Raw genomic sequence first — 405,642 nt, 5'->3', positions numbered from 1 at the left:
ACCAAGCCCAAATTATCGACCCTCATTGTTTCCTGACTCAAATATATTTCCGTAGGCAATTTACAACTTTTATATTGCCTAGAACGGCAAAAGACTGGAACTTCTCCGCTGACAATGGAATGGCGCCCATCCCATCAAAACGTTCTATGATTGCCTCTGGTCTTACTGAACCCACGCGCACCTTGTAGATCTGATGGGTGTGCAGGGACACTTGGTTCATGCACTCATTCTTGCCAGACCCTCTAAGCTCAAACCAAGACGTCACGTCTGTCGACCACTTGCGTCATGGTCAACCCGAGCGACGCTGCGTCTTCTATTCGCACGACGGATCGGATCACAATGCCCCTAGGCAGTGGTGTGCAACCTCGGTTTCTGCCACAACAAGCAAGCACCCTCCTCTCACCAGCAATGAGAAATTCAGACGAAGGAATGGTTGACATGCCTTACATCGAGGGACCGACACCCGCTGAGCTGCTGGTTGCGGGAACGGCCGCCGCCTAACTGCATGAGGAGCCGACCAACCTTTTTTCTTCTGTGTGCTTCCCGCCTCCCCCCTTCGTCACGACCTTTAGCATGTGGTGTCTGCCAAAGGGTTCAAGTGGCTGAAGCTGCCGTCATTCAAGCTTTGCCCATGAAATCGGCCCACAACCTCGCTTTTGTTTCACTTAATCTCAGGCACCGGACGCCGTCGATCCCCAATGCTTCAGAACGCGGCACTTTGGATGGAGCCACGGCCTACCCTGTCAGTCAGCCGGCGGGAAAGGGGCGCTCTGGCTGTATGGCGTACTACGTCGTCAACCTTGAAATAGGCGCTGGCCAGTTATAGAGCTTTTGACTAGGAGGTGAAGGCATCGAGGGGCAGAAAGTGGTAGATGCGCAATGCTGCCAGAGGTTTCATTGGCTTTTGGGCTCGGGTCGGCCACTTTCGTGATCTAGACCACACGCTTTGGAAGAGGCTTATTTAGGCAATTGCTTTGAACGTGTCAATTAGACAAACGGTAAGATGCTTCTTCATCTTCGAGGTTTGGTGTCAATTCCTTCACATTCAAAAGTGCATTCCGGCTCTGCAGAAAGGTCCGGCAGGTCTCGGATATAAGACTTGAAAATAAGGTTAGTAGTCACGGATCGGGACTATTTCACAGTATTGAATAATCCCGCTGGACTCTGGAGCGACTCGGCAAACTCATTCTATATTACTCCGGTTTACTCCCTGGGGACCCAAGGCTGACCCGCAAGGAAATACGCGAGCTTGCGCTGTTGCTGCTGCTGCGGAATAGACTAAACTCAACGTGCTCGACTGTTGAGTAATTACGCCGGGTCAGGGTTCGTGAGACCTCTTGGGTTCGTCAAAAGAGGCAAAAGGCCTCGTGCCGCTATTTGAATCTTGACTAGAAAATACAGGCAGATCAGCCAAACCTTGGGATTAAGAATGAGGTCTACTCATCGGTTATTGAATGCATTCTCCTAGTCCTAACTTGCTTGAGACCACTTACATGGAAACCACACCAGTTTACAACTCATCATTGAACACTGACCGGTGCCTATCGCCAGGTCCGAGGTGGGCACCTGCAATCGGTGCCGAAAGCGATCGGGCGGGGCCGGGGATAAGCGGATGCAACGGACGCATCGGTGCTTGATTCGCCGACGGAGATTTCCTTTTGCTGTATGGATGGCGTACCTCAGTGGCCTGGCCCTCGTTATCGTCATTGATCTGACCTACCTACCTGACCCTGTGGCGCCAACGACAGATCCGGCGGCCGCGCCGAACCCGATTGACCTCTGACGGGACTTTTGCAACTTTTTACCCTCAACCTCAACCTTCTCTTTCTCTCCATTTGGTTGTCATTTCTCCCCCCTTAGACTTGAGGACACAAGGTAATGGGAGCCTCTGACTTCCGCCTTCATTCCCTCCTCATACGTCCTCTTCATTCCCTCCTCATACGTCCTCGTCATTACCAATTATGTTACGCCAGAGCATAGCTGGTCTCTCCGCCGCGAGATCACTAGCGCAGAGATGTCTCTTCTCGACCTCCGCGGGCGCCGCGGGGCGTCATCACCTACTGCATAGATCGAGATCGATACGGACAACGGCCACAGCGACAAGGACAGCGGCGAATACGACGACATCACGACTCCTCTCCCACAGCAGAACGGCGCGCATCCACACGAGCAGCGCCCGCCGCGCCCTCGTCCCCCCTTCGCCAGAATCCCTCGGCGCACCAAAAAAGGCGCGCACATACAAGCGCAGCTCCAAATGGCTGCGCCGCCTCGTCATCTTCTCCGCCGTCGGCGGCACGCTCTACCTCGCCGACCGACAAATCTACGCCTCGGGCTTCGCCCGCTCCCTCCGCACCTTCGGGACGGGCCTCCTCGTCGCCCTCGACTACAAGCTAAACTTCCGCCCCGAGCCGCTTACCGGCGGCACCGTGCAGGACTTGCACGTCCGCAACGCCGAGCGCCTGTTCGACCTGCTGCGGCACAACGGCGGGCTCTATCTCAAGATCGGCCAGGCCATCGCCATGCAGAGCGCCGTGCTGCCGCCCGAGTTCCAAAAGATGTTTGCGCGCATGTTTGACGACGCGCCGCAGGACGACTGGAGCGACGTCGAGGCCGTGATCCGCGAGGACTTTGGCGGGCGGAGGGTCGAGGACGTATTTGGCGTCAGCTTCCGCGGGGAGGAAGGGAAGGGCGTCATGGAGAGGCGGGCGAGGGCGAGCGCCAGCGTCGCGCAGGTGCACTGGGCGCGGCTGCCCGACGGCCGCGAGGTGGCCGTCAAGATCCAGAAGCGGGAGATTGCCAAGCAGATCACGTGGGACCTGTGGGCGTTCAAGACGGTCGCGTGGATCTACAGCAGGTGGTTCGACCTGCCGCTGTACAGCCTCGTGCCCTTCATCACGGAGCGGCTGGAGCTCGAGACGGACTTTTTGAACGAGGCCAAGAACTCGGAGACGATGAGGGACCTGATCAACTCGGAGAAGGGCCTCCGCGGCAGGGTGTACGTTCCCAAGGTCTATCCGGAGCTCTCGACGCGGCGCGTCATGGTGACGGAGTGGATCGAGGGTACGCGGCTGTGGGACAAGCAAGGGATCAACGGGCGGTGGATGGGCGGGTACGGCAAGGGGTCGCCGGGCGTCCACGGCGCGCAGCTTCAGCCGCCCGACATGGCTACCGTCCGCCGCGAGCTCCGCGACCGGCCGTACGCCGAGCAGTTCAAGCCGGAGCGGAGCGAGTGGAAGGGCCGTCGCGGGCGCGGCGGCCTGGGCTTGTCGAGCAAGGAGGTCATGACTACCATGATCGACCTCTTCTCCGCGCAGATCTTCAAATGGGGCGTCGTCCACTGCGACCCGCACCCGGGCAACATCTTCATCCGGCGCCTGCCCAGCGGGCGCGCGGAGCTGGTGCTCATCGACCACGGCTTGTACGTCTACATGTCGCCCGAGTTCCGGCACCAGTACGGCGTCTTCTGGAAGGCGCTCATGACGTTCGACAACAAGACGATTGAAAAGGTGACGACGGAGTGGGGCATCAAGGCGGCGGACCTCTTCGCGAGCGCGACGCTGATGAGGCCGTACGAGGGCGGCGACGAGCGGACGCGCAACGGCATCATGAAGGAGCTCGAGGGCAAGACGCCGGCGGAGCGGCACTACGAGATGCAGCAGCGGATGAAGCAGGGGATCCGCGACATGCTGGCCGATGAGGAGAAGTGGCCCAAGGAGCTGATTTTTATCGGGCGCAACATGCGCATCGTGCAGGGGAACAACCAGTACCTCGGCAGCCCCGTCAACCGCGTCAAGATGATGGGGGAGTGGGCGAGCCGCAGCCTGTTTGAGGATCCGAACTTGCCGTGGGCCAAGAGGGCGGGTAACGCGTGGCGGCATTTGCTGTTCAAGGGCGTGTTGGCGCTGACGGATGTCGCGTTTTACTTTTTCAAGGTGAAGCAGCTGCTTGGGTTCGGGGGCGGCATGGAGGATGAGATGGAGAAGAGGATGAAGGATATCGCGCAGGATTTCGGGGTTGAGCTGCAGCATGAGGTGTTTGAGGGTTAGACGGTGAAGATATGTGAATAGGGCGGGGGAGAAGAGGAAAGCTTTAGAGAAGTAGAGAAGGTTCATTAGATCCGGGTTTTCGGTGTTTAGGGGCTCGGTGAGAATCTTAGAGAGACCTTTGATATAGGAAAGATACCACTCATCTGTTCAATGCTCAGTCCCTCGACCGTCACTGTCACGCGTGTATATGAACGTACTCGCGGCAGTGTCCTACTTTCTAGCTCGAGTCTTCCGGCAGAACCGTGCAGAGTAGAAGGCGAGGGATGTTCCAACTAGCGAGAAACCAATCTGCCGTGCCGTTGTAATGGACCATGCCTACGGTGTTTGAATTTTCCTTACCCAGGGGAAGAAACTTCTTCTCGAGGTACCAGGGCGTTGAGGGGCAGCCACGATACAATATTAGGAGTCTGTCATTTACGCGGCTAGCTTCTTCGTTCATCACTTGCCCGAACACACAGGAGAGGATCTGGCTCATCTTTGCGGGACAAGCTCTGCTAATTAATAGCCCAAACAACGCTGAGAAAGTGCCTATCAATACGGCAGGTGAGACCTACGTACCCTCTCACAATGATAGGTTCTCTTTTTTGGGGACTTTCCCTTCGCCAACGCCAGTGGATGGGTGTATTGTGGATAAAGGCCGTCTCGTATTGGGAACAGAATGAAAGAGTAGTGGCTTCAAGATGTCCTGCAGCGTCTTGGCTTTAGAATGCATGACATCATGAAAGCATAGGAGCAGATGATTATGCAAGTGAATATTCGAAAGGTGCTTCAAGCTGCCTTTGGTAACACTTTCTTCATTGGTGAGACTAGCAGAAGATTATATTCTTTCAATGCATTTTGAGGCTTGTGTCATTTCCAAATCGGTCTCGAAATAAAGAGTGTCACCACTAATGTCCTAATCCAATGTTTCCTCTCCAGGCAAATCGCTTCTGTGGCGGACATGGTATCTTCATAACCTTAGGGTATAGTCTAGCACCTTACGAAAGTCGGCATAACAGTCCGCCTCCCAGGCAGTCTCTATCCAAGGTGATTTCTTATTGGAGTGACTACTTTCTTTCGCTTTTGTGGGCCACCGGTACTTTATCCTGATCTAAGTACTAGACGAGCGGCCCAGAGAAGAATGGAAGGGTATTCTTTCCCCCTTTCTACTCGTTGTATTCGGAGCTCATGGTGTCTCTGAGTTCTTAGTAATGATAGAGGCCAAATAGTGGATTTCAGCAACTACAACCACAAGCGCAATCACAAGCGCAGCAGATGAGCTCCGGAACAATGCGGTACAGAAAAGCTCGATCAAGTCAGGAGCTGGCGAAGATATAGAGTTCGTTAGAGAAGAGGAAAGGCGAAAGATGCCTAAGTCACTCATATCATGTTGAGATTCACTGTTGATTGGGACGTCGAAGGTCCAGAGGAATCGACTACGAAGATGGAGATCGCACCTACCTGGCGAGGTGTTCATCAATGTCTGTAAGGACAGCTTCCACTGACTACCATTTGCAGAATTCGTTCCGGCGAGAAGACATAAAGACTTGGCGTTCCGGTTCGTCAACACGATGTAAAGAGCCTACTGGAGTTCGTGACTGCAATTCCCGCGGTACGACACCAGGTGTGTGTACTGCCTGCCCTTGCCGACTCGAAGCAGCTGCTCTGATCCGTGCCACGATACAAGTAAGAAGACTTTAGAGCATTTGATTCATACTTCAAGCAAGTTCAGAACTTGCTGCCTTTTGGCATCGATTAGAAAGATCTTCAAAACTTCGTCGGCGGCAAAGGCGAGGGTCTGATATGGGCAAGCGGCGATGATGAAGTTGCGTGAGTCCTTGGATAGCCGAGATCGTAAACTTATTACGTCGATAAGGAGCTGGTACTAGGCCCCGTCCCCGGTCCCGGGTATATCGTAAGGCGTATACGTCAAGCTGGCTTGCTAGACTTGAGTAGAGAGAGCTGCGGTATGCTTGATGAAGACAGACCCCCACGACTATGGCTGGACGAAGACAGACACAAATCACGATGTTCGTTCAGTCTATCTAGGCCTCGAGGAGGGCCTCACCCAGTGCCTTGTCACACACCAAGACAAGGGGCTACATTCCTTGGTGTTCCTATGAACAGAGTGGCCGAATGAGAATTATTTATAAGGTCCAAAAAGCCAGGGTCATACAGAGCGCAGAAGAGTTCCAGACTTATCTGTCACACTGCTAGAGGTAAACTTCCGCCTCCTCGCAACCCAAGGCGACGGCGCCTCATCAACTCACGGATTCCAGGAGCAACTCCAGAAGTAGGGAGTGTATATGCCCAGGTGATAAAAACATGCAAGATACTTGCACTGCAAGGCAAAATGAACATCAGTCCTCTCCTCACCTGGCCTGAAGTAAGCACAACTACGGACGTGGCAGTTCCAATCTCAACATCGCCAGGCCCCCTTGCAGACTTCGTCGGGACACAAACCCGTCTAAACAACCACACTGACTAAGGCCAACAGACAATGTTCGGAAGCATTTACAACCTCACCCTTGCTGGGCTGCGTAAGAGGAGAGTACATGTAATGTTTGACAAGTGCAGCAACCTAACCGAGTACCGTCGGCTCACTCGGTTGCGGTGTAAGGCTGATGCAAACAATGAACGCCCACTTGCCCAGGTAACCTTGTTTCTTACCACCCTGGCTCGGTAGATGTCCATTTGTGGGATCTGTATCAGACAGTGCTGGTTTACAGTTCGTCACGAAGGCAGTCGCTGGTAAATCTGCTGACGCGCGCGAGAGAGACTGTTGTACCAGTCCAAGAATGAGCACAAAGCCCCTCGTGAGTATGGAATCGTTGAGCTTCATGTCTACGGCGCTCCACGGGTTGACTTCAAGGGTCTGAAAGCCTAAAGCCAGCAACGACGCAGGATTCACAACCTCAGAAAATATGAACTTAACCAGTGCCATGGGCCCGGAGGCTCGACTCGGTATAATGTATTGCATGGGAGCGGGAGAGGCATGAGCCAGCGGGCCGACGGGGGGCGCCACCCGAGCGAGCAGGGCGTCAGGGCGCTGGACACCTGGAGTACGGAAGCTGTTTCCGCGATATTGCGGTTCACGGGGATCTTCCCAGACCTGGTTGAATGAGATGCCAGGGCTGGGTAGGCTCACACGAAACCACCGGTTCTTTGTGAAGCCGCCCGATAAAATGAGGGGGGATATTGATATTCGCGGTGGTTTAATGTATTGAATTGCATGAAGTCGAGTTAAGCTTAGGGCTATGAGAGGAGATCAGCAGACATTAGTGTGCCTTTTATGTAGTAGTCTTGTCTCGGTGCCTGACACTTGAAAAGGCAACCGCCTTGTCTCACACCTCAACATTCAAGTCGAAGTCATGGTGGTATGGATGGAAGGAAGTCTAGACTGAATGGTATTTGTGCTCCCTACCAGGCCAGCAGCGGTAAGGCCATGCGGAAATGAGAATGAGAGAAAAAAAATCAAGCAACACAAGTTGGACCCCTGGAATGCGGTTGTGCTTTGTTCCACAAGCTAAAAGCACTGTAAAATTGGAGCGCCGATCGATCTCGGACAATTTGAGAGGAATTTTTGGGATGAGATGGCATGAAGGAGCGCGTGGTTAATGTGAAACATGGGCCATTTCGGCGTCGGAAGCCCCACAGTTCATGGGGACGGGAGCCGAGAGGAAAGAGGGGCCGTGGATGGGGAGCGAGATTGGCTGGTTATGGGGGGCTCGAGTGAGAGGTGACAAGACGGTTGAGGGTTTATTAGAGTTTTGAGGACAACCGTGAATGAGCCTAGAGCATTTTGACAGTTAAGTTGCGTGATGGTTTGCTGCTGGTGCTTGGTGTTAGTGGGTGTGTAGGGCAGGATGACGGACGGCAGGCCAGCGGCAGTTGCATGTTGCAATACCAGATCGCCGTCCACATCTGGACTTGTCAGTGAGGTAGCATGTCGACGATCTTCCGGTGAGCATTCGGGAGAGAGCGAGTCGGGTCGACCAGCGCACAAGGCGGGCAGCGAGAGCATAGACAATTCCATCCGTGCCACGAGCCCTGCAAGCTACGGTATGCCGCGTAAAAAGGCAGAGTCAACCCACCATTCCAGTGATTGGATTGCTGCAGTACCACTTGGTACGATGGCGGGCTACACAAGCTCAATAACTTGAGTTGGCTTCGGGGAGCGATGCTGTAGGATGCCGAGCGGTGTGTGTGTGTGTGTATGTGTGTCTGAGCAAGCATAAGTAAACGTGAATTGCCAAGACGCCTCTATTCCCCTTCGAATATTCGATGACCAGTCAAAAGTTCGGGAAAGTTACGCTTTATCTAAGCTCTAGGTAAAGAAGAAAAAGCGAAACCTTCGCGAAGACCACGCGTGACAGACGCGCGGGAAGCATGATGAACGGGAACCAACAAGCAAATACCGAGTTGGCTGGAGGTGATTGGCCAGGGGATGAAGTTGACGAGATGCGGGTGGGCAGGGAATTTTTGGGAGTTGCGAGTTGCGAAATGCAATCACTGAATGCAATCTTCAGGGGTTGCCTGGGCCTGAGGCACATTTCTTGGATTGTTCTTGCTGGGAAGGTAGGTTTGTGATCTTTTGTCGCGGTTGCTTCAGGGAGGGTCCCTTTCGGCGAGAGTCTGGGACGGGCTTCCTCTCGCCTTCCGTTACATCTGAAAGCGCTCGAAACTCAGTCATGGGAAGGCGCTTATCCGTGTAAGCGAGTACGGTCTCCTACCACTTACCTTGAAGTACGGATACTCCAAGGAATGTACCGAGCATTTCGTCCCATTATCTAGACTTACGCGGCTAAACAAAATGGTGAGATGACTTTTAGTGGTGTCTGAGACGGCAAGAAAGTTGATGACGAAAAAGCAAGCTCTTCTTCAGGCGGAGAAGATGTTCCCATGCGCCGACCTCAACAGTGCGTAACGTCATTATCAGTATTCCGGACTCTCAGCCCTGTTTGTGTGTTAATTGAAAAGGGGAAAGAAAAAGGGGCAGAAGACGATGCGGTAATTCTTGTATCGGGGACTAGTGTTGGTTTAGTGGGACACGGTACAATGCATGAACACGGTGTAGAGACTGCGTTAATGAGATTAATACTGCTATTGGTCGATGCCCAGTAGCTCACCGCCATGCAATTCGGGAAACATGCATTGGAAGACTACGAGATTCCGCATCTGCTGACATGCGAGCTTGAAGAATCCAATCATTTCGGATCTGGCACGTTTGATGCCGACATTCTGAACTTCGTACAGAAGTCACTGGCTCAGACTAAGGTAGGTAATGTAGACGGGCCCAGAGATAAGAAGCCAACTGGCTGGAGAGTTCAAACGGTGTTTCTGTCAACGGGGGAGGGGGATCCATTTCCTCGTGGTGGGCGCGCGGGCGGGCGAGACCTTTTTGGGTGCTTGGAGCCTTGGGTAGCTCTTGGTGGCCCCAATGGCGTTATTAGCTCTCGTTAGTGGCTCTGGGGGCCCTGGGCTGGGTTAGCGAGCTGTTAGAGCCTGGCTGCGTTACACGCCATGCGGAGGTTGGAGGTGTTTTCTCGTGGAGCATGATGAGCATCGAAAGAGGAGACGACTAGACTCCTGGACGAGGGGTGAGGATTCTGAAGGAGTACATAGAGTGTGAAGGGACAAGGGGACCACTTCAGGAGAGGAGCATTGGGGCCGTTGGGCTACCTATGGTGCTCCGTAAGGTAAGGTAGTTAGCCCATGGGAGCAAACCACAACACTCCCAGTCTCTCAGACGAGACAAGCGGCGGGTACATCGACCTCAACCCAGTTTAGCGTGGCCCCGTCGGTACCTGCGTCGGGGGAATTTCTTGCTGCAGGGTGCGGAGCGCGGATTGGATTGGATTGCCTTTTTACCCAATCTGACCAATGAACGCCGTGAATTGCTGTTGCTTCAGTGCGCCTTCCTGACTGCGTATCGGTGCCGCCCCTCCCAGCTCTCAAATTGGATGGGACATTGCATCCATGGGCCCTGGGGGCAGGAAAGAGAGCGACCATGCCTTCCTGTGTCGTCAAGCGTCAAGAACACAGGCAGGTGCTGACCTGACCAAGGAATCCCCCATTCTGATGCGCTTCTCTCACGCGCTCCCCCGTGCTCTACCAAGGCAAGGACTAAGGAAGGCACGGCGCCCCTCGATTATCGGTACCTGCCTTTCTTACCACTCATTGGATCTGTAGGTAATAGACCTGCGTCCGCTGCTGAATTCCCGCTTCCCAAGTTCCATGTCTTCATCTCTTCACACCATTCAGTAATCATCACCACCTTGCTTGCGCCATCCAGCCTGGCAAGAATAGGAACAATCTCCTGTCGGCGCAACTACAGAGTAGCAAATCTCGAATTGCATTACACTGCGCACTGCACTGACCTCATCCCGATCCCCCGCCCATCTTACCTTCACCTCCACTGGCATAATTACACATTACGGATACAATACACTCTTCCAATTGTGGTCGCGGTCCCAAGTCCACCCATCCAATCCAATCCACGACTGCCCAGCTTCAGCTCCAGACTCGAGCTCTCAATTGTTTGCACTTGCTTGACCGTAATTATCTGCACACTTGCACTTTTACTTGCGCTTCTACTGCCCGCAACGCACCAGTGCCATTCCCTGTTTCTTTCCCAGTACACGACCCGCATCTGGCCCTTTCTCTACTCGTCCCGCCTGGGTCCTTTCTCACCCTCACTTAATTACACCATCCCCTCCCCTCGTCGACATTTCGGCCAAAATCCTACCGTCGCCCGTCCAGTCCTTCCTGTCCTCGTCCTTGTCCTCAGACTTGCGCGGGTCACGGACACAAGACCCTCCACTCTCTACTTACTCCAGTACCTGACCTCCCCACGCGGCCACGCCTCTTCGTCCGATCTCACTTTACCACCGCCCGACTGGAAACTCCTCCTTCCGTTCGACCATCCGTCCGACGTTTGACTTGCGGTCCTCCCATTCAATTTCTCCTCCGTCTGTAGGAAAGCATCTTGCGCCTGCTTTTCTTTTCTTTTCGTCTGCGTCTGCGCCTACTACGCCTACGCCAACTCCTACGCCTCTTCACTGCTGACGCTGCCGTTCCACGAGAATAGCAACGACGCATCTACACTAGCTCCAGCCATCGGCTCGGCACTCCATTCGTAAGTGCATATAACGGTGACGATCCTGCGTCCACTTCATCACTGCCCTCTTCCTACCCCTATTTGCTGCAAGACCGCCCCTCCTTTTTGCACTGCACCACATGCAGACGGCAGATCTCCTGCCTCATCGTCTGCCGTTGTATCGCAGCCAACCAGACGACGAGGACCGCTGGCTGGGGACACCCACGTCTCTAGAACTCGACTTGGGGAGCCGCCTTTCGCATTGGTTCCTGTCCTGTTCCCGTTTGGTCTGACGCGACTTTGGCTTCTTCTCTCCGTCTCCAAACCCCTTCCTGACTGCCATCTCCCTGTCACACCGTGCAGGCGCTGCCCAGCACAATACCAGCTCCTCTCCGTTTCGCTGCGCTGCACCCGCTGCAAGACCCTCTGCGGTTGGCTCGAGAGGGGCCTTTGAGCGGCTGGCAATTGCGCCCGACCCAGGTTGTCGTTGCTTGGTAGCTAACCTCATTTTACCAGACACTCTTTTCCGTCATCGTCCCATTCTCCCATCATCCCCCCCTTTCCACTCTTTCCGGGAGGGTACCGATTCCCGTTCTCTTACCACTTACAACGAGCACGCAAACAAGAGTTAGCCTAGGCAAGATCACAGGCCTGTCCGGAAAAATCGACTGCCAACTGGCTCCTCAACCCTCCAATTCCGACATCTAAGCCACCGTGCTATTCGACATCCTCTCGATAAGCGGTCCACACCTCCGCTACTTCCACGCAACCTATTTACGTCCTCCATAAACCGAACAAGCGCAACGGGCAGCTAGCATTGTGGTCGCATATGCTGCTTGTCCACTCCGTTTGCGGCTTCCGACTCTGAAACCTTTATTTTATGCTGAGGACCCCAGATAATGAGCCAGCCCCGTCGCTCTAGCTTCGGTATGCTTCTCAGACGTTCCAAGTCCGGCGACCTGGGGAAGGGTGGTAAGAAAGCCCAAGCCCTTCGCGAACAGCAGGAACGCGAACTCGAACGTCAGCGTCAGGCTGCAATCTCCAGAACTCCTCCCAAGCTTCCCGAGTTCTACAAGGCCAATGACCAGCTCTCCAACTCCATCCCCTCTGACCTGCGTGCTGAGGAGGCCTCAATCATGTCGGATCACACCATAGGTACCGCCTACTCGACCAGGCCTTCCATGGAACCCAGTCGCAGTATCGTGGGATCTGTGCCGCCTATGCCTCCCATTCCCGCGAATGCCTACGATCCCTATGCTCGCACCGAGAGCATGACGCACCGCGGACGCTACAGCTATGCTAGCAGCGCAATCAGCACTGTCAACAGCCCTAGAAGGGTTCGGAGAAGAAAGGATCCCACTCCCTTCAAGTGAGTCAACTCCCGAGACATTGTCATACCTGCCCTTTCTCTACAGCACACTAACTCTCTTTGTGTAGCGTTCTCGTCATTGGCACCCGAGGCGCTGGAAAGACGTCTTTCCTCGAATTCCTAAAGACTGCTCTGGCACTCCCGCCGAAGAAGCGATCCCGCAAGACCGAGGTTGAGGAGGAACCCGCTCCCAGATCTCCTCCTTCTGGCAACTTCATCCCTCACTATCTCGAGACGGAGATTGACGGCGAGCGAATTGGTCTCACACTTTGGGATTCGGAAGGCTTGGAGAAGAATGTTGTTGATCTCCAGCTTAGGGAGATGTCGGCCTTCCTTGAGAGCAAGTTTGAAGAGACCTTCACCGAGGAAATGAAGGTGATTCGATCGCCTGGTGTACAGGATACCCACATCCATGCCGTCTTCATGGTTCTCGACCCAGCTCGTCTCGACCGCAACCTGGCGTCAGTCAAGGGCGGTGTGTCGAATGGACACAATGGCAAATACGCCCCTCCGGCTCGCATTTCGGGAGGTCTTGACGAGGATCTGGATCTGCAGGTGCTTCGTACCCTTCAGGGCAAGACTACCGTCATTCCCGTTATTTCCAAGTCGGACACGATCACGACTAAGCACATGAATGTCCTCAAGAAGACCGTTTGGGAAACCGTCAAGAAGTCGGGACTGGACCCGCTTGAGGCACTTGGCCTCGACGAGGATGATGACTCGACCAGGATCGAAGAGGAAGAAGAGGCTGTAACTGACGAAGAACACGCCGATTCTCACGACGAGGACGACTTCCCTATCCAAGGACGGGAAGGTGTACCCTCCTCCCCCGGCTCCAAACGGCTTTCTGGATCCTCCATCCGTCAACATAAGGCTAAGCAGGAGGCTAAGGAAGAGGAAGTGCCATTCCTCCCGCTTTCGGTCATCAGCCCTGACCTGTACGAACCCGAGGTTCTAGGACGTCAATTCCCATGGGGTTTCGCGGACCCATACAACGAGGAGCACTGTGACTTCACCAGACTCAAGGACGCCGTCTTTAGCGAGTGGAGAGCCGAACTTCGTGAGGCCAGCAGAGAGCAGTGGTACGAGGGCTGGCGAACTTCGCGACTTAAGAATAGCCCGAATGCTCGCCGCCGATAGACCACTTGAGATTTGGTCCATGGGCATTGCAACTTGGACTGTCGATACCCTTACCTTTCTGAACCAAACAGCCCTTTTCGATGGCTGGCTTTACACCTGATTTCCGCACTTGTCGATGAGATTTGAGAGCACCGCGCAGCATACCCCCTTTTCCTCTGTCACATACCAATTCTTACGAACTTCTATGGTTGGAGGGCGCCCAAAATATGGCGAAATGACAGCATTATCAGCCCAACTTCGCATGACGAAACTCCTTGATATCCCTGTTGCTTTCTTACCTCGACGATAGCTCAGGCAAGATGACGACGTATACCAGCATTTCCGACTCGAGCAACCGGATGACACTAGCATCGCCAAGACGCCTGTCACGCACGAGAAGGATGCAAGACTTAGTTTATTGTACTTTTGGCACCGAAAATACGTTTCGCGGCTTCTTTACTGGCAGCGACCACCCTTCGCTTTACCAGGACTTTCTTTCCTTGTTCTTCTAACTTCGCTTCTTTAACGACATTCAAGATTCTGGGGACGAAAGAGTAGACTGAGTTTAGCGGCGGTTGTAATCAGTCACATTTGGTTGGAGAGCAGGTGGATAGAGAATGCCTACGATTCGATTCAAGCGGGCAGGAGAGATACAGGTTGAAACCAACCATTATGGTGATTCTCCGGGAGAGGCCAGCCGATAGCTGTAGGGCAGTCTTGATAGGGTCCGATGTTCTATTCACGAATTTTGATTTGTCTTCTTCATGACGAGATTGCTTGACTCGCTGCATCATAGATATTACTTACTTTCCTAAGAGGTAACAGCGAGTTTTATCTACCTGACCCTATTTCTCTCACGTCCGCCTATGAATACTTCAGAAATAAAGTAAAACTTGGGACAGGACTAGAGACGAATGTACTGACACCTTGAAAACTGCACACATGAGATTTTGAGGGATGCAACAGATGGTTAACTGGCGTCCTAGTGAGCTCACCCACGTCTGATGAAAAAGTGAGGTTTGCATTCGAATATCCCATGTCCATCCATGAACGCCTTCAGGTCTGCATATTACATGCTGCCAACAATATCAATAGCCAAGAATGTCCCCAATTCTCACCAATAACAATGATCTCGCATAATCTCACAACTGGATCCCCCTTTCCCCCTCATCCCATAAGGATACCTTGACGATGTTGAGACTTCAAGCACTCCGGATGTGATATATATAGGTAAAGTGAGAGAGAGAAAGAGGGGGGGGGGGAGGGTCTGCGCAAGTAGCTGCTACACCAGGCCAGGCCAGCCAGCCAACCTGGGTTTTTTTCTTCGTCGTCTACTACAACTCATCGTCTTCGTCGTCACTCTCCAGCGGCACGTACTCGGTATGCGTGGGCTCGCCCGCCGCGTCGACGTCGCCCTCCCTCCGGTCCGGGTTCTTTCCGCGGCTGATGAGGGCCAGGCGTTCCTTTTTACCGAGGGCGATACCGTCGAAGCCCGGGTAGAGATTCAAGTCGGCTCTGATTGATGTTTTTATGATTAGCTCCCGGGCATTCATTGTGAAGCGTGGATCCGTCAAGGGACGAGAGAGAGGGACAGCGAAACGACATACTTTAACAAATCAACTTTGAGATTCCGCGCCTTGTCGCGGATAGCTTGCTGGTCTCGCGGGTGATCGAAGACGCAGTCCTCCCTCTCCTCGAAGCTGTCGCCGCCGTAGCCGCCTCCAGGATTGCTGGCAGCAGCGATCTGGCGTTTCGCGATGAGTGCCCAGAGGCAGTTGTGGTGTTCTATGAGGCGGATGAGGCGGTGGGTGTCTTTGTCGGACCAGGGGACGCGCTGCTGCGGGCCGGCGCGGGACGCTGTGCGGCGGTTCATCTCGTTGATTTCGCGGAAGGAGGCGACGGTGGTGGCTGTGCTCGAGACGCTGCTTCGGGAGGCGGAGGTGGAGGCGGGAGCAGAGGAGGCTGGGGCGCTGGTTGGGAGGGAGGAGCGGGGGCGTCGTTGGAGGGCGGTTGTTGTTGATGATGAGGCGGAGGAAGAGGGCTGGCGTGGGCGTGGTGGTGCGGTTGAGGGGAGGGTTTTGCGTTTCGAGGGGGGAGGGGGCATGTCGCGGCGGTCGCGGGCGAGTTGGGCTCTTCGTTGGGGGTTCGGGTCGCGGTTGTCTTCTTCGAAGGGGTCGTCGGACTCTTGGGATTGTTGGGAGTGAGAGAGGGAGGTTTCGCGGGGGCGTTTCCTGCCGCTGTTGTTGACGGCCATGAAGTCGGAGGAGCGCGGGGCAGCGGTGCTGGGGCCGGCTTTGGCGGAGGAGGAAGAAGGTTGCGTACTGCGGATGATTGCGGTGCTGGGGAGGCCTGCGATGATGGCTGAGAGGTCGCTCGGCGCCGGGGAGGGGTTACGGCGACGATGGTCCTCTGCCTCTTTTTCGTAGTAGTCGTCGCCAATGCTGCCGTTGATGATGGGTTCGGCGGTGGCTCCGCGCTGAGAGCTGCGTTGGGATCCGCGCTGGGAGTTTGCTAGTGATGGAGATGGACGTGTGCGCGAGGGGTGCTCGCGGGAGAGCTTTGCTAGGAGTTGCACGTTTGACCGGGACAAGATGTCTTCGCGCCTGTAGTCGAGTCAGTATATTGGTTACGTATAGACAGTGTCTAGAGGAGGGCCGTACACGTCGTTGCGGACTATATCCTGTGGCGCGCTCGAGGGGAGGGAGTCCGTCGGAGAAGATTCCCTCGGCCCTTGCGGCGGGTCCTTCAAGATAACACTGAGTTCGTCGATCATCTTGCTGCACCAGGAGGAAATCTTGCCGATGAAGTCGACCGGTTCGTCGTCGGCTTCGTTCTGTGACTGATCAGGCGACCCCTCGAGCGGGAACATCTCGTCGAGGACCTGGATGGCATCATCCACGTTCTTGTCCACGATGGCGTCGTAAATTTGGTTTGCCCTCTCTGCGAAACGCTCCGCCATGCGGCCGTTGATGCCCCTGAACGGTCCATATTGGAGAGCCTCTTCCGCATCGACAGAGGATTCTAAACGCATGCAGAAAAGCTCCGCTGCGATGTCAGCAGGATTCTGCTGGTCGTCCTGCAAGGCCTTCAGGCTCGTAATCAGCCGCTGCGTGCGAATGTCGAGTGCAAGCTCGATGTCGTCTTCGGTAACGTGGTCGGCGTAGTCGTCGTATGGGCACAGCGGTGCGGGAAAGTCCTCGTCGAGGCGCTCGAAGATCTTCCAGACCCTATCAAAGTTGTCCTCCTTGCGAAGCTCGGCGTCGGATATGACGTTGAGTAGCGACGTGGCGTTGGCGCCGATGATGACGGCCCGCGCCTTCATCTGCTGCCTTTCGCTAATGTCCTCGATGCTGGTGAGGAGGTCGATGAAGAGCGCGTCGGTCTCCACGAAAAACTCGCGGATGCGGAACCAGTTGCCCCGGAAGACGGGCAGCAGCCGGTGCCAGGATTTGCTACCTGGTTTTGGGTTCCGGAGCAGTCTCGCTAGGGCTTCGGATTCGTGCCATAATGAGTCGAGCGCGTTCTCCTTTAGTTCTGCTTCTACGAGATCCTGGGATGCGTCATCTTCGATTTCGGATTTCTCCGACTCGTCGTCACTGCCGTCATCCTCTATTCCCGGTAGCTGTGAGAGTCCTGTTGTGTTCCTACGTCAGCAATTCATCGAGCGAAAGTGCAAGACGGATCGCACCTTGTGAAGCTCTCGGTGCTGATGAGCCCGGTGCTTCTGTGGGAGGGTTAGTGAAATGCGTCTTCGCAAGGGAGAGAGCGCAGCGTTGACGAACTTGAGAATAACGTGTATGCAGCAGTCATGTAGGCCGGGGTCGCATATCTCTGTGTGCCGGAGATGCTCTGCGATCCCATTTCTAGGGTGGTTGTTAACCTTGCACTTCAGATAATCCATTATGAACACAGATGAGCAGGACTCACCACTGTCGTTATCTTGGGGGTTGATGTCTCGCACAATCTCTTTCGCATTGAAGCGCGCAACTGGTTCGTTTCTGTACAGATCCTCCTGTTCCCTCTTCTCCACATCTTCCTCCCTTTCTTCCCGTTCTTCCGCCATCTCTCGCAACGTGGTGCTCGTCGGGGCGACCTTATCTCTTCCCCTACCTCGCGTCGTTGGCCGAGATGCAGCAGATGCAGGAACGGTGGTGGTCTCGGTGCTTTGGACGCGTTCCGTCATGTTTGCGCCGCCTGCTCGACGTCGTGTCAACCGCACAGAACGAGGGTCCTGGACATCATTTCCCGGAGACTCCGGAGCGCCACGGCCCGTTCTTGTGCGGGCCATGCTGTTTGACTCGTTATGTTGTTCCTGGAATGACTGGGATTGCTGCAAAGACGCGTATTTTGTTGGGGTTGGATAGGGATGTTGAGTTTCTTACTAACCGGATTCTCTAACCCTAACCCCGACGATGATCGGATTGGTGTATGTTGATCGAGGCGTGGGGCTTGACGCGTTCACACTGTGCTCTGGCTGCCTTAGGTGTCCATGCGCAAGCAACCGCGTCGCCTCTTTATTAGAAACAACAAGGTTTAAGCACCCCCTCTCCAACATATATATCTGTTTATTGGTTCAATTGTGGAAAGAAGAGCTGCGCCATGATACCTTATTATTTGGTAGACTCTCAGATAGATTTTTTTTGAAAGAAGATTCTGAAGGGCTTCTATTGCCTCACGTCATCATTCTAGGCATGATTTCAGGTAGGTACATGATGAAAGAACGGCAGGTTCATCACGAAGCGCAGGCTTTCACCGTCACCCGCCGGTCTCACTGGAGAAACTTCGAGCCTATCGTTTGCATTTGACGAAACGTTGTTGGCGTTGTCCACTTCTTCGTTTGTGGCGAAAAACAAGTTGGCTTCAGCTGCGCATGCCTATTCGGGCACTAGAAGCTGTGCACCTCATGCTGCCTGTGCCGACTTCTTAGCTCAGATGCCAGGTGGGCCTGTCTCACGTTGATATACTTTGATGAAGTCCATGATGTAGAACTCTTCTCCAGTGTATGAATATAGAATCTTGTGTGATATTCATACGATTGCGAGGGTACTGATGTTGGAGCTTTGGACCGTTCAGTTGTGGTTAAAAGCTCGTGTGGCGACGAACGGCCGTATAAGTGGGTTCTGCCTCTCGACTACAGGCAAACACAGAAACACACTGAATGAGAGCACTCTTTGCGCTTCTCTCAATTGAATCTCATTATTTCCGAAGATCTACCGGGATTAAATGGGCACCAGACGAAGAAGCACTCTCTACATATGGATGCACTATGAATTGTTCGAACAGACTCGATTGAGGACCCTCACTTGAGGCTACGGTTATTGCAGAGGCCCAACCCGTTCGGAGAGAGTCTTATCTTCAGACCCTATCACTGCTGCTTCTTTTCCAAGTTCTTGAGAGGGACATCCTTTCCGAAGAGGCCTAAAAGGTAAGCCGTCCTGGTCAGACAGAGAAGGGCCTGGGATAGTTAGCACAGCACATAGCTAGAAATAGAAGGGTGGTCGCACCGTGACACCCACGTTGCCCCAGGCCATGGAATTCCAGCTCGCCACGTCGAGGAAGCGATCGAGGCCCATAACGTGATAGCATACGTAAATGTGACCAAGGTCGGCTATCCAAAGAGCAACGAGGTAGCCGCGCACAACCTTTAGCTCGTTGGTGAGGTTGAGCACGGCTAGCCCGACCATGGCCATGAGCAGGTATATATTTCCGAGCTGGAGGGCCACGAGACGGGCATTATCAGATTCCGCAGTTGGCACGGCGGCCGAGATGGCGCCCTGTACGATCTGCTCGGATATGAACCAATCCGGATTTATAACGGCCCCTAGGAAACCGCCGACGCTTTTGAGAAAACGCGCATCAGCTCAGTGGCGGGTGAGAATTGGATTGTCAGGGTGGCGAGAGAGTGTGAGAACGAACGTACAGTGAGATGGGCTCGAAGACGGTGAAGACCAGTCTAGGGAAGGTTGGAAGAGCCGCAGCCGCCGCCATGGTGAAAGTAGTGGCCGTTGGTACCGGTCAGCTAATGAGAAGTGGGATGGAGGGGGATTGAAAGCGGTGCAACAACAAAGGTGGTCACCGAACCCTTGTTGATGTTCTATGGAAGGGACAGGTGTTTCTCGAAGACGGAGGGGCGGTTGACAGGCAGGCAGGGCAGGCAGAATTTTGAGGCCAGAATGGGGGCCGAAGAAGGCGAATAAAGGTAGGGAGGGGCAACAGGCAACGCAATTGATCAGACCGAGAAGCTGTGAGACGTTCTATCAGCTCGGTGGAGGGTTTGTGGTGTGGTGGTCACTGTAATGTGTCATGCAAGAATTCGGAGAGGCGGAGGCGGAGGCAGAGACCACGGACGGCGGTAAATCGGAGCGAGACACATGTCTTGGGTACATGAGGTAAGGTACACTGGACGGATGCCGTACGGAATAATAGGTAGTGAGCAACCCAGACCATGGAAGCCGTAACACAGGTGCTGAGGAAGATGCCTCTAAGGTTGCCGGCTTCGCACCGAGCTGGGTTGAAGCTACGCAGGCAATGGAAGCAGGTTACGCAGGTTGGCAGGACCCAATTCAGGCTCAGGGAAAGGGAGATCCATCATCCTGTGAACCTAAGGTGGGACGAGAGGTGTGCACGGTGAGCCATCTAGTCAGTGCCTTGCCCGACTTGCCAATGTCTGTCAAACTCAAGGTTAATCAGTCCATTGCCTGCTGGCAGATTTCTCTTGCTAAAGTTGGGCAGCCATCAACTCTTTTGTCCTTACACAGTACCTTGATAGGGTAGATAGATGTATGGACCTGCTGTCTGCCTGGTATTGAGGCATCAAGGTATCTTCTATTACCTACAAGTTACCTTTGTGACATATGCGTGGTCATGACATGTGTATTGAAGAGAGAGGCAAAGAGACCGAGACTGACAGAGAAAGCTGCGTGCCGGCGCGGAGAAGAAGAAACGGGCTTTCGCTGGGCAGCAGCCAATGATAACCACAAAGTATTAAAGTTACTTGGCACACCCGCCGCCGCTGCTGGTTGGTATCAGCAAATACCGCAAACCCAACCGCGCTAGTCTCATTTGCCGCTTCTACGGTGGAGAATCTTCACGTGGAACTTCCATCGTTGGGCAAACCTTCTAGGAGGAGCCCTGCAGCCATGGTGCCTGTGGTGAGCCCGTCTGCCTGTCAAGCCGGGCCCTGAAATGCTGCAAGCCAATCCTTAGCTGCTTCACGCTTTACTTTACTGATAGATGCCCTTACCTACCCACGCTACCTTACCTCCCGTCTTCCATTCCTAATGCTCCCCTCCGCCTTTCGGTCACCTCAGTCACTGCCCGTCTTTGCTACCTGAGCAAACTCGTTGAAGACTCGAGTCCAAGTCTTGTCTTCGTCTGCTCCTCCTCCTACTCCTCCTCCTTCTCCTCCTCACCATCCTGCCCGCACGCCGCCGACTTTACACCCATCCATCCCGCGTCCATTGTCTCTCCTTCTTTCCTTCGCCTCTCCCCTTCACTCCTCTTCTCTTCGCCTGTGTTGTTTCCTACCTCAAATTTTAAACCAAATGCCCACTCCGACTTTCCTAGCCCACGATGGCCTACATCGAGCCACGCCTCATCCACCTGCTGAACGATTCCACCACGCCACAGCTCGCTCACGCTGATCTGCCGCCCCTCCGTCTAGCCTTCTCTCGTCCCTCCGAGAGGCCCTTCCCACTCGAGCCTGAGACCACCCATCGCGAGGAAAACATCAAAGGGCCCTCGCTCGCCACCACCCACGGAGCCCCACCACAGAATCCCGGCACCCTCGACGACAGCTTCTCCGCACGAGATTCACGAAAGGATGACGAACCACCAATCGATCGGGGAGCAGTCAACAGCACCGCGCACTTACAATTGAGACTACTCTTGGGCGACGACCGAGATAATGTAGACTCCTCCTTTTCTCTGAGCAAGATCCTCGATGAGGTGCCCGAAAACAAAGATGATTCCGCAAATAAGAAGAGGCACCGCAACGTTGCCACCAAGGATGACTTTGTGCAGCTACCACAGCCGGTCAAGAAACAAAAGCCAATTCAACCCCAAGTCATGCCGACTATGCCGCCTATCATCAATGGCTTACACGAACCTCCCCCCGATGCTGCGCTGTTCCCGCCCATTGCCTCCAACGACTTCAACGAGCCCGAAAGCAACCAGCTCAAGCCGCTTCGAGATTTCGCGCCTGTGCCCGAGGAGAAGGATATGGAAATGGAGGTTGAGAAGACCGCTGAGGCTGACTCGACAACATCCAAGAACTCGAAATCTAGTGGTGGCAAAACAAGGAAGAAGGCGATGAAGCCGAGGCGCAAGTGGTCCGAAGCTGAGACAAACCACCTACTGCTGGGTGTCAATCGGCACGGCGTTGGAAAGTGGACCGATATCCTTGCAGACCCCGACTTCAACTTCAATGACCGAACTGCGGGCGACTTGAAGGACCGGTTTCGCACCTGCTGCCCGAACGAGTTGCGCAGGACTAACAGCGAACCGAAGATTACAACTGCTGCTGCTGCGCCGCCAACGACTCCAACCGAACCAAAGGCCAAAGCTAAAACGGGTCTGCTGTCGGAAAATATACTCATAGCCCAAGATGAGGCTGCAGCTAGCGAATCGTCCCAAATGACACAGGCTGATTTGGACGCCTTTCCTAAGATGAAGAGGAGTAGGGCGCACCGCAAGAAGCTGGAGGATTTAGCGGAGCTAGGAATACACGGTCCATTCAAGAAGTCTCACAGAAGAGAAAGACGACCTTTTACCGACCAAGACGACAAGCAAATACTCGAAGGGCTGGACAAATATGGACCAGCCTGGACCAAGATCCAGAGAGACCCACGCTTTAGTCTGTCTGGAAGACAACCGACCGACCTAAGAGACAGGGTTCGGAACAAGTACCCCAGCGTTTATGCCAAGATTGAGAAGGGACTCTTCCAGCCCCAGGACGGGCGAGGGGGCGATACCCTCGAACCAACGGTTAGCATGAGCATCTCGAATACTCTGCAGCCCAACAGGCCACCTCCCATGGAGGCAGCATTGAATAGAACCAACTCAAAGGAAGACCTCCCTAGGTGGCCTTTGTCTGTCGTTGACAATGGAGAACTGCCTGCCAGTCAGCAGGCCTTCGACTTTGGCGAAACGACTACGGCGACATTCATGGGAAGTGCGGGAGAGATGGACATCTCTCGCCTACTGCTGGACGACTCACAAGTCGCCAGCTCGACCGCGATATACGCACCCGATCAGACTTCTGAATCTACGTCACCACAACGTTCCGCTGGGTGTTGGAATCTCAATAGCCCTTCGGCAGCTTGATCTTCATCCTGCTGCGTCTTTTCAGCGGCCTAGTACACTTGCTAGGTTTCGACCTCTTGCCTTGTGTGCAGGAATTTGTGTCGAACATTAGAATCAAAAATGCTACGTATTGTTTGCTTACGTGGCGTACATGGAGAATTGGGGTGCTTCGCTACCCGAACGGTCGTTTCTGGACATAGATCTATACCAATTGGGTTTCCGTAATCACATTTTGGAGATACGGCGCATAAACAGATATCTTTGGCCAAGGATGGACAAAAGGGGTTTTGGAGTGAATTAGATGGACTACGGTCGTTTCTGTGCAAGAACGAGTTAGTGTTCCGGACAGGCTATCTGGATAGAGTGTCGAGATTCGGGCACTGTGAGCTAGAAAGCACCAATCGCTAGGTGATTGTATTGAATATAGTGCACATGACCGGTGCACACCATGAACCTGGAATCTTTCACGCCCCGATATGCCAATGATGGAACTTGAATAGTCTCGGACAAGAGGTGCCCATTAAGTATTGTGCTTTTGGTGGGGCCGCTGTCATCGGCCTTACCAGCAAAGCCCGTGTTGCCATGCGCCGGTCGTGGACGGATCCACCAACCGCCGAATTAACGGAGCACGAGAGCCAAGTGGATCAAGCACACGGACCATCTCGCTTAATCGAGTTGACCACTGAATGTCGCCGGATTATCGAAGCCCCGCTCCTGCTTTTGACCGCCCAGAGACACAAGTGTAGGGTTCGAAAAACCTACGCCTCACAGAAAATTTCCAGCCCGATCCCTCTGTACTCCACGTCCCGAGTTGAATCTGAGTATCTCGACTTCGACCTTCACACCCACCGACCAGATACCCCCATAGGCTAATCGGCAGTCAGACAAAATGGGCAAGGGACTGTAAGTACTTGATACCCAATCCTCATTTTCAATCTCAATATTGTCATCGACGCGATTCGGGATTCTGTTTGTCGCTCGAGCGATTTTGACTTGCCCGCCGCGACGAACTGAAGGAAAATTTCGAAGACAATATTCCAGATCCTGATCGAGCCCATTCTCGACACGAACAAATATTCTGACAATGCCCTCACAGCAAGAAGCACCAGAAGCGCCTTAGCGCGCCTTCGCACTGGCTCCTGGACAAGCTGTCCGGAACCTACGCTCCCCGCCCTTCGGCCGGTCCTCACAAGCTTCGCGACTGCTTGCCGCTGATCGTCTTCCTCCGCAACCGCCTCAAGTACGCCCTCAACTTCCGTGAGACCCGCTCCATCCTCATGCAGCGCCTCATCAAGGTCGACGGCAAGGTCCGCACCGACATGACCTACCCCGCCGGCTTCATGGACGTCATCACCATCGACAAGACTGGCGAGAACTTCCGTCTCATCTACGACACCAAGGGCCGCTTCACCGTCCACCGCATCCAGGCCGAGGAGGCCGAGTACAAGCTCGGCAAGGTCAAGCGCGTTCAGCTTGGCCGCGGTGGAATCCCATTCTTGGTCACGCACGATGCGAGAACGTGAGTTTGCACACTCTGCACTGGTTCTGTCAGACATCATTCAGCCGTTGGATCAAGCTTTGGTCGATTCGTCATCACCCAAAATGCTCTCTTGTTCAATTCCTGGAATAAGACTTCCCAATCATATGAAATCCCCTTCCCTTTTGAAGTGGGAGGGAGGCGGAATTGCAACGTCAAAAAGAAGAATATTGGCCGATTACGAAGAAAAGAGATTGGAGCTATACACATCCGACGGCTGTAATGTATCACCCCGTCCGAACCCTCTTTGCTGACTCTTTTATCTCTATAGCATCCGCTACCCTGACCCCCTCGTCAAGGTCAACGACACTGTCAAGATCAACCTTGCCACCGGCAAGATTGAGGACTTCATCAAGTTCGACACCGGCTCCATTGCCATGGTCACCGGCGGTCGCAACATGGGTCGTGTCGGTGTCATCACCCACCGTGAGCGCCACGACGGAGGTTTCAACATCGTCCACATCAAGGACGCCATTGACAACACCTTCGCCACCCGTGAGTCCAACGTCTTCGTCATCGGCTCCGAGAAGCCCTGGATCTCCCTGCCCAAGGGCAAGGGTGTCAAGCTCTCCATCGCCGAGGAGCGTGACCGCCGCCGCGCCAACGCCCTCGCCGGCAACTAAGCGTCTTGTCTTCCTCTTCTACGAAATGATGAAGGTTGCGCATGAGTCTGCTGCGTGTGCTGCAGCCAGGCTGCTCCGAAAGGTGACACCTCGGCTGCATTGCTACACACTTTCGTGAATGTCTCTTCTCGGGGACGGAAACGGTTATTTGGGTCGGGCAAATGGGATTGAGCATGATCAAAAAAATTACGGAGTCTAGGGCTGATTTTAGAGTTGTCGGCTTCGACTACCCTGCAGATAGCTGCGGCCAATACCAAGCCATTGAAGGTCACTCTTCCGCCCAATCTTGAGTTCCCATATGCTTCGCTCCGTGATGTTGTCTTGTGAGAACATCGTATCCTACCTCCACCTGGGAGACTGCGACGTAATCACGTACCATTGCACTCTGACGTATTGTTGTCCGCCGCGTAACGTCTCTTGGTGTCTACTGATTCAGAACTGGCCACATAGAAGTGAAAACCGTACAGCACAGGCTTTCCAAGTCTTGACAATTAACGTAACTCGAAAAACATTGTGGCTAGCGTGCAGACCCATAAGTTCCACAAAGTGATTCGATGTATTCACTTTCGCAACGTCCTCCTGGGAATCCATTGGAGGCTTTCCCCCCATGCAGCTTGCCCTCGGAGATAACATCTGCCAGACAAACAATCATGAACCCCAGCAGCACGTCCTTAGCTCGAGGCATCAGCCATAAACCACTCATCACCCCAATATATACCTGCCCGCTAGGTAATTCTCATCCTACCATGCACCGACCTTTCCCCATGCTCAACTCCCAAGGAAAAGGGAAGCGCGGGTTATACTTCGTCAAAGCACACAGCCATCGAGAGGAAGCGACAAAGTAGAGCGAAGGACAGAAAAGGGCCGCAGTTACATCGCCAAGTTTCCCGAGGGGCCCAAAACCAGTCGACCACTAAGCCCACACGGAAAACCACGACCGCACAGTAGGTAACCGGTCTCGTGCCCTCTGCTGCATGCTTGTATGACGCAGGCTCACCCCGGCAGTCCACGTTTGGTCTACAGCCACGAGATCGTTTGGACATAGGTACTGTGTAGCATTCTTACACACACACACACACACACACACACACACACACACACACACACACACACACACACACTCACACTCACACACACTCACTCACTCATTCTCCAAGGTGTGTGTGCATGTCTACCTCGAACCTGCTGTGGATGATTGCGGGGGAGGAGAAGGAGCGGGTACCAATTCCCGGGCAGCAGGATGCGAGTAGGGTAGCTACCTTAGGTAATTTTGTCTACCCCAGTGGAAGTTCTCACCGTGACCACCTCAAGTCAATTGGTCATTGTATTACGAAAGGGGGCAATAAATCTTCGGTTTTGCTGTTGAAGGGGTCCTGCATATTTCTCCCCGAGGAGGAAGAAAGGGGGGGGGAGGGAGGGAGGCGAGATTCTCGTCCTCTTTGAGAATGTTTCGATACCCCGACTTTTTGGGGCCTGATCCTGATTCTGGGGTAAAAGGGCTGTCTGAGAACTTAGGTACAACGATGGTGAGCAGAATGGCTCTATGGAGGTTTCGTCGTAACTCACAATCGTGGTTTGCAAGCCCGAGAGGCGAAGCATTTCCAACGAGGCGGCTTGTGCCTGAGCCAAAGAAGTCACTACAGCTGATCCCAAATCAACCTGCTGACACGGTTTGCCGGTTTGTATTAGAAGAGAGGGGGACGACACGGCCTCCGTCTCTCATGATTGTTTACTGCTCAACGTCTGAGCTGGCGAACAATGTAGATATTTCATGTTTTGAGTTCTTCGTGACCTGCACTGAAGGGCAGCTGAAGCATCCGCAGTATCTCCCGGCTACCAACTTCTCGTTGTCTCAATTTTTTTACGTTTGTGGAGGTGGAACATTACCCCCGCCATTGTGGTCACTCAACCCACCAGCAGAGTCTAGCCTTGGAGCCGACGTGCTACCAGCCTACCACGCTGGGCGGTGAACGAAACATCAGACTAACCTGCTAAGTCCCTCAAGACTCTTGGGGCAATCTTGAAAAGACATCAATACTCCGGTTTGAAGTCCAGTGGAACACGTTGAAGGTTCAAAACGAGGCATAAGCGTTGTTGGCTGAAAGCTACCTTGGTTCGTTTCGTTCAATGGGATGGACCCTGAACACGCCCAGCTAGGCTTTGGCAAGAAAGGAACACCACCAGGTAGGCGGCGAACGACATGCCTTCCGGCGACTTTGCCGCCTTATGTGAGACACAGGCAACCAGTCAGGAGTGTGCGGGGGAATACGATACACTCCCCCGGGCACGGGGCGTTGTTTCTTTGCTTTGTTCTAGAATCCGCATATTTGTACGCTACGGAGACTCCACGATATGTGGACCGTCAAGCAGGCGTTCTCGTGGTTGGCGGCAGCTTCGATCAGGGTTCGGGATTTCCATGGCGCGTTGAGATTGATCAAATCCACCAGAGCAGGCAGACATTATTAGGCGAAATTCCAAGGCTATCATACCATCGCTAGCTGACACTGATAATAGCGCGGATTACGACTGTGAGATTCTCTGTGATGCTGATTGACTCTCGGTAGAGGAATTATGAGAAAGAAAAGCCCTGCGAGAGGCTCTCCTGGCCTGGGCATTCCGACTTCCGACCCCGGCCTGAGCACCTGGAAGTCCATGCAGCATCCAGGCTACCTTGATTTAGACCGATGATCGAATCTCATCGATTCTTGGGGTCGCATGGCTAGCAGCAAGGGGGGTTGCGTTACAGGCTTGCGGCGTGGGAGGCACGCATCCACTGATGCACTGAAAATCCTTTGGGCAGGTCGAGAGGAGGGCTGAGCGGGCGTTGAAAGAGTGGCGGTTTGTCATCGGAAGCCTCACACTTTGGAGATGAGAATTCCTTTTCGTGACTATTAAACATTCCGCTGTCTTGCTTGCAATAGAAGAGAACAGTATGTCTCATTGCTTTAAGAGAGTGTAATGGTTCCGCAAAGCCATAGTCTCACCGCGTGTGACGTCCGGTCTGGGGTATGCACCTCGGACGCATCGCTGACATAACTTGAACTCTGAATGATGGTGTCTCCAAATAAATAGTAGCTGAGGTGGTGGTCGGGGTCAATGTAATTGCTTACCACCTCCGCCCGCAACGAGTACTGGGGACACCATTGAGCTTATGCCAACCTGTCTTCTGGAGGTCAGATGACAGAAATGTCATCTACTGCAGATGGAACGAGAGGCTGAGCTGCTTTGCCTGACTGCTTCGTCGCATACTGTGTAGGCATCTACCTACTCAGTACTACTGTGGGTTCTGTTATCTTGACCTCGGAAAACCTCCGTGTCGGCGCTGCCATCGGGAACGGACTTCCGGGGCACACTCAGTGGGTGGGACAGCCAGCACCCAAGGTCCTCATCTCGGAGCACCTCTTCGTACAGTTTTCGCTGGAAGACTGTCAGACCCCATGCCCGCCCTTGATCCACCAGGCGAGTGCGACCTCGCAGTGGATTGCCTTCTGTGAGAGAATGTCCAGAAACCTGCATTCATATCCACAGGTGAGGAGGCATATTCCAGCCGGCAAGCGGCACCCTCACGAATGTCTTGTTTGGCTGGCCCCGGAAGCCAACGGCCTGCGTCCTCGGCGGTCACCGTAGGCCACCGTTACCCCTCGTGCGAGACCCACTGCGGACTCTACACCGACCAGGCCGGCACGCGGGGGTTCGTCAGAAATCAGGGCTCTTTTGTCGCTCACAAGAGGCTGGAAATCGTGGTCATGGGAAGAGATTGAAATTTTCTCGGCCCCCTGTACCCATGCTGTTCGTTGGGGGTACGCCAGCTCGCCTGCATTTTCTGCGTCAGTGGCATCTCGAGTCTGTCAGTCTTCATCAGTATTGCCCTTCTCCGTCTCACCGTCGTAAAACTCAAGGGCAGCAGGGCACGAAGTCCGTCAGCCTTCTGAACTCGACATTCGATTCGCTTGTCAGTGGTAATTTGTGGCTGCCGTTGCCGTGAACTTCAGTTACGTCGGTGAGAAGTCCAATTCAAAGAGTGGGATGCTGTTGGTAATCAGATTTCCAGTAGACCAACTGCGGAAGGTTGTTGCTGCCCCCCATCCATCGTAGCTTGAGCCACCCCACGAAACGGGGGTCACACCTGCATCACAACCCAGCATCAGTTCCTACTGATGACGTGAAAGGCTCTACCTTGGTCCATTATCGAGCTCGTGTCCATGCTCACTCAGACCTTCGATGCTGGCCTCCTTTTTCGCATCAACTCCGATGACACTGTTTCTGTTGCCGATTAGTTCATTTTCGAGCCCTCAGTCACCCAGCGTCGCCGAGAAACGCTGAGCTACACCACGCCCGGAGAGATCGCGAATCTGTATCGAACCTGTTCGTCTATCTTCGCCTTGTCGCTCCGCGGGGAAACATACCGTTCACCGAGAACATCGACGACTTCGGATTGTTTCAGCTTCGGCATTTTCCCCGCCTGTCCCCGGATCCAGTCCTCATTGTAGTGTCTTTACGGAGTAGTAACAACATGGCAAATCCAAGCTCGCCGCTCCACATGGAAAGCTTGCCTGGACCGGTGCTAGTCAAGCGAGGTATTGCAAAGTACCTCATCGTGGAAAAGTCCAGAGTCTTACCCCCGCTGACAACTCAGGGCTACCACCTTTGCTCACTCGCTAGCCATGCTTTCGTCTTCCTAGCCCGCCGGCTCTAGACTTCTTGACTTTTTGGGCCTGTTTTCACCTCCTCCAGTGTCTTGATTGGTTGCAAGAACGTCGTCTCGCACCCACTCCATCTGGCTTGTCTGCACCTTGTTCCCAATGTGGGATGCGGTACGCCCAGGTACTTGACGTCTGGGTCATGCTCTCAACTTCTTCCACAAAAAATGAGCAGAGGCATCGTTGTTAAAGGCGAAGGGCCCCGTTGTCATCCACCATACCCACTTGCCCCAACACTCAGCTTCTTAGCTTGCTTCGTCGGCGATTGCGACATTACCCGTTGATTGGGATATGTGGTCGACGATTTCGCTCGCTTCCTGATTATAAACACATCGTCTTCCTCTTCTTGCTAGATTCACCGTCCCGACTCTGGTTGCCACGGACTCGTTTTCGCGCTATACCTGGACGCTTTTGGCAAAGGGCCATTCGGTAGATCCCTGTATCGTCATCATTTGACAAACTGATATCTGGTCGACTTTCACATCGTCCTATACTCCGGACATCAGGAAACCCTTTTCACAATTCACAGTGCGATTCGAAGTTATTGGCACAAAATCAGAAGTAGCGCAGGCCGATATCAACCTCGAACGCCGACGCAACCCACCACTAAGCCCTGTCCAGTCCAGCATCTTACCCTGGTCGACCTCTTGGCCAATAACAGACTTTCTCTTCGAGGAATCCGATTTGTGTCCGTGTAGATGGCTCTCATCCCCTGCATGCCGGCCAAACTCTCTGCGAGGCCCCTCCTGAGCCATGGCTTGAGGGGCCGACTCGCTGGGCCCGCTCTCCATGCCGGTCGGAGCTTTTCGACCACGACCACCCGGCGAAGCATCCCCCGGGCCAGCTCTGAAGGTTCGGCCAACACCTCGCAAAGTGGTTGGCATGGTAATTCAGTATGGGCTGTTGCTTTAGCCGCCGGTGCCGTTGGCTGGGGTCTTGCTAGTTCGACAAAGGACAATTCTGCCACCGCTGGCTTTCTTCCTCTCGGTAGCGGCCTGCTTCCTATAGACGGTCTGTCTCGCCCTGTGACTTATGCAAGCATGGCCGAAATGGAGCAGGTATTCGCATCCTATCATGAGAATGACCTCCGCCTCTAACTTGGTGTGTAGGCCTTGAAGGAAATTCGAAAGGAGCTGGGTGGCGAGGATATCATCTCCACGGATCCCGACGACTTGCATGCTCATGGGTATTCTGAATGGTCCTCGACCAATCCTGATGGCCTTCCGGTTGCCGTCGCATACCCGCGATCAACAGAGCAGGTGGCGACGATTGCACGAGTATGCTTCAAGTACAACGTTCCCATCATTCCTTACTCGGGTGGTTCCAGCCTGGAAGGGAACTTCTCGGCACCATACGGAGGAATCAGCGTCGACTTTGCCTTTATGGACCAGATTCTCTCCTTCAATAAGGATGATATGGACATTGTTGTTCAGCCGAGTATCGGATGGCAAGACTTGAACGAAAAATTGGCAAAAATGGAGAGCGGTCTCTTCTTCCCTATCGACCCTGGTAAGCCAAAATTAGCGCAGGATCTTCCATAAAAACAGGTATTTAGGACTGACGACAAAACAGGCCCAAGCGCAAAGATTGGCGGAATGATCGGTACAAATTGCTCAGGGACCAACGCTGTTAGATACGGAACCATGAAGGATTGGGTAATCAACCTTACCGTTGTCTTGGCAGACGGAACTGTGGTCAAGACTCGGAGACGACCAAGGAAGTCTTCCGCCGGCTACAATCTGAATGGACTGTTCGTAGGATCTGAGGGAACACTAGGCCTTGTAACTGAAGGTGAGTCGGAACAGGCAAATGACCTGATCCAGCTTGTTACTGCTTCCATGAGTATTTGTTGACCGCTTCCAGCAACCCTGAAGCTCACTGTTGTGCCCGAAGACTTTTCGGTCGCTGTGGTTACATTCCCCAGTATCAGAGACGCTGCTGCGGCTGCAGCCGAAGTCATGCGGAATGGTATTCCTGTGGCTGCGATGGAAATCATGGACGAGGTCCAGATGAAGGTCGTCAACTTGGGTGGCGCAACAGCACCTCGCGTTTGGCAGGAACTCCCGACCCTGTTCTTCAAGTTCTCCGGTACCAAAGCCGGTGTCAAGGAGAACATTGGTCTCGTTCAGAAGATCACCAAGAATCACAAGGGCGGTAACTTCGAGTTCGCAAAGGACGCGCTCGAGCAGAAGTTGCTTTGGTCTGCCCGGAAAGAGTCACTGTGGTCAATGCTGGCCCTTCGTAAGGACGGTGAAGAAGTTTGTGAGTAGCTTGCCCTATGTCTTGGTCAGTATGAGCATCCTGAGACTAACGATGTGTAGGGAGTACGGATGTCGCTGTTCCCTTCAGCCGTCTGGCAGACCTCATCGAGATCAGCAAGAAGGAGATGGACGACATGGGGCTGTTTGCAAGTATTCTTGGCCACATCGGCGACGGTAACTTCCACGAAAGTATCATTTACAACCGGACGATCCCTGAAGAGCGAGAAAAGGTCGAGAGGTGCGTCCACAACATGGTCAAGCGAGCAATAGATATGGATGGAACGTGTACGGGCGAGCATTCGATCGGTTGGGGCAAGAAAGAGTCTCTGCTCCTCGAAGTCGGCTCCGACACCCTCGACGTAATGAAGTCGATCAAGCGTGCGCTCGATCCGAAATGGATCATGAACCCCGGAAAAATCATGGACATTCCCGAGGGCTCAAGGACGAACCAAGGTTCCTCGGTATAGCTATGAGGCCCGTTGACATGAGATGTCACTAAGAGCGGTTGCCATCGCCAAAGCTTTGGCGATTCTCATCAAAAAAACGACTGTGTAGGGCTGCGTAAGGACGTCATGGAAGATCTACCATCATGCAAGCCTTTGGGATTGGGCTTATGTGGATTGTTCTCTGATGTGCTGCCCAGAATGTGTTACTTAGGTGCCTGAAACGACCAGAAAGGTGACCATACCAAGAATAAGATCGGAAAAGTGTTAGGGAGGCATGCCGTTATTTTGCTTGATAAACACTGAATGCCAGACTGTGGTCTTCGATTCACCAGAAGCTATTCATGTCGTTGCGGCTGTGTTGCTGTTCCAGTCCACCGGAAGCAAGGACCGAAAGCTCAGTCGCAACGAGATACGGATAATGATTAAAATTGAGATGAGATTTGAATCTAATATCAGAGCAAACATCCGATGACAATGATGTGCAAAGTCTAAAGTGTGCAACCGAGTAGGAGATGGAATGAGGGCGGGCAATCGAGCCATGATTGAATTTGGAGATTGCAGTGGGTTGCGGGTAGCTGCATGCAAAGTGCTTGGGCAAAGAAAATTCGAAAACTTAAGCAATTTCAATCCAGGAATGGTTGACCTGAGGAAAGAGAGACCGGAGTGAATTGCCTGGTCCTCACTCCTTCTTCATAGGCACCTCAAGTGCCGCGGGCTCAGAGTGCCTTCCTCACCTCGACTTTACCCCCAGCCTTCTATTGTCCCCATCCTCCGCGCCCGTCTTTGTCCTTCCAATTGACCTCATCCTTCGAGCCTTCGACTTCGATCTTCGATCTTCCCTTCTGCCTTCATCTAAGACACTCCGCCCAGGCTATCTTGTCGAGAGCCAACCCGTTCAAGTACATACCCGCAGCTCATAGCTGTTTTACGAAATACGTCCTCAGCTTAGCGAAAAACCACAGACCAAGAAAACAAATTTGCTCGTACACCATCAGGCAGGTACACTTCAATTATTAATTTTTCAATTGAAACTTGCGGGATATAACAACCAACTCTGCTAACCTTGGCTTCTAGCATACAGTCCGCGTCATGGGAGAAGCAGATGAACCTTGGCGAACATGGCCGGAATTCAGGCTGAAGGTTCGTGGCCTTCCTGAAGCCGTTGATCTATCTGAGCTATACGACTCCTTCCAACAGTATGGAAGTATTTCTTTGCTAGAGATCGGAGAGAACCGGAAAGGCCAACGCGATGGATACGCCCTGGTTCGTTTTGAGCCTCCGCCCAAAGTCAACTTCTGGTCGTCAGGATTCCATATCGTCCGGCACAAGGGAGGCAAGAGCGCCCGTGTCATTCTCCAGACTTTCCGACCGCCTCATGAGAGATACTCCAATTTGATAAAGAGTCCCTCAAACCCCAATATCTGGTTCGATTCCAAGATGACACTTGAGGCGGAACGTATGGACTTTGGCACGCGCTTACAGGAGAAGGAGATGATGGTATTTAAATCCGTGCATAATGGCGTGCGCATCGACATGAGTTTGACCAAGAAGAAGCTTACTCTTCACTTTGATACTTGTCCTGTGGACTCATCAGAAGACCAGAACGGTGACGACGACGACGAGATATTTCACCACAAGTGCGGAATCGAGTTCGCCCGCCTCACTAATGTTTATCGAGTCGACCGAGATGAAGACATACTTCTGGTCATACCGTTAGAGCTTCCACCTATGTTCTGGACGAAGGCAAGCAGGAAGATGCGAAGCAAGATGGCCGCGGGCAAGACTTCATGGGGCATTACGGACATGTGGGAAAGACGCACAGTCATATTGCACAATGATCAACTGCCGAAAGACTTTCCAATCACACTTCAGTCAGACTTCGAAGATCCTGACTTCATCAATACTGGTCGCTGGACAACTTATAGATTCGCGATCCCAAAAGCTGGAAACGGCACTCTGGAGAAATTCCTGCAGGCTTTAGAGGCCCACAACATCACGGCCATTACTGTAGAGCACTTCGCGACTGCCTCTTCGCGACCTCCTCTGCTCGGTACTGTGTTTAGAGCCCAAGCTACCGACAGTCGATTGAGATCTTTTGACCCTGATTCCGATAATCACCACTTGCCCTTCGAGGTCCACTACCAGCTTGAGGTCTGTATCTCACGGGGTATTCTATCAGAGTACTCCATTAACCAGGCGTTCATCGACCGACTGCGTCAGATGGACAAGGACCGGGCAAAGTGGATGCTCGAGTACTTTTCGGATCAAGGAAAAAGGGAATGGAACCCGATGGAGATGTTTGGGAGTGAAGAGGCTGCTCTTTACTTTCCCGGCATGAGTATGCCATACTACTGCACCACGATCCGAAAGGTCATTGTCACACCATCGACCATGCACCTTTGCTCTCCAAGCATCGAATCCTCCAACAGAGTATTGCGAAAGTATAACTCTTATCAAGACCGCTTCTTGAGAGTTCAATTCACGGACGAGCTGTATAGAGGCAAGGTCTACAGCGATGCAGGCAACGAAATCCACCACCGCATTTACCGTGCCCTAAAACAAGGCATCAAGATTGGCAACCGCACTTACGAATTCCTCGCGTTTGGAAACTCGCAAATTCGAGAGTGCGCTGCCTACTTCTTCTGTCCGACCGATCATCTTTCATGCGATCAGATCCGAGACTGGATGGGGCACTTCAACCATATCAAAAATGTCGCCAAATACGCTGCTCGTATCGGCCAGTGCTTCTCTACAACGCGAGAAATCCGAGGTGTCACCGTTCCACAGATTGTACAGATGCAAGATATCGAGCGTCAAGGCTATTGCTTCAGCGATGGTGTCGGCAAAATTTCGAAGCTATTGGCCGAAATGGTAGTCCATGAGATGGGCCAGGATACGGTTGGAATACCCTCTGCTTTCCAGTTTCGCATGGGTGGCTGCAAAGGCATGCTGGCTGTCTGGCCTGATGCCAAGGGCCTCAACGTTCATATTCGACCTTCGCAAGAAAAGTTCAGGGCCCAGTTCAACGGCTTAGAGATCATCAAGTTCGCGCAGTTTTCACCAGCCACGCTGAATCGACAAACCATAACCATTCTTACGACGCTCGGTGTCAAGGACAGTCCAATATTGGATCTTGCTGAACAACAAATCCAGGGCTACGAGAAGGCTATGAAAGACCGAGTTGCCGCTGCAAGCTTACTGGGGCAATACATTGACGAGAACATGACATCTCTAACAATCAAAGATCTCGTCTGTTGGGGCTTCATGGATGCAGAGATTCAAGAGCCTTTCGTGCTGACAATTCTGGATCTCTGGCGGATTTGGTCTATGAAGCTGCTGAAGGAAAAGGCGCGCGTGGTCGTCGATCAAAGTGCTTTTCTTCTCGGTTGCCTGGACGAAACAGGCACACTGAGAGGTCACAGCCAGGCAACTGAGGGGAAGAATACCAACAACATCGAGGACTTGCCGCAGATCTTCCTTCGAATTCCGAAACCACAAGATGGCGAATTCTACTGCGTCACCGGCGTGTGCATCGTGGGACGAAACCCTTCACTTCATCCAGGTGATATTCGGGTTGTGGAAGCGGTTGATATCCCTGACCTCCATCACCTCCAGAATGTTGTGGTGTTTCCAAGCACCGGTGATCGAGATGTCCCTAGCATGTGCTCCGGGGGTGACCTCGACGGAGATGATTTCTTCGTCATCTGGAACCAAGACCTCATTCCCCAGAACTGGCACCACAAGCCTATGAACTACATCGCACCCAAGGCCCCGAAACTGAAGCGAGATGTCAAGGTATCAGATCTGAGAACATTCTTCGTTCGTTATATTCAGAACGACTGCCTGGCCAAGGTTGCAACTGCACATCTAGCTCACGCCGATCTCTCTAAACAAGGAGCGAACGACAAGAAATGTGAGTTAATTGTCTGCGAGTAACGATAGATACAAATTAACACCGAGTTTCTAGGCTTGAGGCTGGCAGAGCTGCACTCCAAGGCGGTAGACTACGTCAAAACTGCAGATCCAGCTGAATACCCTGACGAGCTCGATCCCAAACAGTGGCCGCACTTCATGCGCAAATTTAATGCATACAAATCCCAGACTGCGCTTGGCAAGATCTTCGACAGAATCGTTGAGCAGGAGCTCAACCCTCTCTACGACAAGAAGTTTGACGGAAGGGTATTGAGAAGGTTTGAACTGCCCGAAGAACTTCTACAAAAGGCTCGCAAGATCAAAAAACAATACGACACAGCTATGCGTCGTCTCATGAGTCATCGCGACGTTCACACCGAATTCGAAGCATGGACAGGCTTCATTCTGTCAAAACCCCGGGTTGGCAGCGACTACAAGCAGCAAGAGGACATTGGTCGAGAATCAGCGGCACTCAAGCAAAGATTCCGAGAGATTTGCTACACAGAGGCCGGGAGCAGACGGTTCGAAGACTTCGCCCCTTTCGTGGCTGCAATGTATCAAGTGACCGAGCAAGAGGTCAATGTAGCGCTTGCAGACGAGTACGAAGACGAAGATCACAAGCGACAATCGATGCCCCTGATCAGCTTCCCGTGGATCTTTCACTGGATCATGGGGCGCATCGCCACGGGCAAGGTCAAGATCAAGCCTACCGTCGACCCCGAAGCCAAGGCGGTACCCATGAGGTCGTACCCTATTCGTCGATTCGAGCAAGATGACAAGGATGCCCATCAGGAGACTCATCTCGACGACGGCAGAGTGGTGCACCACGGTGACCTATTGGAGGTATTTGAGAGCATCACGAAGGAGGCTTCCGGAGTCTCACCGTCACCCGATGAACGCGATGCTGCTACTGGCCAGGAGGAAGAGATACACGTTGAAGAGGAAGACACTGCCATGGACGCCATGGACCGACTGATGGAGAGTGCCTTGATCTAAGGATAGTGAGGCGCCGGACATGGCTTGGTTCTGCTGCGACACGGGCGTTTGACAGGTCATTCCCGTAACGGGAGTCATTAATCATCGACAACGGAGGAGCCAGAGGAGGAGCAGCGATAACGGAGGGGGAGGGCTTTTCTGTGTCACTATTGGGCCTCGATAGTTTCCGAAACAACCCCCATCAGGCGACTCTTCTCTTCATTTTTTGGCTTCTGCCTCATGCAGATAGGTAGACAGGTACAGTTGATGCACAACAATCATCAGGTTCGCTTCTTGACGCACAAATCGCCCGTTTCCCAAATGCCCACTGTGACCTTAGGGCCCAGGGGTGGTGGTGGTGAAGTCCCGTTACCGGCTCGTGTCTTGATTACGGATAGATCCTTGGTTTCCCGTACCGAAGGAGGGTAGTCAGGCGGGCAGGCGGGTGAGTGAGAGTGGGTATGGGCTGGCTCACGTTGCGTTGCCGCGGGAAAGTAGCCAGGGCTCAAGGGGGCGGGGGGGGGGGGGGCGAGGAGGAGGTGACATTGAAATGTAGCCCTACCTTTCACGACGTCCGTTCGGGGAGCCGGCGGGACGTTTGCCGGATGTGCAGTGCGTTAGGTTTTCCAGGTTCCATTGCTACCGTTCCCATGCTTCGACAGTCCCCGAAGAAATATCAGGATGAAAAGGGGGGGGCATGGAAATAGAAGGGATTTCGTGATGGCAGTCCGTACGAAGTACTTTCGTAGCAGGCAGCGTGGGGGAAAAGGGGGTTAGGTAGGTACGCGTTTACTTGGCTGCTCCTCCAAGGCCACCCCTCCGGTGGCCGTCCAATCCGAATTCGTGCACATCAGTCTAAAAAGGAAGTGTTTGGGCGGCACGGCGGCGGCGACGGGCGGGACAGGATTTGAGTAGGAGGATGGGAGGATGATGTATGAGGAACGTTCCAAGAGAAAGAAGGGCCGTATAGACGGGCTTTTCCGGATCGTCAATGTCATCACTTTCTGAAAAGGAACATCTACTTGGCACACGCGATGTCAATACCGTTTTCACTCTTGGTTGGGGTTTTGAGCACTCGGCGTGTTCCTGGTGGACCTGACTGAACCGTCTGAATGTAGACGACTAAGGTAGGCATGGAAATGTCGGGTTGCGATTGGGGCATCAGATTTCCTCCATTGTCCACTCCTCTCCCACCGGTAATCCTCCGGTACGAAATGCCACCCATACCTATTTGGCAACCAGTGTCCATCCTCGCCTTCACCTTGCCTGTGCGACCTACATGTCTCCAACGTCCTTCCCACATGTTCTAGCCAAGCCCGACGACGACGACGACGGTGACAGACCTGTCTGTTCTGTTCTATTCAGCCCACGTTCGTCCACAACACAGTTGTCGATCAAACGGCGAAGCCTAATCAGGCGCAGCATGCATACAGCGAGATCACTTGACCTAGAGGCCAGCGCACTGTCGAAGTGTATGGTCCCACTTCCAACAGACGTGTTGCAACATTCTGTTCCCACTTCTCCATACGATCCAGCAATATCTGATCAAATAAGAGGGGGACAGTAGGATCCCGCGTACGATTCCGTGGTCGGATGGGGTTCATCATTGTCTTGGGACCCAGGAAAGGGCCGTTCTCAGAGTGGCGTGGCGATGACTGGTACCAAGGCAGTGGGCTGGGGAACGGGGAGGCGGGCAAGGAAACGGGGGAAAGGCGAGCAAGAAAAGAAATCGAGAACGATGTGTGCTCTCTTCAGCTTCTTTCGTTTGCTCCACGTCCGAGCGGGCATAAAAAGAAGACAAAAGAAGGCGGATCGAGAGGAGGAAATCGAAGTCGAAGTAGAAGCAGAAGCAGAAGAAGACCGGGGGGGTAAGGATGTTGCTTGATGGTTAGATCGCTGATCGCAAATTCCTCTCTCTCCTCTCTCTCTCACACTCCGCTTATTTCTTTACTTCCTGACGCAAAGGTCTGTTCTCAGCACCCACTTCTCGCCTGCGCTGACCTCGCGCCCCTCGTGCTGTTGATAAGTGGAACATGTGTCAGTCTGCAGTGGCCTTCGCTGCGACCAGGTACGGTGTGTGGGAAAAAAAAAATGATCAAGGGACAGGCAGGTAGTGTAGGCGGGAGGGATGCAGGGGTTTTGTTGTGCTGCCCAGGTTGCTAGGTGGTACCATGGTGCAGAGTGGACATATCGAGTTTGGTGGTTGGGAGGGGAACTTTGAAGTGATGGGATTGGAGCACAGCCAGAGAAGCGTGAGAAAGGAAGAGGCAGAGAGATGGAGAGGCGAGGCCGCAGCTGAGGTGGCCGTGGTTGGGTCCTCGTTTCGCGCCACGAAAAGCAATGAGAAAAAAAAAGGCACTGGAGAGCGAATTGCCAACGAATACATCGTGGTGGCAACGATCAACGTTGCACCAAAAAACGACAGGTTCAGGTGCATCTGGCTATGGCCATGGTCCGTTCGGGGATCAGGGGAGGACACATGGAGTTTTTGATAGTACCGAGGACTGAAGGGCTGAAAAATCTGAACAGAAGAGACTTACCAGCATGCAGTCGTCGCCATGCTTGTGTAAGAGGAGCATGCCCGTTTCGAGAGCGACCGGGATCTCCTCCTTAGCGGAGCGGCGGTCGTTGGGGAAGAAGACGGTCTCGCCGCCAACACAGCCCTCGGCGGAAGAGGTAAGGTAGAGGAGCAGCGTCCAGGTTGTCTTGCACGTGACGGGTCCGGAGGAGGCGTCGATGTTGAGCGATACCTTGTTGGAATCGTCGTCTGCAAGTGGGGGTTCCAATGGTCAGCCTAGGTCGATCTTGAAGCTGGAGAGGAGGAGGAAGCCTGCACGGAAGACAAGTGAAAAGATACAGAAGAAAAGACTTAGAGCTCAGAAGGGAAAAACACCATAGGGTCGCCGGAAGACAAGGAAAGCATGGTGGCCCTGGTTCTCTCAGTGCCGAGTTTCTTGTTTGGATAGGAAGATGCGAGATGTCGAGGGGCATCGCTGGATCGGACTCGCAGGCTCCCGGACTCAGCTTCCCACATCATCCAGGGGGAGATAACGCCATGAAGCGGATCGGGATGGAACGATCCGCAGGGTTGTGGCTTCTGGGACGAATCGTTGGGTCTCTGGTGCTCGGATGAAAGATCGTGATGACTTGGAGAGTGCAAACAAAAGAGGACTGAGCGGAGGAGACAAGATATCATATATCATAAATGATCATCTGAAGGGTAGATCGTTGACCCAGACACTTGTTGTGGGTCCCCGCATCGTCTCCCCAAAGGCCAGTGGTCCAACAAATTCACATCTTTCAGCAGGTTTCTCATGCAGAGTCGAAAAGTCACGACCTGCTTCATAGACACGGGTCTTGGATTCGAGGTGGTTGAGACATGCATAGTAAGGGAACCGTGGTAAAAGGTAGTGCCCACAGGAATGGGTCGATGAAGGTAATTGTCATGGGAAGGGGGAAACGTATGGATCGAGCACGATCAAACCCTCGTACAATCTGCTTAGTGACGGGCATCGTGGCATGTCCACTGGGACGGAGGCAGTGATTTGCAACGTTCTCGTTACAACCCGACTTTGGGGATCCAGAAGTGTCGCTCTGTAGAGAGCAAGCACTTCGTTGGTGTCAGGCGAGTTAGGTAGCTACCCATGGCCGTGTCCCCAAGACAAAGGCTTGTAGAGCTCTGGCACATCGCAGTCTTTGACCAGTGACAAATATGCGCAGCCTATGGCAATCGCGCGAGGACCTCGAAGCACTTGGCCACTGGCCTAGTTGCATAGAGCGGCGGAAATCTTGTTGGTTGACTGGCAGAGTGCCTAGTGCTCCCGGCGCCTGTGGCGTTGGGTGACAAGAGAATGATTTGACTATGAGACTTACAATGTGCATCGAAATACTGGCCCTTGGAGTAACGATAGATGCGAATATTGGGGTTCAGACCAACGACTTCACCGCCCCTAGAGCAATCGATCCACGTTAGCAAGTCTCATGACAAGCCTTTAGCTTTAGCGAAAAGACCTCTACGCAAGCGGTTTCTTCTTCTGCGTGGGTTTCATGTTTGTTATAACTGTTTTTGGACGTAGGTATAATTTGATTGTGCGCAGACGCTGGCGGATCTAGCCGGAAGCGCATGGGATGCGCTGTTCATGGCCAGGGTGCATTCGGAGGGCCGGGGGATGGGTAGGCAAGGTAGGGACTAGGGGAGTTGGAACAGAAGACAGTGGACTCACCATAAACCCTGAATGTCTTCTTGAGCAAGCGATTCGCGCAGTCCAGTCTCCGTCCACAGGCGTTGAGCAAAGGCAGCATCCTGCACTTGAAAACGGTCATTCACTCTAACCGCTTCTCCCCGCTTAGGCCGACCAGGGGTGGTGATCAGCGGTAAACCCCTCAGAAATGTGACATAGGAACTGCAGAGGGATTTTGGCCAAAAGTTGCGAATCAGGACGACCTTGTCCGGGCAAGAAGCGAGCTGGTCGGCAGCCAGATCGGTAACCGGTAACGGCGGTTTGAATTGGGGCCATGCGGGCGGTGCGGCAGGAATCGAGGCGATTGTGGTCAACTTTGCGTTGCCGCCGCCATTATTAGTTCCAAGGCCGGCCTTTGTCTTGCCGGCGGTTGAGTTTTTGGGTTTCCCCATGGTATTTGGCTTATTCCCCACGGTATACCGATAGGGTTCGTGCTGTCCCGTATGTACAGAAAGAACGGGACGTGTTTCTCGGGATGATGTGCAGCGGGCCAAGTAATATCAGGTGGCTTATGGTTCCTGACGGCTGTCTGGGACACAACTGAGGCTCCCGCTACTATGTAGCAAAGTGGCGTGGCAGAGAAGGGAGGGGTGGACGCCGACAGGCTGGTCTTTGCGAGAGACGTTGGACAGGGTCAAGTTCGTATGTCAAGCGGTTGATTGGCTGTTGAATATTGGCCGAATCGAGTCTGCAAATCGTTGTCGCGCTTGGTTTTGTGCTCCGAGAGATGCCGTTGGAGCCCTGATGATCAACCCACGTGAGAGCTGGCGGGGGTAAGCCAGGATGAGGGATGCTGAGGGTGGGACCGCGATTCGTCGGCTGGCTGAACCCTTTGGCGATGACGTCTAATCTCTCGGCAGATTGGGGGTTTCGTGCGTAGGGAGAAATATAACTTTGTGGGCAGCAGTCTGCAGAAAGAAAAGAGAATGATGTTGACGTTGAGTGGTTCATGATGGATGGAAGTGGGCTCAAATGATGCAGGCGCTAAGGTACCTTATCCATAAGGTAGGTGCTACTCCGTAAAGGTAAGGTAGGTACGGAGTAGGTGGGTGGTAGCCTTGTGTTGGCCAGGTGGTTGTACTGTGTGCGGCTTACAGTGTGAACGGTGCTCTCGATGGCGTGTGCGGCGTGCCATCCTGGGAAGCCGTGCCTTACCCGACCGCCGCCGCTTCCATTTCTGAGATCCCCCGTGGACCCATGCCAGAGTGGATCCCATCTTCTCCGGGGGTCCGGGGGAGACGCCGCCGGGACCAGGGCCTGGCGATGGATGGGCAGCGCTAAGCATTGGTCTCGCTCGATCTTGAGAATCGCCTTTTCTTCCTCCCACTGGACCTGAGCCCTCCCTGCCTTGTCCTACCTTTCGTCATATATCAAACAGCCAGCCTCCGTCTCCCTATGTAACTTTTCATCAGAAAGTGACAATTGATCAAAAATCCCATTTCCCCTCTGCCATGTCTGGGTCTTCCTTGACATCTTCGGTATTCGTGACTAAAGCCTGCATCGTGTGGCGTGCTCCTAGCAAATACGACTTAGATTCGCACGCATCCATTTCCTCTCTGTCGGATTCCAGTCTGTGCGCAGCGTCCCGTCGCTTTGGCGCCATATCCTGTCGGCTCTCGCGACCTGGAGCTTGCTAAAATTGACCGCAACGCTGAAACGTAAGAACAGCCGATGGGAGGGAAAAGGCGGCGGTTACCAAGTAGATAGCGTGCGACGGGGAAAGACCCCCGACGGTGTTTTAGCAAACTTTCGGCAACGCGGTTGCTCCCGTCGCCCTTCGAAACTTCGGTCGTACAAGTTTGCGTGTCTTTGGGGTGGCCCGTTAGGCAATCGGATCATTGCATATCAAACGGCACTTGTTGATGGCTGATAGGCAAACATTGAACTTGGCCGGCATAGCACGGCCGCATTGGCCCATCGAATCGATCTGACAATAACACGATGCAATTTGGCAATCTGATCTGTGACCCAGTGTTGTGGTAAAGGAACCGTGGCACCCCAGGTTCGAAAAGTACGATAAACTCGCGCCTCGGCGATCGCGGAGATTCCCACCTGCACTGCACTGCATATCGAAAAAATCTGGTCCTTTGCTAAAATCCCTCATTAACAGCAGCAACTTGGATTTCACCAAGAGAAATCTTCTGCTGTGGATAGGCGTCACTTTTGGCTGGATCCTCGACGTAATTGGGTGCTGACTTCGTGACTATTGCCTTTCCTGGCTGAGGCGCTAGATCTCGCAAGAAGTGATATATGACAGGACCCGACGAGTTGTAGGCTTGTCGCGTCACAAAACCTGCCAACCTCCTGATTGATTTCTGCACATCTGACTTCGTCACTCGCTTTGACCTTGAAGAACAGGACTCATCCTTGTTCGTCGCAAGAGAGTTGTCTCGCGCTGTAAGTCGTCTCCCTCATAATGCGAGACTGCAGGTATCCTTCTTTGACCATGAAGAAGACAATCAACGTGTGATGAAACCCAGTTGACCTGAGACAATCCGGTCAATTTGGAACTCGTCAGGAACCGTGAGCCAACACATGTCTCCCATCCAACTCAATTGCGGCTTGTTTGTCTTGGAGTGTTTGTCAAACCAGGCGCCCGACTGTCGGGACGCCGTTCTCCTTGATCGAGCGTACGGAGTAAGGTATGTTGAGGGAGGGGAGCTCTGCCGTAGTCCCCACAGACGACGACTGGCAGCGCACCCCGCTGACGATGCTTTTGGGCGATGCGCTTTATCTCATTTTGCGACTGAATCCGAAATCACATCTCACGAACATGAATGCGATGACTTCACCCACTTTGTGCCCATTCGTAATCCACCCCATGAGCACATGATGCCTCGACCCAGTGTTTTCATCATTTTGCTGATTCTCAACCTGATGCGCCCGTCCACGACCTGGATCGCTCTGGTTCTGCATGAAAACCACGATCGCAATCTACCCAGTTCCTTGTCATCGTAGCACTATTGACGACAACGTAACGGCGGTATTGTTGCTTTCGGGCTTGCGTGAGGTGCGGCCGGTCCAAACAAGGGTCTGGAGCTAGGCAAAAGATGGTATTCCACATGCGAATGGACTGTTGTAAGTTTATTGTGGTGACATCGCATCGGGTATCAGCAGGATCAAGTGCTTGTCGTCTTCAGCATAAGGTGAATGAAGAATCCGATTTTCAAAAGGCGACCAACCAGAAAAGTGTCGTCGAAAACGATCGCGTTTGGTGTTACTGTACTATTGGGACGTTTGCCGAGCCTGCATTGGGCGCCTTTTGCCAGCCATCGCGCGCATGCGCTGGGGAACCCAGCAGCTTGGTGCAACCAAAAACCGACAGCGTGTCACGAAATCGTCAGAACCCATCAGCGATCCAGCAATCAAGATCTCGGACAATCGATCGCTGCCGAGACAAGCATCTCTTCAGGTCTGTTTGCAGTTGGCGAATGAAGGCCTCCGAGCTGGGGACATGAGTCGTAAAACAAGTAGGCCCGTGAGGCGTCGATGGCGTGTAAGTGCAGGTAGTTGAGAAACGACACTTGATCTGTCATTTTGACGGTCTTGCACAGGTACTTGTTGCTGGAAAACCTTTGAGCATCCAGTGGACAAGTGGAATTGGCGGCGGGGTCTAGGCATCTCGCCAGATGCAGCCATCAGCGAAGCTGGGCAGGCCCCGGGGAAGGCATCCGACCATCTGACTGGCATGTCATCTGCAGGTGATTTCAACTGATGGGAGCAGCCGTTGCAATGTGGGCTGTCATCCCAAGATGGGGGGGAGGCAGATTGGTCGTATCTTGCGGGCCATTTTGATTGGGCATCGTAATCATGGGGAGAGCCGTGTGCCATTGCTCGACAAGGGCTTTAGCGCAGCCATCTGTTCCGTAGCGCCATGGAGCATATTAGACCGCTGCGACTGCCAGCAGGTCATCTGCAGAGGCCGGAGGGGAGGCCGGATGGCTTTCGCGGACGCAATCTTGAGGTTTCCGCCCTTCTTAATATGCCGTCCACGCTGTGGCTTGGCTGCCGCAGTTGTAGTTGCAATGGCAAGGTACCTGACGAGTCTGGATGCGTGGCTTCTGGAAGTTGTGTATGTGGTGTTGACAGTGGGCCAACGTGCATTTCGTCCGTAGCGAACGGTAGCATTTCGCGAGTCGCCAGCATGCCGCGAAATTGCAAGATACAGATACGAGGGTAAGGAGGATATTGACAAGAGATTTTTTTTTTTCAATTTCAGTTGGGTGAATTCGTTTGTGTCATTGTCTTCTTCTCCTGCGATTGCTGATGGGAAGATGTAGAAGCAAGACACCACGCTGAGGGAGAGAAGGAGATGAGATCGAAGCCCAGGAGCATCGCTGTAACCTGGAAGGAACGTCGATTGGAACCCTTGGCCGGCACTGAAGCCGATGCGTTGCGGTATACGTACCTGACTTACATAATGCACACAGCTCACAGCCCGCTTAGTTGCCCGTCAAAGGTGTATGGACCAAACGGAACGCAAGGTCTGTTTTGTTGCATATACAAGTACAGGGCCCGAAAATTTTAGTGGCGGGAACTTCCTTTCCCCGACTTCCAATCCAGAGGAGCTCCCAAGTCTGTCCCGCCAGAGCTCCGCTTTACCTCCCCAGTCTCTCAACACCAACCGCGCAAGGGACTCCATCGACACCCGTCTCGATCAATTGAACCGGCAGATGCCGTTCTGAGCTTGGTGAGCTGCTCCGAGAATGCCACGATGTTTTTGTTTTGTCTAACAGTAGCTTCAATGGAAAGGGGTATAATCCGATGCTCGCGCAACTCTCCCCTTCCGCCATGGCTTCCCAGAATGAGTCGCCTGACACTCGCCCGACGCAGTCGCAGGCCCGACCAACATCCTCACCTTTCCAATCGAGAGCCGCGAAACAACTTGGCCTCTTTTTCGCCGGCGCCGGCTTCTTCGTATTTTCGGCAATGGTTACCCGACGCTCCGTGGCCCGCAAACAACTCGCCGCCTTCCCGAAATTCTATCAACCTAGCCACTATGCTGCGGGCAAACAAGGGAATCCAGAGGGTGGCATGATTGCTGTCGAGGCTTTGAACCTGGCCACACTGAACGTCATGAGCTTCGCAATCATGATGACTGGTGGTGCTGCTTGGGCATTTGACGTGTCTTCGGTCGACGACTTGAGAGAGATGGCTAGGAGAAGCATCCGTGGAGCGGCTGGCCAGACGGACGAGGCGGCTGAGAAGGAGTTCGAAGAATGGGCTGCAAATATTTTGACAAAGTTCGGCAAGATGCCGGAAGAGAGCAAAAAACAAGACGACACAAAGACCGAGGCCGATTCAAAAACAAGCAAGTAAGGACGGCGAAGTGGCTACTTCTAGACCATGCTTATCCTCTCTGTCGCGAGATGCGGACGCTCCCTGGGCAAGCCTCACATTTGGTTGCTACCAGATCGTTTCCGCCGCGACAAATGTACAATTGATAAGGCGAATATCGCCAGATAAGACACATCTCACCATCAAGCGACTGAACAGCTAGTACTGCCCGCTCTGAGCTAGCATTTCTACCCAGCAAGAGTGCTGGCTTTCGTGAGCAAGCGAGACCGGACGGGGTCTATCGAAATGAAAAAGCCACCAAGATGGCGGTGTTGACTTCGGTCTCAACCTGTGGCGGAAATTCGGTGGCCTCGGTCCATGTCTACAACGGGGCTCTGGGTTCTGCACCGCGGCGTTCCTGGCAGCATACGGATAGGGTGATCAGTTATGCTGTCTTAGAGCCAAGTTGGAGCCCCCAATTTGTGGACCGCAAAGACTCGATAACTTCATGGGAGAAAGGGGTTTAAGCCCATGTTCGACTTGTGAAATCTGGCGGGGTCACCGCTTAGAAGCTAGTGGCTGAGGAGGTTTTGCAGGCGTCCGGCTACTCCACGTCCGCGCAGTCTGGATGGTGTTCCGGCATGGTCGAACAACCAATGGCGTGTCTCGCCCTATCACTTCTCAGAATTTTGCGTTCCATGTTCATGACATTTCTTTTGAAATGAGTCTCTCTGTCTGCACCGAACAAGCGCCATGATATGCTACCGCGAAGGATTTCCAGCTATTCAGACAGCGTCAATGGCGTTAAAAAAGTCTGACAGTTGGATACAGTTGTCGTAGATGATGCCTTTTTCCTGCTCTCGAGATGTTTGACTCGAATCTCTTTCTTATGTCGACTACCAGTGATGATCCAAGTCCAAGTGGCCAAAGACGAGAGACGTGGACGATACGAACTGGCTGAAAGCCATGTTCCGATACACAATGGTGCTCGGTACGCAATTGCGAAGGCACTGGCTGGCTTACACAACCGTACACAACCACACAAGCGTGACAAGCCAGTTCAAAGCAGCCAGCCAGGTCTTGAGGGTGGAGAAAGGGTCCGAGACAGCCATGGCGGCATGGCTTTGCTACCTATACAAATCACACCCCAGTCGTCCCGGCCTGCCCCGTCATGATCCCTGGTCTGTCGTCGACAAGGATCTGTACCTTACGGCCCTAGGTACCTAGCAGATCGCCCTCTAGTGCATCCTGGGATTTCTTCCATGTACACGCCCTTACCCCTTGTCCCTACGTCCGCAAGAGATGGGAGGGTGTCGACTGGGATTGCGTACGAGTTCATTCTGGCGGATGTGCGATGAGGCTTCCGCTGCAGCTCCTCCTTGACCCATGGTATGGGTATCGGACCCGAATCGATGCCAAGTCGCATATGGTACAGTCAAGTGCCCTAGGCGTATGCGTTCACGCTTCTCTCATATTCCGATTTATGTTATAAAATTCGTCACTTCCTCGTCAACACTGCTGGTCACCGCTCCTCCATGTTTCTTCACCTATATCACCCTGCCTGATATTGACGCTTCGACGTTGTCTTCGCACACCATCTACTACTCTGTTCACAGTGTAGCCTGGTCTCGACTCATCCACGGACGTAACGCCGACTCTCTCCAAGCTATGTGCCACGCCGAAAACTATTAATCCTCGTGGTGGTGTTGATATTTACCTTGCGGCCTGCCCACTTCTTTCTTTCCTCTTTTCCATCAGACTAGCAGCCTTCCTTGGAAGACGATATGTCACATAATACGATCCTGGATAGCGATCCAGTCAACGCAAACATGCAGCCGGCGCATGGCACGCTTGTCCATGGCGGGCGATCTCTCGACGGCCAGGAATACCAGCGAGGTGATCCGGTGGCCATCGTGGAGAACGGCACAGCAGAGGACCTTTCAGATGCGCTTCACATTCTCAACCTCCGGACCAACCAATGTATGCTCGTGCCTTTGAAGGCTGTCTGCTGGGTCCCGACTCACACTGAGCAACGATCCGGAACCACTTTCCTGCTTACATTGTACGGCCCGAGCCTGGATTTCCGCCGTTCCGTCTCAGAGCGCCCTCAGATGGGATATCGCGGCATCGCAACGCTCTTTGGCTCCTGTGTCTACGTTGGACGCGAGGTCATGCTGGAGGGTAACGCATCAAGAGTCAATTTGGAACCCGCCAACAGAGTCTCATTGTTTACGGCCCAGTGGGACGCACTCTCACTCAGCACGGATGTGCAACAGCCTGCATTGACTCCTTCGGCATCCTCTTGCGCATCGTCCAGGAGCCCTTCTGAGTCGGGGGACGACGTTCCTCCTCCTCGGTTCTACCGTGTGCAAGGGCGTCGAGACTCTGCTATTGAAATTCGAGACCCTGATTCCCCCATTTACAAGTCATCTATGGGGCGAATGGTGCGTACCCTACCTTGAAAGCCATGGAGTTCCAGAACTTCAGCTGACCGCTCTTCAACAGTCCACTTCACCTAAGCCGTTCCACATCCCCACCGTATCTTTCGCAACGAAGCCCAACACTCGTATTATTGCTGAAGCACCGAAAGCTCGACCATACGGAAGCAACGCCTGGTCAGACTTAGAATCTGATGACGAGTTTAGCTTCGACATCTGTCCATCATTCAGCCTCGACCCTGCCTTTGCTGACAATCTGGACCTCTGCATTGGCGAACATCACATGGACGGCATGATTGCAGACGCCGATCTCCAGGTCAACTTTGTTTTTATGCCGCAGAACGAGAGTAGCAACTACGTGCCTGGACAACATGACCAGCAAAGGCAGGGTGCTAACGCTCAGGAGCCTCTGTGGGTCACGCAAGGCCTCAACACAGATAATGGCAATGCTTGGGATACCTTGCAGATGCCACCACAGCAGGTTCCGGAAATGCGGCAACCCCAGTTGCCAATGCCCCAGCGACAACAGGCGCTGCCCTCGAGGGCAGTCAGCCATGGCGACTACTACGAGCAGTATCGCCTTGCGGAGGAGCAAGGCAGCTCTCACAGCCACAACGGACCCGTGGGCCATCATCCTCCGCAACCGGAAGCTGTTCACCTGCAAAATGACCCTCGCGCCAGCTACTTGCCTTCTCAGATTCCTCCTTCACACCCTTCTCAGCCCCTTCAAGATTTCCAAATGCACCCACGGTATCCGGAACAGTCGAACAGACTCCCGATGCCAGGCCCCTCATTCCCTGCGCCTCAAGAGGTCCATGTTATCCAGAGCAACCGCCCCACATCCCGGCCATCATACCCCCTCCCGTCAAGCTCTTATAGCCCGGTACAAGAAGGCAGCTTGCCTTCGACTTCACAAAGTCAACAGCCAAGGCGTAGTCCGCGTCCTGACGACTCTCGCCCTTCAAGCACACGCGGGACGCCAGTCATGGCTCGCCGAGCACCAGCACAACCCGTCCATACGTTTACGCCGAGTGGAATCATCGATTCCTTCCGACAGAGCACACAAGCTCACATCAGCTCCTTGGAGAGTCATTGCGAGCAATTGCAGCAGAGCCAGACCAGCGATGACCAGCTTCGTCAAGTGAACGAGTCGCTTCAAGCCGCTCGACGAAACAACGAGGAGTCTTTGCAGCTTCTCGGCCTGCTTCAGCCTATCACCGGTATCCCTTTGAAGGGCACAGAGAAGAGGCTTCAGTCGATCGCTGATCAGATCGTTGATGCAATCAAGAGCCTGCTTCCCGACGGCAGCGATGGTTCTGACAAGACGATCGAACAGTTGGACCAAAAAGTACAAAGCCTCAAGGAGTTCATCGAGTACGTTGAGGGAGTTCACCCTGAGGTGGTCAAGCGCCCGCAGGACCCCGCGACAGCATCTACGGACAAGAGCCAGACTGTCCCAGTCACGACTGCGAACCGGGTCCCCTCGGCTCCCGCGTCCGTTTCTTCTCACACCGCGGATGAGTCTGACTCCTGTCGCTGGGTAGACGGCCAGGCTACACCCCCGCCGGATCGATCCGCAGCAATGGCCTTGAACCGAGACCGCTCGCGCATGTTCCGGGACATGACTGCTGCTCATGGTCGTCGTCCCGAGCCTCGCATTAGCACTGCTCCAGAGTACTATGCTCCTACCAGCTATAGCCAGCCGTCATCCCGAATCCACTCGCCGCTTGCTACGCATTCTGCGCCTGCGGAGCCTCCCCATGCGGCTGGTCACGGTTTCTTCCAACAGCCTCTCCCAACACAGATTCAACAAACGATGCCCATCGCCGACTTTGGGACCCCGCTGCAGGAGCGAAACATGCAAGCCTACCCGCCTCCCACCTCGGTCGAGATGATGCGACCGATGCAGCCCGTGTCGAGCCTTCCACCTCAGCACTACACAACGCAAGAAAGCAACTTCTACCTGCGACCACCGCCACCAAACTGCCTGTACCCAACGACCGGAGCCGAAATGGCCCAGGCTGCCTACGCTCCGCGGTCGCCCGTGGGTTACCAGCCGGCCCCGGGCCCAGCGCAGAGCAACTACTACCAGGACATGCGGTCTGGTCTCCCGGACCGGCGAACGGTCCGCCAAGAGCGTCCTGCTCCCTATTCCCTCAACTATAGGGATCAAAGGCGACGAAGAGGAAGCCAGTGATGGGCTCCTTCGATTTCACATGAAATATTTTACACACGTATATAGATTGGGTTCCGGCTGGCTATTGTCTTTTTTTTGCCATTCGACTGTGTCGATGGTTCTTCTTTTTCTGCTTATCATCCTGGTTCTAGCTAGCGAGCATTTGATATCCTGCATATTGTTATGGCGAGGCGTTCTCGGAGCGAGATCGATTGTTTCCCTGGAGCGAACTGGCTGCTGGAAGATGTAGAGACGTCATCTAAAACATCGTGGCCCTTTAATTTCTAACTACTAAGCATATTTCGAATGTTATGAACTTTTTGTTGTTTCTTCAGGAGGCGGAGGGGACGACGGGACATTGGGTATACGAAGGACAATGTTCACGTTTGACGAAGGAAATTGTTTGATAAGGGTTTGCTCGGGGTTGGCCATGGCAAAAGTTCATGATGTTTATAGAATGAATGACACATTACTCAATCAAAGACTGCCTTGCAATCATATGGTGATGTGGTATCCCCCAAGCTGGGCCCGAGTGGCATGAACAAGACGTGGCAAATCCTACCACCCGACTGCCGACTTCCTTAGGCTCCGAGACGCCAAGACAAGCCACTCTTCACGTGCACAACCACCGAACCGGCCGGCGGAAAGATATCAAGTAAAGCAGGTGAGCAGGTATCGATCGTCCACCGGACCGGGGGGGTTTGCGGTGGCCTGGCACGGGCCCCGCCCTCCAATCCGGGGTTTATCTGCTCCACTTAGCGGGAAGCCGGGATCTGCCCGGCTACGACAGCAACTGACGCAAGCTAGCGACCCGAATCGGTATATCCTCCGGTCGCCGAGCCTTTCTCTGACTACAGCCGAAATCGAAGGTCCCGCCCGTTTCTGACGTTTCGCAGGAAACCCAGGAAGCTAGGAGAGGGGAAGGGGGAAAAGAGAAGGATCTTGGACCAGTGATTTGTTGGCGGCCTTGGAACGACTACTTGGACAATTCATGCCTCGGCAGGATCGCTACTTAGCGTGCCAAGGGGGATGCTCATGCATACACGTTCGGTCTCCGTTGAAGACAAGTGAAGAACAGTGGATTGTGAACCCCTCTTTCTCTCTACCTATTCACTAGTGGCTACGTGTTTCCCGTCCCCATGGCCATTCTTTCTGTCGGTGAGACGATTGAGGATGTGTTCTTCGGGGGTTTCTAGCTTAATCTACTCCGCTGACTTGATGCGATAGGCAGAGAGAAGCCCGGAAGTCGATGGATGTGGTTCCCATCCCCGCATAGGGATCCATACGGAGAATTCACCTCCCTATGCGGAGGTGGCCTTCTGAGGCCGGGGGACGGACGGGATGACGGGGACCCTTGCTTCGCCTCCTTTCATCGGGCATGATGAGACGTCGATGGGTGCGCCGAGGCAGAGACGGCGGTGACTTCCCGTGTTGGAAAAGGACTGAGTTTCCGGACGCCTATATAAAGACTCGAGAGATTCGACGACGTTGCCCACGGGGGAATATTCTACACGGATACATTTCAGCGGCTAGCCTTGAATCATTTAACACCAAAAACCAACAAATCAGACTTCAAGACCTTTTGAATAGCAAACGCACACAAAACAATGGCCATCACCAGAATCGGACTCATTGCGCTCGCAGACGGCCCTGCACAAGATGAGGCGGTGAAGAGGTTCAGCAACTTTGTCAACGACTGCAAAAAGGTAAGTCCCAATTTTTGGATCTACCCACCATGAAAAATCTGAGGAGACATACTTTGCTAACTTTGTGTTTTTTCTTCGGGATCATCAGGAGGATGGCTCAACGTACCTCGTCGCCTCAAAGGCTAGCAAGTGCAAGGTTCTGACCGACGTCCCGGGTTCCCAGGCATGGTCCGTCGTTTACGAGATTACGTTTGCCAGTGAAGCGTTAGTACCCGTCTCCCCGTCTTCATTCTTGAACGGAAACGCAAGCTTGTGGCTAACCGACGATGTTGGTGATTAGGGATATGGAGTACTATCAGACCAAGGACCCCATCTACCAGGAGCTGATGAAGCAGGCTGCCGAGGGCAAGGCGACGGGCTTCATTGCTGTGTCTGCAGAGTTCTAGATGCTAGTCGTATAGATATCCAAATGAATTTCAACATGAGGTTATGAAGAATTGCTTTGCTGTTGAAACATCCATTCATTCATTGCTACGACGGCAGAAAGGCCCTAGGTATTCAATATGGCCTAGCATATCAATTTCCCTCCAGAAGATTAAAGGTTTTGTCTCCATTTTGAGGACCTTGTTACGATTAACTACCAGCGAAATGAAACTGGCCATTCAACGATGCTCTACCGCAGAAACAAAAATGAGCATCTCTGAGCACGTCATCCGGCATAGTAGCACGCTCCAGCTAGCTGCCATAGAGGGGCAGTAGGAAACATCAATCGATTTGGAGGCCTATTCAAATTGAAACCTTTGACCCTTGGAGAACCCAGGGCTCGTAGTTGTAAAACCTACAACGTCAGAATCTGGGGTAGCCCGGGGACCCGATACATTGCCTTCCCGAAGTCTTGGTAAGAGGTTTGTCACCAAACGCTCCTACTGGCACTCTCACAACGTATCTACACTTCTATAATGTGCCTCGCTGCTATTTACAACCTTCATCGCAATCGGCAGCCGGGTTTCTCTCTGTCCATGCTCCAGTATAGTTGCAGGCGGAGCAAATTGGTCCCATGAAATGGACTTTGACATGCAATTATGTGGAATACTGGCCAGGCCGATGCCTAGATTCTACAACACTTGTTACTGGCATTCTGTCTAGACAGAAATACCATCGTTGGACGCAAGGGCCTACCCTTTCAATGATCACTATGCTCGCCGTAATGCCCGCCGCCGTCTTCTCGTTAATGCTCAGCAGGTCCAAATGGTCCTCCTACCGAAGTTCAGATATCGATGCAACCCTGGCAGAGACGCGCCAGTGTAATCACCGTTATAGGGTAACCAAAACCTTTTGCTTTTGGAGAATCTGATGAAGAGACGAAATACAAGGAACCTGTTGAGCGTGAAACACACGTGCTCATGGACAGATTCCCCTAAACTCAAGATGCGACGGACTTGGTGTCTCGATGATGTCGAACTGATCACCTTCACAGAGCGTTTATCAAAAATGATATAAGACTTCCCTCATCTTATAAAGGTCAAAGTGACGAGGTGAAGTGATGATGAGGCTTGTCTTTCTTGCTCTAGACGATATGTAGCTGAGAATTATACCCGAAATCTTGACGTCGAAGGGGTATCGGAGAAGCTCAGAGCGTCTAGATCTATAGCTGATCGTCAATATCATCACCATCATCACCCCGATTTGGAATGTCGCGAGAGTAGAACTACTTGTAAACCATCAAAACACCTTCTCGAGTAATAATCACGCATGAAAAGTCCATCTACCATCATCAGCACCTAGACATGGCCATCCGTGACAAGGTCAAGAAGGTCAATCGACATAACAAAACCCGCTCAACCCCATCTCCCTCCCTCCAGCCCCCAGAGCAAAATTCCTCGAGGGACAACCCCAAAAGAGGGGTGGCAACACATCGCGCAAACAAGAACCTCGGATGCAAGCTCAAGACAATGACGCCCCGAGATCAAAACCTCCTCCACCCATCCAGCTTGACCATATCCAACTCACTCCTGTCGGAAACAACCCACCACCACGAAGTCCCTCCCAGAAGAAGCCAAGGCCGTTGAGAAGTCAACGCAAAAAGCCGACGTACGGTAAGCGTCATCATTGAACAGTACACCCAACCGTTGCCCCGTCATCCGAGGTAGAATGAGTAAAGCAAAGGTCCATCATTTCATCTCATCGCCAACGGCCGGTCTTCACCGGCCTTCCGGGGGAAAGCCGTTCGCCCCCGGGATTCTATTCTAAACACTTCCGCCACCGCAACGACAACGGCATCGCCGCAAATGACCCAAAGAAGCTTTGGCACAATAGAGACTAGATACACACGAGTTAAACTCGGAAAGGTTTGGCCAAGTATCCTCATGTTCATCACCAGCCTCGGCGAACTTTGGAGAAAAAAGAAAACCTTCAACATGACGGTAACGCAGAAATAGAGCAATTCCGCCTCATCACCAACAACAAGAGACGCGGTATGGGGCCAGAAGGGTGGATGCCGTCGATATTTCGAAGCAAAAAAACACCAGACGATATAGTTACAAAACAAACACAAAAAAATGAGAACTCGAATAACCTCCGTCGCCAACAACAGCCCCAAAACCATCTCAATCTCGCCGGAGGGATACCTGTCTGCCAAGTACTCACCTCACTCACTCACCAAACTCACCTTCCCTAACCTCTCCCAAAGCTTAAGATTAAAAGACAGCCGAGGTCTTGGAACCAAAAACAGTAATCGATTCGTCGCCGACAACAACACACAGACATCACCGTTCAGCAAAGCGCGTAAAAAAAGCACTAAAAAGGCCATGAAGATCCAAATAAACATTCGTACACCCCAGCCATAAACATTTAGAGTTGCTCTCACTTACGACGAACCTTCAATGTCCGATCAAAATTACAGTTGTCAGTTTGTTTAGTGAACACCCGACCGGTTCATGCCCCCCCTTCCCCCCTCCTTTCTCTTTCCCCAATCTCTCAGCTGGGACTTGGACCTTCATGAGCCGAGGCTTTAAGGGAGTCAAAACGAGACAACACAGAGAGAGGGAGAGAGAGGCGCAAGCTCTGGCAACTTATCTTCTCACATACCCTTCTCTCTCCTCTCATTTGTCGTATATACCTGTAGATATGTAAACCTCGGTGATTTGGAACGCAGCAAACTCCCAATTCCGAGGTCCGTCCCAAGTTGGTATGTGCAGGATTTAGACTTTTTGGTGCCTCTCTATCCCACCGGCGCCGCGGATGATCTCCTACAACACATAAACCCGGAGCAACGTGCCCGGACTCGTAAAGAAAACAGTACTCGCCGACCCGGTCGCCCGCGGGTCTCCGCTCGGGAGTGGTCGCCCGGACATGAAGACGGGCGGGCATATCATTTGACGCGGCCGCTTTCCTTGGTCGAAACTCCGTCTTAAGTGAACACAGGGTATCCTTTCGTCCACGGAATTTGGTTTCCGCACGATACTAGACTACGTGTTTCGATATGCTTGACAGAAAGGGGGCGACGATTCCCCCTAAGTTTAACAGCATGATATCAAGGGTCCAACCTGCAGAACGCTATTGAACGTGCCTGTGTGTGAGTGCGCGGACAAAAGTGTCGCGCGCAGCCGCGGGGACCTCCAAACTAGGTAGGCTGGTAGGTAGCCCCGAGGCTGTCAACCCATCGGGGACGTTGAACAAGTTCTGCCTGGAAACACTTGCTTGCGGACAGAATGAGTAGAGTTCGTTCCATTGTGGGGTCATCCATGATCATCCGTGCCATCACGCACGTTCGTGGCAAAACGCAGAGGTTAATCTTGACACTTGCAGCGCTTATGGGCACCACTTCAGGAAAGGATACATTAGACGAATGTACTGGCTTCAGTAAAGTTGAAGATCTGTTCGAGGGTTCGCGAGAATGGCTCTCGAGAACAAGTCGGGCGCAATGAAACGCCCAGCGATGTAGAATCTCTCAGTCCACTTGTTGGAGCATTTGCCAAATTCAACGCACCGAGTCCGCCGGTTTCGGCACGGGAAGAAAGGCTCTCTTCAGAGACGTTTCCGATGAAATTGGCAGGTCGCGCCATCACCGCCGACCGACTCCCGAACGCATCTCGATCGCAAGACCGGCCACGGCAACAACGGTTCCGGTTGCCAGCCATGCATTTGACTGGGGTCGCTGCGACGCCAACCCGGGTGCCAGTCGCCGCTCTGCCGCTTTCAGATGCCGGGAGAAGACCGGCGTGGGCATCGGCAGGATGCACAGTGGGGGCCCCACTGCTCCGTGACGGCGGGATGACTGATCGGGGTTCATCGTACGACGACTTTTTGGTTGCAAATCAAGCCGCCCTACCCATCCCCACCGCAAGAAATTTCACCAATGGCCTCCACTGCGAATATTTTGCATTCTCACGACAGTAAGACTAGAACGCGCACACCACGGGCGTCCCTTTTGGCATGAGTGGGGCGGACTTTGGTCGGAAGACATTCGGGTAGGTGATGACGGTTACCTTGTCTAGACCGCCGTGCGCTTGAGCCGCGGAAGGTGACTCGCATACCGTAGTGAATAAGGGTTGTCATGCTCATCTCTGGGCCTGCCCGGCGATACATTACCATTCTCGTAACTCACGAGGTAATGTAGCGATGAGGTATTTCTGTGGATGGGAGGTTGGTTGCTGCACTGCCTGCTCCAACCAAGGCTGGCGCTTTCGAAAGTTCTGATAACAGAATCCGATATCGTGTGGAGTCTGAACGCACTTCGTGATCGCAAATTCGACATGTTTGACTCGTGCGAATGTGAGCTGCCTTGGCAGCCACCTACTTTTTACTGCTGATGACTGTTAACCAACCGCAAATCATTTTATAATGTGACGGAATAGGAAACCAGACTGACACATGATTTCTAGCCAGGTACGAGGGGAAAAGCTTGGCAAGCCATTGTTGCAGATCCGAGATCTGCTTCCCACCGTTGCAGCGTTTGACTGACAGGCTGTAGCCTAACTTGACCGAGGCAGATGCCCATGCGTGCCCTGGTTGATGATGCTTGGAGCTTAGCCAGGCATAGATGTGTCCACGATAGGGCATCGACCAATGCCTGACTGAGCGAAAGATACGGATACATAGGCAAACGAAACCATATCAGTGCTTGCATGCGAATCGTTCGGGGCGTGTTGCTTGTCGTACTGTCGCTTCCAAACCCTTGGCGGATTGGCCCACCTGAAAGAGACCAATTTTGTTGCCAACTCGTACCACAGTAAGTGACTTCTGTTCTAATGCGACAGGTCTCTTGGAAGTCTTTGCATAGATCCCCATGGAAATCTCAGAATCCATCCGGAGATAGCAACGGGGGTCAGGTCCACTCCCCCGAATATTTTGCAGACAGGGGCCGGTGGCGTGACTCGACAGTCAGACCGTTCTTGACTATCGCCCGGGCGTCGGCGAGTCTGCTCCGCAACCAGCCATTCAGCTGCCTTCCAAACATACCCAGGAGGAACGATTGAGGAACGTTGTAGATCGAGATTCAGGACCCCTGGATGCAGAGTCGACCAAGAAAAAGACGATGCAAACAAGGCAGCGGGCTCGCGCATAGAGTCAGTCGGGCCACTTGTTCCGATCATGTCTCCAGCTTTCCGTTCGCCGAAAGGGTCAACCGTAATTTGACATGGTTGAGAATACTTGCTCCCGTTCGTGAATATCCACACCATAACGGCCTCAACTTTGGTGCCCTTTGTGAATTGGTCCTCCGGGAACGTGGGTATCACCAAAAGACGCCGCCCCGGGACCCGCTGCCGGGCGCCAAGACCAGATCGGCATCCGTGAATATTCAATTCCGCAATCCCGCTTGCGAGTCTTCCCGGCCCCGGGATCTACTGTCACCTGCGTAGGTATGCAGCCAAAGGGACATATGGTCAGAAAACTTTGTTACTGGCAAACCCCACAAGCCTCGGTTGTTGGAGCACTCAACTTGTCGATTTTGAGTGTGGACAGCGCGATCATGCGCCCCGACAATCCACCAGGGACGGGAAGACGTGCAACCCCGGTGCGTATCAGCTTTCAGATGGCGGTGCTGCATACGTCGTTCGGTACCCACGAGCTTGTCCTGGATGATGCGGAATCACCAGAGGAGGGACCCCATGTGAAGGGAAGCTGCCTAGCATGATGATGGTTCCTTAGCTTCTGAGCCGGCGTTCAGCACCTGGAATCCACGACCCGTCCGATATCTCAAGTTTGTGCGTTGTCAAGGTAGGTCTAGATACGGGCCGAGGGGTGAGACCAAAGACTGGAAACGTTCCGCCAGTATGCATATAGCTCAAAGCTTTAGCTAGAGTTTCGTGCGCTTAGATGACGTCGCTTGCATCCCAATTTCCTCTAGACACAAAGGGGAGGCATTGTGCATGTCATCGTGGCATAGTAGTCTAGTTTGCCGGCTGCCATTTTCAAGGCGCGAAACTGCCTGTCCAGATCGATTTGGAAGCCTCGATACGTTGAGGGGGCTTAATTGGAAATCCTTCAGACCGACAAAGGTCGAGAACCAACACCAAATCAAAGTCGGTATCGTGTAGCGGGACAGCTCCAACGCCGCGCCGACAAGCAATGAGGCTCCAATGCGACCACACGTCATGCAGCGAGTTTTGGTGGAGTCGAGCCTCGGCCGAACTGGAAATTAGCAGAGGCCGAAGTCCGCTTCTGAGCAGAAGCGTACCGATGGCCCTATTAACGCTCAGAGAAGCTGGTAGGGCGGATAGCGCCTAGAAGACAGCGGGTACACGGGCAGAAGAATCAGTGGTCTATCCGATGCTGACGATATCCCTGTTTCAGGACCTGGTGTGTAGGAGATGGTAGCAACCAAAAATGCATGTAGAGCCGTGTACCGTCCCCAGCCCGCGTTCAGGTGCGTTGGTATCACGATGGCGGGGAAAGGAGGCGAATAGTCTAAGTGAGCCATTTTCAAGATTCCGGCTTCTCCCTTAGGCCCTTGATAGAAGACCCTGAAAGAAATGATTTAGGGGGTCATGAGGAGGTATCCGCGGAACGGGGACCAGGGGATCCCAAAGCTTTGGATCCCGATCTCGTGACGGATGGAGAGGGAAGTTTCGATTTCGCGAATGTACACTATCTGTACCGGATGGGAGGTTTGCGGCGCAGCCAGCAGACCGGGTTCAACTTGTCTGGATCGTAAACGGTAGGAGAAATACAAAATAGGAGGGCCAGGGTTTAGGGTCGCTGTTCTGTCGGTGGTTGACAGTCTAAGTCGGAGGCCGAAAGGCCGCTTTCGTTGCCGAGAGGTGGCTGTTACTGGGCCCTGGCGGATGCAATTGGCTTATGATCGGCCCAGGATCGCCCGGGATAACTTTATGAAAGCTAATGCAGTCCAGACGGGGAGCGGGAGGCATCCGCTGGCTTGGGCGGGCTGCGCTACCTGGCGGATACTGATCCGAGCCAACCCTACTGTGAGGTATTAGTGTAAGGTAGGTAGCCCCGTGCTACGGATTGGGTGTGGCGGACATAAGATTATTGATAACATGTGGCCCTTGATGACAGCGGGCAGGCGGCGTCGCCATCATCAACAGACCAGACGGGGACGATTCAGGAGAAACAGGACGATCGTTGCCTTGTGAAGGTTCTGGGTTGATTTCAACGACGCAAACGGGCGCGCGTTGTTGAAGAATCACACCTCAGAAGCAGGTAGGCATTCGATAGCGGACCGTGCTATGCTGAGCTGAAGTTGATCGAAGGGCATTCATAAGAAACCCAAACCGATGTGGTTCTCGGGCGGGATTCGACGGTGGAGGGAATTCCCGACGGTCATGCGACGTGAAGAAGCTGCACGAAGATAGTGTAAACAAAGATTGAGATTCTGGAAGATGATGCATGGAGATAGATGGTAGTTTCGATGGAGACAAGATGGGACTGCAGAGGTACTCGGAGAATACAGCCCGGGATTGGACGTACTCGAAAACGGTACGTACAGGATCGGTGTTGAAGTATGATGCAGCTGCGCGTGTGAGCGGCACTTTCCTGAATGGGGTCAAGTGGATGCGGCACTTGACAGCAGTGTAGCCGATTAGTCAGTTAGGCCAGGATTCCCACTAAGCCGTACAGAGACGCGGAGATGACCCATCGGCATTTATGCGGTGGAGGGAAAGAACCATCTTCTAGAAAAATTCGACAGTCTCACGATGATTCCACCTCGTCGTTATGAAAGGGGGGGTACACGAGCGAGGATGAGGTCACGACCGACGGACAATGTTCCGCTCTTTGGGTGGTGCTTCCGCTGCACTGCACGTTATCTGTTTTGTACGGAGTAGCGTCCACGGAATGGGGTTTGTTGGAAAAAAAAAAGGTAGGTACCTCCTAGCATAATGGTGGGTGGGATGCGGCTGCTACTGTATTTCTCCGTACTCCGTGCTACCAGGTAATACCAAAGCACCTAAGGCACATAGTTTCTCGATGTTGTGTAATCAATGTCGGGGATGATTGGTTGTCTCTCCCTCAAACCATCTATCCCACCCAGTCCGGCGATTAACTAAGCTTTTTCTGCTCCTCCGCCGTGAGATTTCTAATTCGTCCCATGTCAAAGCTGATTGGAGTCGGCGACGGCGTCAGCCACAGACCGATGAGACAGAGCCCGCTGTTGGCTGCTTATTACCGCCGCCCACGAGGTGGTTTTGACGGCTCGCCGTGGTTTTTTTTTGTAGATACCTAGGATACTCCCTGCTAGTGCTACCGAGATATCATCTTTATGGCAGCGTTATTGGGCTGAAGCCAAACTTCTCTCTGAGGACACTATCCTGGTCAAACCCTGATGGCTCGGTTTACCAAGGGCACGACCCAGTGCGACGGGTGTGTCAAGTCCGATCGCGATGAGCTTGAAAACCGGCTGGATGGCCTGCTATGGTCTAGGTAGTTGGTGAACGAGAGTTCACGTAGGTGGTATTACTGTGTATGTGATAGACCCGAACGTGATTGTCGGTAAGCAACCACTTACACGGAGATGTTATCTCCGCTCCGTGGATCTACGCCCCAGGCCCGATCGGCATAGAGGAACGGAAGACAACACAATGATGCTAACGTTACGTGTGATTATCATAACGTGCCTGAAGGGACCAATTGTCTCACCCCCTGGAGACAGTCCATAGCCATGCAGTGTTCCAATGAGTAAGGTATCCAGCCTCATGATTGGGGGGTTGTCTAAGGTAGATGAGTCACAACGGGCATGCCATGCGGTTATAGTGACTGAGCAGCGGACATGAGCGAGAAGAGAGAGCTGCAGCAAAACTACCTTAGCTTAGCAGAATTGATAGTTGTGAGGGGCATGTCCACTATTTCGTTGAAAGCATCCATCGCGCTTGTGGTCACAGGAAGGAAGAATCTGCCAGTTAAATCCGGCGGGAATACCTCGCCGATTACCTGAGCGTTATCTACCTTAGTTACCTTAGTCCGGGCCTGGCCCACCAAAGACCCACCTCTGCACACCTTTACCACAAGTGGGACACACCGATGCGTGCCTGATCCTCCTCCCCGGCCTGTTGGCACCCACGCACCACACACCACGCACCCACGCAGAGCACCTCATCCACGCCCGCGGTTGTTTCCCGCTTTGCATCTCCACGACAAAGTAGCCTAATTTTGCCCTAGCTGACGGTTTACCCTAGGCACCTGGGGGCTTTTGGTCCGGGCAAAAATGATCTCCATTGCTTATTCTCGCCCTCCTCCGCCCGGGCACCGTTTCGGGAACCGATACGGCCAACCTGACAAGAGCAAGGGACCGACAGCTTGGGCGTAGCCACACCGCACATGAGGTGGTGACGAGACAGCATCTCGTACTCGTACGGATACCGATGCAGCTACCCCAGATGAGAACGACGTCCTGCGTTTCTGTACTCCGTCCACACTCCCAAACCAACTGAGAGGGACACACTACTTATTCACACATGGAAGCTTCGATCCTTGGCACACGGGCCACGGCTGGGACAACATGGCAGCTGGAGCAAAGACGCAGGGAAGTAAGCAAGTGGATGTCAGCCCTCCACCGCCCACGTTCTCAGACATCAGAAAGAACCCAAAGATCCCAGAAGCAAGGATCCCAAGCAGGAAGCAGCCACGGTATAGCTCACTTGAATGGGCGGTGGCGGGTGAGGGTTATTGGGACTTGGGGCAGCTGCCTCCAACAGTTGTTGGTTCTCATATTCCACATGGAAGGGATGGATCATGGCAACCACTTCGGATAGCAGTCTATCTGCCTACCGCCACCACTCCCGTGCCTCTACTTTGGTTCAGCCTGATGCATTGCAACTTGATCCGCCACAAGTCCATCATCACCATTGCATCTTACCATCGCCGACCATCTTCGCATGAATCTTGACCCCATGCCGACGCCTTACAGCTCAAGCTCAAACCAACCCTTGGTCACCTCGAGCTGGCCTTGCGAGCCTCTGCTCCGTGCGGTACAGAGCACACCTCAACAGCTCTCTCGACTCTCGAGTCCCTTCTCACGGCACTGTGCCTCACGAGACCTGTCTTGGCGGCTTGTCAACGGTTGACCGTGAACCTACCTACCACCGGCGGAGGAGCGGGCCACAGAGCGGCCTCGCTACCTTGAATCTTGTCCGTGCTCCGCAATCTCTCCGCGCACCATCGGCGAATAGGCTGTCACCCTCCGTTCCAACTCTCAACTTTCTCCTCATCGCCGCCGGACTTTTGTAGCAGTCCACCTACCCGACCCTTTCCTTTACGATCGATCAACAACGAACCGTTGGCTCCGCCTGCCGCCGTGGGAGTGGCCAGCGGCCGAGGCCTTGTCGGCAGAGAAACATCATCGCGGCTCTTAATCGTTGACTTTGAATTAGAGTTTGCTGCTCGAAACTAGACGCCATGACGTCTTTACACTCTTTACACCCTCGGACGGTGTCATGGTATCAGACGGGTTTGATGGTGGACTCAATCCCACTGCACGCTCCCGCCGCATAGAGTGCTGCGCTGGCCAGAAGTTTGGCCAGAAGTATCTCTTCTTCCTGTCGTCAGCCTACCTCGAACAACCTGCCTTAAGCTGCACCGCCTGTGAGCTCCCACAGAGTTCGCGGTCAGGTACAACCTGCCTTCTATGCAGCTCGCCGAAGCATCGTCGACCTCGGCCGACTGGTAGCTACCGTTCTTGGCGCATATCAGACTTTGGCACGCACCGACAGCATGGGATCTTTCACCATGGAATGAATTAGGACGACACAAAAGTCCGCCCGCGGCGACCATCCCACGCGAGGCTGTCGGCACCGTTGGCCTCAAAGAGGAAGTCCCTGCATGGATGGGAGCTCGAACGTCTGCCACTGTCTGTTCTCCGAACCTGTCCTGCAGGCATTCGACTCTTCAACTGACACGCTCGAGCCCTATCGACAAGGGACGTTTTTGCACCTCACAAAGATGAGTTAGTTCTCCCGGCGGCACCTCGTCAACTACCCGTCGGGCATACGAGAGCCGTTGGATCAATTTAGGCCCCGGATAGGAGAACAGGAGAGCATTGAGACCGTGTTAGTACCTGTAAGGCGTAGGTATCTGGGCAAGGCAACAAATTTGGACAGGTTTTGGCCCAACCCAGTGGTTATGGTCCATAATGATTCATCGACCCTGGCACCCTGTCGATTTGCCCAAATTGGCATTTCCAGTCAGGGACCAACCAGGCATAGCAATGCCAGTTGGCAGACTCGGTCTCTGGCGTCATCAATTCAGTCATGCCTTGTCGTCTTGTCTCCATTCGAGTCCAGAACCTCTCGAGGATCGTACAGTATGACGGCTCCGAGCTACTGATCTAGAGCAGTAGAGTCGCGGCATCGTCGATGATGAACGCGCAGCAAAAGTCAAGACCCCGCCCTCGGCGCCGGCCTCGTCAACAGGCCGGAGTCTTGGCATACGGGGTTGCAGTTTACCCTGATCGCCCCGTCAGCGGCCCCGTCAGATTCCGCCGCATGCACAAATCGAGAAAATTTAGGATTATGAACAACCCGGTGTTGGTCATCGGACTCACTGCATTGAACCTTGGCTAGGTGTCGTGCTCGAAGGCGTCCGCGGCTCAGCGATGTTGGCATGGTGCGGCGCAACGGAAGATACACAGCTACATGTTCACACCAAAAACGGCCAGATCGAATCTACGGTTACGAAGTCAGAGAGAGAGAGAGAGAGAGGCAAGAGACGTTGGGGTCAACATGGCTTCACCGTCCCGAACGGACGGGTGGGGTTTGCAAACAGAGAGCAAGTAAGACATGAGCACACTCGAAAGAGAGACACAGAACAGATCGGGTGGTTTTTTTCTTGTCAGTCTCGGAGCGATTTGTCTGCCTGGGCGTGTGTCTCTCCCGTGTCTTCGTCGACCATCTCGTTCCATTCCTTGGGCCCATCACCCATGCAGAGCTTACTCAGGTTCGGGGACTTGTGAACCTCCACTCCCGAAGTCTCTGGAGGTACCGATCAGTCACAGTCACAGGAGCGGACCCGCTCAACCTGCCTTACCTACCCCTTGAAGGTTGACAGCAACATTGCGGGCCTTGTCCTCGCGCAACCCACTTTCATGAGGCGTACACTCGGCTTGGTTCCTACCAAGTAGCGTTCCGTTCACGATTTGTCGAGTGTTCCCCGAGGCAAATGGTCCAGACTCGGCCCATGTCAACATACTCGCAGCATCATGTCATCTTTTGTTCATGATCAAGCCTCATTGCTTGGAAAGATCCCATCTCTTGATCCCGGCAGAGTTGTGGGTGACCCTGCTTGCTGGATATAAGATGTGGTCGGCTGTTCCGTCTGATTGGGATCCCCCTACACCGGAGTCAGAAGCTATTCATGTTTCGAATCGGGGACCTTGATCAACATCACAGTTCTAACTCCGCCGACCTGACGTCGATACCTACTCTGCATACCTTCAGCTTCAGCGATCTGGTGTAAATGATTCTTTTTTAAAAAGACCATCTCGGCCCAGAAACATTCCATCGATCCAGACTGTTCATTACCTCCAAGGCAACAACATTACCTCTAGTCGAAATAAGAACCCCTAGGTCTCATCTTACACACCAAGATTGAAGAGAATCATATCTTGTTACACCAACAAGCAGCCTAGAAAGACAAGCCATCCACCACCACGTCCACACATCCTCTCCCGCGTCCACCCGCCCGCAAAAGCATTTAAGGACTTTGGTGACGAATAAGAGAAAAAGGAGATCAAGAAGAACGAAAGGCCCCAAGACCCTGGATCAGCACATAGCACACAACAGGGTCGGCAAACAAGATCCGCTCGAGACACGTCCACCATTCTGCAGTCAGCAATCCGCCGTATCAACAGCGGGAAGCAGCAACAAATAAGCCGTACTTTACACAAGCAGCGACCGGCTTGCAAATCAAATCCCAATCCCTATCCTCGCCGTCCAGTTCTCTGAACTCCGCAGCGGACTTTACCTTCTCGCGGCTAGCTCTTGGGACCAGAAAGAAAAAAGGCTGCTAGCGCGCTGCTACTACCAGCTACATCCCACAACTTGGCTACGTACCAGACGTACTTTTGATACACGACGGTCGCCAGTTGACCACACACACTCTCCAAATTGAGCACAAAACGGAACCAGGATCCTTCTTGAGGCCGTCTCATTTTCATAACTACTGGGCCCGCCCGCGCACTCGGACATAAAGACGTCGCCGACCGTTAATGCCACCCGCAGCAGACCAGGCCAGCGAACCCACACCCACGCCCACGCCTACACCACCACCTACCTATTCGTAAGGTACCTACCTGGTCCTACGAATACCTAACGCACCGCATCCGCACTCGCTCCAGCTTCAGCTCCAGTTCCAGCTCCTCCAGCAGCAGACTCTCCCCGACAGAACTCCCCTAGTCTGCCCTGTCTGCCCTCCACTGTACCCGTCGTACCGCCGTACTTGCATCGTAAAAGGTACGGGGCAAAGTACCGCACCAAAGCAACCAGCATCAGCACCAAGCACCCGCAACGCACACACCCACCCCCCTTGCCTGTCCTTTCCTCTCCTCTCTCTCCTCAACCTCCACTGCTTGCTTGCTCTGCCCTCCTTAGCATTGCGAGCGACCGAACTCTATCAACCCCAAAAGCTTCCGAGGCCTTTTCCCTGTGCATCACATAATCTCGCGCGCGCACATTAGACGCACCCCGTCTACTCCCCGTCGTCTCCCCGTTGTTGCTCGACATTAATAATTTGTCTACGCCCTCCATCCCAGTACCTTGCCGTGCTTACTGTCCCGCCCTCTTGACCCTAGCGCCGCGGACTCTTGGCTGTGTCATCCCGACTCTTTTACCTTTTTGGTTTATTCTTCCTTTGACTGGGTCGACTTCGTTCTCGCTATCCTATATAGTTCACTTACACGCCTCTCACCTCCCTCACCCACAGACTTATACGCACTTTGCCCCTCGGTCTACATCAACAACATCTTCCTCTTCCACACATCGCCACACCTTATCCTTCCTTCCTACTACTACAACAACAATAACAACTACTACTACTACAACTACTACATACTACCCCATTAACTAGTAATCATTCACCACCACAATGGGAAGCGGCCTACCCACACCTCCCTTGGAGGACCAAAAACCCAGAAAGAGCTCCTCCAGCTCCAAGTCTATCAAGCCCAACCGCCATACTGCCAAGCGCGCCAGCCCTCACAACGCGACACAACATCACGATCATAGCTCTCAAGCTATGTCTGCCGATGGACGTCACAAGAGGGTATGGAAGGCTTGCGAAAGGTGTCGTATGAAGAAGACCAAGGTAAGCAGCACTACCACACCCAACCTCATGGTCACTCCCATCCTGACTTGGACTCCACTTAGTGCGACGGCGAATTCCCCTGCAAAAGGTGTAAGGACGATGGTCTCGTTTGCACCGCCGGCGTTCGCAAGAAGACGGAATACAAGCAGCTACCTAGAGGCTACGCCGAAGTTCTCGAGCACACCCAATTCGCCCTCATTGCCACCGTCCATAAGTTGTACTCCATGGTTAGGAACCAACAACAATGGGACCTTGGTGAACCCGAGCTCAACGATAGAGGACAGCCTGTCATCCACAACATTGCCCAGAAGCTTGGATGCATCCGCCCGAACAGCGATATCGACTTGCCAGTTCACTCGGTGTTCCCTGAGGACGAGGCGGGCTTGGCCGAGTTGGCGCGCCAACTGGAGGAACAGCAAAAGGAACGCGATGTTGAGAAGGCCATGAAGGTCGAGGTCGATTCTAACTCAAGTTGCGAGCGTTCAGACCGCGCAAGCTCTTCCGACATTGATCACTCGGAATTCGAGGCCGACTACCGCAAAGCTGTCTTTGGCGGCCACAACAACCCCATGACCATGTCTCCGCAAAGCTTCTCTACCGGATACACTGAGTTCGACGTAGACTCAGTTGCCTCGCCCATCGATCCCACCGCCGCCATGTTTCAGCAAAATCAGTCCCCGCCCATGAACGCTTACCAACAATGGAATATGCCCAGACAATCAGCACCCTCTTCAATGGATCTCGCTCAGCAATTCTTCCAACATCCCGGCGCTCTCACCAACATGGACATGCTTAACCAAGGCCTGATCGAGTCAGAATTCGGCACCATCAAGCCTCACGTTCTTAACTGTCCGAATCCGGAAGTCATGATGGGAATGGGCGACCCGATGATCTACGGGGGCTATGACGGCGAGCCAATGCGACTGTAACCCCAACATTCCAGTCACTGAGCATTTCGAGTACGGATTATGAGTTATAGAGTTGGGGCTTTCGGTCGGGCCACGGCCATCAGGCGCACAGAAGACATTGGGGTCATGGGATTTTGCGAATTTACGGGATTTTCAATGATACACCGCGAAGGCGTTGCTTTTTCTGGGAAAGGACCCTCCCCACATCTCGCGAGAGAGAGAAAAAGGCGTTTGACGGTTTTTTTTGGTGGTTTGATTTTATGTTTTGTTTGGTCAAACTCGGATGAGGTTAATCGCCACCGTTCAAGGTATTTGGGGGCAATAGTGAGCGGGAAACGGCCTTTAGGAAGAAGGATTTATTAGCATTGAGGTGAACGATTTTTCATGTTGCAACGACACCAAAAATCGAAACCATTGTATCAACTTTTTTCTGAACTCGTGTCTACTCTGTTTCTTTTGCTTGTGTGATTTCCCTTGGGATGAGCTTTAGAGAAAAGGTTTATCTTGCCGACCACCCCTCCTTTCAGAGAGTTGGGACGAGGACAAGCTTGCATAAAGCTAAACCCCCGGGGGGGGGGGGGGGGGAAGAGGTCAAAGTACCTCTTCCATCCCCAATGTAAAAAAAAAAACAGATATACTCACAATAGCACCACTCTTCGAGTCAACAGAACTCTTTTTGGCCGTTCTTCGATCGTGCAATCTCTTCCTAATTTGGATTGTAAGACAAACAAAAGTCCGTGAGCTTTCTTCAAGCTCAGGTCGGCGAATGCCCAAAACCAAGTAACTCTGTAACCTCGTCATAAATCATTGTAATTTTTTTTTTTTTTGCAGCTAGCTACCTTGTTTGCCGACTGGCTCCTCCTCCCCCCCTGCTGTAACCTCCCAGGTTTTGACTTCACGCGTGTAGAACTATGGGAGGGCATGACGCTACCAAAAAAAAAAAAAAAAAAAAAAAAAGACGGTGACAAGAAACTCTGAAAAAGTCTACTTGTCTCTTGTCTCACACTCTACTATGCTGGCACTACACTACCCTGACCTGATCCCCGGATATGGAACGAACTGCTACCAGAAATTACCCTCCCTAGTGTACGCAGTAGGCCATTGGAATCGGCGACGGCATGCTACGCTACCGTATCAGCGGGCACCCTGCGGCCTTGCCTGCCCTGTGCCCGCTCGGCTTACACACACTCTCTAGTCTCTAGGTCTGCCCGCAGCGCAGCCCAGAGAAGAATCTTAAAAGAGGATCTTGGGTTTTTGTTGCTTACCAGGAGCCAGCTCCGTCGGTCAAGCCAGCGCCCCCCCCCCCCCCAATTTGCCCTGCGAGCATGCCAATTTTGTTGCTCTCAGGGTTACCGACGCTGCGACCGACGCCCCGGAGGGTTTGGAGCGAATGCGACGCTCAGAGTTGCCAAGGGGATGAGCCACGGGGTCTCCACGTCACGACTTATAATTCTCTCCAGGGGGGGAAGGTCGGCGGCGGAGTAAGGTAAAAGGTCGTTTCTCGCCGCCGCCGAAGGGGACGGACGAACATCAATGAGACAGTTGCAGGGCCTAAAATTCCGCAGGGAGACAACTGTCAGAAGCCTGCTGCGCTGTTCTAGTCAGTGTCGCATCAGGTAGTAGTCATTGGGAGATGAAGATGGCCTCACCGTACCCATCGGCGACCTTCACAACAAGCTCCTGACACGATTGCGGCCTGCCAAATTCCCAACGCGACGTGATACTTTCTTCAAGCTTCTGGTGGCCCCCACTTGGTGACTTGATCGACCGTACAGCTCAGCAGCCGTGCCAGCATCTCTCATGAGATTTGGGGGCCGAAATGACAGCGATGGTGCAACATGGCATGACTAGACAAAGCTCCCATGTTGCCAAACGTAGACTACCGGCCTCCTTTTTGGTTTACTGCCATGTGAAATGAGCCGCTTGCTGGTCGTATATCGCATCACCACACGCAACGATCAACAGGTTCGAATCGGTGCGGACCAAACGAGTCTTCCAAGTCCGCCGAGAAGGCGGGCGAGCAGTCGGTCAGGCGTCGTCACGCCCCTCATCTCTAAGCCACTTGGTAGAGTCTTGGTCAATTCTGGTTCTGGACAAAGGTCCCACTGGAGCATCCGTGATCCTTGTTGGTCGATCAAGGGGTGACAGGGGAGGGTGTGTGGTTGCGCCAGCAGTTGTCGATGGTTCTGCATCTGCGGCGGCGGGCTGGTAAGTGGCAGGGCGCAAAAGCCAACGGTCTGCGCAAAGACGCACCCAACGCACAAACCGCACACCCCCAGATTGTAGTATAGACGAGGAACCAACTCTGGCGGGTAAAGGCTTACTGGTGCAGGTAGGATGAGGATGAAGCAGGGTTGCTCCCACGAGAAAAAAGCAGAGACGAGTGAAAATCAAAAAAAAAAACTTTTCCAAAACACACGACGGAAAACCATCTGAATGTGTCCGCCCTACGATGTGCTTCGATCCCGAGAGTCCACGCCGCGGCGACCCACAGTGCATGTTCCACTAAACGCGGGAAGCTCAGGGCGCTGTTCATGCGATAATGCTACGTTTGGGAATATCAGGCGGGCTATGGCGCGGGTCGAGGGGTGATTCAGGTTGACCGTTAAACAGCGTTGCTGTCTATTGCGCATCACATACGGATAGTATACTCCGTACTTGGTGATTGATTACGGAGTATGGCACTTTGCGCGACAGAGAAGGGGGTCGCTAAGTGGTTGGAAATCGAATTATGATCTCGGCGTTTGTGACGGAGGGCGGGACGGGAAGTTGTAAACCCCGCGGTCCGACAGTGGATAACCCATGATGAGTCGATTTCTTTTATGAAAGACTAGTTCCATCGTCTTTGTTCGGGTCCGAAGATTGAGTGAGGTGGACTTTTGTTTTGCTTCTCTCTTCTGCCCCAGATAAGCCCGGGGGGTCATTTTGCTGTCCACGGACATCAAACATGGCCGATGACAATGTCTGAAGGGACTCGGGCAGGTGTTGGCAATGACACCTTGTGAGTTCACGTGTTGGGCTGGGCGGATTGTCAGAGTTGGGTTGACGATGCTGGGGAACCCCTGGTTGCTAGTTTGAGCGTTGCTTTGGCCTTTGGAGTTCAAGGCGCTTTGTCAGCGGGCCGCTTTGGTTTTTGAATGGGCCAGACCTCTCTCTGTCCAGGACGACAGGAAGTCAGCCTGTACGAAAGTTTCTGTTGACTTTCTGTGGTGGACATGATCGGCTGCCGTCAAAGTAGACTGCCCAACATGGGAAGCTTGTACAATGGTTGAGGCCCTGGGCGAGGCCTTGGGTGGGACACGTTGTAAATCTCCTCTCACCTGCACCAAGGAGAGCAGAAAGCAGGAGGTGTTTCCGTACGGATCGGTCCAAAGTGAGGACCAGAAGCCTCTCGGCCGCAGATTTCGGATTTCTCGCATTCGGGTTTCCTCCTCCAGACTTTTCTCCCCTAAGTCTCTGACAATTCTATTGTCGTGCAGAATAAAAGTGTGTTCATGGTTCGTACGGGACGAGGGTATCCATTGCCTGGCTGAGTCCAGGACTCCAGGCAGTGGGTAAGCTCCGCTGTCAGAAGACAGCCGAAACGCAGTGATGGGGGATGTTGGCTGTTCCAGTGAAATTGTTCCCTCCTATTCTGTCCTTCTCGACTTGTTCTTCTCTTTGCTCCATACGCAAGCAGCCAGTCGGACTGCAACACTATCTCGCCCCGTCCCACTCTGTCCACATTGTCGGGATCGGAGAGAAATGAGTACTTCGTACGGGCTGTTGATGACCAACCGTCAACGTGGTTGGTGGTACCCTGACAAGGGATCCCGTATTTTAGGCAGGTGATCGTAAAGGATCGGCCGCTTGTAGTTGAAATTATGAAATGAACGCGGCTTTTGTGCAAGCCTCGGCAGCTCGCGGTGCCGAGCTGGGGGTCCATCGGGCCCTAATGCACATATACGCCGTATCTCCATCGCCGTCATCGCCGCCATGGAGCGGCCGGGGTGTGGAGGGCCGCCGAGGGCTTTCAATTTGCGCAATACCCATCGGTTTGGACCCGTCTAGTTGGGGGTGGGCTTTTAGGGTTCGAGGTTAAGAATATGATACTGGGCAGATTTGGGGGCAGAAACAAGGTGAAAATTTCTGCGCCCAGTCCATTGGTATTTTGGAATAAGGCGCGCTTGTTTGGAGAATGCAAAATGGATATGCGTTTGATTGGCGCTTGTCTTGGCTTGCTTGGTATTCTTGGAAACGCAGTCCGCGGGCTCGGAGCGCCGGTGCGTGACGACGGCCGAGTGCCAGAGAGTCGGTGTCCTCTAGGGTCCTTGTCTAATAGCAGCTTGGCATCAAATTCCGTCCGGCGAGGAGCCAAGACTCAGGACACGTCTTTGAATAGGTTGGCATCTGCGAGCGCCCAGTGAGTAGGGAGTACCAACCGTCAACCGGTCAAGACTCAATGGCAGCCATTGACGATGGTGTAGCATCCGTCAAGGTATCCGTAATACCGTATGGTCACTATGGTGTACTCCGTATCCCCGTAGGAATGAACTCGTAAGGTCCAAATGGTAAAGGGGCTGTGGCGGGTGGTTGCGGGAGTGCACGTGAACTGTGTTCTCCCGGATGGTTTTCTTCACGCGTACATTGACCAAGGAATCAAGGATCTGTCAGGGCCACATTTCGCATTTGGCATTTCGCATCTTGTCTCCACGTCAATTCCGGTGTCGTGTGCATGCGTTGCCGTAGTGTACGCAGTAGTGTAGTCGCTGCCTGGCGGGGTCTCGTGCGTTGATGTTGATAGGTAGGCGATCCGATGGGCTGATGAAGTTCTGAAGTTGTGATGGAGGGTTGATGGTAGGTTGACTTCGCAGGGGCGGATGTTTCTCGGGTCCGAGGAGCTTAGCAAGGAAGGACTGCGCGAGGTTGCGCTGCGTGCAGTCTGTACGTACTACTCCGTACGGATTACAGTAAGGTATGTACTATGCAGCCTGCCTGCAGGTGGGATCATGGAGGAGGTGCTTTGGTCCTATTCCTCTCCCTACCTTCGCTCCTACTCATGGTCGTAAGCTCATATTCCTCCGTCGATCCTCCCGGGGTTCAGCTGCTGGTTTCGCCCGCAAAGGGACACAGGACCCTGGAACAGCTGGCTCGCTCTTGACCCATGGTGGTAGTGTACACCGTAAGAGTGTGCGCGTATTCCCGCATTAGTATCCGGAGGTTGGAGGAGCAGAGAGCCATCCTGCACGCCTCGTACTTTCCGAAACCGTCCAGCGCATATACCTGATGTTGGCAGGTACACAGTAGACCACAGGCAGTACTCACGCATGGGAACTTTGGAGTTGCATCCAGAGAGACGGGTTTGGACTATGAGAGCTTGAAATGCACAGAACGCAGCAAAGGTCCATGATTGGCCCGGACAGGTCCACTTCAGAACGACTTTCAAGGTACGTCTCTCTTTCCCACCATTTGCTGTAAGGAGTATTCATCCAGAGTAGCTACTATGTACTGCACTCACCTCCAACAACTGACTGCTGCCAACCACGTTCACAGCCCTTTTCCTACGGCTTCTTCGACCAAGATTGCCTGCATACGTCGTACTTCGTACTTTTTCTCTCCTCTCTTTAGGCGCCAAGGCCCTGCCCTGGGCAATTAGGTTCAGTTGGCTGAAAAGTGGCTGAGCTGTGGCCCTATCCGCTTCCCCGCAACTCAACACGCGTATTGGCGTATCTGCCCATGCCTGTTCTGCTCTGGGAAACTTGGGAACGCCTCACCTATCTCGCATTCCTCGCATAGACCTCACCTGTCCTCGTTTTCGCTCTCGTGGTGCGACTGACCGTGGTCTTTCTACGAATCTGCGACCGATGCCATCGCTGTCAATCTCAGGCTATCAGCAAAGCCATGCCGAGCAGCCGTTCTCACCAACCATTGCACGATGCGAAGTTTACGAAACTTGTCGAGGGGCACTTCTGCCAGTCAAGACACGAGTTCACTGCTTGTAAATTGCAGGCTATCACATTGTGGCTCTAGGTACTCAGGTTGGCGCCCCCAGAAAACCAGCCCCAAGCAATACCTACTAGCTGGGCGAGCATGTTTTAACCTTGATTAGCTATTGTCGAATCAAGAGCTCCTCGCCAACTCCATTTTAACGTCTTGGCCGACCATTTGCCCCCAAATCGGGTGGCCGTGTCTCTCTTGGCGCTCTGCATACGCCGTATTGGCATCTCGTCATTCACCATAACGCTGAGAGCAGACATCGTTATGCTTTTCCCTGTCAAACCACACCACGACCACCATGTCATGCCAACCTCTGAACCCCGCCCTAAGCCTTGTATTCGTACCTGGAGGGGGTCTGTGAAATTGCACCGCTTTTGCGGCCTTCTGGGTGGTCTAGGCCTATGCCAATGTTGTTGGCGCAGCAATCTGGATTGAACAAGATATGTTGATACCTGAGTCGACTTCGAGTGACTTTACCCAAGTCTCCTCAAGTCTCTTCATGTTACTCCCCAGAATGGCACCTGTCCGCCATGGAAGAAAACCCCGTCGTGGATCTCCCCAAGGCTTAGCGCGATGGGCTCTGTTAGACGGTGTCACTACGCCAAGCGCGGTAGCGGAACGATGTCGACGAACTAACATCTGAAAGGTGCCTTCCTCAAAGGACCACCAATCGGTTTCATCTTTGAATCCCCCTTCACCTGACCATCAGATGACGGCCACAAAAAGCATCGCGCAATGCTCTGGACTACGGAAAACTTTACGGCCCTGCCGTCCTCATATCAAAACCCACGGAAACCTTAACGCGGACGTTGCGATTATCGCAATATCGGGCTCCAGGCGGCCTATACACGCAAGACGCTGCCGACAAATGTATCCCATTTAGAGGTAAACCCAGTCTCAGTAAGTGTGTCACCGGTGGTTTTCTAATAACTGTCATTGTAACAGGGGCTTTCATTCCCAATATTGCCTGATATTGCCAAATCCAAGGCGCCACAGTCAGTCTGACAGACGAGAATGTTCCCCTTCTCGCATGGAAGTTGAGTCAGGTGGCGTTTTAAGGCCAAAAGTTCTGCCCACTCACCATCTCATAAGACACGACAATTTCTCGAATTGCAGTATTGGATGCTTGCAATTGCCTGCTTTTGGATTGGCATCGAACAATCCTACGCTGGATACTGGAAGATCGGCATCGCGATGTGCCACTGCCCTCAGTGATCAGTCATTGGCAGACCCGTGGCGTGCTAACAGACAAAGTCTCCGCACACTTGCAAGGCCGTGGACACAGAGACTCCAAAAGGCCCGACGTCGCGTTGGCAAACTCAATGCCAGTCGTTTGGGTCACGCTAAGCAACGATTACTTCTCGTCATCAGCACCTTAATCACCTTTGTAGAGTTGCAATTTGCCCAAAAATAACGTTCGCTGTTGATGGACAGGGTGGAGGGGCGCCGATTGAATCGCGAAGCCTGTCAGCTTACCAGCAGCAGGCAGTGAAATGAGGCTAATGCAGATCTTCTGCCCAAGTTTCAATAACAGGTGTACAGAGATTACCCGCCGGACGGAAGACGCGATTACTCGACCTATGGTATTCGTACTGCCGTCCAGTCACCGGCTACAAAACTCTCCATCTTGACTAGAGGAATAAGCCAAACAGAGATTGGGGCTCGTTCAATCCCACGTCAGCAGCAGATATGCCTCCTGAACACAAGGCCACAAGTTTGATAAGAATACCGGCTTGATGGCGGCATCGTCCCTTCAACCTCAGTCTCATAGGCTGTTTGACATCTCAATCTACGCAGGTGATGGCGCTCGTCAACGCCCGCAGCTTGTGTCGTGCGTGTCACGAGGTTGGAGATTGATCACAGTGGGGAGGCCATGGCCTAGCCACAATGACTTGGAGTGAGCAACGACTTCCTAGAGTCAAATATTATCTTCTACCAACGCGGAACATCGCTGGATCTGGAGGGGAAGTGGGCTAATTACTGGTTCGCCCTATGCCAAACTCTGAGAAAGCTTATTGACTCGGATACAGGCCTTTCAACATGTCGACAATCTCACCTTTCAAGAGAGGAAACTTAAATTCAGACGAAGTTGGGGGCTACGCCTACAGTCCGCCTATCTAGCATTGAAGATCGAGAATCGGACCTGCCTCCGTAAAGGGAAGTGGGCGGGCGGGCGGGAGCGGTGACTGGGACTCGAAAAGGAGTTCAGTACGTTTAGAAAAGTCTATTCACTGTGTTGGGGATTCGGCGCGCGCGAGTCGCGGTTCATCCTTTCTTGGCACGGCAAAACAGAAGTGCGAAAAATTGGCCACCCCGGTCACAACGAAATAGTCGGCGCACCGCCGTCTCCGTCTCCATGGTATAGCGCGCGTCAAAAAAAAAAAAAAAAAAAAAAAAAAAAAGGGGGTGACGGGGTGGAAGAAATAAGGTTAAGCGGCAGCGATTGGGGATGCGACGTCGTTCACAGGGATATATGCTGGTACCAAGCGCGAGGCTTTTTGAAAAGCGTTCATTTGCGTTTGGATGTGGTTTATTCACATGGACCACGGCAGGGAAGGGGTCTTTGGCCGCTTACATGGTTTCACGGCCTTCATCTTGTCCTATCCCCGGCCCGCGGGCTTGGCCGGGGTCCGGGGTGCGGACAGTAGGGTTTGGATTCTACTCCGCTTTTCCTCCGCGATTGGGCGCGGAGCTTCGGTTTCGGGCGTATATCCGAAAGCCAAAGGGTCACTTAATCATCAAGGTAGCACCGTACCAAGGCAAAGAGGGTAGGACGACGCGCAGGAAGGTCCATCGCGGTGGAATTGTTGCTTGGACTGGTGACATTGGCGCTGGGCGGAAGTTTGGCGGAGGTCTCACGCGCGGCGTGGAGTCTGTGAAGTTATTCCGAATCTCAAGGAAAAGTCGCCGAGTGGTGGTTTATTCTTGCGTGGTAAGCATAACGTGGACTACACCATTCGTCCGAGCGATGGACGACTAATTGACGCCGGTGCAATCGTTGCAGAACGCGGATTTGTCATCTCACCGTCGCCGATGTGGACGATTACCACGGATTTTTCCCCTCAACAGTAACACACGGGGGCTCCCTGCAAAGCCCGATGGAGCTACGGTCTTCTGACGTGATCGAGTTCGTCGTACCTTACGGTCTCTGTCTAACTTGGCACTCGGGGTCTGGCAGAGGAAAGCTTGATAACGAAGGGGAGAAGTTGGGATGATTGACCGGTTCCCTCTTCTTCCTTTGGAATCCCGCTCCGGCGGCTACGCCCGTTGGATCAACGGGATCCCCTTCTCGGAGGACCATGAAGTCAAGAACCCACAAAGCACGAGGCAATTCTTGGGTAATCCCCTCTTCTTTCCCGTCGCCTGCGTAAGAGGTGCCGTTATGCCGGGTCATTACTCTTTTGGGCCTGGAACTCTCTATGAAAACCGAGGGCGTGGAACTGGTATCCTGGCGCGGGATGGCGACTCTTTTGCATGGTGAGCTTTTTCTGTGGTGATGGGCAAGGTGAGTGAGCAATGGATTACACCGCCCCCTCGTTCCCCCACACAACCCTTACGGGCTTATCATACGGGGGACCATCTTGTGTCTACTCTCACACACCACTACCCCATATGCCGGAGAAGACCCTGAGTTTCTCAGAGTGAGACGGTGAGGGCTGGATTGGGTGCTGCATCGCTCGCTTTCTTGTTCTTTACGGCGTTGAACCCCTTTTGTGGATTAGACCCGGATGTTGTTGCGAGGCTTCCGAACAGACTCTTGGGCACGCTCTAGCTTGTCTTGAGCTGAAGAGGCTTTTCAGGCTGACCGAGGTGCGGTTAGTGGTATGATACAAATGGCTGGCTGGAACAACGAGTGCGGCGCGGCCGTGTCCGTTCTCGGTTTCGGTAAATGCCAAACCAACAACGTTGGTCATTTTTCTGCCCCTTCGCCCTTCCCCCCTCTCTCTATATCCCTCACCTTGAAGACGTTCTTGTCACTGTACTTGCGATCTACAACCTCATCATAATCTGATGGTTTGATGATCTGATGCTATGGTGCAGTCGTTTGCTTTGACGGCGTCGAAGCGAGGTGACAGTGACAGGCTCCTGGGCCCTGCGAGGATAGAATGGAGGGAAGGGGACCCCCCTCCTTCGGGACTTCCAGAGAGCCAGCCAGGACGATCTGCCTTGCCTCTTGCCCCCCTCCCCTCATTTTGCCCCTCAATGGCAGGGTGGTCTTTCTTATGGGGTCCTTTGAGCTTGTTTTTGGAGATAGCTGCTAGCTATACTCCGTACTCCGTAGTCTTGGTTCGGTTCATCGGGTGGTTGGGATTAGGTTTTTGTCTGGCTCGGGTCTGTGGCACCACTGTCGTTGTCACCGTCACTGTCAGTCTTGTCAGGTGGGTGGTAAGAGTAGTTGGTTCCTCTTCTTTGACTCTGCATTTCCTTGTTGGCGTGTCTGTGGATACGCTTAGGCTAGACGGGCCGGTTAGGGGGACTGGACTAGACCGGGGCTTCTACTTGGTTCATGACTTGGCTTTTAGAAAACGGTGATGGTAAAGGTGACGGAAGTTCGGAGTTTACGGAGCTCGTTGACTTGATGTATTCTTGTTGACGATGTTTAGAAGGCGTTTGGGGGATGAGATGGCGGTCGCGTTGGTGAAACCAGGCGATGAAGAGGGATCACCTGAGTGGACGGGTCTAGCATCATACTGAGACCTTCGGATTTCTCTAGTAGCTATGCTGACTTGTTCAGACATCTGTCGATGGTCTTAACTACGACTATTGATCCTCATCATGCTGGTTGATTGACTTACACGCCCAGACATGCTTAAACGTCTCCTATAGACCTTTAGCTTACAAAGATCATGTGGTATGAACTCGAGGAATACGCGGTCAGGCCTCTCACACTTTGCTGAAGGAGCTATTATGGTGGTATGCTAGACGTGTTTCCGATACTCATAACCTGTGCAGTCGAAAGCTTGGGCCGACTCTGGCTCCTCAACTATCGTAATTAGAGACCTAGTTGAACGCACCAAGGATCTCATTGTCGAGCACGTCGTCCTTTCGCTATGGTCTGCCGCGAGGCTTGCACCTGGTTGACTCTTTTCTTACATTCGCGACGACTCGTGTGCTTGTATCTCTAGGGCGTGGTCTCCCGCTTCGTAGCTATGGCTTTGCTTAGTACCTCTCTGTAGTGTGTTGATAGGAAGAAACACTTTTGCTAAATGTGGATGAATGACTGTCCAAGTTTGTAGTTGCGAGTAAGTCCCTAGCCGCAGTTCGATGTATGCATGCTCTGATGCCATGCATTCTTTGCATCTAACGATGTGGACCTGTCAACCCAGCAGCATGCTACCCCAAGCAGAGCAACGACTCTCTATTCCCTGAGAGGTATTGCCAACCATCGCATTAGGTTCTGTGAGGCCTGCGTCCGTTCGCCGAGAAGCACATTATGATTTCCTACCCCTAGGTATGATCACATGTCACGCATCTGTGATCTGACGTGTCTTTCTCCCGCCGACAAGAGCTGAAACGCCTTTCTGGAGAGACTTGAGGCTCTGATGGAACCAGCGACTCGCGAAGTTAGCTTGTACGTGCCTATACGGCTTTGACTGTGTCACCGAATCAGGTCATATCAGGCTGGTATCTTTGTTTGTGAGCGCATTCGATGCATGGATTGACGTTGGGCTTTGCTGGTAGGAAACCAATGTTGAAACTTTAGAGATCTGTCTCGTTTTTTTTTGTCTGTTTTATACCAACTCAAAGTATTCAAAGTACTGAAGGTGTCTTGATGAAACAGAAAGATGCCTGCCTTGGTAGGTCAGAGACACTTGTTCAGCTACTCGTGGGGACTTTCAAATCAAGTCTCGCTCCCAATGACAACGTATGCTCAACAAATTCAATTCACATCATTCGCAAAGCGAACTTTTTGAAGAAGAATCCTTACGCATGAGCATGAGGCAAGCGAGAGGTATCCATCAAAATTCCAGTGAGCCTCACATAAACAGAACAAGACTTCCTTCTTTTAGTCGATGATGCCGCCAGGTCCGGTGCACCAAGTAGACTTCTGGTATCTGACCAGCGATGTAAGTCATGGTAATTCTCAGTCCTCATACTGGAGACCCCTACGTGACTAACTGACTGTATGTTTCCCCAGGACCGGAGACGCACTTCCAACCAACGATTCTGCCACCTCCTACCCGCCGAGTATCAGCATCAGAACCACAAGTGAGAGATCAGGCTCGTAGAATGCAATGATGTTTCATGATGTTTTGATTGAAAGAGCTAGGAGGCTATAGGTATAGGCGGTTATCAGGTGAATAGCGCGTCCTATAAATGAATTACAGGCTTGAGCTTCAGGAAGTAAACCACCGTCAGCCTGATCCTCAAAGGCTTGCGAAAGACTACGTCACCGTCCGCTCCTCATCAAATCAAACATTCTATTGAACCCTCCTACATGGAAGATCATCATACGAAGGTTGTGTGTATACGTGTAGGTGCGGAGTGGAGTATCACCGTTGCGGTGTCCGCGACAGTTCACTGGGGGATCCTGCACCTCGGATAACCACAGCCGGGTGACGACAAGCGATACGACATGATTTCAATTCATGACCTTTAAATATGCTGGGTCGCAAGTAGTTCTAGGTCAAAGCGGCTACTCCTTTTCTCATATGACGACAACGATACACGGCGTGCGCGGAATAATCCATCGTCCTCGAAGGTCTACCCTACCGCATGTCGACCGTGGAGAATCTAGTCTTGTTCATCTCGGTGTTGTTACTTGGGTGATACGATTTTTGGTTTTCAACCTTTCTGTCTTCATGCAATGCGGTCGAGTTAGATTGAATTTCTCAAAAGCTGGATACACCTTGTTCTTGTTTTGATATCTACAGCGACTGTTTCTCGACTCGACAAGGTCAAGGAGCATCACAGCATCCCTCTAGCGCGATGATCGTCAGCTGGTACCGGAAATTTGCACAGACTGAGCTACCCACGATCTTTGAGTCAAAATGAATCAAGATTGGTATCGAACAGAGCTGGGCTAGTCGACTTATCTTAGACGACTACCACTCGCATCTTGTTGGTTTGCCGTGCGTCTTCTGTCATCAGGGCACCACCAGCCTCTTCCCCACTAAGCTCGTCGCCAATGACATGAATGAGTCCCTCTGCCCACAATGGCTCGGTAGAGTGGGAACGTCAGGGGCATGGATGGATGGAAGGAGGATGGCTGGTGTGTATGTTTCTCAGGTGTTTGAACTACCTTGAGTAGTAGATCGCAGCTCCACTGGCGTGGAAATTGCATGACTTATGGGCAAGGTAAGTAATTTAGAAGACAACAAGTGTGCTGCTTTTCTGCAGAGAAACATTGCATACGTACACATCGTCTTCTGGCTCGGTGAAATCTGTGCCTAAACACTCTCCTATTTTTTCTGCAGGTGATCGTCATTTGGCGGGTGCGAAAGCAGCCTCTCATCATTCCATGAAGTATTGCTTCATTTCAATCATGCATTAATCGATGTACGCAAGCTCATTTGAAAATAATATCCGATATCGTCAGGAATACTCTTGCTGTCGCGTACTTGTAAATCATAGGCAGGTAGGTAGATCTCATCATGTGAAAAGTAGACATCGACGTGTTGAGAAAATTGGTCAGGGTAGGTAGGGAACATCAGACTCTAAGAAGCCGAAGAACACTCATATCTGTACACGTCAAAGTAAAATAATACAAAAATGAAATTCCAACCCAAATGACAAAAGAGTTCACCCCCCGGTATCGAACGGGGGCTACATCTGTTGGTGCACATGCCGGGAAAATCCGCCGATATCCAATGGAGGTCCAGGTGGGTAGGTTGTCGATCGTGTACGTATACGTATGCGCTTGCGGGATTCGAACTTGGGCGGTTCATCGTTTGCGACCATGGCGACCCCAGACACAGTTTGTCCTGACCACATCGCGCCGGATGGGACGCCTTCTGTTTGCTGGTGACGGTATGAACAAAATTGTTCCCCAAGTAGGGTCGCTCATTTTTCGTCTAGTCGTGACTCAGGTGGCTTGAGGAGGGTGAAGGAGGACCTCCGGGTTGTGAGGTGGTTTATGGGATGGAAGATGGAGGGCGGAAGGTACGTGGCTGCGCTCCTTCCTGAAGCGCCACGTCGGGGATTGTTGATGTTTATCCCCACAGCAACGACCATTGCGGCCAACACGTTGCTTTTGCTGCGAATACTTGACCTCAGGATTAGGCTGAAATTCTATATTGCTGTGAAGACTTTTCGCCGCCTGGCTCGAATGACCGCCAGCTATCATGACTTCTTTGCTCTTTGTGTCCCCTAACACATCTTCTCGCTTAGGCAATCAAGTCCATTGAGCAATTACTTTAATTAATCAAAACCAAGGATCACTATCTTGTGCTGCAATGAGCATCACTATCGCCTACACGTTCCCCCATTTCCTTGATGCAACTTTACACTGCCGATGATGCTACGATATCAAGATGTCCCCTTTTCAGGTATGCAGATAGTTCTGAACACCGTGTTCTCACGAATGACCCGTGTATTGCTGAAAGTAGGTACGGGAAGTGGTGAATATGAATGAATCATACCTTGCATCGACCATGACAGACTACCGAGGTCTGTGGCTTATACTCAGGTCCACGGCCCAACTCGTCAACCAAGCCCAATCGATCCCCATGGTCGAGCGGTATAACGCCCTGGTCCGTTAGTACAGAACTTGGTATGAAATCTCGAGAAGTCAAAAGATGGAGGATTTCGTAGGGGCACAGTTCGATTTACGGACTGCGCACCTGAGCTTTTGCTTTTTGGGGGGTTTGATGATTTACATATCTTCTCTCGCTTAAACGTCGAGGATTTTGGTACATGGGACATCGCTTCGACGAGCAATCCGGTCCATCAAATGATTTCGATTAATTCGGACTTGCTGTCTATCTATATTGACTGTGCTACTGCTGGCCAGGCCTAAACCCACCACCGCCGCCATTACTTTCACTCCACGATGCCAACAAAGAACTTGCACACTACCGCTCAGGGCGAAGAAGTGTATCAAGGCTGAAATTGACTAGCCAACCCTTGGGATCCCTCAATACAAATGCTGTCGTGCAATCGTACAGTGATGTATCTGTGTCCATAGTGAATCTTGTACTTACGACGGAGAGAATCATTGGCAACCTACCTTAGGTACGTAGGTATCGGTAGGCCTGGTTGGTAGTGGTACACAGCCAAATTTGGTAGCCAGATTGCACAGTGCACAAAATAATAGGCGTCGATCACATAACTTGAAACAATAGCCAGTATGAATGATGAAGTATTTGGCAGGCTGTGAGTTCCGCAAGCCCAGCCACAACACTACACCTGGCTTTCAAGATGAATTTAGTCTTACACGAATCAAATAAGAGCACCCGATATCAGCCCCCAAGCTTATCCGTATTGTAATTAATGGCAGAGCTTCACTTGAAAGTCGTCAATCTATCAGTAGTGATGAGTTGATGATGTGAAACGACCTGAATTGTGATCCGGAGAAGGGAGGTTGAAGTTGGCTTCCAACGAACAGCCGATGATCCCCCGATTTTGGGGCTAGCCCATGAACTCTTGCGTCACACATACCCCTGTTAGGTACCGGCGACCCATTCCCGTCTGCAGCTGCGGGGCCGAACGAGCGGGGCCCACGTTCTTCTCGAAGCTGTCAGCATGAATAATCCAATCCTAAGCACCGCATTTGCGAAAAAAGTCGTCCAGTCATCGCACGCGGTGGCGCCCCCCTTAGGTAACGGCTTAGACAGCTTCACTGGGGGCATGTGTAAGACCCTCGCAGCAGTTCGTCCAGATGTAGATAGTCGCCATGGGCACCACATATAAGCTTGCCCGCAAGATTTGCAAATGCTGAACAACAATTCTCAATCCAGATCGAATCTTGATTCTCGACCATACTAGCTCTGTCCATTCATTTTTCGTGAGGAGGCTACTCGAGCATTCAAGTATATATGCCTCGCATAGTGACCCTCACTGCGATTTTCGCTATCTTCATTTCCATCATCATCTTCAACACCCAGCTCAAGAGCTTCTTCACAGACATCACATCTCCACTCACAACGTCCACAACCAACAACACAACCCTGTCTTCACCAGTTCAAGACAACTCACCCGACTCTTTTATGCTCAACGCAGTAAAGAACAACATGTCAAAGACCCTCCACCACGCAAAGATCACGCCGCACCGCAGCGGCACCCGCGGTCACTCGGACCACGGCTGGCTCAACACCTACCACAGCTTCTCCTTCGCCAACTGGTACGACCCGCGCTTCAACAATTTCGGCAGCCTGCGCGTCCTCAACGAGGACCGCGTGAAAGCCAACTCGGGGTTTCCCACGCACCCCCACCGCGACTTTGAAATCTTCAGCTACATCCTCTCGGGCGAGCTCACGCACCGCGACTCGATGCTAACAAAGGGCGCCGAGGGCGGGCAGAGCGACAAGTTTTACCGCATGCACCGCGGCGACGTCCAGTTCACAACGGGCGGCACCGGTATCGCGCACTCCGAGTTCAACGAGCACCACAAGGACACGGTGCATTTCTTACAAATCTGGGCCGTACCATGGAAGCGCGGGTTGCCGCCTACGTACCACACGCGCCATTTCGCCGACGAGGATAAGCGCAAGGGCTTTGTGACGATCTTGTCGCCGCTCAAGGCTGGTTCGGACGCCTCGGCTGCGGAAGAGAAGGCTGCGGAGCCGAGGATCCCGGATACGATTCCTATTCACGCCGATTTCGTCATGGGCGCGGGCATCATTTCGCCCGGGGCTGACGGTGGCTTTGAGTGGGTTGTCGGCGGCAGGGCGACGGAGCAGACGAAGCGCAAGGTGTTTGTGCACCTGCCTATGACGAAGGGCGGCAAGGCCAAGATCAGGATCGATGGCCGTGAAGATGCTGTCTTGTCTGAGGGTGACGGTGCGTTTGTCGACGCGGTCAACGCTGGGGATAAGTTGAAGGTTGAGAGTATCGGCGAGGCCGAGGCAGAGGTTGTCGTCTTGGATACGGCATAAAGGAAGTTTTGGGCAGAAAAAGGGAATACCATGTGCTAGATTAGATCCGTTTACGAGCGAAACGAAAGATATATCCAAATATACTTGCTTGATGATTTCATCTTGATTGGAAATTACGTCGATCCGGGGAAAGCCACCATCCTGGTTTTCTTTTTCTGGTGACCCATGACGATGCTGTTGGTCTAGAAATAGATGGATCTCAGATCCCTGTGAGCTAATCTGGGGTAGAGGAGCTTGGCATCTGAAGGTATTAGATATCCATGGGTGTCGGTCTCGGCGATAGATTTCTGCGAGAAAGCGAAGATGGAAACGGGAAGGAAGCGAATGTTTCTCTTCGTTCATTAGAGTTCCTCTCATTTGGTTATTGTTACTAAATATGGCTGCCCGCCAAGATCGAACCTGCTTGAACAACATGTTGTGGAAACAGATCAGGGATATAGACGAATTCGACCATGGAGCCGGCGAATCTGGGGGAGTAGAGAGGAAGAATGAATGCACATCGCTCGTTCCCTCCCGCAAGTCATGATGATTGGTGAAATCTGGATACTAATTATCTGAGGCGGAGACAAGGTGAAGTGAAGATATTGTGGACCATCTCACTTTATTAGTACACGATGAACCGTAGTGGCGGCGTACCGTACAGATCTCAAATCCTACTGTGGAAGCGTCACGTCAGAGGTGTGTTGAAAACAGTGCGAGAAGTTGTGACGTGCGGGGGATCTGGTTGTAAATCAACTCCAAATTTTCATACTTTGTCATCCAAACTCAACATCGCCTCCAAAAAGAAGATCTCCGTCACCTCAGCATAAACGCCCAAGACTACGAGCGGCACAGTCTTTGACTAGTCTCTCACTATGCATCTTCAACCCATTGACAACACTGAAATCGAGCCATTCACCAGCGCCATGGACGATCCCCGCATCACCATCCTGCCAGAGGCGCAGTCCCAAGAGACCTTTGACGACGTCTGGGGCTCTGAGCCCGGCTCGCCGAACCACGCCGGCCACAACAACAATTTTGCCCAAGACGCGGCGAGCGCAGCAGCACCCGTGGGAACGCACCCGGGCGACATGCCGCGCCTGCAGGCCGAGCACACCAACGCCGGCTACCGCGAGGGCATATCCGCCGCCAAAGCCCACAGCATCCAGGCGGGCTTTGACGAGGGCTTCAGCCTCGGCGCCGAGGTCGGCTCACTCGCGGGCCAGATTGTCGGCCTTTTTGAGGGCATCGCCGCTGCACTAGACGGCCACGATGAGGATTCTTCTAAGAAAGCCCGCCAGACGCTGGACGACGCAAAGGCCGAGCTCAAGATTGACTCCATCTTTGGACCGGCATACTGGAACACTGACGGGACCTGGAAGTTTGACGTTGAGGGCACCAACGGTGGTGATGAAATCCTCTTCGCAGACGTGGCTCGTGCCCACCCCCTCATTCGCAAATGGCAAAAGGTGGCCGACGCCGAGATTGAGCAATGGGGCATCGTGCTCGAGGCCATTGGCGGCGCGCAGGAGCACGAGAGGCAGCAGAGCCCGGAGCGGGCGCCCAGCTCCGCGGTGCCACAGACTAAGAAACCTCTCGATTGGTGAGGTTTGCTTCTGTCAGCGGTTGCCTCTCCGTTGTGCCATGCACAAGGAAGCACCGCCATCGCATTGCCGTGCGCTACTCGCGGCAACCGAATTTCCACCAGGTCTTTATGTGGAGGAGTCTTCGGGCCGAGCTAGCGCTCTCATCGAGAGAGAAGAAGGGAGAGAAAAAGACCTCACTTACAGAACTGCCCGGGTCCTATACCACGAATGCGCAAGAGCCATCATCGGTTTCCAGTAAGTTGCTATAGCGTCAATGGCTATGCCCAGGTGGAGACGACTTGACTAAACTGAACACACAGCTGATCCGATCAAATTGCATTAATATTACAAACTTGATATTACTTCGGCTATTTGGGTTTCCCGCGGACGGCGACGAAGGGAACGGGAATCCCCCGACCTCTCCTCCTCGCTAGGGTAGAGTTAAATTCGGACTTTGACCAAGAACCCCATTTTCGCAAAATCTTCCCCTCCTTGTGCTGCCGACGTGTGGCGAGTATATGGCACAGCAGCCGGAGCCGGATCTGGCACATGAGCCGCAAACTTTTGACGACAACCCTCAAGCCCTCCTGTGGCTTGTTTACAGTTCATGACGAGGCGAACCATCCCTCTTAGCCGATCGCTCATGAGCTCATGACTCTGTTGGTGGTTTCCTATTTTTGACAGGACGCAGACGGGAAGGGGGAGGCAGCCAAGCAACATTGTTTAGACGAAAATGCGGTCATGGCCACCTGTCAAAATCGACACTGACAAGGGAGGACGTTGCGGGTTGTAAGATTTCTTCAATGGCAAATGACCATGGATGCCATGAGGGTGAACTCTTGTTGGACATGATCTCACATAGTCAAGAAGCTGGATGAATCTCAATACTACCCACCTCACTCTCTGCATAAAGGAGAGAAACCTGCATGAAAGATTCCCGCATCATTGAAGATGGGCCATACACCAATTCACGACTTAACAGCCTTGAGGCTGAGAGACCATTAGAAGATCCGTATTAAGCGCCGAAGCCATCATCGATTCCACTTCCACCAATAGGTAGGGAGGTGGATTAGGCCTGAAGACCTCAGCGCGAAGGGGCGGAGGGGCAGGCCACCAGCAACCCTCACTGACATCATCCCACAACACCCGCACCATACGAACGAGCACTACGCAGTAAATCCCACAACTTTTCGGAGTTCGCGAAGAAGAGATAGTGGCTGCCACACCTGCACTCGATGCTTTGACCCCCTTGGAAATTGGCCAAATTCATGGGAAAACCAAGGGTTATGGTGTTTCGAAAGTTCGGATGACGGGCTGTGCTGCCTCACAATTGGAGGGGTCAGCCCATCTCGACTCTCCTCGAGCCCAAAGGTCTCTTTAAGCTCAACACCATTCGAGACGATTTCTGCAGGGATATTTACGATTAGCGTGAAATGGTCGCATAGCAGAGTGGCATTACCCCTGGTTGTCGGACGAGGTGACATCGTCTTTCCCCCCTCCATGACCTTCTTCCCCCGGGTTTGCTGGCAGGTACTCCGTAGGTCTTGGTGATTCGTGAAAAGGCTGCTTTACACAGGGATCCTGGGTGATCCCATCTGCCGAAGCATGCTCCGTCCCTGTATCAGAGGCTCATGCAGAGCAGCAGCTGCCCATCTCCATCTCCATCTCTGGCCTGCTGTGCTCCTTCAACCACTCTGTTCCCTCTATTCTTTTTTCCGAATTGGGAGAAGAAAGTTACGTAGTAGGAAAAGAAACAAGGCCCTACCAAGCACATCTCTCCGTATCCGTACCTGTCGTCCCGATTTCTGATCGCAACGTAATTTTAGCAAACGACCATCCGAAGCTTGGTGATCCCCGTCCTTGTGATCGTTTTCCTCCCCCTCTCAGGCTTCCCCCCCCCCCCCCCTGATCTTCGTCAAAGTGACGGGCTAACCAATCACGGAGATCTTCGACATGCAATGGAGGCCTGCGGGGCGATGCTTCTTTTTCAGCCCCTTTAGATGGGGCGGCGTCCAAAGGACGGCAGGCCTTTTCTCTTCCATGTACGTACGGATACTACTATGTACGGCGGAATAATGACATGACGTTTAATCAAATTAGCGTAGCTCCATTTAGTGACCTACCCAAGGTACACCCGTGAGTCTATTCGCGATGTTGGGCTTAGCGGCTTTGCCCCTAGCCACTCCTCCTCCCGATGTCTCCGCCATCGTCACTTAAACCCCCTGTATGGGAGTTCCGCGATGGGGAAGGGAAGAAAGATAGAAAAGGAGCAGCTCTTCACCTTGTTTCTCGACTCCCCTTTTCTTCTCTCTCTCTTCAGTATCTCTGATACCAATTACTTTCGCTAATACCTTCAATATCGACCCTGGTCTCGTTTGCTCTCTCTCACTCTACACACTTCCCTATTTACTTTATAGTAAATATTCATTCTTTCTCCTACCCAGAGCAAACCATAACCCACCTCACTTACACACACACACACAACACAATGCGCTACTCAACCCTCACAGTCCTCGGCCTCGCAGCCGTCGCCCGCGCAACATGGGACGGCCAATTCAGCTACCCACCAGGCATCGAGCCCCTCGGCCTCGCCAACGGCAACGTAGACTTCAACATCAAGACCTTTGGCCCCCTCACAGGCCCACCCTCAGACTGCATCTCCGTCTGGCACCCTCCCCACCCGGACGTCTACATTGACGACTGCGACAGCGACAAGGAGCACGGCTGGCACTGGGTCCACCCGGGCAAGCCCAAATGGGGCGACAAGCCCGGCAAGGACAAGGACGGCCACAAGTGGAAGAAGCCAAAGCACACAAAGGAACCCGGCTGCGACAAGTGCTCCCCGGAGACCACCGAGCCCCCCTCGGCCCCGGAACCCACAGAGACACCCGACCAGCCCGACCAGCCGGAGCAGCCCGAGCCCACCACCACGCCGCAGTCCTGGAAGTGGACCACCTCCACAATCACCCAGACCGCCGTCTCCACAATCTACAGCTGCCCGCCCAGCGTCCCCAACTGCCCCGGCAACGGCGGCGGCACAATGTACGAGACCGTCACCGTCCCCGCCATCGTCACAATCTGCCCCGTCCCCGTCGCGCCCAACCCGGGCCCGACCACCGCGCCCGTGGCTCCTCCCGCCACCACCGCGCCGGCAGAGCAGCCCGCACCCAGCAACCCTTCCCCTCCCCAGACCCTCTCCTCCGTCGTCATCCCGCCCGTGTCATCAAGCCCCCCTGTGGTCCCCGTCCCTCCCGTCTCCTCTGCTCCCCCCGCCGCCACGACGACCAAGCCCGATTCCGTCGGCACCGTCACCAGACCCAACCCGACCGCGACGACGAGCCGCGCCGTCGTCACCGCCGGTGCTGTACAGAACGTTCAGCGCGCGGGTGGTGTGGTCGTCGCCGTGGTGGCTGCCGCCGCTGCCTTTATCTGAATGGAATCTTCAGTGCTTTTTTTTTTTTTTTGGCCTTTTGCTTTCCATCATGTTACTAGAGAGAAAGACAATACGTTGCTTTTGCGATTCAGGCATAGAGGGTGATATACCATGGGAACTTGGGGTACAATGGGACAAAATAAGGGTTAATGACTGTGAAAATCAACGAACGGGAATCTGGGGGGTTTTCACTTGGACACGATTGGGTTGGCTCCTCGGGCTTCGCAACTTTGGGCGAAGGAGGATATCGGCTCTGGCGTCTGAGAAACCCAACTTAATTAGTTAAGGCTAATATAATGGGTTGCGTACTTTTGATTACAATATCTGTTCCATCATCCTTTACTCGTGCAAGGTGCAACCAATGATGGAATTCCGAAGTCGATTCCTCGCGACCAAGCTCAATGTCTCGGACTAACATGGCTCTGCAGCGGGTTTGACACGCATAATCGGTCATCAATAGTCGCGTTGCCCTGGGTGTCGTCCTCTCGCCGCATAGCTTTGGTCGGGTGCTACGGATCGACGGCAGATCTTCAGATCGAGGGATACCTTGAGTCGATCTGCTTTTGACATGATCCACTTTGATGCCTCTGCCATTTACTCGCTGGTCGATTGAGTTGCGGACCGAGTTTGTGGCTGCATAATCTTGCAGATTGAACGCAATATGCTTAAGGTACATTTGCGTTCAGGCCAGGTTGCGGACGGCTCGGAGGGTCACGCATGAGTCGAGAGGACAAATGCGACTTTCCGGTGCGGACGGCTTTCTACCTAGCACGTGCTCGTCTCACTCGGACGAACTTGCCGATCTGGTTGCTTTTCAGTTAAGAGGTCTATCCCGCAAGATCTTCGTTGAAGGCCGTAGAAATGGGTCCTACTGTCGTCGGATGACCAGTCTTTGGCCCATAATTTCCTATTCGTAGAAGCATCTTTGTCGTACCCGACCCAGTCCTCAAGATGTCGCTAACCGCTTTGCGACATCTTCTACGCGACGGCTGTCACCTAGAAGATCTCGCGTGGTCTCTCGATCACGTCCCGGCATGCCGAGAACGACGAGTTTTTGAATCTGCCCATCTTCGCTCATGACCAATCTGCCCGCCCTGCCATCGGCCCATTCGATGCTGATCTGCTTGGCTTCAATGTCTGCGGCAACGATGCTTGTGACCGCCTGGTTGGAGTTATCTCCCTCGCTGCCGGCGCCCACCAGCCCAGCCGCCTTTTGCAGATCGCCAATCACAGCAGTGCGGTTGTGGTATCTCACAATTTCCCTCCTCAGCGTTCGCACGAAGCGAGATAAATCTTGGACCTTCTGATCTTCGGCGTCGGCAGGCTTGGGCGCAGGGAGATGGCGAGCAGCGAGTGCGGCGAGCGGGATGCATGGAGGCACCGTATGACGATGAACACGCAGGTGTCGCGAGTCTTTGTACGGTCGATTGAGCATGACATAGTATGGTCGTCGGAACTTGGCGCTGAACATGATTTCGATGCGAATGCCCAGAACGCTGCCTCGATCGACGGCATTGGGGTCCGGGTCTTTAACCTTGAACGTCGTTATAGTTGCGCAAGTTCTGTACAGACATTGCTGGTCGTGCGCGTCTTGGGCTTTGGATCGGGAGAGGACTTGGTCTCGGTCGGCCTTGGATTCGGAAGGGAGTGCAATCGTGCTGCGTTTCTCATTGTCTTCCTTGAGGGCGTTTCGTATCGAATCGGACGAAATGAGAGCTGTGGCCTGGACCTTCAATTCCTTCTTCAACGAGGCGGCTGGGCGCATCGCAAGTTAGCATCTGGGAAAGGATCCCCTTGGAGAAGCACTTACCCTTTGCTCGAAGGTCATTGATCTCTTGTTCGAGAGCTTCTGCAGCAGCATCTGGAAGTTCACCAGACATTTTGTCTGTTGCGGGTGTGGACAGGAGGGAATCGCGATTTCCTCGGCGAGGAGAGCACAGTTGTCGTAGTCTTAGTTGACGATGACGTGATTGGGATCCTGGACGCGATCGACGCGTCTTGGTGAAGTTGACAATTGAATTGGTTGCCAAGCAGCGCAGTGCGAGACACTTGAACCCAGTCAACAAAACGTCCCGACAGCGCGGAATGCGACCCGCGGGGAAGCTTATCTAAGCTGTTATCTTATCAATGATTATCTTGGGTACCTACGCAGTTTGGCGCCAAATGAGGCATGGCGCCAGGGGTCCCAAGGGAGCTCGCCGGGTGGCGGGTGGCTTCCCACTCGAGTGGAGCGCGTCTGGACCTGGATAAGCTTCTTTGAATCTTCTCCCCAATTCCCGTTTACTTCACCCCGAGGTATCGTCGCAACAGAAACACCTTTTCTTGCTGTGTTGATTTGCTTCTGCCGAATTCACTACGTGTCGGTCCACTTGGGACTTGAGTTCTTCTTACTATCATATCTCATTCTTATCTATCATTTCCCTCATTTTCCAAGACCCCGCAACGTCCAACTCGACCACTATTCCATTCCTTCTTTGCCACTGGCGTGTTCTCAAAAGTGTCAAAGGCCACGGTTGCGCTTCCACTGTTCCCCGAACATCACCTTTTTCCACCCTTTCTTCTACCAACCATACTCGCGCACACAAAAACAAGCTCTCGATTGCTTGGGTGCCCAGCGCCATACCGTCTATCATTGGTCTAAGCTGTTGTTTAAGACAGCATCGCCTTGACTGCCACGGACTCTGCTCCACCCCGCCCTCGACCCTGTCTAGGTGGTCTTCGCTGGACAGACAAAGAACCTTTTCCTTTGCTCACGACTCCCGACTTGTCGCATAAAGTCTTTTTTTCCTTTCTCCCAAACCACCTCTCACGTTTCGACACAGCCGCTCTCAACCGAAACCTCGAATTCTACTGCGTACTCGCATTGCGCCGCAAGCTCCAACCGAGACACTCCTCAACTACAAGCCAAGCACAAATGAGCGTCCGAACACGCCGAAACAAGTCCGTCAAGCGAAAAGCTTTGGCTGATTTAGCTGTAGACACAGACGGCACGAACGGTAACGCCAACGGCGGGATGAACCAGAACAACGTTGAGTTCCGGCGGAAGGCGACGACTCCCGGCTCCGACACCGTGACCGCGAACCTGATGTCGCGCGAATCCTTCACCCTCGACGACCCCGTCCCGAAGACACCCATCGCCAATAATCATGGCTTCTTCGAGTTGCCGTTGCAGGATCAGAGGAATTTCCTCCTGCTGGTGCTCCTGTACTTCCTACAGGGTGTGCCCATGGGTCTCGCGGGTGGTTCGGTTCCCTTCCTAATGAAGGACCACATGTCGTACAGCGAGATCGGAATCTTTAGTCTAGCTTCATACCCATACTCGCTGAAGCTTCTCTGGAGTCCCATCGTTGATGCGGTTTGGAGTCCCAAGGTTGGACGCAGAAAGAGCTGGATTCTTCCCATTCAGCTGCTTTCAGGACTGGGTATGCTCTGGCTCGGGTCTACTGTCGAGAACATGATGGCCAACACCGGCAAGCCCGGAGGTCCTACCGTGTGGAACTTCACCGGCTGGTGGTTCTTCCTCGTCTTTATGTGCGCCACGCAAGATATCGCCGTAGACGGCTGGGCTTTGACTCTCCTGACGCCCGGCAATGTGTCGTATGCATCCACTGCACAGACCGTCGGTCTCACTGCCGGCCACTTCTTGTCCTACACGGTGTTCTTGGCCTTCAACTCCAAGGACTTTGCAAACCGCTACTTCCGCAGCTCTCCCCTGGATCACGGTCTCATGTCGCTTGGTGGATATCTGACTTTCTGGGGCTGGGCGTACATTGCCATCACTATTGGACTCTCTCTCTTCAAGCGTGAGGAGAGAACCAAGAATGAGGATGGCATTTGGGATGTGTACAAGATCATGTGGGGTGTTCTCAAGTTGAAGAATATCCAGACCATTATCATTGTTCATCTCATTGCTAAGATTGGCTTTCAGGCCAATGACGCAGTCACCAACCTGAAGCTCATTGACAAGGGATTCGGTCAGGAGAACATGGCCCTGACGGTCCTCATCGATTTCCCTTTTGAAATCGCGCTTGGCTACTACGCTGGCAAGTGGTCTCAGGAATACACTCCTATGCGCCTATGGTGCTGGGGCTTCATGGGCCGCCTCGTTGCTGCTCTGATCGCTCAGTTCACCGTCACCATTTTCCCGGCCGGCGGCGTTACTCCTTGGTACATGCTGGTCGTCATTGGCGAACACGTCTTCTCGACCTTTACAAACACGGTCATGTTTGTCGCCGTCTCTGCTTTCCACGCTAGAATCGCAGACCCTGTCATCGGCGGTACCTACATGACTCTCTTGGCTACGTAAGTTTATCCTCGGATTATCACTTGACCAAGTTCCTTTGCTAATATGGCCTCCGCAGCGTCTGTAATCTTGGCGGCACGTTCCCGCGCTTCTTCGTCTTGCGTCTGGTCGACTACTTCACCGTCGCGACCTGCAAACCTGGCAACCCCGCGGATCTGAACGCCCTGAAGGGCCCTGTCATCACCGACCCCTTCTCTTGCTCCCTGCAGCCAGACAAGGAGAAGTGTGTCAACGGTGGCGGCACGTGTGAGATGGTGCGTGACGGATACTACTTTGTCAACATCATCTGCGTCGTCTTCGGCGTGGTGACGTTCATGCTTTACATCCGACCTAGAGTTCTGCATCTGCAGTCACTCCCCATGAGAGCCTGGCGTTTGGCGCCGTCGACGTCTAAATAATAGAATTGCACTGCGCAGAAAAATCCGGGGGACGTTGTACATGTATCATATAAAGCATCACGCAGCGCGCACGGTTTGGAGTACCTTTCATATAGAGAGAGCGAGAAAGATGGAGAGGGAAGCAATTGTACTTGATATGCTTTTTTCATTACCATTTGATGCGCGCTATGCCGTTATATACGTGACGCTTGCCCCAAAGAAGTTTTGCCAGAAAACATGAATATTCTTTCTCGCTCGCTGACACAACACATCTCTCTTCACCCCCGGTCTCTCTACTTCTACAGCGATTCAATGTGCTGCGAATGCAAATCCTGTACAGCAGGGATAATCAAGCTCTCGATCTCGATCTCGGGGTCACTCTCCGGCAGCGCGCTGGGATCAAGCGGCTTGTCCTCCCACGTTCCCGCACTTCCCCCCGCCGACGACGACGACGCACGCTGAACGCTCGGCACACGGACCCACCGGTCCGGCCTACCGGGCGCGACGAAGACGACCTCCCACTTGCGCGTGGACAGCAGGTTGCCGATGACGAGGTGGTGCTGGTACCGCTCGAGGGAGTACTTGGCCTTGTGCACGAGGATGGCCGGGTCCGTCTCGAGCTTGAAGCTGACGACCATCCCTTGCGGGGCCCAGCCGTCGACGAGGTTCTGGAGGAATTTGGGGACGGGGTCGAGGTCGATGACGAGGGACTTGGATTTTGCTACCTTGGTGGAGTCGAAGTTGTCAAAGGCCTCTTCGTCTTCCGTGTTGGAGGCGTTGCCGTTGCCGTTGCCGTTGCTCGAGTTGGCGGGTTTGGCTGTGGTTTTCGTTGTAGCTGATCCTGCCCCTGCTCCAGAGAAAGAATCCGTGGCATTGGTGGACTGGATCTTGTGCTCGGCCATTCTGTCCTGCGGCAGGAAGAAGTCAGACACCGCGGCGGCGAGGTAGAGAAGCGCCGACGGGCCCAAGGGTCTCAGCAACCCCGCAATAGCGCGCAGCTCAAACAAGTAATCCGTAATCGTCGTAAACGGCAGCATGAGCAGCATATTACCCTTCTTAGCAGCGGTATACTTGCGCAACACCTCTCGCATGCGCTCCTGGTGCGCCGCGTTCGCGACGACGGTGCCGTCCTCGCCCTCGGCCAGGAAATCCAAAAAGCAATCCGTGGCGTGGGAGTAGTGGCGCGAGTACGGCTGCAACGAAAACTGACGGTGCAAAAAGATGACGGCGTAGCCGGCCTCGAGGAAGTACTCGGCCGAGGTGGCGCCGCGGGTTCCCGCGGAGAAGTTGTCGATGAAGCGGACCGTCTGCTTCTCGAGGGGCACGGTGGTGCCGCCCGAGGTCACGAGGACGACGCGCCGGCTCGAGGCGGCGTGGTGGTCGATGAAGGAGCGGGCGGCGGCGACGTGGGCGTCTAGGTTTTTGGGGGGCGGTTGGGAGGAGAAGTAGGCGTCTTCTTGGCGTTCTGCCGTTTCTGTGGGGAGAGACATTTTTTGGGGGGGAGTTTGTGTTTGATGAAGCGGTGATATTCACGGATCGTCTCAGAGAAGTGGTAGCTGTTGACTGTGTCAAGTGATGATGTGTGGTGGTGAGATTTGTGAGACCTCGGTGGCAGGGAAAATGGACTGGTGACAAAGGGCCGTCCGAAGGTGTGTGTGAGACCTGAACGGTGTCAGTGACTAAATATACACAGTTGATATCTCCAGTAGCGGTATTCGACCCCATTCATGTCCAGAAGTATGGTGTATAAGGAGTATGAGGCATGAGAATCCATCTCCACTACTCGGCCCAATACCTCCGCCGGACCTCGGTCCTCTGGCACCCATTTTCTCATATGACGTGTCTTACACGTAAACTCACCTTGGGATATATAGTGTCTTTCTAAGTTTAAATAGCGTCAATCTTGAAGACGATGTATGAGGTTGTGTCGAATGCTCTATCTCCGGAAACTTCGTACCTCAACAATCACTGAAAACCAGAAATTAACCACAATGAAGAGAGATTGGGAAACGCAGCGAGGGTTTTAAACCGTCGTTTCCAGCGCCGGTTCGGTTCCTCCGCACGGGCCGAAGGAGGCCCGTGCCCCACCGACCCGCACCTCCGGGATGGAATCTGCTGCGGATTTCTGGGAACGTATTTGCTTCGGGGCTTCGCAACGACGTCCCGTCGGCGTTCACGTCGTTACAACCGCGGCTCAAATCTCATTCTCAACACACAAGTGACTCAGAAGTCGATGCTGATTCGGCACCGATAGCCGATTATAAGAATGTTTCCAAACCGAACTTCCTGTTTGGGAGCGACAGATACAGTTAAACATGAGGTAAGCTTACATCATTACAATTAACTCCGGGTCTAGTCTTCATTATATGTACAATTCTCATCATAGATACCTCTTTGATATCCAATCCCTTTTTATGTGCCAAGACCTCGAATTTTCCCTCGTAACAAAAGTGCGCCTGTCCGAATCTCTTTCTTCTTCTTTCTCTTTTTTGTCTAGAAATTGCCCCAGATGACCTTTCCAACGCACACAAACTTGGCAGCCATGAGCGCCGCCAACGCCAAAACATACACCAGCCCAGTGAAGATAATGAGACCCCAATACTGGCCACCCGTCGCCGTGACAATCTCGCCGCCAATGGGAATACCGATCAGGCACGCGACCGAGACGGCGGTATACGTCGTCGAGTAGTACCGCCCGTAATGCTGCGTCTTGCACAGCCGCCCGACGCACACGGGGCTGATGCTGATGTTGTTCCCGCTTGCAAAACCAAACAGCACGGCAAAGACGATGACGCCCGCGGCCGTCGAGCCCGCCGGCAGCCAGACGGCCAGGCACGCGACCACGGACAGCACGATGGCGGCCATGTTGCTGTTAAACGGTCCGGCCCTATCGGCCCACCAGCCAGGCAGCGCCCTACCTAGAACGCTGCCGGCGTTAAGGATGGGCAGGATGGAAAAGGCAAAGGACTCGCTGAACCCCTGGCTGAGCGTGTAGCTCGAGATGTACGTCAGCGGGATGAACAGCGCAAACTCCATCAGAAAAATGCCCGCCGTCGTAAGGCTGAAGGCCGCGCTGCGGAAGATGCGCGGGTCCGGGTGCGGGCTCGCGTTGCGGGCGGGCGGGAGGCGCGAGCGGATCAGGAAGTTGGAGGCGCCGCAGAGGGCGAGGCAGATGAAGCCGACAGCGCGGATGGTCCAGCCCCAGCCGATGCGGGGGAAGAGGGACTTCATCATGAGGGGGAAGATGATGCCGCCGATGGAGCCGCCGGTGGAGGCCATGCCTGTCGCGAAGCCGCGGCGGCGCTTGAACCAGTGGCCTACGGCTGCGATGGACGGGGTGAAGACGAGGGAGCTGCCGAGGCCGCAGAGGATGCCGAAGGCGAGCATGAAGTGCCAGTATACTGGGAGAGTGTGTTAGCGCGCTGTTATGTATTTGTATTGCTCGGAGAGGATGTGTTGAGGGATGCAAGTCTGGGAGGGAGTGATGAAACGACGCGCCACAACAAGGCGAGCCGATGCAAAACTCTGTGTAAACGACTTACCTGTGCATATACTCAACAACATGACGCCAATGACAAGACACACCGTCCCAGCGAGAACGAGCCACCGCGGGCCATACTGATCAAACACTGGCCCGATATAGATACCCCCAAAGAAGCAGAGGAACGTATACACGGAGAAGATCCACCCAATCGTTCCCTCGCTGTACCCCTTGAGCTGATGCGTCGCAACGTACGTCTGGAAGATGGCGATACTGTTCATGATGCCCAGGGCCGAGAAGAGCGCCAGCCAGGACCCCAGCACTACGGACCACGCCCGGAGCCCGCCCTCGGGGTAAGTTTCTTCCTCTCCTGCTGTTGTCGATGCGACCCCTGCAGTGTCGGTGCGGTGGATGTAGTTGCCGTCGTCGTCGTCGTCGGTGGTGTCGCCGGTACCCCCTTCTCCTCCGCCCCCTTCGGCTTCCTTGCCGTAGGCGGCATTGTTGTTGTTCTTGTTGCTGTTGTTGATGAAATCGCTGTTGTGTTGGTGATGGTAGTTGGCGCCGCCCGCGCCGGCGACGGCGTTGGAGACGGAGGGAATCAGGTCGTTGCCTACGACCGCCGCTGCACCATCGTGGGCTGCGCTCTCTGGCTTGGTGGGCAGCGGGTAGTCATAGTTGCTGTAGTCCGGTTCGGGTGTGATGTGATCGCCTTGGCGGGCTGTGGAAGCCTTTTCCGGGTCCATGTGGGATGAATGGGTGAATGGATGGATGAGTAGAGGAGGATGAGGGAGAGAACAAGAGAAGAGAGGAGAGCGAGCCTCGGTATTATGTCTCGTGCTGTGTCTGTCTTTGAATCTTTCCCCCTTTGATCTTCAGGTCTTCTTCTTGTTCCCTCGTCCTGATTTTTTGACTTCCGCCTTGCAGTTCTGCAACCCTGTCGGCCACGTTTTCTCTCTTCTGCTTCCTTTTCCTTTGTCTTGGCCTCAAGTCGCTGTCTTGTACAAGAGTTCCTTTTCTTCTTCTTCTTCCGTACAACAACCTCTTCCTCAGCCTTCGAAACTTCTCTCAGTCCTATCAAACCAGACTCGTTGTGGTAAGAGCAATGAACGGTAACGTGAGTATCGAGGCCTAACAAATACCCGTCTCTGATAAACAGGGATCGAGCTCAAGGAGGAGAAAAGAGTGTCGACTAATACCAACACTATCCCACTGCGGGCCGTTGCGAGGGAGGGAGAGAGCGGATCAACGAACCTACTTGTACTTTTTCTTACTAGTTTCCTTCGCCTCTTCGGTCTTTCGGCTAGAGTTGGGCCTGGTCTGCGGGTGGTGGGTGAGTGGGTAGCAGCGGTTCGCGCTCCTTCGTTGAGTTTGTCGTTGGGTTAGGTGATTTGATGCAATTATCCAGTCATTTCCTTGCCAATCATACACCCCAGGTTTACGCACGCGGCTCCTCGCTTCAAAAGGACTATGGAACTATTTTACGACGAGGCTAAAAAAAAAAAAAAGGTGTAAGTCATGCAGTCATGTGTGCGAAGGGCGAACAGATGACAAGAGGAAAGAAGAAGAAAAAAACTTTTTCCTTTACCCCAGGTTTGCCTCCCCCCAGGGGTCCTGCGAACGACGGGGAATGGGACAACCGATAGCCGTTTCGTTGTGTGAATAAGGTAGGTTCCCGGCTTCTTCTTACTAGGCCGGGATAGGGTTGGTTTACGTGGACCTAACTCACTAGCTATTGGGGTTTCGTAAGATCTTACCGTATTACTAGAAGAGAAAACAATACGCGGGTTCGCCATTTTCCTGATGGCATTTGTTTGATGTGGGTAATTCAACCGAACCAAACCCCGGCCTTATTTTCCTCGTGTTTTTCTTCACCATTCGTCTTCTCAGATCGACATATGCCTTTCGGGCATCCCTCATGCCATGCACCGCTCTCCTTCTTTTTTTCTTCACACGGTTAGGATATTAGCATAATATTGGTGGGAATAAAGAGAACAACCCCCGAAGAAATTGGTCATGTTGTCTGTTGACATGTGGCCCTTCTCTGACAAGTTCATGTTAGTCAAGGGCGTCGTTCGGGGATATGAAGTCGCGAGCCAAGAACTGACCAATAGCGTATTTCAATTAGTCGATGAAAACCAAACTTCAAGAGCCTGGACTTTTGGTTGCCGAGAATCGGCGTCACCCAAAAAAAAAAAAAAAAGCGAGAAACCCCACCACCGAAACCAAACAATAGTAAGAATTATGATGAATCAGTCAGGTCCCTTTGGCCCAGCAGACCAGATCCGACGCATGACACTTGTCCAACACCGAACTTGTCTTGAGTTTCTGAGACACGTAGATCCGTAGACACATACTCGGAGCACTCTCTCCTAGTCTGTAGAGCCGCATAATGCAAGAATGCCTTACAAGACAACCACCTTTTCCAATGGGGAAACTTACCTCATACAGCGTATACGGTTTACGGCACTATCGCGATTTCTCTTAGCATCTGTCTCCGAGACGTTCCCCCGCTAAAGGTGCCTACCTAGTCCCCCCGCCCTGGGCTCCCGCTTCTCCACACGAAAAAACGCTGCCATTGAACCACGGATTATCGAACAACGCAATCATGACATTATATCCAAGACGCCATCCCAATGATATTCCTCTCTAAAAATGCCTTTGTCTAATCGAGATCTGAGAGACAAGAAAAATGACAGGGTTGCTAATCTTTACTCGAATCAGATAGTATATGACACCTTCAACTATTGTACATCAGCGAACAAAGTGGTGATTTCACTATTGACTTGAATCCATGACCCGCTCAGTTGAAGCGAGATCATGCCCTCGATGAAATGCACATATGAGGAACGGAGGAGTCATAATAGCCATTAACGGCATCCGGCCGGTAGCGGGAAAAAAGTCTGTTCGCCCGCCGGCTCAAACCCCCCTTCGCTCGCCTATGCTATTCCTGCGTACCTTGGGAGCCAAGGTATGCGCTCTCCGGTTCCCGCCAGCCGCCGACGCTTCACATTGACCCTCGCGTCCTTGCCATGCCCGCCCACCCACGCCGGCTCCGGCCGCTTCATAACCTCGGAAATAACCTCCCCTTCCCCATCCGTCGCTCCAAGTACCTTTCCCATGGTTTTCCGTCGAACTTTCATATAATCTCCAGCCATAGCTCAAGCCTCAAAGCCTCCAAGCCTCACACTCGCTCACCTTATACTGCGTACATCCGCCTTACTGCGTTTACATCCGCTCAAGTCGACCTGAATCTGTGCACCACCTTAGGTAGCTAATAAGTGTTACCTGACTATGATCCGCTTGCGGCTCACTCGAAAAAGTCGAGGCACCTCGCCCGCCCGCTCACCCACATGCGACCAGGTCATCTAAGGTACCTAGTATCTCCCACGTGCTCTGGCCTTGGAACTGCCCTTGGCACGTGCCAGCCAGCCTCATCCATGATCCAACTCACAGAGTCACACCGAAAATTAATCTTACGCCTGGCCTTGGAAGGAACTCAGCACTCAGCCACGGAGAACCCCGCGTCAAACAACAAAGCCCGTCGCTCAGCCGCATGTTCAGTCCCTCCCTCCCTCTCTTTCTCTTCCCAACTTACCTAAGCCATTCCCCCCAAACCCCTCTTCCTCCCCTTTAAGTATTAGATCCCACCTGTCATCGAGCCGGCCCCAGTCCTCTCTTGAGACGGAAAGGATTGGGAAAAGAGTGGGGTATCACAACGTATTGTCCCCCCCAGTTCCGTCCTCCAAAAATCCTCGAAAGAGTTGCGTCCATAGAGGTACGGAGAAGGTAGACAGAGCACCGGAACAAGCGCCGTGTTCTGCAAAAAAAAAAAAAAAAAAAAAAAAAAAAACTCTCACAAATCGCATCGTACACACAACGCGCACGGAAGAACACCCGATCATCATTCGACCCAGAAAATGTAGGAAGAGCAAACAGGTAATTACCCATCACAACGGAGCGAGCGCCGCCCAAGACAGTAACCAAACAATTTGGCAAAAGTCATGAGATGACTGATTGGGTTCAGGGTTGGTTGCTGTCAGCCAGTGTTTGGGGTGCCATCGCAGAACCCGTCTACCAATATTTCAGCGCTTCTTCCCGGTTCTCATGGGTAGGTAAAGGTATTATGATAGCAACATACCCCCCCTCGCACCAGGCTCTGAGGCTCCAAATTCCTGCACCATCCCAAAAGTTTCAAGGAACATGGAACTTGAGGTCCTTGAACGAAAAAAAAAAAAAAAAAAGGTTCCTCTTCGGAACCGCGAGTCGGAACCGATGAACCACATCGGCCGAAGCCCATCCCCAACCGCTCTCGTGACCATCACTGGCACCGCCGCTACCTTACTGGCAGCCGCAAACCATGAACGGATTAAAAGTGCCGTCGTGATCCCCCCCGCTCCTAGCCTGAGCCTCAAGGCCTCAACGCGGCGCGCCGTCTGAAGAGGGTGAGGGGGAATAATAAGCTCAGATGGGAAAGGGTACCCGCTATCCGTACGTCAGAGCCTTCATTTTTTTTGGTTCCCCTCCTCCCCCTTCTGGGCCTTCTCCCAATGGGGCCAGCCTCCAAACAACCCTCATCGACGATCGAGATCATACTGGTATTGTCTCTTGATCTTGATCCTCGAGGTTCATCGCTCTTGTTTTCCTCTGCCGTATTGTTTGTCTCTCTTTTTTATCCCCTTCCCCAGCCACCATTCTCTTACCGCCCTTTATTGTTTTTCTTTTCTTTCCCCGCCTGCAGCTGGTTTAGTTGCCTGCCGCCGGTCCCAAGCTTTGTATTGGTACCCGTATTCAAAAGTACTATCCGTACTGATACTGATACGTCCGCCTTCATGGAATCATTCTTCCTCTTTCCGAAAAAGCTACCACGTGCCACGCACGTACTTTCAGCTCTCAAAAATCTTGACGGTGCATCAGTAAATTATACGCTTGCTTGAATACTACTCGATTTCTCGTATCTTTTCTGTCCAATATCTTCTTCCCCTGTCGGCCAAACCGTGACTAACATCTGATCACCAAAAACACAGAGGCAAGGGCACATAATAAATGCAACACTCGGCCCGAGGCGTCGTACGTCTGCACGCCCGATAAGGCCAGAAAGGCTGGGAACATGAGATATCGTCCGTCCCCCTAGAGGCGACCGTTGGAAAAGGGAAAAACAAGTGCACCGCAAACCGGGGGGATAGAGCAAAATAGAAAAAAAATTAGCCCAAAAAGAGGTCCCCGTAGTCTGGTACGGATACCCAATTCTTCACTAGGTACCAGCGTACAAGGGACAAACCACCCCTGGACTACCTTAGTGCTTCGGCATGGACCACACCCTCCCATCAGCGCGCATCATGACGTTCTGATCAAGACATTCTCATTTGACGTACATCCGGAAGAGGCTCAAGTGAGAGCCAGCCCATCTCAACCCCAGTAGACCTTTTTTTGTGGGTTGACACTGTCGGAGGGCTCTTCTTGAAAGCTTAAGCTCGACTTCTTGATGTGTTTGATCAGAGGACGGGTCAAATGCTTGGGCCCATAGGGGTGTTTGCTCCAAGACACCGAATAATGCCGTTCTGTATTCCAGATGTAGGCTCACTGTTCCTTTTGTGTGATATGAAGAGACTGGGCATGTGCCGTATAATTCGAGTTCGTTGAAATATCACGATACCTCGCCATCATGTCTGAATCTTTTGCCTCAACTTGGACCCGTCATAAGACTTGTCTTGTTGACTTTTTCTCTTTTCGCGCGCCGCCCCTTTTCCCGGGCATAGTGAATTTCCGAAAGGCACAAATGGTGTCCTCAGATGCAACTTCGTGCTCCCTTTCTGCCCGTGCAATCGCTGAACACGAACTCGGGCACTCGGTATTTCCCGTGCCCGCATTTCCAACCTCATGCCGTCCCGTTCCTTGTCCCGCTATGGAACCTTAAACGAGCCATGATGTGTCAAAGTCGATGTCGCGAATTCGTACAGCCCTGCTGCCCCCAAAGGCCCGTGGTCTCTCGATACCAGGCAAAATACTGTCGTTGGAAAATCTCTTGTTGCATGGGCAGGACGTCGACCCATTGCGCCGCCGAGGGAATTGCGGCTATTCTGTAGATATTGCCGTCTCGAGCGTTGCTCATCAGTCTGAAAATGCCTTCCTTGTGCGAGCCCAACTGCTTCGCGCAGTCATAAGCTTCGACCATCGTACGTCTCATGCAAAGACGTGCCGGCCTTCCAAAAACATGCATCTTGCATCATCTCGGTTTTGTCGTATCATCGTTTAGTAGTCGCTTGAGAGGAACCCCTGACTCACGGTGGTGTACGCCATCCACGCCATCCTGCATTTCTCCATTCACGGCACCGTCCATCTCCCCGTCGACCAGCCCCTCCATCTTGACCGACTCAACGGGGCCAGATTGACTACGCTCGGTAGTGACAAAGGCTTCGATCTGAAGTCTTATCGTATCAAGAAAGGCTAAGCGAGCCGTTGCGTCGAGTTTAGAAACAGCCGAATTTCTGATATCTTGGGGTCAGCTAGTGCCACGGAGAATGAAGAAGCCATGTGGCCGAGTGTGATATACAATAGCTCGAGTAGGGAGGATATATCCTCGGCGGGAGGGTCTTGGAGGTTCGTGGGTGTCCCCGATGCAGGGGGTTCGGCTTGTGCAGAAGCCAGCTGGATGAGCAGATCTGCATTTTTGATAAACTTGACCAAGTCGTCAAGATCGGTTTCTATATTCAGAGTCCGCATCCGCCTGATAATTTCGACTGATTCCGGCTCGGAGCGCATAGATAGAAGGCGGAAAAGCTCTTCAAAGAGAGAAAGGCGGCGTTGAAGCTCCTCGTGCTTTGTTTTCAGGGCGGCGAAACGTGTGACGTCGGGACCGGCATCGTACTCGCAGCGGGTGCGACCCATGCCCGCGCACAAGGAACACACGGGACGTTGGCCATCGCATTTTGATTTCCTGCGACGACATGAGGTGCAGGCGATTTTGGTCTGCGGACGTCGTCTTGGTGCAGAAGACGTGGTACCAGTGGCAGATTGCGGGGTTGTCTCCCGTTCCGACGAGGCGCTGCTGGCTGCTGTTGGGCCCGCAGGTAAAAGCTCGCGCTGTGGTTTCATCGTGAGCGTTGCCACAGGACCATGGGCAGGCCTGGTGGACAACCGAGATAGCCACAAACAGTGGAAAAGGAGGCGTAAATATTATGGGCGTAGGCGTGTAGCTGGTACGGCGAGGTCTGCGTATTCGTCGTAGTAATTGAAATGGCGCGGGTGGACGAATTAAGAGAGGGTACAGCCAGAGCCAGAGCCAGAGCGGGCCTCAACCGCCAGACCAGATCCGCCCTCCGCGTCGCTTGGTGAGTCTCAGTCGTTTTGACGGTGCGTGTCATACTGCCGACCCGCTGGCCATGTTGGTCGTGATTGAATCGTTCCCGTTATCGTCGTGATGTTATTTTGCTGTTGCAGGTGTTTGGAAGTGCTGACAAGGCCCGTCCCGATGAGTAGTTTCTCAATTTCTTGGGAGCTCGTGAGTTAGACAGGTATGACGAAATGGATGGACAAGACTCAAGCCAAATCCCCGTGCCCGTTGCTGGCTGGGCCACTTGGATTGTTCCGGTGCCGGGAAAGCTGCCGCGATTCCCCCTAGGTAAATAAGAAAACCGAAAAGGGAAGAAATGAAAAAATAATATTAATAAACCAAAACCACATTAAAGAGGTTAAGTTTGGCTCGCAAAGCTCCCCAAAGCCATGGAATCGTCTGGCCATGGCCAGGCCAGCCCATTAGCAAGGTAGAGGCTGCTGCTGCGCGATCCATCCATCCACAGAAGGGACAGAAATGCAAGGATGTCGTAGGTGCGAGTGGCCGCTGCGGCTATCGAGAGTTTGCTGGCGCATCGGACCCCAGCTCAGCTGTCGGTTCGTGTCAGCAGCCCAGCCAGGAATTAGGATTAGACACTCCCGACAATCTGCAGACTCTGCCTATGGCTGCTGAAACCCCAAGCCTTGTGCACCCGCGAGACGACGGATAATGAACCAGTCACTTACGACTGCTTTCGATGGAACTCCGCCAAAGGGAATAAGGCGGGGGAGACCATGAAAAGGCCTGAAGAAAGAAGAAAAGAAACCAGTTGAGTGCAGGAGATCATTTGGTTGCACAAAGACATTGGTTGCGCCAGTTGCAATGCAACCCGCCAACAAGTCGAGGTACATGCGGCACTGCTAATCAGGTCGTTTTTAGCGTCTGGAGCAGGCTCAGTCGACCGTTGATTGGCGGGGGTGGTTCCAAGATGTTCAGCCAAACCGGGGCGTCTTTTGTGGTGGGGGGTTTTGTACCCCTCAGAGCGCTTCTCCAAATTGTCGTTGTGGTTGGCTGACTGCATCGCAACATTGCAGCAGAGATTTGTGGAGAGAGCACGGCACAAACCCGTCGTGGTCAGTGCAATATGCCTACGGCAGTGATTAGCTTGTGTCTAGACAGAGGAGGGAGAGTGACGATTAGCATCGTGATGATAGCCGTGTCTCAGGAGGTGGGAATTCAGGAAGGATGTAAGGTAGACCAATAGACTCTTACCAAAGTCTCGACAATAGAGCTCATTTCTTGGCTTCTCGAGCGAGAAGCTGAGAACAAGGAATTCTCAGAGGAAAGAGTGAAGGAAAGCTTACCTCCTTGCATCTTGTGCTGGATGCCGGTCATCATTGTATCAGCTCGCCATCTTTCAGATGTGAGGCTAGTATCAAGAGTCCTTCGCTATATTTGAGGCTCGATACTGTATCTTGTTCAACCTTCTTTCGTTTCGTCCATCCAGTATCGAAATGCAGGCTGAGTAGATGAGGTTGTTATGACCTCTCCCTAAACCAGCTGGCGTTCTCCATGAAGTCCGATGCTGACATTGTTGGCTGTTCTTGCGATATATCCTCGTATCATCTCGCAGTCGCAGTCCCCGTGTTCGAGAATCTGGCTTCTCAGAACCAGAACCTCGTTTTTGAGCGCAGATACACAGGCATCGAGATACATTCGCTCCTGTGTGACTCGCTGCTCTTGAGCGGCGAGGTCTAGCTCATGCTGTTTTGTCTTCTCGCGGCATCGCTTTGCGGCGGCTCGGTTCTTGACGCGATACGTCTTTTTCCCTTCCGGTTTTGGTGAAGAGCAAGTGTCATGGTCACTTTCCTTGTGCTCATTGGCGGCCTCGGTGCCATTCGTGTTTGCGTCGAAAGAAGCCATGTAAATCGGTGAGACGTGCTCTCTCGCTACAAGACGTGTCTTCTTCATGGGTGGTTGACTCATCGATTCCGGCTGTCGACTTTTAGACACCCTCGGCGTATGGCATGTTGCCGTTGTTCCAGGGGCCGGGCTAGCCTGGAGTTGAAAATCGGGTGTGTACTGCCAATTTTGACCTGGGATAGGAGGACTGTCAACGGGATTTGGCCATGAATGGTGTGAACTGTATGCCATGGGTTCAGGTGGCTGGAAGTCTAACTGCTGGTACGTAGGCCACGATTCGCGTTGGGTTGCCCAAGTGGCCGTCGAGAAGTCTGACGTAGTCCCTGCTGTTGAGTCGAATAACCGATAGGCTTGAATCTCGACTTCCTGGTGCACGGAGGCCATGGAAAACTCAGTCGTGTGGCAATCGCATCCAGACCACCGCTGGCACAGATGAGGCTCGTTGATAGGCGTTTGGGGCGGTTGTTGTGGTAACGTATACATTGGCACCAGCTCACGGTAGGCAGACTGAGCCATCATGTTGCCTCCCACATGGACAACAGAGTGTTCTTCTTCTTCTTCGGTTGAAAATCTGTAGCTTCGGTTTCTTACAAGAATCTTGGTGGACTCTGAAGAGGGTACGTTGTCGTGAGCCTTGACGGCGGTGCTAGCAGAATCCAGAGGGAAAACTCAGCACTCAGCTGGAAAGCAACTAGTATCTGGGTTAGGGGACATATGAGTATCTTGGCCGCAAGAAGATGCTGACAGAAGATGGTCGAGTAAAAAAAAAAAAGTTTAGTTTTGGAAGCCAGGGGTGGAGGAGTAGGAGGAGAAGGAGGAGGAAGAGGAACTCCTACCTACTTACTGGCTTGGGGTTGGGCGTATGGTGCAAAGTCTATGGCAGGATACGGGCAATACAGTGACTGGGGTTGTAGTGCCATGCCGATGAATGGGGGCGCGACAGGATATTTGAGCGGGCCCCCAATGAAGGAGGTGGGAGAAGGGCTCCGGCTGGGGATATGCGTGTCGGGGGTTTCTACTGGGGCTGGGACTGACAGGGGATAAAGTGAGAGAATAGACTTACAGCTGTTCCACCCAATGCGTGTCTTTTCACGCCAGGCGACCTGAGTTGCCAGATGTCTTAAACAACAGACAGAACCGACAGCCGGCGCATTACACCTACACGGGGTGGTGTACACGAAGCGAAGGTGTGCTGCTTGCTTGGAGAGATGAACCCTTTCTTCGCATGATTGTCATAATTGGCATCTTGTATATCGAAGCAGCAAAGACGAAGAGGAGGGTGGATAAGCATGAGGGCGGCAGCTGAGGGGCTGTCCACTGCAGCGGAACTCAAGGGGCCAATGCAAGGTTTTGATGGTAAGAAGACGGCAGAGTCGGAATGTGTTGGTAGTGGCCAGCAAGATGGTAAGGTAGAGTAAGACAGCCGAGAAAGAGATCGCATTGTGAAGCCGAGACTGCAGACCAAAATGCAGACTGAAATGAGGTTGAGATCGAAGCCGAATTTGGAGTTTTCCTGGGAGTCAAGTTGGGGGGTATCCGTGGACTCGAGGGACATGCCAGCAATTGCAAGTGGCAGGGCTGTATGAAGTGCAGGTTTCGGTAGACATTGTACAATGATCAGGGGATTTTGAGATAAGAAGGAGGAGTAGTAGCAGGATGAGGAGACGCTGGTGTTGAGTGGATGAATGGTGGTGATGGAGGATGGGAAAGAGGAGGAAGAGGTGAGGGTGGCAAAATTGAACAGCCAGTGACTCGGACCGTGGTTGCGTACGGGCCTTGGTGCGTCGACGGCAGCAACAACGTCACCGGCGACAGGGAGGGCGATGAATGGGATGTACGGATACTGGATGTTGAAGGTAATATTCCGTGCGATCGGTATGGGAGGGCCGAAATGAAGGCAGGAAGGTAAGTGGTTCTTTCTGTTTCCTGATAGGTTAGGCAGGCGGGTTTTAGAAGAGTACGGCGAGTCGGCCAGTGATGGATGCCCAACGTGGCGGAATTCAATCCGGTGAAACCAATGTTGCTGATTGGCCGCCGGATCAAACTCCGGCATGGGAAAGGCGCTGGGTGGCAAATCTTCCTTCCATTAAATTAGGTAGGTCCTAGGCGGCCTGGGCCCTCCTGCCCCAAGAAAACAAATCGTTCGTGTTCCAATTAGTACCTAGGCAGGCACGCACGGCAGGTAGCTCCTCCCATATCCCTTTCCAGGTTGGCTTCCTTCGCTTCCCGGTCCCGTCCTCTCATGGTGCCTTCCATCCCAACTGCCCGGGGCCCCCCCCCCCCCCCCTTCTTCTTATGTAGTTATGCCTCAGTTTCCACCTGATCTTCACTCTGTCAACTTGCTGTAAGGTACTACGTATAGCACTTGATGCCTCCGATAAGTTGTAGACGCACCGGCGCTTTATAATCCTGGAACGCTAAGGCATGTCATGCTTTGACTTCAGTTACCTTGCCATTTCTGGGTAGACAAACTGGGCTCTGCTTCCCCACAGTCACAGCATGTGTCAAGCCTCACCGTCGCATCTTTACCACACTTCCTCCCACCCAACCTCAAAGTCATCGTGGCGGGTCTTTCCCTCCCCATAGCCAGATCTAGGCACGTAAGATGGCCTGAGCCGAGATCTACTAACCCTTGGTAGTGCAAAGAACCTGGAAACGACTTGCGTCGCCATCCCAAAGATGCCTTACCTTGGTTGACCAAGTTCCATTGTCCTTTTTCTTCCATTGGCCGCACCTGCTAATTACCTATGGGCGATGGATACTTGTATTGTAGAAGGATCATCTTGGTCTACCTATTCTTGGCTGCTAATGGAAGGCGTGTGAAGGTCCAGTTCGCTCCAATAGGTACCAGACCGGGAGGTGCATAACATCCGGCTCCAACGTGCGTCTGTCAGTAACGTACGTCTGCGCCTGCGTGGACCGCTTATCACGGTGTGCTCAGCGTGGCTTCTCACTTGCATTTGCCCCAAGGTAGGTAGGTAGGATCCTCGAGGCGCCGTAGTGAGATGCAGCCCTCACCTCACCGACGTATCCGTTCCTACCCCTCCCCTTCCATTCAGCTTTCCGTCGCACTTCCCCTACCTTACCTTACCTTTAGTACATCGACGTAGCTTTGAGGCACCTCAGCCAAGGAGAAGAAAAGTCCACAGCCAATCGGTTCCAACTCCCTCCAATCAATTCTACATCTTCATCACATGTAATCATGCCACAGTGCCTTTGCGGTTTCCGGTAATGCCCATCCATCATCGCCATCTCCATCTCTTTCCCCAGACCCCATACCATCGCCATCGCCATCGCGGCTTGCAGTCTCCCAAGACACGCACACTTTTGCTCCCAGCAGAACCTCTCGCCAGTCACCCCTCCATGCCAACCACTTGCCCATCTTCTCGCGCTTACCTATCAGAAACGATCCTCCCCCTCTATCGGCCATTGACGCTCAGCCAATCAACGCCAATGCGACGCGCAGGCATCGAGACGTGGTGCGGCTTGCCTTGGACACTACTCGACGATCCTCGACCAAGATTCCGTCTTGATCACCCTGGTCCACAAAACACCCGGACCAGATGTTCTGTCAACTAATCCAGTAGCTACGCCTAAATGTTACCATAGCCTGCATCTCGTTTCCATCTCCACATCTCGGCCGGCCCCTTTCCGTTTTGCCTCAAGAACCAACCCACGATGCCTCGCAGACATCCTCGTCCTCTTCATTAATGACCCTTGGCAGTCATCAGTGTTTGATCCAACTACGCCAAGATCCTACGGTCAGATAACTAATCATGTCTTGTAGGCATCTGTGACTACGAACGAACCGACCCTACGGCACCGAACAATTCAACGCTGCACCAGACAGCCCAAATTGGAAACATCCCCGCTATCGAAACAACGATCCAACTACAAGCCACGACGATCTCGATGCCACTTCGCCTACCCTAGGTCCCTTGCCTGCTACCCTACCCAGCATCGAAGCGCCTCACGCTTGGTTTCCATGGATAATCCCCCACCTTACACCATCGCCATCGACCTGATTGACACCAACCTCCATGCACCGCTTCCCGGGTACCACAACAATCCTTACCTGTTGTGCTTTTATATGGGAGATTCGTTTTCTGGAATTGGCTCACTGCGTGCTACATCCTGAACATTAGCATCTTTCCAAAGAAAATCAATAACAGCTACATTATACTCCGCATCGAGGATAAGGAGCACGATTGTTCTCTACGGCCCGAAATTTTCCTCACTTTTCATAATACCCTCAAAGCACTACGATATCTCCGAAGCAAATGCGATCCTACTCCCCGGGCTAATGCTAAAGGTTAGAGTTATGGGCATCCGACATGGTCCTAAATGTGTCATCCCAACCATGGGTTAGGTGGAGTGGCTTATATCTAGAAAGTAACCATCGGAGTAATGCATTGTCGCGAAGACACCACTGTCACTCTACCAATCTGTATCAGGCCATTTTCTCAACGAACACATGCAAAGGTATACCATCATTTGACACTTAGCACACACCCGACTTCCGAAGCTCCACTGGCTGCAGAATCAGCCCTGGTGCTGGACGTCACACATGAGAATCATGCAACAGAGACTCGGAAATATAAGCGTACACCAGAATCTTCCCATCTCATACTCTTACTGATCCCCGCTTGGCATGGTCTATCGGAGTTTCTAACGATTGAAGCAATCGGGCCCGGATAGCAAAAGGAAAAAGCAAGTTCGCAAGGCAAATTGACAACACCCCCTTTACCGTTTACGCGCCATCATGCAGCTTTCGAGCTGAGCGAGCATCTGACAACTGCCGAAGACGAAAGCTAAACGCCACGGATGACAAAAGGCAGCATCGGTGAATTATCGACTTGTCTTAGGTCGCAAATCGCTGGATCCCAAGATGGCAGCTATGTCTCACAGTTCTGTTCCACTCGCTTCAGCACTTTGCCTCGAATTATACCTCAGCGACTGTTGGAAAAGTTTTCTAGCTCTTCAACTACGAACTACAACACCTACAAGCATTCAAAATACCAAGCCAGAGAGGCTTTGCTGGAAGTTACAGATAACGTCGGTTGTCGAGGGCGACACGGCCAAGTTCACGATGAATGGACTAGAAGTACCAAGGGAAACCACCTCCGCCTCTCCGCGGCCGATCAAATTGGAACGTCTACTTCTCAAGGTGACTACAGATGCCCATTGAATGTATCTACCAGGGCCTTGATATGCTACTGCATGGGTGAACTGACTTCTGCTCACTTGCCGCGCGCAGAGTCGCATGCATATCCAGGAAAGGACATTGCTCGAGATTCAGGAGACTCTTCGAATCCTACTTGCCACGGCGGAAGCTCCGCTCCGAGGCCAGCCGCTCACATGTATCTGCCCAGGGGTCTTTTCAGATGCAATCCCGCAGGCGCTCCTTAGCCTGCTGATTCCTTCGTACGACTGCAGTTGTTGGGGCTTCCCGGGATACCGACTTGGCCTCCCAACCGAAAGCTGATCGATTGATATTCAATGGACTTCTTTTGACCCTTGACTGCACGGATCCTCTACGGCTACATCCGCGGTGATGTTGGTGTGGACGAAGTGGTGGACAGCTTATGCCGAGAACCAACTAAAGTATGACGGAACATAAAATGGCAAGAACCGCAACCAATCAGCTTTGGAAAATCGATACAGGGGGGTGTATACCCCATTAGAGAAGCGATAATTGGGCGATGAAGGTCTCGAGATGTTATTACTGCTTTACACGTGGCAGAGCATGTGGATGCCGTCTCTGAACCATGTGCGTTGTTGGTTATTGGACCCAAGGAGCTGTGATCTATTTCCACATCTCAAAGATACCGTTTGGTTGATGGCGGGGCAAAGCTTCCTGCTTTCCAGCCTTGGTAGTTAGCTCTGTTGACTACACTAGGCATACCAGATCGTGTTTGGAAAGCTTTCAGGTTTTGGCTTCATGTCTCAAACCTTGAGATATGTCCAGCTTTTCACAGATGGATCGACGGACCTATGACCCGGGCTGCTGCCCACCGCTTCTGCGTGGTTTGTGGTCTGAATAGCATCAGTTGTAGACGTAACATCCCGGTTACACAATCAGAATAACTTGCGAATGCGCTGTACCGTTACATGCTGACTGGTTTCAAGTACATGGGCATCAGTTGGTTGCAGGGAAGGGGCAACAGGCAGGCTTCGCCTGATGGCGATGGATAGAGCCTCAACGTTTCTGAGTCGTGTTCGCCATGTCGAAGTCCGACGCCCGTAGTTTCTGCAAAGACTTGAGATTTAAAGCTTTTTTCTCGGATCCGCGGCAAATTTGAGCCTTTTTCTTTTTCTTGCTGCGGCTGAGTGGATGGATGGAAGCTCTTGTCTCTTCGTATAGGGATAGCCTTGGTCGGCAGTTTTTTTTTGCCCTTCTTTTCTTTTTGTGATATTTGGTCAATGTAACGATGCCTGGTGAAAATAATGCGATGTAACGGAATTTTCAGCAACGCAAGGCCAGAAGGGAACGAGATACGACGGTCTTTTACGAGATGGGGACTTTTTGGTGGGAGGGTATACGTTTTCCTGTGAGAAAGCACACCTCTCCTTCGCTTTTTCCGAGTTGGAGGAAAGTAGTGGATTTTATTGCTGTTCTTTGGCCAAATAGATTTTGATTACCCCCTTTTTTTTGGTAAGGTAGGCAGGCTGCCCTATCTCTCTAACTCTAACTTGCTCCCCTCTCGTCCTCACCTTCCAGGAGCCAGAGCCTAGAGGCCATTGTTCGGATGTTTGACCCTTTACTTCAACGACCAATCGGAGGGATTTTCATAAGAGGCTTTCACAAAGACAGAAAAGATTTTGGTGAAGCGCTTCATTTTGTCTCTCCAGGAAGACTTTTCTTCTTAGGCCCCCCCCCCCTCCAAAGAAAGTCTTGGAGAGGGTAGAAGTTCACGCACCGATTGCTCCTCTGCCCTGGGGCTTATTGTTCTTTCGCCGACTACCCACGACGCTGATTTAGAGCCTGCAACTTGTGTATCATCTGAAGAACAGTAAAGTCAGGGAGCGGTGACCGGCCGAGTTGGAAACTGCGAAATGGGGTATAGGAGATGGAGGGACGAACTTCTACTCTGGGGAGTTGGGAGATTACAAGTAACAGCATTTGCTTATGGGAGGAGTGAAGAGATTGTCAACTTTAAGGAGGCTGGGGATTTATTTACCCCCGCTATGGACTGCTCGTCCGGGGGGGGGGGGGGTTGCATGTCCATGGGCGAAAAAGGCTCTTTTAATACCATCAGTGGGGAAGTCAGAGGTTCAGGTCGTGCTTGTCCGGGCATACTCTTTTCTCCTTGAAGAAGATAGCTATGGTGCCCATGGAGTCGTGAGATACTTTGGCGTCCATGTTGAATGACGGGCCAAAGGATTGGGGAGGGGGTTCTAGTATGTCGATAACTAGTGGTGTCGGTGACTAGCGATGCTGACAATAGGGATGTTGTCTTCCAAAAGGAAACACCTGGACTGCGAATCTGTAATGTCACAAAAGCAGGGTACATCTGTTTGATTCCTGTTGAACACTGGAGATGGTGGAGAATATTTTGTTTTACATAGATACTGCTGCTCGCTAAGAAGACACAAACAGTGGCCTCGGATAGAGGCAACTATAACCAGTTGATAGTCTGCCCTATCGCTTCGGTATAAATTATGTATCTCAGCAGACTCAGTCCGACGTAATCGCAGAGATGCTACTCTGATTCACCGGCTGCAGAGTCCGGTTGCGCGGTAACAAGTGTCTGTTGTACTTTGCCATCAGAGCCATAGCGGAACAGTTTTGTACTGTGGAAGTGGGTGACGCTTTCACTACCCATCACCAGTCCGGAAAACGTGTAGCCTGACGACTTCCAGGTACGCGATATCCTCGCCGTCCGCCCTGCAACTGTACACCCTTGGGGCTGAGTGCGTTCGGCTAGACAGCTGGCGCGCAATTGTACTTGATGCTTTGTGTACCGTCTAGCAGCTGAGAGCAACAATTCCTGACTTGTCGGATCCGTGGCCTTTTTCAAAGCTTGGGTGTCGTTGACTCTTTGAACCATACGGCCCCACTCAGACGTCTTCATCCTCCACCTCCTCCACCATAACCTGGTGGGGTCTCGTTTTCTCTGAATCCCCCAGTGACGCAGTTGTCTGCAGGTAGCCCTCCTGCTCCAGTCGATCCGCCTCTTCAGGTTCCATCAGACCACCTTGGCCCTTGCCCTTGTCCAGCTTCATCTTGACGTGTGTCGGCACAAAAGCGGTGACGGCTTCCTTTGTCAAATTCCGAACCATCGGCTTCGCCTCGTATACAGTCTTCGGCTCCGGCGCGGGGGCCTTGGCCTCCTTCTCCTTCGTCTCCCTCTCTTCTGGCGGCTCCCTCTCCGCCTGCTCTGCCTGCCTTCTGGCACGTCTCTTTGCGTACCACTTATCCATCAGTTCTTTCGGAATCGGTGGCGGTGTGTCGCGGGGCATGGGGATCCGCTTCACGTCGTCGGGGACATCCTCGTCGCTCGTCAACTCGTCGTTGTCACGTCTCCGCTTTCCAAGGACTCCGCCGGAAGAATCGCCATCGCGGTTGTATCCTCCTCCTCCGCGGCTAAAGGTGGGTGCTTTGTCGCCGAGCGCTTCGCGCGCCTTGTTTACTGCTCGTAGCTCCTTCTCGAGGCCTTCGAGGACCTGTTCTTCGTGGCGCGATAGCTTGCCTCCGTTTGTTGTGATTCCCTTGAGGTCGTCTATCTGTTTCTGGAGTCTTTCGGGGTTGCGGCGTGCGAGCTTCTCATTGCGACGGCCTTGTACCTCCGCCTTGCCTGGAAGAGGAGCTTGGTTAGTGACGACTTTACTGGCTCATGTGTTGCTGTTTGGGGATATTACCCTTCTTGATTGCTTTCGCTTTGTCAGCTTTACGCTGAGCGTTGACTGGGTTATAATTCTTTTCTTTTGGCATTTTGGGTGTGAGTATGGACGTGATGGGGGTTTATTGAAGAAGTCTAAATGGCGATGTCACAGGGCAAGAAGCTTCTAAGCCGACCTTGGAAGATCGATTAGTCTGATAGCGATAAGACGATATGTCACTATCGATAGTGCTTATCGCATCACGTGCAGCTTTCAGCTGGACAGGGGTATGATTGTTGCCCCTGCAACATTGTTGACTTGGTGCCCCGCAGTACCCAATAACACTGTCGCTTTGTTCCCTTGTTCCCCCTAATACGCAAGTGCCCACCAGCGATCGACTGTGCAGTGGTCAGCCTCTGTAGGTCGGGTAGATCTTGGGCAGTCTGTCTCTATCCATCGCCCTGGCACGCCTGGACTCCTACCCAAGTCAACCCCACGGCGGAGAAGATAACAACATAATAACCCGCGTTGGTTACGCTTTATCTCGAGCACGCAACTCTATTCGTACCTTGCAGTGCTTTTCGATCCTCCTCCCCCAAACATCTTTCTCGATTACCCCTCCAAGCACATTGGTTGATACCTTTGGTCGCTAAGTTTCGCCCCCCGCTCGCATCCTCTCTCAATCCACCTCCCGAATCTGTTTGCTTCACAACATCATCAACAATGTCCGGCTTCATGGCCAATTTGTTTCCTGGAGGAACCAGGGACAACAATGCAGCATCGCGACCCGAGACGCCTACGAGAAATAGCTTCATCAACCCAGCCAGCACACCCCAAGGCAGCCCCAGCAAGAGAACGAACCCCCCTGGCGCCCACGAATTGCCCGAGTCCTTCGACAATGCGCTCAAGTTGAGCACACCTGTTCTGGAAAGACCCAGACTCGATCGCCCGCTGAGTGTGATCACCACCCCGCAGTCTTCGGGAAGAGGCAACGAATACAGTCCCAATGTCGAGGACAGCGTCTTGCACAAGGGAGCGACTTCAGCAGGCAGCCCCTTGAAGAAGTCCCATGGACAGGAGAATACTCCCCCCGCCTCGCGCTTGGGAGGCAACGACTCTCCCTACCAACAGAGCCATGCTGCCATCTCCCGTCACGAGCTATACCAGCCCAAGGAGAAGGCTGTGACTCCTAGGAACAAGTTCAACACCCAGAGAGCACTCACGCCCGAAGAGCTGGAGATCCTGCAGCGCCCTAACGTGCGAAGACTCGTCAACGTGACACAGCTCTGTATGTTGATTGAACTCTGTTAGACATGGCGTAGGAAAGACTGACTGAAAGCAGACTTTCTCGATTATTACTTCGACCTTCTTACGTATGTCGGCTCCAGACAGAACCGCCTGAACAACTTCCAATCGGAGATCCCGCCTCCCCCAGAGACCGATGAGGCGACTTACAATCAGATGTGGTCAAAGTACAAGGGACGAGAGCGTGCAAACCTCAGAAAGAGACGAGTGAGACTTCGCCAGGGTGACTTCCAGATCCTCACCCAGGTCGGACAAGGAGGCTACGGTCAGGTCTTCCTGGCGCAGAAGAAGGATACTCGGGAAGTCTGCGCGCTGAAGGTCATGAGCAAGAAGCTGCTGTTCAAGCTTGACGAAGTTCGCCACGTGCTGACAGAGCGTGACATCCTGACCACTGCCAAGAGTGAATGGCTTGTCCGACTTCTTTACTCATTCCAGGATGACAAGAGTATCTATCTTGCCATGGAGTATGTGCCGGGAGGAGATTTCCGCACGCTGCTCAACAACACGGGCGTTCTGAGCAACCGTCATGCTCGTTTCTACATCGCCGAGATGTTCTGCTCCGTGGATGCTCTTCACCAGCTTGGTTACATTCATCGAGACTTGAAGCCGGAGAACTTCTTGGTCGATTCTACCGGACACGTCAAGCTCACGGACTTTGGGCTAGCTGCTGGTATGCTTGCGCCGGCCAAGATCGAATCTATGAGAGTCCGTCTCGAAAAGGCATCCGAGACTTCAGTACCTTTCGGAAAGCCCATGGATAAGCGAACAGTAGCTGAGCGAAGGGAGGGGTACCAGACAATGCGCGCAAAGGATATGAACTACGCCAAGTCCATCGTTGGCTCACCCGACTACATGGCGCCTGAAGTTCTTCGAGGAGACGAGTATGACTACACGGTGGACTACTGGAGCTTGGGCTGCATGCTGTTCGAGGCTCTGACCGGATTCCCTCCCTTTGCGGGCTCCACACCCGACGAGACTTGGAGGAACTTGAAGCACTGGCGCGAGGTGCTCAAGCGGCCCGTTTGGGAGGATCCTAACTACTTCCTCAGCAACCGCACTTGGAATTTCATTACGACGTAAGTGGGCCCTGTCACGGTTGACATGTTTTGTGACATCATCTGACACCACGCTTTAGCTGCATCAACTCTCGGTCTAAGCGCTTTTCCAACTTCAAGGAGATTAACTCTCACCACTACTTTGCCGAGGTTGACTGGGACACCCTACGAACCACCAAGGCTCCATTCGTGCCTGAGCTCGATTCAGAGACGGACGCCGGTTACTTCGATGACTTCAGTAATGAGGCGGACATGGCCAAGTACAAGGAGGTGCATGACAAGCAGCAGGCCCTCGAGACTATGGCGGACCGTGATGACGAGATGGGCAAGAGCCTCTTCGTCGGCTTCACATTCCGACACCGGAAGACTACCGACGACGCAAGTCCGCGCAAACCTATCCCCTTCAAGGAGGAGGAGGACACCTTTGGCACGATGCTGTAGCGCAGACCTGTGTGGAATTGGACGCAGTTGAGTCGGACAACATTTCGGAGAGGCTTCCTCTGAATCTGGAGTCCAAATATTCGATTTACGATGATGATGAGACGGACGTCATTGAGCCAATAAGGCGGTGTTCGAGAAAGGCGAGGGACTACTTGTATGAGTTTGGGACTGGACTGCCCTGCAGCAATGGCATGTTTGAGATGAGATTTCGGGCATTTCTTTTTGCGTTGGAGTTTGCAGATGGACAGGTTTAGGTGGACAGGCCTGCTAACACAGCATTAAGCAAGCAGGGTCTTCTTTTTTCGGGTTGGGATTAATTCTAGGGGATGAGACGGCGTTGCAGACGGCCGAACATCCGACACACACGTGGGACTAGAGATGAATAGACACGCACAGAAACAATTGATACTTTTCTTCCTCTCACTTCCGGTCAGCTTTCCCAGCTTACTCACCGACAGCGGGTGCCAACCTGTCCGCGTCATCTTTTAAGGCTTGCGCGAAGCCCCGTGAGAGTACCTGCCTTAGTTGAAGCAGATATGACCAGCCTCGCCTCTCGGCACGACGGCAGCTAAGCCAACGATCGGGGCTGCCAAAGCCTGACGGCGGGCGGTCTGTTTTTAGTGGTGGTGATGGTTGTGTCGATCAGCCGGCACCGAGCGAGCAGGATAAGCACATACTCTGAAACAAATGCGATGAACGCGCTTCGGCCTAGGTCTCGGTGGTCACGTTCCCTTTCCGGCGCAAAGACAGTCATCATCCATTCCTTTTTTCGCTGACGCCGTTTTTTGTTTCGTTTCTTCTCTCGTCCTCGTCCCGACTTGAAGGTGCAGTGCAGTGCAATGCGCTGTTCCCGACGAACTGGATCCGTTGGCAGCAGGAAGCAGGAAGGCAACCCATTCGGACGAAAGAATAAAAGCCCTAGGGGCATACGTCAGCCCTTTTTCTGTTTTGATGTTTCTGCCAAAACCCCGAATGGGGTGGGAAACGTGGGCTGACGCTTCCTCGCAGGAAAGTACATACGCTTCAGAGAAGCCAAGCATAGAGACGGATTTCCCTTCTCCACCGTTTTGGTGTTTCCTCACCTCACCCAGTACTAAAAAGGTACCTTATTCCCCAGGTATGATGGAGTTACCCGGGGGACCGAGAGCGCAATGTGGTTGAAACGGAGGTTGGTGTTGATTGGCTTGGACTTACATGACGGATCGCCGAACCGAACACTAGCGGTGGTGGACCGGTGTTCCCCAAACCCCATCCCGGATGAGCATTCTTTTTTCCATGTTGTGTCACATCACACATTCGCCCTCTCAGCGACGCGCGAGAGACCCCCCGTTGGAGCTAATAGCTAAGCATACTTGCCGACGAGCCACTAGCGTTTTGTCCGACTGCAGCAGCTAAAGTCTGACTTTTTGTGGGTGAGAGGCTCTGTGTGTCCATGAGGTCAAACATCCACACATTCGCGACGCTCTTGTTCCTTCTTTTTCCTGGTGACACCGTCCGCGGGGGATCCTGCCATGCAGGGCCGCGCGGTTGGGGGCTTTGATCAAGGGTCGGACAGGGCGAGAAGATATGCGCGCGAGCTGAGGCTGTTGGGATGTGAGGTAAGGTAAGCAGACCAGAGTTGTGGGATGGAGGGGGATACACGGCTCTGGGGAGGAGGTGTGATGCGCGTGAGAGGAACCAGTAGTGTAGCCTAGGCATCCGGTAGGATCTGCGGAGGTTCAAAGAGCTAGAGTCACAAACCGCGGTGTCCGTGGGACCAAGGCGGCTCCTCCTCGCCTCCGCTGCCCCAGTAGAGGAGAGAGGAAACGAAGATGCACGCCAAGACCCTGTCATTGCTTTTCGTTTTTTTTGCCATGCGGCCATGCGCCTGCTCGGGACCGAAGCTGTCTGTTCCTCCCCATGTCCCTCATGCCGTGTTCATCAGCAGTACTTCGTTGAGACTAGCGGAGTAAGGCAACGGTAGTCGAAAGGGGTGTGTGTGAGGGCGTGCGTGGAAGGGCGAGGCAGAGAGACAAGAGGCGGTCATGTCGTTTTCCATGAAATATAAAGACAAGTCGTTGGAGCTTCAGTTCGTCCATTGTTTGAAAGTTGTTTTGAACCATCACATCGGAATTGCATCTCATCTTCCTTCTTCCGTCGCAACATAAAAACATCAGCCAAACTCATTTACACGCATTTACATCTATCTGCAGGCGCAGGGGATTTTCTCTCATCGAACTTTTCACAACAACAAGAAAACACATATCAAATCAATCAAAATGAAGGCTGCTTTCGTTGCTGCTGCTTTGGCTCAGGGCGCCGCCGCTGTCGCCAACCCCATTGGACCCGGAAACGGTGGCTTTGGACCCGGTAACGGCGCCGGCTGGGGTGGATTCGCCTACGGTGGTGGATTCGGCGGATTCGGCCCCGGCGGATTCGGTAACGGTGTTGCATCATGCGCTGTAAGTCTATGCTTTTTCACACTTTCCTCCCGTTCATCCCAGCCCTTCGGTCCCAACTTCTCCCTCAGACCTACCGTCTCAATTCTCTTGAACTCTATATACTCTGAATGCGTTTTGCTAACACACTTTTACCAGAGCTCCTGCTTCTCATCCCACTTCGCCACGGCAACCCCCACCCCGGCCGCCTTCTGCACCGACGCCCCGCAGCTCAACGACTGCGTAAAGTCCGCCTGCACCTCGGACGCCGCCGCCCTCTCCACCTACACCTCCGTCTCCTCCTCCGTCTGCAATGCCTTCACCTCGTGCGCCAGCACCAGCACCTTCACCTACAGCGGCGGCTGGTGGGGCTCCAAGACGGGCGACGCCGCCGCCGTCACCATCACCGGCTGCCCCGTCGACGGCTGGTGGGGTCCCGGCGGCGCCTGGGGCGGCATGGGCCCCGGCTGGGCCTACAAGACCGACACCGTCACCCTCACCCGCACCGTCAACGGCGTCGCCACCACCGGCCCCGCCACCGTCGCCCAGGCCGTGTCTGGCAGCAGCACGCTGCTCACGACTTTCACTGGTGCGTTCGCCGCCCAGGCGACGAGCGGTTCCGGGTCTGGGTCGACTAATGCTGCTGCTCCTGCTGATGCCAACCGCGGCGTCTTGGCTGCTGGCGCTGCCTTGGGCGCCTTCGTTGCTGCTGTCGGTTTGATGTAAAGAAGTTTTGCATCGAGTCTTGTCACAGACAACGATTCCCTTGTACCTTGTATACCATATCCCCCTTCCCTTTTGTTGTGTTTTTACAACCGGGATCTGCAAAAAGACGCTACGGAGAAAATAAGGGGCATAGGGCAAGGTTTTCATTCTTACTTCATTCCTTAATGACCAGGAGTTAATTTTGGGGGAGGATTGTTAAATAAGGCTGGATACCTTTGTAACGTATTTTGATGATGACATGTCTCTTGATGACGGGAGATCACTACAGTCTTTACTTAGGTCTTAGGACGGGCACTGCCGGGTACGATGATTAAACATTGAGTTGTTACCGAAGTCACAGGTTCCTGATTCCCAAACACATGTAAAACTGACAAAAGTATCTTGGTGGCCTTTCCGCCACTCTGGTTTACTTCCATAAGCGAAATTTACCAACCCAAAAAGTTCCTTCTTTGTTCACCGTGCGTTTCTTTTTTTTATTTAAAGTATGGTCATCAATATTCAAACTCTGACCAGTGTTGAAAGCCGTTTGTCAGAAAGGGCTCTGGACAGCCCCAGTTCTTCCGAAGATACGGCACATGTACCAGCTCTTTTTCCAGGTCTATCAGGTAGCAAACGTAGCATTGCGATAATTCGCCATGTGTTGCTTCGGCCATTGCAAAACACTTGCAATGACTCTCAGTCTCTGTGTCGATTTCTCCAAAATCTAGCGGTCCAGAATCTTCGTGCGTGGTTTGGTACGAACGGTAGGATGGTGGATTGTAGAATACAGCATGCTTCAATTGCTTGCGGATCGAGTTTTGCGGCGGAAAGGAAGTCGTATTATCCAAGTAGCTATCCTGGGATTGTTTTACTAATGCGTTATTGCTTACTTAGTACTGTTCTTTCGTCGGGGTTTGTTCAGACTCTGCTTACCACCCAACGAAAATAGGTCGGAAGAAGCGCCCAGAAAGGCGTCACGTGTGACTACTACATGTTGCCTGTTGCAAGACGAGCTAAACCGAAATATGTCAGAATCAATCCTAGGTCTAGTTTTGTACTACGGACGCCTTCAGGTGACCCTGACTTCGAGATACACAACCGAAACCCTCCAAAGAACACCTCGTGATGCCGAGAGAATGACTGAGAAAGGTGGTTGCATACTTACCACAGAGCGTAGTCGTTCACATCGTCAGAGGTGACTCTGCTGCCACATTCCATGCAATTATTGATGATGACGGACATTTGAATGGTCATACCGTCCTTCACACAACAAGACCAAGACTCTTGGGTGAAGAATGCAGAAGGATTTCTTGCATCAGCAACGCAGTAAAACCCCTGCCTAACAAGGTCCTCGCCTGGACAGCCTTGGAACCAAACATGAATCGTCTTCTCGAAAATCTAATTTTGGCACACGCTGTAAGTTTGGCTTTTTCGTCTGTCTCAAACATTCAAAGACCAGAAAGGCACTGAAATATAGCTTACCTCCCAAGACCTCCCACAATCGTAAGGTAGAGTTGACTTTCGCCCTAAAGCATCAATGAACTTGACACCGCTTTGTAGTGAAGGTCGGATAGGAATGAGTGTTGATCTCTTGGAAATCGTGAAAACAACCATTCGATACAGTGCGACCATCGAGAACGAAAGTAGGCATCTATTGTAGTTCAGCATCCCGGAAGACTGTAGAGCTTTGAAATACACAACAAGAGTTCTTACATCGCAGCTCTCAGTATGCCATTCAGCCCAGATATTACTTGTTGACTGTTCTGGAGGATAGATAATGGAGACTTCAAGTCATGATGATTCTCCGCCGCTGTCTCTTGAGTGAATGACAACGATTCTGGCCAGGGTTCTAAGTGTATTAAAGGTGCCCGCTCCTGTGCCTGAAGCTTGTCGTGTACGGCTTCGAGGATGGACAGAACCTTCAAGGTCTGTTCATGGCAGGTATCCAACTTGTTTCCATGGGATACGAGTGTCTGTAGGATATCTCTAATTTCTTGATTGCTGCAGAAGGATTCCAAGGCTGCTTTCATGTTATGGTTCATTTGACGCTGAATATCGGATGGCAAATTGGCACAAACAAGTCTATGATTGCTGTTTCAGCTTAGACTTCCCAATGAAGAAAGGGTTTAGAGCTTCAAACTAACAGCACGTGATGCGATAATTTCAATTGCAGTGTTGACAGCTCGGGGCCAATCTTTTCGCGCAGATTTTGAACCTTCTTTGACGTAGATATCGCGTATCGTATCTTATTCTGGAAAGTTTTGGTCTTTCCGGATAACGAGAAGGGTCCCAGAGACCCTTCGTATTCATCTTGCATGGTTTTCAGAAACAAATCGACCTCTATACGCAGACGTTTAGCATGGCTGCAGACATCTTGCAAAAGGTCTGGGTGTGGTGACGTAGTCTGGATGTCGTCGAGCGTCCGAAGTGTAGTTGAAAGTTCGTCAATGAACGTTATAGCATTCTGGTATTCGGTTTTAGAGCCCCCCGAATCTTTCAGAGCGATGCGAATCTTATTGAATAATTGAAGGGCTACGATAATGTCTCCAGTTGACCAGCCGAATGACATTTGAACGACGAGCCCTGGCTGCGGTCCAGACTTTTTTTTTTGAGTGATTTTGGTGTGATGAAGATGGAGGGTTCTGGAGCGAAATTGATGATCAGGTTTGGAAACTGAATGATGGGAGCTGGGGGCGGGATGAACGGGGGAAGGGGGGGTTCCGTCATATTTGCAAAACGCATGCCCGCCTAGAGCCTGCTTCGGGCAACTTGCAACATAGCCACGTTGGGCCGCACTTTCTACCATTCTGAACGTCCGTATTTTTGGGCAGACACCAAGGCTTACAGTAGAAGTGCTGTAGAGCTGTCGAATCATAGCAAGCCATGTTGCGCCACTCGTAGACCTCTGAAAATCAGGCTGCATAATGCAGTCCCCCACCTGGTGTCACTCCGCTTGGATCCTAAAGCAAAGCATACAATCGCTATTGCGGCGTACGCCAGGGTCGAATTCATTTCTTTGCTTTTTTCGTACCATTTTTGTAAGGAACTTTCTAGTGCGAGCTGTGAGATATCAATGCAATCTGAGGGAAAATCTTGCAGGGCACACTCATGCGCAACGGAAATCGCCAGTGTTTTCTTTTGGCACTCGAGTGTGAACTGAAGCCTTAAAGCAGCACGCAGTCGACCAACACGTACTTTACAGGGCACATTCTGATTAGCTTGCTGACAATCAAAGAGCTTTCTTGACATCTACAAGGAACCAGCTGATGTTCTCAATCTCAATGTCTTCAGATGGGCTAGAAACAGGTCACTACCGCTCTAGATCCTGTTTACTTGTTGAGGGCAAATGACTCGGAGACGAACTGAGCATGCAAAGCAAGTGTGAAGAGTGGTCCGTCGCCAACTTTTGTTCAAACAACTACTTCTACATGAAAATATCCTTGGCTTTCTGGAACCAGGTGTCTCTTATCTTTTTGATGTACAGCCCCCCAGTCTCTATCAATACACCACCGAAGTACCTCAATCACGAGGATCACCACATCGCAACATCTCACTTCCGGTTCGTACCAGAAACAAGCAACACAACACTCCCCAACTGCCTCCTCAAATCCTCCTTCTCAACATCATGCGTATCCTCCACCTCGCCCCACGCCCCAGTCTGCCACGTAACCTCCAAACTCAACGCCGTAGCAGCCTCCTCGACACCGAACTTTCCGCCCTTCCCGCTCTTATCGCGATACTCCCCAACAGGACCCTCACTCCACTCCACGACCAACCTCGCCGCCCCCAAAAGACTCTTCCCCGCCAAAACGGCCCTCTCCAACCCAGTAAGCTCCCACGCGTCAAGCCCCATAACCCAACCCTGCACAACCTCCCTCACCCCCTCAGCCTGCCTCTGCGGCACGATACTATGCCCGTCCAGCACCGGCGTGATCTCGATCCCGGGCCACACCCGCCCCGTCAAGGCGCCCACGACGGCGTCCGCCGTCCTCTTCTGCACGTCGCGCAGCGATTCTCCCGCGTCGTTGCGCGTGTCCGTCGCGCCCGCGGGCGGCGCCCAGCAGAGCATCGCGTCCGTGTCGAGGTACCGCATCAGCGTGTTGGCCACGTGCTCCCGGATCGCGCCGTCGTTGGCGGCGTCGTCGGCGGCGATGTCGATGGCGCGGCAGATGAGCGAGGTCAGGGGGATCAGGTGCTGCTTCGTCGCCTGCTCGGCCGAAGTGATGAGGTCCCATTCGATGGCGAGGGCCGAGGCGAGGTGCTGCTTCGAGGGCGGGAGGCGGATGATTTCCTTGGTGTTGGGGTGGCGGAGGGGACGGGAGTCGAGGTGGACTTGGAGGGCACCTGTGTTGAACGCCAACGTTAGCCAGTCTCTCCAAGGCGGTCCATCGTGACACGAGCTGTTAATCGTGGGATAGATAAAGAAGACATACCATCTACCTCCTGCACACTGACATCATTCCAAAACCTCCTCTTCAAAGCCCCAGGCGCACTCGACTTGGCCTCGGCCGACGTCCGGATCCGCTTGGCGTGCTTGAGCATCTCGGCCTGCTTCTTCCTCCTCTCGACACGGATCCGCGCCGCCGCTGCCCGGTCCTCGGCGGCGATGTCAGCAATGGGCGGTTCCGGCGGCGGTCCCGTGCCGACCACGGGCGCGACCTCGGCGGGCTTAAGGGGCGTCGTCGAGATGGCGCGCGCATTGAAGGCAGCAGCGGCGCAGGTCGACCGTCTGGCTGACGAAGCCAATGGCGACGACGTCGCCGTAAAAAGGCGCAGCGGGATGCGTGTTGACGGCTTCATTGTGATGGTACGCCCTTTCGTGGTTGTAGATATGGATTGGAGCTATGGGAGCTGCAGCTACAAAATGCAAGTTGGTCGTTGAATTAGTTTTTGGAAGCTTCGCGGCTAGCCCCGGTCGGGCATACAGGGGTATGATTGGCTTATGTCTTAGCGTGACATCAGAATGCGGGACGGTCTCGGGAGGTGAGCTCGGTGAAGCCTCGGTGTACGAGGTTAAAATTTAAGGGTCCTTTCGAATGCTTTGGAAATTGACGAATTATTAGATCTTTCAATAATCGTTGTTTTAACTGTCAGAACTCGGCTACGCGCCTCGCTATACTTCTACGCCAAGGTGTACCAATACAAATTTTTTCAATCCATCGCCCAATTCCATTAGTAAGGTGGCTTCGTGACGTTCCCTAGACTGAGCTCTCCAGCTCTGCTGTCAATTCCATTAAGAAGGTCGTGTAGATCCATCCCTCCTCCCGACACCGTTGACATGTTTCCATCCCCTCTCGTGGAACCCTGGTATAAACTGTCACCACCGCGGCTGCTAAGTACTCGTTTCGCCGGCTTTACTGCGTAATCCTGAATAGAAACCGAGGACGTCAGCCCACCAATGTGACCGGGCAATGGCGGCACCGGTGGAACGTCCTCGTCTTCGTTATGCTCGTACAAAGGGTTGGAGTTGAGCGGCCCACCCTTGCGTGATGCCGATGAAGACCTCTGCCGTCCAAGAGAGGCTCCATCGCCGTTTTCTGGCTGAGATGTCGCCGGGTTGAAGCTGAGCTCTGACGGGGTAAAGTCGTAGCTGACCATGCTGTCGCTGTCACTGTCATGGCGCACGCCTGCTGACGTGCCAATGGGTGTCGCCGGCACCTGGCCCGTCAAGACCATCTTGAGCTGATCAATGGATGTAACTACACCTCGGCTCGAATCCGACGGTGAGGGCGAAACGCCACTTCGGACACTGGATTTTCGCAGCTTGCTCATGGGAGACAAGCCCCCGGCAACCTGGGATGAGTTTGGACGAAGGTTTCGCTGGCTGCCAAGCGGTGAAGACTCTCCAGTTTGTCCATGCCCATTAGCGCCATTAACAGTCAGGTGGTGTCGGTTGGTTCCCATAGTGCCGCTTTTCGAACCAGCTAGCGACTCTGACTTGCTTCCCGCCTGCAAGGCTAGCATAGCCGCATCTCTTGACCAGTCTGTCAGCATGTGCTCGCGGAAAGCTGTGGGCAGCTCCGAACCGGGCGTCGCGGGCGTTGTTGAAATCGAGGTGCTAAGGATGGGATGCGAAAAGTTCCGACCAGGAGATTGAGGAGGACTACTCGGCGGTGAGATGCTTGTGTCCGCATAGCTCACAGCGATGCTCTCTACAAACGATGCGCGGTCATCGAATGGCAGCAACGCTTCACTCTCGACTTCTGTGGCAGGCAGCTTGGTCTGCAACTTGGGAACTCCAGGCGTTCCGAGGAGCTCCAGGGCTGGCGGAGGGATAGCCACACCCTCAGTCCAGAAATGCTTGCTGCGTCTTCGAATGACCTCATTGGTGATGGCACGTCCCACGGCAGAGTTCTCAATGTCGAACTTCTCGGTCACTGCCCAGAAATATCCGTGGCAAAGACTGCCCAGGCGAACCTTTTGAACTGGCAGCTCTGCGTCTGGAATGTCCTCCTGGAGACGGAATACCATTGGCAATCCGTACTGGACTGCGTTGACACCCAACTGGGACACAAGCTTCGTAAGCAGCACGTGAAGAAGAACAATATCCGGGTCATAGTCGACATACTGCAACGCGTTGTCGTAGATTGCAATATGGAGAAGTTGGAGAAAGTGTGAGCGGTGCCTCGATGGTTTCTCGCGGTTGGATGCGTTCGATGCGGCTCGTTGAGCAACATTGGCGGGTTGGAGCTCCCGACTGTTCTTCAGAGAAGACCGGTGGTGTTGAGAGCTTTCGTCCCGCGCCTTCCAATCCGCCGCTGTCGTCTCGCGGTCTAGCCAGGTCAGAAGCGCATCGGCGTAGGCTTTTCTGACCTCGCCATCTGGATCCCGCAGAAGCCAGTGCGTGTTCTCCCAAACTTGAAGAGGAACCTTGTTTCTCGACAAGTTCAAGTTGCCGGACATCTGTGCACGCGGGTTTGCAATGAGGAGTATGTTCTTGATGGCCTTCAAGGCAGCGGTCTTGCCAACGTTACGGGAAAGGTACGTTTCCAGCTGAGGTTGGCTGGCAGTCATCTCATCGGAGGGGGGCTGCTCAGAGGCTTCGGCTTGGGGCGACGAGCTGGTACTTGAGGATTTGGACGGCTTAAGTCGGAGAACGATCGTCGAAATCATGTCCGAAATCTGGTCTGCGTAGTAGACATGTGTCGCCAGGTCTCCAATGCAAAGTTGAATTCGCTCGAGGAGTTCTCTTCGCTGAGCGAATACGTCACCGGATCCTTGAAGGGTAGAGACTACTTCTTCGGGCTCTCCTTCAGTTCTCCCAAAGCCTCCTGGCAGCTGAATGAGTTTCTTCATGTGCTGGACGAGACCGAGCAAGACGTCCATGGCGCTCAGCCCAATTAGGTTGACGTCGGAACGCAGCAGAGACCCAATCATGGCCGTCAACGATAGATGAAGCTTAAGGTTGTCGTCCTTGACAGGTGCTTTCGACAGATGATCCATGGCCGTCACCAGAATGACATAGCGGTCCTGTACAGGCGCCCATCTCGCGATTGCGCTGTACATGCTTATTGCCCACCCGTGATCCTGGCCTAGCTTCTCGTCCGGCTTGACGACTGTGTTTCCATTTGCGACGCGATCCTCGATGAATTGAATAAGAGCACCAGTCGCGGAATGAATCTGTGGTCGGTTTGGCGTCACAAATATCTGCTTCAGGCACTGCATGGCGAGCACACCAACGTCCTCTTCCGCCAGCCTGTCTACATCGTGAGCAGTGCCTGTGAGAGCAATGGGGTTTGCGTCGCCAGTATCGTTGGTTTCCACAGTCGCGACGCTCGTCCTACGGCGAAGCTTCTCTGCCTGCACTTTTTCTTCCATCTGTATGCGCGACAGCAGCGTGTCGAGCAGCTCGTCGTCATCCCACCATAGGTTGTCCAAAATAACGGGAACGATAACGTCGAACTGGCGACCAGTGACAGTCGATAGAGCTTCCGAAGAGGAAACGCTCCTGATTGCTTCGAGGCCAGCGCTCCTCCACCGCATCAGTACAGGCTTGCTAGAAGCTCCTTTCCCAGGGTTTTCGCGGGTCGAGGCAAGCGAAGCGTAGGTGCGAACGATCGATTCGTACTGAGCGAGATAAGCTTGGTCTGCAAAGGAGGACGAGGCATCGTGATTTTCGCAAAACGCCTCAAAGGTAGGTATGGAGGATTCGACCATGGTGATGTCCTTGGATCCGAGGATGAGGTCGAGGATTTTGAGTACATTCGGAGCTACGAGCGGCAGGTCCTTGGGGGCCTTTTCGATCAGTGCCGTGAGGATTCGAAGGGTGACTTGCACATTTCTAGAAAGGGGTCCAGTAAGTAAGGCGATCTCTCAATACCTAGGGAGGTTCACAAACCCGATGCGCTGCCGCCAGACATCGCTTGCCGTCTTCTTCTCCAAGAAGGCACCAATCTTCTGAATCTTGGAACGGCGGGAGGTAGCATAAAATAGCAGGTAGCTCAGTTCGCTAGAGTTCGGCTTGACATCAACTGCGCCCTTGTTGGTCCTTGGGTAACACTTGAGGACCAGCACTTGGTGCTTCGGTCGACATTTTTGCTGGATCGCGTTCATGGCGCCGGGGTTATCGGGGCCCGATGAGCGAGGAGAGTCGGAGGACTACCTGTTGGTCGGTAGTAGACGATGGCAACGAAATAGCATCGAGGTTGGAGAGAGGAAATGAAAGGCGTCGCGTCAAGTTTGGAAAATTAGTCGCCGTCTTCGTCGGTTTGGATCGCAAAAAGCAAGGAAAGAGTGAGGCATTGGACAAAGTCAAAAAAAGAAAGGGAGCAGGCGTAACGTAGAAGCCAGCGAGCAATAATTTGGGTGTGGCAGACAAGAGACCCGACAGAAACAGATTCCAGTCAAGGCCCGGCCAGGCCAAGCCAGCACGGGGGGGCTTGACGGGGGGGTAAGCGTGGACGTGCTCCGTCAGGTACCTTTACTGCGAGTGCCAGTGGAGATGGGTACCTTACCATGTGTGTACCATACCTTCAACCATGCAAATGGAGAAAGCTGGCCTGTGAGTATCTTGTACATTTCCAGGCTCGGTCACTGTGTACGTAGTAAGTTTGCCAGCCTCCCAGCTATCACTCTCAAGTTGGGCTGGCTCGAGAAGTGGTGCAACTGCAATGGGACTTATTCGTTGTGAAATGGGCCGAAATTGCTGTCTGCACCGCACCACCTTCTCACTTTATTGCCAACCTGCTGCGGACTGCATCGTCGTCATCATTTTCTACCCGACTATCCATCCGGCCCGCGCCATGTGGCCTCACCCATCCTAAGAACGATGGGTAACACTACTCGATGCCAAATCAGTTTCAGTATTCGAATAAGCCTCTGGATGAGAGGTTGTAGTCGAAAAATATTGTTCAGTAAAGTAGTTTTTGCGATAGCACAAGTCGAGATAACATCAAAATGAGCAATCTGCTGGGATAGGCAGACACACGTGGGAGAGGAAAATGCGATGGAAGATGAGATTACGAACCCAAGAGGGACAAGTTCCTGTATAAATGGGGAGATGGCAATTTCGGGGAACCACCCCAGGTCCGACAGACTGGCTCTCAGCGGGATACGCGTTTGCTGTTTGCTTGCTGCGATTCGCAAGCGCAAGGTGGTTGGGATTCTCACCTACCCGTACGTACTCCGTACCCGTGGATGGAAGGTATTGGTACGTGTACGCCGCCTGGTCTGAGCTCTCGAGTCCCCTACAGCCCTGTGGTGAAGGAGGGGCAAAAGGGGTTTGTATCGATTTCGCACAACACCATTTACATTTAGATTGAGGTTTGTACAGGGCAAAAGCTCAATGGCACCCAATACATGTGATACTATTAAGCCTCTACTGAGGAATGGTCGATTGTTGCCGCGTTAGTCTACCCAGGTATGAGAGCTGGCTTCTCATCAAATTTAATGACACGAGAAAAATCTAGCATCCATCAAAGACACAACAAATGCCGTTCGGCAGTGACACAAGCATTCAAGCTTTATTTACCTTATCGCAATGCGCCAACATAACCTACCTCAGACACGGGAGGTCTTTGTCTTATGAATGCAAAGCCCTGCATTTGAATAGACAATAAGGTAAAGTTGCCTTCAAGCGAGAACTTCGCAGGTGAAAGAAGCCAGCGTGGTACCTTGATTGTTTCTTCAACTTCATGCGTACACGCACTTGTCATTGGATGCATGTTTCACAGACCATCCATCCCCCAAGTCCCTCAATGCCCTACCTATCCTTACCCTGGTATATACTGAGACCTGCGGCGGGCGGGCGAACCTCACGATGTAGCAGCTCCCAGACACTGACTGGGCCAAAACAAAACAACGACCTCCCCCGTCTATTTTGGTCTGTCTTTCTGCGTCGTTTTGGAAGACGGGAATGCGGTCCCACCCAGGGTGTCTTGCGGTGTTTGGGACGGACAGGTGCCTGGGATGATCCCGCCCCCTCGGAGAGTTCCTACAAGGTGCTCGGACACTTGCACACAGGCCGCCAATCATGCCCGCTTATCTGCACCTTTGGGAAACCTGGTCTAGCTAACTTCAGGCAAGGCGAGAATCGACAGCAGTGCTACGGGATACCCAGCTTTCGTGAGTCGGGAAATCAAGTGTCGAAACCCGCGAAGAAATGGAATCTTCATGTGCTCGATCGTCGCGGCACGAGGGAGAATTAATTCATTCAGGTAGTGAATGGGCAACAGACACGGAAAGGCACGTGGAGGAAGGTCACTTCCAAGTTTGCGTCACTTTCCTTCTGAGGGCCTTACATAACAAATACGTACCCATCTTCTTCTCCTTATTCGTTCCTTCCAACTTGCATCTGCACCTGCACCTACGGAGTATGTACACCTGCACCTCTCCTGCCTCGCCTTACTTTTTCGACCCATCCAGCTCCCGTCGGTCGTCACCACCGCCGTTCCATCCGTCTGATGTCGTCAGCACCCGACTGCACCCCTTCTAATAGCTTCCATTTCTCACACGCCCACGTCCACTACCTTACGATTCAATCTGGCAATGGAACATCTTGATTCCGACTCCATCGTCACGTCCGACCTCACAATTGAAACCTGCTCTAGGAGCGTGCCTTGCCAGTAGTCGCCTCACAGTCTCACGTCAACTATCGCTCCTCAGTCGAAATGCATGCTCTCGCTTCTACAATTCCAACAAGTCTCTCTCCACAGGATGTCTCTGCATCTGCCAGCTCAGCAAAATGCCTCCACCTTGGATCCAGAATCACAAACAGCCCCGGAATGGCCTCCTCCAACCCATGCCTCAGAGAGTGGCAATAGTCCCCTCATGTTCAGTTCGACCGTGGACAGCCCGCCGCCTACGCTACTTTAGGCTGTCACTCGCATGTAGGTGGGTGCCCCTATTAGGACGAGCTGTCAAGCAGAATGACGGATTCTTCAAGGTGACCTGCCAAGGCACCTCGCGAAAGGTGTGCACCCTCTACCCGCAACCAATCACGATACGGCTCGTCCCCATTGCGTGCCGCTGCTCCGCATCCCCCGTGATGCCCGGAGTCTTTCGAGTCCGAGAATTCCGAAGCGGCCCATCCTATGACCGGCATCACCTGCAGTATGGCATGGGACCCTCCCGGGCCTCTGTGAATCTCTCATTCGGAGTGTTGAACCTACCTAGTATAGACCCAGATGGATTTCCACAGGTGCCTGGAGTCCTGCCGCAGCCTCACACACCATGCTCGCATAAGCGACAAGACTATTCGCAAGCACTCGTACAAACATATGTTCCAGGATCTATCGGGAGGGAGACAGTAAACCATGGGATAAGTTTCCAGTCTTTCTCGGCGCTTCTGGTGTCGTAGGGCGTAAGAGTCGCAGTTCGTAAGTTTTCATCTCTTTCAGTATCCATAGTGAGGGTCTTCTGTCGGATACGTCAAACAAGCGTTTGGATACGACTTCACACCTGTCAAGAGAGAGGTGGTTGGGTTGTCAATCCATGATTGGCCCTAAAGCAAGTGTAACGCACCCCGGACAACTCAACATTGCTGGTGGAGCTCTTTCGACGATCACAGATCTGAAGATGGAAGGAAAGCTCACCGATCTACACCGACCATATCATTAGAACGTGATGGAAAAGGGAACCCGAGCCAATCTTATATCTGAACATATGGTTTCTTGCAGTCATCTTGGCTTCTTTTACGATGACGTAGCCGAACGGTGTTTACCGCGCGAGACGAGGTGGCTTTCCGAACCCGTCGCTGTCATCCAAGTCCGGGAGGCTCAAATAGCCACATGGCGGCCCCATCTTGAGCTGAGGGAACCGACCTGGCGGTAGATACCGCTGTACTACTCTGTTGAGGATAATTCTGCCTATCCCATCATCTCAGAAGATGCTAGTATCACAATTTCATGGCTGCAAGAGGCGACAAACGAACAAGTTGAAAACGAGATCCCATGCCTATGCCAGCCAGGCAAGACTACTGAGGTCTTGACGTTGAGATATTTGTCTAGAGCAAAGTTGCTTAGATATCTGTCCACCTTAGTGACCCATTGAGCTATGGAATGGCCAGCAAAGCGGGAGCCACGCGCCGGCCAGGCCGTTAGTCGCCGGCTTCGGGGCAGTGTCTCACATCCTAGAGAGCGCGCTCTCCGTGCCTTTGACCGAATTCCTGCAACTAAGGGTAGGATTGACGATCATTTCTCCAAGCATAACTTCAACTACCGCAATACCATCATGGCTCCAATATCGATTCCAGTTCAACGAGTAGTCTCGCGAGTCGACGGCCAGAACCTCACGTGGAAGTCCACATGGGAAGAGAACCTGGACCCAAGTAGAGAGGTCGGATGCAGCAAGCAAGCTGGCCCATTGCCCGTTTTCTTTGTGCAACTTGAGCCAGCTGAAGTAAGCCAGGGTGGAGATTGAAGAACATCTAGACACTTGGCCACGCGTGCTGAGGTACCGGCCAAGAATCTAGCCAAGGAACCGGAAGTCGGGATGGAGTTGTTGGTGTTGAAGGTGCCGCAAGCAGAGGCTGTAGTAGGGGACGGCAGATGGAGGAGAGACATGTCCCTCTTTATGATGTTGTCTTCTTTGAGCCCCAACCAACGCCAACGCCAGCTAGCGCGTGTGCATGCATCGAGACTCAAGACACTCAAGACTCTCTCTGCCGGAGCCTTTTTCCTCTCTTGCGCTCCTTCCTCGAATGGCTCGCTCTGCTACGGATACCTCAGGTTAGTGCTCAAAAGTCGATGCTACCAACTCATCCCCAGAAGCGATCGCGACGACCTGGGCCGGGGCCGGGACCCACCTAGGCCGAGCTGAGCTGTACTGCCTTACACCATCGACCTAGAAGCTGAAGATTCCGTGTGGCGTTTTTTCCACACCTTACCTTCCTTACCTTACACTCACTTCCTTCCTTCTTTTTTATCCGCTGGATATCCCCGATTCACGGAGCCTCATCTCTTTTTCCCCTTCTTCAAGGTTCTCTTCAGCTTCAACAATCCTTTTCTTCCGGGACCTTCCCACCTTTACCTTCTTTACCCTTTCTTCTTCGGTATCTTATCTCTGGGTTTATTGTATCTCATTCAAGCCAAACAATACCACAACGAGAACATCGAAAGCTGCCCGAGATGAAGTCTGGAATCTTCATCGCCTTCACCGCCGCTGGCGCGGCTGTGAGCTCCGTCACGGCCTTGTCCTTCCCTCGCACCACTGCGGGCCAGGGATTTATCGCCATGCCGGTCAGACAGGTCAGACCTGACTACAGTGACCTTGACAAGAGAGCGGCCATCGAGGTTACTCTCAAGAATCAACAGTTCTACTACTCGACTGATAGTGAGCATTTCCCTGCTACCTCTCAATCCTTTGAGCAGACTGACACAATAAAAAAATAGTCTCGATCGGCACTCCTGCCCAGCAGGTCACTGTCCTACTCGATACTGGCTCCTCTGAGCTCTGGGTCAACCCGGACTGTGCCACCGCTCCTTCTGCCTCCCAGGCCAAGCAGTGTCTTGCCGCTGGCCAGTACAACCCGGCCAAGAGTCGCACCCCGGCCGTTGGCCCCATTGGAGCTCGAAGACTCAACTACGGAGATGCTTCAGACGCCAGCACTCAGACCAGCGCCGAGATCGCTTACTACGTTGACACCATCACTATGGGCGCTGGTGCCATCGTCAACCAGACCTTTGGCCTCGTCACCAAGAGCGATGGCATCGCCACCGGCATCATGGGCCTGGCTCCTGACCTCAAGGCTGGATTCGAGAAGGGCAAGCCCTACAGCCTGATTCTCAATACCTTGGCTGATCAGGACGTCATCGGCAGCCGTGCCTTTTCGCTGGATCTCCGCCACTCTTCCTCCGACTCTGGCGCGCTCATCTACGGCGGTCTCGACAAGGGCAAGTTCATTGGAGAGCTTCTAAAGGTTCCCATGATCGCTGGCATCAGAGGCGAGCCTCGGTAAGTCAAGGCCTCTCTCACTCCAGCCTGATTAAGTGAAAATGCCACCGTATTTTTCATACTAACTCACAATTCCAGTCTCGCAGCCACCCTTTCCGCCGTTGGCATGTCTCTTCCTAACCAGCCCGTCAAGTCTTACGACCTCGGTGCAGCTGACACGAACGTTATGCTCGATTCGGGTACTACCCTGACGCGCCTCCATCCTGCCCTCGCGCGCCCCATCCTCGCGGACCTCAAGGCAGTGAGCGATGACAGCGGATACTGGACCGCCGACTGCTCCCTCCGCACCCCGACCCTCGCCAACGGCGGCAGCGACTCCTACATGACCTTCACCTTTGGTAAAAAGACCATCCGCGTGCCCCTCAGCGACTTCATCCTCGACATGGGCCCCAAGGACGGCCAGTGCTACGTCGGTCTCGTCATCACCACCGACCAGCAGATCCTCGGCGACAGCATGATGCAGGCCGGCTACTTCGTCTTCGATTGGGATAACCAGGCGATTCACATGGCACAGGCCGCCGACTGCGGCAAGGAGGACATCATCGCCATCACCAACGGCGAGAACGCCGTCCCCAGCGGCCTCGTCGGACTCTGCAACGGACCCGCCACCCCGGACGGCAGCGTCGCGCCCGCACCTGGTGCAGTGAGTTCCTCTTCGGCTCCTCTTTCTCCTGCTACTACTGCTACTACCACTTCCCCGTGGCTCTTCCCCGACGCCCCGACTGGCACCACCTACACAAACCCCCCCATTCCGAGTCCGAAGTTCGTGACTCCCTCTGATTTCGTCTTTATAACAACTTATCCTCAGTCATCCTCCTCCGCGACCGGTAACGCCTCGCCCGCTTCCTCCGCTGCTATTACCCCCACTGCGGCCACACGCGGCAGCGGTGGCAGTGGCTCCTCGACGAACACGGGCACGACGACTGCCGCCCCGACTTCGACCGATCCTTCCTCGTCGAGCTCCTCCGATTCTCACAATGCCGCCTCATCCCTCTTGGGCAGCGACCAGGTCTTCACGGGCTTGTTCATGAGCATCTTGGCTATTTTGGTCACCGCGACTACATTCTAAGTCTGGCTTTGGAGATGATTTTGTGAACACAACAGGAAAAAAAGGCTAAGGATACGATACCCCTTCTTTGTTCAGGTTTCGGGAGGCATTGCATTCTTTGGGGAGTTTTCATTATCAACTTTGCATTCACGGGATGGCGTGGACATTTTGGGGGAGGGGAGGAATTAATGGAAACCCTCTTTCTCTTCTGGTCTTATCTGTCACAGACGAGACATACAGAGATTGAGAGAGGGGCATGAGTTTTGTTCCCTGGCTAGCTGGCCATGAGCTTTTGAAGAATGGTCCTTCACAAAGCTGGGGGTTTGGGCTGGATGTCTAGCTGGGACGGACGTTTACTGATGACCCGTTACGATACCAATGACGAAAACTTGAGGCCTGCTTTTTTTTTCTACCAAAGAAAAATGACCGGGGTCCTGACTTTTCCAATTCAAAAAAGTTTCAGAACCATATCTCCTGCTCGTTCCCTCGCCGTCCCACTCCTAATCATTTCGTGCTTTGCTATTCATCCTGTGACTGTGTGACTGTGACTGCGACTTGAGAACGGTAACACAAAAACGTACATATTTCATCACACCAGCCCTCGATTTGTCTGTGTTCAGTCAACTTGTGACGAGCCCTTTCCTTAAAAATCATCAAGCGAGACCAGAATCCGGGCATTGGCGGAGAAATCATCCAAACAGACTGCGTCGGGTCTAACTCCGGGAAACGCCGTTGACCTCAGCATGATCCCCATCCTGCACATCTCCTCTGACGTAGTTTGTCTCTAATGTTTCCTCTGTCTCAGGGTACCTATGCGTTCACTTACTTTACTTACCCAAAATGAGCAACACCGGTTCTAGACCACCCCTGCGAGGGGTCCAGGTCCTCCCAGACCATATCCGGCTCTTCCTCGTTACTTCATGCCGCCGTTCCGGGACCCGAAGGTGCGGCACAAGGTACCTAGCCAGCACTTCGAATTGAGATGGCCACGATTTTGGGGGGGGGGGGCCCCGAAAGCAGGATACACCGTCCGTGAAATGTCTCACTCCCTGAATGAGGTAGTACCAATGATGAATGCTGTAGAGCCCCTCTCCGCCCTTACCCTTCTTCCCTACCTTACCTAAATGTTCCTTCTTCCCTCTTCCAATAAACGAACTCCTTCCACAAGCAATTGCAGAAAAAGGCGTTTCTGCATATGTCCCAAAGTAGTTCAACCCCGACGCCTCCAAAATTCCCGAGATGCTGGGACGGTGGAAGGCCATCTCATTCGTCGATCCCCGAGTCGAGACACGTGTCTCAATCCTGGGCACAGTGAGAGAGCTTGAACAGCTGAAGCTTCACCTCGTCAACCTCGCACGCAGCTTGAAGCCAAGATCTCCACATCGAGATCCGTTACGGAGTGCGCACATGCTTTCGACGAGGACGCCGCGAATTTCGCATACGGCCTTCAAGATAATGTCACATCAGAATGCTGGACAGGATGTGACTGTAAACTGGGGAAATTCTCCACTATGAACTAAGTAACTGAGCTATGTGCAAAGGTTGGATGCCAAATGATTAAGACTGCCGAAACAGCAAAGTTGTTCCCAAGTCTTCCTTGGATAAAAAGCAAAAGTCTCTCTCCGACTTCCACCCAGCCTCGCTATTGCTGGAAGCCTCACAGTTTCTCCCCGAAAGTGGGAAAACCACGAGGCAAGATTGAAATGAAAAAAAGCAAAAACGATCAAATCTCCTTTCTCCATTCTCCCAAACGAACTCTCAGAAATCAGAAAATCCCGCAAAATCACCGTGAATCGAGTGTTGAATGCTTCAGTATCATCATCTTGGATGATAGAAAAGCGTAAAGTTGAAGAAGATAGCTGGCCTGTCCGGGCGATTTGCAACGAATGACTAGGCTCTGGTTCTGCGCTTCTTGGTAGTGCGAGCGAGAGAAGACTCGCTCTCGCTGTAGGTCTCGTCGCTGTCGATGCCATCACGCTTTCTAGTACGCGAGCGTGTGATACGACGATTGGGAGCATCCAATATTCCAGTATTTCCCTTGGGTCCAGTCGAGGTGGTGGTGGGAGCAGCTGCAGTCACAGCTCTGCCACCTGTGACGGTCTTGGCCTTGGTCTCGAGCAAGGTAGGCTGGATAGCGACCGATTTGTTGAGATCCGTAATCAAGCAGGTACTGCAAGACTTCATCTCGATCTCATTGCTGTCACCAGGCTTTGGGTAGTCCCAAATCTTTGATACCGACGGGACGGTGCTCTTCATGAGAGCATCATCACGACCTTGAGGGGTGAAAGTCGGGTGCGTGAGGTCGATGTTTCTACAAGTCAGAGCGAAACGGCGCTTTCCCTTAGGATCGACCCTGTGCTATAGTAATGTCAGTACCTGTGCTCCCAATCATCTCAGAGGCACTTACCAGATACTCCTCATGAATGCGGGAGCCATGCATAACCACGATGTCGCCGTGGTACAGGGGGAACTTGAGAACCACCTTCCGGTACTCCTCATCCTCCTTCGTCTTCTTTCCTCTCTTTGAATTTTTCACACTCTTTGTCTTCTTGGCAAAGAACATGATTGCCGGGCTTCCTAAAGAAAGTGTCGCTACTGTAGGGCCCAAGGTATCTTCGCCATCATCGTGAAACTATAAAAGTCAGCTTCGAGTTCATAAAGGAATCATAAGGTTACTAACGCCGATCTTGTCTTTCTCCATGTAGCCGATGGATAACAGCTCGTTGAAGTTGGTGAACTCAGGAGTGATAGACGGATCCCGAGTAAGTCCAGTATGTTGAGCGTGGCGATCAACAACTCCCAAGACTTCGTTCGTCATCTCGATCGATACTTCACCAGCCCACTCCATTCTCTTGAGGCCTCCAATGAAAGCCTCGGGGGCCGCTGAGAATGGCTTGGAGTCCACTGCGACGACGAACTTGTAGGGAGCGCCCCAGTTTTGGAGGAAGTTTCTCGTCAGCTTCTCTGTGGGTACTGCAACATGTTAGTTACGGGTTCTGTGGAACAGCTTTGGGTGAAGACTTACATCCGGGATGAACCACCGAGTTTCTAGACAGGTCGAAGGTGTCGACCGACTCGTTAGAGATCTTCCACATCTCATCAGGACCGCCAGGCTGTCCATTCGCAGTCTGGTTCGTGCGGACGATACTGACTGAGCCAATGATTCTGCTGGCGTCGTTGAGATCCGGAAGAAGATATTGTTCAATGAGAAGACCATTGATCTGGGCGTGGTGCTGCAGAATTCCTGTATCGTAGAGTCTAGACCCATGCGTTCTCTTGACGTGAGTCTCCTCTTGGAGGACATCCTGCAGAGGGAATGCAGCCGGCTTAGCCATCAAGACGAAGTTGCACACTGGGTTCTCATAAGCCCAGTGAGTCCAGTCAATTCGTCTCGAGCAGCCGTGGCACTGAGGACAGACAATACCCTGACGCATTGTATTCTCGGTGCCGAGATGGCCTTTCATGGATGGAAGGTTCGGTTGAAGAGGCTGCTTGGGGAGTTGAAACGTTGTTCTCTCTTGAAGAAAGCTCTCCGAGTATTCCAGGCGAGCAACATCCACACCAGCTGGGAACATGAAGAAATTCTTGCACTTGCGGTTGAGACAGGTCCATCCGGCAGAGAAGACCGTCTTGCAGTGCTGGTGGCAGTCGATGCACCAAGCAAGGATTGCAGAGCAGTGAGAAGCAGCTACAAGCCCCATGATGTCGGTCTCAGAGGAGAAGATGAATGACTCTTCGCAGTGAGCATTCAGGCAAGTCCAGCCCTGAATAAAGTACTGCTTGGACATCTTCAAGCACTTGCTACAGCTTTGGCGAACGTCACTGAACTCCTGAGGGTTGACAGTGTGTTGAACTTCAGCCTTTGCCTGCCACCAAGATGGTGCAGAACGGTCGATCTTCTCAAGTCGAATCTTGTGGCAGAACTGTCCATTGGCTTCTTTCTCTGACCAGATGTCCGTGATGGTGAAGAACGCCATGACGCTGTACTTGTGCTCCGTGGCGATGGACAAGCCGGGGTAGTTCTTATCTACTTGAAAATGAGTATGACGTTCAAGCATGGTATTGCTTCGAAGGATTGACTTACCTAAGATGACGCCAACGGGCATGGCTTTCATCATGGAAGCCTGGGCAGAGGACAAGTTTCTCTCAAAGCTCTCCTTGACTCGGATCATGTTGCCATCAACATCGCGCTCTCTGCCGCCACCGCTGCCACAGATCAAAACTGTTAGCAGTTGGTTAGCGAGGAAAGTTTGGGAAGCACCTACAGCGCAGTGATGATGACCTCTGCATCCATGCGGTCTCGGATAGTTGGAAAGCCGCCAAGGAGAAATCCCACCATAGTCTTGTTGTTGGTGTGAGCACTGCTCTGGTGCGCTTTGTAGTAAGGCAGGGCATCGCAAAGAGCCTGTCGGGTTGCAGCCCAAACGGGGGGTTCTCCAAAAGGCTCAGCCTTAAGCTTGTTGATATCGGCCATCATGCTTGCCGAGTACTTGAACTGATGTGAAGAGAGGGGGTTCTACTATCGACCGTAAGGTGTGTATCACGTAGGTTGAAGAATGGTCGCAGCCTGAAAGTGAATTTCAAGACGAGCTCTGGATAAAGAAGGTCCGAACGGCACTTCTCGGTGGTTTGAAAGACGTCAGGTCCGAACGACACTTCTCGGTAGGTTGGAAGACGTCAGGTGCGAACGGCACTTCTCGGTGGTTTGAAAGACCGAAGGTGCGAACGGTTGAAGGAAGTAGACTTGGTACGATAGAAGGATTTGAGAATATGTGAAAGAAGTATGAAGAATAGGAAGACCGTTTCACGGTCGGGCTGCACTGAACACCTAAAGAGGCTGCACTCTTTGAGAGTGCGGTTGTAGATGAAAGGCGTGAGTTTGTATGAGGAAGAAGTGGAAGATTGTCTGAAGTAGAGGGAAATATGTCTTAAGTAGAAGTAGAAGAGTGTCTCAAACAGACGCGGAAGACGGGAGTGTCCGAATTAGAAGTGGAAAAGTGTCTGAGGTCGAAGTGGAAGAGTGACTGAAGTAGAAGTGGTAGAGTGTACGAAGCAGACGCGGAATAGTGTCTGAAGTAGAAGTGGAATAGTGTCCAAGGTAGAAGTCGGAGAATGTGTGCGGGAGAGAAGTGGAAGTGTCTGTGGGAGAAGTGAAAATATGTGTATGGGAGAAGTTGGAGTGTGTGTGTGTGTGTGTGTGTGGAAGAAGTAGAATTGTGTGGGCAAGAGAAGCGGAGGCGTGTGTGAGAGAAGTGAGGGTGTGTGAAAGAGAAGTGTGATTGCAGAAGAAAGCCCCTCTTAAATATCCTCCGGTGTGGGGAGGGGATGCTCAGAGGCAGGAGTGCAGTGCCTATGAAGAAGGAACGAAGAAGGGACCGCAGGTTCGAAGGCAGGACCGCAACGCGAGGAAGGTGCGGAGATGGGACCGCAGGTTCGAAGGTAGGATCGCAGTGCAAACTCAAGAAGGTGCTGGAAAGAGACCGCAGATCTTAGCGCAGGATCGAGGTCAACAAAGAAGATTTCGAAAGTTCGAAGGCAGGAGGAGAGTAACATAAGGAAAGAGCAGAGGGTGTGTGAAAAGTTTTGATTGCCCAAAGGGGCACTTAGCCGAACCGTGAAGAAGGACCGGCTGGACTTGCGTGATTCACAGTGGGAAAGAGCGAAGAATATTAGCATTGTAGATTTGGAAGGTGCAGGTGATCCATTGCCCAAAACAAATATCTTTCGTTTCAGTCTAAGCCTTATAGAAGACGGAAGAGACAGGAGCGACCAAGTTTTTATGCAAGACGGATGAGGAGTTTTATGAGATGTTCTACATGTCTCTCGTCGTTTCTAGTATACAGTTGTTTCAGCTCTCAATTATCAACATCTGGTTTCCTTGTTAGGAGAGCGAGTTTAAGCAATAGGCGTTTATTATGTTTGTCAATTATGAAATTGAAAGGAGAAATTCACCGAGTCAATTTACATTTGAGCACCCAGTGCCTCTGAGGGGTGAGTATAGCGTGACATGCAGTACGCTGGCATGAGAGAGACTCGCTTAGCCATCGAAAGCATCTAGCAAGGTGATGTCTTCAGACCGCTGTTGGATAACTATTCCTGCCGGCCAAGCGCAACGCTTGTCGGGCATTTGTGATCAAAAGCTGAGTTTATATCCAAGAAACTGCCGACGGTAGACCTTCCAGAGTGGAAGTTCCAGAGTGGAAGTTCCAGAGTGGAAGTTCCAGAGTGGAAGAAATCTTGCTAGCAGGGGCTTTCCTATGCTGCCAAGTCCGGTAAGAATAGTAGCTTGCTATAGAAAAAACGACTTGAGAATACCATTCTACCTTGGGACTCTCTACTCCTCGTCAGATAGAGACTGTGCCAAGGTAATTGATGGTGTTATTGAGCCGAAGATAGTTGGCTTCGCTTTGGCAAAGGCAACTGTAGTGGATGATTGGGGGGGGGGGGGGAGGCTCGCCAGCACCTTCGGGGGTACAAGAAAGGTTGAACGCCTACAAGGCTTCCGTTTCAGGTATTGAGTTCTGGTCATACAAGGAAGGTGGACAAAGCCTCTAGGGTATGTGATATATACTGTTGATACGATACGGCGCTCAAAATGAGGGGCCGTTTGTGATAACCTTTGGAGGCATCCAATTCCCAACAAACCAGTCTCACCGACTCAGGCAGATTGAGTGGGAACGTCGGACGAATATAGCTTCAGACGGGAAGAACGGATGAGTTCTGGCCAAGCCCTCCTTCTTATCTATTCTACTTTCGCAAAGTAGAAGGGAACGCTGCCTTTGCCTGTGGACATAAGGTAAGGGACGCATAGAAGACAGGTGTTCGAGTAATATCTATGTGAGGCTGCCACGCTTAGAGTTGAGACTGCCTCATTGGCAAGTGTCAAGGTAGAGGTGCATGATGCAGTGAAGACCACACCATTGAGGGACATTGCGATCTGGAGGAAAGTGGGATCATTTGAGACAACGTGTGCCGAGATAGGTTCTCGTCAACTTAATGAGATGATGTACCACCGAAATGTATCATTGTTTCTAGCGCGAAGTGATGGTGACTCAAACAATGCCATCCCGCAATAAAGAGTAATGGCACTTGTGGATGGCCTGATAGAAATAAAGCCATCAGGCCAGGCTTTCATCACCCGGCGAAGTACCCGGCGAAGTTCCCGGCCAGCAGCAGTATTCTGATGACCAAACTTCGACTAAACAACGGCTGCTTATCATATGCCCCACATTTGGCTGTGTGTGCAACTGTCACTGAGGCTCCCTTACCGACCTTATGTATTGCGCGCTGTTGCTACCGGCGAATGAATACTTGCTAGTGACCAGAAAATTCTTCCCGGCGACCTGATGCAGTGTTGGGAAAGGTAACACAGCCGTTCCCAGTCGACAGTCAACGTGAGAGGATTCATGGCGGTGGTCTGACGCGGAGGTCGGCGGGCAACAGAGGCAGAAGCCACGACCCACTCTATGAAATTCGGTGGAGGTTGAGAATCCGGGGCGGGAGTGAGATTCCGCGCCGGAGATCTCATGAATTGACTTCCGGGGTGCGACTGGGGCTGCGGGCCTAAAGACCTGGCCAGTCTGGTCGGCAAAGATGAGTGCTTGCTTTGTCATCGGAAGAATCTCGGTTGGTCGGAATTGTTTTTACCTTGGTAATTCGGTTCTCTGCTTGCTGACATAATGAAACGGGAGACACACCAAACACCCAAATCGCCAACCAAGGCACACAGGAGCCGGTAAATCCACAATCAGTGGCTGCTCGGCCAAATTCTGTGCCCCTGGACCCCTTGGAATTGACGGGGGTCATGAGTAGCGAAGGTTCGGCGACGTGAAGCTCAGAGAATGGGTGAGCCAATCTAGCGACTGGGGTAAGGTGTGGGCGCTACCGCCATCGGCTGCTGGCAACGGATCTTGTCCAAGGTCAACCACAGTTAACGTCCTAACAATTGGAGGACTGGTGCCCATGGCTGGATCTACACCAAACGACGAGGGCGGATACGCGGAATGACTCGACCTCCTGGAGAGTGCGGGAAGATACCGCACTATCTGCTGGCTCTGCCGAGGTGTGACAAGTACGTGGGGAGAAATGCGGAGAAGTGGGGGAAGCTATGCTTCTCCAAGTCTTGGTTCTCTGCTCCTTCTGGCTGTGAGGAGGAGCAGACATGCAGAGCACCAGGGATGAAGAGACCAGGGGAGGGCCCGGTCACCGGGGGCACAGAGGCGCAACGCAATAGAGAGATCTAAACTCTGTTCCCGCCCCGGTCGGTCCCCTTCGCTGTCAGTTTTCCTTTTGAACCAAACCGCTTGCTCGGCAATTGAGCTTCAGCTATCCACCGAGCCTCGTGCGCAGCTTGACATCATTCAAAAAGTCCGAACCTCCCCCGGATCTTTTCCTCTCTCAACAACGCTTCGCATCTCTCAACGACGGACCATCTTCTTCGCGCGGCAAGGCTTCAAGGACACGATCTTTGAACGCGCAAACACAAAGCTTCTCACCTGGCTTCTCTCTATTTCTATTTGTCCCTCTCTTCGCCGCTCAAGATGGTTTTCACTTCGCCAAACTGGGTTCCTCAATTGCCCATCGGTAAGATAGTCCCCTTGGGCCCCCGGGCCTTGCCCAACGTTTTGCCGTGACCAGCGCTCACTGAAACATCACAGATCCTCCGGATTCAATCACAATCCAAGAGTTCATGAGCAACGAGAGATACGGTCGCTATGCCCTCAAGGATTCCAGAAGCCCGTACACCTGCGGCCTCACCGGCAAGTCATATTCGGCATTCGAGGTGAGGGAGCGAACAGACTTGTTGGCGAGAGGTATCTCCAAGAAGCTCGAGTTCGCACCAAACGAGGGTACCGAGTGGGAAAAGGTCGTCTGCCTCTTCTCCCTCAACACAGTGAGTAGCAATGGTGCCCAAGTAACCCCACATCACCCACGGGACTAAAAGTAGTGCGTAGATCGATTACATCCCCTTCACTCATGCCATGCACCGTTTGTCCGGCATCGTCACTCCCGCTAGCGCCGCTTATTCAGCTCAAGAGTTGGAGCACCAGCTGCGGTCGTCCAATTCGAAAGCTCTCTTTACCTGCATCCCGTTGCTTGAAACCGCGCTTAAGGCCGCGAAGGGCGCCAACATCCCCGAGGACCGCATCTTTTTGCTGCCGGTACCGGGCGCCGATCAAAAAACACCCTATGTCACTATCGATGACTTGATCCAAGAGGGCAAGTCTCTGCCGGAGCTGGAACCTCTCAAGTGGGTCAAGGGACAGGGAGCACGCCAGGTTGCTTTCTTGTGCTACTCGAGCGGCACCTCGGGTTTGCCTGTGAGTACTTCTGGGTCCTAGAGGCGATCGCAACGTATGTCGAGGTTCGTAGACTGATTTGGCTGCAGAAAGCTGTTATGATCTCACACAGGAACGTCATCGCGAACGTCCTGCAATTCACAACATACGAAACAGTCGCGAGGAGAAAGCTTGGCGTTAGGACACAAGCCACTCTCGGTCTCCTCCCCTTTAGTCACATTTACGGCCTGGTTGTCATTGCTCACTGCGGCACGTGGCGCGGCGACGGCATCATTGTCCTGCCCAAGTTTGAGCTGAAGCAGTTCCTCGATGCCGTTCAGCGCTTCAAGATTAACTGCCTCCCCGTTGTAAGTGCTCATTGGCGGGAATACAAGCGTTGTACGTACATCTTCTAACGCAAGCAGGTCCCGCCAATCGTCATTCAAGTCATCCGCAACCAAGATCTCTGCAACAAATACGACCTTACCAATGTGCGCTGGGTATACACAGGTGCGGCGCCGCTTGGCGCGGAAACCGTGGAGGATCTTAAGAAGCAATACCCCAAGTGGCACGTGGGTCAAGGATACGGTAAGCTATCGTTTTGCACCATTTGCTTGGCCATGTTTATTAAAACAAATCCAGGCATGACCGAGACCAGCACTGTCGTCTGCACAACCTCCGAGATCGACATCGACGTCGGATCATCAGGCTCTCTTGTCCCTGGTGCGCGCGGCAAGATTGTCGACCCCACGACAGGCACCGAGATCACAGAGTACAACACCCCCGGCGAGCTCCTGGTGCAGTCACCCTCCGTCGTGCTGGGCTACCTGCACAACGAGAAGGCCAACGCCGAGACGTTTGTATGGCACGAAGACGGCCGCTGGATCAAGACGGGCGACGAGGTCCTCGTTCGCAAGTCCGCCGAGGGCAACGAGCACCTCGTCATCGTCGACCGCATCAAGGAGCTCATCAAGGTCAAGGGCCATCAGGTCGCGCCCGCCGAGCTCGAAGCCCACCTGCTCACCCACCCAGCCGTGTCCGACACGGCCGTCATCCAGGTGCCCGACGAGCGCGCCGGCGAGGTGCCCAAGGCGTACGTCGTCCGCGCCGCTGCCTACGCCTCCAAGCCCGAGGCCGAGGTGTCGGCCGAGATTTGCAAGTACGTCGAGGAACACAAGGCGCGGCACAAGTGGCTCAAGGGCGGCGTCGAGTTTGTCGACGTCATTCCCAAGAGCCCCAGCGGCAAGATTCTGCGCCGTCTACTCCGCGACCGCGAAAAGGAAGCCAGGAGATCCAAGGGTGCCAAGCTTTGAGATATATGTACTTGTGATATGTATATATGAACTATGGGGAGCACGAGGTTTTTGGCTAGTGTTTAGAAGGGTTGGATTGATGTGATGCTGGGTATTAGATGATCGTTCGGGTGTGTGCGTTAATCGTTATGCCTACGAAATGCACGCAATGCTTATATTTAGCGTCTTCTGTACATCAGAATGTTGTTGTTTGGCTGAATACGAAGTTCAGACAGGTCAGCTCCGAAACAAGTGACGTCTGAGCCCCTGTAGTCGTTGGAAAGTCAGTGAATAAGTGTCGAAGAAACATGTGTCATGTTTGGCTTCCGTCCTGAGTTCCTTCAAGTAACTTACTCGACTACGAACCGGCCGATTCCTGAAGCATGCCGTTCACCCTAATATCATTCAGTATCTGGTGCAAACTTTATAGAAGCAACCACCAGTCATTTGTTCCTCGTACCTAGAAGAGCTACTAGAGATCCAGAGTCAACGATCTTGACTTGTCAAACCCACATCGGCTAATCCCCCTGAAAGAGCCTCAATGCTTAGTCGCACTTAAGCATCTCTTAGCGCAACCAGGGATCCAAAACAACCTACGGATACCAAGCCTCTCGACGTCGCAGAAACCCCATCAAACAGGCCCCCGCCTCTTAGTAGTGGAACTGGAACCTTTGGATTTCTACATGGAAGCATTTCACCACGGCAAAATAAAAATATTCATTCGCTGTCACGCGCGGGAAGATCAGGGAAATAAAATCTGTGATTGTCAATTGATGGTCGCCTCCCGAGTGGGAGACGTACCCCCCCCCCCCCGAACCGGGGTCTGAAGCGACAAGCCCCGAGCGGGTGTGCCTTGCGGCTTCACAGGGGTGGACCCGGGCGCCCAGGGTCGGTTTCGAGTTTCTGCTGCAAAGTGCAGGCCGGACGACAAAGAACCTCAAACGCTCTGCGACACCTTGTTGTTGAACTTGAACTTGGTGCCCTGGATGGCTCTGCTCCCGAGTCGGGAGACGCAGCGCCAAGCGAAACAGTCGTCGAGCCTCTCGCTGGCAATCCATCCCTTTTCATACTTCGTACACGCACTTTTGGTTGTGTAGGCCCAGAGAGGCACTCTTTTGGGTGACAATTGTCCCGGATAACCTAGTTCCATGTCGAACCAATTGACCAGTCAGGCTTTCCCCTTTGCCCCCCCCCCCCCTGGTATGCTGAAGATCAAAAGCCACTCCCGTCCTCTAAGTATTTGACTACGGAGTAATGACTAACTCGTGTACGAGCCAGAGGGGGGCGATCAGACCCAGACTGACTTGTCCCAACTCTCACACACAACCGAGTCCAGGCGAAACAGAGACAACACAAGCTTATCCCCTCCCTTCTTTTTCGTCTCTCCATTATTGAGATGGTTCGCTTCGCAGATGGCCTGTATGGCTCCCGCCAGCTGGGCTCGCTGGTAGGGAAGGCTGACCGTTGATACGTCCTTCTTTCCCCATGTTTAGTCTGAAGACGGGGGAGCTCGCTTGAGAAGTCGAACCCATGCAGAGGAGCCAAAAGGAGATGGGATAGAGCCAGCCACGATGCTGGTCAGTGCCAGAGCGAAGGCGAGGGAAAGGAGAGAAGCCGTCGGCTATCATTCGGACGGCGAGACCGTGAGAGGAGAGGCTGTTCAATACCCATGACCATGGGATGGTCGATGCTCATGCAAGCAAACGGTTCTTTAAGATAAACCTAACCTGCCACCCCATCCACCTTTCTTTTGGGTTTCCTTTCCTCTCCTTTTGATTTTCCTTCCCCGGGTTTCTGGGAAATTCCGAATCTTCGTTTCATACCAAGAATATTCTTTCCAAGACCACTTGATCTTCGTAGGAGAGCGACGCGCCGCAAGCTTGGCAGCTTTTTTTCCCTTCGTATAATTCTGTCTTCTAATACACAGTCTTCTTCTTCCCTCCTTCTTTTCCGCTTTCGACCAGGATGTTGACCGTCCGCTCCCCCGTCGCCGCCCTCGCGGTGGTCCTCAGCTTGCTGAGCGTCGTCCACGGCGCGCCCCAGCCCCAGAACAGGAAAGGAAACGGAAACCGTGGCGGAAACGGAAACGGCCGCGCCAACAGACAGACGGCGCAGCAGCAGGCCGCCGCGGTGCCCCAGGGCGTCTCGCAAGCGACTGACGGATCCATGATTCTGGACATGACCGCCAACGTCAAGTAAGTCCCGTTGTTCGCCGTCTCCTCTTTGGGGCGCATGGACTAACACTACCCCCCTCCCAGCGGCCTCGACCTCCGCTTCAAGATCAGCGGCCCAGCCGAACAATTCACCGCCGCCTCCGGCGTCCCCGGCGCCGCAGCCCAACCCGGCGCCCAAGGCACCCTCGGCCTCAACGTCCTCCTCCACGGCGACGGCGGCCAATCCTTCTTCGACATGCCCAACCAGGGCGTCCAGCAGAACCTCGCCGGCGTCGCCGTCCTCGCTCCGGACCCGAACCTCTTCTGGGGCGGCGGCCAGGGTCTCCAGCGCACCGACGGCGTAGCCCATTCCCAGGCCGTCAACGACCTCGTCCAGAAGACGCTACCGCAGATGATGGCCTTCAACCAGTCCAACGTCTTCTTCACGGGCGTCTCGGGCGGATCCCTGATGCTCTCGGGCTTCTTCATGCCCGCGCACATGCAGAACTTCGCCGGCAACGGCGTGCTGCTTAATTGCGGCGGTCTGCCACCGCAAGTCGACGTCGTCGACGCGAAAGCCGTCGCGGGCACGAGGATCCATTTCCAGAGCACGCTGCAGGAGCTCTCCAACTTGCAGGAGGCGATCCCGGCGTCCGTGAAGGCGTACGAGAAGATCGCGACGGACGCGGGATTGAGCACCGCCCAGGTCAACGCCAAGCAGACGGTCAACAACTCGCCCAACGGCGGGCACTGCGCTTTCGACGAGCAGGGGTTCGTGTCGGGTATTCAGCTGATTGCGAATAACTATGCGGCTATCATGCAGGGCGGTAACGGCGAGGTGCAGGGGATCGGCAACGTCTTAACCGGTGTCACGGGCAATGAGAACTTGCAGTTCACTGGGTCGAGCAGGATGAGGCGAAACATGATCGGTTGAGAAGGACTAAACCTAGTTCAGGCGACCGGCTTGTGTGAGGCATGATGTTGATACCACGCCCTCTCAGAAAACATACATAAATTAAAAATGAGACTCAATTTTAGCTGTTACTTTGGTCTCGAATGAGGGGACCGACCTTCACTATTACGTTGAAACCCATCTCCAAGGGGAATTAAGTGAAAACAACCTCCCTACTTCATCCAAGAACCGGGCTCTCCGGCCTGGCAGAGCTACTCTTCTCCGTGACCCCTTCAACATGCCGACTACCCGGCACTGAAAGCTCCTGAGCCGCGACTTCGTTTGCAGTCATCTCAGACATGGGGCTCATGGGTGAATTCGGGTACGATCCTTCGAGCTCCATTCGACGCGGGATACAATCCGAATGCAGTTGCGGCTTTTCATATTCCCCTTGGCCATAGCCACCACCACGAGTACCAATGGCAATACCGGTCGCCATGGACTCCTCTTTATCAACCGCTCGATGTCTTCGTCGTCTGAGAAACCAGAGCGCGCCGAGGAGAAGCATAATGGCCGTGATCACGCCAATGACCGGCCCTGCTATCCATGCCGAGTTACCTGGTATCGGTCCTGTTATCTCGCTTGATCAGCATCATCATCGCGTCAATATGGCTATTCCAGACATCATACCTGAGTCTCCTGCCCCGGGTGTCTTCCCAGTTTCTGTCGAGGACGACGACGGCCATCCGCCGCCTGTCTCACTGCTGTCCGTCGGTTTGAGCTCTGTCGCCGTGATCGTCTCGAGACCTCCCGCCACTAGCTCACCATAAAAGTCTGTAAGAGGTCCCCAGTGCGCGCGGGTGACGACAGTCAATCGCGAAGGTGCGTACGTCCAGTCCGGAGGTTTACCGTTGCAGTAGTCTAGATACTCTTTGAATTTCGGCTCGACGCGTTTAGATATGTACGTTGCTGAATCCTCCACGGTGACATGTAAGCAATTAATACAATCTTCGTACTCTGTCTGAAAGTGCGCGTCCTTATGGCAGATCAATGGCTGTTTGCCGATTGCCTGGATGTATATGTAGAGGGCATCTAAGACGCAGCGGTGGTCAGTCGCTGGCGGCAGTTCACCTCCGAGAGATCGAGAAACTTGTTGAAAGAAATGCATACTTAAACGTTTCATGCATGGTCCCGATGGACTCGTCATGAAATATGCCCTGGCCGAATAGGTCACCATAGATGGTCCTGGCGTAGGGTACGTGAAAGTAGCCCCAGTCGTCGATGTGATTATCGAAGCCGACATCTTCAGTCGACTTGAAGCATTCGATTAAGTCAGGTCCTTAACGTTTCTTTTCTCTTGGGTTTTGTAAGTTATGAGGGTTCATCCCCCGCAAGATGGAGCGTCAGACATGAAAGATGCTGACAGCGTCAAGGTACGCCGGGCATGCAGCTGACTTTATACGACCGCCAACGCCACACCATGTCATAGTAATCGGATCTGCTGCACAGAAGTTTGCCCTTCTTGGCAACGGGTATGAGCCGCTCAACGGTAGTCCGTGATCTCCGGTGCGGCCAGCCCGTAAGCATGATCCCGCAGGCCAAATGGGATGATGCGGGAGTGTGCGATGGGTGATAAGCGCCCAATGAGAGCGTACCGTCATGCTGTGTAACTTGACAAGACTGTGTTTCGTGGTGATGGCCGTACGATGGCTGGTCTTACGTGGCGTCCGGGGTACTCTGCCCAGTTACCCGTGAAAAGGCACACAACGATCCTAGAATGGAGGAAATCTGGGCTGGCTGGTGATTTTGGTCGACCTACATTGATGTTTGCCGGACCTTTGAGGACGGCACGGGTAGCTGCGATGCGTATGGAACGAAGACTAACTATGGCTGAAAAGAGTGGCACTACGTTCTTCATTTGTTCTTATGCTGCTCGGCACGCTGCTTCACTCTACACCTCGTGTACTGTTCCCAGCCATGCCTCGACTAGTTGTGCGTACTCGAACTGCTCAATTACGTTTCTCTGGCATCTCTGCAACGTGGTGGCTGTGCGGGACTAACATTTCTTGTGCAGCAATCTCGTTCGCGCTCATCTCCGGTATAGGATCTGGGTATGACCCCTCGAGTTCTATGGCAGGCTTGGGAGGCAGACTGTCGGAGTGAAGTTGGGCCTTGGTATACTCGTCATGTGCTTCGCTCGTGTTCTCAAAAGCTGCCTGATTGGCTCTCCGTCTTCTGCGTCTGAGAAACCAGAAACCAGTAACAAGAGCAGTGACGGCGACACAGCCAATGACCAGACCGGCTATCCATGCTCGATTGGGGGCTGGGGTCAATTCTTATCTTTTGGTTAACGTTGAGGTTTTCTATCAAGACGGTTCAGGCGGTTACGAACCTGTCGAAGTTGATTCTGTAGGTATTACACTCTGTGACGAAGTAGACGCAGAAGGAGTCGAGGTGGTTGGAGCGTAATTTATCGGGCCCGTTGTTGTCTTCGTCAGAGTCACCAGTTCAACGTCACCATTGAGGTATGTGATGGTAGTGGCGTACGTGACCGTCTGTACTTGGTTGCAGAGGTCCAGATATTGTTGCAATTCGGGCCCAAGATCCTCAAAACTGGTCGAGTTCTTGCTATTGACTCCAATACAAACTTGACAATCTATGAGATCTTTCGCAAAGGGCGACGCGATGTTGCACAAGGAAGGGTCTTTCCCAACTCCTTGCGCCTCAATATAGGCATTGTCTGGGTACAAATATTGTCAGTTGTGTGGCGAACATCGATGAAGGTAGAGGAAAGAAACTCACTACATTCAGCAAAACATACAGCTGGAACGCTGGTCATGGTTCATTGACGGGGGTTGTGTGCGGCCGATTGAAGTCGGCAATCGGTGGTGATGCCTGGGCGAATCGCGGCGATGTTACAACCGATTCTGTCACCTAATCTTCGTCGAAAGAGAGAAATCGATACTATCTCAATGCGCGGTTAACAAGGTGGGAAAGCCTCCATTCTCATATTGTGTGGGGGAACTGACCGGTATCAGTTACTTTATATGGGTGCACGCTTCTCGAGCGGAGGAAAGGCACTCTGCAGTTGCTTATCTTCTTGGCAAGCCTTTTCAGCTGCTCTTTTAGGATACAATAACAACGGCCTGCCGATCGTTCTAAGCCAATGATCTTATTACTTTACTCAAAAGATCAGGCTGTAGACTGGGATAGAACAGGATCAGGCATGGCAAATGCTGTGACACCCAAGGCAGCATCACGCTGGTGATGGTCCCCGCATGGCGATCGGTTTAGTCGGTTCAGTCTCCATTAGGTGTTTCCATCTTCTCGTAAATAGTTTCGAAAGGATATCATTGGCAATAGGCCATGTTCTGGACGCACTCCTCGTTATTCCGCAGCCTGCTTAATGTGGTACCACCTCGAGACTAACTTGGCCGAATCGAGATCAGGCTGCACTATCGTAGATAGTCGAGTAGCCCGCGGTGTCATCAAATGTCTTTCAAAGCTTACTGCGATTATCTCATTCTTGGGCTCTCTCTATGGCAGTATCTATCCTCCAAGGTAACATTCCACAAGCTGCTGTAAAGGGGACATCGTCCGCTGCCTGATCCAAACTCCACAATCAATCTACCACCTCAAACGCACAGCCATTTGTTCAACCAAAATAGTGAAGCTGACCGTTTTTGCGACAATGATCATAGACCTTGGTAGTCCATTCCGCATCATGCTGTTGCTGGTTACGGTCCCGTTTCTTCGTCATGCCCTCATGCATGAGAATCATCTCTCCAACTCGAGCTCTAGACAACATCACGCACAGACGCTTTGGGTCGTCGAGGAAGCCAGCGCTTCTCGTCCTAACCGTGTCAACAAACACAAAGTCTGCCTCGTGTCCTTGAGCAGAGTCCACAGTGCGGGCTTCGAGAGCATTGAATCGTAACTCCACGTCCATCCTTCCCCGGAAGTGAGGCGGAAGAGTCTTGATGAACTGTTTATACCGAATCAAAGCAGCCTTGTACGGCGTGATAATCAGGATCCGTCCAGGTTGGTCAGGCTTGTCAACCTGTTTGAATTCTGGGTGTCGGAGCAGTTCGTGACAGCGCTGCTTAATGAAATTCTCGTGAACCTGATTGTAGAAGCTCGACCGGTCTTTCATCTCCTTGGAGTACCGTAGGTTGAGCAGGATTCGAGGGACAATACATTCCTGGCCCCTGGTGAATTGCCCGAGCCATTTTTGCATGTGGCGTACGGGGTCGGAGAAGCGCTCAGCTTCGGGGATTCCTGAAGTCAATTGTCCATCATAGAACAACTCTGATACCAATACTTGGAGGTCTCCGTACATTCCTGGACGTCGTTAGCAGTGTAGTTATACGAACAATATATCACAGTGCTTACGGTGACTGATAAGCAATTTGCTCTTGAGAGCCCCGGCAAGATCCGCTCTTTCCATGGTGCTTATCATGAGCTGCTTTGCATAGATGTTCTCCTTCTCCATGCCCTTGCCGCCTTCAACAAAGGGTCTGGTTTGTCGGGTATCGCCGGTCAGAATGAACGCACAGGGTGAATACAGCGCGATAGGGATGAGGGTTGTAAGTTCTCTGGCATGAGCAGCTTCATCAAGAAACACAATGTCCGGATGAAAGTTTTTGCTCAGGTACCCAGACGCGCCAACAGGAGTTGTGGCAATGAAATCGGCGTCTCCGATCACGGAGAGATAGAGCCTGGCCACACGATTCTTGAGCTCTCTTGCTGTCTTTCTGGTCTTGACTGCACCGTTCTCGAGCTTTTCGAGAATATTGGTCAAAGACTTGTATCGGGTTCGGTCGGCATCGTACCTCTCCCACGCAACTTCATCCAGGGATGGCGCTCGATCGCCACGAGCTTCATTAGTAGAACTAGTACCATTCGAAAGACCGACAGAAGCACGAACTTGTCTGAGGAATCCGGCGGTGAAGTCAGGCTCGTCATCTTCGCTTGCTGAGGGCACTGGGTGAAGCTTTGCACTGCTTCGCATCTCGCGAGCGCAACCTCGAACCCTAATCACCGACTTGTTGATGCCGGCCTTTTTCAACGTTGAGTACACTCTGTCTGCTGCATCATCGCAGGGGTAATTGACGTCGAGAAGATACAGGATTTTGACCGGCTTGTGTTTCTTCTTCCCATCATCGCGCACAATATGGCGAGACTGAGAGACGGCCATAGCAGAGATAAAGGCGTTCAACGCTGTCTTTCCAGCACCAGGACAACCAAGAATGATCGCAAGTCCCGCTGGAATCCGACGAAGTTGCTCGTAGACCTTCTTGTGGTCTGCATTGAGTCGGCGGTAGACAGCCTGCAGGTACGCATTGGAATGGCTAGCAGGGTTGTCCATGTGTGGGATCTTGTCGAACATGTTGATGTAGAAACTGGGCTCTTTCCGGAAATCCAGCAAGTACTCGAAAGTTCCAATGGTATTTTCTGACAGTTCGTTTCCCTCTTTCTTCGGCTGAGTCAAGATGCTCAATGCCGTCAATTCAGCTTCATACGTCACAGGATTCTGATCGATCCGAAGGCAGATCTCAGTGGCATTTTGCAAGCTGAGGGGCGTTGGCCCGAAGCCAAAATTCAGATCCTGTTTCACAGCGATTGAGAAGAGCGGGTGGTACTGCTGCTTCGTGATAGGGTCGGCAATATAGTCCATGGTAACGTTGAATGCTGCCAGTAGGGAGTACTGGTACAACTCCGGGGTCGTCTCATATGGATTGGGAATGCGCTGTGCGGAAAGAGTTCCAGGGTTATATTTCTTGCCCTTGCAAACGAAATCTCGCTTGAATGAGATATTGCACATGTCGCCCTCATCAGGGAAATGGCGTTCCGGTGTCGATGGCAGTTCGGCGAGCACAATCCACTTCTTCTGCAGATCCGACTCGATGAGTGAATAAGGACCCGGTACAGGAGCAATCACCCAAGCGTATCTGGCTTCAGGCGCTTCATTGAACCTCTTGATGGCAGAAGCCTCGTTCGCCATCTCTATGATGGTTCCTTCGCGATGAACGCGAGCGAATTCGTGGATGCTATTGAAAGAGTGAACCATTCGGCGACCACAATCTCTGTCGGAGAGCTCCAGCTGGTGGAATTAGTTCCAGGAAGTAAACACAGGCATGGGATCAAGAGGGAAGACCTACAATATTCTGTGGCGCGGGGGACGTATGACTGTCTTTCGCTGTGAGGGACACGTGAAGATCGTCGATCGGCCCGTAGCCAACATTCCACGTCGCAAAGAGCATCTGGATTCTGTCAGCAAGATTTCGTCAACGGCAACACAGGCGCTGAAATAACTTACCTTGGTATGTTGTCTCGAGCACAGCGCGATGGCGTACGCTTTGAATGGTGCCAAGCTGACAACCCAAGGATGCTAAAAAGAACGCCGTGGCTACTAAATAGCAGATTGAATGAGTGGTAGGAAGGAACCTATGGGCCGCGATGTAACGGCAGGCGAAGTATTGTCGCGAGGACTGAAGGAGGTGAGAAGTTGAAGTACACAACTAGAATAGACCGTGGGGAGGATTCTGGTAGATGTCGTCAACCTGACGGGAGTGATGGAAGGAAGAGAAGGAAAATCGGAGGTAATTTACTCCAGTGAGGGAAAGGCAGGAGGGTAAGGTAGGTGCTGCTGGCCTGCCTACCTACCTACCTACCTTGAGTGGAAGTTGAGGTTGGGCCCACCTTCCGTGAGTGAATCCGTGGTGATTCACCTCACGTGAACAACAGTGTGCTTTGTAAGAGTATTGCAGTTATTCGGGCAGAATCAACGAGGGAATACACAGCCGAGAGCAGCGTTACTCATCCAGAGTGACATTGAGAATCGGGAATTGGGACAGCTCCATCGGCTTTGGGGAGAGGAGTGTATCGAAGCCCCGTACACACAACGACATGAATGGGCAGATGTAATCTTCTTGGGCACGAGGCTTGAATAATTCGAACCATGGATGCTTGACCAAAACTCTGGTCCTGGTCATCGCTAGAAGGACCGGGCCAGAAAGACCATACACTGGCCAACAGAATGATCGATCTTACTCTGAAGCAAGCTGATTAGTGATGTCTTATTGGCAAATCGAGTCAAATCAACTGCAAAGATATCAAGTTTAAGCAGACAAAATCACTAGGATACTGAAATGTTGAAGGGCCTATTGTTGTATACAGCTCTTCGGAATGAGCTGCTGTCAACCTATAGAAAGATACTGGCTGCCTGTTAGAGTACGGATATCCAGGCAGTAACCATTCAAGTCATGACAAAAAAAAAAAAAACGCAAGCAGGATGTGAAATGTTGCGCTACAAACTGCTCTTCCCTCCCATGGCTTGGGATTAGACTAAAGTAAGGAAGGTGATAGATGTTGAAAGATACTTAGAATGTGTGATAATTGCAAGATGCTGATGAGGAGCTTCACCATCATGCCTCGAGTATTGCCTGTGGCACACCAAAGTCCACCAAGCAACCCTCGTAAGTGATACGAATATGTGTTCAAGTGGTTCGCTCATTCATCGCCTGGTCGATCATGTTGTGTCGTTGAAGTCGGACGTGTGGAGGTATGTGGGGGTTTCCGAGGTTGGCAATTTCGACATCGGTACCTTGCCTCGGTGAAGCAGACTCCGGGCTGGCCACTATGTCTGAATTACCTAGAGGTGTCTGTCGACACTTCAAAACGCAGCACGTCATCTTGAAAATGTGTTAGCCGTAGATATATCAAATGCCAAGCATGTTTTTATCCTTCCGATGATTGTTCATTCTGGTTGAGCACCATGATTGCCCTTGTCATATCGTAGGCATCTCATCGTCGGCGGAAAGTAACCGCTGGACCGGGTCTCGTGGGCTAAAATAGCCCAAGACCTTGTCGCAGAATTAGCACCAATTCGAGCATGCAGGATCGGGATCCGCCACGACAGGGGTTCAATAGACACCAGGAGCAGGTCCCTGGAATATTTTCCCCAGTGCCCAGGCAGAGGAGCAAGTTCAGCCGGGGCGCAAGGGTGATGCTGTCAGTTGCTGGAACGTAAACGCAGCACGCCGAACTGCGGCACGAGCTTGGTTGTTATGCCGCCCAATGCCGCATCGGAAAGATGGCTGTTTCCCTTACTATATAGCCCAAGGTAACTTTTGAAAGAAGCATTGTAGGATGAAACCAGGCAACGTCAGACGCCCGACCCGACGCCAATGTGAGCGAATTTGTGTGCGGATTCTGGCGCCGGCACGTCGGTTTGACGGATTGAGATCATCTCCGCTGGCAGTCCTTGCCGACCTGAAAGTTCCTGAAAGTTCCTAACGGTGATGGAGATCTACCCCACCAGCTAAGGGCTTCTTTCCATTCCATAAGACCCAGCAAACAGGGGCAGAGGCACGAGATGGCCGCCCCCCCATCGCTGGCCGCGGGAATAGATAGGGACCAATGGACAGTGGTGGCGGCGAAACGGCGCGAATGATGGAGCGTTGCCATTCTTGTTCAGGGAAATGGGCCCAGCTTGTCGGGCGGTCGCTGTTAACTTTCGAGTTCAGAGTTCCCTGCGACCAAGACACGGAGACACCAAGGGTCGTGGAGAGGCCGTGTGGCGGGGCAGTGAAGCTTTACGAAAATACGATTGGTCTGTTCCGGCCAAAGCGCCGGTACTGCGGGGCCAAATTTTGATAGCGAGCGACCTGCACGTGGGCGCAATTTTGGCCAAGTTCCGGTATTTCAACACATCGTCACCACCTGATGTAAGCACTCCAGAAGTCTCCCCTACCTATCCCTGACTGAGCCACAGTCCAGCCAAAGTACACCCTTAATCTGCAGGTAAACGTGGAGGCGGGAGGCAACCCAGTCCAACCTTCCTTGATCCACAGACTGAGATGCAGCCCACTCCAACTCTCTCTCAGGTCCCCCGTACTCCCGTACTCTCCTGCGCCCGCTTTGCTGAGCGCACCTGCCTCTGGGTGAGGCTGAACTACCAGCACACCGGCCTAATTAATCCAACTGCCCCCATTACGGTGCTGACTTCAACTACACCTCATCCGCTTCCTCTCTCGTGGGCTCATCGCCATCGCGGCGACTGCTCGTCCACACGCAACGCTGCCTCAACAAAACGTACCATCTGGACTGCCTTGATCAACAACTCGTCGGCGACGCAACCCCTATAGCTCGCCCTCTCACTTCGCACCCGCTACTGTCGTCCTCATCCGAGTGTCTCAGGTCTCTTTGGGAGGAGGTTCATGTGGTGCAGCGAGTGCTGACGCGTGGTTGCCGAAAATGGCTCCTCCAGCAGCCTCGTCTGAGGGTATTACCGCCCAATCAGACCTTGGCGAATCTGACGACAGTTCATCCTTTTTAAAACGCTCAATTGATATGGACTGGCTGAAGCCAAAACGAGAGATGTTATCCCTCACCAACCGCGCGACACTGGAGCGCCGCTCATTATCAGGAGGAGGGGTTGCTGGAGTCGTTATTGGTGTCATTATCGCCGTCTTCCTCGTCGGTGTCTGCGCCTACCCATTTATCGTAAGAAGAAGAAGAGCTAGGAAACATGGATTGCCCGAACGTCTCGACACGGAAACGGCCTTCGTCCCTGGGCCTCTGGGGCCTTCTGGACAGGCGCCGGCGCCCGGACCCGGACCCGGAGTCAACAGCCGTCATTCTTCAAAAGATTCCTTTGGGAACAAGGCCGACACGTTGAGGGGTACAGAGAGACAGTCTACCAAGGACACCGCACTATCATCTCACAACGGCATCGACCGCCCCCCCAGCGATGAACTGAGCAACCAGCACCAACGTGGCTTCACCGGCGACAGCACTCATCCACCTAGTATCACGACGAGACGCGGCACAACCGAGTACTCCTTTGGACATGCGCCCACATGGAACAGCGAGTCGTCCTACCCATGGACCCCCGTGGGTGTAGAGCTCGTCGCTACTCGAGCCGATGGCATGGACTATACCGAAGCCAATCATGGACATAGCGCGACCTACTACAGCCCAACTATTCCTTCAGAAGCCTTTGGCATGGTCACGCCGCCTCCGACCGACGAGCCTCAAAGTCGCGCACCACTCCCTCGACGATCAAGCTCTCGAGGAAGCTCTTTCAAGCTCAACCTAGCGAGCATGATACGTCGTATGAGCACCAAGGACTCCGCAACCACCCGCTCAAAGGGCCACCCATCACAACCATCGCAGCCCGTTCTCAGCGAAACACTATCAGACTCTCCCACCGAGTTTACTGGTCCATCATTCGGGACCGCTCAGCTGGATTCGCCTATTCACCTCCCTGTTAGCCCCATGTCAGAGTCCGAGGATCCTAGCCATGCTTCGGACTTGGAAAAGAAGAGATCAGTGAAGCCGACCGAATCCCCTCCTGTTCTTCCTCCAGCTATACCGGCTCCTGGGACTGTAAATCCAATGGACATCATGGCACCATCCAACCCGACAGAGCACAAGTGGAACACGAACCAGCAGCTATTCAACATTGCGCACCCGCTCCCTAAGCCGCCTGTTGAGATTACGAAGCCAGCACCAGAACCGCCGCAAGCATCACAAGCTCTTACACCACAATCACCGGAACAGTCATACGAACAGCAGGAGCAATATATCCTCCAGCAACAGCAGCAACAGGAACTTCTCCGTCAGCAACAAGAAGCAAACGGACCACCAAAGTTGTATGAAAATGGACAATCTCAGGCGATGAACTGGAACCTCACAAATGGAGGCCATGCGAACGGCGCTCTTCCGGATGTACAGATGAACGATGTCGCGCAACTACCTGATCCCAACCACCTCATGCCTGATCAACACAATCAACATAACCAACACTACCTCGATGGCGAAATAACCGACCCATCCGATCACTCGCCGCCGGTAGCTGGGCAAACCAGCTCCGGCCCTTCTTACCAAAGCACGCCAAACACCCAAATCGACAGCAGTCCATCTCCGCGATCAGACGGCAGCTCGGATATCCGCAATAGCACGTCGCCGTACCCAGGAATGCAGCCGTCTCCTCGAACATTCATCTGTGACGAATGTGGTAGGTTTTTCGACCAGGTCCACAAGCTGAAGTAAGTCCAGATGCGTAGAAATTGCTTCGCACATGTTACTGACAGATCTAGTCACCACAAACGATACCACGAGAGGCCTCATGAATGTGCCCATCCGAACTGCGGAAAGAGGTTCGGTACTAAAACACATCTGGATCGTCACATCAACGATAAACACAAGAAGACGAAGAAGTTCCACTGCACCGTCAGCACCTGCCCCTATTCCAAGGCGGGAGGCAAATCATTTCCGAGAAAGGATAATTGGAGACGGCACATGATGAATATCCACCAAGTCACACCAATGGGCGACCCAGAACCCGACATTGTCGACGAGAATATGGGAGGAACATAGGGTTGGAATGCCTATAAGCTTTTCTACACGCAGAAATAATGCCACCGATTCAGGGGCAAGGGGGCAATATCGCCCTGCAGACGAGGCAACGCTTGGGAAGTGGTCTGTCGAAATGACGGACAAGTGACTTGCAAGCGACGACCGCCTTTGCTCTCTGTGAGCATGTAGCAGGATTGGGGATGAGTGAGAGGGAACGATTACTTAAATAAGGTACCCTCCCATCACGAATCGGGCCCAGTGACGGATCTAGGCATCATTCGTTTCGTCGTTGCCTATGGGCAATTTGTTACATACATCTTGGTTGCCCCTTGAGGAGGGAGTAAAAACAAGGGGGCAACACAGGTACATTCTTTTATCGGGTGCTGCATAGCAGCAGTCTGGCGTTTGGAGGCTCACGGAGATTGCCGCCAGGGTAAATACTGTAGAACAAGGCCATAAAAAGCATCACGGGAGGGCGTGTTTGCATAGGAAACCCCTTTTTAACTCAAATCTTTGATTAACGATCTCACAAGCTTCTTCTGCTGATCGGTTGTGAGACCACGCTGGTCCGTCTCCTGAATCGCCCGTCCCACCGCGATGATGACCTTTGTGCTCTCGCTGTTGACCCAGATCTTGCCGTTGCGACCGACGGCCGTCTCGAAGGCCGCGCCCGTGGCGCCCAGCTCCTCGAGCACGACAAGATCCGTCGTCTTTGCCATCAGCAGACGCCGCGACATGCCCAGCGAGATGTCGAAGAGCATGCCGCCCACGAGGGGGCCCAGGCCGTCGCTCTTGCCGGTGGATTGGTAGACGCATTCGAGTTCCGGGTCCATGTGCTTGTTGGCCAGCGTGACGCGGGCGTAGACGAGGGCGCCGGCGGCGAGTTGGGGGCGCGTCTTTTTGGAGGCGCCTTCGAAGGAGAGTTGGGGGAGCATGGCTGGTGTTGAGTAGTCGGCGAGGAGGACGTAGTAGAGTTCGGCGGCGGTGCGCTGGACGGTGCCGACGACGAGGTCGCCTACGGTGGGGATATACTATTTGATCATTTGTTAATCTTTTTTTTGTTCGTAATGGCAGAATCTCTGAGAGACGCGATAAGATCGTACCCGTCCACTTGTCTGCTCAACCCATATCGAGTTCTTCTTGCGATCTGTGACGAGCTTGCCGGCAATGGTGGGCACTATTTGCCTGGGAGGAACATGGCGGAGGCCAGGGCCGAGGCGCAGTGGAAGTTTCTGATGTGAAGGGATAAGGGAGTCGTCAATCTCGTCGCCGGGGAGGACGTAAGGGCCGACGGAGGCCATGGTCGAGAGGGTCTTCGTTGTACCGCCGAGTAGGATTTTGGTGGTGATGTCGAATTGAAATCGTCAGGTGAGCGCGAGCGCCGAGTATTATTACCTTACTTTTTTCGCCTTCAGCGCTGGTATCTGCGATTTCAGCCTTGCAGCAGTAGCAGCGGTCACTGAATGTCGAAAGCTTTGGCGGGGCACTTTGTGTGTGCGGCGGTGGCTCCTCCAGCGAATTGAATTTGATTGGAATACGGCCGATGGGACATGTGGGGAAAACGAAGGGCCCCACTGCGACTGGACGACAGCGAACGTGGGAATTTTTTTTTTCCCTTGCCCAAAATTTCGCAGTTGGCCTTTGAGAGAGGAACCCCCACCATCCACCACCCACCACCATTGAAAACATTCCTTTCCTTCTAGATCTCTACTGGAGTTGTGGTATCAAAAGTTCAATAAATACCTACTACCCCCCTGCTTTTTCTCGACTCCTTATATCGTCGCCTCCTTCCCCTCCACGACGAATATCCGCATACGCACACATACGTCTTTCCGGACGCACACACACATACACACAAAATGGCTACGAACGGTGACTCGCGGCCCGCGCCGGGCGACCGCACCGTCATTGGTATCACCTTTGGCAACTCCAACAGCTCCATCGCATACACCAAGGATGACAAGGCCGAGGTTATGGCCAACGAGGACGGAGGTGAGCTCTTCTTTTGGGAATGGGAAACATGGCGATTGGGCAACCGAAGAGCGAATCGCTGACATATATCACCATGCCAGACCGTCAAATTCCCACCATCCTCTCCTACGTTGATGGAGACGAGTACTACGGACAGCAGGCCAAGGCCTTCCTCATCAGAAACCCCACCAACACGATCGCATACTTCAAGGACTTTCTCGGACAGGAGTATGGCTTTACCCTTCCCCCCATGAAACTCTCTCTCCTTCCACCCCCGCCTGGCATCTTGAACTGACAATGTCCCACCTACAGCTTCAAGTCCATCGACCCCACCCACAACCACGCCTCTGCCCACCCCCAGGACGTGAACGGCACCGTCTCTTTCTCAGTGAAGGACAAGGAGGACGCCGAGGAGCCCTCCACCGTCTCCGTCCACGAGACCGCCGTGCGCTACATCCGCCGCCTCGTCGGCTCCGCCAGCGACTACCTAGGCCAGAAGGTCACCTCGGCCGTCATCACCGTCCCCACCAACTTCACCGAGAAGCAGAGGGAGGCTCTCGTCGCCGCCGCCAAGGAGGCCGGCCTCGAGGTCCTCCAGGTCATCTCTGACCCCATCGCCGCCGTCCTTGCCTATGACGCCCGCCCCGAGGCCGTCATCGAGGACAAGATTGTCGTCGTCGCCGACCTTGGCGGCACCCGCTCCGACGTGGCCGTCGTCGCCTCCCGCGGCGGCATGTACACCGTCCTCGCCACCGCTCACGACTACGAGTTCTCCGGCTCCCACCTCGACCAGGTCCTCATCGACTACTTCGCCAAGGAGTTCATCAAGAAGCACACCACCGACCCCCGCGAGAACGCCCGCTCCCTCGCCAAGCTCAAGGCCGAGTCCGAGTCCACCAAGCGCGCCCTCTCCCTCAGCAACAACGCCAGCTTCAGCGTCGAGTCCCTCGCCGACGGCGTCGACTTCCAGTCCACCATCAACCGGTTACGCTACGAGATGGTCGCCCGCAAGGTCTTTGACGGCTTCAACCGCCTCGTCGAGGGAGTCGTCAAGAAGGCCGAGCTCGACGTCCTCGACATTGACGAGGTCATCGTCGCCGGCGGCACCGCCCACACCCCGCGCATCGCCTCCAACTTCTCCCAGCTCTTCCCCGAATCCACCAAGGTCATCGCCCCCTCCACCGTCGCCAACGCCATCAACCCCTCCGAGCTCCTCGCCCGCGGCGCCGCCCTCCAGGCCTCCCTGATCCAGGAGTACGACGCTGAGGACATTGACCAGAGCACCCACGCCGCCGTCACCACCGTCAAGCACATCGCCAACGCCATCGGCGTCGTCGGCGCAAACGACGAGTTCGTCCCCGTCGTCCCCGCCGAGACCGCCGTCCCCGCCCGCCGCACCGTCAAGATCGCCGCCCCCAAGGACGGAGGCGACGTCCTCGTCCGCATCGTCGAGGGCGGCGCCCACATCAAGGTCACCAAGCCCGAGCCCAAGGCCGCCAAGCCCGAGGCCGACGACGAGGATGATTCTGACTTCTCCGACGAGGAGGAGGAGGACATCCGCGAAAAGGTCTGGAAGGTCGGTCCCACCCTCGCCGAGGCCGCCGTCCGCGGCGTCAGCAAGGGCGCCAAGGTCGAGGTCACCATCAACGTCGCCGCCGACTTGGGCGTCACGATCACGGCGAGAGAGGTTGGCGGCAAGGGCGGTGTCCGCGGCACCATCAGCGCTCCTTGAAGTGGTTATCGTCCCTACATCTGAAAAGAGACCAGTAACGACTTTTGCCTATGAGGAAGAAAAGACGCACGCCATTGGATGCAAAAATAAAACGGTCAGGCGTAAAAAGAGAGTGATTAGGGATCAGGGGGTTGATAAAAGACGAGCCTTGTGTTTTCCGAAAACCTGTCTGTCCCCCACTTTTTTTATATAGACATCAATCTTAGGTGGCGGAGGAGTGGAAATGGAAGGCATGAATCAACGGACATGAACACCCGGAACATAGAGAGAGAGAGCGCAAAAAAGGACTTACAGACAGAAAGCTCTTTTGTAGGCGAGTTAGTCTTGGGGAGAAGAGATGTAGAAAAACGAAATGCTGTTAATGAACCTTTTCGTTTTGTCCCAGATACACATGCAAGACTGAAATCACGAATCCGGCACTACATACAGACGACCCCAAGGATGATGATTGAACAAAACTTCAATCGATGAGTATGAGAAAGGGGGAGGCATTGCCTATGCAAGAAGATAAAATGTACGCCTGCCCACTGAACACCTTGCTACAAGGGAACGAAAAGCAAAAGCGGTCCTTGAATCACATCGCACTGTCCCCCTTTTATGTGACAGCGCCAGGCAACCTCCACGCGACGAGATCATCACGGACGTCAAACTCCTCCAGCTCCCTGTTCCTCCTCGAGCTCTCGCGCCCGCGATCACTACTGCCCATCGTCGGCGCCAGGCTCACCATGCTCCCGCTGCGACTCCTCGAGCGCCCGTGATCGCGCGCACCGATACCCCCTCCGTTACCGCCACCACCGCCTCCCCCTCCTACTCCGAGCCGTTGGTCGTCGTCCCGACCCCTGGTCCGGCTATGTGAGCCGCGACGAGCAACGTTGCTCGCGCCGGCGGTGCTGCTCGCTGTGTCGCCACGGCCCGTAACGATGGTGGCCATGCTCTTAATGCTCCGCAAGCTCCTCATGCTCCTGTCGCTGGAGCCGCTGTTGTTGCGTGAATGGTGGCGGTGGCCGTTGTGCAGGCGGTGCAGGTGCAAGTGATCCTGTTGGGGCGGGTCCAGCAGCTGTTGGTGTTGCTGCTGCTGCTTCCGTTCCAGCTTGCGAAAGTCCGAGGGTCGGAGGGTGCCGTTCATGCCACCCTCGTCGGAGCTCAGAGAGCCGCCGTTGTCCAGGTCAAAGGTGGCCGTCTTTTTGCCGGTGCGTCCCGTGCGCCCGGCCTGCCACCCGTCGCCGCCGGAAAAGATGTCTTCGATGCACTGATCGGCGGGGAGCTCGCCGGGTTGACAGGACCAGGAGGCTGCGAGGGCGCGGCGGTACATGTCCTGCACTTCGGAGGCATCCCTGGATTTTGCCATTGTGGGAAGCTCTTGGGGGGTGATGTTAGTACGAGATGGACTGCCAAGAAGCGCAGATGTAGAAAACCACGGAAGACTTACGTCCAGCGTCATCTTGCTCAACTGCTTCGCCCGCCATGATGCCGGCAATCCCGCCAAATACGGGTGCAGTTTTCAAAGGAGGCGCAGAGTAGTTCTTGTCGCCATCGAGCTGCACCATCAAAATGCCGATCTTCAATGTGCTGTTGATCTTGCTTTCCTGCATAAGATACCGCCGCACGATACCATCCTCGACATCTGGATCGTCCAGCACCGGCGCCCTCGTCGACATTGGGCTCTGGCTGGTGCCGCTGCTTCGCTTGCGCGAGTGACCGCGGTCGAAGCTAGCGCTCTCTCGGGTAAGGCCATCGCTCTCCTCCACGTACTCGCTGAGGTTGAGCTTGACGATACCGAGCGAGATCTTCTCCTCCCTGCCGCTGCCCGGGAATTGTTGAAGGACCTCAAATTCGACGGGACACTCGGTTAGGTTATTGTTCTTGTCGATGCTGATCCGGATATGGCTGACGACCTTGGAGTAGTTATACTCGACCTTGTGGTTGGAAATCGGGCATTGCGGCGTGCGGCCGCGGTGCTCGGCGTGAATAGAGTGTGCGAGGTTCCATTTTACTATTGACGTCCCTGATACCAACGGGACGTTGTTTAAGTCGAAGATCTGGAGGAGTTGTCAATAAGGGAGATTCTTCGCCAAGATGCAGCAACTGCCGTGTCAAGAGGGGCTCACACCTTTAGATGTAACTCAAACTTTGGCTGCGTCAAGTAACGTTAGCTCAAACCGGTTCGCTGAGTGGTCACCAACAACGGCGCACATCCTCCACTTTTGGGGATTGACTTTCCCACGGCAGGATGGTGGGCGCGGAGAGGAAGCATTACCTTTCTGTTCTTATTGACTGTGGGCAGGAAGCCCCCGTTAGCCATGCTCTTTAGGGGACTCATTTTGAGCGAGTGATTCGCTCACGCTCAGCGCAAATGATAATGACGGAGACAAGAGTAGAAGCAAAACAAGGCGGGGACCGAAAAGCCCCGGGCCCCAACAAGAGGTGCTTTCAAGGGAGAGACATGGGAATGATGAGGTTGTTGATTACACAGCAAAAGCGAATAGAATAGGTAGGGCTGGACGTGACGAGAAAAGGCCACCAAGCTCTCTCCGGGGTTGTCTCAGTGAGATCTCAGCCTCATGTGAGGTACGTGTGAGCAGAGGGCTAGGCAACCCACGTGGTCACAAGGAATGCGTATGTTTAGGTGAAATAAGGAGAATACAATAAGGACAACAACGCCGGCAAAAAATCAGCTCGACATGGGACGGATGATGGAGGAGAACGAATCGGAGAAAGGAGCAACAGAGGCTTACTTAAGGAAGCCATGTTTCATGGAAGGCATGGCGGGTTGGGTTCCGTCGGGGCCAGCAAGTTAATAATACCTGCGACCTCTGATGAGGACCGCGCGCCTTCGGAGGTAGGTAGATACCGTAAGGTATGTAAGACTGCGCGGGCGGGCAGGCAAGCAGACGGCAGTGTGCAAGGGCTGGCAAGGCACACACACAGTCGTAGTCGCAGTCGCAGTCGCAGGCGCGCAGGAAAGTCCAACAACACGAAGAGATTTGTCCCCTCTTGTCAGCGACGCTCGGTTTCGTTTCGGGACAGCCGGATAATACGGTGCTGGAAGAGCTGTGAGAGGGGCAGAACCACCAGTAGGTACAGCTAATAGATAACGGGATGCTGGTACCGTGCCGCTGAGTCCAGTCTTCCTGAAATGTCCGCTGAAGGAAAGGCTTGAAATTGCATGCGTGGTCAGCGGCCAATCGCCGTCTGCCTGACAGTGCGTCGTCCGTCCGCCGGCGTCGATAGAATGGAAGCTGAGAGCGCGAGAGAGAGATATGGGCTTGTATGTATTGCGGCAGAGCGCAGGGGGTAGTCAGGAATTCGGGGTTCCAGACTGTACGGAGAAGACTGATCCTCCACGGGCGGACTGACTCAGCAAACAGGGGTCTGCTGTCCGTAGATGTCAGAGATATCCAAGACTCGGTACAATTTCTGAAAGCTCAGAGAGTTGAATTGCCGTGAATCAAGTCGTGTTTGTGTGTCGATGCTCTCCCTCCTCCGATGATGAAAGAAAGAGAGTTTGACTTTGGACAGGGTCGAAGGAATACGTAACTCCGTCAAGTGCCACCTGCCCCAGCATCCTGGGCGTACGGATACCGGAACCGCTATAGCGGCATGTATCTGGCCCGAGTTCTTCAATGAGCCACAACTGGATCCTCGGGTCCAGCAACTAGTAGCCTGCGCCACAATAGACTTCGTGGTCTTTTATGACACCCAGTAGTCCATACATCGTGACAAAATGCATTTCATGCCTCTTTGAACCGATGTCTTGGACCCATATCACCAGTGCTTTCTTACCCAGTTGCGTAGTTGTCGCAGTGCCATAGTCATGTCATTGCATCTCAGGCCTCTCTCAAGGGTGGCTTTACCATCAGTACCCAAGCACAAGGAATCCAGTCTCTAGAGCACCATCTACAACCTTCCGTTGGCAACTACAAGCCTTCCATATCCGTCCAAGGCCAACACCAACTGGAGGTCACGATAATTCTGCATGCTCTTAGCCAGATCATTTTTTCATTCGTGATGCATTCTACCTCAAAAACTCTGCAGTATGCGTACAGCGTCCTAAATTTTCTCAATACAATCGACAGCTTGCCGCCGTACTGTCAATTTTCAATTTCGCGATACCTTTAATAGCAAGACCTTGATTCCTTGAAGATCTAGGTCGATGCAGTCCAGTCGGCCTCTTACGTAACACCCGTTGACTTTTCGTTAGGCTTCTAACCTCGTGATGTGTGTTACGGGCATGAGCCACATATCAAGCTTTCTCTGGTCCACTTTCTAGCCTTGCCGGTATTACTAGCATCTGTTCGCAACGAGTCGACATTTTGCGAACAGCAGTCAACTCAGTCGCCGTACTCCCGAGAGACGAACCGGTGGAATCTATGTATGTTGTGGACTTTTTTCCGGCTTTACGGAGTACAGGCGCAAAAGATTAGCGGGAAATGGCTCTCGAGGAAAATCACACGATACGGCTTTAAAACGTTGCTCATGCTGTTTCTCAAGCTCGCGGTCACCTTAATACGGTGTAATTCGATCCAGGAAAAGGAAGACGTAATACGGAATTATAGAGAAATTGCCTGGGCAATGAAATCTATCAAAGTGAACTCAAGAAAATTGAAAAAGGTCGGCGAGGGTTGACGGTCCTTCTCAGCCCGGTAGGTACTTCGCCAGGACAAAACTCCAGAGCCTAGTCTAGCCGGGGAATGTCACGATCAAGCCACCCAAACCTGCCAAAAACTATAAGAAACCTAAGTTTGTAACACAGAGCCTCACCAATAGTCGAGATCCGGCAGCCAGTCAACTTTCACCCTGAAGACAAGCGAAAAAAAGGGAGCATCTGAAAGGACAAGGGTCCGGGGCCTCACGTCATGTAGTGACGATGCCGTCCAATATGTTTCTCCAAGATAGTCTCCAGACACCACCAGGGTGCAGCCCTGTCCTTTCCAGGTTCTCCCAAGCAGATGGAGGCTGCCGGAACATGCCGACATCTGCGTCAAGACGAACACTCCCACCCAAGGATGGACAGAGAAACTGCAAGGACCTGAGATAATCATGAGATTTCGGGATAGCTCGCAACTCGCGATGAGGTGTACGTCCCTCGTATGAGTGTGCGTCGTCCGAGACAAGATAGACCCCAGCCATCACGCACAACGCCCAGGCTTCAAAGACCATTCCAGACCCTTCGTGAAACCTCCCGAGAAAGGTGCGCCTCATAAAAAAAGTTTTGAACATTCGGCCAGGGAACTGGAGGACGACTGGGGTCACGCCGCACCGGGGCGCGCTACCCGTCAGCCGTTGTGAGACAGGAAGAGAGCCTGAGAGTGAGAGAGAGTCTGAGTGAGAAAAGTGTGACGCAGTACAGGCGTGCAGTTCTCCACACAAACTCAATCAACATCCCAGTCCCTCGAGTTCCCGCCCCCAGCAGAAAGAGGAATCCCCCGAGCCGCATACGTCATGGGCCTCTCATTCCAATCTCCATACTTCGTACAGCACACACACACCGAAACGCCCAGACGAACGATGTCATATCTTCACAGGAACCTGTTTGGAGGCGGAAGGGAGAGCGTCGGGAAATGAGACAAGCCGCAATGACCGCCACAAAATGCTACGCCCGCAGCCACCACGTTTTCTCCTTGGTGGAGGAGGCTTGTGGCTGGGGCGCTACTTTTCTCAGTTTATCTGGTTCACTAACTGCACCATGACATGTTTTCTCCAATCATTCGATTGGAACCACGCAGCTTAATGGGACTTGATGAACCCCGACGTGCAATCAAACTCTTCAACGCAGACTCGTGTAGCGAAAATCTTTCCTGCGGGCTAACGTAAGGTTACTGATAGTGTGGAGGGGAGCCACCCAAAACGGGCACCATTCACACCCCAACCGTCCCAACGTCGTGCCCAAACGACTCGAACTGGTCGCTCCTTCTGGACGGCGCATTCGCTCCGGCCCTGTGAGATGTCGTCGTGTGACGGGGGGATCAGAAACCTTGATGCGGACCAGGGGTGTGTGTACCGTGTATGTGAGTGGGTGATCACACCTCGTCTCGAAATTTCTCTCTTCTTATTTGAGATAGGAAGTGTCTTTCCCTCGGCCGATTGGTTTAGAGACACATTCTCCCATTGAAGGAATCCGAGGGAGTACATTTGAGAAAAAAGACTGGGGTGGAAAGTACATACCCTGATACCTTACCTCACCATATACGAAGGGACGGGACGGAAGGTGGGAAGAAAAAAAAAGGTGATGTTCCACGGGAGATTACCACATTGACGTCACCATGCGGTGTCCCGGCTACCTTAGCAGAGCACTTGCACGCCTCGCACTCTGTCTCTCTCCCTCTCCCACAGACTCCAGCCCAGACCACACCTCCCCCAATTCTCCTAGCGCCAAAACGACCCGGAAATTAGGGTAATGTGTGATACGATACCATGCCTTACCGCTGACCCTTGAGGTACACCGTAAAGGTAGAGACAATCGACGATGGCGGGGGGATGTACCTTACTTTCGTAATGGTGTCACCGCTCTGCTGTGATGTAAGGTGTTTGGCAAGTCACAAGGGTGTGTCTTGACGTTGCGCATTCCCAACTGCTTTGGCGTTCACTCTGTATATAAGACCCTTTATCCTTTTCCTCTACCTTACCCTTCCGTACTATTCCATCACAGCCAAACACCATCGAACAAACCACCAAACACCCTTCGAGGTTCTCTACAACTCTACAAATTACCACTTTTCAACCCACCAATACCACAACACCGCAAAAATGGGCGCCGTCGTCTCTTGTGTAAGTCATCAGTCCTCTTCCATATCCGACTATCATGGAAGAAACCACGAACTAATCACCATCCCCCCATAGGTCCAATCCGTCTTCCGGACCATCGGCAACTGCCTCACCTCCGTCATCTCAGGCATCGGAGGTATCCTCCACGCCATCATCGGCGGCATCGTTTCCTTCTGCAACATCATCATCAGCTTCCTCACCTGCGGCTACTGCGGTCGTCGCGGCGGCGGCGGACGTCGTCACAAGACCACGACCAGAAGTCGCGTCTAAGCCGACCCTTCTGTCTCACACATAAAGATGGAAGGGGTTAAGCCATGACGATTCGAATTATTGCCACGAATGAACGGAGGAGCGCAGGGAGGGTTTGAGGAGTAATGGAGAGTGCGACGCGATATCAGCTTTGACAGCATACCCATCCACGAGTTTTTTCCTTTTCCCTTTACGATACCCAGATACCAGTAGCTTAGCTTGAATGGTATAACACGATATCCACAAACAAAGGAGTGTCACTGTGATATTAAAAACACATAATTGCTTATGTCGCGATTGACTGACGGTTGGTATTCTATGCTAGCTATCTTCGCCAAGAACTCTCACGTACCATTGTATGACAAAAGTACACCACCGTGTCGAAAAGATCGTTCGACATGGTATGAAATTCGCTAACATTGAATAGAGCGTTGTATTTTGATCTTTACATGTCTAATCTTCCAGAACATTACGGTTAAAGAACCCATAGACCTGCCGCCCAGACTCCTTCCCAATCATCGGCTCAAGCTCCCTCTCCGTCAAGTTGGCCACCTCCCTCAAATTCTCCGTCGCCAGCACGAGCCGCATGATATTCTTGGGATTGATCCCCGGCACGGCGCCCAGCATCTCCTGCGGCTCGAGATTGAAAGCCTGGTCCTCGGCCTGCATATCTTTATCGAGCCCGGCGCGCACCGCAGCGATGGGATCCGGCTCGTCCTCCTGCGCCTTGAGCGACTCAAAAATCTCGGCCGTCTGGTACGGCGATGACGACCATATGATGCGCAGCTTGGGGAACGCCAGCGTCAGCAGGACGAGCTTGGACTGCAGGTCCGACGAGGTGTTCGTCGGCGCGATGCTGTTGAGGCTGCCCGAGAGGTCGGCAAAAGGCTCCAGCGTAAACGACTTGTTCTGGTCAAACTCGATGAGGAGCATGGCGCTCTTGTAGTGCTGGAACATTGTCTCGCACTGCGCGTAGAGGCGGCCGTCCTTGAAGGACGAGATGAGATCGGAGATGGACTTGCGCTCGATGCAGATGTTGGGCGAGAGGACGTAGTCGCCGACCGTGAGCATGCAGGGGACGATGATCATGGATCGCCCGTGCAGGAGCGACGGCAGCGAGGAGCGGAACTCGCGCACGTCGACGACGACGCGGGGCGGCTGCGCCGTGGCGGCGAGACGGCCGCCGCCGGCGATCCTGGTGTTGATTGTGCGGAGGAAGGCCTCCTGCGGGTCTTCGGCGCCGTGGGGGTCGACCGTCATCACCAGGGACATGGACGCCCGCTCTTTGATGAGCTTCGTGAAGGCGTCCTTTTCGCGCCGCACGCTCGAGAGGTACCGCTGCTCCTCGACCGACTCGCCGTAGTACATGAAGTACACCCGCACGTTTCTGTCGTTGTGGGATGACCGGTAGACCTCGACGCGGCGGATGAAGGCGGCGTCGGGCTCGTACATTATGATGTACCGGGGCTTCACCTCCTCCAAGACGTGCTCATCCTGGTCCCCGTCGTATGCGTGAATGACAACCAGATCCTGCATCTCGTACAGTTGGAAAAAGTCCTCCATGTTCTCCAGAGGGTCGGTGACAATCTCTGGCTTTTGGTCCGCTTCCTCCTCTGTGATTTGCACCTCGGCCATGAGGTCTTCGACATCCGTGGGCTTTTCAAAGAATTGGAGGATGCTGCCGTTGTCGGCTCGCCCTTGGGCTGTTCCCGCCATACCGCCCCCTCGCATGCGTCTGCGCTTGTTCGATGGTGCCTTGCCCCGAAGCCGCTGACCGTTTCGATCGGTGGCGCCATTCAGAGCCTTTTGGTTTTCGGAAAATAGTGTAGCATTGACCTGGGCGAACTCCCGTTTCCACCGCAAGTAGTTACGCAGCTTCCGCCTCATCATGAAAGCTGCGGATGCCGAGTCTTCGTCGTCATCGTCTTTCGTCGGATCTTTCTCGACCTTTGGCTTGAAATACATAGTTTGCAAATAGTCTCGAAGCTGTCTACAGGTGTTTGTATCCCCACACATGATGAGAATGGTACCGTTGGAATCGTCGCGGGCCGGTGGGTCAAAGTGCATGCTATTGTCAATCTCTGTCAAGACGTCCGCCAGCCAAGCCCATTTCGGCTGTTCTTCGAGAACAGGGCGAAGTGAATCGATGTTGGCGTCTGCTGTTGCAGCTTTTGCGCTGGCGGAGTAAACTCGACGCCGCGCTGTCTCGAAGATGGTCTGCGCTGCGTCAAGGAACAACCAAGGGGACTGGTTCTGCCTTGTCGACCCCGGAGGTGGCGAATGTGCCGCATGGATGGTATCTAAATGTTGCAAGAATGAGACGGCGTCGAGGGAGAGAACAGACGAGAGCATGCCTCGAAGGACGCTCAAGTCGTTGACGATCTGTCGAGTTTTCCAGCTAACTCTATGCCAGTTAGGGTCGAGCTGCCTTCTGATGATCACGTCAAAGTTCTTGTGCAGGGCGCTGTCGAGGTTCCAATCCTCCATCTCCAGGCCCGTGTTGCCCTTCTTCAGCTCGTGGATGCTGACTTCCACACACTCCAGGATGGCGTTTTGAATGTCTCGCATGGGCTCGCTCATTGAGATGTTCAACTCGATCACCTCTGCCGTCTTTTTGCCCTCCAAAGACTCTGCTACTGTAACGTGGAAGCGTGGCCATAATGACGCCTTTCTCAGAAAGAGGTTCCTCATCATGGTGGTCAATGGCGAGAAGCCGGTCGAAAATGGATCGGGATTATCGGCGAATGCTTTGAGAAAGCCAGCCTTGTTCTTTTGTCGATAGATGCGTAGAATGAAGGCCTCAAGCGACGTGGCCACGACGCGGTCGGCGTGTAAAACGATGAGGCCGGTGACTTTCTCGGTGTCGAGCAAATTCGTTAGGAGGTCAACGACAAGGATTCGCGATGTGATGCTAAAGATTCCACCACGAGTATACATCTTTTCTCTCGCGCCGACACTGGTGAAGTCGGTGTTGACGACCGTGAGCCCCCTCGCGTTGGGCGACTGGCTGATTGCGGCATGCTCGGCCAGCGCCTCTCCAATCCAGTTGTTTTCGCGATCTTCGGCCCCAACGAGGATGATCAGGTTGTTTCCTGCGGCATCATAAGAGTGAAGCAGGTTTGTGACGAGCCTCATGAGCCCCAGCCCACGGGCGAGGACGACGAGCTCATCTTCATTCCGCAGCTCCTGGAACAGGCTCTGTTGGTATTCCTGGCAGGAGTCAATTTGATGAAGCACTTTAGAATGAAGATGGTGGACTTACAAGGGGAAGAGAGAGCTTGACCGGCTGAGCGTTGTTTGACATGGTGCATCGTGGCTGGCCGTGGGCAGCACCAAGTGTGGTTGAAAGCTACCTCAAGACATTGGATCGATCATGACTGGATCCGGACTGAGGTCACCACTCAAGTTCCTGGTCACAGCCATACAGTGCCACGCACGGTAAGAGGTGGTCGTCAATACGGTGCTTGAGAGTCCACTGTTACTGTACGTTCTCGACATTAAACTTCAAGCAAGACGTTCAACTTCACGAAGTCAGATGGTCATTTACAACTTGGCTGCTTCGCTTTCCTCTTTGAATGGAGTCATATAGGAACTCCTGCACTGCACTGCCTTCTCTCAGAAGTGGCCGTTGTCAACCAAATCCACTGTTGAGGACATGGTGCAAACGCTAACATGTAAGCTTAGAACGTACCGGCGAAGGGTGTTAGTCCAGTCACTCGCCAAAGACATGGCTGAGCACCGCCGAAGCAGGTGCCTCGGGAATCTTGCATGAAATCTCAACGGTGATGAAGAGATTCTCTCAGTTCTACCACTTTACCTACTTCATTTCACTTGCAGACCCCTATCCCTCGTTGGCTCCTAGAATCACCCCGTGGTCACAGAAACAAGACATCTTGAGATCTTCAACAACAATCCTGCTTAGCGCCAACACTGCATCGAATCGACAAGACTCGGCAACGATCACTGGCAGATGCAACCGTGGGGTTATGGAGCATGGCGTGCTTGTCATTGGAAAGCCTGCCGTCTTCTGTCAAGATTTTGGTCCCATCCTCTTGCACGTTAGCGGCCCTCGTGATATGCACGTAATTCGCCAGTGACGCGCAGAGAGTCTGGCCAGCATCTTTCCATCCAAACACGCCAAGATCAATGGCTGCTGAAGGGGCCCGGCTACGCGCGGTACACGCAGAGAGCCAATCGCACAACCAAAAAGACATGCGTCTTTTGGTGTTTGCATAGGAGGCCTTCCAGGTAAGCGGGGATGTTGCTCGCGGGGTTGTGACTGCCTCTACCCCTCTGCGGGCGGGACGACGTCATCGGCCGTCGCAACCTTCCACGTACCGCAGTGACCTGCCTCAACTCACATGTAAGCCACCAGCAAAGGTAGTTTATAAGCAGCCCAGTATCCTGCTCTTGCTATCTGACCGTTTAACTATTCATCACACTATCGATCCCTCAAAGTACCAAAGACTCTTAAACTAAACCACCCAAGTGCTCAAACATCAGTCAAAATGGCCGACAAGGTTAAGGAACTCGTCAACAACATCACCAAGGGTGACGTGAGTAGCATCTCTCCCTCAAACTCACCCAATGCAGCGAAGCTGACATCTTACTTAGAACTCCGACAAGGAGAAGGAGTTCAGCACTCAGCCCATCAAGGAGGGTGGTGTCGACCCCAAGTTTGCTGCTCACCAAGCGCACCCCGGCCCTGCCGTCCCCAAGGACTTCAACGCCCAAGAGGAGGGAACTAAGGAGGAGCGCCGAGCCAAGGCGGAGGCTTTGAACAAATAAACCAGCACGACGATCAGGCAGCATCAAATGTGATGCATGGCCTTGTATGACCAGTTACGAATTGTAGACTATGGGAAACGGCGATGGAGACGGATCAACAAGCACGGAGGCTAGGGAATTGGTCGGTGGATAAAGTCATCTTAATACTGCCACTGAATTCATGAATTAAATCCCACATAACCTGACACTTTTGGTATGGCCTGGGCTCCCTTGGCCATCAAACATCGCGCTGTTGTAGACAATTTGAAACGTTGCTTGCAATGCCTTTCTAGTATATTCACCTGCAGTGTGGTCAGAACGGATCGGAGTGCGTAGGTATTCCACTCTGGAAATCTGTTGGTGATCGTCGCCATGCTTCCGTCGCCGTGTCAGCCCATGCCCGCTACCGGTGTCTTCGGGAAGCAGCGATGCTACCTTACGGCGTATGCTGCGGTTGCGCGTCCCACAATGACGACAGCCTTCCTCTGTATTCCACGTGGCGGTGCAAACGCAGTGTGGCTGGTGCCTGTGTTTAATACGCGGGAAGGACAATCCGACAGCGAAGACCGGGGCCTGAGCAGGTAGTCAGTCGCCCGAGCAGCGCCCGGAGGAGGGAAACATCCCAGCCGAAGTCCACTGAAACGAACGACTCAGCCACCAGCCCGCCGTGGCCCAGGGCCGGTTACGAGTTCCGGCCACCCAGCGCCCACTCGCCAACCTCCGCTGGGCTGCGTAAGGTACCTTGGGTACTGCGTAAGCCCAGTGTCTTTGGGCGGTCACTCTGTCCCGAAATGAGTCCAACAATCGTCTGCCATTCAGTCAGGTCAGGTCCCAGGTTTGCCGATTATCCCATTCGCAAACTGCACGCACGCACACCACTTCATCTCACATACAACCACCCGGACCTCATCCTCGCCCTCACCCGGCACAACCTTCTCCTCCCTTCAGCCTTTCCGCAAGCCCAATTACATGGTATTCCAGGGTTCCCCCGTTGAGTGATGCGAGTCCACATTTCATGAAACGCCCCCGGACCCGGAAGCTCTGGCATCTTTGACCACAAGCTTATCACTCTCCCACGCAGCTTGCTTTTTGTTGGACGCAGAGTGGCTGCCTCACATACCGCATTGCATAGCGAAGCATCGTCCCGACACTAGCTATACCTTACCTGCTGTGTACCATACAGTGTACCTTGCCTTGCTGCTTCCAACACCGACAAGCGACGGCACTTGGTTGACTTGTCTTGGGGTCCTTGTCGTCCTTGCAGGTATCACCTTACCTACTACTGAAAGCGATCATACTACGAAGCGCCATCCCGAAAGAGGAGGTGTCTGTTTGCCCAGCCTAATCACCAACTCCTAAGCGCCACTTTCCATCGCCTATACACGCGTACAACCCAAACCACCACGACCAAAGGTGGCTGTTGCCTCTGCTGCCGCGGCTCTTGCAAGCACACGACCCATACAACCACTCCACCTCGTCCCAATTCCAATTCCACCTTGATTCAACTACATACGAACAACGACACCTCACCCAACCGATCCCACCGAACATCCTCCCCCCCTCTCTCCTCCGGCGACCCCTTCCAGTCTTCCCGCCGCCATCATGCCGTCGATTTTGAGCGACGATGACAAGGAGACGGTCAAGCGCTTCGTCCCCAAGCAGACCAACAAGATCCAAGCCGTAGCCGTTGCCAGGCTATACGTTGCTTACCCCAACCCCGCGAGATGGACAAACACGGGTATTCAGGGCGCCATCGTCCTGTCAAACGATCTCGTCGGCAATACGTACTGGCTCAAGATGGTGGACATTTCAGTGAGTGACTGCGCCCACGGCGCCTCGTGCAATTTTGGCTGACATATTCAAAGTCTGGAAACCGCGGTGTCATCTGGGACCAGGAGATTTTCGACACGTGGAGCTACAATCAAGATCGCACCTATTTCCACAGCTTTGAGATTGAAGAATGCCTCGCCGGCCTCTCTTTCACCGACGAGAAGGAAGCCAAGCAATTCAAGAAGAAAATGGACGATAGAGAAAAGAACGCAAGCAGAGCTACGAGATCGACACCATTCGGAGGAGCCTCCCAGGCTGCCGCACATAAACATGGTCTACTTGGAGGTCTCTTTGGCGGTCGGCATGCAGCAGCGCCTACCCCTCCTGACTCCCCGCGATCGAACCAGCCACATGGCCGTATGCCTTCTCTGAATGGCGGTCATAAATCTTCAGAATTCGCTGTTCTTGATGCCTTCGACCCTCAATGGCGGGAGAATTTCGGCCAAGATCTCCGAGATAAGGGACTGACGGATGAGTTCATCAAGGAGAACCAAGAATTCATTGTCGAATTCCTGAAGGAGGAGCAAGAGAAACTAATGGCTGGCGCTCGGAGTCATGCTCCTCCTCCCCCTCCTCCGCCAGCACCACATACAAATGGCCTTGAACTTCGGAACGGAAGAGCGCCTCCTCCACCGCCTCCTCCAGGAGGAAGTCATTCAGATGGCCCACGTTTACCTCCGCCCCCGCCCGCACCTAGGCGCGGCGCGGCACCTGCACCCCCGCCTGCTAGGAGATCTGGAAAAGCAGATACGCCTGCTGTCAATAGAGAACCGACACCCCCAAGCGAGCCTCCAGCGCCAGAAGCATCGAGGAGTCGATTCGCAGTACCGCCTCCCCTACCTGATGCCGGCAAACTCGCACATGCTTTGGGAGGTTCAGTCAATGCTATTCGTGGTGGGCCAGCAAACCCTGGGCCACCTCCTCCGCCGCGGCCACCCAAAACGCCAATGCAAGAGGAAGAAAGGCCTGCTGGACACAAATTTGGTGTACCGCCCGCATTTGCCGGGGCCAGGCAGGGCCCGCCACCTCCGAGTCGAGGACCCGTCCCACCGCCGCCGCCCCCACGTTCGGATGGCCCGCCACTCCCTCCGAAAGCTCCGGCGTCAGAGGCACCACCGTTACCACCCCCGTCTTCACGACCGGTGCCTCCACCCCCGGCGCTTGGCAGTCCGCCCCTGCCTCCTCCCCCACCACCGTTGCCATCATCGAGTGCTCCTCCGCCGCCGCCTCTGCCCACCTCGCCGCCACCTCTCCCAACATCGAATGCTCCTCCGCCGCCGCCATTGCCGTCGTCCAATGCCCCTCCGGCACCTCCTCTGCCTCCGTTAAACAATGCACCGCCTGCGCCTCCTCCGCCGCCTCCCGGAGCAGGAGCACCTCCCCCACCGCCGCCACCTCCACCACCAGGAGGCCTGGGCGGACCTCCTCCACCACCCCCTATGCCCAACCGAGACTCTGGGTACTCCTCTGGCGTTCCTGTTCCTCAACCGGATTCTTCGCGCTCGGCCGTCTTGGGAGACATCCAGAAAGCTGGTGGCATCAGGGCCCTGAAGAAGGTGGACCGCAGTCAGATCCGCGACAGAAGCAGTGCCACAGTTGGTGGCGGTAGTGATAGTGGTCCTCATGGAAGCGGCTTGCCTCCAGCCGGTGTAGCACCTGGTGGTGGTGGTGGTGGTGACATGGCTAACGCTCTGGCCGCTGCCCTCCAGAAGAGAAAGGAGAAAGTTAGCAGAAGTGGTAAGTGAAAGCCAGCACGTCTTGATATTGTACCAATGCTAATACGTCACTAGATGATGAGAGAAGCGACAACGACGACTGGTAAGCGATGACCTGTTCGGGGTCGAGGGATGTGTATGAAGGACAGTCTTGGGGTCATTGGACCGGTACCGCAAGTTGTGGCCTAGGCTTCTTGGGCGGATGGAAGCAGTATTACATCGTATTCGATTCTTGGCTATCCTAAGCGACAGCTGCACAATTAGGGATCAGGCGGGCGGGTACGGTTTAAAAGCATCACAGTTCTTTGCTTGGTCAACCCCAAAGGTGCCGGGGAGATGCTCAGCATATCCGCATCTGGAGAACGGCACCTGGGTAGAAATAGGACAATCTTACTTTCGAAACAAGCCCGCTGACCGCATGTAAGAAATTGGAACTTAAACAAAATTCAAATGCGTTGCGCAGACTGCTCGTTCCGTGGACATATCACGTAGTAAGACAATTGGCAAGCGTGATATGATGAACATTTGGTAAGCGGCGCAAGCCACGGACCAAACTGGATTTAATTACTCAAGCGCAAGTAAAGAGGTAAGATCTATCGTTCTGATGATTTGACAAGCCATGACGTCTCTCCCACCATGGCCCGTCCAACGCACCACCCTTGACACCTTGACTGTCGCGGAACCCTACAGCGGATAATATGAGAATCAAACGACCGCGGGGTTTGAGAGAGAAGACAGCGTTCCCACCTCTCTCCATCTAGCGGCAGAGGAAAGACGAATGATTTGAGAAGTGGGAAGGTTTCGGGGTTCTAGACACTCTGATATGTTGTTGCGAGTGTTGGAAGACAAGAGATGACATGGTTTAAATGTCATCAATGTCAACCTCCTTCTTGCCGGCGCCACCAGCGGCGCCCTCGTCCTCGCTCTCCTCCGAGTCGCGGTCGTCGTCGAACTCAAAGTTGCAGTCGCCGTCGCCGTCGGCGCCGTAGGTGTCCGTCTCGTTGATCTTGGCAGACTCGGGGAGCTCGCCGTAGGCCTTGAGGGAGCGGGCCTCGTCGGCGGTGTACTTGAGGATGACGTCGCCCTTGTCGTCCTGGTACTCGCGCAGGGAGAGGAGGATGATGTCGCCCTGGTTGATCCAGACCTTTTTGCGGAGCTTGCCGCGGATGTTGGCGAGGCGCTTGACGCCGTCGAAGCACTGGGCTTCGAGGCGGCCGTTGCCGAGCATCTTTACGACTTGGGCGTATTCTGTGGGAGAGAGAGGAGGAAAGTTAGCTGTGATGCGCTTTGGAGGTTTGGTTTGGTTTGGTTTGTTCCGTAGCGATGGGAAGTGGCGGTGGGAACGCGTCTGTGTTTTTTTTCTTTTTTTCTTTTTTCGGGTTGGGAATGGGTGGTGAACTAACCTTGGCCATCCTCCTTGAAGGTGAGCTCACGCTTCTCGTGGTCAGACTCGTTCTTTCCACGTCTGCGGTTCTTTCCTCCCTGTTTTGGTTGTTAGTCTTCATGATCAACCATTTGCTTCCACCTCCATCGCCAGTGGCATCGTCAACGCCATCATCATCATCGCCAATGTGCGTCGTGTGTATGTGTCGAGCAATGGCAAGGAGGGGGCGGGGTTGTTGGCGGGGCGCGCGACTAAGCAGGGGGAGGGGTGGTTTTGTCGCTGAGAAGGAACTTGTCTTTTTTTCTTTTCGTCTCTTCCTCCTTCGCCTTGGGTACTTGGGGACATAGAAATGGGGGGCGTAACAACTTACTTTTCCCTTATTCTTGGGCATCTTGACTACTCGTGAGAATTCCGGTTCTCAGCGGTATAGGTAGGATGTGTGAAGGGGGGGTGGGTTGGTTGGAAGGGGGAGAGAGAGCGAAATGTTCGAGAGGAAGTGCGAAAGTGGGCGGTGGGCTTTATTGTGTGCGTTTGGAAAGCGCCCCCGTAACAAAAAATGGTGGTGCTTTTTTGGGCTTTGGGCTCTGAGGTGTGGCTGTGGTGGGTTGCTTTTTTGTGCAGGTGCGTGTGCAGGGCAGTGAAGTGAGCTAATGGATGGAACAGGGGGTCCTGTCGCTGGGGAACTGGCGGCTACTGGTCTCTGTTCGGGTGTCTGCGGTGTGTGAGCCCAGGTGGGTTCCTTTCATATGGGAAGGGGCGAATGATGTTGAAACGGACTGGCTCGGTTTTTTTCTCACTCTCTCCTGCAGTGTAGATGAGTCAAGTGGGGTGGCATCTTTACCTACGCAGTATGTGAGTTGGTGACCGTCACCAAATGGAGAAAGGTGCGCTGTGGCTCACATTCACTTGGGCCTCACTGTGTCGTGCGTGTGTGTGTCATTCACCAATCTCCATCAGTCCATTGAATTCGCATGAGCCACAGCCGGCATGCCAATTGTGGCACCAATGACCCACTTCATTGTAAGGCAGTCTAAGCTTTCCTCGACTTACCTAAGCCATTTTGGGAGAGCTTCGCCTGCATCACTTCTTCGACAGCCGTAGCTTGCCTGGAGATTGCAGATTGCAAATTCGCGCCTCGTCGCCGTTTGAAATCTAGAGACCGGCCTCTATGAAATTGACCTGACCTATCGACTCTATCATTCAATACCACCGGCGGAGCTTACTCTCGAGTTATGAGTGCCCGAGGACCGCCTCCGGCGATGACCATGCGATGATGCCGATACGACTCCAACATGTCACCAGCACGATGCGAAGACTGCCTCTTGGTACACCCATAGCGACACAGGCCTCTCGGTTCTGTTCCTCCAACCCACGACTCCGCGTTTCCGCACTGAAGCAAAGATGGACAGATGAAAGGCGTCGCCAAGAAAGAGAAAGCAGGGATTATTGGGCATCAGAACGTAGCAGAGAGCGCCTGGAGAAGTTGGAGAAGGTTAAACGGAGGCTTCGTGGCGAAGACTTGAAAGCCTCCCAGGAAGACGCTTCGAAGCTCCCGTCAGTTCGACAAACCAAGCCACCCCCGCATCCGGTCAACTTCAAGAAGCTACCAGTGGAACATCACTTCAAAAGAATATTCCTCGACCTGGACATCGGGCTGGCCGCCTTGGACTACCGAATGGTCCATCTCCCCGGCGAACTGAAAAAATTGTCTGAGCAGATGAAGATACAAATATCTCCACGGCATGTCATGAGAAATTGGGACAGAGAGTATTTCGTCGAGACGATGAACGAGCATCCCTACACGGTCCTGTACAGGCACAAGTACGAGCAGATGAAGGAGAACACGCCGCTCTGGGTTTGGCTGTACGGGGTCACCCAGAACGGGGGTCCGGTCGTCGTGAATACTGCCCGGAGGACCATGAGGCGCGAGCTCCACGCCGCCCTAGAAGCCAGAGGCTACGATCCCGAGGGGCGTCTGCTCAGGCCGAAGAGGAACCGCACGGGGAAGGACACTTCCTTAGAGGGCAACCTGATAGGCACGATAGCGCTCACTGCCAGGCTCCCCGCCGACGTGGTGAAGAGGCTTCCCCGGGCCGATTTGCGGGCGGCGATGGACGTGGCCGTGGACCGCCTGATTGAACTCAAGGACGCCGAGCAGAACCCGGAGCGTTGGCAACGCGAGTACGACAGGAAACTGGAGGAGAGAGCACGCGAAGAGATTGGACGGGAGGAGGAAGCCAAACGTCGGAAAGAGGAGGCAGAAGCAGAAAAGAAGCGGCGAGAAGATGAGTGGCTTGAGAAGGAGTTTCAGAAGGAGTCGGTGTGGCGGGAGAGGAGACTGCAACAGGAGGAGGAGCGATCGCGAATCATTGAGGAGAAGAAACGCAGGCGGGAGGAGCGGAGGCTCAAGGTCGCCGAAGAGAAGCGCCGGAGAGAAGGAGAAAGGCCCCTGAATTCGGGCCAGCTCTGGGCGTGATGAGGAATCTTGGAGATGGCGGAGAGATGGATATGGTCCCATTATTGAGAGAAGGCATGGGCAACCTTCATGATGACGGCTTCGGCTGTCATCTGTGTAACACAATCCTACAAATGATACCCCTAAGATAGAAACCATTATTTTTGTTTTTCACCTTTACAGACAGGGAAGCATACGTCCATTGCCTTTGTTACTGATATCTCATGAGAAGCTGGCGGCGGTCTTTACACCACACAACACAACTTGGGAGAAAAAGGGGACGTCAGAAACCCCAATGCAGTCTAAGCATATACGTCAGAAGTGACAATGGTCTACAAAACGTCGCATCATAATATTTAGCGAACAATAAGACGAAATCAATCAACCGTTATTAAAGACTTACATTTGGAATGAGAACTGAGGTGAAGCACGGGGCAGGTACGTACCCAGCCACCTCAACTCCTTACTGCCCCGTCCACGGTGTGAAGGGCAGTTGCAGAGTTGTTGGCGACGAATCACATCGCTAGCGCAGAGCTGCCAGCCGAGACGTCTGGAGCTGCCAACCTGGTAGTGAACTGTGACTGGCGTTTGTACCTCTCTCGATCCAGCATATGTGTCTCGCATACACAAGCATCGCTGGCAACAATCTCCTGCTCACCCACCTGGCCACCTCCATACCGAACTCATCACGATAACCCGCCCTTGGAACCGAGACGAAAGGCCTACGAAATCGGCGACCGACCCTGCGCAATTGATCCCACCTTGCCCCCTTGGCCGGAGACGGGAAACACCAACAACCTTGCAATCACGTACCACGCTTCGAAAACTGGGACGAAGCCTCAACACCAGCAGACACAGTTCACGATGCTCGTCTCATTGACCGTCGGCAAGGTCGACGCCGGCGTCACGGTGCTTTTGACGCCGGATAAGCGTCTGGTACGTCATACACAATGCACTCTGCAATTCTGGCGATGAACTGCGGGCTGTTTTCGAGGGAAGCTATATGGTCCAAAGGCCCGGCGCCCTATCCCCCGCGCCCTGGCCTCCATTTCCGCTCATCAATGTCATCGTCGCCTACTCATGAGACCCTATACTAATTCCAAGCGCCCAGATCGAGTTCCCGTCTATCCTACTCCCTCCCGACATCTCCTCCGGCAGCATCGTCGACATCACCGTCGCCCGCAACCTAGGCTCAGAGGCCAAGACCGAACATGCCTTCCGCGAGCTCCAGGACCGCATCTACTCGTCCTTTGGCGCCAGCTCGCCCACGACACCCGTCCTGCGCTGCCGCAACGCGACCCAGACCTCTGTTGTCCTCGAATGGGACCCCATCGAGCTCGCCACTGCCGATATCCTCTCCCTCTCCCTCCACCGAAACGGCCAAAAGGCTGGCAACATTCCCCGGCCTCTGCAAATGCACAGCACAAAGATTAGCGGTCTTGCCGTCGACACAGACTACACCTTCCACCTCGTCCTGCGTACCACCGCCGGCACCCTCAGCTCCGAAAAGGTCACTGTGCGCACCCATAAGATGACGGACCTCAGCGGCATCACCATCACCACGGGCATCATGCCCCCTGCCACTAGAGAGGCGCTGTCCGCGGCGGTCGACCGCATCGGCGCCAAGATTGTCGACAGCGTCCGCATCGACACGACGCATTTTGTCACCACCGAGGGCCGCGGCCTGGCGTGGGAGAAGGCTGTCGAGACCAACATTCCCGTCGTGCGCCCCGAGTGGGTTGAGGCTTGCGAGAAGAACGGACGCATCCTGGGCGTGACGAAGTTCTACCTCGACGCGCTCAGACCCGGACCCTCGAGCGACGAACTCCAGCAGACACCTCAGCCGCAGCAGACACCACCGGCGCAGAAGGAGTTGCCGACACCCCCGGCCGCTAGCACACCCGAGGGCAACGGCGACGCGGCGGCCGCCAAGTCGCCCGAAGCCGAGAACCCCCTCAGCAAGGCGGAGGAAGAGTCGGCTTCCGGGGACGAAGAGAAGGAGGCGGAGCAGAAGCGGATTGTGGACCAAGAGGAGCAAAAGGTGCGGCTGGAGGACAAGGACGAGCAGAACCTCGCGCACCGGCCAAAGGAGGAGTCGGACGACGATAGTGAGGACGGCAAGGGAGACGAGGACAATCCGACAAAGGGGGAGAAGCCGGGCGTCTCTCCTGACGGGGCATCTTTCCAGGATGTAGCCTTGTAAGGCGGGGGATCATGGTTGCGGTTGTGGTTGGGGGGTGAGGCGATGGGAGGTGATTCGGAGAATATTCTTTCACAGCACGGAGTTACCCAGAGATGTTGTCGTGTCTCGTGTACAACTAGCCGTTTCTTCACGACTTTTATAGAATCAGTTATCATGGAATGATGACGATGCTAAAGCTGCCTGTGTCTCCCCTTTGAGATCTCGAATGATTTTCACTCCCATTTTGGGAGCTCCTTTTCTACTCATCTACGCCTAGACTCCAAATCCCTCCCTCTTTTCATACAAACATCGTTCATACACCCCCCCCCCCCTTCTTTATGGCAAAATCTCCTTGCCCGCCCAATCCCAAAACCTCCCCCTCCCTTCGATCCCAACCTCCTCCGTCAGCACCTTACACATCCTCTCCACCGCGTACTCGGGCTCAAACAGCTTCCCCTCGGGCACGGTATCCCAAAACCCTTGCGACAGCCCCGTCTTGACCGTCCCCGGGTGGTACGCCACGGCCATGGCCCTCTCGCCGCTGCGCGCGGCCAGCCACAGGTCGAGCGATTTGGCGAGCGAGGTGACGCCGGCCTTGGAGGCGCGGTAGCTGTACCACCCGCCCTTGCGGTTATCCGCCGTGGAGCCCACGCGCGCGGACATGGCGGCCCAGACGGCGTGGGACGGGGGTAGGCCTCTTGCTTCGTCATTCTCTGGTGGAGAAGAAGTTGATGACGAAAACTTGACGGACTTTTTGGGGAGGAATGGGGAGAAGTGCTTCATGAGCATCATCTGCCCCAGGGTATTCACCCGGAACGTCTCCAGGGCGTCGTCGTAATCGATCTGGGCGGGGCTCTTTTCCGGGTGCAGGATCCCCGGCGTAGCGAGCGCGAGGCGGAGGTGGTGCGTGGAGGTTGGGAAGAGGGAGGCTGCTTCGGCGGCGGCGGCGGCGATTGTGGGTTCCGAGGTGACGTCGAGGGTGATTACTTTGAGGCGGGAGGCGAGGTCTTCTGTTTCTTTTGCGGCTGGGGAGGAGTGGGATTGTTTCTTTTCAGAGGAGGAGGAAGAAGAAGATGATGATAGGGAGGAGAGGATGGATTGCTTTACGGCGGTCGTGTCGGGGGAGCGGCATGTTGCGAGGATCGGGGCGGTGGTTGTGCGGAGGAGGTGACGGGTTAGGTGGGCGCCTATGCCGCGGGAGGCTGGGGCGACGAGGATCCAGGGGCGGGACATTGTGGTTTGAGGGTATTGTTATGTTTTTGGTGTTTGGGAGAGCAGATGGGTGGTTGGTGGATGTGTTTTGTGTATGGCTTCAGTTGAGTGAGGATGGTGGATGTATCGCGTGTAAGACACGATGGAAGTGAAAGTCTGTCACGAGTTTCAATCGACAACCACTACACGGGGAGGAGAATGGGAGCTACAAATGATAAAACTTGAGTAAGCTAGGTAGCTTGAGTAAATAGTTAGCTGCATGTCATCCAAGACAAACCAAATATCCAGCTTCAGCCTTGAATTGAGTTTCCCAGCTCCACAAAGAATCTAGGTCAAAGACATCATGACTTTTGTTGCTCTGCTGCGTACACTAATAGGGAGCAACGCTAGCCCCCGCCAAAAATAGTTGAAGATCAACCCCTTCCGGAAACGAGCTACTGCAAGGGTCCCGCACCCCATTAGACGACGACGTCATTGGTTGGAGACCTTTTTGACGAACGCCTGAGAGATCTGGGGGCTTTCGATCTCCATCTCATCCATCTACATGGCACATGGCACATGGTAGCTCAGATGTTGGGCGTTCTTCATGGACGAGGCTAGCTTGAATTGTAGTTTTCGTATTGTCACAGTGCATATCACTTATGGGATGATCAGGCAATTTGAGAAAGCAAAATAGGTATCTTTTTTGAGTCTCCTCGCGTCTTGCATCAGCAGCGCAGATGGTGTCCGTCCGACGCTCATGGTATGGGCGTGAAAAGAAAAACAAAGAGGAAAATAACACTGAACTAAAAGTTGTTGTGAGCTCTGGGTATACTCACTTCTCATCATCCCTGATTTTAAGATTCTGATCCTGAGAATCCTCATCCACAAAGTTCCACAAGATAACACCTAAAACCACACCTGCCATCCAGACAAAGGAAAGGGGTCATCATCAAATACCTTGGCTACAATGGCTTACACCTTTCAGTTCATGAAGGCGGGAAGCCGGCCAATTCCTACATCCGAGCCATAGAAAAAGGAGAAAAGATGGAAATAGGAAAAAAATAGAATGTGAGGTCCAAATCAACCTCCTCCCCTAAATCAAACTATAGTAATACTCCGTATCCGGCAACGGCGTCTCCGTCCTAGAGTCCGTCCGCGCCGCCTCCAGACTCACCCGCGAAGCAACCTGCAGCTCCCGAATCAGCGGCTCCATGGCGTCCAGCCCCCCGCGCGTGATGAGCGGCTGCATCATCACCGCCTGGTGCCTACTTCCCCGGACCGCTCTGCCGCCGTCGCCGCCGCCGATGATGACGCTGGTGCGGGGGGTGATCTCGTGGGAGGTTGACGGGCGCCTCTGTCGGGGGTGGATGAGGTTCACAAAGTCCCCGTCAAAATCGTCAAAATCTCCACCTGTGCATCCAACACCGTTCCCCCGGGTGCGAGACTCCTCGGACTGCCGCTGCCGCTGTGATGTCCGGGTGGTGGTGGTGGTGGCGGTGGTGCTCGTAGTATTCCCGCGAATGCGGCCCGTCCTCCGCACGCGGACCTCGTGCCTCGCGTCGCGGCTGATGTGCTGCTCTTCGTAGACGTAGTCGTCTCCTCCGTCGTCACCGAGACCAACGCCGCCGCCGCAGAGGGGCCAGTCGGGGAGTGTTGCTCCCCCACGCGGTCCGGCGGGGCCGAAAAGGGGCGACCCGGGGAGGCTGCGCAGGTCGCTCATGCAGCGCTCGAGGCGCTCGATGAAGAGCATCTGGTTCCGCTCCTGCTGGTGCATGCGCAGCTCAAGGCGCTCCTGGTTGCGGAGCATCTCGTGCGCGAGGTGGTTTACCTGGACGCTGCGGAGGTTGGCGTAGTGGTTGCGGAGTTCGCGGGCTGACATGTTGAGCAGGTTGAGGGGGTCGCGGTCTGCTCCAGCTCCAGCTTCTGCTACTGTTCCTGCGTCTCCTCCCTCTTGCGAGCGGAGGCTTTTCGGTCGCAGGGTTGCTGTTTCGTCTGCGTCGCCGGCGGTGTCGTCAGTTGATACCGTCGGCTCTCGTTTGCTGTCGGAATGGTTGACATGTCCCTCGGCCCTGGCGGTGTTGAAGAGCACGGGGTTGGTGTTGCCCGCCGTATGTGGGCGCGCAACATGCGTGGGAGCTTCTCCTCGTGACTGGCTGGTCGCAAAGGGCGGGTGCGAGACCTCGATGACTGTCACCGGCGAGTTGAGGGTTGACGCAGACCACCTCTCGTCCACCGGAAGCGAGGGGACGACCTCAGCGACGGGCATGATGGCGCTCAGTCGAGGACCGCAGCCGGGTTTGGGGAAGGCAGCGATGCTGCCCGCGATGGACTGGCTGTCGTCCGCGACATCGATCTTGACCTTATCGTCGGACAGCGCAAAGCTGAAGCGGTTCGAGCACAGCCGGTCCGCGTCCGCTTGTGAAAGAGTGCCCGAGTCGGCGCGCGTCATGCGAGCTGGCAGCGGTTCTGCGTGGCCATCGTCCATCTCTACCGCCTGGGCGACGGCACTCGCGTCGGAGGGCGCGAAGCTTCCAATGCGGTCCAAGAGTGGCACCGAGCTCGCCCAGCTGGCGCGGTGAAGGCTCCCCCACCGACGAGGCGGCTCGGAGCTGAGCGTGCTGTCTCTCACGTCCCCGTTCCCAAACGTGTTGGCGGCGGTGTCCATCGTGTCCGTCGAGGCCCGGTGGTCGGCGGCCGTGATGTCCCCCAGAAACGGCGTCTTGTCCCAGTCGATTGTGGGCGTCTCCAGCGCGGATTCCCAACCGGGCGTCAGCTCCTCTCGCGCCGTCTCCCAGCCGATGGTCTCCGTCTCGGTATCTTGCATGGCCTGCCAGTCTGATATCTTTGTTGAAGTGCCGTTCTTGTTGTGTTTTGTCGCCTTCTTGTGAGACTTGGCCATGTGTGCCAAGTTCGTGGCGGATAATTTCGTTTGCGGTAGGTGGTCCTTGGACCCGAACGTACCATCTCGAGAAGGGAGGCGCAGGGAGCTGATGACCGTTTCGCAGGTCCTGGGCCTCGGCGTCATCTCGCCGTCATCGTCTTGGGGTCCTTGTCTCGTGAGGGCTCGCAACGCATCCATGTCTCTTTGCTTGAGAGACTTGACACGCTCCTTGCGACTTTGCCGCGAGGCAGCCGTTCTTGTAGAGGGATTCCGAGACGCTAGAGACTCTCCAACAAGAGTGGTCTGCGCTGTATCGCTGCTCCCCGGCCGGACAGAAAAGGACTGACGAGATGGTAGCACCGGCATGTCGGATTGCTTAATCGATGCCATTGAGTATGCCTTTGCAGACCGTGCGCTCGATACGACCGGCTCCGACAACTCTGTCGTTGCGATGCTTGGGCTGATGGAGTGTGCCTCGGAAAAGGCTCCGGGACTCAGCTGAGGGCCATCTGACAGTATACTTTGGCGCTGGGAACCGCCGCCCAGGATGCCATCGATCGACCTCTGACTGTCTAGGACTGCATCTGGGTGCGGCCTCACAATTTTGATGCTCGACCTTCTCGGCGGCAGCACGATGTTCTCAGGCCGCCTTGGTGTTGTTCTCGCTCTGGGTCTCTTCGTGTTGGGGATCTGAGCAATGGAACCCTCGTCCCTAGAGAACCCACACTCTTTGTTGAGACTGCTATAAGAGCTTTTGGCCGCGTGGACGGGCTCGGCCGGGAGCTCGGCGTACTGAGGCGGCGGAGGAGGCAGTCGGTCGCGCCTAGTCTTTGACATTGAAGAGCGCCCACGCAAGCTGCCCGGAGGTGTCGTGTAAGGCGTCCTGGGCGGGCTCATGGGGTTGGGGTTGATCTTGGGCCATATCGACACCGAGCCCTTGCATCCCCTCTTGGTGCTCATCGTGTCGAGCGTCGAGATGGATCCCTTTTCACTGACGGTCTTGAGAACAGTGACCGTACGGTCACTAGCATAAGGTCTGACGCCGTTCCTGGTTTCCTCGTCGCTGTTTCTTACCGGGGGAGTCGGGGGTAATGGTGGCGTGGCATTGAAGATGGCGAGGGCCCAATCAGAGTCCGGTCCTACGTGGCAATACTCCAGCGGGATGGAAATTGCGATGTGCGAGTTGCCGCTGCTCGTCTTGGATGCGACAGCAGAGTTGGGGAGTCCTGCGGTCCGGGGCCGGCGGACGGGCGACTCTGACCTGGCTCGCGTGCGCGGCCTCCGCAGCTTCCTGAGCAGTCCCCATCTCTCCCGCTGCTGCTCCTGGGATTCGGTGACGACTGTGGTGGCGGCGTCGTCTTCAAAGAGGGATTGTTGTGAAGGAAAGTCTGGCGGCGGCGAGGTGGTCCGGAGGAAGTCGATGAGGTCCGCCATACCTCCCCCTCTGTCGCAGTTCTCCCTGGCGCTCGCGCTCGCGCGCACCGCGCCCCATTCCGAGTCGCAATCTGCCGAATCGATCCTGCCGAGGGCTTGTGTGAAGAGGTCGTTGGACGAGCGTGCCGTGCGAGGGTGGAATCCGCGTTCGCTGCCGCTGTCGAAGCTGTCAAACGTGCCGCGGCGACCCCGGCCGAGTGCGAGGTCGAGCCGTGGTGGGCCTGTATTCGATGAGACGACCATGACTTCGCTACGTCTGTTGACTGGGTTCTCTGAAAAGACCATCTCTTTATCCCTTGGTGGGAAAGCTTCAACTGTGTGATATGTTGCCTCGAGACCGCATGCCCGAAAGCTGTTCCTCCAAGACACCGGTAAGAAAAAGGGTTCCAGATGCGCAATATGTTTTCATAGAGGGTCGCACAACGATGGGGTGTGTCTTCGACTAAGGAAGTCGTCTGCGGCGCAGCAAATAGATCTGGCTAAGACGGGCCGCTTGGCGACACACGTCGAATAGGTGGAGTGGTGGTCACGCAAAAGACGAGGCGAGATCGAAGTAGGTACTGAGCTTTGCTGTTTGCGTCTATGAGTGACGTTTACTCATTCAACCTCTGGGAGGCAACGAATGAGGTTTGGTAAGAGCGCAAAAAGATTCAGGAAAGGTGTGAAAGAGAGATGAACAGGAACAAAACAATATCAGGCTTAGGGTTCATGGAGCAACACTTTGATCATCTCCCGGTCGCTTTTTCTCTCTCTCTCTCTCTGGGAACGCCCAGGACTGGGGGGGCGGCAGTGGATCGATATATGTCCTTATCCCTCCGGGCGACCGACCGTTGGGACGAAAGAATGCGGGAGGGGAGGCAGACGGTGGCAGACGGTGGAAGTGGGAAGCGTCAAACCATCGCGGGGAGGCGTCCGTGCAAAATGATGGGAACGAGAGCTAGCGGCCTCGAAGGTGGAACGCCATGATCAGACTTTCTCGAGTTACCTTACCTCGTCCACAAGTCTCTCGTGAGATGGAGCCCCCTCCAGAGCCTAGGGGGTAGGTAGAAAGGGACCCAATTTGAGGCAAGGGGAGACGAAGCGAAGAGACCAACAACCGTAAACGCGGCGCGGCGGCAGGCGGAGGAAGTGGAGGAGTAAGTCACTGGTGAGTGGGGGAATGGAGGAACCTGAGGGACCTCAGGGCAGATCAAGGGAGGAAGAAGGCGTCGTCACCAAGAGAAGTCTAGTACGCTTCGTCTAGGGGCCGCTCGGTGGACTCGTGGCGCTGAGACTCGGGGTCGGGCTGGCCTCTGCTCGCAATTTATTTTTCTTATTCCTCGTTTAAGGTAGCTTTCGGAGGCGCGAACGTCCACGAGGCTTCCTCCCCAGAGACAACACTTGTGGAAGGAAAATCTGGGACATACGGGGGCGCGAACGAGGCGTGACGGCGAAGAAAAAAGTAGGCAAGTCTTAGAGAGAACAGAGCCAGAAGGGCCAAAGAAAACGAACCATGTGGTAACGGATGCGTATGGAAGCCCCCAAAGCCCAACTGCAAAGAGAGAGAAAAAAGGATACCCAGTTTGACAGCGCCACACTGGAGCTCCGTGATGTTCCTGCTTGCCGGCGCCTTGCAGGTCCAGGACGGTCCACCACTTGGAGACGTGTAGTGTACCCAGAGTGTGTCACTCTTCTGACTTGAGGAAAGTGCTCGGGCGCGAGACAAGAGTCAATCCCGAGTCCCAAGTTTGGAAGCGAGACCGCAGCATTGGGTTTTTGCTGAGATATGACCAAGTACGCGGTATCGGCTGCGAAAGGTCCTAAAGGAGACACACAAACTTGGAAAACTTGATAAGTTGACAGATGGAGAAGCTGCCGGGTGAGGGCATCCCGGCGCAGCCCAGTGGGTTGGGGAGCAAAGAACTGCAAGGGGAAGTTTGCTTTTTTCCCCTTTCGTGTCTGCTCTCTGCCAGTCTGTCATCGGAAGAAATCCAAGCAGGTAGACAGACGGGTCCCGGTTGACAGCTAGGCAAACCTGGTTCTGGTTACGTCCGGCAGCAAAGAGTGCGGACCAAGAGCGGGCTTGAGCATGAAGATGGCAGACGGACGGTGGACCGGGGGTTAGAAAAAGAAACGACGATCATCACGTTTGGCGTGCGTCGGACAACAAGGACCCAAGCCCGTTCGTCCCTATTTGCTCGGTTACCAGGAGATCCTTAAGGAGGACAAACGGAATAGGAGAAAAGACTTTTGGAGCCTGGAGGTTGAGGAGAAAGCTGACGGCGCCCAGGACGCTGGGTGGCCCTGGCCAGGGATATGCGGTAGGGGTGCAGTGCGCACGGTGGCAGTATATGCAGCATGCAGCATACAGCGATGCGAAGCGATAGCGATGAGATTCGCTGCAGTTCCCAGTGGTGGGTGGTGATGTGCAGCCAGGGTGCTCATATCACGGTCAGACCTCTGAGAGGCTGCCTTTGTTAGAAAGGTACTTGTCAAGTTGTCACTCCTCTCTTGCTATGTTTGTCTTGTTGGAATATCCGGTGGAAGAGTGCAAAGTAGAAGCTGGAATTTCTTGGTTGGCGTTAGTTTCTGAAGTGTCTTGCCCTGGACCCACGGTGTGACCAATACACTGGGGCGGCAGCCTCTTGTGTCAGATGCTCAATGGAATGATATTAGATTCTTTTGGCGTTGTTGGCAATTGTTCGGCCTGCCTTGTAATTGCCTACATTGTTTCCCTCTGTAAATGGTCTTTCTTGATGTTGATCGGCCCGAGGTATTGTCGACGTAATTTGACGGGTATATCCAAGATTACCATGGAAAAACAGAGTACCGAAAGAGGTAATGATGCGACCGTTTTCATATGACGGGAACCCAGCTAGAAAATAGAATGGTCGAGGATGAGTGGTGACTAAGAAACTAAGCAGGAACTAAGTCGATTCCGTGTCCGTCCGCAAGAATAGCAGGACATTTGTGGCTTGTTTTGGCTTCTCTCCGTCATCTCCCAGGCCGTCTTCCGTTTACAATTATGAGTTTTGCTCTACGGACATAAGATAAGGTACCTTGTAAGGCATGCAGAGAACGTCGGCCGTTTTCTCGGTTGATAATGTCTCACAACCGTGTTGTGTTTAATAACACACAATGAGCTTCATTTCATTTGTAATCTTGGGTTCTGTACACAATGCCAGTCAAAATCATCGCTAAATGAGCGAGATTGAAATGATAGAAGCAATGCTGGCTTCGGCATGTTCCCGCCGACCTAGACTGCTCATGTTCTGAGAGGCTTACCTTACCTAAGGTCGATGGATAGGGGAAGAGTCTCTCACTAACAGAGACGATTCACAAACATCTCACAATCCAAAACCCGGCCGTCCCAACGCCGGCAACGGCCTCAAGCGCTAGTTCCTCCTCCCTAGTCCTGAATTCCTGCATCTTTCAGGCCCACCACCAGCACAAAAAAGGCGCGAGGTGCCCGAGAGTGACGTGACTTGTCACCTCGAGCCTCTCACTCACTCATTCTTCACTCACAACTTGTGACTTTCACTTGACCCAAGTGCAGGGAGTGAGTCTCAGCGCATCTGGCATGAAGGAAGCTTATCGGCTTATGCAGCGCACAAACCGCATCGGGCTGATATTTTGGGTCGGGGGGTTACATTCATTAGTTCCGTGGGTTCTTGTAGATCTCATCCGACGTGTCGACTATCTATCTGTCTATGGAAAGGAATGCGAAGCTACTGAAGATATTCACACTCTCATACACTCACACACAGCCTATGCTTGGCTCACAAATTCTGCAATGCACGCACATTTCAGCTCTTTGCATCTTCGTCAACTCTTCCCCCCTGCCTCAATACAACCCTCGGTGCATTCATAGTTTGGTGGCCCATGCGCTGCTGAAGTCCCCTTCGTTGCCCTCTCCCGATCTTCCCCCTTGCTCGCGGCTATGAACAATGCATCGGATCGCTGGGTAACCATGCACATGTCCTTGACTTCGTAACCCCTGCCCGGCATCCAGCTCTGCACTGCACCGCCAATGATCCATGCACAACTTGCATCCCGCTCGCTAAACTTATCCCAATGATCTCCGTGGAGCTCCCCCCTCCCCCTTCCCGTCCGTCCAGCCGGACGCATCCCCCGTGAGGGATCCTCCCTGCCTCCGATTCCCGAGGCCTGTCGAGCCCTGTTTGGCTGTTCCCACTCTATTCAACTCCATCCCTCCACATCGCTCCAAAAGCTCGGCTTCCTTCGCGCACTCTTTTACCTGCTTGCTGTCTCCCTTTCCTCCCTTTGGACCCTTTCCCATAGGTAATGCTGACCAAACCAAAGATCCGGCCTATCGTTACCGACGACAACCGCATGATCGAATCGCCCTCCCGACAAGACCCCGTACCGGATCGTGATGCTACTGTACGGTGACGACGGCAAGGTAGTATTCCGCAAAGAGATCCCCAGTCGCCGGGGACGCCACGGCCTTTCGGCCTCGGCCTCGACCTCGACCTGAACTCTCGGCTCCATCTCCCTCGCTCTCCCTTGCGCGGCGAACAGACCTTTTTTTTTTTTTTTTTTCATCTCTCTTTCCCCCGTCCACCATCCTCATCACACACACACATCACATTCACGACACATATCACACATCACCATCTTCAACTCCAGGCAAAGCCTAGAGTTTTTCCTAGCTTTCCTACGCTCTAGGCCTCCTCAGTTCCTAGTCATTCCTTTACGCCCCCCCTTCCCCATCTTCCATCCCCCGGTCCACTCAACAATCCCGCTTGACCCCTCTGTCTTACCTCCCATCCCTCATCCGCAACACAGGCCGCTCTGCAACCCTTTCTTTCACTCTCTCCGCATGCGCAAGAGCCGAAACATTTGTCCCAGAAACAAGAAACGACCCATGTCTGCGCCGTGCCGAACTTGTCCGACCCAAGATTCAAGACTTACGAGATCCAGCTATGGGCCAGGCAAAAAGCACATACCTTGATCTTCCCAGCCCAGCATCGCCTACCCACCAGAGACACCTAAAAGGGGGCCCGTCGTCAGGGATCTTGTTGCCAGCTTTTGCTGAGTTGGTGCAAGCTACGGTTAAGCTGCCTTTGGAATGGTTCGCACAGCCAGACAGGGGACACCCCGTCCTCCCTTTCTATACAAGTCCATCCCATCCAGCCCGAAAAGAATTGTGTAACTGCCCGTCAAAACCTTCAGATGAACGAATGACACATGTCTCCTCTCTCCACAAAATCATTCAACCCGAGGTGCCTGACCTTGCTTGACATCCACCGTGCCATCCTAGTCGCTCATCCTTCTCGTCCTCCACATCCTTTTCGTCTGGGCTACACCAAGGTATTAAGTATTGGTAGGCACCAGCAAACTCTGCCCGTGTCTTTGGAGTACGGACTACGGAATACGTTCCACACAAAATGTTTCTCTCTTTTTCCTTGCCCAATCTGAATCACAAACATCTGAATCATATTCTTAGTTACGCTGAGAGTCAGACACAGCATCTCGCCCTCCAAGTTCTAGGCTCCCGTAAACCAAGATCTCGCTCCTTCTTTCCAAGCCTTCCCACCATGGTCCATCTATCAAATTGTGAAAAAGAAAGCAAACTCTCCACAGAGGCTTGACTAACAGAGAGACAGTGCCCCGAGCAACCGAATCTTGACTCGGCCGTCCCCTCCTTCTCCTCCAAGTTCTCGGCTCGCCTATCCCTCCCAGGGGAGTAAGGCGTGTCAGGCTCACCCAAACGGGCGGAAGAGTGCTCACATATTGTCTATTCCAAGCCCCCCCCCCCCCCGATCTATCACTCGTCGCCTCTCGTAAAAAGACAGAATTACAAGCCACACAAGCAGCCAAAGAGGGGAAAAGCCATGTGGTTTTCCCGCTACCGAGCCACGTTTGCTTTGCTTTGCTACGCTATGCTTCTCTTTTGCCTCGCCTCGCCGTTTGATTCCTTTCTTTCCACGCACATAGTCTCTCTTTTTTTTTTCCACAAACCTCACCAGAACGGAGTTGACAAAAGTACAAATTTTCGGCCGGCACTCGGACACACACAAGAGTACTTACACGAACCCCTCCGTCTATCACCAAGCACCGCCAAGACCATCCAGTCCACAAAGTAAGCCAACCACACATCTAGAAATCGCAACTCCGAGACGACGGCCACCGCAGGATTACCCATCCCCCGGGATGGACTGGCGCAAGTATCGTCGCAGTATATACGATAGCTTTCGCGCCCAAGCCCGCCCGCCGCCCGCCGCCGCCGACCGCCCGTCCGCCAGCCAGCCCATCCGGCACCGAGCAAACCTCCCTTCTTACTAACGTAGCCCTCCACCAAGACCTAGAAGACACACCTGCCACACCTGTCTCCTCGTCAAAACGTCCGTCCGAGATCCGCCTTAAAAAAAACGGCTTTTCCGGTGATGGTCCCGTCTCACCAGCAGCGTCCCGTCACAACCCCCCGGGGAAAACATACGGGTATCCCATCCGTATCGTCCGTGTCTCGTGTCGGCTAACCGCGTCAAGCTAAAAGGCTCACAAAGTCAAAAGGCAAGCGTGACAACTCACGCCATCATCATACGAACAAGTAAACCCCAAGCGAGAACTTCAAATCTTGTCGAATTCGACCAAAACTAAGGTGATCGACGATGATGACACTACACTGAAACTTTCCTCAACTTTCCATTCCCCCAACCTCCTCCTCCTCCTTCTCGAAAACACAAAACTTCGAAAAGGAAATATCAAACGCCAAAACGGCGAGGCTTGTAAACGCGAGGACAGCCTAGCAGCTAGCAAGTTTAAAGTTTTCTTCTTCTTCTTCACAGTCTAGGCTCTCCTCCGAGTTCGTCTCTCTCTCTCTCTCTACCCTGCTTACACTTAAACCACGCTTGCTCACTAGCTCTTTTCTCTCCTCTCCTCTCCTCTCCAACACATCACATACTCTCCCCAATCATCATCACTCTCGCTGTTTCTAAAAGTGTCCAAGCCACCCGAACACACGCGACGCGAAGAGCGCGACAACGCCTTTTTTCCTTGATCTAACCCGAATCCCTCCCCCAGAAGGCGCCACGCGCCGTCGCCTCTACGATCCCCCTGCCATGTCTTGGGTTCCAACAGGAACCTGCTCCGTACGGGACTCTGGAGTAGGTATTAGTTTTGCCTTCGAGATGCCGTGATGGAAGTGACTAAATTGAAAAGAAAGAAAAAAAAGACTGAAATCCATGCAAAAAACTAAAAATAACAGCTAACGTTCCATTTAAGAGACTCGGTGAGTCGGTAAGCCCTCTGCTGGTTTCCTCTTATCCCCCAACCGTGACAATTTGTCTAGAGAGTTTTCCGAGGAACTCGCGTGCGCGATCACATACTGTACACACGCCGTCGTCATCCCGCCGACGCTTGTGAAGAACAGAAATTTTTTAGGAGCCAAACTACGGGAGAGCGGGATGCTATCCCCGGCCCCTGCATAAGTGGCCGCCTCACCAAGTTGATGAAGTCCCGCTCTTTCTCACCAACTCTCAACGCGATACGATGTCATGTCACTTTCCTGCCATTTTTCCTCTTCCTAAGATAGTCAAGAGGCACGCGCGTTGAATGATAAAATGTGCCTCATATGGACGGCACATCATTATTCGGCCTACCTAAACCTGATGCCGGTCACCAGGGCTCGCCTCGCTTTCCTCCGCTGCCTCTCTCTGCCCCAAAGCTGCTTTTCCTAGCTGCTTTCTAGCTTTCCCCCTAATGCATCCTTGCCCTGAGGGGCCAAATGTCCGTGCCAAAGAGCTCTTTTTCTCTCCTCATGGCCAGACCAAAAGGTAGAATTCCCTAGAGGCAAGCAAACCTTGTTGCCGTCACAAGATGATGCTCAATGTTTCCCCTTGCTTCAAGAAACCTGTAAACGCCAGGAGCTCATATGTCCCTTGTCTCCGTGATGCAAAAACCCTTGTTGTGCCCAATTCAGGCAGCTGTATCGAGTCTACTCTAACAAAAAATGGAAAAAGAATCGTCGCGTCGCAATTCCGGTAGGTTGGCCTAACGTTTGTGAGGCTTTCTCTGAATGAAGGGATCGGCCTTCTGCTTCTTCCTGTGGATGACTGGTCCGTTTGGTCCACCCTGTCCAGGAGGCTAGGGTTTGTGTTAGCCTCGTTCAGAAGTTCAGGGTCTCTTAGCTGACTTACTCTCTGTGGCAAATTACGGTTCTGCGGAAGTGAAGAGTTGGTAGGCAACGTCCTCGAAGACGATGCTGTCGTCTCCATCGCCGGCGGTCGTGCAGCTGGTGTCAGACCGAGGGCTACCATGGCAGAAGGGTCCTTCGCCGGCTTCGGTGCCTTGGGCTCCCTGGCCTGGATCATGGCTTTGGGCCCCGTCGGTGGCGGTCTGTTGGGCAGCCGGTTCTGTTCGGTCGCCATCTATAATTGTTGTGTTAGGAATTGCTGGGGAAGATTCTCTGCTATTATCATTGCTCGTGTCGTCACATACCCTCTTTGCGCCACGCTGTCCTTCATTGGCATCAGATGGTCTCTTCTTGGACTCTTGCTTCGCCGTAGATGATTGGATAATTGGTGGCCGATCCGAGTTTCGGGCGGCAGAATGGTGTGCGTCGCCTCGGTTGTTTCCCTCCCAGGAGCCTGATCGACGCTCCGGGACGGGGTAGTTTGTCGGTGGTTGCTGGGCCGGCTGAGACGGCTTTCGGGGCTGCGCCGTGGGCGCCACATCTGCCAAGTCCACGTCTTTGATTTGAAGCTGGTCCCCTATCTCAGCATCAAAGTCATTCTTCTGCGCGGGTTTTGGCGGCGACGGGGGCAACGCCTGTAGAACGCTCGTCTTCTGCAGCATCGACATGACATCTCCCTTGGTGTAGAGTGATCTTTGCTTGGCGTTGTCGATGAGCTTATTCCAGAACTCTCCCTGCACCAGGGCTCTAGAATCTCCCAAAATCCACAGAGAGGATTTAGCACGGGTGAGACCGACGTTCATACGTCTGATATCCTTGACGAAACCAATACCGCCGGTAGGATCAGCTCGGACGCAAGAGAAGATGATAATCTCGCACTCTCGACCCTGGAAGGCATCCGTGGTATTGAACTCAATGTCCTCGGTGATCGACTCTCCGTAACGACGCGCGAACTGCCACTTCAGCTCTTGCAACTGAGCTTTATACGGCGTAATGATACCAATCTTGCCGCGCACATCGTAGTTTCGTCCGAAATCCGTCTTGAACCGCTCGTAAAGCTGCATGGCAACCTTCAACTCGGAGTGGTTGACCAAAGAGCGACCCTTGCTGCCCTTTGACTGGGTACCCTCGACATCGAAGAACCGATAGGGGCCAAGGAGGGCGCTTGCGTGCCAAGGCTGGCGACGGAGTGCGCTCATATCTTCTCCGTCCACAAGCTTGCCTTCGTAGAATTCCAAGCTGGGGAACAAGCTGATCTCGGGGTGCATACGGTATTGGCGGTCGAGGAGATGGACATAGTCAGGATGATTTTGCTGCATTCGGACGAACAGACTCTGGTCGTATCCAAATCTAGCGGCGGATTGAGAAAGCACAGTGGGTGGCAACTGCTTCGGGTCACCGACGAGGATACACTTGGTGCAACCGTACTTCAACGGAATCAAGGCGCTGAGCTCAACACACTGCGCTGCCTCGTCGATGATGACCGTCTCGAACTCGACGTTGAGGTTCTTGAACATCTCGTGACCACTACCGCTGAGCGTGGCGCAGAGAACCTGGGCTCCATCAAGAATCTCTTGCTGGATTTGCCGGCGTCGAATCTCGGCTTCACGACTGACTGTGTTGCCGCTCGTCTTGTCATCGTCAATCTTGGCTCCAATGTTAATCTGAGCACGCTTCAACTGATCGAAAGCTCGCTGCAGGGCTAGCGAAAGATTGCGGTCACCGTTTTTGCGCGCCTCGTCCAGTTTGGGTCGGAGCTCCGCCAGTTCGTCTCTGATTTTGGCCGCGTCGTTATGCATCTTGTCGCGTTCCTCCTTGGCTTTGTTCTGCGTGGTGTCTCCCTCGAGTTTCTTCTTGACCAACTCATCGAGAGTGACGTCTCGGACGGCGGCGTTGATTGCATCGCTTCTTCCCAGACGAAGCACATTGATCTTGTGGAAAGACCCGGTCATCGTCTTGACGCCCTGCTTCAGACGCAACACCAGCTCGTCTACAGCGGCGTTACTGGGAGCGCATACCAGAAGCTTTTTCGGCATGGCGGCTTGGCCCTGAGTAGGAAGCTTGGGCTTGATAGCCGTTCCAGGGGGTTGGATGTTGCCGGTGAGCAGCGAGCCGACCATGGCCACAATTGTCTTCGTCTTGCCCGTACCGGGAGGTCTGTAAAGTGTTAGCGTATATATAAAAGATGAGAGGAACGAAATGGTTCTTACCCTTGAATCAAGGTGAAGCCATCGTTGTCCTTAGCACCGAGAATGGCTTTGGCCTGACCAGGGTTGAGCTGGTAATTCTGCATGACGCCCTTGACAGCCTCGTCGCCGTACTTCAGAATGGGCGATGGCTCGGCTTTGAGAACCTCAAGCATGAGGTCGTAGTATTGCAGACTCTCAAGGGCTGCATACTCTCGCTCAATAGTCGTCATGTTGGTGATCTTGACGGCTTGGAGTTCAGCGCCAACACCGAGGGCATTGATGGCAAGCAAGGGGTTATTCTTGCTATTCAAGCGGTATGTCACTTCCAGCCTTTCCTTCTTGTACGTGGTTTTCCAAATTCTTGCCAGAGCATGGGCTTCAGACTTGTCCGTCAGAGGATCAGTGCTGTTTGACACCAAAATAATGTCACCCTCTGATAGCAGCCTTTCCTTGCTCTCAGTCTTGGGAATGCTGGCAGTCACTTCAAGAAATTTATCAACATTCATACGAGACGCGATCTTGAGTCCGTACGGCTTAGACGTCGACTCATCTTTGGCAGTCACAAAAGATCGCCAGGCTTCAGAAATCAGGAGACCCAAAAAGGTCTGCTTGTACTCCTGAGGGTGGGCATACGAGCTTGCAACCCGTGTAATCGCCATTGAAGACGAGGTCGAGGGCGGATCATTGCCCTCGTGGAAGATGTCCCATTCCAGGATGGCTTGATGAAGTTGATCCATCGGGGGGATCAAACGCGCACGCATATCCTTGGCAGAGCGTTGTACCTTTACCTTCTTGACTGGGCCTCGCGTCTTTTCGAGCAGTGCCCGTTCGCGACGTCTTTGGGCTTCATCAACAGCCTTTTGGCCTTGTTGGCCCTTGTTAATGAGGTTGTTGAGATCCTCCTCTCCAGAATCATCATCCTCTTCCTCGTCGCTGTCGACCAGGATTTGACTCTTCTGCGTTGTGTGTTCTTTGCCAACTACACCACTAAGTCCCTTTAGCCCCGAGCCCTCACCCACATTGGCGGCTCCCCGGAGAGCGCGAACTCTTGCAACCTCATCGGCATCTCTCTTAGCTTTCTCCAATTTGGCTTTCTTGCGCGACTCAATGAGGGCGTTCTTCGATGCTTGAGTGACCACTGGCTCAAGCTTGGGCTTGACGGCCATGCGGGGGATGGCTGGCGACGCTTTCTGGCGAGCGGCCATTTGGTCCAAGATTGATCTTTTCTTGTCGACGGAACTGCTGAGCTCGAGAACGTCGTCCTTGTTTGACCGAACGGCCTGGGACGTTGGTGTTGAAGAACCGGACTTGGACCAGGCATCGAGGAAACTCTGTTTCTTTGGCTTCTCCTTAGAAACTGGCTGGATCTGGATGATTTCAATGTCATCATCTTCACCCAGAGCTTTCAGAAGCTCGGCACGCTGTTGGTCGTTCATGTTGGTAGTGACTGGGTAGCGGCCGGTTGTCGATGACTTGATACAGGAGTCTTGAACGTAATTCTTAGAGTCGCTGGGGATGTCGATTGAATTCTCACGCAGTCTCGTCAGTAACTTGGCCACAACCTTGACCGTGACTTCAACCAGGTAGGTATCCCTCAGTCGAAGCATCCTGACAATGCCAAAGAGGTGACGCTGAGGATCCTTCAGAAGCTGTTGCATCTTGGTCAGTTCTTCTTCTTTCGGCTTTGCCTGCTTCACGTCGTTCTGCGAGGTAGTAGCTTGCAGCGCCGATGCAAATAGACCATCCTGGGCAAGCATGCCGTCTGCCAACTCGATGACATCGCGACAAAAGTCCTGCATCACTTTGATATCGGCAAGATGAGACCAGTTACCGGTAGATGTGAACGCGACCTCGATGTATCTCCAGTGGGCAACCCACCAGCCAGTGACGGCGATCTGTTCATTGCTGTCCAAAGTCTTGGATCTGAGGATGCCAGATGAAAGATCACCGAGACCTGAGAGCACGACTTTGGCGGTGTTGATGATATTGCGAGCGGGTCCCCATGCTGCATGTGCCGGCTCCATGATTCTTCTTATTGCAAAAATCATTGAAGAGAGAGTGGTGCTAAGATTCCGTTCAAGTAAAACGGTGAGTGCGTCCTCCTTGGAAGGCTGTTCGGTAATCAACTTGATAAGTTCGGCACTGGCACTGCTGATTTCGTCCTCGCCGTGGACTGTGAAAGCAATGATGGGCCGAATGCTCTGGGCCATGAGGCACAGCTCGTTGAGTTGCGGTGACGTAAACTCGCACATTCGCTGCAGAACGCGTCCGAGTGCCTCCGCAACCATTTGGAAACGGGTATTGAAGCTCTTCTTCGCCGGATCCAACTTTTCAGGTTCCTTTCTATTAGGATGGAATCTCTCAACGTTGATAAGAGGAGCCATTGCCATCAGCATGGTCTTGGCTAGGATGAGCTTGCCTTCGTAAAGGTTTTCCAGGAATCCGTCCCACAAGTCTGCCGATTTGCGGGTGACGGCAGTCTGGATCGGCTTGGGCGTAGCCTTGCGAAGTTCGAGATGCTCCTCAGCAGTTACTCTAGAGTCCAAGCTCAAGGCGGCACTAATGACGCTCATGGCTGCCTTGGGCACACCCAGTGTGTGTTGATCCGTGCTTCTGGTGTCCGCTCCTTCGTTGATGATATCTTTGTACTTGAGAGTGACGTTGAGAATTGTGTTGATGTAGACAGATGTGGTGCCTGAGATGACATCAATTGTAGGGTCCAGAAACGATCGCAGGACATGGTCTAGCGCATCTAAGCCAGCCCTGATACAAGCGGCCTTTCCTTGCTCTCCGATTCTAGCATCGTGGATGACTTGCTCGAAAAGCAGGTGAAGCAGCTGTTCGCAAGCATCGCCCTTTTGCTGACGTTTAAGTGAGGCAATCCATGTGTTGATCCACGAGGTTGTGATTGACTCGACCGAGTCATTTTTGCCCGTGCCATCGTCATACTTGATGGCGAAGGTCAAAGATTGCGCAAGAAGCTGCTTGAACAAAGGCTGGGAGAGGAGCTGCTCAATGACGACGAATGGTCTCGCGTCACCAATAGTATCCCAGAAAGCCTGTGGTGACGTTTCGAGCAGGACAGTCAACGCTTGAATGATGAGCAGCAGGATCGCCTCCGACTCGCACTGCATATGGACGAAGAGCAAGTCGTAGATGCTGGGCTTGATCTCCATACCCCGAATTCCGTGCAACAAGAGCTTCTCGTCTAGGGTCTTGATGATCCAGTTGACGGCTTTCCAGAAACGTTCGATCTCCGGAAGGGATGCGGGATCTCTGGGGTTGAGTGCTGAAACTGACTGAATAGCGACCACCAAGTTGTCGTGAATAGCCCAATTGAATTGCTCTTGTGTCAAAGACTTTGGCCGCAGGCGCTCCCAGGACTTTTCGGCGAATTGGAGGCGGACCTTGTCTTCTCCAAAGAGGAACTGGGTCATGGCAGGGAGCAGGACGTTTTCACCCAGCTTCAGTGGCTTCTTGCCAGAGAGGCGGACGAAGACGAACTGGAACAGAGTTCTTTTCTCCGGCACGCTGACGTATGCCATACAGCATAGAGCCTCGTAAACAGTGAGCAAAACTGCGCCCTGTTCCTCGCCCAAGTCGCTCCTCGTAAAGGCGCGGCCCTCATTCTCAACCTTCAATATGATGTCCTTGGCCCATTGAAGACCTTTGTCGATTCGGTCGAAATCGAAGCGGTGGAGGCAATTCTCGATGCCGGCGACGGCTTCCTCTGGCCATTTTCTAAAGTACCATTAGTTTGGTCACGGCGAACGCTCGTGGCGTTCTGGCTAGTCTGAACTTACTCGGAAAAGACCTGAAGATACTTCTTGCGATACATGTGCCAGTTGAGGACGCACTTGTCGCAGTTGTGGAGGTTAATAGCCATCCGGCTGCCCCAGGCGTCGAGCCAAACACCAGCCTTATCTTTGCCATAGGCAAGGAGAAGACTAGTCCAGTAGGCGATGTCGAGCCGCTCCTTCCATTTTTCTACTCTCTCCTTCTTCTCTAGAGCTGTGATATCTTCGCCATCAGTGTGTAGGTCGTCGTAGTCCTCAAAATCATCCTCGTCAACCTTGGGACAGAGAAGGTGGAAGTCGGGAGGAATTTGGGTAAACTTCCGATAGCTCTGCTCGAGGATATCCTCGACCGGTTGTGACTCCATTTTACTGCAGTGATCGAGCCCGTCGAGGCATATCGTAAGGGTAATCGAGATCGGACAAGCGCAAGGTAGCTTGATGGTTTGCGTTGAGTGACTCGCGATGCGACAGGCGAAGGAGCTTCAGCAGTGGTGGTTGTGAATTCGGAAGGAAGGACTCGTCGTACTCTTGCGACCAAGACGGAAGGTGGTGAAATAGCTGAAATCTGCGCGCGATTCATGTATGAAGCAAAGTCAGACCTTGCGGATGTCAGCTTGAGAGACACACGTGACAGGTCTTGCGTCTGCGAGCCGGAAGATTGTCGATTTTCGTGGTTGTCTCTCCTCGGTTGCTCGGTGTTGCGATAGAAAGGCAAACGGAAATAGCCTCGTGGGGAAAAGAAAAATAGGCTTCAGCGAAACAGCCCGCTGTAGGGAACGGTGAGCTTGGAGGAGGAAGGCCGCGGGAAGGAAAGGGAAAGCCCACGATCTTCTGGTTTGGTTGTTGGAGGGGGAAAGAAGGTAGCTGAAGGCAATCAAAAGGTGAAGCCAGGCAAGTGGGCTGCAAAAATGGCAGTGACACGCTCCGGCCCGGCCAGGACGCGGCCAGGCGTCAATTCCCATTAAAGCGTGTCGACAAGGGGGTGGGGACTTGACCCATCGTGAGGTACCTCATTGGAGGTAGCGCGTGGCAGGCTGAAAGGGTACTGGAGTTTGTGCAGTGGCTAACTTGGACAATGCTGTGGCACAGGAACAAGGAGGCTATCACTGTGAGCGCACAGACCATACCTTAAATCTCACCTCCAAGCATCCAACATTGGTCCCTTGATGACCTTCTTGGCCCTGCATTCTTCAACAACACCATGATTGAACTTTAGCTTAGCCCATGCTAATGAGTCCATGTCATACATGAATGAATTCAACGAACAACTAAGCATTTCTATTTCTGGCAAACCAATATCTATCCTGGCTTCCTGCGACCGCACCGGCGGCGTCTCTCTGAAGTCTAGAATTACAGTATGGCAATGTTGGAAGACCAACATGAATAGAAATCCATGACTGGGCTCTCTCATGGTGTTCATTACCTCCAAAGTGACCACTGGGATTTAGATTTTGTACTCAGTTGGATATGAATCACAGACAAAGTCGTCCCAAATAGCAAGGAGCTCCCTCGGGCTCAAGTTAGTGGAATAGCAACATTAATGTATGGCATAGTGGAAATCAGGGAGTGTCACTGCCTAGCAGTTCTCATTCACGTTTTTGCTCAAGCTAGTTGAATCCCGCCGGTCCGCAATCAGATCTCCCAAATGAAAGCACCCCCCATATGCCCTTCTGGGTAACTTCGTGCGCCCATCACACCATGCTGTGGATGAGAATGGCGACCCGCCGCAGATAATAGATCCTCCAGATGCCTCCCCCAAAAGTAGTTTTTTCATGACGTGTCTCTTTTGCGGATGATCCATCTCGATGATAGATCCAGCCACCTAGAATCAATGTATCGCATTCCCTTGGTCCCAGAGACCTGATGCTCTCCACCCCGGGCTAAACGATATGTTCGTCTAATCGGCCCCTGATACACCAGCTTGAGGCTTGGTGAATTTTACCCACACATCGAGTGTGCCCGACTCTCTCACACTCTTGTTCTTCACCTTCGCCTGAGTCTGTTTCTTGTCACGAGCCAGGAGGTGCTCAAGTGGACAGACAGTACTATTCCACTTCGTAGTACCTTCCACTGTCGACCCTTGGCAACGGTAGCAATTTCCACCGTGCTCAATGAACAACTGATGAAGTCCATACTTGAGGTGGTCGGGTACTCGAAAGTCGCAGTGCATGTATGTGTCGTTCGGGCTTGCTTTCATGGGGGCCCATCCCAGCCATCTTGTCATCCGATGTACATGGGTGTCGACCGCAAAGCTGGGCATCTGCAAATTGAATAGTAGAAGACAAGACGCAGTCTTGACTGCGACCTGGGGGTATTTGACGAGTTCCAGCATTGCATCATGTGGCTTCATGATTCGGATGTGATCCAGTGTTAGTATGCCCGCATTAATCTTGCTCAGCTGGTGGTCCCTTTGTTCTGGGCTCAATCTCGCTGTCCCAGGCGAATTGCTGGGATCTTTCGTTTCTTTCTCCTTGAGGTACATCTTTGCCCTTTTCTTGTTATCTTTGCGAATCATGCTGAGGCACGTCTTGATGGCATTGTACTTTGTGGGACCAAGCCCACCTGGTCGAAAAGCCTCCAGCACTGCATCTTTCGGGGCCTTTCGCAGAGCATTCCAATTGATACTCTCTGGGCCAGGTCCTTTCTTGTCAAGCATACCAATCAGTTTGATAATATTTTCTATCACCTTGTCGGCGCTTTCTCGGGTGACCGACTGGCTGATGATTGTTCTCATCATGGCATCAACCAAGCATGGCACTTCTCCACACCCAGCGACATTGGCAGAAGCTGGCGGTATTGCGGCTGGTTGGATAAAGTTAAGTGCTTTGTGCTTCGCAGGCTCCTCACTCTTCTCTCTCTTTTGGTATTCCTGAACAAGGATGTCGTAGACAACCTGGCACTCCCCTGCACTAGGTCCAGGCCAGTCGCGGTACGGTGTCTCTCCTGGCATCAGTCCATAATCCTTCTCCTTGACGACCTTCTGTTCGTCCTCTGAATCTAGGTCGTCAGTTGAATCTGGATCGCTTCCTGCTTTGTCGATCGCCTCTTCGTTTGCCTCACTGAGATCCACGGTCGCTGTTGTCGGCTTCTTTAATCGTCGGTATCTCTTGGAAGCTTTCTCTAAATCTTCTGCAGTCATGTTCTTTCTCGTCGACGCGAAATCATCAGAGCAGCTGTTTGGGAACGAGTTCTCATCTCTGACGATGACCGCCAGGTTGGAAATGTAACTTCCTAAACCATGGGGGAGATCTACCCTGATCTCCTGGGTAGATGATGCGTCCTTGGATGCGGCTTTCACTCGCTTAATCGCTTGTGGATGGTAATCATCCTCTTCGTTGTCTTCAGCGTGTCTCTTCACCCCAGGAGCAGCCGATCGTAACATTCTTGTGCCCCCTGAAGGTCTTTTGTTGGTAGCGTTCTTGATAGAAGCCAGCCAAAACTTTCTGTCTTCTTTTGGTGAACGCACGTTTTCTTGGTCCGCTGGCTCTGGAGGACTCCTTTGGGGGGTATGTGTGGTAGAAGTTTGGTAGAATGCCTCTTTATCTGCTGGTCGACGGACCGTCCCGTTGTGTACTGGCAATTGAATCGCTCCTGCGTCCGTTGGAAGTTGGATCGCTCCAGCATTGATTGGTGATAAGATCGCTCCTGCATCAGCTGGTGGTGGGATTGCTTTTGCACCCACGGCCAATTGGACTGTTCCATCTTCTACTGGTGAAGGAAGTGTTCTCTCATCTACAAGTGAATGTGTGCCTCCTTCGTCTGTTAGAGATACGACACTTTACAAGGTGGCACGCTTACCAGGAGACTGTTTGGACGTTTCTGCTTCTTCTAAAGGTAAAAGAATCTTCTGGGCAGCTCGCCTGGTCGCACTTCGAGTTTGCATGATTGTGCGAGAAAAATAGGACAATAGGTCAAGATTCCACGAAGACTCAGTAGGTATTGATTAATCCAGTGAGATAGCGCGAGTACAATGTGCTCTACTTCGTGGCACAAGTGTAGGGGAATGTTATGGCGATCAGGGGCCCAATAGCAAAAGAGGAATCGGTAGGTTTCTGGCTTGTTTCGAGACTTGATGCATTTATTTTGTAGAGACTTTCCCTGAGTTGATGTCTAGAAAGTTTATGGGTCGTTGGTCGTTGGTCGTTGTCAATCACGCTTTGAGGGGCGATGTTGGGATGAGGTTGGTTGAAAGCGTGAATCGCCGTTGTGTATTACGGATGAATTAAGCGAGGTCTTCCATCCCAACTACGTACCTTATCTAAAAAGATCCATATGTGATTGATCGAAAGGTGCCTGGCCTCGATTTTGGAAGGAAGGAATTCAAGCAGAGGTGGGAAGGCGTCAAGAGGTGTGGGTGCCTGCCTTATTTCCCCTGGTCCCTGGCGTTACATTTGGTATCTACTGCTGTTCACGGTATCGCTACTGTCTGAGGAACCTCACTCATGCAAGTTTGTGTAAGAAAGAAAAGGTTCCTGTGTTGCTTTAGTAATGTTTGAGTGCCAAAGAAAGAGATGGAAGAGAGGGAAGAAAGAGCTTATGAAACCAGCTTAAGCATTCACTATGGTCGTTGGTGAAGGGAGGCAAGGCCCACAAGGAAAAGTCCAAGCACTTACACAATGAGTTTGGAGATATTTTGAGGACTTTGTGTCGTTCATCGATGTCAAAGTCACGGAGGGAAGTTATGACACGCTTAAGCAAGCAGACGATAGTCAGGCGTCAAGGCGGTATGATGTTGTTCTATGTGATTTATCTCACCATCTCGGGAGCTCAAATCTGCACTTAGGCCTTTGAGGTGGCGTTCAAATGGATGAGAATATGACTGAAAGACTTCACATGAAAGACTTCAAAGTTGCTGTTATGATCTACCTCTGGGTCTAGAGGTCAAGAACAGCCATGGGAGGTGAGACGAGGGCGAGAGCAAGTCGGGTTATCCATTTCAAAAGAAGCAGGGGATTACCTGACCAGCGACCTATCCGGTTGTTTTCAAGTACTCTACCAAATATTCAGATGGTCTGAATCTTCTTCACATGCTAGATCCATATCAGAAACTTCTCCACCCTCAAATACTCCTCGTTCTTCCCTATCCCCTCCATTGGGCAGGCAGTAGCCGTAGCTCCTGCCTCGAGGGCAACTTCAACCCCTTGGGTACGCCCAATCGGCTTCATCTTCTCAATCTGAGAAATTGACCCCTCACAGACTTTTCTCACCTCCAACTATCCCACTTGGACCTTTCGTTTTGACAACATCTCGAGCGGCGCAACCAAGATCTGAGCGACCAAGTGCCTGAATTGGCGCCAAGCAGCAGGCAAGGTTCAACGAACAAGTCCATTATAGGGTGGAAGAGGATAGTCTCACCAAGGTACGTCAGGCTGAGACCAACAAACCAACAGACTCGAATACCGACAACTTTAGCCTTGTACGTCGTTTCACCCTCTTTATCTTGCACCCCTAGCTGATCAGACAGCCAGTCCTTGACCATCAAAGCAATGGCTACCGCTGTATTCTCGGGCAGTAGCCCCTTCGCTGCCATCGTCGTGGATGATGATCACACATCTGAGGATAAAACCACGACAGAATGGCAGCGAAGGGTCAATGCCTATCGCCCTCAAGGGCGAGAGAACTCTGTCGTCACCATCAACAGTGATTTCGACGTCCTGGAACAGAAAGAAGAGGACATCGCCGACAGAGAACTCGAAAATCTTATCGATCTTACTGTTGAAGATGACCCGGTTGTCCGACACCGTCGACGACGTCGCCAACCGCTCCCCGCCAAGAATCCTGAGCGTCATCACCAGAGCATAGGAACTGGCCAACGGCTGATCAAGCTCAAGAAGTTTTATGAGCTGGATCCTTCGCAATGCCCCAAATCGGCGCTGGAGCCGCATTTTCTTCTGGTGAAAAAGATCACGGAGGATTTGATCACCAACAAAATCACAATTACCGGACTGCCGTTTGTCAGAGTACGCTCACTCATGGCCAAGTTGCCGCGAAAGTTGAATGAGGTGGCCGTCGTCTACGAACTAGACGAAAACGACGACAGGACGATCAACGAGCAGGCAAGCATTGAAGTCCCCTTGTTGGCAATCATCGGACCTTCCAGAAGCTTTCACACTACGAATGCGCTCTACCCGCACCATCGCTATGACCCGAAAGCCTTCGCCAACCTAGAAGCAGTCGAGAAGGAAGGTCCACTGGTGTGTCGGTGGAAGTACTTCGTTCACTACCGAGACTCACGCGAGAAGAAAATAAGCAAAGCTCATCATTGGACGTTGGAACGTGTTCGAGAGCACGAAGTCGAACGAGAAGACTTTAGGGTATCTGAGGAAGATTTGCGATCTGACTGGCGAGGCCTGACAATCCGCGGAGGCGCACATCTTCCAGAGACGCAGCCTCAGGTGCTTGGAAAACCCACCGAGAAGCAGAAATACACAGTCTTCGATTCTTTCTGCGGCGCCGGCGGCTTCTCGAGAGGCGCCGAGCGGGCAGGAATGAAGGTCCAACATGCCGTCGACTCCTGGGACCGGGCGTGCAACACCTACCGCCAAAACTTCCCGGATACCAATCTCTTCGAGATGACTGTCGACGAGTTTATTCTTCACCAAAAAGATGTCCCAATGAGAATTGACGTTCTCCATCTATCGCCACCATGTCAGACATGGTCACCGGCTCACACCGTCGCGGGACAAAACGACGAGGCCAATATCGCCTCGCTCTTTGCCTGCAGAAGTCTCGTCGAGAAAGTGCGCCCTCGACTCTTTACGCTGGAACAGACCTTTGGAATACTGCAGCCGGCATACTCACCTTTCTTCAACACTCTTCTGATGGGGTTCACCGAGTTCGGGTATTCTGTAACTTGGAAGCTGGTCCATCTCCAGACCTGGGGGCTCCCTCAAGTCCGAAAGAGACTGATTATGATTGGCGCCTGTCCCGGAGAGAAGTTGCCCCCCTTTCCCAGAGCAACTCACTCCGAGACGGGAGCCGGCGGTCTGGAAAAGTACGTGACTATCAAGAAAGCACTCGAGAGGATCACGAATGACTGCTCCTGGCACAACCCGGAGGAGGAGATGAGAGACACTTTGCCCACGGGCTCAGTCGTGTCCAGCCCGGATGAGATCTTGAAGAGAGCCATCACATGCTCGGGAGGCGGAAATATGCACTATTCGAATACCAGAGCCTACACGGTGCGTGAGTTCGCCAGCCTTCAGGGGTTCCCCTTCTGGCATCAATTCCCCAAGGCTCCCAAGTCAGCCTTGAAGAAGCAAATCGGGAATGCATTCCCGGCGTGCGTTGTACGACCGCTCTATGAGCACCTCAAGAATTGGCTTCTAGCCGAGGACGGTCTCGCCCCTGCCTGCGACGTGAGAGCCAGCGTTGGCGGAAGAGAAGTGGTGTTCCTGACCGAGGCGCCTGCGCCTACGCCTACGCCGCGCCGCGTCCCTGTTTCCGTCGCGATGCCGTCGCTCTTGAGAACCCAGGGAGACTCTGCGAGCAACGCTATGGTGCTTGATGAAGATGAAGATGATCAGATTGAGATCAAGTTCTACGGGGACTCCGACATTGAGATGTCTGACGTGCCCGAGGCGTCTAGGAGCCCGGATACCCCTGACACGCCGCTGTCTTATTACCGGTACCGGTCTCGGTCGAGGACGATGTCGCTTGGACCGTCTCCAGAGCCGGTGCAGTCTGGGCTGAAGGACTCGCCTATTGTGATTGACTGAAGGGGTACGAGAAGGAATTTATTGTGTGTGTGTGTGTGTGTGTGTGTGTGTGTGTGTGTGTGTGTGGAAATTTGCGAACTTTGTCACGTTGCCATTTCTGAACGACGACTTTGCACGACAGAATAGGAACAGGAACGAAATAAAGGAGTGGTGTTGAACACTGGGCTTTCTCAGAGACTACGAGGAATGGGCCGAATGGCACGGATCTTCAACGTCACGCAGGAAGCAGATGATGATTGTTGCACTGAATGAAATGGAACGAGAGGAAGGGAATTACTTTTTTTCTGTAGTCTAGTTTTGAGATTAATCTGCATTTTCTCACTAAACAATCCTCCCTAACCATTCTTCTTCACCACAAGAGCGAGGCATAGTCACCACCACTCTCACGACCTCAACACACTCTGATCAACCCAGCTAACAAACCCAAACTCCCCCTCGGGCGTCTGGAACACGTCCTTGGGTTCTCTGTACGGCGCCGCGCCCGCGTCGTCCAGCACAATCGTCACATTGCTCGCCTTCATCTGCTCGGGCGTCCAGCCCGGTCCGCGGTCGTCGTAGACGGCCATGAAGGTGTAGTTGTTGACGCGCGGCTCGCTGGCCTGCCACTCAATGTAGCCCTGGGGCTTGATCGAAGCATCAAAGAAGGACTGCATGAAGATGGAGCGGTGCTGGGCGTTCCAGGGGCGGCCGAGGGCGCAGGCGCCGCGAATGGTGGGCGCGACGGAGGCGTTGGCGGCGAGGACTTGGGAGTCGGAGATGTAGACTCCGTACTTGTTTTCAAAGGTTGTGTTCGTTCCTGTCATTTTCGTGTTAGTTTTAATGGGATGATGGTGGCTTGGGAGAGACAGAGAAAGGAAAACATACCCTTCCAAGCAGTGATACCGCCGCCGCAGTTCCTCAGCGAGAGCGTCGACTTCTCAATGTACGCCGTGCCGAACCCGTACAGGAAATCCGTCTGGCCGGCAATAACATTGTCGTAGAAGTAGGCGTTGCCCAGCTTCCCGACGTACAGCGTATCCTGCCACCCGTACAGCCCGCACGAGTAGAACCCGGCGTTGGCCCTGCTCACGCCCACGGCGTGCGCGGGGCCGTTGGAGTACGGGTACTCGTCGTTGCGGAAGTCAATGTTGTAGGCGCGGAAGTCGGCGCAGCCGAAGGGCGTGTCGGCGGGCACGGGGAAGCCCGTGGGTCCGGAGCCGGTGAGCGTGGCGTTGAGGGTGGGGCCGACGGAGAGGACGCTGGTGTAGGCGTTGTCCGGGAAGCGGACGTTGTGATTTGTAGCGTTGAAGAGGACTTGGACCTCGTTCTGGGCGTTGCCGGCCGTGGCGTTGCCCGAGGCGGAGTAGGAGATTCCCGTGCTGGGGGAGTCGGTCATGCCCAGCAGGGTGAGGGGGCCGGGGCGGGTTACGTTGAGTTGTTCTACGTAGATGCCTGGTGCGATGAGGATTGTGTGGGCTGTTGTGTCGTGGGGGAGGGAGGCGATGGCGTCTTGGATGGTTGTGAAGTTTGCGTGTTTGGAGGTCTTTGAGACGAAGATGGTGTCTGGGGGGCAGCCCTCGAAGGGGTTATTGCAGGTCTTCTTTTGGCATGCTGCGTAGGTCTTTGCCGGGCCTGAGGGGATCGCGGCGATGGCCAGGGAGGCGAGGGCTCCGGAGAGGAGGATGGATGCCTTCATCTTGGAGCCTGTTTCCTGGTTCTCTCACTTACAAAGTTACTCGTAAAGAGAGAGGAAGAGGAAGAGCTAGAGGAAGGGGGAAGAGCGAAGACTCGGCCGAGCTTAAAGATATATACAAAAAAAAGAGCGTGGTGGTTGAGGTGGTATTCTTCTGAACAAGCTGAACAAAGAGACCCGATGATCTGGATGGGGTTTGCTATATATCCTTCCCGTCCGTCCCATTGCTACCTACCCTTGACTACCTTGGCCAGTGCTACTCTGCCAGCCTAAGCTTTCCCTTGCCCATATTACCCGATGCTTGTCACAATCTCCTCGACGGCTCGCGAGTTGGGGGCGGGAGCAGGTTTTCCGGGTATCCCCCCTGTCCCGGGTTCAAGTCTCGCCATAATAGAATCGAAGGGCTGTCAACAACTTGCACATTTACAAAGAGCAAGGCAAACACGCATACAAAGCTCAAGCGCGCGTATTGTGGGCGGAGTCAGATGTGGCACTTGCAGTGGCAGCGCCAAAGTATACCATATTGGCCCCTCATGAAAAAAGCGAAAATCTCGCAAAACTCGCAGTTCGCGGCCTCCATCGACTATGAACAGTACGAAGTACATCAGCTCAGCTTACGACTCTCCCTCTCCCTTTCCCTCTCCCTTTCCCTCTCTCTTTCTGTTTCTCTCTCTTTCCCCGGGCTGGACGCGCGGGGTAAAAGACGGAGTTATTACCCCGGAAATCCCATCGCCGGCAGACGTGTCCAAGGAATATTTGTGTCCCATGGGGAAGAAGAAGCGTGGCAATGGGACGAACATGATGAGCACATGGGAGTGCCGTAGGCGAGCAGGTCAAAAGTTGGGGAAAATGAGGAGGTCGAATCCCCAACTTTTGGGGCTCTGCAGGGCTTCTGCAGACGTGCAGGTGGAAGAACTGCAGCTGGCGAATTCCACGAACCACAGCTTGCAGGGCCTCGCAGGGCACTTACACTAGCCATAAGCCACGAAATTTAGTGTCATTAAGTGTCAACGGCGGTTGTCGATGACGCGGGGAAATGGCAACTTGACAACCGGCGAGAGTCCAAGGTATCTACTGCGTAGAGATATGGAGGGGGCCGGAAATCAAGCAAAAACCAAGCCAAACCAAGCCTTCGGAAACGCGGCATGGGCGTAAGCCAACCGGCTTGGCCTGCGAGCTCCCCCACACTGGGTACGTGGGGTAACCCTGGCAAGTCCACCTCAGTACGCAGTACATAACGCTGAAAGTCCACTGCAGCGACTGCACGCCTTCAGGGGCACCAATCAGTGAAAGTTCGCAAGAGGTGCCCCTCTGTTGGCCCTTAATTAGCGCTAGCCCGCACTGTAATTGATAGCTTGGAATTGCCCAATAAGCACTCGGGAAACCTTGTCATTGGTCCACTATTTTTCTTTTCCGTCGCCTTTTTCTGCCCGTCTCCAATTCCCGTTCCTATCCTTCTCACTCTCATACTGACTCTCACTCTCACTTTCACTTTCACTCTCCTTGAGTCTTATACGTGTAGGTTCTCTCAGCCTCCTTCTCCTTCAAAAGAAACATCATTTCCCCTGACGGGTTCGCCCGGGACTCCATGTCCAAAGTCTCCCAAAGCACCATCATGATATTCATCTCCTGCCAGATTTCCTCCTGCTAAGCTTTTCTCGGAAACGGCGGAGATCACCGCAGGCTGCCACTCACCAGCATGTTCCCGGTTCCGCCATATAAAACACAAAAGCTTGATTTTGTTGGCTGTTTTCTCTCTTCCTTCGTACCCAGACGTTCAGATGAATAACCGTCCGCATTGTCCCCCTCATGGTTTAGCTCCATGTATCCGTTCGCTTTCCGTCCATTGAAGGTCTGCGAGTACCTAATGACGGCGAAGCTTTGCCGTCTCGTCCGTCCATCTCATCCCCATGTGCCCCTGCCGTTCTTCCCTGAAGACTCAAACCCCTTCATATGGACGGAAAAATTGCAACCCATGGTCCCATGCCATGTGCTCTTTCTCCAATCTTGCCCTTGCTACTAGCTAGACCCTTTCTCTACTGCCCCTGCTTCACCTACAGTAGTCATCCCTAATCGAGCTATCGCCGTGTCATTCATGGTGGATATCCTTCCAACGCCGAGAAGCTTGCCCCCCCTGCTCCGCATCGGCGCATATCCCCTTCCCGAACTTCAAAGGGCTCCAACACTCACTCTCACCGCGGAAGATCTGATATAAATCCTTTCCCCAGCCCTTTCGCAGCGTAGCAGTCTCAAAACGGCTTTGTACAGCTTCTCCAATTGCTTGGCAAACTACCCCCAATCGTCCTTGGCATCAGAACAATCCTGACCGCCGTTACATTCCTTTGACTTGTTCATTCTTTTTTTTGCCCATCCAATTACTGTTCACCATGGTCGCTCCAACCCTGCTCGGCGGTCTCCTCGCCGCCGCCCTGGTGCCCTTCACCCACGCCGCCGCCGGTGGCCGCCCAGACATCAAGGCCGCCCCCTTCCACCCGGGCCGCGCCTTCCCCGCCTCCGCCCCGAGGACAAAGACCTGCGCCGTCAAGGCCGGCACCAACGGCAGCGACGACTCGGCCGCCATCCTCCAGGCCTTCCACAGCTGCAACAACGGCGGCACCGTCGTCCTCGACAAGACGTACACCATCTGCAACCCGCTCGACCTCACGTTCCTCAACGCCGTCGATGTCGCCCTCACCGGCACCGTCAACTTTTGCGACGACATTGACCACTGGCTGCCCCGCACCTTCAAGTACACCTTCCAGATCTCTTCCTCCATGTGGAAGTTTGGCGGCAAGGATGTCAACATTTACGGCAACGGCGTCGGCACGCTCAACGGTAACGGCCAGAAGTGGTGGGACCGGTTCGCGTCGAATGCTACGCTTGAGAGACCTATTCTCTTCGTCACTGATGGTCTTCACGGCGGCTCTATTACCGGCTTGAAGATGGTCAACTCCCCTCAGGTAAGATTCACTCACCCACTCACTCATTCACTCTCACCCACCTCTCATGAACTCTCATCCACCTCATTTGGAATCTCAAGAACGACCACTAAAAAAAGCCTCCAAACAGTGGTTCAACCTCATCGCAAACAGCACCGACGTCCTCATCTCCGACATCAACATCAAGGTCGGCTCCACCTCCTCCAACCCGGCCAAGAACACCGACGGCTGGGACACCTACCGCTCCGACGGCATCGTCATCCAAAACTCCGTCATCAACAACGGCGACGACTGCGTCTCCTTCAAGCCCAACTCGACAAACATTGTCGTCCAGAACCTCGTCTGCAACGGCTCCCACGGCATCTCTGTCGGCTCTCTCGGCCAGTACATTGGCACCTTTGACGTTGTCGAGAACCTCTACGTCTACAACACGAGCATGTCCAACGCCTCGGACGGCGCCCGCATCAAGGTCTGGCCCGGCATGGATACCCCTTTCCAGCCCAACCTCTCTGGCGGCGGCGGCTCGGGATACGTCAAGAACGTCACCTATGATACCTTCCACAACGACAACAATGACAATGCTATTACTATCGATCAGTGCTATGGTCAGAAGAACCAGACTATCTGCAACCAGTACCCTGTAAGTTTCTCCCGGCAGGTTTTGATGTAACGAGAAATAAGAAATCGAAGTACTGACACCATCCCTCTTAGTCCAACATGACCATCAGCGACATCTACTTCAAGAACTTTGACGGCACCGCCTCCTCCAAGAACGACCCCCGCGTCGGATCCCTCGTCTGCAGCAGCCCCTCCGTAAGTTTCTCTCTTCCAATCCTCTTCCCAAAAGTCCATGGCACTAATAACCAGCCAGAAATGCGTCAACATCAACGCCTCCAAGATCAACGTCAAGGCTCCCAGCGGCAAGAACCCTCAATGGCTCTGCGTCAACCTCGACACTGGTCTTCTCGACATCAACTGCGTCACCAAGGTGACCAAGAGCTAGAAACAAGTTCTTGGTCTCGTTCAATCTTATTCTGTATATTTGAATTTGTTACTTCTTGTATTTAAAAGGGTAACTTTCCCCGGGTGATTTCATGTAAACACCCATAGGTACAAAATTTCCTAGAAGGGAAAATGGTGGATCTTACACATATATGATACCTTCATCTCTCCCATGCCTATAGACTTTGTGAAGGGTCAGAAATCGACTGATCGCTCAAGGGAGGTTCGACCTTATTAAAGACACAATCCTTCCCATAAATTGCCATTTCGTCGGTCGAGTCTAAAAAGCCCCACCGAAGGGCCGAAGAATGATCGGTCAACCCTTCAAGCTTGACTCGACACACTGTCTGAAGGTTTATCAAACCTCCACACAGCCATATCCCTCATCTCGGCAAACCGCCACACCTTGATGCACTCCTTTTCGACGGCAACGAGCCTCCCGCCGCACTTTTCACAGACTCTCATGCTGCCCACATTCTCTAGATCAACCTGCGCAACGAGGTGCGTGATCTCGATATGATCTCCGTCGTCATCGTCGCCCTCTGCGTCTCTAGTAGCTGCCGTAGCCCCATTACCTTTGATCTGCAACCCTTGATCCAGATCTCCAGCAGATGAGGCATGGGCACCATCATCTCCTTGTTTGCTCTGACCTCCTGTTGTTGACGACCGCACCTCGGGGACAACAACCATCTCCCTCCTCGGAGCCAACCTCATACGACTCCAGTACATGTCCAAAAAAGCCGTGATCGCGCGCGTGGCATACCCTTTGCCCCAGCAATCGGACCGCAGCTTGTATCCGATCGACAGTCCCCAAGCTGATACCGTCGTCGTCCTGATACTTCCGATCATTTTGGTCTCTCTGGTGATGTCGGTGGCAGGAACCCCGTTGTTGCCGCCTTCCGCCGGTAGTGGAGGAAGGGACGCGTAGTCCGAGACCATTACGGCACAGCTTAGGTGCCAGGGTTCAGTCTCTGGGTTGTTGACTACTATGCGCTCTTTGGAGGCTTCGAGGGTAGTTGTGTGGAGCCGGGTGCTTTGTAGGCATGAAAACTGATTAGCGATTTCTCTCTCTCTCTCTCTCTCTCTCTCTCTCTGTGTGTGTGTGTATTGTTTGTGTGATACCCAAGGGATGGCAAGTAGAATTCAGGAACAGTGACATTTACCTCCAGAGATTCGCTTTCTCATCGGAACATAGTTCGTGGAAGCCTTGAAGGTGTTTGTGGGGGTCCAATGGCTCTAGCCATAAGTCCGGTCTGGGTGAGTGTAAGGACATCGTGAGGGTCTCAACTAGTCTGAAATAAGAGTGTGAATCATCAATGGGAACAGGTATCGGACAATCAAGACGTGGCAGTTGGACAGGACAAGATCATTGGTTTCAACGGTGCCGTTTGAAAGGGTTGTGAGTTATTATTAGGTCGGCCTGAGAGATCGCCCGTTCCAGTGAGTCACGCCATCCTGGCTAACTCTATGGATGGTGTCAGACTGAGCTTGTCCGGGGACTTCAGCAGTAGCGCCTAGCCCCTGGCTCTGAATTTGCAGAGTTATGTTGACTGAGGAGGATGTTGTAGTTCAGAGATGTGCTTTCTCATTATGGATGCTATTGTCGCTACAATTGGTGCTTATTTGTACGGGTGCTGGGAAAGGGGAAGTAAGATATTACAGAACAGGTTCAATTGTAGCAAGTGCTTCAAGTGCCACGAAATCATTGTGAAAGAAATTGAGCTTCTTCATAGGCTTGCGGACTTGGAAATCAGAGATATGAGTTTACAGAAACTTGTTCTGCTCAGAATGTCTTCTCAGCTTGAGCCAGTGAGATGAAAGAAAGCTTGAATACCTCAAGGCATCCTGATGAGTAAGGTAACTGAAGCGGCAGGAGTGAACGTCGCTGCTGCAGACCCCACATCGTGCGCCCCTCATTTTCGTCTACCCACCCCAGGGGCATCTGCAGAGCTTCCCCGATAAGATAAGACATTTTTCGAACCTCCAAACTTTCCAAGCTCGAAGAGAGTTACCTTGACGCGACGACGCAACAACCCAATCCCCACCCATTGCACTCGCGCCATGTCCAGCAATGTCGGCAGCAGGTTCTAACTCGAGACCCCTAAAGTCCGCCTTCGCCAACAAACGGAAACAGGGATCCTCAGGCGACAATGGCGCAGCAGGCGGTGGAGGAGGATGGGCGCAAAAGCGCGTCAAGATCCGCCAGGACCGCGAAATCGCAGCGCAGTCCTCGGACGCGGCCCTACGCGACGGCGAGCTCGATCTCCAGTCCTTCCTGAACGCGCGCGAGTTCGAGATCCGGGCGCTCGAGGAGAGCATGCGACACACCAAAGCCGAGGCCACGAGCCGGGCATTCCAACAGGTGCCCCGCGGGCTGAGGAGGCGGACGGCGAGCCACAACGCAAAGAGGGTACCCAAGAGGCTGCGCAGGCGGGCTTTGAAGGAGATGGCGGAGGATAATACCCCCGTGGTGCTCTCGAAGCGCAGGAAGCCCAAGACGACGAGGGCGCGGATCCGGGCGGAGACGGCAAAGAGGTTGGGGATGCTTGCGGAGAAGAAGAGGAGGAGGGCGATGAAGGCGGAGAAGGCCAAGGCAAAAGACAAGGACGGCGAGGGGCACACGGGCAAGACGGGCGTTGACGGACCGAGTAAAGGCGCAGTCACAGTCACGACACGGCCGCCGCGGCCCAAGATCCGCCGGAACCAGCTCAACGACCCGCCGCAGCGCAAGTCCAAGTTTAGGAAGCGGCAGATCAACAAGACGTGGCTGCCAACGCACCTGTGGCACGCCAAGCGGGCGCGCATGACGGAGCCCGCGAACCCGCTCTGGCGGTTCGCGATACCCCTGACCCCCAACGAGAAGACGTATCGGGCGACGCACCGGTCCCACGGCGACAAGGGCGCCGCCGCTTGGGACACGAGCTACGTTAGCACGATTGGGCTCTACGGGTCGGCCAAGGGCGTGGAGCAGGTCCTGCGCCGGCTCGGCGTCGTGCAGGAAAGTTGTTGGAATGAGAGGGGGAGGAAGTGGAGGGAGGGCACGCGGCACTGGAGCGGGTTCTTGAGCAGGGAGGTGAAGGGAGGAAGCAGCGGGGGGAGGCGGGAGGTTTGCCCGGCAACGATTCTCTGGAACCCCCTTGAGCCGGTTGCTGAGGATCGGGATGAGGCGCAGACGGTCAAGGTTCAGCGACAGGTCTTTGTGAGGGTGCACCCCTCTGCGTTCCTCGAGGTCTTCAATGAGCTTCTTCGGCTCGTGAAGATGCAGAATCCCAGGATGTATATCGAGGATCTGCGCTTCGAGATTGGCAGCATCGAACTCACCGGCCCCGCATCGACCGAGGCCCTCCTGGGCATCCTGCACCCATACCATACGCAAGAAGGATTCAGAGAACAGCACGCAGACATTTTCGAGGGCCTGAACAGCCTCATGAGTCCCGCGTCGCTTCCCCTCAACGCCACGTTAAGTTTCTCCATCATGGACCCGCGCCTACGATACCCCCCGAGGAAAGTCGCGCAGCCCGACCCCGACGACGAAGAAGAGCAAAACAAGTCTCTCGAGCTACTTGCCAACTGGCCAGCGGACACCAACCTGAAGCCCCACGGCCTCTTCCACCGAGACGCGCGGGCTTCAGCCACAAGACTCCCCTCGCAAAAGTCAATTGACAGGCGCAAAGGGGCAAGGCGTCCCGGTACAGACCTGGGCGTCTCGGACGCAGATCCGCCGATACCCGTCATACTGGTAGCATCACGCGCGGCCGGAAACAGTAGCAACGGCAATAGCAGCTCTCAGGGGAACTGGACGGTCCTCGCGCCATGGCGGTGCATCCAGCCTCTGTGGCACAGCCTCGTCCACTTCCCCCTTAGCTCGGGCGGCAATCCGCGCTTCTCTGGGCTGGATCAGATCCGGCAGGTCGCGTTCGAGCGGGCTACCCCCTGTTTCCCGTTTGATTTCCTCGGTACCGACGCCGGCGCCGCGTGGGAGGTGGAACAACGGCGCCTGCGCAAGGCGAGCTGGGAGCGGCGGCCTAAGAGTAAGCGGGTCGCGTGGGCGTCGTTGGATCTGGGTGCCGGGCGGAAGGGGGAGGTTGGCTGTGGATGGGCGTGTGACGTAGAGTTTTTGTTCCGAGAGGAGACGACGACAACGACGACGGATAAGGGTCGAGAAGAGGAGGTGAAGAGGAGGGCTGCTGCTTCGGTGGATGCAGATGAGATGGACGTTGATGAGCCTTCTCCAGCAAAGAAGGAAGAGGAGGGAGCCGCCGCCGCTGGTGATGCCGCGTCCGAGGGGGAGTTCCTCAAGACGCTCCAACATATCCGCAAGGACGCCTTCAAGGCACACACATCTTCGCCATCATCAGCAACACCAGCCCCATTACCGCCGCGATCCGTCATCAACGTAAAGATCTCAATCCTCAACCGCGGCGTCGCCACCGCCTGCGCGAGAATCTACCGCCTTCCCTCGCGCCCCGCGCCCACCGATCCGACCTCCTCCGCCGAAATCCCCGCCACAGTACCGCCACCCCCGGCGCCGACGACATCCGTCCAAGGCGGCGACAGCAGCAGCAGCAGCAGTCTGCCCCCCAACCTCCGAGCCCAATGGCTCGCCACCCTCCCCGTCTCCAGCGCGAGCGTGAAATACCCATCCAAGAAGAACGGAAAAGCAACACACCAACAACACCAGCAAACCAAGCATCTGCCCCTCGAAACCCAAAAACAAATCATCGCCCAGAAACTCCTCGCCTCACCACCTGCCGAGGTGTCATCGCTGCTACCCGCGAAACCGAACCAGACGGATATGAACGGGCACCACCCTCTCGTCCCCGACGAAAGCGATCTGCTGGGCTTCGTGACGACGGGGTCGTATTGTCTCGCTGAGGGGCGGGGGACGGCGATTGGGTGTTTAGCTGCCGAGAAGGCTGCTGAGGCGGTGAGGGATGGTGGTGGTGGTGGTGGTAGGGAGGGGACGTTGTGTATTGTGCGGAATGCCGGGGAGAGCGTTGGGTGGATTGCGCGGTGGGAGGTTGTTTGAAAGCTGAGAGGGTGTTTTGTTTCTGCACACACACATACACATACACGACAAACTACTGTGAATGGGACGTGGGGTTTCGTTGTAGATGTGTGAGGTCAGGTAACTTTTGTCCGGCAAGGCCAGGAAAGGAGACATTGGTCCCTATGAGAATGCGTTGATATCATGAAAGCCGATCACTAGATTAAAAGATAGGCAGACCGTCCTCGGGACGGAGGTGAAAAAAAGCAAGTCGCCCGATAGACGGGAAACGATACGTTTCGTCAGAGCCAAATAATTACATATCCACGACCCCCCTTCTGCCTTAAGTCTTGGTCTACCTCAGGACACGCCATCTGTTACTTGAAAGTGATCAATCTGGTTGGGGATCCCAAGTGAGACTGAAGCATGTTTAAAGCACTCACCAGATCCCCGCCCAAAGTGGGTGATGAAATAAGATGTTGGTCAACACTAGACTACGATGTTTACTTGCCTACTGATTATTCCTAACTTTCTAATTCCTTTCGTCTTTTGATTTCAAGTTTCGACTACCTCGATTATTTCTACTATCCCTATTCTATATTCATTAGGGAATACTCTTGAGAAGAATAACAAGGAAGAATAATAAAAAAACAGAGCTAGGTACTGGGATACCCATAGAGCGGCAAGCGATTATTTCACCCACTTGCCCCCGTACCAACACCCCTTTCGACGCAAATGAGAAATCAGACATCTTTGCACATCGTTATCGTCACAGCACAAACACGCACACACACACACACACAGAGAGAGAAAGACCTAACGTGACGTGGGTAGAACACTCGACTGTTTTGGCGAGGTTAATTCTGTTCTTGTGTAGGTACTGTAACTGTCTAGCCCCTGGGCTGAGATGAAAAACAAGAACAACAAGACGCGTTTGACTGTGAGATATCCTGCCTGGGTTGGGCTCGCCCGTAAAGACGGGGCAAAAGAAGTCCGTCTTGATATGTGAAGAAAAAAAAGGAAAGCCAACAAAATGACAGTAACTCCTTTTTTGGTTCCTGCTGTTAAAAACGCCGTCATTATATCACCTGCCGCTCTCGATGAGGGTGATTTTCTTTTGAAACACGCGCGATAAGACCTCTCTTCTTCCAATGACTTGCCCAGGGAAATTGACTCTCCCCTCGCACCTTACCAAGGCGAGGAGTTTGGCAGTTGGAAGCCTCTCAACAAAAAAGAACAAGGAAAGCACCACCAGGACGGCGGGGCCTCTAATCTTCCTCACTGACCTCACTCTCCTCAGCGTCGCCGCTATTCGCAGCCTCGAGCTCCTTCTCCAGCTCCGCCTCCAAATCATCTTCCAACGCGTCCTCAAAGTCGGGCTCCGAGTCAACCTCCATCTGCTCCACCTCACCCTCGGCATCCTCATCTTGGTCGTGATGGTGTTGCTGTTGCCGCTGCTGTCCGTTCATCGGGCTCGGCAGGTTAAAGTTTGCGAAATCGCGCTCTTCCAGGTCCGACTCGCCGTCGGCGTCGTCGGCCTCGGAGTCGCGCAAAAAGTCGGAGAAGCTGCGGACCTGGATATTGGGCGCAAAGGCGGGCGAAAAGTCGGCTCTCTTGTTCTTCTGCTCGTCGGGGTACTCTATCGTCAGGCCAAAGTCATCGTCATCGTCGTCGTCCTCCTCGTCCGAGCCCGCGGGCGCCTTGGCCTTCTTCTTGGGCGGCGATGCGGCCTTGGGCGCCGGTGGCGGCGCGTCGTTTGTCGGCAGGGCGAGGGTGATGTTCTTTGGTGGCGGCGGCGGACGGGCTTTCTTGTTGCTGCTGGCCGAGGGCCGCTTGGGACCGGCGGCTTTGGAGGCTGGCTTCGCGGGGGACTTGTCCTTCTCCTTGGCTTCGGCGGCGGCGGGTTTGCGAACCTCGGGGGTGGCGGTTATGGATGTGTCGAGCTGCTCGAACTGCTGGCGCAAGGTCTCGGGGTTGTCGTTGGTCGGGGTGCGGGTAACGTTCATGTGGAAGGTGGAATCGATCTTGTCGAGGATGAAGGCTTTCCTATTGGGATCGAAGTAAAGGACATATTGGTTATCGTCCATAGTACGAGTGCCGGCGTAGCCGTACATGCCATTGTTGCCGTCGGGAAAGGAGAGGTCGAAACTGGACTTGCTGCCAGGGGTCTCGGGTTTTAGTCTGGCTGTCGCTGGCTCGGAGGCTAGTTCTGGCTTGTGATTGTCTGCAGTGAGGTCGCGAAGGCGAAGATGTTAGTCCAGGCATCGGCATCGTGGTTCAATGATGGAGTTTGGTGCGAGAGTTACGTACATCGTACAGAGGTAAAGACCTCCTTCTGGGTACGCCCGAGGAGAGTGTCGCTCAGGATAACGGGATATTTTCCCGTCTTTGTCGGGTCGATGAGGCCATTCAGGTTCTTGGGAAGGGCCTTTTCCCTGTGATTTGGACGAAGAGCCGACATTGTGGCGCCTGTCGCAAAGAGGGCAGTGATGAGAGTGAGGTGAGGGAAGAGAAGTGGAGGGAGGGTAGACGGTACTGCGACTGCGTAGACGATGATCGTTGAAGGGAAGTGGGGAGAGGGGACCTCGTAGCCTATAGGGAGGAGACGGGATGATTAGAGGCGGGAACTGGGGCCGGTCCCTCTGCAGATTGCAGTGAGGTGTGCAGTCGAAGCGCTGCTTCCTTCCGTTGCCGCAACGGTTCCGCTAATTACGAGTCGCCTACAACTTTAGGGTCGTTCCGCGGAGGGTGCGCTGATGTTCCAGCTCTTCAGGCGGAAAGGCCGAGACCGCAGGTGGGTTGCACTGCTAAAAATGCACGTTGACCAGGGTGGGGGATGCAGGGCAGAAGCCTGGTGACGAATGATTGATGACAAGGGAAGTATGGAATGGCGACAAGAAGGTGATGGACACGCTGATGGGATTTGAGGTGGAAATCTGGTTCGTCGAAAGAGAAATATTCCCTACCGACCGATGTTTGTGAAAGACTTGTGAAGCAGACCAGCAACCCGGGAGGCTCTACCTACCTATTCGCTTCGCCTACTTGCCTTACCTACGATAAGGTGGTCTGAGGCTAAGTGAGAGGTCGGATGTGAATTACACTTCAGGATCTGGTCGTTTGATTCGGCTTCATTGCCTCCGTTCAATTTCCAGATGCTTTCACGTCGCCGTCGGTGAATGGAGTCTGTGAGGTGGGATATACCTGGGGCTGACGCTTGGACGCCTGAATCAGTGGCGGCGACAGGTAACACTGGGTGAGGTCTTACTACAGGAGGATTGTTGTTCAAACATAACTTACATTGAGATCAGGCTGCCGTCAACAGTTTGGACTGCCATTCGGCACTCAACAGGATAGGACCCTTCATGTGCGGCTGTGCTACTGATTTGTAGGTATCCAAGAATAGTCCGTGACGAAAGCCAATTTCAGTCGGGCGAGCCAAATTGAATTTGGCTTACTCAACTGCCCGGCGAACGACAGTGCTCAGACGTCAATCAAGGCCTTTGTTCAAGAGCATGCTGTGATAGGTACGATCTAAGTGAGGCCATCGTAAACTCACAAGTCGGAAGAAGATGACCGGATTTTTATTTTCATTCTTCCAACGGTATCTGCTTGATTTTGGACACGACTACCTCAAGCCAGTACTAATCAATACTTCTTGATGCCATTTTCCAATTATTGAAAGGAGACAATCTTGTGTTTTTCGTCGAGGCTAGGACGAAGCATAATTGCTCTTAGTGCGCATTTAATCTCAAATGCACTTCCTCAGCATTGCAATCTTTCCGGCTACACAAGTCACCCAGGATGTCTTATGATACAATCACTGCGGAGCTGCCAGTGCGAAACTGCAAGGTAATTGAAGGACTAGGATGAAGAATGCATACCTTGGGCAGAGCATGTGGCGTACCTTAAAAGAGCGATTTCTCGACTTTCCCCGTTATCCGCGGGAGCCCCAGATTTTGCGATAAGATTGAGTTCGTCCTTATCTAGAACCCGCCACTAGCCGAGGAGACATCCGGGTTTTGCACGGCTCGGTCGACATCCCCTCTGCGTGCACCTTAATGGGGCATTGGCGTCCCTCTGCCATCTCACTTGGCATCACTGAGATTGTCTTGATTGCTCAGAATGCTGTGCAACTCTTGAAGGCATTCGGTTCGTCAATTGAGTATTTTCGGTCAATTGATCATTCATCACTATGTTGTGCTGATTCCAGGGCAACTGATGTATTGAACACCGGCGGGGAAATCACAGGTGCTGGCCGGGATTCTCCATATTCCTCTCCTAAAGGCCCCAACCTCGTCCAGGTGCACGTCAAAGCTCCCCCATTCCCCCGCCCGCTGCCCCAGGTTAGAGAGGAGCAATTCAGGCCCTGTGGGCTGTAGCTCTTGAATGCCATCATGGCCCGCCAGGGGTAAGCGCAGACAACCTCGGATCAAACAGCCACACAAGCTTCGGCAACGAGCGGCACCCTACCATCCTTACCCTGCCTCCCTTCCACTTGAGCGAGACAAAGCTCCAGTCGCTACGGCGTAGAAAATACTGCTCTGCCATTCTTCTCTTCCTTTTCCAAACTCTTCTTCTTCCTGATCCGAGTGACCAAGCAGAAGAGAGAAAGAGGCATTGAGACTGTGACGATACCCAAATATCATTGATACCCCCCCCAAAGGCCATCCACTTCTCACCACTCTTCTCCCAATCAATTGACCTGCATACATCACACCTCCTCGCGGTCATGTCTGCGGCGGTCAACCGAGGTCTCAGGACAGCTTCCCGATCATTGCGTCTCCAATCGCGAAGCGTCCGCCTGGCCACTCCTCTCCGCGCCGGTCTCGCCTCCACTAACTTTGCCGCCCGCTCCGCACCTCAACAATCCCACAACTTCACCACCTCATCTGCGAGACAGAGCGCCGCACCAGCCATGGCCGAAGCGAGAGAGTACGATCCTGAGATCAAGGACATTGCCAACTACGTCCAAAGCTACAACGTCGATTCCGAGCTTGCTGTAAGTCTTTTTTTCTGTCTTTTTTCCTTTCCATCCTTCTTTCATAGCCTGGGCGACCCGCCCGAGTTTTACCCCGCGTCAGAGTCAGATCGCCGCCGCTAACCGCCGCTTTCGTGAGAATAGTTCGATACCGCACGATGGGTTTTCCTGGACACTCTCGGCTGTGGTCTTGAGGGCCTCCGCTTCAAGGAGTGCAGCAAGCTCCTGGGTCCCATTGTCCCTGGCACCGTCGTTCCCAATGGCCCCAAGGTCCCTGGTACCGACTTTCAGCTCGACCCCGTCAATGCCGCCTTCAACATTGGTGCCATGATCCGTTGGCTCGACTACAACGACTGCTGGCTCGCCGCCGAATGGGGACACCCTTCCGACAACCTGGGTGCCATCCTGGCCGTGGCCGACTGGATCACTCGTACCAACAAGGCCGGCGGTAACATTGCTGGCGGCAAGCAGTTCACCATCCGCGATGTTCTCGAGGGTATGATCAAGGCTCACGAGATCCAGGGCTGCCTGGCTCTTCTGAACTCCTACAACAAGGTCGGCCTCGACCACGTTGTCCTCGTCAAGGTCGCCAGCACTGCTGTTGTCTCCAAGATGCTCGGCCTCAACGAGAAGCAGATTGCCGACGCTGTCACCCAGGCCTGGGTCGACGGCCAGAGCTTGCGCACTTACCGTCACTCCCCCAACACCATGTCCCGCAAGTCATGGGCTGCCGGTGACGCCTGCCAGCGCGCCGTCAACCTGGCCCTCAAGGTCATGAAGGGCGAGCAGGGCATTCCCACCGTTCTGTCTGCCCCCGTCTGGGGTTTCTACGATGTTCTCTTCAAGGGAAAGAAGTTCGAGTTCCAGCGCCCCTACGGCAGCTACGTCATGGAGAACGTTCTCTTCAAGGTCTCCTACCCTGGTAAGTAATTCATGGTAATACTCACAATTCTGAGCATGTCAATTGACGAGACACAGCCGAGTTCCACTCCCAGACTGCCGTCGAGGCCTCTTCCAAGATTCACCAGCAGCTCAAGGCGATGGGCAAGTCGGCGGCCGACATCAAGGGCGTCACCTGCCGCACGCACGAGGCCTGCATTCGCATTATCGACAAGCAGTTTAAGCCCATGGACAACTTTGCCGACCGTGACCACTGCATCCAGTACATGGCCGCCACCATGCTCGTCTTTGGCCGCCTCGAGGCTACCGACTACGTCGACGGCAGCGAGGCCGCGACCTCCCCTCTCGTCGAGTCCCTGCGCCAGAAGTTCAAGTGCGTCGAGGACCCGCAGTTCACCAAGGACTACCACGACCCCGCTCTCCGAACCATCTCCAATGCCCTGACTGTCGAGTTGAACGACGGCACCGTGCTCGAGGAGGTTGTCGTCGAGGCACCTCTCGGTCACCGCCTGAGGAGAGAGGAGGCCAAGCCCGAGATCCTCAAGAAGTACAAGAGGCACTTGGAGCCCCACTTCGATGCCGGCAGGGTCAAGCAGCTTGTCGACCTTGGCCTGGACCCCAAGAAGTTGGAGGCCACTCCTGTGGATGAGTATGTCGATCTGTATGTTGCCAAGGACAGCAAGTTCATCTAGGCGGTGGCGCATAAATGATTTCTAGGGAAAGATCTAGGAAAAAAGATTGGATACTATAGATGTTATGTTTCTACAGGATTTTAGATATGGAAATCTGACAAATAGTGTTGTGGCGCTCAAAGGAAAGGTCCATCTTTGGTATAAGGGGTTTCGTTCCTCGTGTCGGCACCGTGTACGACGAGTCATCGGTCAGTGCATCTGAGTGGCTGTCTCTAAAGATGATGTCCGTTTGGATATGAAAAGTTTAGGCGATACGAGTATTGTTGGACACCCGACTGGCTACGCGCTAATGGCTTGTCGCTGACGAATCCGCCCCTGCAAGAAGCTCCTACGGCTCTCTCCCGACTCGGACAAGTCCTGCCCAGGCACGGCCAGGTTTGGCGGGCACAGCCTCCCCGAAGCTCTTTAGGGGATGATTGGCTTCATCGTAACCCAAGCACCCAAAATCTGTACGGGAGTATAGGCAGTACTTGATGATCGCCAAGCCCCGTTCCCTGAGCTGGAGTCTGGGCGACGTTCACCTGGTGGGTATTTTTCAGTGGATGTTTCTCCTGGAACGGTGGAAACGGAGACGACGAGGACACCAGGAGACCAAGAGCAACGGCTAGCTCGGGTCACGGCATTGTTTTGCGTTTCACAGGCCAGACACTTTTCGTTTTCCAGAGTGTCATTTGGAACCACAGGGACCACCAAAAAGGTGAGGGACCCCAAGTCTCGAAATGCATGGCGTGTTACCTAAGCCGCACTGCCACTCACCTTGGGTACCTAACGTGCTACGGCCTGCCGACGGATACTTGTACGGCGTACGGTCTGTACCTCCCACTTGGCCCTCCACCAAGAGCGCCACTTTAGTCCGTACTGATCTCCTGTTCGGACCTTTACTTCACTCCGATCGCATCTGTTTGTTCTGGAAACAACTTCGCCTCCTTCGATTTTCCCAACATCTGAATCTGATACCCTCTTGCTTTTCGACTCACGAGAAACCTCTTGCTTTACTCACCTTAATACCGACCGACAACAACACTCGACTTTCCACTGCACACCTCTCGAGCAACGCTTTGATAGCCCGTCTAGATTCAAGTGGGGGTTAGTCTCACAACAGGCACCATGGACAGACAAACCATCATCGAGACCAACCGGTCGCTGCGCACCATCAAGAACGTAGGTCAATTCCCGACACCCCTCCGAGGCTGTCGAGAGCGGCGCGGAAGATACTGGTCAACTCTGGCTGCTTCCGATTCCAAATCTCTCGACATCCCGCCCGATCCGGAATCCCACGGAACCGCAGAAGCACTCTATGCTAACGTACCTTGACTTCCAGGAACTCGAGAACCTCCTCGAAAAGGGCGTCATCTCCGAAGATGCCTACGACAGCATGCACGCCACCCTCCCCGCCGAGACCCCCCTCCACGGCGCCGCATCCCGCGCCGCGCCCGCCGCCGCCGCTACCCCCGTCCAGCACAACAACCCAACCTCCCCGCCGGCCCCGACCGCCGCCATGGCCGCCCTGAACGTCAACCCCTCCGCCTCCCCGGCGCCCCCCTCCTACAACCAGACCGGTCCCCCCTCCCTCCCCGCCCGCACAAACGAGAAGCCCGTCCTGGCGCACGCCCGCGCGCTGTACCGCTACGCCGGCGCCGACGCCCGCGACGTGGCCTTTGAAAGGGACGACCGCATCGCCATCCACGAGTACATGAACGCCGACTGGTGGATGGGCCGGAACCTCCGCACCGGCCAGGAGGGCATCTTCCCCAAGACGTACGTCCTCGTCGAGCAGGACATGGCCAAGGGGGCCTTCGCTCCCGTCCCGGCTCCCGCTCAACCTCAGTACGCGGCCCAGCAGCCGCAGTGGGCTCCTCAGCCGCAGTACGCCCAGCCTCAGGGCCCGCCGCCCCAGCAGAACCCGTATAACGCCGACGCACCGCCTCAGGCTGTCGCGGACCAGAGCACGGGTGGTAAGGAGGGCGGCGGCAAGGGGGCCGAGATGGGCAAGAAGTTTGGAAAGAAGCTTGGTAACGCTGCTATCTTTGGTGCTGGTGCTACCATTGGTTCCAACATTGTCAACAGCATCTTCTAAGTGTGTTGTTGATGGTGAGGTGCTGAAAAATATGTTGGTTTGCTTTGTGGCATACGGACAGAAATGGTTCTTTCTGCTCGAGGATGAACATTGCTGGAAGGAATTAAAGGGCTAGATTGCCTGTCCTCCTTTTTCATTATTTGCTGGGAAACTGGGTGTATATCTGAAATCGTCCTCGGGAAAGCTCTAGATCGACATGCCCCGTCAATCGTGAGGAAGCTCGGCTGAAGTTGCTTTGAATTGGTTTCGCTGCATGGGGAAGATTGGCACATATGGACACGCTCATTATGTTGTTGTTCCCTCTCTCCCGCTAATTGGTCATGGGTCCAGGCGTTACATCTGAATTTTACAGGGCCATTCCGTATATTGGAATCAAATGATATACTTTTTCATACAAGCTTCCCGGTGACGTGATTCCGGGGCTTTCCACCTGTTTTCTATGCGTCTGTTTGTCTGTCGTCACTTGTTGAGCTCAATCTATGAGTGAACTATGAGTAGTAACGTGACAACCTAGAAAATCAGCCTGCTTCGTTCAGGTAAGCTAGTCGATCGAAAGGATCTCCCGAAGGCATAGACTTGATTGGGTGGGGGGTGGGGGGGTTGCATCTTTCGTGGGCAAATCAACTCGGAAACGGCTTAATCGGTGGGCAAAATGACTCCAGGTTGCTACCGGAGGATTTTCACATCATGCCTCCGTCTTCCTAGGTGTCCTGTTTTGTGTGTACTATACCCAAAACACGCGCTTCCAAGATTCGAAACTCCAATCAACGCACGAGCTTCGGGGCAAAGAACGTGTGAACGAGAGAACGAGTACTAGAAGAGAAGGGGGTATGTAAATGGATGACTTCGCGGCTCGGTCACCCCGGACATCCGAGGCGGTCTTGGTCTGTGGACCACACCCTTCTAAACTGCTCGTTACCGGTCTGACGGGTGGTTTCCCTTTTGATCGGGGGCACCAGGGTTGATGGAGAGGAGAAGAAGGGGGGGGGATACTAGGTTTGGGAGGTTCGGAGGGCGAAGGTATGTGTGTGTGTGTGAACTAGGGGTAGGGGAAGGGGGAAGGGGGCGGAGGGTGGTCATGGCTCGACGATGGCTTCGTTTTGCTTCTCCTTTGGGGTATTTCGCAGAGGGAGTGAGAGAGAGACCCACGGAGGAAGACGGAGATATGCCAACATTGACCAGTCGGGTCTGACGTACCTCGAAACCAGAAGCTTGCTCTCCCTCAGGCGATAATACGTCTCTGTTATTCCTCACGGTTCTATGTGTTCTCCTTTGAATCCGGGGAAAGTGATGGATACCCCGGGATTTGACGGTATGCTAGGTGGACTCTACCTTGTAAGACGACGAAAGAACGGCAACTTTCGAAGGTTCGTTTTCTCTTCTTGTCACTATAAGCCGGTGGAGTGAAGAGAGGCGCGGTATATCGTAGACTTAGGGCCTGCCAAGCTGCGTATATCAAAGTTGTGTGTCAATACTGCCTGCTTTCAAGTTCGCTTGATATAGAATCCGATGTCATCATACCCGTCTCTGAGAGAAAATATCTAATTGGGATCATGCCTCAACAGATAACTTTCGGGACAAAAGCAGAGATGTGAAGCAAGAGTTCTTGATTTCCTCTGACGATCTATCGTATTCCACTCATCCCACTCATCCCACTCATCCCACCCGTACACACACACAAACACTTGCCTACCTACGACGATCAAGAGAGGCGCACGCTGTGCACAAACCAGATACTGCCCTCCCGTCCACCTCTTTTACTGATACGCCGGTGTGAAAGTGCGAGGCAACCTCTCTCGTCTCTCCCTATCCTGGATACTTCTCCCAGTCCCAGTCCCATCCCGCCACCAAAACTCATCCAATCCCCATCATCCCCCCGGGTGAGATCTCTCCGACGCTCACCCTACCCCCCCTCTCACACATCACTCTTCACCAAACCCCAGACTTCATACATCACCCACCCCAGAGTTACTTCCATGGATTAACCCCCCTTCTATCCCACCATCCTCTTCGAAGACCTCCAACGGGATGAAAGGACGTAAGGTTTAATCGAATCGCGCTGCTCCGTCCATCCCTCCTTCTCTCATTTCGCCATCCATCTCTAACCGGGTTATTCTTAGACTTTCTTCTAGTTCCCTTGGTTCAAATGTTGGTACCGAGGCCGTGGACGAACATGTGCTCGGTTCGGGGAACGGAAAGAGATCGGGGAAACAGAGAGGGAAAGAGACGGGGGGAGGGGGGAGAAACGTGGGCAATCGGGTTCGGGCGTGAACTTTCACGCCTTTCACCCCCGTGTTTGGTCAGTCATGCTCCCCAGACTGGGGTAGTTCTTCTCATGAACGGGGAGGGGATCCGATGGGAGTTTGGAAATCTGGGGGTTCTTATGCGTGATGGATTTGAATCTGGGGATGCCGTATGCAGTTCTGTTTACGAGCTTCCCCATGGATAAATTGATGTTTGTTGGGTTAGGTACTCTCCAATCGTCACTTTGGTCTTTTCATGTGGCAGTTGAGCAATAATCATATCTTCGTGTTCGTGAGTCTCACTGATTTTGAAGTGTCTACCGTGATTTGATAGTCCAGGTAATGTGTACATCCTCATATCTCATCCTCTCAAGATGGTAGCAGTACATCGTATCTATGTTCTCCTTGCGGTCACAATCGCAAAACATCACAGAGAGCATCAAAAGTTCAGGACAAAAAGAGGGTTGATATTCATTCCGCTATCCAATCTACCCCATCCTCCGTCGTGCCGAGAGAAACTTATGCCTACAGCATCTTAGAGAACACATGCCCCTCCCTTCTCAACGGAGTACCATGGAGTAAAATGAACAAGTTCACCGCCTCTCCCTCGAGAATATCTCTCAACAACATCCAAGTGTCGAGAGACTTTAATTCTCCCCAGATCTTACCGCTGCCACAATGCAGCTACAAAAGACGGGATTAAAGAGATGAGGTAAGTGAAAAGGGGACAGCAGAGCGAAAACGCCAACAAAAACACTACCAGTCTAGCAGGCTCCGAAAACACGTTCCCGCCCAACCCACCACCACTTCTTTACTTCTTCTCCGAGAGTGAAAATGAACACAACAGACCCGAATCGAAGTACGGGTCTGCTGGCGCTGGTGAAAAAGAATTCGGACATGACGCTTCGGCCACTCGTGGTGCATGCGCCCTTCCCACTTTGTGACAACTTTCCAAAGGGTGGAATTGCAGGTTCTTCTCTGCTCCGCTTCATCCTCTACAGCAAACGCTGAAATGCTCCTCTGTCTCTCCGTATTGAACATTCTGTCGTTTTTTTTTCTTTCTCTGCAATCTGTCGTACGCTTGCGTCTGTCACGCAGGGGCTACTACACGCACTTCGAAAATGGTTTGTAGTCCCCTCGAGAAATGGCAATGTGTATGCCTTTACATCGGCCGAGCAATGCCAATGGGAGTACCCATCTTCTCGTCCTGCCACTGCGGGCGCTCGTTGTTCCAGTACTGGTCGTCGTCCTCGAGCGTCTTGGCCGGGGCGACCTGAGGCTCGAGGCGGCCGGCGGTCCAGGCACGCATCGGCTTGCCGTACTTGTACATGACGGGCAGCAGCATCGAGACACCCGCGAGCGCTGCGCTGTAAATGCCAAAGTTCTTCAAGAAGCCGAGCTGCTCGATCCAGGTGGTGACGTTGAATGACATGATGAAACCGATGATGAGACGGGATGAGGAGACGTTGACCAGGACGGGTCTGACCACACATGTTAGCTGCGAGATTTGAGTTTGGTGATGGGACAACAACTTACCCTGCGAAACGGGGATAACTCTCAACCAAGTACACGGCGAAAATGGTGTTGGCGGTCAACAAGCCGAAGCCGATCAAGAAGATGGAGACAAGCACAACGATCGAAGGCAGTGTTCGAATGTTCTCACCGGCGTACCCGAACAAGATCGGGCCAACGATGGAAGCGAGAAGAGGGAACACCAAGCTGATAAGATGGGCCTCGGGCTCACGGCGACCTCCATTGCGCTTCGCGATATAGTTGGAAATCTTATCGGCCACGTAACCGCCAAAGAACCAGACGAACGGACTGGCGATGACGATGGGGATGACGGCGAAACCAAGCGTCTCGAACTTCCAGCCGGCGGCAATCAGGAGTGACGAACCGACCTGACCGGCGGCACCCTGCATGGAAACAAGGATGGAGTTGATGATGATGACCCAGATGATGTTGGGGAAGAGAGTCGTCTTGAACATGTCAATGACGGATTGCTTGGCCTCCTTCCACTCGTAGCCGTAGTTGAAGATGCCGAACTCATCCCAGTTAGAGCGAGGGCGGAAGGTCGATTCGTCGATGCGAGGACGGGTTTCGCCGGGGCGCAGGGGGTAGACCTCCTTACCGGCTGTTCCATTTCATTAGCCATATGCATCAATGTTTGTATGATGACACTCACCAAGCTCATCGTCGCTGCGGATCCAGCGGGTCTCGGGCACGAGCAGGATGAGACCAATCCAGGCAAGCACACCAACACCGGAGGTGATCCAGTAGATGAAGCGCCAAGAGAGGCGGGAAACAATAATGGGACTGTTTCAAATGGTCAGTCACCGTAGAGAGCCACTAATGTATTCGACAAGTGTTTCAAAGTCTTACCTCATGATACCCAAGCTCACAATCAGGAGACCTTGAGAGGCACCGACGGAAGAGATGGCCTTGTTGCGCTGGTGGATGAACATCATGTCCTGGATGATGAGGGGAATCAGAGCCTCAACGGCACCTGCACCGAATCCCTGGAAGCAACGAGCAGCCAAATGGCTTCCGAGGCCCTGTGAGAAGCCAGCCCAGAGACCTCCAGTCCATGCCAGGAAACCAGAGAGCAGAAGCACGGGGCGACGGCCAACGGCAACCGAGAGCGGAACAAGGAGGTAGGAACTGAGTCCGTTGACGAGCAAGGGGACGGAGGCCAGCAGGGCGACCTGGTACAGTGGCGGTCCGCCAAGGCCAGAAAGAAGCTTGACGGGGTCGAGGTTGACTTCGCCGGGCTTGTTCAGGGCCGTGATATCGATCTGGCTGAGGATGTGGGGGTCGATGCCAGAATACTCCAGCACAAACACTGGTACCAGGGCACCAACAATGAACTCAGCCGCGAGGGCGAGTGAGCCGACTGCGGATTGATCAGTATCCAAACAGATGTTGCCTCCCAATATCTCACTTACAGAAGCAGAGCGCGCCAATGGACGTCCATTTCCTCCAGTTGGGCAAGTTCAGGGGATCTGTCAAGCCGTGTCAGCAACCATTATGCGCCATCAAGCCGATCATCCCTCTCCAAATTCTAAGTCACTATAGTCGCAGACTAACCCTTGGGATCCGGTGTGGGCATGGGCACAAATCGAATAACTCCTCCCTCGAATAACTGCGTCGATCCCACAACCAGGGCATTGGGGCTCTCGACCCTCTGCACCGTGGCGAGGTTATCCGTAGATTCGGTCCAGCCGCTCTTTGAAGCCATCTTGAAAGTCCTGTCCAAGGAACTTATCTAGATGTCGGATATTGTCGTCGTTGCCGTTCTTATACAATGTATCGTGATGTATATCGGCCAATTTCCAATCTCTAAAATCTTTGTTGATCACGGAGTCGCTTTCGTATTCCTCCCCGCGGAATTTAGTCGTCTGGCCAGGAAAGGAAGCAAGAGTCTCCGGGAAGGATGGACGGCGGCGAGGGTTTGGAAATATACTGCTGCATGTCGCCGTGCGGTGACAGGTTGGCACGAGGGGCGAGCGCTCTGTCATAGGCCGGCCGCGGTTAGACGAGCAGTCTAATCTGAGACGAAGGCCGATGTGTGCAACTGCGCAACTGTTTGAGCGCACGGAGCAATGTACGGGGGGGTAAGAAGGGATAGACTCGAAGCATTTCCAAATTGGTCAACTCATGCGGATGTTTGGGGGGTGATTTGATTTGGGAGGGATGGGCGGCATCGGATCGACCTAATCCTGGCCTCGCATCTGTTGGTCAAGAGCCTATTCGGGCAATACGTCAACCTGGGTCTTAGTTAGCAAGACTCAACAACTCTATAGCCCTCCACTGGCCCACACAAACAAGACAACCTGATGGAGCCTTCAGTCGATCTGCCCCGCGCTGAGCCAAAACGAACAAGCTTTATGAAATAATCGTGTTTGGTCCGCCTCTACTGCCGAAAAAGACAGTAACGGACAAAGTCTCTTTCGGAACGGACCAACGAGAAAGTGAGATCATGATGGCAACCGACATGAACTTTGGTAAGCACGACAACTAGAGAAGACAGAGAGAGACAGAATGAGAGAAAGAAAGACTGCCATGCCATCCCTCGGGAAAGCTCTCGTCAACTCATCACTGGAAGAGGTCGGGCCTTGCGAGCAACGTATACTTGGGATGGTTGCAAAGTGACGGCACCGTCGACCCTTGTGTCACTCCTGAACCGCCACGATCCCACTGTTGTAAAACTCTCAGATACGGCGAAGAGTTTTGAGTTGTTGCGATGGAGGGGTGGGTTGGCCTCGAATTGGTTCGAGCTGAAACACCATCACAGTAGTCTATGCAAGGTCAACCCTTGTCTCTCCGCCTTGAGCCTCAACGCAGCCCACCCCGGTAGTGGGCGGCAACCTACAGTAGACCAACGGCATCGCAGCGCTCGGAGAATTTGAAAAGAAAAAATACAACACCTAGAGGTTAATTTCGACGAGCCGGCGTACAACTTACGTACGATTCCACAATTTACCCCATACTTTACCATAGGCCCGTCAACTACTCCGTACGATCCATGGCAAACACGCCGACACTGTCGTGAACTTGACGTCCGATTTCGATGAGAGTCATACCCTTTGATGCAACGCCAAGTTTCCTACGCATCCATACATCTTCCAAACATGCTTCGACACGGATGAATATTCACTAGTGTACAGGCGAAGCGTGGGCCGCCATGTTCCACCGCCACTCTCGGCCCGCTTTCACAAGCTGCCGTTCATGGGATGAGCCTCGGGCCAATCTTTTGAATCCCAAAGGCCTACTTAGTTACGTGTTTGCCTTGTTCGGATTCTTCATTCAAGACTCATCGTGTTGTCGGTAAGCCACTTAACACCAGACGTCCGCCGGCAATGAAAGAATCTGAAATAAATCGTCCATTCGTGTCCGGTTCCCCCTTCATCGCGCTCGCTAACCGGCACTACCTGATCCGCCCGTCTGTGTCATGAAATGCTGCCATCCGTCCACCCGTCATCGCAAAATACGGTGTTGAGAAATGTCAAGCCCCTTTCCACCTGGTGACTCAAGGAAACATTCGCAACCAACGCTGCTAGTGCAGGTGCTAAACCAATGAGTGGTATCCATGCCCGATATGTACCAAAACCTCCAAACTCCTTGTAAACATCAAAATCCTAGGTATCTGTGCGCGACGTACGAAGCCGAAGAACATTCGGTTGCAGGTGATGCTACGAATCGAAAGCAAACGTTGATGCGAGGCGGCGGCGAAACTAAATTAGTCCCTGCTTGGAAGAGACTCGGGAAGTGATGATGCTAGGATCTCATCCTGAGTCTCGGTATCGTCAGGCCATGTGGGCAGGTCGAGCGATGCATACTGCTCGCCAGTCTGTTCCTCCAGTTCCTTTCGGAGTATTTCGATTGCAATCAGCCAACGTCGTTGCAGTCTCTGCTTGCGGTCATTAAAAATCTTGACCAGGGTATCTTCTTCTTGCGCAAAATCCGTTGCCAGATTCTCTATATCCTGCTCCTTCTTGTCGGTCAGTTTCTCGAGTTCTTGCTCCTGTCGTTCCAAAAGCTCCTCCATGCGCTTGGCCTGCCGGTCTCGCAAAACGTTGATTTTTGCCTGATGCAAACGCTCCATGCCATCTCGCACGTTGTACTGTTGTCCCAGCAGGCGTAGGTCCCTCTCTGTAACTACTCGTGGTGGCAGATCAGCATTCTGCGTCCGGCCAAGCCCATCGCAGTACGCCTCCATGTGCTTGAGACGAATCTTGACACTCTTTTCGCTCTGGTCAAGCGTTGACCGAAGATCCATCTCAGCCTCAATTTGACGTTCCTCCAAGTGAGCAGCCGTCTTCGCGTGACGCTCTTTCATCTTATCGATCTGGTCCGAGTATCGGTCCGTCAAGGCCTGCTTCTTCTCAGCGTGTCGCGTCCACATGACCCATTTCTTCTTCCTCAAGTACGCCCGGAATCGACCCAGCTCTTGGTTCATCTCGTCTTGCAACGCAGCGAACTGCGCGTTCTCACGGGTCCGCTTCTCTGCTTCAACCTTTTCAGCGGCTTCGGCGGCTGCCGCTGCTTCTTGAGCAACCTTTTCCGCCTCCAATTCAGCTTCTCTGGCCTCTTCCTCCATTCTCCTGCGCTCCAACTCTTCGTCTCCGTTGCAAAAGTTGGGACAACCCACGGATGGATCCCAGATGGCGCCACAGATGTAGCAAAACTGCGCTTTGCATCTGCAGGTCATGTGGGTGCACCCCTGGCTTAACTCGACTAGTGTTCGACACTTATAACAACGTCGCCAGCCGGATTTCTCGCCCATCTTGAGAACGGCCTCCAGTTCCCAGTCAGAAGGGCAATCTTTGCCTACGGGATGGGCACTACGTTTGCACATGACGCATACCCGTGTCCGACATTTACGGCACACCACATCAAAAGGGTGCTTCGGGTCGATCCGGTTGCGAGGAGGGATAAATTCACCACAGGCCGTATTTGGGCAAAAGATCCTAGCTTCCCAAGGTGTGCTGAATTGCAAAGCCGCCTTCAAAAAGGCATGTTGCTCCTCTCGGTTGAGGATTCTCTGAATGATGGATCCCGGGATTGGTTGTGTGCAACATCGAGGCGGCATTTTGGACTCGTCCGTCGTAGCTTGCTGGATCATGATACTGAGGCATTCGGCACAGTATGTGTGGCCACACGGTAAGCTGTGCAAGGCATTCGACTTATTGAAGTCATTGCGACAGCATATGCAAGAACTTGAGGTTGGTCAGCGCGGATACGAAAGCAAGAGGTGGTGGGATTACATACACTGTGGATTCGAGCAAGCCAGACTTGCGCTTCCATCGTATTTTCCTAATGCCCTCTTTGATGCTAAAGTAGCTTCTTCTTGAAGTCACGCTGAAGAGGCTGTGTGCGGTTGTATCGTGTGGTATGGCTGGGGAGGCCTTTTGGATTTTTGGTTGGTGGATATTGGGATCTATTTGCGATAGATACTTGTCGTACTGAGAGAAACTGAGGCTCTTGGAGCGTTTTCTTGCGAGGGAATGCGGAGGAACGTCGGCGGCAAGCGGGACAGCATGTAAAGACGGATGAGATGTCAAGGTTGTGCTTGCTGAATCTCGCGAGGCATTTGAGAACGTTCGGACATGTTGCGTCGCGATGGTCGAGGTCTGCGATTCCGCGCTCGAGGTATTGCGCTTATCGTGTGTGAACCGGGACGTTGGAATACCCAAGGCGGCTGCCTTTGCGACCAATTCCTCCTCAACATCTGCTTCTGATCGTTGCGACGACAGCCGCAACACCTGGGCGCGATATTCTACCTCGCCATCGTCTGGGGTAGTCATGAGAGGCGGCAGACGGGCCATGTCCGGAGATGAGCTCGTCTGGCCAGCGAGCGAACCCATGGCGGGCAGAGGGGTCGGAAAAGAGGAAATCGTCAAGTCAGGGCAGCGCGAGCAGAGGCATCGTGGTTCGGGGCTCGGTGTGGTTGACAGCTCTCCGGACCTCGCCGGCCGGTCAAGCAGACGAAGGTGGTACGACTAATTGGCAATTAATGCGCAGATGGTTTGAAACGGAAGTTGCAGGTACTGACTTGACATCGAACGGATCAAGTGAGGCCGGAGAAAGGATGAACCCACGAGGCAGGGCAACCACGCTCTGGCGAGTAGGCGAAGTGGACAGCGGCAATGATAGGACGAGAGGAGAGCCAAGGTTTGCCAGTGGTGGAGGGCAAGGAAGGCCCAAGGGCGAGAAGCAGGAATAGGTGCGGTGGGATGTGCAGTATTGGTAGAGGGCGCGAAAGGGTGGTGTACGTCGTTTCTTTTTTGGGTGTGAGGGCGAAACGGCGAATTGGGATGCGGCCTGGACCGCGAACGTGACTTGACGGGATAGGAGGATGATGCAAGGTTTGGTGAGTGTCGATTGATTGTCGAGGAGGGGATGGGGAGCCGAGCTGAGCGTCGCTGCGTATGCCGGAAAGACGATTGAGTGTGAAAGGGCGGTTGATGGCAGGGGCGAAAGCGCAGATCTTGGGGACCCTTGAGAATGACAAGGGGGCTATCCGTCCACGGCAGGCTAGAAACGGAGCGGGGAGAGGCAGTAACTGGTCGTGCTGCGACGCTGCGGTGGTGAGATGGGCGGGTAGGGACTGTAGTAGTGACGGTACGGATGGAGACCAGACCGTAAGGAGAACTCGGGCGGAGGGGCTCTCCAAGGTGTCGACAATCAACGTGCCGATGCTAACGTTTTCGAGACAAGGGCCGAACGGTGAGTGCGATTCAAGCCGGGTAGGTTTGCGGTGAATCGGTGGAATGCTAGAGATACCTCTCCGTAGACAACAGCGGCGCAGGTAAATTCAGGCAAAGGGAGGAAGCTGTGGATTGATTGCCTGCCGCGGCCTCTTACTCTGCTGGTCTGGTACTTTGTCGAATGCAGAGAAGAGTTGGGTGAGAGCGGGACCGCAGTATGATTTGTTGTTGATTTGTCGGCTGATGTGTGACGAGAGCGATAACAGGACGGGACTCTTTCGAAGGGAGTGTGAGAGGAAGAAAAGGAGCCCTGACTGGAGACTGCCCAGGTGGGAATCGGGTAGCGCAGGGCGGGCAGGGGCGGTGGACAGTGGGCCTCCCAAGGTGAGAGCGGTGTTACCTTCTTGTTCGCTGCCCGTGTGGAGAGATGGACACTAATACTCATGGAAGGTACAGGAGACGGTAGGGATGGGGACCCAGGCTTTCAGAGACTACATACTGCGGACAGACTGCAGTCAATTTTCGAGGCAACACAAGATGGCTGGTAAGAGATGACAGACATCCAGATGGGCATTAGAGAGCGAGCATAAACATCATAAGAATCAAGATGCAGGCGAGAACCACTGGTTTGGGAAAGATTGGAACAAACGGGACAATGGAGGGACATGGTGACATGGGATTGGGCTTCCGGCTGTTGGCGCCACATCCGACATGACCTGATTCCCCATTTCCTGCATGGCTCGACTCCCGTCCGCACTCTGCACTAATGATGCTGAACTCCGTACTTATCTCATTTCACGTGTCTTTACTGCTTCGCGTCAGTAGGTATCTGGGAGGATTCAATAAGTGCCTTACTGGCTACATCTTCATGTAAGAAGAAGTATACTTAAGGTAAGGTACGGCAGCAAACATATAAGCTATTCCTCAGTACAAATCTGCCTTGGCACGCTTGGGCAAGATGTAGCAGCAGCAGCAGCCGCCAAAGTTGGCAGGCACCTTGCATCCAATCCCTCCTTCTCTTGCCTTACAACTTTAGAAGGCCCCGCCGGTGCCGCCGCCACGGACAGATACGTACCGAGCCCCGTCCCACCCCGGGCACCTGCACCAACTAAGGTACTTGTAAGGTACCTTAGGCATCTCAGCCATTGGATCCCCAGTGGAGAACCCGGAGAAGGAAAGAACGCCCTTGCGCCGCCTTCCCTTTCCCAAATCCCGTCCTGGGTACGGAGTAGGTACATACAACATAAGGTATTCAGTGCGCCTGACTTGCGTTGCCTGTCGTTCCAGTGTGAACCTGCCGCAAAAAACCTTCTGACCGGAGGTAGATTTGCGTCTCATGCTTCAACGTTGATCCGCTTGGACCTCAACGAGGACAACTCCACCTCAAGAACCTTTCCCCCAGTCAAACCACAATCTCCAACTCACTTTTGACAATGGACTTTACAAACCGCAAACGCCGCCAGCAACCCCTCGAACCTTGCAAAGCCTCCTCGATAGACAGGCGTAGATGGACCTTAGCCGCCCAGTGGTGGGCCAACTGACTTGGACAATGTCACAAACTTGACTACCACAGACGGAACCCTGCTGATAACACCACTCCTGGCTTCTTCGTCATTGTCGGTCCCTTGACCAACTGCCATCCTACAGCCTCTACCATGTGGCACGTCGACGTGCCACACTGTTAATGTACAACGTTGGCGCCTGGCGGTGAGCGAACGAAACCGTCCCCGGATACAAGCCTTTGAAGCAGCTTCGATCAAGGCAAAGCTACATTCGGAAATGCATCTCATTCGTTTGTAATACGTGCTATCTGCCCTCTCCTAGGCACCCAGGGGTTATTGTTCCCCCTTTTCCTGTCATCGCCAATAATAAGCTCTGTGCTTGGTTGGCCTGTTGGTACTGACGGCAAATCCAGGTCTTCAAGTTCTCCGGCCTTCACCACAGATCCGACTTTCCTGCATGTGCGAACGGGGAAAGCCACGCTCATTCTCCAGCACCCTCTCGAGCGCCGGCCGTTTCCCTCCATCAGACACCGTTGGCACCCAGTCATAATTCCTAGTATCCGTCGTATGCAGCACTAGATTTGCCGAACCCGAGAGTCAATCCTTACACAGCTTGCCGCAACAATTCGCAATGCATCATGAGCTATGGCCGGTTGAAGGAAATACCGGAAGCTATCCGTCCCCATGGTACCCGTACCGAGTACGCAGGCATATATCAGCCCACTTTCTCCAAGAACCCCATCCCTCTTCCCGCTGACCGGGTTGAGACTTTGAGAGGCTCCGTCAACACGAAGTTTCGTTTCCCACTTGTTTCCCATTTACAATGGCCTTCGACTTACCCGCGCTGCCGATTTCTGCATGCGCTACCAATATTCCCCAATGCTGAGGGGCCTCGGGCTGATGGTAATCAGTCTTCCTGAGGAGACAAACACTCAACGTTCATGTCAGCTACGCCCATGGCACCATCCAATCCCGAATTTGGTTGCCTGACAACTGCATCCTGGACTTCAACACGCAGCCCCGAGATGATCTTGACGCCCACAATGCCAAAATTCGCGTCTCCAACAACTATATTAGCAGTACGTGCGAAACTATGAGCCCTTGCCTGCTCGCCACTTAAGCTTTGGAAACGTCCGTGACACTCAAGGTCGATAATAAGGTCGGCCGATGGTCTGAGCTTCGCACAGCTCTATTGACAGGGCCAAAGTTACTCATGACTCCAAAGATACCTCCAATGTCCCCTCAAGACGACCGCCTTGACTCGCCGACGGATTCTCAACCATAGTGGAGGAGCTCCAATCGAGATTCTCCTCCACAACTCTAATTGCACTCGGGAAGCATGCTGCATGGCTCTCTTGCCCCTTTCCCCGATTCCCCCGCATTAATAACTCGAGTCCGAGTTCCCGCTTCATGCGGGACTTACTTTAGCACCAAGTACTGCACCGCACCGGCCCCACATTGCGCCGTCCGCTGCCGGAGTCATATCCGGGCTGCCGGAGTTCATTCACATTCACCATGAGACCTAGATCTACTACACTCGCTATCACCTCATCTAAACGCGCAGGCGCCAAAGTAAATGCTGCTTACATCGAAAAAATAATGGTTGGTGGCTGGGAACAGGTACCTTTAGATGTCTCAAGTTGGCGACGGTTGGTTTTCCTCACTGCGAACAGAAACAGAAACCAACAAAGAATGGGAGGGAAAAGGACATTGAGCACAAAGCAAAAGGAAGAGCTACGGCTTAACCTTTGCACTCCAACGAAAGTGAGCATGGCCTAGATTGAGGACTACTGACCACTCAAGCTTCCTGGCCATTTCCCCTTCGACTAGTGATCATTCAGTGCGATTCCTGAACCATGTTCCAATTTCAGCAAGGCTGTTCCAGTCAACTCATCCCAAGAAGAAATACTTTCTCCATTCGGCCTTTTTATCATCCCAGAAAACTTCGTAGAGAACGAAGGATGCCGTCAACCCTGCTGCTGCAAACAACTCGCGAAGAAACCAATGGAGATGTACAGGCTGCAGCAGCCCTTCTTGGCGCCCGCAGCAACATCGAGAACTAGCTAAAGCCATGTCATTGTCCCTATCCCCATCGCTTACTTGTCGAGATCATTCGCCTCCTGCCCAATATTCGTCGCCGCACATCGAAAGGCGTGGCCGCCATTGACCATGGCATTACGTATTTCGGTTCTGGGTAAGCGGCGAGGCGAATAACTACTCTTGATACCTGAAGCGGGGGGCGCGTCTCATAAGAAGAGGCTCTCTACTAGAAATTACTCCTCGTCATCGATGCCCATCCCAACAGGGCTCTCCCACGTATCCAGGAGTAGGTTTCTGCCAGACATGACATGGTACCCAACTTTGATCAAGGAAAGCTACCAAGGTCTCGAAGTACACCGCTTTTCACAACGTGGCAGTACTTTATGGCTTCCTCCGAGGCCGTTTGCTAGCAAACACCACACCGGAATGCAATGCCACCCTACGCTCGAGTCAGTCGTCTACATAACACCGTACGCCTTCCACGAAAGCCGGGGTAAGGGTGGTCTCAGCAGCCCTTGTCTGCCCAATGCACCTAGATGCAGTCACAGACTCCCGAGCCCGTCTTTCAACAGCTGAGAGCAACAGCACATCAGACTCTCGTCACTGTGATCTGGTCTGCAGCAGCGGGCTCTCTGATGCCAATAGACGAAGTCGTTTGAGGTTTCTCGTTTCTTCATCGCCTCGTCACCCTGCTTCTGCCGTCAAGTGGAGATAGGTGGCTTGGGTGGGTAAGTATCATCGAATCGATGCCGGCTGGGAACCCGACTTTGACGTTTCCGGTCGACGCTCTTTCTTGTTCCAGCCGATCAAAGGAAAGCGTTAAACCCTAGCGTCTTTGTGCAATCACCGACTTTCCTCAAGTCTGGGTGCCCTCTTTTCGCCCGCCCATCTCGATGGAATGGGAAAAGGCTGAGGAAAGTTTGAAGTCGCCACCGGGCATTGGTGCTGCTGCTTCGATAACTTGCGGGTGCCATATCCAAGTGCTTGTTGAAAGAGAGGCGGGCAGTGCCTTGCTGCAAGCTATCAGCTGTAGTGCTTCGTACAATCGAACAAAAGTTCGGATAGGCGTCTGGGAATTGACGAGTCTCGATAATACAGAAACCGACAATACTAACAGTGGGATCCCTCGAGGAAGACTGCATCCAGGAAACGCCATTGAATCTCTTTGGATTGGAAAGGTCTGTTTGTGTCTATCGAATCTATTGGGGGTTGTGTTGGGTATAGTTACTATTTTGTTGGTACAGGGGTGTGTGTTTTCTAGCCGCGCAACGGAGTATTTACAGGCTCTCTCTCCTTCTAATGAGCTGAGAAGATGGTGGTTTGTCTCCCGTATGGAGGAAAGAAACCTTGACAATATACAAGCCGCATGTGTTGTACAGAATTACGAATGGTAAGGAAAAAAAGAGGAAGAGAGGGTGGGAAAAAATGTTGCTCGTTAGCGCTCGTATAACTCTTTTTTTCCTTTCCTCTGCGCCTTGCGCCTGCTTCCGGAAACGCCGCCGCCGTCGTACGGTCCGTTCTAGGGATTGAGTTTTTTCGCACCAAGCCTTCAAATGCTTGAACAGTCTACCTTTCGCTGATGAAAGGCTCATGTGGTTTTCTGTTCTTTCCCTGCTCTGGAGAAAGACGCGATCGCCGCGCTTAAGGCTGACGTGCAAAAGGCATGCAGGAAACAGCCCATGGGAAGACGATGTTCGTTTGGTTTACCTCTGTTTCATGCCCTGCCTGTTGGAATTCGTTTCATTTTTCCTTGTTTCCTGTTTCGTTTTTTTTTTCTTTGTCGCTACCAAGGCTTAGCTCACTGGAACCATTTCTTGGTCGTGCTCTTGGCATTCGCCGCCGCAGCAGCCTTTTGATTCGTCACGCGCCGCATCTTTTCGCGGTTCCTCGCGTCCAGCTGGCTCCCCGGCCCGTCGTCCTGGAACCAATGCTGTTGACCGACGGCCTGCTGCTGAGCGTGCGCTGACGATGACGAGGAAGAAGACGAAGACGAAGACGACGACGACAGCAGGGAGCGAGTGTTGCGCGTCAGGGGCCCGCGCTCGTCAAACATCATTTTGACGCGCTGGACCTTGCGGAGCTTGACGAGGCCGTACCAGCAGACGATGAGGGAGCAGATTGTCGAGGTGATTGTGACGCCGGCGAAGCCCCAGTTGGTGTCCTCGATGAAGTTTTCGAGGTTCATGCCGTAGAGGCCCGCGAGGAAGGTGCCCATTGCTAGGCCTAGGGTGCCGACGCTGAAGCGGAGGTCTAGGAGCATGAGGGCGTTGCGGTTGGCGTCTAGGATTGCGCGGATGCTGGGTGGGTTTTCCATGTTAGTGATGTGTTCGAATTGTGGAAGCCTCGAGAGTCGCTTTTGGGAGTAGAAAAGGGGGGGCTTACATCTCCTCAGTGTTGCGGATGCCAGACACCAAGTTCTGAGCCTCCTGGACGATTTCATCGCAGAGCTTGTTGTACGATTCCAGCAGCAGCTCCACCTCGGTATGGTCGTCGACGCCGCGATAGAGGTCGTGGGCCTTTTCGGTGAGGTACATGGCAGCCAGGTCGTCGTCGGCCTCGAGCAGCTCCTCAATGGCGTCGCGGACCAGCTTGGCCTTTTGCTCAAAGGTGCTCACGCGCTTGGAGAGGATGAGTAGGACGCGCAGCTTGTGGCGGTCGATATCGTGCTCGAGCTCGCTGAGGACGCGGATGACGGGGTCCCGAACGGACTCGAAGTCGGCCTCGAGCTCCGACGTCACGGAGGTGAGGACGGCCTCGAGAGCGCGGAACTCGTAGGGGAGACCGCCTACGCCGTTGCCGCCGCCGCCCTGGGCGTTTTTCTGTTTCAGCTTGCCTTGCAGGTCGTACATGAAGGCAGATTGCGGGTAGGACGTCTTTGAGCCGTAGACGTCGAAGAGGAGGACGCGGTCCTTTTTGATGAGGACTTTGAGGTGGAGGAGGTTGAGGAGGATGGCGGACTGGCGGACAAAGATGTGAGGGAGGTTTGACGAGTCAATCTTTCGCAAGTCGCGGGGTAGCAGGCCGTACTACAAAACATCATATCTTTCGTCAGCGATCCAGTCTCTCATCACCGAGTCTCCCTCATTATCTATTCCCCATGGAGCACTTCTCTCACCTTTGCGATGAGCTCCGTCTTCTTGAACTCGCCATCCACCAGGATGACCTCGCCGTTCTCGTCCACCTCTGTGCACCGCAGCCTCGGCTCAAGCGCAGCTTTGGCAGTCAGAACGCGGCGATTGTTGAACATGGAGCCCCCTTCGTCGTGGAAGGGGAGGTCGTTGGGCTTCAGCGCCTTGGCGCCGCCCCAGCTCCTGATGCCCCAGAGCTTCTCCTTCCAGGTCCGCCGGCGGGGGGCCGATGGGTCGTCGTCACAGGCATCTTGCCTCACGCGGGTTGTGCTAAAGAAGGCGGTGGCCGTCGAGGGCGACGACGATGCTGCTGTCGCTAGTGGTTCGAGGACTCTTGGCCTGCGGGATATCCGGGCCGCGGCGGTGATGTGGAGCTCGGGTCGTCTACAGCTCGTCGTCGTCGTCGTCGTCGTCGCACTCGAGAGGGATCTTGTGCCCGTCTTTGGGGTCCGCCTCGCGAGGCACCGGGAGTATTGAGCTGCTGGTCGAGGGGAGCCGCCACATCGGGAGATACAGGCGGCGGAATCGATGCCTTGGTTCCGGCTGCTGAAGATTGAGGCCTCCGTTTGCGACCGCAGAAATCGGAGCAGGTTTGTCGAGGGTACTCGAGTCTGCATCGCGGGAGGCATCGCGGTCGAAGGACCCTTCACCGCATATAATTTTTTATGCTTCCCTCGTGGAGGCTGTCGGGTTCACTTGCACGATGGTCTGCAGGGTCGGAATTTGCGACGCGAAAGCTCTCAATTGTCGTCACTCAACCAACTTTTTTTTTTGGTCGTTTTCGCAGAGAGTTTAAAGTTGGGACCACTGCTGCACGGTCCAGGTGATCACGGACAGTCTTTGATGTCATTCGATACGGCTCTCGCACAGTACGAAACCCACATGGGGGGAAATCTCGAGGACCCTCCAGTCACTTAATTAGCGGGTTGAGAGAGAAAAAAAAAAGGGCATTTGTTGAAGGGTTTTCACGGGGAGGCAAGAATATCTGCAATCAATCTGGCACGCCTGCTTGGCCGCAGTATTTCTCTTTGGCTTCTTTTGCATATTATCTCAACTGCCGAGCGCATCGTCCCTTTGAAGTCCCGACGAGGTTTGATAGTTGGAGGCACAAGGTTTTTCACTTACACCATTCTTACCTCAGCTTCAGCTTTTTCTTCAAACCATCCTTATTGATACCCCTCTCATAGAAAGGTCTATCAAGCTCGGCAATTATTTTCGACTCTCATCTCTGAAATGAGACCACAGAGATAAAAGACCGTCTGGGGATACGAGAGAGCGAGAGAGCGCGCAAACGGGGAGAAAGGTGGCTGTCTGTCCATGGGCAGATCATGCAGTTGACCCCGATCAAAGTCCGAGGCAAGCGTGGCAAAACCGCTTCCTCCAAACCACAGACCAAGGAATCATCATCATCACTGGCGGAGAAGCGGGTGTCACGCCTTGCAAGTCGTCCAGTCGCCAAACGCTTCTCGCTCTTTGAGCAGAACTTTCCCCTTGAGATCGCCGAGCATATATTCATCCTCAGTGAGAATCTCAATCTCCCCCGTTGCAGCCCGCGCATCGGCGCTCTGCTGTCTGGGCGATCTACTCTTGTCAACATCATCATCGCCGCCTTCCATCCGACCTGGGACTGCTGGTTTGGTGTCGATAAGCGAGTGATTAAGACGGCTTTGAAACAAGGCGCCGCAGACGACGCGCGAGGACTATGGCGATATGAGAGCTTCCCTGAGTTATTCCCAGGTGATTCTGAATTTCAGGTATGACTCAATTCCACCGCAGGAAAACTTTCCATCTTACTGACTTTTATGACCAGTCTTCGCTACTGAGCAGTCCATGGATCAACGTAGACATCATCTTTGAGGCCCGACAGGTCTGGGCTTGGCGCTTCGCTCGCAACAGGTGGTACTCGCACTCCCACGTGGGCCTGAAAGACGAAGAAGATACAGAGCAGGATAACCCTCTCGAATCACCACATGATCGATTAGGCGGCTTCGGTCACTTTGACTCCCGCGGCTGTTTCGAATACGACTGGCTCTCCTACGGCCTCAACGGCTCCAAACCGGCACTCGACTTTTACGTCGATGTACACCCAAAGACGACGATCCCAGACGATATTCTCACCGGCCCGTGGACGCTCGAGCAGCAGAGGCTTCTTTTCTGGCTCCGGAGAGGCGGCGCCAAGATTCAGCCAGAGACTCAGACTTGGGAAGTAAGTTGGCATCTAGCCAAAAAGCATTGTACTTGCAGCAAGTGTAAAGGGGACTTTACTAACACGCACACAGACTCTTCGCGTCGGCCTCCAAAATGCCGTCACGCATCGCAGTCCTGGCAACCTAGACGGCCGCTTGATCGAGATGCTCCTCCTGGTGGAAGACTACTTCCCCTCGCACGCACTGGAAGACAACGCGTCGCTGTGGCCGCTCGAGATTCTCGAGGAGGAGCACGAAAAAGTTGGTCGGCTGCTAGCTGCGAGGGCCCGCAGCACCGCGGGGCCTCTGTTTGAGCTCGTTGAACTTGAGAAACGGATGATTGAGTACCATCGCCGCGTGGTCGATCTGCTTACATCAAGACTTAGCCGCCACGATCGATTGGCGCCGTCTTCGATCATGGCTGCTGGTCTTCTACCTCAGCCGCGGAATCGTTGAAAAGTACAGACGGAAGGGAACAGCCTATGTGGATTGAAAAGCATGCATTGGTGTTGCATATGACTTATGAGCTTACGGGACTTACATGCCTATTGTAATGTAATTGTGGGTGTATGGGCGACGAGTGAGACAAGATGAGCATTGGCAATCCGGGCCAAGTGGGATCTTGAGTTTGAGATATCAAAATACAAAAAAGAATCAGCTTTTTCATATGCCTGCTTCAAAACTGTCATAGTGAGCGGCATGGACATCCGCTGACTTCACGTCCCTACATCCTATTGTCATTGCCATCATTGTCACTGGTGCTATCCTTACTTAGCCAATTCTCTCGAAAACAAAAAAAGTAATTGGATTAAATGCACCCCGAAAAGTCTAGGAAGGTAGCAGTAAGGTTAGCATCGTTGAGGAACTGCTTAATTATGCATCACGACTACATCGAATGTGTGGTACCAAGAAACCGCTTGCTGGTGACAGCACGGGCAGAGGGGTACAGACAATCACTTCGTTTACTTGGATGCAAAATGAGACGGGCAGGATATTGTAGACCAAGATTTTCCTATCTTGCGTTAAATGATGTCTGTGGACCTCCTCTAGGAATTTGTCGCAAAGATTTGGCGGTGTGGGGCGAAGAGGTACTTAGGATTGCTATCATCCGACAGACTCCAACACCGAGCGGAGCAATAGCTCCGATCCTCCCCTTGGTGTAGTTGGTTCATCACGTTCGACTGTAATGGTTACATTGTCATCGAAAGGTCTCTAGTTCGATTCTGGAAGGGGAGAACTGCTTAATCTTTTGCATTTTTTGGATATGTTTCCTTTTTGGAATTGGGCCGCAAGTTTTTTTTGGCGCAGTCGATTTTGTCGTTTGTCTGTTGGGAGTCAAAGGAGGCGAGGGAACCACAATGTTGCGGAGCTCTCTCCCGGTTGTGGAAGCTGGGCGTTTGCTTTTTGCAGTCCTAAGGGTTTTTGATAGTAAACTGGTCGGTTGATGTTTACCAAAACGGATACCTAGAGGAAGAAGAGTCTTTCTATTGCCCTACTTTCTTTCCTCGTTGGATGAGATGATTTTGTTGGATAGAAGGTATGTGAGTTCCTGTTCCTCACTCCACATGTGTTTGCACTAGATTTATTTCGTTCAAGAGACACATTTTAGTGAGGCAACAATATCTAGTGCGTTTCTTCTGTCGGATTGAATGGAGGCATGAGAAACAAGTCGAGCAAACACCTCACGAAGATCGAAGTACATATAACCTTCCCCAATAGTTGAAGCAATGGTTAGGAGAAACACTTTCGAAAAGGTCCAAGAAGCTAACGCCGTTATTCTCTTGAGTGCTACATTCTGATTCTCAAGCACAAGGTTTCAGGGCCGCCTAGCTGAGAACCACCGACCCCGAGGAAAACTGCCCACTTGAGGAGAAGCGAGTAAGCCAAATGAGAGGTACCCTGGAATTGAAATGGTCCTTTAAAGACTCCTCGCATCAAGAAGACGCAAGATAGACTCACACCTGCCTTGCGAAGCTCGCTCCTTTACTGCATACTAAAACATACCATCGTCACCTTCTAGGTTTGATATTGACCAAGAGTATAAGCATCAGCAGCAAGGAAACTCGAGCTCGAACATCACCCCTCCTGCTGCTGGTATCAAGCATCCAAGCCCATCTACTTCCATGCCCCAAAGCGTGCGCGCAAACGACATGACATAAACAATCCATCAGAAGATCCCCGTTCCCCCCTCGAGCAACTCAGTCAAACACCTCCGTAATCCCCAAGATTCTGGAATACCCATTCACTTCCCAACCGCCGGATCTCTCGGTGCCTCCCCCGCCCTACTCCGCCCGGCCTGCGGGGCAGGAACACATCTGCAAACACATACGGATACATTGCATAAGGTAGGTAGGCTCCTCCGGTATCCGCGCCGCACGCATTAGCAGCTCTCTTCCCGTACCAACTTGATTGACCCCAAAATCATCTCACCGAAGGGTAAGATGTTGGAAAACCCCTCTCCACTCGGCGAGCTGAATCGGGCAGGCCGGCCGTCATGTCTTCCCCCTTCCCCTCTCCTTATTTCGATACTTCCGTCACAGAAACAGAGACGTAGAAAGTAGGAAAACATTTCTATGGGCGCTGACTGAGTGAGCAAGGCGGCCAGAACGGGAAGACCTACCGCACCGGGATATCCGGATCAGAAAACCCCAAAAAAAGTCGCCGACTGCAAAGGCATCACTTACACCGATGACTGGTTTCCACTAGGAAACAGATCATGGAGCTCCCCCGGCCCCTCGTCTCGGCGTCCCTGATCGAGTGTAGTTGACATCTGACGCCCTTTCGCATCCGAAAAGAGTCATCCAACAAACCTTCGAAAACTCTTCAGAAGATCAGCACGGCCTGTATCCTCGCCGTCTTTGAGAGCGATGCGGGTAGAACGGGCCTACGGGTCCAAGCAGTCGAGCAAAACGTGACGAAACAGCCCTCTCCCGGCCCCCCATCATCGCCATCCACGACACGACTGGCTGCCTGCCTGTCTGCCTACGAAGACGAACCCAAACGAGCCATTCATCGTGAAGAAAACCTCAGAATTCAGGCTCTCCAAGCTCTCGAGCTCCATCGTAAGTCCGTGACACCAAGAACCACGCCCCCCTCGCCATCCAAAACGAGAAAGACACTCGTCATTCTGATCCAAGGAAACCAAAGGCCCTCAAGAACCCTCGTGTAAGGCCTTCTCATCGGGCACGTAAACCCGCCGCCCAAATCGTGAAATCCATAAGCGCCTCCCAGAATATGCGTTCCACCACTCGGTGACATACCTCGTCCCCTTGCTCCATGAATCCATCCCCCTCTTACGCGGATAACACTAGTCACCAGCATTCCCTCACGCCGGAGCCCAAAGTGTGAAAGGTAAAACGGTGAGTGACTCTCACTATTCATCCATCTTTGTAAGCAGCCGTGACATAACAAAATTCAACATCATGCTGAATCATCCCTCCATCACCTTCCCGAAACCTCCGAAACGGGCTCCTGGGACCGTTTCACGCATGGCCTCTCCCAGACTAGAGACTGGCTAGTCCTCATAGAAGAATGAAGAAGCACCGATATGCGGGTGTCAGCCACTCATTAGCGTCTTGTTACAAGAAAAAAAGAACAAAAACCAGACTTCACATGACAAACCTGTATCGGAAGACCTACCTTGCCCGGCGGCCCCCTGCCTGATGCGTGACCAGGGTAGTGCAAAAGAAAAAAAATCTATTGCTCAAAAGTCCATACTGGACTTTCCTCAACCGGCAAGCGGGAAACCCACCACCGAACATCGGTTGGACGGCGGTCACCGCCAATGGTGGTGACGCTGGTGAGGTGGTGGTGTCGTTGGAGGCCGGGACCACGGGCGGCGGCGGTGCGGTATGACTCACACTCTCTCACGCTCGCTCACTTTCGACAACCCCCCCCCCCCCCAAGCCGGCCGCGCGCCGCGTTATCGCCGACGAACCATCGGGCGTTAAGGTATTCGTAGTGGTAGCAGCAGCAGCAGCAGCAGCAACCGCCGCGCTGCCACCAAATGACATCTCGTCATTTTTTCATGGGTCAAAACGCTTGTCAAAGAAAAATCAACCGGTTTTTTGTAGTCTGTTGCATCAAGCTTCCCCGTCTCGGGCTCCGTCTCGGACGGTTGATTGAGGTCAGACTGAGGTCCGCAGCTTGGTCACGGTCAACACGTTGGTAGCAGCTCCGTATCAAAAGGCCTGGCTCGACTACTGACAGTCAAACGTAAGAGGCACCTAATGTCACCGTATTAGCAGTCATCGGAAGCTCTCCGTTCAATGAATAAGCACTCGCAAGTACACCAAAGGTACTTGCTTTCACAAAGCACGTTGTCAACAAGGCTGTTTCCAGCACAAAGGTACACAGAAGAAAACTCGGTTCCAAATCTGGTAAGATTTTGATTTGATAGGCCAGACAAAGCAACAACTTATGTCTCGTGGTCGAAAAGCTAGCTATGAATCTCTCGAGTATAGCTTCATCGCTTTCATGTGAAGTTGTAGTAACACGTGCCGTGTCGTTTCCATGCGCTTTTGCGTGATGAAAACATATCCGATGAACCGCGGCGGATGACAGGTGCCGCTCTCAGCGAGTGAGGTGATGTGTTTCTTGATGGCTCGTTTTGGTCGCCCCTTTCGGATCTCCCATCGAGCGCCCAATCACACTCTCCCAAACTCTGATCGCGGGCGATTCGATGCGGAAGACCCTGTCGTCTCCAAATCCCAGAGTGCAAATAGCCTGAGAACCAGCGATAGCTCGATTCCCAACCCGATAAAAAAACGCAAGAAAATTCAAAACGCATATCAACTCTCTTCTTCGGCGTGATCGTACAAACACAAAACGCGACGAAAATGCCGCAGTAGCTTCTTCGCCATCCACCGCCCCCATATGCCTTGACCTGTTGATGCATGCAAAGATTATCACGCTTTTCGTGCCGTTCCTTGACGCCATCTAAGCTGTTCTAAGGACTCGATGAACCGCCAAGGTGGTATCATTAGCACTTTCCGTATTCCGCCGCCCCGTATTGATTTCGTTTTTGACAAAGGAAATGGAGGATATTGCACAAAAAAGGTCAAGATGTGTTCAACTGTTGACCAGTGGGTATCTCGGGAGGTGTGCACGATGTGCTCAGTTGAGAATTCCCTCCCACATGCCCGGTCCGCGGTATCCGTCGATTGAATGAAGCATTGATGCCTCGTAAGCCGGAGCAGCCTCGCTGGCGCAGCAGACGCGCTTGCGAGGGGTGCCACGGTCATTTGTGCCCATCTGGCTGTTGCGAGGGCGAACCAGATCCTGGGTCCATTGCTTGCCCGAGTAGTTACCGGTGAGCATATCCCGAACATTCTCCTGGAGGCAGTTGTCGACGATTGAGACACCTCGAGCGCGCTTACGGGAAGACATCGCAGTAGGAGTAGAGTCGTCGGAACGGTAGTTCTGAAGCTCCTGTAGTGCCCGTGCGGCGTCATTCGCGGGATCATGCGTCATTTCATCCAATTCGCGTTCTCTCTGAGCCAAAGGAGTATCCAACGACATTTCGCAGAGTCTGCCAACCGGGCCGGTGTAAGACTCAGGCGAAGAGGTGATGCAATTCTCTTCGTAGTCCTCAGGAACCGAGGCGATAGTCGGTCTCAAGCTTGACCTCTCACTGCACAGCTTCGCAGACCGGAATCGCGCCTGGACCCCCAGAGGGGCCGGCGCGTTGACCAGTGAGGAGGCAGATGAGATGGAGGAGGAGCGAGAGGTGCGCGACGTATCAGAAACCATGGATTCGGGAGAAGACGCGGTTGAGATTGAAGTGGCGAGAGAAGAACGACGAACGGGGAAGTAACCCTGAGGAGACGAGGTGTTGGCAACAGGCCAGCGATCGAGGCACTGGGTTGCGCTGACGCATGAGGCCTGGGCCATGGCGAGGCCCATCGCGCTGCCCTTGCTGAGGTGGGATGCAGCACCCACGGCAGGAGTGCTGTATCCGCTCGACTGGGGCGTCAGACGCGGGGTGGGAAGTAACCCTAGAGCGGGAGCCAGCCGGCCCGGAGTGTATACAGTGGCCGGGGAAGGCTCCATAATATTCGGGGTTTGGTAGGATCTCGGGGTAGGGGTAAGCTCGGCTGAGTCGTACCCCAATCCACAAGCGCCGGTCGTAGCCAAAACATCTTGCGCCGCCGGCAGCATGGTGCGGTGACGAGACAAGGTGCGGGAGCTGGGAGCGACGTGCGCCGTGGGAATCAAGCCTTCGATGTTGTCCAGCTCGGGATTGAGTTTGAGGATAACCATCTTCCAGTTCGAGCTCTGTTGCGCATACCATTGGGCGGAGGTTCCGGGAGCGGGAGGGGACGGAGGGGTGTACTTCAAGACGATTTCTGTCCAGCGCTGGAAGACTTCGTCGGTGATGTGCAGCTTCCAGTCGACCGCCAGCAAGAATGCAATCTCGTTTTGGTTGATTTCCCCCGTGTTGAGCCCGGAAATCTTACTCCAGGCTCTGGCAGAGTAGTTACGATCTTGGAGGTACTTGGAGGCGAGGATGAGAGCGGCGAGGAACATGCGGCGACCGCATTGAAGTGCGCGGCACTCCTGCTTGTCGTCGGGCTGTTCCATGGTGAAATCGTGCTTCGGGACGTGGGGCTTAATCAGAATCAGGTAGTACAGCGCAACCTGAAGGGTGGAATAACTGGTGCGGGAGCGGCGCAGGGTCTCCTGAATGAAGGTGCGCAGCGGCAACACCGCCTTGTTTCCGAGTTCATTACGACATACGACTGAGGAAAGGGGCCAGATGGCCTCGACGATCTGTGTCGAAGAATCTAGAGTGACGATTGGATTAGGAGACTGGGCGGCTGCACACATGTTCAATACTGCTTACCAACAAGGTTGTCGACAAAGTTGACCTTGCGCTCAGCCTGGCGAACCAGGGTCGGGGGTGCTCCAGAGCGGGTAGCGCTCCCACTGGTTCGTCTGGGGTTTTGTCGCAGCTCCTGGGGAATGGCAGCAGCGGCTTGCTGAGTAGGTTGTCTAGGCCAGGGACTTGTGAATCTAACAGCAGTGTCGCATGCGGCCGAGGGTCGCGACAAGCAATATACGTCGGCGGAATCGGAGTCGGAGGTGTTGGTGGGGGATGTCGAGGTAGATGATTGAGAGGATACAGCAGACCAAACCGAGCCGGACGATGTAGAGGTCAGGGATTCGAGGGAGGAGCTGTAGGTGTTGTTTTGGTAGGTGCTGATGAAAGCCGACGAATCATCGGTGGCGTACTTCATCTTGGATGTAAGTGGCGGAGGGTATTTGGCGTTTGGGGGTTTTTCGATATGGGAGTGATTCCTCCAGTCGCCGTCAAGCTAAGTCAACCGGGTAAACCGTGAAAGGGTTCGTATGAGCAGATCGTGATACCGTATCAGAAACGCGCAACTTCACAACAGCTACTAGTTACTGTTGTAAAGTCTTTGAGAGTCGTAGATAGGGGTGGCGGCTTTTAGACGCAAATGTCCACAGCCGACGTTACACGAAGGATCAAACCGGAAGACGAAACAAGACGGGCGACTGGAGTAGATTTTGTAATTCGAAGAGGCATCGTATGTTTAATGCATCTAATAGGAGGGGCTAAAAGGTCCTGATTATATGGTGAGCTACTGCAGAGCCACCATTGATGCGATGCGATGAAGTGTATAATATTAGATGTATAATAGGTGAGTGATGATAGGGTGGCTAAGGGTTGAGAGGAGAGTTGGTGAGGTTGATTAAAGGAAGGCGAAGTCGGAGTCGGAAGGGTAGAGTGAGGGGAGAGGTGAGGGGAGGCAAGGCGCTGGACCAAGTGTGGCTGCGAGGAGAGGTTATATCCAAGCAGGTGGGATGAGGTGTGACTCTTTTTCGCCTTGCGCCGCCCGTGGTATCTCGAACGAACGTGTTCAGAGGGGCGACTTGGCCTGGCGTGACGAAGTCGGAGGACCCTTTGGGTGGCTCAAGTCTGGCTCAAGGGCCCCAGATTGGGTGTGGATGACTCTTTCAGGTTTGGGGTGGCGAAGGGGGGTGAGCCTGGTTGGGTTGCCGCCCACGCAGGTGGCTCCAAGTGACGGACAGGTGTGAAGATGGAAGGGGGGGGACCACACAGGGGAGAAGGGGAAAGTGCAAAGTGCGTGAGTGCGTGCGCGCGGGAAGGAAAGAGAGTGATTGAGAGGTGCAAAAGGTGGCAGTGGCAGTGGCAGCCTAGGGAAGGCCGAGAAGGAGACCCCGGGGGTGGACAGGGGGTGGGTAAGAGTGGTCCGGTTGAGTGCGTGATCGCTCTCGAGAACCAGGAGAGGCAAAGGGGAGAAGAGTGACAGGCAGGCCGGATAGGTAGCGTTGTCTCTCTGTTTCTCTCTCTCTATGACTCTCACTCTCTCACTCACTCATGCTGCTTCTCATCCACTTTTGCGGCGTTTGACGTGTTCGTGCTAGCTGGTGCTGGGCTGGGAGGGAAATGCTGTGCAGAAAATCAAACTGGGCTTGGTACTAACCTTGCAGGCAGTGCTTTGAGTCCCTCGGATGGAGATGTCTCTTGGCGACTACAGAGGAGTGTGGCGAAGGAGATGCTGGGTCAGCTGATGAGAAGCCAGGTTGAAAGATGAGTCGTAATCGTCGTGTGAGCTATTGTCGTGGATATTGCCGGGGCAAGTTGATTAAAAAGGAATGAGTATAATGTGTCAGAGCCGAATGAGATAGTTGCAGGGTATCGGAGAGATATTTTTTGGTTGAAAGGCAGGAAAATGAGTAACTGTGAGAGACAAGGAGCTTGCGTGAAAACGCTGGTAGGCAGGTAGGCAGCAGAGGGTCCGTTGGGTGATGATGAGAAAGGCGTATGACTCTATTGAAGCCTTAATCCGATCTCAAAATATCCCAGCGTAAGAGGGATTGAAAGCCTGCGTGCCTGGGCTGGATGGTGATGGTTGTTGCTGGTGGTGGAGCTTCTGCCGAAAATGGAAAGTATCCGTAGGTTGATGCCTTTGTTAGCCGCAAGGAACAAGTGAATGCCGCTGCGGTTGCAAACAAGGAAGCCTAGGAATGGCGAGGGTCAGGCGGTTGTCGTGTGTTGTTGAGGATGATGATGATGTGTCGCGGTGATGCTCGATGAGTAACGTGACCGAGGGTGGCCGAGATGACTCTTGGAGGCGAGGATGAAGGGATCCGGTAGATTAGGACACGGTGAGTGACTGATCTGCTGGCGAGGATGGGAGTGAGAGGAGAGAGTGAGAGGCGTAGTAGACGTGTTGCTACACGACCCAGAAAGCAAGTTTACAAAGGAATAAGCGGAGAGTTGGTCTAGAGTCTCTTCCCAGGGATTCCCGAGATGAGGCACGTCTAGCAGACTTCGGAGAGTCGCTGTCGTACAAATTTAGACCTTGGAATCGAACATGGCGATGGCGATTGTTCGATGGATCAAAAGGAAAAGGAAGGGGGGAGGACATAGGTGCACGGCGATGTGGGCGCGGCGATAGTTTTGAATGCCTGGGGGAGCACTCACACACCCAGCCAGACTCCACGGGCAGGTCTCTCCTACTCTCTCTTTCACTCTGACCCTGCTGTCGTCGCGACGGTACGGATACAGGCAAGAGCAAGCCCGGTAGGGAAAAGATACATTGGACGGGATGGGCAAAGGTACATGGAGACAAGTACCGGACACTGGATTCTGGTATGGGAAACTGGTGTGGGCCACTGGGAACTGGAACCTGGGAATTTGTGCACACGTTGATTCGAAGGCTGGAAGGCGTGGAAGGGTGGTACCTAAGGGTTGGTGGGAAGGAGCAGATGGGGACTTGCTGCCACTTGCAATTGCCTTGCACCGACCTCTTGCTGGCCACTACCACCTCACCTCACCTCACACCTCACTCGGTTTCCTTGGGAAAGAAAAAGAGAGGGGAGAGGGGAGACCTGAGAGAAAGGATGCAGCCGGGGCCCGGAACACCCAGCGAGTCTCAGCATTCGACCACTGTCTTTTCTTCGCGTGTCTTTTCATTGGCCCATACCGTGATACAAAGTGGGTCGCATCGTTCTCCTTCCCGGGGTGGAGGGCATATTGAAAACCAAAAAAAAAATAGCCACCGTCTCCACTCTTTTTCCATTGCTCTCAGACTCACACTCTCATCCACCTCTCTTTCTCATCTGGAAGCGAGTGTGTCTTTCCCTCGCTGCTCCTCACTCATCTTTACTGCTATTACTCATACTCATCCAGCTACTCATACACACCTCTCACGCAGCACACACACACACACCAAATGCCCCCAAAATGCCCTTGCCTCCTCTTACTCACACTCTCTCACATATTGATAGCTGCATACCCAAACTCCACTTTACCCACCTCTCATGTGTCTATTCCAGTGTTGCTATCCTCAGGTCGTTATCTGTTCTCTGCTTGTCTCTGGCCAAGGCCCCAAACTGCTCAATCATCAACTGCGTTCCTACCTGCTTCGGTGCTTGTCCTCTCATGCCCATGACCGTTCAGGTATCTCTGCTTCTGTTCCCACCCGGCCCAAAAGCCCGAGATGATGCCCGAACTTTCCATCGCCACCAACCAGACCAAACGGCACTGTGACCTTGTGGTAGACTGTGTACCGTACTGCAAAGTAAGGTATCCATTTCCATTTCGTTCCATGCAGCATTCATCCCACCCCTTGATGCCTAGCAACCTTGGGGTCTGTCTGTCTGGCTTTCTGCTCCGGTGCCTGAGCTTTTGGAGCTTGGAGCTCTTCCCAAGTTCGCTATCCCCTCACGGCCTGCGTCAAATCTTCTGCACGACTATTTTGGCTCTGGCATCTTCCGTCGCCAAGTGGCTGCTCACGTCGTAACCTCCTTCTTGATTGGTCAAAGTTGTTCCACGCCATGTCGTTTGAGGTTAGCCCCGCCAAGCCTAAAATGGCTTCTCAACCACTCGTGTGCGGCAGCAACACACCCTCTGCAGTGGCCCAGCCTTTGTGGTTTCTGGCAAGCTGCACCGCTGAATGGCTGCTGCTGCCCAGCCCCAAGCCGGCCAGGCAGGAGCAGACTGAGGTGCAGTTGCAACTTGCAGGAGAGAGAAGGAGCCCCCCGGGGTAAGGCAGCGTGGCAGGCACGGATGCTAGCGCAGGCAAGGAGGGGGGGAAAGAGTCATCGTTGACCATCAAGCCCCCCCTCCGCCACGCCATCGCAATCAATCCTCATCCTGTGCCGTGGACTTCGAAATTTGCAGACATTGACGCCCTCTTGCAACGACCTACCCATGCCTTTCTCTTCCGCCCATCCACACCTGCTCCAGCTATAGCGCCACCTTTGTTTGGTTATTGCAATTACAGCCAGACGACAAACCCAGATTTGCAGGATGAGAAAGAGACACAGACCTTCGATAACCCTTGCAACCTGGGGATGAAGCACGCCGTGTCTTTCGTGTAAGCATGAACATGCCACGGCTTGTGCTTATGAGGGTATCACGAGTCTGGTCTCGACGAGATATTGGCCTTGAACATTTTCGATTTATTAATCCGGCGAGCTGCAAGCGAACCCACTCGACCCCCGGCACACGCGACAATCTTCGAAGAATCGACTGACAACAGCTGTTGTGTCGCCCAAAGTCTCGCCACTAGACAACCAAGCTTTGATCCAGAGGAATATCTCGAGGGGAGAGAGATTGCGTGCCATCATCCTGTCTCATCATGCCACCACACACCCTTTGAGAGCTCGGGGAATCGGGGCAAGCAAGCCAGCCAACCGCAATGCTCCTAATTACCTTAGCCACAGCCAGAAATCACCTACGAGAGATACCGACACGCGCACGCACCACACAAAAGCGTCAGCTCCAATCAGCGCTGTTGGCGAATCTCGATGGGCTATCGAGTTGAGTTTACACGGCCATGCAGACATTGACCTGACCACTTATGGGGCATACGGAGTACTCAGTGTATGAATACTGCGGCTCGGCTTACAAAGTCAAAGCAACATTCAAAGGGCGTCAGCCCCTACCATCGCGAGCACTCTTCCACCGAAATGCCGTAGAGCGCGTCCAACGATGATATCACCCCAACTTCGCTGTCGGACTACTGATCGAGAGCCGACGGAACTTCCTGCCGAGGTCGACAACCTGAGCTCCATCAGGTATCCATACAGGAACGATGGGCCTCTGGACGGGTCGTTCTAGGGTCCTCAGAATCCTCCCTAGACAGTGACCTCATACACACTCAGAGCCCAAACCCCAGTGGCTCAGTGGTCTTTGCAAGCCTGGAGCATGACAAACTGTCGCTGAGAAAGGGTTCATCCTCCAGCTTGGGTACGGATACCGCGCTGCAACTTGTCCGCCGACGACGGGCTCCCGTGACACTCAGTGGTTCCTCAAGCCCCGAAATACCGAAGTGCGCCCCCTCAGATTCCGCCACGAACTCCGCTTCAGGTTCAGAGCTTTGTTCCTGAATTACAAAGGTCAAAAGAGACGCTCGACGGGACGCTTACGGACCACGGCATGCCAGTTGCGCGTCTCCGGCGCTTCCTTTTCTCAGAGGCGATTTCTCAGCCGCTCTACCTAGTTTACATCTTTGTCAGCCGTCTAATAAGCTACAGTGATACGGGTGCACCAACTTGGTTTTGGACTCTCACAAAACACGGACGTCTCGGGGACAATGGAACAGATCGCATCCGGTGGATTCAGCCACACTGTCACCAGCATCCATCTCATTTTACGTATCCTCTACCTATCTTGGATCCACAGACCAAGCCTCACTCTTCGATAATCCTCTAGCTCGATATTGCCATCTTGTCCCTCCTTCCACGACCCGAGGGTCCCGTCTGCGCGTCTTGTCTATCAACTTCATACGTGGTTGCACGTTGCATCCTTTCTAAAAAGACGCAGTCGTCTCGCAAATAAGCACAAGGCCATTCACGCTTCAAAGCATTCCTTAAACATAGAGAATAATATTAAATGTTTGCGAAGCATGGCTCTTGCCTGGTCTTCAAACACATTACACCTGCTTGACCTTCAAATAGATGCCTCGAAACATCCCAGGCGAGAACCCTGATACACTTTTGTGAGGTCAATCATGTTGGAACGACCTGAGGCAGTACTTTCAAGCTAAACCCCCACACGCTGCATATCTTCATTGCGAGAAAGGTGCACAATGTGCACAAGTCACCCAAGCAGACCATGGATGCTCTATACTTTGCTGGAAGTACCTGGCCCCAGATAAGAGGGGAGCATCAGAGCAAAGTGTCAGTATCAAGAGGCCAAGGAGTACAGGGGACACAGGACAGGGAGCACTCTGTTTGTCAAGAAGTATACGGAAAACGCTGCGGGAGAGACAAGCAGCCAATCAGTGCCAAAGGTCCTGGGCGGCTGCTGTTGCTCATTCGCCTGGTGGTCTTGGCTTCTTCAGTTCAATACATGGGCTACATGTAGCGACTCGTCTCGCCCGCTGGACTGCACTCGTGGTTCTGTACTGGGCAGAAATGGAGACGGCTGGGCGCGCGGGAGACCGACCGCCAGTTTAAACCCCGGCGACTACGAGATTTGTTCCGATTCGTACCGAACCTGCAAGCTTTGGCATCATTGCCCAGTATTTCCTCAAGTACCTTGTCAGGCTTGTCAAGCAATACTCCGGGCGTACACCATAAATGGCCGGGTTGATGATATGCTCCCTCAAATATCTCACAACTTCTCCCCACCAACGGATATTCATAGCTATGAATCTTCTAGAAGTTGGGGGCCGGGAATGGCATCAAGTTTGCTGAAGGGGGGAGGGAGAACGTGAAGATTCGAGTCTGCTTGCCTCGAAATGCCGTCATCTGGCCACCGCCCCCTTGTGCAGTTCGCAGGCATCACTCGGTCTAGCTGCAAGCTGCAGGAAAGCCTGCAGCTTTACTGGTATTGCCATGTCACACACCTCCGTCGCAGCCAGCCCCGCTCCGCCCCGCGGCAGACCTTCATTGGAGGGCTGTCCTCAATCTGTCCAGCATTGCCGTCTTGGATGCAGGCCAACGAACTCAGATTGTCGTTCGGCGGCAGGGCAGCGTCGATGAAGGGGAGATAAAGAGGGGCGAAGAACACACAGCTGGCGCTCATTGGACAAACTCTCACCGTTGTCTGTCCGAAATCTCATTCGCCCGAGGAGCTTACTCCGAGAGCAGAACGATAGCGTGGAGATCTGTTCTCCAAGCAAGGACGGAATTCTACGATATCCGTACACATGATCGGATTCCGTGCAACAGGTTCGTTGTCTTACGGAGGACTGTGGATGTCCCTCGTGAAGCCAAAGACTTGCGTGCGCCTTGCAAAGAGGCACATATGTTGTTTTCCCAGTTCGTACGGGATCGCGAGTAGGCTCTTAACATCCTAAGCCTCCTGTGATACGTGATCTTCTTTGGCCAATGAGCGCCGATACGTGGCCATCTAATTACCTCGATGAGTCAACTCTAGCTGGCCAGACACGCCGGGTTCTCATGCTCTCAATACGTCTCAAAGCCTCGACAAAAGAAATCAAAGTAGCAGAGGGATGCTCTCCTATGTGGCACAGCTCGCGAACCTGAGGATCTTGCTGCCATGTGGCGGCTTGAAGACTTGCGTCTCCACAGCGCCGTGGCATGAAAAGCGAGGCTTCGTTTGCGCATCCCCTTAGATTCTCGGATTCGCTCGATTCGGCCCACGAGATAAGGAGTTTTCGCAAAGGCCTATGCTATGACTGTATCATGATCACGATGGTTTCAACGGAGACACGCTGCTACTATTGAGGGAGAACGATGGCGGCGAGTTGCATGACACCGCTGCCGTGGTTTGCCGCGCGGCTGATGCACACGACTCAAGCAAACGGTGAGCTGGATTACAGCTCAAGCCTCGAAGTTCGAACAGCGCGGCGCGCAACCCAATATTCGTATGACTCTTTTCAGCTACACGCCGTTCTAGCCTTTCGGTCAAACTCGCTTCGACATTGCACCGGACCATGAAGACTTTTCGCTGATGGTGCGCATTCGATCTCGAACAACACACCATACTGGTTTTCAGATACACAAAGTGCGACACACCAAAGGAGTCACCGAGACAAAATTTGGTTGCCTGCTGAAAAGAATCGGTTGGCCCAGGCCAACCAAGGGCCTCGAGCGGTCTAAAGCGGAAGGCTTCGAGAAGATCGCGGCTTTCTAGCTCGACTGGCACACCACATGGGCACGATGGGGTGATGATCCCCCCTGACGGGAATTGCGTTGGGTTTCAGCAATGCCCGAGAGCTCATCTGAGCGACAATCTTGCTCTTTTTCAGCATGACTAAGGCCCAGCGATACAAATATCCCCTGATATGGCTCGCTTACGGACATCGGCGATAGCGAGGAGCCCTTTCCGTGATCTCCTCGTGCCCTCTGGAGTCGGGAATCTGGAGTCTGGAGATATTGAACGTCCCACCCGGATCACCCCGCGTGTTGGTGAATGGGGAGACCTACGGATAGACATCACTCGATGGTGATGTTGAGCGACTTGTTTGCGAGAAACGCAACGCAGACCCGTGATGCGGAGGTTTCGACATGTGGAGAGACGTCTGCCGTTATTCCGTCAGCGTGATCCCACGGAACACCGCTTGTCAAATCGAGAAATTGTCATTCGTCGACGCCATTTACTCATAAGTCATCAACTGCGGGGACGCGATTACACCACTAGGCTTCAGTCACGCTTCGTCGCCGGCGATTTGCCGTCACTCAGGTGAGCTAGCGAGTGAAGTTTGGCCAATATTGGCGTTAGACAAGCTGTTGGTGGCGGACGGAACCCCCCCATTTTGCCCCCCCCCCCCCCCGCCTGGCTAATAATATGTGAACTGGCAAAGTCGTCTGAACGGCCTGCTGTTCAGTAACATCAAGAGGAGGCAAGCACAGTAAGCGGCAGTCCAAACGTATTCCACGCCAAGGTATGGATGGTGGAGAACAGTCCGCTGCCCCGGAAGTGTCGGTGATTGGGACGTTTGTCTTTTTGTTTCCTGTAAGCAAGACGTGAACTAGCGTGAGCAGTCAGATTGCCTACTAGCATCTCGTCCCCTCGATCCTCGATTCTGCGAGGCCATCACTCAGACAGCTTGGCGCTAGCGGCGCAGCCTGTTGGAACTTGAGCCTGGTTTCACGGCTATCCGTGAGCTGAGTTACTGGAGAGACGCGACAGCGGCGCCTCGCGTGACCCTTCAGCTCTGCAGGCGGCGTTACTAACGATCTGGGGGCCATTCCAGCCACGTCCCAAAGTCCGACTACCTTCGTCGTCATCCGTAAGGTATTATCTATGGTATAATGGAGAGACGCTGGCGTCGACGATGGGGTTCCGGAGGCCTATCCGAAGAATCAAGGTCGAGGCGTCCACTTCCACAGCCTTAGCAGTCAGATACTCTTAGTCGGGCACCGTTGATGAGACATGCTCGCATGGAAAACGGACCCGGAGAAGAGTTGATGGGCGAATCACCTTGCCACCCTGCTTCAACAATGGATCTATCTGTCTATTCCTGGTGACCGCTCTCACCCACTTGTTACGGGCGAGGGATCACCAAGCCCTTTGGGAGCCCCTCCTCCCAAATCCTGAACCAGGCAGCAGCATGGATTGGATGTCATCCACCCGTCTGCAACCCCAGCTTCACCGGCACCACAAAGCGAATCACCAAGGGAACAGTAGGAGGGGCCTACAGAGTATGGATACTGATTGGCCTTTTGGCTCGGCACGACAGCCTATGGGAACCCTTCAACAGGTCATTGTCAAACAGGCAGCCCAGCCATCCCTCATCCATTGTGCAATTCTTCACGCGCAGGCAGCTGAGCAGTAGCCTTGCATGGGCTTACGGCGTGAATCTCATCTCAGATCTGATCCCCCGGGCGCCAGCGGCTAACACACAGCTCTGGTCTTAGTCTAGACGTCATGAAGCGCGAAATCCCTTGAACAATAGGGTTTTACAAAATGCGAGGACGAAAGTGTCCCCCCCAGCCTCGGGCAGATGACTCCCTGGGAATCTCGGGACAGGGCTGGACCAGCCTAGCGACGCGGAGCATCGTGTAAACTTCACAAGTTCGCATCACCGCCGTCACGCCCTTGTCGAAACCCGCCAGGTAGCAGCGCGTGCACGTAATCGCTCCAGCGGCCTCAGGTTTGGGAAGAACACTGTGGATTCTGCAAGAGGAGGAAATGGACCGGTGTCGGCGATAGAGGGACAGCGTGGGCGATTTAGTCACCGGTTCGCCGACGTGTCAACATGGAAGCGACCTATCCTCTCCGTCATGGAGAATGACTCTTACGATGTGCTGTCCTTATCACCGCAAATATGGCCCGTTGCGGGGGAGACAAGTCCGAAGAGGTAATGTTACTGGACTGGACGGTTGAACCTACGATGCCTCTTTCAACCCGACCTCTCCCGTAGAAAGCGAGCCCGAACGATCGGAGGCAGAAAGGGCCAAGGTGTTCCGAACTCTTTGTCGAAACCGTGTCGATTAGCTGCAATGGTTCCCGCTTTGCGCAATCCGAGACTCCACCGCCCACATATCCGGCTCCCGCGTGACAGCTTGCTGGAGTCGCTGCGGCCCTGCGGCCATTTTTGAGTCTTGGCCTCTGTCCCCTCCCCGCCGGATATGCTTTTGCCCCAGATCTTGGGTTTCGCGCACGACTCGCGGTGGGAAGACTTGTGTCCAGTGACGAAGTCTCTCGGCTCCTCAGGGTCCCTCTTTTTTTTTCTCCCTTAATTGTAATTAGAGTATCGGTACACTTTTAGCACGCATTCGAACGGAGTCCACGATGCTCTGTCTTTGCATTCGTAAGGGACCCCAGGTGCTGGTAACCGAGGCACACGGCGGACGCGGCTGTCCCCAGTGAAGGTAGGCGCGCGTACGCAGGCGCAGGCGCAGCAGGAAAGCCAGCCAGCATTCGAAAGCAGAAAAAACGTAGAGATTTAGAGTAGGTTGGCTGCCCGCGCTTGATTCAGCCTCCTTTTGTGGCTGTGTTTTTTTTTTCCTTGCTGCGACGAACATGGGAAACGTAAGGCTATCAAAGAAAAACGCATGCGCCTGACGGGCTGGCAGGCAGACTACGGGGAACTATTACAATGATTGTGGGATTTTACAGAGGTCATTTACGGATACATTACGGAGTACATTTCATTGCGGAGCGGAGTCCAACATGAAGACGCCACGATCACGGCACGGCAGCATGCCAACGTTCATAGCCGTGTACGAAGATGCGAAAAGGAAAAGTGAAAGTAGGCTTTTGGCTTTCCGGGTATGCGGCGCTTGCGTTTGGCCAAGCCTTGTACTTTTGTTACGTATGACATATGTTCGGCAGGCTGTCCTGCAGGCTGGGCGGTATAATGTCCTTCAGCCGCTTTTGAGGGGCCAGGCTGCGAGGCTTTGTTGGTTGGTATGTAGGCTGACTTTGGTATTTGGCTAAGGCTGATATTGGGGAAATCGAGGGTGGGAGCCTGACATGGAGTTGGTGCATGGTAGCTAGGTTTTTTGCATCGTTTGCTGCGTTGCTTTTGATGCGTCATAGGTGATCTCGTGATATATGTGAAATTTTCTACAGTTACCGGCTGGTGATTCTCTGTAATAAATGGACTACCTAGCAGTCAGGTAGGCAGGTAGGCAGGTAGGCAACGAGGCCGATTCAGGACCGAGGCTAGCTAGCTATCTACCCATTCCGTTGAAGAGTGAGGGAAGCAAGAGGAGCGCGGGAGAGTACGGGTAAGCATGTGAATCATCGTCGTTTTGAGGCCTCGTGGTGTTTTCTGCCTGGCTTGGCCGTTCCTCGGGAGGTGACGGGTGAGACGGCCACTTTGGGTTATTGGCCTCGCTTGGAAGCGGGAGGAAGAAAGGTGTGGAGGGACGAAGAGGATTTGTGTCCCTTTTTGTGTAAGTCATGCTTGATTGAAGAGTTTTCCTTGGGTGTCATGGGGAGATGTGATGACTCTTGATGTAAGCTTTCTCTTCTCTGGCGGTCGGAGGGCTTTCGGATCTGGGTCGGGCTGGTGTAGGGGAAAAGGGTATGAGATAGCTCGACAATGACGGCCATGGTTGCTGCGATACTTACGCAGAGTTTTGGTGTGTGGTTTCTGTTGAGGGATGGACATGCTTGCATGCTGAGGCTGTTTGGTTGGGAAATTTGCGAGGCTGGTTGCTACATGTCGAGGTCGAGGTGAGGTCTGAAGACTCTGATGGTGGAACCGTAGTTATTAAAGGTGCACAATACTCGCTCTGCTGGAGTTTCAACTTGACAGTTATCAGATTACCCTGGCTATGAAACCCGTTTCCTATCCTCCCTTCGCGACGTAGAAGCAGATTGTGCTGCGGAGCGAAGTTTTTGTTGCAAGATGGATTTTAATATTGATAACTAGTGACGCTGTCCCCAAAACCAATCATGTTGGGAATCATAGGGAAATGTGTTCCCCTCACAAGGGAGAACACTACCAGACGATATTCTGCATGTAATACTGAGGAAAGAGACTGGAAATTGAAGGTATAAATAAACCTTGTAGTAGCTCAAGGAATGAAAATCAAACAACATAAACTCTCGCACTGAAAGTCATGGGTTCCACGCACTATATTACTCACTATGCTGCTTCGCCTAAGATTGACAGATGTATCACGACAGCATCGATGCTCGATTCCAAATTATCAGTCCCCCGAATTGCTGTCCTCTGCCAGTCACATATTCCGCGAAGAATACCCCATAGCTAAAGGGGTGGAGCATGCAAGGACTACATATAGTGAATCATGTATCAAGACTTTGAGTCGATGCTCCAGGAGCGACTCAGGGGGGGCCGACAGGCGAACAGTTAGTAGCACAACAGAAGAATGCAAAAGGTCTTCCCACATCTAATGGTTGCCTTCTTAGACACGGTAGAATCCTACAAAGAAAGGGTCTCTCAATATTCGCGTCGGGAACTGAGCTCTCAGTACCGGAAATCACCTGAACTACTACTGGAACAGCTTAGTTGGTCGGCTCTGATTCCAATGGTAGGGCTCGTGTCTGGTGTGTGCTTTGATGGGCGCATCAGGGCGAGGAAAGAAGCGTCTGGAAATGAGAACCGTGAGCAACCCACTCGGGATTCCTTATGTTGTCTTGCAGATGGGAATGGTGTCGTTTCTGTGTGACCAGTAGGGCAAGCATGTGCTAAATTAGGTCGAAGACGATGTGGTGAGGTCGTGATCATAGTGATAGTGTCAAAGCGTGGTCACTAGGAGCCCAATTACTGGACTCTAGACATGGTGATGCATAAAGTTCGATCCTTTCCTGGTCTCTCTCTGCTCTCGTACGCGTAATGCACTCTCGGCAACAATTGATAGCGGAAGACTGTGATGACGACCCAGCTCCAAGACAAAACACCTCCTCTAGAAGCCGTTTGCGACAGCGTTTCTATGGCATGGGCCTCTACGCTGCGAGAAGTAGACATAGATGTTGTGGGTTCGCAGCAAGCATGAGCCGTCGAATGACTTTGGGACACGCTGAACCGTTCTGCATCAAGTATCGAAACAATGTTTGCCTCAAAAGATCTTTGACAACCATTATGCAGTAGAACGCATCGTAGGCAGGGCGTAGTATCAGCGATTATCAGCTTTCTTAGCTCTTCTTAGACTTGCGACTTCTAAACACCGTATTTCTATCAAGGGGCCGGCCGTGAGACGATATCAAAGCCCCCTCCCCTTACCATTTGCCTAGTGTCGCTTCACCATTTAGGGCCTCCGAGATGTTGCTACACCTCCGAGACGTAACAACCTTCTGACAGGAAGAGCAAAAAAGAGGCCGGGTGAAGTGTCCCAGCGCGGACGTGACCTCTGACAGCTCTCCGCTAGCTAGACATACCAGTCTAGGCTAGTCGCCATCAAGCAGTGCTGCTTCTCATGTATTGCCAGTGGAATAGGTAAGCAGTGACAACTATGTTCATAAACTTCCACGCTGCTCTTGTTTCGATGATGGTTACAAAGACCTACGAGGAACCTTCCCTCAGCTTTCCCTTGGCGACTTTGAGAGCTGTTTCAACCGCGTATTGAGAAACAACAACCACCGATACGGCCTTCGCGCAGTAGAGAGCCGAGTCAGAATATTCAAATCAACTGTGGGCGGGTTGCCGAGTATGTTGCTGCTCCAGAACCACTTCTTCACCGTGCCTAGCAACCTTGCAGAGGTCACTAATCACTTGATGGGAGACCGTTGTTTATGGAAGAGAGGAGGTTCTAGATGTTTTATTCTCCCCGTACGATTATCCAAAGAAGTGAGGAGACGGTCGAAGCTGTCTCCAGCGTTGAGGAATGTCTTCCGCTCGACGTCAGTGTGAAATAACGACCACACATGGATAGACTCCAATGTAGCAAAGGCGAGACGCTACATCGCGAGCCTGGAGGCTCTTCAAAGGCATGAGCTCTGCTTTCCAGTCGATTGAGGGACTGGCGCTCCGTCGTGCTCATAGTTCAACCAAGAAGCTGTGAGATAGGGCAGGATTCAATACAGTCGGTGTAGACCCTGGAGTTGCTTGACTTGCAAAGTCTTTCATCGATGACATAGCGCGCACTTACCATAAGACGACGTGAAAGCACAAGTATCTACACCTAATCATCCTCCTCGCAGGAAAGGAGGCCGAGTATTGTGCTGGACTTCAAACGGAGAATACTGGGCCGGGTAGCATTCATCGGCGTGGTAAAGGCGTTGTCATCGTGGGCACCCAAGTCTGGACAAGACATCTGCAAGCCAGGCTAGGAAGCTAGAGTACTGCACAAAGTGACAGTATGGCCTAAGCCGTAGCATCCCGCAGACCGAGCCTGTCGTGGGAAAAACATCATACAATTGATCAATTACAATGAGCGTGGTGATCCAGTCTTGATTCCATGTCGATAACTACTCTGTACAAACAGCAAGAGACCTCTCCGTGAGAGGCTTGATAGACTTTTTCTCAGTTGCACTTTAAAAGCAGCTTCATTTCTTCCCTTTTGCGTGACCGCTTTGCGTGTGCGTCACCCACGTCCAAATTTTGCAATTTCCCGAAACCAGAACCAAGAAAATACACCAGCAGATTCCTCTGCCAAACTGTGGCATGACGCGCTTAAGAGGCCATGTAGGTGCTGGCATCGATACCCTCCTTGGGGAACTCACTAAGAAATGCGTTAGAGGCTTGACAAGATAAGCTGAGAGTTTTGAGAGAAACTTACGGAAGAGCAACCTCGAAGCGCTTCTCAATAGACTTGAGAACCTCCTGGTCCTGGTCAGTGCTCACAAAGGAGATGGCAAGACCCTTGGTACCGAAACGACCGGCACGACCGACTCTGTGCAGGTACGAGTCGGCATCGGCGGGCAGATCGTAGTTGATGGCCAGGTTGATACGCTCGATATCAATACCTCTGCCGAAGACATCGGTAGCAACGCAGATACGCTTGTTAAACTCCTTGAACTCTTTGTAACGGCGGATACGCTCCTCCTGGCTGACGCCGGAGTGGACGGCGATGGAGGGAAAGTTGCACTCTCTCAGCAACTTGTCCAGCTCGGTCGCACGGAGGGTGCTCTTGACGAAGATGATGACCTGGTTGAACTGAAGGTCGTCCAGGAGTTCGTTGAGCTTGCGGTTCTTCTCGCGCTCCTCGAGCTTGATGTAGTATTGCTGAAGACCGTGCAGGGTGAGCTTGGTGTCCTCGTCTACATAGTGCTCGGTAGGGTTCTGCATGAACTTTCTGCAGATGGGCTTGATGTCATCGGACAGGGTGGCTGAGAACATCATAACCTGCTTCTGGGTGGGGGTAGCGCGGAAGATCTCCTGGACGTCACGGCGCATGTCTGGTTGATGTTAGAGGTTTGGTCGGCGGCGGGTGTGAGGCCGTTACTCACCGATCTGGTCGAGCATCTTGTCGCACTCGTCGAGGACGAAAATGCGGACGCTGCCGAGGCGGAGAACCTTGTCGCGGACCAACGCGTTAAGTCGGCCAGGGGTGCCCACGATGACATGGGGGCAGGTCTCCTTGTTCTTGATCGTCTCGACATCCTTCTGGATGGGGGTACCGCCGTAGAAGACACCAGTCTTGATATCGGGCATGTACTTGCTGAAACGGTTGTACTCGTTGCGAATCTGGAAGGCAAGCTCACGAGTGTGGCACATAACCAACACGGAGACCTCGCCCTGAACGGGCTCAACTTGTTGCAGGGTGGTCAGGACGAAGACGGCTGTCTTTCCGAGACCAGACTTGGCCTGGCAGATGATATCTCCACCGAGGAGAGCCTGAGGGATACAGGTTTGTTGGACTGTTGGATCGCGCCGAAGTTAGATATGTGTTCCAAGAGCAGAAGAACGACGTAGAGGGCGTGCAAAGGGCCCGTCCATCTGCGCAAAGAAGCCATTTTGTCGAGTTGGTCTCCTCCTCCACTACGACAATACGCCAATCATTCAATCAAAGATGATGACCGGGGCAGAGCACGAATCGCGAGCGTCGGCGTCGCATGCGCCCCGTGTCGCTCGCGACTGTGATACAAAAGAAGCCAGACCGCCGTGAGCCAAAGCTCTAGCAGCGACCGACCGACTGAAGTGCACTCGGGAACACCGCAGTGTTCGCGCAGCCTGGGGGTGCTGTCACGCTTCCCCCGAAACGGCCGCTTGTATAAATCCACCTGTCACCGGTGAATTCGCGAGCAGTGCCCGTACAAAAACTTGGATGTCCAACTTGACTCCCGCTTCTCGGTACGTTTTCTTCTCTCTCTTCTTCGATGGCGACGTCGATGGCTTTTTGTTCTTTGTGTGGCTTGCGAGATGGACGGACGCTTTGCTGATGGGGGAGGGGATGATGTATGGGTTAGGGTATCATAAACTCAGGACTGACCCTCCGAAGGATGCTCGAAACCGCAATCGCCAATAGCGCGGAGAAGCTCGGGCTTCAAAAGGAAGTCGCGGAAACCGGTCGAGTGGATGCCGACATAGCTGCCCTTCTTGTCGACGGCGTTACCGGCGGCAGCGTCAGCCTTCTTTCCGTTGGAGGCGGCCGCAGTCTCGTTAGTCTGGAGCTCCTCGTCGGAGTAGTCGATGAGATCCTCCTCAGCAGACATGTTGTCAATTGTCGGGGGTGTCGTTATTGAAGTGTCGGAGAAGAAATGGTCGTTGTACTGAGGCGCAACGGCGAAAAAGGTCCCAAGGCTGCGGATGCGAAGCTTGAGATGTCAGGAGAGGCGTGACGATCTATGTCGCGTGAAGAGGGAGGGTCGAAAGACTATAAAAATCGCAGGAATGAAAAAACCCGCGTGTTCGTGTCGAGAAAAGTGCACGACAGGCGGGGGGGATTAAAAGCGGATGGCAACTGGAGGTGCAGGGTTGGAGGGCGTGATGGAAGGAGGCGCCGTAGTTGATGTGGAAGTGGAAGATCCAAGGACGACGTGGAACTGGAGGCGAAGGGTGAGGCGGGCAGCGCAGGACAAAAGCTTTCGCGTAAGGAAAGGCGGCTGAGTCTCACCCCCAAAAGGCGACGTCATGTGACCAGACCCGTTTTTGAGAAGACCGTGTCCATCTATGGTTAACACGGTGAACACCTGCCTTTAACCTTAACCTTTGAACTGGAGAAACACTCATGTTTGGCAGCCATACATCCCCACCACCCCTGCAGAAGTTTTTACGACAAGGTCCAACACTGACTCTCGTTGCAACGCAGACTTCAATGCCGTTCAGGGTCTGAAACGTGGGACAAATCGCAGGGAGGACGAGCGAGAATGGCAAAGCCCAAGAGCGAAAGCCTGCCAAACCGGCACGCATATACGCGGGTATCCTACCTGCATCAGGCCGCCTCATACCTGGCGACTCTGCAGATCCCGGGCGCCGACTCACTTCCAAACTCATCATCACGGTCTCAAGAAGACGCGCAGCTCGCCAGGATCGAAACCTTGCGCTCGTCAAATGAGAAAGTTGCTCGTCGATTTGTCTCTGATATCCGAGCCGTCTCTCTCAAGGCTCAAATTCGCCCGAGCCCTTCGGTCAAGCAAATGATGTGCAAGTTTTGTGACTCACTGCTCATCGAGGGAATGTCTTGCACTACGACGGTTGAAAATATGAGCAAGGGCGGGAAGAAGCCGTGGGCCGATGTTATGGTCATGAAGTGCAAGACCTGCGACAATGTTAAGCGGTTTCCTGTTAACGCGCCCCGTCAGAAAAGACGACCATTTAGGGAACCTAAGACTGTTGAAGGGCCGGACGCAACGATTGAGGACACGACGGCTGAAGCTTCTGCTCAATCAGCTGGAGGTGGATGAGAATTGGCTGCCCTTCTCTTCACCGAAACAAAACACCACCAAGTGAGACCTGAGTGGTAAGCCGCTGTCAGAAGGCTCCTACATAGGGGAGACCGGAGCTTTCCAAGAAGAAGCTATGTCGCTCGTAGAGAGGCCAAAAACTTGGCAAACTCTTACATCAGGTATGGTCTTTTTGGGGACAGGAAAACATGGGACTGCCTAACAAGACTATTAGAATCACTCGCAAAGCGCGCAGCTTATAGCTCGGCTCGACTACCAGGTTAAAGACACTCCCAAAAGAAGTGGCAGCTAGACACCCTACCTCAAGCTTAGACTAAAAACATAGAATAAGCTTGGTGCATGGCTATTTATGATTTTTGTTCCGGGTCGGACGCTGCGATGGATTCCGGAGATGTTGAGACATGAGCAATCCTCGATGAGAGTAGACTCATAATGGTCCTTTGGGTATGAGACGCCCTTATGTACTATCCATATGGATTTGCCGATCGGGCAAATATTACCAAGGAGATCTTGAAGCTAAAATGTTATGAAATTTTCGCTGCTACCGTTGTACCGAAATTACTTGTTTGCCAACACCTCTACGCCTTAGCATACCGCACGATGAATACCATCCTCCATCTTTCTAACTCCATCTTCGACCCCCTTGGCAGCGCCCCCCTTCTTGTGCTTCTCCTCATCGCCCTTGACGCGCACCCGCCTGCGGCTGTGATGCTTCTTCAGAACCTGCAAATCGATCTGATCATTCTCAATAAGTGTCTCCGTGACCTCGACAATGTCCGTCAACAATCGCTCAAGAAGATCGAACGTCATAGTCTCGCGGACAACGACGCGAAGGATCTCAATCTTTTCCTCATTGGGTGGGAGCGGGTAGTTGGGAATGATCCAGCCCTTGGCGCGAAGCATTAGGGAGACGGTCTCCTGCTTGATGTGTTCGTACTTGGCCTTGAACTCATCCGTCAAACGGAAAGAGACGACAGGCAGGCCGGCAACGTAGTCGGCCGAGGTCTCCCCCGGGGCAGCACTCTCGCCTCCAACGGCGGTGGCGGCCTGGTTCACAATCTTCTTTACAGCGCCGCTGGCTTCCTTGTGAGGTGCACGGCGGTGGATGTCGGAGACGACGGTGTACCATCCCGTGGCCTCGAGGCTCTGAGCGAGGATACGGGCGTTGGAGAGACAATTCTCCATAATGGAGCGGTAGCCGTCGAAGCCTAGGTGGATAAGGTTGTAGTATTGCACGATAACCTGTGCACCTGGGCGGGAGAAGTTGAGAGTAAAGGACTTTTCTGTGCCTCCGAGGTAGTGAAGCTCGAAGATGAGGTCCTCTGGGAGGAAAGACTGGTCGCGCCAGATGATCCAGCCGAGGCCGGCGTAAACAAGGCCGTACTTGTGGCCTGAGACGTTGATTGACTTGACACGGGGGAGCTCAAAGTTCCTGCGGGCTGTAAGTATATGATCAGAAGAGAACAAGCCAATATGACCTACCACTTGGAACCGCCGACCCCTGCGTGGGTGAAAGGGGCGATGAAGCCACCAGAAGCGGCATCGACGTGAATGGGGATGTCGATGCCAGTCTCTTCCTGGTACTTGTCGAGAATCTGCGAAATCTCCTCAACGGGCTCATAGTGCCCCGTGTATGTGCTTCCGAGAATGACAAAGACGCCGATGGTGTTCTCATCGACATTTTCTCTCACAAGAGCCGGATCCAGACGGTAGTGGCTCTTCTTGCTGACGGGCAAGATGCGGGCCTCGACGTCAAAGTAACGGGCAAACTTCTCCAAGGCGACCTGCGCGTTGGAGCCCATGAGAATGTTGGGCTTGGAGGTGTCCTTGCCCTGTTCCTTGCGCTTCAGCTGCCATCTACGCTTCATGGCGAGACCGCCGAGATGGATGGCCTCGGAGGAGCCCGTGGTTGCGGAGCCGATGGCCTTCTCACCAGGCTGAACACCCCACAGGTGGGAGATGATGCTGATGCAGCGCTGGTGCATCTCCATCATGGCAGGGTACTCATCTGCGTCTGAGAGGTTCTTGGAGAGGTTCTCCTGCATGAGCTGGGTGGCATTGGGTTCCATCCATGTTCCCACGAAACTAGGTTGATATACTGTTAGTGAGAGGATCTTTATTGGAAATGTCGTGAATGCTCACCTGGCTAGGTTCAGGTTGGGTTTGCCATCGAGGTCCAGCTCATCCCTAATCATCTGAAAGACGGTGTCTCCTGGGGCGCCTTCATCGGGAATCTTGTACTTGGGAATGTTGGTTTGACTGGTGTATCGGCTGTCATAAGGTTGGATGTGTGATGATGTGCCATGGCTGGAAGCATTGGCATTACCCGGAGCTGTGATGTGAGTTGCCTGGAGGCGTTGGACAATGTCCTCTGGGTTGACCTGCGTAAAGTGTCAATTCTAGTGCAACATCTTCATATGACGCATCAATCATCGACGGAGGATGCTTGTCGAGACCTACGTGACTTGCAAGAGGCATATTGATGTTTGGATTAGCAACTGTGGTTATGGTATCAAGAGTGTAGATGAAGATTGGGCATGCACTAGAAGAGAAAATGCGATGGATTGATGTTGAGATCAAGATTGCCAAGTCTGGGGGATCACCGCTTGAGGCTTAAATACAACAGCAGATCACGAAAGATGCTGGGCATTGGAGGCAGCTAAGGTGGCCGTCAAGCCAATGATGAGGGATGAATGACGACATACGGTAGACCGAGCGGAGCACGGGAGTTTCCTTGTAGACAAGTTTTGTCGGAAATAGCAGCTCCAAGTGCATGAAAGACACGCCTCGTAGCCCCAGATCACGGGCCGAGGAGGGGAGGGAATCGCGATGGGCTAGACAGGAATGATGTCTCTGGCCTCTTAGTGCGAGGACCTCCAGGGTTCTCTGCCAAGGCCATGGCCAACAGCAGTCGATGGTGCAGCATCAGCTCATCAACTTTTGCTGGGGACGTGGAGCAGGCTCAGTGAATGGGGGAGAACTGGACTGGAGCGGCTCAGTGCCCCATAGGTATGGTCCAATGCCGAGTTTGCCGGTGGATTCCTCTTTCATCGAGTACTTACGTAGGTAGGATGACTTGCGTGTCGCGCCAGTGCAGCTGAGAATTGCTGAGAATTGACTTTTTTGCTGAACGAGTCGCCGAGGAGAAGGAGTTTCTATTACGTGCTATGACATGGCTGACATGTTTGGTGAGGTAACTTGTCAAATGCAGTCAGGTTGGCAGGGAAGGAACAATTGGATCGCAGATGCTCAGGTGGTCTGGCCCTACAGAGTGGATGGGTGACGGCATTTAACATTGGGAAGCTGCGACTTGGGGCCCGGACCTGAACAGCCGGGGAGGCTCCTTCCGCTCTTCCTCCCACTGCTCCAGGAGTTCAGTGACAGCTCGGGTGGGCCCCGTTCCCGTCTTGGCACTGCACTTTCGCAGCAGGTACGCCGGCAGACGGCAGGAACCCAAAAATCGACGTGGAATCCGGAGGTGATCAGTCTTGCCCGAAATCTTTCTTACCTTACCTTACCCACCTCATGTCAAGCTATCATTGTGTTCTTCCTCTTCTTCTTTCTCAATGCTGTCGAATCCTCTTTCTGGGTGAGACCGCCCACTAACGAACTGGAGTCTTCTTCGACGATAGACCTCCATAGTCTACAATGGCTATGAACCACCACAATGCCGATACTCTTTAGGCTACGTCTCCGAGAACGACGCTTCAAGAGTTGATCCAAAAGGAAGCTGATGATTTTCAGTGCAAGATCAGATTATTCAACAAAGCGTACATCCCCTTGAACAGTGTCCGACTACTTGATCCCGGTCATTATCTCCAATGTGTTAGAGCAAGGACAACAACAACTACCGCTTCGATTATGGGGGTTTCAAATCTCCAAATATTGACTGCGAGAGGTTGACACCTCTTCTAATCAACCAGAGTCCTCAAGAAGGTCCAATACCACCGTATCACGGAGGACCGGTAGTCAGAGAATAGCAAACAGGAGACGATGCAAGTCTAATGCAAAATTCACCGAGGTCCACGGATACTTCCATGGACCATCGATAACCGACACTTCAAATCCAGGGGTTCACGAGCTAGGACTCCAATCTGTGGATCGTCCAACAACGCGTGTTCGATAAACCTTAAAAGAGTATCATGTCCCGGTGAACATTCATCGACCGACGACAGTGGGAGAAGACACCATCGGAATCAAGATTAGATTGTCAGCACTGACGGGGGGTTTCCCAGTCTCCAGTCACATTGGTTCATTCACCAACCAGAGATAAGCCAGGCTCTCCTAGAAAGCCCCCGGTCGAAAATCACGACTGGTGATTGGCCGATACGGCTCAATTCGACCAAAGTCCCGTTGCAGTGACTCGCCAAGTCTCGCGCAATGGCCGCGGCTGGGCCGAATGGACGGCTACAGTGGCATTCCAGCATTGGCACGCTGGCAGCTGTGGCTTTCATCCAGACTGAAAGCCCAGGACCCTTGGGACAAGCGGCCTGGCACTTGGACAATCTTCGAACTGGCACGAACTGGCCACACGAACTGCGAGAACGATGGCAAGGCTAAACGTGCCAAAGTACGGACTCTCCAGATATCGGACGAAGTTGAATCGTAGCTGTTTGCAGTTGGTCCGTCAATTGTTCGTCCTCCCAACTTTGCTCCTGGACGATCAGCAGCATGCACCAACTCCCGGATCGGTGGCAGGGGCACATCGGCAACTTTGTGATCTGCTGATCCCCAAGTTTCGCGGACAAAGGGTGGGAGGCAGAGCAGCTCGAAATGGGAAGAAGCCGGACAGCCAGAATCCTTTCGTCTTTCCAGCCAGCCAGACCAGCAGGCATCGAGCCACCGAGGCGTCGACTTTGGACCAACAGAGAGTCAGCTTTAGGTGTCCCCCGGCTCCGAGTTGTACTAGAGATTGAGAGGTGTGGATCAGAATTGTCGCCCATTGTCCTTCCAATGTCACCATGTCCCCGGCGAACCATTCTTCTTTTCCCCTCGCCTCCTCCACAGCCCCTCGGATGTCGCTACCCCAATTTAGGAAGGTCGACAAACGGCCGCTGGACCTGCGGGCTGTCGCGTCGCCGCTGCATTTGGTGTCGTGATAGCACGCTAGAGGACCGATTTCTTTCTAGTCCCCTTGGGTCCCCCCGTCCCTTCCAGCGCCTCAAGTCGCCGACAAGGCCCCAAAGAAGAACCCACACACACATACACGGGACGATATTGGGGAGGGATAGATACGGGATAGTGAGGGTAGAGAATCAGTCGGCTCATGGGTATCGTTGGGCGCGCCATTCTTTCGACTCTCTGCGAATCTTAATCCAAAAAACACACACCTGGCACACACTCTCGACTCTGCAGAATCCCTAGGGACTACTTCACGAGTTCACAGAGGCCCAAAGCCAGCTTACCTCTTGCTGGTGTTCAATCTCAACATCTTCGGGGAGTGGGACTTTGACTCGTCTGGCGGGCTGACTCTACCTTGTCACATTGTCTTGGTGTCTTGTTAGCCTGCAGACTGCCGACCGGCACCACCTTCGCCGCCGCCGCCGCCATCTTTTCGCTTGATTTGATTGAAAAAGCCCTTGGCGCCCGCTGTCCCCAGTCTCCCCCGTTGTGGCCTTGAGGCCTTCTTTTCGTCCTCTTGCTTATCTCGTCGGTCGCTCTCCAACCCATCCGCAATCGGCGTACCTAAACCCTCACCTTTCAACCTACTCTGTCGACAGTAGATTGAAGGAGAGAGGCACAGTCGTCACGATGCCGTCTATTTTTCGCAAACGTGGCGAGCCCGAGGAGATCACGCCCTACCCCGCCCTCGAAGACGATGCCGAGGCCACGGGCATCGAGCCGCTGAAGGCTCTGGCTCAATTCGAGAAGGCACACAAGCTCGATCCGAACATGCCAATTGATGAGCTCAACGATGTCGATACCGCGCTTGCTACCGGAAACGCCGAGAAGGGTCTCGAAATTGAACAGGCTCTTATGGAGGACAACTCGCCCTATCCAGAGGTACGTCGCGAAATTCCGCCCAGGCCTTGAGAGCCTTGTATCGCGGTGGGACGGACAGACAGAGGGGGAAAAAAGCCAAAATGAGAAACTCGTTCAAGTCGCTAACATGATGCGCCGCCGCAACAAAGGTCCGCGCTGTAGTACGGAATTACGATGTCGATTTGCCAGCAAATACGATTCGCGCATGGGTCATCGGCATGCTTCTCTGCACGGTTGGCTCCGGTGTCAACATGCTCTTCTCACTCCGCAACCCCAGCGTTACCATCACCACCTATGTCGTCCAACTTATCGCCTATCCCATTGGCCTGGGTTGGGATTTAGTCATGCCCGACAAGGAGCAGAACGTCTTTGGTGTCAAGTTCAATCTTAAACCCGGCCGTTTCAACTACAAGGAGCACGTTATCATTGTGGCCATGTCTAATGTGAGTTCGGACGATTTTGATCAGGAGCGGGGCGCTGTCGATACTCCAGATTGGGGGATAGCAGCAGCCAAAATTTCGAGTCGCGGCAAAAGAGGCTTCTTAGAGAAAAAAAGATCAACGGCAGAACTGACTATGATTACTAGGCTGCCTATGGAGGTGGTGTCTTGTACGCAACCGATGTCTTGCTTGCACAGCAGCTTTTCTACAAGCAGCACTTTGGCTGGGCTTTCCAGTTGCTCTTTGGCATTACTACCCTTTGTACTGGATATGGTCTGGCCGGTCTGGCCCGACGCTTCCTTGTGTGGCCCTCTGCCATGATCTGGCCCTCGAACCTGGTTAACTGTGCTCTCTTCTACACCCTCCACGATCACTCCGGCTCAGACCCGACCAAGACCAACGGCTGGAAAATTGGCCGCTACCGCTGGTTCCTCATCGTCAGCAGCGGCGCCTTCATCTGGTACTGGTTCCCCGGTTGGATTTTCCAAGGACTTTCGTATTTTACTTGGATCTGCTGGATTGCGCCCAAGAACGAGATCGTCAACAAGGTCTTTGGTGGCCTTTCAGGTTATGGACTCATGCCCATTTCATTTGACTGGACCGTCATCTCAGGTTACCTCACATCGCCGCTGATCCCGCCTTTCCACGCCATCGCTAATGTGATTGCGGGCATCATCATCTTCTTCGTTATCGTCTCTTCCGGCATCCACTTTTCCGGAACCTGGTATTCCGACTACTTCCCCGTACAGAGCTCCGAATCTTTCGACAATACTGGCGCCGTCTACAACGTTACCCGAATCCTCGATGCCAACTTGCAATTCAACGAGACCGCCTACAACGACTACTCTCCTCTCTATCTGCCGACTCAATTCGCTCTGGCCTACGCTCTTTCGTTCGCCGCCGTAGCTGCCGTTGTCGTCCACGTTGTTCTGTACCATGGCACCGAAATTTGGGGTCAGTTCAAGCTGGCACGCCATCAAGAGGACGACGTGCACATGCGTTTGATGAAGAAGTATCGTGACGCTGAGGACTGGTGGTATCTGGGTACGTTTTGTCGATGGTATTTTCCTTTGACCTAGGCTAACAATCATTCTCAGCACTCTTCGTCGTCATGGTTGCCATCTCATTTGGTGTTGTTGCCGGGTGGCCAACTGGGTTCCCTGCGTGGGCCTACGTTGTGTGCATTCTGATTCCCGTATTCTGGCTCATTCCTATCGGCATCGTGCAGGCCATCACCAACATCCAGCTCGGCCTCAACGTTTTGACCGAGTTCATCATCGGTTACATGGTGCCGGGCCGACCCCTCGCGATGATGATGTTTAAGAACTACGGCTACATCTGCATGTCGCAAGCGCTGTACTTTGCACAGGATCTCAAGCTCGGTCACTACATGAAGGTCCCCCCTCGTACCATGTTCGCCTCCCAGCTTGTCGCGTCGCTCTGGTCAGCTATCGTTCAGATTGCTGTCATGAACTGGGCCCTCGGCACCATCCCCGACGTCTGCCAGCCCGACCAGCCCAACAGCTACACCTGCCCTGGTGGTCGTGTCTTCTTCACCGCATCAATCATCTGGGGTGCGATCGGCCCCGCCCGCATCTTTTCCGGCCAAGCTCTGTACGCCTCTCTCCAGTGGTTCTGGCTCGTTGGCGCCATCACACCAGTTATTACTTGGTTCCTTGCCCGGAAGTGGCCCAAGAGCATCTGGCGCTACGTCAACACCCCCCTCCTCTACGGAGGTTCCGGCTGGCTCCCCCCTGCCAGTGTCTACATCTACCTCTGCTGGGCGCTCGTCGGCACCATCTTCAACTTCTTCATCAAGCGTCGCTACACTGGCTGGTGGTTGCAATACAACTACATTACCTCGGCAGCTCTCGATTGTGGCCTCATCGTGGCCACCCTCATCATCTTCTTCACGCTGTACCTCACATCCGCCAGGCCACCACAATGGTGGGGTAATGTCGACGTATTTCAAACGATGGACTGGAAGGGAACGGCAATCAGGACGCAAGTGGCACCTGGCGAGATTATTGGCCCCAGTCGCTGGCCTTGAGAGTTTGACGAGGATGTGAAAATTTGAGAAGCGTATTAATGATGTTCAGTTGGACAAGGATATAGGAGTTTGGTGGCTTCCTGAACGTATGTATCACGGTCTCACGGCCCTTGGGGAGGAGTATTTGGGTATTGCTATCATTTCACGGCTCTGATACGAGGATTGTCTGTACGGCTGATGATACCTCGGTGCGAATTCACTTGCCCGTCTTTTTATAAGTGTGAATCAACGATAGTATTTACGTTGCAACTCAATTCCAGTTGCGTATGGTGTTGTGAAGAGTGCCGCTTTATGCCAAGTAACAATACCTTACTTGCTCACGGTATCTTTTTTAGTGTTATTTTGAGTGTACAACGCGGCTTCCCAATGGGAATTGATAGCAGCGACAAGCGTGCAAGCTGCCTCGATTGGAGGCTCGCCTTCCTCAACTCGGCACTCGACGCTATTGGGGCAGGTTCTCGGTGCATTTGACTTTCTACGAAGGAGCATCCCATTGAGAAGCTCACTTACCTCTAATTCTCTTACCTGGGCACATTAGTCGCAAAGACCTCACCTACTTCGAGCTTTGAGCTTCCACATCCATCGTACACCCTTCTCGACATCCGACAATCCGCCTGGCTTGAAGCAACGAAACATCACATCGCTACGAGTACATGTACCTGCTAGAATACCCCCAAAAGTTCGCTGATGAATACAATGGCCGGACCCAGCCCTGCCTCTTGGAACGAACCACCAATCGCTCCACTCCTTTCCCCCTACCGCGAAGATAAGAGCAAGAGACTACATAGCCGCGAAGGCAGCCGCAGCAGCGGCAAAAGCCAGTCCTTCTTGGCGTCCTTGGAGAGGCTGAATTCTCAATCTAACTGGAGCATGGGATCGATGAAAAAGAAGCAGGCCATGCTCGTGTCGCGGATGACGCCGTCTCGGGGGACACGGAGGTCGAGGGCATCGACCGAGTCCCGGGGGCCCTTTTCGTCCAAAGAGGACTTCGATGTCGACGACATTGACGATGTAGACGACCTGGAGCTGCCGCCGAATATCCTGGCGGATAATTGGGGTTCTTCGGCACCTTCTTTTGGTTCGGAGCAGCGTCCAAGGCGTCGTGGCAGCAAGAAGCCGAAGAAGAGGGTGGCGAAGAAGGAGCAGAAGAAGAGAGGGTTTCGGGCCAGGCTTCGACGACTCCTCGGTCGGGATAAGAAGAAGAGCAAGGGTGGTCACGAGTCGCCATACAGCCACAGGGAGACAAGACAAAACACGCAGAGCGAGGACTCGGGACTGTCTGATCAGCAAGATGCCACGGCAGAGCGGAATCCTCAACCAAGGAAGGCTGGCCTATCTCCACCGATAGAGAATACGCCTCGGTCCAGCTGCCGCAACATTCTCAGGTACGAACAAGCAATGTTGATATCGCTGGATAGGGCTTCGGAGCTAGTACACTAATAAGGACCACCAGAGACGCTTTCGCCCAAAATCGAGCTGAGGCAAAGGAGGAGCCGACCGATAGACCGAAGGAAGCTGTCAAGCCCATGGATGATGGACATACGACAAAGCAGTGAGCTACTCCAAGTCAACGGCTCAACATGCCTTCATAACGGATATTGGCAAATAGCAGCACGAAGCTGTTGGGGTCCTTTGTGGCAATGCCCTTCAAGAACATCCCGAGACCTATCGGCCTGATTATGGTGTGGATGAATAGCGTAAGTTTGTACATTTTCGTATAGAAGGTTTCTTTTGGCGGACCTCATTCCGATCCTAATACACTTCCTCTTCCTAAGAATACCAAATTGCTACCTTTGGCCGATGCTACTCGATAGATCTAGGGTATTCAGAAGAATGCTTGACCATCTATCGCGGCTGAACCAGTGCTGGAACACACGGCAAGATGGCGCCAGGAAATCTGTCTCGGAATTTGAGACACTAAGCATCGATATTTCGGTTCGACGTTGCCTTGGATTAAGGCCGTAGTGGAAGTCACCGCCACCTCGGTTTATCGCCTGGAATATGTCAGATATCATCGCTGATGAACGCAATTCCAAAGCGCAGGAGAAGGATCTTGACCACTCCCTCCCGTGACGGAATGAGACGACATTTCCTGGTGGCGCTGTGCCTGACTAGCGAGGCCTGACTCCCGGGGGCTCTTTATAAGTGCTTATCGCCCTTCCCATGTCTAATGAGCGAATCCTTCTGAATCATCGGGGGCGAGCTTCATCCCTCATCATCACGATCATCGCAGGGGAACGAAGAACGTCTTACTTGAGCCTCTTGAATGGAACTTACCAACAGAACGTCATGCTGGCGGAGCGGGTCCCGATCCAATCCCAGCCGTGCCCCATTTGACCACCCAGCCGGGTTCATCTCCGTGGTCTCCCCGAGATTTGCGAACGATCTAACAAGCTTGACAGGTTTGACAGCGTCTGTATTGCATGTCTCTTTCAGGTTCATTGTCTTTCGGAACTTTGTGTCAGTCCAGACAATGGGGAGGAGGGGCCAGGGAGCCAGGGGCACGGGGAGACATGCCAATGCAGACTTACCTCCCTTGCTCAACAAATACCAGTGAGAGGGGGGTCTCGTACGGATATGTTGTCTCACTCTCTTCTCCAGGCACAGGAAGACAACGATAGTGCATTTGCATTTCGTCGGGGCGGGAATAAGAAAAGGGGAGAGGACGAGAGGGCGGAGGGGAAAAAGCAAAAAACAACAACAATGAGGAACACGTCCTCTGTCCATCTCCCTTGTTTTCTGACGAAGTTTTAGTGACACCAAGGAAAAGCCTCCTGAGACAGGCTGAGTCAGTGACGGGCAAACAAAATACAAGAAAGTCTGGGACAAATTTCGCAACCATGATCTCTTTTGGAGCAAGCAGCAAGACAAGCAAGACGGGATTTGCGACTCTAGTGCTCTATTTCTGGTATTTGGCTCGTATAAAGCAAAAGGGAAAGACGCATGGAGGTCGAAGATGTTGCTTGGTTCTGCGACTTTTGTCATTACACAGGAGACACACACCCAAACTCAACTCCATATCCACACACTTCCACTCGTGATATTTGGTGGGGGATCAACGGTCGAAATCGACAATCAGTCACCATCAAATCAGCTTTCTTGACTTCAAGTCTACTATAACGAGAGTCATTGTTGAATCCATCTATCGCTTTTTACCTTGAGCAGAAATTTGAGGCCATTCCACTCAGACCATGTCATTCGTAAGAGAAAGTAGCAAACACACGAGACTTTACGAGACGATATCTGGTTGCCGAGGGCCTGCTCTTCTACGACCGCGGCCGCCCTGACGCACTCATTTTATCAATCTACTTTGAATCACTATACGAGAGGAGACCGAATCCTCCAGACCGGGCCAACCCTTCACAAAAAAACGAAAGCTCACTTTTCCATTGCCGGAAGGAAGCTGGAAGACACGATTCCACTTGGCGCATACGGGCGCTTTTAATCGACTTGACCATTTGGGATTTGGAGTCCCTCCTTTCCGGAAAGTCGCAAGCACAAGAGGCGAGGAGACCTCTCGCACGTCCACCAGGTTCATCAACGCACCACGCGACGAAATAGTTACACGAAATACGTGTAAAGGCCGTACGTTTGACGCGGCAAAGGGAAGGACAAGGGGAGAGGAACAGAATGGGTCGAAGCGGGTACGATACCACAGACCTGGGAGGATTCGCAAAGAAGAAGAAGCCGAGGTCTGTCGGCGGTGCTGGTACGAGTGCTGGTGCTGGTGCCCAGGCAAGCCTCGCTATTCAGAACGACGGCGGTGAGTACGGAGCCTCGGCTCAGAGGGCGATGATGCAGCGGCAGATGCAGATGCAGATGGCGCAACAGCAGTCACAGCAGCAGCAGCAACAACGGCAGATGGGAGGATGGAACGGCACGGGTTCGGGGTCTTCAGCTTCCGCGTCGGCTTCGAGTAAGAATCGGGCTGGGGGCGGCGGTGATGGGGCTGCGGCTAAGAAGTAGAGGTACTGTAAACTAAGGATGGATGGCTTCGTTGAGAGGGTTCATAAGACTCGGGATGGCGGCTGCTCGGTAGTATGGTTATGTTCACTTGATCTTCCATATTTTGTGTGGGACGTTCGAAACTGATAAGAATTCCAACCAGTGTGGAGGAGTAGCCAATTGAATTGTTAGACAGGGCTCGGGGCTAGATGTTTGATGAGCCGATAAGTTCGGGTGCGCGGTGTAAGTGAGAGAGAGAACAAAGCGGGATGAATCGACGCGCTGACGAGGTTCAGCAGAAAACCACATAAGTTGACATCAGCTTTGGGCCTTGAGGGCGATGGCTGTGGCGCCTCCCCTTAGCCTCTCAGATGGACGACAAAGAGTGTTTACGCCGTCCGTCGGCCATCAACACGCAGTCTACGGCTGACTAAAGGACAAGAGGCGAGATACCAGCCCGATGTCATTGAGGAGGTGGATAGGGAAGCTTCGTTGGTTGGAGCATTGGCAGGCCCTACGGGAACCGGACTGCGTCGCATCTATAGATGGGGCACAAGGACTCCAGGTATCGCAGTGCGTGATCTATGGAACATCTGTTTTGGCGACTGGAGCGTATGGTTGAGAGATACTGCAAGGTGAAGAGTGGTGATGTAGGAGGTATGTGCCCAAAAATCAGATGAGTGGTAGTAAAGTTTGAAGTTCTGTTCTATGTCCTATTTTGTGACACACATCGGTACATGCATCCTTTTGTACTGACAAAGGTAATACGAAACGCTAAATTGAGGAAAAGGGGTATCGATCCAGAGAAGGGAAGAAAGTAGCAAAACGTTGAAACAAGGCGTATCATCATAGAAACCTGGCCCATCGTCATTCGATCATGGCCCAAGACGTAATCCGAACCGGGACATCCTTTAGCTATACTGAGGCGGGTGCTGAGTCGGCGCCGTCTGAGAAGGCGGCTGCGGCATGTAATACTCGGCCGCCGCGCCGGTGGGAGCCGGAGCAGCACCGGCCGCCGGGGGCGGAGCAGGTGACGGAGACCGGTAATGGGGTGCGTAGCCCATGGGCTCATACTTGCTGTCCGCGTTGTTGTTATTGTCGTGGGTGCCGGCTCCGGCTCCGGCATACCAAGAGTCTCGGTTTCCGGTGTCATCGGACCTCCTGCCTTCTTCAATCTTGGCGTATGTGCCGCCAGCGGAGCGCTTGGTTTCGTCGCCGTCGCCGCCACTTCCTCCGGACTTTTCCCTGCGCCGGGAGATGAATTTTCGGTAGAGAGTAAAGGGGATCCAGAGGCCCGTGGAGACGAGGAGGGCGCGGCCGAGGACGTGGCCGATGCGGAATTTCTTTCCTTCCTTTTTGCGCTTGTGTTCTGTTCTCCGGTGTAAGTCATGCTGTTCTCGAATACTCCTGCAATAAGACAAGCCTTACCTTTGACCGTGTAAAACGCGAGCGAGACCAGGAACAGAACAAACCACACAACCAGGACGATGATGAGGATCCGGGCCCAGAGGGGAAGCGCGCTGAAGCCGCCGCCTCCTCCACCTCCCCCGCCTCCGCCGGCGGCACCGACGCGGCCGCCGCCTTTGTACTTGTTCTTTCCGCTCTTTGATTTGGATGATTTTGAGGATTTGCTGCCGCCGCTGGAACCGCGGCTGCCGCTGGAGCCACCGCCTTTGGGGACGCGGGACTCGAGGATGAAGTCCATGTGTGCTTGGGTCGGATTGGGTTTGTTGGTAGGTGTGTTGCTGTTACTGTTGTGAGCTGGCGGCGGCGCTTAGATCGATTGGTTCTCGACCCTCGCTGGAGGATATCTGATTGGTTGTGGGAGACTCTGTTACACAAGACACTCGAACTGAGGGGAAGATGTGATAGAGGAAATGTTCGATGAAGCAAAGTAAGAATGGATCTAAGGCTGAAGACAGTGTGTGAGAGAGAGAGAGAGCAGCGGGCTGCCAAGTCTTTAAGTATCAAAGACACCGCAAGCGGCGCCCGCCCGTCTTACATGCGTCGACCGGCGGCCGGCGGTTTAGTCCCACCACCACCACGCACCCAGGCCTCCGAACATTGGCCTTTGATCTGAGCCCTGCTAGTTACACCGTCACACACCGTACAGATACAGATGGTCTGGGGGTGAGGCGGGGGTTGAACTTGTTGGTTGGGCAGCCCCCTCTCTCGTCATTTCTGTCCCGCAATCTTTTTGACCTCTTTTGAGAGGCTGCGCAGCTGCGCATAGTCATCAAACCCCGAAACTAGGAAGTTGTAAGCAAGGAAAACAAGCTTGACCTGCCCAGCAGAAAGACACTTGGAGGATGCCATGAATTGGCCCAGCAGACGGCGACGATCACGCCTCCGCCACTCTGGCAAGGTCTGGCTGGCTGGTGAGAAAGAGCGAGGAGACCGAGTTGACAAGGTGTGATTGAGGATTTTCTTAGTCTGGTCTTGGCAAAAGATCAGCCGTAGGTGATGCCATTCGCCAATTTGCGCGCAAAAGGTACAACGATATTTGTAGCGTGGTATAATCTCACCATGACAGCCCGCTAGGGGCTCTTCCTTGGCGCCGTCCTAGCTCGTGGTAATAGGCTGTAGCCTGTAGGTACGAGATGCTCCATAGGAGAGAGGAAAAGTCGAAGAAGTCGCGACTTGATAGTTCCTCTTTCGGCATCGCGGTAACCACAGTATCGGGCGGTGTTCTCAAAGCTGCCAGGGGGCATGCATGGTGTATACTTGTAAGCGCTGTTGGAGGGATGACCCCTTCTGAACCTGGAGACCTGGCGTAGCTTTCAATCAGCCTTACGGAGCGGCCATGTGCGGTCCTCCCTCCCCCTTCTGTTCTGGAGAACTGGAGCACCATGGAGGCAGGCGGAGGGCTGTGACTCGTGAGAGGCTCGTGAGAGGAGGGACCAATGCTTCCCTCAGGGCTTATCGCACCTTTGGTGTAGGGGCATAATCCCAGTGGAGTGGACCAAGGTACTCCGTAAGGTCGTGCCAGACTCCCATGCTCCCTGGAAGCTTATTTCTCCATGTGCTCGACTTGACTCCACTCTCATACTAGTGTATCCGTAGTCAGCGCCAATGCTCTCGCTCTTCCAGGAAACAATTTACGAACATGTTCCCACCCTCTAGGCATCTAGAATATAATCCTTGACAATGATGGCATCTACCGTAGTACAATCTCACAGGCCTCTTGGAACTTTGGAGTATCCGTAGAGAGAAGGACAGCGAGAGACGATCGAACTCGTAAGGAGACGAGAGGGCGGTCGCGACGTCATGTGAGTAACACTGATTGCAGATCGTCGCCCGGCACACGTTGAACTTTTGGAACTCAATTGGTCCAGACTTTAGGGGATCTTTCCTCCTCTTAAGTTCCTCCTCTGCTCCTCATCTGCGGCACAGCACCGATCGCCTGCTGCTGTACACAATATGCCGTCATGTCTGCATAGCACTACCAATCCGCAAAGACGGTGATGGTTTGGCGTGGTTGGTTAATACTCTGCATTCTCTTGTCATCGAAGCCTTGGCAACTTGGCAGGGTCGATTCTTCATTGGTGTCTCAAGGAATCCTCGCAGACGTACTGCACGCTTCGGTCAGAGACGAAGATAAAACAAGCTTTATCGTCGAGGAACAGAGAGAGAGAGCTCTCTGCTTCGATTACGTAGGAAGGGTTTGCTATGACGGAATTCTCCTCATTCTCCTGTTGGCCAACTCTGAATTTCCATGCAACGGGTCTCCGCGGGCGGCGGTGCAAAGCCCCTTCCGGAGTAAGGTGCCAATGCCGGATCTCGGTGACCTTTCCTCCGGGACTGTCCATACGGACGGAGATGGTGTTTGCCGTTGGGAAGTCAATTTCGACTTCATTCCGGTCTCCAGGAAACGGGGGTCGGGGTGGGCCTGTTCATAACCCAACTTTGAAGACCTCACGTGCTTCGTGCCTTGCTTTAGGTAGGTCGATGCTGCGCCTCTGTGGTGGTGCTTACTTGCTTGCTTGCTTCCAATCTAGAAGCTAGAACCCATGAGGCTCTGTTTGTGTGTTTCTGTTGGTTTCAGTTTTAGCATGGCAAACCACATCTCATTCTTCCAATGTGCAAATCGAAGGAATCTTGCCCCGTACGTGAAGGATCAATGTTTGACGGCACAATTTCTCCCTTTGCTAGATCCGATCTGTCCGATCTTTTGAACATGAGATCTATGTGTAACAAACCCAGCTCCCTGGGCCTGCTGCTCTGTGGTTTAATTTCCTTACGAGGCCCGGAAGTATGATTTCCATTGCTGAATTAGGGTAATAATCTCCTGGTGATTGGCGGCACAGGCAAACAACACACGAAGCATCGATCGGTTCTAGAATCTTATGTTCATCGCCAAATACGATCCACCCGAGATCACGTATCTGACGAAACACGACGCAAGATACCAGATCCAAGATACCACGTAGTTGAGGAAGAGTGTGTGTCCCTGAAAGAAGTCATAGTCTCTCTTTCATCCGGTATCTTCTTACTCAACTAGGGTACCCGAAGCTATGGCCTCGGACCTTCATCACGCTACTCCAGCCGCAAGAAAACCTACCTTAGTCTATCAATGGACGCACCCGAAAACTTTCTTCTTCGTCTTCGACACGGACACTGGCGGGCAGCCAAAAAAGTAAAAAAAAGAAGAGGGACCTGCTTTCAGGATCAGTACATAGTTCAAGGACCAAATACCCACAATCTTCTTCCCGCCAAGATGACGACGAAAAAAGCTGCTTCAGCGCAGCGCAGCTAGGAGCTACTTAGTTTGTTCCCCATCAAACCATCATCACGACCACCCTGTACTAGCGCCGCCGCTAGGCCGGTTCGCTAAACCTCATTGTTCAAAGCTGGGCGCCACTTTTGTTCCCGTTAAGCACGTATCCCGGCACGCAGTAGTTTTGGGGGGTGTTTGTGAGGTGAGTTGATGGTAGTGGCGGCGGCGTGTAGTGAGGTGGTGGTCTATTATATGGTCTACGGGACCCGGCCTCTCGGGTAGATACAGCTCGAGCTGAGAGAGACTGAGAGATAGCAAATTCCCATCTTCTCCCGTGCTCCAGCAAGTTTCCATCGCAAAGGACACCCGCACGGAAGCGAATTCAAAGATGGCGATCCAAACCATCCTCTCGAGCCTTACCACCCTCGCCCTCACCCCGACACAACTCGCAGCACTCCTTTCCCTCCTCTGGCTCCTCTACGCCCTCCAGCTCGGCGTCCGCCGCCTCTACTTCAGCCCCATCTCCCACGTCCCGGGTCCGCGCCTCGCGGCGCTGACGCAGCTGTACGAGTTCTACTACGATATTGTCCTCGGCGGGCAGTACACGTTCAAGATTATCGAGCTGCACCGGCGGTACGGGCCCGTGGTGCGGATTAGTCCGTGGGAGGTGCACGTCGGCGACCCGGAGTTCTTTTCGGAGCTGTATACGGGACCAGGGAGGGTTAGGGAGAAGTGGGGGTTTTATACGCAGCAAGTATGTGATGTTTATGTTTTGTTCTCTTGTTTTGTCTTCCAACTTTGATCTCCCCTTCCTGAGAGGGAGGTTGGGAAGACAGTGGATGTGTTTGCTAATGTGGACTGGTGTAGTTTGGATCCCCTGGTAAGCAATATCATAAAGCCTTGTCTCTCTCTTTTTCATGAAGGCAAATGCCTTGAGCTAACGATACCTGGAGAGAGCGCGCTGGCGACTGTGAACCATGATCACCACAAACTTCGGCGCGCGGCGCTGAACCCTTTCTTCTCGACGCAGACGGTCCGCAAGTTGCAGCCTGTTATCGAGGAACGGGTCGATGCGCTGCTTGACCGTCTTCTGGAATTCAGCGAGAGGTCCAAGGAGCCGTTGGACGTCATGTATCCCTTTTCGGCCTTTACTAATGGTAAAACAAAACCAAACCCTAGCCTCAATGTCTTTGCTGGAAGGATTTGGAGTTTTCAGTTACTGACGGGATGGATCAGATGTCATTAACGAATATAGCTTCGCCAGGAGTGACCACCTAAGTGAGTAGCGCGGTTTGAAAGGTTGGCATACATCAGTAGTGGAAGCTAATGAGATTTCCGCAGTCGAGGACGAGACGTTCGGCAAGGTGGTGACGGATAACCTCCTTATGGGTACGCATCTGGGGCCCATGATCAAGCATATGAACTGGGCCCTGACGCTGGTCAACGCATTACCAGAATCATTTTCCGGGCGTTTCGTTCCCGGTAAGTTGTTCTTTGCCTCTACACTATCATGGCTTCTCACTCTCGGCTCATTACTCACATTTCACATCCACAAACAGGCTGGGGCGGCTTCCTCAAGATGAAGAACGACATCAAGGACCAAATCGGCGAGATCAAAGCCACGCAGCACACGGAAAAGTGGCAATTAGACGTCAGCCACCCGACAATCTTCCACGACATGCTCTCCTCTAAGCTCCTGCCGCCCGCCGAGAAGACGGTTTCGCGGCTCGCGCAGGACGGACAGATTTTGGTGCAGGGCGGCACGCTCACGACGTCGTGGACGCTGTCCCTGGCCGTGTTCCACCTCATCAACCGGCCCTCGACGCTGCGCCGGCTGCGCGACGAGCTGTTCTCCGCGATCCCGGACCGCGATGCCGTGGTGCCGCTCGCGGAGCTGGAGAACCTGCCATACCTGCGGGGTGTCGTCAAGGAGGCGCTGCGGCTCGGATTCGGGACGAGTTCGCGGCTGGCGAGGGTGTGCCCCGACGAGACGCTGGTGTATCACGACAAGGACGGCAGTGGCAGGAGCGTGCACCTCCCGCCGGGGACGGTGATTGGGATGAGCACGTACAAGACGCAGACGGATCCGCGCATTTACTATGACCCGTTTGGGTTCCATCCGGAGCGGTGGGTGGAGGACGGCGAGCGGCTGGAGAAGTATTTGACCGTGTTTTGCGGGGGCACGCGGGTGTGTCTCGGGATGGCGCTAGCGCAGGCCGAGTTGTATCTCATGCTCGCGAAGCTATTCCGGCGGTGGGGCGGAGCGGGCGTCGTGGACGGTAGTGGAAAGGAAGGAGAGGACCGGCGAGCGGGTGATGTTGGTGTGCTCAGGATCTTTGAGACGACGGTGAGAGATTGTGAGATGGCTGCGGACTATTTTATTCCAATCCCTTATAAGGTACGTGTTCGACGGATCGCATTGAAGGGTTTTGTGTATGGTGACTGACGAGCCAATCTAGGAATCCAAGGGGATCCGCATGGTGTTTGACAGACAGCACTGACTGACGATCCCAGCGGCGTTCATCGTTAGTGTGCAACGGATAGTCCAGTGCCGGTGTCTTGTTCAATATGTCCGCGATGTGCTGCAATTTGGGCAGAATTGGTGGCTGAGCAAGCTCGGGAAATGCGGATTGCCGTCTTTGCCAGTGTGACATTGTTCCATCGCCGGGCCCTTTAGAGTTGCGATAGTCTGAGAAATTGGCGTCAATTCGGGAAGGACAAGCACAAAGGTCTTGGCCTCGGCTGCCCGTCATCTCCCAGCACTATGGGAAGCATGGACGGTAATGCTGACAGCAGATTTTGTCATCTGATGATGTGAGATGGGATCGAATGGCAGTGCTGCAGCGTCTAATCAAGTGGGTATATAATTGATGATAGTAGAATAGATATTCAGAGATCGGATTGTTTCTCGTACATGCACAGAAGAAGAAATAGGTAGAGAGAAGTTAATAAGTGAGGTCCAAGTTCGCGCCTGTTGCCGATGTGGAGGTCAAAGTGCCTGTTGAAAGCAGCGTCCAATAAAACCACCCCAAATAGCAGCTGACTATGGATACGTACTTGGCCGAGTCCGGGGTGGGGGACAAGTCAACAAATCCCCGGTCCGGCGTGGGTGCCGTCCGATGTTTAGCGCAGCAGCACCTTAAGCCCGTGGGCCGCAAGGTGCAGGAGCACAGGAGCACTGAAGGTCGGGTGGGCCCCACCAAGTCCCAGCCATTGGGGCGGCCAGCGTCAGCCCCTGACCCTGAAACATCGGACTGTGCCGACTGGATCACCACCATGGCCCCAAATTCAGGGGACAAGGGCAGAAAGAGCATGTTTCTGCACCACTCTCCACCACCACGGACAGGTACAGTACTGCAATGCACCGGCCGACGGCAATGACGGGGGAGCTTGGACACCGCGCGCCGCGACTTCCACGCTGTTCCTTTTACTGAGTGGCCCCGTTCCCCTCCAGTGTCCATCCGTTGTATTGTACCTTCATGTTGTGCTGTCACCTGTCGTCCCACCTCGATATTCTTTTTCTTACTTCTGCATACTCTTCTACTTGTCTTCTTCGTTTCCGCTTTTTCATCTTCAACTTCCGAATCCCCTGCCTAATGCAGACTTGGCCTTTCTTTTCTTGCCTTGGCTGATTCTCTTCTTCTCCCCTGTTCGACTCGACTCTCCAACTACCCCACGCTCATTCTCTGCATCACCATACAACGGCTGCCCGTTGACGAACACCGAATATAACGTCCTCCACGATTCGATTTACCTCGCTCTTACACACAAGACAATCAGCGCAGGCTTGCGACAATGGCAGTCGCAGCGACATCATCGTCGCCCTCAACAGCAGTCGACCCCTCCACGCGCAAACGTGTGCTCAGGGTCATTGCCATCTCTCTGCTTCTCGACCTGGTATTATCCCACACCCTCAAGCCGCTCCGGCCCTCTGCCTCCCACCATTTGCCTCCCAGAACTGACGAACGTTGCTCCTCCAGATCTCCTTCACCTTTATCCTCCCGCTCTTCCCCAAGCTACTCGAATTCTACCGCGACCGCGAGGTCGGCCCTGAGATCGCAAATGCAACCGGCCCCGCCACCCTCCTCCAGTCCGTTCTGTCCGGTCTGAACCGTTACAAGGCCGCTTTCGCCCGCCCCATCGACTCCCGCTATGATATCGTTCTCCTCGGCGGCGCCCTCGGCTCCCTCTTCAGTCTGCTCCAGGCCATCGCCTCCCCGCTCATCGGCCACCTCTCGGACCGTCACGGCCGCCGCACCGCTCTGCTGGCCTCCATGTGCGGTAACATCCTTTCTGTGCTCCTCTGGGTCGTCGCCGTTGACTTCCGCACCTTTGTCGCCTCTCGCGTCGTAGGCGGCCTGTCTGAGGGCAACGTCCAGCTCGCTACCGCCATGGCGACGGACATTTCGGACGAGCAGAGCAGAGGCTCCACCATGGCCCTCATCGGTGCCTGCTTCTCCATCGCCTTCACATTTGGTCCCGGTCTGGGCGCCTGGCTGAGCAGCATCAGCACCGTCAAGGAGAACCCCTTCGCCACGGCCGCCGGCTTCAGCTTGTTCCTTATTCTGACCGAGACTGTCTACCTCTACTTCTGCCTCCCCGAAACCCTCCCCTCATTGACGGGCAAGGGCCGCGGCGCGAAGAAGGATGACAAGAGCACGACGAAACCGAAATCGACACCCTTGGTCCGAACGAACTCGCACTTCCTTCTCAACGCCGTCCACTTCGTCTTCCTGCTCTTCTTCTCCGGCATGGAGTCCTCTCTCTCCTTCATGACCTATGAGCTCTTCGCCTTCGGGTCCGCCAAGAACGGCCGCCTCCTCGGTTTCGTTGGTCTCGTCGCCTCAATTCTTCAGGGTGGTGTCACTCGCCGCCTCCCACCTTTGCTCTCTGTGCGCACTGGTGTCGTGGCATGTCTGGCATCTTTTATCCTCCTGGGCCGCATCACAACCACCGGCGGGCTGTACGCCGCAGCGACGTGTCTTGCTGTCACATCCGCAACCGTTGTCTCAGGTCTTAACACGCTGAGCAGCTTCGAGGCTGCCGAGGACGAGCGCGGTGGCAAGCTTGGTATCCTCCGCAGCTGGGGCCAGCTTGGCCGTGGGTTGGGGCCGATTCTCTTTACCAGCGTATACTGGTGGGCTGGCCGCGAAGTTGCGTACACCATGGGTGCCACGGGTATGGCTGTCGTGGCCGCCGCAGTGTTTGCCGGCCTCAAGACGCCGCCCGGGTCATTGAAGAAGAAGGTGTCTGCCGAGAAGAAGGCGGCGTGAGACAGCTTTCATGTGTAGAACAGTGAGATAGAGCCTACTGTGAGGCATTGTATGAACGGTCTCCTTCTTTGTGTTGATATTTGATCTACTGTACATGTATTCGGCACGGGAGCATTTTCAAGGAGTCTGATACAAGGTTCAGTGTAGTATACTCAGGGGGACAAATGTACATGATGTTCTGTTTTATTAAGTATGGTGGCAAGCTCTGGATGTGTTCATCCTCACTGAAGTCTCATAAGTAACGACTTGCATGGGGCCTGGAGGCTTCTTGTAGCTTCAAAATATCACTCTGTCACTCTGCCCGTCTTATACAGCAGCTCACGCACACGGAAGCAAATGAGGGGCATACGAAACATCGGGGTGAGTTGTCCGCCAAAAGAAACGCTGGGTAATTTTTTCTTTGATTCTGCTATTCTATCACATCTCATCACGTCAAGCCAACAGCATCTCACAGCCCGACCCATTCGAGCGACTTCTCCCAAAGCAAAGTCGCCTTTTCAACGTCATACGCGTGCTCGCCGTACCCGGGCCCCCACGGCTCCCCAGCCGGATCCCACGGCCCGATAATCTGACAGTCCTCGAGGTACAGCCCTCCCTTGCCCTCGAGCGCCGCCGCCGTAGCGGCCCACACGGACGTCGAGGCCCCCTGCGGCGCCGTCTTGAAGATCTTGGAGAGGTACGGGTGCTTGGCGAAGCCGCCCTGCTGCTCCTCGGGCATGTGGCGCATCAGCTCCGTGATGACGCCTCCGGGCTGCAGGCTCAGGGCGTGGATGCCCTGGGCGCCGTACCGGCGCTCGATCTCGTTGGCCGTCCAGAGGTTTGCGGTTTTGCTTTGGGCGTAGGTTGCCATGGGGTCGTAGCAGCCGTCAAAGTTGATGTTGGCGAAGTTTGGCTGGCCGAAGCGATGGGCTACGGAGGAGACGATGACCACGCGGGAGGAGGTGTGGGATGGGGAGGTTGTCGCGGCTTTGAGGAGGGCGGGTTGGAGGAGGTTGAAGAGGAGGAAGTGGGCGAGGTGGTTCGTGCCGAACTGCGTCTCGAAGCCGTCCCTTGTGCGGCCTTCGGGCGGGGTCATGACGCCCGCGTTGCAGATGAGGATGTCGAGCTTGTCTGTGCTGGCGAGGAAGGCGGCGGCGCAGGCGCGGACGCTGGCGAAGGATTCGAGGTCGAGTTCGAGCAGGTGGACGCGGGCTGTGTCGTTGACGAGGTCGTCGCCGAGGGCTTTGCGGGCTTTGGAGAGGTTGCGGGCTGTCAGGTAGAGGGTTGCGCCGGCGAGGTAGAGGGCTTTGGCGGTTTCGGTGCCGATGCCGGCGGAGCAGCCTGTGATGAGGGCGGTTTTGGAGGCGAGGCCTGAGGGGACGAGGTTTTCGTCGCGGACGATTTGTTCTGCTGTTGGGCGGGCGTCGCCTGGGCCCTTGGGGTCGGCGTGAATTGCGACGTAGCGGTCTGCCATGATGGTGGGGGTGGTGGTGGTTTGTTCAGGAGAGAGGGAGGAGGTTGTTGATGAAATGGCTCGTGGATTTACTTCCGCAGACGAGTGAGAACTTGAAGTTGTGATGATCCATCTTATCGTAGTCGCGGGAGGCTTTATATGATATTTGTACTGTTACTCTCATCATTGAGAGTTTGCGGCTATGACGTTACAGAAGCCACAGTATATACGGATTTACCGTAGCTAAGGGTTGTCATCGAATCCACATGTGGTGTTTTGTTTTAGTCTTGCTTTGCCCCCGGTCAGCAACTAGCTGACTCGCAGCCATATGTCCGGTCTCGTCCGACATACTAGACCTCACCACGCATCGCCAGACTTGGAAAACATTCGCCGTAAATCTGCAAATTCGTCAAACGAGATGTACAGTGATTGCTTTCGAATCGATTCGCAGGTAACGGGCCCACGAAGAACCCGATCTTTACCTCCTTCCTTAAGTCCGAGAAGATAGCTACATCATTGCCTAGCTCTTCATGGAGAAAAGAGCTGTGATGTGATGATATGCAATGAATGCTTTATTCAAAGTAGAAGAGATCTGGACCTCGAGTATCATTTCCTTTACTTAAATCTAGCTAGAATTAAAAAGACCATTTCCTAACCATCTCCTTTCACTTTGTCTTCGCTGATTGCCCCCAAACCCATCTAACCCCCTCCCCCCAACTTCCTTCACCATCAAAGCAACAATGACCCAATTAATCTGGCTCATCACAGGCTGCTCCTCCGGCCTGGGCCTAGAACTGTCCCGCGAGGTCCTGAAAAGGGGCCACCTCGTAATCGCCTCCTCGCGATCCCCAGAAAAGACGCCCCATCTCGTCGAGGAGATCCAGCAAGCAGGCGGCAAATGGATCACCCTCGACGTCACAAAGGATAATGTCCAACAACAGGTAGACATCGCAGCACAGATCCACGGGCGTATCGACGTCCTTGTGAACAATGCCGGCTACGGCATCGCCGGCGGCTTCGAGGACCTCAGGTGAGGAATCCCAGGCCAACAAGTATTCACCAAATCACAACTTGACAAGCGAACAAATCACAGCCTCAGCGACTTCCGAACCCTCTTCGACACAAACCTCTTCGGCATAGTCCGCGCAACCCAAGCCGTCCTCCCGTACATGCGCGCCGCACGCTCGGGTACCGTAATCAACATCTCTTCCACAGGCGGTCTCCGCGGCCTCGCCGCCGTATCCGCCTACTCGTCCTCAAAATTCGCCGTAGAGGGCCTCTCCGAGTCGTTGGCGGCCGAGTACGCCGACTTTGGCATCCGCGTTATGCTCGTCGAACCGGGCCCGTTTCGGACTTTATTCCGGGACCAGCCCGGCTTCTCGCCCGCCGCGGGGCGGATGAGTGCGTTCTATGAGGGCACGGCGGCGGAGGGGGTGTTGAGGTATTTGGAGGGTGGTGGTGGTGGGAAGCAGGCTGGAGATCCGGTGAGGGCTGCGAGGCAGATGTTTGATTTTGTTACGGGGGAGGGGTTAGCGGAGGCAGTGAGGGTGAAGGAGGAGGGGAAGGGAGGGAGGTTTCTGAGGCTTCCGTTGGGAAAGGCTGCTGTCAAGACGGCGCGGCAGAAGGTTGAGGATTTGGAGCGGAATATTGATGCCGTGGCGCATATTGCTAATGCTTGCGATTTCGAGGAGTGAGAGAACGGCAGAAGGTCACTTGAAGTGGAGGTTTAGGCCCAGTCACTCCCGTCAATGGACTGTTTTCCGAGAAGATCAGGATGGTTGAAATGAAATATTCTTGCCTGGGGCGGTGCCACTTTCATACGAAAGAAGCATTGTGTTGGGACGACCAACCTGCTTGGATATGATGGCGCTGCCGCAATGTATTTGATGTCAGCTGATGAAATTCCCCGTCTACCAAGTCCCCGAGCCAGACTTATAGACAGTATATCTGCTGGCGATGGAGCACCTTCAATCTAATCATCCTATGAAAGGCAAAAATCCCATATGAAGAACAGAGCTGTAGATATACTATCTTGAATACCCTTGACTTTCTTGGGCAGGTTGAGAGCGACCAGTCCTCCTTCAAGCCGGCGCCCCCCCTTTACTACCTATCAGAGCCCAATAGAACATCATATAGAGGTGAGCTATTGCCCTTTTCGGCTACGAAAGAGGACCTCAATACTATCCTGGTGCCTTTGATATCTTACTCAGCTCTCGATAGAACCATTATTGGGATATCACGACGAAATCGAAACCTCCCAAACCCCCAATGATTCATCAAGCCATACAGATAATCCATTCTCTGTAAGTTCCACTACCGCTGTGTTTCAGGGCCTTTCAGAAAAAAAGCCTTTGCAGCCTAAGGACATCAACAAACGGAATACACACAAACCCAGAAACTTCACACCGCCCACCACTCTCCCTCTCCCATTCTTAACGCGCCTTCCCGTCATCTGAAATCCAACAAACAGAGCCAAAGACCAGATGGCCGAATGGTTACAAACACGCCGTCGTGGAGCAATAGTAGCTTATTGGCCTCCTATCTTCGCCGAGGGAGTCTCAGCCAAAGGTTGCGGGTGCAAGTCCCGCCGTCGGTACACCTTTTTATTTTTTGTTAGGTTAATCACATTTTCTGAGACCATTTTCCTGACCTCACTTTCTATATTTACAATTAGTATTCTGTTCAGTAGGTGTTCACGAGCCATGAATCCTGCCGATTCTATCCAGTCAACAGGCCTCATTCGCAGCTACATAGCCCCCCCCCCCCTCCACTGATTATTCGAGAATATATATCTGATTACACCACCTTTCGAGGGCGAGTACAAAAGAGTTTACTTTCTACCCTCATATACCTGCTCATCAAGACCAGAGGTATGATGGGTTTCAGCAGCTCGCTACAACTGACCATTAATGAATCTTCGATTGGAGATCTTATGCCTTATCAAGAGATCCGCAAACTCATGGGCCCCTTCTCTTAGCATGAGCCTAGCTTTCATCACTACAGCCAAATCGCTTACTTCTCTTGTAGGCAGATACGTTCTCCTTATTATAGCATTCCAGATGCTCCGCTCACATCTTGTCCTATTGCGCAATCTAGCAACGTGTGCGGAGGCCAGCTTCCGTCTTCAACTGCAGTTCGACAGAAACATCATCTTTCGCCTCCCATCGAATAAGATATCAGTAGTCCACACCTAAAGAGTCGGCATTCTCAACAAGCCCTCGTGTGATTGTAGGTTTCTACACGAGCAATGCGAATGCCGTCTCTACCAAGAAATGAGCCCAGCCTCGACCGCCCCTTTCCCACTTTATCCCATTCCCTATTTCATGACTCTTAGGAGAAGAGGGAGCTTGCTCCAGCGCGTCCAAACCAAGGCCCTACAAGTAAGTAGTCTCGACAGAGGCTTCGATATTAATTTCAAGTTTAGATCGAAACCAGCATCGTAGAGTCCGAAGACCGCCATCCAAGCTAGAGATAACATAACCAGAGACAATATTAAGCAGACCACAAACATATCTGTGAGATGTTGGCTGCAGGAAGTAGACGTACAACGTTCCTGGGGAAGGGGGCTACAGGATTCTGACCCAAGTGGCAGCTTGATATTGACTCCCGATACAGATATTGTCGGATTGGAAGTCCAATTCGACCTCGGCGTACGGCCGACCGCGCAGGGGCCAATTACGGCCCCTACTTCCGATTATCGCGGCCTGCCCAACCTACGGTTGGAACCTCCCTTTAACACACCTACGCAGAAAATCATATAGTTCAATTGATCTCTTCGTCAACCCACGGTTCGAACCAAATACCCTGTGATAGGGATACCAACAGATATACAAGGATCTACATCTGGAATCCAGGATCTGGGCTCAGTTCAAAACAATGTCTAACGGCCTACTCATCGATGTTCAAGTGAACATTTGCAAACTACTACAGCTTCACGTCTTGCTCGAAGCAGCTCGTCCTTGAGTAGACAGACTAGCCATCGTAGAGCGGCCTTGGTAAGAACTTCGCGCCCGGAGTCTCATGGAGGTCTTCCAAGCTTGCCACGCCGCCATTGAGTGACAATAATCGGAAGCTGCTGCGAGTGAACAGAGTTGAACATGTGTCTTCGAGGGAAGGAAGAATAGTAGTCTCAGAGAGCACAACGACTTGTTCGTGCCCAGTCCAAAAACTCCCAAACTGAGGACTGCTTCAATCGTTGAGCTCTTGGAATCCAAACCACTTTGTCCGCTGACCAAATAACTGATTGCCCTTCAAGTTGCCGAGTGCCATATGAGCACCGACTCCCATCCTGGCCTACTGTATATGTGCCATGCACGGAGCACACATAAAAGCCATTAGAGATAAGTTGACGTGTGGCTAGTGCTCGAAGAAAGTTGGACGCGGGGAAAATAACGACAAAACAAAAAAAAAAGTCCTTCTCAATCAGAAGAAAGAAAGCATGTCAACAGCCGGGTTCATCCGAAGTTCGACGCAAAGAAGTCCGTACGTACATCTACCGGGGCCACTGAATTGGCTTGACGCGCACCCCACCTTTTGAGTTTCCACACTCCAAAGGAAGACGACTTGGAAAAGGCTCAAGAAGGTTGAGCCGAGATGGCATATGCCCCCCCCTCCCTTCCTTTCGTCCCTGATCGGGGCCTGATGCCAAAGGTAGTGTACGTGGGGAACACGCTCTTCCCATGAACCGTGTGTCCGAATCTGCAAGCGCTGGATTGGATGCCATGTGCCCATGTCTGGCCAGCTCTGACTGGCTTCCCAGGTGTGATGTCGAAGGACCAAATGCAAGAACCTGCATGTCGGTGCATGCGTGGTTTGCAACCTCTCCCTACGTGACCCTCCTCTCACCTGCACCACCTGCTGCTGGTGCTGCCATCACGAACGCGGCTGGCCCGATGGCGACCGCAGCTTTGAGCCTGGCAGTATTTATGGCTGGAGGCCCCATGATTTGGGACGAGCGACGTCCCCCTTCTCGGTTGCTCCAGGGCGAGCAAGAGTTCTTCGAGTTTGATATCTGTGATTCAATGCAAGGTTCCGATTTTCTCCCGGCAACGCATTCCGGGCTTTCGGCAGCGCCTTATTGGCCTGCCGAATCGAGTGGCCCCCCGAGATCCGAGCCGGTGGGTGTGATGTCTTTCCGGGAGCTCTCTAGCTTTCTTCCGTATTGCAAAAAGTAATTATCATATCCGCCGTTCACAGGACTGCCAGAGCAGCACCATGGCAGACCGAAATCCAGAGGGGCCAAACCCACTGGCAACGATTGCGTACTGCCATTTCGATCAGCATGTCGTACGAGTCGCAATGACGGACCGCGGCGCTTCCAGAAGATTAGCCCTGGTGCAATTGGTGACATGCAGCCTTAGTGCTTTATTGGAGTGGTCCCCAAGCGGCGAGTCCAAGAGCAGCTAAGCGGGATTACCCCCATGTTTCCCGCTGCCCAGCGCCATTAATTTCGTCAGCAAACTGTGGGAGGCTATACAAGGTAAACCGTTGGAGCGTTGCGTCGGAAGTTGTCCTGAATTCGGCCTGGTGTTGGTCACCGTTTCCTTGTCAGGCCGCTGCTCTTTGCTGTTCGGGATCGAAGCTGAGGGAAAGACAGGCGCTGCCTAAGTTGCTGCTGAAATATTTTGTTGATTTTTGTGCGATGGGATGATGACTTCATGGCTGCTGCAAACACTTTGGTCCCCGATCATCAGCTGTAGAATATTGTGCAGACAGGTAGCTTTGCTATCTTGGACAACTGCTCATGTCAGGTTTTAAACGGCGTGAAGTCGGGGACATGTCCGTAACCTGGTTCCCTGTGACCCCGCGAATCACTTAATTGGACTCGATCTCTGTACAAAAAGGATGTCTGACGCCACCCCATGCGAGAGTTGGGTGTGACAGCGAATTGGCCGCAGAGTACAGATAGCTAGCTGGTCGCCCATAAGAAAGGCTGAACTGTGTTACTAGACGTTGCTGACCTTGGTCGGACGCCATCAGCCAGCGGCACAGTTTCTTTCGGCATTGTCGGGACAATAATTCTTCGAGAAGAAACAACACAGTATGACCACCACAGATCAGCTGGGCCAAGTGCAGTGTGGTAGGCGGGGAAATGGACAGCTGGCAGCCCGTTCATTGTACTGACTGAGTGGTTGCGCTGGACCAAACGTGCACTTGTGGCGTCGGTCACTTGCAAGTGAGGTCCTCGGTTTGATTCATTATACCTGACACGTCAAGATGGTCCTGAGCAGTACGGCGTCTAAGCTGTATCAGCCGGCCCTTTGACACATCAAAATTCAGCTCGGAGAACCTGTCATCAATTCCACAATTCCTCAAGAGAGAATCCAAGGTTTGGCGAGACGGGACGAGTGCGAGGCCCTCGGGCGGCGGGCTGCCATCAGACCATCACAATCCAGATCGTCGGGTTGGGCTGTCGCAGTCGAGACAGAAATCAAACTCTGCGCAGTACCGCCCGTGGGTTTCTCGCCATGGCGATTCCGAACGTCCAATGGACGTGACGGATCGTTCTGTCGTATCTCCCAGTCTCCCCAAAGATCCCTTAGGCCGGTAATGAGGAGTTTCCGGTTGGGAGAAAAATCGTACCAGCCAGAACCAAAAGGGTCCAAATAGGTGAAGAGCCAAGACGCAGGTTGCTTCAATGGAAGGGAGCAGGTTCAGGGATCCTTTGATGGGTCCACTTCCCGAGTCGACAAGAGAACAGAGTTGGAAACTGTTCCATTGAAGTTTCAAGAATCAGCGGCGCGTCTTCCAATCCATCAGGGAGGGCGCCAGCAGCCGACGGATCGCTGAGAGACATCGGCAAGCTGCCATCGATATCGATGCCGACTTTTTGCCGCGCACTGGTGGCCATTCTGCAACCGGTTACGGGTTAGTTGCCCCCATTCGGAGAGCTGAGCCACCAGTACTAGGACAGCCTTGCAGGCTTGCAGCGTGCGACCTGCTGCATAGGTGCGTGATGATGACCTCCTGCAGGCCGCGCGGGTTGCAGGTATGACGGCACGGCAGCCGTATGCTGCATCTTTGGCAACTGCGGCGGAGTGGTAGTTGAAGGTTGTGGTTGGTACACAATCACCCTCACTTCATAGCGTTTCCACGTTTTGCGCAACTCTCGTCAATTCCATCAAAAAAAGGTTGTCCGCCTGCTCGGAACGTTGGACCGACTCAAGTTGCATCATGATCAAGACCGTTTCGACATTGGGCCTCAGAGCAACCGAGCGGAAGCCAAAGAAGAACAGACTCGGCGGACATTACTATCTCGTGTCGGCCACGATGGTCTGATCCCATCGCACGGCTTTGGTGATTCGTTGACATTGCGACGGCGCAGCTGACAGTCTGCCAGCGCCTTGAATCGTAAAGCTTGAGGGATCTGGGATCAGGGGAGGACGAGGTGTGGATCACCAGAGATTGAGGGATCTGGCCTTGCGGTATGAAGCTCGGGACGCTGACTGCCTGAGGCGAATGGGGCCGCAGCGCGAACCTCACAACCTGAAGAGAGGAGCAGCCCGGGAGAGTCGTGTTTGATTGCCGCTTCTAGGGCACGCAGGGCTCTCCAGCTTGGGGGCGAGAACTGTCCGTTCGTATCCTTCTAGAACACTGGCGACGCGAAGATCAGAATTATTGTCGAACTGTTGATATCAGTGATCTTCCTGTGGAGCTGGGCCGTGTTTGGTCCGCAAACGCCGACGCTATGAGACTCGAAGGAGTAGCAGCGGTGATCGAACGGAGGCTCTCCCATCAAATCAAAAAGATAGAATATGCCGGTCGTGGTGTTTCCGCATACCGTTACCGACGGAATCCCGCCGTCCGTAAAGTCCTGTGCATGACCTGTGGGGGAAGATGGAAGGAGGTGGGAACGCGGCGGGAGTTCGGTCCATTGTCAGGAAGGTCGTTTGGTCGGATCCAATGGGTCCTCGGTGATGGTGCGTGAGTGTGCATGGCGAGCACTGTGCGGGGTAACAAGCTCGATTTTCTTGTTGCTTAGGAAGCCCTCCATAACCCAAATCATCAATAAGTACTGCGTACTCCGTGAAGCAATGCCGATCACGTTGACAGCGGCCGGCAAGGAAACTTTCAGATTAAGGCAAGCCAAAAGCTGACGGCACCTACAAACTACAGCACGGTAGCATGTCGACGTGTCAGTTTTGGTTGGCCAAAAGGGTTACAAGTCATAGGCGGCGCATCCTTGTCGACACCAGCCCGGCTGTTAAACCGTAGTCTGTTGGTAACAAAGTGGTAGCCTCTCGCTCGTAGTTGTCAGGTTTCGGAGGGGGAGAGGCGAAGCAAGGAGGTTCAAGGACACCCACCTTCAGAGTCAGTACCTGGTTAGCGGGTAGGGCAAGTCGGGCTAGGGCGGCCCCCAGAGGCGAAGAAAGGCAGCTAGGAAAGATGAAGAGCGGCCATCTGAGACGTTAACCGATCAAATCGCATCTCGAGAGAGGCGGGTTGCGGCCTCAGCTGACGTAACTGCTGGCTCCGAAGCTGCGTGTAGCCGCTGGGGCTAGATGCGTCCGAGAGGACAGAAAGTGACCGTAGCACAGAGGGCAATTACCGACACGATGCTTCTTTGTTGAGATTTTGCAAGCGTGGCACGTTCGTATGGGCCTCGAGAATGTCGTTCCATTAATACGGAGTATGGTGAAATAGGGGTTTATCTGCGGGCTCGCGGCAGTGAATGTTCGTTTTCTAGGGACCCGTTCTCCATATGCTAGGGCTCAAGAATTATTGCTGCTAGAGCGCGCGAAAGAGCAGATCTGCGGTCCACTTGGCACCTGGGGTGTAAATTGATGAGAAGGGTCTCGGCCTTGACCATGGGGTTTGCTCTTTGGGATAGACATGGAGGCATGCGGAAGTAGAAGTACGGGACTGGTGGCAATAGCTTGCTTCCTGCGTCGGTGGCTGAAATTGTTGCTCGGCTCGGTCTGCAGAAAGATCAACCTTCCAATGGGCGCCAGCGAGATGCAGCAACACAGACTTGAGTGTCTAGACCGAGGCAGTTGACAAAGAACGGAGAAAGCTGATGCCAACGACAGGGCCTGAGTTACAATTTGCTGTCTCGTAGGCATCGTCTTCTCTGGGAAGGGAACGGTGTTGGATCATGGTGATGCTGAGCTTGACTAATGTTGGTCCGGCGGCGTTGAAGGTCTCGAGGGTGTCTATGCTGAGCACGAGGTTTCCGATGTGAGAGAATCTAGTGTTCTGGTGTGCCTCCCTGCTAGATGGCGTCAATTGGTATGTCCGTACTTTCCTAAGAGATAATCATGAAGTATATATCTATCCGACTCTATTTCCCTCATATTCGCTTGTGAACAGTTTCAAAACAAAGTAGAAGTTGGGGAAAGGCTGGACATGGATGTACTGACGCCTTCTAGCGGTTGATGGGATAAGAGACAGAGGTTTGTGTGTGCCCAGATTCCGCTTGCGCTTGGTTGTTGCTTGCTCTACCTGATAATGTGACCAACTTGTTTGGAACTTCACATGACACGGTAGGACTGAGGTCCGCAACAAAGGGCCGTAGAGGTGTTCACGTAATGTGAGCGCAGCAAGCAGACAAGACGTAGGAAGGAGCGTTGGGCAGCAGATTTGTGTGCCATTGGAACGTTCCTGACGATAAGTCCAATGAGCCAAACGTTCTTTCCCTGATCCTTGAAGTGAGCATCAAAAGAACGGCTTCTCGGAGCTCAGGCTCATCTACCTAGTTCGCAATACCATATCAGTACCTACAGACAGATACATAGACACCTTGATTTTTCCATCTTCAATTCGCACTCTCAGGTCTTTCCGGGTTTGAATGAGGTGAGCTGCGGCGATACGGATAAGGCACGTCCTTACTGTTTGGTAATGGCAATCGCGGAAAGGGCAAGCAAGGTACATGGGTACTAGTTTCTCGTTAGCGTGGGTGGATCAACCAGAGGTTTAAGTGGTTGGCAGGGGTGCTCCCCACGCATTGGTCTGTGTCTGGCCCAGTCGTTATTTCGGGTTTCTTGGAGATTGTCTGCGTGGTGCTTGCTTCGATAGTGACGCTGATGAGTCGGTCCTGGTGCTGTGCAAGATTCTGAGAGGCACAGCAAGCATGTGAGATTTGTGACGCTCGCTCTCCGCGGTTCTCGTCTAGTACCAGGGCTTCGTAAACACCGGATACAAGGACACCTTTCCAGGCCTAGGTCTGGCGACATTTTCTCTGGAATCCTAATGTTGAGAATTCAAGGGGCGGGAGAAGAACGAGGGTGAGGAAAGACGCGACATGGAATGAGAGACGGAACATGGAAATGCTCGGGAAGAAGAACGAACGGCGCGGGCGGGAACCCAAGACACATACAAGTACTGATACCGTGCAGTCGAAACGGCGCTAACGCAACAATGGAGATTTCGACGGGGAACTACGTACCGGGCTACCTTCCTCTGTCTTTCTGTCGGTCTCCTTCCTTTTTTCCTCTTCTTCTGACCTCATCACGAAGAACCGGAAACTGGCAACTTCACGAGCAGCTGTCTCGTCTTCCTTTTAGAGACCTGGAGACGGTCCCAGCGGATTCAACGGCAAGAGAAGGAGAGATAGGGCTGGCGAGATGGTACCTTACAAAGAAGTATGCATGTTCCTCTTTTCATCTCGAAATGCCAATCTCCTTCTCCTGCTTCTGCAATATCGAGTGGGTCGTCTGCCGACCCCGGCCCGCCTGGCTTGGAAGCTTGCTGAAGCCTGATCATTGACGGGATGGGATGGAGCAGGAGCACTGGAACAACTTAGCAAGTCTGGCAAGTTGGAGCCCCAGAGATTAGGTACGTTCAACTGATGGATGGCGTCTTGCTGTGCTTACCCACGCGATTTCCCAATTGTTAATTATCCCCGAGACCGCATGCGACGACCTACAGGTGCAGGTGCAGGTGCAGGCGGGCGACCGCCGACGATGACATGGCCTTTATCACATAAGCTATCCGTTCCAATTCCTACCTTAATAGGTTCCGGATGATGCTGAATGGTAGGGGCAGCCTGGCAGGCCACTTTTCGAAAAGATACTGGCCGGATACCATCCACAAGCTCCCTCGGCTTGTTTCTACGTCGACATGCCCCCGTCTTCTGCCTCCCCTCCCATTCACTCACGTCCACTGAGATACATGTTCCGAGGAGGAGGTCAATACCTCACCTTACTTGCATATCCTTACAGCCATGCAGCTTCCACGCAGTCCTGATGCATGCCCTGCAACTTGGAAATCTGTTCGAGCATCGACGTGCATCGACGAACATCGAGACGTTGCGGCGGACCGGCTGCTCGCCAAAGGGAGAGCCGACTTGTGGATATTGATGAAGGCTGTTGGCTGTTGAGTAAGCGCTGCCAAATGCTTACATGGACAGTGAGACGGCAAGTATCAAGTGAATATATTTGGAGTCTGCCCAGTGGAGGCGTACCATCCAGCTTCAGTCCCTGATGACTGGTACATTGCCTCTTCTGGTGTCTCGTCTCAAATTGACGTCTCGACTCGACAGTGTCGCGGCAGGCTCCCTCGCCCAGTATTGGGAATTCCAACTTCAGGCACGGGGTGGAAAGGAGAAGCTTCGCAGGAATTCGAGGTAAGCGCGTAGACTTGGTCCAGTACCTAAGTGGAAGGGCGGTCGGCCTCGAACAGTTTGTTGTGCTTGATGTGGTCGGCCGGACATGATACCTCAGACTCATGGGATTGAGGAAGAAAGAAAACCTGTAAGGGAAAAGTGACGATGGTAGGAAATCTATTGACTGTTAATCCTAGGTGAAGAAAGGTAAGGTAAGTGCTTTCGAAAGGTACAGAGTTTTACCTACCTAACCTCCCGTTGAAAAGTTGAAGGCAGGCACGTTCTTGAAGGCAGAGTGTACCGGTACCTTCCTCCGGTTCGGCCACCCCCACCCCGTCCTCCTCCTTCTCAGCGATGGAGTTCCCGTCAAGTTCTTGCGCTAGCGTCCTGTTGCTCAAAGTGCAGTGTCCAATGTCGTCCCTCGTCCCTGGCCCCCCTTGGTCCCAGATTCCCAGTCGGTGTCCTAGTCGCCGTTGCAGTTTGCAGTTGCAGTCGCAGTTGGTCTTTCCCACCCAGCAGTTTTCGATGTTGAGGAGGTGCACCTCACACCCTTCCTCCCCGGCCCTCCCCCTTCGCTCCTTCTACTTGTTGCATATCCGCAACAAGGCAAGGTACCCAAGGCAGAAACCTTCCACGACCTCAGGTGAAGCAAGGCACCTCGAGTTAGGTACCTACCTAGGTACGTAGGACAGATAACGTATGATACCTTAGGCAGATACGTCCGCACTTACCTAGGAATACAGAGTGCCCGCCCAGCACATAGAAATTTGATGCTCCGACATGTAAAAGTGTTAGACGGTCAAGGGCATGTGCGGGTTGTGCGTCGGGCGCCTCCCTCGTCGGTGCAGTGCTAGTGTGCTCCGTACACAGTAATGAAGTAAAATACGGTATCCAGTTGGCACCTTCCTCGACTTCCATCTCCTTCGCCCCTCCACCCCCATCCTCCACCGTCCATCCCTGCCTCGTCTCCTCGCAGTCGCTGCTGCCCCGGTGTGCCCCCAAGGTACCCAAGACTGCCTTACCTCACATTGGTATTCTCCTTCCTCCTCCTCCACTTCTGGTGCTTGGCTGGAAATTTGTCGCTGCCGAACTCCCCCAAGTGCAGGTGCAAGTTGCAAGTTGCAAGTCACAGTACCTCGTACGGATACAGAGACAACCTGAGCCTACCACTTCCTCCTGTGTCCTCCTCCACCAGACCACCACCCACTGCGCGACTGCCAACTGGAACTGGGCCTTCCTTCCGCATCCGCTTGGCTGTGCTGCCCCCGTACGAAGTACCTTTCCAAGTCCCTGCTGCTTCTGCTCCTCCCTCTCACATTTGGCTCTCCCACTCATTTTTTCTCATGTATTTTTGTATTTTTGATTTCATTTTCCACGCTCGCCTCTTTTGATCCTGCCACCCCGAGACTGGCTGCACTAGCAAACGCAAAAAGTCATCATCATCATTCTCTCTGTGACTTCCTCCCTGCCCTGCCTGCTCTGCTGGCAATGACTGCTCGACTTCTTCTCACTGCCTCGAGTCCCACATCGCCTTGCCACGGTCCGAAGTCAAGCCAAGGCACAGGCCTTGAACACCAGAGAGAGAGAGAGAGAAAAAGATACATAGTTACCAGCATCACTCTACCTAGGTACCTTAGGTTGTCCGACCCGGACGCTACCTTCTAATACCCAGACCACCTCACACACACATCCACCCACCCACCTACTAACCCATACGTCCGATTCGACCCGCCAGTTCGCCGTCGTCTCGTTTCCCGCATACCTCTTTGCTCTTCTCCGTCTTGGAGCATTCGCCTGATTTCTCTCCATCACCTCAAACCGCACCAGCCGACGACCGCCACCTCGAAACGAGTGCCCTCACACCAAACTCCGCTGCAAAGGAAATTCATCTTCCGCATCTCTGGCCAACAAAAAAAGAGTCTTTCTTTGCTCTACCTCTCTCCTGCTTTCGTACCCGTTGATCGTTGACTCGAGCCCGCGCAACAACTTCGAGGAACAAACCCCGTCCCTCTTTTCCCCTTTGGTGAGTGGTTTCCCTGTCAGTCCGCTACAACCCCTGCGCAAAAAAAGCCGCGAGACATTTAACCGCGCCGCCGCCCATACCCAAAAATTTATTTTCCCTGTCTTTCCCGTTGGCCTCTCCCCTGACACTGCGGCGCCGTCTTTCAACCCATCCCTTTGCGACACCGTTCCCCCTGAGGCTTCTCAACCGCGCCTCTGGTCTCGAACATCGCCTTGAGAAGACCTGAACTGATTTTTCCCTTCTTCCAGAAAGGATCAGAAATCTCTCGACCGGCCTTTTTCGCGCGGCACTTTCGTCTCGACCTCTCAGACAACAACTGTGGCCGACCGGGTTTCATCTCCCTCAACCACAAGCATCACCATGTCCTATTACGAGAACAACCCGCAATGGTCCAATCCCGGCCAGAACAACTGGGAACACCAAGCGCCTCCTGCCCGTGCTGGTGAGTCGGCCCAGTTGTCGCAACAGCACCAAATCGCAAAACCAGACGCCGGAATTGACTCGAGGTTCTCGCCAACAGGTGCCAGCGGCCCAACGCCCCAGGACGACTTCGCATTCTTCTACCAATTCGAGGGTAGGTCATCCCGAAATCTTCGGCGCGCGGCAATCCAATACCATGGCGCGGGCGTCTGTCCATCGTCTACCCGCGCCTACAGTGTGCCGCGCGCAGGAAGAGCAAGGCTGACGAGATAATTACTATAGACGTGGTGCGGACACTAACTGCTAGGCCTACAGAGGTTGATCGTGCGTACGAGAATCTCGCCAAGGGCGGGAAGTCATACGGCATGGGCGGTCGCGGACGTGAGTACCCAACCCCTGGTGGTCCCAAGATGGGTCCCGCCGGTCATGGTCCCGCCAGAAAATCCCTCGACTTCAGTAAGTCTGCCCGCAACTGGCGGGCATCACCGCAGCCTTCCCGATACTAACTTGTAACGCGCAGCCGGACGCATGGGAGCCGGAGCCGGTCCCGGACCCAGACCGCACTCGATGAACCAGTTCGATGATGCCCGAGGCCACCCCAACTCGAACCTCCAGAACTTTTACGCCTCCCAGCGCCACCAGCCCTCCCGAGGCTCCAACGACGCGGAACAGATGATGCAGGCCAAGAGAAGGATGGCCGCCCAACGGGAGCGGGAACTGCGAAACCTGCACACTGAGCAGCAATACCAACGAAGTAGGCCGCCCTCTTCTGTATAGCACACATACTCCATATGCCAGGGGGGAACCAGCAAAGCAGAAAAATAGATAATTCAGGCCGAGGGGTTTCACCATCATGCGCATCCTGCTGCCCCGTCATGTCACTGTCGAAAGATGCTATCCTGAAAGATCCTTCGTCCATCCCTTCCCCGTAATACCGAGAGATTTCGGAGGAAGCCATGCTAATCAACTGTGCGCGCAGCCGTCGTTTCTGACATCCCCTACGGTGCCAAAGCCATGTCCGAGGAGGAGACTCGCGACTTGATTGCTCGTCAGCGGAGCGCCTTGTACGGCGAGGGTCCGTTTGCTGAGAAGGCAGGTTATGTTGACGAGAACGGAGTCGTGCGCACTGGTGTCCCGACCCACAGCGGCCCCTCCAGCCTGCGTGGTCAATCTCCCTTGACCTACGATCCGGCTCGCGGCCCGCCTCCTCACGGTGATGCTCACACTCCCGTTTCGGCTACTGATGCTGGTCCCGGGCCCATTGCTGGACCCCCGGGCGAACAAGGCTCGCGTGGTGGCAGCATTGCCAGCCCTCAGCCAAACGCTCCGAGCAACAACAAGAGTGCGTTCGAGTCCGCGGTCAACCAGGCTGCGGCCCGCACCAACAATTCTTCGCCTGGCGGCTCCCCGCCGCGTCAGGAGCTTCCGGCGGGAGCCAAATCGGGCCAGACCGTTGCTCCCATTGGCACCCGACCTTCAGGAAACCAGGCTGGAGCCTCGAACCCGTCCTCGAAGAGATCAACCACTCCATTGGCATCCCCTGGCGGTTGGGGCCGTGGAAATGGGGTGTGGGGCCCCCAGTCTTCCGGCCTGAGCCAGCCTCCCGCGAGCGTCTGGGGCTAGAAGAACTCGACGCCTTGAACCGCATCACGTCTTTTGGAAACGTTGGCGCAATTATGGAATTGAACAGGAAGAGAATGATGGTTAGGAGGTTTGCGCGGGTGGGGTTTCAGCTTGATTTCAACATCGATTGATTTTCCACGGTCACGGAAAACTTGATATATACCTCGGTCTCGACACGGTACTCGGAGTGAGGGTGTCTTTCGGCATCTTTTGAGGAGTTTTCTTTTTACACCATAAGCAGGGGCCGAATCCTGCAACCTCGGAGTCGAACAGTATTGCTACGGGGTAAAAGGAGATGCATGTCAAATGAACACGAAAGAGGGGGCCAGCAGTTGTTTAGGGTGTTGGCAGGGAGATCACAGCGTGAAGGAACTGTTTCGGGTGATCTGGGAAATTCAGGCGACTGTGAACACGGAGCAGGGCGATTCGTTTTTCTGTTCTTTTGGGCAGATGTCCGTTCGGGCTGGGCATGGAATGATTCGGGTGCCAAAAGCGTCGGAGGGCAACCTATGATTCGAATTGCAAGCATACAATACGGCGTGGGCGTGGATTCCGACATCTGGTTTGACTCGAATGGGTTGGGACTGGGAAACACACATCCGGGGAGTTGGTACAAAGCACACAAGACGACTCTTCTTTTCACACGGCGAAAAAAATCACACAAAAAATCAGGGATTTGGGGAATCGGGGTGTTTCTGGATTCTTACTTTGGGGGGGATCCGTTTTTCCTTGTCTTTCTGCTACGGGGGGTTTCCACACCGGAAGGTTGCGCCGCAGGAGTTCTTCACTTGCCTTTCCAGCCCTTGGCTGCTTCTGGGACACCGGGACGGTCAGGGCTATAATGAGGTTTCGTGATTCTTTTTCGACACGGAAAAGAAGAGGGAAACTTGACCGCATCAAGAGAGGGGGTTTTGGTCGGGAAAGATGCGGATTAGATCATCAACATGGGTTTGCGTTGGAGACGGATCGGATGGGACTGTTTTTTCTTCATAGTTTTGTTTTGGCACGCACGCTTCGCTCAGGATAGAGCAGCAACCTAATGAAAAACACATGGATTTTGGTCTCCCCCCAAGTTTTGTTTGGCCTCTGAATGTTCGTGCTCGTATGCTAAAGTTGATGATTTGCTGGAGAGCAAGGAGTGACGGGAGAGCATAATCCTCAAAGGTCTAGTGTAGAGCCCTCTTTTGGTTCGGATAGGCCCGAACCTTGAGTCTGTTAGTAACTTTGCCAGAAGAAAACGTGAGGGAAGGTCACAAACTAAATGATGGGGAAAGGGAAAAGGGTATTAAGATCTACGGAGTAACAGCCGGTAGTTGATATTTTCGCTTTCACTAAACCCCCCCCCCCCCCGATGATGGGTGACAAGGTGTGATGGACCGGGGGTGAACGTTGTCTAGCGTGCTGGAGACAGTAAGGCGAGGGGATTACGGGGGTAAGTTTCCGGCCCGACGGCCTAGTAGAGATTTGCTGGGAAATGGGCATTCCTTCCATCGTGATGAGTGCGCTCGGACTATTGAAGTGTGATGATGATGATGATGTGCTTCTGCTGTTCTTATTTGCTACCTTGGTGTGTGTGTGTGTGTGTGTGTGATTGCCACGGGTACATGGTCCGTGGGAGGAGGTGGTTACTCATTGGGTGAAGCTTTGAAGGGTTAAAGGGGGTATTGGGTGAAAGGGTCCGGGCCGGTGGCTTGCGGGAGGTTCCGTTGCCGCTTCCGCCCGTTTGAACCGTTTTTCTGGAAGGGGGGGATGGCCGCGGCGCTCGGTTCGGTCGAGGGGTTATTCTTTATTTGGGGGGAAGAAGAGAATTGGGGGCGAGTTTCAATGGTTTCGTGGTGTGTGTGTGTGTGTGTGGTTTTGGATTGATTGTTGAAGGGGTGGGATGCTTTACGTGCTGCTTGTTATTGATATTGGGAATGTGGATATATTATGCGGAGCTTAAGGTAGGTAGGTAGGTATGGATGGGAGCTGTTGGAGATGTACGGGTAAGGTGAGAGGCTTTGAAGGTGTATGTTATTCTTGACTTGAGAGGGTCTGTTGACATGGTTCATCTTGATTTATTGAATTGACGCTTATCAGAAGTTTATAATGACATAGTCCCTCTTCCTCAGATCAATGTCCACCAAAACTGAAAGAAAGCTATGGATTTTGTACTTCATATTACGGGTTAGAGTGATACTCGGACGCCCGCTCCGATTCTGTCAATCCAATGCAAGGCTTATCCTTTTTCTCTTCAACCTCAAATGGACGCAGTCACCAAAGTAACGGCCACCGTCACCATCCAACATCCAATGTCGGAACCAAAATTGACCAAAAAGACGTCGGGAAACCGGGTATGTGGGACCCCCGGGCCGCGCCGGAGGATGGCACCGTGGGGCGGGACGAACGGAGCGGGGCGGGGGTGTTGAAGACTAAAAGAGGTCGGGTCGGGTCTGGGCGGCCTTGCCAACGACCAACCTCACGGGTCTCGGGTCTCGGTACATGCGGCCTTCACCATGTACTACTTACCATCAATCTCATTCCCCCCCAACAGCTACTCGGGCGTATCCTTTGCAAGTTTATTGACCTTGGAGGGCAAGCCGCGTTTCGTCGGCTTTGTTGAGGATGTGTTGTTTGGTTCCGGGAATTACTTATGAGGAGAGAGGACGGCCACCAACAGGCAATACCCTACTTACGTACCCAGCTTCACGATATGGGTTCTCGTTGAGTTCGACTTACAAGGAAGTAGAAGAAAAGGCCCGCTGTTGGAGACGAAGAGTTGTTCATTTTTGTCCGAGAACCAGGTCACAGCGTGTTGGAAGGCAAACAAAACCCAAGGACTCATAGGATGAGACGTCCAACACAACCTAATACGACGGACTCGGAATTTGATCATGACTATGGACTATAGACCCCTCCTCCTAAATTTCCCACATCTCACCATTCGCGCATGTGTTGATCAATATGCAAAGAGTAAGACGCAATGGCCCTGTGTCGCCATCAACATTACCACTAGCAACGCATCCCACAACGGAACTTAACCCGTTTGCGGCATTAATATCTAAGCTGTTCACCGGACAAATTCTTTCGAACGCTGTTCTTGCTGTACTTCTTCTACTTCAACTTCCGTTAGCCTGTCCGAAGTTGGGAGGGAGATCACTGTTTCAACAGCCAACAGTACAGACCACGGACCGATTGGTTCATCATCGATATCCTTCCTGTGAACCAGCCGCTGGATGCCAACGAGAAGGAAAGTTTGCACACAATCTTCCCGTTCATCGCCTTACGAGGATATGCCTTTATCGGTAGAGGGCGAATACTACACAACCTCAGCCAATCGGCCCCAAAGCCTAACAGTTGGAAGAACAACCACGTCATCTGGAAATATTGCTAATCTTGAACAATCTCATTGCATACCCAAACCGCGCTATCAAAGCCAATAAGTACGCCACCCTTACCGTCCGAAACCTTTTATAAAAACGCCTTACCACCGTACCTACATACCTCAGCCAGTCCCATCTGAGGGACAACCGTCTCCATGTGAACTCCTCCGTCTACACCCCCAAGACCTTAACCCCCATCTCCAAATCCATGGGATCATCAGCTCTCAAAGCCTTGCCACCCCAAACAACAGTCCCCCGCCCATCAACAGCGAACGCCCCAGCAGTCTGCCACTTATTCCCCATAACCGTACTCGCCCCTCCCTCCACGTCCTCCCCACCACCAACGCTCACAGCCGAAGCACCGCTCATCCCCGTGCCCCGTCTCTCCATCGGCGGAGGCTGCTTCCTCAAGTTCGCAGCGGTATACGCGGCGTTCTCAGCAGAAGCACCGCCCGTTCGCTGAATCGCCCCGGCCACCTTTTCCCCCAACCACCCTTTCTCCTTCCAGCCCTGGACCTGGCTCGTCGGGTTGAAGACGTACCACACATTGCCCAGCCCCAGGCCCCAGGCGGCGTAGATGGCGCGGTCCTCGTCGACGACGATTTGTACGTTCCAGGCGCCGCCGAGCATGTCGATCCACTTGTTGGTCGCGGCCTGGGAGGAGTGGGAGACCGCTATGCAGGTTAGGGTGCGGGCGTGTTTGTTGGCCAGGTCCCGTAGGGCAAGGAAGGTCTTCTGGGCGACTGTGTAGGAACAGGCAGATGTTAGTCACGGTGAGGCTTCTTGAAGAAAAGGCATCGTTGTGCCACATCACGTAACAGCCCAAAGGTGAAGGGGGGACGAGACAACGAGGTCCACAAACGTACAAGCACAACCAACGCAGCGTAAAAAGACAACGAGGACAGGACGACCACGGCCAAACTCAAGCTGCCTATCGCGGTCCAGCGGGGCGAGTTCACCAATCTTCGGGACTTCGCCGATGGGGACCGGCGGGGGCGGCGGGGAGAACCACGGCGCGACGGTGATGGGCAACGACTTCATCGACATCCACGCCGGCCAGCCCCCCGCGTTCCCGTCCGCCGCGTCGTCGTCGAGGCCCGCATTGGAACCCTTCTTGCTGCTCTTCGCGTCTGTCGAACCGCCGCCGACGCCACTGAAGTCGAAGCTCTTGCTGTTCAGGCCCACCTTCCTCAGGGCGATCTTGGTTGTCAAGCTCGATAGCATGGTGATCGATCTTTTCTTTTGATATGTGTGTATGTGTATGGGTGGGTGGGTGCGCGCGCTGCGTGTGGGTAACAGCAATGCGATCGATAGTATGTATCTCTGTTTCCAAGACTAAAGACGTCTCAGGCAAAGCAACGCCTTCTGCGGGAAACGGCTTGCAGGAACAGGCGGTGCGGGAAAAGAAGCAATAAGCGGGCAAGGATCAAATGGCTTGAGACGGCGTGCAGATGTAATGCAAATGCAAGATTGACTTTACGTAGATGGCAGAGAGAGGCATTGAGAAGAGGGAAAGGAAGAGGATAGAAACATGACCGGCATGCGCAAGGCGGCTGGCGGCATCCCCAAAAAGACCACCTTTGAGAAACTGGTGGGAGGGGGGAACGGCGAGAAGCTCTGGGGAACTTTCCTGAAACTTTCGATACAGGGCGCGTCGCATGTTTGCTTAGCGAGCGCCCTGAGCTCCTGGTCGAACCATGGGGAGAACCGCGTCGCGAGGCTGAAGCCGTCTGTCGGCTTGGCTTGACCTGACCTTCAGAGAACCCCTGATTGGGAGGAGGTTCCTCTCCGATGGTTTTTATCGCTGCATTGGGGACCTGGACGGTTGATCTTCAGCCTGGTGTTTTGCCAGGGTTGAAGAAGATCGGGCCCTCTGATTTTCCGCACCCTGTGCCTCTCCCGAGGAAAGAAACAAGAGACTCGAATAGAACAGACATTTATTTCGCTTCTACTTAAAGATGCGGGAGCTTGCCTTGAAATGGACGAAGGAGATTTCAGACCGAGAGACCGTTGGTTCTGGATCGCCGGATTTCGGAGAGCCTTTGCAAGGAATCTTAGGGAACGAGATCACTCGGCTCTGTTTCTTCTTGCCATTCCTTGAGGCGGGCTGGATGCCCCAAATCGAGCCAAACTTTCATAACTCAAAAGAGAGACCAAATATGACTGAGTCTTGTAGAGTCTGCGATCCGAGGTCCGAGGGGGTGCCGACCTTGCTGGAACGCGCGCCCGCATTCCTGGATGGCCAATCCCCGTCGAAACATTTGCATATTAATCGAGGCACAACTCACTTGAACCGCTCGATACAGCTCACCGAACTCTAAATGACGATAGCGACCTGCGGACTCCCTGAAAATTGACCGCATCGCGATAGCCTAGTAACTCGCAAGTGAGTTGATAGTATCCTAACGGCCATGGAGGAATTTGGACGGAGTCTTGCGGAGATAGTGCCATTGACGCTACAGCCATCGAAGGTGTCATGGAAATTTTTGACCACCGGCTTGCCACAGTTCCACTGACCGGGGAGAGTCTCTGAAAGAGACAGGAACCAACATTTGAAACATGATGCCGTCCAGCTGTAATGGTCCGCTTGAACAGCAGGGAGGTTGCATGGAGGTCTAAAGTGAATGTCATCGCTTTACCGGACCTGAGGTGAACTCATGGCAACCACGAACGCGGCGTCTCTTGAACTTCGAAATCATCATACAACTTGACGGTGGTCGCTTCATTTCCAGCATTAAAATCATCGAAGGACCGCCGGCAAGTTGAAGCCGAAAGAAATGTGCCAAGATCCGGAGAAGCCCAATGTTTGGGTGAACCGGAGCTTTTGGAACTTGCCCCGTTCGACAAGGAGAATTCGGTCCAAACAGCAGATTGGTGGAACTGACGTCGATCTGGGCACCCCTAGATTCAAGGAAAGCGGCGGGAGGAATGTGGGAAGCGGGAAGCGTTCACGGATCGTCTTCCGCCGTACGGTTTATTTGCGGACGTATCGTAAAGACAGTTGAGTTGGCGGGAGGTCTCAGTTGACAAACCTTGTATACGGCGGCATGGCGGTGCGGGTGGCTGAGAGTCTAGACTGTTGCAGGTTTCTCCCGAGTGCTAGGAAGATTCATCTTTGCCCGGTCTGGAAGCCGTCTGTCCCTCGTAGGAAACATTCTGGCTGACGCTACGTAAAACGTGGCCGTTCTCTGATGTCTGTCTCTTTGCTCCGGGAGCCTTGTACGAACGTGGACAACTGCCTCTGGCTCGTGTTGCCGGGTAGGGAAAGGTGGGAAACCCCAACTCGGAGCTGGCAGTCCGAGCCGGACTGCCGATGCTATTTTCGAAAAGCGACCAAAGATGGCACTTGCGGTTACCAGGTCAGCTCCGCACAATGCTGCGTAGAAGCCCAATGGTAGAATACGTATGTCTCCTGCGCCCCGCGGTGGGAGCCATCCGACGGAGGGTTGCACTGCATCTGGGAACGAGTAGCCGCGAGTGCACCTCTCCTTCTCATCACACAGATCCCGCTCGGTCGGGCGCCTGCAGAACACTCTCATCACTCTAGCTCATGGAGACATCCGTGTACGTAGTCGTTGTAAAGAGGTGGGCTTGAAGCGTAATGGATGTTCCTGGGTCCTAACCAATGACGAGCGCACGTCTAGCTTATTCCGTCCCTCTCTGCGACTCAACTAAAGCGATGGTTTGAGCAGCCATAGGCTGCATCAATGCGTGCATTGAATACCGTTCGAGTCGAAGCAATGACGTCGGCGATGGCAACCGGTCAGGTAAGCCTGTGAGATGAACAGCAGCCACGTTGCGCAATTCAGCCGCAAAGTTTGGTCAGGAGTTCAGCCTGAGGAGGACTATTTGGCTCTCTCGATACGGATACATTTGTGATGTCCTGGGCCCTCTCCACCTTTCATTGTAGGGCATTGGGGTTGCCGGCAAGTGCTTAACTTTAAGTTCTGGTTGAAAACGGGAGAACTATGAAGTAGCCTTAAGAAATTAGTAGAGTAAGACATTAGCGCAAAGACATAACGACGTGACAACAAGTAGCATGTTCCATCATAGCAACGTTCGACTCGCGGATGTAATTGTTGAACGGGAAGTCTCGACCAAGAGGTCTTCGTTAACTGTTTGCAGTTACAGTCGAGGTAAGACAGGGCCCCCATCTCAGGTCATTAGCAGTGGCGGTGGTATACAATGTCCGATTGACACCTTAGTTGGCGATGCTGTGTGCGGGTTGGATACCAAGTGAGCTGCCACAGTCTCTTGTACGTAAAAATGTGTGTGACTTGAAGATGTGAACGATAGATCGGCTGGAAGTAGTGGCGATGCATTGAGAGAAGGTCATTGTCTTAGTCCAGGCGGGAAGACTGGACGAGGACAAGTAATCCAGCCGCAAGCTTCGGCCGCTTCTCGATCTAGCATCTCTCAGAGACATTTCGCCCTGGTTGCTCGCCCGTTCACGGATTGTGACCGCTTCCCAGCCCTTCTCTAACCTGGAGCCACATGGCCACGGATGTGTATAAGTGGCTTGCCAGCCAGCCGCAAAGCTAAAGGGCCGTCCCGACCAATACACAGCGGAGGAAGTAACATTGTAGGGGGGCTTCAACTTCGAACAGAATGAGGCTTAACGGCAGTTCGGGTCTATAGATGTTGTGCGTTACCTCTAGCTGTGATTAATTCTCGTGATGCCAAGTGTTGTGATGAGCGGTCGCGGCGATACTCTGGCTTGCTCATTCGAAGCTGAGCGAATGTCTCACCTCTAGTAGCCCATCACCGGAGAATTAGAGCATCTCGTTGAACCGACAAAGTACCTAGGTGAGCGCGTGCACACTGCCACATCTCAAGGTTTTGATCCGTGGCCTCTGGATTGGGCAGTATACTCGAAAGGAGAGGGAGGTTTGCTAGGCGCCGTGACGGAGCAATGTGACAACCCTCTCAGAGGGTTTGGGTCGCTGTACTAAACCGCCGAGGAGGCGACGCAGACGGGCGAATAGCTGATGGACGGCTCGACAGGGAGGGGCACTCGAGCGTATTCCGAAGTCTTAGTCACTGGGGGATTCGGTCGGAGGAGGGCCGAATCCTTCTTCAGCTGAGGAAAGCCAAGTGTCAGCCCCAAAAGGTGCTGCTGTTGCTTGTGCTCTTCTGTGCCACCTCAGGTGTCGTCGCTGACGCGAATTTTGACGTTCCTGGTGCGGTTTTGGTGTTCCGGGCGGCGGCGTCGGTATTGTAAGACCGCCTGAATTGACCGACTCGCTGAGAAGAAATACTGGAGCAGCCGTGTGGTGTTATGGCGTGGTCTGGCGGGGAAGCTTCGGCGTATGACTGGATCGGCGAACGGGTATCGGAAAGGACGAGGCTCCCTCATACCGGATCTTCGGGCTTATAGTAGCGATGGCAGGCCATGGGGGATGGGCGAGACGCACGGAGAAGGGGTCGACCGGGGAGAGGGAGGGTCCGAGACGAATTGGATCAGGAGCGACCAGACCAGAGAAAGACGAGAAAGCGGTCGAGGAAGTGGAAGACGGGGTGAGTTGCGGAGACCGGCAACGCGAAAACACGACCGGGCTTTGGGAAGCGCGTTGGTGATTCTGGTCCATTGTTGGCTCGACTTTGGACGGTTTGGGGCCCATGGGATCGGGGGTCGTCGAAATGGGTTGCCGGACAGGCCTCTAGTAGGCTCCTCGAGTCTTGACAAGCCCTCGAGTTGTCTGCAGGCTGTGGCGGCAGACGCTGCTGTTTCTCTTGAAGCCAGGATGCGTACGGAGAGACCCCACTAGCTGCTGGGTTCCTAGAAAGATATTCAGGTGGCCATAGTATCGGGACCCTGATAATTTTAAGGTGGTGGAAATAGATGATGCCGGCAGGGGAGGTGGGAGCAATGGGAAATGGAAATATCCGTTAGGAAATAAAATATGAGGGAGTGAGCAAGCGACAGGACGCGAGACAAGACAAGATGAACGACAACACGAGGCGGGCCAAAAAAAAAAGGGAGGTGCACGCCGTCAGGCCTGACGTTCGGAAATCAAGCGAGCGTCTAGAATGTGGGTTTGATTTCTCCGTTGTTGATACGAAGTTCAAGTAGGTAATATCGAGTACGGAGTACCTAAATACCTTACTATGTAAAAATGGATGGTGTTCTTTCTGTTCGAGACATTGCTCTCATTCTTCACCATGTCTGGGCAAGTACGTCCAAGCTGGAAGGCGCGGTCGCGGTCGAAACGTGCATGGCAGGGCAAGGGGAGGGGAGGTGCAGGCTTCCAAGCTTCCAAGCTTGCAGCGCAGGCGCAGGAGCAGCTGCAGCGCAGGCAAGCAGGTACGGTACGGAGTAAGGTAGGTAGCAGGTACGGATACCTGGGCAAGCGGGCAAGCACATGCTCCGGTCCCAGAAAGTTCCTTCCCCCTTCCACGGGGAGGCAGGGGACATGAGGAAGGCAGGGCCCAATTCCCCATCCACGCTCCCAAATGACTTTGCCAAATCCCTCACAGTGGAATATTGGCTTGAGTGCTTCTAAGCGGGGCTTTGCTTGTCTGCACGCTTACTAAGATAATATACATTGGGGCACATCTACCTTCAGACCATCACTGAGGTACCGACCTTAGTAAGGTGGCAGGTGGGACACAGATAGAAGGGAGATATTCAGTGGAAGTAAAGAAACTACGGCTACCTAGGTACAGTATCTTATGTCATAGATCAGGAATTTATCCAATGTTAGGGCGAATTCCCCCACTACGGGAGACAGCTGCCGAGCCACAGAGAGCATACGCATAAACGCTACTTTCTTTCCAGGTTTCTCTCCAGCTTTCTTGCCTCGGTTTGCGGACCACAAATAATTACAGAGTGCTGGATAGCAGGGAGTAGTGTCCAATCTAACACGGCACAACACGACACAACACACATTTACACACGCATACCTAATATTCGCATACACAAGCACACGCACACACGCACACTCAGAAAAGTAATTAGTGCCGGCCAGAACGCCAAAATCCAAGACAAGCCACAGGCTGGCGGTTTCTGCGACGTCATATCCCAACAGAGGAAAGGCCCGTCAGGAGCCAAGCAGCAAGTGACAGGCGGTGGTCGGAGGGGTGTGTGGCGCCTGTCTAACCCCTTAACCCCTGCCTGTAGCCCGTTTTACACCACGACGTTGGTACGGACTCGCGGAGCGGTAGCTGCAAGTACTTTGCCCATCTTGGGGACTAGGTACGTCTGCGCCTAAGGTAGGTAATCTGGGTCTGGAGTCTGGAGTCTGGCCGCTCACTACCTAACTACCTGTACTCCGTACCATGCCGACGCATCCCACACGCCGAAGGAGCAAGCAATGGGAAGTAATTTCAAGGCGCCAAATCTGTCCGTAAGTACCTTGGGAAAGTACGGTAGGTGCTGGGCAGAGAGTCGTGGGCGGATAATGCAAGTGGCAATGCGAGGGTGGGAATGGGGTCAAGCGGCCAGCCCTGACTTCCGCGAGGCCGCGAGGACCGCGAAATGACCCCTCCCCTATTGAATCCTCAGCGTCTCTCTCCCGCCTCTCTCTTCATGGGGTCTCTTTCCCGCATGTGCATTCTCCTCCACCAAAAATGTACACAGCGTGTGAAGCGTGTGTCGTCTTCCCCACTTGAGCTTGTGCTCTTGCGATTTGCCCGCGCGCTCCGTGCACGCACTGTGGGTCGAACATGGTACAACCTGTGGTCGTAGCTTTTCATCCTCCGCAGTAAAGGGATGCGACCAAAGTGACCCCCCTCGAGCACTCCTTACTCGGGTCGGTAATGTAATTCCTATGTTATCAAGATTGCCTACCAATCTGTACCACATATCATAAGGTAGAGAAGGGGAAAAAGGGAAGGCGGCGTGACGACTAGTGAATGAACCCCTCAAGGTGTCTACAGAGTAAGGTAGCTGCAGCTGCAACTGATGTGACCTAAGTAGGTAGATTGAGAAGTACCTACTTAGGTATCTTAGGTACCTTGTCCCTGGCGTTGACCACTACCATGGCCATGTCGACTGCATGAGGGAATGACAGACGGAAGAGAAGGATCTAGAGTCGGCAATTCGAAGCACAGGAAAGAAGCAAGCCCGTGAAGCAATCCAAGAACCAACTGCCTGGTTTTCATTGCCTCCAATAGCCGTTGCTGCGTCATGTTATGGCTTTGGCGAGGAAGGAAGGTGCAAGATATGATGCGGTGCTTTCCTTCCCTTCCTGTCCTCGACTAAGGCAGTTCTCATGTCTAAGGTGATACGCTCTCCAATCTAAGGTAAGGTACCTGGGCACTGCAGTACCTTGGCGTACCTGAGGAGGTATCGAAGTATTCAACATCCAATGTTTTTGATCTCTTGACCTTTAAGTATTCCAACAGACAGGCAATTCTATTCTGCCTCGCAGCAAGTTGGATGTGACCGGTCCGACTTGGTACTGCTCAGTGGGTATGCAACCATATTCCTACTCGGAAACTATGGTTGGACCGGCAATCATTGTTCGTCCAGTTACTCCGGCGAGTTGGCTATTGTTGGTGATGCTGATGTGATGGGATGTTCAACTTGTCAAGTGCTGCTGCCCTGCCACGCTTTATTTAATGTTCTCCTCCTCTTAAAGTGCGCCGGGGCCACACCAGACGAGACCACTAAGCCAAACCAGCAATCAGATGGAACTGTCGCAGGAATTGTGCCGCCAAACCTCCACAGACAGGCACAGTGACCACACATACTACACCAGAACTACCCGCCGCAACCCACGCACCGTGCCTCGCCGAACCTCAGCATCACTTCACTTTGCATTGTCCAACTCTCCTCCTCGGTGAAGTCATTAAACGCTGAATTGGATCTTGCAGAGTCTGGGAGGAAGAACCGGGACAGCAACCGCGACTGAAGTGGAACCAGCAGGACCGGGACTGAGACTGACTCTGATGCAGTCCTCAGTGAACTGCGGCCTCACTCACTCATACCTTACCTTGCTCTTACTCACTGCCCGCTCCCTGATTCTGAAGAAGTACCTCTGCTTCTCGCTCAGCTTACTTTATTTCCACAGGTCGAAGCGCTCCTCTCATTGCACAGTGTGTGCGATTTTCAAATCGCTGCGGCACGCATCTGCGGATACACGCGCACACACACACACTCTGGCTTCCTCTCCCCTCGCTGTATTCGCAGACGAGTGAGTCCTCGACACCACCACGCTTTCACTCGACTGGCTCTCGATTCATAAGGTACGGAAACATGGACCTGTCCCTACCTTACCTCTACCTGACCTCGCCTTACCTTGCCTTGCCTTACCTTACTTTTCCGATATTGGCCTTGCCGCTTCAGGAACCTCATCTCACCCTGCTCTCCTCAATCATCGCCCAGCCAGAGGCAAGGTACCTTCTCACTTACCTAAGAAAAGTACCCCCCAAACACACCCAGTGCCGCACTCTGATTTTCGCGTAAAGAGTACTTGCACCACTCGCTGCTAAGGTACCCTCTCCCCACCCCCGGTACCTTCCCTGGATTGAGGTACCTTCCCTTCCTTGCACCCCCAAACGAAACGCTCCCCTTCACACTTTCCTTCGCTCTTGCTCTTCCGGGACATCATTCACTTCTCTCACTCCTCTGAGAATTGTCCTTCTTGTCTCTATCCTCCTTTACCTCACTGTCTCCTGTCTGTTGCTGGTTATTTTGCTCCTTTGTTGCTTACCAGATTCACAGACCTTCAATATCACAATTCCTCACAGAATCCCGTGGCAGCAACTACACGCAGTGCGCACCACCCCCTTAGACCCTTCCTCCCCCCAGCGTTATTTCGCGGTCCACCGCCCGAGGGCCCCCCGAGTCCTGTCGCTTTTGGGCCAACGTCCCCGATCTAAACTCCACACCCTTTCCTTTCGCCTCCTGCCGTCGACGACATTCTCTCTCTTCCCCCCAAGAGCACCACCTCCACGACACGACCACACGCAGAGAGGAGTGTGCTCTCTACCTCAGCAATCCCTCCTTGCACCGACTACACCAGACCGAATCTGCGAAACTTCATGAATACTTTCGGCTCGTTCGCGTTCCTCTAGCAGCCCTTTACTTGCCTTAGCAGCGGCTATCACAAAAACCCCGACCCTCTTTCCCTCCCAAATTCCCTCTCCGTCTGCGCCAAAGACTCAATTTTGGGAGAAAAAAGAAGGAGACTCGACCCCTCTGAACAGCGCTCGCCTCCCACTCGACCGCGCCCAATTCAACCCTTATACTACCCTTTCGATACTCTTGATACCCTCTGCATACTCGACTCTGCTCTACCCGCGACGAATAGGCTCCTGCTGCCAGATCTTCAACGGTCTCCCTCTCTCGTCGCCCTGCGCTCGCGCCCGACTCATTCCGCTCGTCCTCGTCACGGAAGCTGAGCCAGGACTCGCTCCATGGAAAGTCGAGCTGCCACAACTGAATCCAAGCATACATATCCAACGTCTCCTTGGATCCAAGCCCCCACGATATCATCGTCTACTTCGGGTTCCTACTTCGGCGACGCTTCCTCTCGCGTTCCGGCCCAGCTAGACTTCTGGCCCTTGCTCTTTCCGCAACAAGCCTCAGTCTACCAAGCGCAGTTGCTACACTACACCAATCTCGTCTCACCGGGACGAGGAGGCGGCTTGCACCAACCTCAAGCGCTTCCTCAGGCGACGGTGGCTACCCCTCAGATCCAGGCGGCCCCTCGGTCCAGATCAACCTCCAAGGTCTCAAACAAGGAAATCTCCTCAACCAAGGGTTCCCAAGGAGGCCATGGGAATAGAGCCGTGCAGACTAAAGACAAAGGCGATCGCGCTGTCATAACAGGCAAGGACGCTCCGTCCAAGATGCAGCAGTCATCGCAGCAACAACCGGAGCTTTCACATCCACTCCCTGCACGCCCTGCAGCCAGGACCGGCAATGGACAGTCTCATTCCAACTCCATGCCCTCGACTCCCCAACAACATGCTAGAAACTTCTCGTTCGAGTCGCGGGAACCTTCGCCAACCGCCACAAACAATCACTCTCCTCGCTCTGCCTACTCAGAGACCAACAGCAACCTTCCCTCATTACGACCCCTCCCTCCCCGGCTTGGCGGCTGCAAATATGAGACTTCTCAGATCAATTCGAAGAGGCGTATGCCCTACAGCATAGGAAGCGACAAGCTGGATAAGACCAGCCTCGACAAGATCAAGAGCAAGCTGTCGGAAGATGTGGAGACGAAGCTGACCACAGATATGCGGGAGTTATACGACAGGTTACGACCGACTGACAAAGTTGAAGAAAACCGTCAAAAGCTCGTCGTCAAGCTGGAGAAGATGTTCAACGAGGAATGGCCTGGAAATGACATTCGCGTGCATCTCTTTGGCTCCTCAGGCAACTTACTTTGCTCGGACGACGCTGATGGTTCGTGGGCTCTCTTAACACTGGGCTGGTGCTTGGGGATGCAGTGCTAACTGTCTCCATAGTTGATATCTGCATTACAACGCCTTGGAAGGACTTGGAGTATGTCTGCACGATTGCAGCATTGCTTGCGAAGAGTACGTAAACCATTTCTTGCACAGGAATCTAACTACAAGACTTCTGACACGAACTACTACAGAGGGCATGGAAAAGGTCGTTTGCATCTCAGGCGCCAAAGTTCCCATCGTCAAGATCTGGGACCCCGAGCTCGGCCTCGCTTGCGACATGAATGTGAACAATACTCTGGCGTTGGAGAACACGAGAATGGTCCGAACATACGTCGAGATCGATCCTCGAGTGCGGCCCTTGGCCATGGTTATCAAGTACTGGACACGGCAGAGGATTGTAAACGATGCTGGTATGGGCTAATACCCCCTTGACTCTTCGCACATTTTACTGATCGGAACAGCGTTTGGTGGTACCCTCAGTTCTTACACGTGGATCTGCCTCATTATTGGATTTCTCCAGCTTCGCGACCCGCCAGTGCTTCCCTCCCTTCACCAGCGCCAGCATCAGCGGCTCCCTAAGAATGGCGGGCCCGAGAGCGCATTCGCTGATGACTTGGAAAAACTGAGCGGATTCGGCGCGAAGAATGAGGCGTCTTTGGGTGAGCTCTTGTTCCAGTTCTTCCGCTTCTACGCACACGAGTTCGACTACGATAAGTACGTTATATCGATTCGTCTTGGACGGAAGGCAACGCGAATGGAAAAGGGATGGCACATTGGCATAAATAACCATTTGTGTGTGGAGGAGCCATTCAACACCGCTCGCAACCTGGGCAACACTGCGGATGAGTACTCGTTCCGTGGACTTCATCTGGAGTTACGACGAGCGTTTGACCTCATCTCAGAGGGGAAACTGGGTGAATGCTGCGAACAATACGTCTACCCCAAAGAAGAGACACCGGTGTTCCAGCGCCCTCCAAATACTTCGAGGCCGGTCATGATCCGCAGCTCTTCTCAGCAGCACTCCGGTAGAGGCCGTGGAAACTTCCGTGGAGGTCGACACTCGAACAACTTCCAGCGGAATGCAAACTCGAACAGGAGAGCTTCGTCCAGCGTTGCTTACGACACCAACACCATGTACATGCCCCAAGTGGCTATGACTCCCCAGGATCTTGCGTGGTACGCGCAACAGGCACAGTCCCACCAGCAATATCCCGCGCTTGTAGGTGCAGCCATGGCCGCCCAGGTTCAGCAAGAAAATAACATTCGGTTCCAGCTCTATACTCAATCCCAGGTTTATCAGCAAGTCCAGGCTCAGATGGCTGCCCAAATGCACGCTCAGAGGATGCAGGGGTCCTCTTCAGCTACGCAGCAGGGTCCAGAACGGTCCAGGACCAACTCCTTTGACAATCCGCCCCTGAGTGCCCCCATCGCTGGCCCTCAAGATTGGTACAGCATGTACGGAGTACCCATGGCGGCGTATTACGGCCAGTCAAGCTTCGCCTATCCCTCTTCGCCGGCGACAGTGGCGACTAGCACGCCAGAATATCGAAGAGGCCTTCAAAGATCGTCAGCAACAACAGAGTCGGGCGCCTCGACTTCCGGAAGCTCACTAAGGTCGCAGTCACAGCCTGCCTCTCGCTCTGCTCCTACAGCACAGCACAGTCAGGCTTATACAGGAAACAGCGCATCGGTTAATACCAATTTAAATCCCACTCGGCAAGTGAACGGAATCCCGGTCTCGAACGGCGTTCCAAGCGACGTCGAGTACGACGAAGCCTCCCAGGCCCCAGCGAGCGATTCGCCTGCCTCTGACGAAGGAGCTTATTTGGGTTACTACGTTTCAGATGCCTCCAGTCCGGCGCACTCCCAACTAGCGCCCAACGCCATAGCCTTTGCGGACACAACCCAGCCAGCCCAGGGACGGCGTAGGTTGTCAACCGAGGTTCCGCAGACTATCCTGGACCGCAGAATGCGAAGAACATCTCGTTCACCGTCTCCCCTTGGCCATGCCCGGGCGTTCTCTAGCGGAGGTAGCTCGGTAGCATCCGCTCCGGTAGTTGCGTCTGGCAGTACGAACGGTCCTCGAGCAGCCTCGCGGCCTTTGATAGTCAACGGCACTGGATCATCTCTTCGCACGAGTTCGACGCCATCGCAACGTCACAATACTGCCGTGGTTTCAACGGAATCAAACCCAACTGACGATCAAGGCCGCTCGTCTCAGGAAAACACGCTGCAAGTTCAAGGTCTCGGCATCACCGGATACACCTCAGATCAGTCGGATGGCCATGCTTTGCCAAGGTCTGAATCAGCTCAGATTCCCGTGTCTGAGCGGACTCCGGTGATTGTTAACGGTACTACCACGCCATCGTCGACCACCAATGCGACTGCCTCGGCTTCACCAGCTTCTGTTTCTGCACCCCAGCAGCCTGCGTCCCAGGCGATCGACGACGCTTCATTCCGTGACAGGATTGCACTCATGTCGATGAATCAGTATGCTTGGTCACCGCAAGCTCAAGTGCAATCGCAACCATATCCAGACATCGCAAATGGCATGCAGCCATCCCTTCGCCAGAGAGCGTTATCGAGACAGCAAAGTGGAGTAATAGCGCCACTTGATCTCGCAACTCGAGAAAATAGGATGAATGGCCACCAGTTGAGCATTGACGCACAGCACCTGTCGCCAATCAACGAGACCAGATCTCCTTCACCGACAGTTGTGAGAAAGAATGACTTTGCATCAAGAATTGATCAGCTTCCGCCAGCTTCCCAAAGCTCAGCACCCAAGGCTCACGCCGAGCCTTCTGGCTCAGGACACCGACCGAACGACAGCAAGGGCTCGGCTGGAAAGGAATCCAAGCAAGGGCATGCATCTACTCATTCGCCGAAGCGATCCTCGACGGCCAACCAGCGCTCATCCCAAGCGACAGCACAGGCTCAGGCGCAGTCACACAGCTCCGGTCAGGCTCAGGTCCATTCCCCAAGGGTTAATGGCGTTCGAGAGAATGGCCATACACGCAGTGCCAAAAGCGAAAGCCACGGCCCTGAGAGCTCATGGCAGAAGGCCACAAAGGGCCGCAAAAAGGGTGCTGACACGAAGAATCACGGCGGATCTGCCTCCAGCGAGCAGCCACCCAAGCACGACGCAGACCGGAAGGGCGGCTAAGGGCATGAGAAACACGTCGCAATTGCACACGACTGCGGTTATCACTGCACGGCAGAAAGCTACTCGTGCTTTCTTGGATAGGGCATAGGCGAGACGAGTGGCCTCTGCAGAAGTGGATGGGCTACCCTATTGCAAACTTTGGCAACGCACAAGTATTGGACACTCTGCTTCTGGATTAGAGCAATGAGTTTGGTCATTAGTCGTAGCAGGCATTCTGCAATGCCCTCGCGGCCTGGAGGTGGTGAGCGGGGCCTCGGGAATCGACTTAGTACGGCGACGAACACCGTTCACCAGGTAGACTTGTAGTGGTCAAGTCCTGTTCGATGGTGGCCACCACAACTGGCCAAAGCAAACAAACATCAGATCAGCAAATGGGCATAAGGATCTGCAGACAGCAACACGTTGAAGAATTGCACGGGGAGGAATGCCAGTTCAGCGAGACGGTATTGGCTCAAACATGGAAATTGGAGAGAGCATTGCTATGCCTCAATCGTCTTTTTGTTCGTTCCCCCCTTATCGAGGCTCTCCAAAGGGGGAACACTGTTGCGTTATATTGGGCGGCAGGGTTTATTATTTGTCTCATTGCATCTGCAGCAACGGTCTTCGAAATGGGTCACGGTTAGGCATGCGTCATCAAGTTTCCTTTTGTCAACAAAGTCATACCATGGGGGATAGGGTACATGGAGAGGAAGCAAGACGGTGTGTGGATGATAACGGAACAAGGGCTGTATTTAGGACGGCTTCGATTGTCATGAAATACCCGGCAGGGAATGGTTGGGCATCTGTCTCTGAAGAGAGATGACAGAGGAAGCCAGCATGACCGCATCAAAGGAAAGGAGTGGAAAAAAGACATCAATGATCAGTGTCAATGTAAGCAGATAGACGGGAAGCGTTTTAAAAAAGGCCATTATTTCATAGCACTTTGCACGAGTACGTGCGGGTGACGTTCCTTGATGTGAAGATCAGGCCGCCAGTCAGTCAATCAGTCTCAGGGATGATTGCAAGTGATGAACTTTGCCTGACTCTGTACAGCCATTTTCAGATGCCATTTGAAGCCATCGCCATTTGAGGTGTTGTCAGGTAAGTTGTGCAACCCAGGATAAGGGTCTCGGGAAGCGACGCAAGATTACGTCATCGGGATGCAGTGGTTTGAACCCCGCAATCAGCCTTATTTCAGGTGGCCGGTGCTCTCCAAAGAGTCCCAGGGCAATGACAATGCCACCGCGGCCCCTGCTAAGCAGGCAAACCGCAAAAGGCAAAATTCCCAACGTGGCCTGGCCGGCCGGCTGGCCCCCAAAACGTCCTCGTATTTTGCCCCCTCCTAAGGTATCCCTTGTCCCCAAGGATGCAGCTGCTTACTTCCCTCGCCCAGGCAGAAGCCATTCATCTGTGGCCCCATGAAACGCAGTTTGAAGACCGTCCCGTTTCGCTGCCATTTTGATTGTTGTTTCTGAGAACCGGAAAGCAGTCCGTCTCGTGTCTGTCTCCCAAGTATACGGATACCATACTAGGTACACTGAGCGACAACAATATCACCGTTAGACTGCGAGTTCCTCTGATTCTGTCATCCCCCTCACCAAAGGTCGCTGGATGTTTGGGAAATGAGTGATCCCTGCGTTTTCGCGTATCCTTGGTTCGGACCGCCGTCCCCCTGCCGCTGCCACATCGCATCGCATCTGGGTTGCAGCAGCTTGGGATTGAGTGATGGTTCGCCAACGCAGCCGGAGCGATGTTGCCTCGCCCACGTCTCCCAAGATTAGGCGGTTGAGCAATGCGCTACGCAAGATATCGAGCATCAGCTCGGCAAAGGACGATGGTAGTAGGTCTAGCAGTACGGTGAGTTTTTGGAAATCTCCACAAACCCCCCGGGGGGAAAGTTCCCACACTACTGCACGTTCACTTTCTCCTCCTTCTCCTTTCTTTCTCAACCACTGAACCCACCGGTTCACTGCACCGCTCCCTCTGTGACGTTTTGCAATGGCGATGAGACGCTCGAGCTGTCGGACGCCGCTTACACTACATGAACAGAGACTTGGCGATCTTGAGTTTGGCGGCGGGGATCCGATTGACCGGGGACCTGTTTCGTCCCATGGGTCCAGCTCCGCCGGCGGGGGCTACGGCAGCGGCAGCGGCAGCGGCAGCGGCACCGTGAATGAGTCGGACGTCCAACTTCGTCAGATTCAACAGTTGACGCAACGCGTCGGCTCGACGCTCGCGAGCAAGGACGCCGATGCCGCGTACAAGGAATACGCCAAAGTCAAGGATCATGTAGCCTTGTGTCGGGCCCTGTTGCGCAAGTCCACACCATCGCCCGGGTCGCCGGGGCAGGCGACCGGAGCGGCAACGGCGGCGTGGGCGGAGGGAGGTCGGGGACCGTCACGGGAGTCGTCGCTTGAGGTGCCGCAGAGCCCTACGTCGATACTGACTCGGTCTTCGTTTAGCGGGAGGAGTCTCTCGGAAGTGACGACCGGCCAGAGCGCAGGTTCACGTCCGATGCGTAAGATTTGCCTGTCTGCCGTCCGCGACTGGAAGGGGTGCATCGAGTCCCTGGTGGAAGCGCTCGAGCTCTCGCTGTCAGAGACATATCGAAGTTACGAGCCCGATGCCACGCCGAGCATGGTGAAGTCGCTCTTCCAGGATAAAGTCTTCCGCGCCGCTGCGATCCAGCAGATGAGGAGGGCGAGCATCATCAAGACGTTCTCGCCCAGTCCGGACTTTTTTCCGCTCTACGACATACGCTTCAGGAACCATGATCGGGTGAAGCAGGATCTCGTCGAGGTGACGCGGGTTCTGCAACTAGGCGAATCGGGCGTCACGGACGAGAGGCCGGTGAAGGAGCTCGCCGTCGCACCGCGCGGAGACGCCGTTCTCGAGTTTGCGAATATTGGCGCCGAAAACGGGGCGGAAGCGGAAGCGGAAGCGCTGCCCGTGCTACGATACCGCGTCTCGTCGTTTTTGCTGGCCGAGACGTCGCCCGTCTTTGAGAGGATGTTCACCGAGCACGCGCACATTGAGGTCCACGACGACGAGGACCTGACGGACCAGCTCACGCCGCCGCCGACGGCGTATATCTGCCCCGACGGCACCGAAGCGAAGCTCTACCGCATGCCGCAGCGCGAAGGCGACCGCGAGCAGGCGCTCACGATCCTCCTGCACGCGGCGCACATGCACAACGATAAAGTGCCGCGCGAGGTGACTTTCGAGCAGCTGGTCGCCATCGCGGAGGTGTGCCTGCGGTACCGGTGCACGTCGCCGCTAGAGCTGTTTGTCGAGCACCGCTGGCTGCCGCAGTGGATTCACCGGGGCAGCGAGGCGATGCCGCGGGGTTGGTTGCTGATCAGCTATGCTTTTGGGTTCCGGCAGCTGTTTACGCGCATGTCCAAGACGGTGATTTTGAATCTTGTGGACGAGGACGAGTTGGAGGGGATGCACGTGGCGTGGCCGAGGAGGATCAAGGAGAAGATTTGGGGGGTGAGGGGGGCGAAGATGGCGCAGGTTGAGGAGTGTTGCGTGAGTACGATTCGGGAGTATTTGAGGCCGCCTTGTCGTGCTGTTCCGCCACCGGGCTCGGATTCGTCTTCCGTTGAGGTAGCGTCCACGCCCGCGACGAATACGTCTGCCAACCCGGCCTTGATGTTCACCAGCACGCCCAGGTGTCCCAAGGGAAGTCACAGCTGCGACGCGACGAATCTGGGTTGGCTGATGCTCGTTTACGGCGAGCTCGAGCTTCTGCCCACCATCATGAACTCGTCGGTTCTCGGACACCTGGCAGCTGGCTCCCAGCAGCAGCAATACTCACCACCTCGTCGAAGTCTGGCACAGCTCGTCGATCTGTTGCGGACCATTGCCAGTCCGCCGCTGGCGGTTCACATGGGCGGGGTATGCGATCCCGCACCGGCGTTCCGCGCCGCGATTAATGATATTTACAATAGCGTGTCTGGGTTGACGTTGCATGATGTCAGTGGACGGGCTCACGGGTGGGGGCTATCGCGGCACCGGTCTACGCAGCCGCAGGCTGTTTTACATAGGGGGTTGAGAAGTTTTTCTGACGGGAAGAAGGTTGATCTGCAGCTTGGGCAGCAGGGAATCCAGGAGCTGCTGGAACAGGAACGGGGGCAAAAGCAGGACCAGGAACAGGGCAAGGTCCTCGAGAGGTCTGACGCGGTACGGTTGTTGATTTTGGAGAGGTGCGTGGAGAGTGTGGAGGACCTGCGTGCGGCGGCGCTGGTGAATCGGAGATTTTATGAGACGTTTCGGGAGAACGAGGGGGTCTTGATGGGGCGGTTCGTCGGGGACGCGAGGTTGAGGACGTTGATGAAGTTGACTTCTATGGATGTCGTCGCGGCGGGGGAGAATAAGGTGCCCAAGGGGGATGCTGACGCTATGAAGGCGGAGGCGGAGGCCGTTCAACATGTTGTCTCTGACGATGGTTTGGATGGCCGGCTGGTTCGAACGCAGGATGAGACTGTTACGGATGTATTCTTGGCGGTTCCTTCGTCGCCTGGACCTGGGCGTGGGGGAGGCGGCGGCGACGTTTCTGCGTTTGATGAGAATTCAGAAGGCGAGGGCGAGGTGTTGAGCGAGGATGAGGCGAGGCGGATATTGTGGCCGCCTGAGGTGATGGTCTCGCCTGCCCGGGAGACGTCGTCTTCGCCACTGCGGCTGCCATTACAGCCTCTAGAGCCTGGGTCCGATATAATGACGGAGGATGAGGTAATGAGGGAAAAGTTCCGGGCTGGTGACGCTGCGTTTGTGGAGGAGAAGATGTTGTTGGAGGGAGAGGATAAGCATCTTAGGGACGAACGGGATAAGAGGATTGGTCTTTTGCCAGGGGATGGGTGAGTGGCTTTCCATCGTGGGTACTGGGTTTGAAGCAGGGATACTGGTATGTGCATCAAGCGTGGAGTTTCTTCATCTGATTACGGTAATATTTCAGTCTCATACTGGGAAAATCATCTTAGCAAATGGAACTGCAGAGATAGGAAGTGGTTTAAGACGAAGCTTACGAGAGGTAGCAAAAGGCAGCTCATACGGATAGAATCCCCCGTATTCCACTAAGATGCCTTTCTAGTCGGGATAGTAGACGATCGTCTACCCGCCGGTTCCAGGATGGTTATAGGCTCTCTCGAGACAAAGTTGGAATTCCCGCAACTGTTGCTCACTTTCTGACGGTGATATTTTCCAGATGGGAGGTTGCGTCGCCTGACCAGCTGTTATTCCGTTTAGAATAAGGTTGACCATGGAAGTGGCCTAGAAGCTCAGATGGGTGGTTACCGTCAATTCTTGGTGCCATTTACTCCCCTTACCCTTTTTCGAACCTTTTTCAAAGTCTTTGTGTTGTACCGCACTGGCAAAAGCATTTTTGGCTTTGTTTCTTTCGGACTTCGTGTTGTTTTCACATTCTCACGACATATCAGGGCCAATCGAATTTGACAATGATGTCTCCGAAGGCAGAAATTTCGCGGACGGCGAGCGCGCCCCGCTGCGGAAGACAACCTAACCTCTCAGACAGCCCCGCTTTCTCGAAGATCGTGGCGGACATAGCTCAGTTGGGAGAGCGTCAGACTGAAGTCAACTTCAATCACTTAATCTGAAGGTCGTGTGTTCAATCCACACTGGCCGCATCTTCTATTTTGTCCTTGGAAGGGTCGCGTTCTTTTTGACCTTTTTACCATGGGTACTCGCTTCTGAAGTGATTTTGATCGTCACGCATGGTCCCAATGTGATTGAAGTCTGCCTGAGCGAACAGCACCACCAGACTTTTTTGCTTGACCAAACACTTGAGTCGAAGCCCTAACAGTCTCGATGACACGCCAATTGATCCAGCACAGATGATGGTGTTTGGTAATCATAAATAACATTCATAAGGTATCTTTCCTATATCTAGGTTACTTCAAGCTGCTCTGCCATCTCATCAATCACAAGCTTATGAGCAATGCTCGTGGCTCTTTTCCCATCCGCGATCCCCCTTCTTCCTCAAACCTCAACGAAGAGAAGCCAGGCTCAGGCGTGCGGCCAGTTCCTGTTGAGAACGACACAGCTCCCGTTCGCCGACGACGCGATATCCTTATCCGTCAAGAAGACGCAGTACTTTGCCACAGCAGCCGGGTCCAGCCCCGTCTCGCCGCGCTTGTACTCGGGCATGCCCGCCGTGACCTTGGCCATGCCGGCCTGGTTGACGCCCTCGGCGAAGGCGTCCATAATGTTGGTGGTGTCCATGCCGCCGAGCAGCAGCGCGACCGAGTAGATGCCCTTGTCGCCGTAGAAGCCCGCCGTGTTCTTGGTGACGGCCATGACGCCGTGCTTGGACGCCGTGTAGGCGATGCCGGAAGCGAGGCCGCGGTAGCTGGCGTTGGAGCCGATATTGACAATCAGGCCCGCGGGCCCGCCGCTGCCGCTGGCGCCGCCCTGGGCGAGGAACTGGTTGACGGCGTACTTTGTCGTCAGGAAGGGACCCGTGAGGTTGATGGCGAGGACGCGGTCCCAGGTCTCCTTTGTGCAGTCGCCGGCGGGGTCGAACTTGTCCATGACGCCGGCGTTGTTGACGACGACGTCGAGGCGGCCGAAGCGTTCTACGGTGCCCTTGATGAGGGACTGGACGGAGTCTTCGGAGGTGACGTCGACGACGATGCCGTGGAGCTTGCCGGCGTAGGTGTCTCGGTATTCCGAGGTGACGGTGGCGACGCGGTCCTCGTTGATGTCGGAGATCACGACGTTGGCGCCGGCGACGAGGTAGGCTTCGGCGATGGCTTTGCCTAGGCCGCCGCCGGAGCCGGTGACGATTACGGTCGTGCCGGGGAGGCGGGTCGCCATTGTGTGTGTGAGTTGTGTGACAGGTGTCTGTGTTTGGTTGAGAGAGGAGAGGGGCTTGGCCCGAGTGCGGATAGATTGCGGGATGAGACCTTGAAGGTTTGGTTCTGCTGCTTTAACTTTGGCAAAAGTTTTAAGCTTAGATAAGATTGATAAAGTGGTGAGGTCGATTGCGTGATTGAGTCGTGAGTCGTGAGTGAGTTGTAAGTGAGAGTGAGAGTGAGTGAGGATGTCTTAGAGGCTCTTGATTTCTAATGAGTGAGAGCTCCTCCACATGCGTCATTGAAGGTCGCCGCCGTGGGCCATTTATGTAGAGCTCTGCATCGTCAGACGGGAAGGAGGGGCAGTTGCGGGGCGATCCTTGGTGGGGGAAAGTAGAAAACAGACGTCTCGATTGGGCGCTGACTTTGGCGCCGTGGACGTGCCCGTGGATCGCTCCAGGGCGCTTTCTCTTCTTACCCCTGAGACTTTGAGGTGTGCCATCGTATTCGGTTTGGGTCCGTACATTTATTCGTAAGAGTACATAAGAATTTAGCTTGTCTTGTTTTTCTTGTCATATTCTCTTGCTTATGGTTGGACTACCTACCCTATCTCATGGAAGCTTCCCCGCGAAATCTTCATGTGAATCCCACCCCGCTTCCCGGTTCGCTTCCACCCCACTACTTATGGTTCAGAAGGCCCGGGTATCTGGCCTGGGATCATCCCGTGCGGCACGGTTCATTGACCCTGACTTGCTGCATATGTCGCTGTGCTTATCATGAGGATGAATTCTTCATTGCCATGTGCTTCTATGGGACTTTTGGTAGAATCGACGCTCGACGCAGGGTAGGTCACAGTCGCCAATGCCCCTCTTGAGCTAAGTATCGATGTCTGAGGAACCTCATTGTCTTATCGTCTACTCTAGGCAGACAATTTCCTAAGCGATGCTCAATTCTGGTCATGGATGACGGCCTTTGGCTGCAGATCACAGCTCTGCGCTGGAGCCATGAGGTTGTAGCGCATTTGAATCATGAGTGCACGATGGTTGCAAGTCGGTGCGAATACGGATGATTACCCCCTGTTCACATCTCGTATTCGGGTTTACCATCACAGATTCGCGGTGTATCTGCAACTACACGAGCCCGTCACTTTATTGATTTGTCGTTCTGGCTCTGTGCCTGCTTGATGGGACGAACGCACCCTTTGCGAGCCTCGGCGGTTGATGATTGGGTGTGTTGATCTCGCTGGTGCCGATCCGGGACCGATGCAGGTAGTCACCTTGGTCAGTGACCAGGTCTTCATTATAGATGGACAGTATGTAATGACTGTCTGGGTGATCATGTGAGGAGATGCCAACTTCATATCATAGTTTGGAGCATCACTTCCACAGAGTCCATACAATACCTCATCCGGCAGAGTCAGTTCGATTTTTGAAGAGGCTAGCCGTCAGATATGCAAGCAGAAAACGTCATACACACCCGTCCGTATTGTAATGAGAAATGCAAAATGACTTCTACTTTTTGTGCTGGAGAGATGGTGTGACAAGAGGCAAGGCATTCATCTCATTTTTCTAAAGTACTTACACCCTCGTCGCTGTTGGTATAGACGCATCCTTTTTCTTTTTCTTCTTCTTGTCCGTAATACCCTCATCACCACAAATATCCTCCCATTGATCGAGTGCCGCCCAAGACGAAGGAGACTGCGAGGACCTATCGAACCCAGGAATCACCTTGAAAAGACACTTACCGAAGAACCCCTTCACCTTCCCAGCCACACTTTTTGGCTCCTTCTCAGCCGGTAAATTGAGGACACTGGTGTTCTGCCAAGGGCTCGTCGATCGGGTTTGGTTCAGACCGTGCGACAGCGAGCGAGTGCCCAGACTGCTCTCTGATCGCTGGTGGCAGGGCATATCCAACCCCTTTGTGATATCTAATGAGTCCCAGTAACACACCGGGCACTGGTTGATTCTTGGCTTCTTGTCGAGGTATACCCTTCCTTGGTCTGGACAGTATGCCTTTGCGTGTCCGAAGGTTTCGGGCAATGTCCACGTTCTCTTGTGGCATATGGTGGGGATCTCTTCTTTGGAGATAATGCCGTAGCAGGTCCTGCACTGGTCGACGATTTGTTTGATGCCGCACATGGTTTCTGTTTAGCTGGGGTTGTTATGATAACAAGTTGTGTAGTGCACGTTATCACGCTGCGGGTTGGTTTTAATGGTTTGAGATGTAGAGTGATATCTCAGTGAGCAAGAAAGAAGGCATTATATAGACTAAAGGATGCGTACCTAAGACAAGACCATTGTTGCTGAATCACTTCCATTGTTTAGTTACCACATGTTATGAATGTTCGACTGATCTACCCATATTCCTTTGATTGAAAGGCCTTTGATCATCAAAGCCGCTCATCTGGACAATGCAGGCAAAGACAATCGAGTGCAAGAATTTGATCCTGCATACCGGCAAAGAAGTGGTCCTTTCCGACACTTTGTGGCTACATGCAGTCCAAGAGATTCCTGTCCCCCCAATCGAAGCTATCGGCGGAGTGGATGAGCAGTCTGAGATTGACCACATCCGGCAACTTCAGCTTGCCAATTGCCGGTGGCTTATCTTCTTTCAATAAGAATTGAGCTCCCTCAGTCGCGAGTATCGCGGTATTTGGGACGATATCATACTAAGTCCTTTCGTCCCGAATGAATGATACCGTCCTCGGTGAGTAGCGGGTAAAGGCATACGTGACTGGGAAAAACGGACCAGACGATGAGTAGTTTTCGTGGGCAGCGAGTGGACAAATAGTTTTACTATTCTCAGTCCTGAGTATGCGCTTTTACTTATTCGTCATATCGATCACCAACGTCCTGAATTGATTCTATCGCTGATTGTGCCAGGGCAGACCTGAAATTTCAGGCGGGTGGCGCGGAATCCTCGGGCACCGCTGCCTTGTAGACACTGAGGCACCAAAAAAAGTCAAGATTTTATCAACGCGCGCTACGAATTGTAACTTGGTATCTAGAAACCACGTGCGCATCAGGGGGGGAGAAGTAATAAAAAAAAATGCATCGCAATCGAAACTTCTCATGAACCAAGAAGCCCTTCATTGCTCTGTAGCATTTGGTGGCCAAAATGTCGTCTGCCATCGGGATGGAGGCGGTCGTCGCGGTTAGTTCATCCCGCAATCAGCCATTTTGAGAACCTTCAGAAGCTTTCCATCACAGGACTCCACTAACAGAAACTTGCAGGCCGCAGCGGGAGCCACATTGAGTGTAGACTTTCTCATTCATCCCATGGACACGCTCATCACGCGGATGCAATCGCCAATGTACACAACGCAATACAAATCCGTCAACGGCGCCGTCAGCCGGACGCTCTTCCTCGGGCTGTACCAGGGGTTCGGCCCCACCATCATCACCAGCATACCGTCGTCGGCGGCCTTCTTCACGATTTACGAGGGGCTCAAGGGTTACTCGCTGCGCGCCAAAGAGGAGGGCCGTTTTGCGGACGTGCCGTTGCCTGTCTTGTACGGGGCGAGCGGCGCGGCGGCGAGTCTTGTTAGCTGTGCTATTACGAATCCTGCCGAGGTGTTGAAGCAGAATGCGCAGGTATATCGGAGAGATTCTCCTCAGTCAATGGGAGGCGGCAGTGGTACGTCTCCGACGATGAACACGTTGAGGCGTTTCGCGAAGCAGCCGACCAAGTTGTGGGCTGGGTATACGGCACTTGTGGCAAGTGATTTGCCCAATACCACGTTGACGTTTTGTCTTTACGAGACTCTCAAGGAACGTTTCCTCGGAGGGGAGGGGAAGGCTCAGGACAGGAGTGCGTCGCAGCAGGTTCTCGCGAGTGGGCTGTGCGCTGCTGCTGCCGGCAGCGCGTCGTCGAGTTTGTTTGTGCCTATCGATGTCGTCAAGACGAGGATGAGGCTCGCGGCTGGCGGAGACGTGACTGGCGAGAACGGTTCGTCAAAGACGTCGAGTAGTTCTCCTCGTGCAAAGATTGGTCCGATTGCGGTGGCCAGGGGGATTGTCCTGAAAGAAGGTGTTCGAGGGTTGTTTAGAGGGGCCACGGTAACGGTTTTGGCGGCGGGTTTTGGGGGTGGGTTGTATATTGGCTGTTACGAGGCCATCAAGATTTATCTGAGCTAGAAAGGCTTTCAGATTGTACACTATGTAGAACAAGAACTCACTTAGACGACGGGGACGCAAGTCTTGTAATACCACTCTTCTCGAATCAGCATATTTAAAGGCATCCAGACTGTGCGTATCAGAAGCACCCCTGACTGCAGCTCAACGAGATTAACATGAAAATACTGCCAGTGTCGAGTGAGCGGCCGAAGAAAGGCGGGATGATGTCTGGATGCCAACGTCTTCCATCATCTGAATATACACAGGAAGTCCCATTTGGGTCCCCTCAATTCCACTCCTCTCACCAGCCAGAAAGCGTCCGTCTAGGTTGACTGGTCAGGACAAACTGGCTGGATGGTGGAATGGTTTATGGTCAACAATCAATAAATACGCCAACCAGCTGCTCGACGACAGACTCAGCGCATACAAGTATCCGAGGTCGAATCCCCACATGAGCGCCAATATTTCCCAGCATGGGCACCAAGAGATGTAGCCACACCGGTGGTGAGCTCTTTTTTTTCTTCCAATCCACATCTATATTCAACACTATTGGGCTTTCAGGATCACTATGTGAGAGCCGCGATACGATATACAGAAACCTCCTCCATTAACTAACCGCCTGGCTACTCGCAACAATAGTAACACCGCCTGCTTTTAGGCATCGGCAGCGGCCTGGCCACACTGACCCGCGACAACCTTGATGTCGCCATTGACATCGCACTGGCCGTCTGCTTGGCAAGCGCCAGCACCAGTTCCATCGGTGCAAGCCAGGCCAACAAAGTCGGCCGCCGCGTCGGCGTCCGCTGCTTGATCGGCGTTGTCGTCGGCGTTCGCATTGTCATTTGCGTTGTCCTGGTTGTTATTGTTGTTGTTGCCATTGTTCTGGTTGTTCTGGTTGTTGTTATTGTTGTTCGCGTTGCCATTGTTGGCATCAGCCGCGGCATCGTCCGCAGCGGCGTTGTCCTGGTTGTTGTTATTGTTGTTCTGGCCGGCGTTGGCGTTGCCGGCATTGGCATTGTTGTTGCCGGCGTTGTTGCCGGCTCCGTTTTGGCCGGCGTTCTGACCTCTGTTGCCGCCGCCGGCACCGCCACCGCCGCCTCCACGGCCAGCTCCTCCAGCACCGCCGGCACCAGCAGCACCAGCTCCGGCTCCGGCACCAGCACCAGCACCAGCACCGGCGCCACCACCGCCGAAGCCTCCTCGGCCGCCACCGCCGCCGCCTGCACCACCTACGGCACCTCTACCACCACCGCCACCACCACGGCCACCTCCGAAGCCGCCGCCGCCGCCACCGAATTGAGGAGCAGGTGCTGTACGGAATCCATGTCAGTCTTGCAAAGTCTCTCTTGAGAGGAGGATGCATAGAGGAATGCTGAGCGAATGACTTACCAGTCAAGGCATTGCCTGTGAGAAGACCAATAACAAGGAGAGTGATGGTTGTGTAACGCATCTTGAGGTATGCGCCGCTTTCCTATAGATACCTAGGAAAGAAGGAGGAGGATAATAGGAAGGTTGGATAAAGATGGGATTGGCCGAATCGAAAAAGTGCACAGCACTGGAATGAAGGTTACAAACAAGAAAGAGAGCACCGACTTGGATCACACAGTGACTGAGGAGGGAAAGGAAATGATCATGCTCGGCTCGAAGAATGGTCCCGATCCTTATACTTCCCGTCCATTTCGCCCACAAGTGCTGTCCCATCAGACGGGCCAACAAGAAGTTCACCAGCCCAAGCAAGAGCGTCAATCACTCACGCCCAGGAGACCAGACGGCTGGGCGTCAGACATCCGATCTTGGCCAATACCAACGACAAGCATTCCGCTACATCGGAAGTTTAGATGGCATGCCCGTCGTCCGGAAAATCTCAAACACGGGCATGGGGTTTCTTTTTCTTCTTCCGCCCTTATTGGATGGAGACACCTACCTCGTCTCCCCTGGCCGGGTGTGATGGAAAACCTTGGATACCTTAAAAGTACTCCGTAACAAGGCAAACAATTTAAACGAACCAATCCAGAGCCACCGAACCTCACGCGACCAGCCTTGTCTGACCCCCCTTGATGAGGCGTCTATAAGCTTCAATTCATGGCTATTTTTCTGGGGAGAAGGAAGGCGAACCCGGACCCGCCCATCGTCGGCCGGGTGTTGAGCGTGCAGCGGGACATGTTTTGGAAACCCATGTCTACCGAGTCGCCCAGGCCTCCAGATGCGGTGGGCGGGAGCAAGGAGTCGAATCACGGATGCGCTGGCTCCTGAGAAGAGGCGGAAGATGGGGAGAGAGAGCTCTCTTCCCGGAGTACTGACTTGAGAGAGAGAGAGCCTCACGGTTCTCTGACGTTACTTCGCTCCTTAGCCCCCCGCATTTTCCCCTGTTTCGACTGAGCTGTGACAGCTGAGCCAGAGGCGTTGCGTAGTCCGATCTACACGTAATGTGGGTGCTGCCCGGGGGCGCCTATTGTGGTTTGTCGCGGGTCTGGAAGATCTCGACTTGGCTTGTATGAAGATGCGAATGGAATATGTCGTGCAAGCCGGGGCTAGTTAGGAAATGGTATGGATGACGAGTTTGCGCTCATGAACGCTCTCTCAGTGGCTAGGCGTGAAACTTTACATAAATGCCGCTGCCAGAAACAGCAGAATGACGGACAGCGTGTTATATCCGTACGTTAGTTTCCCATTCGTTCCGGAGGTTGTGATGCAAGGCAGAAGTTCTCAATTTTATTTTGTTCCATGTCGCTGTGAGGAAGGCTCACGACGTTGCCGGCAAAGAGCACGGGCCAAACGGGTACGAAGTCTAAGACGGTCAATTTATCATCAGAGCAAGCGGGAGAAAAAAAAGCAAACAAAACGTATGCTAAACTTTACCACTCAAAACCGGTATGCTGTCTGCTGGCCATCACAAACAAAGCGATCCGGATGTCAAAAGGAACAAAATTCAAAAGGAATGTGCGGCCAGTGTGGATTGAACACACGACCTTCAGATTAAGTGATTGAAGTTGACTTCAGTCTGACGCTCTCCCAACTGAGCTATGTCCGCCGCTGTTGAAGATTTTCTACCTGTAGGTTATACTTACCTCTTAGCGTAGAGATCCCTGCGATGATGCCCCACCGCGGTTGGCAGTCCCGCAGTCGAGTCGGGAAGAAACGAGGCCGAAAGCTCGCGTCTCACAAGGCCGGTCCGATGTCTTCTGCTGAGCACGTTAGCATGAGACGATCAGAGAGCGTGTTCTCTGAGAATTACAAGCTTGCCATCGTTCTCTCTTCACGGTTGACCCCAGCACCCCTAGTGCGTGGTGGTGGAAAACAGGAAGGAGCCACGCCCCTCGGAAAGGGACGAGATGCCGTAAAGTTACCTGTCGCCCGGCCGGTGCTTCCACCTTGGGATCCGTCAAAGGATACCGAATGCAGGTACCTCAATTCAGGTTCCTAGATGTACCTAAGATGGCACTGGAAAATGGAAGCCACGACCGTCCTGGCCTGAATTGGAATGATTACATTATCATTTGATGACTACCTCAGGAACCAAACTCCAACGTTAAACATCGCTCCGTTCGCCATTCTGTTTCTCCAACCAGCATTAAATGATCCAACAAAGGAAAAAAACCCAAGCAATAATTCCGCCCTCCGTCCTCAAACTCCAGTTTCCCGAGATGTACCCTGTCTCTTGGTGTGTCTTATGTACTGCGGCGGCGTGATGGGATGCACGAATTGCTAACACCTTCCTGAAAGTCTAGATGAACCCTACTCGGAATTCATCTGCAATACCAGTTGGGGCCCTTAGTCCAAAGTCTGGCCGTCTCGCGTCACCTCGCTCACGAGGCGGAGGAAGCACTGGAGGTGGACTCATTTGCTGAGCCTCTGCCTTTTCTTTCGGCGTCTGCGGTCTCTGGCTTCCGAACGTTGGGCTTGCCAACGGGCTCGGCAACGGCCAGTTCGCGTCGTTGGAGGCCTCGGGAATCAAGCTGTTCGGTGTGGGCGGCTGCGGCGACTGCATGCGAGGTGACACCATTGCAAAGTTTCCGTGGTGGACGTCCCGATCATCCCAGCTAGGAGGCTGATATTGCTGCGGGTTTGACGCCTTGCGCTGAAGCTCGACGGGCGGCGGAGGCTGTCGACGGTTTGCAGGTGTGACACCGTAGTTCCGCTCGCCCTCACCTGGCGCGACCCGTCTCGAGGTCGGCGGGGGTCCAAGGTATCCCTGTGGAGGGGAAGGAAGATCATCGCGAGATCGGCCACCAGAGTCTTTCCTCTCTCTGAGTTCTGGACCTTGTCGTTCACGGCTATCGTACTGGCCACGCTCCCCGTCTCTGGTCGGAGAGACCATTTCTCGAGCATCCGAATCCTGACGCTGTCTCGCAGGGGGCCAATCGTCCAGAGGCCGGGCAGGACTCCGCAGCGGTCCTTCATATGGTACCTGCTGCGGTCTGGGGGGCGGCAAGCCAGCGCTCCTGGGAGGTTCCGGCAGGATTTTCATTTCTGGCGGGCGCGGTCGCCTGGCGCTTCTTGGTGGTGGGCTAACTGGTATAACAGGACTTATCGGAATAATCGGGCTTTCCCGCTCTAGTGTTCGTCCTCGTTCCGCCATACCAAAGTCGAGTCCGGTAGGATCATTGTCGATATCCATGGAGAAGCTCTGCCTTCTTGGGGTGGTGATAGTGAGGGTGTCCCTCTTCGCGGCAACATTCTGGATGATTGGCCTGGGGTAGAAATGGTCCTCGTCGCTGGAACGTCCTGCCGACGCGGTTGGGGACGGGAGTGCGGCCGGCCGCGGCCTGTGAGCTTCACGAACAGCAGTGACTGCTGTCTTCGGTCTGAGATCTGTCCTCAATGGCGGGAGCGAACCATTGATGGATTGAGGAGGCGAAGGTAAGGCCTTGTTGGGCGACAACGGAGCTGGAGTCAGTTTGTCATCTTTCGACGACTCTGATGGGTTCAGGTTGAATTCGAACTGCCCAAGTGGGCTTCGAGGTGCGTTGGCTGCGGTCGGTGTAGGCAGAGGCGATATATTGTTCGGAGAGTGATAACCGCTTGGTGCAGCACTCGGTGCCGGGCTGAGAGCTCCATCGCTCCTAGGGCCAGCACCATCTCGAGCAAAGTGAACGTCGAGAGGGTTGACCCAAGCCTTGGCCCGGGTCGAGTTTGGTGTTCCTGGTCTGCTTCCTGATCCATTGCCACCGGTGATGATCGGTGGAGATGCGATGTTGTTCAAGCTGGTCACAGAAGTGTTGTTCCAACGCATATTCAAGTTTGCCTCAGATCCAACAGGCCGAATACCCTTGACGCCGGGTGCACCCAGATCGACTAGGGAAGATGAGCCGCCATTGAGGTACGGCGCATTCGGATGACGGAAGTTGGCGGCGAAACTTTTATTCGACATGGCTGTGCCGGGGCGAGATCCGTTGATGAGAATGGGACGGTCCAGATCTTTTCCGAAGAATTGCCCTTGACCAAGCGTGTTTTGGTCAATTTTCTTCCATTGAGGCTTCATCTCAGCCTTCTCAGCAGGTTTCCTTCACAAAGTCAGTTTGCAGATCCAGGACAGAGGGCTGGGAGCGCACTTTTTCTTATCGGCCCCGAGTTTCAGCCCGAAAAAAGACACCATGGTTGCGTTACGAAGAGGGTATCAAGAAACTACGTTGGTTAGTCGGATCGACCTTCGAAGCGAGATGGAGGGGTTGGTGAGGGGCATACAGAACAAAAGAAGGGCATAAAAAAGCTGTGAGCTATGCACAGAGAGTGATAGAATGGGCCCAATCCCGGCAATAGACGTCCAGGTCAACAATCGAACGAGTATGGCTATGCGAAATGAAGGAAGAACCAGTTCGAGAAAATTGAACAATTGGTGAAAAGTGCTTGCCACGGCTCCAACGTCGAGCACTCGGAGGCGTAGAAGGCGACCGAGCAGGAACAATGGTGTCGTGAAAAGAGAGGAAGAGCGGCAGTGGTTATTGCATACGTGCCATGTCGCGTCTTTTCCGAATGAAAGTGCTCACGTTGTGGAGGCAGCGTTGGGTGATGGACAAGGGCGACGATCCTTATTCGCGGCCCCAAGCAATTGATCCGTCACAAGATCAGGGGCCCAGCAGTAATAACGTCCCGAAGAGGGAGGCCAGGATGGGCGAGCTGCCCAGATCAGTGACAGGGCAGAGCTCCGGTGGAGTGGATTCTGGATCGAGACAAGGTTGAGAGAGGGCTTGAGTTTTTGAGCGGAAAAGCAACAAGTGTGGTGAGTCTCTTCTTGGCGGGATGTATGTGATAAAGAGCGATGAGACTGATATCGATCCCTTGCAAAACAAGTCTACAATAGCCACCAGCAAGGAGTCAAGAAAGAGTAAAGAGATGGTGGAAGTTTGTGAAGGGCTGAGACGAGGAACGACGGGAAACAAAAGTCTAAGGAAACGAACCTGCGATGGGGACCTTAACCGGAGCAGACCGAGCTATTGCGACGTCGCCGCTGTCGCGAACGAAGGGTGGACCACGACCGACTGCAGTGTGGAGATGAGAACAGGCCCTCTCCCAGGCACATTTTCCCTCTTTGGATTGGTGTTTAATGAAACGGCAGCCCGGTGAGAGCGCGACACACAGCGATGCTGCACACGTTCCTCCTGCTGGGGATTGGTGGCCGTATTGGCAAATGTATGTGCAATTTCGCACTTTTCCCCCTTTGACGTAGCTTCATATTATCGGGGATAGGGCCTCCACGCGCGCACGTCAACAGCTCGAGTGGGGGAGGTCGTCTGAAGGAGGTTCAAGGGGGGAAAAGAAGAAGGGGGGACGAATCCTTTTCGCTGCAGCTGCAAGGAGTTCGTAGGCACTTCATCCAGATTCGCACCCACACTCGCACCAAGCCGGGCTCGAGTTGTGACGAAGTTCGGATGACCTGCAAAGGGAGAGACGGCCAAGACCCTTGAAAAAAAAAGGATATAACGACCCTTATGCGATTTCAACCCCGAAGACATTGGACAAGAACGCGTGATGGGCCACTCTGGAGGTTCCACGATAAGCATCATACAGTTTGATAAGACGCAATCCCCCGGAAAATACCACCTCAATAGAGTCCAGGATCAAGGGTGTTGCGAGATTCAACACCCGCGGACTCATCTCTTTTTCGAAGTTTCTACGGCTTCTCTCATTCGAAAATCTTTCGTTAGCCCACCGCCGGCCGCAGAATTAATGTCTGCGGGTTCTGCATTTCTGCAGAGTTCGGCCAACTGAAAGGTACATTACTCGAGATACTCACCGTACCTAAAATTCTTGGATTGCCCGAAGCTTATTATGTTTGGTGCTAATTCGGGGGGGTAAATACCTAGGCAAGGGGGGTAAGAGAGGGGAGGGCATTTTCACCAGGGCCATGCAGAAGAAACGAGATGCGATGCCAAACCAACGGTACGTACCTCACAGAAAAAGGGGTTTCCCCTGTGTCCCTGGACTAAGAAGCTCTTTTTTAGCTTGCATGCTCTTTCTGGGCCGGCTTCTCCATCCGAGCAACGAAAGACCTTGAAACTTATTTGTTCCCCAGGCCAGGTTGATACATCACTGCCGTGTTGATCCATTGACGAAACGAAACAAACATGGAGTCGATGGAGCCCGATGGCACCCTAGAAGCCCAAATACTGCGTAAACCCCCGACCACTGAGGAACCTTTCTCCGTAACGACGAACTCGATGCCGAGGTGGGAAAGCATATCCACGTCCTATCAAGGGAAGTGACATCAGAATCTCTCCGTCACAGGTGGATCGTCGACGTCAAAACGTGTCCGAACTTCAATGAAGATCTACGGGCGAGCACGACACCTTTTTTCTCGTATTGCCTGCAGAAGTCTGTGGGCATATCCAAGGGACAAGAAACCCTCCACCGGATCGACAATGCTCCTTACGCGGGCAGCCGCCCTGCTAAGGGCGGACTTGGAAGTTGATTCATTCGTCTCTCTTGAACAACACCCCACATGCTGGTACCAGCACATGCGTAGATTATTTACCTTGCGGTACTAAGATCACGCTAGAGTCCAAGGTAGAGCGCGCTTCTTCTTCACGCCGTCCCTTATCTTGGATCCTTGATGCAGGCTACAACAAGACCAGAATAAGAAATAGGTCAGGGCCCAGATCTAGGGAGGAGATGCACAACGCATGAACAGGACGACGCGCCATGTTCCGCCCCCTTGGATCCCGACCACCCATATACTGAAGGAAAACCCACCAGGCTTAAGTCGGACGACTTTGCATCTGTTTTTTCGCTTCCAACTTTTACGCAGCGCTTCAGCTGACAGTTCTGTCAATAGCGTCGCCGCCCGTGATGCCACCTGCACCCTAAAAAAGACAAGAGGTCGGCCCGCGCCAGCTAACCACAACTAATGCACTTCGCTCGGGCTTCGACCATCGTCGGTTGGAGAAGGGGCTTCGGAAAAAAGGGTGACCGAAAGAAAAACTCTTACATACGCTACTGGGAAGAGATCCAGATCCGACCAAGTTTCGAGTCTGGGTGCTCCTCACGACCATATTTCTGTCAATCTCGAAATCGCCTTTTGGCTTGCGTGGCTTGCCTCATCTCGCGGCCTCTGCCGTGCGCCACAGTAGTACACGACAGACGACGAAAGCATGCAAAGGGGTGATGGGAAAGGAGGTTCGCCGCAGAGGGCTACCATTGTGGTTGCCCACATGCACTTTAGACTCCCGCCGTCTAGAAAGGATGGACTCGGTGCCCGGACGATGATCGTATCTGCCGGTGAGCACCCGATACGAGATTCGCTTTGCATCCTTCAGGTGGGTGAGTGACACTGACAGGTCCGTCGACACACTCGACAGCAGCGAACTAAGCGTAGTAGGTACCCAGAAAACATGCGACCGAGCACAGCGAATAGGAGATTCTAACTCGGTTTTAGTTCAGACGCAACGTGAGAAGTGAGTATGTGTCTTATGCTTGATCATTGCTAGTCTACCGTGTAAGAATTTCCCTCTGTTGCCATTCATCCTTGCGGCATACCTTATAATCGTGCCCGTAACCACCCTCTCTGGGTCTCTCTCTCTCTCTCTCTCTCTCTCTCTCTCTCTCTCTCTCTCTCTCTCTCTCTCTCTCTCTCTCTCTCTCTCTCTCTCTCTCTCTCTGTGCCATTATACATATCCTAGTATAAAGTATCGTCTCGTCTAGACTAGAGCATATATTGTTTGCAATCCCCGCCCATGAAAAGCAAATACATCGGGGAGGGGCTCAGACCCCTTTCAAAGCAAAAACTCCGACCGAGTGACCCAATTTACCTCATGCTTAAAACACAATGTCAATCTAGACAAGTAGACAATGCAAACAAAATCTCAAACCAACCAAGAAAGACCTTGTCTTCTCTTCTAAATGGTTTGATTGATTTAACAGTCCCCCTTCCAGTTCTCCTTGATCCACTCGCCCATCTTGTACGTCAGAGTCTCGTCGGACCAGCTCAGCACGTCATTCTCGCTATACTCGCCCCCGCTGAACTTGAGCGCGACAATGATCCACTGCAGGATGAAGTCGATGAAGACGAGGTCCACCTTGTCCGGCTCGCCCTCTTTGGGGAAGCCGATCTCCGTCTGGATGCAGTTGGGGACCTCGTAAAAGGTGATGGGGGAGCGTTCCGTGTCGTCGCCGTCGGTGCCGATGTCGTCCTTTGTGGTGTAGCCGCCAATGAGGTCCGGCTTCTTGGACTTGTCGTCATCGTCACTGTTGGAAAGAGGTTGCTGGTTGTCGGCGGGCGTGTGGCGGAGTTCCAGGCGGCGGGGTTCGCCGTCCGTTTGTGCACTCTTCTCCGTTTTAAGCATGACCATGTCGTTCTTGGGGTACATCATCTCGGGTATGTTCATGAATCGGACGTCGCTCGTGCCTGCCGTCTCCTGGAAAATCTTGCCGGCCTTGTTGAGGAGGTCGATGACGCGCTTGGCGACGGGGTAGGGCACGTCGGGGATGTACTTGAAGGTGCTCGTGAAGGGGGAGACGATGTAAGTGCTGTCCTTTGTGAAGGCGCCCTTGAAGATATCGAAGCGGAGGCCGCCCGTGTTGACGATGGCCAGGCGCGGCACGTCTTTCCTGTCGTCCTTGTGGATCACGTCCGGGAGGACCTGCGTCTCGAGCCAGGTGAAGATGCTGTCGTCGCCAGGGTAGGCGGCGCGGTTGACCCACAGGTCCTGAGGCGCGCAGCCGTACTTGTAGTCCAGGTCGAGGGCCTTGCGAGCTTTGGTGATGAGCTTGCTGACGTTCTTGCCGTGCTCTGTCGGGAAGGTCGTCTCGTTGAGGCCGGTATGGTGGTAGAGGCCTAGCAGGTTGTTGTCGATGTACTTTCTCGTAAAGGAGACTGATGCCGCCGCCTCGTCCGAGACCTCGTCTGCCGACTTTGACTTCTTCTTGACGTTGTTGACGGACATCCACCCAATGGTCTCGCCGTACCGACCGCTGGCGATGGCGTACGCCTCTCTGTCAAAGGAGAGCGCGTCGCGGACGTGGGCGTGGCCGCCAAAGAAGGCGATGGGCGCAAACCAGGCCTCCTTGCGCAGAGCGGTGAAGATGGCCTTGAACTCGGGCATGCGCAGGCCAACGTGGCCGATGACGACAAAGAGGTCGGGCTTCTCCTCGCGCAGCATCGTCTTGAACCATTCCTCCTTAACCGTGTCCTCGACCGGCTGGACGACCGTGTTGTTGGCGTTACCCGTGAAGTCGAAGAGGAAGCCGAGAGCGACAACGTTGAGCCCCTGATTCTTCGTCTTGAACTTGCGGTAGCGCTTGGCCTGCGGGACTCGGTCGCCCGTTTTTGGGTCGATGTAGTCGAGGTTACTCGCAATGTAGTTTTCTCTGTAATTCGGCACCGTGATGTCGTGCTCGCGCTGGGCGGCGTCGGCCTGGTAGAGCTCGTGGTTACCCGTGCAGATGACGTCGACGGTCTGCTCCTTGAAGATGTCGTAGGTGAAGAGGCCTTTCGGGGAGGAGGCGTCGTAGAGGCCGTTGCCCTCTACGCGGTCGCCCGTATCAATGACAAGGAGGTCAACGCCTTGCTCGTCGGCCTTGCGGCGCATGTGCTCGGCAAAGGAGACATAGTCGCCCCAGTCGGCAGAGTATTGTGGTTCGAGGAGGTGGCCGCCGAGCCAGCCGTGGATGTCGGTGGTGTGGAGGAAGTTGATTTGGCCCCAGGTTAGGTCGCGCATCGGGGCGGGGACAGGGGAGGCGGCGCCAGGTTGGGCGGCTGAGGCGAGGGGGAGGTAGAGGGCTGCCGCTGCGGCCGCGGCCGTGAAGACTGAGGGTGGTGATGATCGGTGTTTCGCCATGGCTGTGGTGTTTGTATATGGTTGGCGGGTTTGGTTGATGGGAGGAAGAATGAAAGAAGCTGAGGAACTCGGGGAGATAGAAAACCACAACCCGTTCGCTTCGCCTTCTTGCGGGGGAGAGGAGACTGGGAATGCTGAGAGGCCAAACCGGTTTGACGTGATGCGTTGGCGAGTCACGGTCACGGGTGCCTGAAGGTGCGGCTGCGGATAGATAGAGAGCTTCCTGAAGCTGTCTCCGATGAGTGCCCCAGACAACCTGACCCGCTACGTCAGCGACGATCTCTCAAGGTTCTTGTTAGGATGCCACTCGCTTATCTGGAGTGATGAGCGCGAAATGGGGGGTAGAAGACTAACAGATACGAGCTGGGGAGTATCTGAAACTGTCATGGTACCAGCTGGCAGAGCTGGGGGTGCGGGTTCACGCGCCCGGAACGATCCCCGGGCCGGCATAGGTGCGTACCTGGCTGAATGGGAGTTGAGCTTGGGCCAGTAGGTACCCGTCGGCTAACATTAGGTCCGCCGTCCGGATGACATTCCCTCATTCTGTGAGCCGCGGCTAGCCACAGCCACAGCCACAGCCACAGACAGGGGCATAGCCACATGGATAAAACTATACTACATACTATATTAAGAGCCTTATAGCTATATGAATAGATAAATAATATAAAATTAGTTTCTATTATATATTTAGCCTTTATATAATATAATAATACAAAGAAGTTTATAATTGATAATTTAACCAATTTAAATTAATACTTTTAAAATAAAGTACTATTAATATTTTTTTTCATTCTTATATTTACTATCATATTAACTACGAGCTATATTAATAGTCTGTACTACGAGTAGGTTAGGGCAATTAACTATAGCACAAAGCAAAAGCTTTAATAATAATAACTCTAGCATTATTATCCCTTATTCTATACTATATAGGTACGTATTATGACCTAATATATATAACTAAGACCAGGGCCTGCCCCGTAGGCTTACGGCGGCTATAATATACTATATATATAAGAATATAAGAACATAGGGTAACTCCTATAGAACGGAAGAACTATAGATAAGTTACGTATAAATAAGAAACGGTAATTATATAATAAAATAATTATTATAATTACTCTAAATAAGCGCTTATTAGTATTTACTAAGCAATTACCTAACGAATAAGAGTAATTATTAATAAGGGATATATTTATAGTCGGATTTATATATAATATAGACTTAAGCCGGGCTTAAAAATAGACTTCTTATAGCTTTTTTAATAATTAACTTAATATTAGATCTTATAATCGCTTTTAGCTATTTTTACTAAAAACTCCTCTTAATAAAACTATAATTAATTACTAAAGCCTTACTTACTTTATAACTTATAAACATAGCTTTAAAAAAGCTATTTATAATTATAATACTATTTACTTAGTATTCGTAGTTTTAATTTTTACTAATATACTTATTATAACTAGCTAGCCGTAATATTTTAATTACTCTTATTTAGTAAGTTTATTTTATAAAAGACTAACTAAATAGTACGAATATATTAACTATTAGTAATAATAGTACTACGCGGCCTATTTAAGTAGCTATACTTACTATATAATAGCTATATAATATAATATTTAAACTTAAAAATAAGAATAAGTAGCTCTATACTTAACTTATAGTACCCCGATTACTTTTAATACTTAGAACTAAGTACCCTAAACTAGAACTTTATAATAGGTCCCCGGATACTCTCTAAAAATTCCTTACTTAAACTAGAGCTTACTTACGCTACTATAAATCTTCTTTTATTACTAAAGCGAATAAGGTTTATTATATAATATCCTTTTTTAAAAAGGATACCCTTACTTAGTTCGAACCCTCTATAAGAGATTATCTTAAGAATAAACGTAGGATTTAGGAAGTAGATATTAAAAAGATCTTTAATAACTATAATAAGTTTAAAAAGAGACTTAAAGAAACTTTTAGTAACCTTAATAAAAAACGAATTACTAAGTAAAGGCTTATAACTCTTACTTAGAAGGGGTTAGTTAATAAGTACGTATCTAAATTTAGGTAGATTACTTTTAAACTTAATTAGAGTAATAAGGTACTTATAGTAGCTTTTTATTATAGCTTAAAAGAAGAAGTTAAGGATAACCTCTCTTAGTAAGAATAACTAAATAAGCTTTATAATTATATTAATATAATAGTTAAGATCGATAATCGACTCTATAAATAACGCTTTAAATAAAAAGGATAGAATACCTAAAATAACTAAGCTAAACCTAATAATAGACGTAAATATAAACTAATAACTACTACGATAGGGTATTATAATAGACTAATAGACCTTAGCGTTATTAAAAAAGAATAACCTCGTTAAAAAAAGGATTTTAAATACTATAACTACGATAAACTAGGATATATAACTAGAGACTACCGATAACTTAAGTATATCTAATACTAACCTATTTTAAAAAAACGAGCTAATATTATAAATAAAGAGGTCCCCTATAAGTAATTCTTATAAATAGCTTATTACGATAATAACTATCTTACTTATTAAAATAATAAAAAATAAATAGGATAGTACCCTAAGTAACCTAAGAATATAAGACGATCTAGATATAATACTATACTATTTATTAAGACCCTAATAATAATAATAAAAGAAATAAAAATACCTACTTACCGACCCTATACTCTTAAAAAAAATAATATTAAATATATTACTACGCTTTCTTAAATTTATAAGAATATAAAAAAAAAGCTAAGATAGACCCCGTTATAAAAGATATACTTTATTTTTTTAAAGGACGAATTAAATAAAAACTCTTAGTTAATATAAAAGAGTAACTCCTTAAATTTAAAAAAAGAGGACCCGATATAAAAAAAATTATAAATAGCCTCGTTTATATAGTACTATTACGACCTAATATACATAACTAAGACTAGGGCCTGCCCCGTAAGCTTATAGCAGCTGCGGCGCACTATATATATAAAAATACGGGAACATAGGGTAACTCTTACGGAACGGAAGAACTATAAGATAAGTTACGTAACGATAAGAGATAAGAAGGTCCGTATGCTAAGGATACGGACCCCGTCCTTTTATTATACAGAGCCCGTATATTCGGAATACGGGGCCTATTAAAATAATATATAGATAAAGGATATATTTAGGAACGAGACTTATATATAGTATAGACTTAAGCCGGGCTTAAAGATAGACTTTTTATAGCTTCTTTAGTAATTAACTTAGTATTAGATTTTACGATCGCTTTTAGCTATTTTTATTAAGAACCCCTTTTAATAAGACTATAATTAATTACCGAAGCCTTACCTATTTTATAACTTATAAACATAGCTTTAAAAAAGCTATTTACGACTATAATACTATTTACTTAGTACTCGTAGCCTTAACTTTTATTAATATACTTACTATAACTAGTTAGCTATAATACTTTAATTACTCTTATTTAGTAAGTTAACTTTACGAAACTTACTAAGTAGTAAAATAAATAACGATATTTTTTAAGACCCTAAGTACCCCTTTATCTAACTCTAAGCGACCCGTTAACTTAACTAACGAGCTAATTAGGGTCGAGGATAACGAGATACTTAATATTACTTATAACTCCGATAATAATACGGTTCTTAAAAAGGTAGATTATAAAAAAATACAATATACTATTAAAAAAAGTAATAAACAGAATAAAAAACTCGCAGAGCTTTTTAATAATAATTTTACTTAAATAGCTATAACTCTAGCTAAGAATAATAAAAATATTACTACTCTTTAAAATATAGTTAATAAAGCTATAACTAACTTAGGGATTAAAAAAAGAGAAATAAATAACTTAGAGTAAGAAGTTAGAACCCTCTAAGCCGCTATTAGTATTATTAAGACCCCTATAAATAAATAAGAAAAACTTAAGTTTAACGTACTTACTATTTTTAATAAAATTATTAAACGCCTTAAGGGATTCCTAATTTAGATTAGAACTTATTAGACGTTCTATACTACTAACTTCCGTAATAAGACTAAACGAGTTATTTACGTAATAACTTTTTTTAGAAGACGAGCCTTAGAGTAGTTCGAACTTTTTTAAGAAAAATTCCTTAATAATAACAGTTATTTATTATATTATAAAGAAGAAACTACGAATATTTTTAGTAATATAGTAGGATTTTAGAGTGCCCTCGAATCCCTATTTTAGAACCTTAATAAAAAACGATAAGCTAAAAGAGACCTAGCTAATTTTTAATAAACTAAGTCCGCTTTATATTATATTACTAAGTTTAGAAAACTTATAGTACGACTCGATTTTATTAAGGAAACCTATATTTTTTCGTTCTATTAAGGATTAAAAGATAAAGTTAAGGACGAACTTAGTAAAATAGAGACGCTAATAAAATTTTTATAGTACGTCGAGCTTATTATTAAAATCGATATTTGATTATACGAACGATATAAAGAAAAGGGAGAGGTACGATGCCCTTAAGCTAATTCTAGTAGAAGATATTAGAGCTATGGTAAACTATTAGGTAATTACTAGAATAACCTAAGAAATTAATAATAATAGAGCACGTTTTATAAATAATACGGTAAACTTATAGATCTTAGTATTACGAAGCGTAAAGAATCGTAATAAAAGAAGGACTTTAAATATTATAACTACGATAAGCTAGGATATATAGCTAAAGACTATTAATAACCTAAGCGTATTTAATACTAACTTATTCTAAAAAAACGAGCTAATATTATAAGTAAGGAAGCCCCCTATAAGTAACTCTCGTAGATAGCCTATTACGATAATAACTATTTTACTTACTAAGATAGTAAAGAATAAATAGGATAGTACCTAAAGTAACCTAAGAATATAGGACGATCCGGATATAATACTATACTATTTATTAGGACCCTAGTAGTAGTAATAAAGGAGGAAGAGATACCTACTTACTAACCCTATACTTTTAAAAAAAATAATATTAAATATATTATAATACTCTCTTAGATTTATAAGAATATAGAGGAGAAAGCTAAAATAAACCCCGTTATAAGAGATACGCTTTACTTTTTTAAAGGACGAATTAAATAAAGACTCCTAGTTAGTATAAGGGAGTAACTCCTTAAGTTTAAAAAAAAAGGACTTAATATAGAAGAAATTATAAGTAGCCTCGTTTATATAGTACGACGAAACTATATAAACTAGAAATAACCTATCGAGTTTAAAAAGGAATTTAATTTAAATAAATTCCTAACTAAGTCTATTTATATAATATAAAAAGTGGATAGTAATAAAAAATTTATTTATAAAGTTAGAGAGTAGTTTAAAGACCTCTTACGTAAAGATAAGATCGAAGTAATTAAGAGACCGAACTTTAATTTCGGAATTATAAAAGAGGGAAAAATTAACTTTAATTTTAAAGAAGAAGAAGACTTTAAAATAAGAACTAGCTTTTTTTATTTTAATAAAGTAGAATTACTTTATAATTCGGACGAACTTTGTAACGTTGCTTAATAATATATTTAGATAGAGATCGATTATAGGGCCCCGCTTAGCGTTAACGATACTAATTCTAAAGAGGACGATGACGAACTATAGTATAGATATATTTATTTATTTAAGGATAACTAAACCGTTTAGTTCTATAGGACTAGAGAACGTAAGAAGGTCGTAGTAACCCCCTATATGGATAAAGACTACTCTCTACTCGACCCTGAAGATCCTTTTTATAAAGAATTGTTTTAGGTAGAATGTCTAGATAATAAATGCCTTTAGTACCTCGTATATAAATAAGATAGCCGTTTCTATTTATAAAGACGTAATAATAAACCTATTAAGGATATTTATATAGAAAACTAGCTACTTAGTTAGACGTTACTAAGCTTTAATAACGACGATAAAATAATATTTAGCTTAGACCCTAGCTTTTTTATAAAGTACCTTAATAGCGAATATATAAAATAAGAAGACTATAAATATAATTAATACTAAATTTACTATGTTAGAAAAGCTAAAGTATAGAGGGAATACTAAGAGAGATATAAATAAAAAAACCGCCCGAAGAAGTAAATAATAAAAAACTAAAAAAGCTAATTATAAAGGAATAACGAAAGGCAAAAATAAAAGAAAAGTTCTTATATATAACTAAATAACGTAATGACATATACGTACGAGTTAACCTCGATATTTATAGACGAGGACTAAACGCTATTATTAATAGCAGCGTATAAGAAACTTATATTTTATTAAGAATAGTAAATAAACTTAACTTATTATGGGTATAGAAGGATAACTTATATTAATTATAAATAGTAAAAGGAGAACGAGTTAACTATAATTATGAATATATTAATCAAGAGACCGTATACCTCTTAATATATATTAATAATTAGTAAGAATAACTATAGTACGATATTACGGAGATCGGAGATATTAATATTATTTTAAGAATTTCGTAGTTATAAAAGCATAACTTATAAATAAATTAGATTACTAGCTAGGTCTTTTAAGAAAATCTAGTTACTAAACGACCTAAAAAAAAAAAGGGTTTAAACGGATTTTTAGTAACTCCTAAAGAACAAAAATAAATACGATATATAGCTTTTATTAAGATAGTAAAAAGATCTAAGAAGTTCGTATATAATACTAACGATCAAAGATCGTAACGACTCTAAACTATACCCGAGGAGTACTAAATATATATAAAATTATTTATAAAACCTAAAAAAATAGGATTACTAAAATATAGTAGCTAGGATATAAAAATCGAACTTAAAAAAGGAGCGTAACCCGGGTTCTTTTTAATATACTTAATAAATTAAAAAAAATAAGAGTATCTTAACGAATATATTAACGAGAAGCTTAAGAAGGGACATATTTAATTATTAAATTCTCTCGCAGGATTCCTTTTATTCTTTATATTAAAAAAGGGCGGGAAATTAAGACCTATTATCGATTATAAAAGACTTAACGAAATTATAAAGAAAAATTACTATCCCTTACTACTTATTACTAAGCTTAGAAATCTATTTTACAGAGCTAATTAGTTTACTACTATAGATCTTAAAAAAGTATTTAACTAGATTCGAATTAAAAAAGGAAACGAATAAAAAACGGTATTCCGAACTCGTAGAGGACTCTTTAAGTATCTCGTTATGCCCTTCGGACTTACTAATACTCCGGTAACTTTTTAAATAATAATTAACTACGTATTCTAGGAGTACGTCGATATCTTTATTATTATTTATATTAATAATATTCTTATTTTCTCTCCCGATTTTAAAACATATAAAAAGTATATCTATATAGTATTTTAAAAGCTTTAAAACGCTAAGCTATATATTAAACTTTCTAAGTACGAGTTCTATATATAGAAGGTAGATTTCTTAGGATATACTATTACGCTAGGACAAATCTATATATAAGTATTAAAAATAGAAGTAGTTAGGGACTAGCCTATACTACAAAACGTTAAGGACGTATAAAAATTCTTAGGATTTATTAATTTCTATTAACGATTTCTTAAAGACTATACTAGTATAGTTAGACCCCTTAATAACTTAATATAAAAGGATACCCTATTTATTTAGGACCCTAAGTATAAAAAAGTATTTATTAAAGTTAAGAATATAGTTATCTCCGAACTAGTTATTATAATCCCGGACCCCCGAAAACCTTTCGAAATTGAGACCGATACCTTAGACTTTGCTATAGGAGCAGTTCTAGGATAACGAGACGAGTAAAAAAAGCTCTACTTATATTACTTCTATTTTAAAGTATTCTACGGAGTAGAATTAAATTAGTAAATCTATAATAAAGAACTAATAGTAATTATTAAAATATTTTGAAAATAGAAACTATAGTTATTTAGAACTAAGTACGAAGTAACGGTCTATACGGATTATAAGAATCTTGTAAACTTTATAATAAATAAAAATCTAAATAAACGATAGGTTAGATAGAGCGAATTCCTATTTAAATATAATTTCTAAATTATTTATTAGAAAGGCTTAGAAAATAGTAAAGCAGACGCTCTTAGTAAAAGACCCGATTACGAAGCCGCGGTCCTCAAAAAAACATAAGTTATTCTTAAGTAAGAGAAGGATAGTAGCCTTATACTAATTACGAAGCTTTTTATAATAGCTAGAAGGATTAATACTAGCCTAATTAAAAAGATAACCCCTAAACTTATTATAAAAATTTATAGTATACCGGTATATAGTTACTAAGGAGTTATTAAAATATAAAAACGGATTTGTTAGTATTATAATAAATCTACTATATATGCTAAAATTATAGAAGTAATTAAGGACTACGCGACCTATAAAAAAAGTAAGAATAGCCCGTATAAGCCTTATAACGAGCTATAACTACTATAATTACTAACGGAAGTATAGTATTTAATTATATAGGACTTTATTATTAAACTACTAAAGTCTAGGGAACTATTTATTAAAGTATAGTACGATAGTATTTTAGTTATAGTCGACCGACTTACTAAGTTCGTATATTTTATTCCCTATAAGGAATCTAGCATAGTAAAAGACCTAGTATATATATTTACTAAGGTTATACTTTCGAACTACGGTTTATTAAAAGAAATTATTTCTAATAAAGATAAGCTATTTATTTTAAAGTTTTAGAAATCTCTAATTTCGTAACTTAGTATAGACTATAAACTATTAACGTTATTTTATTTGTAAACTAATAGATAGATAGAAAGGATTAACTAGATCCTCGAGATATACCTTCGTTATTATATAAACTATAACTAGGATAATTAGGTAGCACTTTTACTAATAGCCTAGTTCGTATATAATAGTATAGTTAGCAAAAGTATAAAAGAATCCCCATTTTACCTTAACTATAAATTCTAGCTAACCGCATATAAAGAAGTACGATAAGGACTATAAACTATAAAAGCTATAGTAGATATAAATAAATTTAAAAAGATCTATAAATAAGCCTTATTAAACCTCGAGTTCGTACGATAGCATATAAAAAAGAATATAGATAGATTAAAAATTAGAGAACTATTTTTAAAAAAGGGGGATAGCGCTTATCTCCTTTATTATAATATTAAAATAAAATAACTAAGTAATAAATTAGACTATAAAAAACTTAGACCTTTTAAAATTATTAAGAAAGTCTTATTAGTTAATTACGAATTAAAACTATTAGATACGATATAATATTATCCCGTTTTTTATATCTTATTACTCGAACTTATACTAAGAGGTTTGTATATAGAAGATTATATTATTATTAAACTAAACTAATTAGAATATAAAGTTAAAAGAATTATTAACTATAGAATAAGAGATAATAAGAAGGAATACCTTATTAAATAGAAAGGCTATAGATATGAAGAAAATATATAGGAACTTATTACGAACCTCTAATACTCTTAAGAACTCTTACGGGACTATTACGACGCTTAGGAATATTAGTATTCGATACTAACGGCCCTAAGGAAATAAACTCGTTACTAATCCTAAAAAAAGTCTAGTTAATATCGTTAAAAATACTTATTACTTAAAGATTACTTATTACTTACTGCTTATAAGTATCTAACGTAAGAAGAATACGATCCTCTTTTTTTAACTCTTATATATTTCGAATAAAGGTCTTAATATACCGCTCTTTTATTTTTTTTTAAATAGTCCGAATGCGGGCTAAATGATTAGCTATTTTTGTGATCTCGGACTAAATCTGAGCGAGCTCTATATAAAGATTAAGTAAGGTATTACTAGCCTCTTCCTTTTTTTATTTTAAATCTTAATGCTAGTTACTTAGCCTCTTTATTACGAAAATATTAGTAACTACGAATAATAAGACTATAACGATACTTATAACTTAACGTAATAATAAGACCGTTATAAGGACGCTTTAAATTTTTATAATTTTAATAAGTCTTTAACCCCTCGACTATACGATATACGTATTTCGTATGGAAATATCGAGTATAAGGTATTACGTTATTAGAACTAAAATAATTAAATACGTCGTTATAAGCTAAACGAAGCTTAGAAATAGAGTTATTTAATAAACGTTTTTTAATACGACCTAATATCGTATTAGTATATTTTAAAAAAATATACTTAACGAATCCCTAACCTAGGAATAAATAACTTATTTATAGGTTTACGGGACTAGACCTTTAGAAGGGAGACCTAATATTATGACCTAATATATATAACTAAGACTAGGGCCTGCCCCGTAGGCTTATGGCGGTTATAATATACTATATATATAAGAGTATGGGAATATAGGGTGACTCTTATAGAACGGAAGAACTATAGGATAAGTTACGTAACGATAAGAAATAAGAAGGTCCGTATGCTAAGGATACGGACCCCGTCTTTTTATTATATAGAGCCCGTATATTTAGAATACGGGGCCCGTTAGAATAATATATAAATAAAGGATATATTTAGGAACGAGACTTATATATAGTATGGACTTAAGCCGGGCTTAAGGATAGACTTTTTATAGCTTTTTTAATAATTAACTTAGTATTAGATCTTATAATCGCTTTTAGCTATTTTTATTAAGAACCCTTTTTAATAAGACTACGATTAATTACCGAAGCCTTATTTATTTTATGACTTATAGATATAGCTTTAGGAAAGCTATTTATGACTACGATATTATTTATTTAGTACTCGTAGCCTTAACTTTTATTAATATACTTACTATGACTAGCTAGCCGTAATAAGTATAACGAAGCTATATAAACTAAAAATAATTTACTAAGTCTAAAAAAGAACTTAATTCGGACGAAATCCTAACTAAGTCTATTTATATAATATAATAAGTAAATAGTAATAAAAAATTTATTCGCAAGGTTAAAAAATAACTTAAAGACCTCTTATATAAAAATAAGATTAAAATAATTAAGAGACCGACTCTTAACTTCGGAATTATAAAAAAAAGAAAAATTAACTTTAATTTTAAAAAAGAAGAAGATTTTAAAATAGGAACTAGCTCTTTTTATTTTAATAAAATAAAATTACTTTATAATTCGGACGAACTTTATAACGTTACCTAACGACGTACTTAGATAGAGATCGATTATAAAGTACTACTTAGCGTTAATAATACTAATTCTAAAAAGGACGATAATAAACTATAATATAAATATATTTATTTATTTAAGAATAACTAAACTATTTAGTTTTATAGAATTAGAGAATATAAAAAAGTTATAATAACCCCCTATATAAATAAAGACTACTCTTTACTTAACCCCGAAGATCCCTTTTATAAAGAATTATTTTAGATAGAATATCTAAATAATAAATACCTCTAATACCTTATATATAAATAAAATAGCCGTTTTTATTTATAAAAACGTAATAATAAACTTATTAAAAATATTTACGTAAAAAACTAGCTACTTAGTTAGATACTACTAAGCTTTAATAATAGTAATAAAGTAATATTTAGCCCAGACCCTAGCTTTCCTATAAAGTACTTTAATAGCGAGTATATAAAATAAGAAGATTATAGATATAACTAATATTAAATTTATTATATTAAAAAAGCTAAAGTATAAAAGGAATACTAAAAGAGATACGAATAAAAGAACTACTTAAAGAAGTAAATAATAAAAAACTAAGAAAACTAATTATAAAAGAACGATAAAAGGTAAAAATAAAAAAAAAAGTTCTTATATATAACTAAATAATATAACGACGTATACTTACGAGTTAACCTCGATATTTACGGACAAGGACTAAATACTATTATTAATAGCGGTATATAAAAAACTTATATTTTACTAAGGATAGTAAATAAACTTAACTTACTATAAATATAAAAAAATAACTTATATTAACTATAAATAGTAAAAAGAGAACGAGTTAATTATAACTATAAATATATTAATTAAAAAACCGTATACCTCTCGATATATATTAATAACTAATAAAAATAATTATAGTACGATATTACGGAGACTAGAGATATCGATATTATTTTTGGAATCTTATAATTATAAAAATATAACCTACGGATAAATTAGATTACTAACTAGGTCCTTTAAGAAAATTTAGTTACTAAACGACCTAAAAAAAAAAAGGGTTTAAATAGATTTTTAATAACTCCTAAAGAACGAAAATAAATATAATACGTAGCTTTTATTAAAATAGTAAAAAGCTTTAAAAAGTTCGTATACGGTACTAACGATCGAGGATTATAATAACTCTAAATTATACTCGAGGAGTACTAAATATATACGAAACTATTTATAGAACCTAAAAAAATAGGATTACTAAAATATAATAACTAAGATATAAAAATCGAACTTAAAAAAAGAATATAACCTAAGTTCTATTTAATATATTTAATAAACTAAGAAAAATAAGAATATCTTAACGAATATATTAATAAGAAGCTTAAGAAGGGATATATTTAACCGTTAAATTCTCCCGTAAGATTCCCCTTATTTTTTATACTAAAAAAGGGTAGAAAATTAAGACCTATTATTAATTATAGAAGACTTAATAAAATTATAAAAAAGAATTACTATCCCTTATTACTTATTACCGAGCTTAGAAACCTATTTTATAGAACTAACTAGTTTACTACTATAGATCTTAAAAAAGTATTTAATTAAATTTAAATTAAAAAAAGAAATAAGTAGAAAATAGTATTCTAAACTCGTAAAGGACTTTTTAAGTATTTTATTATACCTTTTAGACTTACTAATACTCCGGTAACTTTTTAAATAATAATTAACTACGTACTCTAGGAGTATATTAATATTTTTATTATTATTTATATTAATAATATCCTTATCTTCTCCCCCGATCTTAAAATATATAAAAAGTATATCTATATAATATTTTAAAAGCTCTAAAACGCTAAGCTATATACTAAACTTTTTAAGTATGAGTTCTACGTATAGAAAGTAGATTTCTTAAGATATACTATTACGCTAAAATAAATCTATATATAAGTATTAAAAATAGAAATAGTTAGGGATTAGCCTATATTACAGAACGTTAAAGACGTATAAGGATTCTTAGGATTCGTTAATTTCTATTAACAATTCCTTAAGGACTATACTAACATAGTTAGACCTCTTAATAACCTAATATAAAAAGATACCCTATTCGTTTAGGACCCTAAGTATAAGGAAGTATTTATTAAAGTTAAAAATATAGTCGTCTCTAAACTAGTTACTATAATCCTAGACCCCTAAAAACCTTTTGAAATTAAAACCGACGCCTCGGACTTTACTATAGGAGCGGTCCTAGGATAATAAGATAAATAAAGAAAGCTTTATCTATATTATTTCTATTCTAAAGTATTTTACGGAGCAGAATTAAATTAGTAAATTTATAATAAGGAACTAATAGTAATTATCAAAGTATTTCGAGAATAAAGACTATAGTTATTTAGAACTAAGTACGAAGTTATAATCTATATAAACTATAAGAATTTTATAAACTTTATAATAAATAAGAATCTAAATAAACGATAAGTTAAATAGAGCGAATTCCTATCTAAATATAATTTTTAAATTATTTATTAAAAAGGTTTAGAAAATAATAGAATAAATACTTTTAGTAAAAGACCTAACTACGAAGTCGTAATCCTTAAAAAAATATAAATTATTCTTAAATAAAAAAAGGATAGTAACCTTATACTAATTATGAAACTTCTTATAATAACTAAAAAGATTAATACTAGCCCGATTAAAAAAATAACCCCTAAGCTTATTATAGAAATTTATAGTATATTAATATACGGTTACTAAGGAATTATTAAAATATAAAAATAGATTTGCTAATACTATAACAAATCCGCTATACGTACTAAAATTATAGAAGTAATTAAAGACTACGTAACCTATAAAAAAAATAAAAATAGCCCACATAAGCCTTATAATAAGCTATAACCACTATAACTACTAATAGAAGCATAGTATTTAATTATATAGGACTTTATTATTAAACTACTAAAATCTAGGGAACTATTTACTAAAGTATAGTATAATAGTATCTTAGTTATAGTCAACCGACTTACTAAGTTTACATATTTTATTTTTTATAAAGAATTAAGCACTATAAAAGACCTAGTATATATATTTATTAAGGTTATATTTTCGAACTACGGTTTACTAAAAGAAATTATCTCTAATAAAGATAAGCTATTTATTTTAAAGTTTTAGAAATCTCTAATTTCGTAACTTAGTATAAATTATAAACTATCGATATTATTTTATTTATAAACCGATAGATAGATAAAAAGGATTAACTAGATCCTCGAAATATACTTTTATTATTATATAAACTACGACTAGGATAATTAGGTAGTACTTTTATTAATAACCTAGTTCGCATATAATAATATAATTAGTAAAAGTATAAAAGAATCCCTATTTTACCTTAATTACGGATTCTAGCTAATAATATATAGAAAAGTATAATAAGGACCATAAGCTATAAAAGCTATAATAAACGTAAATAAACTTAAAAAGATCTATAAATAAGCCTTATTAAACCTCGAGTTTATATAATAGTATATAAAAAAAAACGCAGATAAATTAAGAATTAAAAAACTATCCTTAGAAAAGGGGGATAGCGCTTACCTCCTTTACTATAATATTAAAATAAAATAACTAAGTAATAAATTAGACTATAAAAAACTTAGACCTTTCGAAATTATTAAAAAAGTCTTATTAATTAATTACGAATTAAGACTATTAAATACGATACGATACTATCCCGTCTTTTATATTTTATTACTCAAGCCTATACTAAGAGGTTCGTATATAGAAGACTATATTATTATTAAACTAAATTAATTAGAATATAAAGTTAAGTAAATTATTAACTACAGAGTTAAAAATAGAATATAAAAATTCCTTATTAAATAGAAAGGCTATAGATATAAAAAAAATATATAGGAACTTATTACGAACCTCTAAAACTCTTAGGAATCCCTTTTAAAATATTAAAATTAAAATTAAAACCGGAACTCTTAGCTATTATAATATCCTAGTTAATTACTTTAAAAATACTACTAGACTATACTTCCTGCATAGCGGCCGACTTATCTTTAATAATAATATTAAAAAGATTAGGGATTACCTTCCCTTTTTTAAATACTATCCTTTTTTTTTTTTAAAAACGATCTAATTTTAATAAAGACTTATTTATTTTAGCTTACGTACGGTATAAGGCCTTTACTTATTTTTAAAAAAGAAGCTCCTCTACCTCTTTTTTACGTTCTAACTTATCGGCTTTAAATAAAAAACGATTTATTACGAATACGATTAATATAGAAAAATACTTATAAAAAAAAGAAAAAACTTATAATCGTATATAATATTAGTAGTCGTATCGTAAGAATAATTACGACGTATATACTTATAATACCTTAATTTACCCTCTAATATCTTATATTTTTACCCCGATAAGCGATAAAACGAATAAAGTATTACTATTTCGAATCCTCGCTCCTTAATTTTAAGAGTAAGTTTTAAATAATAATATATTAAAAATCTAGCGGATATTTTAATATTTTAAAAGAACTACTTAACGAGCCCTAACCTAGGCCATAACGACTTACTTATAAGTTTATAGGACAAGACCTTTAAAAAGGAGACCTAATATTACGACCTAATATATATAACTAAGACTAGGGCCTACCCCGTAGGCTTATAATAACTATAGTATATTATATATATAAGAATATAAGAATATAGGGTAACTCTTATAAAATAGAAAAATTATAAATAAGTTATATATAAATAAGAAACGGTAATTATATAATAAAGTAATTATTATAATTACTCTAAGTAAGCGCTTATTAATATTTACTAAGCGATTACTTAATAAATAAGAGTAATTATTAATAAGGGATATATTTATAATCGAACTTATATATAGTATAGACTTAAGCCGGGCTTAAGGATAGACTTCCTATAGCTTTTTTAGTAATTAACTTAGTATTAGATTTTATAATCGCTTTTAGCTATCTTTACTAAGAACTCCTCTTAATAAAACTACGATTAATTACTAAAGCCTTACTTACCTTACGACTTATAAATATAGCTTCGGAGAAGCTATTTATGACTACGATACTATTTACTTAGTATTCGTAGCCTTAACTTCTATTAATATACTTACTATAACTAACTAGCTATAATAGTACGCCGGCTAGTACCTAACTAGTTAGGCCGTAATAGTCTACTATATTAATATAATTATTTAACCTCTTTATAAAGCTTAATTTAATATTTCTAAATATTAATTATTTTATTTTATATCAAATTAATTAATTAAGTTATTAGTCTTAGTAAATAACTTACTCTATATAAAAAGCTCTATATTTTATAATCTAAGTACCTAAAAATTATTTTAAATTAATTTTAAGAATATACTTTTTATAACCTTTTTTTAAAATAATTAACTTTATATTAAATTTTATAATTACTTTTAATTATTTTTATTAAAATTTCTTTTTAATAAAATTGTAGTTAATTATTAAAGCTTTTTTTTTATAATGGAAAAATATAGTTCAAAAAAGTTATCTAGAATAATAATATTATTATTAGCTTCGTAGCCCTGACTTTTATTGATATACTTTATCACAACTAGTTAGCTATAATACTTTAGTATACGCGAGTTTCTTAAGCCGTATACTGCTAGGCTTAGTGCAAGTATTAATATAGACAGTACGAAGAGTCTCCAGCAGTGGGGTTCTTAGACAAACGAGAAAAGTAGTAGGTCTAACTCGGGAAGTGTGAGTATCTCGGTCTAAAGTTAGTCGATTTCTCCCTTGGCTTTCACTAAGGATTCTTCACTGCCTTGCCTCCTACTTAGGTAGTCGAGGGGCCTCTCAACTTTGCGCGCGCACATACTTTTGGGTTCGGCACTCATGTCATTTCTCTATGCTAGATTAATAACCCGAAGTCGGGGTAGTTTGATGCGAACCATCTGGGGTAATGCTCTAATATACGAGAACCCCACACGGCATATGTGACACCCTTGCATTTCTCACTCTGTGTCGCAATCTTCTTACCGGAAATGCTGTGATGCCATAGGTCTAGTTCCCGAAAATACCTCCTCGACGTCTTGGCCAGGTTCGACCATTCCGCTTATACCTATTATAGCGCTTTTAGTCCTCAAGAAAGGCGAAGACCCCCTGTAGCATTAACGTTAATCCAAGCGGACTCTCGAGCTGTGGAATAGCCCCTTGAGTTACGTTTCGGCGAGTTGTTGCCTCACCTGTACATTCGCAGCAGCTTGAACAACGGCGCGTTTCCCCCATTTTACCTGGGCTAGCTCAATACTTCGTATTCAATTCCACGTTCCCTTCCTCAGCAACATTTCACCCTATCTTCGGCGTTATTGACTTTGAGTAAATACTTGGTTTACCCACGTGTAGTCCAGAACCTTCCCCGCATGAAAGTCCTGCCTAAACATCGCTCTGGAGTTCGCATAGAATTCGAATACGATCCAAGAGGCATCGATCATATAATGAGCTACTAGCAATGATGCCAGGGCGGTAGTTCTCGTCCCTATCTAAGCCGACATAAATGCGGGGAGCACCTAGAGACTATCATATTCACCCGATCATATCGACTCAAATTGACAGGAAGCAAAGTATAAATGGATGTAGTCAAGCAGTTGCAACTATTATCGCTTACTCCTTCATCTCCCGCCACTCATTCACCTTTCTCATACCTCACCTGGCACCATGTCTGTCAGTATCTTTGATCTACAGTTCGAGCAACATCGCTCCGCGTTAGGTATACACCAAACTACGCCCCGGATATCCTGGCGATTTGAAGGCGACGCCGCTAATTGGACTCAACTCGGGTACGATCTTGAGGTTACGAAACAAGGTATAACCGAAGTCTTCCACGTCGAATCTGCTGACTCCGTATTCGTCCCATGGCCTACTGTTCAGCTGAGCGAAGGTGAATCTGCCTCCGTACGTGCTAAGGCATATGGGCACAATGGCCAGCCGGAGACTTCCTGGTCAAAGTCCGTTACTGTTGAAACCGGTTTACTTTCACCAGAGTCTTGGCAAGGCGCGCTCACAATAACGACGCCGGATAAGAGGGCGGATCGTAATACCACACAGCATCCGGCACTCTTTAGGAAAGACTTCCCTATCGATAGTGAAGTTCAATCGGCGCGACTCTACATCACCGCTCTCGGTATATACGAAGCAGAGCTCAACGGACAGCGCGTTGGGGATTATGTTCTCGCTCCCGGTTGGCAGTCATACGCGCATCGCCATGTTTATGACACGTACGATATCACGAGTTTTCTGAAAGCAGGCGATAACGCCATTGGCGTGACCATCGGGGAAGGTTGGTTCTCGGGCCGACTCACATGGGGCGGCGGAATCAACAATGTCTACGGTGAGGATCTCGGACTGAAGTCTTTACTCAAGATCAGCTTCAAGAACGGAACGATCCAGTACATCGGCACCGACGAGACTTGGATGTCTACCGAAGCTCCTACTTATTCCTCCTCGATCTATGTCGGTGAATCCTTTGACTCGCGTCTCGTGCAGAAGGGGTGGTCGTCACCCGGCTTCGAGAACCAAAGTGCTTGGAAAGGTGTCCGGCCGACTCTTGGCCCGAGCCATCTAGTTCATGCTGACGGTCCTGGAATACGTCGCATCGAAGAAGTCACTCTGAAGAGCGTTACCTCCAGCCCCAAGGGCGCTACCTTGCTCGACTTTGGACAGAATCTCGTTGGGTGGCTGAAGATTAAAGTCGATGGGCCGAGTGGGACAACAATCAAGCTCACGCACGCAGAGGTTCTCGAAAACGGCGAAATTGGGACGCGTCCTCTTCGAGGCGCTCTCCAGACAGACTACATTACTTTGAACGGCGAGGGCGAGCTGACATGGGAGCCCAAGTTCACATATCATGGATTCCGGTACGTCCAAGTCGAAGGATGGCCTCAGGAAACGTCGCTCGGTAGCAACAGCGTCTCAGCCGTGGTAGTTCACACCGACCTAGCAAGAACTGGATACTTCAGGAGCAGCAATGATAAGCTCAATAGGCTGCACGAAAACGCCTTATGGTCTATGAAGGGCAACTTCATGAGCATTCCCACAGATTGTCCACAAAGAGACGAGAGATTAGGGTGGACTGGAGATGTCACTGCATTCGGGCCGACAAGTGTTTTCCTTTACGACACCTCCGGTTTCTGGAAAGGATGGATGAAGGACGTGAACGCTGAGCAGGCTGATGCTGGAGGTAAGAGGGCATAATGGTTGGCTTGTTTGATTAATAACTGACTAGCATGCTAAGGAATTCCTCCCGTCCTCATACCTCATGTCCCTCAGGGATGGACAGCCAACGGATATCCACCGACCGCCATTTGGGGTGACGTAGCTGTCATCCACCCATACAATATCTTTCAAGCCTTTGGCGATCGAGACCTTCTCCGCGAACACTGGCCAGGCGTCAAACTTTGGCTTGATGACGGTGTTAGGCGTGATTCCACTGGGCTGTGGGATCGTTCAACCTCTCAATTCGGTGACTGGCTCGATCCCCTTGCCCCGCCCTGGGATCCAGCTGCCTCACAAACAAACAAGTTCCTGGTTGCCGACGCCTACCTTGTGCACGGAATTGGTCTAGCTGCACAGATGGCAGAATGGCTCGGGGAGACAGCAGACGCAGACCGATATAATACAGCATACAGTAACCTCAAGACGAAGTTCCAGGCAGCATGGATCAACATTGATGGTACTATGGTGAGCGAAACTCAGACCGGACTTATCCTGCCTCTATACTTCGGCCTAATCCCGGACGCGCAAGTTGCAAACGCCACGCAACGTCTTCGGGCAATTATCGAACAAAATCAGTACAAGGTCGGAACCGGCTTCGCTGCGACACATTACCTTGGCCTCGGTCTCTCTGCGGTTAACGCGACAGATACATTCTATGGCATGATACAGCAAGAGGAAGTTCCCGGTTGGCTGTATCAAGTGAAAATGGGCGGCACAACTACGTAAGATTTTATTGTTGCTACTCTACAAAAACATCATGACTGACCCTGCCATAGATGGGAGAGATGGGACAGTATGCTCCCAGATGGTAAGATTAATCCTGGCGACATGACATCTTTTAATCACTATGCCTACGGCAGTGTTGCCGATTGGATGCATAAGACAATTGGCGGCATCTCGCCAGCAGCTCCGGGATACAAAAGAATCAGCATCGCACCCATTCCTGGAGGTATGCTCACCAACGCTGCCTGCTCCCTGTACACCCAGTATGGCCTGGTCTCAGCCGAATGGTGGCTTGAGTCTAGCAATTTTCGGTTGCAAGTCACTATCCCTCCGAATACTGTCGCAACGATCACGATTCCAGCAGTGGGGAGCAAAGCTGGAAGAACGACAGAGGTGGGAAGTGGAACTTATACATTCTAATAGACAGTTCAAGGACTCGCTTCTTCAGGAGAAAGTTAAAAAGTGTAAGACATTCCGCCAACGTGATCTTAGCGTGTCCGAAGATGCGCATTGTTGGAGTCCCGTCGTGATCCAGCATGTCAGAAAGTCAGAGTTAGTTCCAATTGAATTCAGGTCATTACCTGATGAATAACCTATGAAATATCTACAACTATTATCAGATGAAGATGATCTTTCTTCGGTTGATCCGATGTCAGAGATATGGAGCAAGCTTTAGATCGCGTCCATGTCAGACTATTTAGGTTGATAACAGTGTAGCCAGTCGCGTTGAAAGATGCCATCACCCCGCATGGTCATCGTCTTTGAGGTTTCTTCACAGCACTCAGCTACATTCAAAGCCATGTACGGAGACAACATCTCGGCACCGGTACTTGGTAACATCAGCCCCGGTTGTAGTGTTCTTCAAGTCAACGTCCTCAATAGTGATGTCTTCACAGCCGCCCGAGCCTTGGCTGCAGTTCATATCCGCAACGTAAGTAGATGCGCCATCGCCGACCCAGTTGCGGATCGCCATGTCTGAGATCTTGAAAGTACTGCTTTCGCAGTCTCCCTGTTGGCCACTGAAGCTAGTACATTGACCAATGAGAAAAGGTGCCTCTCGTGTCGCAGTGAGGTCAAAGTCATAGAGGGCTAGAGATGCTATTAGTGTATTCCTACATATGTATTTGGAAGGCTCGTGTAGTAATGACATGGTGACTTACTCGCATTCTTGAGGTCTTGGATCAGATCAATTAGCAAGTCTTGTTCAGGTTCAAAATGAAAGCTTGGAAGCTTTCTAGGCTTTCTAGGATTCACTCACATCCAACACCGCCTCCACCTCCATTAGGGGGGTAGGAAACCTGATCTCCAGTCCACGTCTTCACATATGCGCCATACCGAGTCCCCAAGCCCTTGATACGCCTCACAGTCACGTTTTCAACGCGCTCGAACTCGTTCTTATACTGGCCAAGACTGCCAAAGGCTATGCCCAGAGAGTGATCCATGGTGGAGTCTTCAATGAGGATGTTGGTAGAGTTGCCTTTAATGGCAATCGCATCGTCGCCATTTCGGATGTACATATTGCGGAACGTGATGCGGTCCGAGTCAATGGTGTCTGCGCCGTCCGTGTTCCTGGCAGGGTACCCGTTGTTGGTAGTGCTGTTGATGTATACGCCGTCGAATAGCACGTTCTGCGAGTGCATTATTGCCATGGTCCACATCTGACTCTGGACCATGCGTACGTTTCTCACTGTCATGCCTGACGCCTTCCAGATTGCTAGGGCATGAGGGCGGTCGGGGTAGTTGGACTGGCCTTTGACTAGGTTGTACCTGAACCGAGGGTGTCAGTACGAGTTGGACGGATCTTGTTGAGAATCGAGATACTGACCAGGTCTGTCCGTTACCGTCCAAGGTTCCATATCCAAAGCCGTCAACTGTGATGTTCTTCCCGCCCAGGAACCACGCCGCAGAGCCGTTTTGGAAACCGGTCGGCTGCGGGTTACTGAGCCAGTAGTCGGTGTCTTTGCTCCACTACGTATCAAGCGGAAGTGATCAGTACGTATAGATGGCTCATGACAGGAGTAGTGAGGTTATCTAATCTCACCACCAAGGTCCCATGGATCTCGATCTGGGTATTCTCCAGATCAGTCGTGGTCATCATCTTTTCAATATTGTACGTCGTGTTGGAGAAGACGATCCGGCGATTCTTACGGCATTCCTTGAAGGCTGCGAGGATGGCTGGGGAATCATCGGAGCCGTCATTGTTGGCCTCAACGGTACAAGTGTAAACGGCTCTATCTTCGAGGACGTTGTTCGGAGAAGCCAAGACTGTAGAGGAAAGGCCATGTAGGGTGAATAAAACCACGACCCAACTGACGTCAAGATTGGGGAGCATCGCGGCAACTGGAAGTCGAAGTTGAATCGATGGGGATTTGAAGACGACTCAAGCAGAGAATAGTGCTATCCGGTCGGTACAACTTATACAACTATCGATAGCCAAAGACATGGCGACGATCATCGAGAAGCATATGCTGTTGCCTGGCATCTGTTCAAAAGGCTTCGGCATGATGGTAGTCGACGAGGGCGTCACTCGCTGGCAATTGCGACGACTTCTGCGAAGCTAGATCAAGAAGTGTGACGATGCCTTCCTTGTGCAGAAGCACTTAGTTGTGAGCCAAGAGCATGAAAGGCAGCTTCGTGAACATGAAGATTGATTTACTGTAAGAATACATATCCCGCCACCGATATCGGCCTTTCTTTCAATTGGCGGACTTCATCGCGGTCACCCGCCGTCGGGGGATAAAAGCACGAATTCCATGGACGACATCCCCAGATGTGACATCTTCGACCGATGACCTTCCCTTCCTCCGCACTGTTGTTTTCCTGTCAGCCGACCCCGCAAAATACACCTTTCGTCCCAATACAGAAGTACCCCGATTATTGACGATGAGCGGGTTACGACCCATGAAGGGATGATAGGTGGGCATTCCCGGAAGATATAGCCAAGGCAAATCCCGCCAAGGCACGGGGCTGATGCAATCAGCCCGTCGTCGATACCCCGGATCTCCGAGATATGCACGGCTCGGGTTCCTGCAGGAATTACCGCTGCGACAAACAGGTTGTCGAGCTTGCTGCCATGTGCGCTCCCGCCACTTTCTCACGAGTCTCTGAACAATCTCGCGATAGTCGTCGTCTCGGCGGCTCATCAATCCAACTCTTGTTAGTCTGGTCGCTAGTTACGTGGCGCAAGCATAATTGTTTTCCTCGGACGACGTCATAAACCTTGTCACCCTCATGGCTTGAGCACTTTCAATCGGCCGTCTCAGCCCACCCCGAACTAATTGCTTGGTAGCTGATTGTTCACAGCGTCATGAAAATTGGATCACTGAAGCCGAATAGGGTTTTATTGGGCGGACTATTCGATGACTAGGTTTGGTTGTATCCAAAGCTGAAGTAGATACACACTTTATTGACTCTATGCACAGCTCTACAGGATATATAAAGGAAATGTTTTGTCCCATAACCACATCAACGTGATGCAACCATTATTACATATACACACGCACACGACCCTCAGCTAGACAGCCAGCTTAAGAGCAGGTACCGAAGATGGGCTGGCAGCCGGTGCCGCAGTGAGCAGTCGTGGTTCCGCAGAAGCCGTACTCAGAGCAGCAGGTGCTGTCAGGGCAGGTGTAGCCGTTTGTGCCACCGCAGGAGCTGTCGGGGCTGACGCCGCCGGTGGCAGCGGTCTGGGTAGCAGCGGGGGCGCTGGAGGTGGCATCACCGCCGGAGGCAACGGGGCCGGCGACACCGCAGACGCCGAAGAGGGGCTGGCAGCCGGTACCGCAGTAGGCCTGGGAGGTGCCGCAGAAGCCGTACTCGGAGCAGCAGGCACCAGCCTCGCAGACGTAGTTGTTGGAGCCACCGCAGGCGCCGTCGGGGCCGATGACGCCGGTGGGGGTAGCGGTGCTGGTGATGGAGACGACGATTTTGGAGGCGGTGGCGGTGGGGGTGGAGGTGCGCTTGGTCTTGTACCAGTTGGCCTCGGCGTCGCCCAGGCACTCACCGACGGTGACGGCGTTCAGGCCCTTCTCCTTAATGATGCGGAGGAACTCGGGGACAAGGTACTCGGCGGTGTTCTGGTGAACCTAATGCGGGTGTTAACTGTCTGTGATGAAGGTCAAATTTTGACTGGACTCGTAGTAAACTTACCTCGTGGGCCAGGGCAATGGAACCACCGGCATCGACACCCTTCTCGAAGATGCCGACGCTGGTAAGGTTGCCGAGGGGAGCGTTGTTGGCGTAGTCGAGGGAGTCGATGTCGGCGTGGATGACGTGGTACTCAAGCGCCTTCAGGATGGAGAGGGTGTTGTCGTTCCAGCTGAAGTAAGGAGGGCGCATGTAAGTGGGGTACTTTCCAATGATGTTGATGAGAGCATCCTCGAGCGTAGTCATCTCAGGGATGATGTCGGCATCGCCCAGTGTGGCGAGGTCGGGGTGGCTGTAGGTGTGCGAGCCAATCTGGTGGCCGTCGGCGACCATACGCTTGACGACATCCTGGAAGTTGTTGATGTTGCCAAAGTTCTCGCCGTTGACGAAGAAAGTGGCCTTGGCGCCAGCCTCAGCGAGGAGGTCGAGGACGTGCTCGGTGTAAGTGAACGGGCCGTCGTCAAAGGTCAGAGCGAAGTCACCCTCAACAGTGCACTTGGTAATGGCAACACCGTAGGGGATGTTGGTGGCCGGGGCGGTAGCGCTGGCGGAGGCGGATCCGGAGGCCGTGCTGGAGGTGGAGGCCGGGATGGTGTCGTTGTTGCCAGCGGGGACGGTGGTGCTGGGAACGGCAATGGGCTCGGTGGGAAGAGCAACACCGGGAACGGTGGTGAAGGAGGGAGCAGCGGTGGGGATGCTGGTGTTCTGGGGGAAGGGAATGTAAGAAGAGCCACCAGGAGGCTTGCCCGGGTACGAGGGGACGTTGCCGGCAGGGGCAGAGGCGGCAGCGGAGGGAGCAGCGGAAGGCCACGAGCCGCCGGATCCAGGCTTGCCTCCTCCGGGGTAAGAGCCGCCGTTGGAGCCGCCGTTGGAGCCCTTGTCAGATCCCTTGTCGGAGCCCTTGTCGGAACCAGTGTTGGAACCAGTGTTAGATCCAGTGTTAGATCCAGTGTTGGAACCAGTGTTGGAACCAGTGTTGGAACCAGTGTTGGAACCAGTGTTGGAACCGGTGTTAGATCCAGTCGAGGAACCCGTGGAAGAGCCGGTGTTGGACCCGGTGTTGGACCCAGTGTTGGAGCCCGTGTTGGAGCCGGAGCTAGAGGAGCCAGATCCGGAACCAGTGTTGGAACCGGAGCCAGAACCAGAAGAGCCGGAGCCAGAGCCAGAGCCAGAGCCGGAACCAGTGTTGCCTCCGTTTCCGGGGTTTGACGGGGGAGGATAAGAGCCGCCGGGAGTAGTGGGAACACCGGGGATGGTGGTGTTCACGGGGTAAGGCGGGAAGTGAGCCTTGGTGCTGCTCGGCTGAGGGGCGGGGAGGTCCTCATCGCAGAAGGTCTCGTTCGAAGTCTGGCGGCGGAAGGGGGAGGCGGCCGCTCCGGCCACGAGGAGCGAGGTAGCAACGGTCTTGAAATGCATGATGCGAAAGAATGACTAGTATTATATAAAGAATGACTTTGGTGGTTAGAAACGAGTGACGTTGTCTTACAAGAAGAAGACGGACAGTTGACTAGTAGTGAAGAAGAAGAGGAAGACTAGAAACAATCAAAGGTAGACATGGCGAGCCGCCCATATATCCCATCCGGCTTTGCCAAGTCTCGAGGGACCCCCCTATGCGCCCATGCGGGTTGTCAGCTTTGCAGTACACTAACAACTCCATTCATGTTCATCCCGTTTTGATTGCCAAGATTCACGGCCAAGAACTCCAGTCCCAAGTTCCCAACTCCCCAAACAAGGCCGAGTCATGGTTGGGGTTCCTCGCTTGGGCGTTGCACCGCCCTGCAGGAAAAGCAAAGCAACCTTGTTAGCTCGGCTTGGCGTCCGTAGAGTTGCCCAGCTGGCTGGGAAATGGAAACGGGAAGAAAAGGTCGAAAAGGTCCCGTACATGAAGGGCCTGCAAGTCGCGGGAGATAAGATGAAGGGCCACTGAAAAAGCTGGCCCATCATCCGTGCAACGGTGTTGGGCATTCTGTGCTCCCCGTTGAAGTCCGTCTCACGAGTCACCGTTAGTCTCCTCTTTCACGCTCCCCCAAAGGTGGCGGCCGCTGTTGGCGACGCCTGATGACGACGAGCGGACGCTCAATATGGACGATATAACAAACGGAGGTGCCAAGATACTAAATCCCAAATCAGGGCGGGTCTGGCTTTTAAGAGAAACCAAGGTGATGGCAGGTTGTAGAGGTGTTGTCGCTTTGTCTCCGCCGGTTTGACTTTTCGAATTGTTCTTGGTCAATCTCAAAAGCCTCGATCCAACCAATGAGATCTCGCATGACTCGGTACAAGCCCACTTCGATATCCTTATTAACTAGCTTAATGCTACTTGAACGCGCGCATGGCCCGACAGCTCCGGCACTTCGCCGCTCCTAGCTTTCTTTCAACTTTCAAGGTCACCCTTCAACTGTTCAACAGGCAGGTGGAAAAAAACCCGAAGCTGAACGAAACGGAGAAGTCCATCCTGGTCGAAGCGCGCGCGGAGACGGTCTCCATGGGCCATCTATATAAGATGAAAGCTGTGGCCTCGTTCTGCCTCTCCGAAGGTTTAAACACTGGGCCTTGGACTGGGAAAGCCCACTCTGGGGTTTGTGATTCAGCATAATATCGAATTGTGGCTACCATCACCAACACCACCCCATTGATATTTGATGAAGTGCGACCTCTGCATCTTTCATGATTTCACAACCGACATTGGGCGGCGCGGTAATTTAAGCAGCCCTGCGGCGTCGCATTTTCCTTTTTCGAACACAATCTTCCGCCGCAGGCATGTTGGGAACTGTCCATTGCCTGATGTTGCTGCACGAACAACCAAAGATCTTTTCACGGGCAACGGGGGCCAAGCCCGTAGTGTAAGCCAACGCCGTCAGCCAACACCAGGCACAAGAGAGGGGCCGCTGGACACTCTCAGGGAATCAGAGTCCAGACATCGCCGATGGGTGGTGCGCTTGCAGGGGTCGTCGGTCTGGGCGTCGCTGCGAGCTGTCAGGGGCAGAACAGGGGTTGGCTGCTTGTTTGTTGGAATAGGCGAGCTGTTCATCGCAGGGCAAGCCAAGGCTCCCAGAAGCTCGCATTCGCAAGGTCCAGAATGTTACCGTTGGAGTTACTGGTCATTATCTCAGCAGCCCTTTCCTTCTTCTGGATGGTGATACTTGGTGCGTTGGCGTGGCTGACAACTCCCCTAGCGTGGCTTCTTGTCTCACAGTCTCAGACACTGAAAGGCTTACTTCAATTTCTTGTTTTCAATGCTGTTAAGTTATCGTCGACTTGCGGCTGATGATAGCTGAGATCTGTATCTGTATCTCATCATCTGTACTTCACCGTGAATAGAAACTTTCGCCCAGCCTTCATTGGCTATTCGCCCCTTTATGCTATTCTTGCCTCTCCTCTCGACTCTATTAGCGTCAACTCTTCCTACGTACCGTTAATCTTGGCACTTAGGATGCCACGCCATGAGACAGCGGGGCGCAAACGAGCTTGGCCAATGCACATGCTGAAAGACATGATCTGTGCGCTTTGCGAGCAACTCGCTTCTCATGATGAAATGGAAGGGTTCCCCTCTCAATTAGCAACCAACTTGAAAGTGCATTAGCGACAGGATCAGTGCTTTGTCAAAGATCTTTAATGCGGCAATCTGTTGATTGCTACAGACATACTGCAGTGCAACAGGCACACAGAGCACTCGCTGTCTCCGGCTTCGATGAAGATTTTCGCTGAAAGCACAAGCAAACTGATCAGTACGGACACCGAAGACGAATATAGGCAACCTATTTTCACACACTATCGAAACCTAACGGAACTGCTCTATTTGAGTTCTTGCTGATTGATCATGTATGCTCCCGTGGGCCACCTGTCGCACGTCTGCGGTCCGCCAAAAGTATATTCTGAAGAGCCCACCTTCTAGAACCACAATAGGAAAGTAGCAAGCAGGGTTATCGTTACTTGCCGATCTCGCAGTTACTTTCGGCCACATGCTTTGCATTTCGCTGTTCCCAAGTTGAAAATAAGCTTGATATTCAAATTGGTATGAACGCAAATCACTCTAAGTTTTCCTTAATGCCCGTCACAACCGTCATAGACGGTACAGATAGATGTAACGTCGCTTAAGACTAAATGGCTTCCTCGTCGGCTAGTTCGTTTCTGGAGCGGAATTTCGGAAGTCTATAGACTTGTCCACAATGCCGAGGACATAAGTAAGCGCCTCCTGCCCACCAATTACTGCAAATACATACGGAGCAAAACAGAGAAGAAAAACTTGAAAGTATCATCAACGCCAACACCATAAATGACCCCCAAGGCAGAAAACAATGGACCCTCTGACAAATATGCCCCTAACGCCGCGCCTTTGGTGAAAATCCATGCCGGTAAGGTCCTCAGAGCTATAGTGCATCAAAGTCCAGACAATACTTCAAGAATTATCCTCATCTGGTACGACTGAACCAAGTAAAATTTTGCGCACATCTGCGTCAAAATTCCGTGTGTCAACGATGTCTCTAGTTGGGAGTCAGTGATGATCACCGATTTGTAAAGAAGCTGAGCATCAACTCACATTCCCGTTTGTTGCTTCAAATCGTCATCCAATGCTTTCAACCGAGTCTCCCCGAGCTTGTCATCAGGATTTTCGTTGTCGTCAAAGAAGCGGATGAACTGGACACCGATCCAATTCTGCTGTTCGTTTGTCCGTCGAACATGAGTCACCAAGCGTTTGATCGGTCCATCTACACCGCAGAAATTGTCTCGGTTCTTGAGATTCCAGTGTCCGTTCGTCAAGACATATATGCTGACCGGTTTCTTATTCTGGATAGCCTTACTGACCAACTCGTCCAAACTTGGGGCCATGTTGCATTGATCTTCATGGAATAGCATCTTTTCTATATTATCTTTCAATTCCGAGGTTCTTGTTGATTGGAGTGGAGGGTGAGATGAGGTAAAATAGACTTCAAAGGTTGCATTTGGGTCAACCTCTCCCTTTTTGAGTAAGTACGAGAGGACTTGACAGCTCGCGGCTACTTTCTTTTGATGAGGCTCCATGGATCTCGAGTCATCCACGAGAAACATCTAGAGATATGACTGTCAGTGGACGCAGTGAAACTGGTCTAGGTCATGTATCCATCCTTACCTGATCACGGCCCTTCTCTCCTTTCAACTTCTGCAGGGCTGACACCAGCTGTGGGAACGCCTCAAGGGGTCTCCCTTTGAATTTAGACTTCATGCTTGGAGAGCGTCGGAATCGCGAACGTGAGCGATCTTTACCTTCTATGCATATATTGTAGATGGCTGCCATTGTAATTACACCATCATTGACGTCATGGGGAGAGTTGGGTTCCGTGTTCCATTGAAATTGATTCGGAGGAAAGAGTCCGAGCTGGGATGTGTAGGATGGCAATCTTTCCTGTCGACTTGGGAGACTTTCGTTCCGAAGGACGTCCATCGGAGGGTTGCTGGCGGCGTTCAGTGATATTGGTTGTTCCGGTACTCCCATTACCTCATTTCCCACGTCCATTGGCGTACTTGTTTGGGCTTCGATATTGAGAGCATTTGCAGCATCAACTGGCCCGAACTCCGGTGTTCTGTGCCGATTAAAAGGTCCATGATAGGTTCCAGATGCCGCATAAGTAGCACCTGGCACAGACAAGCGATTTTCGTGGTTCAAAATGCTCTCAGAACCATGATTCGGTCGCTGGGGCACAGTGTTGAACCTCTGAGGCACTCGCGTGTTTCGCCGGTATGCATTTCCCAGGTCAATCTCGTTTCGCATTTCTTCCGGCGACTGTACAATAATTCCAGGACTGGGTTCCGATCTTGATCCGATGAAATGAGTTGCCTCCACTGTTCTTGGAGAGTTCTCAACGGGTAGTTGACTCAGTGGGCTGGTTTCCCCCCTCCGAAATGTGGAATATGGCTCTGAGAATCTGGTTGTAAGAGGGTAAAGTTCTTCGTGTGGCTGAACCAGGTCAGGCCCTTCAAAGACTTTGCTCTTCCATTCGTCATGAAGCTCAATGGCTTCGAGCCTTTTTCTTGGGTTCATAGAGAGCATGCGGGTAAGCAGAAATCTGCTCACTGCCAAAAACCAATGAGATTCTTCCCCAGCGAAGCTACTTGCTCTCTGAAGCCATGCTTCAACTGAGTTCAGAAGGCACGGCCCGTCTGGATCTCCGTCATGGAAAGATCCCTCATGAAAGCCTCCTTTTAAGCGGGACCTGCGAGTCTCAATAACTCGATCCTTCTGGTAAAGATCACGTCCATACTCTCCCCACCTTGTCCAGACGAGAGCTTCGCTAGCAACGGCTCCGAGAGAGAATACATCGCTCTCCCATCGAATTGCCCTGGAGTCTCCTTGATCCCTGTATGCCTCTGGGGCACCTGTAAAATCCAAAGTCAGCTGATCCAGAAGGTGTGATGTCAATCATTTAAGGTACATAGCAAGCACTTACTGTACATCCCGTTACCCCAGTTGTCGTCGGCGTTCAGTTCCATTCCTTGGTTTCTTGACCTACGAATATGGCCAGTTCCCATATCCACAAATTTGAATTTTGCAGCGTATACGTTGCCAGACTGATCAGGGCAGACCAGGATATTCTGTGGCCTGATGTCCTGGTGAGTTCTATGATTGTAGATAATTAGCTCAACATGAAACTGGTCAAGCGTGATATGTTATGGAGACAGACCCTCTGAGTCCCCAGGACCCTTTGCCTCCTTGAGTTTCCTTGAGATTGTGAATTGCGTGCAGACCGCCCAATAGATCCATCAAGTTGTTCCAGAAGAGGACACGGTCTGAACGAGCTAAAGGAGGAGGACACGATTCAAAGAAAGACTTCAGATTCCCGCCTCTGGCGTACTCAAGTATTACGGTTCGTAGACCAGGAATTTCGAATGAGCCGAAATATCTAATGACGGACGTGGAATCGTACAGAGTCGGTTGTGCGTCCAGCTGCGTGTACATATTCACTTCATTTTCGTAGGTTTGAATCACCTCTGGGTCTTCTCCATGATAGGTTTTAAAGACCACCTCCTATTAGAACTATATCAGAATCCGAGTCTTTTATTCAGTCTAGCGATTGCGCGGTAGTGTGTATTACCTCCTGGTTAAAGCACAGCGAATGTAGCGTTACTCGGAAAACGCAGACTCTGTCGTCGTAGGTGGTCCCTGAGTGTTTGATCTGTTCTTTGGCGATGATAGGGATGATCTGTAGCGGTGGGAGATGTCGTTTGTGAGGTTTGCCTCTCCCTTCGGTATCGAACAGGAAAGGGCAGAATCTCCACTGTTCTTTCTCGAATTCCTCAAAAATACTTTTCTCTGCGGCCTCGGAAAACGCATGAGGTGTCTCTCTCAGTGGTAGTAATCCGTCATGAATAGACTCTCCTGTGAAAAGCGAAATGTGCTGGGGTTGCGACATGTAGACGAGGATGGAGAAGACTTGGATGTAACCCCTCTGAATAGTGGAAGTGCTGTCTTTGATCCAGTCTTCTCGACCAAGGAGAACGCCTTCCACATTCTCCGCCACCCAGAAGCTGTCCAGCGCACATCGGGGAACAAAATCAACAAGCCCGTCCTCGTACCCTCTCATGCCACGGCAGCTACGCTCGGAGACGTACTGATCTACATATCGCTTGAATTTTGCAATGATGTTGTCTGGCTTCATCTTTCTTCGATTGAGAACTTTAGGAGCTAAGAAGAAATGACAAGTGAGTGCTCTAACAGTGAAAGAACTTCATGCCAAGACTCGGGTTTTGAGGGTTAAAGATGCTCTTGATTCTCAATTTGACTAGGCGCTTGAGGTAGTGACGAAGATTGTCTTGACTTTGAAGCCACGGAATATCAACGCCGTCGATTTCAAGTCCAGGCGTTTTTATCCCAGGGGGGCTTTCAGAAGGTTTGTGGGGATAACGGCGAGGCAACCAATGCGGCGAATTTCATCGTTTTAACTGCCATACCGTTGGCGAACCAATAAGGCAATAAACGCCTGATAGGCATCGACTCAGGTCAGACAGACTTGGTGCGCCTGGTCTGCTTTTGGCGCGGATTCCTCCTCATTATTGGCCACATTCGACGTGACAGGCTATGACCATGAGGGACAACTTGCATAGATGGGCTGGTTTTATTGATCCTTCCCAGCAGAGACAAGCGTTCCATATGCAGCCTGTGCCAAAAGTTGTGGCAGGCCAAAAATTCAGAATCAATGTTCCTTGCTCGTCGCTGAGCGGAAGAATCGGCATCCTGCAGGTCTCGGTGGCGTTGTCTGACGTGCAGCCTGGCCTCCATCTCTCAGCCCCGAGCGAAATAGCCAATGAGTCCCTCAAGTGCGGCCGATTCTCCCGCCGTTCTAAGCTCGCGCGACTAGACCTGCAAGGGGTGAGGCAGAGGAGCCGAGGTGAGCACACATATTCCAGATAACTATAGAGGTAAATGCGGCGAAACTTTTGGTACCCTTTGCACCTTTGTAGCACTCAAGGTGGGAAAGTTTGCAAGGAAAAAAGAAGGGTTCGAAAGTTATAAAAAGAAGAACCTCTCATCTGAGGAAGTCCTGGTCCCTCAGTTTAATATGGTCTTAGCACAGGAATGAAAAGCACTTTTTCGTATCATCATTGGGACTGTGTTGGAATCTTTCGACACATTTTTACAATATAAAGGGATGGTGCCTAGGACGAGAGGCAGGTGAGCAGGTGATGCTGCTGACCTTGCTTGAGGGAAGGAGAGGTGGGCCTCTTCTTGCCCATGTCGGAGTGTGACGTCGAGGAAGCTACGTTCTTGCTGCACGGAGATGCGTCGGAAAGTCCCTGCCCACACTCCTTTGAAGCAAGCTCCGTCGCTACACGTCTGCTCCATGGTAGACCTGCGGGAGCAGTGATGAAAAGCAAGCAGGAACAGTGATGAGAAGACAATCACGGAGCCGTTTCCCCTCGGGGGGGGATCGTAAGACTTCTAGGATTTCATATCTGAGTTCTCTCGATCTGGCCCACAATTCCACAGCTCCAGATCATGCGTTTCCAATGGAACGATTTCCCTTGCTCTGTTGACAGCCCTCCAGACGTAGTTCGTCGTTGTTGATTCGTATTCCCATTTTATGAGTTCTCTGCGGCCCAGATTTGGAACAATATCAAAAGGAGATGGCGAATGAGAGAGTGGAAGGCGTGCTTGCCTACGAATTATCTACTTGAGTAAGCCTTCCCCGAGGATCATCCCGAATTCCAGAGGATTCTCACTGAGCAGGACCAACTCTTGCCTCGACCTTCCGCAACGTCAATGCATAGATGCTTCCATCGTGCGAGAATTGTTGGTCTAGTTGGTTTGACCAAGAAAACGGAAAATCGTGAAGGCCGGTGTTCGATTATCCTCCGATGCGAACGCTTCTACTTGTTTTGCCCCAGCGGCCAAACGATGCATTCTGGGACCAAGTATACAGAAGTAATGTGACGAGAAATGCGATTCTTCTCGTGCCAAAATGATCCCCAAATGAGCAAAAGACGAACCCCCGGCAACCTTTCATAGAGTCAAGTGAACGTGTTCCTCGGTCGACCATCCTTAACCCTCTACCCACTGTGAGCGGAAGCCCAGTTAACATCCCCTGTTTTACATCATTGGGATGACTCGTACTGTGTTAGATATTTTCCCAACATTTTCCTTTACTTACCATCTTCAGGCCTTTTGGGGGGAAGGACGCACTGCCTACGGAGTGTGTGGTAGGTCCTTCTAAGGAAGTTGCCGGTTCGAGAGGACGGGAGGGGAGGAAGGAGTGGGAGCATGGACGATGCTTTGAGAGGCAGCAACCACCAATTGCAGAGACCCGGCCCAAGGGAAATCTAAGGCAAGAAAGGTCAACATTGAGACATGGAACTCTAGTATTCCAACGGCCGACCTGTCAACAGATCTCAGACCGATAGATGACGGAATGTAAACTATTGGATTATTCTTGGACGACTTCAAACGCAGAAATATGCAGCTGTCTGTTCGATTACACGTGCCATCTGATATCTGGCAGAAGTACGAACTGGTTCAAAACGCGAGACCTTAGAAGCTAATGATTTGTCCGGGCCGTCAACCCTTTAAAATTTAGCAAATGGCGTCGACTTAACACGGTTAATGGCACCTGACCATATGCATTCGTCTCTAGCGGCATCAAGTATCCCGAGATCTCAAGTGCTAGCTCTGTACGGGAAGTGCTCTTCGAGAAACCTCTGTCTGCACTGGCTGCCTACATTCTGCCTCGGCTCCCGAGCTTCATCCCAACCTCCCCCGCTAATGCTGTAATGTCAATTTGCGCTAGAAGCCTGCTACTGGTGGCCATGCGTGCTTTGGGGCGTGCTTTGGGGTGAACATGCAAGAGGCAGACAAATTTCCATGTCAGTCATTTATACATTCATTACATCCAGTGGGGACAAGGCAGCGTGAATCTAGCAAGATACGAAACATCAACAAAATAGTTCAGAATTTCCTTCACCGGTAGTCATTTTTATTACATGATGTCTATGATAAGTGAATTCTTACAATTTCCCCCGTGCACTTTTTCTCAGTCTTACACACATGAATAACCAGCCGCCGATGGTTGCCGCGGTCAGAGGACCACAGAAGCTTAAGAAGAGCATTAAGCTATCACGCTTCCAGATGAATGGTCTTGTCATGTCGTCTGGCCCATCTTCTTTCCAAAGCAACACTCCACTCTGGAAGAAAGTCTACCATTAAGTCAGAGGTTCATATCATGCCGGCAGTATTCGGGTAAGCAGTTCTTACTGCAACGAAAGTGGCCGGCAGAAAGATTAGTGTTGCGATCGTGATGACATGCATCGACGTCGTTTCCTTTAACGTCTTGTCTGTTATGACTTGCATCTGCTTCGTGTTCTCGTGCGCTATTTCCGCGAACCAATTACCGATATGACTGGTACGCTGCTGGAGTAATCGCTCATACTTTGAGGTCCCATGTTAGCTTAAGAAGGCTTTCTTTCATTCTGCTTCTGATGGTATGCTCACCAGCTGTATGCTTTGACCAAGGGTGATGGCCAAGCAGCGCATTTGTTGCAGTCGTGTTTCCAATCTCCTCGCGATAGATTGGACTTCTTTGATGAAGTTGCTGATTGCTCCTTCACATGCAATCTTTCCGCGAAACTCGGCGGCGGCGGTGTGACTGTAGAATGTGCAGATGTCACTAAGGACACCAATATCAAGTTCCAGAGCTAGAGAAGCTCGATGAATGATTTCAGAGTGCTTGTGCAAGGTCTGCACGTCTTTGAACCGAAACTGGTTGAGAACCTCCCATGTGTCTGGCTGGGGAGGCGGTGAACTTGTGTCCGTAGTACAAGCAGTGCAATGGCCACCGAGCTCCGGATCCGTCTGTTTTGACTTCTCCTGTCTCAGCCAAGAGCTCAGAGTTGAAGATGTCCCGTTTGCCATCCGGGATAACATTGACATCTTGTTCTTCTCAGGGTCAATAGTGGTGGTCAAAGTGCCCGACATGGGTTGACTGTGCGAGTACATAGTTTGGCTACGGGAGTCTCTCAAAGGCTTTGGGAACGCACTTAAGAGGCTGGACTCCCTGTCAATGAGGTCATCGACAATCGCTTTGCTGGCTGGCGTTACAATCGCTCGAATCCCTGCCTCGGTCTCGTTGATGAACTGTCGCCAATTCTCATCGCACCAGCAGAGGTAAACCAAGTGAGTAGCCAATGACGCCTGAAGATAGAGAGAAACATCTCCATCTTGTGTTTCAGTCTTGGTTGGAATTCTGAGGAGAGGGCTTGTTTTCTTGATCCGGTCTTCAAAAACATCGTCTGCCTTGACGGTGAACCAAAAGGCCCGTCCAGTTTCCACGTCGAAGGAGTGATAGTTCGCAACTTGACGAATCTGCCAGTCCCAGACCCCTTTGCCACTTTCGGAAGATTCGACGGAGCGGAGAAGATAAGACAGTTGTATTTCGCGACCGGAACGGCCGATCTTAGGAAGCTCTGGGAGGCCTTCAGTGAGACAGTTGAGCGTGTCGCTGCCTTTGAACTGAGCCAGACAGAGATCGAGAGGCTCGCTCTGTCGTCCGAAGGCGTGTACTGGCTCCAAGAAGGAGGGGTTGACTTGGTGATATGAGCAAACTAATTTGAACATATCCATAGAGCAACTCAACGGCGATCTCGAGTTATCTGCGCTAACAAAACTTTCCGTGGTGGTCAGTAATTTTCAACCAAGGGTTGAAGGGGTATCATAGCTTACACGTGACGAACGTGCGGGTCTTGATCACCGCGGTGCAGGTGTGACCAAAGGGTCTCCATATCCCAAATGGCTTCTTCCTCATCAGGGAATTCTACTGACATCAGATCAGGAGCCTAAATTAAGAAAGTACATGGTTTCTTACGATTTCGTCTTCCAGTCTCCCAGAACGTTATCACAGATGCCGCGCGGTCAAACAAGGAGCACTCCCTCTCTAGGAGGCTTCTATATTGCCGTTCACCGAAGAGAGCTTCATGAGGTTCTTGTTTCCTGAGCTGTACTTGAGGATATTCGTCGGAATTACGGCAAATCTCCGTGAACCGATCGTACGCGTCTTGTGTCTGCATGTTGAGAATGAAGGTTTCATAGAACAGATACACAGAAACCTGAGGCAGGATCTGGACAAAGCGTCTACAATAGGTGTAAAGATAACGACAGGAGTCGGCACAACCAGGGGGTCTTCCTTAGTATTCTGAGAATGCGTCGCCAGTGGGCCGAGCCTCAGGAAGATGGATGACATTTAAGTTTGAAGAAAAGTACATGCAATAATTCCATTTCGGCCCGGGTGGCGGGGTCGCTAAAGATTGTCAGATTCTCACTGGCTAACGTATTCGGTGTTTGCCTTGCAGAGGTGCACACCTCGAACACCGCCTTTCCGTTGCACATTAGCAGCACTGGATTCATGCAGGATTGTGCCTTAGGTAACGTAGTAGACATCGATTACTGAAAACCCTTCTGCTTATGGACTTAATGACCCGAATAAATACTCTCCCTTCATGAGGCTTAGAATACCATATCGTGCGTCCGGGCGTGGTTTAGGCAAGAGACACGTCCGGTGCTTGATTGCTGTCTCTAGAGCCTAGCCTAAAACTAGCCTAACCTCGGTTTCTTTTTTTTCTTGGTATAACCAGATGTTGAACGTCGTCCTTTATGTCGCTTTGGTTAGTTTTGAGTAGCCCAAAGTCTTGAGATACTGGGTTACCTGAGTGATTGCTATTGTGGCCGTAATCACATAGTCGCCATCCTTAGACTGTCTAACATTAGCTATATCTCCACTAGAGTCTCCGTCTGCCTCTTCTCTACCACTGTTGCTGATCATCATGTCCTTTATCTCTCCCTCTTTACCCTGCCTCAGCCTCTCTACCGTCTATACCTATTGTCTCCGTCTTTCTCTTTGTCCCCATCTCTCGGCCTCTATGCATTGTTTCCGTAGGTATTCTCGTGTATTACCTTTATTATCTCATATAGAAGGATGAAACATGCTTACTGTGAGGCTAAAGTTGCCCGCGCCTCGAGTGTTCTGGAGCCAGGCCTCAAGAGCATCCCTCCGAATTCTGTATCCATTGATGGTCGAGACTATCATTGCGCGACCGATTCATTGATTCCATGCGGGGTCCGATTCAAGAGAAGACCAACAACGGCGAGGCACATTTGAGGAATGACAAGAGCTGAGCCCCATAATTAAGTGTTGAGTCGCCCCGAGGCTCAATGCAGGCTCCTATACTGATCACATCGCCACCGGTCCGGAACGGACCAAATAGGGGAAGGGGGAGTTGGAAGCCTACGCACCGCCTGTTATTAACAGGACACGAAAGCACGTCAACTGCGACTTTATTGGTCGCCTGATATCTCACCGGCTGTGATCGGGCGCATTGCTTCGGCCGTCTTGGGGCTTGTTGGATGTTAGACAAAACCCCGCTTCAGCAGGCTGGCTCGGCTGGTCAGCGTTACCATGCACGGCACTTCTACCTGCATCAGTTGTCTCACCGGCAGGTTAAGTGATAACCACGGCACCTGTCTGTTGTCCAATCAAGCAGATTGTTGCAGCACACCTCCGCCATCGCTGACTTGGTCTGGACCGCTCCTATCGTCTGTGTCAGCTTCGTGAAATAGATGCCTTACCGCAAGCGACAGGCGCTCTCACTCGAGCTGAGCCACCCGCCAAGATAGCCTGCTTATACAGAGTGGCATAGCGTACCAGGTTCTCTTGAGGAAGTAGAAACGGAATGACTCCAAAGGATCTGATACTCCTACCTTTGAGATGCGGGCAGCATGACTGACCCTTGAGGAATTCATTACGTTTGGGGAAAGGTGACAGAAGGGGCCCTTTTATTTAAGTGATTCAGTTGGATCATGGATTGTAGATTTTCTACGAGGCAAAACACTAGTAGAGATGGTAGATCATGAAACGATTTGATATCTCATAGCACCTTGATCCTGACTTGTAGGTAGTGAGAGGTTTCATGATAATGATGTGCTATAGTTCATGACTTCTCAGTCTTGCTTACTCTCAATACCACCAGCAAGCAACTATGGGTTCATAATTTCCCACTACTAAGGTAACTCACAAACGAGGACACGAACAAGATCGAATATATTTACGAACGTCCACCAGCTTGGTTCGGGCGCAACCAAAGGATCGATCATCCATGAATCATTTCTGTCTACCCAATTTTGTGCCGAATCCTGAACCTCTTCGAGGAAGTCCAGGGCCCCCAAAGGCTTATTTCTGTCCATATAAAATTTGAGTAGTAGACTTCATTGAACCTGCGGTCGCCGCAGATAAACGACTTATGAATTTCAGCACCAGGCTTTAAGCAGATACCATAGTCAATGAGATAGATTTGCGTCGGGTCGTATTGATACCCGTTGTCCACGGCTTCCAAAAGTAGCCTCTGATATCTTTCTGGTTCATAAGAGACACGACCGATTCTCTACAAGAGTTGAACATCCAGTAGTAATCATATTCGAAGACCATACCGCGGGTTCCCGTCAACTATGCCCGAAAATCGGGACTGGTGGTTTCGAAAGGGAAACGAAGAGGTCTTGGTATGGCTGCCTCCTTTTTTTTTTTCAAAGCTGATAGCAGAAGAGTCTACAATTAAAGATCACGGCAGACTCCCATCCATCTGTTTTCTGTTGCCAAATTTGACCGGTCGTTGATGGGTCTGTTTCGTCGGCGGAGCTACTGTCCACAGCTGGCGTCCCTTGTAATTTTTGACTGTCAGAGGTCTTGAACATCTTGTTCCCGGACCTTTTGTGTACGCAGTCTTTGATGGCCTTCTTCAATGCCGTCTGAGACTCCTTAAACGCCAGCCAAATACTAGCATCAACGAAATGCATTAGCGGCGTGCCATACACCGAGAATTATTTGCAATCTCTGGGCGTATGCTTTAAGGATTTCAAAACTTCTGGAGATTCCCTAGCCTTTTCGACTGCATCTTGTATGGCAGCTTCCTTCTCCAAAGTTCGCGGCAACTTGGCAAACAGTGGCTGCCCTTCAGCGTCTAGCTGATACAGAGCTTGTTCCTAGATGCGGAAACGCAATTCAAGAGGTAGTTGTGGGAACTTGTGGAATATACCAGCTAAGTTGGCTGTCTTCAACGGTGTTGCGGCACTGCTTTGTGCTGATTTCGGATGGGATTCCATCTTGTGTAGTTGTTTGGATCTTTGGTGCTATTGATCTGGGGGAATGGGGGTGGATTGCGTAGTAAGTTTATGTTTTGTCGTCCTGTCTCCTTGAGAATGTAGCAGGGAAGAAAAGAATGGTAGCAAAACAAATGGCGTAAAAAGTTTCCAGTTCTTATGCTCATCAAGTACCTTGATGATGGGTTTGGCAAAGCGGGTGGCGGGATGATGTGGAAATGTGCTGGTACCACCGAAGTCGTCCTCATAAAAGCCAGACTTTGAGCAGTATTTGGCATGCAGCAGGAGTGTTCTGATTCTTATCCGACTGATAAGCCTGTGGTAAGCTCATGTCGCTATGGGTCTGAGAGGGAATCAAGGGGTAGTGGAAATATCATGGCATAACGTTTCGAATGCTGAACCGATTCTTCAAGTTTGGATCACTGAACACTCATCATACAAAGTGAACATATCATGATCAGGGCTACCGAGAAACGGCTGTTCGTAATAGATGTGACATAGGCCTCCTGACTTCAAGAGCTTGGAAGTGGTGATTGAAAGCCCTGTTACAAGAAGGGAGACTTTGAAACGTCCACTGAACGGGCAGTGTCAGGCTTCACCGAGGCGGACATTGCAAGAGCAAGACAACACAATTTGTGCAAACATTTCTCTTCCAACATCGTTCGAAATTCAGGTTACCTTGCTTCCGGTATATCAATTCTTGATCAACGCAAGGTGTGCAAAAAACAGTCTAACGATTATAGAGGTTGAAAGATTATTAGGCTTATCGATGCTGCTGGGGAACGACATGTTATTGAATCATGATATGTGACAGTGAAAACCTCGATTTTGTTAGGGGTCTGCTCCACCACGTGCCATCACAGGCGTTCGATTGACATCGGACGGTGGGCAGATAATGCAGGTTCACATGTAAAGCAATCGACCGACAAGTCGGTCAGGCCGTAAGTATTTGCTGTCGCGAATCCGAGCAGCCATGAGAGCGGCTTCCCGTAGCGTTGAATCAACTTCCTGTCAATCTGACAGCAACTTCAATTAGACATAGATTAAAGTGATTTGATGCCAGTTATGGCCCCCTCCGCGCTTACATGTAAGCCGAGATGGAAGACCTCCTGTCCGACATCAGTATCCCATGACTTGTTTCCAGTACATGATCTTGCCCAGATGGCAGAAGCCAGCAGATGAGATCTGTCCAAAGACGCGTCGGATTCGCAAGGAAGAAACGCACCATCCGAAGTTTCTAGTCGAGGGCGACAAAAGATCCATGGTCTTGGACGGTCCGGGCTCAGTCTGGCCATGGCGTGATCGTCTCAACTCGTCCCGACGGCAATCTCTGATCCTCCCCTCGGAAAGCAATGACTGATAGCTGTTCGGGCCGTCTACGCAAATCTTCTGACAGTTGGATGTTCGAGAATCACGTGCAATGTTTGAGAGGAGTGCTGCATAGTAGCGCGTTGTCCGTGGATCTGCCGCAGATTCTGAAACAAACCCTTTTCAAAGGTCCACCTGTCATGGTTTGAACCTTTTCCATTCCAGCCCTTTGATCAGACAAGTTGAAATTTCCATGACACAGGATTGCTCCTCTGTGAACTTTCAACTTTAACTCGAGTTCTCTCAGAAAGTTTGCTTTCCGTCGGCAGAGGGGAGGCATTTACTGCCCACCCCGTAAAGTTGGCTGGTGGACGTGTCTAAGCCGAACTGTTGGGGCGGTGTTTCTGAGTTCAACTGAGCTGGTTTTATTTGATGTGATGGGGTTTCGGGACACGACACACCCCTGCCATGGTTACGGGTCCCTAGATTTGGAAATACGGGCATTGTAGCCTTGCAGCGCACACACACAGACTCGGATTCACCTTGCTTACGTTGCCTTATTGAGTCTGGATTGAAGGTTGATCTGTCTAAAGTTCGAGCATCGACTTCCCAAAGTTGTCGATACCGCCCCCTCACGATATCAGTCCAGTCGTCTAGTGACGTGAAAACCTTAAATAGGTTCAAGAGGTCATGGCCATCGCAGCAGCGCGTCAGTTTAAAGTTAGCGGAGTACTCTGACTCGGCATTGGCAGGACCGTGAAGTTATGACTTGTCCAACAAGCAGGTACCGCGTCAAGGCCTCATGAGAGTCCTCGTGGCCGAATGCGTATTCTGATTGCACATTTTGATCAAATGTGTTCGATGATGGCAAATCAATTAAATTGGTATGTCGGGATCTAACAGTTTGAATGAGGGGCTCATGGGTTGATAGGCCTCACTCCATAATTGTATTCCAAGTGAAAGAACAATGCTTGGACCGTCTCGCATCGCGGGGTCCCGTTTTAGTTTTTTGAACGCCTGTGTATCACACCCGTTCCTGACCGTTGGATATGCTCCCTCCTCCTGGACTGCGCTGATTGCTCGCTTCTTGCTCACTTCTTTCTAACTCCTCTCATCTTTGGTCGTTAATATGTTATGCGTTAATCATTCATGTAGTTGCCTCAGTTTTTCACTCTCGAGTCCCGGGCCGGCCGGCTGGCCCGCTCGACTCGGCGATCGCCGTGGGTGGGCCGGGGGGTGGATGAACCCCATCGCTCGGCCTCGGAAAGTAGACCATCTTTAATGGAAGCGCCTCTTTTTGATGCCTGTGACGGTAAAATGTGAGATCTTGGGAAGCTGATTGTAGTCGAAGGGCTATCACATACTGCGCAGAGATGACATCTATCGCCAAAGCGGGAGACTGTGTTGTGGCAGTGGATGGAGCCCTGCAGAGTGTCACGTGAGTCAATTAAGCGCACTACATCACGACCTTTGAGAAGACATACGTAGTAGTTGGAGCAGTAGTAACCCATTGTGAAGACTCTGTTGACGTATGGAGACCGGAAAAGGGAAGATGTTCAGAAGACGTTGAAGTGGTTGATATGGGCGAAGTAGTAGAGTGGATCGCGAAACGTCGAAGGGATGGACCAGCCTGGGTACGATGGGAGATATGAGCAGATCTTTCTGATGTTCGTGGGACGTCAAAGAATGCCAAGTCGTTTGAGCAGTTGAATTGAAATGGAGGAGAAGGACTTGGGAGAAACTTATACATGCTCCAAACGCCACCAACGCCCAGACGCCGGCAATGGAGAAGGTCCATTAATAACACACGCTCTTGGCTAGTCCGGCAAGTTTCTTTGCTGCAGCAGAGTAGCAAACCACTGCCACTTGCCTTGCTTTGCGTAGTCCGCCTCAACGAAACGAAACAAGCCTCGGAGACCGTGACACCTATCCAGGGCTGCCCCCTTCAGGAGCTCCTCGTCGGCTTGTGGCCCGACAGGCAAGCAGAACTAAGCCTAAAGATCATCCGACGAAATAGCTTTCAGTGTGTCATACAGGGGGGATGGAGGGGATGGCCGGGCCAACTTTCGTGAAAGAGCTATAAGCACTGCCTTGGACACCATGTGTAGTGTAGCAAAAGGGCGAAAAGAGGGTACAGTGTTGAAGGCCTGCGGGCCAAGTGCTACGCTGTGTTGGGCATTGGGCCAAAGTTTCCGCTTGGTCAGTGCTCCTCCGGCACGGTTCCCAGCTTTCCGGGAACCCAGAGTGCCCCTTGGTCCCCTTGGCCTCTTTGTCAGTTGTTGCTGCGTGTTCCTACTTGCCAGTTCTTAGCTGGTGCTGCTGGGGCCCATCCAGTTTGAGGGAGATAGCGCTTGTTTGTGTTTGTGGCAGACCGTGGGGTTTGTCTCTGGACAACGGGTGACGACCCGACTCACGACGTCTAGCGTTGGCGGCTCAAAATGACGAGAAACAAGTAGGCAGGACAGTACCAAGACATAAGACGTGCCACCGCTAGGGAAGTTTGCGGGGAACATCGCTGGGCATGGCTGGTGGTAGTTGGGGGCGAAGGGCGTTCGCTAGGCGTGCTTAGTTTCAGATGAGACCGAAGTGCAGAGTATGGCACACAAAGTAGGGACGGAGTGGCTCAGAAGGGTACGTGTATGGTCTCTTGGAGAGCGGGTCCGCTCGCATGTGCGGCATGGCACCAAGATCAAGCGTATGTACGGATATGCTATTTGTGGTGATGACAGTTGGTGTTCCGGGGGAAACAACGGCAGGTTGAGCCTTGCTTGAGGTTGATGGAGAACAGGGGACCCTCTCCCCGGCGACGAGTTATGCGGATGGAGCTGGTCGAGACCGTTCGGAAGGGTTCCACGTCAGCAATTCAATGATGTTGAGTCGAGATAGGGCTATAAGCTCCATGAAGGATTGTCAAAACTGTAGTTTGATGATCTCATTCATAATACGGGTCATGTCTTGGAGGCATAGGTACATGGAACTCAAGAGACTTCGGGGGCCCCAGGAGACTAGATCGGGACCAGATACCATGCGGCGGGTACCTTACTTCACCCTTCCTAGGAAGCCGATAGACCGATGCGGGCCGCTACGGCGCCTCGAGGCGCCGGCTAATGTCTTGGAGTTCAGGTGAGGCAGGGTTGATCAATGTACAATGAGTTTGAGTGTCTTTGTTGACAACGAGGGTCTCTGACTATGCTTATAAAGTTGACGAGAGAGATGTGAAAATGTATTGAACTTGATTGTTCAGTGTGATGAGTGAGTGGGTGAACGAGAGATCCATATCCGTGAGTGGAGGAAAGATGAGTAAGCGGACCGACGATGAGATGGGCCACAAATGGTTACGTAATAACTCCGGTCCGACTAGATGATATAACGCGACGCGGCACGTGCGGACAGGCTAGGGCAGGTGGGGCCTCTGGATCCGAGCTCAAACTCTCTTGGGAGCTCCGGGAAACTTTCAGCGCAAAGCTCAAGTTCCCTCTCCTGGTGATTTTCGCATCATCTTAATCCAGAGTCAGACCACTCCATGCTGCACATTCGCAACGAACAATTGAAGCAACTGTCGAGAGCCCACGATACCTCCATCGGCCGAGTGAATAACTTCATCGAAAGTCAATCAGTCCGAGTCCCATAAACCAAAATACTCCGATTGGGCGTCTAATTACATCGCATCGTCATCTCTTCTTGTTAGACGTCACTCAACATGGCCGTATTCGACAGCAAAAAGTTCCAATCCTCGGCGGCGACTAACACCTTTGCCGCCAAGTACCGAGCGCAAATGGCTAAGAGGCCATTCCTCCTATTCGGTCTGCCTTTTGTGGCCGTTATGGTTGCCGGTTCATTCGTCTTGACGCCAGCTACAGCGATCCGCTACGAAAAGTACGATAGAAGGGTGCGACAGGTTACCAGGGATGAGGAGCTGAACATGCGTCGGTCAGCACGCAAGGTGGACATGAAGGAGGAATACTACGTAAGTCATAGTGTTGAAGCAGCTTGGCGAGAAGTTGGACATGTATGGAGCAGGACTAACTGAGGACAATAGCGACTTGCGGCCAAGGACATCGACAACTGGGAGCAGAAGCGTGTCAAGCGATTCGCCGGCGAACATGATGGCATCATTGGCGAGTAGAGAAGCCATCAAGATACGCCTTGCATCTCGATCGACTTGAAGGCTACGATGCGTTGGCACAACTTCGAAATGCCAGGCTTGTCAACATGCGTGCATCGAGATGGGATGAATAAACGCGTCGATGAGAAAAATCCCTTTAAGCAAGGAAGTTTGTTTATCAATCACGGTCACGATCGTTGCGGCCAGCTCCCTCGCTAAGAGTCTCGGCCCAAGCAAGAACGCGACCGCGGCAAGGCGCTTGTTGTGGCAGAATTGTTGACGAAAGAATGTGCACATCTTCATCTCGGCAGCGTCTGACCTTGATCAATGCGCACAAAAACAATCAGCCACTTCGTGTCCAATCCCCCAAGCCACCAAGGGTTCAAGACCAGCTAAGCGTTGCCTTCAACGTCACTTCCGAACCCCGTTGTCAATCATTATCTGGCAGGTCTCATGCGGCCGCCGTGGCTGCCGTGGAACGGGACGGGAGGCATGCACAAGAAGATCCCTATTAGGGGGAGGCGTCGGACCGTCGTTATTGGGACAACCAAGATGCACAACATCAGGGCGGCTCCCTTGGGCGCTTGCACGCGGGATGACGCACCCACGGGTCGATCTGGGGTGGCCGCAGTGAGCGCGGCCACTCCCTGTTGAATGTACGAACATGAAACAACTGTCTTGATCCATCAGAGACACGATTGAGAAGCTGGAAACTTGGAAAAAGTTGGTGTTATTGCTAAGCTTGGTGCTGGTGAAGCAAGCCCCTATGCACCGGGAAGAGTGACAGAGCGCATGCTGTCTCCCTTGGTCGCCTCACATCGCGCTACACGCGAAGGCGCATTCCAGGTACAGGCTGACGCTCAAGTTTAACATCATGCATGTAAAGCAAGTCTCAATCGATATCGACTAGTAGCGTGGGAATACCAAAATTTGGGTCATAAAACGTTCTTCGGCATATAAGCTGAGTGCTCACATATTCAATGCGCAAGACAGCGGTGCCTGCCCTGCATCCTCTGGCCATCGGAAGCCACTGCTTGGATCTGACGACGTCAATGGATGGATGAGGTCCCATCACGATCGAGGTGCTGTCGTTCTGAACGAACTACTGGTGAAATGCAACGGTTTCCTTGTCGCACGCATCAACTTCAGCCTCTGCTGAACGAAGCTGTCAAGCAAGCCACCGGCCCTAGTGCGGGAAGGGGTGGCTGTTCCGTTTCAAAACGTCTTCGTGTTCTCATCGGTCGATCAAGTCGCACCATGAATCCAAGAGCGAGATGAGGAAGGGAAAAAAATGCGCGGATAGAAACATTCGCATAGGTCACTCAAGGGCCAGTGGCGGAGATGTCACAGAAAGATTCAGGAGGCCCAGCGTCTCAAGACGGGAGTTGGTACCGCGGTCGAGGAAAACCAAAAAGAAGCCTTGTCGATCGGGATCGACGGGGCATTGCCATGCCGTCACTTCGTTCCCACCACGCCCCCATAGTATGAGCCCGGCAGGATGGTCCTGATGGG

The 405,642-nt window shown here is 52.2% G+C and overlaps 127 protein-coding genes across 127 annotated transcripts; 62 read left to right on the top strand and 65 right to left on the bottom strand.

Annotated features, from left to right (window-relative positions):
* Window positions 1-1,961: 1,961 nt before the first annotated feature.
* On the top strand, window positions 1,962-4,046 carry CPAR01_10414 (ABC1 family protein; the record flags this gene model as incomplete). The annotated part of the gene is made up of 1 exon (XM_060494675.1): window positions 1,962-4,046. One exon carries the CDS (start codon window positions 1,962-1,964, stop codon window positions 4,044-4,046), a length of 2,085 nt encoding a protein of 694 aa, XP_060346857.1.
* A 2,560-nt stretch (window positions 4,047-6,606) lies between these two features.
* Window positions 6,607-7,472, bottom strand: CPAR01_10413 (uncharacterized protein; the record flags this gene model as incomplete). The annotated part of the gene is made up of 2 exons (XM_060494674.1): window positions 6,607-7,273; window positions 7,450-7,472. 2 exons carry the CDS (start codon window positions 7,470-7,472, stop codon window positions 6,607-6,609), a joined length of 690 nt encoding a protein of 229 aa, XP_060346856.1.
* A 211-nt stretch (window positions 7,473-7,683) lies between these two features.
* On the bottom strand, window positions 7,684-8,061 carry CPAR01_10412 (uncharacterized protein; the record flags this gene model as incomplete). Its single annotated transcript, XM_060494673.1, has 1 exon — window positions 7,684-8,061. The coding sequence occupies one exon, from the start codon at window positions 8,059-8,061 to the stop codon at window positions 7,684-7,686; it is 378 nt and encodes a 125-aa protein (XP_060346855.1).
* Window positions 8,062-10,588: 2,527 nt separating this feature from the next.
* Window positions 10,589-10,966, top strand: CPAR01_10411 (uncharacterized protein; the record flags this gene model as incomplete). Its single annotated transcript, XM_060494672.1, has 1 exon — window positions 10,589-10,966. A coding segment is annotated over one exon (378 nt), but the record flags the coding sequence as incomplete, so codon positions are not given.
* Window positions 10,967-11,287: 321 nt separating this feature from the next.
* Window positions 11,288-11,632, bottom strand: CPAR01_10410 (uncharacterized protein; the record flags this gene model as incomplete). Its single annotated transcript, XM_060494671.1, has 1 exon — window positions 11,288-11,632. The coding sequence occupies one exon, from the start codon at window positions 11,630-11,632 to the stop codon at window positions 11,288-11,290; it is 345 nt and encodes a 114-aa protein (XP_060346853.1).
* A 391-nt stretch (window positions 11,633-12,023) lies between these two features.
* CPAR01_10409 (uncharacterized protein) lies at window positions 12,024-13,633 on the top strand (the record flags this gene model as incomplete). The annotated part of the gene is made up of 2 exons (XM_060494670.1): window positions 12,024-12,493; window positions 12,562-13,633. The coding sequence occupies 2 exons, from the start codon at window positions 12,024-12,026 to the stop codon at window positions 13,631-13,633; spliced, it is 1,542 nt and encodes a 513-aa protein (XP_060346852.1).
* Window positions 13,634-14,946: 1,313 nt separating this feature from the next.
* CPAR01_10408 (uncharacterized protein) lies at window positions 14,947-17,900 on the bottom strand (the record flags this gene model as incomplete). The annotated part of the gene is made up of 4 exons (XM_060494669.1): window positions 14,947-15,127; window positions 15,220-16,215; window positions 16,273-17,234; window positions 17,301-17,900. The coding sequence occupies 4 exons, from the start codon at window positions 17,898-17,900 to the stop codon at window positions 14,947-14,949; spliced, it is 2,739 nt and encodes a 912-aa protein (XP_060346851.1).
* Window positions 17,901-18,977: 1,077 nt separating this feature from the next.
* On the bottom strand, window positions 18,978-19,600 carry CPAR01_10407 (uncharacterized protein; the record flags this gene model as incomplete). Its single annotated transcript, XM_060494668.1, has 3 exons — window positions 18,978-19,067; window positions 19,117-19,450; window positions 19,533-19,600. 3 exons carry the CDS (start codon window positions 19,598-19,600, stop codon window positions 18,978-18,980), a joined length of 492 nt encoding a protein of 163 aa, XP_060346850.1.
* Window positions 19,601-21,184: 1,584 nt separating this feature from the next.
* CPAR01_10406 (MYB DNA-binding domain-containing protein) lies at window positions 21,185-22,936 on the top strand (the record flags this gene model as incomplete). The annotated part of the gene is made up of 1 exon (XM_060494667.1): window positions 21,185-22,936. The coding sequence occupies one exon, from the start codon at window positions 21,185-21,187 to the stop codon at window positions 22,934-22,936; it is 1,752 nt and encodes a 583-aa protein (XP_060346849.1).
* Window positions 22,937-23,804: 868 nt separating this feature from the next.
* CPAR01_10405 (ribosomal family S4e) lies at window positions 23,805-25,075 on the top strand (the record flags this gene model as incomplete). Its single annotated transcript, XM_060494666.1, has 3 exons — window positions 23,805-23,818; window positions 24,012-24,434; window positions 24,724-25,075. The coding sequence occupies 3 exons, from the start codon at window positions 23,805-23,807 to the stop codon at window positions 25,073-25,075; spliced, it is 789 nt and encodes a 262-aa protein (XP_060346848.1).
* Window positions 25,076-28,297: 3,222 nt separating this feature from the next.
* On the top strand, window positions 28,298-28,836 carry CPAR01_10404 (uncharacterized protein; the record flags this gene model as incomplete). The annotated part of the gene is made up of 2 exons (XM_060494665.1): window positions 28,298-28,565; window positions 28,604-28,836. Coding segments are annotated over 2 exons (501 nt in total), but the record flags the coding sequence as incomplete, so codon positions are not given.
* Window positions 28,837-29,247: 411 nt separating this feature from the next.
* CPAR01_10403 (uncharacterized protein) lies at window positions 29,248-29,671 on the bottom strand (the record flags this gene model as incomplete). The annotated part of the gene is made up of 2 exons (XM_060494664.1): window positions 29,248-29,366; window positions 29,575-29,671. The coding sequence occupies 2 exons, from the start codon at window positions 29,669-29,671 to the stop codon at window positions 29,248-29,250; spliced, it is 216 nt and encodes a 71-aa protein (XP_060346846.1).
* An 820-nt stretch (window positions 29,672-30,491) lies between these two features.
* CPAR01_10402 (RNA-dependent RNA polymerase) lies at window positions 30,492-37,390 on the top strand (the record flags this gene model as incomplete). The annotated part of the gene is made up of 8 exons (XM_060494663.1): window positions 30,492-30,833; window positions 30,885-31,284; window positions 31,348-31,566; window positions 31,639-32,037; window positions 32,097-32,489; window positions 33,179-33,381; window positions 33,557-36,395; window positions 36,450-37,390. 8 exons carry the CDS (start codon window positions 30,492-30,494, stop codon window positions 37,388-37,390), a joined length of 5,736 nt encoding a protein of 1,911 aa, XP_060346845.1.
* Window positions 37,391-39,905: 2,515 nt separating this feature from the next.
* CPAR01_10401 (uncharacterized protein) lies at window positions 39,906-40,133 on the bottom strand (the record flags this gene model as incomplete). The annotated part of the gene is made up of 1 exon (XM_060494662.1): window positions 39,906-40,133. A coding segment is annotated over one exon (228 nt), but the record flags the coding sequence as incomplete, so codon positions are not given.
* A 957-nt stretch (window positions 40,134-41,090) lies between these two features.
* Window positions 41,091-42,002, bottom strand: CPAR01_10400 (uncharacterized protein; the record flags this gene model as incomplete). The annotated part of the gene is made up of 2 exons (XM_060494661.1): window positions 41,091-41,319; window positions 41,593-42,002. 2 exons carry the CDS (start codon window positions 42,000-42,002, stop codon window positions 41,091-41,093), a joined length of 639 nt encoding a protein of 212 aa, XP_060346843.1.
* A 163-nt stretch (window positions 42,003-42,165) lies between these two features.
* Window positions 42,166-42,561, bottom strand: CPAR01_10399 (uncharacterized protein; the record flags this gene model as incomplete). Its single annotated transcript, XM_060494660.1, has 1 exon — window positions 42,166-42,561. The coding sequence occupies one exon, from the start codon at window positions 42,559-42,561 to the stop codon at window positions 42,166-42,168; it is 396 nt and encodes a 131-aa protein (XP_060346842.1).
* A 2,329-nt stretch (window positions 42,562-44,890) lies between these two features.
* On the top strand, window positions 44,891-45,124 carry CPAR01_10398 (uncharacterized protein; the record flags this gene model as incomplete). The annotated part of the gene is made up of 1 exon (XM_060494659.1): window positions 44,891-45,124. The coding sequence occupies one exon, from the start codon at window positions 44,891-44,893 to the stop codon at window positions 45,122-45,124; it is 234 nt and encodes a 77-aa protein (XP_060346841.1).
* A 294-nt stretch (window positions 45,125-45,418) lies between these two features.
* On the bottom strand, window positions 45,419-46,012 carry CPAR01_10397 (uncharacterized protein; the record flags this gene model as incomplete). The annotated part of the gene is made up of 1 exon (XM_060494658.1): window positions 45,419-46,012. A coding segment is annotated over one exon (594 nt), but the record flags the coding sequence as incomplete, so codon positions are not given.
* Window positions 46,013-46,073: 61 nt separating this feature from the next.
* On the top strand, window positions 46,074-46,295 carry CPAR01_10396 (uncharacterized protein; the record flags this gene model as incomplete). Its single annotated transcript, XM_060494657.1, has 1 exon — window positions 46,074-46,295. One exon carries the CDS (start codon window positions 46,074-46,076, stop codon window positions 46,293-46,295), a length of 222 nt encoding a protein of 73 aa, XP_060346839.1.
* A 79-nt stretch (window positions 46,296-46,374) lies between these two features.
* Window positions 46,375-46,929, top strand: CPAR01_10395 (uncharacterized protein; the record flags this gene model as incomplete). The annotated part of the gene is made up of 1 exon (XM_060494656.1): window positions 46,375-46,929. One exon carries the CDS (start codon window positions 46,375-46,377, stop codon window positions 46,927-46,929), a length of 555 nt encoding a protein of 184 aa, XP_060346838.1.
* A 1,742-nt stretch (window positions 46,930-48,671) lies between these two features.
* Window positions 48,672-51,522, top strand: CPAR01_10394 (uncharacterized protein; the record flags this gene model as incomplete). Its single annotated transcript, XM_060494655.1, has 2 exons — window positions 48,672-49,331; window positions 49,393-51,522. 2 exons carry the CDS (start codon window positions 48,672-48,674, stop codon window positions 51,520-51,522), a joined length of 2,790 nt encoding a protein of 929 aa, XP_060346837.1.
* A 1,586-nt stretch (window positions 51,523-53,108) lies between these two features.
* Window positions 53,109-53,593, top strand: CPAR01_10393 (uncharacterized protein; the record flags this gene model as incomplete). Its single annotated transcript, XM_060494654.1, has 3 exons — window positions 53,109-53,207; window positions 53,296-53,411; window positions 53,488-53,593. The coding sequence occupies 3 exons, from the start codon at window positions 53,109-53,111 to the stop codon at window positions 53,591-53,593; spliced, it is 321 nt and encodes a 106-aa protein (XP_060346836.1).
* A 9,509-nt stretch (window positions 53,594-63,102) lies between these two features.
* CPAR01_10392 (uncharacterized protein) lies at window positions 63,103-64,337 on the top strand (the record flags this gene model as incomplete). Its single annotated transcript, XM_060494653.1, has 4 exons — window positions 63,103-63,259; window positions 63,511-63,826; window positions 63,994-64,184; window positions 64,234-64,337. The coding sequence occupies 4 exons, from the start codon at window positions 63,103-63,105 to the stop codon at window positions 64,335-64,337; spliced, it is 768 nt and encodes a 255-aa protein (XP_060346835.1).
* A 1,092-nt stretch (window positions 64,338-65,429) lies between these two features.
* On the bottom strand, window positions 65,430-65,784 carry CPAR01_10391 (uncharacterized protein; the record flags this gene model as incomplete). Its single annotated transcript, XM_060494652.1, has 2 exons — window positions 65,430-65,569; window positions 65,625-65,784. The coding sequence occupies 2 exons, from the start codon at window positions 65,782-65,784 to the stop codon at window positions 65,430-65,432; spliced, it is 300 nt and encodes a 99-aa protein (XP_060346834.1).
* A 1,895-nt stretch (window positions 65,785-67,679) lies between these two features.
* Window positions 67,680-68,827, top strand: CPAR01_10390 (uncharacterized protein; the record flags this gene model as incomplete). Its single annotated transcript, XM_060494651.1, has 2 exons — window positions 67,680-67,898; window positions 67,961-68,827. The coding sequence occupies 2 exons, from the start codon at window positions 67,680-67,682 to the stop codon at window positions 68,825-68,827; spliced, it is 1,086 nt and encodes a 361-aa protein (XP_060346833.1).
* A 2,007-nt stretch (window positions 68,828-70,834) lies between these two features.
* CPAR01_10389 (uncharacterized protein) lies at window positions 70,835-71,305 on the bottom strand (the record flags this gene model as incomplete). The annotated part of the gene is made up of 1 exon (XM_060494650.1): window positions 70,835-71,305. One exon carries the CDS (start codon window positions 71,303-71,305, stop codon window positions 70,835-70,837), a length of 471 nt encoding a protein of 156 aa, XP_060346832.1.
* Window positions 71,306-72,254: 949 nt separating this feature from the next.
* CPAR01_10388 (uncharacterized protein) lies at window positions 72,255-72,731 on the bottom strand (the record flags this gene model as incomplete). The annotated part of the gene is made up of 1 exon (XM_060494649.1): window positions 72,255-72,731. One exon carries the CDS (start codon window positions 72,729-72,731, stop codon window positions 72,255-72,257), a length of 477 nt encoding a protein of 158 aa, XP_060346831.1.
* Window positions 72,732-73,500: 769 nt separating this feature from the next.
* Window positions 73,501-74,026, bottom strand: CPAR01_10387 (uncharacterized protein; the record flags this gene model as incomplete). The annotated part of the gene is made up of 2 exons (XM_060494648.1): window positions 73,501-73,716; window positions 73,943-74,026. 2 exons carry the CDS (start codon window positions 74,024-74,026, stop codon window positions 73,501-73,503), a joined length of 300 nt encoding a protein of 99 aa, XP_060346830.1.
* A 184-nt stretch (window positions 74,027-74,210) lies between these two features.
* CPAR01_10386 (uncharacterized protein) lies at window positions 74,211-74,787 on the top strand (the record flags this gene model as incomplete). Its single annotated transcript, XM_060494647.1, has 2 exons — window positions 74,211-74,232; window positions 74,540-74,787. Coding segments are annotated over 2 exons (270 nt in total), but the record flags the coding sequence as incomplete, so codon positions are not given.
* Window positions 74,788-77,231: 2,444 nt separating this feature from the next.
* CPAR01_10385 (uncharacterized protein) lies at window positions 77,232-77,762 on the top strand (the record flags this gene model as incomplete). Its single annotated transcript, XM_060494646.1, has 1 exon — window positions 77,232-77,762. The coding sequence occupies one exon, from the start codon at window positions 77,232-77,234 to the stop codon at window positions 77,760-77,762; it is 531 nt and encodes a 176-aa protein (XP_060346828.1).
* A 6,997-nt stretch (window positions 77,763-84,759) lies between these two features.
* Window positions 84,760-85,818, top strand: CPAR01_10384 (pirin; the record flags this gene model as incomplete). Its single annotated transcript, XM_060494645.1, has 1 exon — window positions 84,760-85,818. One exon carries the CDS (start codon window positions 84,760-84,762, stop codon window positions 85,816-85,818), a length of 1,059 nt encoding a protein of 352 aa, XP_060346827.1.
* An 854-nt stretch (window positions 85,819-86,672) lies between these two features.
* Window positions 86,673-87,404, top strand: CPAR01_10383 (Yae1 protein; the record flags this gene model as incomplete). Its single annotated transcript, XM_060494644.1, has 1 exon — window positions 86,673-87,404. One exon carries the CDS (start codon window positions 86,673-86,675, stop codon window positions 87,402-87,404), a length of 732 nt encoding a protein of 243 aa, XP_060346826.1.
* Window positions 87,405-89,871: 2,467 nt separating this feature from the next.
* Window positions 89,872-90,816, top strand: CPAR01_10382 (uncharacterized protein; the record flags this gene model as incomplete). Its single annotated transcript, XM_060494643.1, has 1 exon — window positions 89,872-90,816. One exon carries the CDS (start codon window positions 89,872-89,874, stop codon window positions 90,814-90,816), a length of 945 nt encoding a protein of 314 aa, XP_060346825.1.
* Window positions 90,817-91,762: 946 nt separating this feature from the next.
* Window positions 91,763-92,696, bottom strand: CPAR01_10381 (cenp-O kinetochore centromere component; the record flags this gene model as incomplete). Its single annotated transcript, XM_060494642.1, has 2 exons — window positions 91,763-92,571; window positions 92,627-92,696. The coding sequence occupies 2 exons, from the start codon at window positions 92,694-92,696 to the stop codon at window positions 91,763-91,765; spliced, it is 879 nt and encodes a 292-aa protein (XP_060346824.1).
* A 1,034-nt stretch (window positions 92,697-93,730) lies between these two features.
* Window positions 93,731-95,517, top strand: CPAR01_10380 (acetyl-CoA transporter 1; the record flags this gene model as incomplete). Its single annotated transcript, XM_060494641.1, has 2 exons — window positions 93,731-95,118; window positions 95,178-95,517. 2 exons carry the CDS (start codon window positions 93,731-93,733, stop codon window positions 95,515-95,517), a joined length of 1,728 nt encoding a protein of 575 aa, XP_060346823.1.
* A 278-nt stretch (window positions 95,518-95,795) lies between these two features.
* CPAR01_10379 (DNA/pantothenate metabolism flavoprotein) lies at window positions 95,796-96,986 on the bottom strand (the record flags this gene model as incomplete). The annotated part of the gene is made up of 1 exon (XM_060494640.1): window positions 95,796-96,986. The coding sequence occupies one exon, from the start codon at window positions 96,984-96,986 to the stop codon at window positions 95,796-95,798; it is 1,191 nt and encodes a 396-aa protein (XP_060346822.1).
* A 1,003-nt stretch (window positions 96,987-97,989) lies between these two features.
* On the bottom strand, window positions 97,990-99,720 carry CPAR01_10378 (major facilitator superfamily transporter; the record flags this gene model as incomplete). The annotated part of the gene is made up of 2 exons (XM_060494639.1): window positions 97,990-98,897; window positions 99,039-99,720. 2 exons carry the CDS (start codon window positions 99,718-99,720, stop codon window positions 97,990-97,992), a joined length of 1,590 nt encoding a protein of 529 aa, XP_060346821.1.
* A 3,804-nt stretch (window positions 99,721-103,524) lies between these two features.
* Window positions 103,525-103,911, top strand: CPAR01_10377 (uncharacterized protein; the record flags this gene model as incomplete). Its single annotated transcript, XM_060494638.1, has 1 exon — window positions 103,525-103,911. The coding sequence occupies one exon, from the start codon at window positions 103,525-103,527 to the stop codon at window positions 103,909-103,911; it is 387 nt and encodes a 128-aa protein (XP_060346820.1).
* A 1,289-nt stretch (window positions 103,912-105,200) lies between these two features.
* Window positions 105,201-106,338, bottom strand: CPAR01_10376 (uncharacterized protein; the record flags this gene model as incomplete). The annotated part of the gene is made up of 3 exons (XM_060494637.1): window positions 105,201-105,462; window positions 105,528-106,057; window positions 106,129-106,338. The coding sequence occupies 3 exons, from the start codon at window positions 106,336-106,338 to the stop codon at window positions 105,201-105,203; spliced, it is 1,002 nt and encodes a 333-aa protein (XP_060346819.1).
* Window positions 106,339-106,498: 160 nt separating this feature from the next.
* Window positions 106,499-106,977, top strand: CPAR01_10375 (uncharacterized protein; the record flags this gene model as incomplete). Its single annotated transcript, XM_060494636.1, has 2 exons — window positions 106,499-106,595; window positions 106,685-106,977. 2 exons carry the CDS (start codon window positions 106,499-106,501, stop codon window positions 106,975-106,977), a joined length of 390 nt encoding a protein of 129 aa, XP_060346818.1.
* A 12-nt stretch (window positions 106,978-106,989) lies between these two features.
* CPAR01_10374 (uncharacterized protein) lies at window positions 106,990-107,328 on the bottom strand (the record flags this gene model as incomplete). Its single annotated transcript, XM_060494635.1, has 1 exon — window positions 106,990-107,328. The coding sequence occupies one exon, from the start codon at window positions 107,326-107,328 to the stop codon at window positions 106,990-106,992; it is 339 nt and encodes a 112-aa protein (XP_060346817.1).
* Window positions 107,329-107,798: 470 nt separating this feature from the next.
* On the bottom strand, window positions 107,799-108,686 carry CPAR01_10373 (uncharacterized protein; the record flags this gene model as incomplete). The annotated part of the gene is made up of 1 exon (XM_060494634.1): window positions 107,799-108,686. One exon carries the CDS (start codon window positions 108,684-108,686, stop codon window positions 107,799-107,801), a length of 888 nt encoding a protein of 295 aa, XP_060346816.1.
* A 604-nt stretch (window positions 108,687-109,290) lies between these two features.
* Window positions 109,291-110,223, bottom strand: CPAR01_10372 (uncharacterized protein; the record flags this gene model as incomplete). The annotated part of the gene is made up of 1 exon (XM_060494633.1): window positions 109,291-110,223. The coding sequence occupies one exon, from the start codon at window positions 110,221-110,223 to the stop codon at window positions 109,291-109,293; it is 933 nt and encodes a 310-aa protein (XP_060346815.1).
* A 6,008-nt stretch (window positions 110,224-116,231) lies between these two features.
* On the bottom strand, window positions 116,232-117,105 carry CPAR01_10371 (WW domain binding protein 11; the record flags this gene model as incomplete). The annotated part of the gene is made up of 2 exons (XM_060494632.1): window positions 116,232-116,968; window positions 117,033-117,105. 2 exons carry the CDS (start codon window positions 117,103-117,105, stop codon window positions 116,232-116,234), a joined length of 810 nt encoding a protein of 269 aa, XP_060346814.1.
* A 611-nt stretch (window positions 117,106-117,716) lies between these two features.
* CPAR01_10370 (uncharacterized protein) lies at window positions 117,717-119,794 on the top strand (the record flags this gene model as incomplete). Its single annotated transcript, XM_060494631.1, has 3 exons — window positions 117,717-118,281; window positions 118,336-119,374; window positions 119,434-119,794. 3 exons carry the CDS (start codon window positions 117,717-117,719, stop codon window positions 119,792-119,794), a joined length of 1,965 nt encoding a protein of 654 aa, XP_060346813.1.
* Window positions 119,795-122,052: 2,258 nt separating this feature from the next.
* Window positions 122,053-122,937, top strand: CPAR01_10369 (uncharacterized protein; the record flags this gene model as incomplete). The annotated part of the gene is made up of 2 exons (XM_060494630.1): window positions 122,053-122,235; window positions 122,371-122,937. The coding sequence occupies 2 exons, from the start codon at window positions 122,053-122,055 to the stop codon at window positions 122,935-122,937; spliced, it is 750 nt and encodes a 249-aa protein (XP_060346812.1).
* An 865-nt stretch (window positions 122,938-123,802) lies between these two features.
* Window positions 123,803-125,485, bottom strand: CPAR01_10368 (uncharacterized protein; the record flags this gene model as incomplete). Its single annotated transcript, XM_060494629.1, has 5 exons — window positions 123,803-123,956; window positions 124,082-124,314; window positions 124,399-124,567; window positions 124,630-124,998; window positions 125,061-125,485. 5 exons carry the CDS (start codon window positions 125,483-125,485, stop codon window positions 123,803-123,805), a joined length of 1,350 nt encoding a protein of 449 aa, XP_060346811.1.
* A 981-nt stretch (window positions 125,486-126,466) lies between these two features.
* On the bottom strand, window positions 126,467-127,716 carry CPAR01_10367 (ATP12 chaperone; the record flags this gene model as incomplete). The annotated part of the gene is made up of 2 exons (XM_060494628.1): window positions 126,467-127,260; window positions 127,350-127,716. 2 exons carry the CDS (start codon window positions 127,714-127,716, stop codon window positions 126,467-126,469), a joined length of 1,161 nt encoding a protein of 386 aa, XP_060346810.1.
* Window positions 127,717-128,088: 372 nt separating this feature from the next.
* On the bottom strand, window positions 128,089-131,469 carry CPAR01_10366 (uncharacterized protein; the record flags this gene model as incomplete). The annotated part of the gene is made up of 2 exons (XM_060494627.1): window positions 128,089-131,197; window positions 131,255-131,469. 2 exons carry the CDS (start codon window positions 131,467-131,469, stop codon window positions 128,089-128,091), a joined length of 3,324 nt encoding a protein of 1,107 aa, XP_060346809.1.
* Window positions 131,470-134,098: 2,629 nt separating this feature from the next.
* On the top strand, window positions 134,099-134,713 carry CPAR01_10365 (uncharacterized protein; the record flags this gene model as incomplete). The annotated part of the gene is made up of 1 exon (XM_060494626.1): window positions 134,099-134,713. One exon carries the CDS (start codon window positions 134,099-134,101, stop codon window positions 134,711-134,713), a length of 615 nt encoding a protein of 204 aa, XP_060346808.1.
* A 695-nt stretch (window positions 134,714-135,408) lies between these two features.
* CPAR01_10364 (uncharacterized protein) lies at window positions 135,409-135,774 on the top strand (the record flags this gene model as incomplete). Its single annotated transcript, XM_060494625.1, has 1 exon — window positions 135,409-135,774. The coding sequence occupies one exon, from the start codon at window positions 135,409-135,411 to the stop codon at window positions 135,772-135,774; it is 366 nt and encodes a 121-aa protein (XP_060346807.1).
* A 707-nt stretch (window positions 135,775-136,481) lies between these two features.
* Window positions 136,482-138,376, top strand: CPAR01_10363 (eukaryotic aspartyl protease; the record flags this gene model as incomplete). Its single annotated transcript, XM_060494624.1, has 3 exons — window positions 136,482-136,686; window positions 136,746-137,307; window positions 137,386-138,376. The coding sequence occupies 3 exons, from the start codon at window positions 136,482-136,484 to the stop codon at window positions 138,374-138,376; spliced, it is 1,758 nt and encodes a 585-aa protein (XP_060346806.1).
* A 1,869-nt stretch (window positions 138,377-140,245) lies between these two features.
* On the bottom strand, window positions 140,246-142,829 carry CPAR01_10362 (uncharacterized protein; the record flags this gene model as incomplete). Its single annotated transcript, XM_060494623.1, has 6 exons — window positions 140,246-140,713; window positions 140,763-140,987; window positions 141,036-141,328; window positions 141,381-142,382; window positions 142,440-142,561; window positions 142,621-142,829. 6 exons carry the CDS (start codon window positions 142,827-142,829, stop codon window positions 140,246-140,248), a joined length of 2,319 nt encoding a protein of 772 aa, XP_060346805.1.
* A 2,799-nt stretch (window positions 142,830-145,628) lies between these two features.
* Window positions 145,629-145,883, bottom strand: CPAR01_10361 (uncharacterized protein; the record flags this gene model as incomplete). Its single annotated transcript, XM_060494622.1, has 1 exon — window positions 145,629-145,883. The coding sequence occupies one exon, from the start codon at window positions 145,881-145,883 to the stop codon at window positions 145,629-145,631; it is 255 nt and encodes an 84-aa protein (XP_060346804.1).
* A 1,012-nt stretch (window positions 145,884-146,895) lies between these two features.
* Window positions 146,896-148,946, top strand: CPAR01_10360 (AMP-binding enzyme; the record flags this gene model as incomplete). The annotated part of the gene is made up of 6 exons (XM_060494621.1): window positions 146,896-146,938; window positions 147,013-147,248; window positions 147,310-147,675; window positions 147,744-148,001; window positions 148,059-148,221; window positions 148,276-148,946. 6 exons carry the CDS (start codon window positions 146,896-146,898, stop codon window positions 148,944-148,946), a joined length of 1,737 nt encoding a protein of 578 aa, XP_060346803.1.
* A 1,944-nt stretch (window positions 148,947-150,890) lies between these two features.
* Window positions 150,891-152,012, top strand: CPAR01_10359 (uncharacterized protein; the record flags this gene model as incomplete). Its single annotated transcript, XM_060494620.1, has 2 exons — window positions 150,891-151,120; window positions 151,184-152,012. 2 exons carry the CDS (start codon window positions 150,891-150,893, stop codon window positions 152,010-152,012), a joined length of 1,059 nt encoding a protein of 352 aa, XP_060346802.1.
* A 196-nt stretch (window positions 152,013-152,208) lies between these two features.
* On the bottom strand, window positions 152,209-154,809 carry CPAR01_10358 (uncharacterized protein; the record flags this gene model as incomplete). The annotated part of the gene is made up of 6 exons (XM_060494619.1): window positions 152,209-152,588; window positions 152,661-153,039; window positions 153,790-153,854; window positions 153,988-154,293; window positions 154,363-154,525; window positions 154,792-154,809. 6 exons carry the CDS (start codon window positions 154,807-154,809, stop codon window positions 152,209-152,211), a joined length of 1,311 nt encoding a protein of 436 aa, XP_060346801.1.
* An 816-nt stretch (window positions 154,810-155,625) lies between these two features.
* On the bottom strand, window positions 155,626-158,233 carry CPAR01_10357 (nonsense-mediated mRNA decay protein 1; the record flags this gene model as incomplete). The annotated part of the gene is made up of 3 exons (XM_060494618.1): window positions 155,626-156,311; window positions 156,363-158,073; window positions 158,132-158,233. The coding sequence occupies 3 exons, from the start codon at window positions 158,231-158,233 to the stop codon at window positions 155,626-155,628; spliced, it is 2,499 nt and encodes an 832-aa protein (XP_060346800.1).
* A 2,995-nt stretch (window positions 158,234-161,228) lies between these two features.
* Window positions 161,229-163,355, top strand: CPAR01_10356 (uncharacterized protein; the record flags this gene model as incomplete). Its single annotated transcript, XM_060494617.1, has 2 exons — window positions 161,229-163,024; window positions 163,076-163,355. The coding sequence occupies 2 exons, from the start codon at window positions 161,229-161,231 to the stop codon at window positions 163,353-163,355; spliced, it is 2,076 nt and encodes a 691-aa protein (XP_060346799.1).
* A 479-nt stretch (window positions 163,356-163,834) lies between these two features.
* Window positions 163,835-164,635, bottom strand: CPAR01_10355 (exosome complex exonuclease RRP40; the record flags this gene model as incomplete). Its single annotated transcript, XM_060494616.1, has 2 exons — window positions 163,835-164,365; window positions 164,438-164,635. The coding sequence occupies 2 exons, from the start codon at window positions 164,633-164,635 to the stop codon at window positions 163,835-163,837; spliced, it is 729 nt and encodes a 242-aa protein (XP_060346798.1).
* A 558-nt stretch (window positions 164,636-165,193) lies between these two features.
* On the top strand, window positions 165,194-167,037 carry CPAR01_10354 (hsp70-like protein; the record flags this gene model as incomplete). The annotated part of the gene is made up of 3 exons (XM_060494615.1): window positions 165,194-165,326; window positions 165,407-165,533; window positions 165,618-167,037. 3 exons carry the CDS (start codon window positions 165,194-165,196, stop codon window positions 167,035-167,037), a joined length of 1,680 nt encoding a protein of 559 aa, XP_060346797.1.
* A 595-nt stretch (window positions 167,038-167,632) lies between these two features.
* CPAR01_10353 (uncharacterized protein) lies at window positions 167,633-169,357 on the bottom strand (the record flags this gene model as incomplete). The annotated part of the gene is made up of 3 exons (XM_060494614.1): window positions 167,633-168,396; window positions 168,467-169,076; window positions 169,295-169,357. The coding sequence occupies 3 exons, from the start codon at window positions 169,355-169,357 to the stop codon at window positions 167,633-167,635; spliced, it is 1,437 nt and encodes a 478-aa protein (XP_060346796.1).
* Window positions 169,358-173,784: 4,427 nt separating this feature from the next.
* On the top strand, window positions 173,785-174,072 carry CPAR01_10352 (uncharacterized protein; the record flags this gene model as incomplete). The annotated part of the gene is made up of 2 exons (XM_060494613.1): window positions 173,785-173,805; window positions 173,878-174,072. The coding sequence occupies 2 exons, from the start codon at window positions 173,785-173,787 to the stop codon at window positions 174,070-174,072; spliced, it is 216 nt and encodes a 71-aa protein (XP_060346795.1).
* Window positions 174,073-174,504: 432 nt separating this feature from the next.
* On the bottom strand, window positions 174,505-177,355 carry CPAR01_10351 (DNA repair protein; the record flags this gene model as incomplete). The annotated part of the gene is made up of 2 exons (XM_060494612.1): window positions 174,505-177,261; window positions 177,314-177,355. The coding sequence occupies 2 exons, from the start codon at window positions 177,353-177,355 to the stop codon at window positions 174,505-174,507; spliced, it is 2,799 nt and encodes a 932-aa protein (XP_060346794.1).
* A 1,204-nt stretch (window positions 177,356-178,559) lies between these two features.
* Window positions 178,560-178,839, top strand: CPAR01_10350 (uncharacterized protein; the record flags this gene model as incomplete). Its single annotated transcript, XM_060494611.1, has 2 exons — window positions 178,560-178,607; window positions 178,666-178,839. The coding sequence occupies 2 exons, from the start codon at window positions 178,560-178,562 to the stop codon at window positions 178,837-178,839; spliced, it is 222 nt and encodes a 73-aa protein (XP_060346793.1).
* A 1,581-nt stretch (window positions 178,840-180,420) lies between these two features.
* Window positions 180,421-182,470, top strand: CPAR01_10349 (WH1 domain-containing protein; the record flags this gene model as incomplete). The annotated part of the gene is made up of 3 exons (XM_060494610.1): window positions 180,421-180,630; window positions 180,684-182,385; window positions 182,439-182,470. 3 exons carry the CDS (start codon window positions 180,421-180,423, stop codon window positions 182,468-182,470), a joined length of 1,944 nt encoding a protein of 647 aa, XP_060346792.1.
* A 755-nt stretch (window positions 182,471-183,225) lies between these two features.
* Window positions 183,226-184,138, bottom strand: CPAR01_10348 (translation initiation factor eIF-1A; the record flags this gene model as incomplete). The annotated part of the gene is made up of 3 exons (XM_060494609.1): window positions 183,226-183,611; window positions 183,767-183,845; window positions 184,118-184,138. 3 exons carry the CDS (start codon window positions 184,136-184,138, stop codon window positions 183,226-183,228), a joined length of 486 nt encoding a protein of 161 aa, XP_060346791.1.
* A 915-nt stretch (window positions 184,139-185,053) lies between these two features.
* On the top strand, window positions 185,054-186,223 carry CPAR01_10347 (uncharacterized protein; the record flags this gene model as incomplete). The annotated part of the gene is made up of 1 exon (XM_060494608.1): window positions 185,054-186,223. One exon carries the CDS (start codon window positions 185,054-185,056, stop codon window positions 186,221-186,223), a length of 1,170 nt encoding a protein of 389 aa, XP_060346790.1.
* Window positions 186,224-187,066: 843 nt separating this feature from the next.
* On the top strand, window positions 187,067-188,405 carry CPAR01_10346 (BRCA1 C Terminus domain-containing protein; the record flags this gene model as incomplete). The annotated part of the gene is made up of 2 exons (XM_060494607.1): window positions 187,067-187,138; window positions 187,314-188,405. 2 exons carry the CDS (start codon window positions 187,067-187,069, stop codon window positions 188,403-188,405), a joined length of 1,164 nt encoding a protein of 387 aa, XP_060346789.1.
* Window positions 188,406-188,720: 315 nt separating this feature from the next.
* Window positions 188,721-189,617, bottom strand: CPAR01_10345 (oxidoreductase; the record flags this gene model as incomplete). Its single annotated transcript, XM_060494606.1, has 1 exon — window positions 188,721-189,617. The coding sequence occupies one exon, from the start codon at window positions 189,615-189,617 to the stop codon at window positions 188,721-188,723; it is 897 nt and encodes a 298-aa protein (XP_060346788.1).
* Window positions 189,618-190,671: 1,054 nt separating this feature from the next.
* CPAR01_10344 (uncharacterized protein) lies at window positions 190,672-194,178 on the bottom strand (the record flags this gene model as incomplete). Its single annotated transcript, XM_060494605.1, has 1 exon — window positions 190,672-194,178. One exon carries the CDS (start codon window positions 194,176-194,178, stop codon window positions 190,672-190,674), a length of 3,507 nt encoding a protein of 1,168 aa, XP_060346787.1.
* A 5,018-nt stretch (window positions 194,179-199,196) lies between these two features.
* CPAR01_10343 (uncharacterized protein) lies at window positions 199,197-199,325 on the bottom strand (the record flags this gene model as incomplete). Its single annotated transcript, XM_060494604.1, has 1 exon — window positions 199,197-199,325. One exon carries the CDS (start codon window positions 199,323-199,325, stop codon window positions 199,197-199,199), a length of 129 nt encoding a protein of 42 aa, XP_060346786.1.
* A 2,563-nt stretch (window positions 199,326-201,888) lies between these two features.
* On the bottom strand, window positions 201,889-208,381 carry CPAR01_10342 (helicase sen1; the record flags this gene model as incomplete). Its single annotated transcript, XM_060494603.1, has 5 exons — window positions 201,889-201,981; window positions 202,035-202,265; window positions 202,336-204,187; window positions 204,241-207,960; window positions 208,023-208,381. 5 exons carry the CDS (start codon window positions 208,379-208,381, stop codon window positions 201,889-201,891), a joined length of 6,255 nt encoding a protein of 2,084 aa, XP_060346785.1.
* A 1,532-nt stretch (window positions 208,382-209,913) lies between these two features.
* Window positions 209,914-211,899, bottom strand: CPAR01_10341 (HhH-GPD family base excision DNA repair protein; the record flags this gene model as incomplete). The annotated part of the gene is made up of 2 exons (XM_060494602.1): window positions 209,914-211,748; window positions 211,815-211,899. 2 exons carry the CDS (start codon window positions 211,897-211,899, stop codon window positions 209,914-209,916), a joined length of 1,920 nt encoding a protein of 639 aa, XP_060346784.1.
* A 1,603-nt stretch (window positions 211,900-213,502) lies between these two features.
* CPAR01_10340 (C-5 cytosine-specific DNA methylase) lies at window positions 213,503-215,734 on the top strand (the record flags this gene model as incomplete). Its single annotated transcript, XM_060494601.1, has 1 exon — window positions 213,503-215,734. The coding sequence occupies one exon, from the start codon at window positions 213,503-213,505 to the stop codon at window positions 215,732-215,734; it is 2,232 nt and encodes a 743-aa protein (XP_060346783.1).
* Window positions 215,735-216,117: 383 nt separating this feature from the next.
* CPAR01_10339 (pectinesterase) lies at window positions 216,118-217,409 on the bottom strand (the record flags this gene model as incomplete). Its single annotated transcript, XM_060494600.1, has 2 exons — window positions 216,118-216,530; window positions 216,599-217,409. 2 exons carry the CDS (start codon window positions 217,407-217,409, stop codon window positions 216,118-216,120), a joined length of 1,224 nt encoding a protein of 407 aa, XP_060346782.1.
* A 2,384-nt stretch (window positions 217,410-219,793) lies between these two features.
* CPAR01_10338 (polygalacturonase) lies at window positions 219,794-221,348 on the top strand (the record flags this gene model as incomplete). Its single annotated transcript, XM_060494599.1, has 4 exons — window positions 219,794-220,366; window positions 220,476-220,985; window positions 221,057-221,158; window positions 221,217-221,348. The coding sequence occupies 4 exons, from the start codon at window positions 219,794-219,796 to the stop codon at window positions 221,346-221,348; spliced, it is 1,317 nt and encodes a 438-aa protein (XP_060346781.1).
* A 323-nt stretch (window positions 221,349-221,671) lies between these two features.
* On the bottom strand, window positions 221,672-222,620 carry CPAR01_10337 (uncharacterized protein; the record flags this gene model as incomplete). The annotated part of the gene is made up of 2 exons (XM_060494598.1): window positions 221,672-222,380; window positions 222,511-222,620. 2 exons carry the CDS (start codon window positions 222,618-222,620, stop codon window positions 221,672-221,674), a joined length of 819 nt encoding a protein of 272 aa, XP_060346780.1.
* A 798-nt stretch (window positions 222,621-223,418) lies between these two features.
* Window positions 223,419-226,376, top strand: CPAR01_10336 (POPLD domain-containing protein; the record flags this gene model as incomplete). Its single annotated transcript, XM_060494597.1, has 1 exon — window positions 223,419-226,376. The coding sequence occupies one exon, from the start codon at window positions 223,419-223,421 to the stop codon at window positions 226,374-226,376; it is 2,958 nt and encodes a 985-aa protein (XP_060346779.1).
* A 1,226-nt stretch (window positions 226,377-227,602) lies between these two features.
* Window positions 227,603-228,795, bottom strand: CPAR01_10335 (ELL-associated factor; the record flags this gene model as incomplete). Its single annotated transcript, XM_060494596.1, has 2 exons — window positions 227,603-228,558; window positions 228,645-228,795. The coding sequence occupies 2 exons, from the start codon at window positions 228,793-228,795 to the stop codon at window positions 227,603-227,605; spliced, it is 1,107 nt and encodes a 368-aa protein (XP_060346778.1).
* A 2,268-nt stretch (window positions 228,796-231,063) lies between these two features.
* On the top strand, window positions 231,064-232,904 carry CPAR01_10334 (2-methylcitrate dehydratase; the record flags this gene model as incomplete). The annotated part of the gene is made up of 3 exons (XM_060494595.1): window positions 231,064-231,333; window positions 231,457-232,234; window positions 232,291-232,904. 3 exons carry the CDS (start codon window positions 231,064-231,066, stop codon window positions 232,902-232,904), a joined length of 1,662 nt encoding a protein of 553 aa, XP_060346777.1.
* A 1,107-nt stretch (window positions 232,905-234,011) lies between these two features.
* CPAR01_10333 (SH3 domain-containing protein) lies at window positions 234,012-234,981 on the top strand (the record flags this gene model as incomplete). The annotated part of the gene is made up of 2 exons (XM_060494594.1): window positions 234,012-234,065; window positions 234,226-234,981. 2 exons carry the CDS (start codon window positions 234,012-234,014, stop codon window positions 234,979-234,981), a joined length of 810 nt encoding a protein of 269 aa, XP_060346776.1.
* A 3,405-nt stretch (window positions 234,982-238,386) lies between these two features.
* On the bottom strand, window positions 238,387-240,462 carry CPAR01_10332 (major facilitator superfamily transporter; the record flags this gene model as incomplete). The annotated part of the gene is made up of 6 exons (XM_060494593.1): window positions 238,387-238,705; window positions 238,761-239,358; window positions 239,410-239,540; window positions 239,607-240,117; window positions 240,170-240,226; window positions 240,312-240,462. 6 exons carry the CDS (start codon window positions 240,460-240,462, stop codon window positions 238,387-238,389), a joined length of 1,767 nt encoding a protein of 588 aa, XP_060346775.1.
* Window positions 240,463-242,463: 2,001 nt separating this feature from the next.
* Window positions 242,464-244,591, bottom strand: CPAR01_10331 (IBR domain-containing protein; the record flags this gene model as incomplete). The annotated part of the gene is made up of 2 exons (XM_060494592.1): window positions 242,464-243,943; window positions 243,996-244,591. 2 exons carry the CDS (start codon window positions 244,589-244,591, stop codon window positions 242,464-242,466), a joined length of 2,076 nt encoding a protein of 691 aa, XP_060346774.1.
* Window positions 244,592-247,574: 2,983 nt separating this feature from the next.
* CPAR01_10330 (uncharacterized protein) lies at window positions 247,575-248,056 on the top strand (the record flags this gene model as incomplete). Its single annotated transcript, XM_060494591.1, has 2 exons — window positions 247,575-247,698; window positions 247,848-248,056. 2 exons carry the CDS (start codon window positions 247,575-247,577, stop codon window positions 248,054-248,056), a joined length of 333 nt encoding a protein of 110 aa, XP_060346773.1.
* Window positions 248,057-250,774: 2,718 nt separating this feature from the next.
* Window positions 250,775-252,733, bottom strand: CPAR01_10329 (CorA-like Mg2+ transporter; the record flags this gene model as incomplete). Its single annotated transcript, XM_060494590.1, has 3 exons — window positions 250,775-251,273; window positions 251,359-252,002; window positions 252,092-252,733. 3 exons carry the CDS (start codon window positions 252,731-252,733, stop codon window positions 250,775-250,777), a joined length of 1,785 nt encoding a protein of 594 aa, XP_060346772.1.
* Window positions 252,734-253,432: 699 nt separating this feature from the next.
* Window positions 253,433-254,746, top strand: CPAR01_10328 (uncharacterized protein; the record flags this gene model as incomplete). Its single annotated transcript, XM_060494589.1, has 3 exons — window positions 253,433-253,858; window positions 253,915-254,310; window positions 254,384-254,746. 3 exons carry the CDS (start codon window positions 253,433-253,435, stop codon window positions 254,744-254,746), a joined length of 1,185 nt encoding a protein of 394 aa, XP_060346771.1.
* A 3,328-nt stretch (window positions 254,747-258,074) lies between these two features.
* On the top strand, window positions 258,075-258,251 carry CPAR01_10327 (uncharacterized protein; the record flags this gene model as incomplete). Its single annotated transcript, XM_060494588.1, has 2 exons — window positions 258,075-258,139; window positions 258,197-258,251. The coding sequence occupies 2 exons, from the start codon at window positions 258,075-258,077 to the stop codon at window positions 258,249-258,251; spliced, it is 120 nt and encodes a 39-aa protein (XP_060346770.1).
* A 513-nt stretch (window positions 258,252-258,764) lies between these two features.
* Window positions 258,765-259,187, bottom strand: CPAR01_10326 (uncharacterized protein; the record flags this gene model as incomplete). Its single annotated transcript, XM_060494587.1, has 1 exon — window positions 258,765-259,187. One exon carries the CDS (start codon window positions 259,185-259,187, stop codon window positions 258,765-258,767), a length of 423 nt encoding a protein of 140 aa, XP_060346769.1.
* A 218-nt stretch (window positions 259,188-259,405) lies between these two features.
* CPAR01_10325 (cyclin) lies at window positions 259,406-261,528 on the bottom strand (the record flags this gene model as incomplete). The annotated part of the gene is made up of 2 exons (XM_060494586.1): window positions 259,406-261,075; window positions 261,135-261,528. 2 exons carry the CDS (start codon window positions 261,526-261,528, stop codon window positions 259,406-259,408), a joined length of 2,064 nt encoding a protein of 687 aa, XP_060346768.1.
* A 3,076-nt stretch (window positions 261,529-264,604) lies between these two features.
* On the top strand, window positions 264,605-265,086 carry CPAR01_10324 (uncharacterized protein; the record flags this gene model as incomplete). Its single annotated transcript, XM_060494585.1, has 2 exons — window positions 264,605-264,743; window positions 264,866-265,086. 2 exons carry the CDS (start codon window positions 264,605-264,607, stop codon window positions 265,084-265,086), a joined length of 360 nt encoding a protein of 119 aa, XP_060346767.1.
* A 3,503-nt stretch (window positions 265,087-268,589) lies between these two features.
* CPAR01_10323 (uncharacterized protein) lies at window positions 268,590-268,839 on the bottom strand (the record flags this gene model as incomplete). Its single annotated transcript, XM_060494584.1, has 2 exons — window positions 268,590-268,632; window positions 268,688-268,839. 2 exons carry the CDS (start codon window positions 268,837-268,839, stop codon window positions 268,590-268,592), a joined length of 195 nt encoding a protein of 64 aa, XP_060346766.1.
* Window positions 268,840-274,515: 5,676 nt separating this feature from the next.
* CPAR01_10322 (uncharacterized protein) lies at window positions 274,516-274,770 on the top strand (the record flags this gene model as incomplete). Its single annotated transcript, XM_060494583.1, has 1 exon — window positions 274,516-274,770. The coding sequence occupies one exon, from the start codon at window positions 274,516-274,518 to the stop codon at window positions 274,768-274,770; it is 255 nt and encodes an 84-aa protein (XP_060346765.1).
* A 1,521-nt stretch (window positions 274,771-276,291) lies between these two features.
* CPAR01_10321 (DEAD/DEAH box helicase) lies at window positions 276,292-278,273 on the bottom strand (the record flags this gene model as incomplete). The annotated part of the gene is made up of 4 exons (XM_060494582.1): window positions 276,292-276,340; window positions 276,398-277,016; window positions 277,068-277,478; window positions 278,051-278,273. The coding sequence occupies 4 exons, from the start codon at window positions 278,271-278,273 to the stop codon at window positions 276,292-276,294; spliced, it is 1,302 nt and encodes a 433-aa protein (XP_060346764.1).
* A 654-nt stretch (window positions 278,274-278,927) lies between these two features.
* On the top strand, window positions 278,928-279,464 carry CPAR01_10320 (RNAse P Rpr2/Rpp21/SNM1 subunit domain-containing protein; the record flags this gene model as incomplete). Its single annotated transcript, XM_060494581.1, has 1 exon — window positions 278,928-279,464. The coding sequence occupies one exon, from the start codon at window positions 278,928-278,930 to the stop codon at window positions 279,462-279,464; it is 537 nt and encodes a 178-aa protein (XP_060346763.1).
* A 585-nt stretch (window positions 279,465-280,049) lies between these two features.
* CPAR01_10319 (glutamate decarboxylase) lies at window positions 280,050-281,942 on the bottom strand (the record flags this gene model as incomplete). The annotated part of the gene is made up of 4 exons (XM_060494580.1): window positions 280,050-280,896; window positions 280,947-281,549; window positions 281,607-281,845; window positions 281,925-281,942. The coding sequence occupies 4 exons, from the start codon at window positions 281,940-281,942 to the stop codon at window positions 280,050-280,052; spliced, it is 1,707 nt and encodes a 568-aa protein (XP_060346762.1).
* Window positions 281,943-285,215: 3,273 nt separating this feature from the next.
* Window positions 285,216-287,936, top strand: CPAR01_10318 (OPT family small oligopeptide transporter; the record flags this gene model as incomplete). The annotated part of the gene is made up of 4 exons (XM_060494579.1): window positions 285,216-285,467; window positions 285,596-285,889; window positions 286,033-286,930; window positions 286,984-287,936. The coding sequence occupies 4 exons, from the start codon at window positions 285,216-285,218 to the stop codon at window positions 287,934-287,936; spliced, it is 2,397 nt and encodes a 798-aa protein (XP_060346761.1).
* Window positions 287,937-288,632: 696 nt separating this feature from the next.
* CPAR01_10317 (uncharacterized protein) lies at window positions 288,633-289,492 on the top strand (the record flags this gene model as incomplete). The annotated part of the gene is made up of 2 exons (XM_060494578.1): window positions 288,633-289,321; window positions 289,381-289,492. The coding sequence occupies 2 exons, from the start codon at window positions 288,633-288,635 to the stop codon at window positions 289,490-289,492; spliced, it is 801 nt and encodes a 266-aa protein (XP_060346760.1).
* A 649-nt stretch (window positions 289,493-290,141) lies between these two features.
* CPAR01_10316 (uncharacterized protein) lies at window positions 290,142-290,921 on the bottom strand (the record flags this gene model as incomplete). The annotated part of the gene is made up of 1 exon (XM_060494577.1): window positions 290,142-290,921. The coding sequence occupies one exon, from the start codon at window positions 290,919-290,921 to the stop codon at window positions 290,142-290,144; it is 780 nt and encodes a 259-aa protein (XP_060346759.1).
* Window positions 290,922-292,792: 1,871 nt separating this feature from the next.
* On the bottom strand, window positions 292,793-293,586 carry CPAR01_10315 (uncharacterized protein; the record flags this gene model as incomplete). Its single annotated transcript, XM_060494576.1, has 2 exons — window positions 292,793-293,250; window positions 293,310-293,586. 2 exons carry the CDS (start codon window positions 293,584-293,586, stop codon window positions 292,793-292,795), a joined length of 735 nt encoding a protein of 244 aa, XP_060346758.1.
* A 2,415-nt stretch (window positions 293,587-296,001) lies between these two features.
* Window positions 296,002-296,382, top strand: CPAR01_10314 (uncharacterized protein; the record flags this gene model as incomplete). The annotated part of the gene is made up of 2 exons (XM_060494575.1): window positions 296,002-296,107; window positions 296,189-296,382. 2 exons carry the CDS (start codon window positions 296,002-296,004, stop codon window positions 296,380-296,382), a joined length of 300 nt encoding a protein of 99 aa, XP_060346757.1.
* Window positions 296,383-296,986: 604 nt separating this feature from the next.
* On the top strand, window positions 296,987-299,099 carry CPAR01_10313 (uncharacterized protein; the record flags this gene model as incomplete). The annotated part of the gene is made up of 7 exons (XM_060494574.1): window positions 296,987-297,367; window positions 297,466-297,478; window positions 297,522-297,755; window positions 297,835-297,876; window positions 297,940-298,080; window positions 298,158-298,996; window positions 299,058-299,099. The coding sequence occupies 7 exons, from the start codon at window positions 296,987-296,989 to the stop codon at window positions 299,097-299,099; spliced, it is 1,692 nt and encodes a 563-aa protein (XP_060346756.1).
* Window positions 299,100-300,393: 1,294 nt separating this feature from the next.
* Window positions 300,394-301,871, top strand: CPAR01_10312 (major facilitator superfamily transporter; the record flags this gene model as incomplete). Its single annotated transcript, XM_060494573.1, has 2 exons — window positions 300,394-300,495; window positions 300,579-301,871. 2 exons carry the CDS (start codon window positions 300,394-300,396, stop codon window positions 301,869-301,871), a joined length of 1,395 nt encoding a protein of 464 aa, XP_060346755.1.
* Window positions 301,872-302,319: 448 nt separating this feature from the next.
* CPAR01_10311 (oxidoreductase) lies at window positions 302,320-303,324 on the bottom strand (the record flags this gene model as incomplete). Its single annotated transcript, XM_060494572.1, has 1 exon — window positions 302,320-303,324. The coding sequence occupies one exon, from the start codon at window positions 303,322-303,324 to the stop codon at window positions 302,320-302,322; it is 1,005 nt and encodes a 334-aa protein (XP_060346754.1).
* Window positions 303,325-304,043: 719 nt separating this feature from the next.
* Window positions 304,044-304,997, top strand: CPAR01_10310 (uncharacterized protein; the record flags this gene model as incomplete). Its single annotated transcript, XM_060494571.1, has 2 exons — window positions 304,044-304,333; window positions 304,397-304,997. The coding sequence occupies 2 exons, from the start codon at window positions 304,044-304,046 to the stop codon at window positions 304,995-304,997; spliced, it is 891 nt and encodes a 296-aa protein (XP_060346753.1).
* A 3,099-nt stretch (window positions 304,998-308,096) lies between these two features.
* Window positions 308,097-308,709, top strand: CPAR01_10309 (uncharacterized protein; the record flags this gene model as incomplete). The annotated part of the gene is made up of 2 exons (XM_060494570.1): window positions 308,097-308,420; window positions 308,509-308,709. 2 exons carry the CDS (start codon window positions 308,097-308,099, stop codon window positions 308,707-308,709), a joined length of 525 nt encoding a protein of 174 aa, XP_060346752.1.
* Window positions 308,710-317,228: 8,519 nt separating this feature from the next.
* CPAR01_10308 (uncharacterized protein) lies at window positions 317,229-318,911 on the top strand (the record flags this gene model as incomplete). Its single annotated transcript, XM_060494569.1, has 4 exons — window positions 317,229-317,442; window positions 317,604-317,744; window positions 317,809-318,042; window positions 318,268-318,911. The coding sequence occupies 4 exons, from the start codon at window positions 317,229-317,231 to the stop codon at window positions 318,909-318,911; spliced, it is 1,233 nt and encodes a 410-aa protein (XP_060346751.1).
* A 299-nt stretch (window positions 318,912-319,210) lies between these two features.
* On the top strand, window positions 319,211-319,753 carry CPAR01_10307 (uncharacterized protein; the record flags this gene model as incomplete). The annotated part of the gene is made up of 1 exon (XM_060494568.1): window positions 319,211-319,753. One exon carries the CDS (start codon window positions 319,211-319,213, stop codon window positions 319,751-319,753), a length of 543 nt encoding a protein of 180 aa, XP_060346750.1.
* A 2,691-nt stretch (window positions 319,754-322,444) lies between these two features.
* Window positions 322,445-323,497, bottom strand: CPAR01_10306 (uncharacterized protein; the record flags this gene model as incomplete). Its single annotated transcript, XM_060494567.1, has 2 exons — window positions 322,445-323,016; window positions 323,140-323,497. 2 exons carry the CDS (start codon window positions 323,495-323,497, stop codon window positions 322,445-322,447), a joined length of 930 nt encoding a protein of 309 aa, XP_060346749.1.
* Window positions 323,498-332,635: 9,138 nt separating this feature from the next.
* CPAR01_10305 (uncharacterized protein) lies at window positions 332,636-336,797 on the top strand (the record flags this gene model as incomplete). Its single annotated transcript, XM_060494566.1, has 4 exons — window positions 332,636-333,629; window positions 333,692-333,763; window positions 333,826-334,044; window positions 334,096-336,797. The coding sequence occupies 4 exons, from the start codon at window positions 332,636-332,638 to the stop codon at window positions 336,795-336,797; spliced, it is 3,987 nt and encodes a 1,328-aa protein (XP_060346748.1).
* Window positions 336,798-338,501: 1,704 nt separating this feature from the next.
* On the top strand, window positions 338,502-341,639 carry CPAR01_10304 (uncharacterized protein; the record flags this gene model as incomplete). The annotated part of the gene is made up of 2 exons (XM_060494565.1): window positions 338,502-338,633; window positions 338,826-341,639. 2 exons carry the CDS (start codon window positions 338,502-338,504, stop codon window positions 341,637-341,639), a joined length of 2,946 nt encoding a protein of 981 aa, XP_060346747.1.
* Window positions 341,640-342,800: 1,161 nt separating this feature from the next.
* CPAR01_10303 (short chain dehydrogenase) lies at window positions 342,801-343,610 on the bottom strand (the record flags this gene model as incomplete). Its single annotated transcript, XM_060494564.1, has 1 exon — window positions 342,801-343,610. The coding sequence occupies one exon, from the start codon at window positions 343,608-343,610 to the stop codon at window positions 342,801-342,803; it is 810 nt and encodes a 269-aa protein (XP_060346746.1).
* A 1,555-nt stretch (window positions 343,611-345,165) lies between these two features.
* On the bottom strand, window positions 345,166-345,726 carry CPAR01_10302 (uncharacterized protein; the record flags this gene model as incomplete). Its single annotated transcript, XM_060494563.1, has 1 exon — window positions 345,166-345,726. The coding sequence occupies one exon, from the start codon at window positions 345,724-345,726 to the stop codon at window positions 345,166-345,168; it is 561 nt and encodes a 186-aa protein (XP_060346745.1).
* Window positions 345,727-346,705: 979 nt separating this feature from the next.
* CPAR01_10301 (uncharacterized protein) lies at window positions 346,706-347,724 on the top strand (the record flags this gene model as incomplete). Its single annotated transcript, XM_060494562.1, has 2 exons — window positions 346,706-346,741; window positions 346,822-347,724. The coding sequence occupies 2 exons, from the start codon at window positions 346,706-346,708 to the stop codon at window positions 347,722-347,724; spliced, it is 939 nt and encodes a 312-aa protein (XP_060346744.1).
* A 633-nt stretch (window positions 347,725-348,357) lies between these two features.
* Window positions 348,358-349,153, bottom strand: CPAR01_10300 (uncharacterized protein; the record flags this gene model as incomplete). The annotated part of the gene is made up of 2 exons (XM_060494561.1): window positions 348,358-349,013; window positions 349,093-349,153. The coding sequence occupies 2 exons, from the start codon at window positions 349,151-349,153 to the stop codon at window positions 348,358-348,360; spliced, it is 717 nt and encodes a 238-aa protein (XP_060346743.1).
* A 2,274-nt stretch (window positions 349,154-351,427) lies between these two features.
* CPAR01_10299 (uncharacterized protein) lies at window positions 351,428-353,299 on the bottom strand (the record flags this gene model as incomplete). Its single annotated transcript, XM_060494560.1, has 2 exons — window positions 351,428-353,207; window positions 353,256-353,299. 2 exons carry the CDS (start codon window positions 353,297-353,299, stop codon window positions 351,428-351,430), a joined length of 1,824 nt encoding a protein of 607 aa, XP_060346742.1.
* Window positions 353,300-357,053: 3,754 nt separating this feature from the next.
* CPAR01_10298 (calcineurin-like phosphoesterase) lies at window positions 357,054-358,976 on the bottom strand (the record flags this gene model as incomplete). The annotated part of the gene is made up of 1 exon (XM_060494559.1): window positions 357,054-358,976. The coding sequence occupies one exon, from the start codon at window positions 358,974-358,976 to the stop codon at window positions 357,054-357,056; it is 1,923 nt and encodes a 640-aa protein (XP_060346741.1).
* A 17,711-nt stretch (window positions 358,977-376,687) lies between these two features.
* On the top strand, window positions 376,688-379,387 carry CPAR01_10297 (uncharacterized protein; the record flags this gene model as incomplete). Its single annotated transcript, XM_060494558.1, has 3 exons — window positions 376,688-378,209; window positions 378,264-378,966; window positions 379,021-379,387. 3 exons carry the CDS (start codon window positions 376,688-376,690, stop codon window positions 379,385-379,387), a joined length of 2,592 nt encoding a protein of 863 aa, XP_060346740.1.
* A 361-nt stretch (window positions 379,388-379,748) lies between these two features.
* On the bottom strand, window positions 379,749-381,299 carry CPAR01_10296 (polygalacturonase; the record flags this gene model as incomplete). The annotated part of the gene is made up of 5 exons (XM_060494557.1): window positions 379,749-380,056; window positions 380,128-380,142; window positions 380,226-380,734; window positions 380,793-380,935; window positions 381,009-381,299. 5 exons carry the CDS (start codon window positions 381,297-381,299, stop codon window positions 379,749-379,751), a joined length of 1,266 nt encoding a protein of 421 aa, XP_060346739.1.
* A 1,195-nt stretch (window positions 381,300-382,494) lies between these two features.
* CPAR01_10295 (polysaccharide deacetylase) lies at window positions 382,495-384,529 on the bottom strand (the record flags this gene model as incomplete). The annotated part of the gene is made up of 2 exons (XM_060494556.1): window positions 382,495-383,052; window positions 383,117-384,529. 2 exons carry the CDS (start codon window positions 384,527-384,529, stop codon window positions 382,495-382,497), a joined length of 1,971 nt encoding a protein of 656 aa, XP_060346738.1.
* Window positions 384,530-384,757: 228 nt separating this feature from the next.
* On the bottom strand, window positions 384,758-385,078 carry CPAR01_10294 (uncharacterized protein; the record flags this gene model as incomplete). Its single annotated transcript, XM_060494555.1, has 1 exon — window positions 384,758-385,078. The coding sequence occupies one exon, from the start codon at window positions 385,076-385,078 to the stop codon at window positions 384,758-384,760; it is 321 nt and encodes a 106-aa protein (XP_060346737.1).
* A 364-nt stretch (window positions 385,079-385,442) lies between these two features.
* CPAR01_10293 (uncharacterized protein) lies at window positions 385,443-385,706 on the top strand (the record flags this gene model as incomplete). The annotated part of the gene is made up of 1 exon (XM_060494554.1): window positions 385,443-385,706. One exon carries the CDS (start codon window positions 385,443-385,445, stop codon window positions 385,704-385,706), a length of 264 nt encoding a protein of 87 aa, XP_060346736.1.
* Window positions 385,707-387,509: 1,803 nt separating this feature from the next.
* On the bottom strand, window positions 387,510-390,744 carry CPAR01_10292 (uncharacterized protein; the record flags this gene model as incomplete). Its single annotated transcript, XM_060494553.1, has 6 exons — window positions 387,510-387,594; window positions 387,651-388,159; window positions 388,395-389,464; window positions 389,536-389,705; window positions 389,770-390,113; window positions 390,181-390,744. 6 exons carry the CDS (start codon window positions 390,742-390,744, stop codon window positions 387,510-387,512), a joined length of 2,742 nt encoding a protein of 913 aa, XP_060346735.1.
* Window positions 390,745-393,583: 2,839 nt separating this feature from the next.
* CPAR01_10291 (uncharacterized protein) lies at window positions 393,584-393,926 on the bottom strand (the record flags this gene model as incomplete). The annotated part of the gene is made up of 2 exons (XM_060494552.1): window positions 393,584-393,772; window positions 393,831-393,926. 2 exons carry the CDS (start codon window positions 393,924-393,926, stop codon window positions 393,584-393,586), a joined length of 285 nt encoding a protein of 94 aa, XP_060346734.1.
* A 114-nt stretch (window positions 393,927-394,040) lies between these two features.
* On the bottom strand, window positions 394,041-395,638 carry CPAR01_10290 (uncharacterized protein; the record flags this gene model as incomplete). Its single annotated transcript, XM_060494551.1, has 3 exons — window positions 394,041-395,238; window positions 395,295-395,385; window positions 395,437-395,638. 3 exons carry the CDS (start codon window positions 395,636-395,638, stop codon window positions 394,041-394,043), a joined length of 1,491 nt encoding a protein of 496 aa, XP_060346733.1.
* A 5,555-nt stretch (window positions 395,639-401,193) lies between these two features.
* Window positions 401,194-401,823, bottom strand: CPAR01_10289 (uncharacterized protein; the record flags this gene model as incomplete). The annotated part of the gene is made up of 3 exons (XM_060494550.1): window positions 401,194-401,329; window positions 401,390-401,449; window positions 401,510-401,823. 3 exons carry the CDS (start codon window positions 401,821-401,823, stop codon window positions 401,194-401,196), a joined length of 510 nt encoding a protein of 169 aa, XP_060346732.1.
* A 1,902-nt stretch (window positions 401,824-403,725) lies between these two features.
* CPAR01_10288 (cytochrome c oxidase assembly protein cox-16) lies at window positions 403,726-404,151 on the top strand (the record flags this gene model as incomplete). The annotated part of the gene is made up of 2 exons (XM_060494549.1): window positions 403,726-403,992; window positions 404,065-404,151. The coding sequence occupies 2 exons, from the start codon at window positions 403,726-403,728 to the stop codon at window positions 404,149-404,151; spliced, it is 354 nt and encodes a 117-aa protein (XP_060346731.1).
* Between the last annotated feature and the right edge of the window lie 1,491 nt (window positions 404,152-405,642).

The sequence above is a fragment of the Colletotrichum paranaense genome (assembly GCF_030867605.1).
Source record: "Colletotrichum paranaense strain IMI 384185 chromosome Unknown Scaffold_8.1, whole genome shotgun sequence".
Lineage (NCBI taxonomy): Eukaryota > Fungi > Ascomycota > Sordariomycetes > Glomerellales > Glomerellaceae > Colletotrichum > Colletotrichum paranaense.
This window is presented reverse-complemented; position numbering and strand designations above follow the sequence as displayed.